The following is a 565386-nucleotide window of genomic DNA, read 5'->3' as shown; positions in this document are numbered from 1 at the left end:
GATGGTGGATAAACTGATCTTGCTGGACACATTGCCATTTACCATGGACCCTAAAGTAAGAGTGAGGGCTTTCATGGATGCTGTCGTGGGGGAGACCCATGCCCCTGGCAGTGGGCGGGTACCAGGGAGGTGGGAGGAGGCCGCAGAGAGCAGATATGGGGGCTCAGGGGGCCCCCACAGGGGACAGGGCTGTGCAGCCTGTACCCCTAAGGAGTGGGCAGAGGTGGGCAGCCCCGGTGCCCCAACGGTTTGGCACCGCCTTTGGCCTGGGGTGTGATCCTGGAGACCCAGGATCGAGTCCCACATCGGGCTCCCTGCTCAGAGCCTGCTTCTCCCTCTGCCTGCCTGTCTGTCTGTCTGTCTCTCTCTGTCATGAATAAGCAAATAAAACCTTAAAAAAAGAAAAAAAGGAGTGGGCAGGGTAAAGGGAAAGCCTTTGTCATCCTTGGAAACCCTATATGTGGCCTGGGACATATAGAATGCCAGGTCTATCACCAAGCAGTAGGGCCTGGGAGAAGGCAGGAACAGTGGATTGAGGGGGCTCTGGGGGCACACAGCCCAATGAGGCCGTTCACACTCATGTTCAGTTGTGTGCATTTGTGCTGTTCGCACATTGCACAACAGTATACAGCAGTCCTGGGTGTGGACGGATGGGAAAGTACCCATCCCTCCTACCACTGCCGATGACAACAAACGAGGCTGTCCCTGCATCTGAGTCCTGGTTCTGCCACTCATCTGCTGGGTGACCCTGGGCAAGTCACTGGGCCTAGCTGAGTCTCCGTTTCCTCACCTGTAAAATGAGGAGGTTAGCCTAAATGACCTTGGAGTTGCCTGCCTGTTGTTGCATTCTGTCACTCCATCCCCAGAAGCTCAGCCTCTCGGTTGTGACACAGCTTTGTCACCAGCTTCAGTTGCTTATCTGTAAAATGGCCACAGATGCCAAAAGGGCCTGAGCCGTGCTGTCTTTTTTATCACCGCCTGCCCAATCCCAGCACATAGTGAGCGCTCAATTCGTGTTGGGTTCATGGGTGGATAGCTTGTGGGTGAATGTGAGGATCCGGTGAGGACCCTGGGGCTATTTTCTGTTTCACTCGCGGAGTTAACATACATGGTGCCCCAGGATCCTCTCTGGGGCCCCTGGGTATTTGGTCCTCCCTGTCCTGCATTCTCAGGGACTTGGCTGGGAGTGTCACTTCCCACTGGTGCTCCGGGTGGCGGACTGTGGACAGGATTGGGCTGTTGTCCGAGTGAGCTGACCTGGAAATGGGTACACTCGGAGGGGGTCCAGAAGCCCCCTCTGTGGTCTCCTGTCTGCCCCCTGGAGGGATGGCAGGAATTAAAGCAGATAAAGTTGCCAACCCGGGATGCTCTGTGACTTACAGATCTAATACTGAACCTTTGCAAAGCACTTGCAGTTGCCAGAGATTTCCTTTCCCCTCCATCGCCCTCACCCCTCCAGCTGTCCCGACCACTGGCAGGGCTGGCCCGGAAGTCAGTGAGGCAGACAACTCACTCCGATCCCAGGGATGACTAGCAGGGGCTGATCCTGTGCCGCCCTTCACTGGGTCAGAATGGATCTCGGGTCAGAATGGACCCTGACAGGGGCCGCTGACAGCAGAGGGTGGAGGGGGGAGCTGAGCCCCTCTGTCAGCAGCCCAGAGCCCTGCCCACCCAGCAGAACCCACAAATCCCCAGGGAATGGAGAACATGCTGACTTACAGGCGGGGAGCCATAGAGCACATGCTGCAGGCAGAGGCCTTCCAGAAGCCCCGGCAAGTGGTCAAGCCAGAGGAGATGCTGCAGAGGTGAGTGCCAAGGGGGAAGAGGGGGCTGGCGGGAGGGAGTGGCGGGAGGCAGACCTGGGTGCAAGTGCAGGATATGAAGGGAGGAAATCTCTGGGGTACAGAGGCCGCGTCTGTCTCCTCCGCAGGAATCCACCCCGGCCCTGTTGCTCTGTGCTTGCCCGGGTATCGGGCCTCCTGGCACTCACTCTTCAGAGCCTTGCATCCTCCCTGCTCTGTAGCCACACACTTCGTTTACCAAGACCCCTTTCCACACGCTCTGTACCCATCTTCCTCTCCCTATAATCGTGCACACGTGTGCATGCACACACACACACAGTCCTTCCTTGTACACATTTTCTCTCTGTGGCTCCTACCTGGACCTCTCTGCAGGCACCTTGCTAACTTGCCCACTCCTCCTCCAGCCTCAGCTGACTGCCACTTCCTCTGGGAGCCTGCCCCCCACTCCCCTAGATGAGCTGCTCCTCCCTGCCCTGTAGATAATTGAAGGTCTGTGGGTGGTGACAGGCTGGTTGCCTCTGTATATCTAGCACCTGGAAGTGCTCCCGGTGGTCAGGGACCTACAAATATTTGTTATCTAAGGGAGAGAAAGGGATCCCTGGGTGGCTCAGCAGTTTGGCACCTGCCTTTGGCCTGGAGTGTGATGCTAGAGTCCCGGGATCGAGTTCCGCGTAGGGGGAGTCCCTGCATAGAGCCTGCTTCTCCCTCTGCTTGTGTCTCTGCCTCTCTCTCTGTCTCTCATGAATAAATAAATTAAATCTTATTTTATTTTATTTTATTATTTTTTTATAAGTTTTTTTTTTTTTAATTTATTTATTCAGAGAGAGAGAGAGAGACTGAGAGGCAGAGACACAGGCAGAGGGAGAAGCGGGCTCCATGCAGGGAGCCTGAGGTGGGACTCAATCCCAGGTCTCCAGGATCAGACCCCGGGCTGCAGGCGGCGCTAAACTGCTGCGCCACGGGGGGTGCCCTATATTATTTTTTTAAAAGATTTTATTTATTTATTCATAGGGGGGGGCAGAGACATAGGCAGAGACAGACAACAGGCTCCATGCAGGGAGCCCGATGTGGGATTCGATCCGAGATTCCAGGATCACGCCCTGCACTGAAGGCAGGCACTGAACCACTAAACCACCCAGTCCCTAAATTAAATCTTTTTAAAAATTTTTTGAAAAAATAAAGGAGAGAAAATACACACACACACATATGTGTGCTCACACATGAGTGCGGGAGAGTTGATGGAAATATCCCCCTTGACACATGCCTGTGTCCCTTGTGGGTGGCCCTCCTCTTCTTTCCATCTGGCCTTCTCTGCCCCAGGACCTTCATGTCTCTCTGTCTTCCCCAGATTCCTGAAGAACAACAATCACTTGAATGAGGAGTGTGGGCGACTCCTCCTGCAGAGAGGAACCACGCAGGTGGCCACAGGTAGGGACTCACCATCCAAGACCGTTACTTCTTGGCACTGTCCTTACTGAGGAGTGATAACCACTAGGCCCTCTGGCAGCCTGCTCTGGAGCAGACACGGCACTCAGTGCTTGGCAGGGTGTATCTCATGCCATCCTCCTGCTGCCCCATACTTCCCCCGTCCAGAGCTGGAGAAACTGAGGCTCCAGTAGTAGGCCAAGTGACATGTGCCAGGTGACATAGGCCCGTGGGGAGCGTAGTCCAGTGTCTGGAGAGTAGATGTTGGGGAATGTCGCCGCCGTGCTCTGCTGACCCTGTGTGGTGGGTGCCAGTGTCCGAGGCTGGGGTTTGGGGACGTCCTACGGGGCAGCACAACTCGAAAGAGGTTTTGCAAAATGGAGAAGTAGGGTAGGTGGCACCTGGGCCTTAGGGCAGCATCAGGCCCGTGCTCTTTGCACTTCCTTACCCAGTAATATTCACCCGGGAAAACTTTACCAAGAGTTTGCTCAGTGCCAGCCCCGAGCAAGGCCGCCGCGGGAGCTGGGGTGAGCGAGAGCGGACTCTGCCCCTCTCCTGGGGGGCTGGCACCTCTGGCTGAGGGCGCCGTTCACAAGTGCCCTCCCTGGAAATGACTCCCCAGGGGTTGAGCAAGGAGGAGTCCAGGTCAGGAACGTACACTCTAGGAGGTGAAACAGATGATAAACAAGTAAACAGACCAAAAACAATAGACATTTTATTATAAGTGTGATAAACAGGGCACCTGGGTGGCTCAGTGGTTGAGCGTCTCATGATCCCGGGGTCCTGGGATCGAATCCCTCATCGGGCTCCCCGTAGGGAGCCTGCCCTCTCCCTCTGCCTGTGTCTCTGGCTGTCTCTGTGTCTCTCATGAATAAATAAATGAAATATATTTTTTAAGTGCAATAAAAATATACAGGGTGTTCTGGAAGAAACCCACAGACGGGGGTCCCAGCAGCGGCTCCCAGGAGGTGGAGTAGAAGCCCAAGGGAGAGAGTCAGGGACGATGGGAACCTGCAATAAATCAGGCAGGAACGCCTGGGTTGATTCCTAACTCTGCTAGCTCAAGATCTTAGGCAAGTCCCTCCTCCCGTTTAGACACCTTCTCCCCATTTTTCTCAGGTGATAAGCAACATCTTGGGATCTTTGTGCGTATGGTCAGAGAGGATCAAGCGAGGTAGTGAACGCAGCTTCAGTTTATAAAGTACCAGATGAGGCAGGGGTCAACCCCAAGTGCTTGCTGGATCTGAGCAAGTTGTGGAATTAATCGGGCTGCTGGGAGTCAGGCAGCAGGGAGTGGTAGGGGCTGTGGGTCTGGGGGCAGGACAGCCCAGCCAGTGGTTATCACCGGGGACTCGGGCCTCGCATGGCCAGAATTTCCAGTTACTCACGAGAAGCCAGAGACCTCCCGTGTTGCCAACACACCACAAGGTCAAGTGGAATATGCTTAAGGGATGATTTGGCCTCGGGCTGCCAGTCTGTGACTTTTCCTGAAGGGACTCATCTCCGAACCTCACAAATCCGCCACACAGAGGTTGAGGCGGAGGGCCGTGGGCCCGGGCTTCCCAATGTGCCTGCACAGATGGCCCACCCCGAGGGGCCCCGGCGCAGAAGTGGGCTAATCCGGAATAAGACACATTCCCAGCTGGGCTGGGGAAGCTGCTTAGGCCAGGCCTGGGTCACATGAGTGGTGAGCCCGGACACCGCAGCCGTGGGCGAGGAGGGAAGAGGGGAGTGGACAAGGCCCCTCTGCAGCAGTCGTGGCCCCTTGGGGCCGGAGGGTAACCTAAAACAAGACAGAGTGGGCTCCCCACGCCCACTGGGTGGTGTGACACCTGGAGAGCTGCTGCTCCGGGGTCGTCATCCTCAGGCCCCAGAGCCCGTGACCATCCCCACAGCCCTCTGGAGCAGCAGAGAGCAGGGGCAGCCCCGTCACTCCACTTGATCCTGTAACTGAACCCAAGATCACAGGCCCAATGCACAGCACAACCCATCACTGAGCCAGCAGGTGTGCAGTAAGGAGAAGGTTTATGTGAGAGGCAGACAGGGGAGGAGGTGAGGAGCTGGGAACAGCCCCGAGGTGGACAGCCAGGGTTTAAATGCAAATGGGAAAGGGTCTGGGTAAAGGGGAGAGTCGCTGTGTGACTCAAAACCAGATAAAGCAAGTTACTGGGTCAGGGAGGGCTTGTTTCATTTTGTTGGGCTCTGAGGGGAGGTCAGTGGTCCCGAGCAGTTCTGGCAGGCTTCTTCTTCTTCTTTTTTTTTTTTTTTAAATTTATTTTAAAGATTTTATTTTATCTATTCATGAGACATAGAAGGAGAGGCAGAGACACAGGCAGAGGGAGAAGCAGGCTCCTTGCGGGGTACCTGATGTGGGACTCGATCCCAGGACCCTGGGATCATGAGATGCTCAACCAGTGAGCCACCCAGGCAGGCCCTCTGGTTGGCTTCTTTTTTTTTTTTTTTTTTTTTTTTATTTATTTATGATAGGCACACAGTGAGAGAGAGAGAGGCAGAGACACAGGCAGAGGGAGAAGCAGGCTCCATGCACCGGGAGCCCGATGTGGGATTCGATCCCGGGTCTCCAGGATCGCGCCCTGGGCCAAAGGCAGGCGCCAAACCGCTGCGCCACCCAGGGATCCCTCTGGTTGGCTTCTTGATGAAAACTTGAGTCTCCAAAAAACATAAATTAACTCTCGGTTATCATGGTGTCAGGCGAGAGTAGTACCCTACAGGAACGTGGCGGCCGATAGCATTCCCAGAACAAGCAGGTTTGGGTAAGGAAGCTGCAGCTGCCATGGTTGCCCTGTTAACTCTAGTTACTGTTTTCTGTCCCTACTGTCTTTAATCAGTCCTTGTTCATGAGCAAATCCGCATGATGACCACTCTGGCTATTTCCTGCTGAAATCGGGCTGAGATTGGGGTGAGAGGAACGGATCCTTTCTGCCCTTAACTGGAAACATTCCTTAGTTCTGGCTTAAAACCCTACATTCTGCATTACTAGAATTTTTGTACTTTTATTTTTCTTTATTTAAGATTTTCTTTATTTTGAGAGAGGGACAGAGTACAAGCAGGGAGCCCACCATGGGTCCCTATTCCAGGACTTTGAGATCATGACTTGAGCCAAAGGCAGACGCTTAACCAACTGAGCACCCAGGCACCCCTGTACTTTGGGTGATAGCTTTGGTACGTTTTGTACCGCATTTTGTGATTAAGTAGCAAAGAAGGAGAATTAGGAATCTGGAAAGTTCCACATTTGAGTAAATAATCCTAGGAAGATTGACCTAAATCCTTGGAGAATCCTAGAAAATAATCTGGAAAAGCAGTCCAAATCTGAGACTGGGAACTCAGCGATTTGTTGCAACCAAGTAGCCTGTTGTCTTTATTTTGTCAAGTGGAACTTCCACTTCTGAAGAAGGATTAATATATGTGCCAGCTGATGAATTAGTTAACATACAAATCTTTCCTTGTTCTGCTAAACTATAACCTATAACACTTCTGTTATCTAAAACTATTCTGGCTAAAGAGTCCTAAGTCCTCCTCTTGAGCTGCTATAGCTGAAACAGTTTCGTTAACAAATAATCCCAAAGATACAGAGAGGTTTCTAATCTTATGTTCATGGGCTGCCACTCCTCACCGGGGTAGTAAAGTTCTTCCAAAGAAAGAGCCTGTTCCATCGTCCGGACACCCTGGTAGATAATCCTGCACTTCTCCCCCGATCATGTCACCATTCAATATAGACTTTTTAGTTCTGGGGAAAAAAGAGCTGGCCCAATGCTGAACATCCTTGGAATTACAGAGAAAGAAAGAAGGGATTAGGTGGCCTAGTAAATGAGAAACTCCTGTCCACCTCTGTCCCAGCGTTCGTAGGCCCGAGGCTAATCAGTTGACCCACAGACAAATACATATCCCATTGGGGCTCAGAGGGATTCTGGACATGTTTGGAAAATTAAGCTTTTTAGTGTGGGAGATCTTGTTTAAAACCTGGTCAAGGGATCTCTGGGTGGTGCAGTGGTTTGGTGCCTGCCTTTGGCCCAGGGCACGATCCTGGAGACCGGGGATCGAATCCCACGTCGGGCTCCCGGTGCATGGAGCCTGCTTCTTTCTCTGCCTGTGTCTCTGCCTCTCTCTCTCTCTCTCTGTGACTATCATAAATAAAAAAATAAAAATTAAAAAAATAAAAAAAAAACATAAAAAAAAAGAATCTCTTATGATTTAAAAAACAAAACAAAACAAAAAACCTGGTCAAGTCAGGGATCAGTAGAAGGCAGCGTCCACGTGAAATTCATATCACGTGCCTGTGAAGGGGAAGAGATCCCCTTGAGGTAGGTACTATTTTGTGACCTCCAATCTGTACATAGGCAAGAGGTAGTGTAACCTGAAGACTGATTAGTCCTTCTTTGCTGAACTAAAAAAAGAGACGGTGTTCCAGGAAATGGGTTATGTTAAGCAAACAAGTAGTCAATGTCTGTTATAGAGTGTTCAGTTTTTATGACCATAGGTTCCAGTGCCCTTATGTGAGCCTCCTAAGGTCACTACAGGGGACACTATAGGGGATGTTAAAAAGAAACAGGGTACACAGAATGCTCCGTTAAGTTTTTTTTTTTTTTTTAAGATTTTATTTATTTATTCACAAGAGACGAGAGAGAGAGGCAGGGACACAGGCAGAGGGAGAAGCAGGCTCCATGCAGGGAGCCCGATGCGACACTTGATCTCGGGTCTCCAGGATCACACCCTGGGCCAAAGGCAGCGCTAAACTGCTGAGCCACCCAGGCTGCTCCTCCATTAAGTATTTTGACCACATAGGTTGCCGTGAAGTTGGGCTCCTTGGAGAAATTGATTATGGGCATAGCTATGGAGTCAGCGTGGTCGTGTATGGAGAAGGGCTTCAGGTAACATATCCAGCAATCAGACAAGTTACCTGAAGAAGCTAAAGTTTGTGAAACTCTGACCATGGAATTATCTTTCCAAGTAAAAGAGATTGAGGATTACCGAGCAAAGCGAACAACCCCTAGTAGTTCTAATCATCCCTTAGTGGGATTGTCTCCTGAATAACACCTTGAGGTCCTTCCTTCAGGGGCTTACAAGAACAGCTTAGCAAATTCTTTTTCAGAAAGTGGTCAAGGGAGGTCTGTGCTCTGGGTGTGCCATCATCTAAGCTTTGGGTGATCCCAGCTCTTTTGTGGATTTGGTGTGGGTTTTTTTTTTTTGGGGGGGGGGGTCTTCCTTTCTCTAAGGTCAGAATCTCCTCTCCTTCCAAATAGCCCCATGAGCAAGTACTGGGGATGGTTTGTTAATGGGCCACCACAGCATAACGAAAGTCCCGTGATGTGGTTATGAATGAACACTTTTCCCTTTTGACAGTTTTGTTTTTTTTTTTCCTTAGACCAACATCGTTTCCTCTTAGCTGGAGTTTAACTGTTGTGTTTTGTTGTAAGAAGTTTGCTCCATATTTCATGAACCAGTCTTAGTCTTGAAAATAGGCTACTTTAAAAAAAAAATAGGCTACTTCAGTTAAACAGGTGTCTCATTTCAGGAGGCAGGTGGGCGCTCAAAGTTAGCCCTATATTGTGCAAGCAATCAGGTAATTAGTAAGAGGTATTTCTATGGAAACAAAAGAAAAACACAGATTAATGGCTGGAGCAAATCATAAACCCAGTGTCAGTCCTGAGTGCTGCCAGGGAGAAGATTTCTAGATTTCTAGAAGATTTCTAGATGCTTGAGCATGTTCAGATGGAGTGAGGGCTGACAACTTTTCCCTAGCCTGTAGTTTGAATGTCCCTGGCAATGTTTCTGAGTGGTCCCCACAGCAATAGACAGGAAGATTGTTTAAACATGAGCTGTTGTGGCAGTTTCTCTGAAGTTTACCTCAAATCGTCAGGCTTCCATCTTCAAGGCTTCATGAAAAAAAAAAAAAAGATGGTTTTAGTTGTCAGTGGTTTCAAGTTGAAGTATGGGAGAAAATGGGACACTTTAGTTCTGAGAGTCATAACCAATGTTTGAGGAAACCAGAGAATTCAGGATCCACCCCGTTTTTATAGGCAAACAACAAATACTCAGAGATAATTCATCAGAACTAGAATCTAGGGGATCCCTGGGTGGCTCAGCTGTTTAGCGCTTACCTTCGGCCCAGGGTGTGATCCTGGAATCCCGGGATTGAGTCTCACATCAGGCTCCTGCATGGAGCCTGCTTCTCCTCTGCCTGTGTCTCTGCCTCTCTCTCTCTCTATGTGTCTCTTATGAATACATAAATAAAATCTTAAAAAAAAAAAGAACTAGAATCTAACATCCACAAAGGTGTATTATTGAAACATAATTTTTCTCTCAAATCACCCTTATTTTCATCAAAGATAGCCAAATTGAGACTAATTCGTTTGTAAAATAAGTCCAGTTTTAGCAAACTTGGCCTGATTATTTATGTAAGGGCAGAAAGAATAGTGATGGTCCATATAGGTTTCTTAAAAATGTGCTTTGCCAGGACTTCTCATAAAATTTCAGATTGAACTTCTAGCAACCTCTGGAGGCTGAGAAGCCCAACCAAATAGTTGCCATCAGCTTCACGCCAACACCTATAGATTTGGGTGAATTTCTCTCTTCTGGAGGACCTCAAAAATACCCTCCAAAATCTCTATTCATTTCCAGGGGCTGCCATTACAAAGCCCCACAGACTGGGTGGCTTAAACATTCGTTGTCTTGCAGTTTGGAGCCAGAAACCAAATTGAAGCATTGGCAGCCTCTGCGTATGCCTCTCCCAGCTTCTGGTAGCCCTGGCTGCGTGTGGCATTCTCCTTGCCTTTCACAGAGTGTGCAAGGGGAGAGGGTGTGGAAAAGGCAGAGCAGTGTGAGATAAGGATGTAGGGCAGAGCTTGCAGTTCGGTCTTATAAATACAGTGGCCTGGGTTGGCCTCATGCAGAAGTGACCTTTGAGCAAAAATGATGCAGGTGAGGGAGATAGTCACACAAATAATCCAGGAAGAAGATGTTCCTGGGGATGGGGAGCTGCTAGGAAAGGCTTTGACGTGTTGGGGAGGAAAAACTCCCCCGCAATCCTCCAAGTTTCTTCCAGCTGGTCTAAGAATTTCTTTTTTAATTTTATTTATTTATTAGAGAGGCAGAGACAGAGGGAGAAGCCTGATGGGGGACTCAGTCCCAGGACCCCGGGATCACAAAGGTAGCTGCTCAACCGCTGAGCCACCCAGGTGTCCCTGGTTTAAGAATTAAATGGATAGGGATCCCTGGGTGGCGCAGCGGTTTAGCGCCTGCCTTTGGCCCAGGGCGCGATCCTGGAGACCCGGGATCTAATCCCACATCTGGCTCCCGGTGCATGGAGCCTGCTTCTCCCTCTGCCTGTGTCTCTGCCTCTCTCTCTCTCTCTCTCTGTGACTATCATAAATAAAAAAAATAAAAAAAAAGAAGAATTAAATGGATAGATTAACGGGAGAAAATAACATTTAATTACATACAAGCAGGGATACCACATAAACATGAGAGATTCCAAAGACAGGCAAAATGGGGTATATATGCCATTCTGGACCAAGGAGAAAGGGTAAGGGTGTTAGGCTTCAAAGGGGAAGGAAGGCCATTCACAGAAAGAACAGAAAGAGTAAATATTCAGTAAGCAAGTGTTTGCCGGGCCATCTGAAACAGAGACTTCAAGAGGAATTTTAACAGACTTTGCAAAATTCCTCTCTGTCTACTACACCCAGTTCAGAGTATGATGCCATGGTGATCGCTCCTTCCTGGAACAGGTCCTCTCTGAATCCTTTGATGCAGTTACAGGGAAAGTCAAGAAGAAAAACCTCTTGAGTCTTCTGTTTCTTAAAGATAATCAGCCTAAGATAATGCATATGCCAAAGAGATACATTTTGGGGTGACACATATTGCTCCCCTGCTGAGGCACAAGCTCGATCTGGCTTGTGGGAGAAACCAGGAAGCAGTAAGCCGGGGTGGGGAGAGAGAAGCCAGGCTTAATTTTGTCCCCATCATAATCCTGGCTTTACTCTTCTGGAAACAAGCTTGAGGTACTGGCCTGAGGGAAGGAGAGCCCAGCACTGGTTGGGGTTCCCTAATGACAAAGCACAGTCCCGTGTCAATCCCTGGCCCCCGTGTCCTGCCCACTGTGGGGGATGCTCAACCCCTCATCATAAGCTGGGCTGCCCTGGGGTTGCAGGCATGATTTGTTTTGACTTGTACAGTTCAAACAGATCTTTCATGTGGGATATTTTGAATAGGGCGCTCATATTTAAAATAGAAAGCTTTTGTGTAAAAATGGAGATTTCCAGTTTCTTTTTTTTTTTAAGTTTTTTTTTTTTTTAAGATTTTATTTATTTACTCATGAGAGACAGAGAGAGAGAGGCAGAGACACAGGCAGAGAGAGAAGCAGGCTCCATGCAAGATTTCTAGTTTCTTTCGAAAAGTGAGGAGGGTGGCGCCTGGCTGGCTCAGTCGGTGAAGCATCTGACTCTTGGTTTCTGGCTCAGGTCGTGATCTTAGGGTCATGGGATCAAGCCCACAGGGCTGAGGGGCTCCATGCTCAGCCCGGAGTCTGCTTGAGAGTCTTTCCCTCCACCCGCCCCCTCCTCCTCCTCTCGAGCTTGCACACTCTTGCACTCCCTCTCAAATAAACAAATTTAAAAAAAAAATTGAGAAAAGTTGGCAGCACGTGGGCAGTAATAGGTGGCCCTGCACAGGGACTCTGCTGCCAGGGGACACTACCCACTGCCCGGCCTCTGCTGGTGGTTCCCAGCAGAGGAAAGGGGAGGGAGTGGACTGAAAGGGTCTCTGAGTTTCCTCTCTTAACCTTTAAATATCGGGCAGTGGGCACTGGGCTTCCTCTGGGGACCTCAGAAAGCCCCAGAGTTCGGGCCACCCTGCTGGATGTGCTGACACTCCCAGGCCCCTGGGTGGCAGCGGCCCTGACCCAGCTGTTCCGAGTCAACCACACTGTTTTGTTGTCCCAAGGGTTACCGTTAGGACTCTAACGGGGTTCAGGGACCCTTTGCAGATGAGGAAACTAAGGCCATAGAGGGAGGGCCCAGAACATTCTGCCCCATTTCATATGTCCCTGCCACAGCTGCTGGCATCCCTCCATGCAGTACATTCAGCGCATTAACAAATCAGTCCTGTGCCTGGACTCCTGCCCCAGGCTAGCAGTATGCTCAGCTGGGGATACAAGCGGAAGCAGATCCAGCCATGCCCTGTGCTCCTAGGGAGCCTGGGCTCAGCTGGCAGATAACAAGGAAGCTTCCCCACCTGGAGGAGGGGCCCAGGTGGGAGAGGAGTGCTGCATCTGTAGGAGCCCTGCCCTGGAGACTCAAGGTCATGAAGACTGAGTAATAGTGCCCAGCAAGGTGAGAAGGATGAGGTAGCAAGAGTTCCAGACCCAGGAGATAGCATGTGCAGAGGCTCTGCCCACGCAGAGGGGCGCACGTCTAGTCCTGGAACCTGCCGGAAGGCCAGGAGCATTGAGAGAAGGGCAGAGTGGCTCTGCCAGAGGATAGGGGAGTCCGGGAGTGGACAGGGTAGGATCCATCCAGTATGCCAAGCAATGGTTGACGGCTGATCTTGGTGTTTATTCCAAGAGCAAAGTGTTAATAACAAAAATTCAGCTGAGTAAATGTGAAGATCTAATTGGCTGTGTTCAATGATTCATGAATTGGCTGCATCCCATCAAGCAAATAGAAAGGAACTCCATTGAGCTGTAGAAAAAGTTTTATTTTTAAAAGATTTTTATTTATTCATGAGACACAGAGAGAGAAGGAGAGGCAGAGACATAGGCAGAGGGAGAAGCAGGTAGAAAAGATCCCTGTAGAAAAGATTTTTAAAGTCAGGGAGAGAAAGTGGAGGAAGGAGATTATTTGCAAAGAATGCATTGTTTCAGACGAGGTCGCCCTCCTAAGGGGAACAGAAGGGGTCTGTCCGTAAAGTTGCTGTGGGTGACCAGTAAGTCCCTGGCCAGGCTGACACTGCAGTTAGGTTTGCCTGACAGGGGCCCTTCACATGTGACTCCATTTTGAATGTGGTTGTCAACGCAAAATGAACAAACTTTTTAGAATTTCTTTTTAAAAGAAGAAGAGGGGTGTCTGGGTGGCTCAGCTGGTGAAGCGTAGGCCTTCAGCTCAGGTCATGATCCCAGGGTCCTGGGTTTGAGTCTTGAGCCAGGCTCCCTGCTCAGTGGGGAACCTGCTTCTCCTTTTGCCCCTCCTCACCTCACCTTCGCACTCTCTCCCTCTCTCAAATAAATGATTAAAATCTTTAAAAATTTTTTTAAAATAAGAGAACAAGGTTACAGGTTTCAGAAATATAGGAACAGAACTTAGATTTCAGCTTGAAATATTTTTTAGTTTATTTGCTTAACGAAGCAGATGTACAAGGTGTGTATGGGGCAGGAATAGAACCCATGCCCTGAACTTTGGTGAGGTCATTCTGACCTTGGTGAAAATTAAAGCCATAGCTTCCCTAGGAGCCCAGGAGTGGACCCCATAAACATTAAAATGTTGGAAAGTTCCTTTATCATATCTCATTTTTGCTCAATAATCTTTCCTCCAAAAGCCTTGATGATCAACCCTTACTTTATGTTCCCCAGTCCCGGGGTGACTGGCTTGTGAGCTCTGGGTCCATCAGGTCCCTCATTGCTAAATGTGTGTGTGTGTGTGTGTGTGTGTGTGTGTGTGTGTGTATTTACCTAGAGTTCCTCATTGGGGGAACTTATAACGTAAGTGTGGGAAGCTTAACAGTGATATGTGTTCTCTATGAAGTCCAGTTGATGAGCAAACATACTACATGTGCTTGGCTTAGACTGGTTTTCTATTTGATATAAAATTTATAATAACGACACATGGACAGTGAAATAATTCCAATAAGTACAATTTCAAGGAACCAGTGTGATGTTGGAATAGACTCAGACAAGAAAAAAATCCAAAGAATCCTTTACAAGTATCTTGATAAAAGGGTAGGGAAATTTATGATTATTTACGAGGAGAGATGGAGCATGTGCATTGAGTGAACATATGTATAACATATGTCCCATGTGTCTTTGGGGTGGAGCCTTCAGCCCCTGGCATCAGGAGGTTATCTTGGGACAAGGGGATGGGACTCTGGGCATGCTCCAAGGTGGGGTCTTAGGCTGGCTGTCTCTAGTCAGGAAGGCAGGGTCTTGCTTTGTTGCCAGGCCGGAACCCTATCAGTTGACCTGGAGTCAGAGAGACCACCAGTGAGTTAGAGGGGTCGGGAAAGATGCAGTTACTGATTGCGGGGAGACAGCTGTCCCAAAAACACATTTTAAACTTTTTTTTTTGTAAAAATTTTTTTTAATTTTATTTATTTATGATAGTCACATAGAGAGAGAGAGAGAGAGGCAGAGACATAGGCAGAGGGAGAAGCAGGCTCCATGCACCGGGAGCCTGACGTGGGATTCGATCCGGGGTCTCCAGGATCGCGCCCTGGGCCAAAGGCAGGCGCCAAACCGCTGCGCCACCCAGGGATCCCCATTTTAAACTTTTTGCTAGTTTTCACCTCATTAACCCTCTGGGGCATGGTTTTAGCACACTTCCCCCGAGTTATGATCATTCCTCAATCTTGAAGAATTGAAATGATGACCACTTTGGCTACTCCTTTATCTCTTTGGGTGAGGTCGGTTTTAGGTAAAGAACAGTCTTTGCAAATCTTAGCTGTGTCAGGCCTATGTGCCAGGCTAAGCAGAAGTTTGTGGGTTTTTTTTTTTTTTTTAAGATTTTATCTATTTATTCATGCAAGACATGGAGAAAGAGGCAGACACATAGGCAGAGGGAGAAGCTGGCTCCCCACAGGGAGCCCGATTCGGGACTTGATCCCAGGACCCCGGGGTCACACCCTGAGCCAAAGGCAGACGCTTAACCACTGAGCCACCCAGGAATCCCAATAAATGAAATCTTAGTATATGTGCTGCCGAAGCGAGCACAACAATAAATGAAATCTTAAAAAAAAAGGGGAGAGAGACATTTTTTTTTTAAGATTTTATTTATTTATTCATGAGAGACAGAGAGAGAAAGAGAGAAGCTGGCCCCATGCAGGGAACCTGAGGTGGGACTCTATCCCGGGTCTTCAGGATCATGCCTTGGGCTGAAGGCAGCTAAACCACTGAGCCACCCCGGCTGCCCTATTCTTTTTTTTAAAGATTTTATATAAGAAGAACGGATTTTTACTTAATGTAAATTACTATAATTGCCATGAAAGAAAGACTTAAATTGCCACAAGGTTTCTGAATTCTGGAGGGTCCAGATGAGGAGAAAAGATAAATGTTTCCATTTGTTTGCAAATGAATATTTTATCTCATTTTGTCAGTTGTAGATCTTTTAAGACAAAAGCTTTCCTTAAATCTGGAAGAGCAAATATTGGAGAACAAGCAGTATTTTCAAATAGGGGTCATAAAAACCGTAATGCCCTTCCTTAATTCATCTAGTCCCTGTTACTCGCTTCTGTTGTTTGAACATAGTTATCCTGTTAGTTTTGGAAATCCTTACTCAATTTACTTTTCCGATCTTAAGGGGATCAGAGACCTATATTGGTCAAGAATCCTTTGCGTGAATCTCCTTAAAGCTGAAACATGTTTTTGGAAGGATATCAGGATTGTGACTATAGATGACAAATGACTCAAAGTGGGTCTGGTTTGGGGAGATCCGATGAGAGTTCATTACACTGCAGGTAACAAGGAAATTTGGGGATTTCTGTGACACACAACATTTTAATAATTAACATTTGAAGTGGGGGGCCGGGTGGCTCAGTTGTTTAAGCGTCTGCCTTCAGTTTGGGTCATGGTCCTGGGAGCCTGAGATCGAGCCCCACATTGGGCTCCCTGCTCAGCTGAGAGGCTGCTTCTCCCTCTGCCTCTGCCCCTCCCCGCTGCTCGTGCACTCCCTCTCTTTCTCTCTCTCATGAATAAATAAATAAAATCATTAAATAAATAAGTAAATAAATCTTTGAAACCTTGGTCCCCAGTGAAAACTATGAGTAACAAATTGTGGATTATTGCACAATTTTTTTTTTTTAAGATTTTATTTATTTATTCATGAGAGACACACAGAGAAAGAAAGAGGCAGAGGGAGAAGCAGGCTCCAGGCAGGGACGTGGGACTCGATCCCGGGTCTCCAGGATCATGCCCCGGGTGAAGGCCGCACTAAACCACTGAGCCACCCAGGCTGCCCGCACCAGAATTCTTTAGATTGACAAATTGATGAATAGATTCCCTAATTTCTGGAAACATGTTTTTTTTTTCTTTCTAATCATACAACTTTTTTTTTTTTTTAAAGATTTTATTTATTTCTTCATGAGAGAGACAGAGAGAGGCAGAGACAGAGAGGCAGAAGGAGAAGCAGGCTCCATGCAGGAGTCCGATGTGGGACTCAATCCTGGGACTCCGGGATCATGCCCTGAGTCAAAGACAGACACTGAGCCACCCAGGCGTCCCTAATCATACAACTTTCAATGAAGCATAAACCAGTTCACTAACAGATCCAAGTAGCCTTAGTTTCTCTGTGATAAGTCAGAAGTAGGTAAACCTTATGTTTAGTAATTCATGTTTTAGTATTTTATTCAGAAAAGACAGATGTGCAATGAATTCAGACCAGTTTATCATTTAGCTTTGCACAACTTCAAAGTTTCATGCTAACAAAAATTTTGGAAGCTATTTATTTTTTCTTTAAATATTTTTATTTATTTATTCATGAGAGACAGAGATAGAGAGGCAGAGACACAGGCAGAGGGAGAAGCAGGCTCTCTGCGAGGAGCTGGATGCGGGACTCAATCTTGGGACCCCAGGATCATGACCTGAGCCGAAGGCAGAGGCTCAACCGCTGAGCCACCCAGGCGTCCCAAACTTGCTTGTTCTTAATAATTTCCCCTGAAGAGGAGCCCTGGGTGGCTCAGTCGGTTAAAGGTCAGACTTGATTTTGGCTCAGGTGATCATCTTAGGGTTGTGAGATGGAGCCAAGCCCTGGGTCATCTGGCTCTGAGCTTGGCGGGGAGTCTGCTTCTCTCTGACTCCCTCTGCCCCTCCCCTTTTCTCTCTTCGGGACACTCAAGCTCTCTCTCTCTCTCAAATAAATAGGGGGCTGGGGGCTGAGGTAACTGGGGGATGAACATTAAGGAGGACACATATATTGAGCACTGGATATTATATAAGACTGATGAATCACTGAAAAAAAATACAAAAATACAAAAAAAAGTCAATCAACTTTGGGAAGAGTGATTACCTGTGAATACTTGATGAGACAGACAAAATCACCCATTAAGTCATCTTTGCTGAGAAATTGCAACAGATAACAGGAGCTTATTTGACCCCTGGTAAACGTTAGTAGAATAAAAAGTTGTATAGTTAGGGTCGATGTCTCTAAAGACGTGCTTATGTTAATTAAACCAACAACCTTGAATTCACTTTAGTATATGGTACATCCGAGTCCACTAAAAAGTTTGTCTCCCACTGTCAGCCTCCCCTGGGGCTCCTGTGGGGACATCTGAAGTGTGGTTTAAGTCCGGGGAGCCCTTGGATGTGGGAGGTGCCTCAGTTTGAACCTCATAAGGCGATTGCCCAACAGCTTGGGGTGCTCTCTGCACCAGTGATGGCAAGGGTGGGAGGAGCAGAAGCACTGGGGTGATGTAGGGGCTGTGCAGGCAGCCCGGGCAGTGCCGGGGGGCAGAGGCCGCAGAGGTGCTGCTGGCAAGGCCAAGGGCAGATTTAAAGTTTTGCACTGACTTTTTCTGTCTCCTGTCTTTTCATTTTGCAAAACAGGCATTTTCTCTGGGTGCTTTCCAGCCTTATGGAGGAAGGGGAGGAGCAGGTGGTGGGTTGGGCGCTAGTGCTGAGCTTGGAGACGAGGGCTGGATATAGGATTTCTAGTGTCTTCTTGTTTGCCTCCTCTTCTCATTATTCTGTTAGGAAGGGGGTCAGGGGTCTTAGATGTTTGTTCATCTTTATCTCTTTGGACCATCATCAGTTGGGTCCCTTCCTATGAGGCTTTTTTATTATGGATGGAGTAACATTAAAGTCTGGATGTAGGAAATGTGGTCTCCCATCCTGTGAACTTGAAAGACAGTTGAGTTCGTTTTTATCTTTTTGAGTCTTAGAAAGCCCAGTTTGTTTTTTGTTTGTTTGTTTTTTAAAGATTTCATTTTATTTATTCATGAAAGACACAGAAAGGCAAAGGGAGAAGCAGGTTCCCGGAGAAGATCCCAATGCGAGACTCGATCCTGGGAACTCCAGGATCACGCCCTGAGCCAAAGGCAGATGCCAACGGCTAGCCACCCAGGCGCCCCAAGATTTAAGAGATTTAAGAGAGAGCAGAGCAAGGAGAGAACACACGTGGGGGAGGGGCAAAGGGAGAGGGAGAAGCAGGCTCCCTGCTGAGCAGAACCCTTTATGGGGCTCCATCCCAGGACCCGGGGATCATGACTCCACTAAGCCACCCAGGCGCCCCAAGGATTTGCCTTTAAACTGATTAAACAGAGCTCCTTTACAAATTCGTTTCAGCAGTACCATCCGGAGGTGGAGAAAATGTCTCATGTGTGTAACACACGTGGACCTATATACACGAACGAGGTGCCAATGGGATTTAGCCCTTGTTTCACTAATATTTGTACAGGGGACATTAATTAAAGACCCAACTTCCAGGGCAGCCTGGGTGGCTCAGTGGTTTAGCGCCGCCTTCGGCCCAGGGCATGACCCTGTAGACCCAGGATCGAGTCCCATGTCGGGCTCCCTACCTGGAGCCTGCCTCTCCCTCTGCCTGTGTCTCTGCTTCTCTCTCTGTGTCTCTCATGAATAAGTAAATAAAATCTTTAAAAAAAAGAAAAAAAGACCCAACTTCCAGGTATCTCCCTTTTATTAAAACAAATCTAATTATAAGACAGCCTCGTGGGATGCATGGGGGGGGCTCAGCAGTTGAGTGTCTGCCTTTGGCCCAGGGTGTGATCCTGGGGTCCTGGGATCGAGTCCTGCATGGGGTCCCCACAGGGAACCTGCTTCTCCCTCTGCCTGTGTCTCTACCTCTCTCTGTCTCTCATGAATAAATAAATAAAATCCTAAAAAAACAAAAACAAAAAAAACAGGGCCAGTTTTGTGCCAAGAACCAAAAGCTGCAACAACAAGCAAACCCGTGACGCCCAGAGCACCCTAGGAGCCGGGGCCCCCCCAACAACCACACCGAGTGGTCTCCTGCTCTCCGGGCTGCTTAGTGCCCTAACTGGCTTCCTCCCTGTGCACACGGCCCCCATCCGAGCCCCGGGTTATCTTCAGTCCCCCGTTGAGGAAGCACCTGCAGGTGCCTTGGGCCCCCCATCGCCTTGGGCTGCGGGCTAAGGCGTGAGGTCTGAGGTGGTGCGGGTGCTGGGCGAGCCGAGTGTCCCCCCAGCGAGGTCGGAGGCCGCCGCGCACACTCCCAGCACCAGCCCATGGGCCCCCCCGAGCGCATCCCCGTCTGGCCGGCCCAGGTCCCCGAGGAGATGCCGGTCCCTACGGGGCCACCACGGGTCCTCGCTCACCCTAAAGGGCTGTCTGGCCAGAAAGGGGCGAGTGTCCCTTCTCTGCGGAGCTGAGCCATTCCGGCTCTCGGATTTCCAGCCAGAAAACGGACTCGAGCCTTGTCTGAATAACCTCAGTTAGCACAGTGCCGCGTCCAGGCCACCAGCCCAGCCGAGGTGGCTGCGTCCTAGGCAGCATGACCCGCCACCTTTAGCAGCTCAACCAGTCAGGGCCGCCAAGCCGAACTGAGGAGGCCCGGGGACCCGGGCAGCTCACCAGGTACCTGGAGCTGCAGGAAGCCAGGGGCCGTGCCGGTGCCCAGATGACCCCGGGTGTTCTCAGGCAGGTGCTCCCGTACCCCGCGTGCGACGCCAAGAACGGCTGTGGCAAAATAAACAGACTTTTCCCTTTAGGTCACTCGCTAACGAAGTAGATCAGAAATGAGAGCCCGTGCTTTGAAGTTTGGGGAAGCCATCCCACCTGGTAAAAGTTAAAGTCGGAGCTTCCCTGGGAGCCCAGGAGCGGGAGCCACGGACATTCCAAGCTGAAAATTCCCTTTATAGTTGTTTTCTTTTTTAACAAAAGGGAAGCTTTTGCAGGGGGTTTAACTGGAAGGTGGGGGGGCGGGTTACCAACTGATTGGATTTGTATCCCGAGTGGGCCCCCGTACTTGCTAGGGCCCCCGTACCCGTCAAGGGCGGGTGCTGTTTGGCTGGCTCTTGGCTTTCTGACTGCTATTGGTTGAAGGTTTTTAAGGGCCCACCAGGACTTGGTAGGACGGGAGTGCTGCTGGGGACGCCTGAAAACTACATTCCTTCGGGAAGATGCCAAGAGTGTTTGGCGTTTGGTTTTCCCCCCACTGGGTGCAGGGAGGGGACTGGCTGGTGGCTGGGCAGCTGTATCCTTATATCCGAGGGGCATCTTCATCTTATTCCTGGGAACTCTTAGTCTGGGGGGTAAATACCCTCATTTGGTATAAAGAGGGAGGGCTAGTTTCTAGAAAACAGATGTTAGAAGGTAACTATCTACTTTGTCCCAATTTTCCCTCCTTGGCAAGCGCACCTGCTCAGAGGCAGGAAGGAAGGTGACAGGAAGGTGGCCTCCCGAGTGGGAGCCTGAGAGGCACAGGGGAGAGACCTCACGGGCGCGCGGAGCAGCAGGTGGTGAAGGCGAAGGTCACAATGGTGGTGGGGAGCCCCTGAAGGGTGGCAGGCCCCCAAGGGAGACCCAGCAGAGTCCAGTTCTGGAACCATCTGGAAGGGGGTCTGCAGGTGAGAAGGGAATGAAGGCAGGGGCCCTTGGCGTAAGGAGGAGAGTGTTTCCCTGCCCTCCTGCAGAGCAGACCCTGGATGTGTGGGTGTTCCTTTCCCAGAGGATGGGGATTCGAAGCTGAAAGTTCCAGGCTTCCAACCACAGTTTGGTCTTCCTGGGTACCAGCTCCATCCTGAAGCTGCCCGGTAGCCTGCTGAGAGCCCCCTCATTAGGACAAGGGATGCTCCTGTCACCTAGGAGACTCCAGAGGATTGAGGAGCTCTGTGTCAGGACCTGGGCTCAGGGACCAACTATTAGAACAAAAGTTGCTGCTCCTAGCACCTCCTTCCTTAGGATATCTCACAGGCTTTAGGAGCTCTGGCCAGACTAAAATACATATTTATTATATCACAACAGTCACTGATTGTTGGCTGTGGCAGGAGATGGGGGGTGGTATCTGGGACTCTGATAGTATTTCCTACATTCAAAAGCATTTTCTTAGGAATTTTAATTTTCACACAACACTTCAGGGTTTCAGAAAATCCCGGTGTTGCTCACAAGTCGCTGGCAGGCCAGGGGTCCCAGCTGCAGACCCTGCTCCCGGCAAGCCAGGGCCGGTCTCTCCTCCTGCAGGGGCTGAGCGTGGCCTCATCCCTCTGAGCTCCTTTCAGGTGGAGCAGGTTGTTGACAGGATGAAGACATGTCAGTGCAGAGCCCCTCCGAGCAGCTGCAGGCACTTGGTGTGGGAGCTGCGTCTAATTGAGAAAAGCACCGAGCGCCTCTCTCCTGAGAAACACACTTCCGACCCCCGCAAAGCTCGTTGAAGGGAACAGCTCGATAGGGACCCGGAGAAAACAGAACAGCTCGATAGGGACCCGCAGGTACCTTGGGGGTCACCATATCCCTAAGATGACCCTCTTTTAAGGTTTTTATCACATCCCCCGAGTAGCTGGAGCCTGGTCTGGAGGATGGAGGAGGGCAGTGAGTCCGGGGGCCTGGGGTCATCTGTGCCAGCAAGGTCAGGGTAGGAGCTGGAGGAGGCCCAGTGGCCTTGGCCTTGGCTTCGTTGGGCCGAGATGATCTGGTGTGGCGACCAGAAAATCTTCCAATTACATGGTCCTGCTAAGTATTTAGAATCACAAATGCCGGGCAGCCCCTTTGACGCAGAGGTTTAGCCCTGCCTGCAGCCCGGGGTGTGATCCTGGAGACCCAGAATCGAGTCCCGCGTCGGGCTCCTGCATGGAGCCTGCTTCTCCCTCTGCCTGTGTCTCGGCCTCTCAGTCTCTCTCTCTCTCTGAATAAATAAATTAAAAATCTTTTAAAAAAATAGAATCACAAATGCCTGATTAAGAACCTCCATCAACAGGAACTGGAGGGTGTTATGCTGAGTGAAGTAAGTAAATCGGAGAAGGACAAACATTACATGTTCTCATTCATTTGGGGAATATAAATAATAGTGAAAGGGAATAGAAGGGAAGGGAGAAGAAATGGTAGGAAATATCAGAAAGGGAGACAGAACATAAAGACTCCTAACTCTGGGAAACGAACTAGGGGTGGTGGAAGGGGAGGAGGGCGGGGGGTGGGGTGAATGGGTGACAGGCACTGAGGGGGGCACTTGACGGGATGAGCACTGGGTGTTATTCTGTATGTTGGCAAATTGAACACCAATAAAAAATAAATTTAATTTTTTTTTTTAATTTTTATTTATTTATGATAGTCACAGAGAGAGAGAGGCAGAGACACAGGCAGAGGGAGAAGCAGGCTCCATGCACCGGGAGCCCGACGTGGGATTCGATCCCGGGTCTCCAGGATCGCGCCCTGGGCCAAAGGCAGGCGCCAAACCGCTGCGCCACCCAGGGATCCCATATTTTAAAAAAAACCTCCATCAACAATTAATTATCTGTATTTGTCATTGAAAAGTTCCGTTATCTCTAATTAGAGGAAGAAATCTCATAATTATGGAAAATAGCTCTCCTTAATGTGCCCGTGACTGTTTCTCTGAAATCCATTTCGTAGTCCAACATGACTTTTCCAGCAGGGAGCCCTGAGGCCCCTCCCCGGGGGACACCCCCAGCCCCCCCAAAAATACCTGGTCCCCCCGGAGCCGACCGTGTTTACAGGGGGCTGGCAGAGGCGCCGACCTTGCTGCCATTTGGGTTTTGTGTTTTAATACCACTTCTTTCCAACAGGTGCCACCTGATCTAGTTGAAAACTCATGGTCCTATAAAAAGCTGTGCGCGTCTCCCTGGGTCTGTACCCCTTTGTTGCTCAGCTCACCCCCAGGGTCACCCCCTTTTTAAGTGTGTCCACACCCTCCCGGTGTTTTCTGCGGTGAATATGAATGCATGGACTGTATGCTCGTATTTCTCTCTTACACTGTGGAGGTCCACAGCCTCCTCGCTCCTGGCACTTAGCACTGATCCTGGAGCTTGGGCCGCATCTTCGCATCTTCATTACAGACGCAGAATGTTCCCGGGGAGGCCGGGGAAGCTGACCTCAGCTGTTCCCTGCAGAGAGACACTCGGCCTTTCCCGGCCTTTCCCGGCCTTTCCCGTCTCTGCTGTTAGGAGCGAGGCTGGTTGGCAGGAGCGTTAGTGACCTTCGGTCGTGGGCACACGCACACATCGAAACCACACTGAGCTGCGATTTCTCCCCTGCCGAGGGCAGAGGCGCTGGGTGTCGAAGGCACTGCCAGGTGCCCTCCGGGGCTGTCCCTTCGCAGCCCGGCCTGTGATGGATGAGAGGCCTGTGCTTCCAGCTGGCACGCGAGCTAGGTGAGAAGTTACAGCTTAGTGTGGTTTTCATTTGAGTTTTCTTTTTACAGTAAAGGTGAATATCTCTTATATGTATTTTTCTGGAAACTGCACATGGCTACCCTCTTGTGCGTTGTTCTGGTGGTCTTTCCTCAATTTCTGGGAACTTCATATGTTGGGGAGATTGAGTTGCAAATACATCTCCCCAGAGTGTCATTTGTCTTTTGACTTTGCTTAGAGGTTTTGTTTTTGTTTTTCCTTGCAATGCAGAATTTTCTCCATGTGATTCATATATATGTCTGCCTTCTGGCCTCTGCGTTTTGAGTCATAGCTGAGGGCTCATGTTTGATTCTGATACTGTTTGGTGTTGAGAATTGCCACTTTGGTTATTTATCTTGTGTACCGGTTGAGGTTTGGATCTAATTTTATCTTTTTCCAGATGGCTCCTCAGTTGCCTGACACTATTTTGTCACGAAAGTGTCTTTGCCCTTGGTGACACGGGGGCCTGGCATACCCTGACTGCCGGTCAGTATCTCAGTCTGTCTTTGGACCTTCTGTCTCTCCGTGGGTCTGGCTGGCTGTCGCTGACCAGCAGTACCCGGCTTAGATTATTGAGGCCCCACAGTGTGTTTTATTTGTTTTTAATTAATTAATTTTTTTAAAGATTTTATTTATTCATGAGAGACACAGAGAGATAGAGAGAGGGGGCCAGAGACACAGCAGAGGGAGAAGCAGGCTCCACGCAGGGAGCCCGATGTGGGACTCGATCTCGGGTCTCCAGGATCACGCCCTGGACTGAAGACAGGTGCTCAGGGGCTGAGCCACCCAGGCTGCCCCCACAGTGTGTTTTAATATCTGTAGCATCTCCTTTTATGGCTCTTTTTCAGAGGTTTCCCGCTAGCCTTGCTAAAAATTCTGTTGGCCCATCATATGTGCATTTAGCTAATGTTATAACACTGGTGATAACAGAAGTACTCCTGTCCCCCAGGCCCCCCCAGCGTAAACAGTAGAACAGCATCCATTCCTTTGAACCCCGTGTATCCCCCTCTCTGCCACCCAGGGGTAGACATCTACTTACCCACCCATGAGCAATATTTCGAGCACCTACCGCGTGGCAGCCTCTGTTCTCGGTCCTGGGGAACCCAGCCGTGATTGAGACACCGAGCCCTGTGTCCCCTGGGAAGCTGCTTTCTAGCAGAGGAGACAAGTGTGGGTGGAGGGCTTTAGAAAGTGCTAGTGGTCAGGAGGGAAGCCCACCAGATGGGGCGGGAGAGGTCCCAGTGAGATGGCTGTGACTCACGCATGTATTTGATTGGGGCTGTAACTGGGAGGCCCCGGAGCCTGGCTGCGATGGCGACATGGAGCCAAGGCTCGTGGGAAGGTGGTGGCAGCCCTGCTTGTCTTTGGTGTCACATTCTTGGGATTTACCCAGTTGACAACTGGGGCTCCAACCCACAGTTCCCCAAGTGGAGAGGGTCTCCTAACGATCCCCCTGCAGCTCACTACTCAAGGGGCCCCCCCGGATCTGCGATGCTATTTCTGGAATTGCTGGGAATGTGTCCTCTCCGGGTGCGGCCGGGCTGAGCCCCATCAGGACCGTGGCCCCAAACCAAGGCTCGGCCCGCAGGTGGACCGCGGCCCTCCCGACCCGCCAACCTTCTTTTTTCTTCTACACGTGATGGCATGGATTCTTAGCTCTTGGGCACTTCCTGGATTTTTTTTTTTTAAGATTTTATTTATTCATGAGAGACACAGAGAGAAAGAGGCAGACACAGGCAGAGGGAGAAGCAGGCTCCATACAGGGAGCCCAATGCCCAATGTAGGACTCGATCCCAGGACTCCAGGATCATGCCCTGACCTGAAGGCAGGTGCTAAACTGCTGAGCCACCAGGGGATCCCCACTTCCTGGGGTTTAAAGATTATGCACCCATCTTAAGGTTCTTGGGGATGATAGCCACTGTGCCAGATAGGGAAAGCATCTGGCACCGTCCTCCTGTGCTGTTCTCTGGGGCGGCCGGGGAGGTGGCCAGGGAGGTGGCCAGAGAGGTGGCCGGGGGCGGGGGAGGGCATGTGGGCTACACCACTCCGGTGGCCAGGTGGCCGTGACCAAGCTGTGCTGCTCCGGCTCAGCCCCAGGAGGACACCAGTCCAGGCTGAAGAAGGGCCCCAGGTCCCCAGGGAAGCCGTGTGGAGTCCCTGCCCCTGGGGGGCAGCACTGAGTCCCCATCTTTTTGCTTCCATTCCAGGTCTAATGATGAACAGAGACCGGAGGGTTGGTTTGGTGAGTGCTGGCTTCTTTCCTTTGTTACTGCAGTATGGTGGATGTAGCATCACGGTCATTTTAAAATCCTCCACAAGTGTCCGGTTCGGTGGCACTAAATACATTTGCAGTGTTGTACAACCAGCGTAGCCTCCAGATTTTTTGTCGCCCCCATGACGACTCTGTACCCACTGATCACCAGCCCCCCAGCCCCCCCAGCCACCGTTCTGTTTCTCTCTGTGAACTTGGCTGCTCTAGGGAGCTCGTGTAGGTGGTCCGGGGTCCGGGGCTCACGTGTCTGCCTTATTTCACTTCACTACCATCTCCAAGGCTCATCCATGTCATAGCAGGTGCCCAGACTGCCCTGCTCTTATGACTGAATAATACTCCTTTAGTGTGGATCTGTCCAGCCATCCATTGAGAGACACTCGGGTTGTTTGCACCTTTGGGTTATTATGAAGCCTGTTGTGAACATGGGTGATGAATATCAGCCCGAGTCCTTGCTTTCAGTTTTTTTGGTGATCCACCGAGGAGTGGAATCACTGGATCATGCAACAATCCTATGTTGAACCTTTTGAGAAACTGCCCAACTGTTTTTGCATCGGTGTCACACCCTCAGCAACGCACGGGGGTTCCAGTTTCCGTGCCTCTGACCAACGCTTGTACTTTTTCTTTCTTTCTTTTTTTTTGGGGGGGGGGGTGAGGTGGTGTACAGCCTCTTTCCAGTCATTGGTCCCTTATGGCAAGGGCTGAGGCCAAGGGAGAGGATCCACTGCCCCGCAGATCCCCGAGGTGAAGATGTCTCCCCAGCAGGGCTGGCAGGGGTCGGGGCTGCTGCACCAGGATGTGCCCTGCACGTAGGGGGAGACAGAGGAATGCCAGCTGGGGGTGCTCCCGGCGCAGCAGCCGCCCCCCGTCCTTCCACATGCCTCACATGTGTGTGCTCAGGCCATCCTTGCTGCAGCCCCAAAGGAGGGAACTGTTGTCACCCACATTTCATAGGCCAGAAAACAGCCCAACGCCTTGTCCACGGTCAAGCAGCACCATGGGGGGAGCTTGACACAAAAAACTGAAAAAACAAACCATTACTGACACACAGCTGCCCACAGAGCAAAATATGAATGCAGGGCCCACTGTTGCCACATCGAGGGCCGACTTGCAGCCCCATCTGTGTGTTTTCATGACTGTGTACATAGACACTGACACATTTTAGGGCTCTTGGGTTTTGTTGTTTAGGTTTTTACGGAAATGGTTGCAAATGCTTACTTACGTGGATTAATGAAAGGCTGTGGGAGTGCAGGGAAGGCACCCGGGCAGCTGGGGGCGGGTGTGGACAGAGGAGTTTCCTGGAGGATGTGGGATGCTTGCTGGGATCGACATGGGTAGAAAAGGGACAGACTCTCCAGGTGCCTGCCATTGCCCAGAGGCTGGGAATGCTTAGTGCCCGTGGTGAGATGTTCTTGATGGAGCATATGAAGACCCCAAGGGGAGAGAGAGGCAGCATAAGAGGCCTGGAAGCCAGCAGGCATCCTGGAGCTGAGACAGGAGCACTTGCACAAACCCAGCCACAGAGGCTGTGTGACCTTTGACAAGCCACTTGCCCCTTTGTCTTGTGCAGAAAGGAAGTGCATTCATTCATTTACTCATCACTCCAGTTGGTTTAATGAACAGCTAGGAGATGCCAGCCCCTAGGCCCATCTTTGTGGGGTTGCTGTGAAGACTAGCTAAAGTCCATGAGTCAAGTGCCCTAGCACAGACAGCACTTTAGGTGCTCCCAGATGGTGCTCTTTTTTTTTTTTTTAAAGCTTTTATTTATTTGACAGAGACAGACAGAATGCACAAGCAGGGGGAGGGGCAGATGGAGAGGGAGAAGCAGGCTCCCTGCTGAGCAGGGAGCCCGAGGTGGGCTCAATCCCAGGACCCTGAGATCATGACCTGAGCCAAAGGCAGATGCTTCACTGGCTGAGCCATCCAGGCGCCCCCAGATGGTGCTCTTAATGAGATTGCTCAAGAGGGTAAAATGCTTTGCACATGTGAGATGCTGTCATTAGAGGTGGGAAGCTCTGGCCTCAACCACTGAGAGCTGTTTCCCAGGCCCAGGTGTGGACATTAGCCCTGGAGCAGGGCATCAACCAAGGGGATGGGAATGTTTGAGTTTTGATTTTGATCTAACTGGGATCTGTTCTCAAGTGAGGTGTGAGGTAGGGATCCATTTTGATTTTCTTTCCAGATCAGTAGCCAGTTGGTCCACTGCCAGTTACTGGGGGGTCCTCCTAACCACCAAGGCTCACTCCTCCGTGGTTTGTCCTCTGTGTGCTGGTCCTCAGGCTGGGAGCTTATTGCCAGATCCTAACCAGTGGGGTCCTTGGCGGCCCCCGTTGGAAAGCTTCCCTCCAGAGAGTGATTCCAGCTGGACTCCTGGCCTGAGCCGGCACCCCCCAGGCAACAGTGCAGGGCCCCAACTTTCACTGTCCCAGAGTGCAGGTTGTGTTGGATACTTTTGGGGTCATTTGGAAACACCCCTTCCCTTTCTTAGGACCATGCCTTGTGCAGCACATTGCTGTTGTGCAGCAGGCTGCCCACTCATTGGAAATTCATGTTCGGGACGTAAACTGAATCACAAAAGATAAAAGTTCTAACATGGGTCTGTCTCTGCACTCTCTTTGTTCCATTGATCTTGTCACCATTCAAGCCATACCACTTATTTTAATTCCTATCTCTAATTAGTTTTGGTAGTTGGAACCAGTGTTCTCTCCTTGTTCTTCTACACATTTTCCTCAGCTTTTCTTGCATATCTTGACTTCCAAATGAAGTTTGGAATGATCAACTTATGTTAAAAACTAAATTGGGATGGGACGCCTGGCTGGCTTAGTTGGTAGAGCATGTGATTCTGGATGTTAGGGTCTTGAGTTCAAACCCCACGTTGGGCATAGTGCTTATTTAAAAATTTATATTGGGATGACTCTGAATTTGTAGCATGCTTTGGGAATTTACTGTAAAATTATGAGTGGGTACCACCTAATTTACAGTAAAGGCATCACCTCAATATAGTGGGTGCCAGGCAATGGGTTATCCATATGGAAAGTCTGATCCTAGACCCTTGCCTCACACTATACACAAATCAAGATGGATTGTAGGGACGCCTGGGTGGCTCAGCGGTTGGGCGTTTGCCTTCGGCTTCGGTTGTGATCCCAGGTCCTGGGATTATTGAGTCCCACATCGGGCTCTCTACAGGGAGCCTGTGTCTCTGCCTCTCTCTGTCTCTCATGAATAATAAATAATAAAATCTAAAAAAAAAAAAAAGATGGATTGTAGGTCAAAATACGAAAACAGTAAAGGTTCTAACGAACCCTGGGAACAGCTTTATGACCTTGAAGTAGATAATATAGTAGGACTCAGGACTCCAAGATCATGACCTGAGCTGAAGGCAGATGCTTAACTGAGCCACCAAGGCACCCCAAAATAGACGATACAGTTTAAATAGAACACACACATGTGAATCAATGAAAATACTGATCAGTAGAGCTTTACTAAAATTTAGAATTTCTGTTCCTCAAAAGACATTGAGAATGAAAAGTCAAGCCACAGACTAAAAGAAGATATTTAAATGCATAAGCCTGCTAAAGGACTCTTATCCAGAATATATAAAGAGCTTCTACAAATCAGTAAGAGAACAACCTCATTTTTAAAAACAGGCAAAAGATTTTAACAGGCACTTCATAAAAAAGGCTATCCAAGTGGCCAAGCAGCACATGAAAGGTGCTCCTCATCATTAGTAATTAGGGCAATGCAAATCAAAACCCAAGTGAGATATTGCTACACCTCCACCAGAGGGGTGTAGAAACTGGTGTCAAAATTGAAAGGCCTGACAACACCAGTCTTAATGGGGATGTGGTGCCACCAGAATTCTCCACTTCAGGAGGAAGTATAAATTGATGTAACCCCTTTGGAAAATTGTTTGGCAGGAACTGCTAGGCCAAAACATAGGCAAATCATGTGAACGAGCCAGTAATTCCACTCCTAGGTATATACCTGGCAGTAATGAGGGCTGTGTGCAAAAAAGACATGTGTGAGGATGATCATAGAGGCTTCATTCATAATAGTCCCAAACTGGAACTTACCCATAATGTCTTTCAACAGTAGAATGCATAAATTGTTATATATTCACACACACTGGAGCAGGAATGAAAAACCAAACACACAGCAAAAGAGAGCACTCTGTGATTGCATTTACCTGAAGTTCAAAGAGAGGCAGATGGATGTGTGGGGCTGGCGGTCTGAAGAGTGGTGTCCCTGGAGAAAACCCCAGGAGGGAGCCTTCGAGCTGGGTCCCACAGAGCATCACTAAATGAAAGGCCATCCTGAGCTGACACGTAGATCTGGGGACTTTGCCATAAGTTACACTTGAATTAGGAAAGATACAGATCAGGGAATGAAAGTGGACTAGAGAGAGGTTAGAGGAGAGGAGGGTAAAAGCACAGAAAAAAAGAGAAGGGCACAGCCAACAGCCCTTACTTTTAAAGGCTCCCTTGGAGAAATATCCTCATACTGTGGCTTTGAGGAAACCGCCGCAAAACCCCAGACTTGGTCACATCTGGAGACATGAGCAGAGGTGACATCCCTGTCCCTTCCTTGAGGACCAACGTATAATTGAGTTGAGGGCCCGACAGCCCCCAGGCAGAGGACCCGGGTCCGGGGTCCTGGCTGGAGAAGCACATCCGGGGGAGGCTGAGAGGCTGGGAGTGGGAGCGGATGCCTGAGCCTAGCACTGGCGCCATCTCCTGTTTGCTGCTGTGCACCTTTAGCCTCTCCGGTCCCCTGGAAAGCCCTATTTCAATCTGCCCATTAGCCCTGGTCCAGGGAGCTCCTCTGGGGGTGGGAGCCACCTCCGTGCTTTTTCCTTAGGCCACGCTCCGCCAGGAGAGGACGTGCAGCATGTCCGGGTCCCCAGTAGATCCTCATTCATTGGGCCTGTGGATGATCTGGAAATGTCTGTTTCTGGAAGAGCACCCAGGGCTATTTTTGCCAAAGGAGCAGGAGAAGGCTGGGAGGAGGTCAGAGAAGATCAAGGGCAATGTGCTCTCTTGGCTTCCCCCTGTAATGGGGGGTGTGTTTCCATAAGAATTTTAATTTATCGCCAATGGTGGAGGAGTATTGGGCATGACCTAACAGTCGGTCCTCATGCGAGCGTTGCTGAATTAATCCACTTAGTGCACGTTTATCAAGTTCCTCCTCTGTCAGGCCTTGAGTTCTGGGACTCTCCAGTAGAAGTGTAATATGAGCCTCATGTAATTCCACTTCTTGCAGTTAGCAATATTAGACTAAAAAGAAATGGAATCAAATTTAGTATTTTTAATTCAGTATACACAAGATGTAATCAGTATAAAAACGTGAGGCATTTGCCATTTTTTTATACTGTCTTCGAAATCCACTGTGTAGTTTACAGCGCATCTCGATTTGAACTAGCCCCGTTTCAGGCACTCCTAGCCACACATGGCTGATGGCTACCATGTGGGACAGCGTGGCCCTAGACCCCTATAGGGTCATCATACAGGGTGGCCTGGGCTCCGACAGAGGCCAGTGGGGGCTGGGAGGACATCAGGGCGTACTCACTCCGTACAGTGGCTCAAGCACCCCACCTTCTCTTGGAAGTGGTCTGTGCGCATAGTGGACTCTTCTTGGCAGAGTCTGGAGCCTGGCCTGGCTGGGCGACCTGGGGATGGTGGGCCACAGCGAATCCTAAAATCTAGGCCCGGAAGCTGCCCGGGTCATGTTTCTGCCTCTTAGCCTCACAACAACACAGGGATGTAAACCACCCATATCTGGGAGTTGCTGTCTGGCTGGGCAGCCATGAGCCCAGAAAGAGGGAGAAGAGATTTGAGGGATAAAGGCAGGGTCTCTGGCTCATGGGGGTTAGAGAGGCCTCTGGAGGTGACGTGGTTGGGTAATGGACTTGGTCCTGGGGTAGAGGGCCACAGTGACGCCACATGACCCCTACTGTCCCAAGGCAGCCCTGGCGTCTTGTGGAGAGAATTCACTCTGGTTTTGTCTCTGCAGTTGGAATACAGCATCCCCTTCCTGACCAGGGAGCTGCTGGTGCACTCCATCAAGCAGCTGCAGGCCCAGGTCCTGCTTATCAAGTAAGTGAGCCACGTGCCCAAGAAGAGGGTCAGGCCTCCCCAATGAGGTTTCAGTTCTGGCGGGAGGCCAGGCTGCTCACCCTACCAAATCCTATAGCTACTCCAGACCCCTGTGGCCCCCACCTTCCAGCACCCAGCCAGAAGCAATCCTACGGCCTCGCCGACCTCCTTTAGTGAGGCTGATCCCTCTCCACTCTGCCGCGGGATGCCCCAGGCAGGAACTGTGACCTCTGGGGACATGGGTCTATGGTGCTGAGCACAGGGCTTTCAGAAGCACAGACCCATTACAAATCCAGACCACAATGAGGTACACTGCACGCCCACTAGGATGGCTAGACAAAGTCTGGGAACAAGTGTTGGCGAGGATGCAGAGGCCCCAGAACCCTCGTCGTGGGACTGCAAAGTGGCACAGCCACTTGGAAAACAGCCTGGCAGCTTCTCCAGCCGTTACCGTTAGACCCAGTAGTCATGCCCAGCACAAGTCCACACCACGTGAACGTGACCGCGCAGAGTGGCACTGCTCACAGCAGCTCAAAGGTGGAGACCCTCCAAACACCTGTCAGCAGACAAGCAGAATGTGGCGCATCCACACAGTGGGCTACGTTTTAGCCAGAAGAGGAGCAAACTTCTATGTGCTTTGTGCATGAAGCTTGAGAACATTAGAGAAGGCCAGTCACAAATCCACGTATTCTACAATTCGATTCACATCCAAGTGCAAGGGGCCAAGTCTAGACATTCACTCAGTGGTTGCATTAAGATGGGGAACTACAGGAGAACTACAGGTTTGGTTTGGGGTGTTTTGCTTTCGTGAGGATGACAATGTCCTGGGATTGACTGTAGCTGTTTGCAGGACTGTATGTAAAAAACACAGAGTGGTACATGTTAAAGGGGTGAAACAATCTCAGTAAAGGTGTGAAGAGACAAAGCATGGACCCAAGCCCTGTGCTACTTAGAGGCGGTGGCCGCAGGCAGGTAGGTCTCCCTCCCTCCCCACCCACCTCCTGAGGTAAACCCGCAGCTTGTGGGCCACCATGAGCCCCGAGACGATGCAGGTACCCAACTGTGCCAAAGTCAGAAGCAAGCCCAGGACGGTCTCCTCTTACCCTGGAAGCCAAGGCAGGGGGTAGGCACTGCAAGGAGACCACAAAGTGAACCGATCCTTTTACTTTCCAGAGCAAGCCAAGGCTATTTTAACATGGAAAGAGGTATCACTGACAAGAGTGTCATGCTTTTGGTGCTAGACACGCTGAGATCTGTCCTAAAAGAGGTAGGTGCATGAGGCTCAGCCAGGGTGACGTCCAGGAGGGTCCTCACCCACTCCTCAGCTTGCATGTGAACCTCTGGTCTGGCCCCGGGTCTGCTGGGTGTGGTCGGCCCCTGCAGCCCTGGGTTCATATGGAACTCAGCACAGCAAACAGTTTGGTAGTTTCCCAATATTATTTTCCACACACATTCCCTCAGCCCATGGCCCAATTTGGCTAGAGGCCACCCTAGAATTTCTAGGATGACCAGATGACCAGTCTCCTCAGTGGGGGCTGGGACTCAGACTTTGTCCCTGGGAGAACCTGGCACTTGGTGACCATCACCTGCTGTGAACACCTGACCCCGGAGCTCTGCAGACATCTCAGCATCACCACCAAAGGCAGGCAGTGCCTTCGTGTCTTCCACGGAGGATCAAGTTTGAAAGACTCCGTATTCTTTTTTTAAGCCCTGACAATTCTCAGAACCAGCAGGGCTCTTGACTGCTGGCCTCGTTCCCAGCCTAGCTCTATAACCTCACAACTCAGAATGGCCCAGAAGCCCAGGGTTTGGAGCCCTCCTCCCCCCAGTCAGACCTTTCTCCCTGGCTCTGAGCCAGGCCCCGACAAGCAGCATGTCACTGCCCCGGGGGGAACCCTTCGAAACCTCTGTGAGGCAGCAGCCCCGGGAAGGCCCCAGCACAGCAGAACCCCCTTACCTGGGCTGTACCTGACCAAGCATGCCCTCCCCTCCGCAGCAGTTCCAGTACATGGAAGTCCCGGGCAACCACTATGTGCACCTGAACCAACCCCAGAATGTGGCTGACATCATCAGTGCCTTTCTGCAGAGCAAGGAGAGGCTCCCACACTAGCTGTAGCCTGGACCTGGGGCTTTGGAGGCCTTGTGCCCGTCACTCCCATCCGGATTCCAGGTGTGGTGGGGACACGGGGCAAGATTCTTTTAACATGTTGACGTCACGGGGGAGACACTGCTTGAACTTTGGGGTGTTGTCTGTTTTGTGGCTGATAATCTGCACCAAGCTGGTGGTGGGCGGAGGAAGGAGTGGCCAGGTGGCTGCCCAGCTGGATGGAAAATAAATGTTCTTGTATTCTCACTGCTTCTGAGGCTGTTCACTCCTCATGGGGACTTTTCCGCGGAGGGAAGGGAGAAGAGAGTCTAGGAACAGGCTGGGAACACAGACCAGAAGGAAGCGACCGTGGCCTGGGCGGGTGGCTCCCTGTGAGCCAGGCCCTCATGCTGGACCGGCCTTGCCAGCACTGGGCCCCAACCCTGCTGAAGTTCCAGAACCAAGGGAGGATACTGTCCTTCACCCCACCCATGTGGGCTCAGATTGGAGACGAGTGTTCCAGACCTCTCCACGGGACCCCCGGATCAGCTCAGCTCAGTAGGGTCGGAATTTGCGCTGGGCCCGCATCAGTTCAATCCTCTGCTTGTCCTCCTCGAACTTCTTGCGCAGCTGGGCTAGATCTGGGGGAAGGGGAGAATGGGGCCATCAGTCAGTGTGGCCCCACTGGCCTCTGCTCTAATGTGATCTGGGCCTCTGGGAGACAGACTAGCCTACAGGCCCAGAGGCGGAAGCTCAAGCCAGGGCAGCACTGCCTGAGGTTTGAGAGTAAACTCACCAGGAGAGTGAGCACAGAGCAAACAAGACACCTGTTCCCTTAGTACCCCCACCACACACCCACGACGAAGGCAGGTGGCTATGGGGGTGTGGAGGGCCCCTCTCCTGGCCTCTCCCTGTCAGGAAGTAAAGGGACTCCACCCTCAGGCCACAGATTCAGGTGGCAGCTCCAGTCACCATGTGACCAGGTCAGAGGAATACAGAAGGGGGCACGGGAGCCCATAGGGAGAGTGGATGGAGGCCTGCCGTCGGCGATTCCAGGAGTCAAAGTGCCAACAGAAGGTGGCAGGTCACCATCGCTGCAGAGCCCGTGCCCCTGGAGAGGCCCAGGCCAGAGCCAGCACCCTCCCCACAGGCCCACAGGGAGGCCGCCCTGCAAACGTGGAGAAATAGGGGCACAAGCTCACCGTCATCATGAATTGTGAGGTGGCCACAGGCGATCAGGTCCTTGCCCTAACACACTGCACGCGAGGGTACCTGCCCCACTCCCCACGTGTACACATTCTCTCTCTCTCTCTCTCTCACACACACACACACACACACACACACACAAACCTGGCAGCGGCCCCTCCCTGTCCCCACAGTGAGCTCTGCAGCCTGGCCCTTGCTGGAGGCCAACAGGTTCCAGCACCAACTGCTCAGGGGTCTGCAGGTAGTCCTACACCCCAGGTGTGTCTGAAGCCTCTCCACAACCCAGGGGTGAGCAACAGGGGGACCCTAACTCCAGAGCCTGTCGGGAAGCCTGTGCCCCAGGACACCCCCAGGCCCGCCCCTGGGAGCTCTGCGCTCCGGCTGGGGCTGGCAGCGGCAGCAGCAGCAGCAGCCTTGGGCCTCGTGCACAGGTCCCAGGCGCCAGGGGAAGTGGGGCTGAAGCCCCGGGGCTGGGGGCGCTCCCTTACGCTCCATCTTGGTCTCTCGGTGCTGCCAGGCATAAAAGTTGAGCAGCTCCTTGCGGGCACGCTTCTGTCTCTCCTTCTCCAGCACCCGCAGGCTGGCTGCCTCTGTCCGGGGCAGTACAGGCCGCCGACCCCGACGGGTCACCTTCACCCAGCCCTCCTCGTCCGGAACCCCTTCCTCCTCCTTAGCCTTAGCCTCCTCCTGCAAGGAACAGACAGCGTGATGGGCAGACCCTTGGGACCCACCCTGCAGCCTGGGGTGCTCTCCCCCACCCTCCCTCCTGCACCCACCACCACCCTGGGCACCCCTGCCACCTGCTGTGCCCTCTCCCTCCCAGTAGCTAAGCATAGGGGGTGGGGGGCACAGAGTTGCCAACACTGCCTTCTCCTCCCTCAGAGGGTTTCCTACAGACCACTTAGAGACTAGATGTCACCTGGCCAGGTGACGCAGGACTCAGCAGGGAACAAGGGAGCCTGAACTCCACAGGGATTGGGACGAGTGCCACTGGCCAGCTGGTCCAGAGCGACACAACACTGAGGACACCACCGCCCCCACGGAAACCCCACCTCAGCTATCCTCTTGTCATACGCCTCCATGAACGTGTCCACTTCGACCCTCAAGGTCTCAGGGTCCAGCACGGAGTCTACGTAGTTGCTGATCCACTCTGAGGGCGGGAAACGAGGCATCCTCAGGCCTGACACTCGGGGCATATCCTGCCCAGCCAGTTGGGACCCCCTTCCACCGGAGGTTCATATGCTGAGGAAGGTTCCAGTGGTGGCAAGCAGGGCTGTCCCCTCTGCCCACCCTGAGCACCGGGCTCAGCCTCCCACAGGCCATTCTCAGGGTGAGTGGATCCAGCAGAACTGCCCACAATGCTTCCCCCGCCAACCCGGGGGGGGGGGACCAGGTGCCCGACACTGTGCGGTACTGACTGTGAATGCCACTCTTCACGGGGTGACTCTCTGTCGAGACCACTAAGGGGCCCTTCAGGACTATGGCCGCAGACACACCAGCTGGCTTCTGGAACACTACGTAGGCTACCTGGAAGCCCTGGGGGAAGGAGAGAGGTCAGAATGCCAGGACATCCCCAGGTCCCTGGCACAAGGGCTCCCACCTGCCCTCAGCCTGACTTGTCGCTGGACCAGGGGACGCGCATTGGGCTGTCCTGGACATGAAGCTAACCAGGAAGTGGTCTGTAATCCTGAGGAGGGACGGCCACCTTCCCAGTTTTCAAACTTCTGCTAAAAGCAACTGAGGGGAGGTGGGACACCAGGACCTCCCTTCCAGTTACAAGGGGGACTCAGTGGGAAGCAAGGTCACCACGCACCACGAGGACACAGCACACAGTAGCCCCCACTGTGCTCCACCAGGAGGCATAGGCTTGGGATGGGGAGCCAAGACCCGGCCGTGGGAAAGCAGGTGGGGAGCGAGGGGGCCTCCTAGGGCGGTGAGCAACATGGTCGCTGAGCTCTCACCCAGGACGATGGAAAGAGCTGGACAAGAAGCTAAAGGATGTGGCAAATCCAGGGAGAGGAGCAGGGGCACTGCTTATTGGCAGGCATCCTCAACCACACATGGCAAGGACTAGCCTAGAACCGCCACCCCAACACTACCTCCACCACGCACCCTGGGGACATGGCACCAGCTGCACCCCGCGCCCCCATGCTAGCAGACCGCAGTACTCAGAGGCTTACTGGAACAGGTGTGGGGTCAAAAAACTTCGACTTTGGCTCCTTTGGGCTGTCGCCGAGGTCGGGCTTCTCCTGTAATTCCACAGATTGGACGGCACCACAGGGGGAGAAGAGGCGGGACAGGCACTCCTGCCGAGGCCCGGGGGGAAAGCGAGGCCCGGGGGGAAAGCGCAGTGTGAGGCCTTAGGGGATCTCCCTCTGGCCAGGTGGCACTGCTAGGGGATCGCGGCCCCTGAAGGTCTGAGTCCAGGTCTGCCCAACTGGGGGGCACGCACACAGGCCTGAGCAAGCCACACCCTCCTCCGCCCAGTTACCATCCTGCCCTCCCACAGCCCCAGACAACCTTGGGAAGTTTCATATTCCAAACTCTAAGTTAAAAAAAAAAAAACCTCCAGGGGCACCTGGGTGGCTCTGTCGGTTAGGCGTCTGCCATCAGCTCAGGTCATGATCTAGCATTCTGGGATCAAGCCCTGCGTCAGGGTCCCTGCTCAGTGGGAAGCCTGCTTCTCCTGCTTGTGCTCACTCTCGCTCTCACTCTCACTCTCAAATAAATAAAATTGGGGCACCTGGGTGGGGAGTCTGCTTTGCCCTCTCCCTCTGCCTGCTGTTCACCCTGCTTATGCACTCTCTCTCTAATAACTAACATCTTTTTAAAAATAAATAAATCTTTAAAAAAAACAAAAACAGGGATCCCTGGGTGGCTCAGTGGTTTAGCGCCTGCCTTTGGCCCAGCACGTGATCCTGGAGTCCTGGGATCGAGTCCTGTGTCGGGCTCCCTGCATGGAGCCTGCTTCTCCTGCCTGTGTCTCTGCCTCTCTCTCTCTCTGTCTGTCATGAATGAATAAATAAAATCTTTGGGGAAAAAAAAAAAAAACCACCAAACACACCTCCACTGGCCAGGAGACGTGGAAGAGAGGAGACCTAGTGCATGACAGAATTCAGATATAAGCTTTTTGGCTTTATGACAGGACCCTGCTGGAAAAATGTGCCCAGAATTTGTTTGGTTTGTCCCTGACAGAGCTTTCTCACTTTGAAAAGGGCATCTTGGGGCTCCTGGGTGGCTCAGACAGTTATGCATCTACCTTCAGCTCAGATCATGATCCCAGGTCCTGGGATCAAATCCCACATCGGGATACTTGCTCAACGGGGAGCCTGCTTCTCCCTCTGCCTGCTGCTCCCTTTCCTTGTGCACATGTACATTTTCGCTCTCCCTGACAAATAAAATCTTTAAAAAAAAAAAAAAACAAAAAAACAATGAAAAGGCCATCTTGCTGAACGATATATCTTTCCCTGCCCACTTCTCTAGGTGAATGATCCTCAAACAAAGTAGGATTAGGTTTTTTTGTTTTGTTTTTGTTTTTGTTTTTGGTTTTTTTTAAGAGGGAGAGGCAGAGACACAGGCAGAGGAAGAAGCAGGCTCTGTGCAGGGTGCCCGATGCAAGCCTCGATCCTGGAACTCTCAGATCACACCCTGAGCCAAAGGCAGACATTCAACGCTGAGCCATCCAGGCATCCCTGAATAGTTTTTCAAAAAAGAACTATTAATTTCTAAAGATTTATTTTAGATAGAGCGAGCAGTAGGGAGGGTCAGAGGCAGAGGGAGAGAATCCTCGAGTGAAATATTAATTTCTAAAGATTCTTTTACAATTAGAGAAAGAAGCAGAGGAGAGGGTGTCATGTTTTACCTTTCCTGAAGTGTAATGTGTGTACAGAGAAGGGCCCAGGCCCGAGTCTATAGTTCGCTGCATTTCACAGACTGAACATACTTGCGTACTGAGCACCCAGGAACAGAACAAGCCCTTGCCCAAGAAATCCCTTTGTGGCTCTCCCCTCACGAGGATCACTGCCAGCCTGAGTCCAACCACATGGATTTAGCTCCAGTTTTATTTTAATTTTTTTAAAGGTTTTATTTATTTATTCATGAGGATCACTGCCAGCCTGAGTCCAACCACATGGATTTAACTCCAGTTTTATTTTATTTTTTTTAAAGGTTTTATTTATTTATTCATGAGAGACACAGAGAGAGAGAGAGGCAGAGACACAGGCAGAGGGAGAAGCAGACCCCATGCAGGGAGCCCAATGTGGGACTCGACCCCAGGGCTCCAGGATCACACCCTGGGCCAAAGGCAGGCGCTAAACCGCTGAGCCACCCAGGGATCCCTAACTCCAGTTTTAAATGGCCGCTGCAGGGAGGAAAACTTAGTTGGTTGGCTCATAAAATCAAGATACTCCAAATAACCCCAGAAACGTCCTTGCGTATTCTTGTTATGTAACCTAATCCTAGGGCAGCCCGGGTGGCTGAGCGGGCTCAGTCTCTCATGAATAAATAAAATCTTAAAAAAAAACAAAAAAAACTATTCATCTAAAATGCAGCAACATCATTAGTTTCTCTTTTGTAAATTTGCGTAATGCAAAACTGTCTTTGTGAAAGAAAGTTATGTCCGCATAGATTTAGAGATTAATCTTATCTTTTTCTATTTTTTTCCTATGGAGATGTATCACTTTTATAATCAGGGAAAAACAACATGTAATCCAAAGAATCCTGGGTAATAACAAAAAGGTTTGAGCTTCTTAGAACTATACTTTTTGGGATCCCTGGGTGGCAGAGCGGTTTAGCGCCTGCCTTTGGCCCAGGGCGCGATCCTGGAGACCCGGGATCGAATCCCACATCGGGCTCCCGGTGCATGGAGCCTGCTTCTCCCTCTGCCTGTGTCTGTGTCTGTGTCTCTGTCTCTCTCTCTCTGTGACTATAATAAATAAATAAATAAATAAATAAATAAATAAATAAATAAATAAATAAATAAATAAAAATTAAAAAAAAAAACCTATACTTTTTATAACACAGCTCTAAAAAGACATTTTCAGGGCACCTGTGTGGTTTAGTCAGTTAAGTGTCTGATTCTTGGTTTTGGCTCAGGTCGTGATCTCAGGATCCTGGGATTGAGCCCTCCATCTGGCTCTGCGCTGGGCATGGAGCCTGCTTGAAATTCTCCCTCTACCTCTGCCCCCTACCTTGTGCATGCTCATGCTCTCTTTCTGAAATAGGTAAATCTTTAAAAAGGCACCTGCCTGGATCAGTCGATAGAGCACGTGACTCCTGATCTTGGGGTTGTGAGTTCGAGCCCCATGGAAGGAAGGGAGGGAGGGAGGGAAGAAAAGAAAAAAAAAAAAGAAAGAAAAGAAAGAAAAAGAAAAGAAAGGAAGGAAGGAAGGAAGGAAGGAAGGAAGGGAGGAAGGAAGGAAGGAAGGAAAAAAGAAAAGAAAAGAAAAGAAAGAAAAGAAAAGAAAAGAAAAGAAAAGAAGAAAAGAAAAGAAGAAAAGAAAAGAAAAGAAAGAAAAGAAAGAAAAGAAAAGAAAAGAAAAGAAAAGAAAAGAAAAGAAAAGAAAGAAAATTAAAAAGCCATTTCCTATCACGAAGCAGCCTTCTAGAGGCCCTCCCTTGGGCCTTCAGCTGGGGCTTCCATCTCACCAATAAAGACATGGTGGAGGCCGGTGGGAACCTACCGCTGCCTAGAGCTCCCAGCCAGCCCGAGGTTCCCCCACCAGACATCGGCTCACCTCTGTGCAGTATGGGGGCACATTGAGGACAAAAAGGGTCCGCTTCTGAGGCCAGGAAGACTTGGTGCCTTCTCGAACTTTGTGCTCTCTCACATAGAGGTAATGAGAAGCTTGCTGCTTTTCAGAGAACTTGATGGGGATGGCTGGACAGGAAACGGGGGCAGGAGGGATGGTGTGAACATCCAGCTCACGTGTCCCCTTCCAGTCCCATCTGTCCATCCGCTCTTGCCCTAGGCCCATGCGCAGTACGTGCAGGCTGTGACAGTGAATGAACAGAGGAACTTCCCTCAAGGGGCGCCCACAAAGGAGGGGGGAGAGAGTCTAAATGGGTAATTATTACAAATGGGGAGCAAAATGAGAGCGGAGTCCAAACCTGCTGCTCCTGGTGTTGACACCCAACTCCTGACATCTGCTGGAGGCCCTGCCAGACCCTGACCACCTTTCACATCTGTCTGCAGAGTCCTCCCCCCACCACCGTGCAGCCCACCACTCGACCGTCTCTAAGTCCAGGCCTCACCCATGCTCATGTTTCCCTTTCTCTGAAACACCAACCTTCTTCCCTCCCCCCTCATTCTTCGGCTTTAGCTTTCCTTCCTGAGAGAGCCTTACGTGCCAAGTTAGATCCACCTGCTCGGTGCCTTGACAAGGTCTCTCACGGTCACCAAGTCTCTATCTGCGTCATCATTTGGATACTGGCTGACAGTCCCATGACACTAGGGGCTGTTTTCTGTTTCTTGCACCACCTTCCTCAGAGCACAGTGGGGGTACAGCTGCAATACCTGCGCTCAGGAAGCCCACATGGGAGCAGAAGGCAATGAACAAACAAGCACATGACAAATAGAGAAGAAAGGGGGAAAGAGTGCAGGGGGGTCTCGAGGCAGAGGCCTTTGGACAAGCCATCAGGACAGCCTCTTGGAGGAATTAACAAAGCCACAAGGCAAAGCCTGTGTGAAAACGGGGGGGGGGGGGGGGGACACAGAGTGCAAAACCCCGAGGGTGTAAAGAGCCTGTGGCTTCAGGGGAACAGCAAGAGCTCTAGGTCGGCTGAGCCACAACATGTGAGCTAGGCTACGAGTTAGCAATCACGGATTTTGTTTTAGGTGCCAACCTGTAAAACCACTGGAGGGAGTTCAGGGGGTATGAGGGCACGTAGGTACGCGAGGCAAAATCTGATTGAAATCCTCCCTTAGAAAGCACGTTCAGGCACCCGGGCGAACCGAGGGAGGGGCAAGCACAAGTCGGGAGGATGCGGACCGCTGGGGGCTGAGAGGGGCCAGAATCGGCAGGAGGTCGGTGGGCCCACCTGCGGGGGGGGACGGGGTGTGAAGGCGGCACGGGCTGGTCCGGGGAAAAGAGTGTGGCCAGAGACGGGCCTACCCCAGGGAAGCGGTGGCCAAAACGGGCCCGACCCGGGAGAGGGCCGCCCGCCGCGAGCAGGTCGCAGCGACCATGTTGGGGGCCTCGCACCCCACCGCGCGGCCGCTCCCGGGGGGGTCCCTGAGCCGCCGCCCCGACCCGCGGCCCCTTACCTGAGTAACCTGGGGGGCTCGGAATCCCCGGCTCCGAGTCCCGCGCCCCACGCTTCCTCCTGCGCGCCGCCATCTTGCCAACCGGAAGCCGCGGGGGCCGCCGGGAGTTGCAGTCCGGCGCCGGGAGCGTGCGCGCGTTTCCATGACGACGGCGCGGCGTGGGGCCCGCCTTCCCGCCCTGGCGCACCTTCGTTTGCGCTGAATAAAGTCGGCGCGGCAACCGGCCAGTAAATGTCGGCGTGGAGGGAGCTGGGCCTTCCGTTCTTCCCCCAGTAACGGTGAAGGCCTCGTTGACGTTGGCCTTTTAACCACTTCTAAGTGGCGTTACGTATATTCCCATGCTTGTGCAACCTCCTTACCCATCTCCAGAGTTTTTCAGCCTTCCCAACTGAAACTCTGCACCCGTTTCCCCCCTTGCCCCTGGTAAGCATCATTCTACTTCCTGCGTCTATGAATGTGACGACGCAAGGTGCCTCAAATAAACGGAATCATACACTATTTGTGTCTGGCTTATTATCCCACGGCGCACGTTTTCATGGTTCATCCACGGGGTAGCAGGTCTCAGAATTTCCTTTTTAAGGCTGAGTAATATTTCATTGTGGGTGTAGATCACATTTTGCTGATTCACATGTCTGTGGACATGTGGGTTGCTTCTACTTTTGGCTACTGTGAATAATGTTGCTGTGAATACTCTTTTTTTTTTTTTTTAGATTTTATTTATTTACTCATGAGAGACAGACATAGGCAGAGAGGGAAACAGGCTCCCTGCGGGGAGCTCAGTATGGGATTCTCTCCCAGGACCCCAGGATGATTAGCTGAGCCAAAGGCGGACACTCAACAGCCACCCAGGTGCCCCTGCTGTGAATATTCGACACAACCTTCATGCAGATGTGTTTTTAATCTCTCTTGGATCTATATCTAGGAGAATTTATTATACAGTAATTATGTTTCACTTTTTGAGAAACTGCCAGACTGTTTTCCAAAGCTGCCCTATCACTTTCTTTCTCTCCTTCCTTCCTTCCTTTCTTTCTTTCTTTCTTTCTTTCTTTCTTTCTTTCTTTCTTTCTTCTTTCTTTCTTTCTTTCTCTCTCTCTCTCTCTCTCTTTCTTTCTTTCTTTCTTTCTCTCTCTTTCTTTTTCTTTCTTTCTTTCTTTTTCTTTCTTTCTTCCTTCCTTCCTTCTTTCTTCTTTCTTTCTTCTTTCTTCTTTTCTTCTTTCTTTCTTCTTTCTTTCTTTCTTTCTTTCTTTCTTTCTTCTTTTCTTTCTTCTTTTAGGATTTTATTCATGAGAGACACAGAGAGACAGATATAAACAGAGGGAGAAGCAGGCTCCTGGCAGGGAGCTGGTTGTGGGACTCTCCCTGCACCCAGGATCACACCTGGAGCCAAAGGCTGACGCTCAACTGCTGAGCTACCCAGGCGTCCCTGCCGCATCACTTTAAAAATCTAACCAGCGAAGTCCCAAATTTTCCATATCCTGTTTTTATGTCTATATTTTGATTACAGCCATCCTAGTAGATGTATAGCGATATATCATTGAGTTTTGATTTGCATTTCCCCCTTCACGAGTGTTGTTGAGCATCTTTCATGTATTCATTGGCTATTTGGGTGGGTTTTGTTTTTTTGTTTGTTTTTTTGAGAAATGTCTACTCAGTCTTTGCTCATTTTTGGTAGGGGAACTATTTGTATTTTTACTGTTGCATTTTAAGTGTTCATCTCTCCTGGGTGCAATTCCCTCATCAAATATGTGATTTGCAAATATTCTCTCCTGTGGGTTTTCAGTTTCTTAAAGGTACTTTTTTTTTTTTTAAGATTGTATTTATTCATGAGAAACTCGCAGAGACATAGGCAGAGGGAGAAGCAGGCTTCTTGCAGGGAGCCCGATGCAGAACTTGATCCCAGGACCCCGGGATCACGCCCTGAGCTGAAGGCAGATGCTCAACCCCTGAGACACCCAGAAGTCCCTTAAATGTACCTTTAAAGCAAAAAAGCTTCTAAATTTTCGATTAAGTTAAATTTATTTTTTTTGAGGGTATCCAGTTGTCTGCACCATTTATTAAAAAGACTATTCTCTCCTTCACTGAATTAATTGTGTTGGCACCTCTGCTGAAAATTAATGGACCAGATATGGGGCTTTAATTTTGGACTCTCCATTCTAGTCCATTGGTCTGTGTATCTAACCTTATGCCACATAAGGTTATCTAACCTAGTGCCACACTGTCTTTACTGCAGCATTTTAAGTTTTGAAAGCAGAAAGTGTCAGTTTTTCAACTCTCTTCTTTTTCAATACGGTTTTGGCTATTCAGGATCCCTTTGAATTCAACGATATTTTGTAGTTCTCAGAATATAAATTTTACACCAATTTTAAGTACACTTATTTAAGTATTAAATGTATCCTATTTTACTCTGATCCTATGCTAAGTTTTCTTTTTTTTTTTAATTTTTTTATTTATGATAGTCACACAGAGAGAGAGAGAGAGAGGCAGAGACACAGGCAGAGGGAGAAGCAGGCTCCATGCACCGGGAGCCCAACGTGGGATTCGATCCTGGTCTCCAGGATCGCGCCCTGGGCCAAAGGCAGGCGCCAAACCGCTGCGCCACCCAGGGATCCCTATGCTAAGATTTCTAATATGATTTTTACATTACTCATTGTAAGTATATCAATTGACCTTGCATTCTGCAACCTTGCTGTGTTTATTCTAGTAATCTTTCAGTGGATTCCTCTTTTCTTTCCAATCTGCATGCTTTTCTCTGTGACTCCCCCCAGTCCTCCCCCACCCAAATACCCCTGGCTAGAGCCTCCAGTTCCATGTTCAACAGAAGTGGTAAAAGCAGACAGCCTTGTCTTGTCTCCAATCTTAGAGGGAAAGCTTTCAATAAGTAACCCAGGGATTTCTGATCTCACTGTGACCAAAGAACACACTGTATAAACTCAGTTTTTTAAAGACTTTTAAAATTTATTTATGAGAGAGAGAGGCAGAGACACAGGCAGAGGGAGAAGCAGGCTCCATGCAGGGAGCCTGACGTGGGACTCGATCCCGGGACTCCAGGATCGCGCCCTGGACCGAAGGTGGCGCTAAACCGCTGAGCCACCCGGGCGGCCCCCATTTTGTTTTCTGTTGGTTTCCCCTCGCCCCCCCCTCCCCCCCCGCCTTCCTTTGGGCTACTTGAACTTTTTTTTTTTTTTTTTTTAGAAATCCATTTTTATTTTTCTGTAGTGTTTTGGGCTGTAATATCTTTTTTTAGTGGTTACTCATATATACTTGCTACCACCATATATTGTTGTTGACATTTTACCTGTTTGGGTGAAAGGTAGAAACCTTCCTTCTAGTTCCTTTGCCCTCCCTTATTTATAATTTTTTTAAAAGATTTTATTTATTTTAGAGAGAGAGAACATGAGCTAGGGGAGAGGCAGATGGAAATAGAAAGGCAGGCTCCCCACGGAGCAGGGAGCCCAATGCGGGGCTGGTCCTGGGATCTTGACCTGAGCTGAAGGCACTTAATAGACTGACCACCCAGGTGCCCCTGTAAAGTAATTGTTTTATTTATTTTTTATTTTTTTTTTAAATTTTCATTTATTTAGGAGAGTCACAGAGAGAGAGAGAGAGAGAGAGAGAGGCAGAGACACAGGCAGAGGGAGAAGCAGGCTCCATGCACCGGGAGCCCAACGTGGGATTCGATCCCAGGTCCCCAGGATCGCGCCCTGGGCCAAAGGCAGGCGCCAAACCACTGCGCCCCCCAGGGATCCCCTGGCCTCATGGTTTCTGATGAGAAACCTGTCACATTGTTTTCCTTATAGGTGATGTGTCATTTTTCTTTTGCCTTTTCAAAGATTTTTATTTATTTATTCACGAGACACAGAGGCACAGGCAGAGGGAGAAGCAGGCTCTGTGAGGAGCCCGATGTGGGACTCGATCCCAGGACCCCAGGATCACGCCCTGAGCCAAAGGCAGATACGCAACCGCTGAGCCACCCAGGGATCCCTTTTCTTTTGCTTTTAAAATTTTTGTCTAGTTTTCAGAAGTTTGGCTGTGAGGTGTCTTGGTTTTAATTTCTTTGGATTTATTCTTTGGGATCCTCAGAGCTTCCTACAGGTTTAGATCTTTCACCATCTGGTAAGTATATATGGCAATTACTTCAACTACTTTTTCAGCCCTAATTTTTATTCTCTCCTTCTGGTACTCTGATGATTTTTTAGATTTTAGGTTTTTTGTCACAGGCCCCTGAAGTGTTTTTTTGTCATTTCCTTTCGGTTCAGATTTGGTAATTTTTTTTTTTTTTATGATAGTCACAGAGAGAGAGAGAGAGAGAGAGAGAGAGAGAGAGAGAGAGAGAGAGGCAGAGACATAGGCAGAGGTAGAAGCAGGCTCCATGCACCGGGAGCCCGACGTGGGATTCGATCCTGGGTCTCCAGGATCGCGCCCTGGGCCAAAGGCAGGCGCCAAACCACTGCGCCACCCAGGGATCCCTGGATTTGGTAATTTCTATTATCTTCAAGAATTCTTTCTCCTCCATTGCTTCTTTTTTGTTAATTGCATGTTTCAGCTCTAAATGATTCCTTATACTTTCTTTGCTGAGACTTTATATTTTTTTCTCAAGTGTTCATAATTGTTGACAATTTTATGATTGCTTTAATGTCCTTGCCAAGTAATTCTAACATCTGTCATTTCAGTGTTGCCTTTCTCTCCTCCCACCGTTTTTTTTTTTTTTTTCCTGGTCTTTTCAGCCTATTTTTTATTGAAACGTGGACATTTTGGGTAACAAAGACTGCATCTTGTTACAGCATACCTCCTGATGGGGATGGCAAGGCACCACTTGATTACTACTAGGTGTGGCTGGAGTTCAGGTTCCTTGCTTGAGGTCTGCTGACACCCAGGGTGGGGCAGGGGGGTGCCTCATTTCTCCTATGGGCCCCCACTGACATCGAGTTCTAGCTCCCTGCTTGGCCTTCTCAGATGCCACCCAACAGGAATTTTGGGATACCCCCAGGACAGCTTAGTGAGGATGGAAGCCTAGGCTCCCAACCTGGCTTATGTTGGTCAAGTCAGGGTGGTTTCTTCTGTGGTTTGGCTGGAGTTAGTCTTGCTAAGTTCTTCCTTTTCTGGCCCTTATTTGGGGCTTTGTCTGCCTTTTCAGCAACGTGAAGCAAAAAGAAAACTCAGGGAGCCCAATGTAATTCCTTGGGTCCCGGAGTCTCTGGGTCCCCAGCCAGTCTACCTTCTCTCCACCGTTCAGTCTTATGTTTTATATAAAATCTCCAGGGTTCTATTTAGTGGATAGGGATTAAGTACTGCCATTCCACCTTCCCAGAAGAGGAGTTGTCCCACTTATACCATAATAAACAATATGAAAATACAAAATGGTAAAGCCACTATGGAAACTGGAATAGCAACTCCTCACATTACAAATATGTATTACCATATGATTTAGCAATTCCTAATCTGAGTATGGACCCCCCCCCGAAATTGAAAACATGGTCTTTTCTTTTTTGAAAGAATCTTAAGCCGAGTCCATGCCCAGCGTGCAGTGTGATTCAGGGCTTGATCCCACAACCCTGAGAGCATGACCTCAGCTGAAATGGAAGTCAGATGCTTAACCCATTGAGCTACCCAGGTGCCCCTGAAAGCAGGGTCTTAGATCTGGACACCTGTGTTCACAGCAGCATTATTCACAACAGCTAAAACATGGAAGCAATCTGATTGCCTGTCTACAGAGGGACAGGTAAAATGTGGCATACACATACAATGTAGGATTCAACTTGGAAAAGAAAAATGATATATGTTACATGGAAGAAGCTTAAGGACATGATGCTGAATGAAATAAGCCAGTCAGAAAAAGACAAATATTGTAGGATTCTTCTTCTAGGAGTAATCAAAATCTTAGAAAGTATAATGATGGTTGCCAGGGTCTGGGGGAGGGGAGAATGTGGAGTTATTGAATGGAAACAGCATTTCAGATCTACAGGATGAAGGGTATGGGGATGGATGGTGGTGAGCTGCACAATGTGACTATTTAATGTCACTGAAGAGCACACTTAAAACATAGTTAAGATGGTAAATTTTATGTGTATTTTACCACATACACAAAAACCATCAACAAATTAATTTTTCTAATGCATAATTGATCTAAGATAAGTTTCACCCATGAATCGGACTTCTTCAAACCAGGGCAACATTCAGGCTCTCCTGTTCCTCACGAACAGACCTAATTCTATGCTGGAGCGGACCATACTTAATACCCAGTGAGGCTACTGAGGCCCAGAACGTACTAAGTTACTGTGCCAGGTACTTCACAGACATCAATGCTCACATCCTCAGCTGTGGGGACCGGGGTTCAGCAAGCCCTGTGAGCAAATGCCTCAGGGTCATAGCTGGTAAGCAGTAAAGCAGAGGCAAATTCCTGTTTTCTAGTGCCGAGTCCCATAAAGCTACTCAGAATCCTTTAAGAAAGAGCAGCTCAAAGGTAGGAATAACAAATATTTATTCAGAAATGGGTAAGTAACATATAGTCTCCTCCATCCCTTCATGTCTCTTCCTCTCCTTTTGAACAAGAGATACACACGAGGAACCTGGAGGGGTGGGAGGTGAAGAGGGACACGAGGATTGGCCCACCACCTTCTCTTCCATTTTCCATGATGACACCCTGTAGAGCAGGGCAGGCAAACAGGCTCCACCCTGCAATGTACCATATGGCTATGCAGAGGACAGGGTCTGGATGGCCAGAGGGTTGCAGCTGGGCTCAGTGAACTCTGTGATAGCCAGAGCAGCCTGGCACAGGGCTGGGGGACGGGGCGGGACAGGTGGGGGAGAGGGGAGGGTAAAGCCATGCAGGCAGGAGGATATTCACCATCCCTACTTGAAGCAGAGTCCAAGCAGTGATCCAACTGTCCCTAGTACCTGAAAAACCAGGTCCTACTGCCTTGTGGGTGTTCTTGTGGAAGAAGAAGGGGAAGGTGTAGGAGGAATGTTTTCCGGCTGCTGAGAAGTAAGTTTGCACCCAAAGGGGGAAAGGGAACAAGGGAACAAAAGCAGCATTCTTTAAAGAACCAGAAGGTGGAGCACCATCAGGTACTTTCCATGGACTGAGCAACTTTCCAAAGCCTGAGCAACCGCAGACCTTGAGGACTGGGCGGTGTTCAAAGCCTGGGTCTTTCCTGCTTAAACAGAACTCTGAAACATGAGTTTCCAGATGTGTCTTCCCTGGACTGGCCTCAAGCAGGCCATAAAAGGCTGTGTCTCAGGTCCCCTCTATTTCCTAGACTTCTGCCTTTCACAGTGCTTGCTGCTGCTTCGGTAGAGATCCCCGAGCCTGCTGCCCAACTCACTCCGGCTCTGCCAGCCTGGATTCCTTCCGCAGTCCCAACAACGTGGCAGGAGCCTGAGGGCAGTGGAGCCAAGCAGTCTGGTATGCAGGGGCCACCCGTGGTGGCTACAGTTCTGCCCAAACACCTGGAACCATTATGAGGGGAGAGCCTAGCAGCTCACCTGGGAGGTCGGCTCTGCTCTCTCCACTCCCTCCCTACCACCCAGCACTCCCTGCGCACTTTGCTCCCAAGGCAGGGCAAGACCCCTCTGGTCAAGGATGGATGTGTCAGTCACAACACTGGGAACAGCACCCCTTGGTGGCAGTTGGATCTGTGCCTCTCTCAGCATTCCTATTGTCCTATAGGCACGAGGCCAGAAACAAAGAGGGAGGAAGTCAACATCTCCCATTCAAATAATCCCACAGGCCCTCAGAGTCACAGAATAGGCAGAGTTTAAAAAAAAAAAAAAAAAATCAACTAGCGGAGAGTTGGCATTTGAGGAGCGCCATGCCAGGTGAGAACTGGGGGGCTGATGGTGCACGCCCCTCCTGGTACTGAGACCCAGAGGTTGAGAGCTGGGCTAGGGCACACAGCAGAACCCAGGGAGAGGGAAACGTGAATGTGAGAGCTGACTGAGACACCAGAGATGGCCCAGGCCTTCTCAGATAACCTGGCAGCCAGGGATGCTCTTCCCAGCAGAGCGGCAGCCCCACGCTGCCCTTGCCATGTGTGCCCAGACCACACTGTCTAGAGCCAGTTGTGGCGAGAGGACAAGAGGGCTGTGGCCTGATCCCCACCCAGGCCACCTGCAATGACCAGGTAGGTGAGCGGCACAGCTCTCACACTGACCTGGCTTCCCCTAGGAGGGCAGGGGCTCCCATTCCCTACTTCGTTTAAAAGTTTAAAAAAAGAGAAAGGGGAGGCAGCTCTTCACCTCCCAGAGAAAAGTGTCCTTCACAGAGGCCTCAGCCCTGCATTCCATGGGGCCCCCAAAAAGCCAGCCAGAGAACTGAGGGTACCATTTTCAGACAAGAAATCTGCTTGGGACTGAGATTAGGGGGGAGGGATGCTCTGGGCAACACGAGCCTACCTTGGTGAGGAGGTGGAGGGAGAAGACACAGACTACAGGAAATGTTAACGTACAGAAGAGCACAGGGTAGGACACAAAACAGAGAGGTGGGTCCCGTCCAGTGAGGAAGCTCTCTACCCCTGGCGGCCCTTCCCACGCTCAGGGCCTTCCAGTCCGACGGCCCATTGGTCACAAGCTTTGCTTTAGGAAACAGAGCCACCCTCCTCTGCCCCCGCTTCTGGCTGCCTCACTCCCCTGCTCAAAGTTTGATTTTGAATTCTGTGGGCTGCGTAGTCACAGAGGCCCCCGAAGACTTGAAGAGCGCTTTCAGAATGGTGTCGGGGTCCACTTCGGCAGGAGGGTTAGAGGAGGCAGTGGAGTTCACCCTGCGAGGCAGCTCGCTCTCCTTTTTCACTGAGGGGCTGTCACTCAGCCGTCTGTGGAGAGCAGAGAAGAGTCAAAATCCTTGTCAGTTTTCCCTCAGATGGGGAGGGAACTCACTGTTTACTAAGTTTGTTAGGAAAGTTAGGTGCTGAACAGAATGCTTTCTGTGCTCTGTACTCCTTGATCTCATTACATTCTATAGCAAATCTATCATTTTTGGATTTGCTGATGACAAAATTGAAATGCAGCCTGTTGTGATCTGGGGTTTTAAGAAATGCTGCAGGCCCTTCAGAGACAGTCACTTACACATCAGCGAATTATGTATTTTGAGAAGTCTTAAAGTAAAGAAGTCAACTTTGCTGTTTAGCCCAATGGCTCCCAAACGTATTAGGTCATAAAACCCCTATTTTCCAGAATACAACTTATTCTTGCACCATAGCTTAACAAACTTGTCCAAATCACACAATTCAATATCTGAGGTTCAAATTCTGGCTTTTCTAAATTTCAAACTCGGCCTGCCCCTCCCACCGTGGCAAGTCTAATATCTTCCTGAGGTTTTGTCTCCTTGTCTATAAAATGATGTCCTGCCAATCTATAGTTTATGCATCTCAGCCTCAAAACCCCCCAGTCCTGGGTCAGGCACGTATGCGTAGGCGCGTGTCCTAAAACAAGGGCTGGCACTGTGCACCACCTCCATCAGAGCCCATGAGGTGGTTTTCCATTCACTGGGACGGTACACACAGCTGGCTGCTCTCCCACCTCCGTCACAGGACTTTCTACATCATAAAGCTGAGCGTGGGGTCCATCCCCCGCGAAAATGACCACCACTCTGTACAAAGTTCAGCAGCCCGACGCCCGTCCGCCCACAGCGCAGAAGAAATGGAGAGGGAAGCGGTGCTGCAGGCACGATCCCTGCAGGATCAAGAGCCAACCACACAGCATAAACCTGGAGAAGAGCTCCGCCCGGTCCCCAGCACCTTCAGGACTTACAGCAGGATGGGCTGGTCTGAGGTGATAACGTTGCCATTCATGTGAAGGTTGCATTTCATTGGTTGCCCTGAAAAACCAACAAGGAAAGAGCTCTGCAAGACGAAAGGACAAGAGCTGCCCACTCCATCACCAAGGATCAACACCCTACTCTGGCAGCTCTGGCTCCACGACGGGAGACAGGGGTGCCAGGCTTTGGGGATCCCAGGGCATGAGGTCCCCACAAAAGAGGACGTGGTAACAGACCTCGCTTTGAGCAGGAGGTGAGAGCTGAAGGGAGAACTCTCTCTAAACCCATTTGTGAAGTAGTAAAGGAAAATGTTTATGTGGTGAAACTAAGTAAAAAAAGACTTCAAAAGCAAATGTACAGACTTCCACTTTGTCCGTGAAGGATTAACTGCTCCAAAACCGCACTGCTCCTCTACACAGCATGTGAGAAGCATAGCAACCGCAGCACACAAGAGGGAGGGAGAGGGATAGAACCATAGAGGGGAACACTTCTACTACCTCTCTGGAATTAAATTAGTATTTATCTGAAAGAGATTCTGGTAAACTACAACATACACTGTGAACCCTGGAGCAGCCGTTACAGTAGTGACTCAAAACATATAGTGAAAAAAATCTTTCAAGGGCCTAAAATGTCATGCTAGAAAATATTCATGTCATGCAAAAAAAAAAAAAAAAGTAAGTGCTACATTACATGGGAATGGATTAAATAATCCAAAAGGCAGAGATGGTCAAACTAGATTAAAGAAAAGATAGATCCAACAATATGCTATCTATAGGAGACACACCTTAGATTCAAAGATATAAAATGGTTGAAAGTAAAAGGATGAAAAAAGATTTATCACCCAAACAGCAGCCCCAAGAAAGCTGAAGTAACTATACTAATATAAGACAAAACACTTAAAAAAAAGTTACATAGAGACAAAGAGGGTCATTATTTTGTTTTATAAGATTTTATTTATTTGAGAGAGAGCATGTGTTATGCACACAGGTGAGTAGAGAGGGGCAGGAGGAAGGAAGAGGGAGAAAGAATCATAAGCCAACTCCACGAAAAGCTCAGAGCCCAATGAACTTGACCCCTGACCTTGAGATCATGTCCTGAGCCAAAACCAAGAGTCAGATGCTTAACTGAGTCACCCAGGGGCCCTGAGAAAAAGAGGGTCATTTTGTAATGATAAAAGGGCCAATCCAGGAAAAAAGCAATTATAAACATACATACAACTAACATATACGTATATAACCATATGCAACTAACATCAGACCCTGAAACACACAAAGCAAAAAAGTAAACAGTTGATGATTTCAATACTTCGCTTTCAGTAATGGCAAGAAGAGCCAGTCAGAAGACCAACAAGGAAACAGAAGATTCGAACATTATAAACTAGACCTCACAGATACCTACCAGCAGCAAAATACATATTTTCTTTAAACACTAATGGAACAGAAGGAAATTTGGCAAATTCACAAAAACATGGAAATTAAACAGTTCTAAATAATCAACAGGTCAAAGAAGAAATCACAAGGGAATTCAGAAAATACTTTGAGATGAATGAAAATAAAGACACAACATACTAAAATCCATGGGATGCAGCTAAAGCACTGCTTAGAGAAAAATGAATAGCTGTAAATGCATAGATCAAAAAGAGGGAAAAGATAACAGAATGAGAAAATACTGGCAAATCAGTTATCTGATAAGAGATGAATTAAGTATAAAGAATTCTTAAGGCAGCCCTGGTGGCCCAATAGTTTAGCGCCACCTTCAGCCCAGGGCGTGATCCTGGGGACCCGGAATCGAGTCCTGTGTCGGGCTCCCTGCATGGAGCCTGCTTCTCCCTCTGCCTGTGACTCTGCCTCTCTCTGTCTCTCATGAACAAATAACTAAAATCTTAAAAAAAAAAAAAAAAAATTCTTAAAAATAATTTTAATTTATTTTTTAAAATTTTTATTTATTTATGATAGTCACAGAGAGAGAGAGAGGCAGAGACACAGGCAGAGGGAGAAGCAGGCTCCATGCACCGGGAGCCCCACGTGGGATTCGATCCCGGGTCTCCAGGATTGCGCCCTGGGCCAAAGGCAGGCGCCAAACCGCTGCACCACCCAGGGACCCCAAAAATAATTTTTTTAAACTCAAAAGGTGGGCAAATATTGGGGTGCCTAGGTGGCTCAGTTGGTTAAGTGTCTGCCTTTGGCTTGGGTCGTGATCCCAGGGTTCTGGGATTGAGCCCTGCTTCAGGCTCCCGGCTCAGTGGGGAATCTATTTCTCCCTCCCCCTCTGTGTGCTCACTCTCCCTAATAAATAAATAAATCTTAAAAAAAAAAAAAATGTGGGCAAATAGTCTGAATAGACATTCCTCCAAGATATACAAATGGTGAATATGCACAGGAAAAGATACTCAACATCATTCACCAACAGGGAAATGCAAATCAAAACTCTGTGTTACATTAGTCTCTGCATCTCTAGCACAGGTCCCCGGTCCACAAGTGTACTCAATAAACACTGAAAGAACTAACCAGTGGACAAAAGGGACACAGCAGTTTCTCTCCACAGGCTATCCTGAGATAAATAATGTGACTCTGAGCTCAGTAAAATCAGTAGCTTGCTCCCCAGGAGCAGAGCTCACCCAGGTGCTAACAGTTAGACAAGGCTTCAGGCCTTTGAGGAAACTGGCCCAGAAATAATGAGACCAACATCTGGAAGGAGACGGCTAGGACTTTTGGCTTCCCCAGCAACACCTCTAAGAGAACCACCCATGGAGAAATGGTGTTCTCTGCTCACTAAACTGAAGTCCTAGGACTGGGTGAAAACCCAAGGTCCTGTAAAGCCGGCAGCTCAGGGGACTGCACATCTGTGTGTGCTCTTTGTGCAAGGGAAACCCCAGAGGGAGGAATGCATCAGGAGTCCTTCCATTCATCTCAGAGGAAAGCTTGCTCAGAAGGCCTAATGCCGGGTAGTGAGCCGTGGGCAGCGGGAAGGTGAAGTGGCTGGTTTCTCCTTGACTTACCATCCAAACACCTGTTGTTATACTTCTTATATGCAGTAATGGCATCATCCTTCTTCACAAAGACCACCTCTGCTACCCCAGGATGGACCAGCCGAGCCCTTTTGAGGGCTCCACACACACAGAAAAGCTCCTGCAAAGAATAAGATGGGTGAGGGCTGTAGAAGAATCTGGAACCATTACCCTGCCTGCCTGCCATCTACACACTCAGAGAGGGCTCTGGGTAGACTGGTGGCTACACTCCAGCTGAACATGCTCAGCGCCCAGGATTTGGGGAGGTGCCGGTCTGGGCAGTATCCTTGGGACATCCACAGGCCTCTCCAAGTGGGACCAGATGAGGGAGCAAACTGAGCTGGCAGTAGGACACGGGTCTGGGCTTATAAGCCTTGAAGTCCCTGTGTCCTTCAGCCAGGCACCCCCAAAGTCTTCCTGCTTTGGTACCCACTTTCTCAACAAGGAAAACAGAGAATTTCTCTGTGGGCCCTGTCATGCAAAGGAACGTGTAGCTCATCAAAGGCAGTGGTAAATATGCCACCAGGGAATCTGCAAGTTATTTAACTTCCCTGACCATGAGTTTTCTCTTCTGGGGAAAAAAAAAAAAAAAAAAAAAAAAAGAAAAGGAATGGTTTCACCTTCCTCCCAGGGTTGCTGAAAAGTCATTTTTTAGTGCAGTGCTCTCTGTACATGTGTGTGACTATCATCCTCATGTCCCCTGATAACCTCCCCACCCCTGCCTTGTTTTCCAGGGCAGGAGGTAAGGCCAGAGAAGGAAGACAATGAGGAGATGGATCACAAAGGCTGACTAGCAACCCATGCCATTTCTTCTTTTGTGACTCCCTTCACCAGGTTGTTATGAGGACAGAATGGTTTCTGAGAAGGTCACTGAAACAATCTGTTTTGTGATAAAGTGAAAATGTTAAATACCAAAACCAAGGTATGGAACTGAATACTAAGTGTGATACCAATTTTATTACTACTATTCTCTAAACATTATCCACATAGGTAAAGAAGGGACAGTGGCTATTACTGGTGTCCACTCTGAATGGTGGTCAGTTCTCACTACTCTGTATTTTCAAAGATCTTGCATACAAATTACCTGCCACATAATAAGTGCTCAATAAACAGTAGCTACTACTACTTTTATAATCAGGAAAAAACTTTGTTTTAATTCTCTATTAATTTGCCAAGTATTAGACAAAGGAGGCTACAATTTCCATTGTGTGTACCATTTCCTGGTGAGCCTGCTTACTTCTCAAAGCTATCACACAGCACTCGTGTTTCATAGTTAAAACCTGAAACGTCAAACGTGGTGGCCATTATGGGCTGTTAAAGAACTTGAAACTCAGTTCAGAGAGAGGCTGGAGTGCAGCTGCATTTCTTCTATGATTCAACAGCTCCGAGTTAAAAGGGTATGTAGATTTTTAAACTAAGAGTGTTATTTAAAAAACAAAAACAAGGTGGAAGAGAAGTCCTGGCTACATCCTTACCAGGCTCAGGGTAAGGGCAGGACAGAACAGACCAGGCCAATCCAGAAGGGCCAATCACCAGATAACACCAATCTGTCTCACTGCTTTTACTTTGGAATCATGAAAACCCCTAGAGGAGGCAGAAGTTCCAGAGACCCACAGGAAAATAAGAACAATGGGGCTGTAAGCCATGGGACTAGAGGATCCCAGTCAAGACCCATTCAGCACAATGCCCTGGCCCTGGTTTAGAAGCTGCAAAGAACAGTTAACACAGCCAGCCTGACTGCTATCTTTTAAAAGACCTGCTTCCAAGGCTGGATCTTGGCTGGTGGCTGGGAACCTGGAATTGGGGAAAGCTCCCACCACCCTAATTGATAAGAGTGGCTCACTGAGTATAAACTGTGCAAATGTGGTTTATGCTGAACACCTGCTTTTCCTCCTGGCAGTCTGGAATGCTGGTATGCAGCATGGGCAAAGGATGCCTACGCGATGGGTTCCTGGTAAAAACCCTGGGCACTGAGTCTGTAACGAGCTCCCTGGTTTCATGCGTCACAGCTCGTTGCTGGGGGAATAAAATACGTTCCGTGTGACTCGATTCAGGAGGAATCCAGAAAGTTGCACCTAGATTCCCCCAGCCTCTGCTCCATAAACCTTTCCCTTTGCTGATTTTGCTGTATCCTGTAATAAGCCTTAGCCCTGACATGATTCTATGAGGAGTCCTGTGAGTCTTAGAGAGTGAACCTGGGGGTGGTCTTGGGGTCCCTTGACACAGAAGTGGTTTGAATCTAAAGTTCTGGCAGGACATAGTACTCACCACAATGTCTTCTTCGGTGACTCGAGGGTGCAGATTGTTTACAGTCATCTTGGTGCCTTCCAAGGGGCTGAGGACAGGCTGCCAGAGGAGACAGTTCCCAGAATCAGACAATAGCTGTGGGTTCAGCAGCAGCATGCACTTCCGGCCAGTGACCAGAAGGCCCAGAGAAAAGCCTCCTAGAGAGCCTGTCACAATCATGCCCCACCACTATGCCTCTGAACCTCTGCATGGAATGCCAATCACATTTCAAGACCCATCCAACTCAGGTGACACTTTCTCCTTAAAGCCTTTCCGACCTGCCCCGTAGAATCAAATGCTCCTTCTTCAGTACTCCCAGCTGCTCTTCTCTGGGCAGACCTCTGTTCTATCACCAAAACTGCTCTATCTGCAGCTGTTTCCCCCACTGGCCCAGAAGCATTTGAGGGCAGTGGTCACTGAGTCTTGGCGCACTCATTTGTAAAATGGCGGTGGTAATGCGCACCTCCCGGAGGTGCTGTGAGGACTCCACAGAGTACACATGATACACTGCCCACCCAGCACAGGCTGACTCTCAATGGATGCAGTCACTTCTTCTCCTTCACCTTCACCTCACCTCAGCAGGCGGCAGCTCTTTGGGGGACTCCTCCTTGTTCACTAGTGTCCGAGACATGCTGGTCAAGGCTTTTGTCCGAACAGAGGAGGGGAGGGCAGGAGCTGTGTAAGCATCATTCTGAACCACTTTGGTGAGAGGGAGGGCCTTGGACATGGAGAACTTGGAACTGCTCAGCCCGGCCTAAACAAAGAGGCGGACAAGAATCTGAAAAGCTAGAGAAGGCAAGAGAGAAGCCCTATGTGGCTGGCAACCGCCACCCCCAAGGCTTCCAAACTCCCCAATTCCATTAGAGATTTGGAGCCAAAAAAGCCACCAGTGACTTCCCCCAAGGAAGAGGCGGGAGGGGAGATATGCAGTCTGCCCAACATGTTTATAGAAGTCACTCTCCAAAAAAAAAAAAAAAAAGTCACTCTCCAGTGCATGAAGCCCTTCGTGAGAAACTTCCACGCAGGTCTGGCCTGGAGCCACAGGTCTACCCATACCATTTAGATTTTATGAAACCCCTACAATCTGGGACTAATCAGAAGGCCAAAAGCTTAAAGTTCATTCTCAGATATGACAGAAGCATATGCTTCTATCACAATGGGCTAATAATCATCAGTTCTGAGCTGGCCAGGCACAAGAACCCACTTTTCAGAAAGGCAGACTCCCAGCTTCTTGGCCCCCATTTCTGCCACACAGAAGCACCATGCACAGCCCTGGCCTCATCAGCTCCCAGACTGTGAAGGACATGCTGGCAGAGACAACATGTGCAGACCAGCAGAAACAGTTCTTCGGGACGCCTGGGTAGCTCAGCGGTTGGGCGCCTGCCTTTGGCTCAGGTCGTGATCTCCGGATCTGGGATTGAGTCCCGCATCGGGCTCCCTACGAGAAGCCTGTTTCTCCCTCTGCCTATGTCTCTGCCTCTCCTCTCAATCTGTGTCTCTCATGAATAAATAAATAAATCTTAAAAAAAAAGAAAAAAGAAACAGTTCCTCCTTCTCCTGCTGCCCCTAACTGGGGATGTGGTCCCTTGGAAATGTAAACCAGGAAACTCCTTGAGATTAATGTGTCAGAGGCAAAAGATGTCTGAGGCAAAAGTAGCAGGTGGCCTTGCTGACTTAAGACAGAACTTGCCAGGTACTGACTCTGGAAGAAGGAAGGGATGCAGCAGCCAGAGAGGCAGAGTGTGGGGCAGGGGTGATTCACTAGCTTCTCTGAATCAAATGAAATGTCCTTCTCACGCTGGACCCCACATTTCTCAAGCTGCTTTCTGAATATTGACAGCCAGTGGAGTATGACAGATGCGGCCAGGGAGGCAGACGGCATGAGCTGGATTGACTCAGATCCACTATCTGTAAGCTGGGAGATTCTGAGCATATTTCACCCCCCCCCCCCCCCCGTGCCTGCTCCCTCTCCTGAAAAATAGGACTACTGGCCCAGAGCTGCTGACCACGGAGGGAAGGGGAACATGCAGAATTTCCTGCCAGAGGAGAGGAAACAGGATCCCCTCCTCTGGCATCTCCCATTGCCCCTGAAGTGTCTCCAGCAGCAAGTGGAGGCTGCAGCTAGCAGCCTCAGGACGCGACAGGCTACCCACAGGCTAGCTGTGGCACCTTGGACATAGCACTGGATGCCCTGGTCTCAGTATTTATAAAACCAGGGATTAGATTAGTGCCAACTCTGAAAATCTCATGAAACAAACGCAGACTTGTGAACTGAAAGGCCGTACTCTCCACCACCTCTCCCATCCACCTGACCAGATACACATGGTGAGTGCAGCAAAAACATAAAATGCCTTACCACGTGGTGGAGAAAGCTGCTTGAGGCTGCAAATTTCATCTGTTTACTAGGAATGGGAGCTACAGAGTCATCATCTTCCTCCAAATCATATAAATTCTAAAAGAAAGAAAAAAGAAAAAGCTGGGACGCTTGGGGTAGCTCAGCGGTTGAGCATCTGCCTTTGGCTCAGGGCAGGACGCCGGGTCCTGGGATCAAGTCCCGCACTGGGCTCCATGAGAAGAGCCTGATTCTCTCTCTAGGTCTCTGCTTCTGTGTCTCACATGAATAAAATAAAATAAAATCTTAAAAAAAAAAAAAAGGAATAACATTAAAAACAAAAAGAAAGCTAATGTGGCCTTAGGCTCTCAAAGGACATTTGGAGCAAGAACAGCAAACTATGTGGAGCTGGTTGGTGGAGGGAGAAGTGGGTGGCGGGAAAGAACCGGGGGATACTGGCCTGGGAGTCAAAGCCTGACAGGCCGGCTCTCCACCCACAAGGGCCTAACAAAAGTGCTGCAACCTCCAGGTTCATAAGAATTACCTTCCCACAAGTGGGCAACACCTAGAAAAACCTTAAAACAGGTGTTTACAATCCTGGGTTTAGAAAGTCCATCCTAGGCAGTCTGGCCTACAGAAATAAATCCAAACTCTAGAAAAAGCTTTAGCCACAAAGATATTCGCAGGGTTTCTAACAGTGAAAATTATAGGAGAATGGCTTTTAAAAACTGGAACATCAATTCAATGGTTTATGCAGTTATTAAAAATGTTTACAGTGAATGTGAATCACAGAAGTGCTTGAGCTATACAGTGAAAACAGAAGGACACAAAATTGGATAATAATACACACACAACTACAAGTAGGCATTAACTCAACAATAATGACACTTAAAAAACCAAAAACCCAGGAAGGAGCCAGGGCAGCATTTCAACAGCAGCTGGCTTTGGAGAGAAGGAGCACAAGAATTCTTTTTTCCTTTTTACTTTCTCGATTTTACTAATGTTCTATATTAAGCACATATTGAGCTTTTCTTTCTTTCTTTCTTTTTTTTTTTTTGGCACATACTATTTTAATAATAAAAAGTAGAAGACTTCCAGTTTGCCTCTCTGCCTCTTACATACTCACCTCCTCCCTATTGTAAGAGGTATTTTTTTAAAAAAGATTTTATTTATTTATTCATGAGAGACAGAGAGAGAGAGACACAGAGAGAGAGGCAGAGACACAGGCAGAAGGAGCAGCAGACCCCACACAGGGAGCCCAATGTGGGACTCAATCCCGGGAACCCAGGATCATGCCCTGGGCTGAAGGCAGGAGCTAAACTGCTGGGCCTCCCCGGGATCCCCGGTATTTTTTTTAAACTCATAAATTGCAGGGGCGCCTGGGTGGCTCAGTAGGTGTGTCTGACTCTTGCTTTTAGCTCAGAGTCAATGGGCTCCTGTGCTTGGTGAGAGTCTTCTTGAGTTCTCTCTCTCTCACACTCTCTCCCCCTCTGCCCCTACTCCACTCACTTTCTTTGAAATAAATAAATCTTTGAAAAAATAAAAATAAATAAAACTCAGAAATTGCAAAAAACCAAATGTAGTTCCTCTAATTCTTCACACCAGAAACCTTGGGCTAAGGTCAGTTAATCCGCCCAGCAGAGGTCTCCAGAACCTATGCACGTGTACACCTACACAGTACACAACACACTCATGCACATGTAGGTGCGTGCCCACTCTCTCACCTGTTTGGCTGGGTGGTTATTGACCACATTGATCCTCATTCCAGCAGGATGGGTGTGGAGTGGTGCCATGGCTTTCTGCTGTGGAACCTAGAAACACACAGAGACCATAATTTTTCCCATGGGGTCCACGTCTGTTCTGCAGGAGTAAGGAATCACTGAACTTGAAATATGGTGGCACTCAGTTGTGGTCTGTGGGAAAAGCCCTCCAGAGTGCCTCATGCCTGAAGCAGGAGTCACAGAAAGCCTAATGGTCTTGCTCCATGAGCCTGGCTCAATACATGTTCGCAGCTGCTGCTGTTCCTGTTACCAGAGTTGCTATGAAGACGAAATATTGTCTTCATTCCCTTTGGCAGCTGTGCAAGTGGCCAGGGCACTGGATGGGGAGCCAGGTCTGACTAGGCTCCTACCCTGGTACTCCTACTGCACAATGATTCTCATCTCTGAGACCAAGAGTCTTCTTTTATAAAACTGTGGTAATGATCCCAGAGTCACAGTGAGAGAGAAATAAAGTTCTATGTGTTAAGTGCTGGCCGCACAACACACGCCCCACAAGTGTTCCATCTTCTCCCCTCTTTTCCCTCCCTCACTAACTCACTGGAGAAAGTCACTGACTTTTCCTGGAGTCCCCTTTCTTCTCCACAAAACTAGATGAAAACCTTGCCTCCTCTCCTCCATATGGTTACTATATAAACCCTTGGGAGAACTGTCATTTTGCCCAAACTCTCCTGGCCCCCAATCCCTGCCTGAATCTGCGGTTGTTGCTGGCTCCCCAGGAATACATGGCAAGAGCCACTTACCTGGATGGTTTTGGTGAGCTTCAGGGCAGGGGTCACTGTCCCGATGGGTGGGCTCAGGAAGGTGGCTGGGGAACTCCGCTTCAAGCTGATCTTCTCCCGGGCATCGGCCACCTGCCGGGGCTTCTGGGGCACCGTGACCTGTTGCTTGCGGGAGTTTAGCATCTCTCGGGCGTCTTGCACTTTCCCTTTGATCCGGAACCGAGCATCTTTCTGCAAAAGCTTTTCCCGGGCATCCTGGACTCCCAGCTTGAGCCGGGCGTCTGAGAGGCCAATCTTCTGCCGGGCATCAAACCTCTGCTGGAAGGTGGCTGTGCGTGCTGGCTGGCCAAGAAGGCCCTGCTGGATCCCAACACGAGATCGAACACCTCCGACTCCTGGTCTGGCATTGAGACTGCAAGCAAAAAATTGCAATATGAAGCGGATCTGGGTTATCGATGGTAGCCGATCCGAAGGAAGTTGAGCCCTTGTAATACTGGGAATGGGGGGCAGGGGAGCTCCTGGAGAAACCAGAAATCAGGTCACTCTCTGAAACAAACTTATATTGCAACTTCTTTCCTAGTTTACAGCTTTTCACTTTGCCTTGCAAATAAAATTAGGAAGAAGGGCCTAGTGGTTTCTATCACTTAGGTAAGATTGTTTTGCTCCCTAGATCAGGTGCTCTGAGATAACATCAGGGACAGTAACCTCCAAATGATGCTAGCCACAAGGGGAAAAAAAAAAAAAAAGCATATCCCCCAAATACCCTAACCTTCAATTTCCAAAGCTCTTCCACAGCCATGCTCCCAGTCACCCCCCTCAGTACCCGGTGATGTGGACTGAACAACTTGGAGAGGCAACAATTAACAAAGGGTCCCCAAGCCTGCCCCTGGCAAACCCAGGCCTCCGGTGCTGGCCGATGCCCTCCTGGGCTGGGAGCAGGAGCTAGCTCCGTAACAGACTGAAGACACAAAGACTTGGTAGAAAAGAAAAAGAGCCACTGTCCAAACTGTTTCCATTCACAACACTGTGACACCAAATATGTGGGTGTTTTCCTCACTTCAACCGTTCTTGAACTCTCTAGACACCAACCAGGTGTCCTACAATTCAGTTCTGACACTACCTACCCAGAGTCAGGGCACACCCCCTAGGTTAGGGGCTCAGTCCCATGAAAATGCCCTCACTTCAGATGCCAGTCCCAAATCCTGGGCTTTTCACACTTGGACAGACCAGGTAGAGGTGAGGGGACCCACACCCCCACCTCAAGTCTGAGAATTTGCTAGAATGGCTCACAGAACACAGCAAAAGCAGTTTACTATTATTAATTATAAATGATACAATTCAGAAACAGCCAAATAGAAGAGACATATAAAGTATATGGGAAGGGATGTGGAGTTTCCATGTCCACTTTGGGTGTACCACCCTCCAAGCACACAGACATGTTCGCCAACCCAGAAGCTCCCCAAATTCCACTGTGTAGGGATTTTTATGGAGGTTCCATTATGTAAGCAAGGTTGACTGTATCATTGGCCAATGGAGACTAACTCAATCTCCAGCCCCCGCCCTTCCCTAGAGGGGAGTGAGGTAGGGCTCCAAGTTCTAACTAATCATGCCTAGGTCTTTCTGGCAACTAGCCCCCATCCTGTAGCTAGCCAGGGGCCCATCAACCATCACCTCATTAGAACAGAAGGTGCTCCTACCACCCTTGTAACTCAGGAAACTCCCTAGAGTTTTAGGAACTACATGCCAGGAACCAGGGACAAGGCCAAATATGCATTTATCACACTTAGGAACAAGAACGTCAAATTCAGAAACCGTTAAGATTGGAAATGAACTAAACTCCATTAAACAGGCCCCATTTCCTTGGGGGTTCCTCCACTGGCCGTTCAGTGGCTTGTCAGGAAGGCGAAGACACTTCCAAGTACAACCCTTGAAGTCCTTCCTGGGGTCTGCCGGTGGCTACCTCACTCCACCTGCCCACCACACCACGAGGCCTCTCTACTTCAGCCACCGTCACCACTACTCAGGCAGCAGGTGCCCCGCCCAGGACTTCCAGCTCCCAAGGCAACACCTCCTCTTTGGGAAACCCTCCCTCTCTGATTCTTTGAGGACAACCCTCCTTTATGCCTAGAACACATCTGCTTGTTTTCTCTTCCCCACTGGACTGGGAGGGGGAGAATGGGGCTCATTCTGTTTCAGGGCCCAGCGCTTTGTAAGTGGTGTTGCACCCTGGCTGAGCATTAGAAACTCCTGTGGAATTACTTAAAAACACAGCTGTCCAGATCCCACCGAATCCAAAAGCTGGGTGAAGGCCTGGGCCTCTGCATCTTTGACTCCATCAGTGACCCTGGATTATGGCAGTGTTCACCATCTCCCACCTGGTGTTAGAAGGCAAAACCCCACCAAACAAACAGGTTCCTTTTTTTTTTTTTTTTTTTTTTTTTTTAAAGATTTTATTTATTTATTCATGATAGTCACAGAGAGAGAGAGAGAGAGGCAGAGGGAGAAGCAGGCTCCATGCACCGGGAGCCCGACGTGGGATCCGATCCCGGGTCTCCAGGATCGCGCCCTGGGCCAAAGGCAGGCACCAAACCGCTGCGCCACCCAGGGATCCCAACAAACAGGTTCCTATACAGTTTCCCACAATTGTGTCCAGCTCTCCTGGGAGGCCTCCTACACAGCAGGCCAGTCAGTGAGTGTTCCTACTGCCTCACCCTTCCCCAACCGACTGGAGGAGACTGCCCACGGGCTCCTGTGCTGACAGCTGGAGCATACCCAAGGTACCAGCACAGGCAAATGTGACCTCCATCTTATTATCCTTAGACCAGTGGAAACACCTGCTGCCTCCAGTATGCCAGAAAACTGCCCAAGGCAGTGATGCACATACCGTTTTTCTTTGAAAAATGGCAAATTACTTTAGGACTTAAATACTTTCCAGTGGGTCCACACAAGAACCAGGCGGAAGAGAGAGGGAAAGTCAGATTAGGTGAGGGTGAGAGGCCCTGCTTATTGGTCCCTGTCCTATTTTCTCCTGTAAAGAAAGGAGGGAGGGAAGCAAGGCCAAAAGGAATGGAGTGTTTAGAGAGGCCCCAATCAGGGAGAGAGAAATAGGAGCGTGTGGCAGACAGCACCCGCCCACCCCTGGAGTGTCCGCCCTCAGTTTCATGGTCTGAAAGGCCTTGGCGATGGTGGGGCTATGCTTTGTGGTTGTGCTGAAACCCAGAGCTACTTGAGGGGCCCCTGGAATTTATGGAAGGCACACAAACTTCCTAATCAAGCCCTACCCCCCAGGACCCACTGACAGGTGAGGTAATCCCACTGGTTTGTTTTTTTTAATGTTTCCAGCTCCCTACATCTGTTATTGATGCCCATCAAAGAAAAGCAACAGGCTATCAGTTCAGACCAGAAGTTACTACTGAAGGCCTCCTACTCATAAAATAGGGAAAGATTTTGATCAACATTTACTGTCCAGATCCAGATGAAACCAGCATTGGCAGAAAGCACTCCAGATAAAACTGTTCATCTACTACGCATGGGACCTCTCTGAAGCCAGAGGCCTTGGGTTGGGAAATCAAGTCACCAAAAAGAGTACGGTGAGAAGCACTCCTGCTGTAAGAGGAAGGCTCTGGGGACGCCACAAACTAGACATCTGTACGGCGGTGAGAAGGCTTAGACCCGGCCCAGTGTGCTCAGGAAGAGGTCATGTGAACGACGCCTACTATAGCCCAGAGCTTGCAGCCTCCTGGCTCTCGCAGCTCTGCTGGGGTGCCTCCTGCCCTCAAGAGCATTCCCTCACTTATCCCCTACCAGCTTCCACAGCCCGAGGCACCCTCCTTGGGGCAGTGGAGCCCTGGACACAATGCAGCTGAGGCACTTACTGTGCTGAATCAGGAGGATCTGTTTCCAAGCCCACACCTCCTGCAGGACCAGGAGCCTCTTAGGGGTACACCCTGCATCTTCTCGCCTGGGTCAACCCTGTACCAGGCAGATGAAAAAAAGGCTCGAAGAACTTTCTGGTCCTGAGAGCCCACCAAGTGCCAGGGACCCTACAGGGACCCCAGACATTCTCCTTTCTCTTTCTCCTTTCTCTCCCTGAGAGAATGCGGTTGTTATTCACAGATGACAGGGTCCCGCTGAAGGATGCACTGGACTTCCCTGAAACTAGTTAGAGCACCAAAAATGAAGCATGAGTCAAAAATAAAGACCAGAACTTGAGAGGCGCCTGGGTGGCTTAGTCGGTTGAGCATCTGCCTTTGGCTCAGATCATGATCTCCAGGTCCTGGGATCAAGCCCCACATTGGGCTCCCTGCTCAATAGGAGCCTGTTTCTCCCTCTCCCTTTGCCCCTGATCCTGCTCATGTGTTGTCTCTGTCTCAAATAAATGATAAAATCTTAAAAAAAAAAAAAAAAGACCAGAACTTGAAGAGTTAATGAGGCATACTGTCCCCAGGCTAAGGAAGAGCTTAGGACTCCAGTCACGTCCAGGGCCACAGCACACACTCCAGTAACCAGAGGGTGAGCGCAAACACTTGGGATGGCCCAGTGTGCTCAGTCGGGACCCACACACCAGACCGCTTGTGTGGCAAGAAAGATCACCGAGATGCCTTGTGCTGGTCTTTTGAATCTCTCTGAACAGTACAACAGGTCCATCTGGGAGAGGGAGGGGACGTGGCTGGGGATGGAGGAGCGTGAGTTAAGTTACTTCCCCTCAATTCATGGCATTCAGTTCCCTGGTTACACCAGTTCTTTCAACTCCTTTCATGAACAGCTTTCGGGGCTTCAGTGTTCAGGCTTTTTATAATCACTGCTCCTCCTCTTGCATGAAAAGACGGCTATTCATCCCAGCAGGCAGCAGTGCTGGGTACAAGGCAGGCATTAGTCATCAGGAATTTTTCAAATAAACACTCCTGCTAGGAGTGGGTCTCCAAAACACAGAGTCCATGGTGTTACCCTCCTGTTCCAAGAACTGCGGAGGGCTTCCTAACAAAGCCCAGCCCCTCAGCAGAGCCTCTGGACTGGCCCCAGCTCCTACCTGCAGCCTCACCTCCCACTGTACACTATCTGATGTTCCTGAAACACATTCTGCACTTTGGGCCTCAGTAAATGTTTGGGAGAAGGGTGGGGGAGGTTTGGAGCAAGGCTCTGGCCTGCCCCACCCTGCCACACTGAAACAATGCACCCACCCTGGTTCCAGGGCCCTACTAGGTACTCCATGGGGTTCTGGGAAGGGCGCTGGGGGTGACAGGGCCAATGTCCCCACTGGAACCTCAGTGCTTTCTGCCACACCCCGACCAGAGCTGGCTCTGGACAGATGTCCAGACCAAAGGATCCAGGCCCATAAAGGGGAACCCTGGTTTATTAGTAGAAGGTGGATTTTAATGCATAGGGTCTCTGGGTTAGAATTGTGTGTCCTGAGGTCACCTTTACATGGAGAAAACACGGTTTAGTTCTGTTATGGAGAATCAATCCTGAATTAGGCGCTTTGCAGACACAGAGAAACAGGATAGCATCCCCTTACCCTCCAAGAAAGTCTTGTGCAAATGTTTTGTTTTAGATCCTTTTTTTTTTTTTTTTTTAAGATTTCTACTTTTTTTATTCAGGAGAGAGACACAGAGAGAGAAAGAGGCAGGGACACCGGCAGAGGGAGAAGCAGGCTCCTCGCAAGGAGCTCGATGCAGGACTTGATCCCAGGACTCTGGGATCACGCCCTGAGCGAAGGCAGACAGATGCTCAATTGCTGAGCTACCAGGCGTCCCTTAAATCTATTTCTTCCCCTCCATGTTACATAATAACTAATTTTCCTCCCCTTTGTTTTAGGTCTACATTTCTTTTATCTTATTTCAACAAGCAAACAAGCAATAAGTATTAGGACCAGAGCCCTGGCCTGAACTGAAAAGCTGACCGACCTCCTTCTCCACGGCTCCAAGAACTACCCAGGCAGGGCATCTGGGCCAGAGCTGCTCAGGGCAGCACATGCCCAACCTTTCCACTACAACGGCCTGCCGCCTTTCATGAACATTCTCTAACCAGAAGGTGGCAGTGGACAATTATCTTCCAAGAGCTAAACTAATCAAACCAGGGTGGGCGACTCTGCAAACTTGACCAGCAGCAGCACGCTCATGTTTTAAGGAAAACACCAACAAGAACAGGCCCGCATTGCAGTTGGTGCCGTGAGCTGTCCAGGGGAGACTCCTCCATAGGTCTTGGGCAACCAAAGTCAACAAAGTCAAGCTGTGCATGGTGAGGGACAGCGCCTCACCATGGCTGAGTGAAGTATCACACAAAACTCTTTATTTGCAGGTTAATCAGGGAAATCTTTTTTTTTTTTTTTTTTTAAGACTGTATTACTTATTCATGAGAGACACAGAGAGGGGGCAGGGGGCAGGGACACAGGCAGAGGGAGAAGCAGGCTCCATGCAGGGAGCCGGATGTGGGACTCGATCCTGGGTCTCCAGGATCAGGCCCTGGGCTGAAGATGGTGCTAAACTGCTGAGCCACCCAGGCTGCCCCAGGGAAATCTTTTGATAAGATTAATTCAGGACCCTGGTAATAATGGTAATGACCCCTTTCTAGGCTTACAAGGTGTGATGAACACAAAACAGAATGGATGCACTAAAGAACAAGCACATTCCATGACCTGTGGGGAAACACGTTATTTACACTTCCACAGGTTCATTCTTTCCTTTCCTTCTTTTTTTTTTTTTTTTTAAATTCATGAGAGACACAGAGAGAAAGGCAGAGACATAGGTAGAGGGGAGACTAATGTGGGACTTGATCCTGGGACCCTGAGCTGAAGGCAGATGCTCAACCATTGAGCCACCCAGGCGTCCCTACACTTCTACAGGTTCTTGTGCTATTTCCACTAAGAGGAAGAGATAATCACTGGCTCTACTTAAATTATCAAGCACAAAGTTTTTCCTGGGACCTCCATGCAATGCCATCCCACAGTTCCCAGGAAGGAAGAATTCTTCCAGGAAGCATGTAAGACAATATAGTTACTGAAGGAAACGACATTTGTTCACTGCCATTAGCTGAGACCTTTCAGTTTTTGACAGGGATGCCCTAGATGTAGTTCACTGGCTTTGCAAGGTAAAAAAACAAAAACAAAAACAAACAAAAAAAAAGTTTTTAAAAGATTTATTCATTCACGAGAGACACAAAGAGGCAGAGACACAGGAAGAGGGAGAAGCAGGCTCCCCATAGGGATCCTGACTCGGGACTTGATCCCAGGACTCCAGATCATACCCTGAGCCTAAGGCAGATGCTGAGACACTCAGGCGCCCAAAACTGAAGTTTCTACCAGGTTTAATCCAAATACAGCATGTAGGCCAAACTAGCATGTAGACAGCTCTAGTCTCTGCACAATCTCCCAATCCAATCATTGTGTAAGAGCAGAGTAATATTCTCACATATTCTTACACAAAACTGGAAAGTTACTTTATTTAAAAGCCTTCAGTAATGATGATTAGAGCTAACATTAATTGAACACTTAAAACCATCAGATACTTTCAAACTACTTTACATTAGCAATCACCTAATAAATATCTGTATCTTATAAATAAGAGAGATATGGAATGGTTAAGTAACCTAAGATCACGTGGAAAGTGAGAGAAGGGAATCGAAATCTTAGTTTGACTCTAGGGCTTCAACACTAACCTAATGTTCCCCATCAGGGGGAGGGGTTGGGCTTCTCCTCCTTTAAAGGGAAGATCCACAATAATTGCTATCATTTGCTGAACACTTACTACCTGGTGCAAACTTTTTTTTTTTTGGTGCAAACTTTAAAATGTACATTTTTATATTTTCATACCTAATCTTCTCAACAACCTGCCAGAAACCATTACTACAAATGAGGAAACGTCCCAGCTCTGAAGTCATCTTGCCAGGGTGGCACAGAACCCAACAACAGGCCCACCAGGGCACCAGGTCGGCCTGGTGGCTCAGTGCTCGGTCATCCCACGGATCCTCAACCGAATGCCCAACACCAGACTCTGCACACATCGGAGCCAACAAAGTACAGACCCAACAGACAGTACAGACCGTCTGCAGTCAGGAACAGAGGGGGGTGACTGCAGAAAGGGCACGTCCTGGGTAGTTGGTTCATTCAGCAACTGTCCATCAAACTGATGAAACTCAGTCTTAGAAGTGGCCAGAGGACCGAGCACCAATTCCACACCAGTTACCAGCGGGAAGACCTAGGAGAGAGCTACTCAGAGAACAGCTGAGCAAATTAACGGTTCCTGTGTGCCTGTTATGAACCAGAAGCCAGGTGCATAGCTGGCTGGTGAACTACGTACGCGGTGGCGGCAGGTGCAGTGGATGTGTGCAGGGGGCTGGGGGCGGTGGGGATGCACTTGTTAGCCAAGGAGAGGATCTACTTTCTAACCACCGCAGGCGGGAGGTATTAACAAGCATCTGCTCAGTGAATGACTTCCGATCCGAGAAGACCGTGTCTAACATTTTTACAGGCAGTTTACAAGGACATGTGAACTACCGCACGTATGCTGGAGAACTGCTGGCCGCAGTCCCACTTCAAACAGGTGAGAGCTGGAGCTCATTAAAGGCTGGAAATGACGGACCACGTTTAAGGGTCCGGAGCAACTTCCGGGCACCTCATCGCAAATCATCTCCGCACTCGGAGCCACAACAGTCTTCTCCGACAACCATCAAGAAGCTCTAACCTCCGGGCCCACCTGTTTTGTTTTGTTTTTTTTTCTTGCCCAAGCCCGAGGCCAACTCAGCCAGCTCCTAAAAGGCACGCAGCCCCCCAACTTTCAGGGGGACGAACTCTTCGTGGCCTCGGGTTAAGTCCCTCTACGTCTCCCGGCCTCAAGCTCGTCATCTGCAAAACGGGAGAAATACGAATACGGTACGGGGCCGGTACGGCTGCGAAAGGGGGCAAAACGGGACGGTGGTTGCACGAAAGCGCTCGGGGGACGTGAACCGCCGCACGGGCGAGGCGGGGGTTAACGGGGGCGGCGGAGCCGGGGAGCGCGCGCAGGGCCTGCGAGCTGAGGTCTGGGTCGCAGCCTCGCCGGCAGCAGATCGGCGGAGCCTGGGCGGGTCACTTCCCCGCTAAACTTCGGCCGTCCTAACCCCAAGGCGGCGCGGAGACCGAGGAGCAGCGCGGCGCCCAGGGCCAGTCTCCCCCGCGGGCGGACCGGGCGGCCCCGGGAGACCCCGCGAGCCCTCCCCCCTCCCCCCGCCCCGGCCGCCCCGGCCCCCCCGGCCTCCCCGGAGCGACGGCGCTCCCAGCCAGTGTGGACCGCCCGGCGGCCGGGCCCGCGGAGGCGGCGGGGCCGGGCCAATGAGGAGCGCGGCTGCGGCAGGGGGCGGGCGCACACGGCGCTGCGCTTCGCTCCCGGGCCGCTCCCTCCCCCGCCCCGAGCCCCGCTAGGCCACGGGCCCTGAGCACCGGAGGGAGAAAGGGCCGCTCACCGCCCCTTCGTCGCAGCCCCGCGCTTCCGGATGAGCTCGTCCAGGGAGATGTCCGCCATCTTGCGCCGCCGAGCGAACCGCGAGCAGCTGAGACTCCCCCAGCCCTGGAGCCCGCCCCTTCGGCCGCTACGGAGCAACGAGCCGCTTCCGGCGTCCGGCCGACGAACTCTCGCGACAGCTCAAACCAAGACAAGAACCGGAAGGGGCGGGGAGCTCCCCGTGAGCCTTTGCGACGCCAGCTGCTTATCTGCATACGGGGGGGCTCCGAGTACCTACGGTTCCCGGTTCTCCCCAGCGAAGAAATAAAATGGAGAGTGATATAAAAAATTAAATAAGTGAATGAGACGAACTGCGAAGGGCCTGGGCTCTTGGTTTAACGGTCGCTCTGCTACTCACCGTAGGGCTAATGAGAAGGGGATTCATTACCCAGCGAGTAACACGTGTAGCTCTTTATGCCTTAAACTTATGAGTAAGGAAAATAACGATTCGGGGTGACGCCCGAATCCTCACTGCTAATGTGAGACGAATTTTTGAGCGGGTAAAGGTCGCCCCTGAGGTGACCCGCCTACTTTGCGGGATGCCTGGGAGCCGCGATCTGCCCGGCCCCCCCCTACCCTGAAAGAGCAGACGAGCGGCCCGGTCGGCGGGCGGGCGGGGAGGCCTCCAAGTCTTCCTAGCGGGCCGGCGCCCCTGCCTCGCCGGGTCCTCCGCGGGCTCTGGGCTTGGGGGTTTGTTTTGTTTTTGTATCTTTTTTTGTTGTTTTTGAGAGATTTTGTTTATTCCCGAGAGAGGCAGGCACCCATGGGAGCCCTACGCGGGACTGGGTCCCAGGACCCCGGGGATCAGGACCTGAGCCTAGCGAGACGCTCAGCCACGGGGCCCCCCAGGCGTCCCATTTCCATTCCGGTTTTGCAATTTATGGTGCATGAAAATAAAAGTCGCTTTTCACGTCTGGCCCCGTGAGCCTTAGGCCGATGACCTCGCCCAGTTCTCTGAAACTTTCCCCCGTCATTACAAGGGTTAAGGCCAGCCGCTGCCCGGTGACAACCGCCGCTGCCGGGGTGGCTGCTCACTGGCCGGAGCTGCAGGACCGCCTGGGTCCCGTCCCACCAGCCGCGCTTCCCAGCGGCTTGACTCTCCCCCCGCAAGTCGCTCCGATCTTCCCGATGATCTAGAAAACCCGGCGAATGACCGGTCGTTGGGAGGAGGAAATAGACGTTACAATCCATGGGTGGAATTGCCTGGTCTGTGATGGCAGCCCCAGGCCCCAGCACTGTAAGCTTGGCGCGAGGTACAGGTTTGCTGCATCAATCGATTAAAAAAAAAAAAAAAAAGCACGTAGGGCGCTGTGCTCTGTGAGTTATTACTATTATTAATTTCTAAGTGCATTGATGCCCGCGGAGTTCATGTACTGTTGACAGGCCGCACCGTAGTTAAAAGTCTGGCAGCAGAAGGTGTGCGGGCCAGAGCTGGCAAAGCCAGCGGGGCTGGGCCGGGTCCCACCTCCTCAGCCGTCAGACCTGACCCCGCTAGCCCCTCCCTGCCTCCCTCTCTCCTTCCGTCCCGGAAGTGCAGCTGGGGGGGGGGGGACGACGACACAGGGACCAGGTTGGGCCTCAGCACCCTCCCCTCCCCTGGACCGCGCAGGGCAGGTGCAGAAGAACGTGGAAGGGGCCATGGGACCCCAGGGGTTAAAGCCCTGTCACGCCTTAAATGCAATGTAAAAAAAAAAGTGACCTAAAGGTTATTTTTCAAGCTAGTTCAGTGAGGTTATTAGCTGAGGTCAGCTATCATCGAGGTGACCTTCCCTTGGAGGCATTTCATAAGGTGTAGAGCTTTGTAGGGTGCTGATTGTCTGGAGGACGGGGATCTGGAATCCGGTCACGCGGAGGGTGGGGACAGGGATGTGGCGATCCTGAGGCAAGGGCCCTCCCCATGCCTGCGACGTTCCCATGTTCCGGGAGGGACGAAGAGCATCACACTCCCAGGCAGGGCTTCCCTCCATATCTTGTATGGACACGTAGGACTTTTTGCTCAAGGCGAGCAAACGTGGAATTGCTGGGAACGTACTGGGTCCTGCTTTGTTTGGAAATAGACCAAGGATTGTGCCCTGCCTGGGAAAACCGCGTCCCTGTGGGCAGAGACTGGGAGTCGGGCTGCATCTGGGGCTGTGACTGTCCAGGGACCCCTGCCCACCCCCCTTCTGGGGACTTCGGCCACCCTGAAATGTGTATCCTTTTATAAATTCCTTTCCTTTCTTGCTCTAATATGATTGGAGTTTTATGTTTTTTGTTTGAAGATTTATTTTATATATATATAGAGAGAGAGCATGAGAGTTGGGGGGGTGGCAGAGGGAGGAGACAGAAACACAAGCAGACTGCGCTGAGATGGAGCCAGACACGGGACTCGATCTCATGACCCTGAGATCAGACCTGAGCTGAATCGGGACTTAACTGGCTGAGCCACCCAGGTTCAGGTGCCCCAATTTTTAAAAATTCTATATGCAAGCTCATAATATTACCTGTGAATCCACTTCAAGAGGCTCAAGAGGGTGTTATAAATATTATTTTAAAAGGGTGTCAGGTCTGAGAGGGTGGCAAGTCATGACCTAGTTCACTCACCTGTTATACAGATGGAGAAACTGAGGCGAGGAGAGCGGGGGGGGGCCCAGGTCCAATCCATGCCCTTCTCAGCTCCCGGGGACAGCCCCTTGTGAGCTCAGGCAGGTGCACCTTCAAAGCCCGACACTCAGGCCTGCTTTCCCATCCTCCAGAAGGGGGTCACGATGAGGAGACGGGACCTGAGCGCAGTGTCTGCAGGGTCCCCAGCACACAGTAGGTGTTCAGAAGGGATTCCCAGGCCAAGCCCTTCCCTGCCCACTGAGGAGTCCCAGCCCTACTCCTGATGTGGGCCAGGGCCAGAAGAGACGGGAAGAGAGGAAAGAGGAGAAAGGGGCTCCCTGGCCTGAGGCTGGACTTCCAGCATTCCTCCCTGCACACCCCCCCATCCTCTCCTCTTCCCTACTCCGCTCCAGTCACACTGGCCTTCACGATGTTCCTACCAGGTCTCTGCCCCAGGGCCTTTGCACTTGCTGGTCACTCTAGAGCATGTCTACTGTGCTTCCTTTCCAGGCTCATTTCCGCTGTCCCCTCAGTCACCTGCTTTCTTCCATCTGTTTCTCAAAGTTAATTCCCCAAGCTTGTTCCCAAGGCATCTGTACGTGCTGTTCCATCACCTTGAACACCTACCCCAGCAGGGCCAGCTTCGTTGTCTCTTCAGAGAGAACAGCACTCACTCCCACGTTGCCTCGTGGCCTGACTTGTCTTGGCATTTGCTGTTTCACTCATGACACCGTCTGGCACTTGTCTTTCTCACCAGCACCCCAGGAATAGGGGAGGGCGTGTGGGGGCGGCTGCAGCCAAGTCTCCGGCACTTGGAACAGTGCATGAAGGCACGAGGGAGCTAGGGCCCCCTGTGCCGCCTTCCACGGGGAGAGCGGTGCCTGCCTCACCTCATGGCCCAGCTTCCTACCTGAAGGCTAGTCATGGCTGAGCCTCAGGCTCTCCAGCAGAAACCAAGGCCAGTGATTTCTCCCTGGTTTTCAGAGGGGAAAACAGAAAGGAAAACAATGAGGACATACAGAGCTGGACAACACAGGAGCGGAGAGAGCTTTTCACGCGGTGTGAATAAGGCTGGGCGTCAGGGGGCTGGCACCAGGGGAGGACTCCAGGCTGGACTCCCAGAGTCCATACACCCTGGCTCAACTTTCTGTCTCCAGGACTCTAACCTCAAAAAAATCATCGGAGGGGCACCTGGCTGGCTTCAGTTCAGTAGAGCATGTGACTCTTGAAGGTTGTGAATTCAAGCCCAGTGTTGGTGGGGAGCCTACTTAAAAAAAAAAAAAGAAATCATCTGAAAGGAGGATGAAGGCCACCACTGTTTACAAAGTCCACAAACTGGAAGCAGCCTAACTGTCCAAGGGTAGGGGATTTGCTATACAATCAATTATGATCCTTGTGGGCTTCTAGAGAATGTGTGACCCCAGGGGAAAGCCCATCTGATGGAGGAAAAGCAGCAGCCCCATGGTGGGCCATGTGGTTTCAACAGAGGCATTTGCCTGTGGATGTACAGTATTTTTTTTCCCCTGTGCATACTTTTCTGTACAGTCCAAAGCTTACACGATGAACACACGAAAAGTGAGTGCTGGGGCCCTTCCTGTCTCTTCTCCCACAATGCCCCAAGTCACAGAGCCTCAAGGAACCGCAAAAGGGTTAGTATTAGCAAAGTTTTATTTCAATGTTTTTTTTTCTGCTCATAAATGATTCTGAAAAAGCCCATATGCAAGAGGCGAACCCACCCTTCTAAAGGCAACATCGAGGTCACTGAGAATGCTGCTCAGACAAAAACTTCCCCTGTGCTGGGGTGCGGGCAGCATGACGGGTGGGTTTGGGACAGAGGAATAAATAAACATCGTCTCAGCTCTGCCATAAGCACTGGCAGCCCAGGGCCCCGAGGCGGTCCATCAGACTGCCGGGCTGACGGCGTGGAACTCCCAAAGCCGCCCAGATGCTTAGATGTGCTGGGGAGATGCTGAGGCTTCAGGAGGGCTGAGGTGCCCCCTGAAGAGCCTTCAGCCAGCCCCCTCCTCCTACTCCAGGCTGGGAGAGAGCCCAGCTCTCTGCTGACTGGGCCTGCCTGGGTCCTGGGGTGGGGGCAGACTCTCACCCCCACAGCCCCAGCCAAAGGGACTTTTTGGTGTTACCTGTCATGTAGTGTCAGGTGCTAAGGCCTGGCTGTGGCCCTGAGCAGGTAGTGAGGGGTGGCAGGTGAGGGTCCCAAGGCAGTGGCTGGGGGGGACCCTGCCACCTGCAGCTCTGGGCTGCCTGTACATTTGTGTTTATTTCCAGAGGGTAGTCTGCTTTGGGAGGCGGGGTGGGGTGGAGCATGGTGCTTGCAGACTTGGCCTAGTAGTGTATGGGTGGGTGGGGTGGAGGTAGGGAAGGGTCAGGGCCAGGGCCGAGCATCACTGGTAAGAACCGATGAGGGCCAGACAGGTACCGGCCCAGAAGGTGGCTGGCGATGGCCCACCTGTAACAGAACCCTGCTCCCAAAGGGATCCCTCGGGGGCCAGCCCAGCGGGGTAACCAGCCAAGCAACAGGCAGGCCAGGCTGAACCCAGGACCACAGTGGGAGATGTGGGGGAAAGTGATGTTAAAGAGCAGTGGTAGGGAGGAGTGGGTGCGGACAGGGCACAGTGAGTATGCGGGGCAGGCGTGCGAGCAGCCAGCGCCTGGCCATCAGAAGGCGAAGCAGCGCTCCTTGGGGTGGCCCACGCGGTCCAGGTTGGGCAGGCAGGCATACTGGATCATGGGCGGGGGTCCACACATCAGTATCAGCGGCTCCTCCTCTGGAGGTGGAAGGTGGTCCCGGATCATCTCTTCATTTACGAAGCCCTGGCTGTAGTCCCAGGCTGCGGGGAAAGACCAGGTGAGTCCAAGTACAGCTGTGTGACTGACCAATGACTGCCCACCTGCCCAAAGCCCCTCCCCCTGATCACCACACTCCTGTACTGTGACTTTCTCCCTTCTTTCAATGAACACTGAAGAATGAAGAGGCTGATCCAAAGCAAATGCTTGCTCTGATCCCTTGCCCCAGCCTGGCTCACCCAGAACAAAAAAAGCCAGTAAGTAATTAACAAAATGGCAATAAGTATGTAGCTATCAATAATTACTTTAAATGCAAATGGACTAAATTCTCCAATCAAAAGTGGTTGAGTGGATAACAAACAAGACCTTTCTATACCTTTCTATACTGACACAAAAGCAGGCACATAAACCAATGGAACAGAAGAGAAAGCCCAGAAACAAACCCATGATTATATTATTATTATTTTTTAAAGATTTTATTTATTTATTCATGAGAGACACAGAGAGAGAGAGAGAGAGGCAGAGACACAGGCAGAGGGAGAAGCAGGCCCCATGCAGGGAGCCCGATGCTGGACTCTATCCTGGGTCTCCAGGATCAGGCCCTGGGCTGAAGGCGGCACTAAACCATTGAGCCACCGGGGCTGCCCCAAAACCCATGATTATATGTGGTCAATTAATCTTCAACAAAGGAGGCAAGAATATCCAATGGGGAAAAAACAGTCTCCTTAACAAATGGTGTTGGGAAAACCAGACAGCTACTGGACCAGGTGAAACTGGATCACTTTCCTACACCATACACACACATAAAAACCCTCAAAATGGGTTAAGGACCTAAATATGAGACTGAAAACAGAAATCCTAGAAAAGAGCACAGGCCATAATATCTCTGACATCAGCCATAGCAACATTTCTTTAGATATGTCTCCTGAGACAAGAGAAATTAAAGCAAAAATAAACTATTGGGACTACATCAAAATAAAAAGCTTCTGCAAAGCAAAGGAAACCACCAACAAAACTAAAAGACAACCCTACTGAATGGGAGAAGACGTTTGCAAATGATGTATCTGATAAAGGGTTAGTATCCAAAATATATAAAGAACTGATACAACTCAACATCCAAAGTCCAAATAATCCAATTAAAAAATGGACAGGAGACATGAACATTTATCCAAAGACATACAGATGTCCAACACACACATGAAAAGATGCTCCACATCACTCATCATCAGGGAAATGCAAATCAAAACTACAATGAGCTATCCCCTCATGCCTGTCATAATGGCTGACAGGCCACCAGGGGCACCTGGGTGGTTTAGTTGGTTGCACATCTCCCTCTGGCCCCTCCTCCCAACATGTGCTCTCTCTCAAATAAATAAATAAAATCTTAAAAAAAAAAGGAAAAATAATAAAGAACACAAGAAACAACAGGTGTTGGTGAGGATGTGAAGAAAAAGGAACCCTCGTGCACTGTTGGTAGGAATGCAAACTGCTGCAGCCACTGTGGAAAACAGTATGGAGGTTCCTCAAAAAATTAAAAAGAAAGAAAAAAAAATTAAAAAGAGAATTATGCTATGATCCAGTAATCACACAACAGGATATTTACGCAGAGAATACAAAAACACTATTCAAAGGGATACATGCACCCCTATGTTTATAGCCACATTATTTATAATAGCCAAATTATGAAAGCAGCCCAAGTGTCCATCAATTGATGAATGAATAAAGAAGATGTCGTATATATACATATTTGTGTGTGTGTGTGTATATATATATATATATATATATATACATACATACATACAATGGAATATTACTCAGCCATTAAAAAAGAATGAAATCTTGCCATTTGCAATGACATGGATGTAGCTAGAGACTGTAATGCTAAGTGAAATAAGTCAGAGAAAAACAAATACCACATGATGTCACTCATACATGGAACTTAAGAAACAAAACAAACAGACACAGGAAAAATACCAGACAAACCAGAAAACAGACTCCTTAACTGTGGAGAACAAAGAGATGGTAGCCAGAGGGGAGGCGGGTGAGGGGATGGGTGAAACAGGTGACGGGGCTGAAGAGTACACTTGCCATGACGAGCACTCTGTAATGTGTAGCGTCGCTGAATCACTTTACTGCACACCTGAAACTTAACAACTGCCTCAACTGCAAGTTGACGACACTGGAATTAAAGCAAACCAACAAGACCTATCCATAAGTTGCCTACAAGACACTTGAGATGTTTATAAGGGCACACACAGAGTGTGTTGAGAGTGAAGAGACAGAAAAAGATACTCTATGCAGATGGAAAGGAAAAGAAGGCTGCAGGAAATAAGACAAAGAAGGGCATCACGTGAAGGTAAAGAGGTCAATCCAACAAGGATAGAACGTTGGTCAATATTTACGCACCCAACATAGAAGCACCTGATTATATGAAGCAAATACTAACGGATCTAAAGGGGGAAATAGCAACACAATAATAGTAAGGGATTTTAACACTCTGCTTTTATCAATGGATAGGTCACCCAGACAGAGAATTGATACAAAAACTTTGGCCTCAAGCAACATGTTAGCCCCAATAGACTTCAGACATTTACCATTTACAGAAAGTTCCACCCAAAAGTTCACACACATTCTGCTCAAATGCACACCTCACAGCTGTCAGAATGCCATCATCAGGAAGACAAGAAATGACAAATGTTGGCGAGGACACGGGGAACAAGGAGCCTTCGTGTGCCGTTGGTGGGAATGTAAGCTGGTGCAGTCACTGCGGAAAACATTACGGATATTCCTCAAAAAATTAAAGACAGGATTACCCTATGATCCAGTAATTTCGCTTTTGGGTATTTATCAGGAGAAAATGAAAACACTAGCTCAAAAAAGGTATCTGCACCCCACGTTCACTGCTGCATCGTTTACAACAGCCAAGATATGGAAGCTTCTAAATGTCCAGTGAGGGATATATGGGTAAAGTAGGTGTGCTATAAATAGTCGGGGAGCAAGAATTTCTGTCGCTTCAAAGGCTCTTCTAGCTGGACTAAGAACAAAACGGACATGAGAGATTTATGGGAGAAAATCAAATTTAATAGCGTAAGTACAGGGAATGCAGACAGACACGGACATTCCAAAGGCAGTCAGGCAACAAGAGGTGGATATGTCCTTCTGAGCTAAGGAGAAGGGAGCAGGAGTCTGGGATTTCAGAGGAAAGGAATGGAAAGGAATGCATTTCACAGGGCGATAAGAAGAGCAGATAGATGTCTGCTCTGTGATACAGATGGGGCAGTCTGATAAAATTTAGCTCTGTTAATAACCCTACCCAATTTAGCTGCTTCTGTGTGGATAGGGAAGGATAAAAGTTTCTCTTGAGCCCCACAGGGTCACAAGTGCCTTCAGCTCAAAATAATCCACAGGCCCAAGTGGCACATTCGTGGGAGGGGGGTGTTCTGAACCCCTTCAAGACAATGGAATATTATTCAACCATAGAAAAGAATGAAACCTTGCCATTTGTAGCAACACGGATGGACCTCAGGGGCATTATGTGAAGTGAAATGAGTCAGACAGGAAGATAAACACTGTATGATCTCACTCATATGTGGAATCTTTAAAGGAAAAAAAAAAAAAAAACACCACCACAAAACAGCAAGACTGAAAAAACCCAAGCTCACAGATACAGAGAATAGGCTGCTGGTTACCAGAAGCAGGGGTCAGGGGAGGGAGGAACAGGTGGAGATTTAAGTCTATATTTGAAAAGTAGCACGGGACTGAGTTGTATTTGCTAGTGTATAAAATGTTCAGGCATATAAAATAGCTCAATTTTACACGGATTTTTTTTCTAGACAGTGTATTTGTCTTTATTTTTTTTTAAAGATTTTATTTATTTATTTATTCATGATAGTCACAGAGAGAGAGAGAGAGAGAGGCAGAGACACAAGCAGAGGGAGAAGCAGGCTCCATGCAGGGAGCCTGACATGGGATTCGATTCCGGGTCTCCAGGATCACACCCTGGGCCAAAGGCAGGCGCCAAACCGCTGCGCCACCCAGGGATCCCTGTATTTGTCTTTAAAGGTGTACTGAAGGGGGCTTCGTGGGGGGAACACGGGTCAGCTGCATTTGCGAGGCAGCCCTACTTCTTGGTTCCTTCTCTTAGTTCCACGCTAGCCCAGCCGGCCTGTTACCATGATCTTTCTCAGCACCGAGAATTTCAGCTTTTACCTAACACTGTAGCAATTCCCCCACTCCTCTTGAACGCTGGGTCAGAGTAATGGTAAAGTGTAAGATGCTAGACCACCCAGCCCAAAGTCCTCCTTGGGTCACTGTTCAGTCTCCAGGAGCCAGCACTCCGGTGGTGGCATCGCCATGTGCCACCACCAGGGGTCAGTGCCGGGGCCTCCCCATGGGCCACAGGGACCAGAAGGCTCCCAAGGGTGATGAACCCAGCCCACCACCCTATCGGAAACTGCAACCAGCAGCGAGCAAACTTCCCACCTCCCAGTGGCCCCCTCCAGACGCCCCTGCCCGACTACAGTTGACCCGGGAACAGCACAGGTCCACGCAGAGGTGCAGCTTTTGCCATCAGGACAGTACGGTCCTATAAATATACTTCCCTTATGATTTTCTTGATAACATGTTCTTCTCTCTAGCCCAGTTTCATTGTAAGAATACAACGTGTAATATACAAAATAGGTGTGTTTAACTGATTCTTGGTGCCACTGATAAGGCTCTGGTCGACAGCAGGCTCTTAAATTTTTATGGACTCAAAGGTAATATGCAGATTTTTGACTACATGGGGGTGAGGGTCAGTGTCTCTAATCCTGGTGTTGCCCAAGGTCAACTGCACTTTGTTTATCCCTGGTCTCGCTAACCACCTGCTACTCGGCTCTATAACTTGCTAAGAAACCTGTTTCCTGCTCATCTTCTCCCACTGCAACATCACAGGGCCAAGCTGACTGCAGGAAGAGCAGAGGGGCCAACAGGAAGCCAAGTTCAGATGGCCTGGCCCAGGCCGGCCGGCCAGTGACACACCTCAGGGCACTGCTGGTGAGGTCCGCAGTCCACCCAGGCCCCAGCCTAGCTCTTGGCCAAGAGGCCCAGGACCTGATTTGGTTGACCCAGAAGGGTGGCTCCTTTCACAGGGATGGGCCCAGATGCCCCAGTTCCTGCGATGGGCGCTGCCCCAAGGCCCCATCTGCTCAGTTCTGGGGGAAGTGGACGTGGCATGTTCCCCACACCAGGCTGAGCCCTGGGGGACCCTGGGCCCTGGGGAGGGGAGTAGGCAAAGCAAGGCAAAGCAATGCTGGTGCCCACAAGGATGCTTCAAAAATGTTCAGTTTCCAACATTTAGAAGTTTCCTGTGAAGATGCAGGTCCCTGCTCCTCTTGACATGTGGAAGGGCCTGACCGACAGGGCTGCAGTCACATGGAAGGACTGCTCCACTCCCTACAGTCTCCAGACCCTGGAGCCGAGCATCATCAGTCCCATAGACCAAGAAGCCTGAGCTACTGCTTTTCTCAGAGAGCAAATTACGCTTCTACCTGAAGCAGGAGGATGACGCAGAATTTAACTCCCAGAGGGTGGCCTCATCTCAGGTTTTGTGGGCAGCCCTCATTTGTTGCCTCCTACGTGACCTTGGCAAAGTGGATGGGTAGAATGGGGTTCACTGTATGTCAGCCCCGCCCCAACCCCCCAGGGCTGATGTCTGGGGAGAAAATGGTGTAACGTACCTTACAGGGTACAAACTGCACAGCGGGAGCAGTTGTGCCCCCACCACCCCCACCCAGAGTAAGCCCCTGGACCAAGGGCAGAAGGCCAGCTCTCTGTCCAGCAGGGGGCAGTGCAGCCAGGGGAAGGCCTTGGGCTCTGGAGGAGGAGGACGGAAGTTCAAGCCTGGGCTCCGGTGGTGTGTTTCTAGCCATGTGCTGTGGGACGCTTACTTCTCCTCTCTGATCTCTCCTTCATTGTGAGGTGGGTTGCACCATCTCCCTCTCCCAGGCCACCCTGAGCACCCTCAGAGACCATGCAGGTAGAAGGCCCAGCACCCCCACCCAGCCCAGCGCACTCAGCGCCTCCGTCTCTCACCTTCTGGGGCTTTGTCCACTGTGTACCAGAGCTTGAAGCGAGCAGAATGTTCATTCCGCAGTTCCTCCAGCTCGGGCCGCAGCAGGATGTCCTTCTCAGTCTGGGGAGGGGGGGACAGGGCCCAGAGGTCAGGACAGGCTGCCCTTGGAGACACTTGTCGCCCAAATGGCTCATCAGCCCGGCCACCGTGGGCCACGTGCTTGGCAAAGCTGGCCGGAGAGCAGCCTGGCGGAGCAGGCCCAGACGCCTAGGAGCGCACGCCCCTCTTTCCCCATCTCACCTGAGGAGCGGCTCGAAGCTGCAGATGCTCATTACAAAGGGGTCTGCAGACGGTTTCTACCGCGGTGGGGAATGTGTCCTGATAGGACAGGGACTGGAGGAGGCCAGCAGCTAAAGACAGGTACAGTCAACTACATAACCAGGAAGACCGGAAAGAAACAGGCCAAAACCTGCACCATGACCATCCCACTTAAAATAGCAAGTGGTTCCAGTGACAGGTCCCTCATCCCAAAGACAAGCCTCCTTACATTCTGGCATCTCAGGCTGCACATCCTTAAGTCAGGAGATGCAGACAACTGTTCCCCAAACCACACCTGCTCCTTCCACAGCCTCCCCCATGCTGTGGCCTACAGCTCCCCACTCTGCTCCCACCGGCTTCATCCAGCTGGCCCCACGTGGCCCTGTCCTTCAGCCTGGTATCACCTCCTCCAGGAAGCCTTCCTGGACTCCCCAGGGGCCTCAGCGATCTACTCCTCACATGGCCCCTCTGTCTCACGTGTCTCCAGGTCACTCAGACAGAAGGAGCTCCTCAGGCCAGTGGGTGGTATGACTGACCCCATGGGACTGTTATAAACTCAGGACCAAAGAACTCTCTGCTCCCAGGGGCAGGACGGCATCTCGACATGGTCAGCAAAATGGACTAAGGGTGCTAATTGCAGCGAGGATGGGTAGGAAAGGACAGATAATTTGAAGCCACAGCGATTAATATTTCCTGAGTACCCGCTGCACAGAGACCGTCCTGCTGGCAGGAGGGACTGACCCAGCTCAAGCTGTACTTCTCTCAAGGACCCTGAAGTCCTGGCTCCTCAGTGTTCCGCTGCAGGCAGGAGGCATGAGCCTCTGCGGGTCCCAGGGAGGAGGATATTGATTGTTTCTCCATTTTTTTCATTCCTTTCTTTTTTTTTAAGTAGGCTCCATGCCTAGCATGAAGTTCAATGTGGGGCTTGAACCCACAACCCCAAGATCAAGACCTGAGTTGAGATCAAGAGCCAGACACTTAACTGACACTTAACCATCCAGATCCCCTCGTTTCTCCCATTTCTAAGTGGGGTAGTGGGCCCTCCTGTCCTGATCGAGGACAGGGCCAAGGCTCAGGCTGGACAAGCTCTGTGTAAAAAATACAAAAATATGGAAGTAAAGAAAAATCCCAATAGTCTTCAGAAATAATGAGGGCTAGAATTGTTTATCTTTTAGACTTTGTTTTCTAGTAAGTACATATACTTCCTTTTTAATAAAAATGGGATCTGGGCACGCAGGCCACCTTGCCACCTGCTTTTCTAAGGTACGAACACGCCATAGCGTGTCATCAGCCTCCAAGCACCAATGCTTCCCTTACCAGCTGCACAGCTTGGGCTGAACAATGGGACCACCTGTTCTCCACTGAAAGGCATTTAAATCGTTTTGTACACCCTCCTTCATAAACAATGTCTCCCTGACCATCACTGCCTTACCAGTTCCTTAGATAAATCTCAGAAAGTGTAAGGCATTCAATACACGTGGGTTTCAGTAATTCACACACCAGCAGCGTGCCCAGTCTTGGGCCAGTGGGTAATGACCATTGAATCTTGGCCAGCCAGATGGATGGAAAGTAAATCTCACGTTTTATTTATTTAAGTATTTATTTTAAAGTTAGTTTATTTATTTATTTATTTATTTTTTTAAGATTTTATTTATTTATTCATGATAGTCACACAGAGAGAGACAGAGAGGCAGAGACACAGGCAGAGGGAGAAGCAGGCCCCATGCAGGGAGCCCGACGTGGGACTCGATCCCGGGTCTCCAGGATCATGCCCTGGGCCGAAGGCAGCGCTTAAACCGCTGAGCCACCCAGGCTGCCCTTATTTGTTTGTTTGTTTTGAAGTAATGTCTACCCCCAATGTGGGGCTCGAACCCACGACCCCAAGATCAAGAGTTGCATGCTCTTCTGACTGAGCTAGCCAGGTGCCTATATATTTTTAAAATTATTTTATTTTTTAAAGATTTTATTTATTTATTTAATATTTTATTTATTCATGACAGACACACACAGAGAGAGGCAGAGACACAGAGAGAGAAAGAGAGGCAGAGACACAGGCAGAGAGAGAAGTAGGCTCCACGCAAGGAGCCTGACGTGGGATTCCATCCTAGGACCTCGGGATCATACCCTGAGCTGAAGGCAGATGCTCAACCACTGAGCCACCCCAGGCATCCCTTTTTTATTATTTTAAAGGTAAGTTTTTGGGACTCCTGGGTGGCTGAGTGGCTGAGTGTCTACCTTTGGCTCAGGTCATGATCCTCGGGTCCTGGGAGCCTGCTTCTCCCTTTGCCTATGTCTCTGCCCCTCTCTCTATGTCTTTCAAGATAAATAAATAAAATCTTATAAAAAAAAAAAGGTGAGTTTGTCGTTGGCTCAAGTTGTATCTTATTAGTCTGAAAATACTTTTTTTTTAAGATTTTTATTTATTTATTCATGAGAGACACAGAGAGAGAGAGGCAGAGACACAGGAAGAGGGAGAAGCAGGCTCCATGCAGGGAGCCTGACATGGGACTTGATCCTGGGTCTCCAGGGTCCGGCCCTGGGCTGACAGCTGTGCTAAACCGCTGAGCCACCCATGGCTCATGGGGCTGCCCATGAAAAGACTCTTTCTATATTGGTGATGCCATATGGATCTTTCCCCCTGCTATTTATCTACCTTATTTATGGTGTTCTCACTTGTAAGCAGCTGGGTTCTCCTCTGGTGTCTTGCTTACACTGCCTATCCTCATTCATTCATTCTATACTCATAAAAATGTTCACCAAGCACCTCTAACCCTTCACTTTTCTACATGTATATTTTAAACCTAAACCTCACTTTACTGCAAGGCTAAAGTAGGGATCTATCCCCTATTGCTATTTTCCAAATTCATAGCAACTAACCCAACACTCCTTTCATCTCTCCCCTCGGGTTTGAGACGACACCCGCACCACCTGTACAGTCTCATATATACTTGGGCCTGTTTCTAGGCCGGTGCTGTTCAGCAGAACTTTCTGCAATGACAGGGGTGGGAATATTCTAGATCTCTTATCACACAGAGTCACCACGCACCACAGGTAGCTACAGAACCCATGAAATGTGGCTACTGAGGCCGGGAAAGTGAGTTGTAAATTTTAGTTAACCTTCATTAACTTAAATGTAAAGAGCCACATGTTCTGGCATGTTCCAGCACAGTCTAGCAGCCTAGGCTTTCCATTGTGTCACCCAGAAATGCATCAAGTCCAGTAAGCCCAGCGGTCACGTGTGGCTCAGGAACCACTGCTCCCATCATTGATGCTTTACTGGCACCAACCAGCGGGCTTGATTCTTCCTTGCTATTCTTTCTTCTCAAAACTTTCTTGGTGGTGTATAGACATGCTGTCCTCACATAATACTAACACTTTCTTTGCATTTTTCACTCTCCTGCCATCACGAGTGCACACTGGCACTTCCAAAGGCTGTGCAACTTGCCACACTGCCCCAACCAAATGCAAAAGCGGTATGGAACCCAGCCCGCTTCCATTAAGCCAGACAACACAAAGGCTTGCAAACATGTAAAACGAGATAATATTTTCCAAAATAGTTATTTTTCATAAAATATGCTCTGGCTCAAGTCCTAGTCCCACTCTACTTCCTCTGAGACACTTGTTGGGTGTCTGAGCTCAGGGCTGTAAAGTGAAGCATCCCACCACCCTGGCTAGTGGGCTAACAGGCCTGAGGATCCCCTGTACAGGTGACACCGGGCTGATGGCCTCCAGAGACTAACCCAGCAGCACTAAGTGGCACCACCAGCCTCCCATCCCACCGGACCCCACCCTACCCCACCCCATCCCATTCCATCCCCACCAGCTTGAATTACTGGCTCTTCCCACCCCCCAGGCCTCGTCAAAGCCACCCCAGTTGGCCTCAGGGCAGTTTCCTGCAGCTGTGGGAGTCCAAGGACCTCACAGATGCCTGGGCCAGATGGGGCCTCGGGCAAGCTGACCTGAACCATATCTGAGAGATATGGGGGCCTAAGCATGGCCCCCATGCTGTTGGAGGACAGGTGTCTCATCTTGGCTTTCCCCCAAAGGGAAGCTACTTTGCAAAATTCACATATTCAATAAGACATTGAACCTAGAAAGATCCTTGGGATGACCCTGCTTCATCAGCTAATTCCACAGTGAGGGAGCAGAGCCCAGGGAGGGAAGTGGTTTGTCCAAGGCCACACAACAGGCCAGGGCAGGCAGGCAGCAGGAGTGGGGTGGAGGACATACACTCCGGAGTCGGAGAGACCAATTCCAAACTCTGTCCCTATACCCCCAGCTCCAGGCCTGCAGGCAGCGGTGCTCTCAGCCCCTCCAGCCCCAGGCCAGCCCCATCCCAGCCAGCATTCCTTCACTTCACTGCTGGGTTCCTAACTCTGTTTGTGGAGTGAGTGCTGAGATTCTGAGAAAGCAGCCAGGGAGCAAATCCCAGGGGAAGGGAATGCTCCAGGTGCCTTATCCCTCAGCACTTGAAGCAGCCCCACTCAGGTCAGACATGGGCTCTAGGCTGAAAAGCCTGACCCCCACCAACCGTAGGAAGGCTGCCTGTGCTCAAGATGCTCAGAGCACCATCACATTTCAGCCATGCAACCACACAGACCCCCTCAGGGTGCCTCGCAGGGCCCTGCGCTCCCTCTCTGCAACAGCCCAGTTTGCATCACTCAGGAACACCCACTGACCTGGTTGGCAAATAGTAGGTGGCACACGGTGGGGTCGTGTGGGTCTTTGATGATGGCACGGATCACCTGCAGCATCGGGGTGATGCCTGCAAAACAGCAGCCCCCCACATGCTGAGTGAGCACCTGCTGTATACATACACACACACCTAGTGCCAGGCAGACATGGGGTGACGTGGAGGGGTGGGGCCCAGACAACTGGCCTCCCGTTGCTTATAATCTGTGCCCAATCCCATGCCCTGACCTGACCTGACCGTAACCCATGACATCTGCCTGCCAGGGATTCAACAAGGGTCTCGGGCTCAAATACCGGTTCCTCCGGCGATCATGCCGACAGACTTCACCGTCTTGATGATGGGGTTGGACTTCTTGTCTGGACGGATGGCAAACTTTCCTGGGGAGAGAAGGGAGAAGGAGTTGAGGAGACCCCGCTCTCACACATGCCATGCTTGGGGCTGGAGGGCTGGAGCACCTGCCCCTGCTGTGGGGGTCTGAGGGGTGGGCGGCCATCGCACAACCCCAGCCAGTTGGGGGCAGGGAGAGGATGGGATGGTGGCAATACCAGCCAAGAGGAGGTGGATGAGCCCTTTGTTCCCACCACAGATGGTGTGGGGGGCAGTGGTGAGGCTGGGGAGCCACAGGTGCTCTGGCTCAATGCCTTCACCTGCCTAGTTTCAAACAAAGCTGATCTGTGGGCAGCCAGTCTGCAACCCTTGTGCTGGCCAGCTTCCCTCGTACACAGCCAAGGAAACTGAGGCCCCAGAGGAGACTGCGTACCCAACAAAGGTCACCCACCCAGACAGCAGCAGGATTGGGGCCTGCACCCAGCATTCACTGTGCCTGCCGGGGCCTTAGGACATTCCAACCCAAATCACCTTTGCCCTGGTAGACCAGCAGTCCATTCGGGCCCCGGAACTCAATGGTGTCTCCAATCTTCATGCTTTCCAGGTACTGGGACATCTTCCCTCCAGCAGGAAACTTGGGATGGGTGTCTTTGAAGTAAACCTGCAAGACACACCCACTGTCCTCAGGCCCGGTTCCCAGGGTCATAGGGGTGAGCTCGGGCCGCAGAGGGAAGGAAGCACCTCCTCTTCTGGGGTTCTCTGCGGCCTGTGTGTGGCTCTCCCGTGTGCCCCGTCCACCCATCTAGACTCACCCATCTGCATGCCAGGCCCCCAGGAGTCTGCCTCTCCCTAACGTCCCCTCCGAACACAAAATGTCTGCCCCCTGAACAAGGCAACCAAGCCGAGGGCTTGATGTATTCATGTTCTGCCAAGAACTGTCTCTGTGCCCCTCCCGATGGGAGATTCCCACGCTGCCCACACAGAAAAGGCTTTGGGAACTGGGCTCAGCCTCGTCCCTCCTGTGCATGTTCAGTTCTTTCCACTTTTAGTGTCATAAAAACAGTGTTCCTGGAGCAATTTTCCTCTCTGTCCTTTGGGACGTCCCCTTTGGAAGAGGAAGTGCTAGGAGAAAGAGATGGGGAGATGGAGGGTGAGCGGCTCACCCTGTCCAGGGCTGGGAGTGGTGGGCCTCAAGGGGCCAGCAGGAGTGAGGGCAGAGAAAGAGTGGCTGGGGAGGGACAGGCAGCCCAAAAGGCCTGGCCTCAGGGGGAAAGAAGAGCTCATCCTGGCTACAGCACAGGGGAAGTGTCAGCGTGGGGGAAGTGCAGGGATGGGGGGTGAGGGGGGCAGAACTATGTGTAGGCCAGGACTCTGACCTCTGTCCAGGGCCAATGGGGAGCAGGGAGGGAGGTCTCTGAGCCAGAAGGGGCCTGGTCTTCCTGAATTTCCCATCCTCTACTTGAAATCCCCCCAACACCTTCTCCCCATCCGGTTAGAGTGATTCCAACAAGAACAGATGCTCGAACCTCACCACCTTCCCTTTCCTTCTGGACAAAGCCCCAAACTTTACTTGGCCCCCAAGGCACTGCCTGGCACCCCGCACCCCTCCCCTTCTTGTCCTCTGAAGCTCCTGCTCTTTGGCTGCATAGGTCTTCAAGCCTCCTTCTGACCTCAGGGGCCTTTGCACTGGGAAGGTCCTTTTCCATCCTCTGTCTGGTCAACGCCTCCTTGGCCTCCATGTCTTACCTCTCTGTCACCTGCCTGGGGGAGCAGCTCCCATCACTCCATCCGCCCCACTCTGTGCCATTCCAGGTACTTAGTCTCAGTGTCCACTCTCCAGGCAAAGACCTGGGCCTAGGCACTCAGTACAATCTTATCTATTGACACCAAGCTAAGGAGGGACCCAGGTCCAGCTCCATTCCTGCCCTCATGGACCCAGTATCACGCCAGGACCCTGCGAGCCCCTGTGAGCCCCTGTGAGCGGGGACGCCACACACTGCAGTTAGGACAGCAAGCCTGGGCCCCAGGAGTGCTGAACTGGGGTGCCCATGGCAGTTTGGGCCTTTACTGGGAGGGTCTCCAACTCCCCACCCCCACTGGCCTGGGGCTGGTTCACATTTGTTGGACATGTAATCTGAGAACGTGGATTGTTGGGTTTTTTTGTGTGTGTGTGTTTTTTTTAAGATTTTATTTATTCATGAAAGACAGAGAGAAAGAGAGAGAGAGAGAGGCAGAGACACAGGCAGAGGGAGAAGCAGGCCCCATGCCAGGAGCCTGATGTAGGACTCAATCCCAGGACTCCAGGATCACGCCCTGAGCTGAATGCAGGCGCCAAACCACTGAGCCACCCAGGGATCCCCAGAGAACGTGGATTGTTCAGTAACGCTTGTGCTTCTAATTTTCACAAACACATACTATGCTATGGTTGTCATTTCTCTTTCCACTCAATGTGATTTTTTTTTTTTTAGAGAGGGAGCATGCGTGCAAGAGAGCGCACATGTGTACAAGGGTGGAGGGGCAAAGGGAGTGAGAGAGAAAGAGAGAATCTCAAGCAGACTCCAGGATCAGCATGCAGCCCGACTTGGGGCTCAATCCCACGACCCTGAGATCGTGACCTAAGCCGAAATCAAGAGTCAGACAACCAACTGAGGCACCCAGGCGCCCAGAGTGATTCTGAAGATCCTCGCTGGTTGTTCTGTGTCCCTCTGATCTAATGGCTGCATCTCCTCCACGGTGTGCACCCACCTCCATCCTGATGCTTCCCAGCTCTCCAGACAAGGGTCCTGAGCTCCTCGCACTACTCTTGAGGGGCCTTTGGGCTGTTTCCTAGGGAAACATGCTCAGGAAAGGACCAGCTGGTCCCAGAGGCCGTGTGACTGACTGTAATGGAGCAGGGCCCCTGGGGCCATGACCAGGCACCCAGTGTCCTAGGCTTTGCTGGTCCAAGAGCAGGAAAGTGAATTCTGCACGAGCTGGTCAACATTACTGGTCTCTCTTGTGCAGACGATCTGTCCTTAGTTGAAGACACTCATCTGAACCCCAGACCCTGCCCTCTGCCAAACCTCCACATTTGGCTTTTGCTGAGAAACTCCAGTTTGCTACTCATTCAGAAACCAGGTGCAAGGGAGCACTGGGCCTTCAGAGAGCGGACTCCAGGGGATGCGGTCGCCCCTGCCAACACGGTTTCGGCCCCAAGATCTCACCTTGATGACCAGGTCCACAAAGCCTTTGTCATCGTCACTGGAGACGGGCGTGTAGGGCCGAATGACCAGGTTTCCATCGATCCGAGCTGAGAGGTAGATGTGCTGGCCTGCAGGATGAGGAGGGGTGATTACGGGAGTCCTGACAGGGCCACCGACTATCTCTGCAGGGTCCGCCCGGTCTAGTCAACCACTGCTCTGTGCTCCACCTTGCCCTCAAAGGCTGGCCTCGCCTGGGCTCCAGTGCCCACTTCCTGCCCCCACAGCAGTTCCCATTCTGTCCCAGCTTCCTGCTGCCACACCTACCTGCTACTTCCTGCTGGTGCCACTGCCAGGGACACCAGGGATTTCCCCTCTCATTCTGACACTCATCCTTGAAGGTCCAGTGTGGCTGTCACCTTGTCCCTGAAGCCTTCCCCACTCTCCCTATTTGAAGTGCAAAGCTCCTACCTCTGACCTAGCACCCCGCTATACTCGGGCAGGGGCAGGGCCACGCTCACCGACTGGGAGGCCCAGGATGTGCTGGGGCGACGGCAGAGCGAAGCGGAACCGCCGGGTGTCATGGTTGATAACCTGCAAAGAGGCCCGAGCTGTTAGATGCCACCCACGGCAAAGCGGCCCCCAGATCTCAGAGCTCCTCGCATCCCATGTCATTGAGAAGGGGTACTGATGCCACATGTGACACACGATCTGCACACACGAGTGTGAGGGCACCGGAGTCAGCCACACACTGCATGTGCCTCCATTCTCACTGGATCAGGGAAGGGGAATGACCCACCCAGAGCCACACAGCAAAGTGATCAGAGTAGGGAAAGAGCTCAGGATCCCAAAGGGAGACTGCAAGATGGCCCAGAAAATCTTGGGGGCAAGAGGGAGGATCCATCCCTGCCATCAGCTCGGGCAGTGTCCTGGGTAGCAGGAAGACCTTGGGCCCTGGGTTGGCAAACTAGGGTCAGAGAGGACACAAGGCCCATGTGCCCAGGCCTGGGAAACAAGAAGGGGGGCTGGTGACTACACTAATAGCCCCCCGAGAAATGGGATGGCCATGACTGCAGCAAGGCTGCACAGAGCAGGAGGCATGCCAGCCCTACTGCCCAAAAGGTCATGGCCACAGCTAAGACCCCCCCAGCCAGGCCTCTACCCTGTGCGTGGCCAATGGGTGGACAGGTGGGGGCCATTTCCCCTCCAGAGTCGGGCAGAGGCTGGTTAAGGGCCAGTCTGGAGCGAGGAGGGAGCCAGACACCTATTAAGTGGTCTTACACCAAGGCCAGGGAAGGCAAGCCTCCCGCAGTAAGCTGTGGTCTGAGCTGCAAAGAGACCCCATGCCCTAGCTCCCTGAAGCCCCTGTGGGGTCTCCCCTGCAGTCGGGTATGCAGGGCCGTTCAGAAGGGTGGCAGCTGTCCAGCACCAGTTCATGTCCACACAAGACTAGGTGATGTGTCAAGGCCCACGGATGGACATAGTGCCGTCACCTGGAGGGAGGGCAACAGACTTCTCCAAAGGAATAGAGCATCATTCTGAGTGTCCCTGAAGTGCATGAGCAGAGCCAGGTGGCCTATCTCAGAAAGCCGGAGCCCAGCCACCACTTAGGACACAGGGCTTGGCAACAAGCGCTCTCTCCACCCCAGCAGCCCAGGCCTGAAGCTGCCTCCCCCAGAAACCTTGCCCCCAGACCTCCTGGGAACGGATTCCAGGATTATCAATTAGTCCTGGGGCTCAGGGTCAGAAAATACACCAGACAATTTTTGGAAGCAGCACAGAAATGAGGGAAGGGCACTGATAATTATTGTGCTGGAAAACACTAATAGGGACAGGGCACAGCAAAAGGTACGGGGCTAACATCTATGCAGGGCTCAGCTCGGTGCTGGCGTTCAGGAGGCTGCTGGCCACGATGAGCTGAGCAGCGGACCCCCAGAGCTTCAGGGGGACCCTGAGGGTCAGCAGGTCCAGAAAAGGCAAGCAGTGGGGGCCTCCCTGTGCCCCTGGGGGAGCGTAGCAAAAATATCAAAAAGCACCTCCAAAAGCCACCACTAGGCTACGACGGGGAGGGGGCAGATTTAACTGCTAAGACATTTGCCACAGGCTCGATCAAAAGGGACTGATGGCGGGTCCACTGTGTGACATCCCTGGGAGGAAATACTAGATGGTCATCAAACATAATGAACCAGCTTTGGGGTAGACATGATCAGGTGTCCATGTGGAATGGCTGGGTAAAAAAATCAGGTTAAGAAAAAAGTGAGAGTAAGTATGTATACACAGACCTAAAACTCTACACATCACATGCGTGAATGTGATGCCCAAAAAAGGCTCACACTGGCCCACGAATGGGACCCTCTGCACAGGGGCAGCGTGGCGGGGGATGCGACACACAGGGTGTTAGTAGTTCACACGCAGAATTTCTATTATGAGCACACATCAATCATAGATTACTTCTGGAACGAAAATGAAAATTTAAAATATATATAAAACGTGGAGAAGATAAAGCTTGGTAAAAACCTCTGGGAAGTGGTGATTTTTTTTTTCTTATCTGTGGTTTTTGACTTGTCTGTGCCCTCCTGGTATGAAAACAGGCACACGTCTGGAACAGCCACCCAGAGCCCCGGGACCTGAGACTCTGTGTGGAGTCCAGGGTGGAGCCGGGACCCGGGGCTCAGGGCCTGGTAGGTGACTTTCTCTGCTCCATGACTCAATTTTCCCTGCCACACCCCTTCCGAGGCAGCTGCCGGTGGCCAGAAATAGCACAAAGGAGGGGCTCTGATGAGGGGGAGTAGGGAGAGCAGCTGTTGGAGGGAGGCAAGGCAAAGGAGAGGATGGTTTTAAATCATGATCCGATGTTTGAAAAGGAAAAGGATCCGATTGGGAGGGCAGGAATAGGCCTTCCAGAAGGGCGGCAGGAGAGATGTGGAAGATACCTGGGTCCAACAAACACCTGGCTCTGAGTAGATGACTGTGGCGGTGGGGACGAGTCATTAGCTTGAAGAAAAGGTGCTGGGATGGGAAACACCCGGGATCAAGGTGGGGGTAGGTCTGAGTCTTGGTTCCACCCCTAACCCACAGTGTGATGTCCAATGCTCCCCTGGTACTCTCTTGCCCTCTGTTTTCCCATCTGTTAAATGGGTGTTTCAACCCAAAAGTCCTGAGGGATCTCTCTTGTTCTGGCCTTCTGTGGGATAGAGCGTGGTTTGGAGAACAGGCTCTGTGGTCAGAGATCTGGGCTCGAGACCCTGTGGCCGCTTACTGGGAACCTTAGAAAGGGACATCGCTTCAATTTCCCCATCTGTAAGGTAGACAGACAACACGACCTACATCAGAGGGGGGCCCATGCCTTGAGCACACAGTAGGTGACAGGAAATACTGTGATGCAGCCAGGGAGGGAGGGGGAGGAACCCCCATGGGCCCAGACCCTGCAGGCCCCACGGTGTCCGGCACTCACCTCCTTGTCGATGAGCCGCAGTGGGTACTTGATGTCCGGGCTCTCAAGGGTGATGGCCGGGGTCGAGCGCTGGAACAGCTTCATGAGCAGGTTATAGAGGAACCAGACTGGGGAGAGGACCACGTGGCCCAACTGAAATGACAAGGACAGACCCATGAGGTCAGTGTCGGCAGGGGGAGCAGCCTGCCACCTGCCTTTCCGGCGAACACACCAGTCGGTTCACACCTCCAGGCCCCTGGTCACGCTATCCCCTCTGCCAGGAGCACCCTCTCCTCACCATCTTCATCCAGGGAACCAACCCCAGCATCCATTTTGGTGCCGGCTGGGAGAAGTCACAAAAATCAGGCACATGAAACCTATCACTGTATTCCTAAGTCACTGGAAAAGCTCTATTTCCCAGAGGAACCAGGACAAAGAAAGCTACATAACTAACTGAGCATGTAACCCTTTTCACTTTGGCTGCCGGGAAGCTCAGAGTGAAGTTCACAAGTAATTGTGCTTAGTCTTGAGCACTGTGTATCTGTGCTCCCTCTCTCCTTCCCCCCTTTTAGTCAATTTCCCTGGTCCTGTTAAGTGATGTCAAGTGCCAGCTCGATTTAGACAAACTCCTGAGCCCTGGAGTTCTGCCTTCAGAAGCGAGGGACAGTTGAGGCAGTGAACTGGGCAGTGGGGAGCTCTGTTCCTTGTTGGCTGTGTGATCCTGGGTAAGTCCCTTCCCTCTCTGAACTGATCTAGACCATGTGATCTGCAAGGTCCCCTGAAACTCGGAGAGTCTGCCACTCAGCACCATGATGAGCCCCACGCAGGGGCTAATCTCATGAAACCCTCAGAGGGTTGTCATCACCACTTTACAGATGAGCAACAGCTCAGAAAGCTTCAGCAACTTGCCCACAGTCACACAGCTGGCAGGTGGGGAGCTGCAATTTTTTTTTTTTAAGATTTTATTTATTTATTTGAGAGAGAATGAGTGAGCGAGAGAGCACGAGCCAGGGGAGGGGCAGAGAAGTAGACTTTCCACTGAGCAAGCAGCCCGACTCAGGACTCGATCCCAGGACCTTGGGATCATGACCTGAGCTGAAGGCAGATGCTTATCCGGATGAGCCACCCAGGTGTCCTGAGAGCTGCAGTTTGAACCTGAGTCTACTTGCTTCCCCAATAACACTCTTAAACATCTGGCCCACACTCACCCTGCTGTGTGACCTTGAGAGGCTCCTCCTTGTCAGCCCCCTGCCCCCCACATCTCAACCTCACAAAGACCCTAAGAGGTGGCTTAGAGTTTTATTTTTAATTTTTTTTAAGTAGACTTTTTTTTCCCCCAAAGATTATTTATTCATTCTAGAGAGTGAGAGAGAACGGGAGTATGGGGTGGAGGGGCGGAGTGGGAGGAGAGAAAATTCCAAGGAGACTCTGTGCTGAGCATGGAGCCCCACGCAGGCTCGATCCCACAACCCCAAGATCTTGATCTGAGCTGAAACCAAGAGTTGGATTCTCAACCAACTGTGCCATCCAGGCTCCAGTTTAGATTTTTAAAAAACAGAAAACCCGACTCCCATGGCCAGATAGCTCACTGCTCAGGATATTGGAAGAGAACACCCTTGCAAAGGAAGACAACTGGTCACTTGTCCTTTCTAGCTGTGTTTGTCCTTTGGCAAATCACTTAGCCTCTCTGAGCTGTTTCTCCATCTGTGAAATAGGATCTTTTCATCTGCTTCTAACCTTGAGGAAACAGGGAGGCCCATTCTCCAGGATAACTGGCCAAGACTCCTCAAAAATGTCAATGGCACAAGAAACAAAGTAAGATCAGAGAACTGGTCCAGATTAAAGGAAGCTGTGGTTGGTTGAGTGGTGGCTCCCAAAAGATATATCCACCCAGATCCTGGGAATGTGACCTTGCTTGGAAAAAGGGTCTTTATAAAGATGCAACCAAACCAAGAATCTTCAGAGGAGATCACCTGGAATTATCCTGGCAGGCCCTAAGCCCCATGACAAATGTCCTATAAGAGAAAGAAGACTCAGAGGCTACATGAAGACAGAGACAAAGACTGGAGTGAGTGGCCACAAGCCAAGGAAGCTAAAAATTGTTGACAGCCACCAGAAGCAGGAAGAGGCAAGAAGGACCCTCCCCGAGACTTCAGAGAGCATGGCCCTGCCAACACATTAATTTCAGACTTCTGGCCTCCAGAACTGTGAGAGAATAATGTCTGCTGTTTTATGCTTGTTTGTGGTGACTTTTATAGTCCTGGGAAACCAATAGAGAGGCCAAAGAGACAGCACCGGAATGTGATGTGTGGCTCTGGATTAAATCCTGGGCCAGAAATAAAATAGTTAGAAAGGGCAATATATATATATTTTTAAGATTTATTTAATATTTGAGAGACAGAGAAAGAGGGCACCAGGCAAGGGGCAGAAGGAGAGGGAGATAATCTCCAGCAGATTCCCTGCTGAGCAAGGAGCCTGACCCTTGGGGGCTCAGTCTCACGACCCCGAGACCGTGACCTGAGCCAAAATCGAGAGTTGGATGCTCAACCGACTGAGCCAGCCAGGTGCCCCTATAAAAGGCAACAGTGAGACAACTGGTGAAATCTGAATTAAGGCCCATGGATTAGATAAGAACATTGCATCAATGTTACTTTCTTTTTTATTTTATTTTATTTATTTATTCATGAGAGACACAGAGAGAGAGGCAGACACATAGGTAGAGAGAGAAGCAGACTCTACGCAGGAAGCCTGATGTGGGACTTGATCCCAGGACTCCGGGATCACGCCCTGAGCCAAAGGCAGACGCTCAATCGCTGAGCCACCCAGGCGCCCCTCAATGTTACTTTCTTGATTTGATCACTGCTCTGTAATTAGGCAACAGAATGTCCTTGTTCTTAGGAGATACACACTAAAGTATTTAAGGGCAAAGGGGCATCGTAGCTGTAACTTATTCTCAAATAGTTAAAAGATACACACACACACACACACACACACACCATAAAGCAAATATAGTGAATGTTAACACCGGGTCCATCTGGGTAAAAAGTATACAAGAGTTCTTCATACGTGATTGCAACTTTACTGTAAGTTTGAAGTTATTTCAGAAAAAAAAAAAGTGGGGGTGGGGTAGGGAGTAGCTCACACACTGGTGGTCCAGAGGCTGAGATCCAAAGTCCACACAAAACACTGCTTCTCCAGAAAGCTGTCTCACATTTTGTTCTCCATCCAACCATCAGTAGTACACCTCCCCGACTCTAGTTCTCTCAGCAAATGATCATGTGTTCACCTTATCATAATCCTACAAGTTCCTCTTTTTGTCTTGGCTGCCAGGAAGCTCAGAACCAAGCTCTTGGCTTGCATGGAGGCCTCTCTGCTTCCTTTGTGGGCTTCTTGAGGTAGTGTGTTCTGCAGAGCATTGACCTGGAAGTGGCTCCCTGCTCTATTCAGGGCTGGGTGAGAAGACCCTTACCTCTCAAGGCCCACCCGCTGCTCCCTGGCTTCCCATAAGCCTTGCCGGGATTCGTGCACTTTCTCTCAACCCAGGTAGGGTGCCCTGGCTGAGTACCCGAGGCCTCTCTGAAGCCTCAGTGTTCTCATCTGCAGAAGAGAGATAAGAGCTACTGCTCTGCCCCGGGGGAGCCCGGATGCGAGGTGAGACGGGGTGCCCAGATCACAGAAGAACACGGGTGCACACACAGGGGCTTTTCCTGCTTCCCTCAGTGGGCCTCTACCACCGGGGAGATGGGATACCCAGGTGAAGGAGGGGCAGACACAGAGATCCCAGGGCAGGCCTGGTCGGGTTCCCCAAACCGGCCCTGACGCTTCCTTGTCGTGGCTATGGCTACCGGCCCTTTGTTGGGCTCAGAACAATGTGCCTCTCTCCCAGGCAGGGCCTCCAGGCCCGTTTTAGAGCTCTGCTCTGTGACTAATGGGTCTGAAGGAAAGGCCCCCGGGAGCCTGCCAGGGCTCCCCTCTCCAGCCCCACCCATCACACAGCCGGGGCGGGGCGGGGCCGCTGCCCATTTATCCAGCACCCACCGTATCCCAGGGACCACTCAGTGTTTCCCCTACCCTGGGTCCCATTAAAGGGCCTGGTTGGCAGCCCTGGGCTCAGGGCTCGGGAGGCCCAGGTCTGAAACCCCAGCTCAGGATCTCAGGACAGATTCTCAGCCTCTCCAGGCCCCGGCCTTCCTCCAGTACAAGAGGATGGTTCCAGCCAGGGCTGGGGGGAAAGACAGGAAGATGGGAAAGGCCACACACAGCAGATAAGGCTAACGTTTCCAAGCTGGCAATGCTCCGAGAATGGGATGTGAGCAACCTGGGGTGATCCTCATTTCGACCTCGGGCCATAGGTGCCGTGATTATTATCACAAGCTTACAGATGAGGAAACAGACCCAGAGAAGGTCTGTATCTTGCCCCAAGTCGCACTAAAGCCAATCCACAGAAGACCACACTCACAAGGGATATTACTGTCCCTGTTTCTCAGATAACTGACTCGCGTATGATCCTACAGGAAGTCGGAGTGAAGCCAAGACCCAGCCCCAGGCCTGTCTAGCTCTTCCTAAGCCACCTCCCAGGACAGGTGCCCTCGCTGTGCCCCAGCCACAGAGCCCAAGGCCCAAATCCCACTCACTCCAACGCTCCGATATCCTGCCTCCCACGGTGAGGCCCCAACTGCCAGACCGGCAGGGCGCCCACTCTGTCCTCAAACACTCACAACGGCTGCCTACTGCCCACATTCAAGGCCCCTCCCACATGGCTACAACTCTGGCCAAGTGTCTTTCTTGCCCCTGGCCTTTGCATCCTCTTCTTTCTGCCCCAAATGCCCTTCTTCTTCCCTTATCCAAACAGGAAACTGCTATTCAACTTTCAGAGCCCAGTTCAAATGTCAGATCTTCCTTGGCTGGCCCCTCCCTGGCTAATCAGGCCTTCAGCAGAATTCCGCAGCCCCTGCTCCCCTCAGCAAACTCCGTGGGGTGAGGAGATTCTGCAGATGCTCTGCTACGGGCCCCTCCGTGTCAATCAGAGAAGCCATATCCATTGGGAACGCTGTTTAGGGAGAAAGTGGAGTTACATTTGCAGGAAATCACCATAGTAGGGAGTCCTGGAGATGAACTGACACAATGGTCAGAACCAGTTGGGAGTCGTGTTTGGTGCTCCCTGGAGTTTTATTTTTCCCCAGCGCAGCTGTTTAAGTGCAGAGCCAAGTTTAGTTAATAATGTAAGACCCCTGGCCTGCAGCTCCTAGCATAATTGGCAAAGAACCTTCCCTTGCTTCACTGCCCCACAGCCGTGGGAGACAGGCTGACTGCATTCTTCATTTGACTAACGAGGAAACTGAGGCCCAGGGTGGAGTCTGGGCTTGGGTTCCCAATTTGCTGTCACTTCTCTCTCACCTGCCCCAAGCCCGCCAACACTGACTATGAAAAAGATTCATAAGTCGACAGCTCTGAGGGCAAGTCCTGAACATGGGCTGCAGCCCTCCTACAGACCTTCCGGATGCCCGGTACCAGCCTCGGGTACCCTGGATGGCAGCCTAGGTTCAAATGCCTAGGCCAGCGCCCATGTGTGATCACAGCTGACACAAAACGGCAGACCCTAGAGCAGAAGCCCCAGAAGGGTGGGGGGCATCTGTGTCTCATCACCACTGCACCCCCAGGGCACAGAGCAGAGACAATGAGTAAATATTTGCGGATAAGTTTGTGAAGGGAAAACAACAACCCCCATCCCCCGAGGTCTCTCTCTGGCTCTTTTTATTTTGTCTGGAAGTTTCAGGAACCAGGGCAAGAGGCCAGATCCCTCCCAGGCAAGCACGGGGCACCAGCTTACCCTGTTCATTCCACAGAGCACAGGCCAAGGTGGTTAGGGTCCTAGCTTCGATCCTGTTAGGCACACCCACCTTCCAGAGGTATGGTAGGCTCAGTGCCATGGCCGGAAGGAGCTGCTCACGTGGGCAGTTGATAAATGTCAGCCTTCCTTCCAGTCTCCACTCCCAATAACTGGGCTCCGCAGAGCAACCTACAGCTGCTTTGCTCATAATTATCTCACATAATCCCGAAGCCTGGGAGACGGGAGCTATTACCGCTCCCATTCCAGGTGAAGAAGCACAGGCCCGGGTGACAGACCTGGCCCAAGGGCCAGGATTTGAACCCAGGCACCTGGCTCCAGTCCACGCACTGAGTCACCATACAAGACTGCCTCTCCGTGCCCGCGGGCACCATGTGGCCAAGAGAGAAGCAGAGGTGGACTTTGCATACGTACAAATTCCTATTTGGGGAGGCAGCTGTGGGCAGTTAGTCCTTCAGGCCATAAACCCCAGTGAGCACACCTACCAGGGCTCGTGCTGGATTCGGGGGACGCAAGCCAGGGGACTCTGCCCCTGAGGAGCTCAAGCGGTGAGGAAGACAAGACACAGAGGAAAGGGTATAGTGGAAAGGTAAAGTCTTCATCTCCAGAAAACTGAAGCCTTTACCAGATTCACAGAGGGCAGGGATGCCCCGTTCCCACGCCTTGGGGGTGGAGGAACTCTGCACCCCACTCCCGGCCCACAGCACCACTCCCACCCCTGAACGCAGTGGGCAGAGTAAACAGCAAGCAGAAGGCTGAAGCCAATGCCCCACCCCAGCTCCTCCTCAGCCAAGCTGCCTCGTACACACACACTCACGTACACACACGTACGTATGTACACAAAACCATGTCACCACAGCCACTCGGAGGTCTAGGGGAGAGCTGCCTTCCAGGCCTTGACCTGACGCCCCCCAGGCCATGCTCTGCCCACTGGGGAACCCACCACCTGCCTTTCTTCACCTCTGCTAACAGAACGGGGAGAGGAAATGGGGTCAGCCAGAGTCCCAGGATGTCTCCAGGGAGCCCCCCCCCTACCATTGCCTAGGGGCCCTGCTACCCCACAGAGGGCACCCAGCCCTACTGCTCACCCTTCCCTGTAATTCCCTACTGGGACCGTGGCCTCCACTCCACCCAGGTTAGATTTGAGTGGGCAGGCTTACCCTCTCCAGGTGCCAGCTCCCTGTGTGGAGGCTTACCTGCCTGTCGCCCACCAGCTATCCTGCTGGAATCTGAATGTCCCCCTCCTTCCTGGTCCCCTTCTCAGGAAGTGGAAGGAAGTGGGAGGGAGTGGAGGAAGTTCTGCAACTGGGGGGGGGGGGGCTCCTGGCTCAGAACTGTGGGGGAGGGGAACCCAGGAGGAGGAGCAGGTGCACAGCAGAGCTGCTCTCAGCAGAGGACGTGCAGCCCTGCTTTCCTGGCCCCAGGGTGAGGGCCACAGACTAGGCACAGAGCTGCTGGGGGTGGGTGGGGGTGGCGGGGTAGTGGCAAGCCTGGGACTCTACCTGTAGTGGTGACCTGTCAGGGCCCACTGAGCACTCACGGCCGTGCTTGGGGCAGGGGAGCCACAGTCCCAGATGGCAGGCCAATCCCTCAATGTTCCCCCCAGGGGGCTGGCAGACTGGAGTGCCAAGCCCTCAGCTGGGGCCCCCTGGAGTATTATGGGAGGAGGCCTCCTGCAGAGCCTGCACATCTCAGATAAGACGTCTGGTGCCCAGAGCCCAGGGCCCGAGCCAGCCTCCCGCAGACCATGTGGAGCCTGTGCACCAGGAGGCCTAGCTAGGGTCTGCTGTGGGCATTTTGGGCCAATGGGAATTCCAGCGGGGCACACAAGGAAGGGGCAATTTCTGCCCATCTCTTGGACGGAGGCAGCCGTAGAGTTGGTGAGTCTCTCCTGACTCCCAGACAGGGCTCTGCCCCTCACAAGGGGGTTACCAGGGGGCCTTGGCTGTTCGGCCAAAATGTATGGAGCGGCCACGTGCTGGGGACGCAGTGACAAATGAAGGTGAGAAGCACTGAGGGAAAACAGAGCAGGGGATCCCTGGGTGGCTCAGCGGTTTAGCGCCTGCCTTAGGCTCAGGGCGTGATGCTGAAGTCCCGGGATCGAGTCCCACGTCAGGCTCCCTGCATGGAGCCTGCTTCTCCCCTTGCCCGTATCTCTGCCTCTCTCTCTCTCTCTCTCATGGAGCCTGTTTCTCCCTCTGCCTGTGTCTCTACCTCTCTCTATCATGGTAAATAAAATCCTTAAAAAAAGAAAACAAAGCAGGGGTGAGGGTCAGTGGGTTGTGTGATGAAGGGGCATGAGGACGTTACTCTGAAGCTGCGTAATGCCCACAGGTTCGCCCTGGGCAAGGCTGCTCCTTGATCTGAATGCCCCCCCCCCAGTCCTGGGCTGGGCCACAATTTCATGAGCAAATAACCAGACCAAGAGGCCTTTTGCCTCATAGTGAGGAGGAGCCTCACAGAGCCAGAGGGAGGAGGCGGGTGCCCTCCAAGTCCCAGGCGCCGGGGGTGGAGGTGGTGGCGGGGGCAAGTGGCTCTGGGCCTGATCCTCAGCGCCAGCCCTGTGGCCTGCTCCCCGTGCCCAGCCAGCCCCAGGGACCAGAGGACGCATGGGGGGTGGGAGGCTGCCCTCTGGCTGCAGCCTCCACGAGGTGCAGAGGTGCACAGCCCCCAGCCCAGCCACTGGGGCCTTTGAGAAACCCAGGAGAGGAGGCAGGCTGTGGGGAGGGCCGGAGGCCCTGGGCTCACCCAAAAGTGACAGCAGGGTGGTGGACTTTGGAGGCCCAGTTTCAGGCCCTGCCAGGCACGGGCAGGTGGCCAAATGTGTGTTGCACTTCTGCATCTGTGAAATGGGGCTCACAAGTCGGCCAGCTTTGTAGGGTTCATGGGAGAGCCAGAGCCAGGCAGGGCAGGAGACAGGGTGCAGCGCTGTCACTGTGGCTGGAGGTGCCACAAACCCTGCCCTCCAGCCACATCACCTACACACTCCACCCCCTCCCGCCTCGGCGTGCTCTCACACCCGGCCTCTCCCAACACCTGTGCACTCACACACACCCGGCCTGGGGCTCACACTGCACGCCACACCCACTTCCTAGAGTCACACTCGGCCACACACATGCGCTCTCAAACTCATGCACACTCACGCCTCACACCCCGGTCACTTCATACACTCCATCAGCCGCAGAGGCGTGTTCACACTCCCGTGCACTCTGCACACGCACACGTCACACCGCGTCCGGTCGTGTCACCTACTCCCACCCGGCACACACGTGCGCTCTCACATTCACGCACACCCTCGGCCTCGCCCTCCAACTTTCCCCGCCGCGCCCTCTCCCACCCGCACCCGCACCCGCACGGGCTCCGGCGCGGCCCGCTCCTCCCTCCGCTGGGCGGGACCGCGCGGGACACCGGCGGGGGATGCGGGGGGATGCGGGGGGATGCGGGCGGGCGGGGCGCCCAGCGCCCTCGGCCCGGTGCCCGCCCCAGGCCCCCGCCGCCCGCACCCCCCCGCCGCGGGGGCTGGGTCCCGGTGACGGAGGGGCGGGGGGCGGCGAGCCAGGCGTCCGCGAGGCAGGGGCTGGGGGGCCGCGTGGGGTCTCCGCGCCCCTCCCGCCTACCGTGCTCAGCTGGGCCCCCATGGTGGCGCCGCGCTCGCTCCGCCGCCGCCGCCGCCGCCGAGACCGCCCGGCCGCCGCGCCCAGGCCCCGCCCCCCGGCGCGTCACCCGAGGAGGGGGCGGGGCGAGCGCACGCGGCGGCCCCGCCCCTCACGCCGCCGCGGGGAGAGGGAGGGGGCGGCGGGACCCCGCGCCCGGCCACTGGCGGCTCCCCGCGGCGCGCGCCTGGGCTCCGGCGGGGGGGTGGGCGGAGGGCCGGCTCCGGGCCCCGTTAGTCACGGGGGGGGCGCCCCCGCTCGGTGGGATGCGGAACAGAAAATCCGGAAACCACCGGCCACGCCCGGCCGCGGTGCTGGCTCCACCCGCCTTCGCCTTCCCCGCGCTGCTTAGCTCCGGGTCCTAGGACCTCGCGGGCCCCTGCCTCCGGGCGCTGCCCCCACCCGCCTCTGGGCCAGCCCGGCTTAGTGCTGCAAGGCCTGCCCGCCCCCGCCCCCGCGGGCTCCCGGGCGCTTCCCTGGAACTGAGGGCCCCCCACCCTGTTCCATGGGGGGGTGGGAGGGCTGCCCCCAGGCCCTCCGCATCCCAGGACACTGTAGGCTCCTTGAGGCAGGACTTTGCTGTTGTTGTTGATAAGATTTGTTTATTTGAGAGAGAGAGCCTGAGTGGGAGGAGGTGCAGAGGAGAGGGAGAGAATCCTCACGCGGTCTCCCCACTGAGCACCTAGCCGGATGGGGCTCAATCCCAGGACCCTGAGGTCATGATATGAACCGAAATGGAGTCTACTTAACCGACTGAGCCACCCAGTTGCCCCGGACTCTGCTTTGAAGTCCCCTGCATGCCTGGAGCCTAGCATATAGTGGTTGCTCAATAAATACTTGTCAAATAAATAAATAATAAATAAATAAATACTTGTCAAATGAATGCATTTAGCAGCTAGTACCTCCTCTGTTGTAGGCCCATGCCGGCCGGAGGGAGGCTCTCTGGCTTGGCCTCCTGGAATGGTCTTGGACCTGGATGTGAGCTCCTGGTAGTCTGACTGGTCCGACCGCCAGGGTGACACATTCCTGCCATGTGATGCTGGCCAGGCAGAGAAGGACTGGGCCTTCCAGGCAGAAGGAGCTGGGCAGAACTGTGGGCCGCCGGGGTCGGTGAAGGATCTCAAGATGGCTGGGCGAAAACTTGCTCTAAAAACCATTGACTGGGATCCCTGGGTGGCGCAGCGGTTTGGCGCCTGCCTTTGGCCCAGGGCGCGATCCTGGTAGACCTGGGATCGAATCCCACGTCGGGCTCCCGGTGCATGGAGCCTGCTTCTCCCTCTGCCTGTGTCTCTGCACCTCTCTCTCTCTCTCTGTGACTATCATAAATAAAAAAAAAAAAAATAAATAAATAAAAAATAAAAAAAATAAAAATAAAAACCATTGACTGGGTAGCTTTTGGGGAGATCATACCCCAAAACCAGAAGGCCATTGCCAACTCCCTGAAATCCTGGAATGAGATGCTTATCTCCAGGTTGGCTACTCTTCCTGAGAAACCACCTGCTATCGACTGGGCTTACTACAAGGCCAATGTGGCAAAGGCTGGCTTGGTAGATGACTTTGAGAAGAAGTTTAATGCCCTGAAGGTTCCTGTGCCAGAGGATAAATACACTGTCCAGGTGGATGCTGAGGAAAAAGAAGATGTGAAAAGCTGTGCTGAGTTTTTGTCCCTCTCAAAGGCCAGGATTGAAGAATATGAAAAAGAGCTGGAGAAGATGAAGAACATAATTCCATTTGATCAGATGACCATTGAGGACCTGAATGAAGTCTTCCCAGAAACCAAATTAGACAAGAAGAAGTATCCCTATTGGCCTCACAAGCCAATTGAAAATTTATAAACTTGAGGAGAAAGCAGCCCCGGCCCTCATATTATAAACATTGGACATTAAAAATAATGATACGGAAGAAAAAAAGAAAAATAAAAGAAGGAGCTGGGCAGAACATGGAGGTAGAAATCAGGTATGGTTTCAGTTTTACGGATCACAATTTTCTTCTTCTTTTTTTTTTCTTCTGTAATCTCCATGCCCAACCAGAGACTCAAACTCATGACTCATGACCCCGAGATCAAGAGTTGCATGCTCTACTGACTGAGCTAGCCAAGTGCCCCTTATTGATCACCGTTTTATTAATTTTTTTAAAGATCTATTTATTCATGAGAGACACAGACTAAGAGAGAGAGGCAGAGATGTAGATAGAGGGAGAAGCAGGCTCCTTGCAGGGAGCCTGATGTGGAACTCGATCCCAGATCCTAGGATTGCGAACGGAACCAAAGGCAGGCATCCAATCGCTGAGCCACCCAGGGGTCCCTGATCACAGTTCTAATGTTACAGAGGAAGTAATCAAATCGGAAAGCTTGACTTCAAGTAACTTCCCACTGGTAGGTGCTTCTTAGGACAAGAGCCCTTGTCCACAGGCATCTTCCACTGAGGCCCTAGGAGAAGAAGATCACCCTTGACCTCCTCATTTTCCCCAGTCACTATTGGTTTTATTCATGTTCTTTATTTTTTTTTAAGATTTTTAAAATTTATTCATGAGAGACACACAGAGAGAGAGAGAGAGAGAGAGGCAGAGACACAGGGAGAGGGAGAAGCAGGCTCCATGCAGGGAGCCTGACATGGGACTCGATCCTGGGTCTCCAGGATCACACCCTGGGCTGAAGGCGCACTAAACCGCTGAGCCACCCGGGCTGCCCTTCTTCGTGTTCTTTAATCATGATGATTATCACAAATGTGGACATGTGATGTTGGGAGTTTGTTCTCCTTATGAAATTTGGAGGTGACTAACTTGGCTTTCTCCTTTTGATTATAGGCCATGATCCTCACAGGATCCTCACAGGCCATGAAGAATTCCCACACAGGGCTTTTCCTCGAAAGATTCATCCCTTAAATGGCATTAAATAAACAAAAAGTTAAATATCATTTAGATTAAGGCTATAAACGCTAGTCTAGCAAACAATCTTACACAATCAGAATTAAGATGGAATCTATTTTTCAGCCTTATATTATTATTTAAATTATTAGAAGCATTTATAGACTCAAAGAGGAAATAGCTTTCCTCCTAAGGTTATCACATTATTACTGCCTCTTTTTTTTTTTTTCCAGAGATTTTATTTATTTGAAGAGAGAGCAGGAGTAGGGAAAGGGAGAAGCAAACTCCCCACTGAGGAGGGAGCCTGTTATGGGGCTCCATCCCAGGACCCTGAGATCATGACCTGAGCCAAAAGCAGACGCTTCACCCACTGAATCACCCTATTACTCCCTTTCTTAAGATCGTATTAACTAAAAACAAACAAACAAAAAAATCATATTAACTATCCACTTCTCTCTTTATCTGTTTGAATCTCTTCATTTTTTTTTCTGTATATAAAATTAACATTAATAATTAATAACATTAATAATCCACATAAATTGTTGAAGCATTTTGCCCTCACTGTAATAAATCCTGTGTTAACACCTCAACCCACTAACACACTTCAGTATGTAAAGCACAAAAGGAAATTTAACTCCTAGTTACATCTGGAAGCTCCCCTAGAAAGTGACTCACCTCCCAGGCCTGGCCTCAAACGGTGTTGGCTCCTGCTTGGCTGTGTGACAGTCCCTGGCCACACATGACCTCAGGGAGGCCAGATCTGGTGTACAAGCAGACAAAAATTGAAGCTGAAGCCAAAACTGGAGGCACATTTTGTCTGCTTGGGGCACCCAGATGGTCAGGACATTTGCTTATAAGCTCTGGATGGTGCCAACTGCAGCATCATGAGACCCCTTGCATCCACATCATCCAACTAGCTTGATATCCAGGCCCAGCAGTCCTGTCCTCTGGCTGCCCCCAGCCCTGAAAAGAGACTGGTCCTGGTGCATTTATTTTGCCCAGTTATTGATCTGGGCCTCAACTCCCCACAGAGTTCCTTCCGGGGGTTAGATCTGCTTGCAATGGCTGAGTGAGGCCCCAGGCCTGCTGCTATACACTATTAGCACTGTAGTGCTAATACACTATTACAATTCCTATCCTCTTTCCTCTGAGCTCCTCTCTCCCCTCCTGTCTGATCCTGTGTGCATCTTGGGAGGTGGGATGTCTCTAAGGGAGTGGTAGGCAGTGCAGGTTGAGGGAGTTGTGGCTCTGTTTCTCTGGAGAAGGAGGGATAGATTTCTACCCAGACTCCGTGGGAATTGCTTATCTCTGCAGCAGGACTATAGGGTGGCCACAGTGTGGGGGAGCAGAGAGAAAAGCTAGGATAACATTGATTAGGTGGCCCCCTCCTGTTCTTGAGACACAAACCAAGCAGGTAAGTTTCACTGCCATTCACTGTGTGACAGGCTCAGGCCTTCCCCTTTCAGGATCCTCCTCTGAGAAAGGATGGCTGCAGGTGTGGGACAGGGCACTGGGTCTTCAAGACCGCTTCCACTTCTGATATTTTATCTTTGAGTGCCCTCAGACTTGGAAAAATACCCAAGGTTCAGAGAAATTGTAAGAATAGTACAATGAGGGGTGCCTGGGTGGCTCAGTCATTTAAGAGTCCAACTCTTGATTTCTGCTCAGGTCATGATCTCAGAGTAAGCCCCGAGGTGGGCTCCCCAATCAGCAAGGAGTCTGCTTGGGATTCTCTCTTTCCCTCTCCCTTTGCTGCTCCCTCTGCTTGTGCTCTAGAAATCAATCAATCAATCAATCAATCTATCTATCTATCTTTACCAAAAAAAGAATAGTACAATGGACGATCAGATTCACCAGCTGTTATCATTTGACCTCTTTCTCTTTTTCTCCGCCTTCTTTGCTCTCTGTTTTCTTTTGCTGAATCATGGACAGTTAGTTGCAGATATGTGACCCTTCGTCTCTAAATACTGCAGCACATTTGTCCTAAGAATAAGGCCATTCTTTTCCATATCACTGTTAAATGATCAAATTCAGGAAATTTAACACCCATACAACACTGGTACCTAGTCCCCAGTCCACATTCCACTTGCTCCAGCTGCCCCTGTGATGTCGTCTCCAGCTATTATTTTTTCTGGCTCACATTCTAATCCCAGGTTAAACATGGAGTTTACTTGGCAGGTCTTTTGAGTCCCCTCTAGATCAGAGGGCGGGCGACCAGACTGTTTTCCTGTTGTTACCTGCCAGGTCTATCTACAATAAGGTACTATTGAATGTCCTAATCCCCCACATTGGTTTTAGCATTTGTTGATGCTCCTTGGATGAATCAGTTCTCATTAAGGTGGTTTAACTGGTTTACAAAGTGCTTTGGGGAAAGAAAAAAAAAAAAAAAAAAAAACCTTTGTCCTAATCATTCCTGAAGGTCCTTTAGGGAGCCAAAGAACAGAAACTACCCCACAAGCCCATTTGCCTTCTGGGCATGGCCTGTTAGCTGAGAATCCACTACTCTACTCAGGTGTTTGATCCCTGAGAGAGGCTGAGAGGGTAGAGAAACTATTAGTTTCATTTTATTTTATTTTTAAGATTTTATTTATTCGTGAGAGATAGAGAGGCAGACATAGGGAGAGAGAGAAGCAGGCTCCCTGAGGGGAGCCCGATGCAGGACTCGATCCCAGGACCCCGGGATCAGGACCTGAGCAAAGGCAGACGCTCAACCACTGAACCACCCGGACACCTCTAGTTTCATTTTATAGAAGAGGAAATTGAAGGCCAGAATGCGGAGAGACGTGGGCAGCAGTGGAGCAGCTCCTCCCAAGGAATTTCTGGGCTCCAGCCCCTTCCATGGACCAGGGTAGGAGTTTGGAAAGGAGGCTTTCAAGCAACCTGCTGGGCAGAGTTTCAGGGTCCAGATTGGGGCTCTCTAATCTTTGACAGCTCTTTAATCCTTGACCCCTCACCCCTATAAACTGTGTAGGACCTAGGTTGCCAGGTTTGGCAAATAAAAATATAAGGTGCCCAATTAAATTCGAATTTCAGCTTAATGATGAATAATTTTTTAGTATAAGTATGTCCCAAATAAAGCACTTAAACAGATTTAAGAACTAAAACCTCATGATGTTGGGACGCCCGGGTGGCTCAGCGGTTGAACGTCTGTGTTCGGCTCAGTTCATGATCCCGGGGTCCTGGGACCGAGTCCCGCACCAGCTCCCCGCAGGGAGCCTGCTTCTCCCTCTGCCTGTGTCTCTGCCTCTCTGTGTGTGTCTCTCAGGAATAAATAAAGCTTTAAAATAAATAAATAAAGCCTCATGATGTCTGGGATGTTTGGACTGACACAAGAGTCGCCAATTAAGATATAGGACACCCTGTTCAATTTTTAATTTCAGAACCGCAGAAAGAGAACTCCAAATCTAGAAAGAAGCAGTTGGTCCCTGGCTTCATTCGAGTAGCCAAGATGCTCTAAAGCCGAAGCACAAGTCCTCTCTCCGGACCGAGCTGGCCTATGTGGCCATTTAGCTGGTTTTCGACATCATCTCGCGAAGATTTTCCTGATCAACTTTCTCCAAGGCTTGTATTGAAGATGTCCTTGGTGGGCACACCCCTTCACCCCGTGGAGTAGTTGCAAATGAGTGTGGGATCCGGGAGCCGCACCCCAACGACGTGTCTCTCCAGTGTTCCAGTTCCATGCGAAAGAGGATGTGGAGCCTTGGGGCCCCCATCGCGTCTGACCCGGAGCGAGATAGCAACTGGAGCGCCCCTCGGAGACTGCAGGAGCCTGCATTCCTGAGCTCTCAAACACCCCTATGGGCCACCACCTGGTGCTGCGGAAGAGTCCCTAGCAACAGCAGAGGTAAATAGCTCGGAGGGGCTGGCAGGCTGGAGGCTTAGGGGACAGGATTCTATTAATGTGTCCCAGGAATTCTCTGGCACCCCTCACTATCATCACTGATGATAGAGGGGGCAGGGGGCAGCAGTGGGGGCACCGAGAGAGATGGCAATAATGCAAAGTTACACATGGCTTTGCCATGAGGTCAGGGGTTCTTTGCACCCAGGGGTCCACAAGTAAGAGGCCCCCCACATATCCCCACAATTAGATCAGGGGTAATGATGGAGCTGCCTCCAGGAAATACAAGAATGGCCAGCAAGGAAAGGCTGGCTCATGTTTCTTTCCCACAGGGAGGCCCGTGGCACCCCGTGGAGAATTGGCCAAGGTCTCTCCCCTTGTCTTCCAGTACTCCCGGTTTACCTTCTCGCCTTATTGCTCATTGCTTTATGCCTTCTTTTTTTTTTTTTTTTTTTTTTTTGCTTTATGCCTTCTTGACCTCCGAGTTTCAGTCCATTTCTTGCTATGCCTATTGCTTTCGCTCCACTCCCAATATTTGGTCCTCCGTTATCTTATTTTGCCAATTTTCCTTCCTGGGGTATGCCAGCTTCTGCACCCTCAAACAGAGAGAACAACTGATGACAATAAATGGAGGGGAAAAAAGGGTTGGAGGAAAAGGTGAACATTACTCATTTATGTTTTTATATTTGAAACCCCCTACCCTCTTACACTTTGTTTAGCACTAATGTGCCTTACATGATTGAAGATTCTATAAAAATGCTAAAGTTTGAAAAAAAAAAGTTTAATTTCAGGGAACCAATGAAAAGATTTTAAACTCGGATGCCAGGAATTAAAACATGCATGGCAGGGGTTATCAGATGCAAGAAATGAGGCAGGTGAAGTTGGTCGGGACTTGAATGCCGAGATGAGCTGCCCTTTGGAGAGCAGATGACAGCCTTGGAGGAAGGGACTTAAGTTTGGAGAGCCATTGCCAGACAGTTCTAGAAATCTCCCCCTGGAGGCGCCTGGGTGGCTCAGTTGGTAGAGCAAGCAATTCTTGATCTCAGGGGTCATGAGTTCAAGCCCTACGTTGGGCGTAGAGTTTACTTAAAGATTAAAAAATAAGTAAATAAATAAATAAATAAAGCTCCCTCTGGCCCTCGGGTGGTGGTGAGAATGAGCAGAAATGAGCAAGGCTGAAGGTCAAAGACCAATCCAGGGGCAGTTGCAGCGGCCACTGATATGCCAGGAGGTTCAGGCCAATGGTCAGGGGTGAAAGAGCATTCAGGAGGCAGGACTTATGGGGCCTGTGGCCCACCAGATCAGGAAGGTAGGCAGGAGGCTTCAGGCCTGGCATGGGAGGGAATCTGGGGGGCTGCAGGAGGGGGCAGCGAAGGCCCGAGAGGCAATGGGGTCCAGCATCTGGAGTTCAGAAGGGGCCAGGCCCAAGAAGGGAGAGTGGCCCTGGGGCAGGGAAGGAAAGACACAGGGCTAGGGTGGGATGGGGAGCTGTGTCTGGGGGGCATCCCTGACCACATGACCTCCTCCAGCTCCTTCTTGCCCTCTGAGGAGCTAGCTGGACTACCTGCCCCGGGAAGCGGGGGGGGGGGGGGGGGAGCGTCTCCCAGCTCCTGGAGTGGGGAAGCCCAAACCTGCTAGACCACTTGTCTACCCCCATCCCTAGCTGAGTGTCTGGAGAGGCCCTGAAATGATTTGTTGAGAGCTAATATATTAACCTCCTCGGGCATTTGCAATCTGAAGAGAGAGGTTGTTGGGAAGTGGGGGGAGCAGCAGGGAAGGGGTGGCTTCCCAGCCAGAGACTGAAGCCCTAATTGTAGAATCTAGGCACCTGCTTGGTTGCTTTGATGGGGAGGGGGCACTGGGACAGGAGGTCAGCGCCAGGGTCACCAAGCCTGTTCTGCTGAGGCCTCTTTGCAAACTAAGCAGCCTGCTCTGGCACAATCTTCATGTGTGCAACAGGGAAGGTGATGACACAGCAACTGGTGTGGTGTGTCCTGTATGTGGTAAGCACAGGAGGAGTATTTGAAGACAGTCCCGGCCCAGGGGGTGGTCCAAAACCCATATGCCAGTAGAACGGGGTGGGCGAAGGAGCCCTGGGACAGCCGAGCTTGAGAGCAAGTCACCCCTTACCCAGGGCATCCTGTCCCCATCTTACAGAGGAGAGGTGTGGCTCAGAGAGGGAAGAACCTTGCCTGAGATCACATGTCCTGCAGCTGATGGGGGTTTGGGCTGGAGTTTGAACCCAGATCTACTTGCTTCTGAAACTCTGTTCTCCCCATGGCCTCCTGGCCCTGGAATTAAGCATCTATTTTTTTTCCTCTTCCCTGTTGCCCTGGGCTGCCCTACAGTGAATGGCAGGGACTAACTTCAGGGTGGAGGACTCTGTGTCACTGCCACCCCCCCCCCCCAAATACTGCCTTCTCTAGATCAGAGATAGTCAAATCTTGGCTCTTTCCATGTGACCTTAGGCAAATCACTCCCTTTTCTGGGCCTGTTTCCTTTCCTATAAAATACAAGATCCTATAGAATTTAGATAGATTCTTGACAGAACAAAGGTTCCAGACTGCTGGCCAAAGGATGGCATCCAGCCCACAGAAGAATCTGTTCTGAGTTTTGGCTTCATTTGAATTAATTGCCAACCCAAGATTTCTGGCTGCTTGTGACAAATCCCAGGCTCTCACTGTAATCAGCTCACAGTCTGGAGGCCCTTCAGGTAAGGGATTTGCAACCTCTGGTGAAGCGGGTTCTAAGATCCTCCCGAGGTGCCCACACAGGATGTAATTCTCCTACAGTTTGCTCCCTGGGAAGCAGGAGACCAAAGTTCTAGGCTTGGCTCTGCCCCAACCAGCTGCCCGATCTTGGACAGCCACCATTCCTCTCTGGGCCACATCTGCACACAGGGACCATCACACATCTCTCAGAGGCTGTGTTGGGGATTAACTGAGATGCCAGATGCACACCTGCATCGCAAAGCTGGATCTGTGGACAGGCGGAAAAGAGACCTAGAAGCACGATTACCTGCATGTCTATGGCACACCGAGAGCCAGGGCGGGACCTGAGAGATGAATGTGGCTCAGTCCCCAGAGACACACATAAGCAACAAGCTGGAAACAGTGGGGGGGGGGACCCCAGCTCGGGGTGAAATCAAGGGAGACCTCATGAAGGAGGTGACATCTGGCCTGCCACCGCCAGATTCACTTATTCATTCCTCGTATCTTTACCAAGCACCTACTATGTTCCAGGCATCATTCTTGGTGCTGAGGGTCCAACAGTGAGCAAGAGAAAAATGCCTTTGGAGACCTGACATTCTAGTGGGGGAAAACAGAATACACCAGAAACAAACAAATAGATATAGAATGTCAGGTGGAAAAGGAAAGGCAGAGTAGGGCCAGGAAAGAGGTAGTAGTAGGTGTACCTCTTTTATGTAGGGGTCAGCGAGGTCTTCCTGAGGTGATGACATTGAAGTGGAAACTGGAAGGAAGTTAGCAAGCAAGCCCTGTGGATAATTGGGGAAAGAGCACTCCAGGCAGTGAGAACAGCCAGTACAAAGGTCCTGAGGCAGAAGTGTCTTTAGGAAGCAGTAAGAATGTTGGTTTATTCCATTTCTACGATGCTAGCTAGCTTCGATCACTTGGCTCAGCCATGTCTGCCAGGCTTTTCCCTTTGCCAGTTTCTTTCTCTCTTTCCATTTATTTATTTTTCTTTAAAGATCATTTATTTATTTATTCCTGAGAGACACAGAGAGAGAGGCAGAGACACAGGCAGAGGGAGAAGCAGCCTCCCCATAGGGAGCCAGATATGGGACTCGATCCCGGGACCCCAGGATCACGCCCTGAGCCAAAGACGTCAGACACCCAACCACTGAGCCACCCAGGTGCCCCCTCTCTTTCTATTTACCAAGCCATCTATGGATGACCTTTTGATACTGTGATTACCTGATTTGACTTAATCCTCATTGCAGCCCTCTGGCAGTTTTCAGACATGTCTGTAAATTCTTGATATCCTGTCCATTGAAAGATGGGGGCCTGGGTCCCCTCTCCTTGAATCTGGGTCCTATGATTTCTTGACCAATAGAATACGGCTGAGGTGACACTCTATCGTTGGTGGTGGGCGGGGTGGTGGTGGCGGCGGTGCCACCATGCTAGCAGCCCGCAGAGAAGCCCCCATGGAGAGGAAGCGAGGCCTCCGACCCTCAGCTCAGCACCAACGTGCCAGCCATGCGAGTATGCCATCTGGGAAGCAGGTCCTCTCTCCCCCCCATTGAGCAGAGCTGAGCCACCCCCCTGCAAGCCCTGTTCTAATTTCACATAAGTGAGAAAACTTGCTGTTTTACACCACTGCATTTCAGAGGGGTTGGTTACACAAGAATAGTTAACTGGAACAAACCCCATGAAGACAGTCTCCCCATTTGATAGGTGAGAAGCGGAGGCACAGAAGGTTGAGATAGTTCACCCAAGGTCTGCTAGTCAGTTAGTGGGAGAACTGGCACTGGTGTTCAGCCTCTTAATGTTGTATTTTGGTGATCAGCAGTTCTCAATTTTAATGCAGTCCGTTTAGCAATCTTTTCCTACGGTGAATATGTTTTGTGCAGATAGACTGTTTTGAAATTTTTTTTTCCATCTATGACTACATAACCTCTTTGGACGTTAAACACATGACGATGTGTAACAGTCGCCTGGTGCTCCGTCTTGTGGAGGGCAGTCATTTATTTGACAAGCTCCATTTACGGGTGTCTAGTTCTTTCTTAGTTTCTCACCACTTCGGACGAAACTGTGGGGAACACCCTTGCTTGTACATCCTTGCATTGTCCCAATTATTTCCTAAAGATTCATGCTTAGACATGCAAGCGCCTGGGCAAAGAGAGAGCAAAGTTCAGAGCTTCCTAGTAATGCAGCCAAACTGTCAGTGGGCATCCACGTGAGCCGGTAGGAGTTTTCTAGCACGGCAGTGACAAATCACGACAGGATGGCCACCTTCCCTAAACAGAAAGATAGTCTTTCCCAGTTCAGGGAGCCAGAAATCTGAAATCAAGTGTGGTTCTCTCTGGAGACCCTAAGAAAGAAGTTTCTACGCCTCTCATGGTTGCCTGCCATCTTTGGTGTTTCTTGGCTTGTGGCAACATCAGTCCAGTCTTTGCCTCCACTTTCACACAGTCTGTGTCCTCTCTTCTTATAAGGACACCAGCCATTTGAATCAGGGCCCACCCTAAATCCAGGATGATTTCATCCTGAAATCTTTTAATAATTACATCTGCAAAGATCTATTTCCAAATAAAGTCACTGTCCAAGGTTCCAAATGGATCTATCTTTTTGGATGACATGATTCAACCCCTGATAGGGCCATTCCTTATTCTCTCCTTGGCATAGCCCAGTTGTTGACAGCAGACAGGATACTTCCAGCTCGAGTCCCAGCTGTGAGCACCCCCAGACTCACACAGATCTGGGTGGATCTGTCCCAACCCAGCCGGATGGCACAAGCCTGGCTGAAGGCTATTTGTGTAGGAGTGAGAGCCGTTTGGGAGGGGAGCTACCCTTTGGGAGCAGGAGCTGGGCACCTGGGCATGACAACCTCCACCCTTCCGGAGCACTTTCCAGCACTTGTTCAGGCACTGCTGTGGGTGCCATAAGCGGTGAGCTGCACCCCAAAGCAAAGTTAGCCAGTGAGAGAGGAGGCAATTCTGAGTCCATCCGAGCCACCCCTGGGACCTGGGCCATGTGCTATGGAAGGCCATCCTGCTGTAACACATGTGACAACACTGGGCCCCAGCAAGCTAGGGCTGACACTTGCAGCCTCGATCATCATGGAAAGTCAGCGTCGGACCTTCCGCAGAAAGGAGGTAAACCATACTCAGGCTCCCCTGCTGGACACGCTGGCAGGCCACAGGCACCCCCGTGGGAGGCACCGAGGGTCTCAGAAGGTGTAGGACCCAGATCGAGGTCTTCCTGGGTGCCAGGGGCTGTTATAACTCGGTCCCCACAGTAAGCCAGTGTGGGCTCCACTTGGGGAAACTGAGGTCCTGCGCTATTTAGCAACACACCCAAAGTAACACAGCTGGCGAGCAAGGGGGTGGGGGGTGGGGGAGTGGGGAGGGGCTTCAGGGTCCAGGCCTTCAGCGCGTGTGATGCGGCCCCGCCCGCACAGAATCCTGACTCAAACCAGCCAAACAGGAAGGACTCTCCTACAGGCCCCTTGAGTGGCTCCCCAAGTCAAAGAGGCGGCATCTTCCCACACAGGTGAGCCTCCAGCTCCCCAGCGGGGCTGGTCCTAGGGAAGAAATCCTAGGAAGGACCCAGAGCGGGCGTCTGTCCATCTTTGGGTACTGGAACTCTGATTGGTCCAGTTTGTGTCCGGTCCCGCCCCCTAGCCAATCATTCTCGGGAGGGGGCGGGGTCAGGCGGGGGTGGGCGGTACCTCCCGCTGGAGTCACCGGCTGGTGAGAGGCGCGCGCAGGAGGGTCCCCAGGGGTCAGGTCCGCGGGCCTGTGACCACGGGGCAGGGGAAGTGAGCTGGCTGCCACCCGCTGGGGTCACCGCTGGTCCGAGCGCCGGGCAGACCCCCATGCCTGACCGGCCGTGTGACCCGGGCACGGAGAGGATGGGAGGGTGCTCTGGGAACCTGGGAAGGCTGCGGGCTTTGATGCGGAGGAAGAAGCCGGGCGCCACCGGCGCCAGGCGCTTTGTCTTTGCGGAGAGATAGCATCCGAGACGTTGATCTGGGCTCTGCTTTCTCTCTGGTTTCCCCTGTGTCTTCCTCCTTCCTTTTCCCGGTGCTCACCGTCCCGGGGAAGGGCGGGGCCGAAAGCCAGCAGCCTGTCTGGAGTAGGGAGAGGACTCCCAGCATGGACAGAGCTCCGTGAGATCGCGCAGAGGGATAAAGGCTCCTCGACCGGGGGCGTCTGGGTGCCTCGGTGGTTGAGCGTCTGCGCGGGCTCAGGGCGTGATCCTCGAGTCCTGGGGTCGAGTCCTGCATCATTCCTGATCCCGGAGTCCTGGGATCGAGTCCTGCATCAGGCTTCCAGCAGGGAGCCTGCTTCTCCCTCTGCCTGTGTCTCGGTCTCTCTCTGTCTCTCTCATGAATGAATGAATAAATAAATATTTTTTTAAAAAATAAGGCTCCCAGTCCTTATTTTACCTTTTTCCAGGTAGACCCAGGACTGGGGCAAGTGGCAGGAGGCCAAGGGAGGTGTGGAGATGACCTGCTCCCAGCCCCCATGACTCCTGGCCCATAGGATGCTTTGTGTGTTAGAGAGAGGTGCCCCCTCTGGGAGATGCCCCTACTCTACCCCATGCTGCGATCCAGAGCTTGGTGGGAGGTCATACTGGGTGTCAGGCTGAGTTTCCACTTCCACCTTTGCTTGGTTCTTGCATGACAGGATGAGATGTTTCTAACTGCATCTGCTTCCCGAGCGGTCCGGCCACAATGCCAGAGAACAGACTAGGGTAGTCTCCCTAGAAAAGCCCATGGGTCTCCCTCTGCCTGTGCTCTGCCTCTCTCTCTGTGTCTTCCATGAATAAATAAATAAAATCTTTAGGAAAAAAAAAAGGGGGACCCCTGGATGGCTCAGTGGTTGAGTGACTGCCTTTGGCTCAGGTCATGATCCCGGAGTCCCAGGATCGAGTCCCACATCAGGCTTTCTGCATGGAGCCTGTTTCTCCCTCTGCCTGTGTCTCTGCCTCTCTGTCTTTCATGAATAAATAAATAAAGTCTTTAGAAAAAAAAAAAAGAAAAGCACATGGGCCCTATAGGGATGAGGAGGCAGCGAGGAGTTTCAGCCAGCCTATGCTGTTTTGTGAAGACAGGCATTCTAGCAAAAACCAGTGGGCCAGCCCCCTACCCTTGGTCCCCGCCCCGAAACTCCTGAGACTCCAGAGCTGAGCTTGTTTCCTGCCCGTCTGGCAGAATGAGGGCTTAGACACAGAAACTGCCTTTGAGAAAACAGAAGTCAGAGTTTCTTGTCCAACTGTGTGCATGGAGTGAGGTTCATATCCAGTACACACCACTGACCTCACTTTATCCTCACATCAACTGATGAGGCAGGAAAGCCTGTTGCTGTCTCACTGATGGGGACAGACTCAGAGAGGTCCAGAAGCTGCCCAGAGTCACACAGCCCCACAGCAGTGGCTCCAGGTAGCACCTGGTCACTAATGCAATCTCTCCATCTCTGCTTCTGTCCTCTCCCTCCTTCACTCATCTGACAATTTTACTGAGCACCAAGTATACCCCTCACCCCCTGTGAGATACAAGGGTGCACAGCGGGGAACAGGCCAGGACTCCCTCAAGGTGTTGCTGAAAAGCTCCCTGTTGACTAGCCGTGTGACCTGGAGCTTGGCCGCTCTGAGGCTCAGTGTCCTCATCTGTAAAATGGAGATAATCTGGTGTGCACCTCATGGAGTTCTTGGAAAGATCCAGTCAGATCATCTGTACTCTGGGAGGAAGCCTCTGTTCACCACCTCACTTGAGCAGTTCTGCTCACCTCCTTGGGGCATCTACATAAGCTATCTGGAATCCTCCTGCCTGGGAGATTTGTCCCCTCTCCCTTGTTTATTTATTTAGTCAATCATCTATTTCTATCAATATGGACTCATATATATATATATTTTTTTTAAGATTTTATTTATTTATTCAGATAGGCACAGAGAGGGAGGCAGAAACCCAGGCAGAGGGAGAAGTAGGCTCCCCATGGGGAACCCGATGTGGGACTCGATCCCAGGACCCCGGGATCACGACCTGAGCCAAAGGCAGACACTCAACCACTGAGCCACCCAGGCATCCCTCATGGCTATATTTGGGTCTTGTCTTTTCTTTTTTTCTTTTCTTTTCTTTTCTTTTTTCTTTTCTTTCTTTCTTTTTCTTTCTTTTCTTTTCTTTTCTTTTTCTTTTTTTCCTTCTTTCACTCAGATCATTTCGGCTTTGGCCCATTGGTAATTTTTGTTGGCCTGTGCCCCTTCAGCACACAGCATGTGTATGTTTAAGCGCGTCTGTAGTTCCTGGCACTACGAGGTGATCCAGGCTCATCTTGTACAGATTATGTTTTAGTCCCAGAATCAGCCATTTCTCCAAGGAGCTTCCATTCCTTTTTACCAGAGAATGGCATAGAAACCAAGGTCTGGGAACACCTGGGTGGCTCAGTCCATGAAGTGTCTGCTTGGGGTCCTGGGATCCAGCCCCATGTCAGGCTCCCTGCTCAGCGGAGAGCCTGCTTCTCCCTCTCCCTCTGCCCCTCCCCCCTGCTCATGTTCTCTCTGTCTCTCCCTCCCTCTCTCTCTCTTTCAAATCAATAAAATCTAAAAAAAAAAAAAAAAAAAAAGAAAAAGAAACCAAGGTCTGGCCTGGCTAAACACATTTCATTGTATGGACATATGCTTTATTCATTCATTCATCTGTTTATGGATGTTTAGGTTATCTGCCCTTGTTGGCTATCATGATTAATGCTGCTATGCACATCTGTGTGCAAATTTTTGTGTGGATATATGTCCTCATTCCTCTCGGGGAATATACCTATAAGTGGAATTACTGGACCTTGGGGTAATTCTGTGTTTACCTTATTAAGGAACCACCAAACTGTTTTTCAAAGTGGCTACACCATTTCCCATTCTGGTTTATTTTTATTTTTATTTATTTTTTAAGAGATTTTATTTATTCATGAGAGAGAGAGAGAGAGAGAGAGAGAGAGGCAGAGGGAGAAGCATGCTCCATGCAGGGAGCCTGATGTGGGACTCGATCCTGGGACTCTAAGACCACGCCCTGGGCCAAAGGCAGATGCTCATCCACTGAGCCACCCAGGAATCCCCTCATTTTTCATTCTGACCGACAATGTTGGAGGGCTCCAACTGCTCCACATCCTTGGTGGCACTTGTCATCGCTGGTCTTTCTGGTTGCAGCCATCTAGTGGCTGTGAGATGGTATCTCAGTGTGCTTTTGATTTGCCTTTGCCTAATGATTAGTGATGTTGAGCCTCTTTTCATGGGCTTGTTGACCATTTGCATATTTTCTTCAAAGAAATGTCTCTTCAGACCCTATGCCCACTATTAATTGGGTTGTTTGTCTTGATTCCTGCTTCTGGGCGCTCCCCCTTCAACTTGGGGCCTGAGGGGTGTCCCTCTCTTACTTCACCCAAGTCCCAGCCTTGATAGAAAGAAAAGAATGGGGCTCCATGAAACTCAGTAATGGGGCAGGTACCCCATCAATCCCCAGAGATGTTCAGTGACCAGGTGCAGGATGAAAATGGAGCAAAAGGATAAAGGGCCACCACTCTGGGTGGGTGGAGGGGTCCTGGTGTGTGAGGAGGGGAGGGGGCCGGCGAGTGTGCTGGCACAACTATTGGACACCAGGAGTGGAGACCACTGGGGACACGTGTTTATGTACAAGGCCTGGGAGATGCAGGGCAGGTGCCATCCCCGTTTGGCTATGAAGAGGCTTCCAGAGTCCCTACAGGTGACACAAAACACAGGTAGAGTCTGCTCCCCTCACTGGTGCCCCATCTCTCCATGCCCACAGGGTGCCCGGAGTGGCAATCTGGCCTCTCTCAAGGTCACCCCCACTTGACTGAGAGAGATCCAGATGGTTTGTCTTCAAACCAGTATGTGCCGTTTTATCCTGGAGATTGTAACCCCTAGTGTAATTGTTATGTAAGCTGTTGAAACTTGAGGGCAAAACAGAAAAAGTATAGTGGTTTCCGTGAGAATGAACTCGAATCCCGCAGTTAGTGATAGAAGCCAGTTGCTTAAGCTGTTTCTGCAAACGAGGTGAATGGGCTGGCTCCTCAATACGGGGAGGAAGTCCTCAAAATCTGGAAGGGCCCTGAGTGCACATGGCTTGTGGAACCTCTGGAGGGTCTCGCTCCACTTTGGGGGCCACTCCTGTAAGTCACAGGTGCTGCTTGATGGGAGTGGGTTACATGAGAAGCGCGATCCCACCTCCAGCAGCAGCCCCAGGCTCAGAAGGGTCTGGGTCCTCACCAACAGATTCTGAGGGGATGTCCCCTCACACATGTCTAAGCAAACTGTTGAAGGCACACAGGTGCCACTTGCTGCTCAGGGCTCTCTAATTCAGCGAACTGCCTCAGTAACTGATCGTCCATGGTCTGTCCATGCTCCTAATTGTGGAGGTCACAGAGCTGACTACATGACGGCATCCTGTGCTCCAGGTACTTTATGAGGACACAGAGACCCCATGTGAAGGAGAGGAGGGAAGCACAGTGAGGTCCTAGGACCCACACAACAGCCCTATGTGGGATATGGGCAGGGTTAACAGCTCTGTTCCCTGAGGCTCACAGGAAGGCATGAGTCACCCCAGAGCTGGCTGTGATCTTGCAATGTGGGCCTTTTTCCATGCTTCTCACTATGGCACCAACAAGGAACATCATGGAACAAGAAATGATTGAGAGAGAGAGAGAGAGAGAGAGAGAGAGAGAGAATCCTGAGGGTGGATTCCCAAGGAGTCAGCCTTCAGGATTCAGAAGGATTCAGATTCTCATCATACTGGAAGCTATGCAAAGGAAAAAACACAGGTCCCAGTGTCAGATGGACTTGGGTTCAAGGTCCAGACCCTCCACCCACCCACTGGCTCTGTGACCTTAGGTGCATCACTCAGCTGGAGTCTGTTTCCCCATTTGCAGTGCGGAGAGGATGACGTGCCACATACCACGTCTGTGGGCTGGACTTTCTCCTCTGTGAGGGGGGACCTCCCAGGGTCGTGTTAAGAAGGACATGGATCTGGGACCATGTCCTTCTGGTCTGTCTGGTCTGGGTGGCTCAGCAGTTGAGCGTCTGCCTTTGGCTCAGGGCGTGATCCCGGGGTCCTGGGATAGAGTCCCACATCAAGCTCACTGCAGGGAGCCTGCTTCTCCCTCTGCCTGTGTCTCTCTGCCTCTCTGTTGCTCATGAATAAATAAAAATAAAATCTTAAAAAAAAAGAAGGCATTCTGAGAGGTCTGTTCCATCTGAGTCCTACCTCTTCTGTTATGTCCTTGAATTGATTCACTGTTTTCCTTGGGGGGAAAAAAAAATAAACCCTTGTGTCATCCTAAGTAGAGAGCAAGTATCACTTACCAGAAATAGAAAGTAACCATAAAGATAAGCACAATGGAAATAATGTGATTAAATTCTAGCTGGATACTGTTGCTCAGAGCCCTGCGGTGGGTAGGGGTGGAGTGGGGTGGGTGCTATTCTTTCCTTGATGAAAAGGGCGCCCTACCAGAGCCATAAAAGCCATCCACTGAACGGAGGCTTTCTCTCCACATAATCAGGAAGCTGGAAAGAGACTTGAAAAGGCAGGAACTTTCTCACCATGGGCGAGAACTAATTAACATGAGTTAATGCCATGTCCACATAGTGCTAAATGACCCCAGCCCCAGTGGGACGCCTGCACACCAAGGGGAGTGGCAAAGAGCTTGCTCAGTGAACCCGGAAGTGCCTCGCACAGAATGGTGTTGGGCTTGTGCCCAAAGGCCTCCCATGCCCCTCAGTGGCAACCCTGGGCAGGCCAGCCCACACAAGTGACCATCTGTGTGAAATAGGGCCTGGCTTCTCTGGGTTCTTGGTCCGCTTTTTGGTCTGGTTAGCAGAAAGCCAAGTCCCACAGTCCACTTCCAGTCCTGGGAATGGCAGGAGCGGAGGACCCAACCACAGATCTCCAGGTGACCTGTCCCCCAGAGGCCCTGTCCTGTCTGGACACACACCCCTACCCACAAGGGGACCTTGTACTATCTGTGCACTCAGCACACTGTACAGAGGAGGCCTTCACGGGCCTGCTCTCGAGGAGCTGAAGGTCTGGGCGTCTCAGGTTCAGAAACAGGTGGTCATAGATTTGGAGATGGGGGGAGCACCACGGAGAAGGGAAGGCCGAACATCTGTGAGCCTTGGAGCGGCCCCCATGAGCTCACAGCCACCTCGTCCTGCTTGAACCCTGGCTTTAGAGTGAAGTTGAAGAAGAAAAAGGAGGATTTCTGGAGATGGAAGAGGTGCAGGGACATGGCCAAGGGCCCAGCTGGCCAGGTGAGAGGCCTGCAAGGTAGGGGAGCCAGATGCCCAGGCCCTGATGGAGGCCGGAAGTGCCATCTTGAGCAGCATAGGTCTGGCCTCCCACACTCAGGACGGGAAGGTGAGCCAAAGAGGACACCTGCAGGTTTGTCCAGGCTGCTGGGTGGGTGAGGAGGAGCTGCAGGTGAGCAGGCAGGGGGAGGGAATGGTGGGGCCCTCAGAAGGAGATGGGGAGGAGAGCTTGGCCGAGCTCAGGCCCCAGCCTTGCTATCCAGCGCCCCCAGGTGGACAATTTGAGAGTGGTCGACAACCAAAGACCACAGAAGGAGAAAGGAACCTGGTGTGGCCCTTCCTTCCCAGGAGGGTACAAGTCACCACTTGGAGCAGCAACCTCAAGCAAACCCATCTGAATCTGGCTCCCGCTGCTCACTTGCTCTGGGATCTCGGGCAGGCCCAGAGGTCTGAATTCTCAGTTTTGTCATATGCAAAATGGGGCTCAGTCCCAGGAGGCCCTCCTCAACCCCCACGCCACTTGTTTGCACTGGCGCGGCCAACAAGTGACAGGGTCACCTCGCACAGGCCTCAGAAAGTCTGCAGGAAGCTGAAATGCTGACGTTGCAGTCCGATTGACCTCTCCGCCCCCCTGCCCCCAAAAGCCCTGGGTAAACTATTGGTCCCTCCCTCAGCCTCAATTCCTCATCTATAAAATGGTCTAAATGGTCTGTAAAGCATTCAACACCGAGAGGACCCTGTGTACTTCCAGGTAGGAGGACTCTGAGGATTTGATTACAGTAAATTAAAGTTAAATGAGAGAATGCAGGCAAGATGTGCGGCCTGCGGCAGAGTCTCAGTGATAAAAGCCGGTCCCACTGGGGCTCTAAGATATCTCCCGGCTCAGCTGTTCCAGCTGGGGGCCAGAGAGGCAGCACCTGGAGGGGGTACCCAGAGAAGACAGCAGAGTGGGCCAGCTGCCTGCTTGGTGCATAGGCCCAGAGCCCTGCGAGCCTTTCTCATGGGGCTCTGTGCCCCAGTCAGCACACACAGGCACGGGCCTGCCTGTCCAGGTCACACAGCAAAGCAAGGGGCAGGGTCCTGGGATGGCCAGGGTGAACCCTTCATCTGAGCCCAGACACCTGCCGAACCTGCCCTCGGTATGCCTGCTTTAAATCCACCTCCCTGAAACCATGCCTCTCTGCCCGGAGGCAGCCACATGCTCCTTCCTCTTTTCTCAGGCCTGTTGGAAAACTCTTTCTTCTACCTTCTGTGACCCTGGGACTTCTCCATACCTCCTGCTCAGCCTAGGCCTGTCTCCAGAGGGTTGAACCTGTGTTCATGGGTGAGATGTGGATGGCTGCTGACCTGGGCCTGCATCTCCTTCAGGAGACTTGGGGTATGGGGGCCACAGAGGCTATGTGGACAGTGGGTAAGGCCTGGCAGGGGACCAGGGGTGCAGGGTGGTGACCCAGGAGCTTTGAGATCACCAGCATTCAGAACAGGCAGCCTTGGGAGGCAGGGATAAAGAGCATGGGCTCAGAGAAAGAGACACCAGCTCTGCCACCTGCCCCTTGTGTGACCCTGGGCCAGTGACTTGACCTCTCTGAGCCTTGTTTGCCGAATTGTAGAGAATCCCATCTTTCACCAAATGAATTGACTGTAGGAGAAACACCAAACAAGTATCTCAATAGATGCTAAGGAGGTATTTAATAAAATCCAACATCCATTCCTAATTTTAGAAAAATACTTTATTAAAATAGAAATAGATTTTATGCTTCCATGTGATAAAATATGTATAAATATATGACACCAAAAGCCAGCATTCTATTCTCTAGAATAGAAACATGAGATGCATTCCCATTAACTTCTGGAACGAAGCAAGGACTTCATGTCACCACTCTTTAGTGCTGCTCTGGGGGAACTAAGCCATGCAATTAGGACACATAAATAAGTGGGTAACTGTTGGAAGTGCAGAGGCCAAATTCCACTGTTTTTAGATTGCTGGAAAAGCTAAAAGCGTCAATTGAAAAAAAAATTACTGTTTAAAAACCAAGTACAACTAGTCTAAGTGATATACTCGTCATTATGCATTTGTCCAAATCCACAGAATGTACAAGAGGGAAGCCTAATGGACTCTAGGTGACAATGATGTGTCTGTGTAGGCTCATCAGTTGTAACAAATGTCCCATTCTGGTGGGGAACGTTGATAATGGGGAGTCTGTACATGTGTGGGGGCTGGGGATGTGTGGGAAATCTCTATTATCTTCTGCTCCAGTTTGCTGTGAACCTAAAACTGCTCCAAAAAATAAAGGCTATTAAAATAAAAAACAGGGCAGCCCAGGTGGCGCACCGGTTTAGCGTCACCTTCAGCCCAGGGTGTGATCCTGGAGACCTGGAATCGAGTCCTGCATCAGGCTTCCTGCATGAAGCCTGTTTCTCCCTCTGCCTGCGTCCCTGCCTCTCTCTCTCTCTCTGTGTCTCTCATGAGTAAATAAAATCTTAAAAAAATAAAATAAAATAAAAAACAATTGCCTATATATAGACATAAATATATACTAATTGGTTTGAATATGTATCTGAAGAAAAGACTTGATTCCTAACAGCATTTAAGAAAAAACAGTAAAATACCAGGAAATAAATTTAGTAAGGATTGTATAAGTTCTACTTGAAGAAAAGGAGTACAAAGGGAAGATCTGAATCCAAGCATTATTCTTGGAGAAAAACCTAACATCATTAAAATGTCTGGTTTTTTTTTCTAAATTACTTATGCATTTAATGAAATCTGAACAGGATATTTTAAAAATTAATTAAATTCATCTAGAAGAGTGAACGTGTGAAAATAGCTAGGAAAAATTCTGGAAAGGAAGCATTGAGGAAGGACTGACTCCATTAGCTATTAAAACATGTAATGCTTGTTATTATAATTATCTAAGTTAATTGAGCAATTAATATGTTCCAGGCTCTATTCCAAGGGTTTTATAAAAACTTAAACCATTTAATCTTCATTCTAACACTTGAGGTAGTAGGTATTAGGGTTTTAGGAGCTCAATACATGTACCCTTTTTGCCCTACCCAGATTCAAACCCACTGAGAGAAAAACAGAGACATCAGGGATATATCCTTCTTACTGCTAGAGTGGATTAGGAGATTAGGCAGTGAGGCATAGGTGGTGCCAACAATGAGTTTGTTCTTTTTTTTTTTTTTTTAAAGCAAGCTCTATGCCCAATGTGGGGTTTGAATTCACAACCCCGAGATCAAGAGTCACATGCTCCACCAAGTGAGCCAGCCAGGTACCCCAACAACAAGCTTCTTAAAGCAGAACTCTATCAAGAGGGATCCCTGGGTGGCTCAGCAGTTTAGTGCCTGCCTTTGGCCTAGGGCACGATCCTGGAGTCCCGGGATCGAGTCCCACGTCGGGCTCTCGGCATGGAGCCTGCTTCTCCCTCTGCTTGTGTCTCTGCCTCTCTCTCTCTCTCTCTATCATAAATAAATAAATAACTCTTAAAAAAAAAGAACTCTATCAAGAGATTGAAAATATGTCAGGACTGGGGAAAAGTAGTTGCAAAATGCATTTCTGATAAAGAACTTGTATCCTAAATACACAAGGAACTCCTATAACTCAACAGTAAGAAAAAAAAAACAGTATGAAAACGAATAACCCAATTTATTTTTTTATTTTTAAAAAATATTTTATTTATTTATTCATGAGGGACAGAGAGAGAGGCAGAGACACAGGCAGAGGGAGAAGCAGGCTCCATGCAGGGAGCCCGACGCGGGACTCGATCCAGGGACTCCGGGATCACGCCCTGGACCAAAGGCAGACGCTCATCCGCTGAACCACCCAGGCACCCCAATAACCCAATTTAAAAATGGGCAAAAGATCTAAACAGAAGCCTCAGCAAAAAGGATACACAGATTGGCAAATAAGCTACAGGAAAGATGACCGAGATCATATGTGTTAGTCAATTGCAAATTAAAACAACAGTGAGATGCCACACACGACTATTAAAATCAAAACAGCCCAAATTCAAAAAAATGAAAATAAGGAAGCCCAAATGTTGGCAAGCACGTGCAACAATAGGAACTCTCATTGTTGGTGAAAACACAACAGTACAGCCGCTTTGGGAGACAGGTTGGCAGTTTCTCACAAAGTGAAATATAGTCTTATCATATGATCCAGCAATCACACTCCTTGGTATTCACCCATCTGATCTGAAAACTTATTGTCCACACAAAAACCTGCATGTTAATGTTTGTAGCAGATTTATTCATAATTGCCCCAAATGGAAAGCACCGAAGGTGTCCTTCAGTGGACAAATAGATAATGCAATGCATATCCATACAATGGAATATTATTCAATGCTAAAAAAAAAATGTAACTATTAACTCATGAAAAGGCATGGACTAACTCTGGATGCATATTGCTGAGTCAAAGAGACCAGTCTGAAAAGGCTACAGATGTATGATTCCAACTACAGGACATTCTGGCAAAGGCAACACTATAGAGACAACGCAGAGCTCAGTGGTTGCCTGGAGTCTGGGGGAGTGGGAAGGAGGATGAACATGTGGAGTAGGGTGGGTTTTTAGGACAGTGTCCTGTATGACACTGTAATGGTGGATACAGGACATTATGCATTTATCCAAACCCACAGAACTGTGCACCACAGACTGTAGACCCTAATGTAAATTGTGTACTTTATTTATTTTTTAAAAAATATTTTATTTACTTATTTGACAGAGAGAGAGGGAGCACAGGCAGGGGAGGTTCAGAGGGAGAGGGAGAGGCAGACTCCTCACTGAGCAAGTAACCCCATGCGGAGCTGGATCCCAGGACCCTGGGATGGTGACCTGAGTAGAAGGTAGATGCTTCACCGACTGAGCCACCCAGGTGCCCCGATTATGGCCTTTAGTTAATAATCGTGTATCGGTCGGTATTGGTTCATCCATTATAACAAATGTATCACCCCAATGTAAAATGTTAATAATAGGGGAGCAACGAAAAAAATAGGGGAGCAATGGGCAAGGAAGGGGGGTATATGGGGAATTCTACTATCTACTGAATTTTTTGTAAATCTGCTCCAAAAATATATAGTCTATTAACTAAAAAAGAAGAAGAAAAGGAAAACGAACCCAGAGAGGGACAGACTTTTCCCCAGCACAAGCAGCTGGAAAAGCCATGGATTCCCCCATATAGCAGTGGGAGGAGCTCTCTGGGGATGGGGGGCGGGTGCAGAGGGGTGGGTACCGGTGGTGTGTCCAGTTTCTCATCGTAACTCACCAATCACCTGGGCTTCTCTTCTTCTCTGGAGCCAGAGATCTAAGTGTTGGGGAAAATACCTTCCAGGTGAGGAGGGTTCAGAACACGTTACCCCAAGATATTCCGCTTTGGCATATTGGTTATTTTGAGCTGAAGGCACTTGAGAAGCAGAGGTTGCAGCAAGGGCTCTCTGCCTTCTCCCTTTCTGCCTACAAGCTGGCCATAACATTCCCTACACTTGATCTTTGCCAAAAGGCCGAGAAGTGATACCATAATATTTCCTTTTTTTTAAAAATTTTTATTTATTTATGATAGTCACAGAGAGAGAAAGAGAGAGAGGCAGAGACATAGGCAGAGGGAGAAGCAGGCTCCATGCACCAGAAGCCCGGTGTGGGATTCGATCCCGGGTCTCCAGGATCGCGCACTGGGCCAAAGGCAGGCGCCAAACCGCTGTGCCACCCAGGGATCCCTATTTCCTAAGAGAAGGACGCCCTCTGTACCTTTCTTGTCACCAGACACCGGGGTGATGCCAAATCAGATGTGTACAAACAAATCTGCTAAAACAACCCATCTCTTCCAAGAGTTTCCCGAATACTCCCTAGTCACCGTTCCATGAACTCTCTGCCCCAGCCACACCCCTTTGTCTTGACACATCCCTACAAGGTACCTCATTCTTTATGCAAAAAAGGTATATAGGCTTTGGGGCCCAATGGGTTTTTGGATTTTCATTTTTCTTCTAAAGATTCCTATGTACACATAGAAATATGCCATAAATCTATATGCTTCTCTCCTGCTAACCTGTCTCATGTCAGCTAATTCTCAGGCCAGCCTCAGAACCAGGAGAGTACACGAAGTTGGTAGCAAGTTTCCCCTATGCAGGGAAACAAAAGGGGAGCCAGGGAAGGGCAGAGGCTTCCAATCCCACAAAAAGTTCTCTTACTGTCCCTATATGGGGAAAACTGGTTCTGTCCAATGCACAACAGACACCAGTGGAGCATTTGAGAGTCCGCGACAAAGGTGGCATTTCTTTTCTTCTCTTTTCTTTTTAAGATTTAATTTATTTATTAGAGATAGAGAGAGAGAGAGACAGGCAGAGGGAGAAGCAGACTCCATGCAGGGAGCCTGACGTGGGATTCCATCCCGGGTCTCCAGGATCATGCCCTGGGCTGAAGGCAGAGCTAAACCACTGAGCCACCTGGGCTGCCCAAAGGTGGCATTTCAAATGAGGAAGGGAGAATTGAATTACTCAGGAAGTGGGGTTGGGAGAGCCTGCTGAGAATCACCCCCAGCCTGTCATTGGACCTAAAAGTCCACCATCACAGCCACTCACACTGGGTTCTGGAGAGGTCACACCAGCCCTTTATCAACCCTCCCCTTACAGCGGTGCTAGCATATCCCACCTTTGCTACCCCAGGGCCTGGCCAGGGAGGGGCCTGGCTCAGAAGGTGGGGATCACCTTGGGATTCTGGGAAGCAGAGGAATGGACCTCTGCCCTGCAGCTGACCTGAGCAGCAAGTGGGATTTGGGAGGAAAGGCCTGAGGGTCCATGGCCCCCAGTCTTGGATGACGGGGACCGGCACCGGCAAACCTGGTCCTGAACCCGGTGAAGTGAGCAAAGGGTGAACCACACAGACAGTGTCTGCGTGTGCGCACAATGCCCGTGTAGGTGAGTGCGCGTGTTGTGCACACATGTGAGTGGCGTGTCTGCAGGTGTGTGGTGGGCTGAGTGTGTGCCCTCGGCACGTGCGTGTGTGTCCACGGTGTGCGGGGCTCTCTGGCGTGGGGGCGGTGATCCGGGAAGGAAAGGTCCGCTTGCTCGGGGGTGGGTTCGGATCTGCCAGAGGACGTGGGCTCCCGGGACCGCTCCCTCCCTTCGCCCCGGGTGGTCCTGGGGGAGGCGCATGCTCTTCACAGACTCCCCACCGGTCCTCCCAGGCCGCGAGGAAGCTGGCGGGGGGCGGGGGGGGAGCAGGGCCAGGGACACCCGGCCTGGAGGTCTGGGGAGGCCGCCCCGCCTGAGGTCAGCTGTGGGGGCGCGCAGAGCCGCGGTACGCGCACCTGCGGGCACTCCCCGGCCACCAGGGGGCGCCCCGGGCCAGGGCCAGGCTCCTGCGCCGCGTGCCGGCCTGCGGTCCCGTTCATCCAAGTAACAACCGTGGGGGGCCGCGGGTGTCTGCATGTGTGTATCTGCGTGTGCATCTCCGCTGTGTGTGTGTGTTCCTGTGCGCGCATCTCCGCTGGGTGCGTGTGCGGGTGTCGGCCGCTCCAGGAGACGTCCCCGGTCCTTCGGCGTCGGCTCCCTCTACAGACCCCGGGGCGGAGAGGAGAGGCCGCGGCCCCGAGGGCGCGGGGGAAGCGGGAGGACGGAGCTGCGCTCTGCCCGGGCAGGGGTGGACGGCCCGGGGGGGCGGGGGGCGGGGGGGCTGCGCGGGGAGGCCTGGGAGGACGAGCAGGGGTTCGGTGGGTGGAGAGTGTTCCCGCCGCGAGGTGGGAGAGCAGCGCGCCCAGCCGGCGCCCTCAGACCCCCCCACCCCCACCCCCACCCCCACCCCCACCCCCACCCCGGGAGGCTGCGGGGCGCCCTCTGGAGCCTCGGGCCGCCTTGTCCCCCGCGCAGCCTCCAGGCGGCAGCACGCGGCAGCCGGCGCTCCCGGTGAAATTCCCCTCCGTCCGGCCCCGCTCCTTCCCGGGCCATCCCCTCCTCGGGCTTACACCCCGCCGCACCCCGCACTTCTAGCCCTGCTCCCTAGTTCTCCAGCGCCCCGGGGCCTCCAGGCCTGGGTGGGATGAAGCGCAGGAACCGAGGCCAGCAGGCATCCGCGGGTAGGGGCGCAGGTCCCATCCCCGAGGCGTCCCCGCCTGATGGGTTCAAGGAGGTCCTGGTGGTCAGTGCTCAGGACGGAGCCGGACACAAAGAAGGTGCTTAATAAACGCTACTGCTTTGTAATAGCTGTCTCCCCCCCAAACCTCCCAGAGGTGCCAGTGAACTCCTCCAAATTTCACACTCTGGAACTTTCTCCTCTTTCCACTTACCTTCTTCCAAAACAGACTGTGCTTCCTCCAGGGCACGCCCCATCTCCTTCCATCCGGGGCACAGGTGCTGAGCGGAGGGAGAGGGGGGTGGGGAGGGCCTGAGCCAACCTTTCCCAGGGCACTTCCTGCTGGGCCTGAGCAGAGCAGATGCAGCTGGAGCAAGCAGCTCCAGGTGGCCCGTCCTCCTGGGCAGTGGTGATGCGGGGCCACCTGGACCCGCTTGGAAATCCTGCAGAATTCCAAAGAAGGGAACGTTACCCAGGGCAGAGGCGAGGCCTGGACCAGAGGGGTCTGGACCTGCCTGGGCCTGGCTTTGACACTGACTTTGACCTTGAGCCCATGACTTAGCTCCCCGAGCCTGTTTCCTAGTCTATAAAACGAGAATAATTATACCCATTCTGTGTCTGGCAAGCTTTTTAATGCCTCGGAGCTTCAATGTTCTCATCTGTAAAATGGAACTAATTATAGCCTTTCCTGTCTGCCTCACAGGTTTGCAATTAAATCCATCCATCCATCCGTCAAAAAATAAGGCAAGGAGGGTACTTGTCTTATGCTATATGTGGCACTATGCACACACCCTTACACATCCATGCCTCTCCACCAGTCCGGGAGGTAGACGACTGTATTACGACCATTCCACAGATGAAAAGACAGGCCACTGACTCACTTCCCCAGCATCACGCAGCTGAGTGGGATCCAAACTGGGCAGTCTGGCCGGGCAGGCATCTCTCTAGACACAATCCACCGCATCAGGGGCTGCTTGTTGTACGGTAGCCCACCATATATAGTGGTTGAGTGAATGACACTGCAAAAGTGCCCTTTGGAGACAGGGGTCTGGCCCAGCTGTTCTGGCTCACTTAAGTCAGACTCGGGTCTGGGGTCCACACCCCAGCCTGCTTATGGACACAGATGAGCATTGTGGGTTTTTGCACTGTAACAAGCAAAGGATGGGATTTGCCACGCATTTTCATCCCTGTCTGAGATCTGGGATTTTATGGGTCCCTTGGGTAGTCACAGGGTGGGATCTTTGGAAGAAAGCTCAGGACTCCTTGGTGTGGCTGAGGAGCATGAGTTCTATCCTCAGAGAGATAGGAGTTCAAATCTTGACTGTGTGACCACCTCTCTGAGGCCTCAGTAGTCTCATCTCTAAAATGAGAGTCTTTCTTACAACTTAGCAAGGTGGTTCTGTGACTTAAACAAGAAAATTAGGTGAGAAATCCTGCAAAGTGAACAGGAACCATGACCCAGACCATTTTCTCAGGGGAACCATGCTTTGGCTATTGAGGCAGGACCAGGAAAAAAAAAATCAGCTTTGCCTGGGAAATATCTTCTTGGTAGCTTCCTGTCATCTCAGCTTCCTGTGGACCTGGCCTGCTTGTCACTGGGGTCACTTGCTTTGCTTAATTAGGCTTTTCGTGGAAACAGATTGTTTGCAGGTAAAGAACTTGTCAGATGGGATCCCTGGGTGGCGCAGCGGTTTGGCGCCTGCCTTTGGCCCAGGGCGCGATCCTGGAGACCCGGGATCGAATCCCACATCGGGCTCCCGGTGCATGGAGCCTGCTTCTCCCTCTGCCTATGTCTCTGCCTCTCTCTCTCTATCTCTGTGTGACTATCATAAATAAATAAAAATTAAACAAAAAAAAGTTTAAAAAAAAATAAAAAAAAAAAAAAGAACTTGTCAGATCTGACGCAGGATGCTAGCAGGACAGAGGTCCCACACCACATTTGTTCAAAGATTCATGCAGGGGATCCCTGGGTGGCTCAGCGGTTTAGTGCCTGCCTTTGGCCCAGGGCGCGATCCTGGAGTCCCGGGATCGAGTCCTATGTCGGGCTCCCGGCATGGAGCCTGCTTCTCCCTCCTCCTATGTCTCTGCCTCTCTCTCTGTCTCATAAATAAATAAATAAATCTTAAAAAAAAAAAAGATTCATGCAGATAAGCACCGTGCCAAGCTCTGTCCTGGGCACACAGACAGCTAAGGTTTTTGTTTTTGTGTGTTTTTTTTTTAACACACAAAAAAGATTACTTTTATTACAAAAGAAACCAACCCCATGGTTAAAAAAAAAATGAAACCACATTATAGTTTACATGTTTGAAACTAACAAGTCCTGGCTCTGGTCTATTTCCTCTTAATTCTGCTCAAAACCTGAACAGTTGCTTTCTGAACTGCTCAATCCTCTTGTATTTTATGACAGGCAGCTGCAAGAGGACAGCTGGCATTTTCAACATTCTGCTCGGACAGCCCTTTCACCAGATCTGCACATTCCTTACACACCTTTTCTATATTCTACGTCAGCACAGGTAACAGTTGGGCTAAGTATTGCGGCATAAAGACTAACGGTAAAGCCAATGTCGTGTCCCCAGTTAACTTCAGGTGAAATCAGAAGATCCTTAGGGGTGCCTGGGTGGCTCAGTTGGTTAAGCCGCTGCCTTCAGCTCAGGTCATGATCCCAGGGTCCTGGGGTTGAGCTCCTGCTCGGAGGGGAGTCTGCTTCTCTCTCTCCCCCTGCCTCTCCCTCTGCTCATGCTCTCTCTCTCTCTCAAATAAATAAATAAATAAATAAATAAACAAACAAACTAACTAAAAGAAAGAAAGAGAAAGATCCTCAAATGGCTGAATGGCAAGTGCCCTAACCCCACCTCCCAACCCGCCCCTGCGGATGGATAAGGCCCCCAGCTAAACAATCCTCCTTATCACGCATGGACCCGGTAGGAATTCCCACTTATTCCTGGCTGGGGTGGATTTTGGTTCTCTGGCAGCTGTCGAGTTACCCAGACAAGCCCACTGCACCCTCCCAGGGAACCAGGGGCACCCTGCCCTCTAGATACTATGAAGCCTGCCTCGCGCCGCCCCTGGTTGTTCACACCGTCCCCGAGTGGCCCTGCATGGCCCATGATGACTCATATGCCACCGTCCATCTCATGTATCCGGTGTTGGGTGTCATGTTTCCAGCCATTCCCAGAATCCCCCCTGCCTCACCAACGAGACGCCCAGGAGAACGTGAAAACCAGTGTCTGCTGTTAGCTAACTCGGGTTACAGACCGGGGTCCTATTGTCATCAGCCTTCTCCGTGTTCTTCCAGGTTTGACAAACCGTGTCCTCCCGGCCCTTCCTACCGTCTGCTCTGCAGACCAATGGCTCACGTTTAAGATGTTTGTGTCAACAGCATCCTACTTCTGCACATCAGATGGCCCTCTGGTCATTCATTGGTGCATGACAAACCATCCTCAAATTTAGTAGATGGTTGGAGCAAAGATCATCTGCTCACAAATAGCTAGTGATGTTGTGGGGTCAGCAGGATCACGTCTCAGCTCCTCTTGGCATCAACTGGGAGAGCCGACCGCCTGGACAATCCACTTCCCTGGTGGTTCCCTCCAACGCCTACCGCATGTGGGCCTGTCCCTGCAGCTGCCTGGGCTTCCTCACAGGATGGCGGCATGACATCTGGGCTCCGAGAGGGAGGACGCGGAAGCTGCCTGTTCTCCTCAGGGCCAGGCCCAGAGCCACACACCCTTACTCCTGCCAGCGAGCCAGGCCCAGCCCAGACTCAAGGAGTTAGATAGGACCTTGATAGGACAAGTGGCATGTGTGCCCTGAGAGGGGAGAGACTCTTCAGGGCCATCTTTGGAGACCAGCTACCACACCCCTGCTTTTACATAGGAGGGCAGTGAGACTCTGTGGTGGGTTTGAGGGCTGAAGGGGCGAGTGACAATGAAATTCCTTGAAATTCCAATGAAATTCAAGCTTTTCCTATGTGCCCAGTCCTGTTCCAGATGCCCCCATGCGCAATGTCACCACAGACCTATGAAGCAGGAACTATTGTTATCCCATTTTACAGATGAGGAAACAGAGTCCCTAGCAAGTAAATAACTTGCCCAAATCCAGACAGCTTATAGGAAGAGGGCCCAGCGTCACACCTGAGCAGTCAAATCAGAGTCAAGCTCCAGAGCCCATCCAAAAAAACACTATATTTTTATCTTGGGACACGGTTTTGGCATTAACAATAAAGTGGAACTGTGCCCAAGATGCTAGCAAGTTCTAAATAAAACCAATTTTGACATTCTTCATGCTTTAGTATGGTACATTCTGGAAAATTTTGCCATAGAATGGTCTGTATTTTCCCATGGGTACCCACTGTGGCAGAAATGACCAGTTTCTCCCAAATAACTGTTTTTCTGTCTTATATAGCAATAGATTTTTTGGTTGGGCACCTGGCACCCCATCTAACAACTGCTTTTCCCAGCCCCCCTTGCAAGTAAGGGGAGTAAGGTCTAGCCAGTGGGATGAGAGCAGAAGTGATGGGAAGTTGAGACTGTGGGCTGAGCATGGGTGCAATGGCAGGAGCTGGAGTAGTTGCTTTGGACCATGAGATGAAAGCTGAGTGTGGAGGGACAGGGACAGAGCAGGGTAGCAGGAGCCTGGGTGTTTGGGTGACTTTGAGGAGCAGCTAAATCCTTGAGCCTCGACTGCCCACCTTTGGCTTCTTACCTGAGAGAGAAATAAAATTCTACCTTCTTTAAGCCATTGTTCATTTCGGTGTTTTTGTTTCTGCCTCTGGAATTGTATCATAACTTGCAGGCTGTCTTCAAACAGAAAGGTAAATATGTGTCTCGAGATGTAGCAGCTGGGCCTGCAGCTCTCTGGCCCCTTGGGGTCCTGAAATCCTGTGGCTTTGTGATGGGATGAGGATTTCGAGTAGTTTCTAGGCTCTGGACTGGATGCTAACCTTTTCCTCCTTTTCATCATGTGAACTATTTTCCCTCCACCTTTGGCCTTGTGCAATTTGAATGCAGGGTTGGACTACCTTTAAAGCCCAGTGGAGGGGCCCCTGGACATCTGCCTTCGGCTCAGGTCATGATCCTGGGGTCCTGGGATTGAGTCCTGCGTCGGGCTCCCTGCGAGGAGCCTGCCTCTCCCTCTGCCTGTGTCTCTGCCTCTCTCTCTCTGTCTCTCATGAATAAATAAATAAAATCTTAAAAAAAAAAAAAAAAAAAGCCCAATGGAAAGTAAGAAGCTGTTTAAGATGAATTTTCCTTTCAGTCTCTTTGGAAAGTTGGGACAGTTTATGATCATTTTGCAACGTCTGGGAATCATTTTGTGAAATGCTGTGTGTGTTTTCCTTTTATTCTGATAAAAATTTAAAGAAAAAGCTTTGTTTCCCCATCGTGGCTAGATGTGGAGTTTCCTGGTGAAGAAATGTTCCGTTGATTTGGCCTCTCTGGGCATGTGGGGACTTCCCTGGGATGGGGAACAGGATGGGGAGGCTCAGAAGTCGGGGGAGACCAAAACAGAACTGAGAGGGAGGAGAGGTTGCCAGGGACAGGGCCTGGAGCCCCGGCCACGGCAAGGCTCAGTCAGAACCACAGATGGAGGAGAGGGTGACAGAGCAGCATCCCTGAGGACAGTGGCCTGAGGGCCGAGAGCCAGGTAGCTGGTTCCAGGGGCACAGCCCTATGCCCAGGGCCTCTCTCGGATGGCGCGTTCCTGTCCAAGGGGCTGTGCCTGGCGTGTCTTGCCAGAGGAGTCAGGAGTCAGGCTGGCCAAACACAGAAGTAGAAACTGGCTAACGGCCAACATCAAAATCACATTGACCACAAATGGCTCATCTTGACTTAGAAGATGCTTCGAGATCTTGCAAAGTGGGGGGTCAATACAGTCCTTTCTTCAGGGGCACGTAGGCGGCTCAGTCAGTTGAGTGTCTGAAACCTTGATCTCAGCTCTGGTCTCGATCTTGGGGGCTTGAGTTCAGGCCTCGTGTTCGTTCCATGCCGGGCATGGGGACTATTTTTTTTTTTTTTTAAGATTTGTTTATTTATTTATTTATGATAGACATAGAGAGAGAGAGGCAGAGATACAGGAGGAGGAAGAAGCAGGCTCCATGCCGGGAGCCCAATGCAGGACTCAATCCCGGGACCCCAGGATCACACCCTGGGCCGAAGGCAGGCACTTAAACCACTGAGCCACCCCAGGCTGCCCATCATTTTTATTTTGTTTCAAATACTATCTCATTGCTTGATGTTGGGGCAACAAGTTCATCACTCATCAGTCCCTGCTGTTTCCTCCAGGCACTGGTAAGATGACCTCTTCTGGAGTCTCTTAGCTTAGAGGGGGATCCCACCTTTTGAAGTCTCTTAGCTTGGAGGTGGGGGGGGTCCCACCTCGGTTGGGCCTTTAGACCAAGCTGTAGTCAAATCTGCCTGCTGCATTGCCCAGGAGAGCACGGCTGTGGGGACTTCCTCCACCACTAGAGGGGACCCTCCAAGGGTGGGGTGCACCTTCATTAAGCTGCTGCCTCTGAGATGCCCTGCCCCCCCCAATAGCTGGTCCAGCAGAAGAAGGCAGGGCCCCAAGTTCTGTCTGCAGGTGGGAGGCAAGACCTGCAAGATGGGGATCTTGTCTCCCCCATCTAGCACATAGGCGGTGAACCACAGACTGACTTGTGCCATAATCATGATCAGGAATCACGGCCACACCAAATGATGGCTCATGGACGTTTTGTTTCCTATCCCAGTGTTTCCACTGACTTGGAAGCACTGACTGCGGAGTGGGGCTCCTTATCTTCTGACCCCCCCCAAGTACATATTATATATTTTACAAAACAACATGATTGAGATACCATAACATTCACCTAGTGGCTTTGTTTTATTTTTTAAATTATTTATTTACTTTTAAAAAAGATTTTTATTTATTTATTCACAAGAGGCACACAGAGAGAGGCAGAGACACAGGCAGAGGGAGAAGCAGGCTTCCTGCGGGGAGCCCAATGTGGTACTTGATCCTAGGACCCTGGGGATCACCACCTGAGCTGAAGGCAGATGCTCAACCCCTGAGCCACCCAGGCATCCTGGCTTTGTCTTAATATATTCACAGAGGTGTGCAATCAGCAACCAGTTTAGAACATTTTCATCTTTCCAAAAAGAAACCCCACCTATTAGCAGTCACCCACCCCCCCAGTCCCTCTGCCCCCCAGCCCCTGGCAACCACTCATCTATTTCCCGTTTCCACGGGTTTGACTATTCTGGAGATTTCATATCAATGGAATCATGCAATATGTGTCTGGCTTCTTTCCGTGAGTTTACTTTAAAGGCTCGACCATGGGGATCCCTGGGTGGCTCAGCGGTTTGGTGTCTGCCTTTGGCCCAAGGTGCGATCCTGGAGTCCCAGGATCGAGTCCCATGTTGGGCTCCCAGCATGGAGCCTGCTTCTCCCTCCTCCTGTGTCTCTGCCTCTCTCTCTCTCTCTCTCTCTCTCTCTCTATGTCTATCATAAATAAATAAATAAATCTTAAAAAAAAAAAAGGCTCGACCATGTTGTAACACGAGCCTATGCTTCATTCTGGGAAAATATGCCGTTGTATGGATATACCCAGCCATGAGTTAATGGACCTTTGGGTCATTCCCACCTTTTGTCTGTTATGAATAGACCTGCTATGAACGTTCACGTACACGTTTTTGTGTGGATATAGGTTTTCAATTCTCTTGGGTACACACCTCAGAGGGAATTTCTGGGCCAGGTGGTAACTCTATGTTTAACTTTTAGAGGACCTTTCACACTGTTTTCCGAAGGGGCTGCACCATTTTATATTCCCCCAGCAATGTATGAGGTTTACAGCTTTTCTTTTTTTTTTTTTTTTAAGATTTTATTTATTTATTCATGAGAGACACAGAGAAAGAGGCAGAGACACAGGCAGAGGGAGAAGCAGATTCCCTGCAAGGAGCCCGATCCGGAACTCGATCCCAGGACCCCAGGATCACGATCTGAGCCACAGACGCCTAACCGACTGAGCTACCCAGGCATCCGAGGTTTGCAGTTTCTGACACCTTTACTGACATATGTCATTGTCTGTCTTTTTGATGACAGCCATCCTGGTGGGTGTGGAGTGGTACCTTATTATGGCTTTCACCTTTCCTTAATGATTAATGGTGTTGGGCATCCTTGCATGGGCTTCCTGGCCATGTGTGTATCTTCTTTGGAGAAATGCCTTTCATGCTCCCCGCCTCCTCCCTGCCCAGCCATGGGAAACTCAGGGGCTCTCCAACCCTGGGAGCTGCCGTGGGAGTAGGGACATGGATGGCAATTGCATCAGCCCAGCCGGGGTACCCTGGGGGCCGTCGAGGCTCTTCTGCTCAAGCCAGCCCACGGCAAGCTTATGGGATCCAGATGCCTCAGCAGAGGTGGGGGTGTTTCTGTACTCAAGACTGAGCTGTTTGGAGAGGCAGACTCCAGTCCAGTGTGACTGGGAACACACTAGCCCTCCTCTTTGGCAAGATGACAGTCACCTTGGGTTGGGTGAGGTGGCATAGAGCACACACTTTCCCCTGGACTGTGCCTGCCGTCTGGGGACATCTCTCAGCCCTTTACTGCCTCTAGGCTTTGAGGTGTGTGGTCTCCTGGCATGGATGCTCTAGAATGGCTCTGCAGGCTATATCCAGAAATGTCCTCCCAGGCACTGATACAGGCATACCCCACCCGCCACCCCAGGCAGCTGAGTCAGAGCCCCCTGTCCCATCGGGGCAATACAAAGGGCCTGTGGCCACATCCCAGCTCTAACTCCTGAGGCCTCTTGAAATTTCTCATTTGTTTGAAGATTTAAAAAACATTTTTTTAAAGATTTTATTTATTTGTTCATGAGAGACACACAGAGAGAGGCAGAGACACGGCAGAGGGAAAGGCAGGCTCCCTGTGGGGAGCCTGATGCAGGACTCGATCCCAGGACCCTGGGAACACACCCTCAGCCAAAGGCAGACACTCAATCGCTGAGCCACCCAGGCGTCCCTGTTTAGAGACGTTAGAGCCAGTCGCTTGCTTAAAGGCTCCTTGGTTCCCTGTCCCCACTTTGCAGATGAAGAAACTGAGGCTCGAAGAGGATGTGACTTCTTCAAGTCTCACAGGAGGTCTGTGGCTCAGGGACAAAATTCTTTCCACTGCCCTGCAAGGCAGCCTTCCAAGGGGTCTCCATCAAGTATGATTTGCACACCCCTGACTAACTCTTTGGACTTCCTGAGGTAATATTTGGGGTGAATATTGCAAAGTCCCCAAATCTCAGAGCCCAGCCTGGCCCTTCGCCTCCTGGCTGGTCTGGAGGCCTGTCCCACTGCTGCCCCTCGGCCCAGCTCTGTCCTCCATACCATGTAGCCCGGGCGGCATCTGGCCCAGACGCCTTGGCCCCCCGCCCATCCTCTGCTCTGAGAGGATGGGCTGGGCAGGTGGAGACCCGGCCAAGTCTCCAGCAGCATGGCCAGTGCCTCCTCCGCCAGGGATCCCTGCAAGGCCTCCCTGATTGCTGCCAACCTCTTCATTAATGGGCAGGTGTGGCCTGCTCGGAGCCTGTGCCCGAAGGCAGAGTGGCTGGCCCGGCTGGCGCGGGGGCTCAGAGGGCCCCAGCTGTTAGCACCAGGGGCCTCTGTGAGCTCCAGAAGCCGCCCCCTTCCCCACCCTGGGCTCACCAATCTGTCACTCCTGGCTTCTGCTCCTCTCTTCCTCTCCTCCAGCTGCTTCTCCAGGACCCACTCTCTAGGGGTGGGCATCCCCCTAAAATGGGTCTTTGGCCTCCAGGCTCCTTACCTGGCATCCTCGCCTGGGGCCAGCTCTTCCTTTCTAAGTCATCACTGATCATGACCTTGCGTCAGCTGAGTCTGGGGGGTCGTGGACCAGGGAGGCCCATCTCCAGGGGCCCCTCACATTCAAGTCTCACCCGAGCTTCTTGTCAGCTCATCCTCCCATTACCGGGCCCGCAGCCAGGCTGGACCCCAGCTCCTCATGTCGCCCTGCCCTGTGGCATGACAGCCTTTGCAAGCCTCTCCTCCCACCGTCACAGCTTCTGTCTTGCTATTTCAGGGAAGCACACAAAATGACAGTCTCTGTAGCCAGCCCCACATGAAGAAACGGTAACCCGAGCCCGAAGCCCCCTCCAAGGGCCGCCACGATCTTGACTCTAACACCATGGATTATTTTGCCTGCCTTTGAGCATCACGTAAGTGGAATCTTACGGTATTGGGTGGATGCTGTGATGAGCTGTCCAGGTTTCCCTCCTGGAATGAAGAACTTATTTCCCAGCTGTTAGGAGAGTGGCTGGAACATGGTCTTCAGTTCTTGGCCTTTTTTGAGCTAAAAAAGCTAGCTTGCCTAAAGTCATGTCTTCTGAGGCCAACCTGCATCCAATGACTGGTCAGCATGGGCCATATAGACCTGGCCCCTTGCCCCAATTCGGGACAACTCTGCAAGGCCCCATGGATGTCGAGGCTATAAAGGGATGGCATCACAGGGCAAGTCCTCCTTTGCAGCTAAGTTGTCCTATGACTAAGTTCTTGCAAATGCTATGAGGTGTAAATACCACATGCTGCTTGGGGGGGACTCCCTCTAACAAGCAGAGTGTCTTTCGTTATTCCTTCTGGCTGGAATGCGTATGTGATGCTGGCGCTTAAGCAGGCGTCTTGGACTATAGGGGGGAAGCCGTGTGCTGAGGGAGGTGGAACCTCAAGCCAACGGGAATCTGGCTCATGGACACTGGGGCGCTTCTTCGCAAACGAAAAAGTGACTTCTACCTTAAGCCACTTTTACTTTGTTGTCCTTATTTACAATGAAAACGGACCCTAACAAATTAATTTCATTCATAACTAATGAATCTTCAAATGGTCTCAACGCCAACCAGTCATGGAATGAGTGAGAGGCCCAAGGAGCAAAACTGTGCGCCGCATCTAATAAGACAGATACAAAAAAAAGATTTTGCGAAGAGCCCTAGGGTACTGTAAAATGTGCATTCAGTTACAACGCAGAATAAAACCCATGTTTCTGCAAAAATACTCCACAATTTATAGGCCACCAAATATTTCCTAAGATCTCATTTTGCTGGTCCTAGAACGGAGAAGGCCCTGACACCAGACTTCTGCTGGGACGTCCTGCAGTGGGAAGGGCCTGGCTCTAGAGTCGGACACATTCACGTCTCATCGGAGCATCTTGTCTGCTCATCCTCTCACAGTTGCTGGAACAGCTCTGCCTCGTATTGACTGTGTGGCCTTAGGCAAGTGCCCTGAACTCTGAGTCTCAATGTCCTCCTCACAGGGGTGAGGTGAATGAAATTATGTGCAGGAAAGCATCTACTACTGGGTCTGGGGCAGAGCAGGTGGGCAGAAAGTGCCAGATCCCACGGAGGCTCCTTACCCACAGCCATACCTACCCTTCTCTTTTTGCAAAGGGAACCCCAATTTTGCTCAGCCCCCAGGGGCTCTTGTGCTGGAAAGGAAGTGGGGCGCCCTTGCAAGGCCCTAGGGGTAAATCTCAATTGGGCTAAGCCAGTCCTGGTCATTCTACTCCCTTCACTGGTCATTGGGGTAGGAATGGGCATCTGCTGCTTGTCTGACCAATGAGAGTTAGGGGAAGTCAGCTGGAGAAGGGCGCTTCTGAGAAAGTTTCCAGACACACAAGGGAGGAACGTTCTCTTTTCTGCCTTTTCACATTAGTGCATGAGGGTATGATGCTTGGAGCAGTGGCAGCGATCTTGAAGCCACGAGGGGACAGGCCTGAGACCAAGTCAACTCACGAGATCCTCAAAGACGTTGATGAGTTCCTGAATGAAGCAACCCTAGAGGCACCCTATCTACCAGACTCCTGGTTATGTGAGACAGACGCTGCTAACTGTCCTCTTGTGTCCATTTTTCCTGCCATCTGTTTGGGAATGGGACATGCTGAGTTTGAGTGGGCTGTTTGTTTCTAGAGCTTCAGACCACCCAGGGCAGCTGGGCATGGCTGAGTGATTGAGTCCAGGCCAATGGGACGTGAAGAGGAGTGACTTCTGGATTAAAGGGGGTTGCCCTGGGAACTGCCCCCCCTTCCCAGTAGCCAGAAAATGCCAGTAGCTGGAGCCTTTCAGAGATGCCCCATCTTGGGGATGGCACAACTGCCCCATGGGCCTCGGAGTGCTCACCCGGGGGCTGTGATGAAAGACAGGAACAATCTTTTGCCTTCTTCAGCCAACTCTATTTTGGAGTCTTTTCATTAGAGCAGCTTCCTGGGTACCTTGACCAATACATCATGTGGGATGATAAATGCCCTCATGGTTTCAACCACCCTACGTTGTTTCTAGCAGCCAGGGGCCTCCTCCTCTCTGACCTTGCTTTTCTTCTTGGAACTAGGTGGGGTTTGGGGCTGGGTTCTGATCTGCGTGGGTGGTGGATCACTGTCTTCCTGTTGGGGGGGCCTCCCCCCACAGCTCAGTCTCACCTACCACCTTGGCTCCATCCTGCTGTGACCCCTTGCCCAGGAAAGCGGGTGCTCCCTCCCCCATAGCCTGGATCACCCCTGAGTGCACAGCAGGTTGTCAGGTCCCCGAAAGCTGTGTCCCATCTCAAGGCCGGACCTCACGGGCAGACGTCCCAGCATGTCTTGCACCGGGCTGGCCCAGGTTAGGACCAGCAGAGTTTCAGGAACAAGTGAACCATGAAGCCAGACTTCCAGGAACACACTTCTTACTCATCCTTGGTCTCTGCTAGGCACTCAGATGGAGGACATTCCAATTTAATATTTAAACAAGAAGCTGAATACAGATACAGAGGCAGGGGGAATTATTCCCCACGAGCTAGTGCCTGTGCTTGGTCAGCTGGGAAGGTTCTTTCAATTATTGACAACCCACCTGCCTCCAGCCCTGCTGGGCCCTTTGCTGACCCCCAGTGAAGGGATAGGGTCCTCATCTTTTTCCCCAACTCCCAGACAAAAACATCTGCAAACACACCCGCCAGAAACAAACCGCAGGGTTCCTAGGATCTGATTACTGTCCCCAGGGCAGGCTTCCATGGGAGCCCGCCCCTCCTTTCTCTTTTCCGAGAACTAGAGAACTCAGTTGCCCAGCAAATGTTCTGGCTCCTGCTAGGAAGGGGGGCAGCCCGAGGCTGCCAGAGCATCAGGCAACTGCGAGCTTGGGATAGAGCAGCACAAAACACAGGGTCTCCTGGGAATTGGTAGAGGCAGAGAGAGAGAGTGTGTGTGTGTGTATGTCAGGGGGGCGGGTGCTCTGGTCTGTTGGTGTTGCACAGGGAGGTCGGAAAAAGCCCTCTTAGGAAAAAGGAAGAGCCCTCTCCAGCTCCAGGAGCCCGCCTCCTTCCTGCCTGGAGCTCAGGCCTCAGGACCACCCAGGGCTCGGTTCAAATCTCAGTACTGCGGCCTACTGGCTAAGCCTCAGTTTCCCCACATAGCATTCAGGGGTGTGTTATATAGAGTGTACTCCGTGCCAGGTGCCCTGCTGGCCCATTCAATCGCCACAACCATGCTAGGAGGTTGGCACCATCCATTTCTGCAAAAGAGGCAGCAACAAGGCACAGCCCTGGCCAGGGCACAGGAGCCAGGAGGCAGGGAAGGGGCATCCTTGCGCTCCCCTGCTCTGCCCTGGGCTCTAGGATATTCCTCCCAGCCCATAAGAGGGCCAAGAACACACCAGCAGGGTGGGCAGAGGCTGGGGTCTGCAGGGCTGGGTGGTGAGCGTGGTACCTCGTGGCCTCGCGGCCGGGAGATGAATCAGCCTTTCCCCCTTCCCTCTGCCTCTGCCCACACCCATCCCCTCGGCCTCTTTTCCCCAGGACGCTGCTGTTATTTCTGGCCAGCTGGATCCTGACTGGTTTCTATCTGCTGCATTAAGAGGTTGGGCGTGGGGCCGGCTCAGTGAGGTACAGTCCCCCAACCGTCCTGTTGATGGATGGAAGTTCCTTTGTGGAACATGGGAGAGGAAAAATCACCTCTGTGCCCCCTCTGCCCACGTCCTCAGAGAAATGATGCCAGGAACATCTGAGAGTCCTCCCATTCCTGGCCCTGCCTGCCATGATGTGACGAGAGTCTAGGTGGGGCCAAGCCTCCCTCCTGGGCCCCATTTCCAGAATGGGGTCCTCTGAGAAGGTCTGTAAATCTTTGGCCAAGCTGTACTCCCACAGAACTGGCTTCAGCCACTCCGGCCTGGCCCGGCTCCCTGGGTTAAAAGGTGTCAAGGGTGGTCAAGGGCCCAGCGATCTTACTGATGCTCCCTGGGGACAGGGGATCCAGAGCTGGTCTCTCAGCTCTGCATGGACTGCTGGGGGCTCCTTGAGGCCCCAACAAAGTTTCATGGATGTCTCCCGCTGCAGGCCTCAGACCAAACCCAGGAATAGCCCTGAGACAGCTTTGACATGGCTCTGCCCTTCAAGATCTTTGGGGGAAAAGGCCAAGACCCCAACAGTCAAGGGGATGCTTGGGAGCTGTGCGGCTGGAGGAAAGGCAGCCAGAGAAGGCTTCCTGGAGGAGACATCAGCCTTGTGGGAAGGAACAGGAGGAGTGTGTTGATGAAGATGGTTGGGAAGGGCACTGTGGGCAGAGCCTAGGCACAGAGTATCAACATGTGGCATTCAGGGAGGGAGGGAAGTCAAGAAGATGCAGTTTAGGGGCGCCTGGGTGGCTCAGTTGGTTAAGCATCCAGGCTTGATTTCAGTTCAGATCATGATCTCAGGGTCATGAGGTCAAGCCCCGCATCCAGCTGTGCATTGGGCGTGGAGCCTGCTTAAGACTCTCTCCCTCCTCCTGCCTATCTCCTTGGCTCACATGCATTTGCTCTCTCTGGGGGAGAAAAAAAAGAAAGAAATAGTGAATATGCAGTTTAGTGTGAGTGGAGGGGAATGTGTGAGGCTGGAGAGGGAGGCAGGGCCATGCAGCCTGAGTTAGGCTTTGTTGGGCAGGCAACAGGGAACCGTAGGGAGCTGGGGGTGAGCGAGTGACGCTGTCTGCTCTGTCTTTGCATGCTGGCACCTCGTAGGGACTCACACAGGACAGCCAAGTGACTGATTACACAATACTCGAGCCCAAGAGGGCATCTGTCTTACTTAAGTACAGTTATATAGATTATTTATATTAAGGTAAAACCTGCTCATTCTAAAAAAAAAAATGTTAAAGATAGGTAAATGATGTTGTGGTTAGAGAAATAACTGACCTATAATCCACTGTTGTCATCAAAATATCACCTGTTCTTGAATACCCCTAGAGCCAGGGAGCTCACTTCCTACTAGGTTGCCCAAGATGGTCTGCTGGTAGAATCCAGAAGGCTCTAAACATCTCCCTCTTGGCTGCTGAAGAGCAACCTGCCAAGCCCAGAGTTCCTGGCAGCACCGCTGGTCCCACAGGGGAGTGTTTCTCCAGCCTGGGGCCAGGATGCCCAACTCTCAGAGGGGGGCTTCCCCAGCTGGGGCTCACCTGGCAGAGAGCATTTGCCTCTGGCCTAGCCCTGGGGCTGCCAGCAGGGCACCTCTGGTCTCTCCCAGGATCCTGGCCAGGCTCCCAAGGTGAGGCAGGAGGGACCCACAGGCCCTCATACCTCCCCATCTAGGCCTGGTGGCAGCATGCCTCTACTCTGGTAATAGGCTCTTGGGGTGTCTCGTTCAGCACCCCCACCCCACGCCCACCCCACAGCTCCCTGGACTCTGCTTTCTGGGCAGGGCTGAGGGACCTCAAGCTTGTCACCACTACTTCCAGCCCCAGCTGCCTCCCCATCTGCAGAACAGGGCTAATGTGGGCTGTGGGAGTGGATTTGTTTTATCAACCACCAAGCACTCAGTGTCAGGGAATCACTTTTATTACATTTATTATCCTATGTTTATCATGGGCAGGGTGGGGGGTGGTTTTCTTAAAATGCTTTTCCTGAGCCAAAAGAACTCCACACCCCCATGCCCTGGAGTGGCCAGCTAGCACGCCACCCTTGCAACATCTCTGGCAAGAAGGATGGGGTGAGCAGCCAGGCTTTCCCCGCTGGGCTCCCCAGGCCAGCTTTGCTGGCCTCGGCACCTCTGAAAAAGAAACCAAACGCAGAAAAGAGCAAAGCACCCCTCCCCGACCTGGGCTCCAGAGGCTGGATTTGCACCCCTGCTCTCCCAGGCTGCCTCCTTCCTCTCGTCAGGCACCCTCCTCTCCTTCCTATACCCTTTCCTTGGGCTTTTCCATCCATGCTTTCTTTGTGGGCACCTCAGCCCCCACCAGCCTGGCTGCCCGGCGATGCCATGGAAGAGGCTTCGATGCTCCCGGCTCTGCTGTGCTGTCCAGAAGATCCAGGTGCTCACCCAGCTCATGCAGCTGATTCTGGCTGGGGCCCTTCCCCCACCAGCTGTTGCCTGCACCCTGAGAAAGCACGCTGGCCTGGAGGTATCCCACCAGCCTCACCTGGAAAGGAGCAGATCCAGGGGCCTGCAGCATGTCCCCCAGAACGAATGCACCTCTTGGACCAATGGCTGCCCACCCTTCCCGGAGCCTGCCCCACATCCTAGGCTGCAGCGACTGAGGCCTCCCCCTCGTGAACCCTCCTCCGTTGTCGGGACAGGACGCCCAGGGTGGGTTGGGGGAGGCCCCTCACAAGTACATCTTCATGGCCTCATGTGTCGTGGGGCAGTAGCGGGCATGGAGCTGCGCCAGCAGCGCCCGGGACGTGGCCTCCAGGCGCGTGCCCTGGCTCTTCTTGTTCCACACGTGGACGGCGTAGGTGGCATTGAGCAGCCGGTGCAGCTCCTCGGGGCTGATGTCCTGGAAGTACTTCTTCCAGTCCTGCCAGGGGATGGGATAGAAGGCCTCGCAGGGCAGGGTGGTGACACCGCGGCAGGCGTGGCTCTCATCCAGGCTGCGGATGGAGCACCACTTCTTGAAGACCCGCGTGAGCAGCTGCGGGCCCTGGTGGCCCCAGATCCAGCCGTTGTAGTGGGCCACGAAGTCACGCATGCACAGGGCCATGAACTCGTGGTGGCGCTCGAAGGCCAGGAAGGCACCGTTGAGGACGTAGCGGGACTGGGCGCCCAGCGTGTTGGTGAGGTTGTGCAGGTTCTTGAGGACGATGAAGTCCGTGTCCAGGTAGATGCCGCCGAACTTCCACATGAGCGCGATCCTGCAGGCGTCGGAGAGCACGGGCAGCAGGTAGGGCTCCCACCGGCGCTGCCGGCCCGCGTACCAGGCCGCCAGGGGCGTGTCCCGGAACAGCTCCTCCAGGTCCAGCGGGAGCATGTGCACGTTGGGGAAGCAGCCCAGGAGCGACAGGCCCAGGTGCCGGGGCAGCGACGCATTCCCGCCGGGCAGCCCCTTCATCAGGACCACCACCCGGGACTCGGGGTGGGCCCTGGCGGCCGACTCCACCGAGCACATGAATAGGAAGTTGGGGTTGGTCCGGTCTGACGTCTCCAGGAAGAAGATGTTGCCCGGAGGCAGGGCGCTGAAGAGCTGCGTGGGGGGCACCAGTCGGGGGCAGGGGACGTCAGCAGGCAAGTTCGGGAATTCTCTTTGGCCCCCCGGCTCTCCCACAATGTGCCAGTAGATCATGATGGAGACAAAAAACGTGAACTTGAAGCTGATGATAAACAGGGTGCAGACCCGCTGTCTTGGGGCGCCCCGGAGCAGCCGCAGCAGGCACTCGGGGGGCCTGGACATGTTCTCCCCAGATGACACCAGGAGCCTGTAGCAGGAACCGGCTGGTCTGTAAGAGACGAGCATCACATGCTGGCAGCTGCCGGCATCCCGAGCCCCAAGAGCGCTCCCCACCAGCACGAGCCGCAGCCGATGCTGGCTTCCACAGCCCACGGGCCTGCAGGCTCTGAGTCCCATCGCCTTCCTCACCTGTAAGACGGGAGCGGCAGGCCACAGGCTGAGGTCTGGGCAGAGTCCCTTTCACTCTGTGACACACCTGTGAGCTTCCCGAGACCTGAGCCAGTGCTACCTACGACATGGCCATCATGGACCCAGGCCGGGTCCTTGTCTGGGGAGGCCTGGCCCCCTCAGGCTGCTGGTAGCCCCTGATTCGAGGCCTCACACATGTACCCCTCGGCCCCATTCAGTCCCACAAACCAGGCCAAGAGGGCACACTGCCAAGTAGCCTTGGGGACTTTCAGCAGAAAAGCCTGGGGCTTGGGCAGGCCTGGACACTGGCGTGCTAAGGGCTGGCATGCAAGCTTGCACAACGGGTGGGCTCCAGGCACACGGGGACGCATGCTGGGTCCTAAAGCCTCTGTCTCAGACGCAGTGGGGTCTCCTGGGCACCTGGCCTCCCCAGCCCCTGCCCTGGGCCATGCTTCTCACAGACACAGGTCTGGAGGGCCAGGGCCAGGAAGATGGTGCTGCAGCCTGTAATCTCACCTCGGACTATTGCCCTTCGACCCTCACCCTCTCCTGGTGATGTCCACCTGGCAGGCAGCCAAGAACATCCTGGAGGCCCTGCAGGTGGCTGGGGAAACAAAACAGGCTTGGGCCCTGTCCCCGAGGGTAGGGCTATGGGAGCACGTGCAAGGCGCGGGACCTCAAAGCTGCCTGAACCAGCTAAGTCCTGGGGTGATTCACTCTGCTCAGACTTCCCACCTGCAAGGAGGAACACTAGAACCCCGTAACGGGCTGACCGTCACCACACATGTGCCAAGTGACCTGCTCAGGATGTTACACGCACATTTAGCTGGTTGACCCTTACAGCTACCCTTGCAGTGGCAATCACTGCCCCCATCTTACAGGGGACGACCACAAGGCACCAAGAAGTCTGGTAACTCATACACAGTCCGGTGGCGGGCAAGTGGCAGGGCCAGGGCTTGAAGCCAGGCCACCTGGCTCCAGAGTCTACTGTCTCAACCCTGCACCGTCCTGCCTGGGAGAGAAGTAGTGCAGGGGATGTGGGAACGTGTCCAGAGCTTTGGAGACTTGGTGCATGTTCCCCTGGACCTTTCTCACTCTTCACAGAATCCTGGCCAGCGTTTATTCAGTGCCTTCTAAATTCTTGGGGCCAGGGATCCCTGGGTGGCTCAGCGGTTTAGCGCCTGCCTTGGCCCAGGGCCTGATCCTGGAGTCCCGGGATCGAGTCCCACGTCGGGCTCCCTGCATGGAGCCTGCTTCTCCCTCTGCCTGTGTCTCTTCCTCTCTCTCTGTGTGTCTCTCATGACTAAATAAATAAATAAATCTTAAAAAAAATATAAAATAAATTCTTGGGGCCCCATGCACACTTCCTCTGGCTCTCCGTACCCAGGGGTGGTTGTATCATTTCCACCTTAGAGGCCAGGACATGTGGGCCCAGAGGGGTGGAGGGACTGGGCACAGCCCAGGGTCTAATGGGAACCGGAGTCAACCCCTCCCCAGGACAGACGGATCTCACAGCCTGAGAGTGGTGCCAGGAGGCTGGGACTTGAGCAACTGGCCTGCCCTCCTCCTGGGGGGCTGGGGACCACGATGACGTCACGGGCTGGTGACTGACCAGCCTGGGCGGCCCATGGCGACGAGATGGGGATCCAGGCGGCCTGGCGCCCTCTGGGAGACACGCCCTGGCTCAGCAGCCAACCTTCTCTGCCAACAGGAACACGGCCCTTCCACAGACTCTCCACGCCCGCAGATCCATCTGCAAAAGATGGTGAGACACAGAGTGGGGCGGGCGGCGGGCTCACGGAGGCCGCATCCCCAGCCACATGGGGTCATTTGCTCATCGACTCGTCGGCTCTCTGGGGCCCGCAGGGAATGTGCTAGAGAGAGAGGAAGAGCTAGGTGCAGCTCCGGCCTGGAGGAGCTCTCCGGACACGGGGAGGCCATCTGGAAACAGGAGCAACACTAGTGACAGCTGCAATGGAGCGAAGCATCCGACAGAGCCAGGGGAAGGGGCTTCCTGGAGAGGTGACGCTGACGGAAAGGCCCGAGCCAGAGGGGCCTCTGTAAGCACCACGGGGTCCTGCGTACCTCCCCCCGCCCCGTCAGAGCCCCCAACTCCGTGCCTGGCACATAGGAGGCGCACACAGACTGACCGGCCCTGTCACTGGTTGCCTCACTCACTGACTCAGTCCCCCGGTGGCCAGAGGGACACTTTAAGACACAAGCCAGGCCATGTCATTCGCCTGTGCAGCCCCTCGGTGATGTGGGAAGCCCAGGCCCACCAGGTCCTGCGTGTCCCCCCACCCATGGCCTCATACCCCACTTCTCCCCTCATCTACTGCACCCCAGCCACACCTGGCCTGTTCTTTCTCTCTCAACTCCCCACCAATCCACCCCGCCCCCCATTGCCATCTCAGGGCCTCTGCATGTGCTGTTCCCTCTGCTTGGAACGCTCTTCCCACAGCTGTTCACCTGGCTCCTTCCCTCACCTCCCTCTCATCCTCACTCAAAAACCGTCTTCCTGTGGGGCCTCCCTAGTCCCTAGAGTTCCAACTTCATTGCCTCCTATGGGGTTTTCTGACCCTGGTACTTAATCTAGCAACCTGGACATCTTGTACTCATTTGTGTGGGTTGTTTATTTGGAACATCACCGCTCCCCCCACCCCCGAGGACAGGTATTTTTTGCATTTTGCTCAGCATCTAGAATAGATGGCGCTTGCTATGTAGTCAGTAAATATGGAGTGAGTGAGCGGCTCAGCATGTGGGTGGGTAGGTGAAGGAGCAAGTGAGTCAATGAAGGAGCAAACCAACAATTGGGCGAATCGATGAATGATCAGTGAGTGAACTAATGAACAAGCAAATTAATGAGTGAGTCAATGAGTTGGCAAATCAGTGAGTGACCAAAGGAGCCATGAGCAGGGAGGTGAGGAAGCAGGGTCGGAAGTCAGGTGAGCTGCCTGGGATCCCCCCGGTGGGTCATGGGTAGCAGAGCCAACAGACATCAAGAGCCTTGTGTTGCCCTGCCCTGGTTTTCCCCTGCAAGGAGAGGCTATTTTGGTCCTGAGTATTTTTAACCCAATGTGAACCACGCTGAAGAGTGGACAGAGAGCTGGATAGAACGAGGGGCTGGCCGCTCAGGGGCCCTGAAGTGTGGGGGTGATCTGGCTCTCCCGTGGGGTGGGGTGGGGTCTGGGGTCTGCTGGGGAGGCAGGACGTGCCACTCATCCTGCATCTGCCCTGGTGGAGAGTGCCAGGCCCAAGCAGTGCCGTATTTGGTACCGAAGCCCAGGACCCAGGAATAGAAACTGTGCATGGCGCCAAGCTGGCCACAGTCCAACATCCGTGTGACCTCAGGTCCAAAGCATGCTCCTGGCCCCCCGGGATGGGCCTTGCAGCTACAGCCCGAGTCCTGGCCCTTGTCAACAGAGCCTGGAACATTACCGCCTCCTCCTCCTGCCTCCCTGCCTACCACTTCAAGCCCTGCCTCACGGAGATATCTCCAGTTAGCTTGTTAGCTGTGGTCACTTCCCTGCTCTGAGCTCTTCTGTGGCCCCCCATCATCAGGAGCACCCTCTGCTGCGTGATCCATCTCAGGCGGGAAGTGAAGGTGAGAAGCACAGAGCTGGTGGGTCAAAGGGCCAAGGGCCTGACCACTTGCTGCTGGCTTGGCCCTGGGCACCAGCTTTCTGTGTCGGGAGCATGGGCATTTAGGCCCAAATGCCTAGAAATGGCTCCTTTGTGGCCCACAGTAGGGGCATTCCACCTCTGACCTTCTCTTGGCTCCCCTGTCCAGCCCAGCTCAACCCCAGTGCTGGTTGACCATGACCCAAACAGAGCTGAGTCACAGTGTTTGTCAGACACAGTCTACACTCAACCACTTGCTGCCAGGGTGGGTGATGACTGGTACCTAGAGTCCCAGGGCTGGACCCTTGGAGACTGTGATATCCCAAGGGGGACGCAGAGGCTCAGAGAGGGAAAGGGATTTGGTCAGGGTCACACAGCAGTGGAGGGTGGACCTGTCACCCTCATGGAGCCCTTCATGCCCCTCTGCAAGGGGTGCCCCACCCCCAGGTCTTCCTTGAGATGCTTCAAGAGGCGGACAGCCCAGCAGAAGTCTCATATCAAAGACCCAAGGATCACAACTTTGAAGCTTCAAACAGGTATCTATTTTCTCATAGCTCTGGAGTAGAAGTCTAAAATCAAGGTGTCAGCAGGACTGTACTCCCTGACTTGAGCTCTAGTGAAGAATCGTTCCTTGCTCCTTCCCGTTTCTGGTGCTCCAGGCATTCCTGGGCTTGTGGCCGCTTCCTCCAGTCTTTGCCTCTGTCTTCACATGGCCTCCTCCTATGTGTGTTCTTCTCCTCTGTCTCTTGTAAGGACACTTGTCATCAGACAATAGCCCACCTGGCTAATCCAGGATCATTTCCTCATCTCAAGATCCTTAACTTAGTAACACCTGCAAAGACCCTTTTTCTAAAAGAGATCACATTCTCATGCTGCAGGGGGTAGGACATGACATATCTTCTCTGAGGTCACTATTTATCCCAAAACACCCCCTTTCCATGTCTCTTTGTCCTGGAGTCTCAGAGCCACCCTCAGATCACACACTGGCTGTGACATCACTGAAATGGCCACTCCATGGAGAATGTGCCTAGGTGGGCCTCTCTATATGGCAAGAGAAAAGGGTTAGATGTCACTTGCAGTGGGGATTCCCAGTGGAGATGGGGTAGCTGTCTGCTGGTTTTGCCTGCCTGGCACCTATTCCCCTTTCTTCTGTTAATGGTACCCTGATTTCCTATGGGGAACCACCTCTGCCCCCACAAACCCCACTCTCTAGATCTTGGGGTGGGCACACCATTCGGTTCTGCCTAATGACTGTGTCACATTCTCCTGGCCGCAATGAGTAGCTCAGGGAGGGCACATAACCCAATCCAGGCCAAGCAGAATCACGTGTTTTCCAATGGAGTCATCTAAGATTGAGCCAGGAGCCAGGAAGGGAGAGCCTGCCTGAAAATGAAGCTGGCCCAGAGGCAAGCAGAGCCAAGAGATGGAGAGAGAGGGATGTGTGATGACATCATCTTTACATCTGGATTCTGCTATGTCTGAAGCTGGTACATCTTGGACTTCTTAGTCATGTCAACCAACACACACACACACACACACACACACACACACACACACACACATGGGGGCGGGGTGGGGAGAGATGAGGGAAGAGTCTACCAAATTGAAAGCAGGGATGCTTCTGGAGACAGGACAGGATGAGGAACTCAGACCCTCCTGGGTGGAAAGAATCAACACCTAGAGCTTGAATACTCTGCTTGAAGGGCCCGCTGTCCTGTCTCTGCACCCTCCTCTCATCTTTCAGGGCATAAATATATCTTTATACTCAAGAATTAGGAGTTATAGTTTTAGAAGGTGATCCTTATAAAAATAGCTGTTTTCAGAGCAGAGGTTATAAAATGTTTCTCCTTCAAAGCCTAGAAGATGTTCTAAAGCCAGAAACCAAGTAGGCAGTGGCTTGCTCTTTGGGAGACATTACCAACGAAATGAGGGAGGTAGGGATCTCTTTTTCTAATAGGAATAGGGCAGATTCTTGGTTCTGAATCTTTCCTTTTCTTTTTTTTTTTTTTATGATAGTCACAGAGAGAGAGAGAGAGAGGCAGAGACACAGGCAGAGGGAGAAGCAGGCTCCATGCACCGGGAGCCTGATGTGGGATTCGATCCCAGGTCTCCAGGATCGCGCCCGGGCCAAAGGCAGGCGCCAAACCGCTGCGCCACCCAGGGATCCCCCTTTTCTGTTGATGTCATACAGAGCAATAGGGAAAAGAGAAAATAGACCATGAGCTATAGCTTTAGGGAAACTAGGGGCATGAAAAACCCATAAATTCCAACGGGGTGCAGAGGGCCCAGAAGTGGAAGATTGCAGAAATCACCACTTCTAAAAGAAAGATAAGTAAGTCAGAAGAGCAAAGCTGTAGCTTGAATGAACCAGGAGAGTTCAAGGTTGGAGGCAGGTACCCCTTCAAGTGGACTCCAGGCTAAGTGCAGAGCCCAACACAGGGCTCGATCTCAGGACCCAGAGATTATGACTTGAGCGGAAAGCAAGAGTCAGACATGTAACCAACTGCACCATCCAGGCGCCCCGAGAAGCATCACATTTTAAAGGAATAGTCCATTTCCATAGAAACAGAAACTTAGAGAACTAGCCTGGCTTCTCTCCCAATTTCCACCAAAACCTTCTATTAAATGCTGATCCAGGAAAATTCAACCAATTTGGATATTTAAAAATAAAATGGTTAAAGGAATAAACATAGTGTCCATACAGAGATGCTCCAAGAATGAAAAGGGAAAGGAATACTAATGTTCTCTTATGTATAAAGGATATTTACTATAAAAATATTCCCACAAAACAAATCAAAATTCTAATACAAAATTACAGCATGAATAAAAAAAACCCAACAACTTTAAAAAGTTAATTCTGGCTATGAAGGCAGAGCAAAAACAGAAATCCAAGAGCTAGAGGAGAAATGGTCAAAGTGACAGCAAGACATGAGGGCAATCGGCAATGTGAGACCTGACAGACTTCAGGGAAGAATTAGGAGGAAATGACAAGGATATTTCAGAAACGAAGTCCAAATGGCAAGAAACACACAGGAGAACAGACTCCAGACAAAGTACAGTAAGAGATACAAACATTAAAATGAGAAAACGTCAACAAAATCTGTACAGAAATAAAGTGATCAAAGAACTGAAGAAACAAGAGGAGATCCAACACATGTACAACCAGGCTCCTGCAGAAGAAACTGAATGAATAGAATAAATACTTGCAATTGTAATTCAGGAAAACCTTCCTGAAGACCTGATTTCATGAATTGGAAGCGGCACACCATGGACCAGCAAACAGTGACCCAGAATGGTAAATCCCAAAACATATAACAGTAAAATCACTGGACTTTAAAGGTACAAAGATACATCTTGGGGTAGCAACACACAAAGATCAAGCCATCTACAAAGGACAGAGAATCAGGCTGGCATCAGATTTCTCTGCAGCAGCATTTATGTATTTATTTTTTTTTAAGATTTATTTATTTATTTGAGAGAAAGAGAGATTAGGGGAGAGCACAGAGGGAGAGCAAGAGGGAGAAGCAGACTCCCCACTGAGCAGGGAGCCCAATGCAGGGGCTCGATCCCAGGACCCCAGGATCATGATCTGAGCCCAAGGCACATGCTTCACCGACTGAGCTACCCAGGTGTCCCCTGCTCTGTCCCCGCAACAGCAGCATTTAAAGACAGAATATAGTGGAACACCTAAAGGACAATCAGGGGAAGAAATTCTGAGCCAAAGATTAATATAGAGCCATGCTGTTCTTAAAATCTAAAGATGACAGGCCAATAATTTTGAAGTATAAGAACTTAGGCAAGATTGCTCCTCGGAGGAAAGCCAAGGAATAGACTTCAGTCAACCAAGTGGTGCTTGAAAGAACTGCAATAAGAGGACGGAAGAGGGTTAACTGCAGAACCCTCTCTCCCCCCACGAGAGGGTAGGAATAAAGATGACAGATGGAATGAAAATGTTATCTAGCTGACGACACAGGGATAATACAACTACCCCAAGCTTGGTAGGCAAGGGGGAAAGGAGATCGACAGTGGAATGAGCTCCGTGCTTACCTCATCTTTAACTGCAGGTGGTAAGAGCTAAAAAAAAAAAAAAAAAAAAAAAAAAAATCAAAGTTTAAAAGCATATTTCAAATACAAAGGTGGCAGTAAGAAGGATAACGCTGCCTGTTTTATTGGATCTAATAAGATGGATCCTTTTATGCCCACTAAAAACACAAAATGCTGCCAATTAAACAGTGTCACCTGGCTTTCTTATCATGAGGAATTTTTATCTTAAAAATTTGGTTTAGTCAGATTTTAAAATCACCTATCCAAGGGATACCTGGCTGGCTCAGTTGGAAGAGCACATGACTTTCAATCTCGAGGCTGTGAGTGTGAGCCCCATGTTGGGGGTAGAGATTACTTTAAAAATAAAATGGAAATAAAAAATAAAATAAATAAAATCACCTCTCATGCCTGTACACACATAAGAGGGAAAGTAAGTGAAATAACTTGAGGAAGGTGCCCCCAAAACCTCAACACAGATAAAACCGTATTCTCCTGAATGCCTTCAAGTTGGTAAAACTGATGCCTGTCTTTACCCACACAGTAACACCTCCTATACCATCATGTGTGCACCATGCAGCATTTCTTAAAAGTGCTTCACTGTGGTCTTCAGAATTTTCTCCCAAGCTGCTGATACCTCTTCTGTAGGTTTTCATGTCATTGCTTAACTAGTTAGTGACAACTGTCATGAGTACCACTTGACCAAGAGCTGCTGGAAGCATTAGAATGGAAAGAAGATAGGCCTAATCACTCAGTACAGTATCAGCTGAAATGGGGCACCTCCAAGAAAAAGGCAAACAAAAAAGAGGAAACAAGTTAAGTTTATTGTTCATGGAAGAGAAACAATATTATCTAAAGAAAGAATAAACAAAGAGTATTATATAAAGGTGTAGATATAAATGTAGCCACTAGAACAAAAATACAACTTTCCCAAGATATCCTAGGGGCTTTCTTTTGTCTTCTTCAAACACAGTGGAAGAACAAAGAATTCAGCCTTTCCACATGTGCAAAGACGTATATACGTACATACACACACTATGACAAAAACCAAAGACATCTGTGATATCAGTATATATAAATAGGCTTCACTCACTTATCTTTACAAAGGAGAAGATTTTTTATTTAGATCCCAAGCAAAACTCAACTCTATCTTGTATTTGAGAGATAGAGATATACATCAAGGTGATTTAGAATGGCTAAAAGTAAATGAAAGAACAAAGGTATAAAGACAAATACAAACAAAAACAAAGCTAGGGCCATAATCTTAATATTAGACTGAGAATTCAAGCCAACCATCACTAAACGAGCCAAAGAAGGGCCATTTATAATGCTAAAGGGTATAATTCACAATGCACCAAATAACACTGCAGCAATTTTCAGGAATTAGAAATTACAGAATGCTAGGATAAAATAGACTGAAACGCACTAGTAAGAGATTTTAATTCCCTTCTCTAGGCCAAGAAGTAAGTAGATCAAATATAAATAAGAACTCAGAATAATGAATAAGGTTCAATATCAAACTCTATCCTATCTATCTCTAGACTTTCTTTTCAAGACTTGATGAAGCATTCATAAAAATTGAAAGCAAAATTGAAAAACCTTTAGCTAGATTCATTAAAAAAAGAGAGAGAGAGAGAGAGGACCCAAAAAAAAATCAGAAATGAAGGAGAAGATATAATGATCAACGCCATAGAAATACAAAGGATTATGTGAAATACTATGGAAAATTACATGCCAACAAACTGGACAACCTAGAAGAAATGGACAAATTCCTAGCAACATAAAACCTTCCAATACTGAATCAGGAAGAAACAGAAAATTTGAAAAGACTGATTACAGTAATGAGATTGAATCAGTTATCAACCACCGCCTTCCACCTCCAGAAAAACAAATCCAGGATGGGATAGCTCCATAGGCAAATCCTACCAAATATTTAAAGAAGAGTTAATACCAATTTTTCTTAAACTATTCCAAGAAATAGAAGGAAAGCATCCAAATTCAGTCTATGAGGCCATAGACTGAATTTGATACCCTGATATCAAAACCAGCTAAAGACACCACACAAAAAAAGAGAACTACAGGCCAATATTTCTGATGAATATAGATGCAATAATTCCCAGTTAAAATATTAGCAAAACAAATCCAACAATATATTTTAAAAACTCATTGTGGGGGATGGGGATAATTTAGCATAATCAAGTGGGATTTATTCCCAGGATGCAAAGGTGTTTCAATATTCACAAATCAATCAATATAATACATCATATTGGGATCCCTGGGTGGCTCAGTGGTTTAGTGCCTGCCTTAGGCCCAGGGCCTGATCCTGGAGCCCTGGGATCGAGTCCCACATCGGGCTCCCGGCATGGAGCCTGCTTCTCCCTCTGCCTGTGTCTCTGCCTCTCTCTCTCTCTCTATGTCTATGATGAATAAATAAAATCTTTTAATAAAAAAATACATCATATTAACCAGAGAAATGATAAAAATCATATGATCATCTCAATAGATACTGAAAAGGCATTTGATAAAGTACAACATCCATTCATTTTTTTTAAATTATTTATTTATTCATGAGAGACACAGAGAGAGAGAGGCAGAGACAGATGCAGAGGGAGAAGCAGGCTCCATGCAGGGAGCTGGATGTGGGACTCCATCCCGGCACCGCGGGATGAGCCGAGGCAGACACTCAGCCACTGAGCCACTCAGGTACCCCTACAACATCCATTCGTGACAAAAACTCTCAACAAAGTAGGTTTAGAGGAAACATACCTCAACATAATAAAGTCCATTATGAAAAATGCACAACTGACATCATACTCAATGGGGAAGAACTGGCAGCTTGTCTTCTAGGATCAGGAACAAGATGTCCTCTCTCACCACTTTCATTCAACATAGTACTAGAAGTCCTAGCCACAGCAATCAGACAAGAAAAAGACTTAAAAGGTATCCAAATTGGTAAGGAAGAAGCAAAACTGTATTTGTAGATGACATGATACTAAATATAGAAAACCCTAAAGATTTCACCAAAAAACCATAAATGAATTCAGTAAAGTCACAGGATATAAAGAAATTAATATACAGAAATCTATGGCATTTCTGAACACTAATAATGAAGCAGCAGAAAGAGAAATTAAGAAAACAATCCCATTTACAATTGTACCAAAAGAAATAAATACGTAGGAGTAAAATTAACCAACAGAGGTGAAAGATTGGTATTCTGAAAACTAGGAAATATTGATAAAAAAATTAAAGATGACACAAACAAATGGAAAAGCATTCCATGCTCATGGATTGGAAGAACCAATATTGTTAAAATGTCCATGCTACCCAAAGCAATTTACAAACTTAACGCAATCCTTAGCAAAACACCAATCTCATTTTTCACAGAGCTAGAGCAAATACCACTAAAATTTGTAAGGAACCAGAAAAGATCCTGAAGAGCCAAAGCAATCTTGAGAAAGAAGAACAAAGCTGGTGGTATCACAATACCAGATTTCAAGAAATACTACAAAGCCGTAGTGATCAAAACAGTATGGAACTGGCACAAAAACAGATACATAAATCAGTGGAACAAAACAGAGAGTCCAGAAATAAACCTACGCTTATAAGGTCAATTAATCTTTGACAAAGGAGGCAAATAATGCAATGGGAAAAAAAGATGGTCTCTTCAGTAAATGGTGCTGGGAAAAGTGGACAGCTACCTGCAAAAGAATGAAACCAGACCACTTTCTTACATCACACACAAACATAAACTCAGGATGGATTAAAAGACCTAGTTGTGAGACATGAAGCCATAAAACTCCTCAAAGAGAGTACAGGCAGTAAGTTCTTTGGCCTCAGCTGTAGAAACATACTTCTAGATACGTCTCCTCAAGCAAAGGAAACAAAAGCAAAAATACATATGTGATTCTGGGATTTGACAAATTGATTCTGAAGTTCATATGCCAATATAAACAAGCAAAGACCTATAGGGAAACTCTGACAAGGAGGAGAAAAATGAGGAAGGACAGAAGGTTTTTTTTTTTTTTTTTTAAGATTTTATTTATTTATTCATGAGAGACACACAGAGAGAGGCAGAGACACAGGAGAGGGAGAAGCAGGCTCCCTGCGGGGAGCCTGATGCAGGGGGGCTCAATCCCAGGACCCCAGGATCAGAACCTGAGCCAAAGGCAGACGCTCAACCACTGAGCCACCCAGGTGCCCTTGACTGGATGTTCTTTAGATGTTAAAACATACTATGAAGTTTCAATAATGAAAACAATGCAGACTTTAAAAAACACAGAAACCAGAAAACAAAAACAATCCAGCCTTAGCATCTGAACAAATGGGACAATGAAACAAAAGCTATGGCAGCATCATAAAGTGTTTGCATATCCAATAAAGGCGGAATCTCCAGTGAGTGAAGTACAATGGGTCCTCTAAGGTGCTGGACAACTGGGGTAGAAGCTGGGTTCACATCTCAGAACATGCCCCAGGATAAACTCCAAATGTAAAATAATAAATCCCATAAACATTTAGAACAAAACATGGGCAAATTCCTTTGTAACCTCAGAGTTGGGAAAGTTCTCTTAATTACGAACAAAATCCATCCAGAAGCCATAAAAAGAAAAGATGAATAAACTTGATTCCTTGAAAAAGTCAGCTGCTCCAGGTCCTCCCTCAAAAATACCATCAGGAAAGTCAAAAAAGAAGTGACAACTTGGGATAAGGTTTGTGCCCCTAGACCCCAAAGGTCCAATTTTCTGAACCTCTTCCCAGAAATCAAGGAGAAAACAACAAACAGCACAAAAGAAAGGGGGCCGAAGCCAGTTGTACGCATGCAAAACAGGACCCTTAATATGTAGGCAAGAGTGAGGATCTTTTTGTAAGTGAGAGAGATGCAAATCAAAACACTCTGATAGCATCTCTCACCTGTCAGATTGGCAAAACCCCAGAACTTCGACAACACATGCTTCTGGCAAGGCTGTGAAGAAAGCCCTCGCACGCGGCTGGTAGGCATGCCAAAGGGTACCGCTCCAGGGGCGGCGGCCAGGGGAACAACATCTATCAAAATTACACAAACGCTTACCCGTTCACCATGTAATGCCGCTCTGGGAATTTATCTGCAGATAAGTGCCATTTGTACAGGTCACAGGTTTGTTTCCAATTGCAAACAACTGAGAACAATCCAAGGTCTTTTTTGAAGGGACTGATTAAATCCACAAAGGCCCTGATCCCATGTAAACAACGTGGGCTCCCAGAGGGCAGGGACCAAGGCTGCTTTCACTCATGGTTGCGTCCCTCACAGGCCAGCCCAGGCCCCAGCACATACCAGGGGCCCAATATATATGTTCTGAACGAAATGAGTAAATGATCCCTAAACTGCCCACAAAGCCAGGATCAGATGGGGTGACTAAGCCAAGTGAATGCCACTGCAAACTGTAAACCGTGGGCGGACGCAGATCACAGCTGCTAGAAAGTGTTATTGATGTGTCCTGCATCACCATTGGAGGGTACAAAATGAGGTCACATACCTTTGACTTTTCATATTAAAATACCTAAGTATGGGTGGCTCAGCGGTTGAGCATCTGCCTTTGACTCAGTTCATGATCCTGGGGTCCTGGGATCCAGTCCCACATTGGGCTCCCTGCATAGAGCCTGCTTCTTCCTCTACCTGTGTCTCTGCCTCTCTCTGTGTGTCTCTCATGAATAAATAAATAAAATCTTAAAAAAAAAAAAATACTTGAGTCTTTACGTCCCAAGAGAGGACAGAAAGGTGACCTTCCCAAAGGTGCAGGGCTAGTAAGAGTGGGAGACAGGATCTACGCCCGGGTGTATCTGCCCCCAAGTCGCAGACCTCTCCTCTTTCCCTGAGGTCATCCCTCCCTGCCAGGGTCACCCTAGCTCTGTGCTGGAGGCTGGAATGACAATCAGGCTGCCTGGGGTTGGCCTCTCAGGAGCAGAGTGAAGTCATCTCCCCCGAGCTTTATGCTTCATGCTCATGGTCAGTCAGCATAAGCGACCATGAATGTGGGCTCCTCTACATTTGCTGTCTTGGCACGTGCTTACAGACACTCACCAGGACCTCTGCAGAGCCGGGTGGCTGGGGATGGACGAGCTTTCCGTACGGGGCATTTGCTAGGCCCAGGGATCACAGAGGCACGAATAGCAGGGCAAACTCTTCGTCAGATAAAATCACGCCTGGCATATGAAGTGCCCTTGGAAAAGGCATTTATAACTTCCAACCTGAATTAAGAGTCCTGAGTTCACTCTATTTGGAAGAAAGTTGCCCTGTTGCTTCATTGTTTCCTTTTTTTTTTTTTTTTTTTTACTGTATTGAAAATTAAAAACAATCAGCAGCCAAAGAGAGAGCCAACCCTGCCCCGTACAATATGCACACACAGCACTGACCATACTGGGTAAATTTTTTTTTTTTAAGGATTTTATTTATTCATGAGAGAGGCAGAGACACAGGCAGAGGGAGAAGTAGGCTCTCTGCAGGGAGCCTGATGCGGACTCGATCTCAGGACCCCGGGATCACACCCTGAGCCACCAGGAGCCCCATACACTGGGTTTTTTTTTTTTTTTTTTTTTTTATTCACCATAGAGGGGTTGTGTGTGTGTGTCCAGTTGCCTTATTAAGGGTCTTTGCTGACTCGGATTGCCTGAGCAAGGGACCTGGTTCCTATCCCCTACACTCTCGCTCTGTGACCCTGGAGTATGACCTCTCTCGTCAGTTCTGAGCCTCAATTTCTTCGTCTGTAAAATAAAGACCTTGGAAAAGCAATCTCTCAGGACCCTTCTAGAAAGACCTTCCAAATTGGTTTCTCTGGCACCAGTTCTGTTGGTTCAATCAGAGGTGGCCCTCACTGACCTCTCGAGACGGGGTATTTCAGGGCCACTTGCCCCCTGGTGCCAGGCCAAGAGCAAAGGCAGATAAGAAGGCCAAAAGGATGACAGTTCCCAGATAAGAGAGTTTCTGCTCAACCTGATACAGAAGCCTTCTTCGAAAGAAACCCATCAAGCCCTTGGCCTCACACAGTCCTACCCTGATTCTTCATTCGACAAATGCTCAGACACCTATAATGGGCCACGCCCCACCCCAAGGTCTGGAAATACAGATAAGCAGTGAACAAACCAGATAGTTTTTTGGCTTCACAGAGCTGAAATGCCAGTGGGAGAAAGTTAACAAGCAAAGAAATACATCAGGTGGAGAACATGTGCTATGTTGAAAAATGCAGCAGGGAATCCGGGCTGGGAGGACAGGGGTGGGGGGGTGGGGGGAGCTATTTCACACAGACCGGTAAGGGATGGCCTCTCTGGAAAGCTGACATTTGTGCCAAGAGCTGAAGGAAGTGAGGGGACCAGGCTTAGGGCTATCTGGGGAAGTGTGTCCAGGGAAGGAAATCCGTGAGGGCAAAGGTCCTGGGGTGCATGTGCCTGAGGTGTTGATGGCCTAGCCGAGTAAGTCAAATGGGAGGAAGAAGGTAAGAGGAGAGGAAGTCAGAGAGATAATGAGGAGACCCAGTCATAGGGGCCTTGGGGGCCTGGAAGGACTTGTCTCTCTGATTGGGGGGGCTGCTGTTGGGAGCTTTTGAGGAGGAAAGGGCTACAGTGTGCTTGATGTCTTAAAGAAATCTTTAGGATCTGGTTGCCTTTTTGGGGGTTTGGTTTTAAAGATTTTATTCGTTCATGAGAGACACAGAGAGAGAGGCAGAGAACCAGGCAGAGGGAGAAGCAGGCTCCCTCCCTGCAGGGAACCCGATGTGGGACTCAATCCCAGGACCCTGGGATCATGCCCTGAGCTGAAGGCAGACGCTCCACCGCTGAGCCGCCCAGGTGCCCTGGGATCTGGCTGCTTTCTGAGACCAAACCATGGGGGATGTGTGGTAGCAAAAAAGCAGTTACGAGGCTCTCAGGAAGGTCCAGAGGAGAGGGGGGTGCAGGGCTGGGGAACAGGGGAGAGTCCCTCTTGGAATCTCTTTCTGACACATCTCTCCTTCCCACATCAGCCCCACGACCACAGCCCAGCTCAGGACTCTGTGTCCTCTGCCTCGGGACCCACCGCCCCAGCCTCTTCCCAGCTTCCTGCCTCGGCCCCAAGCGGGTCTCCACGCTCTGCGCCTCCCAGGCCTCAGCCCCTGCAGCCCCTGCGTCTCTCCAGGCCCACAGCTTCCAGACCAGCCAAGCTGTCCTTGGCCACATTACTCAAGCCACTTGGCTCTGGGAATTCCAGATTTCTGCAATATGCTCTTTCCTTTCCCTAAAACATCCCTCCACCCTCCCCTGCCCAGCAACCTCTTAACCATAATATGTGGGAAGAGCTGCCCTTTGCCAAGAATGTACCACACATCAGGCATCCTGCCAAGCATTGTTCACTCTTTATCACATCTTCACAGCTACCCCTGTGGCCCCATTTCGCAGGTGAGAAAATGAAGGTACAGGGAGGAGAGGTGACTTTCCACTCCCGCAGGGCTAGTATGTGTGGGAGGCAGGACCGGCACCCAGATATGTCTGCTCCGAGTCCCCACACAGTCCTTCCTCCCTGAGCCTCTCCTGACCTAGGTGAGCACAGCAGGCCACCTCCAGGAAGCTGCCTGGATTTCAGCTCAGCTCCCACGGTGGGCTGGGGGCTGCCCCCCCCCCCCCCCCCCCCCGCTGCACACGCTAGCACTCGTGGCTACCTTCTAAATGAGTGGGCACGTGAGCAGCACTCACCCCAAACCCTGGGCCTCGTTCACAGCCTTGACTACGGGCAGACCCTCTGGGCCCAACGTGGGTCCCGCTGGGAATGGACAGGCTGAATTTGGCCGTGGAGGATCCTGGGAGCAGAGAAGAGTGGACACCGAGCCACATGCCGCCATGATCCTGAGGCTGTAAATGACAGTAACTTAGGGAGGGCGCCATACATGTGTGACAAATGAGGCGTCAAGCAAAACCATCCTGACATTCCAGGTGCCCCTGACGATGACGGTCAGAACTTGTAAGGAAAACCAACTCCGGGCACCTGGGGGGCTCAGTGGTTGAGCATCTGCCTTCGGCTCAGGGTATGATCCCAGGATCCTGGGATCGAGTCCCACATCAGGCTCCCCGCAGGGAGCCTGCTTCTCCCTCTACCTGTGTCTCTGCCTCTCTCTCTCTCTCTCTCTCTCTCTCTGTCTTTCATGAATAAATAAACGAAAAAAAAAAGAAAGAAAGAAATGAAGAAAGAAAACCAACTCCATGGCTCAAACCCACCAGGCTCTGGGCATTCCAGGTTTCCAGGGTACGTGCTTCCCACTTCCCAAGCTGTGCTCCCCCCCCCACCCGCCCCGCAGCCTCCTAACCATAATAGGTAAGAAGAGCTGCCATTTGCTACGAGTCCACCAAAATGCCACTGCTGGCTGCGCGGGTGACAGGTGATTATAGCTATGTCTTCACACCTGTGCATGTCATCTCTGTATTCCCACAACAGAGGGGTTGTGTGTGTGTGTCCAGTTGCCACCCTGCAGTGACACCTGCCTTCCTCTCTCAGAAGACGAAGTGGAGTCACCAAAGACCCGAGGCAAAAGCATGTGACATGGTGCCCACGTCAGCATTCTAGTGTATTTTGCTTGGTCCCTTCCTGATGTGTCCAGGTGGCAGAGGACCTGCCCCACGGGGCTGTCGCCGACACAAGCAGTATTTACACAGAGCCGCGTGCACACAGAAGGAGATCTTATTACACGTACTGTTCTGCACCTTGTTTTATTTTTCACTTAGAAACATGCTGGAGGGACGCCTGGGGGGCTCAAGGGTTGAGTGCCTACCTTCGGCCCAGGGCGTGATTCCAGGTTCCTGGGATCGAGTCCCACATCGGGCTCCCTGCATGGAGCCTGCTCCTCCCTCTGTCTATGTCTCTGCCTCTCTCTCTGTGTCTCTCATTAATAAATAAAATCTAAAAAACAAACAAAAAAAAAAAAAAAGAAAGAAAAGAAAAGAAACATGCTGGGCCCTATATTTTAAAATGAGATAGTTGCACAACCGTGCACGTTAACTACAATTCACCCAACTGTATGCGTGTGACACGGTGTAAGCTGTACCGAAGTAAAGTTGCTCGCAGGCTATAGCATGTCCTCACACCGCATCCATAAATAGGGCTCGATACCCTAAGTTTCCATCCTCTCTGCATGTGTATGTCATATGGCGGGTCCTTCCTTCACATTGCCTAGTTCCTGTCCTACCTGCTAGAAATGCGGTTTCCATCTTTCTGCTTTTATAGACAACACCATGGTGAATAGCTTAGCACTCGCGTCTCTGAGCGCATCCTTAATTACTTCTGTAGGACTGGTTCCTAGAAATGAGCCTCTTGGGTCAAAGGAAATGTAATTTAAAGTCGTAGATACTAATCACTAACTTGTCTCCAGAAAGGTTTTTATTTTTTTTAATTTTTATTTTTTTGCTTTTTCTTTTTCAGAAAGGTTTTTAAAAGCCCATGTTCTCGGGGCACCTTGGGTGGCTCAGGTCATGATCTCAGGGTCCTGGGATCCAGCCCCCTATTGGGTTCCCTGCTCAGCGGGGAGCCTGCATCTTGCTCTCCCTCCCTCTGCTCCTCCCCCACTCATGTGCATGCTCTCTCTCGCGCTTTCTCTCTAATGAATAAATTAATAATCTTTTTTTTATTAATAATCTTCTTAAAAAAATTAAAAGTCCACGTTCTTCCCAGTGCTAGGGCTCGCCCACCTTCCCATAGCCTCGGCACGGGGAGGGTGGGTGAGTTGCTGGAACTAATTTATGGAAGGCTCCCGTCAGGCGTGGAGCTACATGGTTCGCAATAACAATAGTACACATTTCCTTGATGTGCAGAGCCAGTGGTCAAAGTGGTTTTCCTGGAGTAACTCATTTAATCCCCGCAGAGCTCTGCAAGGCAGGTGCTCTAGTTATCAACTACAGCGTAAGAGTGGAGGGAACCAAGGCACAGCTGGGATTCAAACACCCCTTGCCAGGTGGAAGGAGTCTGCCTGTGGCCCAAACAGCCAAGTTCACCAGGGATTGCTCTGGCGCTGGAGGCTCAAATTCACCGCCGTAAAGAAAAGGCGCTTAACTCCGAGCCTCAGTGTCCTTGTCTGTGAAATGGGAAGAACAGCACAGGCTGGCAAGGGGGTTAAATAACGAAGTGTCTGGCACCTAGTAAGGGCTCAATCCATGGAAGCCCCCCCCAAAAAAAAACTCAGGAGGTTGCCTTTGAGACTCAGTGGGTAGGTGCAAATGAAGATCATAGAGTTTGGGGGACAGGGACCTTTCTGGACTCTGTGTCTACATCTGAGACCAGGGATTCCGCTCTTTCAAATCAAGTCTGTTGAGGGAATGTGAAGACCACTCCCCCTGCTTCAGTCTCATGTACCTGTTCACCTAGTTCCCCATTTGCCAAATCAGACTTTGTACAGGGGTGACTTCCAGAATGGGCGGTGTGTCCCCACTGGGCCAGGGTGTGTGCCCCGGGCAGAGTGTGCAGGCACCAACCAGAAGGGAAGGGGGCTCTTTTAGTTCCGTGGCCAACACAGCTTCTACTGGAAGCTCCTGGATCCACTGGGGTCTGTCCAGAGGGAAGACAGAGACAGACAGGGGAGGAAGGGACACTCACTCAGAGTCTCAAGGGTGCAGCTTCCTGACATCTACTAGGGGTGGAGGCACCAAAAGGAGGGCGGTTCTCGAGGGCAGGCACTTAATGCCAGGAGAGCCTACTCTGAGCACATCCCTGCCACTCACCAGCTGACTGAGCCCGGACAAGGCACTTTCCCTCCCTTGGGAGCCTGTCACTGGGGGATGACAACACCTGCTACCTCCCAGGGAAGCAGGGAGGACTCCAGGGGATGAGGCCGGCAAACAGCACTGGGAGCCGGTGGCCTCAGGACGGACCCTTCTCTCTCCATTGAGCTTTTCCACCTCCCTCTACATGGAGTTCAAAGCCAGTTTCATAACGTGTTGGCCCGGCCCTTCCCTTCTGCCTCCTGTCCTCACCAGCTCAGAAGTTCCCTCGCCAGAGCTGGACCCCCCCACCTCCTGTGTCCCCTGGGACATCACTCTAGGGACCCGCCTCTCCTCTGGGACTCAGCCACTCCGTCTTCTGGCTCCTTCCCGTCGGCTCATAAATGCAGCCGAGTCTCCTTTATCTAAAAGCACCGGCACATAGCTAAAGTAAAATAAAAATTAAAAATGTGCTCCTCAAAAACACACACCAGCAGCAGCAAAAATAAAGCCCACATGATAATCCGGGGGGAGGGGAGGTCTTTGCCACCAAGAGACCAGACAGGGGACAAATACCTTGCTGATGAGCTCAGACAAATGAATCAGAAACACGCAGGTTGTGGTCTTTTGCAAGATGCTTATATATCAAATCACACCGTATACCTTTAATTGACACATGCAATGCTGCGCTCAATAACAGCTCAATAAAATGGGGGGGGGGGCACACCACACAAACATCCTAGATGCTCACACTGTGACTCAGTAATTACATTTCTAGGAAATAACAAGAAACGCACACTCACAGTGTCAAAGTATGAATGGTACAGGCCCTCTGGAGAGCCAGCTGGCTCTAGGTACAGCCCTTCCAGAGGGTCACGGGCAGTGACTACCAGGTGACACTCTTTCCAGGGAAAATCCAGCAATGTACACGATGTATATGTGCAAAAGTTCAACATAACCTTATCCCAAAGAGCCTAAATTTCAAATGTGTCCATTAACTAACACAATGTAACACACGGACACATTGAAAAATATAGAAAACGTGTGAGAGAGGCGAGGTATTTGAAAAACATACATAGACAGGACACATTCAAATGTGTTAAAGTGTTTTTAGAAAAGTCTGGCAAACACAGCGGATTTTAACAATAGGATTTTCCAAGTGGATGCAAATACCGAGTCATTCCCCCCGCCCCCCCCCCCCCATGACTCCCACTTCCTACAGTTAATTAATTCCAGCAACATTAGGGAGCATCGAGCACGTGCTGGGCTGGGCACTGGGTTTCAGGTAAGGTGCCTTTCCTCCAGAAGTTTCCAATCCGGAGAGAAGTGGAACAATGAAAATACAGGGCATTTAGCAGGAGTCGTGAGCTCACCTAGGAGGTACCGGTAGGGGAGGAAGTGCATTCCAGAGAGCACAGCAGGTGCTGAGCTTGGGTGAAGAGGTTGCTGGCGGGCCCTACACCCCACCTGCCCGCAGGGAGAACTAGGAGGGGCAGCAGCTGGTGGGGAGGGAGGAGGGGGGACAAAAGAGCTGTTTCCACATTTCAAGCTTCCCTTTCTCATCTGCCCCTCCTTCCAGTCCTGTCGCGAATGTCCCTGGCAGCCACCTACTCTTACACAGCCTGGTCCCACGTCGGACCTTTCACCTAAGCTTCCATCGGTATAAGGAAAGGACACATTTTTAAGAATTTCTATTTTGCAGTTTGTCCTCTAATATTGAGCTGTCCTAGCAGACAAGCAGGGACACGCGCCCAAGGCTCTAGGAGCAAGTTTGGGAGGAGGATGAGCAGGGGATTCCATCTTGCCTTCCCTTTTCTTTTCTTTTGTATTCAGGCCAGTCTGGGGGAGTCCCCCGGGGGACCTCTGTGTGGGAACTCGCGCACACCTAGGTATGGACCGAGTAGTCTGGCCAACCCGCGCCCTGCTTCTGCTTGACCCCCAAGGGGCCTGCGAGGAGCAGGCCATCACTCAGCATCCGGGGAGACAGAGCCGGTGTCCTCCTGGGGGAGGGGGGGTGCAGCCAGACGGCTTTTACCCCTCCCAGAGCCAAAGGCTCAGCTGACCTGCCCAGGAGATGGGAACTTCTATCCCACGGCGTCAGATGGGGAAACCGAGGCAAGCCCCTCCCCCCGCAGTGAAGGGCAGTGGACTCGGAGCCCACCTCGGGCCGCAGCCTCTCCCGGCACATCCAGCTCCCGCTCAGGGTTCCGAGCTGGAGGACAGGGAGGGAGCGAGGCGCGGGGGGACCGGCCGTCGGCGGCTGGCACCGCTGAGAAGGGGCGCTCGGACCCAGGCCCTTGCCTCCACCTGCAGGGCCCGACCCGGCCTGGGCATCCCCCCGCCCCGCCCCGGCCGCCGCCTCCCGCCCCGCAGGCCCCCTCCGCGGGCCGCTCCCCGCGCCTCCCAGCCGCACCCCCTCCGGCCCGCGGCGAGCTCAGCGGGGCGGGGAGGCCTCTCGAGAGACTCCGCGCCCCGGAGCGAGCGGCGCGCCGCGCCCCAGGTCGCCGTGCGGGTGTCTCGGCCCCGCGCCTCCCGCCCCCTCCGCCCCCTCCGCCGGCGCCGGGCCCGGGCCCGGCCGGGCTGGGCTCCCGGTCCCGCCGCCGCCGCGCTCAACTTCGGGGCGCAGTGGCCGGGGAGCAGCCGGTGCGCACGCGGAGGTCCCTCCGGAACAGGTGGTCCGCGCGCCCCCGCGCCCCCGCGGCGCCCCGAGCCCCCGCCCGCCTCGCCCTGCGCGCGCTCCCCGGTACCTCCGGCTCCGCGGCGGCGGGCGAGCTGCTCCGGGGCCGGCGGGCGGCGGCGGGAGGCAGTGCCCCGAGTCCGGCGGCGGCAGCACCGCCCCTCCGGCCCGGGCGTGGTCAGCGCCGCCCCGCCCGCCGCCCCCGCGGGTCCCCGCGCCCCGGCCCGCGCGTCCCCGCTGCGCCCCCGCCGGGGCTGGACCGCGGCCCGCAGGTGCGGAGCGCTCCCCGGGCCCCGCGTCGCCGCCCGTGGGAGCTGATCGGCCCATTTCCCCATTTTACAGATGAGAAAACTGAGGCTCGGATGGTTAAGTCACTGGAAGGTCATGCAAGGGAAAAGGGGCAGCGTGGGTCTCGAATTCATCAGAAAGCGCTCCCCACTCCGCCGCGACTGGGACTGGTGCTAAACGCTCGGTCTGGGGGGATCCCTGGGCGGCTCAGTGGTTTAGCGCCTGCCTCTGGCCCAGGGCGCGATCCTGGGGTCCCGGGATCGAGTCCGCGTCGGGCGCCCTGCATGGAGCCTGCTTCTCCCTCTGCCTCTCTCTCTAGGTCTATCATGAGTGAATAAATAAAATAAAAATAAATAAATGCTCGGCCTGCCTGTCTCGTGAAATTTACCGAATTTCACTTATTTTCTTGAACCTTCACGACTTCCCAGGGTCCCTGCTGCTGCGGGTCCTGGCCCTGCAACGCTCTCCTCCCAGTGCCCTGGCCGCCGGCCGCGTTGTCCTTGCTTCTCCGGGCTCATCCTCCCCCTCGGCCTGCACCGGCGCCCAGGCTGCCTTGAGAACAGGGAAGCTCTCCATCCCGGCCCTGGAACCGTCTGGAACCTAGTAGGTGCCTTTGAATGAAGGCATCAGAAGAGAGTTCCCATGAGCTCCCACCACCCAGCTACAGCCCCCCCACCACCTGGCCCTTCTGCGTGGCCTCCCCCCCACCACTCCAACACCCCCAACCCTGGTCCACAGGCTGCCACCTTCAAGCCCACACTGACCCAGTAGCCCTGTCCTCTGCCCTGAGTGCACAACCTCATCAACCCACACACTGGTACTTCTCTCTTAAAACCAAGAAAACCAAAACCCCACTTGGATCCTGTAACCTGCTCCCCCTCCCTACTGCCTCACCTTTGTCCCTGCCTTTATAGCAAAAGTCCTCCAGGGGTGGTCCCTCCTGGCTTCTCTCATCCTTGGTCCCTAAACCCACACCCCGTCCGAGCCTACTGAATCTGTCATGTCTGGCCCCCAGCTTTGCCCAGGTTACTAGGTCCTCCGCTCACTGGTCCCCTCAGCAGTACCTGTCACTGTTGCCCCCTCCCTGTTCTCCTCAATACCTTCCTCTTTTGGCTTCCTAGACACACCTGACCACTTCTCCTCCTCCTTGGTCACCCCCATCCTCCTACACCAACCCCTTTCTCTCCCCAGCCTCTAGAAGTTTCCATGGGCTGTGTGCAGCTCTTGGTCTTCTGCTCCTTCCCCCACTCTTTACCTTGGTGCTGTCATCCGGACCCACAACTTTGGACACCTCTATCTGCCAATGATGCCCAGATGTGGCCTGAAGGCACGTATCTAACTATGCTCCCTTAAGTGGCTCCAGCTGGCAGCCTGACCTCTCCCCATGCTCTCCTGCATTTCCCCATCTCAGGGACAGCTCCATTTCCTGTCCCTTGGGTCCCAAACCTTGACTCCTCTCTGCCCACCACACATCTTCCCCACACCCCCTGCTACAGCGAATCCTATCAGAACCATCTTGAGGGGATCCCTGGGTGGCGCAGTTGTTTAGCGCCTGCCTTTGGCCCAGGGCGCGATCCTGGAGACCCGGGATCGAGTCCCACGTCAGGCTCCCGGTGCACGGAACCTGCTTCTCCCTCTGCCTGTGTCTCTGCCTCTCTCTCTCTCTCTGTGACTATCATAAATAAATAAAAATTAAAAAAAAAAAAAAGAACCATCTTGAAAGTAGGTCCAAAATCTGACACTTCTCACCCCATCCCCTGGCCAGGCCACTGCCTCTCCTCAGGGACCTCGTCTGGCCTGAACTCCTGCCTCTCCCACCCCCTTGTCCAAACAGCAGCCAGAGGGATGATAGGAGACAGAGGTCAGGCCACATCCCTCCTCTGCCCAAACCGGTCCAGTGGCTCCTCACTGAGCTCCGAAGAGAAGCCCCTGCCCCTGCCTCATCCTGGCTCCTTCCTTTCTTCAATGGGGACCTTGCCCAGCAGGCTGGCTCCTTGCTGGCACTCACCGCCCCCAGGGCCTTTGCTCTCACAGGAACAGGCCCTTGGCCTGGAACAGCTTTGCCTACATCGGTTCAAGCTTCGGTGTCAACTTCTGAGTCAGGATTCCCTGACCCTGAGGCCTCAGATCAGACGTGTGCTTCCTGTTCTCCCCACTGTATTCTCCTCGATTTCCCCACCTACACTTACCACCGTGTGATGTGCTTTCTGTTTCACTTATACAGTTATTTTGATGCCAGTCCTCTGCATGAGAATGTGAGTTCCACGGAGCAGGGTTCTTGCTGACTTGCTCACTGCCATGTCTCCCTCCTGGAAGTGTCTGGAACATAGTAACTGGACACTCAGCGCATGTGTAGAATAAATGAAGCCGCATGATTTCACCACTGGTAATATTCACAATCCTTTTTCTTTGCATTGGCTATTTCATTTCTCTCTATATATGTATTTAAAGATTTTTATTTATTTATTCATGAGAGACACACAGAGAGAGGCAGAGACACAGGCAGAGGGAGAAGCAGGCTCCATGCAGGGAGCCTGATGTAGGACTCGATCCCAGGACCCCGGGATCCACGCCCTGAGCCACCCAGGAGGCCCATATACCGAGTATTCTTATTAACAGTCTTTGCTAACTGCCACTTGCCTGAGCAAGGGACCTGGTTCCTATCCCCTCCACTCTCGCTCTGTGACCCTGGAGTCTGACCTCTCTCGTCAACTCTGAGCCTCAATTTCTTCATCTGTAAAATAAAGAGCTTGGAAACTTTATATTCACCGCCCTAGATAGGACACCACTATTACTAGCCTAGAATAGAAGACAACAGTAAAAATGACATTAGACAATGTTCTATGGGGTCACCTGGGAGGCTCAGTCGGTTAAGTATCTGCCTTCGGCTCAGGTCATGATCCTAGGGTCCTGGGATGGAGCCCTGCATCGGGCTTCCTGCTCAGCGGGGAGTCTGCTTCTCCCTCTCCCCCTGCGCACCCCCCCTGCTCGTACTCTCCCTCTCTCTCATAAATAAATAAAATCTAAAAAAAACAATGTTCTACAGCTCTGGGGACCCCTTGGCCCTCCTACCTTCTCCTTACTAAAATGTGAGATTCACAAGGTGTAGCCAGGTGTCAAAGACAGGCCAGCACATAGAATAGACTTGCCCCTGGACCTAAGCAGAAGATTGGGAAGAGAATTGAGAGGAAATGACTTTTTTAGGGGAGCCCTGTCCTGGGCTGTGCCCGGCCCCATAAGCTCTTCCTAGAGGCCACGGGGAAGGACAGCCATCCCTTCAAGGTGTCCCTCCTAGCAGCTTATTTAGACTCACAATTCTCTGAGATCGTGCTGTCACCATCCCCATTTTACAGATGAGGAAATCGAGGCTGAGTTGGCACTTGCCCAGCTCACAGAGCACGTCCAGGCAGACAGCGATTGGAACTGGAGTTTGCGTGACCGCTAGCCCTTGGCAGACCCTGGGGTCAAACCCCTCACGTCTGCTCTGGCCTGGCTGTTTGTGGAAACTAGGAGGAGGGCATGGAGAAAGCGGGTGGGGATGGAAGAGTCTACGTGTCAGCCCTGCTCTGGCCTCAGTTTACCCATGTGGAAAGTGCTGCCAGGGACATGCAGTCTGGCTGCCCTGGGCTGTTTTGTAGACAGCTGGGAGAAAGATGTGTCCTCCTCCTCCTGCAATGGCTCTGGGTGTGTTTTTCTTCTGGACGAGGAGTGGGCAGTGCGTAGTCCAGAGCTCGAGGGTGCCTGGCCACCACACGACGGGATGGCCCATCTTAGAATAGGGCCCATCTCCCCGGGAGGCTGAGCCATGAGACACAGGCAGGCGAGCGAGGCATCCCTGGAACGTCTGTGTCCCCTGTCCTGACCTGCGTGGCCCTGCAGCCTCCCCCATTTTACAGTTTGGTATAACCAGATCAGCTAGATTCTTTTTTATTCCTTGTGCACAGAAAAATCCTAATTGATTCAGCCTTTTACTGACACTTTCTGCTCCACCCATAAGCAAGCTGGAGCCTCTCCCATCTTAATAAAAAGGATAAGAAATCAAAAAGCAAAACAACCCCCTCCTTTCCCTCGTGACCTCTGATTCTCTCCTACCTTGGGCCAGGTTTCTCCAAAGGCCCGTCTCTCCTCCGTTGTGACCCTTCCCTTCCTGGTCCCTCATGCCCGCTCTCATCTGCTTCCTGCCCCTTCCCCCCCGCCCCGAAGCTGGGGGCTCTTGCCAGTTGTCACACTGACCTGCCTGTGGCCAAATCCTGTCAATATAGGATTAACAAGGACAATATTGTTAACACACCACAGACCACAAGAATTTGTTGTAAACTGAGGACCTTAAAAATATAGAAATATTTCTGGGACGCCTGGGTGGCTCAGTGGTTGAGCGTCTGCCTTTGGCTCGGGGCATGATCCCAGGGTTCTGGGATCGAGTCCCGCATTGGGCTCCCCAGAGGGAGCCTGCTTCTCCCTCTGCTTGTGTCTCTGCGTCTCTCTGTGTGTCTCTCATGAATAAATAAATTAAAAATCTTACAAAAAAGTATTCCTGGCCTCGTTTCTGACCAGGGTGTCCTATAAGCCACAGGAGTCTCTGACCACCATCCCCTCATCTTAGGGACCCCCCTGTGCCCAGACTTTGGCCCCCAAGGCCTTCTCCATGAAAGGAAACCAGGATCCTTTGGAACATAGGGAGAAAATGAGAATGAGCCAGGATACCCTGTAGTGGCCAGGCAGTAAAGCCATCCTCAGAATTATTAGGGGAGCCGAGGAGAGATCATGGAGGGATCAGAAGTCTCCCTCAACATGAGCCAGGCTGTGATAATACGAGCATCAAAAATTATCCATTGAGATGATGATGGGGTTAACATGAATAAATTCACTCTGTGAAAAGTCATGGCTGGAATGATACCCAGAAGGAAAAGGTTAACGTAAAGCATTCCAAGAGAGTCGTGATAGAAGAAAGATGACTGTCATATGATTTGTTTGAGTTTTCCTTGAGCTTAGTAAGTTGGGATGTGTTGGTCTGTGCATATTGGTTTTTTTGTTTCATTTTTGTTAACAAATTAGAGAGATGTGTTTGCTTTGTCTGTGTAATCAGAAAAGAATAAACGTGGAGCTCCGGACTGGAGGCCTAGAATAGACCAGAAAGGAGGATGGACTTGCCAGCCTTGGGGACCACATGGAACCACTCGGGTACATGAGGCTTCTTCAGGTGCGCAGCGTGGCGGTCACTGTGAGTCGTCCAGGAGGGAGGGGCTTTGCAGAGGATGACCACGATGGCTATTTAGCCAAGTCGCATCCCAGGAGAGCCCACAGAGCCCTGTGTCCCAGCCCCTGAGGACCAGAGTCAAACATCCAGATCCAGTGACCTCAGCTTGTCCCGGGAGATTATTGCAAACATGAGATGGTATCCAAATTTCATCACCGAAACCCTAGGGAGAAGGCAAACAAGTACAGCAAAACCCCTCAGAAGAAACAAAAGCAAGGGTGGGAATGATGCCTATGGCCTTGACATTTTAGAAGAGTTTATAAGTATAAATGTTATGACCGTCCTGTTCTCGGACCTTGCCTTGGGAAATCTGTAATTGCGGTTTAAATTGTTGACAGAGATTTCCTTAATCAAGTTTGTAATCAAGTTGGAATACTCCAGACGAATTGGATTTCTCAGTTTCATTTATGACACAGAAGAGCTTCAGGGAAGGAAGTCCACATAGCTGTGGCTACCCCTTCTGGGGACCAAGTCTCCTGACAGTGATCGCTCCATCCGCAAATTCACTGGGGCTTTACAGGCTGCCTTTCTGACTTCCTGGTGGCATCTGGCCATTTACCATAAACCCTCTGTGCTCTTAGCCTCCTGGCCTCTGACTGGCCATCCTCCGGAGGACTCTTCGTTCTCCACCCAGCCCTTCCACCCTGGAGTCCCTGGCCCCTTTCCAGACCCCTCTCAGGCGTCTCACGCACATGTGGGCTGGCCTCCATCCTACCCTGGCCTCCTTCCAAAGCTGAGTCCTCGTCCAGCTCGTGGAGGAGCTGCAGGACCAGGGCCACCAAGTCTGGGTGATCTCGCCTCCTCACTCTCTCAAGCATCCCTGCTCCTTCTATCCCCTACAGCAGCCCTCTACCAGCCATCAGTCCTACACTCAGTCCTTTTTGAGCCTCCACAGTGTTTGAGGTCCTGGAAATGCAAGACGGACAACAGGTAGTATTGCCATATGGGGCTGCATACTATTCCCGGGGGACCCGTTACAGTGCAGACTCCCAGGAGCTGCTGCTGCTGCCGGTGGCCCCAAACTCGCTCTTGGAGTAGCAAGGCCCCGGATCATACACAGGGGCTTGGTTTTGAGTCTTGCCAAACCAGATTAGCAGAGAGCCATTGAGGGCCCAGAAGAAGGGGCCTTGGATGAAATTGAAGTGAAGTCTTCCTCCCTGGCAAATGCAAGGGGCCTGGGTTTCTTTCACCAAATCCTCTTCCCTAGGATGAGGCTCTTCCCCAATCCTTGGCTGCATCAGAGAACTTTCCATAATGCTTAACGAGCCTCTTGCCCCCTGAGCTTGACAACTGAGATATACCCAAGGCTGTCAACCCATCTCTGGGGAAGAAAAACAAACAGCCCTGCCCCCAGCTTCCTCCTCTGTCATTACATCCAGCCCCAGACTCCAGAAGGGTTTTCCCGGCCAGCTCAGTGCCCACTCCAAGCGGCCCCTGACTGGTCTCCTGCTTCTAGGATGTATGGTCCAGGTTTTCTTTTTGAACTTCCCAAAGATGCCAGAGCTGAGGATGAGGTCCAGCCCTTTTAGGCCGCCCTCCAAAGCCCACCTTTCTGGACCTCCCGTCTGCCTTCTTGCCCTGGATTCACGGGTTCCTCCAACAGAGGGGACATAGCCTTTCCCTCCTACTCCTGTCTTCAATCCTGCTGGTCCTCAGCCTTACAATGGCCCTCCCCTCTCCTTGACTAACCCCCTAGCTGCTTCTGCTGCTGCTTCTGCTTCTTCTTCTTCTTTTTAAGATTTTATTTATTTATTTACTCATGAGAGACACAGAGAGGCAGAGACACAGGCAGAGGGAGAAGCAGGCTCCATGCAGAGAGCCTGATGTGGGACTCGATCCTAGGACCCCGGGATCACGCCCTGAGCCAAAGGCAGACGCTCAACCGCTGAGCCACTGAGGCGTCCCTGAACCCCTAGCTTCTTAACAGGACTTTACAGTTTTTGTATCTATTTAATTTCTTTTTTTAAATAATTATTTGAGAGAGAGAGCACATGCACATGCAGGGGGAGGGGCAGAGGGGAAGAGAGAGGAAGAGGGACTCTCAAGCAACTCCGCCCTGAGCTCGGGCCTGATAGGAGGCTTGATACCATGACCCCGAGATCACGACCTGAGCTGAAACCAAGAGTCGGACACCTACCGGATTGAGCCACCCAGGCGCCCCTCCATCTATTTAATTTCTATGCAAGCTTAGGAAGAACATATGACTTTGACCATTTTCTAGATGACAAATCAGAAGCTTAGTGAGGCTGGATCACTTAGCTCAGGTCACACGGCCAGGCAGGCATCAGGTGGGGAGTAGAGTTCCTCTGTCCTTCTGTTGGGCCACCAGATGTTTGTTTTCTAGCACTTCCTTGTGATCAGTACTTCAATAGAGGAGAATTCAGGTGTGATGTGAGCCCGGAGAGGCTCATCCCCCAGTTGTGTGCTGGAGCCAGCTTCCAGCAGCTGGAGGGAGCCAATGGTGGGCATCCCTTCCCGACTCGTGCTCACAGATATCATACCCTGGTGGTGTGAAATTGGCCCCGGGAGGAGTATTTACACCATGAACATTGGCGACTCTATAGATCAGGGCTTCTTTCCTGGAGAGCTGGTGGCTAGTTTGCTAGCATACCACTGATGCTCACTCAAGTCTGGGAGCCAGGGAAAGCCTTCTGGAGGAGATTAGGTCTGAGCTGAGCTTGACAGGATGGGTGGGAGGTGGACAGATGGGCAGGTGTTGCCTTCACCTGGAATATTCTATCTGCCTGCTTAAGTCTAACACAGGGGTAAGCAAGATCACCTGGTCTATTTTCTGGAAAGGAAGCAGGTGGTATAAGAAGAGGAGGATGCTGGGAACAGGGAGGGGATTCTAGTCGGAGGACAGAGCAGATACCCTGGGTCACCAGGAGAAATGGTTTAGAGTTTATCCTGCAAACACCTGGTGGCCCTTGGCCATTTGCATGGTGGGGCGGGACACAAGTGAATGTCTTAGGGGAAGATGTCCTTGGCAGCAGGAAGGCACAGAGGGTGCTGACAGGGGCCAACAAGGAGGCCACTCAGAGAACAGAGAAGGAATGCTGAGACCACTTTACAGCAGCTGCCTGGGGTGACCGTGGGCAAAGGAGTCAGCTGCAGACACCACAGGCCCCGGGAGCTGTGGGGCAAGGAGAGGCAGGCATCTGAAAGGAAGCTCGGTTCCTGGCCTGGGCCCCTGGATGCCTGTCATTTGAGATAGGGAACCTGGGTGTCACTGGTTTGGGGGAGAATCATGGTGGATTTGAATTGAGCATGTGTTTGAGATGCATCAAGGCACCTGTGCCGTCAGGGTGGGAGGTCAGCGGCAGATGGGGTTGGAGCTAGAGCCCCAAGGACAGATCTGGGCTGGAGCCTACTGATGGATATCTGGACAGAGCCCTGAGCAGCACCAAGATTCAAAGGCACTGTCAAGAGAGTCGCCAAGTAATTAACATCAGAGTGATAGGGTTCTTTCCCCCCCTCTTAAAAAAAACGCAAATATTCAATTTCCAGAGCAGCATGTAAAGAGCTTGGAGGTGGCCATCACCCTCGTCCTCACAACAACAGCAAAGAAAGCTGAGCAAACTGAAAATCAACATCTCTTCTCAGATCCATTAGAGAATTGGGGTCACAGGGCAAACAAGTGGCCCAAAGACTGGAGAGAGAGGCAGAGACGGAGAATCACAGCTGCCTAGCAGCCAGAGCCCACAGCTGGAGCTGGTCTTGGCAGGAGCACTTGAGCCATCATACTTGACAGTGGCTAGAGGCTCAGAGAAGACAAGCTTGAGAAATAGAAGTGTAAGGAAACCCCCACACTTTCATGTCAAACTTTGGGCAGGGAAAGGAGAAAAACAACTATTTTTAAATACATCACAAGCATTCTGTTCTTTCTGTTCTCTGTAATGCAAAGGTAGTATATATTTTACTCCACTCTCTTAGGGTTTCCAGGTGGGACTGATGGAAGATAGGCTGGGGCAATGGAGGGTGGGGTGGGGGAGGAGGGGGGCGGTGCTCAGTTGCTTGAGTGTCCAACTCTTGATCTCAGCTCAGGTCTTGATCTCAGGGTCGTGAGTTCAAGCCCCATGTTGGGTCCATGCTGGGCGTGAAGCCTACCAGAAAAACCAAAAACAGGGGTGCCTGTGTGGCACTGTGGGTTATGTGTCCGATTCTTGATTTGGGCTCAGGTCATGATCTCAGGGTCATGAGCTTGACTCCCACATCGGGCTCCATGAGCACAGAATCTGCTTGAGACTCTCGCTCCCTCACTCTCTGCCCCTCCCCCCTCTAAAATAAATACAGAAATCTTTTATTTTTATTTTTTCTAAAGATTTTATTATTTATTTGTCAGAGAGCACAAGCAGGGGGAACAGAAGAGGGAGAGGGAGAAGCAGACTCCACACTGAGCAGGGACCCCAATGTGGGACTCGATCCCAGGACCCCAGGATCATGACTGGAGCCAAAGGCAGATGCTCACCAACTGAGCCCCCCGGGTGCCCTTACATTAATCTTTTTAAAAAAATCAAAAACAGGGCAGCCCAGGTGGCTCAGCGGTTTAGCGCCGCCTTCAGCCCAGGGCCTGATTCTGGAGACCTGGGATGGAGTCCCTGGTTAGGCTCCCTGCAGGGAGCCTGCTTCTCCCTCTGTCTGTGTCTCTGCCTCTCTCTCTCTCTGTGTCTCTCATGAATAAATAAATAAATAAAATCTTAAAAAAAAATCAAAACCAAAAACAGATTAACAGCAGAAAAGCGTACAGATTTTAGTTACGTGTTTGGGTGCCCTCATAAGACAAAGACCCCAAGAATGATGAGGCCCAAGTGCTCAGATACGAGATTGAAGACAGAGTAGCAATTGCAGAAAAGTAATGAAAATATGCAGGAAGGATAAAGGAAGGTAAGAATTATTCTAACAAGGTCTGTTTGTGCACATTTCTCTTGGCTTTAACCTTCAGTCTTGTGATAAGAGTGTTTCTTCCTCCTGGTACAGAGAGGGCACCTTTGACATGGGCATTTTGTCTCCTGCTTTTAGAAGGGAAAAGGGAAGGTCAGAGTGTACACTGTTGGTATCTGCTTTTCAAATACCTCTAATTCAACATAAGCAATATGCCAAGCAGCATATTTGGGAGGAGGGAGGGGGGTGTTTGGAACTCCCTTAGTAGCAAAGCTGGCCCTTAAACATAGGACTGTACCAAACTTTATCCCATCAGGGAAAGAGAAATTAGTCAACTCCATGTGCTCTGGCTTTCTGGTCTTACATAAGGGAGGAGGAAAAATGGCTAAGAAACTCCTCTGAAAGTCACAGCCTGGGACTGTGGCCTGCCAAAACAACAACAAAAACCAGGAAGATTTAATTATAAGATTATAGAACATTTATCCTCCATAACCTTCCGAAACAGAAAAGCACCAAGTCCAAATGGTTTCACTGGTGAATTCTACCAAACATTTGAGAAGGAAATGACACCGATGATCTATAATCCCTCCTAGAGGATAGAAGCAAAGGCAACACTTCTTAACCTTCTATGTCCCCAGAATTACCCCAATACCAAACCCAGACAGACACCTTACAAGGAACAGAAACTACAGATCTATATCTCTCATGAGCGTAGACACAAAAATCCTCAACAGAATATTGGCAAATTGAGCCCAACAATGTGCGAAAAGGATTATGTACCAGGACCATGTGGAATTTATTCTAGGTATGCAAGGCTGGTTCAACATTCAAGAATCAATTCATGTAATCGATCCCATCAAAGGCTGAAGGAGACAAATCACATAACCACATCACTAGTTGCAGAGAGCGTTTGACAAAACCCCACAATCACTCAGCAAACTAGCATAGCAAGGGGAACTTCCTCAACTTGATTAAGAACATCTATCTGCTCAATCTTCCAGAAATTGAAACTGCCCTACTACATAAAGTCTGTAAATTAAAGAAAAAAAAAAAAACACTGTAAAAATAAGTGGCACCTGGCTGGCTCAGTCATTAGAGCGTGCAACTCTTGATCTTGTGAGTTCAGGCCCTGCGTTGGGTGTAGATACCACTTAAAAATAATGTTTTTTAATCTTAAAAAAAAAACTATAAAAAACAAAACCAGGGGCGCCTGGGTGGCTCAATCTGAATCTTGGTTTTGCCTTGGGTCATGATCTCATGGGTCATGGGATCGAGGACCACTTAAGGGAAAATCTGCTTGAGGATTCTCTCCCTCAGCCTCTCTCTCCACTCATGCTCTCTGTCTCTCTCAAATCAATCAATCTTTAAAACAAAAACAAAAACAAAGCAAAAGAAAAACCCAAAATGTCTCAGGGCAGGTAATACTTGCATATAGTACAAATTACAAGTATAGGGGGGAGAAGGGAGCCTCCTTCTCACCCTAACCCCCAGCTGCCTAATTTCCCTCATGGAGGAAGCTGCTGTTAGCAGGTTCTCTGTGCTCTTCTAGAACTATCCTTGGCCTATACAAGCAGATCTGTCCTTAAAACACACACATGCACACGGTAGTGTTTTGGATGCCTGCTTCTGCATCTTGCTTCTTCCCTTAACGTACCTTGGAGGTTTTTCATGGCAGTACAACCAGCAAAGTCTCTCTCAATCAGGTTCGCTGAGAGATCTACAGAACATGATTTGGAGGCCTCTGTTCTCGATTGTCTTAGTGATGGGACACAGCTGATACCTTTCTAGATGCTTAGGAGAAAAGCTAGTTCATGATTTAAGCTCTCTGGAACTGGGCAAGGTGGCCCCCTGTTCGCTCCTATCTGTTGCCGGATAGCGTCTCCTGGCTTAACTATTTTATGGTTATTCAGGTTGTCCCTTGCTGCTGCATGCTTTTTAAATCCTTTTTTTTTTTTTTTTTTTTTTTTTTTTGCAGGAAAGGGGAGGCTATCACAGTGCTGCAGTTTAAATATCCATGTCCAGGGCAGCCCTGGTGGCTCAGCGGTTTAGCACCGTCTTCAGCCCAGGGCCTGATCCTGAGGACCTGGGATCGAGTCCCATGTCGGGCTCCCTGCATGGAGCCTGCTTCTCCCTCTGCCTGTGTCTCTGCTCTCTGTGTCTGTCTCTCATGAATAAATAAATAAAATCCTTAAAAAAAAAATCCATGTTCTTGGGCATGTTCCCCAACCTCTCTGTGCCGTGATTTTCATTCTTTCTCTCTTGCTTGTGAATGTAAATAGGTCCTGTCCTTTAAAATAGAGAGAGCACGGTTTTACTCCTTATCCCAAAGGTTCTGACATGTGCTTTCACTACAGTCTTTTCTAAATGTTCTGTGGTTCTGTGGTTTTTAAATTTTTTAAAAATTTAAATTCAATGAATTAACATATCGTGTATTATTACTTTCAGAGGCAGAGCTCAGTGATTCGTCAATCTTACATAATATCCAGCGCTCATTCCATCACGTGCCCTCCTTAATGCCCATCACCCTGTTTCAGTTTGTTTCCTGTGATTAAGGGTCTCTTAGGATTTGTCTCCCTCTCTGATTTCATCTTGTTTTAGTTTTCCCTTCCCCTCCTGTTTCATTTCTTAAATTCCACATGTGAGTGAGATCATCTGATAATTGTCTTTCTCTGATTGACTGCAGTTTAGATTTTGACTTCCTTTTCACCCCACCCCCCACCCCCCAGTACGGTTTAAGAGACTTTAGAATTTTCTGGATGATAGGAGCTTTGCCAGGAGGTGGGGTTGCTTATTTTACAGTATGGGCTGAATTGCGTTCCCCCACCAAATTCATGTGGTGAGGTCCTAACCCCCAGGACCTCGGGATGTGACTGTGTTTGGAAAGGGGCCTTTATAGAGGTCAGCAAGGTAGAATGAGGTCATGTGGGTGGGTCCTAACCCAACAGGACTGGCATCCTTATATAAAGACAGTAAGACAGACATAGGGGATGACCATGTGGGGACACAGGGAAAAAGTGGCCATCTACAAGTCAAGGAGAGAGGCCTTGGAAGAAACCAACCTTGCCAACACCTTGATCTTGGACTTCTGGCCTCTGGGATTGTGAGAAAATAAATTTTTGTTGTTTAAGCACCACCTTCCACTCCCCTAATCTGTGGTGCTTATATGGCGGCCCTAGGAAACAAATACATCATATTATTATCTCCTTCCACATCATGCTCAGAGAGTATCATCTCTCCTACATCTCCTTGACGGCATTTGTCAAGTCTTCCTGTATGTATAGTAGATTTTTCAAAATGTCCCAGTGGTGCCTTAAAGAAAGGTGTGTTCTGTTTTTATAGTGTTTAATAATCTCAATGTTTTTAAAGCTCATTTACTTATTTAAATAATCTCTACACCCAACATAGGGCTTGAACTCAACACCCCGACACCAAGAGTCACATACTCTTCTGACTGAGCCAGCCAGGGTCACCTCAAAAATCTCAGTTAAATGGGCCTTCTTGATTCTGTCATTTCTGTCTTCCATGTCATTACTCGTTATTCATTATTTTTATTTCTTTTTTTTTTTTTAAGATTTATTTATTTATTTTATGATAGACACAGAGAGAGAGAGGCAGAGACACAGGCAGAGGGAGAAGCAGGCTCCATGCCGGGAGCCCGACGCGGGACTCGATCCGGGGACTCCAGGATCGTGCCCTGGGCCAAAGGCAGGCACCAAACCACTGAGCCACCCAGGGATCCCCATTATTTTTATTTCTTATTTTTCTACTCCACCGGTCATGGGAAGTGATTAGGCCAAAGGCTAAGAGACGAGCATCCAACTTCAAAACTCCTAGTGCACGAGGGTATGAAGTGAACAAGATCACTGCCATGGGAAACCCTCATTCAGAGAGGAAGGGAATGAGAATGGCCCAGGATCCCTAGCCCCCTCCTGATGGATAGGAGTGACAAGTGTCCTTGCTCTGGCAAAGGGCTGAGCTCCTTCATTAGCCAATATGGCAGCCAGTGCGAAGGGCCCAGCTTCTCTGCCCCCACCTACCCAACCTCTGCTCTGCTTGTTCAGAGGCTGCTGCCTGGCTTCTTCACCCACTGTCCTGTAAGGCTTCAGAAATCTGCAGATCTCTGGGCAAAACAGGAAGAATGTGGGGCTCTGCTCTCGACCCTCTTCTTTCTAGGGGGTTCTTTGGGTTCTGCTTCCATGTTTTGGTTTGGGTTGGCTGTGCATCGTACCTGGCTTTCCCAGATCCCAGATCTCAGAGGGGTCATCAGTCTGTTGCAAACCTTTCCATCACAGCTCGAAGCAGAGATCCCCATCCCTTTACAAGCACCCCTGTTGTCTGAGCCAAATCTCGCAGGATTCTGCAGCTCCTGGGCTTGGCCCACATCAGCTTGGTGGTCTTCTTTTTGTGGGTGTGATGTGTTAGTCTCATTCTCTGCCTCCCAGCTTCTGCAGGTGTTATCTCCACCTTCTTCCCTGGTGGTTCTGTCCCTGAGGAGTTAGGCCTTCAGATGCTCCTCTTTTGTGTCACTGCGACTGAGCTCCAGAAGAAAGAGGAAGTGGTTCTTTCTTACATGATCTCAATCTATGGCAGCGAGTATCATCCTGGTTTGTAGATAAGGAAAATGGAACTCCAGAGAGGTCCCCTGACCCGCCCAAGGTCAGTGAACCAGATGTGGGACGTGGCCCCAAATCTGTCCACCCTCCTCCCTCTTTCTGCTTCGCTTGTCAGCGCCGTGAATCACAGGTTGACCAACCTAGCAGCCCATAGAGCTGCTTCCCTGGCCGGAGCACTTAGAGGAGATACAGAGAACAGAGGAAGCAGATGCCAGAAGGCCTTTTGCAGCCTGGCCAGGGTGCGTTCTGGCTACGAGACTTGGTCTGATGGTTAAAGACCAGGCTTCCGGGGCACAGCAACCTGATGCGAGGGCTGATTCTGCGCTGAGCTAACCATGTGACCCTCTGGAGCCTCAGAGGGTGACGCTGGCCCTGCTGCGTGCAGGGACAGAAAGCCCAGCACATGCTGGACATCCATACTCTCCCCTCGGACGGTCTTCTGGGCTCTAGGACAGTGGCCTTTGAACTAGGCGAGTGCACCAGGCCCCTCGGGCGGGTTTGTTAAAACACGGGTGGCTGAGCCCCATCCCTGGAGTTTCTGATTCTCGAGATCGGGGTCGGGGCCTGAGAATCTGCATGGTTCCCAGGGGCTGCCAGTGCTGCTGGTCCAGGAACCCCACTCTGAGAAAGGAGATCCTGTCCTGCCCTGACCCACAAGGTCCTGCAGGTTCCTGCTTCTTCTGCCAAGAGTGCTCCTGTCCCTGGGAGGTGAATGACAGCTACAGACTGTTCTGGGGAAGCCCCCGCCCAGCCCTGGCAGGTCTTAGGGGAAACTCGGTTTACGTTCCAGCTCTGCTTCCCAAACGTGGGGACAGCGGTGGGTCAGCCTTCACGTCCATGGGGGCCCAGCAGCCTGGCTGTCTGCCCCGCTTCTCTTCTCCCTACCCCCGCCCCAGCCCTGGTGATGCAGGAGATACCGTCTGCCTTTTCCTCTCTCGGCCCTGCTGCCCAAGGGCTTCTAGAGGGAGGGCCTGGGTTTGATTCCAGCCCAGCGGTGATGAATGAATGAATGAATGAATGAATGAATGAATGAATGAATGAAGTGAGGTTTCTCCCCAAAAGTCAGCTCAAAGTGCCCGTCTACCTGTGAGTGGTTTGGTTTCAAGCCCCTGGCTCAGGTCTAAGAAAGAACCCTGGCCCCCCCCTCCACTTGAAATGATGGCCTTCAGGTCAGCCCAGGGAAGCAGGTGAGTTGGAGGTTCCACAAATGAAGACACTGGCCTGCAGGTCCCCCGGCAGCACCCTGCTTGGCACCAGGCTCCTCCGGCCTGGATGGAGGTGTCGCCAGAGATGATCAATGTCAGCGATGCTGGACCCCATCAGCTCCAGGCGGCACTGACCATCTCTGCTCTAGAGCTGAGTCCTGAAGCATGAGAGGCCTTTCGTCCACAGCAGGTCAGTGTGGCGCAAGGGAGTGCCCGGCCGAGGGGACAGCAGGGACAAAGGCACAGAGAGGCAGGAGTGGCTGCTCCAGGAAGGACGGTGAGTTCAGCTTTGATGTGTCATGTCGTCTGAGGTGTGACTCCTCTGGGGGACATCCACAGGTCCACCTGGAGATCAACAGAGCCAGCTGGGCTGGTGCCAGGGCTCTGATGGCTGTCATCGTCCCAGGAGTGGTAACAGTGACCAGAAGAAATGAAAGACCCAGAAAGAGCCTCAGGGCCCAGTAATAATAGTTCAGTAGTGGCCCAGAGCTGGGGAGATTGCCCTCGGGTGACCTGCAGGGGTCCAGGAGGAAAAAGGCTGACGTCCCTGCAATGTGGGACTTGGGGAGGACAGGCCGGAGGGACTTGGGGGACACAGCAGGTGTACACCACTCTCACGGGAAGTTTGAAAGCAAAAGAGAGACAAGGGATGATCAGGAGCCAAAGGGCAAGGAGGAAGGCTTTTGCTCTTGTTTTTCTTTTTTTAGTGATTCAACAATTCTATACATTACGCAGTGCTCATCATGATGACTCTTCATCCATCACCTGTTCCCCCCCCACCTCGTTCCCTCTGGTGACCAGCAGCATGTTCTCTGTAGTTAAGAATCTATTTCTGGGTTTCTTTCTCTCTCTCTCTTTTCCTTTGTTCATTTGTTTTGTTTCTTAAATTCCACATGTGAATGAAATCATTTGATATTTGTCTTTCTCTGACTCACTTATTTCATTCAGCATAATACTCTCTAGCTCCATCCATGTTGCTGCAAATAGCAAGAGGTCATTCTTTTTTTTATTGCTAATATTCCATTATAAATAAATAAATATATATATATATATATATATATATATATATATATATATATATACATGTTCGTTATCCACTCATCAATCAATGGACACTTGGGCTGCTTCCATATCTTGGCTATCGTAAATAACGTGGCTGTAAACATAGTGGGGCATGTATCCCTTTGAATTAGTACTTTTGTATTTTTTGGGTAAATACCCAGTAGTGGAATTGCTGGGTCATACGGTAATTCTATTTTTAATTTTTTGAGGAACCTCCGCACTCATTTCACAGTGGCTGCAGCAGTTTGCGTTTCCACCAACAGCGCACGAGGGTTTCTTTTTCTCCGCATCGTCGCCAACACCTGTTGTTTCTTGTGGTTTTGATTTTAGCCATTCTGACAGGTGTGAGGTGATATCTCATTATGGTTTTGATTCGTATTTCTCTGACGATGAGTGATATGGAGCATCTTTTCACATGTGTGTTGGCCATCTGTAGGTCTTCTTTGGAGAAATGTCTGTTCCTGTCTCCTGCTCATTTTTTAACTGTATTATTTGGTTTGGGGAGGTTGAGTTGTATAAGTTATTTTTTTTTAAGATTTTTATTTATTTATTTATTCATGAGAGACAGAGAGAGAGAGAGAGAGGCAGAGACACAGGAAGAGGGAGAAGCAGGCTCCATGCAGGGAGCACGATGTGGGACTCGATCCCGGGACTCCAGGATCAGGCCCTGGGCTGCAGGTGGTGCTAAACCGCTGAGCCACCCGGGCTGCCCATAAGTTCTTTATATACTGTGGATGCTAATCCTTTATTGGATACGTCATTTGCAAATATCTTCTCCCATCTAATAGATCTTTTAGTTTTTGGCTAGCCTGAGGCTTAGCTGACATGAGACAGTATCACAGGAGAGAAGTGTACAGGTTTCTATAATGTTTCTATGTGTACACAAGAGTCTTCAGAAGAAAACGAAGGATCTAAGAGCTCTTAGGCCCAAAAGCTTATATATTTTCCAAAACAAAGAACGACACATTGTAGGGATGTGACAAGATGAGGGGGCTAGGCTGGGCCAGTAGATGGTTGGCCAGTGATTAGGAGAGAATCTCGAGGGAGAAACTCAAGGCTTGCTTTAGCAGGTTCGTTTGTCCACATCAGATTTGGCATCAACCCCCAGTCTCTGGTGATAAGAATGTTCTCTCCTTGGTGCAGAGAGGGCACCTTTCTCCTAGGAAATGTTATGACCAGCTTTTAGGTAGAAAAGGGCGAGGGTGGGGAGCCCTGGCTGCGCCTGCTGCTTCTCAAGTGTCTTTGAAAGAGTGAGCACTTCAGTTACCTCCATTTTGACCTCGAACTTTCTAAGTCCTTTCCCAAGTATCTCTTATCTCAGGTGAAAGACCCTGCAGGCAGAACATCCCCTGATGGGAACCAGAACTACCCCCTCAAGCAATAGGTCCGCCCTGAGCCAGTAACTCCCCAGGTGACTGAGCCCACGACAATGACAACCTGACCCTTACTGTCCACCTGTTCCAATCCATTGACCTTTGTCCCACATTTTTCCTGTATAAACCTGGACGTCTTTTTAGCTCTTTGGGGACAGCGTTTGAGATGTCGGTGCACTGCCTTCCAGGCATTGGCCTCACTGAGATAAACTTCCCTGTGTCACCACCATTTATCTCCCTCCCTTAGGATTTTGTCAGCAGTGAGTGGCCTACCCAGTCTGTTTGGGGCCCTGGAACCAGGTGCTCCTGCACCCCGGTGTGCCCAGGCCACACCTTCAGCTCAAAAGAATCCATATACCAAAGTGGCATATTTTTGGTGTGGAATGTTCTGGACTCCTTCAAAACCAAATCTTGGGGAGGCAGAAAGGCCCCAAGCATGGGGCGTCCAATGCCCCCCAGTCGGGAAGAAAAAGAGCTCCCGTGTTTCTCTCCTGGAGTCCAGCTTCTTCTATATAGTCAGGAAGACGCTGCTGAAGGCTCCTGGGTTCCACCTGTGACATTTTCCACCACTGGGAAAAATTAGCATCTTGTCCTCAGCTCCACTTTGCAAAGCCCTGGGTCTGGGCTCTGAGCGGCCTTCAGCTGCAGTGCGGGCAGAGGTTCCAGAGGCCCAGGGTGCTTCAAGAGGCCCAGAGGTCGGTTCCCCATTTGTGCCTCTGGGCCAGTGCACCCACGACTTGGACACTCTCGGGGCTGCTCAGAGCATCCTCTCCCCCTGGAGTGGTCACGTCTGGTGTGGCAGGAAATGGAACAACCGTGACGGTCTGGGGCAGGGTGACACAGACCGGGTGGGGGCAGAGTGCCCTCCATCCTGGGCATCCCTGCTGACCTCTCGGAGGTCACTCTATTCTTCCTTATGTCAGTATCTCCGAGGGGTTTCACCCCTACCCTGCCAACCCTGCTCTCCTCACCTCCCCTGCCAGGGTCCACAGGGGAGAGAGAGGGCTCTGGGGCCCGGATGGGAGACTCCCTGGAGCCTGGGTGGGAGGCCCCTGATGGTGGGATGGGGCCAGGCCTTTGGAGCCAGGCTCAGGCTCAGCCCTGGGGACGCCCTGGTAGGAGACCCGCTTGGCCTCCCCCTCTTGGGACCGCTGTTCTTTCCATTGTTTGGCTTTTACTTTCCTCCAGTTTCCTAGGAAGTGTGCTTTGGGGGAGGCTCCAGCTGGTCTCCACTGATCCAAGAGCACAGCATCTGTGTGTGTCCCTTAGGGCTGGCAGGCTGGGGCTGGGAGCTTCCCCGGAGGCCAGGTGGGGCCCTGGCCGGGCCTGGAGAGCACAGGGAAGCCAGGAGGGGCACAGGGGACCGGAGAGTATGAGCGAGAGAGATGGGGGCAGGAAGAGACACAGGGGCCCAGAGATGGGGCGGAGAGCGAGAGACACTCGGGGAAAGGGTCAGACGGCAGGCTCAGAGGGCGGGAGCCCCGGAGACTGACTCTGGCCCCTCGTCTGCACCCCGGGACGAGCAGGCTGAGGCCTTTAGCTGTTTGGGCCAGACACTGAGGATCCCTGGGTGCCCCTCTGCTCCCCAGAGCCCAGAGGGAAGGGAGGCGACAGCCGTAGCCTGGGCCTCAGGCCTCCCGGGGTGGACCTGCGTGGGAGCCACGCTCGCCCCCCAGGGCAGCGCCACCTGGAATCGCACGAGTCCCGGAGTCCCCGTAGCCGTCCACAGCAGTGCTCGTTGGGGGGGGGGCTCGCACCATGTGGGCCGCCACCCCGCCACTGCCAGTGGTGACCAGCGGCTCCGGGGCCCCCTCAGGGCTGCGGGGGGCAGGGCTGTGGCCAGGGGAGCGGGCCTTCAGGCCGCGGCAGCCCGGGGGGTGTCAGAGGCCGACTCATGCTCCCCTTCAGCAAACCCTCCCTGAGCAGTCCCCCGGCGGGCTCGGAGTCTGGGGAGAGACACAGGCTGATCGACGGATGGCGCAGTGTGGCGTGTCCAGGGGCCACGGAAGACCAGAGGAGGTGTCCGTCTCGGCAGGGCGTGTTGGGGAAGGACTTCTAGTGAGAACGAAGAGGAAAAGTGGCCGGAAAATGTGTTCCGGGGGCGCCTGGGTGGCTCAGTCAACTAAGCATCCAACTCTTTTTTTTTTTAAAAGATTTTTATTTATTCATGATAGTCACACACACAGAGAGAGAGGGAGAGAGAGAGAGAGAGAGGCAGAGACGCAGGAGGAGGGAGAAGCAGGCTCCATGCAGGCGGCCCGATGCAGGACTCCATCCGGGGACTCCAGGATCGCGCCCTGGGCCGAAGGCAGGCGCCGAACCGCTGCCACCCAGGGATCCCAGCATCCAACTCTTGATTTTGGTTCAGGTCATGATCTCAAGGTCATGGCATCGACCCCCACGTGGGGCTCCACACCGAGCATGGAGTCTGTTTCTCCCTCTGCTCCTCCCCCTGTGAGTGGTCTCTCTTTCTCTCTCTCATATAAATAAATAAAACCTTTAAAAAAAAGAAAGAAAATGTGTTCCAGGCAGAAAGAAGAGCCTGAGCAGAAGCCCAGAGGTGGGAAACAGCGAAGTCTGCGTGGGGAGCACCTGTTGGTCAGAATTCTCAAATTAGGAGATGATCCAAGGCCAGAACAAGCCACAGAGCGGGACGGTGGACAGTGAGTGTGGAGGGGACCCGAGAAGGCCCGGGAGAAGCAGCCCTGGGCCAGGTGGCATGAAAGGAGCAAGGAAACCCGTTCCCCCCACAGGAAGCCAGGATCCTCCACAGGCCCCGGAGTCCCGCTGCAGGATTTCTCCGCCTTTAACACCTGCAGCTCTTGGTCTCGCCACCCAGGAGAATGAAGAGGTAGAGCTGATGAAGAGTGGGGGGCGGCCAAGCAGAGCTTATTGAGTGATAGTCTAAAGCTCCCGGAGAAGGAGGGAGGGGGCCCCAGAGGGCTGCCCTTGGAGTTTCTAAGTTTAGGGAGTTTTATGAGCTCTTTTGCAGAGCTATCTTAGGCAATCGGGGTGTGCTGAGTCATGGCCATCAGGGCTTCGGTCACATATCTGTCACCCTATTAGGTCAATGTCCACAGGCTGATGGTCTGACATCTGGGGGCTTCTGTCCTAACTGCCCACTGCCCGAGATATGCTTTTGCGGTTAATTGTCTTATTTTAGGACTTTTTGCAGAAGTCGTTTCTGCAAGGGCTGCAAAGCAGAATGTGAGTGTGGTCCCGTCTAAGCTGCAGTGCAGGGTGTCAGGGCTGTTTTAATCTTAGCTGTCCTGACTCTATATTTTCTTGTTGGGGACCCTGGCCCTGACTCCCTAACAGTCCAACTAGCTCCTAACAGTCGTTGGTTAGTAATGACCCAGCTCCTGGCTCCCGGCAGAAGTAAGTGCAAACCCTCTTAGGGCCCCTTGGATTTCCAGATTAAATTCAACAACATATGAGTTTACAAAAACACACACAAACACACATGTGCACATGGAAATAAGCCATTATGACAGAGAGTCAGTTGAAGTAAAACATGCTGGAAATAGAGACATAACTCCCTGCCCCCACCAGGGACTACAGAGAGCTGTATCTGATGATACAGAATGTAAAACAACCAAGTTTCAAATATTTAGAAATATAAAAAATGAAATTAAATAGTGATGAGGGGATAAGAGACCATCAACAGTGGTCAGGGTGATTTAAAATGAAGCCAAATAGAAACTGAAGTTATTAAAAATACAATTTTAGGGGCGCCTGGGTGGCTCCCTGGGTGAAGCATCTGCCTTTGGCTCAGGTCATGATCCCGGGGTCTTGGGATCGAGTCCCCATCCGGCTCCCTGCTCAGCAGGATGTCTGCTTCTCTCTCTCTCACTCTGCCCCTCCCCCTGCTTGAGCTCTCTCTCTCTCAAATAAATAAATAACATCTTTAAAATAAATACAATTTTAAAAATTAAATTCTCAGCAGAGAGGGGCTTCATTGACCGCAGGCACATGATGAAGAACTGGCTGGAACACGGGGATGAGGTAACCACTCATTATGCAGCACAGGGAGGCAAGGAGATTGAACGTGTGACGCAAGGTGCAGAGACGCCTCATAGAACAAGAAGGTACCGCAGAGCCTAAGCTGAGTGTCCGAAGGCAGGCTTGGAGGACACGTGGCAAATGAGGAGATCATGGCTGAGAATTTTCCAGAAGTGGTGCAAGTCATGAATCTACAAATAGAGGAGTCACAACATATATTGAGCAGAGTAACTAAAAATAATGTGAACCTAGATACATTTTCCCAAAGCTGGGAAGGTCAGACCTGACTCTGGGCTCCTGTGCCCCCCTGCCCCCATCCACCCCCGTGCAGCTCCCTTGGCTTCTGAGCCAGGCCACAGGCAGGGACTTGTGGGGACCGCTCTGTGGCCCCCTCCAGCCCCATCCTCTCCTGAGAGCTGCCCGTGCACCCTCCCCAGCCTCGTGGGCCCAGTGGCTCTCACCACCCCCTGCACCAGGTAGGGGTGCTCCTGCATCACTGCCCAGTCCCAGACTCGGCTGGGCACACTCTGTCCTCAACCTCAGGATCGTGTGTGGTCCTGGCCAAGCCCACTGCCCTCCCTGGACCTGAGCTCTCTCCTCTGGAAGACGGAATCTGGCTCCTGGCCCGGCCTGCAGGCAGGGCTGTGGGGAGAACAGCCCTGGGGCAGCTGCGGGGTGTGGCCCACCCCAGAGGGAGGTTGGGATTCTTTGGTGGGGGAGGAGAGAGGAGCCCGCAGTGCTGCGTCCACTCTGCCCTTGATGCTTAAAGCCACTCCTTCCAGCTGCCAGGTCCAGGGCAGCTGGGGCAGCACAGTGAGAGGGACATCCTGCTGGGGGTCCCACGGGCGTCCTGCTCTGCGGGGCCCCGGCTGTCACTTCACCTCTGGAAGCAGAAATTGGCTCGGTGCTGCCCATGGCAGGTTCTGGGGCCTGGAAGGTTCTGGCTTGGGCTGGGAGTGCAGCACCTGGCAAAGCTTGCCTGTTCCCCCGCTTTCTTACGAGGCGTCTGCACCCAGGATCAAGTGGGAGCTTCTCGTAAAGCTCAAGTGCCATGTCATATGGGGGCGCTGCCCGAGTGGCCGCACAGTCGTGGTCTCGGGGTCCCCAGTGCGGAGGCTGGTAGGGGACCAAGAACAATGGGTGTCCCAGGCCCTCCTCTCCCTGGTGTCCCCAGCATGTCCCATCATGCGGGGTGGTCTCTCCAGGTGCCTGGCTGCTTCTGCCAAAGGCCGGGTACAGCCCCAGCAGGGCCTCTCGCAGGCCCGGGGATGAAAGCACGCAGCCAGCCACCGACCGATGGCCTCAGCCCGGCACCCGGACAGCCAGTCCATCATCACATAAACTATAATCTTATGAGTCCTGCTCTCCCAGAGGCCAGAGCTCTGGCTCCTGTCATTCATTTATGGCTCTTGGCCACAGAGCATCCACAGGGGGCTGGCTTGGCTCCAAGGCCTTCTGGGCATCTGTTCACCAAACTGATGAGTCTCCAGGAGGGGAAGCCGTGAGCACACATGGGCAGGGAGCGTGACAACCAGGTCGCTTTGCATCTTGCCACAGCCTTGAAGGTGGGACTGGACAACTGTCTCTATTTTGCAGATGGCGGGCAGAGGCCCAGGCTGCAGCCAGTGGGAGACCAGGCGCCAGGACCCCAGGGCTCAGCGAGAAGGCCAAGGGCCAGGCTTTTCTTCACCCTGAGTGTGTGCAGCTGGGCCCAGACCTGGCAGGAAGGAGTGAGCCCCCCTACCCCACTCATGGCCAACATTTTACATTGGAAATTCTTCCCACAAAGGAGAGCACCCTCCAACCCAAAACAAACGGCAGGGCCAGGGTGAGTGGAGACTGGCAGGGGGTGGGGGGCCTCCAGCCACACCCACCGCCTGGCCCCAGTCCTGCTGTCTGGGGACCCCACCAGTCTCCATGCGGGAGAGCTCAGCAGGCCTATTACTGTCTCCCACCAAAAGGCAGAAGGAAGCGCCCCCTGAGCATATCTGGCCTTCGCCCTGGCTCCCCCAGTCCCAGCCGCTTTGACCTTCTATTTGAAACAAAACAAAACAATCAGGAGATAGGAATGTCCCTTAATCAACTTAAAAAATTGTTCCTCAGAAAAGCAGGACAAAGGACAACACAGCCAAGGGTGCATCAATCATTTGGGATCCGAGAGAGGACTTGAAATTGTCCCCTGAGTCATGGACATAGGTGGAAAGGGGTGACAGGTCGACTCCCTGGACTTGAACCTGCCCCTGGCTCTCCTTCTGGGGGTGAAGGGGAGGCAGGAGGGGCAGAAAGGCCAGGGCCCATCAGTCCCACTAGGCCGGAGCAGAAGACAGGGCAGGAAGGAGGCCACGGCCGACTCCCCCTAACCCGCCCTCCGCTCCTCATCCTCCAGGAGCCTCTGGGCCCTGAGAACCTCAGCCTCCTCATCCGAAAACTAGGATGACTGTTCATCCTTTCCCCCGCCAGCCCTGAGGGCCTGTGGTTCTGGAAGCTGGGGCCTCCCTGCCTGGGCCCTCCCAGGACCTGTCAGGCTGTCTGTCTGCACAGCTTTGGCCCTAACCAAATTATCTGGGCATCTGGCTCCAGTTCTGGCAGATTCCCTTGCTGCTCCGCCCCTCTCCGGATGGATAAGACCCACAGATTAATGACCAATTATGTCTCTATGGCCCATGGCTGGGTTTTCCTGGCCTGAGGTGGGATTTTTCTAAGTGAGAGGAAGGAATCAAAGAGGCAGACTCCTGTCATTTCCAAATGCCTTCGGTGTTCGGGGTGCTCATGGTCCACGAAGACTCAGCCCACCAGCCCTGTCCACGCCTCCCCCAGGAAACCCCGGGGATGTCTCAGCGTCCACCACCAGGAGGGTGTCTGTCCCCTGCTCTGCTGGGTCCGCCTTCCGCTTTGTGCTCTGAGCTCCCACTTTCTCAGTCGGGGCCAGTGCCCTGGAGTCACAAGCCCCTCTCCGGATGCAGAGGGCTCTGAGAACTGGAACCTCACCCCAAATGCACAGGCTGGTCACCACCCTTCTTCTCTCACGACAGCCTTGGAGCTGCTGGGCACCAGCTGGGTGCCTCGGCAGGTCCCCTGGCTCCCGAGCCTCAGTCTCCTCCTCTGCAGAATGGGGATGCCAACGGGCAACAGGCAAGGTGAGCTGCTGACAGGAAGGCAAGTGGACGACCCCAGGGAAGTGTTCGAAAATCAACAACAGGGACAGTAACACATGCCTTTAATAAATGGTGTTGACTCAGTGGGATAGCCATGGGAATCTCAGTGAATTTCAACACCATTCCCCACATCATACGTAAAAATAACTTAAAAAAAAAAAAAAAAAACCCAGAGAGGCAAAACAATAAAACTTCTGGAAGAAAACTAAGTGAATATCTTCATTACTTGGGTTATACGAAGACATTAAAAGGACACAAAGAGCATTTATGTAAAGGAAAGGATCGGTAAACTAGGCTACGTTAAATTTAAGAGTTTCTGCTCCTGAAGAGAGAGAAAAAGGTTGCTCACAGAGTGAGAAAAGAAATCTGAAACAGAAACGTATGGCAAAGATCTGTATCTCGAATATACTGTGAACTCCTATAGGGCAACGTGGTAAAGTGGGGGAAGAAATGAATCAATGACCTCCCAAAAGAGGATCTGGAAGTGGCTGCTTAATGAACACAGAGATACGCAAATGTGTTAGTCAGCAAGGAAGTGAGAGTGAGACGCACAACAATGAGTCATAGGGCCGTATCCCCACCAGCAGGGTTCCAGGGAAGAGACAGCCACCATGTGTTGTCCCATCTCCGCCTTGCAGGTAGGTGGGGGAGCGATGGCAAGGCCCACACACTGCTGATGAGTGTGCATTGGTCATCTTGCAAAACCTTGTGGCAACATCCACCAAAGATACAGGCCGGATGACTGGCGTATCCCACCCCCGGGTACGCACAACAGAAATCACACCAATGTTCTCCATGCCCCCACCCCCCACCAAATCTTGGACCTGATCGTTCATAGCAGCTTCGCTCATAATAACCCCAAATCAGAAACACCCAAGAGTCTATCAACAAGAGAATGGGTCCTCAAATTGTGGAGTATTCACACCATGGAACCGTGTACAACGTCAAGAAGGAGCAAGCCACGGTGACCCAGCAAGAGCACGGACAAAGATCTCCAACATCCTAGTGAGTGAGAAAAACCCAGCACACAAAAAGTGCAAAGCATACAACGCTGATGGGAGTTTGAGAAGACCCCATGGGGAGGGTGCTGGGGGGCGGGGGGGTACTTCTGGCGCTGCTTAGAGAGGGTATCTCACATCATCGATGTGAGAATTCATCCTATGGGTACGTTTGCAGTCGTGGAATACTTGAGTTCAAAACCTTCTTTCAAAAAAATAACAGCAATAATTTGGAAAACAATTCCAGATCCTGTCCCCAGGGGAAGGCTGACAAGTTTGACCAGTCTTTTCCTAAACGCATCTGTACCCTCTTTAGGCTGCATGATAAGCCTTTGGTCATGTTTCCTGATTCCTCATTCCTCCAAAAGTGGAAAATCCCATAGGCCATTGGGGTTGACTTGTGGCCTGTGGTGGTCAGGTTCAGGTCAGCTTGGCAGGACCACAGACCCAGTTATTCAATTAAATACTAATCCACACGCTGCTGTGAAGGTATATTGTAGATGTGATTAATGTCTACGATCAGTTGGCTTTAGGTAGAGGAGATTATCCTGAATGATCTGGAGGGTCTTGATCCTATCAACTGAAAGATCTTTATTTTTAAGATTTTATTTATTTATTTATTTATTTATGAGAGACACCGAGAAAGAGGCAGAGGGAGAAGCAGGCTCCTTGCAGGGAGCCCGATGTGGGACTCAATCCCGGGACCCCAGGATCACAACCTGAGCCAAAGGCAGACGCTCAACCACTGAGCCACCCAGGTGCCCAACTGAAAGAGCTTTAGAGCCAAAGTAAGCTTCTGGGCGGAAGAAGAAACCACCTGTGGACAGCAGTGTCCTGTCCTCCTGCCCATGAAGCTGCTTGCCCTTCCTGGTGGCTTTCCTATGTGTCCTAGACCTTGACTCCCACAGGGCCATCTGGGTCCTCAGATCACATCTGGGCTCAGAAACCAGCGGCCCCCCGGGACTCTGTCTGCAGTGTGGTCCCAGATGCACAACCGACTACACGTCACCCTCCTGACCCAGGGCTGCTTCGGGACAGCAGAGTCCTAAGCCTCTCTGCTGGTATTTAGCTCTGGAGAGGGTTTCTTCAAGCTCTGCCACAGCATTTATTTTTGTAAAGATTGTATTTATTTATTAGAGAGAGAGAAAGAGAGGGCGAGCATGAGTGAGGGTGGGAGGGGCAGAGGGAGAGGGAGAAGCGGATTCCCCGCGAGTGTGGAGCCCATCACAGGTCTTGACCCCAGGACCCTGAGATCATGACTTGAGCCGAAGGCAGATGCTTAACCGACTGAGCCCCCCAGGCGCCCCTCAGCCACAGCATTTAGATCCGGCTAATAATTTGCATCATTAATATAATCCTTGGCCCGGTAAACAAAATAAAGAGTAGCAGTCTTGCAGTGGAGCCAGATGGCTGGGGTGCTTGCACGGTCCCGACTTCACAGCTGCGTGACGGTGGCCAAGTCGCACCCCCCTCATCTGGGAATACCTACCTCAAGCTCTCATTCACAGACTACATGAGTGTGGAAATACAAGACACACGGAAGGGCGTCTTTACTATATGCTAGTTAAATTATTATTTTGTTTTGTTTTTTAAGATTTTATTTATTAATGAGAGACCCAAACAGAGAGAGAGAGAGGCAGAGACACAGGCAGAGAGAGAAGCAGGCTCCATGCGGGGAGTGCGACTCAGGACTCGATCCCAGGTCCCCAGGATCAGGCCCTGGGCCAAAGGCAGGCACCAAACTGCTGAGCCACCCAGGGATCCCCTATTACTTTGGTTTCATTGGAGCAGATTGGGAGAGATCCAAACTGTCAGCGACTGAGCTGTTTGCACCACACTTCTATCTTCTTGAAGTTCCCACAGCTTGTCTTGCCGTGAAAATTGTGATATTTGGCCACAAAACAAATCCATGCAAAACAAAATACTACTGAGAAGCGTCATGCTGGCCAATCATTTGAAATCAAGGAAATGGCTTTTACTGGAATTAACAGTGTCAGGAAGGAGAAAAAAAAAGGGGGGAGGTCACATCCCGTGTTTCCAGAGTTCCTCGGGTGAAGCTTACACCTGCGTATGGAAATCCAGGCCTGGGGCAGGGGGCATTGCAGCTTGCTAGAAAGATGCATCGTTGCCGGCTACAGCCCGGTGGGATTCCTCGCTGTCCTCCTCTCCCTCCCCACCAGAGCAGGGCTCTGTGAGTAACAGAAATGGAAAGACGTTCGTGCACAACCTCTCATTCTGATTGTATTTGGTGCTCCCTCCGGACTGAGGCCAATGTGGCTTTTCCTCTGTTGAAATAAAGGGGCACAGTTACACGCACGCACACAGCATCTCTCCTCCAGGCCCGGCTTCTCAGGGACACACAGAAGCCATCAGGCCCTTCCTGCTCATTGGCAAACTGTCCGATAGAGGCTGAGAGCCCAGAGGCCAGTGGTTTCGTCCAAAAGACAAAACTGGGGCAGCCCGGGTGGCCCAGCGGTTTGGCGTCGCTTTCAGCCCAGGGCCTGATCCTGGAGACCTGGGATCGAGCCCCACGTCGGGCTCCCTGCATGGAGCCTGCTTCTCCCTCTGCCTGTGTCTCTGTCTGTCTCTCCCTCTCTGTGTCTTTCATGAATAAATAAATAAAATCTTAACAAAAAAAAAAAAGACAAAACTGCCTACTAGCCCCCACGTGGTGCTCCTTGCCACTCAGCCCTGCACGGAGCTGATATTCCGTGACCTCCGTGTCTTTGTGTTTTGTTTTGTTAAGATTTATTTATTTATTTATTTATTTATTTATTTATTTATTTATTTAGAGAGGCAGAGACACAGGCAGAGGGAGAAGCAGGCTCCATGCAGGGAGCCTGACGCGGGGCTCGATCCCAGGTCTCCAGGATCACACCCTGGGCTGTAGGCGGCGCTAAGCCGCTGCGCCACCGGGGCTGCCCCCTCCGTGTCTTTGGATTAAAGAATTCTAACAGCTGCATGTCGTACTTCCCGCCTTCATTTTTTTTTTTAAGATTTTATTTATTTATTAATGAGACACAGAGAGAGAGAGAGAGAGAGGCAGAGACACAGGCAGAGGGAGAAGCAGTCTCCACGCAGGGAGCCGGACGTGGGACTCGATCCCGGATCACGCCCTGGGCCGAAGGCAGCGCTGCGCCGCTGGGCCACCCGGGCTGCCCAATGCCGTACTTTCTGAACGTGGTAGCCGGCAGTCGGTCTTGGGCAGTGTCCTCGTGTCCTGGGGCCGCTGTGACAAAATACCACAGGCCGGGAACCAAAGCAACAGAAATTCATGCCCTCCTCCCGCCCCCACGCCCCGTTCTGGGGGCCAGAAGTCTGAGATCAAGGTTTTCCGGACTAAGGGCCCCCACCCCCAGCGGCCTTGTTTTTCCTCTGAAGCCTCTGTGTCCAGATACAATCACGCTCGGAGGTACTAGGGGTCAGGATTTCAACTTCCGAATTTGGGTGGGGTCACAGTTTGGCCCCTAAATTTTCCTACCTTCCCAGATGTTTCTCTTTCCTTGCTAGAAGGGAGCATTGAATGGTGTCTCTATAGTTCGGACATCTCCCCTGCCTTTGGCATCACCGTTAATCAGTTTTGTAGTGGAAAGAAAGTTTTTTTTTTTTTTTTGCTTGCTCCAGAAATAACACTAGTGGGTTTACCGGAAGAAGCCACGACGCCGTCTCCAAAAAGGAACGGCTGCCACTCCTAAGCTAATTGGCAAAGTTGCATCTGCCACTGCCTGGGAGGCAGGCCCAGAAGGATCTGATAAAATCCGGGTCTGCTCCCCATCGTCATCCTACCAGCTCCTTCCCCTTCCGGCCTCTCCGAGGAACCACTGCACCTGCAGATTTGCGGCCCAGAGCACGCAGTTCACTGCCTGGGCTGGCATCGTCCTCCCGCTGCCCTGGTTATGTTCAGCGCGTCATTCGGAGTTCTAGAATTTATATGTCTCGTTTACACCTGAGGATGTCACTTTGAGCCAGAATTCCAGCTCCAAGCTGGAGGACTATAATGCAACACTATAGTAGTAAAGAAAATGCAAATATAGCACATGTAAACTCTAGCAGGCAAATGATATGCAAATGCATCCGGCTGAGGTGAACTGGCCAGTCTTTGTGGCTCCCGTACAAACCTTTAGGACAGTGATTATTCAGGGATTGGGGAGAGTTCCGCGAATCATCGTTCTCAACCTTGCATCACGCATTGGTGAATTTATGTCACAAAATGTTTTGTTTGTTTGTTTGTTTTTTTATGTCACAAAGTGTTAGTGGTTCTTTTCTCTACCAGTGCGAACTCCACGCCTGGAGAGACGACTAGGGATGTGCCCAGGCCCAGCCTGGGGAAGCGCCTTGTCCTGGGCATGTGGGAAGAGGCCCGCTGTGGCCTCTCTGCCTGCCGGGCCTTAGGATCCTGCAAGAAGGCAGGCGGCCCTGTGAAAGCGGGTTTGCAAAGACGAATAAACGGGGAGCGCCAGGCCTTGGCACCCAGAGGCGGGGACTCTGATCCTGGTTCCACCATGTCCTCGCTGTGCCATCTCACACCCTCCAGAAGCCTTGGTTTCTTCACTTGCAACTTGAGGGTGAGAATATTTTATGGGGTTTCAAAGTGCCTGCACAGAGTAGATGCTCAGGCAGTGTGCCCCCCTCTTTGGAGGGCATCTGCTGCCTTGAATCCCCCCTTCTTCCTGGAGCATCCCTACCCAACTGTGTGGTTCCCATGGGAGTCCCAGTTATTGTTATTTTTTAAGATTTTACTTATTTATATGACAGAGGGAAAGAGAACTCGAGCCCGGGGGAAGGGCGAAGGGAGAGGGAGAAGCAGACTCCCCGCTGAGTGCAGAGCCCTACTTAGGCTGGATCCCAGGACCCCAAGACCATGACCCGAGCGGAAGTCAGAGCCCTAACCGGCTGAGCCACCCAGGCGCCCCCACCACCGGTGAGGGTGCGGGGGTGGTGGGAACTCTGGGTGAAGGTGCCGCCCAGGCGGGAGCCCTGCCCCTGGCTGTTGCGGGGGGCCACTGCATCCCAGTCCTCTCCCAGTTGGGTGTGCTCCCCGGCCCCTCCTCAGCCTCTGCTCTCATCCACGCCCTGGAGGCCACCCTCAGCCATGGTCACCATCTTCTTCCTCAAAGCTTTGGTGAATAGTTTTCTAGGAGATCCACCAGGTGACAGGTGGCCACCTGAGCCAGGTCTCCCGGTTCCTCTTCTCTCTCTCTCCCTGACCCCCCACCCCCACCCCCTGCCATCTCCAGAGTCTGCTCCCCACCTCCAGAACCTCCCTCTTGCAGCCCCACAAAGCACCGAAGCCCGTGGGAGTCCCCCACGGTGACCGGTGACCCGCCTGTGGTTCCGCAAACAGGAACCTGGCTTCTCTGTTCACCTGACGCCCCACCCTGGAGGAATTTGGGATTCTCCGCCCAGAGACGCTGTGCCGTGTTCCCACGGGCACCAGAAGCTTCTCTGATCTGTGGCCCAGCCTCCCCACCCCCCAATGGCGGGGCTGTGCTTCCTGCTGAGCCTGGCTGGGCAGGACTGTGGCAGGATGGGGCCCCGACTGACAGCCCAGCCTCCCCGGAACCTCTCGGGACTGTGCATTTGTTTCCATTGGGCCCGGTCTCCCCAGTCTTTGACCTCACACCCTGGAGGCTCAGACCCTCCCCTGGCTCCTGAAAGGCAAGTCACAGGGTGAGGCCTCTTAGGCCATTGCCCAGCCTCAGCCTCACACAATGAGTGGAACCAGAGGGAGTGGAACCAGTTGGCGGGCCCTCCTCCTACCGGAGAAGAACCTCGGTCCCCTTTGTCTTCCACCTGCCGGGGCTTAGGAGGACTCAGCCGAGGTGCCTGGGTGGCCTGGGCCACACCTGCTGGGTGGGAAGAGGTTGACATGTCTGATGGGCGGGGACTCAGCGGCCCACGAGCTGGGGACCATTTCTACCACAACTGAAATGTGGCTTTGTTCTCACATGATAGCCTGTTGCCTCTTGCTCTTTTTCCTAAATTAGCCTCGTTGACAGGGGCAGTTTGGAGTTGGGTTGCCTCTGGGTCTCTGGTCAAGTCCCCAGTTTCCTGGGGACATGTCTCTCTAAACTGCTGTCCCCCGGCCACCTCCTGCCAGGCAGGAGTCTCCATCACCCGTTGGGGTTAGCTGTAGGTTTCTCTGGTCTGAGAGAAATTCATGTTTCTCAGTAACTGTCCCAACCCTAGCATGTCCCAGTGGAGAGCTGTTGGGCACTGGGCCTCCGGACATGACTTGGTGACTCTGAGTCCCGTCCCTCCTGGTGGTCTGTCTGTCACTGGTGCACCTCTGAGCCCTGTCATATAGGGACATTTCTGTGGCTTAGTTCTAAAGGTGACCAAGACCACGACAGAGGCCTCCCCTCCTGGCTCTCTACTCCCTGCACACTGTTCTGCCCCAAGACCTGCCTACGGGCCAATAGAGGCTCCTAGGCTTGGCAGGGTGGGGCTGATGTGGCAATCATCCCCCAAGCGTGTCTGCTGTCACCCTTCCTACCATCTGCCACCGTCTGAAGACACGGTGTTGTTCTGGCTTAAACTCAACCCACAACTTGACAGGAAAGTTTCTTGCACTTCCTTGACCAAGTACGGCACTGAGCCAAAGGGACATTTATGCAAAAACCAAGCCAGGCCCAGGGGATTTATGGGTCATGGGGAAGCAATGTGCAACTCTCAACAATGCACAGTGTACTATGTTCAGCAAAGCTTGAAATGAGCCACAAACTAGTTGACAAAACGTTCTTCCAAATACCAGGCAGGTCAAAGTGTATGCAGGGAATTAAATTGTCACCAATCATCGGTGGAAACCACCTGCAATAATAATGATAAAAGATTCAATCAACAATGCTGGAGGAAAGGCAGAAATAACATTCTGTTCCATCAGTAAAATATATTACAAAATGGTCATTTTACAAAGAGGCGATTGGAAAGTATGTAGGTTGAAAAAAAAAAAACAAAGGAAATAAGTATTATAGAGGTGCGTTAGGCACCTAGTGAAACTGTGTTAATTTTTTAGATCTTATTATCATTTCTTTACTCACTTATTCACTTAAATACCTAATTTTGGGGGCGCCTGGGTGGATCAGCGGTTGAGCATCTGCCTTCAGCTCAGGGTGTGATCCCGGGGTCCCGGGATCGAGTCCCACATCGGGCTTCCTGCATGGAGCCTGCTTCTCCTTCTGCCTGTGTCTCTGCCTCTCTCTCTGTCTCTCATGAATAAATAAAATCTTTTTAAAAAATACCAAATTTGGGGGGCACCTGGGTGGCACAGTTGGTGAAGCGTCTGCCTTTGGCTCAGGTCATGATCTCAGGGATCCTGGGATCGAGCCCCTCGTGAGGCTCCCTGCTCAGCGGGGAGTCTGCTTCTCCCTCGGCTTCTCCCTGCCCCGTTTGCTCATTCTCTTTCTCTCTCTCTCTCAAATAAATAAATAAAATCTTTGAAAAAACCTGTATTCACAATTTTTCATCTTTTTTCTCGTAAAGAGGCACCCAAACAGTCCCCTTGCTGTCTGGCTGTCCCACTTCCTGCAGGGGTGGCTGCCGGTCTGGAGTACTTGCCACCACTTCCCTAGGGTCGCAAGGGTATGGGGGCCCTCCAGGGTCACGTGGGGTCTCTATCCATCTTGTCACATGTCACAGGGAGGGTGTGCTTCTGGTTCACTGCCAAGGGGCTTGACTGAATCCAAGATCCAGCTGATTCTACGAGGTAGAGAGCCCCAAGCAGCCCCTGAGCGTGGGCAGCCTCGTCCTCCACCCTCTGCTGGCCTCCCCTGGCTGCGTGACTCACCTCCTACCGGTGACGCGGGGGGGGGGGGGGGGGGACGCGGGAGGGAGGCCCGGAATCATGCTGCTGGTCCCCGCTCGGCCACTGCCCAGCGGCCTGTCCTTGGGCGCCTCCTCCTGCCTCAGTTTCTCACTCTCCTACCACAGAGAGCTCTTGCGAAGATGAGCTGCATGAAGAATGCCTGGTGCCTGGAGAGCCCTGGCAAAGCTCGGCGACTCACTGTGCACACGAGTCAGCCGCTCTTACCGTGTTCTCTGTGACAGCACGTGTGCGCCACGGTGGGACATCTTGTGGGAAGATGGGGGATCTGTCACCCAGCACCTTGTCAGGCCCTCCAGGGACTTCTCCCCACCCCGATCTCCTGGGAAGCCTGGGTCCTGCCTCCTGCTCCTGCCTTCGCTCTTCCTCCCTCTGGAGTCCACTCTTTTTAAAGATTTTATTTATTTATTCAGCAGAGACACAGAGAGAGGCAGAGACACAGGCAGAAGGAGAAGCAGGCTCCCCACGGGGAGCCCGATGCAGGACTCGATCTCGGGACTCTGGGATCATGTCCTGGGCCGAGGGTAGACGCTCCACCACTGAGCCACCCAGGCGCCCCCTCTGAAGGCCACGCTGCACCGTCACCCTCTGGTCCAGTGGCCCTGCCACGGTCACATACAAGGAATCCAAGTTCCTCTTTTGCATTTGGGGCCCGACACCATGAGCAGACCTGGCCATGCAGCTGCTCAGCCGTGAGAGGCCGTAGGAAACAGAAGTTTTCCAGGGAAAACCAGGGAGACCTGCATTGAGTCCTAAGCCTGGATGAGCCCTTTGTTCTCTGGGCTTCCTTTCAGTTTGTGGAACAGGTAGGGTGGCAGGGGGACACACAGGGCCCCCTGAATCCTGACGGGAGACAAGACGTGGGCAAGGTGGGAGGCTTTGAGGCTCCTGCTGTCTTGTTTCCAGCGTGACGGTGCCACACTCCAACACCATCACCCAAAATGTGGGTTTATCCAGGGCTGAGTGGAGTTCTGGGTGGAGGCCCCAGACATGACGGCTCACGTCTAGGAGTCAGGGAGGCCCCAGGGCCTGGTGGGTGACCAGGAGGGGCAGGGAGGCCTCGGAGCTTCTGTCTGGGTCAAGGGGAGGTCTGGGCACGGTGCTGGGTCATCCGTGCGACTGTGAGCAAGGCCTAATATCTCTGAACCTCAGCTTCCTCCTCCGTTAGAAGCAAAAGTCAACCCTGCCACTTCCAAATGATCGACGTGAAACATCCGGATTCCGTGTGCAAAGTGGCTTTGTGTCCTGGCTGAGGTTGTGTGTTGCATACCCAGCACCCGCTCACCTGTGCGTGTCCTTTATTCCATGGAAATGCTCTTAGATGGTTTTTGTGAAGATTTCCTTCCCTCTGCTTTATCTGTTCTCACTTTCTGAACCCACTTATTCAGAGGTCAGCCCCTGGCATTTGTTCCCGGATGTCCTGAGCCTTGTAGCCCCCACATTTGTCTCATCGTTATTTCTATGAGCTCCTTCTTCTCCAGTTGTTTCTTTTATAGAATCCGGGCCTTGTTTAAGAGATACAGTATCTTTTCCACTCTCTCTGAGGCTTATTTATTTATTTATTTATTTATTTATGATAGACATAGAGAGAGAGAGAGAGAGAGAGAGGCAGAGACACAGGAGGAGGGAGAAGCAGGCTCCATGCCGGGAGCCCGACATAGGACTCGATCCCGGGACTCCAGGATTGTGCCCTGGGCCAAAGGCAGGTGCTAAACCGCTGAGCCACCCAGGGATCCCCCTCTCTGAGGCTTCTAATTATAGTTCGAAGTTTCTTTTTTCTTTAATCTCCTGCATGACCACCTCCCTCCAAATTGCCCTGTTTATGATTGGTGTCCACTCGTCACCTTAAATATTTTCCTTGAAAGTCTGGTGACCCTTAGCTGTCTGTTCATATTTAAGAGCGGGGCACCAGAATGTTGCTTTCGCACTCTGGGCCCACACCCGGGGCTCATCAGCAGTGGGAGTCACTGTAAGGCAGATCAGCCGGACTGTTAGATGGGGAGAACTGCTGATGCCAAGATTTGGGGGTCTTCCTGCTTGGGTGGCCCTGATGACCAGAGAAGGATGTTCTCATGTCCTACCTAGAGGGCAGCGATCCTGGAGCCCAGGGGGGAGGACTAGGGGTTTTACAGAAAGTAAAATAGACCCCGCAGATGTCCATGCCCTCATCCCTGGAATTTGTGAATGTTTTTCAAAAAATATTTTATTTATTTGAGAGAGAGCATGAGTCGTGGGTAGGGGGAGACGCAAAGGGAGAGGCAGGCTCCCTGCTGAGTAGGGAGCCCAACATGGGGCTCGATCTCAAGACCCATGAGATCATGACCTGAGCCAAAGGCAGACGACACTTAACGAACTGAGCCCCCCAGATGCCCCTAGAATTTGTAAATGTGTCATAAAGACAATAGGAACTTTGCAGGTGTGAATAAGGTTACGAACCTTACAATAGGGAGGGCGATTTTCCTACATTACCCAGGTAGGCTCAATTTGTCTTATGAGCCCCTCACAGCAGAGAACTTTCTTCGGCTGGAGGCAGGAGGTAAGACTCGGCTGCAGGACAAGCCAGAGGGATTGCAAGGGCAAGAGGGATTCCCACGGCTGCTGGCTCAGGGATGGAGAGGCCCCGGGTGTGGAGGGCAGCCCTGGGCTAGAGCCAGGAGGAAAGCAGGGACTTTGGTCCCGCCGCTGCCATGAGCTTCCAGGAAGGCCATCTCTCCCAGAGCCCGCAGACAGGGGCGCAGCCCATATGTGCAGCACCTCCTGCAGGGACCAGAGGTGCCACTTTGCATGAGGATTGTCACCAGATGCGGGAAGTACCTCCCCAGTGCTTCCCTTATCAGCCTGCCAGCAGGAACCCCTGAAACACAGCCGGCCACAAACCCCCTCTGGGGACGGGACGGGGCGGGGGGGGGGGTGGTTTACACCCACGAAGGAGATAGAAGCTACCAAGAGGAACCTGCACAAACCAACCTTCCCCCTGTAGTTTTGCCTAGACGTTTACCTTTCATTTCTGCTGCCCCTGAAAACCCCAGTCCCCTCCCCTTGGCCTTGCACTTCTCCAGGGCTTCGTGACTCTTTGGTTAAGGTGCTGGGGAGCGGGGATTCCTGGGTGGCTCAGTGGTTTAGCGCCTGCCTTCGGCCCAGGGCATGTGAGTCCCACATCTGGCTCCCTGAGTGGAGCCTGCTTCTCCCTCTGCCTGTGTCTCTGCCTGTCTTTTCTCTCTCTGTCTCTTATTAATAAATAAATAAAATCTGTAAAATAAATAAAGTGCTGGGGAGCCCAGTCCCAAGGGCTCCTTGGAGTTGCTTTTCTTCAGGCCCAGTCATGTGGGTGCCCCAGGCCCACGCTAGTGCACTTCGGTTGGGTTTCCTCTGGGCAGTCTGACTTCCTCCACTTGTACAGCATCCCAGCTGAGAGCCTAGGAGCTTCTCTCCCCACACGTATGACACCTGATGCCAGAGAGGAGGCCTCGGGGCCGTGCATGGGCCTCTCAGAGCCTCGCCTCCAAGGCCTGAGGAACACGAGCAGTGAGCAGGACAGAGGGCGAACGGTGAATCGGTGTTCAGGGGACAGGCCTGCGCACACGGGGCCTGCAGAGGCACCGCGCGATGGTGGCACAGGTGTGTGCACCTGGAGTGAGTGAGGCTGCTGCTCCCATCGTCCTGGGAGGCCCCGGGCGCTGCCCCTCAGCCCCACACATGACCTGAGCAGGCCGTGGGCCGTCCTGGGCCTCAGCTGCTTCCTGCCTGCCTGCCAGGGCCTCACTCCAGCCCCCAAGGGCCGGGGACTCCGCTCGGAGGGGCGTGCGCTTCCCATGGTTCCTGCCATGGGCTCTGCTCTCCTCCCTGTCCGCAGATAAAGTGATGAGAGCATCACTCAGTCCCAGTCGCCTCCAGGACCAGCTCTGGGTCACGCGCTCCGGGGGTTCCTTCCTGGCAGAGGTGGCCACTGCGGAGAGGCCTGGAGGAGAGCCAGGGCCTGGCCACCCCAGTCCGGTGAGGGGCCCGGGGCCCCAGACCTGTGATCCTTGGGCCATGCTGCAGAGTAACAGGACTCCGAGCCAGGGAGGGTCCGGGCTGGGAAGGCGGGGCCACGGATGTTACTAGGCCACTCTGCAGAGACTGGGCGGCTGGGGCCGGGCTGGGGGAGGGCCCGAGGCCCGCAGAGTCCCCCAGGCCAGAGGCAGCAGGTGGAGGCCGTGGGGCTGGGGACCCTCAGGACGTAGGCTCCGCAGGCTGGTTGCATGTAGAGGTTGCATGCCCACCGGAGCAGCAACAGGAGGCCTGAGCAGCAGGTGAGGGCTGGCGGGTGCTGGCAGGTGGTGCTGCTCACTGGCACCCGAGGAGGACCAGGTGGGGGGTGAGGTGTGGGGGGTGAGGTGTGGGGGTGAGGTGTGGACGTGAGGGCGGCGGCTGCCTGGATTCATCGGGTTCGAGGAAGTGGCGTCCTGGGTGTTGTTTCACAAGAACATCCAGAACCTGACCTGACTGCCTGTCAGTATTGGCCTAAAGTCGGGCTGAGCCCCGGGTGCTGTGGGAACCCGTGCCTTCCCTAAGCACTGTCCCCGGGGACGCCAGCACCCACACCGGTGGTGTGCGGTAGAGACGGGGGTGCAGCTAACCAGGTGACAGGAAAGTTGTGGGTGCCGGGGAGGAACTGGGGATGTAGGGGACTGAGGTCACGTCTGGTGCAGGCGGTAGGGCAGAGAGGACCGGGGCCCAGGGCACAGCCAGGTCACTCCCCCGGGGCTACCCCAGAAAACCCAGGCTCAGGGGCGGGGTGTGTGGGGTCAGGCCCGGAGAGGGACCAGGAGGGTGGGTGGATGGAGGGAGGGAGATCAGGCCCTAGAAGCCTGTTTGCAAAACCAGCCTGTGTGGCCAGAGTCCCTGGTGTCTGCTCCCTCACCATCCCTCTGTCCCTCTGTCCGGCCATCCATCCGTCTACAGCAGGCTGCTCTGGTTCTAGGAGAGGAAGGACCCGGGCAAGCGGAATGATAGGAACTACAGAGGACAAAGGACCGGGAACGGAAGGGAGGGCGCACGTGTGCCTCTGTGCGTGGATCCCGTGGATCCCACGAGCAGCCAGGCTGGGGAGGGAGCCGCTGGGCTGGGTCCTCACCGTCGCTTCAGGTGCCACGCCCGGTGCCAAGGCGCCCGTGTCCCCCCCCATCTTGCCCCAATGCCACGGTCCACCATGTGTCCTGGGGTTGTCACTCGTCCACTCACCTTAGCGGCTGGGCCCATGGGACTGTCTGCGGGCCTCGGGAGCCCGGCGTGGGCAGCGAAAGAGGTGGGAACAACCAGAATGGGGCTGCTGGTGGCAGAAATGGCCTAAAACACTAGCACCAGGCGTCTGTCTTCTCCTGTCACCCTGCACAGCACCCTCCCGGGCGGGGAGGGAGTGGCAGGACACAAGTCCCCGAGTCAAAATACGTGCCAGGCACCACACTAGGCCCCGGGGGATCAGTGACCCTGACGGAGCAGCACCTGCCCCCCGGAAGCTCATGTTCTAAGGGAGCTAAGGAGCCCGGCGCCGGCCACACACGGGCCAGGAGGGAGCAACCAGGAGGCCAAGGTCTGGGCAAGGGCAGCGGCAGCGCAGGATGGGGATCCGAAGAGCCTCTGCCTCTGGCTCAGGTCCAGGTCCCAGAGTCCGGGATGGGGCTCCCTGCTCAGCGGGGAGTCTGCTTCTCCCTCCGCCCCGCCTCGCGCTCATGCTTGCTTGTGCCCTCGCTCTCTCTCTCTCTGAAATAAAATAAAATCTTTAAAAAAAAAGAAAAAAGGAGATCAGGGTCATGGAGAAGGTGACTTCAAAGACTGCACTTCAGGAAGGAGACTGGGCCCCGGGGCAGGAGAAAGGGGTGCAGTGGGTCAGCAGGGGGTGCAGGGGGCGGGGAGGGGGCAGGCACGAGGACCCGGCTTGTGCTCTGGGACCGGTGGGCGCGGGCAGGTGAATGAGGCCAGGGGACCCCAGGCTGCCGCGTCAGACTCTGGGTGCGTCTGGGGAGGGGGCGCATCTGACACCTGGCTTTCAGGCTGAGCACTGAGAAGGGCAAGAAGGGCAAGAGGGGCAGTTGGGCAGGGGGGTGCGGGGCCCACCGGCGGGGGAGCTGGGGGCGCGGGGCCTCTGCTGCGCTGGGAGGTAGATGCCCATTTCCAGGGCGCGTTGGTCCAGCCTAAGGCCATGTGAACCCCGCCCCGCCCCCCCTTTCTCAATTCCTCAGCAACATCATCTGGTCCTTACTGGCTTTGCTGCCGGAAGAAAGCACAATAAACACCGTTTTCAAGGCCCCGCTGAACCGGCGGCCAGTCTGGGCCGGTTTCCACCAGACCCGGGAGCACCATTTTCTTTTTAAATGCATGGATCCCAAACATGTTTTGTCAGAACAATTATTAACTAATATCCTTGCCGCATACGGAGCACTCACGCGGACACTGAAGCTGAGCAAACAGCAAGGCCCAAGGCTAAATGGGCCGGGGACGCAAGCCCAGGCCTCGGTGCGCACGCAGCCCTACGCACACCCACACCCGAGGGACAGGAAAGCCGCGGGAGGCGGCGCGGCCAGGCTGGGGGTGGGCCCCCCAGGCCCTTCCTTGTGAGGAAGTCCAGGCCCGGGGGCACAGTCCGCCCCGGGCAGCGCAGCGCATGGGAGTGTTGCCTCCCCGGAGGGCTTCCTGGAGGCGGCAGAGCCAGGCCCCTGCCTGGAGCAGGGCCAACCCGGGGTGGGAATTTTTTACACTGCTACGGACTGAACGGTGTGCCCCTAAAAATTCATATGTCAAAACCCTAGTTCCCAACATGACTACGTTTGGAGATGGGTCCTTAAGGCCATTAAAGTTAAGTGACAGGATGAGCACTGGATGTTATACTATATGCTGGCAAATTGAATCTAAATATTTTTTTTAAAAAAAAGGTTAATTGAGGTCAGAAGGTGGGACCCAGATCCCAGAGGACTGGTGTCCTGCAGGAGGAGGAAGAGTCTCGACACCTCCAAGGCCCTATCAGAGAAGAAAGGCTGCGTGAGGACAAGTAGGAGGCCTCCTGCAAGCCTGAGGGAGACTCCTCTCCGGAAACCCCCCCAACAGCCCCCTGACCTTGGGACTTGTGGCCTCCAGCGCCTGGGACTGTGCTGTCCTGTCACCGCAGCCCCCTGGGCTTGGAAGACGCCGTCGTGCACACCCTGACTTTCAGCAAGGACACCCCGCCTGCCGCCGCCCTGGGGCCCACCACCTCAGTGAGTGGCAGCTGCCCACTGGGCGCCCAACAAACACATCTGTCGGCAGTTACGTCATGATTCAAACCACCATGTCGTGTCACGGGCCCTGATTTACCATTCATTATGGGAGCATTTGAAAATAAATAAATAAATAAATAAATAAATAGGCGACATGCTCTGCTGCAAGGGTTTATTATGTTTAGTCTACAAATTTGATCTTTTAAGAAAAATTCATAAAATATTCAGTTGAAACCACATTTCTGGTTCATCAAATTTCAAATATATTTCACTGTGCTGAACAATATATTCTAATGCTGTCTAAAACACAGCCAAATGATTTTTCTTTATTCATTTATACACATTCTGTAATTTTTTGAAAACCAAGATTAAGATAAAAAATATTAACAAAACTACCCCGTTACAACTACTCTTGTCCCATATACTAAAATATTTTCCGTGGGTCTATCTTCTTCCCTTCCTCATTTTCAGTTCTGTACGGTGTGTTGGTTTGTAAAGACACTCAGGGAGTTCTCACCTCACAGTTCCCATAAATTCAAACAACACCTTGTTGAAAGATTAATTCCCTTGGCAATGCAGAAGCTTCGGTCTCTTCAAAGCACTCGCTGAAAATTATCTTTTAATTTATAGATCATACAAAATAAGCAATTTACAAAGGGACAGATGGATGACTTTAAACATTATTCTGAAATTACCTTAATATGTGGAAATAGAAGTGAAGCAATCTTTCTTTTGTTTTTATTCTCTGCTCCCTTTTGGGTGAACCGTGTGCTGTGAGTTGTCTCTGCAGGCCCTGTAGCATCGGCTGCTTGAGGGAGCCCGTAGCCCCTCAGTCTGGCAGCACAGAGCCCCCCGCCCCCCTCCCCCCACCCAAGGAAGGTGCTCAGTCCTGGGAGGCGGAGAGGCCCTGGTCTCTGGGCCCCTGGCTGTTGGAACTAGATCCCAAGAAAATAAAGCAAGCATGTGCACAGTTCTGCCCCAAGCGGGGCGTGTGATGGCAGGAAAGCACAGCAGAACTTACAATAAAGCTTCTACTACATCAAAAATGAGAATTTCTTCAAAGAAATACTAAAAATCAGCAATGCGTATATACTACGTGACAAAGAGGCAAAACAGTCTGCTGGTCTTCGCTGCAGTCTGTGCTGTGGTCACCAGTTCACGGAAAGAGGAATTTCTCCAGAAATAGGTACTGTCATGTGGGATTTAAGAACCGTAGCGATCCTGCCCAGGGAGAAGCAAGAGAAGAGCTTACTCGCACTCAGCCTCGGTTCCTCATTCTCGCACGCACTGAATGCTGGTGCTACCCAATGAGACCTCACAGGGAACGCAGGACACTGCCTGTCTGGCACCTGGCACCCACGCTGACCCCATTCTCCACCCCTGCCCTGGGAGAGGACACTAACTGGATGCTGGGTGACCACAGCTTCCTGGCGCTGAGGCCTGTGTGGGCCTGGGCGGAAGAGCATCCTGCTGCCCTGGCCCCTGTGGTGTGTCTGTGGCTCCTGTGCAGTCAAGGGCATTGGGGAGGGGGGCAAGGTTCTGGGGGGGGGGGTGAGCCCCAGTGGTGACCCCTGGGAGGCAGGTGTCAAGGGAGGGCAGGGGCACACGTGTGGGAGGAGAACCTCAGCTTCTGCATCCATAAAATGAAGCTATAAAAGGGGGAGGATAATCTATAAAATGGGGATGACCTTCCATAAAATAATGGCTGTCACCTTCTCGGAAGGATTGATGGGGGCTCAGCTGACCTCAGGGACATGAAACATCCTGTGAATTCTAACAAAGGTTATGTTATCAGTGGCAGTGAGAAGAGCAGCTGTCTCGGGGCTGAGGGGACTCTCCACTGTGGGGGCGTCCCCACTGCCTCCCCAACCTGGGAAGCCCCTCCAGGTTCCCTGGGAACGACCTCTCTGGGCTGCTTCCTTCCACCCAGGTGCTCCAGAGGCACCAGAGCCCACATTAGGGTCCTACTGCCTGTGGATATTAATAATAGCATCCTGGGCACCCGGGGGCCTCAGTCGGTGAAGCAGCTGCCGTCAGCTCAGGTCATGATCCTGGGGTCCTGGGATAGAGCCCCACATCCCCCCTGTTCAGCAGGGAGCCTGCTTCTCCCCCTGCCCCTCCCCCTACTTGTGTGTGCTTTCTCTCTCTCTCAAATGAATAAATAAAATCTTTAAAAAAAGAGCATCCTAGAATGATGCCATAGACAAGAAAGTTCCTGAAATAAGCCTCAAGAGATAGCCTAACGTTGCTGTATATGAGGATGCGCCTTATTTAAGACACTGAAATTCAATCTAAATCCCAACTTGGGGGGATCCCTGGGTGGCTCAGCGGTTTAGCGCCTGCCTTTGGCCCAGGGCATGATCCTGGAGACCCGGAATCGAGTCCCACATCGAGCTCCCTGCATGGAGTCTGCTTCTCCTGCCTGTGTCTCTGCCTCTCTCTCTCTCTCTCTCTCTCTCTATGTCTATCATGAATAAATAAATAAAATCTTTAAAAGAAAAATAAATCCCAACTTGGGGAAGAGTGAAACAAATGTCATGTATTTTCACTCCATAGAGTGTAGCTTCTGAAGAATTTTTAATTACAAGGAAATGCTCGTAACAAAACACCATGGAGAACGTCAGATCATATATATACACTATAATCCTGTTTGAATTTTAAAATGATAGGCATACAATTCTAGAACTAAAATAAAATATACCAAAGCATTAACAGAAGTTCCCCTGGGGCGGGGGGGATAACGGGTAATTTCTATTTCCTTCTTACTATTTCTCTGTCCCCGGTATAGGAAATAGGTAGCTCAGGATCACGACGATCCCTGTAGCAGTTCCCCTAGAGTCACCTACTAGAAAATGTAAGCAAAAATAAAATGACAATTTCTGGTTTTCATGATGTCCTGGGTTACACTGCAGCAAACCTATCAATCGATAATATGAAATCTAATTTGCCAGCAGTTGAAGAGTGGTCCAGATCTCATTTTCGAAGCCACCATCCCACTCTGCTCATGTCCTCCCAGCGTCACTGACCTGAATGGACGTCATGACTCCGTTGGCAAAGACCGAGAGCTTTCCGGCAACAGACCTCACTCCCTGCTTAAACTGGGCCATGTCGGGCGCCGTGGGCAGCACGCTCGTGAGGTTGTAGCTTCCTGCACACAGAGCAGATGCCGGTTTGTCACTCCACAGCTGCGACAGACAGTGCGGCCGGTGGCCAGAGCGCTCGACGGCCTCAGGGAACGTGGGGTCCCCTCCCTTCCCGCTGCCCGCCAGCAGCAGCTGGGGTGGCGTCAGGACTCAGTGGCCATGCCAGCCCCACCGTGAACCGGCTACGAGACCCCACGTGAGAGAGGACGTGGTACTGGTCTTAGGGCCGTGGGGGTTCGAATACTGGCACTGCCACTTTCAAGCTGTGTGTCACTGGAGAGCTCCCTCACCCTCTCTGGGCTGCTTCCTTCCACCCAGGTGCTTAGCACAGGACCCGCCAGGTAAGTCATCAGTAACCGGCAGAAGGGCAGACAGCTGCTGCGAGCTCAGCATCCTTTCCACCTGTTTTGGTACAGGCTCTCCTCCCTCCCTCCGAGGGGGCCCCCTGGACTGCCCGGGGTGAGGGGGGCATGTGCCCTGGGCCTGGCCGATCAGGGCCCCCTGGACTCCTATCCTCTCAATAGAGGAGCTGTCTGCTTCCTTTGGGGTGACCGGTGAGGCTAAGGCGCCACTGCAGCTGGTGGGACCCCCACTCGCCACTCAGGCTGGCGGAGGACGGGAGAACGGGGCTCGCCAGGGAGGGAGCCAGCACGGAGGGGTGTCTCTGTCTCTGTCTCTCTCTCTCTCTCGTTGTTTTCTGACTCAGAGCTGGAGCCCGGGTAGAGCCAGACCCCTCACCCCAACCTTCCTGTTGGGTTTCTTTGCTTCGGTTCTGGTTGCCTGACAGAAACATGAGCCCATTTCCAGCGACGCAGGTGAGGCGCCCCAGTGTTCTCTCACACGAGGGGTGACAGCCCCACAAGTGACAACCGGGGCTTCCTGGTGAACCTTTGTCCCCGAGATGTCACAGGCAGCCGGGGGTGCTCACACCCAGAGTGAGCCCAAAGCCTGCAGGTCCTGGGGGGAGCCGAGCCCAGCTCCCCGCACACAACCCCTCTGCATCCACGTGCCCCTGAAGCAACAGAGGCCAGTTCCCTTTCGGAGAACAAACAGGATGGACATGTTTACCCTCCAGCACCGCCGCCGCCCAGCAGGGACACAGTGTTTGTCCCCAGCACTGTTCCCATGCCCACCACGCAGGGAGCAGGGCTCTTCCCCTCTCCACTCCGGCTGAGTTTCACAGCTCTGGGGGCCTTTGCCGATAACAGCGTGGAAGCCCCGCCCAGCCACTGGATCTGGGTTTAAGAACGTCCCAGAGTGGCCACTCGCCAGCTGGTGCCACTGGCCTAAAAGATGGGTTTTGAGAGCAAACGAGGAGCTAGTGTGACATCCTGAGTGCACAGAGCCAGGGTCACCGAGGTGGCTGCCTAGGCCTGGACCAGAGGGTACAGGGGCGACCTCAGCAGAGGCACTTGACCAGAGTCTCCAACTTGAGATTCCAACTCCCAGAATCTAACCTTGCAACAAGGCGAGTGCAGGTGGCAGGGTTCTGGTCAATGGGATGTAAGCCGAAGAGCCTTGCAGGGCCAGCGCCAGCCCCTTCCTCTCCCTCTCCCTCCTTCCTGCTGGCTGGGATGCAGACGTGATGCCGAGGGCTGGAGCAGCCATCGTAGACATGAGGGTACAAGCGACAAGAGGAAGGGCCTGGCTCCCCCGCCTCTGGGAACGCAGCGCGTGTCCCGACGGCCTCCCAAAGGATGTGGAAGAGACTCGATTGGGCCTCTGTGCGTCTCCCTTACCTGCTTAACCCCACTAACGACCTAAGCTCCCTGAGCGTAAGGAGCCTGAGGAGCCGTTAGGGCTCCGGCGAGGAGCTGCCTTTCCACGCTCCGCCTGCAGCTCTGTCGCTGCTTCTGGAGACTGACGGCAAGTGTGTCCTGTGTCTGTGAAGTCTCCCTCCTCCTGCTGGTAAGTGGGTGCCGTGTCCCCGGGGCTGGGGCTGCCCAGGGCAGCAGGCTGGAAGGGCCAGGCAGCCGAGCCTAAGAGCACTCGGGTCACACTCCAGGCTCCAGGAAATGACAGTTTAAGCTGCTTCCTCAGGAAGAGGCTCCCTGGCCCAGGGCTGAGGACATGGCCACAGTTCCAGAGCTCGGGCCTTCGGGGGAAGGCAGACAATCCACCGACAACACGAAGCGAGTGCGCCCGCAGGTAGAGGCCGCCGGGGAAGCCTCAGAGTGGATGGTCCAAGTGTCCCCAGGAGGCTCAGGGACCAACTGGCTGGTGTGTGTGTGTGGGGGGGTCATGCTGGTACGACAGGAATTAAGGGTGACTCCCAGGTTTCTGGCTGAGCAGCCGGGAAGATGTAAAGGCCTTGGGCAGAGGCCTGAGAGTCCCGGCCGGGGGAGGCCAGCTGGGCCACACCATGTTATGTGGTCGGTGTGGAGCCCTGCATCCATCAGGAAGGCCGGGTGACACCGTGGTCACACCCCCCACCGGTGCCCACCGTCCCTGGAGATGCGGGCCCACGGGGCTGCCCCCCTTCAGGCTTCCGGAGCCACAACAGAGCAGGGACCTTGCAACGTGTGCACTTCCTCCTACGGCTCGAGCTGCTGCACCTCATGCTGGCCATGCCACGTCGCCATTGGGGCACAGTATGTTCCTGGTCATGCTGGAAGGGCCCTAGCACAGTGGGCACCCCGCTCCCAGAACTCCTCCACTGCCTGACCACCCACCCACTCAACAGACGCAAGGGCTTTCTCTGGGCCAGGGGTGCAGCCAGCAGCCAGGGGTGCAGAGGTGAGCACGGGCAGGTCCCGCCCTCAGGGGCTCATCGGGGGCCCTGGCCGGCGGGGCTGCTGGCGGAGCTGCGCTCCAACCGAGGACGAAGAAGTTTCAGTAGAATATCATGGACCCATTTCCCTGAAATAGAGATGAGCGGAGAGAAAAGGCATGTCCGAGGGGACTGGGTGCCGGGTTTCGTTAGGAACAGGAGCATCGCGGGGCGCCTCTCGCCAGAGGCACAGCGGCCACACACTGATGTCAATGCCACCCTGTCACCGCTGATTCTGGGTTGGCGGCGCCACCACACAGCCACGACGTAGGACCAACACGGTCACCAGCAGACCACACAGAACCACGAGCGCTCTGAGATCTGCAGGCCCCGAACAGGCCCTGTGCCCGGGGTCTGGGCCTGATGGGGCAGGAAAGAAGAGGGTGGCCTGGGTGGCCCAAGGGGACAGAGCAAACACGCCTGGGGAACCCGAGGGTGACGGGGCACACAAGAGCCTGGGGCCCAGGGTAGAGGGGTCTGTAGCGTCGCTGGCCCTGCCCGGGGGACAAGCAGGGTCTGGAGCCACTCGTGTGCTGAGTGGCTGCCTCGCAAGGCAGTGCCCCGTTGATGGCAGTCCTGTGTCCCCCAAGCACCCCTGCTCTGGGAGAGTGACCACAGGCCCCGGTGCTGTGCCAGGCCGGTGGTGGGTGCTTATGTGTGTTTTTCATCTGGACCTTTCAATACCCTGAAAGTGAAGGCCCTCGAGAAACATCAGCGCTCCTGGGTTAACCACATCCCCAGGAAGTATTTCACTTCACCAGGAGGGCTTTCAATCTAGAACTGCTTCTCCCCCCACCACAAAGAAATTGTAAAGGTCTACCATGATCTACTCAAGGGCGCCGATGTTCCACAGATGGGAAAGCCTCTAACACGCGGGACACAGAACGGTCTCTTAAACCACCCTTTGCTGTTTGCTGAAATGCACTCTAAACAGAAAGTAAATATTTAATAAGAGTTGTTCAATGCACTTACATTTAGGGCAGTTACGGAAGACAACTTTGATGATGGGCTTGATGGAAGACACAGAGTGAGGGTGACCAGGGTCTGAGCCTTGGGCTCGCATGAGGTGGGGGATGGGAGGCGGGGGAGGGGAGGGGTCACCCTTACCAGGACTCTGGGTTCCCATGGACGGGGTTTGTCTGGGACCTACGCGAGGCCCAAACAATTAAAGGACCTTTGTTCTCTGAAAGGGGACAGGAAAGTAAACATAGGCTGGCCACAATTTTCCTTCAACAATTGGAAAGGCTGCTTTCATTTGATTTCCCGATGTTTTTTTTTTTTTTTTTTTTTTTTTGCTTTTTTTGTTCTTTTTAAACAAACGATGTTTCAGAGTGAAACTTCCAACTTGAATTACAAAAACACACACAGCTGTGTTGGGCGGTGATGTTCAACACCTCAGGTTCTCTGGGCTGAGCTGACCCCTGCCAGGAGGTGACCCGGCACTGGTCCAGGGGGGTGGAGACGGGGCTGTGGAGACCTCCCCTCCCAAGGGCACAGGGCCAGCACCCCTCTGCCCAGGCAGGTACAAGAGGAAGCTGCCCTGACCAGAGGCCAGGGCGCTGACAGCCCTGAGGTGAGAACACAGGTCCAAGAGCCACCCCTGCCCCTACCCGGACCCAGTATAGAAAAGAGCTCAGAAAGTGGCCAGAGGGAGAGCCACAGCCCCACTGTGTGAGGCAGGGGCGCGGCACTGAGCACCCCCACCTGTCTCTGGGGCCAGCAGGCCCCCACCCTGGGCTGAGCCACTCCTTCTCACAGCAGCAAGCAGCCTGGTGTGCTCCCTATGCCCTGAGGGCCATAGCGGATCTTCTAGCATCCTCACACCCGAGCACAGAAGGTCCTAGGCATTCAGGTCTGTTCTATGACCTTCTTTCTTGAGGCTGTTTCTCACTGGACTCAGAAAACTGCTATGTTTGGGGGCTGCCCGTGTTGGTCAGCTATGCCCATGCCCAGCTCCTCCAGGGCTGGGAACGACAGGGCACAGGTGGTCCTGGGCCTGGAACACTTGGCTCTGGAGATCCCCTCCCCTTGGACTCTGCTGTTGAGTGGGTTCCTGAAATGACCTCTGAGGACACTGCTCCTTTACTGTTAGCTGTGACCATAGAGCGACACACAAGCTTCCCTCAGCCCTGTGGCCTGGCTGAGGCCTGGGTGGGAGCCAACACGGCACAGGGACCCAGAGGTACAAGCAGAGAGTGGCATGGCTCTGGACGTCCATGGCGGGCCTGTGCTCTGAGCTGGAATCCCTGGGGCTCCCAGACTCTCTTCAATGGGATCTGGACCTTAAGAAGGCCGAGGGAGACAGGAAATCCCTCTCCACCTGCCTGTTTCCAAAGCCACATTCTGCCTTCCTTGGAAGACTGAGCCTGCTGGAGTGCCCCCCCCCCCCCCGCCGCCCACTCTGTTCCTGCCTCCCCTGGGGCCTATGCCAGCCCCAGGTGGCATGGGCACTTTACACGCAGCACCTCACTGAAGCCTCAGTGCAACCTTGTGGGGGCCTTATTATCCACCCACTTCAGAGAGGAGAATCTGAGGTTAGGGTGACACAACATGCCCAAGGCCTCAGGCAGGGAGTGCTCAGTGACACTAGGAACTTGGGGCTGTCCCCCTGCAAGACTGTGATACCACACAAATCAGATACCACGTTCCCACTGGACGAGGAGGCAATGTTTTGGGAAGATGACCTGCCGGGCAACCTGGGGGATGCAGGTGAAATGTCGTGACCTGGTCTCCTCACAAACAAAACCTGGAATAATAGTAACTTCTGCTCTGACTCACGGAGGAGGTCAGAGAATCACATCATGGAAAGGTACACAGTTCTGTGCAGAGAAAGTGCATTTGAGCTGTAGACACTGTAGACACCAACCTTGTCAACTGCCCCCCACTGCACCCATTACCTGCCGTCTGCTTCCTCTGCTCGTCAAACAGATCAGCTGAGCTGATGGAGGAACTCGCCGAAAGCCTCTCCAGCCGAGCCCTGGTTTCATACTAGAGAAGACAGGGAATAGAAACCATTAGGCTCCAAATCCCTAGAGCAGCTGTGCACAAAGAATCAGCTAGGAGCTGTCCTCACTCAGCTGCTGAGTGCGAGGGAAACCAGAGAGCGAGGTTGACACATCAGCAGGGGCGGGCGCACCAGCGGCCAGCAGAGGCCACCACAAGCCACCTCTAGGACCCACTCGGTGTTTTGTAACTAAACTTAGATGTTGTCAACTTTAAAACAAAGCAGATTTTTAACGGGTGAAGGAAGAGAAGGTGGCTCTGGAAGGTGGCTCTAAGTGCTCTGGAAGTCCTGGTCAGAGCTCTCCAGCAACACAATAAACTCAGTCCCCTTTAGTGATGGGTCCTGTGCCATCCAAGAAGCCCGGCAGTGATGCGCACTCCCAGAGCTTTGTGCAAGCAAGCCAGGGCCCCAACACTAGAACAAAACCTGAGACCTCCTCATTGCCATCTGATCCTTCTGCTTAGCGAGACTCCACTAAGAGGCAGCAACCTGAAAATACATATATCTCCCCTCCAAAAACATGTCTGCTTCATTGAATTTCATTAATGATAATTTAAAAATTAAACAAATTACATCTGTATTGAAAGTTGCCTCTCCCTCTGCCTCTCTCTGTGTATCTCATGAATAAATAAATAAAATCTTAAAAAAAAAAAAAAAGGGACGCCTGGGTGGCTCAGTGGTTAAGCATCTACCTTCGACCCGGGGCGTGATCTTGGTGTCCTGGGATCGAGTCCCACATCGGGCTCCCTGTGAGGAGCCTGCTTCTCCCTCTGCCTTTGTCTCTGCCTCTCTCTCTGTGTCTCTCACGAATAAATAAATAAAATCTTAAAAAAAAAGAAAAAAGAAAATTTCCTGAAATTTATTCTAAAGACATGAAATGGAAAGAGGAATTAGAGAAATGTGAGACCTGGTTCCTACCTTCCAGCTGCTCCTCTGGCAGCTGGGGCTGTGAAAGAGGTCAGGAAGACTTGGGCTTGAGTCCTCTCGCTAACACCCCCAGGGCAGTGGCCTTCACAACCTGAGTCCATCTTGCTTTGTGCCTAGCACCTCCTCCCACAATCCCCATGTCCCTTGCTCTACGAGGCCCATATGCAAACTCTCCGGACACTTACATCAGCTTGGGCTTGTCTTCCAAAGTACATATCTGATGAAATGGCTTTGACATTCCCAAACTTCTTCTGGGCCTCATCTGTATTTTCAACTGGCTCATAGTCTGGCTTACGGCGAGCAGTAGATCTACAATTAAAATAGCCAAAATAGGGGTGACATCAGCAAGATGGTGGAATAGAAGTTTTCTACCACCATCCCTCTATAGAACACTGATTTTGACAATCATTCACAGACAAGAATGCCTTTACTGGGAGTGTAGGAGTGCAGCAGAGAGGTTCCAGCACATTGGATCGTTGGAGCTAACAATCCAAGACTGGGCACATTAGAGAGGGTTAGAGGAACAGTTTCACTTTGCCTGGGTCACCTCTCCCCCAAGGCGGCACAGCTCAGCACTAACAGAGATCCCCTTGGCCTCCAACATCTCCCACAGGGGAAGGTGAGAGGTTGGTGAGTAGGTGCCTGACTTCCCCAGCTGCATGGGACACTGCAGAGGATGCTCCTTCTTTCCCACCCCATCCAGAATACTGAGGTGATCTGCATGGCTTAGGGGTTGGAAGCATAGCAGCCAGGGCTCAGAACTCATCAAAGGCATGCAGGTGCTGCTGACCATTTTGTAGACGGCACGAGGAAGCCTGCTCACAAGCCGCTGGAACCCTCAACTGGCCCATGGGTGCCTTCCAGTGTTCTGTGCAACTAACCCCTGCCCACTCTGCCCCCACCCCATTGCCGGCTCCTTGCACATGCCCCACAGATGGTGAGTACAAGCTTTTGGGCACGTGCAGAAAGCTAGCCTGATTCTGTGGGATTGGGAAAAAGTATGAACACTTGAGTATTTTCAAGGGTACCAAGGGAAAGCGAACAGAAGGCTCGGGCACCTGGCCTGGCCTTGTGGGATTGAGAGAAGGCATACCATCTCAAGAATTCACCCCTAAAAAGGAGTAAGTAGTGTTGAGTGGGCATACACATAGGAAAGGTCTGAGAAAGCTTCAGAATCCCTAGCAAGGATGCTGGTGAAGTCATTTCTCACCCTAAGCCAGCCAGGAGAGACAGGAGGAGGTGACTATTTCTTCAAATGCAAAGACAGAAACACAAGACCCCAAGGAGCATGAAAAATCAAGGAAACATGATGCCACAAAGGGAATGTCATAGTTCTCCAAAAACTGACCCCAAGGAATTGCCTGACAAAGATTTCAAGATCAAGAAGCTCAGCAACCTATAAGAACACATACAACTCAATGAAATCAGGAAAACAATATACAACCAAAACTAGAAGCTCAACATGGAGACAGAAATCATAAAAAAGAATCAAAGAGAGACTCTGGAGCTGATGACAGAGGATATCAGTGTTAGACCTAGTTGAACAGAAGAAAGAATCTGTGAACTCGAAGACAGGTCATTTAAAATTATCCAGTCACAGGAGAAAAAAGAAAAAAGAATGAGGGCAGCCCAGGTGGCTCAGCGGTTTAGCGCCACCTTCAGCCCAGGGCGTGATCCTGGAGACCCGGGATGGAGTCCCATGTCAGGCTCCCCGTATGGAGCCTGCTTCTCCCTCTGCCTCTCTCTCTGTTTCTCGAATAAATAAATAAAATCTTTAAAAAAAAAACTACAATGAAGACAAAAAAAAAAAAAAAGGAAAAAGAGAATGAAAAAGAAGAAAACCTACATGAATTATGGGACACTATATGAAAAAAATTTATGCATTATGGGAGAAGAGATAATACAATACAGGAGAATCTTCTCCATCAAGAGAAGGGGGGGGGGCAAAAACTTATTTAAAGAAATAATGGCTAAAAACTTCCCAAATCTGGAGATGTGGACACTTGGGTACATGAAGATCAAAAGCCCCCAAAAAGATTCAATGCAAAGAGATCTTCACCAAGACACATTATCATAAAACTGTCAAAAATAAAAAACAAGGGGTGCCTGGGTAGCTCAGTGGTTGAGCATCTGCCTTTGGCTCAGGGTGTAATCCCGGGGTCCTGGGATCAAGTTCTGCATTGGACTCCTTGCTGGGAGCCTGCTTCTCCCCTTGTCTATGTCTCTGCCTCTCTTTCTGTATCTCTCATGAATAAATAAAATCTTTAAAATAAATCAAAGGCAAAAAGAGAGAAAGATCAATATCACATGATTCCCCTCACAAATGTAATCTAAAAACAAAAAGAATAAACAAACAAGAAGCAGGATCAAAACTAAAAGTGTGGAAAAGCAACGACACTTTCCAGACATAAGGGGTAAGAGAAGATGGGTGAAGGGGAGAAGAAGATGCAGGCCTTCAATTACCAAATGAGTAAGTCATGGGAATAAAAAACAGAGCATAAGGAAGAAACAAAGAATTCTGAAAGCTGCAAAAGAAAAGAAACTCTTCACATGCAATGGAATCCCCGTGAGGCCATCAGCAGATTTTTCAGCAGAAATCTTGCAGGCCAGGAGATAGTGGGATGATATATTCAAAGTGCTAAAACAAAAAACAAAAACAAAAGCCCTGCTGACCACTAGACTGGTGTCACAGAAATGCTAAAAAGGAGTTCTGCAAGCTGAACTGATGAATGGTAATTAATAACATAAAACCATGAAAGGGTACTGGGGGGTACAGCTGGTTGAGCGGCCAACTCATGATTTTGGCTTAGGTCATGATCTGGGGGTCGTGGGGTCAAGCCCCGTGTCAGGCTTCACACTTAGCAGGGTGTCTACTGGAGATTCTCTCCCTCTCCCTCACTTCTCCTCACTCCCTGCTCATGTGCATGTTTGTTCTCTCTCTCTCCAATAAATAAATCTTAAAAAAAAAAAAAGGTATAAAACTCACTGGTAGCAGTAAGTACACAAATTCAGAATACTTGAATACTACAATGCTAGTATATAAATCACCTCTAGTATAAAAGTTAAAAAACAAAAGTGGTAAAAATAACTATAACTACAATAATTTATTGGCAGATACATAATATAAAAAGATGGAAATTGTGACACCAGAAACATACAGTGTGTGTGCATGGGGGGGGTAGAGTAAAATGGTAGATTTCTTGTATGCTACCTAAGTTAAAAAGTTATCAGCTTAAAATAAGACTGCTATAACTATAAGATGTTTTACGTAAGCCTCGTGGTGATCACAAAGCCAAAATCTACATTATATACAAAAAGATAAAGAGAAGGGAGTCAAAACATACCACTATGGAAAATCATCAATTCATAAAGAAAGACGGCAAGAGAAGAAAGGAACAAGAGAACTGCCAAAGAGCCAATGAACAACTAGTGAGGTGGCATTGTAAATCCTTACCTATCAATAGTTACCTTAAACATAAATGGATTAAATTAGCCAATCAAAGACACTTAGGTGGCTAGATGGATTAAAATAACAAGGTCCAACTATAGGCTGCCTATAAGAGACTCACTTCAGCTTGAAGAACACACGTAGGCAGAAAGCAGAGACTGAAAAATATTCCATGCAAATGGAAACCAAGAGAGAGCAAGGATAACCACATTTATATCAGACAAAGTAGACTTTAAGTCAAAAACTGTAACAAGGGGATGCCAGAGTGGCTTAGTGGGTTAAGCGTCTGCCTTCGGCTCAGGTCATGGTATCAGTATCCTGAGCCCCACGTCGGGCTCTCTGCTCAGCGGGGAGCCTGTTTCTCCCTCTCAGTATCCTGTGCTCTCTCTCTCAAATAAATAAATAAAATCTTTAAAAAAAGTCTAAAGAATAAGTGAATGAATGAGTGAATGAATGCATAAATAAATAAAGGGACACCTGGGTGGCTCAGTCAAAGAGGCTGACTCTTAATAAATTAAATAAACAAACAAACAAACAAATAAAATAATAATAATAATAAATAATAAATAAAAATTAAAAAAAAAAAGGCTGACTCTTGATACTGGCTCAGGTCATGATCTCAGGGTCATGAGCTCAAGCCCTGTGTTGGGCTTCCACGGTGGCGTGGAGCCTGCTTGGGACTCTCTCTTTCCCTCTCCCTCTTCCCCTCCCCACCTCATTAAAAATACATAAAATAAAATAATAAATAAAAACTGTAACAAGAGACACAGGTCATATAACAAAAAAAGAGGTCATCAGAGGGCCATAACAATTTTAAATACATACGCACCCAACATTGGAGCACCTAAATATATGACACAGATATTAACAGGTCTGAAGGGAGAAAGACATAGAACTGCAATCACAATAGAAGACTTCAGTACGCCACTTTCAATAATGACAGATCACCCAAACTGAAAGTCAAGAAAACTTGGACTTGAACAATATGTAAGACAGAAGGGACAGACACATTCAGAACATTCCATCCAATAGCAGCAGAACACACATTCTTAAGCACACGCAGAACATTCCCTAGGACAAATCATGTTAGGTCACAGAACCCATTTAAATCATATGTTAGGTCTTAACAAGTTAAGAAAACTGAAATCATATTAAGTGTCTTTTGCAACCATAATGGTTGAAAGTAGAAATCAACAACCAGAAAAAAACTGGAAAATTCACAAATATGTGGAAATTGAACAACACACTCTTGAACCACCAGTGGATCAAAGAAGAAATCAAAAAGGCAATAAGATGACTATCCTGAAACAAACGACAATGGGAACCCAACATACCAAAACTTAAGAAATACGGAAAAAACAGTTCTAAGAAGAAAGTGTGTGGCCAACAAGTATCTGAAAAGACGCCCCACATTACTCATCATCAGAGAAATACAAATCAAAACCACAATGAGACATCCCCTCACATCTGTTTGGGTGGCAATTACCAAAAGAGGTTAAGTATTGATGGGAACTGGAGAAGAGGGAAGCCCCATGCATTGTCGGTGGGAATGCAAATTAGCATGACCAAAGAGAAAATAGCATGGAGGTGCCTCGAAACATTAAAAATTGAACTACCACTTGATCCAACAATCCCACTCCCGGTTATGCATCTGAAGCAGACAACATCAGTATCTTGAAGAGATCTCTGCACTCCCATGTTTGCTGTAGCATTATTCACAGTAGCCAAGGTATGGAAACAATCTAAATCTCTGTTGATGGATGAATGGATAAAGATATACAATGGAACATTATCCAGCCTTAAAAAAAAAAAAGGAAATTCTGCCATTTGTGACAACATGGATGAACCTGAGGGACATTATGCTAAGTGAGATAAACCGGACAGACAGTGGCTCACTCGGTTACGCATCTGCCTTTGGCTCAGGTCATGATCCCGGAGTCCCAGGATTGAGCCCCGTGTCGGGCTCCTTGCTCAGCAGAGAGCCTGCTTCTCCCTCTCCCTCTGCTCCTCCCCTGGCTTCTGCACCCTCCGCCCCCGCCCCGCTCTCTCTTGCTCACTCTCTGAAATAAATAAATAAAATGTTTTAAAAAAACAACAGAGAAAGAAAAATACTGTACAATTTCGTTTATATGTGAAACCTAAAATTTTTTTAAAAAGTCAAACTCATAGAAACAGAGTAGAATATTGTTTCTTACAGGCTTGGAGGTAAAGGAAACGGGCAGATGTTAAAAGGACACAAACTTCCATTTACAAGATGAAAAAGTTCTAGGGATGGTGTACAGTACGGTGACCACAGTACATAAAGCACAGTATGCTGACTCTAGTAAATCATAGCTGTGCTGCATACTTGAAATTTGCTAAAAGTATGGATCTCAAGTGTTTTCAGCATACAAGATGAAAACAAACAAAAAAAACCCAGCCCAAATAGGTTAAACTAATTTGAGGTGAGGCAAATGCATTCCTCATTTATAATGTATACCAATACCATTTTACTTTTTAAAAAGCTGACAGTGGTAATTTTGTAAAAAGGATTTCAGGCCACTTTAAGAAGCCTGAAAATTCTAATAAAAATATGAATAAACATCCAAACCACCCAACAATTGAAAGTATTGTCCTATTTCAATAGACCAGTCATTTCACTCTTCAGCACCACAGATCAATTCTGCTGAGTAGAACCGCTGTAATGCTCATAAAACCTGGCTCCACGTTGGGCAGGACACAAAATGAGAAGGACGGCTGTACACTCCTGTCACCTGGCACAGTCCCAGGCCAAACCTCCCATCCCAATGTATTTGTCGTGTCTCCCTCCACTGTCGACAGCTCCCTGGTTTATTTTATTTATTTATTTTTTAAATGTCATAATTGACAAGTATTGTTATCATTAGTTTTTTTTAAAGATTTTATTTATTCATGAGAGACACAGAGAGAGAGAGAGAGAGAGAGAGAGAGAGAGAGAGAGAGAGAGAGAAACCACTGAGCCACCCAGGGATCCCCAGCTCCCTGGTTTAGACAGGAGGTTATAAAGTCTTTCATTCATCATCACCAACAACGGGAGTTAGCCCTTCGACAGGTGGCAGACACACACTTCCACAATAAAGAGGAAGCAACACAACATCATGACGAGAGTCTCAAATGCACTACGAAAAGTCAAAGAAGTCTGAAAAGGCCCGTTACTGTAGGATCCCATTTATGTGACATTCTGGGAAAGGCAAGACTGCGAGGTCAGAAAACAGACCAGGATGTGAAGAATATTCATGGGTCGCCTGCGTGGCTCAGTGGCTGAGCAGCTCCCTTAGGCCCAGGGCATGATCCTGGGGTCCCGGGATCGAGTCCCGCATTGGGCTCCCTGCGTGGAGCCTGCTTCTCTCTCTGCCTGTGTCTCTGCCTCTCCCCGTGTGTGTCTCATGAATAAATAAATAAAATCTTCAAAAAAAAAAAAAAGAATATTCTTGAAATAGTAGAATAAAATTGTTTACTTTCTTAGAGAATTTCCCTAGAGATGCGTGGCCTCACTATTCACAGTCCCGCTGCTCTGTGTTCATACCTGTCTGAATAGCCTGTGGTTTTCAGGATGGTGTCAGTATCTTTGATGGTCTCTTTTTTCCAGTAGGACTCTGAGCTGTCATCCCAGCTGGAAAAAGAATTGCTCCTGAACTCCATCGGCTCGTCCAAATACCTGTATGAAAAAGAGTGACATAGTGACTCGGGAGGATATACTGATGTCAACCCACATGGGGTACATGGCCCTACATTCCCTGGGAACAGCCACGTAATTAGAGCTGACCCAGGAGACAGGAGCAGGCGTGAGGTGGGTCACTGCCAAGGCCTTTAAAGCGTCTGTGCTTCACTTGCCCTGTCCCCTTTTCCCGTGCCCCATGGAAGACAAGGTGGTGTTTTCTAGGTGCTACAGCCTCAGGCAGGAGAAGCCTCCCTCTGTCAGGAAAATCAAGGTGCCACCCAAAGGCAGGTAATGGACAATCATCCGTACCCTCAGCTAAATGAGAAGTAAATCATTGTGTTAAGCCTTTAAGATGGGGGATACTTGTCTGTGCAGCATAACCTAGCCCATCCAGTAGCACATGACACCTTCAATGTCTCTACCCACTCGAGGTCACACGTTTTGCTTTCTTTGCGTCTAGTTCTGCCTAATTAGGTATTCGCAACAAAAACCCCATCCAAGGAGCTCCTTGCTGGCAATCCCTGCCACGTTAGCTCCAGCATAAGCCATCAATCCTAACAATAACTCCCAACTGCCACTCCATATAAATGATGCTCATTAGCGTCCTCCTAGAGTCAGATGCAAAGCCACTTGCAGATGCTCTCACACCCCAGAGGTTGGTGTGAACTCAATCTGTAAGCATCTCTCGGGAGATGCTGGCCTTCTAGATCGGTTTACATGTTCATTGGCCAAGCATCACTGAATATCGACTGAGCAGGACCTTGCTCAGAGAGCAAAACTCCATGGCAGCTTTCAAACTTTGACCAGGAGCAGCAGGGTCTGTCTGGAACATGACAGAGACAGAGGGTGAGGTGGATATGCCGGAGCCTTGATGAAAAGTGGCCATGCCTTCTCAGAATGCACCGTAGCTCAGGATGGAAAACAGCCCTGCCGGTCCACACCCCTTTGAAAAGTGGAGTTCAATACGATCAGAAGAGGCAGATTCCAAGGCTTAGGTCCTGAGAGAGGAAGGAGGATGGAAGAAGATGTAGGGGCTTTCAAAGATGTCACCCAGACTTCCTGCAGATTAAGAAGAGAAGCACCCGGGATATGGGGTGGGCACCAAGCCCCAATGTCAGAAGAAGTTGTATGAGGATGGGAAGCCTGGGCAGCCCAAGAGGCCTGTTGTCAAAGACGAATACAAGGGGGCAGCAGGAGCCCTATAAGGACAAGTAGGCCAAGGGCCCAGGTGAGCTAAGATTTGAGGGGTGGAAATGTTAAAAACAAGCGTACTCTTTTTCTGGGTTAAAAGAAAAAAGCAAGGAAGGATAAACTTGCCGTTTGAAGCAGATGGTGTGATTTTACATGGATAATAGAAAGCAAAAATTCCCAATAGTGCCCTCTGCCTTCCCTGGTGAGGAGGTTGTTAAGAACAAACCCCATTACACTAGCCTTCTCTCCCCAGGAAGGAAGATGCAGGTTCAGAGTGGATCTGTCTGTCACCGAGCAATGGGCCAGGCTCTCTCTGTGCCTGATGGGTGGGTGGGCCCAGGAGGAATAGAGACAACAAGTCCCTGTCGAGAGGAAACCTGGACAAGACTTCCAGTGGTTCAGAGGGCTTGCAACATGCGCTCCCACATTGGCCTGGAAAGCCATCTTCAATTATTTGAGAGACTTACCTGTAAGGGCCTGAGTGAAAGAATTAAGACCAAGTCAATAGGAATTTAAAAAATACTTCGTGAGCATCTAGGAGGAGCTGGCACTCTGCTAGATGAGGACACAGGGCAAGGAGACCTATTCAGTCCTTGCCTTCACAGGCCTGGCTGATCTGAGCTCAGAAACCCACGAGGTATCTAAGGTAAAGACATCATTCGTCACGGAGCTGCCCCTGGACCAAACGGCTGCCTTGAGGAGGGAGGGAGTGAGGTGTGGGTGGGGACCGCACAGTCCCCCGGGGAAATGCTGGGGGCAGGACAGAGCACGAAGTACTGGACAGGGAGAGGTTGAAACTTCCAGGCTCTTCACAACTCTGAGCTGCTGGGACATAGGACTTTGCAGATTTAGCGTCACTCCAAGGAAATAGTCTTCATTCATATAAGCCAAAGTGCTTCTCTTGGAATATAAGGGCGTCGGATTTTTTTTTTTTTCAATGACTGGACTATTCGAAATTCAGAAGGAGAGAAAAAGCCATCCTGCTAGGATCCTACCGATCACCAGGAGCGCTGTGCAGTGTGCTTTGTGCTGGGATGGGTGGGCGTGGGGGCGGGCTCTCTGTGCTCTGAGGGATGCGGGAGGCATGCAGCACTCCCCCCCCAGGCCTCAGCTGACAGGACTAAGGGCTGTGGGACACTTGCCTGGCCTCAGAAACACAACAGCCACCCCCGATTTCCAAATCTTTACTGACGTTCTAATGTTCTGATTTCTAGATCCTGGTTCTCCAAGCTTTTCACTCATATTTTTGCTCTCCCACTCTGTCTTCATCCAACCCTGAAGATGTTCCTTACCATCCCTTGATATTTTAGTATATGTGCTGCCGAAGCGAGCACACCATCCTTTGATAAAAGCACCCCAACAACACGCATCTGATTTATAGCTGTAGACAACTGTCTGTCCCGGTGAAGGCCGTGCTGGCTACATAAGGCTGAGCAAATTGTTCTAGTTTCATTAGTTTGTACTCAGTATATAATTACACTGTTTATATCCTGAATATAATGGAACTCAATTTTAAGAAGCCCAAAGACATGGTGGATCTTATTTTTAATAGAAACAGCTCTCTTTCATAATTCATAATGCTCAAGTTCTAATGGGCTAATGAATAATTTGGAAGCAGTGCAAGCTCTTCATGGAGCTAATATGCTGGCTCTCCCAGAGTGTTTTGTGTTTACTTTTCCTCAGTTGCCAGAGTACTAACAGCGTCCTTGCCCTACTAGCAGTGATTATATCCAAGCAGGCCTAGAAAAGGCACTCATGCCCCCGGTACACAACCTGCAAGTGATGAGGACACCCCAAGGTCTCTCTGGCAGGAGTCCACTAAGTGCAGTCTATGTAAAAACACCTGCTCCCAGGTTTCAAACCAGAAATAACTGTTTCATAGCAATAAAGGCCTTATGACTCTTCTGACTAAAGCTTCTGGAGAAAGAAAAAGCCACAGGATTTCTGAGGCTACTGACAAGGCAGATAAAGCACCTCTGGGAGCCGATCAGGAACCCAGGGCCAGTGACATTTCCCAGAAGTTTCTCAGGGCCCATTCCATGGATAACTTCACTTGCAGCCATTTCTTTGCAACTTGGCTGCCAAGCAGCAGGACTGATTGAACTTGAGATTTCTTTTCTTTACTTTTCTATGCTTTCACGTGCAGGAGGTGCTAATGAGCAGTGAAATAATCAAAAAGGTGTTGTGGTGAAGCCAAATGGGTCAGTGTAGAACCTGGGCCAATGTAGAACTCGAGTCACTTAGAGTCTCCTCTGACCAAGACCCATTTGTTCCTTAAAGAGCAAATCTGAAATGATCTGATGTGCATGCAGCTCTCAAATCAAGTTAGAAATTTAATCTTAGGGGCGCCTGGGTGGCTCAGTTGGTTAAGCATCTGCCTTTGGCTCAGGCCACGATCCCAGGAGGGATTGAGCTCCCCCCACCCCCATCCCAGAGGCTCCCTGCTCAGCAGAGAATCTGCTTCTCCCGCTCCCTTGGCCCCTCCCTCTGCTTGTGCTCTTTCTTTCTCTTTCAAATTAAAAAAAAAAAAAAATCTTAAAAAAAAAAGAAATTTAATTTTATCCTGTAGAAAGTATATTTAAATACTTTTAAAAGGCATGATTTGGGAGTTACCTGTAAAGAAATCCAAACCTGGTGTGTTACACAGTTTACTCACAGCACTGACAGGGAACACCATTAAACCTCGAACTTTCTTTGGTAAAATATTTGGACTTGAAATAATGGGAAGCTATGGGAGAAGAATTTTTTAAGGATAGTACTAACCTATGAACTTTGACGAGTATATCTCACAATTGGCTTTCAGTTAATAGTCAACATGCATTTGTATCCGCTGTATATATAAAGTATATACCCACTGTATCTAAGAAAACGCATCAGGCCTACGTAACTGCAAGATGACAGTAATGTCCTTCCAGAAGGGAGCCACGGAGCCCACTACTGACGAGCAGCACACATTCAATTGTCCTAAACTCCAAACTTGAAGGCGGCCCTCAGTGTGGTTAAGTATCTAAGGATAGTAATTAAACATTCAGACTGCATCACATGTCTCTTGAACTGAATTTCTACATAATAATAGCAGCTAAACAACACAAACAATAGTCAAGCACTGTTTCAGATGCTCCATTTGCATTAACTCATGTAGCCCTCCCCTACCTACACTGTGAGGTAGACTACCTACACTGCAAGTATCCCTAACTTGCAGATGAGGAGGCTGCAGCACAGAGAGGCTGAGTAACTTGGCCGAGGTCACACAGTCATTAAGTCATTATGTGGCCCAGTCAGGATTCGAATCCAGGCCGTCTGAGCCCAGGCCTACACTCTTGCCCCCAGCCCCCGACCCCCATGTGGTGCCTTTTTAGCAATACTCTCCCTGTGCCAGTCAGGTTTTCGGAGGAACCTCCCAAAGTGAGTCAGTTCAAGTTCAAACTTGTTCTGCCCCTCGGGCCCTGGAGCCTGAACCGTGGCACTCACCACGGTCGGCTTCGGCTTCACATCGGAGTCAGGCAACTTGTCCTCATCTGATGGTGAACGCTGATGGACCAGAAGCTAGCGTACCCTGGGAGCCTTTGGAGTGCATGAGTGTTTTCCATGAATCGATATGCACACACAGCAGTGTTTACTCAATACTCCACCCTGCCAGCTGGAAGCTCCAGGAGTGGGTATCCTGACACAAAAGGATCTGGACCTCTGGGGTCTTGTTTAGTTCTCCAATTTCACACTTAGATAAACCCAAGTTCCCACCTATAATTTTAACGCTTGGTTGCTGTTTTTATTACCAAACATCTTAATATTAGCAAACATGGTCCACTTATGAATGTTTCCCCAATTTTTTCCCAAAGGACACCCTTGACTCCAGCTAAAGCTTTTAAAAGCAAAGAAATTAATAGATTTGTATTTGCTCCTAATACCAATAAGAGAGTCACTGCTTTGGAAAACAACAGCCCTTTAAAGCCAATTTTTAGTGGATTACCTCGAGCTGGAAGTAAAATAGGAGTCATCACTGTCATCACTGTACTTCTTTCTGGGCTTTGCTACGATGGGTGTTTCCTGTTCGATGGTCTGCATATCTGAAGTCACGGAATGTGAAATACCACTTGAGGAAACAGAATAAAACGGGAAAAAATTACATTAGTTCATGAGGACACGTGTGTTCACTGAGGAACATTTTATTTTTTTATTTTTTTAAAGATTTTTAATTTATTTATTCATAAGATACAGAGAGAGAGAGAGAGAGAGAGAGAGAGAGGCAGAGACACAGACAGAAGGAGAAGCAGGCTCCATGCAGGGAGCCTGATGTGGGACTCGATCCCGGGTCCCAGGATCACACCCTGGGCGGCAGGCGGCGTAAACTGCTGAGCCACTGGGGCTGCCCTAATCTCTACTTTCAAGAACAATAAAAATGTATTAGTGGGGTTAAAGACACAAGCAATAAAAACAGCATATATATTTTTTGGCGTAAGCACTGAAAATCCTTAGTGAGGACTGGAACAATGCGAATTAAATAAAATACAGTCACACCTATCAGTTCTGTCTGTGGCGTCCACTTAGCAACAGGTCAGGCCTATTTTCTTTTATCTGAGATTCGAATTTGGAATTTTTCATGCTATGTTGGCTACCAGGGTAAAGGAAAAAATTGAAGGAAGGAAGGAATCAAGAAAAAATATGTCTCACACTGACGTTAATAAGGAAAAGCCATTCACAATCAGCAACCCGGTTTATTTATTTTTTTAAAAGATTTTATTTATTTATTCAGGAGAGACAGAGAGAGGCAGAGGCACAGGCAGAGGGAGAAGTAGGCTTCCTGCAGGGAGCCTGATGCAGGACTCGATCCCGGGACTTCAGGATCATGCCCTGAGCCAAAAGTAGACACTCAACCACTGAGCCACCCAGGTATCCCAGCAACCTGGTTTAAATCCTGGAAGCCACATACCTTCTGCAATTTCCAAATCCCATGCCAAGTCTCTCCGACTCTATCTTTTTTTTGCCACTCATGTTCACCTTCTCGTCCTTTTTCATTTGAATTTCAAGATCCTTATAGGCTAATCGCAGTGATGAAACGCTGCCAGAAAAACCAAATGCTCCTTACATTAGATTTAATTCTGTGTTTTCAAGTTAAAAAGCTAAGCAAAATTAAACAAGTCACTTATAATTTGAGCTTCATGTTTCTTTCCGTAACTAATAATTATGAAGGCAAATTGGCCTTTTTTTCTCCTAAAGGTCTTTTTCGAGGAGATGCTTGAGAAAATTTGAATGTGTTTATAACCACTTTTTGATTGCTGTTGATCCCACCTTACAGTTCTAGTTCATATCAGCTATCATCGAATAATAATAGTAAAAATCAGAATTCCTTCCTTGGATTAATATTCTATTTATACTTCCACATTACATAGCAAAAGTATAAGGTTAGTCTCATTGGTTTGCTTGGTTTAAGTACACACACACACACACACACTTACATATTTTTGACTTTACAAATAGATAAAATAAGGAGTTACTTAATTGCAAAAAGATTCTTCAGAGGATCTCTATATAATCAGGCACTTAAAACAGAGTACTCATTCCTCAGCTACCAGTTCCTTCTCTGCTATCAGACACTAATGATGTGTTTATCAAGCACCTGTTATGAATGATGCACCAAAGGGGTAAAGAGAGGTACACAACACTGTCCCTGACTCTCAGATTTTTTTTCAGATTTCTAACCATGTTATAAATACTCAATTTTTCATAAAGGAAATTATGCCTCTATCAGCAAAAACAAGAGTATCTTATATTAGTAAGACAGCAACAAAATTTTGGGCCGCTGACAAGTGCTACACCTATCTTATCAGGAACTCTAAGCCATTACCCATTTTATAAAACTGTGTAAAATGTCATGAATTCCTCATAAGGCACTATGTAAATTCCACAATAAGATAAATACATTTCTCTGTATTTTTTTAAAATTTTTAAAAATTTATTTATGATAGGCACACAGTGAGAGAGAGAGAGGCAGAGACACAGGCAGAGGGAGAAACAGGCTCCATGCACCGGGAGCCTGACGTGGGATTCAATCCCGGGTCTCCAGGACGCGCCCTGGGCCAAAGGCAGGCGCTAAACCGCTGCGCCACCCAGGGATCCCGATTTCTCTGTATTAACAAGGGAATGAAAATGGAATTTCTTACTAGAAAAAGAAGTCAATAGAAAATAGAAAAAAAAAATGAAGAAAAAAAATGCTTCTGCTGTTTCCTTCCTTAGTAAGTCAAGCAGGATGTGTTTTGTTTTAATCTGGCAGTTTGCATTCTTTACTATTATTCCTACAGAACAGGTTCCAGCAATGTATTCAGTTTTATCACTTAGAAAGTAATACCTTTGAGTATGTTTTTTGGAGGAAGACAACAGATCTGTTGAAAATCATGGATAAAACTGTAGCAACGGATTCTTCTGGAGAAGATGAATGGATGGAAAAAAAAAGTTCTAGTAGGAAGAGAGGTGATGGGAGAGCCTTCCTTCTGGGGACCTGACACGGGACTGGGTCTCCTGTGCATTAAAAGCATGCACGTTACTGCCCGGGCTTCCCATAACATGTGACACGAGGCTGCCAGCACTGATGGAATTGAAGTGCTCGTGCCAGCCGCAGGGAGGGCTTGCACAGCGCCCAGAAGCAGCCAGGGAAGCAGCTCTGCCATGGCACGGCCTCTTCCTCTTCGACTCTCCTGCCCCAACTGTGCAGACTCCTCCGAGGGTGGGCCTGGGAACTGCCAGGAGAGGAGGAGGATGAGGCCACCTCATGGACACTGAGAATTTCACGGGCTGATGAGAGAGAAAAATGCTGCTCCTGACAGTCTACTGAACTGAAATAGCTTTATTTACAGCCATTAAAAAATTCACTTGCATCTCCCTGTCTCTCATGAATAAATAAATAAAATCTTTAAAAAATAAAAATAAATTAAAAAATTCACTTGCGGAAGAATACACTTTGTCGCATCTTAAAGATAAAACATGCACACTTTCTCGGGCTGGCGCAGGCCCGTTGGATGGAACTGGGCTGCCAGCAGTCCAAGCGGGAGGGTGGTATTTCGGGCACAGGCCAAGAAAGCTGTCAAAGCGGATTCCCAAATCAGATTCGTAAACACCGCTTGGCCCGCATCTTTGCGTGTATGCTGTACTCAGCCGTCCTAATGAAAGCTACCAGCTAAGGCTGGTGTGGCTTCTAAGGTTCATGTGCTAATCTCCATCCAGCTGACCTGCAGGGAGGGAGCTGGAGCTTCCTGTATTCCCTGTCTTCTGATGTGACTAGACGCTGGATTTTATTTTATTTTATTTTATTTATTTATTTTTTTTTAATTTTTATTTATTTATGATAGTCACACAGAGAGAGAGAGAGACGCAGAGACACAGGCAGAGGGAGAAGCAGGCTCCATGCACCGGGAGCCCGACGTGGGATTCGATCCCAGGTCTCCAGGATCGTGCCCTGGGCCAAAGGCAGGCGCCAAACCGCTGCGCCACCCAGGGATCCCAGACGCTGGATTTTAGACGCTCCAGGAAAACCACGCACCCGCAATCTGTCCACAGCCCCTAAAGCTTCAGATTTGACCTTCCCTTTTCCCAGGGTCAAGAACCTCGATTGGAGAAATTGAAGTGAGGTCTGTGAGGAATGTAAAATGTACAGTGGGAAGTACATTTTACAGAAAGCATTTCAAACCCTACTTAGCCTACCTACAGTTCAGTGCTGCCCCCTGTGCTCTTCGAGGTAAATGACAAGGAGAAATAGCTTCTCCGGGCTTAACAACTAGAAAGCCCCTTAGCAAACTGTTAGTATGAATGGCAAGAAATCACACTGAGCACTTACATGGCACCAGGGACTGTTTGATGCACTTTGATGGGCACTAACTAAGGTAATCCTCAAAGCATTAAACCTCATAAAATGAGCATTATTATTTTCTTCAGTCTACAGTAACTCAAGCCCAAACTGGTAAGATACACATGAAAAGGAGAGACCAGTTAAGTAAAATCAACAGTAAAATACCAGTTAAGTAAAATCAACAGGCGTAAGAACTAGGAACCCAAGCTGCCTTTCCCCTCTGTGTCGTGGTCACCCTGCTTCCTCCTCTCCCTATGATCCCCCATACCCAGCTCATGCATTCTCCAGGCGGCCACACCACTCTTCTGTTTCCAACACAAATAAAGCCTCTCAAGAGCCTTAAGTGTATACTTATAACCATTCTCTTCCTGGCCTCCTGGCTTCCAGTTTCTGCCCCATTCTGTTGGTCCTAGTCTCACCACCAAACTCACTTTCCAAAACACACCCCCTTCATTCTGGCTGTGGCGGCTCCTCCGCTCAGATGAAATGTAAAACGACTGGCCTGACTTCAAAGTACGCTACATTAGCATTCCAATGTCTCCAATCCGGGCAGTCCCTCTCCCCAGCACCAACACAAAAATAAATAAATAAAAATAAAAATAATAATTACATGGCATTTGGAAAGCGAACCTCAGAGCCGTTTGGCTAATAGTTTTATTCACTAAAAACATTCCTGTAACTAAATTAAACTTACATGGATTCTTCCTTAGGTGCTGCCCTGGCCAGACGGTCTTCCTGTTCCTTCATTTTATCTACAGCTTGGGCTTGTTTTTCAATTTCATTAAAGCACGTATTCGTCACTTTCTGGGCTCCCAAACTTCCTTTTTTGGCCCCAAGCTAGAAGGTATATAAAATTAGATTCTACCCAAATTGTTTGAAAGCTTTTGCAGCAACAGGTAACATATACTGAGGTTTATTACCTGCCAGGCCCTGTGAGCTGCACTTTACATTTGTTCTCTCACTTAGTCCTCATGACCCGGTCAAGTTGGCATTTTTCTTATCCCCAGTTCACAGATGAGCAACTCAAGCCCAGGTAAGTTAAGTGACTTGATCAAGATCCCATAGCCACTAGGTGACAAAGTCGGAATTCAGACCCTGGCGCCTGCCTCCAGAGCAGGAGCTCTACAGGGAATTGTGACATCCGAAAGCTCAGCCTCAGCGGATGACAATCCTCCAAGCCTTGAGTGATGGCTTCGCTTACAGAAATGCAAACACAACAGAACTCCCAAGGAGCCTCCATTGATTCCTTTTTTTTAGAATTTTGTCATCGACAGAAAAATGTCACCAAACCTTTATTCTAGAAAATCCTCACTACGTATAACATTCACCTCATTGCACAAAGCATAGGTTCTCTATCAAAGCCACATGTATTACACACAATATGGCTCAAAATAAATAAGAGGGAAATGACAAATGTGGCTTTCTCCAGAGCATGGGCTATTTTAGAGCTGACCTACTAGGTAATTACACACAATACTCACTCCTCTTTTTGCTTGATTTGGTTTCTTTTTTATGATAGAGGACACCTCTGCCAAAAAATAAAAAGTAGAAAGTCAGACCAATAGAAATACATAATTTTTTTATTTTTAGTGTATCTTTAAAAAAAATCTTAAGACATCACATATCATTATTTAAGAGACTATAACATTTTCCACCTTGGTTTGTCACCAGGAAGACTCAAGCATATGAGTGTATTTTAGATTAAGAGCTTGGTTAAATGGAGTTTCTTGGTATTTCCAAGTAGTAAACCAAATTCAGAATAATGTTTTCTGCACACCACACTGAAGAGAAAAAAAGAGCCTGGCCTGACCCCATACACTACTTTCTTCAGGAGCATTTCTTATGTGTATTAAACAAACTCTCCTATTAAGATCTGCTCTCAAAAACTTTTAGAATTATTTAAAATAATAAGTTAACCAGGCATTATGTATACAACTAAAGCAGTAATGTGCTTTTTCACCTTGACTTATATACAAATTTTATCATATTAGTCAATAAGAATTATAAAGCATTCCATTATTTTCGTAGTAGTAGTACTTTCTAAATTGCACAAAAATGTATGATGCTTTAAGATAGAATTCCTTAAAAACTGTTTTCTGGGTAAACTTTAATTATAGGTTATATATTCTGTTTCTAGAATTATGTTTAAGAGACTCAGTAAGAATAAAATTTGAACCTTTTTTCTTGCAAAGATGAGAATGTGCTTTAATAGGAAAAGACAGCATAAAACCATAAACAATGAAAGATTCAAATTTAACCCTAATGAGAATATAAAATCATTACATTTCAAGTGTGAAAAAGATATCTAAAGAAGTTTTTCTTTCCATCACCTCCCTTTGGATCCATGTGGCAGTAGTCATATAATCTGTTCCCAACCTCCTACAAGGCTATTAACACAGGATGAAAATATCTGGAACATTTCTAATAGTTTAGCTATTTTTTCACCAAAGTACTTGCTTTCCAATTAATGCCACATGGTATGCGCTAATTTCAGAATATAATTCCCTCATAATGAAAAATTAAAGACCACTGTAAAATCAGAAAGAGAAGAAAATACTAGAAGTTCTGGAGTCAATGGGAATGACACGGTGCTCTGCTCATGCTCATGGCAGCACAATGCAGATGGGCAAATCAACAGTGTCAACAGCCACCTCAGCCAGGTAAACCAGCTGCTGCAACTCATGGGCCTCTCGCTGGCTAAAATGGAACAGCATTTTTTGCTCAATAAAATCTTATTAATTGATTAATGGTCACAAATGCCATATTACAAAATGTACGCAGAATGTAAAGACAAGATTCACTGTTTGTCCTAATGAATCTCACTCTGTAAATCAGAATATGGAGTTGTAGGCATATTACCTGAAGCAGCCTTCGTCGGTGCATTAAGACCTTCCACGCTTGGTCCTTGTTCTGGTCCACCTGAAAGTTAAAATAAATTGATATTAATGTGGAAAAGATACTCATCAAATGTGCTTTTGAATATGTAATAAATTCTGCTTTCTCGGTACCACGTATCTTACCTAATTTTGTCAATGACTGTTTTTCTGTTTAGCTCCATACTCTATTTTGTCATTGTAAGGATTTTGATAAAAAAAAATGAATTTTATGGGCAGCCCAGGTGGCTCAGCAGTTTAGCGCCAGCTTCGGCCCAGGGCCTGATCCTGGAGACCCGGGATGGAGTCCCATGTCAGGCTCCCTGCAAGGAGCCTGCTTCTCCCTCTGCCTGTGTCTCTGCTGCATTATCTGTGTGTGTGTGTGTGTATATGTGTGTCTCTCATTAACAAATAAATAAAATCTTTTTAAAAAATGAATTTTAAAAGTCCATTAAAATAGAAGTGTACTTTTTATCCTGTTGCTTTATAGGATAAAAATGTTAGTGGTCTTCCTAATTAATATCATTTGAAATTCTCCTTATGGTCTGCTGTTTTAAAATAAACTGTTCCGAGATCCCCAGTACATATGTGGATTATACAACCAATATATGTTAACATTTGTAACTTCTAACACCAATCATATCAATGATAGAAACCTACATGATTTTCGAGTGTCAGGAAATCTGCCCTGTTTTCTAGTTTGCCTAAAAAATGATTCTGGTTAGGAAATTCTGTCTTCGTTTAAAAAAATATTTTGTTATCTTAATTTTATTCCTTTAAAAATGAATAAACAAAATGTAGTCTATCCAGGCAATAGTCTATGCAAATCTAGTCTATCCAAGTAATCTTACTTGGCCATAAAAGGTAATGAAGTACTGACATGAGCTACGACATGGATGGACCTTGAAAACATGATGCTAAGCATCAGAAGCCAGTCATGGAAGATGCTACATTGTTGGATTCCACTAATACAAAATGTCTAGAACAGGCAAATCCTTGGAGATGGAAGCAGGGGCTGGGGGCAGGGCAGATGGGACAGGTCATGGGTACAGGCTTTCTTTGCAGGCTGTGGAAAATGTTAAATACATGGTGAAGATGGTGACACAATCTTGTGGATATACAAAACCACTGAATTAAACCATTTAATTTTTAAAATTTTTTAAATTTTAAAATGTGTGAATTATAGGTCAATAAAGCCATTATTTTAAACAGGGCAGGCCCAAAGGAGGTATAGAGGAAACTCATCTGTCTTATTTTTATATTTATTTATTTTAAAAGATTTATTTACTTGGGGGCGCCTGCGTAGCTCAGTCAGCTAAGTAAGTGTCTGACTCTTGATTTTGGCTCAGGTCATGATCTCAGAGTCATGAGCTCAAGCCCTGCACTGGGCTCCATGCCTGAGTGTGAAGCCTGCTTAAGATTTTCTGTCCTTCTCCCTCTGCCCCTCTCTCATTCACGTGCTCTCTCTCTCAAAAACAAACATTTATTTATTTGAGAGAGAGAGCACACACCAGCGAGGGTGGGGGCAGAGGGAGTGGGAGAGAGAATCCTCAAGCCGACTCCCATCCCAGGACCTTGAGATCACGACCTGAGCCAAAATCAAGAGTCTGCCACTTAGCCAACTGAGCCGCCCAAGAGCCCCTATAAATATTTAAAAGCTAAACTCTACTTAGGGCATTTAAGTAGGCAGAAAAGGATGAGTGAGAACAATGGCATTTTGTGGAAAAAGGACTGACTGCACATTTGTTGATTATCTACCACGGGCCAGGAACTGCTGGGCAGTGGAGGACCAGCAGAGGATCTCAGGACCCACAATCCATTGGTCAAAATTCCTTTGTTCTTCCCTTTCACTATGTAAGCCTTAAATTGACTTCAGACTGCACCCGATCACCCTCTGCTGACAAGGGAACTTTAAGGCTAAGCCTACAGAGCTGAGAGCTGCTGCTGAGACTGGTAGGGAAGAGAGGAGGAAGTGCTGCTGCAGGGGTGAGGGGAGGTGGAATTCTGAACAATAACGCCTTTAGGAGGAACTCTTCAGCTAAGAATGTAGACCTTAAAATATTTACAAGAACAGGGGCGCCTGTGTGCTTGGTTGGGCATCCAACTCTTGGTTTTTGGCTCAGATCATGATCTCAGGGTCCTGGGATGGAGCCTGGCATCACAATGGGCTCCTCGCTCAGCAGGAAATCTGCTTGAGGATTCTCTCCCTCTCTCTCCACCTCTCCCCCACTCACTTGTGAGCACGATCTCTGATAAATAAATCTTAAAAAAATAAAATAGGTACAAGAACAAAATCTTGTTTTGCATTTAGTCACCTTAGTTTCTCATTAGTAAAAGAAACGAGATCTGGACTCCAGGGGTTGCATGGACCTCCGTGCATGTGAACTTCAACCTCAAAAGGCCTTTTATGCTAATTAGTTGTAATAATAACAATATTCCATCTGTCATCTGCACTTTCAGGAGGTACAAAGCCCGTCTTTTCTCTGTGTTAGGAGACTGTTGGGATTATTTTTTCTCTTCTGTCTTTATGGATGATGACAAACCAATCAACGGCTCAGGTGGATTACTTATCTTAAAAAACAACCTCTCCCTGGAGGAGCTCACAGCCCACTGAGCCAACAGGGCATGGTAATTCCCAGAACCAAGGTGTGCTGCGCTAAGAGGGAGACCAGACACATAAATGTGGTTGTGACTAGGAGTGCCGGTAGGGTGGATGTGGCCTGTGTGAGGCAAGGCCCTTGAGCAGAGACTCCAGGAAAGATGCAGCCACATGACGGCCAGGGGAGATATTCTCATGGCAAGCAAAACATAAAGCAAACATAGGAGAGAACTGGAGGGCCAGTGTAGCTGCGGTGCCGGTTTAAGAAATTAAAAAGCTAAATACCACTTCACTTAGAGATGTGTTCTTAGCAGGCATTTAGGGTCATTTGCACAAAAACAAAATGGGCAAAAAAATCACATATGATCACGTATGATCAAATCATACGAAACCCAGCCATGCCAAAGTTCTTTGCATATTAAGGAAACAAGCTTTCTATCTACAAATTGCAACTGTTTATCTCTCGTCTTTAAAGCATTTCTTCAGAACAGAAATGTTCTATTTGTAATAGATCTGTTGATCTCTTTCAGGAGGCTTGAATATGCCTAGAAGGACTTCCCAATTCCAGGAGGACAGAAAAGTTTTACCCATGTTTCTTCTAGTATCTTCATATTTTCATGATTTATATGTAAATCTTTGATTCAATTGAATTTAGGTTGATGTAAAGAGTAAAGATGGAATTCTGCTTTATTATTTTTTCCAAAATGTTAGGCACTTGTTCCAGCTCCATTCACTGTTTCCCAGGATGCAAAATGTTCCCATCCTGGTTTGCTGACAGGTCAACTCCTAAGATCAGTAACATTAAAAAGAGGCATCCTAAAATCTATTGTTTGATGGAATCTCAGACATTCTTACCCTTATGCCTATAATTCAACACAAATGAAGTGACTTTTCCTTACAGCATGCTCCCCAACCCCACTCTCACAGAGATCTGAATGACCACTGTTCAAGGACTCTCTTCTTGATAAATACCAGTTACTCTCCAGCCCTCCAGAAACAAAACAAAACAAAAACAAACAAACAAAAACCTTTGCCAGAAAGTTTCTCGAGTAAGAATCTTAGTCATAAAGTTGGCTGAGTGTTTGGTCCTTCCTATCTCACCAAGTTCCCAAAAGTAGTTCTATGCTCATTTTTTTTTTCTACGCTCATTTGATACCAGCCAACACTTCTTATGGAGCCACACCCCAGGGATTCCCTGTATAGCTGTCAAACGTTGTTAATTTACACACCTTATGGCTAACAAAAAATGTTCAATCTTAAAACAGAAAAAGTTGATGTCTTGATCCTTGTTATTCATATCACATAAGTGATTTTTTTTAATGCAAGCAATTGATATAGGTATATTTATAATAAATATAATCCTAGAGCACCTATGTGGCACAGTTGGTTAAGCTTTCAATTCCTGGCTTTGGTTCAGGTCATAATCTCAGGGTCCTGGGATCAAGCCTCACATCCAGCTCTGCTTGAGATTCTCTCTCTCCCTCTCCCTCTGCCCCTTCTGCTCATGCTCTCTCTCTAAAATAAATAAATAAAATTTTAAAAAATAAATTAATATAAGCCTATACTAAAATCACCAAATGCAAATCACTAGATATTAACTACAGAATCATTTTTAAAATTGAAACCTTGTTCTTCTGAGTATAGAAGTAACATACTCATTATACAAGTTCATTTACTTCACAACTGTATCAAGTTGAAGGTAAAAAGTAATTCAGTTAACAATCTGGCATGTACCTTCTAGCATGTTTTCTGTGTGTAGATGTTTTTGTTTCAGTTTCTTATAAAAATGAAATCATACTCCATGTTTAGTAATTTTTTTTTTACCCACTATATAATCTACCAGGGGCATCTTTCATTATTAAATACAAGAATCTTATTTTCTTTCTTTCTTACATTTACTTATTTATTTTAGAGAGAGAGAACACGAACAGGACAGAGAGCGAGAGAGAATCTCAAGCAGACTCCACACTGAATGTGGAGCCCAGTGCGGGGCTTGATCTCATGACCCTGAGATCACAACCTGAACCGAAACCAAGAGTCTGATGCTTAACTGACTGACCCAGGTACCCCAAGGATCTTATTTTCTCATAGTTTCATAGCATGCCATTGAACCAAAGGATAGCTTTACATGACAGTTCTGAAGACTACCTTCATTATTAGCTGGAGTGGTTTCCACATTCCTTGGTGGCAAAGAAGATACTTCTGGCTGTGCTGAGGCCCACCCTGTGCCACTCACCTGCAGCAAGGTGAGAAAGGCCATCAGTAAGCAAAAGAAAAGTCACAAAAAAACAAAGCAAAGGAAAAGCTAATAATTTAATAGTTACCTTCTAAGTGCCTAGATTAGAAGGAAAGATAATATTAAAACATGTCTATTCTTTTTTTTTTTAAGATTTATGTATTTATTTGTGAGAGAGAGAGTGCACACGTGGTGGAGAGGAGCAGAGGGAGAAGGAGAGAGAATCTCCAGCAGTCTCTGCCGATCCTGGAGTCTGATGAAGGCTGGACCCTGAGATCATGACCTGAGCTGAAACCAAGAGTCAGATACTTAACCAACTGAGCCACTCAAGACATGTCTGTTCTTTTCTTTCTTTTTTTTAAACTGAAGTATAATTAACATACAGTGTCATATTAGTATCAGAGTATTCAACACTGGTACATTACCAAGGGCTCATCAAGACAAGTGTGCTCTTGGGGTACCTGGGTGGCTCAGTTGGTTAAGTGGTTAAGAGATTTAGCCGAGGGTCAGGCTCCACACTTGGCAGGGAGTCTGTTTGAAGATTCCCTCCCTCTGGCCCACCCTACCCCACCCTTAAAAAAAATAAACCTTAAAAAAAAAAAAGATAAGTGTGCTCTTGATCCCTTTCACCTGTTTCAACTCTCCCCCACCTCCCTCCCCTCTGGCAACCACCAGTTTGTTCTCCGTATTTAATAGTCTGGGGTTTTTTTAAGAGTTTGTTTGTTTTGCTTCTCAAATTCCACATATGAGTGAAATCATTTGGTATTGGTCTTTCTCTGACTGATTTCTTTTTTTTTTTTTCTTTTTTTTTTTTTCTCTGACTGATTTCATTTAGCATTATAACCTTTTGGTCCATCGATTTTGTTGCAAATGACGTCATTCTTTTTTATAGACCAATAATTTTCCATTATACATACATCTTCTTTTTTTTTTTTTTAATTTATTTTTTTATTGGTGTTCAATTTACTAACATACAGAATAACACCCAGTGCCGTCACCCATTCACTCCCACCCCCCGCCCTCCTCCCCTTCTACCACCCCTAGTTCGTTTCCCAGAGTTAGCAGTCTTTACGTTCTGTCTCCCTTTCTGATATTTCCCACACATTTCTTCTCCCTTCCCTTATTTTCCCTTTCACTATTATTTATATTCCCCAAATGAATGAGAACATATAATGTTTGTCCTTCTCTGACTGACTTACTTCACTCAGCATAATACCCTCCAGTTCCATCCACGTTGAAGCAAATGGTGGGTATTTGTCATTTCTAATAGCTGAGTAATATTCCATTGTACATACATCTTCTTTATCCATTCATCTATCAATGGACACTTGGGCTATTTCCATAGTTTGTCTATTGTAAATAATGCTGCAATAAACAGCAGATGCATATATCTTTTTGAATTCATGTTTTCATTTCCTTGGGTAAATACTCAGTAGTGGAATTACTGGATCATACGATAGTTCTATTTTTAATTTTTTGAGGAACTTCCATACTGTTTTCCACAGTAGCTGCACCAATTTGCACTCCCACCCACAGTGCATGAGGGTATGTTTTTCTCCACATTCTTGCCAAAATTTGTTGTTTCTTATGTTTTTGATTTTAGCCATTCTGACAGGCATGAGGTAGTATCTCACTGTGGTTTTGATTTACATTTCCCTGATGATGAGTGACGGTGAGCATCTTTTCATGTGTCTGTTTGCCATATATGATTGAATTTTTCTCTAAGGAACATCGTCCCTTCTCTTGATTTATTTATTCAATTACCTATTTCTATTAGAGTGGACTCATGGATGTTTATTTATTCTTTGGATTATAATCCAAACGGTCATTACATAATTTGTTGTTGAAGTTTTTCCAGCTTTGATCATTGGGAACTCCTTCTGCTTGGTTCCTGAGTCCTCTTGACATGCCCTCTCTGTCACCCTCTCCACCCAGCACTTTCTCACTTTTCAGCACTACAAGATGCTCCAGGCTTAGCTGTCTTAGTGGTCCCAGTCCTAGAATCTGCCATTTCTCCAGAGGTAGACCTGGTTCCTCTTGGCATTTAGAAATCCAGATGTGAGTGGCTGGGTGCACTTGTGTACCGGCATGTCCCTGTCTCTGGGCCCCTTGGTAGACAGAGCCAGGTAATATATCCGTGTGTGTGTTCACCCATGGAGACACACATATTTGTCATCAGTGCTCCATCATGTGTGTCTGCACGTGTGCATGTGTGTCCAGAGAGACACAGCAAAATAAACATGAGTTCATACTAATTCTAATTCCATACTAATTCCAACATTAGTCCACACCAAACTCTTCCTCTGTCTCCTCCTTTCAGCCTGTCGTTTCTATTCCTAACACTTCTCAGCTACTAGTCTGGATATTTTGTATCTTGTTCTATATTAAACAAGAGGCAAAGATCATGACAGAGTGTCTTATCTTTTGTTTTGTTTTCTGTTCCCTTCTTTTTTGATAACTACTTCTAGTAACTACTGAACATGTAGGTCAATGAACATGTATGTGTACATTATAATAAAAAAAAAATCAAGGGTTAGCAATGTATACACCTTTCCACATGTGTACTTGAAAATGGGTTAAAGAACAGGTGGAGCAGTAGTAAGCAAATGCACCCCCACCCTAGTGGGACCGGGAGGAGGAAGGGCAGCAAACAGACATCTGAGGCTCTAAGCCAGGGGCCTGCACACATTTCCTTAAAGGACCATTCAGTAAATATTTTAGGCTGTGAAGGTCTTATGTTCCCTAATCTTAGTGACTTGGGAATTATTACTGTTGCTCCTACCAGACCACACAATGAAGATAAGGATTTTGGCACAATGGCTAGAGGCTTACTCTGTGCCAGCTCCTAATTCCTTGCATAAGTACTGACTTCATTCTTTTACTTAAGCATGGAACCCAACACAGGGCTTGATTTACAACCCTGAGACCAAGATCTGAGCTGAGATCAAGAGTCAGATGCTTACCCAACTGACATTCTTACAATAGCCTTGAGATATGCTCTAGGTACACAGCTAAATTGGGACAATGAGATTCAAACTCCTATTAAAACTTGGGTTTAGGGCCATTAGTTAAGCATCGACTCTTGATTTTGGCTCAGGTCATGATCTTGGCGTCGTGAAACTGAGTCCCACATTGGGCTCCACATTCAGTGGGGGAAGTCTGCTTGAGATTCTCTCTCCCTCTGCCCCTCTCCCTGCTCACACTCTCTAAATTAATTAATTAATTCATTAATTAATTTTAAAAAAATTCTTCATTCTTTGTGAGTTCCACAGTTCTCAACTGAACTGTGGCAGACCACTAGTAATAATTTCTCAGCCTCCCTCACAGCTAGGTACAGAAGTATAACTAAACACTGGCCACCGGGACACAAGCAGAAGTAATATGCACTACCTCTACATTTTTTAGTAAAAGGATTGGGCACTTGCTTTCTTAGATGCTTGCCCCCCTTGCCATTGCTGCAAAAGGTCATGAGCTAGCGCAGACACTTTGGAGCTTGAGATGGAAGCCAACATGTGGAAAAGAGCAAAATAAATCCCTCGGTCAACCCTGGACAGATGACTTCTGAACTGTTGATGGAAACTGATTTCTGTCTTGTTTAAGTGACTATATTTCAGGGATGTTTGTTAGAGCAGCTTAATCTGTCTCCTGACTGAAACGTTCAATTACACACCCTTTATAACTGCAAGAGTAGGAATACTTTAAAATAGTGTAAGGTGGGCAGCCCAGGTGGCTCAGAGGTTTAGCGCCACCTTCAGCCCAGGGCCTGATCCTGGAGACCCAGGATCAAGTCCCCAGTCGGGCTCCCTGCATGGAGCCTGCTTCTCCCTCTGCCTGTGTCTCTGCCTCTCTCTCTCTTTTTCTGTGTGTGTGTGTGTCTCTCATTAATAAATAAATAAAATCCTAAAAAAATACAATAAAATAGTATAAGGCATAATACATACCTCAGGAGAAACATGAGAGGCAAAAAAATCTTCCTCTTTTGGCGGAGGGGTCAAAGGTGGAACCACACAGCTATCCAGCCAGAGCTAGAACAAAAACATATAGCACTGCTTAGCCCTTCACCTGCCTTTAAAGGGTTTTATTTTATACTCTCATTCCCCTTCTAGAGACCTGTTTGGTAAAGATGGGTACTTTCCACTACTATACAATCAGTACGTGCCTACATGGGGTCCCTGAGCACATTTTAGTAATCCCACTAACCCACTAACCCACTAACTTATGCTTCCAAATCTCGAGGATGTCACCTACCAGATCCACAAGCCGTTTCTGAAAAGGAATGATTGAGGATTTAATTTCTAAGCGCAGGTTCCAAAGTACAGTCAATCCACGAGAATAGTGGGTTCTGTATTTGCAACTTTACCCACCCGTCAGAGTTTACTCGTAACCCCCAAATCGGTACTTGAGACACCTCTGTGGTCCTTCACAGACGTGTGCGGACCAGCAGAAAATTTGAGCCACCCAAGGTGCACCTTCCCGGCTGAGACTGAACAAGGTGATGCTCCGCCTTCTCGTTTAAGCTCTCCAACACTAAATGTGTCCTTTCTGTGGTCTATTTAGTGCCACATTTTCCACATATTTGTGCTTTGTTGGTGATTTCCTTGTTTACAGGCCGTCCAGGCTAGGCTGCAGTCCTCCTAATGCTCCTAAGCACATGCAGGCTGTGATGTGCCTCATAGAGAAAATAGTGTCAGGTAAGCTTCATTCAGGAATGAGTTCTAGTGCTGTGGGCAGTGAGTTCAATGTTAATGAGTCAATAACTATAGATTAATAATATATTAAGTTATATCTATTATATATTAAATATTTTTATAGCAATATACTAAGTATATCACATGCTTAATTACATAATCTGTTCAACAAGGAGTCCGTAGGGCACCTGGGTGGTTCAACAGTTGAGCATCTGCCTTCAGCTCAGGGCGTGATCCCGGAGTTCCGGGATCAAGTCCTGCATTGGGCTCCTTGTGGGAGCCTGCTTCTCCTCTGCCTTTGTCCCTACCTCTCTCTCTGTGTCTGTTATGAAAAAATAAATTTTTAAAATCTTAAAAAAATTTTAAAAAGGAGCCCTTAAGCAGAAGCACATGTAAAATGAGATTATGTACTGATCAGCTGATGGAAACATTGTGACCAGAAGCCTATAGGAGCCTAGCCTTCTATTTCCTGTAGGAGTGATGCTTTGGCATTTACTCATTCAAATGCTCACAGCAAGCTCACAGAACATAACTGCCATGAACAATGAGAATCAACTACAGGTTGTTTCCTTGCAAGAGAATCCAGTTAGAAGGTTTTACTGTTTACCCCTTTTTCTACTAAAATAAATGTTCATCTGAAGGAAACAACCCCATCCACCAGCAACTTACATCAGTGCCGTGCTTCCGCGTTGCCTGGGAGGCCAGTGACTTGATTCTCTCCCGATAGAGCTGAGCAGCACGACTATTGTACTTGGCGTTGGTGTCATTGGTGGCACAGCCGTGTTGATGGAAAAAGGAAGACTGTGGAGGAAAACACACAAATTAACAGGAATGCTGTATTAAACCAAACATATAACTGAAAACATTACTTCATTTTGTGAAGGATTTTTGGGAAATACTACGGAAAACAAAAGTAATTAAACCACATAATTTACAAAAACAATTTAAAACCACAAAACTTAATATAAACCTTTCCTTGTAAAAGTAATACCTTCCACACGTGCAACATGAATATTTTGGTAAAACTAGACATGAGATTCCCATTACAAAATGAAATCACTGGCCCTTCGTTCCTCTCTGTTAAAGCACTTCCATCATTCCAGATTATTTTGTTACTTTGGGGGGGCACCTTCCACTCTGGACTTTTAGTTCATGAGCCATTCACTTCAGTCTGAATTCAACTACACTGGAATCCCACTAACTGGAACTGGTTAGGAGCTATGCTGACCTTCACCTTGCCCAGAACTATTTCTTCATCAACAGGGACCATAGCATAAACAAGGTGGTAAAACAAATGCTTAAATAATCAGAGGAAACTCTGTTCAACCACTCCATAAGGGTCCATACACAGACATGAATTACAAAGGTCATATCTTAATGAAGATATTCTAAAAATCTGTATGAGCAACCCAATCTGATGAATCAGATATACTGAATTTGTAAATGAAGTTTAACATATTTGAGGGTCCTTACTAGGTTTGTAAGGGGAGTTAAGGAAATCTGCTCTTGTAAAATTATAAGTTAATTAAACACTTAAAAAGTTATATTTAGGGGCACCTGGGAGGCTCAGCTGGTTAAGCATCTGCCTTAGGCTCAGTTCGTAATTCCAGGGTCTTGGGATTGAGTCCCACATCGGGCTCCCCAGAGGGAGCCTGCTTCGCCCTCTGCCTATGTCTTTGCCTCTCTCTCTGTGTCTCTCATGAATAAATCAAATCTTTTTTTAAAAAGTTATATTTTACCCAGAAATTACTAAGTTAAGAAGAGGGATCTCATTTGTCTTATCACTATATCCCCACACCCAGAGCCCAGAGCCCAGTAGGTACTAGGTATTTAACAGATAACAAGTCACCTGGGCCATCCACTCCCAAGCCCTTCCTGTCTTTGCTATCTGATAGGGCGCCCCAAACTCGCACATGCAAACACCGAGCTTCCTTCCTAGTATAACACATATTTATACAAGAAAAGAAACAGTGAGTCTGAGATGAACTTACTGCATTAGCATTTCCGCCAACCTGCATGCATCGCAGCTGAAACCAAGACCAGTTAGAGTCCAGCTCTGTAGATCTAAATGGAAAGAATATTCTCAAATGTTAACACGTTTTTCCCCCACAATCAAGACACTAAACTTTTGAAAACAAGAGTTCCTTGATGTTCAGGATCCTGAGGACTCCTGAGTTTGTGTTAACAGTGACGTGGGACGCTGAGCCTGCAGGGTATATGACAGCCATGCAAGTGGCTCCTAGCCATTCTCCTCCTTCCTAGTGGCCGAGTCTCCGAGGGGCCAGCCACCTGCTCTCCTCCCCACAGACAGGCCACATGAGGCCAGCAGCACTTGTGCCACAGGGACCCCAACCAGCTTCTCTTCTTCTAGCACACAGGGAACATGACAAGCTTTCCGGGGCCATTCAACAACTCTGTCTCCTTGCCTCACATTCTCAGTGGCTTCTGATCTAAGTATTGGTAACGTGTCTCTGCTCAAAATAGATGTACTGTTCTGATGTTTTCAGATGTGCTATCCATTTGTCCAGTTTGACCCCCATGGGAGCCTCTGAAATGCTTGGTCTTATCATCAGGTGGAAAGGACCTGCCTAACCTTGCCACCCTCAGGGAAGGGAGAATGGTCAGGATTTAGTGCTCTTAGAGGGAAAACTGCAAGGGCCTTCTCCCCTTCCACACCTACTTATCTGTAATCTGAGACCAAATCAGGGCAAGGGAAAGGCAATAACTATATTTCTCAACAATAAAAATTCACCAAGTGATCACTATAAAGCAAGATATGATAGTACAATGTTAAAGGTCTTTATATCAAATCTATAGGTATGAGAAAAAGCAAGGCTGTCCCATATTCAACAATAGCTTGTCCCACACTAATCATAAAGAAATGTAGACATTCTTAAATGGGTATAGATACAGTACCCTGTACAAAATAGGAAGGTAGAAAGAAAAGAGGCTTCAGATTCACTAAAGTTCTCCTTTTATGCTGCCCCTCCCATGTACTCATTTCTATGTCTCTTTGCATTGCTTAATGTTCTTTGTAAATATTAGAATGTTATTTGGAAGCCAATACTTTAAGATTAATAATAACACTAATTATTATTAAGGATAATAATCCTTGCTATTTAGCCTTACAACTTTTGGTCTTAACTATCTTAAAAAAAAAAAAATAAAGCCAAGTATTTCTCTACGTATCCTTTAGAAATGAAGATTAAAACTAATTGTTCCTGAACTGGCCTGCTGGAGATTCTCTCTCATAACATTGGGATTTCAAAGTAAAAGTTTTTGATGACAGTGGCCTGTGAAAATAGTCAATATTAAGAGGAAATTTAATTGCTCATGCGTGCCTGTTCTGACATGAGGAAGTGACTTACTGTCGGTTATTTCTTACCTTTAATTTAGATTAAGAGATGTGTTAAAGGGAATAGTCTGTGACAATGTGAAGAAAAAGTAAAGCAGAGGAAGTAAGAAAAATTGAAGAATTAGTGTCCCTTTAACAAAGTATCTCCTGTTTACCAACTAGGTAAATGAGAAAATGGGTTTCCCACGACCTCTACAATCCTTATGCATCAACACAGAACCTTCTTAAAATTCCATGAATTAGCTTCACTAGTGGCTGTCCATTAAGTGGAACATTTAAATAGATTTTAGAAATCAGAAGGAATCTTACCAAATAAACATGACAAAGTTATGTAATCAAAAATTTTAAATGGAATTTTATCCATTTACCACAATTAATCTCGACTTTTCCTTATAGACAAGCCCAGGAACAGCTTCCAGGCAGCCAGCCAGCTGTTCATAACTGGCCTGGCTACTTAACAGAAGGCCATGGGAGGTGTTGCCTTTCTATCTCACATCACAACACGGTTCTCCTCTTGCATCCCCTGGGCAGGCACTTAGATGACTCGGCCCTGATCGGCAGCAGCACTTCCTGGGGGCTCACCACATGCCAGGCTTTATATATGGATTCATCCACTTTCTCCTCCCGAAAACCTCTGCCACAAGTACCAGTCTTCTCATCCCCTCTTTCAAGGGAAGGAGACACAGAGTAGGAAGGAGCACACTCAGAGGCAGTCCAGGATGGTGCTGGGACTTGGGCCCCCAGCAGCTGGCTGCAGCACCCTTTCTCTTAACGCCCACCAGGCGCTATCTGGCCAATGTCTGTGGGCACCTGCTGCATCCAGGGCCCAGGCCAGCCTGCCTGCATTTGGCCCTCAACCCCTCAGCAGTTAAGTACAGGGTCTGGCCTCGTAATCAAGACCCTCTACAATGTCACCCAAATCTCCCCCTTGGAATCCTTTATCTCCTCCTTTTCCTATGCGTATAAAAATTAGCTGCTGCATATTTTACTTTTTCTAGCCTCTATAACTTTTCTTAAAGTCTGAGTGCTCACCTCCTTTTCCCTGCCTTGTTTCCATTATCAAAATGCCACCAAAACCCTGAAGTTCATTGCAAATGTCTCCTCCTCCTTTCAACTTGGACTAATCTTCCACAGAAGTGGATGCGGTGCTGTTTCCATGTCCTGGGTGGCACTTTACAGTTTGTCCTCTTGTTCATGCTGTAGTTAAGCCTGTTCCTGCCCTCAGCCCACTGCAGGGAGGACTAACTTCCATTCACCTTTCATAAACTCATGAAATACTTAACAGTGAACTTGAAAAGAAACAGAGCTGGAGGAGGAAGAGGCACGGCAAGGCCCAGCTGCCCAGGAGCGGAGGCGCAGAGGTCAAGCCCCAGCAGATGGTGGGCAGGGGCCAGTCCGGTTATATCCACTCTGCTCCAAGTGGCAGTTGGCCATTTCCGTGGATGCCTAACCCACCTTTCCCCTGTAGGTTGGCAAAAGCAACAGTTCATAAATTTTTTCCGTTGTAAAGTTGTTGACTTGAAATTCCACTTTTAAAAAAACCCCCAGGGATCCCTGGGTGGCGCAGCGGTTTAGCGCCTGCCTTTGGCCCAGGGCGCGATCCTGGAGACCCGGGATCGAATCCCACATCGGGCTCCCGGTGCATGGAGCCTGCTTCTCCCTCTGCCTATGTCTCTGCCTCTCTCTCTCTCTCTCTCTCTCTGTGGCTATCATAAATAAAAAAATTAAAAAAAAAAACCCAAACCTCCACTTAAATAAACATTCCATAAGCCAAACTGCTAATCTGTTTGTGCCTGGGGAGCACAACGTGTGTGTCTGTGTGTGTGTGTGTGTGTGTGTGTGTGTGTGTGTCTGGCAGGGGGAGAGGAAGAAGAAGAGAAAGGGATTTGGAGAGGAAGGACTTTTCACTTCTTACTTTATGAACTCTGGGACTGCTTGCATTTTTTTTTTCCCATTAGGCTAGTGTTTGTAATTTTGGTAACCAATTAAAAAAACATCCAAAGAGCAAACCTCCACCTCTTACAAACAAAAACCCTACTGAGTACCCTTATCATCCTTGGCTTTCTCTTGCCCAACTCCTATACTGCTGACCTCCAGTGACACAGGATTTTTTAATAGTTGTTTCTGAATCATTTATAAACACTGGGATTCATAGTTATATTTATCTGACTTTTTAAAGGGTAGTCATTAAACCTGCAGCAGCCCGAGGAGACTCCACTGTCTAGCCGCATTAGGTTTCTGGTCAGTCCTTCCCTCACCCGGGAACACGTCAGAAACCCGCCTGATTTCCGGAATGGTTGAAACTGGAGGTATGCTTTGGTGGTGAATCAAAGGGAGGGCCAGATTATAATGGGTGGGACTTGGCAGAGAGGAAGAGGGGAAGAACATAGGAAGATGGCCGGTTACACATTGCCTTATGTTAACTGGTAACAACTAACTGGTCTGGAGCTGAACAGGGGTCAGGGGAAGTACACTTAAAAGAAACTTGCTGGTGTCCCTGAGTGGCTCAGTTGATTAAGCATCTGCCTTCAGCTCAGGTCGTGATCCCACAGTCCAAAAATCAAGCCCCACATTGGGCTCCCTGCTCAGCAGGGAGTCTGCTTCTCCTTCTGCCCCTCACCCCCGCTCATACTCTGTCCTGCTCACTCATACTCTGTCCTGCTCGCTCTCTCTCTCTCTCAAATAAATAAATAAATAAATAAATCTTTTAAAAAAAGAAAGAAACTTGCCTTGGCACATAAAGACCTCGATATTTAAAAAAGAGACAAGAACAGGATAGGGTAGTATAGTCAAAATATTCTGGGACCAACATCTCTAAGAAAAAAGAAAAGACAGGAAATGAAACCAGGAAGACTGCACAAAAGAACTCCTTTTTCTAATTCATTACATATGGAGTTATACAGCTATTAGCCCATCATTCCTCTATGAACTGATTTCTGAAAAAAGAACTCATGAAAGTACAACAGGAAAGGTTTTTAAAGTTAATATATTTTAAAAATTTATCTTATTATTTTTACTACACAGTTTTTATGCCATCATGTAAAATATCTCATCACAAATTATAACTGATTTTATCTTACAGGAACTAATGCTCTTCATAATAATCACATTGTATCAATATTCCTTAGGTCATACTATAAAATTAAACTGCTCGCCACAATTCCAAATAGCCTGCCTGCCTATTGGCTCCTCCCCTGGAAAAAAGTGACAGGGAAATAGGTGAAGTGGTTGGAAGGGGTCAGCAGTAATGGAGATCAGAACCAGGGCTGCTCGGTGGCCTAGGCCCCCGGGGGCTGAAGTGCAGGCCTTGCTGGGCTTCCAAGTCCTGAGCCTGCCTAGGGGTCCTTTTATTAATTACTTTTACTTCACACAAGGGCACTTCAGCCTCCCACTGGACTGTGGGGCTGTGTCCAAGGGGGTGCAGACAAAAGCCCCATCTAGGCTACTGCCAGACTGTCTGAGTAGAAGATACATACTCGCCAGAAGGAGCCGATGCAGCCCAGGTCTGCAGATAAAAAAATGAAAGACTTTCTTTTTACAAGCACTTGAAATTCTCACTAAAATGTATACAAAAATCATTCATTCAGGGTTTGTGAGATCAGTGACCCCCAGGAGCCAGGGCTGTAGGATGGGGCCAGAAGCACACCCATGCTATAATGAGGGCTTCTTGCCCTTTACATCAGGTCTCCTCCTGATAGGGTGTGTGACGGACTCACAGCACCCCAAATCCCCTCTGTCACGAGCGTGTCATAGTAAGATTCCTCTGAGCTGCTGGTTATTAGAAGGTGATAAAGGCAGAGGAAAAATGTCTCAAATCTTTCATTCTGACTCTCTTCAGCGCCACAGCCTCAGGTCCCTGGCACAGAGCTCTACAGAACAGCAATAGAATAGAAAAGGATCAATTTTCCTAGTTCACCTAATTCTAAAGATTCAAATCTCCCATAACTCAGAGCCGGCCTCTTATCCTACCTCATGTCAAAACAAACATGAAGGGAAAAAGGGGAAAAGGACCTGTGTAACAACAGGATCCCTCCCGCCCACGATGAAAAAAGACTCACCGAATAAAACTCAAGTGAACGCCCAGTGACCGGTGTGACCCTGAGCAGTCGATACAAAGAAACACCCCATAGGTTATACTGGCCCAGCTGGGATTCTTGGCACCACAATCAAAACACACCTGAAAGAAAATTTCAAAATTCAGTTACTAATTAATTCATCCATATTAGCCAAACGAAGCATCTTATAGGATACGATCGTGGTTGAGCTTGAAAGCTGCTTCACCTTTACACCTTTAAACTGGTTTTTACAAAATATCTCACCTAGGGGCACCTGAGTGGCTCCATCAGTTAAGTATCTGCCTTCCGCTCAGGTCGTGATCTCAGGGTCCTGGGATTGAGATCCATGTGGGGCTCCCCACTCAGCAGGGAGTCTGCTTTTCCCTCTTCCTCTCCCTTCCCTACTTTCATGCTCTCTCTCTCTCAAATAAATAAATAAAATCTTTTTTTAAAATCTCAGATTTTTTTAAACCTCAACTTTCAATTTCTTTTAGTATTATCACATTATAATTATATATTTTTAAAAAGATGTTATTTATTTGTTTGAGAGAGAGAGGGAGAGCATGAGGTAGGGGGAGGAGCACAGGGAGACGGAGACTCCCCAATGGGCAGGGAGCCCTGACATGGGGCTCGATTCCAGGACCCCGGGATCATGACCTGAGCTGAAGGCAGACACTTAACCGACTGAACCACTCAGGTACTCCTATAAATGATTTTATGTTAAGTAAGCATCAACAGGGCTCCTACTGGACACACACACAAGCCAGGATGTCCCCCTGCTGAGAATGCTCAAGGCCCTGTGGCCCTCTAGACAGTGGCTCTCCACCAGAGGGCAGCGCTCACACATGGTCCTTCTGACCCCAGCCAATGGGATGGCAGGTGTGGCCGCCACCCTCACCCGGGCAGGGTGCTCTGTGACCAGTAATAAGGCAGAGATTAAGTTGCAAAAGCTGCTGTGGCTTCCTTCCTGTTCCTTGCTATCCCCCTCCCTTGGATCACTGGCTCTGGGGGAAGCAAGCTGCTGTGTCAAGGGGACACAGCCCAGTGGACATCCTTGCGAGGTGAGGAACTGAGGCCACAAGTCCAATAGCCAGTGAGGAGCAGAGGTTGGCGAAGCACCACGAGGGTGAGCTTGGGAGCGGGAACCCTAGGCTTTAGAGAGGCAGCCCCAGCTGACAGCTTGATGGCAACCTCATGACACCCAAGGCCTTCCTCCCACAACACTGACTGAGGCTGAACATTCTTCATCTCATAGCGCCTGGCAACAGGAGCATAAAAAGACTTTAAATATACAGAGTCGGGCAGCCCCGGTGGTGCAGCGGTTTAGCGCCGTCTGCAGCCCAGGGCGTGATCAAGGAGACCCGGGATCGAGTCCCACATCGGGCTCCCTGCATGGTGCCTGCTTCTCTCTCTGCCTCTCTCTCTAGCTGTGTCTCTATGAATTAAAAAAAAAAAAAAAAGGCATAACTAAAATATACAGAGTCTGTCATGGAAACCCATATTTATGATGAATTAAAGTCAGAACAACAGAATAGCAAAAATTGCACTAATAAGAGAACACTTCTTCTCCCCATCTCCCCCCCTCCAGAAAAAGAGCCCCATATTTTAGCAACACTTTGTAGACAGAGCCACCTATGCGAATTGTTCCAACTCTAGTCATCAAGGAGGACCTGGCTTCTGGCTTTCTGAGGGCAACACAAAAGTGAAAACACCAGCAGATTTCCCAAAGCCCCTCACTGTGACTCACATGAAAAGCCTGCATGAATAGTGGGATCAGGGTGACAACTGACACGGAAGGTGCCAGTCCATTCATGGCAGCATTTACTGACTGCCTGCTGTATGCCCGACACTATGGCAGGCACTGAGGTATTCAGAACTACCTGTTGTCAGAGATTCCACAAACACTATGCTGAGTCCCTACCCTCTACCAGGCCACATGCTGGCTTTTCTGGAGCTCACTGAGCAGTGGGAGGGAAGGACACAGACATCAAGATGCCTTGTGGTAACGGCCAGGTGAGTAAGGAATCCATCCCCTTCCATGGGGCACCAAACAGCATCACCAACTCTGCCAATGGTGCTGTCCCTCTGCAAGAGGTCATCTGCAATCCCCCAGTCGCTCAACTAACATTTGTGCACTTACTACCAAGTGAGTACCTGGCACACACAAAGCAGATGTGCAAAGGTAGTTCAGGAAGGGTCAGCCGGCATGGAGCCTGTGGATGGAGCTCACAGCCTCATAGGCAAGACAATTAGTTACAAGTTGAAAGAAGCAGGGAGAGGATACAAAAAGTTAAAAATAAATAAATAAATAAATAAATAAATAAATAAATAAATAAGGCAAAGTCCAAGAAGCAATTGAAATCTCAAGAACAGAATCTTAAATTGCAGTAAGTGGCCCCATGGAGGGAGGTGACCACAGAGATGGTGCACAGCCCAGACCAGGCAAGACTGGGAGTCACTCCTGAGGCGGTCTGCTCGCAAGGCTGAGAAGGGAGCAGGGGGTCTTCTAAACATGCCACCCAAGCATCCGGCTGACCCAGCAGCTACGATGAGGACTTGCCAAATGTCACTCCAAGAGGCCCGGGGCCCCCTCTCCTGTACATGAGCCGGACACTGAGCCTGGCACAAAGCAGGCACTCACTGCATGCAAACACAGGTGGTGGAACAGTTTGTAGGGGTGGTGGGGAGCGGGAACTGTGGGGCCTGACCTCAGGAGGCACTAAGGAATCCCAGTGTGGCCCTCACGAATGCTGGAGCAGGAGACTGAGCTTCAAGAGCAGGATGGCGCTTCGTTTTGATATGCAACCCCATGCCAGAATTGAGATAGGGTTTTCTAAGCAGAATGCACTTGTTATGGTGATGAAAATCAAATGCTTTTGGGGTGCTCGATTGTTGATTTCGGCTCAGGGTCATGAGATCGAGCCCCCCCCCCCCGTTGGGCTCTACAATGCTTAAGATTCTTTCTCTACCTCTCCCTCTGCCCCCCCACAAAAAAAAAAAAAAAAAAGAAATGCCTCTGCCTAACAATTTGCTTTGCTTAATGATGAGAGTAAGTACCAGACAAACAACAGCTAGAGTTAAGCAAATTTATTCCGTGTCAGGTACTGTTATTGACCAACTGAACCATCATCACACCCCTATAAGGAGGTATTATTATTGTCCCCATCAAGGCCAGCTTCTGGGCACGTGTGTGACCTGTGCAGTTGCCCAGGGCCCCACATGTAGAAAAGCCTGTGGTTGCTTCATGCTCTGCTGTCTCATCCTGACATTCTCAACACTTTTTAAACAAGGGCCCTGCATTTTCATCTTGCACATTTTGCATTCTCTGCAAATTACGTAGTGTGGTTTTCATCTCCATTTTAGAGAAAACTAAGGACTTACGAAGTTTTAGTATCACAGCTGAGGAGTGGTATCTTGGGGACTGGACCCCAGGCGGCCTGGCCCAGAGCCCACTCTTCACCGCTCACCACATTGCCCCTCGTGCAGTTTGGCTGGGGGGGTTGACCTTCATCTGTCTTCCAGCCCCCAGACGTGAGGCTCCCTGAGGGCAGGAGCCTGTCCCCCTCCATCCGTGGACCCCATTGCTCTGCACAGTGCCCAGTGGACTGCAGCTGCTCAACAATACTTGTTGACAGAGGAACTCAAGCAATCAAGCAATAAAACTAAGGAACACATAGAGACAAGGAAGGATTTCTCAAACTGGAACACTGACCTTCTGGGTTAAAACCTTGGTCCAGAGTAAATATTCATCACACATGAGATGAAGAAACCAGATAACATATTCTGAAAGTAAACCCCGTCGTTTCTCTTGAAGTACCTTCCCAGTGTATCTTAGAGCTCTCTGTTATAGCCCCTTCTGAAAAAAATGCTTCCCGTTCACCAACTCCTCCATAACATTAAAACTCGTTTTCATCTTTGCTGAGATAATGGTTTCTTACTAAGGATCAAATGAAAAATTCTTCATCAAGAAATGTAGCACATTTCTGGACTGTGCAACATTACTGGAAAATACTTTTGCTCTGTGCTTTTATTAATCCTATGCCAGAATATAAAGTTTTCCACAGGTGTGTTGTTCATAATAACGATCCTAACAAAACAATGGCCGATGCTATTGAAGACTAGCATGTGTAGACACTGTTCTAAGTGCTTCTCTCGGATTTTCTCATTTAATCCTCCTAATAACCATCCAGGTTAGATCCTCCTCACTCTCTCCGTTTCCAGAGGAGGAAAGAAGGTACAAAGTGGTCGAGTAACCTGCCCAAGGTAACACAGTCACCAGCGAGCCCACACAAGTTCCTCAAAAGTGTCATAAGAACAATGACTTTGGGGTGCCTTGGTGGCTCAGTTGGGTAAGCGTCTGCCTTCAGCTCAGGTCACCATCCCAGAGTCTGGGCATCGAGCCCTGCTCAGTGGGGAGCCCGCTCCTCCCCCTGCTCATGCTCTCCCACTCTCTCTCTCTCTCTCAAATAAATAAATAAAATCTTAAAAAAAAAAAAAAAAGACAATGACTTTTTCTTTAAGAGAGGGCACCTTCCCTTTGATGAATTCAAAGAGAACACACACTGGTTCTGAGCTAAATCAGATAAAAAAATATAACTCCTACACTACTAACTGCGGGTCCTAATCTTGTCTCGCTATATAGCAACCATTCCCTATAAGCAGATTAATCTAAACTAAAAAATCAAGGAAACAGCAAAGAAATTAGCACGAAGAGAATTTCTGAAGCCTTTACTCCTCCTGACTTTCCTACACTCATCCGACATCACCTCCAGTAAACTCTTTTGCTCTCTCACTCTGCTGAGTCTGTACAAAGTATGGGCTCCCTTCCACCAAGACTTAAAGAACTCTAAATTTTATAAAACGCGAGATCTTCCTATGGCATGACGTCATGGCTCATGACCATGATCATTAACAGCTGTTCACTTTGGAGGTGACAGTGGGGACCAGACAGATTCCTGTCACAGGAGCGGAGGGGAGAGTCCACGCTGACACACTGACAGCCCTTTGCACTCTGCAGGCCCCAGTGTGACCTGTGATCCTCAGTGGAGGGTGTCACGTTAGCCCCGATGTGTCATCACAACATCTCGGGCCAGTTGCGAAAAGTTGTAAAAGTCACAGAGAAAACAACCTCTGGAGACAAAAAAAAAAAAAAAAGAATAAGAAAAAGAAAAACCCCAATTTCCAAAGAGACGCAAGGGGAAGAAAGAGAAAGGGTCTGTGGCGGGCCTTCTTAGCAAGGGAAAAGAGCTGTAAGCCATCGCAGAGGCCACAAGGCCGCTCATCAGGCAGGGAAACTGAGGCTGCCATCAGGACACAGGTGACCAACCAGGCTCCAACAGGCAGCCCAGAGCACCTTCAGAGGGCGGCTCCGGGGCGCAGAGGGGGCCGCAGGGGCTTTCCCGGGCTCCCAGCGCCGCCAGCTGGAGTCTCAGGGCCGGTGCTGCTCCCCAGCTGGGTCACAGGTGGCCTGCAGGTCCGCCCCGCTCACACGGGCCCCCGGGTGCGCCCCCCCAGCGCTCTCTGGGTGGGGGGGCCCCAGACCTCGCCCCCAGCTGCCTCAGGAACCCCGGGGCCCACTCCGCCCCCCCAGGGGCCGCCCCGTGCGCGCCCCCCCGCCCGGTGTCAGGAACCACCAGCGCGTGCCCCCGGCCCCAGGGACCCCCAGATGCTGCCGCGTCCCGCCCCCACGACCCCCCGGGTGCCCGCCGCGCCCGGGGCCCCGGGGCGCGCCCTCCCCGCTCCTCGCCGAGGCTGGCGGCGGCTGGGGGCGGCGCGGCCCGGACCCAGGCGAGGCCCAGGCGCCGCGGCCGCAAGTGCGACGTGTCACAGGCCCCGCGGGCTCCTCCTCCCGCCGCCGCGGCCACTACGGCAGCGGGGCCGCCCGCGGGCTGGGACACGGGCGCCCAGCGAGCCTCTCCACGCCCGGCGGCCGCTACCTTGTTGGTCGGCACGGAGCGAAGGCGCCTGAAGATGCTCAGGATGTCCTGCTTGCTGGGGTCCCCCATGGTCGGCGGAGACGCGAGGCGCAGCCGGCCCGGCCAACCGGGAAGGGCCGAGCGGGAGCGGTTGCCGCCTCCGGGAGACAGACGGCGGCCGAGGGGGCGGGGCTGCGCGTGACGGTCAGGCCACGCCCCCCATAGGCCACGCCCATCGAGGCCACGCCCACCACCGGGGCTCACGCGCCGCTCTCTTCTCGCGGCCTCGCTCAGCGGCTCCGCCCACTCGAGCCCCGCCCCGGCGCCGCCCGCGCGTGCGCAGGAGCCCGGCGCCGCTCCTCCCGGCGGTGGCCTGAGGGGTTCGCTGCGGGGCCGAGCCGGGCGAAGCTGGGTCAGGCCGGGGTGGGCTCCCGCGCGCTCGGCCGTGGGGACCCGCCCCCGCCGGAGCTGCTCGGCCGCCGCTTCGACCCACGGAGTGAGGCGTGGCCGAGGTCTTCTCACCTGGTCCCCCCGAGCGCGCAGCATCCCTGCAGGAGCCAGGCGGGAGGCGCGAGGGGAAGGACCCACCTGCCGCCATCGGATGCCCGATTTTCTCTGGTCGCCTTTATTGCTTTTTCTTTTTTCTTTTGCATTAAGCTGAAGCCGAGCCCCGGATGGGAAGCCTCCACCGCCCGAAGATCGGTTTCCTTCAAGTACCTGTTTGGGTGTCGGGTCAGCGAGAGGTCGCAGTCGTCTTGAGGCTCAGTCGGGACCGGTGAATCCAGACCCGAGGAGCAGCGGGACGTGCCCGGCGGCTGCCAGTCACGGAGGGGCTTAAAGTCGCGGAGGAAGGTGGGTGCTTCCCCAGAACTGCCGCCCGAGGCTGGGTGGTGCAGGGCGAGGTCAGGTTCACCTCGGCTCCAAGCCCGACTCGCCCGCCCCCTCCTAGCTGTGCCCTTGGTCAGGTCAGTCCTCTTCCCCAGAAAGCCTGGCTTGCTCCTCTGTCGGTGCAGTGGGCGCTACAGATAATCAGTGCCCGACAGCATGAGGGAGCCCTGGAAAAGCCTTTGGCTGCGTCTTTCCCACTTTTAGAAGCAGGGAATGCTCACTCAGCCTGTCCGGGTAGATACCCTAAGGGGAAGTTGGAAGTTTGCAAGGATGTGGACTCAGATAAACCCAGGGTTGGACCTTTTCCAAGGAAGGGAAATTTATTACCTAACAGAACAGTAAGTCACTGTTGCAGAGGGCTGTGACCCAAAGTTCTTCCTTCTGTTGAGTCAGAAGCATATACTCTTGTACTCTGTGTCCCCCTGTGACACTGATGCATGCCGGCCGGTCCCAGGACCCGGAGGGAGTCCTGCAGGACCAGCCAAGAGGGTCCTTGGTTTTGTGCAGGATAGAAATAAAACTCTAGCTGAGAGGAAGTGAGAGCAAAGTTTATTAAATAGCATAAGTGAAGGGTGCCTGGGGGGCTCAGTGGTTGAACATCTGTCTGCCTTCCGCTCAGGTTGTGATCCTGGGGTCCTGAGATGGAGCCCCACATCACGCTTTCTGCAGAAAAGTTGCCTGTCCCTCTGCCTATATCTCTGCCTTTTTCTCTGTCTCTCATGAGTGAATAAATAAAATCTTAAAAAAATAAATAAATAGCATAAGTGATAGAGCATAGCAGATGGAGTGTCTGGGAGACTTAGGAAGAGAGAGTCCGTCCTTTGCTCGGGGTTGGGGTTTTTATTGAGGATTGTGGTCTGGTGTGCATGTCTCAGGCATTCCAGAATTGGTCCAAACAAGGACCAGAACTCAAGTGTCCTCCGTCAGTCACTTATGCCCTGGAGCCAGGGATCTTGGCATCGAGGTATCTGCAGCCCCAGGGTCTTGGAAGATTTACGTGATGACCCTGGCTGGTCAGTCCTTGGATGTTATCTTTTGTGCTGGAGGTCTCCAAGGAAATCATTAACTTCTTGATCTTAACAAAGAGGACATACATTAAGGCATGTGTAAGGGGGGGGTGCGAGTCCTAGCGAGAACAGAAGCAGGAAAAGGAGCAAAATGGGGTCCCTTCAGTTTCCCTGTCTCAGTATTGGTTTGGCCCTACACAGAACACCTGGCATGTTTATGAGGAACAGTCATAGCCCTTCTGATGGGAATGATGATTACTATTTGGAGCTGAAAGCTTACTTACCAAGTTACATATTGGATGCCGGGTATTATATACTCTACAACATAGAGATCCCCAAGTGATAAGGGAGCAGAAGGCAGCTGGGCACAAAGCACAAGATGACACCTCACACACACAACACCCACTGTGAGATAAGTGTGGCATTACTCAGGTACTTCTCGATGCCCCAAAACTAAGGGAAGGGAAAAAATCAAATGATTAACTGATAAAGATCACAGTCCTGCAGGATATGAGTCTCTATCAGTTTACCAATGTCTTAGTGATATACAGGGAAAGAGCATTCTTTTTTTTTTAAAGATTTTATTTATTAATTTGAGAGAGAGATTTCAAGCTAGAGAGAGAGCATGAGTGGGAAGGAGGGGCAGAGGGAGAAGCAGACTCATACTGAGCAGGGACCCCAATGTAGGACTCAATCCCAGGACTCCCAAAATCATGACCTGAGCTGAAGGCAGACGCTTAACCAACTGAGCCCCGCAGGTGTTCTGGGAAAAAGCATTCTTATCAATAGCCTAATTTTTAGAAACCCATAACTCAATTTCCTGGAGTCCTAACATCACCCTCCCTTCCATGAATGATGTGGGAAACAGAGCATAAGGAAATGTAAACAGGGATTCCTGGGTGGCTCAGCGGTTTGGCACCTGCCTTCAGCCCAGGGCGTGATCCTGGAGACCCGGGATCAAGTCCCACGTCGGGCTCCCTGCATGGAGCCTGCTTCTCCCTCTGCCTGTGTCTCTGCCTCTCTCTGTGTCTCTCATGAATAAATAAAATCTTTAAAAAAAAAAAAAAAAGGAAATGTAAACAAAGTTTCTTTAACACCTGCAGCCTATTGACAAGGACTTTAATAGGAAAAGTACAACATTCCTCCAGGAAGCCCCCAACTGTCTTACTAGAAGGAAAAACCACCTTAACTCAGCAGTAGCCAGGCCTCTGCTTTCATGTAAATCTTGAGTATATCACAGTCCTTTTGTCCACCTCCCTTTTTCCTCACCTCCCCCAACTCCCAAGTCTATAATCAACGACTCTTCACAACCCCAGGGCAGCAGCTCTTCTGCGCAGGGGTTCTGTTCCCTTGCTTTAATAAAATCACCTTTTTGCACCAAAGACCTCTCAAGAGTTCTTTTCTTGGCCGTTGGCTCCTGACCGCACCAACATTTCAAAACTAGACCTCACCAGCATGCTAAAACCACATCACGAGGAGAAGAAAAAACGGGCAGTGAAGTACAGACTGTCTATAGGAGGAGAAATACCGGTGTATGCACATCACTGGCTCATCTGTCATCTGCTTAAGTGTTCTTCACAGAACTTATCACCACCTAACATGACAATATGTAACACTATATATATATTGCTTCCCTTCAGTCGAACATAAATTTACTAAGATCAGATCTGTTTTGTGTACCTCTGTCCGCAGCACCTAGAACATGCCTGGCACACAGTGTGCATTCAGTAAAGATGTGTGGGATAGGCTTAGACAAAGCTACAAAGAGCACCATTCCCAAGCATACTGATGAGAACAGACTGGATAGTCTACAAAATCATAAGTCTTCTTAAGCCTGTCAGGTGGCTAAGGTTGCAAATCAACCAAGTAAACCGAATTCTGAAGAGAATTGAGTGCCCCCAAAGATAGGAGCAATGGAGAAAGGTGGCCACCATACAAGTGGGCAAGAGGAAATAAGTTGAAATTTTAATGAATCTGTAAAGGCCAGGTGTGGGCTGGCATGTCAGTCTGAAATAGCATGAGGCCTCAGATACAAAAAGTACATTCATTCACGAGTTCTTTTCCATAAACTTCCATGAGAAATTGTTCTTCATAAGAAAGATGGAGGCACGGGGCACCTGGGTGGCTCAGTGGTTGAGCATCTACCTTCGGCTCAGGGTGTGATCCCGGGGTCCTGGGATCCAGCATCAGGCTCCCTGCAGGGAGCCTGCTCTCCCTCTGTCTGTGTCTCTGCTTCTCTGTGTGTCTCTCATGAATAAGTAAATAAAATATTTAAAAAGAAAGAAAGAAAGATGGAGGCAAAGACACTTGAGAGAAACCCCTCGGCCAGTCAGGTGTCCAGCTGTTGTTGGGGGATGGGCACAAAACCCCACCCACATCCCTTCTGGAACACAAGAGCAGCCAACCCTGAACCCACAGTGTTCAAAGATCCATTGCTGCCAGAGGAGGAGTAGAAGCAAAACCCAGTTACACCAAATCCAAAAGCTAATAAGAGATCCTCTCACCCTCAGAAGAGGACAAAAATTCATTACTACAGACTTAAGAAGAACAATACAGAGGGAACCAGCCATGAGGCAGGTGTGCGTTGCCTGCTGTGCACCGTCCCTGTTTACCTTTCATGAAGACATCCTGGGGTGCCTGTGGCCAAGCGAAACACCATTTAGTCTATTTAATTCATTCAGTTAAGCAAGAACTTGCCGAAAGCCAGATGCCACTTCAAGGAAAGACTAGACTTGCCTAGACAGTCGTATGATGAATCACAGAGTGAGAATAGGCACAGATCTCGCACCTCGCCCCTGGAGGACACCAGGGAGCGTTAGTGCTGAAGAGAAAACAGGCGCATGCTGTCTCTTACCCCGTTTCTGTACAGATCAGGTGCATTTGAAAATGAGCACATGGAATCATGAGTGACATTATCTGATTTCCACAAACCCCTACAACACTCAGGCAGTGCGCACTTAGATTCACAAATGCCCCGTTTTAAGTGTTTAAGGTAAAACACTTACTGATCTTTGCTTGTTATTGAGTTGATGTTCTTGACTGATTTCTTAAAACAATGTCAGCTGGGGCCATTACCTCCTTTAATGGGATGAACGATTTGGTGTAATAATTGTGCATTGCTGTAGTATTTGCAATATTAAAATATTAGCAAAAATAATTGCGAAATGAAATGAAACCTGTGTGTGTACCAAAACCTGATTGTTTGTAACAAGTGCATTTGTCATTATCAAAAACTGGAAACGCCCCCAATAATCCTTCAGCTGGCTCAGCAAACATGGGGAGTTCATTCCACGGAGACCACCTACAATGAGAAGGACGTTTACCCCGATGATGTGTGAAACCACATGGATGGATCTCGAATTAATTATGGGAAGCAAAAGAAGGGGAGACAAAGCCTGCAAACTGTATGATTCCATTCATAGGACATTCTGGAAAAGGCAAAACTATAGAAACAAAACAGATCAGCAGTTTCCCAGGGTTAAGGATATAAGGAAAGGTTGAATTATGGAGGAACTAGGACAAATTTGGGCAGCAATGGGACAGTTCTATTTCTTGATTGTGATGATTACATGACTTTTTCTGTTTTGCTTTTTTTTTTAAGATTTATTTATTTATTCATGATAGAGAGAGAGAGAGAGAGAGAGGCAGAGACAGAAGCAGGCTCCATGCCGGGAGCCCGACGCCAGACTCAATCCCAGGACTCAATCCCAGGACTCCAGGATTGCGCCCTGGGCCAAAGGCAGGCGCTAAACCGCTGAGCCACCCAGGGATCCCCTGTGGTGTTTTTTTTTTTTTTTTTAAGATTTTATTTATTTATTCATGAGAGACAGAGAGAGACAAAGACACAGGCAGAGGGAGAAGCAGGCTCTCCGTGGGGAACATCATGTGGGACTCGATCCCAGGGCCCCGGGATCACACCCTGAGCCAAAGGCAGACACTCAACCACTGAGCCACCCAGGTGTCCCCATGACTGTGCTTTTGTCAAAACTGGACTGTACACTAAATGGGGAACATTTTACTGTATATATACACCTAAAAAATGAAAAAAAGAAGTGGGAAACAAATCCTCAGCGGTGTGGGACTTATGGCCCATGGAATACCATGCATTCTATTTTTAATCTAAGCATATTTAGGGACATGAGAAAATGCTCTTGAAATATTAAGAGAAGGGAACTGGGTGCCCAACTATGTTTATAGTATGAGCTCAATTTTGTAAAACACACACGATGACAACTACAACAGAATGCATGTGCTACACACATGCACATAGGGAAAAAAAAAAAGACTAGAAAAAATAATCTGGAATTACCACTGTGGTTGCCTCTGACCCCCGGACCGTGGGTGGCTTTGTTTTTCTGAATACTTTTGCTTAAATTCCAGATTTCTGTTTACAAATAAGTGAAAAGCATGGACATTGTTACTGGAAAATACTATAAAGGGGCAGAGGTGGCCCATTAGCTGCACATGGTCCGTTTGCCCAAGGTTTGCCCTGCTGATCCAAGGTTGTGGCGTTTGGGGCTGTTTGTGTTGTCACTGCCATGGGTTTCTGTGGCCTTCGGTGGCCACACGGTGTCTGCCCATCAGTTATCCTTTCCTTAAAGAGAGTGATGTTACAGAGCACCTGGGGGGGCTCAGTGGTTGGGCATCTGCCTTCGGCCCAGAACGTAACCCCGGGATCCCGGGATCGAGTCCCACCTCGGGCACCCCGCAAGGAGCCTGCTTCTCCCTCTGCCCGTGTCTCTGCCTCTCTGCATCTCTCAATAATAAATAAAACATTTTTAAAAATGAGAATGATGTTACTGACGCAGCTCATCTGTTCATCCGTTCCTCCCCTTGTGCACGTCCTAGCTCTTCCCACAAAGAATTTGAGGAGTCTGAAGCAGCATTATCTGAATTCCATTTGGATGGGCCAAAATGGGCTTCACTGGATCTTTTCAGTTTCGCTCTAGGAGCTTCAAGGGGAGAAGGTCTGGGGCCAGCTTGCTGCTCAGTCAAGTGGGGCCAGTGCTATGACTCCAGAGCCAGGGAGGACCTGGGGTCCCAGTGGGGGTCCCTGCAGCAGCGCCCTTGCAGCCCAGCAGCGCGGCCTAGTGGCGGGGCCTGTACTGCACCACCGCGTCCGAGGGCTCGCTGGGCTGCCGGGGGCTGTTGCACCCTGGGCAAGTCACCCAACCTGTCTGCGCCCCCAGCGCCTCGCCTGTAAAACTAGGGATAATAACATTTCCCTAGTTCATGGGGCTGCTGGAGGGTTGGGGGGTTTAGCCCAGGGGCTGGCACAGACGGAAATACAAACGATAAGCTCTTATTCCCATTTTACCAACAAGCAAACCAAGGCTTAGATTAAGTACTTCAGTCAGGCCCATGCTGCTGGTACCGTCACAGCCCAGTTGGAGCACGGGGAATATGACCTCACGGTCCATGCTTTTAACCATCGAACCCATTTTTATGCCTTTTTAAGACTGTTGAGTTTCAGGGGAGAAAATGTGGAAAACCCAGCCCCCTGGGTCGTTTCATACATGGACGGATACGTGGCTTGGAGGAGGCACTCGTGCCTGGGGACTGGTTGGGGAGGATCTGGAGTCTCGAGGTCGGCCGAGTTGGGATGGCCTTTGGGGTGAGACTACCTCCATAAGTGGCCCCCAGATTTGTGTGTTTTATCAAGCAGGTTCACACTCTAGACCGCATGCGATCATGAAAAAGGAAAGGCAGGAACCACTTCCTCATTTTCCAGATGAGGAAATGGAGGGTCAGGAAGACAGAGGGGCTTACCTGAGGACATGCAGCTCATCAGTGACACAGGTGCCCTTCTGACCCTGGTGGGACGCCTCTCCCTCTGCCACTGGCCTGCCACCTAACCTTCCCTGCCCCTGGCATGAGAGTCCTAGGAATAGTGAGGGATGGGATATCACATTGGCCTGTGTCCTTTGCTCCCTGCACTCTCTTGGGGCGTATCTGCCACTGCCTTGGCCAGACTGTGGGCGATCAGTGTCTGGGTCCCCAGGGCCCGGCTCCCGTGTCCCAGAGCTGGGTTGGGAGTATCTGCTGGTTATATGAACAAATCGAGGGGCACAAGGAATGGCTGGTATTTTGGGAGCTCTTCCTTGTGCTTTGAGACCGGTGGTCCCAGGTCAGCATCACTTGGGACACATTAGATTAGATATGTGAATTCCGACTCCATCCCCAACCTCGTGATTCAGAAACTTTGGAATGTGGCCCAGCAAGCGGGGCTGTAACAAATCCTCCAGGTGTACCAGGGCACCTGCTTTTTGGAGTTAGGCACTGGAGTTGAAACCCCAGCCCTGTCCCTAACTTGCTGGATGGCCTCACACAAATCATGCAACCTCTCAAGATTTGTTTCCTCATCTGCAAAGCGGTGTTCATGCATAACGAGGAGCCCTTATGTGACCCTTTGCAGAGAAAGGTGCTCAGCACCGGACCTGGCATGGAGCTGAAAAATGCTAAGCCCAAGGCTGGTGAGAAACAGTGGGCTGAGAAACTGTGCCGGGGTCAGCCTGGCTCCTCTAACTCTGCTCTGCAGTGGCCCCACCTGGTGCAGGATGACCTTGTATCTCGAGCAAGAGGCCCGTGAGATCTGGCTGGGCCCGGGTCTGGCCTCCCTGGGGCAGTGCTCCTGCAGGTGTGAAGGGATGCAGAGGGTGCCTGCCCAGCAAGGTCTCCCGCTTCTGGACACCCCCAGGGTCATCCCCACTTTGTGGAAGGTGAGGCTCAGGCACTTGCTTGGGTGTCGGGTCGCACACAGGTGGGGGGGGTCCCTCCCCAGTTTGCAGTCCACCCTGACCTCTTGCCAGGCAGGGATGCTTCCCACTGGAAGTGCGGGGAACAGGTCAAGGACCCCATGGTACTGTGACCCCCAGAGCCTTGGAGCTGGGCTGGGGGCCCTGTTCGCCTTAATTTCCTGAGACTTGTAGGGTGGCATCCAGAATCCACCAGGTACACTCTCGGGACCATCCTGGCCCTCTCCTCTGTGGTGTCAAAATGACTTGGACCCTCCCTGAGCTTCTGGAGTTCCCCAAAGGCAAACATAGGTCCTCTTTCGTTTTTCTCCTAGTCTTGCACACAGTAGGTACTCAATAAATGTTTGCTGGACGAATATGACCCGTGGAGAGGACCAGCAGATTCCCTGCCAGGAAGGGCTACTCAGGGGCAGGCCATGCTCGGCTCCCTCAACCACTCACTGTGACCATGGGCCCGTCACTCCTGCCCCCCGCCTGGCCTGCTTCCCCACGAGCAAGGCCGGGGGCGGGGCCGGGGGCCCACGGAGCCCTTCTCAGCCCCCAGCCCTGTCCGGGGGGGTCAAGGGGTCCCCTCCACGTCTGCCCCGAGGCCCTAGGAGCCGCACTGAAGCGGCCGCCCGCTCCTCGCAGGAGCTCAGGGGCCTCGGCTCGGCCGCTCAGAGCCACATCTCCGCCTGGGCGTCCGGGGCCTCGGCCCGCCGTCCTGAGGCGGCTGTGGGAGGGGCAGCAAGGATGCTAGAAGCTTCGGCTGGCGGGGAGGAGGGGTGCTCACTCGTCAGCACGGTAACAGGTAACAGGTCCGGCGCCTGGGTGCCCGGGGCTCCCGGGGGCAGCTGTGGGGCGAGTCAGGAGCCCCAATTCCCTGGGACCAGGGCCCCCGGGCAGAGGTGACCCCGCCGAGTCCGAGGGCCCCCCCTCCGGCTCTCCCCAGCCCTTCCTCACCTGCCAGTGGGGCAGCAGGGCGGGCGGCCCCCAGGAGCCCCACAGTTCTGTCGCGGGGCTGGAGGTCCTGGACATTCCGTGTCCTCCTCGCCGAGCGGGGGACTGCGGCCTCCCCATGGCGTTGGTGAGGGCCGGGCCACCAGGAGGCCGCTCCACCCCGTGGCGGCGACGCAGCTCCTCCCCGAGGCCCACACTCCGGAAGGGGCCCTGTCTGGAGGAGCGTATCTGGGCTTGGTGTTGGGCTGCGACAGCCCTTACATCTCTCCTTCCTCGCCTCCCTGGCCGCCTTTCAACACGGGCCACCCCAGTGAGGGGAAGGATCCCACAGGGACCTTGTGCCACAGACCACCCGGGACTCCCTGGGTGGGTGTGGCTCCTGGAGCCTCCGTGTGCTTCTCTGTAAAATGGGTTAGGAAGACAGCCCGCTCGGGGATGTCTGGAGATGGGCATGGTTGGTTTTGTTAAGATTTTGAGAGAGAGCAAGAGAGCGAGCAAGCACAAGCTGGGGGGAGGGCAGAGGGAGAGGGTCAAGCAGACTCCTTGCTGAGCAGGGAGCCTGACATGGGGCTCAATCCCAGGACCTCGGGATCATGACCCAGAGTGGAAGGCAGACCTTTAACCACCTGAGCCCCCCGGGGTGCCCCTGGAGATGGGCGTGTGATTCTCAGGTACGGTATGAGCAGAGCACAGGGCCCAGCATACAGCAGGTGCTCAGGGAATGTGTTCAAAGAAACCCAGTGATGGACGCTCTCTCCTCTGGGTCCTCCTGTTTGGACCTCAGGGAGGGAAGGCGGTGCCAGCCTGCTGTCCACACTGGGGAAGCCCAGGCCACAGAGTACCAGGTTCTGGGGAGAGTGGAATCGAGGGGCTTGGGTGCCTCAAATCCCCAACCTCTGGGTGGCAGGGCACACAAACAACCCTTCTGGCCGTGGTCTTATGCCTGGGATCTCACCCAGCTCCAGAGCTGGGAGATGCTGGCGTGGGCCTGAGGGACGCAGGGCTCCAGGCGGTCACACGAGATCAACTGTTTATTGATTCTTTTTTTCTAAAATACTATACATTTAAAGAAACTCCTAACTGAAAAGACTTGACAATTTTTGGTAAATCTGTAGCAAAGGAATGAGGATTTCTGCTGGTAAGTTGTCATGACAAACACAGACGCACATCCACTTTCCAAGCAAGACATCAAGCTCGCTGGAAACACTGAGAAAATGCATAGCTTGTGATGGCAGCGGCCATTTCCCCCATGTCTGGGTTACACAAAATAAAGGTTTTCCCGCCTTCCCTCCCCCCCAACCCCCTGCCCTGTGATTACAGTGTCACTCCTGCCCCAGCGCATCTGCTCCCGATGACCAAGGCCGCTCAGAAGAGACCCCTGTGCTCGAGGTGAGACCCAGCTTTCGTGTGCTCATGAGCAACAGAGGAGTGGAGCCTGCAGCTGCTGGAAAGACACGGGAGGTTTTACAGTGTTCTGCTACGGAAAGGACTGAGGCTGGTTTGGAGGGGGGCCCAGGGCTGGCCGGCCAAGACAGGCCTCCCCACAGCCGCCTCCACGGCACACAGACCCAGGCCCGCACGCCCCCAGCCCCGAGCTGGCCCAGCCAGGCCCGTGCCCGAATGTCACAGTCTTCAAGCAGTTTACAAATGAAACCCACTGTCAGAAACCATTAAATCTCATTCAAACAGTAGACGAACTCTTTAGATTCTCTGCATATCAAATAATATATACAGATATACACCGAGACGTGACCGTCTAATATAAAGCATCTTAACCTATAGACGCATGTGCTTCAGAAGTTAGTCTTACTCTTGAACCTTCCAAATCACTGATAAAATTGTTAACTTCCAAGTATGAAGTTTGGAACGCAAGCAGAATGAAAATAAGATTTTAAATATGGGGACATTTGGAGTACTACATAAGGTTGTTTCCGGGACTCACGGCAGATGCCTCCAGTGCGGAGGGCATTCACGACAGAAACCCAGCCGAGTGTGTCCCCACCTTTCCACTGCAACCTCTAGCCTCAAACACCGCCTGTCTCACTGAGCCCCGGCCTTGCGACTTGCCCCCAGCGCGGCCCGGCTGGTTGACAGTGCAGCATGGAGACAGGGGCTGCCTCGAGACTGGTGTGTATCACTTTGTGCCATAATTTAAGTATCAATAAATGGAAGAACAGGTATATAAAAAAGTATAACTGTACACAGCCTTTAAATTAAAAACCTCAAAGTCTTCACTCAGAAAATGGCATGTAAGTTTGTTCATTTATGTTGCGGGTGATGGGACTCGTCAGAGGAAGTAATCAGTGGAACAAGAATCAGTGGAACCCACCATGACTCAGGAGAGGAGGAAAGGCAAGGTCAAGAACAGACAGATCCATGATAAGCCGACACGCACAGTGAGCAGGACGGGGGAACGGGGCGAGTTCTGTTGTACTATTTTCCTGCACTCAGACCTCTCCGGCTACACCGCGTATGGAAAGGTGCCGAGTCCCAGGTGAAATGACCCAGCTCGTCTGCCTCTGAGAGACACCATGAAGCCAAGGGCAACGGAGCCATCAGGTTTTGCAGGAAAAGGAGCGGACGCTCGCACGGCCGGCTGCTACCGGAGTGCCGCTGCCCGGGGCCGACGGCCAACGGAGCTCCTGGGGCCCCTGCCTCCATCCTCCGCCAGCCAGCCGGCTGGCCCGTCACTGGATCGCCTCGACGTAATTCGCTGGGTACAGGCCGACCTGCCCGTTGTCCAAGCGTCCCTTGCACCAGCCCTGCTCATCCTCGTCCTCTATCTTGGTCAGCTCGTCCCCTTCAAAACAAGAAAGAAGCAGTCCTGGTGAGCGGGCACAGTCGCCCTACTAGCTCAACCCACCCCCAGCCTACAGACAGTTTTTAACTTGGGCGGGAGGGGCAGGCATTCTCTTGGGGATGGGGTGGGGCCAGACCTGCTTATTTCTCTACTAAATTGCACTTTAAAGGGGCCTCGGAGAGGTCTCGCACAGGGTCCCTAAAGCCAGCAGCTCCTACAGACACTGCAGAATTAAATGTCATGGGCTCCGTGCTTCCCAATCATCCCAGGCTGGGTCGGAGGAACCCTTTCTGAGCGGCTGTGCCACCCCCCTTGCCACCCTCTCCTGCTGTCCTCTGCCCCAAGCCCACTCCACCTTCTCACTCTCCTCTGGCACCTGTTATCCTGACTCAGTGTGACTGAAGTGGTTGCGGTGGGAGGGGCAGGGACCCATCAGTCTAAGCCCAGCCCCCAGCTCAGGGCATTCATCCTCTGACTTAAAGAAATCATCCCTTCCCAATACAGTGAGATGGAAGCCATTGGCACAGTTCTGGAATCTCCCCATGGTGTTGTGTGTTAGCATCATTTGATTCCGCTTGTCTGTTCAGACATGAAGGCCAGGCCCGGGCAGGGGAGAAGGTACCCTGATGGGGGCGCAGATGGAGTCCTGGTCCTTCAAGGAGACAGACGGGGGCAAAAACCAAAGTGTGGTCAGGGCCCTGGTGGGGAAGGTCCAGGTCTGGCATCTCTCACTCAGGGCAAAAGAGCAGCCTAGCACCAGGGGCCGCTCGAGGAGCCACCTGGGGCTCTGGCCAGCGACCGCCTGCAGGGGCGCCGTGGGAACCCCGGAGCTCAGGCCTCGGTCCAGGCAAATGCCGGAAGTCTGTTAGCCCCAGGACAGCTTTTGCCTTTTGTTCAGCTTGGAGCTTTGCATTTCTCACTGGCATTTCGGTCACTGGCATTTGGGTCCCCTCTTCAGGCTTGGTGGCAATTTCTTCCCCAGGCAGTTATGCCTTGTGGAGGCGTTTCCCTGTCTCTCTTTGGTACAGCAGCTAAAGTGAAGAGGCCTGTGGGACTGATATCCAGAGCTACTGGATTCGAATCCCAGGGCCCCTGCTCATGGGCAACATACCCTGCCCCTGGGGCCAGGTTTCCTCGTCTGCAGACCGGGTGCTGGGAGGACTAAGTGAGAGCAGGGAAGGAGCCAGGTAGTGGCCAGCACCCAGTGAGCGAGAGCCGCCATCACTCCCATGTGAGGGATGGCTTTCCTCCAGCCTCCGGGCCACTCTTTCAGCACCGGTTCCCATGCAGATCTAACTCAGCAACACCAGCAGTGAACATGGGGCAAAAGTGAGCACGGGAGGGCAAAGCTCCATCTTCTCCTGTCCATCCTGCTCACTGTGGACCCCTGGACAGTTGGTGTTTCCCTTGTCCGAGCTCTGTGACGCTCACAGGGGCTGGAAAGGGCCCAGGGAAAGGTTTCTCAGGCACCTGAGACCCAGAGGAGCAGAGGGCACTGGAGCGGGCGTGCTACCAACTGAAGAAAACAGTGCTGGCTGGGCGGATGTCGCAACAGAAGAGACAAAACACAGTGAAGAGGGGAGCTTTGAGGATGTAAAATGTGAACTGGTGATTTAAAACATTGGTTTGAATCAGTTCGCTTTTAACAATTCACTTGGAGCAAAAAGAAACATTTATATCCATAAAACTGCAGACAAATCCAACAACTAAGATGGAGAAAGAATTAGAAATTACAATGAATAAACCAACTGACGAAGTTAGGGAAGAATGACTCCCAGGTGTCAGAAAACCTGGACAAAGTCGAGTTCAGGTGCATATGAACTTCCTACAACCAACAGGGGTGCCTGGTGACCAACCCTGGGCTTGAGTGTCTGAGGCCAGCTGCCCGGCCTGTGGAGCAGGGGCGGGGGGCAGGAGGCCGATAGGCACAGACACGGCCCTCCGGCCCACAGTCGGCTGAATGCAGGGGTCTGTCCCAGTGCAGGGCGGGTGTCAGCCTGTGCGTGCTGCCTTCCAGCCCGGCCTCCCACTCAGAGGTGTGATGGCGGGTCTGGGATGGCTTTGAGGAGGGGACAAGGCAGGAGGACCTGGCTCTCTGTGGGCCCCCTCTGGCACCAGGCACCTGTGCTTCCTCCTCGGACACACTCTAACATAGTGCTTTCAAGCTAATGGTTGAAACCCATTTTAGCGAATTGCAACTAGCATAGAAAAAAAAAAAAAAAAAAAAAGACAAAGCCCAGAGAGTCTGTGTACACAGAGCTCCCATGATCTGGATGCAAAGTGTTCTGTAAAACGAAGTTCAGGTACTGGCAACAAAGGTGTGCCGGTAGTAGAAAGTATACCATGTGGCTGCAGGGGGAAGGCTCAAAGGCACCCAAAGATGAAGCTGAGTGGCCCAGAGGTACTCAGTGTGGTCCCGGGGTCTGGGCAAGGTGGCTCGCCAAGGGCTCCTCTGCCAGCTGGGGTCTCTGGAGAAAACCTTCCCCTGGGGACCCACAGGCTGGCTGCTTCCACCTGGGAAGCACTTGGGAAAACAGCTGGTGCTGGCGATGAACATCCCCTGCCCCAGTGCCCTGCTGTGCCCAGCCCTCCATCCTGCTGGGACTGGTGCCTTGGGCAAAAGCACCAGGGCACTCTTCATGCCTTCTAAGGTTTGGCACTGAGCATCTGCTGCTTTTGAAATGTTGGAGGACGACCCACAGATGCAGCTAGCAGGAATTTCCCAAACTTAAAAACAAAACAAAACAAAACAAAAAAAACTCCCCTAGCAGGTTGGAAGCATTCACCCCAGGTGCCAGTCGGGGAGCCCACCTACCAGCCTTGAAGCTCAGCTCATCATGCTCCTGCCCTTCGTAGTCATAAAGGGCCCGGACCCGCACTTCCGTCCCCGAGGTGGTGTCCTCGTCAAATGGGTTTGAGTCCCCATTGGCATCCGTGGAGGAGAACGGGTTGTTAGATTCATCATCCGACCAGTCAGTGGGGTAGCTCTGGGTCTTCTCATAGCTGCTCACACTGCAAGAAAAAGGGTGGACCCAGGGACCCTGAGTATGGGACTGACAGAGGCACGAGGCCCTGCCTGGAGGCTCAGCCCCTGCCCAGGGAGGCTGCAGGAGCCCCGGGGCCCGGCGAGGGACCTCCTTCCGCAAGAGCACAGCCCCTCAGCATCACAGTGCAGTCAGGCTCCCCGCAGGGCTGCCCAGCACACCCGTCTTCCTGTGGTGGTGTGCCAGGGCCTCGACGAGGGTTAACGGAGGACAGAGAAAGAACAACTACAGATTGTTAATAGGTGCCCCCCTCCCTGAGAAATCGAGAAGCCAGAGACCGTCCACCAGCCGGCAGCTGAGCCACCTCCTGCAGGCCCCATGCATTGCTGTGAGTGCCAAGGGGGCAAGAGCCTGGATAGAGAGAGAGGAGACACAGAGAGCGAGCGAGGTGGGAACCAGAGGGAAACGTTTGTTCACCAACTTTTTGGCCTTAATGTCCTCCTTCTCACTGACGGTGCTCCCCGTGTCGTCCTCATCCTCGAAGGGGTTGTAGCTGGACAGAGACTGCGCTGACCGTGCGGGGTTGCTCGGGACACTAAGGTCACTATGGGGAGAGAGAGAGCTTTCAGGGGACCCCAGCTCAGCACCCTGCTCCGGCCCTGGATGCTCCCAGCTGCAGGATCACAGGGCCAGGGGCTGAAGGGGCAGACTGGCTCCTCACCCAAGAGGAGGATTTGTCATTTGAGCAGAAAGAACATTTTAGCAAAAACACTTAGTGATATTCTGGGTGGTTAAACACATTTAAAGCGTCTAAGGAGAACAGCAGGTCCATTTCCCTTCTTGCCTGTGGGTGTGGTCTATCCTGAACAGGAGACTGGGGTGCGGACAGGCTGCCGCCGGAGCACAAGTGATGTCCGGCTTGTGGCTTCTCCCCACAGTCTTCCCATCTGGGCCTGTGGCCAGCACTGTGATGCTGGGAGCTGGCAGCCAGCCTGTGGGGCTCAGTGCCCCCCTGCTGAGAGCGAGAGGGGCTCCTGGAGCTCTCCAGACCCCACAGCGCAGCATTCCCCTCCTTCTAACTACAAAGGCTCCTAAGTCCTCCTCCCTGCTTCTTCTGGGGCTAGAGCTTCCAAAATCAGCTCCCAAACCTGCTAAACAGCCCTTTCTAAGAAAGAAGGACCCCTTTGTGCTTCAGAGAGAGAACATCCATCTGCATAACTGTATCAGCCGTCTACTGTGAGCCAGGCCCCAAGGGGATGGACCTGAGGGAGATCGGACCCAGGCCCAGCCTGAGGGCCGACAGCCAGGATGCAGTGAGTGTGCGTGCTGTGGAACAAAATAAGACGGTAAGAGCCCTGGCGCCACACCGTGCAATTCAGCTGCAAGGTGGGGCTTGTGGGGCCAGGACCACCTCCAGCCTCCAAGTCAGGGGGACTGCATGTGGCTGGCACTTGAGCGCTGCACAGAGAGCTGGAAGGAGAGGGGAGAGGAGAGGAGGAAATGCCTCAAATGCTACTAGTGACCTCAAGGGGCCGGCAACTGCCTCATGGCTTCAGGCCCGGAGAGGGGCGCTCGACCCAAGCCTGCCCACTGCCACACTGGAGCTGCATGTCTGAGACCACTAGGCCTTCCTCTCTCCCCAGCACCTTTCTCTTTGAGGGGGTGCTGGTACCGGGAAGCGGAATTCATGCAGCAGCCCTGGCCTGCCTAGACTCTCCCAGACCCTCCTCTCCCACCAGCCCCAGTCACACAGATGCCAGCCTGATCCCTGGGACAGCGCTTACTGCTCCAGTCACTTCACCAAGCCCACCTGCCCAGACAGAGACCCAGCAGCTGACTGACAACTGGCTGTGTGTGGCCAGGGAGCCCAGGTAGGGGCTTCAGCACTCAGGGCTACAGAAAGGCCTCCAGTGCCTGTGCTGACCCTCCTGGGAAACCACAACCATGAGCTGTATTATTACTTTTTTTTTTTTTTAATTTTTATTTATTTGTGATAGTCACAGAGAGAGAGAGAGAATGAGGCAGAGACACAGGCAGAGGGAGAAGCAGGCTCCATGCACCGGGAGCCCGACGTGGGATTCGATCCCGGGTCTCCAGGATCGCGCCCTGGGTCAAAGGCAGGCGCCAAACCGCTGCGCCACCCAGGGATCCCGAGCTGTATTATTACTTGTTGTGGCATGGAAGCCTCTGGGCCCAGAGCCTGTGGGGCAGGAGCGGCTTCCAGGGAGGGGCAGCTGGCAGCCTCAGCTCTGCAGATGAGAGCAACATCTATCTACTGGGACTCGGAGGCCAGAGCAGGCCTTGTCTAGCACACGCTTTCCACGAGGTTCTAATGACCTCAGTGCCACCTCTTCTAACCAAACTTGGTTTCAGCAGATAAGTCAGAAATAAAATAACCAACACTTTCATCAAAGATGTGCCTTGAAAAGGGGGGACACTTGACAATGATCTCCTGTACCACCACTCCCCTCCGAAATCAAGCACCTGCATACAGAACAGAGAAGTACAAACCTGACCGGGATACCTGAACCCACCCAAAGGATGGCATCAATGGTTATCTCCACCTGCCTGTGTGTACCACTGGGGATACACAATGACCAGCACCTGACATCAGCTCCTGCCCTCACTTGGGGGCCAGAAGCATGTTTGTGCCAAAGGGTCCTTTCTCTGGATCTTTTCAGAGCTCTAGCATCAAGTGAGCTGATGATCCTCCCCAGAGATGCTCTTGAGCCACTGCCCAGCAGAGTTTGGATGCCCAAGGAGCATCTGGAAAGACATTGGTGGGGTTCCCTACAAGGCCTCATGCGGGGGAGGGGTTGGTCTCCCAGGTATCCAGGCTGGAAGCATCCAGCCCACACAGAGGACCCGGGGGACCTATCCCAGAGGATAGAGGCTGCCTCATGCCTACCTGCTGGGCTTGTTCTGCAGAGCCTGGTCACCCGTCTGGTTGATGCCCGTCAGGGTGACACCATCAGCAGCCTTCTTCTTCTCTCTTCGGCTGAGAGTTCGATTCAGGTCTGCGGACCACTCCTGGGCAAGCAGGCACCGAGAGAGAGAAATGGGGAAGTTCATTGGTTTGAAGCCACATCAGTCTAACACACTGGGCAGAAAGCCAGGGTCTGTCCTGCAGTTAGTGGCATGCAGCCCCGTGGCCTCGGTTCACCTTGCTTGCCAGCTGACCTCGGGTTCCCAGCACCCCCCTGCTACCCCCTCCTCACTGCTAAAGGTGGGGACTCCAGCCTGTGTGGGTCTGGTCTCTGGAAGGAGAGTCTGACCAGCCAGCACTCAGGTGTCCAGGAACTTCCCCATCCTGCCCCGGGGCCCCATGGCACTAAGCCTCCAGCCTCCTCAGGCCAGCAGGGGTCGCCAGAGGCCTCACCGGCTTTCCTTGAGCCTTCCAAAGTAGACAGGAGCTAGTTCCCATCTAGTCCTTGTGCAACAGGAGAGCTGGCTGCAGGTTCTGGGCAAGCCCTTGTGGGGACCGCAACTTGGCGGGGGGTGGGGGGTGGGGGGGTGTCAGGGGCAGGTAAGCTAGCTCTCCCCCACCCCAGCAGGTCTCTCCGGGGAGCAAGCGGTGCCCTCTGGCAGCTCACAGCACAGCAAGCGCTCACCTCCCCCAAAGGTTTACTAGTTTCCCCACATGGAAACAGCTTTATCATCCACACTGAGAAACGCTCAAAGTGGGTTACAGGAGGAAGGGGCCATGACCTCATTCCCCGGAAAGGTCTCCCTCCTGACCCCACCCATCACCAAATAATCTTGACTGAATTTATTAACCCTTGGTGTGTTGAGTCCATAGTTTGGCACACAAGTCCGTGTAACACTTCCGGGTTAGAGGCCAACTTGGAAATATCAAGTCTAACCTGCCAACTTGTCAAACAAGGAAACTGAGGCCCAAGAAAAGGTGACTTGTCCATGCAGAGCTGGTGGCAGACCTGGGCCCCTGACTCCAGACCCTGGTCACCTATTTATTAATTATTCTCTCAACTGAAATAAGTTGACTCAGAGCAACCATATGAATATAAATCTGTCCTGAATGCGTGGCTTCCAGGACCTGTGTGATCAGTGGTAGGCCGGCCTGGGATGGAGGGGCCCGCTGTTAGTGTGGACAATGAACAGCAGGGCAGAAAAGCCACCACATGCCGTCAGAACCAGGCTGTGGACCCCACACACACAGACCCGTGCGGGCCGGACACACACTGCTGGAGGGTTGGGATTATACATTAGCCACAAAATAAGAAACTTACTTCATCCTGAGGCATGGAAAATAAAAGCAAATAGTTTCATTAGAGAAAGTCAAGCATGATCCTGTAAGAACCGTAAGCACAGGCCACATGTGGGCGCTGCTTCCCAGCCTGTAGGATCCACGAGAGGAGGGCTGCAGTGGCCAGGACGCCCATACCATCGAGCCAGCCTGTCAGCTCAGGTCTTCCTTCCCAGACCACTACGCTCTCTAGGTATAGGTGGACAACCCTAAGGGCCCCAGGGCGGGAGGGGAGGGCTGCATTTCACAGGTGGCTTCCCAAGCCCCTCTGGATCAGTATACACACACCCCTGCAGGGTGAATCCCGCCACGTGCACAGGACACACCAGCTCGCTTCTTCCCCATGCACCATCGCCAGGGGTGGGGTAGGCTATGTGCTTTCCCCTCTAGGGCCACTTCTACTCAAGGGGACCCTGGGCCTCCAGCTCATCCCAGTGCCTCCGTGGAAGGGGCATGGTCTGCTCTCAGCCTCCTGTCGGGAGATGTCCTAACACCTAACACAGTGCAGGGAATGTGCTCAGCTGCAGAGACCCACACTGTCATGGGAGCAGCTTCTTGAGAAGCTCCAGAAGACAGAGGGACATGTGTGAGGTCTGACACAACCATAGCTAGGGTGGGGCTAGAGGCCAGGATGGACTCCCAGCTGCCCAAGGAGACGGGTGCTGTTGTCATCCCCACTTTACACATGGGAACAAATGACTGGCTCAGCGTCCCACAGCTGTTAAGCGGTGAGGCCAGATGTGAGTGCAGCCTGTACTCTAGCAGTCCCCGGGGGCAGGGGAAGCCCCTCGGCCCTCGTGCCAGGTGTCCTCCCCGGAAGGCAGCAGCCATAGCCCTTCCAAGCCTTTCCTGGCTCCTGCTTTACCACAGGTGGGGAGAATCTCTTCCCTCAGAGGAGGGGGTGGCAGGACTTAGTGAGGGTGGGAGCGCAGATGGACTGTGGCTGGAAGAGGTCCTAGAGCCCCAGGCCCTCACATTTTGCAGGTAAAGATACTGGAAGGCTCACACTCATGAAATCAGGAAAAGAGGAAAGCTAATCCTGAACCAAAAGGAGTTGAATTTACTATCTGAACCGAGGAAAAGTCCCCTGTGGGAAGGGTAAGAGCTACACATAGCCCCATCTCTCCCCGTCCCAGGCCTGAGGCCTGCCAGCCTGGTGTGCGCTGTGGCTGGTGTGGCCATCCTGCGGAGCAGGCGGGGAGCTGCGCAGCTCCTGGGACTCATCAGCAACTAGAGAATGCCAATGGTCAACAGGCGACCATCATGATTCCTAACAAGACAGAACACGATTGCACCTTCACTGAACTCCAAAAGGCCCTGCAGTCGTGCCTTTGGGACTCTCCACATTGACCTGGGTTCCAGAGTAGCCATGCTTAAAGGCTGCCTCCTAAGCAGGGCAAAGGCCATCACCAGTTGGAGCGAGAAAGCATACATCTCAACCCTGTGAGCCCAGCCCCTGCCAGACCAAAGGGGTCCTGGGCACAGCCTCCTCTTACCTCAAACTGTGGCCAGTTCATAGACATGCCTGGCCCGTGGTTGGCTCTGAACCACCTCAGGTCCTCCACCGCGTCAGCAGCTTTAATGCTCTGCTCCAGGTCACGGTAAATGTTCTTGTAGCTAAATCAGAGAGAGGAAATGCATGACTCTCTTGGAAGGCAGGGATGGCCCCCATTCACCCTGCCCCAGAGCCTGGCCACAGTGGGGGCGTGGGCTCTGGCCACACAGAGTTGGCTTTGTAGCTCGGACTGGGATGCTCTGCCCTGGCTTGGCTGGATGATTATCTGGCCTCAGTGTGCACAGCAGACGAAACACCACCATGGGCTGCAAGCCACAGCTTTGGCTTCCCACAAATTGGCTTGAAATCAAACCAGGTGGCAGGGCAGTGCTCTATGTCAGATAATGCAGCAGGTGCCAGCATCTTGGCCACATGGGCACTGACCTCTGTGGCTCCACTTAAACAGGTCCAGAATCAGGAAAGTTCCCCCTCATCCCTTCAAAAAAAGCTGGAAGGTGCAAAAGCTGTAAGTGAAGACTGCCCAGTGCTGTGGCCGCAGAACTCACCCTCTACCTGGAGCAGCAGCTCACACCAGCTCAACATCCTAGAAAGTGGATTATGAAGGACAGGACCTAGTGTTTCCCCTTATCACCTACATGGCAGGCAAGTCCTTTCCCTCTCTGGGTCTCAGTTTCCTCTGTTGAGTGGGCACAGTGCCATCTGGTCTAAGTTGAAGTGTGTCCTCCACACAACATATGTTGAAGTCCTGACCCCCAGTATCTTAGAATGTGATTTTATTTGGAGATAGGGTTTTTACAGAAATAATTAAGTTAAAATGAGGTCATTAGGGTGGGCCCTAATTGCTGGGAGAAATGTAGACACGCAGATACACACAGAGGAAAGGGTACATGAAGACACAGAGAGAAGATGGCCACGTGGCAGGGGTGATGTGTCTATAAGCCAAGGATTGGCAGCAGACAGAATGACAATTGGAACGATCCTCCCCCCTAGAGCCTCAGAGGGAACACGGCCCTGCCAACATCTTGATTTCGTACTTCCCATCCCCACACTGTGAGACAATAAATTTCTGCTGTCGTAAGCCAGGGGTTTGGTATTTTGTTATGGTAGCCCTAGGACACTACTCTGCCATCTACTCCCCAGGCTGGCTTCGAGGACTCAGTGAGGCCAGGCATGCCAGCCAAGGACAACGTGCACATAATGGGCACAGCTGCCCTACCCCAGCCAGCAGTGCAGCCCCAGGCAAGTTAATCCACCAAAACTGGCCTCAGCTTCCCCCCTGGTAAATGGGGAATAATGCCACCCACTTTACAGACTGTCCTAAGCATTAAATACTGGCAGAGTGGCGATACAATAATTATTCCCTTCCACTGAATTATACAGGAGACAAAGGGAATGCAATTTCTTAACAACGACAAGTCTAAAAAAAAGAAAAAAAAAAAGACAAGTCTTAGCTTGTGAGTCATTTCTACACAGCTCTGCAATAAGGATGACTGAATCCACATCCATGGTTAGCTCAGACCTCTGCCCCAATGGAGGCATCGTGGGAAAAAAGAGAAGGCAAGTGCAGAAAGAACATCACAACCTCTATGTCAGGATCCAGAGCTGAGCCTCCGAGGGCCTGTGCTGCCCAAGAGGCCCCCGAGAAGTCAAGGTTGAGTGGGCAGCCAGCCACTTGAAGGGAAGGGCCTCCGTAAGATGGTCCTGAGGGAAGGGCACCAACCTGGGAAACACAGAGAAATGCTCCTGGCTGGATTCCAAATATGCCAACTGTGGCTGATCCAGGCTGCGGCCCTCCCTTCCTACCTGGACCTCGAGTGTCGTACTTAGAGCTGGTGGCTCATGGCTCACCTTAATGCGCAGCCTGAGGCTGCCTAGCTCAGACCAGCAATGAGCTGGCCCAGGCTGATGGGATGCCCAGCATAGGCCGACTGTGCACCTGCACATGGGCTCAGCACAAGTTTCCTCCCTGGGCAGGAGGACCTAACCAGGGAGATTTTTTTTTTTTTTTAAAGATTTACTGGGGGCAGGGGTAGTATCCCAAGTAGACTCCCCACTGGGCATGACACCCGACACGGGGCTCAATCCCACAATCCTGAGATCATGACCTGAGCTGAAATCAGAAGTCAGACGATTGACTGACAGAGCCACCCAGGCACCCCCAGGGAGAAGCTCTTCTGACAAACACTGCCATCCTAAGTCTGGAGAGTAGTGACTGAGCTTTATTCAAAAGCAATTTCCCACTGGCCTCCTGGTGATGTCCTCTTTCTCTAAATGGAAACTTGGGATCCCTGGGTGGCGCAGCGGTTTGGCACCTACCTTTGGCCCAGGGCGCGATCCTGGAGACCTGGGATCGAATCCCACGTCGGGCTCCCAGTGCATGGAGCCTGCCTCTCCCTCTGCTTATGTCTCTGCCTCTCTCTCTCTCTCTCTCTCTCTGTGACTATCATAAATAAATAAAAATTTAAAAAAAAAATGGAAACTTACCTGGCCACATTTGACAAGTCTAGGTGCTTTTGAACCTCCAGCAGAACTTCCCGGAAGAAGCGCAGACGCTTTTCCTCAAACTGCTGGCACTGCTCAAACACCTGCTCCATGTTCTCCATGTACTGCGGCGTGCTCTGATCAAGCTCCTTCAGGGACTTCTCATATTTCTCTTTGGTCTACAAGACAATCCAAGCACCACAGGGCAGAGGTTCATTTCCATTCACTCTGGTTCCCTCTGATGGAGAGAAGGTGAGCCAGGCTCTGCACCACCCTGCTCCTCACTTGCCTTCGTCCCCTTCTGAATCATCAGCATCTAGGCCTACTTATAGGGTGACTATATTAAGGCAGACATTTTGAGTGACTTTATGAGGAGTAAGCGGGGTGAGGAGCTGTGACCCAGCATCCAAGGATCTCCTTCCCTGGCACCCCTCAGATTCCAGCCCAGAAGACTCACACTCTACCTCTGCTCCTGAAGGGTGCTCCCACCCAATCTGGGCTGGAACAATATTCCCACCCCACACAGCCAGGCCCTCCAAGCTCATCTCTAATGCCATCTCCACCACTAAGGCCATCGCTGGGGAAAGCTTCTCAGGCCTCCACAGACTTGAAAGCATAAGCTCTGGAGTCTGACAGACTCTACTTTCAAAGTCAAGTTCAAGTCTCACACCCTCCACTTCCAAACTGCCAACCATACTCCTGGCATCTGCCGGGCCTCTTAGCTAGCAGCAGGCCCAAACAGGTCAATGCTGGGGAGGGGACGGTCCCTCTGGAACCCAGGGTGCATGGTTGGGCACCACTGCCACACTGACCCCTGCCCACAGCATCCACCCATGTCCTCTCTCCTCAGGCAAGGACTGTGCCAGGACCCCCTTGAGCCTCGGACCTTCCCCACAGCAGTGGTGACTCAGCGGACACCTCAGGGCAAGAGCACAGGGTATGAGTGCCAGACAGGCCTGGGGGCGAGTCCTGGTACCGCACAGAGTTTCTTAACAGCCTCACTTCGCCTCGCAGAAAACGAGGTAGAGGCAAACCTCATTTTATGTCGCCCCACAGTCGCCCCACAGTACTTCATGTTTTAGGAGACCGAGGGTCTGTGGCAGCCCTGTGTGGAGCAAGTCTATTGGTAGTACCATTGCTCCCACAGCACTTGCTCGCTCTGTTGTCTCTGCTCACGTTTCGGTAATTCTCACAATATTTCAAGTTTTCATTATTATCATTATTGCATTTGTCATGGTGATCCGTGATTAGTGATTATGATTCACTGAAACCTCAGATGATGGTTAGCATTGTTTTTTAGTAATAAAGTATTTTTAAATTAAGGTGTGTATACTGTTTTTAGACATAATGCTATTGCACACGTAGTAAATGACACTATTTGGTAAACATAGCTTTTATGTGCGCTGAGATACCAAAAAATTCATTTGACTCACTTTATTGCAGTGGTCTGGAACTGAACCCACAATGCCTACACTTCCACTTCATGGCATTCTGATATTTAAATGAGCTGACACAAAATGAGCACCAAGCTGCATGAAGTAGGCATTCAAAAAAGTCCCCGTCCCCGTGTCCCCCAGGCCTGTCACATCCCCATACATTCATTCCAAGACTGTCCTCAACGAGGGGTCTGAGCAGAAAGGAAATATGGAAGGCCATCATAGCCTCCTGGGGCAAAATGAGGCACAGCAGGGCTGCAGCCTTTCCACTGTGGAGACCCTGAGAAATGGGGGCGATCACAGACAGACAGGCTGGCTAGCTCCCCAGGAACTTTGCTTTTCTGTTCCTGACCATGGTGCCGGCTTCTGAGAAAGGGCTGAGCCTCCTTGAACCATTACAGGCTGCCCTGCCCCTGCCTTCTGGATCAAGGCCATGTCTTAGGACCCCAGCCTCTGCAGCCTCTGGAGCAGCTCTGCCCCTACTCCAGACCCCAAATCTACTCACCATCTACGCTGCTTTTCTCCTGGACACCCTTCTGTGACTCAAGCCCTGGAAAACTCCCCTTTATGGTCCAGAGACCCCTCTTCTCCAAGACTTCCCTTATAGGCCCAACCCACTCCCTAAAGTCTCCCTTCCTGGCACCCCCTCATATTCTGTTCCTTGTTCTACTTCTGAGCCTCCTGGCTGGGCTTGGGTCCTCTGTGACCCCAAGAAAAGGTCATCCCTTCCAGAATGTGGACATTCGCAGGAGGAACAGAGCACCACCAAATGCTCTGACTACTCATTATCATCATCATCTCCCTAGACGTGTGAGGCTCTGCGTGGGATCACTAGGTCAGAGGCCTTAAGACATGCAGCTGTGGTTTAAATACAAAGGGCCTGGTGGTACCACCAGAGCAGCACAGAGAAACCACTTCTCTGGGGTACTCCAACAACACACAGGAGCCTCCCTGGGGCCTCCCTGTGCTTACAAACAGCCCTGCCCCAGCAAAGCCAGATACAGAGCAGGGTCATCACTATCGGGGAATTCCTAGCACAGAGCACAAAGAAAGTTCCTAGGAAACATCCATGGAGTGAAACAAAGGCAGCCTTCGCTCTCCTGTGGACTGGGACACTTAGCACTGAACATGAGAAAGTCCCTTCTGACAGGTACTGCAGGACGCAGTCATGGCCTGACCAATGAGAAACACAGATGGGCCTATGTAGCCAGTCAGTGCTGGTTTTTAGAACTTGTTTCAAGGAGAGTGGGAGGGTGAAGTCGCCCTCCTTTCCAGGCCAGCTCTCAGCCTACAAGGTCCATCATGCCCCATGGTCACTGGCTGGACCACAGAGCCAGGAGGGAAGCTTCTATAAAGTGGCCCAGCCATCCTGACAGGTGCCTTATGTCTGACTTCGGACCCTGGACCAATTTGGTAGATTCCGTTGTGAATGGCAATGAAACATGAAAGGTACGTGTGTCTATGTCCCTCACCCCCACCCCAACCCTCCATCCACACCCAGGAACAGAGAAGCCTCGCCCCTCCTCCAGGCACCGTTCTGGACACATGGCAACAGCAACCCTGAGCATCGTCCCAGCCTTATTTTCCTTAAGCCCGGGTGCCCACCCCATTCAACAAGTAGCCCCAGACTCCTCACCTGATCTCGCAGTGGAGGCAGCCTCCTGGCAACCCCACACTCCTGGACTGGACCCAGTTCCAGAACCAGGTGTGGGCAGTCGGGGCCACTCCCCAAGGGACTCAGGTGCTTGCTCTGAGTGATGAACTCTTCTGTAGACAGTCCCCACAACCACCCTCCCCTGTATGCCAGTGACAGCAGTGAGGAGCAGGGAGAGAGGGTCCGGCCTTCCCTCACTCACACTACCAGGTGGCACAAGACTAAGCCTCTCTGAACTCAGTTTCCTCGGTCACACAACAGAGATGCCACCACCTAAATTCCCTGGGTTCAGTGGTGTCCATCCAGGCTGAAAGGGTGGTGGGTTTAACACAGCAGCTCAGAGCTCTCCCGTTTCCCCTTTGGGGGGAAGAACAACATGTTGCTCCCGGGACACAGCCCTTCTCAACCTGGCTCAACCCACAGCCTCCACCCACACCTCTCTGGGCCTCTCTGCCCAAACGCACGCTGGCATCTCTCCTCCCTCAGCACTGCGGCAAGGAGGACTCCAGACAGCTCAGCCCCCAGCCCTGCACCCCTCTCCACTCAGCAGAGGTGGTGGCCTAGGCCTTGCTCACGTCAGTTTTCACTTCCTGGGAACTTTTAAATTATATGAATCTGTCTAGTGTTTGCATCCTGTGACTCAGGCCTTCCAGGTTGAATCACTACCTGCATCCATAGAGGCCCCCCTTTGTCCCCCCTAGTTTATACCATCCTCCCATTTGATCTCTCCAATCCACGGCAGCAGGGCCCCCCCTCACCCCCCCACACTGCACAGAAAGGCAGAAGGGCACCCAGGATGCTGCACACAGGGCCTATTCACGGACTCTTGGCTGAGCACCCGCAGCCCCCACCCACACCTCTCTGGGCCTTCACTGCCGGGGCTGCGGGGAAACCTGCCCGCTCCCCCGACCTCTCCAAGCTCCCCGTGGCCACAGTGTGCTGGGCGTCCCAGGCACTCCACCTTCATGGGACTCCCTCCACTCACCACCAGAGCAACCCTTCTAAGCTGTGGTCTTCCTCCACACCTCTGCCCTCCTTGAGCTCTGGAACCTTCTTTCAGTGGCTGCCTGTTAGCAGTGTCCTGAAGCTCCTTACTTCACTCGCCTTGCAAGACCACTTGGTCATCATAACCCTCCGGGCCAGCTCTTGCATCAGGCCCCTGCCGCTGACATCCACACCTCCATGTCCTGCACAAGCTGGTCCCTCCCACTTCTCTCACAGCAGCCCTGGCCACCCCACCACCTTTTCCTGAGCGGAAGAATCGGCCGTTGCCCTGCTTGCCCAGCACTCAGTTCTGCCCTCCATCCTGAAGTGGGCAGGGGGCTGTGGGAAGGTAAGGCACTCACGTGGGAGCCTCCTGAGGGCAGGAATAGGTCTTACTGCTGTGCCATCTCTCCACCCCTCCAATCAAGTGGCGACAAAGCTAACTGCGGGCCAGAGAGGTGTCTGGCGAGGCTTGTGCATTCACCATGGAAAACGATGTGCCACATTTACCTTAAGAACGTCTTGCTTGCATTTTTCTACTTTGTCTTGCAACTTCTTGAGCTGCTCAGGGTTGAGGGATGGGTCTGCTTTGCTATTGGTTTCTCGTGATGTGGCCAACTTCTCCTCTTTGCATGCTGCATGGTAGGCCTTCTTTGCTGCCTCTACCTGCAGGGAGAATGAGCTCCTGAGTGTTACGTGTCCGCAAGTTCAAGATCCTAACTAGAGGTTTCACAGACTCTGCCTGCAACACCCCAAGGAAGGGGAGGAACAGGTATAAGCTGTGCCTGTCGTATAATTACAACTAGGTACAAGGGAGGAGTACGCTCAACAGATACTGACAGGGTGCCTGCTTCGGGTCAGGTGCCATTCTGGGCACCAGGGTGCAGCACCCAAGACCCTGGCTTTCAGGGAGCTCTCCATCGAGCTAGAGAGGCAACCACAAGAGCTAGCTGAAGAACAGAGTGAACAAGAGGGTGATGAGTGCCAAGAAGGAGAGGGAAGCAGGGATGAGAGGTGGGGCACCATGCTGAGGCAGCTGGAGAGAGCCAGCCAAGATGACACGGAGCAAGAATGTGCAGGAGGTGTGGCTGTCTGTGAGAAGAGCATGCCAGGCAGCTGGAATGGCAAATACAAAGGACGTTCCAAAGTTCCGGAGCTAACAGGAGGGGGTAATGTTGGGAGGCAGAGTCACAGGCCACGTGTTCCACGGCTACCTCACACAGCTAGAACATGTACATGCACACAAGTGCATACACACACAGCTGTGTCTTTATTTAACAGATCCTTCTTTCCTTGAGCCAAAGTCAAAGTTCAATCTAGAGAGGAAAGAGGAGTTTTGTAACCATGGCCTCATGGTTGTCATTACACAAGGCCATGGACAAGAAGCAAGATAAAGGAGATGTGGCAAGAGCCAAGACACAGAAGAAAGAAGGAAAGCCTGTTGTTACAACCTAAAGACAGAGGGCTGTTCCAGGTGATTCTCAGGAGGAGGGAGGTGGTACGGCTCCTGAGAAAACCCAACAGGCGGAGACAGAAGGAAGCAGGAAGTCCACCCAAGAACGGGGCTGGCAGAGCTTTGGCAGTGGAAGGGGGAAGGGGGCCCCTTTTGTGCTGAGAGTGGGGGTGCCTGTAGAAGAGCCTCTAGCTAGCAAAAGCCGGGAAAGACTCAGCAGCTTCAGCTGCTACTTTTAAAAAAACCAGTATCAGTATCATTTGCAAATTTCAGAGGAAACACATACAAAAGAAGGAAAAATTTTAAATCAATCTTTCTACCAGCCCAAAGGGATTTTTGTGTCTTGGAATTGGTCACTGTTAGCCAGCAGGGGCTTCTGGTCCAGGGGGGGACCCCCATCTCTGCCCCTGTTAGATCCTGGGCCCAAAGCATCAGGGCAGGACTAGCCAAAAAGCACAGGGTCAGGCCAGGCAGGGAGCAGCCTGCAGGATGGAGGCACCTCTTTCAGCTTCTTGGCCCAGGGCTTCTGTGCCTTCCGAAAGCCGTCCTCGGCTTCTTTGGTCTCCTTGAAGCCTCCCATCATCTGCTTGTGAAAGGCTTCCTTCTGCCAGTTCTTGATCTTCTCGAAGTCCTCGTTCATCAGCGAGGCTTTCACCTCTAGGTGCAGCTCGCTCACCCTCTCCGCCTCGGACATGAGAGCCGTCCAGGCCTTCTCCAACGTCCCATACTGGGGCCCTGGCACAGAAGAGAAGCTGCTGGTTATGGGGCACTGGGGCCCCCAGACAGGCATTGTGTGGGGACTCTGTCCATTAACCTCTTGGTTGTGAGGACAGAATTCCAGAGGACAGCCTGGCTGGGCAGGGGTGGGGTAGGGTTCTTTTTGGTTCTTTCAGTTTTCTCTCAGTGTCTGTTCCTTTTTCAGCTTGGGATGAATAAAGAATAAGGAACTGAAGCTGGATCTACTCAACCATTCTTCTGTTAGGGAAACTGGGGGATTATACATACACATTTTCTTTTTCTAAAGTCACTAAACTTTTTAAAAACATGAATTTCTGCCTCTTGGAAGTTTTAATTTGCTTAAGGCTGGCCGGAGAAGGAGTCGCCTCTGCAGTGGACTGACTTCTCTCCCCAGGGGCTCAGAGCCCACCCTCTCCCTTCCCTGAGGTCAGCACTGCTCTTTTCAATCCCATGACAGGAGCGGAGCCTGGAGCCTGGCTTGGAGCAAGAACTCGAGAGCTGCCCCATCAAGCAGAGGACTGTCTCCACAGCAGAATGGAAGGCCTGTCTTGGGGAGAGGAAGGGGAGTTGGAGGCAGGAACCTGTTCTAGCCAGATGGAAATCTCTAGATAGTGGTCACCCTGCACACTGTGCTTAGGAAGGGAGCTCGTCATTTGGCCTGTCATCTTGTTGAGGGTGTGGGGCGGCGTGGGGTCAGGTGAGAGAGAAGGAGGCTATGACACAATCTGAGGATGAAGATGGGAAGAGCCAGGCCCTGACCTCAAGGCTCTCCCAGGGGACAGTCACTGTTCAAGCTGGGTAATGACATGAAGGAACCATGAACCGTGGAAGGCGAGCCCTCCTGAACTTATAATCCTTTGTGTCTACAAAACAAGCAGCTCCCTCTCCTGCTGGGTCTGCGACACAGGGGCAGAGTCCACAGGTGAGGGGGACAAGGGGGCTTTGTGAACCTCAGGTTCTGAACAAACACAAGGGACAGTGCTAACAGCTGGGCCCTAGGAGTTAGAACTAAAACAATAACAGTTATGGTTCACAGGAGCTGCCCCTTCCCTGGCTACTCAGTACCCGGGCATGGCCGTCTCACTCCCAGACACCTACTCCACCAAGGCACTGTGCTAAGCCCTACAGACGACTTGCTTCAACAGGGGAAAGATGAGCAGCTAGTCCAGACCCAGCAGCAGCTGCCTGAGGCCCCGCCCGTCCAGGACTGCAGGACCAGTGGCCTGGCTTCCCCATCCTCTGAAGTCAGTCATCACGGTAGAAGGGCCTGGCCCATAGCACACCCTGAGAAAATCCCACTACTCGGCTTCTGTCCCAGGAAACCCTGTAATCCATCAAGCTGCCCCTCTACTGCTGGGAAGTGCATTCTGAGCGCAATCCATAGCCAGAGCAGCGTTCTGTTACTAAGCTCCAGAATCTTGTGTGTTTTGCTCGGGAGGGAGTGGGGGGCAAAACGTGTACAACACCTCTACTCATTCCCGTTAACATTCAAAATCAGGGGCAGCCCCAGTGGCGTAGCGGTTTAGCGCCGCCTGCAGCCCAGGGCGTGATCCTGGAGACCCTGGATCGAGTCCCACGTCAGGCTCTTTGCATGGTGCCTGCTTCTCCCTCTGTCTGTGTCTCTGCCTTTCTCTCTATGTCTCTATGAATAAAAAAAACAAAAAACAAAAAACAAAAAAAAACCACACACACACACATTCAAAATCAGAAAGGCTGCCAGATGTCACCATCTAGTCTCACCTGATGCACTACACAGCCAAGCTTACAGATCAACAACTCTCCGTGTTGGAACCCACAGTGTGGAGCAGCAAGGCCTCTGATGTGATAGCAGCGCTACTCAAATCTGAGCCCTGAAGGAACCCTTCTGAGTTAAACTGGCAAGTATAGCATGTCCCATGGATGACAAGGGCCGCAAGGGGGGACTCCGGTGCTGCCTGCAGAGAGGAGCCCCATGTGCTGCAGGGGAGGAAAGCCCACACAGTCCGTGCTGCTGGGTGATGGCATCGTGCCGCTCCCCTGTATGAATCACAGCCCCAAGAACTGAGACACACTGCTGCCCTGTTCTTGTGAGAGCTGCCCAGAGCACCCAGGTCAAGACGCCCTGTGCCGTGGCCTCCCTACCCTTCTCGACGAGCTGCCTCCAGCGCCGCGCCCACTCCGTGAGCTGCTGTGCATAGGCCTTCTCAATGCGTGCCCGCTCGTGCAGGCAGTTCATAAGGTCGCTGCACAGGCGGTGGCCATCGTCTATCCGCTTCACAGTCCGCTTGTAGTTCCCAACCTAGGAGACAGAACCACACTGTGAGGCTGGGCCCCGCTCGGCTGTACAAACAGCCTCCATGCCAGCTGGGCTCCTGGGTGCTCATCCATCCCCCCACACCCCCCGCCCCACTCAGAAGGCATCCTGCATCATTAGATGATAAGCTCCCACTAAGATTCCACTAGCAGGAATATTTTTAAAAACAGTGATTTGAAACTTCTCAATAACTACATGGCTGGTGTCTGCGCTCTGACCTGTGGGTCAGTGAAGGAGATAGACCAGCACAGGAAGGGGTCTGACAGAGGGAAGTGAGGGGCCAGGGACAGCTACCCAGAGTAAGTGATGTCTGACTAGAGAGATTTAGGGGAAAAAAAGAAAGGAAGAAAAAGAATTCAGTAACTCAAAATGATGTTATAATTAATATTACAGAATTGGCTAAAGGTCTTTTGTGATCATCATTATATAAATAGATAGAAATATGTTTGAAGTACCTTCTGCTTTAATGTCTTCCCATGCTGGATTATTTTCACTTATCGATTAGAGCAATAAATACTATTTCCCACTACTGAGCACCCACTATGTGCCAGGCACCACAGCAGGTGTCTTACCTCCAAATATTGCCCTGCCTTAACAAGTAGGAATAACTGTCCCCATTTGAACAGGAGAACACCAAGGCTTAGAGAATGACACATTTCCCCCTGATCCTGCAGCAGCAGTGCAGCCACTGCTGTGTTTCAAAAGGCTCCAGGTAGGGCAGTCTTGATAGCAAAGCTCAGACTCTTATCTGCTTTGATGAGGGTTATGGTGATTTTGACTACTTTCACACCTGAAAAGAGATCAGCTCATCTAAATTATCAAATACAAGAGAATAATTGACAAAATATTAGTGGCTAATTTGGACATTGGAGGACTGGAAGGAAATGTGGCAAAAAAATGATCTGTTTTATTACAATCCTTTCTTCCTTGTCTTCAAAAATCTTAATCAACTTTCATCAATCTTACCATTTCTAAATGAATTCAACTGAGCTAAATTCTCCAGGTAAAGGCAGTGGTGGTTAGTGAAGACCTCTCAGAGAGACAGAACACATGGGCCCCCAGGGAGATGGGCAATGGGGGAGAAGGGGCTCTGGCCCCTTCAGGAAGGGCTGTCCCGGAGGCCAGAGAGAACCCTGCTTCCATGGGATCAGTAAGGACCCCTGGAAGTGAGGTGGCCTGGGCAGCATTGTCCAGCAGGCAATGCTGAGGTTCACGAATAGCTCTGGGAGCCCACATCAGTTGTTGTTCTGGCCCGGAGCATGGCCAGGCTGCTGCTACTCACCAAAACACACAGTTTTCAACTTTACCCTTCAGTTGTCCCTTTCTTAGCAAAGCAAAAGCAAGCATTTCTTTCTTTCTTTTTAAGATTTTTATTTATTTTTGAGACAGAGAGAGAGAGAAAACATGAGCAGGGGGCAGAGGCAGAGAATCTCTCAAGAAGACACCCCACTGAACGTAGAACCTGACAACATGGGGCTCAATTTCATGACTCTGAGATCATGACCTGAGCCGAAATCAAGAATTGGTGGCTTAACCCACTGAGCCACCCAGGCACCTCTAAAAGCAAGCATTTCACAATCAGCTGGAAGTGACACCGCAAGCTCACTTCCCTTAAAATAGGGCTTTGCTGTCATTTTGAAATTTACAGAAGGAGAAAAAAAGTAACCAACAAAACACAACTCTGTTGCTGAGCTGGTGGCAAGAGGAGCTCAGCTCATCACAGCTCGATTTGGACTTGATAGTTGACACGAAACCAGGAGGCAGAGGTGGCTTTCATATCACTGTCACCAACAATATCCACACTGGTAATCAAGATCATAGTATGTTGGCTCTCTGGCAACCTGCCATTTCTCTGCTTTTCAAAACCCTTGTAAAAAGATTTAGGGAAAAGAAAAAGCTACCTCCTAAGAAGACACGCATCAGTTCGACCCATCAGCATGTACCTTGGCTGCCGTTCATATTTAAAGGACAACTCTTAAAATCTGAGAAGCAGCAAGGAATACAGGCAGGATGTTTGCCGAAGCATGAGTTTAGGTTTAAATGCTGGCACTGTCTGAGAAGAGGCAGAAACGTGGTTCTTCAAGTAGATCTAAGTCTCCAGCATCTGTGGATCGCCAGAGGTCCAGGTCCCGATCCCGGTCAAGGTCCAGATCAGTTGACAATGGAAATTAAACTGTAAATAACTTGCCCTGGGGGCCTTTTTTTAAACAAAACAAATTCCCAAACCATACTTGCTAAAAATTCTGGTAAGTATGTGCTTTTCTGTGGGGGGTGGGTTTTGGAGGGGGGGTTGAGCTGGGCTGGATATCTTTGTAGATGTGGACCATCAAGGGGTTGTTGAAAACTAATTGTATTAAATGTCTTTTGATAAGCCTTCCACTCACATTTTTGTGAATGTCTGAAGTGTATAGGTTGTATATATTGAGAGAGTTCTTTTATAACTAAAGCAAATTTAATTTTTTTGTACTAGAAAAGATTTGAACATTTTAGTTCTTGGTTATTCAAATATGTTAATTCAGAATTAGTTTTTTTTTTTTTTTTTCAGAATTAGTTTAATGCTTCAATTAAACTAATTAATAGCTTTGGACATTTAATTTTTTTTTTCACTTATTTATGATAGTCACAGAGAGAGAGAGAGAAAGAGGCAGAGACATAGGCAGAGGGAGAAGCAGGCTCCATGCACCAGGAGCCTGACGTGGGATTCGATCCCGGGTCTCCAGGATCGCGCCCTGGGCCAAAGGCAGGCACTAAACCGCTGCGCCACCCAGGGATCCCAGCTTTGGACATTTAAAAGAGCTCTAATTTTGCTTGAACATAAAGGCTTGAGTTTTCCTTGTTAGGGTTAAGGGTGTCCTCCCACCCACCCTTTAACAGCTGCCTGACAAAGACGTTAAAGCAGCTGTTGTTATGGATAATAAAAGATTATAAAATTGAAAAAAGATAATAAATAAATGCTGGCACTGTGACCACTGCTGAGGCCAAGGGGAGAAGGGAGTGTTTATGACACTCTAGCAATGTCTGCTCTGCCGGCCTTTGCTGGGGGAAAAGGCTCCATGTGGGCATGGAACCGCCAACCTTTTAGTGCTCGCGTAGGGACATATGCCAGGTATCACTGTTTCATCTCCATAAACTGCCCAGTGACAGAGCAGTGTGGCCTTCCTGCTCCCCTGAGCGAGGCACTGGAGATTGTCCTAAGAGCAGAACTACGGACAGCTGTTTCTCTACAGTGAAATATAATGAAACATGAAATATAATCTACAACCGGTAATATTCACCCTTCCCAAGTCTACGCTTAGGTGAGTTCAGATGAACGTGTGCGGTGTATAGCCATCACCATATCCAAGTACGGAAACTTCCATCTCCCCACCACGTTCCCTGTGCCCTCCCGCAGTCAATCTCTGCCCCACACAGCCCTGGCAAACACTGATCTGATCTGTGTCCCTCATGGGGGCCAAGGGCAGGCCGCCACAAAACAGGCCACTTTGACATGAAGATTATTCTGAGTCAAAAAGCAATCATAAAAAAAAAAAAAAAAAAAAAAAAAAAAAAAAGCAATCATAACCCCCAGCAGATTCAGGAAAAGCTCTCTACCTCCCCCACAACTGCTCACAAAGAATTTAGAGAGAGGATCTGCTCCAGGAAGAGAGCTACCATCATCGATACCTACATTATACCACCAACTAGGCTTGATAGATAGAAGGAACCCAGCAAGGCCTATCTGATCAAAGTCCTCTGTGTCCCACCGCTTCTGAGTGGCCCAGCAAACATTTGTTTTCTAAACATTTACTCGTATTTTTCACCTTCCTGTGAATCACATTCCTTCTCTCTGAAGTCCCAGGCCCCTATCCACTTCTCCTCAGCCCAGGAGAAGCAGCTCAGGTATATGTACCTCATTTTGCCTGTCTTTGGAATATGCCATGTCTGTGTGGATTCCCCATATATACAAATTAAATTTTATTTTCTCCTGTTAATCTGTTTCATGTCAATTTGATTTTTAGTCCAGCTAAAGGGACTTTGAAGGGGACAGGAGATTCTTCGTCCCCAGCACCCTTTGACGAGCTGTCCAAGATAAAGGCAATCACACAGTATGTGGTCTGGCTTTTGAGGCTGATCCATGTTACTACTGCTTATGCTATGTTAATTTTAATTGCTAAGAGATATTCCATTGTATGGATACACCATAGACTTGTTTGCCTTTTCATCCTGTTGAAAGGACATGGTTGTTTTCAGCGTGGGGCAATTAAAAAGAAGCTGTGAACATTCACTGACAGGTCTTTGTGTGGACATAGGCCTTCATTTTTCTTGGGTAAATACTTAGGAATGAAATTGTTATTCAATGAGTATATGTCTAGCTTTATGAGAAATCACCAAACTGTCACCCCACATAGCTGTATATTTTGTATTCCTTACTGCAACGTACAAGAGCTCCAACTGTTCTGCATTCTCACTAGCACTTGGTACTGTGGCAGGTTGGGTTTTTTTTTTTAAAGATTTTTGGCACTTTAGTATGTAGCGATGATCTCATTGTGATTTTAATTTGCACTTTCCTAATGTTTAATGATGCTGAGCATCTTTTCTTGTTCCTGTCACCCATGTGTCTTCTTTGGTGGAGTGTATTCTCTCTCTTTTTTAAAATACATTTTAAAAATTGAGGTATAATGATGACTGGTTTTTTTAAATGTAAAGGAGAGTTAAGTTTCAAATACGTACAAACTGATATGTTAAAGTGAGGACATACATGGTTAGCTATTTCTGTTTTATCAGTTTTGTAATTTAAAAGTTTCTTGCTTTTGAAAACACGAGTTTGTTTTCAGATGGACAAATGGCAAATAACTTGACGTAGAAATTTTAAAAATAAACAAGATTTCTTCCAAACCTTATTATTAACTGATTTATTCACAAAATGCCCATTTTATTTTATTTTATTTTTATTTTTTATTTATTTATGATAGTCACACAGAGAGAGAGAGAGAGGCAGAGAGACATAGGCAGAGGGAGAAGCAGGCTCCATGCACCGGGAGCCCGATGTGGGATTCGATCCCCGGTCTCCAGGATCGCGTCCTGGGCCAAAGGCAGGCGCTAAACCGCTGCGCCACCCAGGGTTCCCAAAATGCCCATTTTAAAAACTAGGTCTGAAGCCATCTATGTTCCTAACTTCCTCAAAATTCAGGCTCACTCCCTCAGGTACCAAGATACTAAAGACAGATGCTCACCATACATAGGCCCAGGTGAAAGGCTGGGACAGCCTCCTCTGCCTCAGGGACTGCCTGGCCAGAGGCAGGAAGGAGTGAGAGGTGGGGAAGGTACGCTGGAGGCAACATCCAAGCTGAATTTTCAAGGACAAGAAGGAAGCTAGCCAGGTTAAAGGTGAGGAAAAAGAAAGGTCTCCAGGAAGAAAACAGTGTTGATGACAAGATATACCAGCACGGAGACTCAGGTGTGATGTCTGTGAGGCACGGAACATGGAACACAGAATGCAAGAGGATCACTAGCGATTTAGATGGGGGAAGGGGGGGGGGTGCAGCTGGGATGCCGGTGTTGGATGATGAGAAATCTCGAGGGTCAGGTGGTCATCCTGAAGAGTGCCATGTCTGCGGACTGCAGGGGTTCAGGAGGGTGAAGCTCCTGGGGGAAGGTGCGAGGGTAGCTTCCTCAGGCTGGGGCCATAGCAGTGGGGACAGAGAGTGGGAAGACAGGAGAAGGGACCACTCTGTCCTCCAGGTGGCAGGTGGGAGGACAGAGGTAGCAGGGTGCCAGTGCTCAGGCACCTCGGGGGCTGTAGTTAGTACAGGCTGGGCTTGGGAAAGAGCAGAACCACCATCTTTCTGGAGTTCAACAGAAGCCACTCTTCTGCCCCCATCTTCCTGGGGGGAAGGGGCGGCACACACTCCTCCCAACCACTAAAGCTCTGCTGTCCTCCCGAGAAATCACACTATCCTCTCTCCACCCACAATTCCCCAGCCCAGGGCCCTAGAGCCCCCTAGCAGCTTGCCCTCCTCATGGCTTCCTACCTCTCCCTGTCTCAAAGTCTGGCTCCAGTCATTCCTCTGGTTTTCCTCTACCCCAGGCACTGAGAATCCAGCGTCAGGCACACCTTGAATTTAGTCAGCTAAGACGAGTCTGGCGCTAAGAGTTGCAGCAATCTCTTTGCAGAGCATCTGCATAATGGGGTATCAGAAGGGAGACAGGGGGGGAAAAAAAAGAAGGGAGACAGGGGACTCTGTCTAAAACCCAGCAGGATTACAATTACAGGGGTGCTGAGAGGGACTGCTCAAACGGGTCACACCAGTTCCTCATTTATCCTTTAGGTGTAAACCGCCTAGAACCGCCTTTCACTAGGACTCCAGAGAAGGCCTGCCTCTCTCACTTTAGAGACTACCTATCTTGGCCAACTCCCTTCTGTGGAACACAGTGGCCAAAGGCAACAGGAAGCCTGGAGGATCTGGAAGCAGCCCAATGAGACCTCTGGGGATCCCAGGTGGGAGATGAGGAAAGTGAACGCAGACCTGCAGCCCCTCTGAGCCTCCCACTGGTTGGCCCCTCAGGTTATTCTTTGTACTCTCCTCTTTGGTTGTTGACCATCAGACCCATCACACTGACAAATCACCCGATTACAATCTCAGTCTCAGAGTGAAACCAGTGACTCAAATGAAAATGGAATCAAGCAGGGCTGCCCCAAAGCTCACACTCTTCCACCCCTGTGCTGTGTTGGCTTCTTCTTGCCCGTGGCTCATCTCAACATCACCAGCAAACCTAATGGAATCTGGACCCTCCAGGAACACCAGTGAAGGCTTGGCTGGCTCACTGCTGACTGAATGCACAACGCCGTGAGGACGGGCAGTCTGTGCCCCAGAAACTCTGCCCTCCCTAGCCAGCCCCTGGGTCCATGCCCCCAGACAGCCTTCCTTCCCACCATCCCAAGCTGTGCTGCGGACCAGAGCCTACAGCACACAGGACATCAAGCCCAAATACTATCCAACTCTTTGCCCTAAGAGAGTGTGGACCTTTGTCTTCCTCATCCACTGCTCTTTCTACACTGCCTCCCACCGGCTCTGCCACGTGGCTGGCACTCAATAAAAATGTAAGGCAGGACCGATAAATGACTAGAAGACAATGCAGGTGACTATCTGTGTGACTTAGGGCCAGGCAGGATCCTTAAAATTTCCAAAGTCAAAGCTGTACAAATACTTATACAGTTGTGTGCCTACGTGTATAAATAAATTTTATTACATCAAAAATTAAGGATTCCGGGATCCCTGGGTGGCGCAGCGGTTTAGCGCTTGCCTTTGGCCCGGGGCGCAATCCTGGAGACCCGGGATCGATTCCCACGTCGGGCTCCCGGTGCATGGAGCCTGATTCTCCCTCTGCCTATGTCTCTGCCTCTCTCTCTCTCTCTGTGTGACTATCATAAATAAATTTAAAAAAATTAAAAAAAATTAAGGATTCCTGTTCAGAAACCTACATCATGGACAAAGTTAACAGGGTGCAAACCCTATTTCCTCATTTGCTATGTCAAAATTGACAAAAGACTAAACTGGAATATCCCAGGGAGGTCCTACATATCTTCGTGAAAAAGACAGGCCCTGAGGGAAGCTGGGCAAAGGGTATGATTAGGGCAACTTCAGAAAGAAGTAAATCTATGGGGCTCACAGCAGCAAGGGGCTCAGCCTCGTGTGATGGGGGAATACGATGATCGAAGGCTCTTCATCCCTACAGACTGGCGGACTCGAGGATGGGAAACACCAAGTGTGGGACAGAGGGGGCACACAGGACCCTTACTGTACATACTGGTGGAAAACAGACTGGGATGGGCCTGAGAATAACCAGGCAGTCATTAAGCATACACATGCCCTATGAGGACCCAGCAATTCTGTTCCTGAGTCACATCCCACAGAAATGTTCTCTTGGGCTGAGGGCACACAGGAGTCTTTTCTCTGGAGAACGCATGGCAGGCATGAACATGGCATGCACAGTGATGTGGAGGGAAGCAGCGAGACATGCAGGGCTAGGTGTAGACACCACGACCTGCACAGACCTCCCCAACAGTGGAGAAAAAGAAACAGAATGACAGGGAGCATGAGGTCTTCGATGAGAATTAAAAATACCTACACACAAAGCAAGGCTATAAGGTCCACAAGAGCCTGCGCTCACACAAGCCCTATCTCTAGCAAAGGGAAAGGGCTAGCGTCCAGGGCAGGGAGAAGGACGGCAAAGGATGTGGGTGTGGAGTCTCATCCTACCTGCCCCAGATGCAGTTCTCTATTAAGGCTCAGCTTGTCTTCCCCATGGAGGCCTCCCTGATAACCGCTGTTCCTGCCAGACCACCAAGAGGGAGCGCCTGCATCACCTGCACTTGCAGACAGTCGGGACCAATTCCCCACCACTGGCTCCTGCTTGCTGGTCCACTTGGGGGCCACGAGGGCCTTCCCACACACTGTCCCCATGGCCTGCAGCCACAGCTTGTCCCACATGAGTCACAGTTGTTCATCTTACCCGCCCCGCCCCAGCTGGGCTGCAAGCCTCTGGCATCACACACTGTTTCTCATCAGCAGGAGCATCATAATAGAGCATGTGTATGCTCTATTATACTGCAAGGCAGCATGCTAACACCTCTGCATGTATCACCTCATTTAATCCTGTGACAATCCTTGGCAGTGGGTACTATTAGTGTTTCCATTCTACAGAAAAGGAAACCAAGGCTTAAAGAGGCAAAGTCACCCACAATCATGCAGCCAGAAAGAGGCAGAGCCCACCTTCTAGAATCTTCCTCAGGCTGAGAACAGAGAGAGTAAAGCCAAGACTTAACAGGTAGACATCAGGTGATGAGTGTGCTTCCAACCAGCCCCACGGATCCCAGGGAAGGCCACAGACACAGTTCAAGACTGAAAAGTAATGTACTGGCCCTGCTTCTGATTCCACTGTGTGCCGCCAAGGCTCATGGGAGGAACCCCAAACCTGTAAACTACTAAGACCACTAAGATGACCTTGATTTCACCCACACAAGGCTCATGCCCTTTAACCTGTGACCCTGAAGGCCCAAGCACCACAACTGCTCCTTCTACACTGTGGAGAGGCAGGTTCAAGGGTGAGCCAGCTGTGCCAAGCTGACTGGACAGAAAGAAAAGCCTTGGTGGTGTCCCTCCCTCCCTCAAGTCCACAGAGTCAGAGTCCAATGTTTCACTTAAAGCTGACAAAATACACGGAGCAGCTCCAGGATATTTTTCAGCCAGCCTTTCTGAGAGACAAGGATAAAAGATGACCCTTCTGAGATTCCTTAATTACAGTCCTGCAGATGGCAACGGAACTGGCTGAATGAGCTTCTGTTACCTGCCTTGAGTCCCTTAGCCCCCGGCCCTCTCTGACGAAGGCACCCCTCAGGAGGGAGAGGCAAACATCTGGCCCTGCCCCCAAATAAATGACCTTGTGTGGGTCTCCCTCCCCATGTTTCCATTCCTTCAGCTGTAAGGTGGAGGTAGAACTGGTTTCGTAAGGACTGAACGCACTGGGAAAGCATGGGTTTCTTCCCAGCCAGGCGTGCTCTTACCCTGGCTCAGGCGTCACTTGACCAGACCTGGCCATTTCTACATTTTGTCCATTGGGAGACAAAATGCAGTGGGGAGACAGGGGTAGATGATTTCCAGGGGTCCTTTGTAATTCCAGGATTTCTAACTGAAGAGTTTGTCAATGCACCCAGCCGGCTGGCTGCCCCCTCAAGCCCTCATAACTCAATTTTTGAGAGCCTAGTACCACCCTCCTGCCACACACCAGTGTGTAATGAACACCTAACTGTGTGCCAAGGACTAAGTGGGGGACGAGGGATATAGTGGTGAACAAACCGCGGTGGTCCCTACCTTCCTGGAACTTATGGTCAGATAAATAACCCAATTACAGACAGTTACCAGTTCTGGAAGGAACACTCTGGGTGGTCAGGACTGCCTGAAGGAAATGATGCTTGTGGTAAGAGCAGAAGGTAACTGGGGGGGGGGGGGGGGGGGGCAAGGCTGCTTTCTGAAGGCTTGGGGCAGGATATGAGGCCCACAGAGCATGAGCTATACAAGATGCCACCCCCTCGGTAAGCCTTCCCCTCAGCTCAGCCCATCCCTTGTTCCTCTTCCACGGACATCTGCTGTTGCATGCCCAAATGTGCTAACAGTGGGCTCTGAGGGCAAGGACTGTGGCTTCATTCTTCCCCCTCCTCCATGCCAGGCACGTAGAGGGGACTCTATAATATCTCTTGATGCCTGCACGGTGCTGGGAGTGGGAATTCCGGCTCCAGGTACACAGGAAGGGCCCGGGGATTGCTAAGTCCTCAGCTAGAGGCATGGGCAATGAAGTAACTCATGATCCTTTATTTACCAAGTTCTTAATCCAGTGAGTCATTCTGGCTCTCCTCACAAAAGCTAAGAACCGGCTCTTGGAGCACCATCACAGAGGAACTCCAGGGTGACGAATGAGCAGATCACTAATGCTTCTGCCAATCTGGAAAGAGCCCCACAGCTGCCTCACTTATGCTGACAAGGCTTTCAGTCAAATCTATGATGCGAGGCAGTTTATCCCCAGTCTGCCCGTGTCCCAGGCAGTGCCACCTGGGCCTTGCAGTGCCACCACATCCCCAGCCACGTTCCTGGCAGGGTGCACGGCAGACACCTTATTCCACGCACAATGGCAGGGCGGCCCCAAGGTGCCGGCACAGGGCCTCCTCGCTCAGCTTCTCCCAACCCCCCTACTCTGAGCCCTCCTTCCCCAGTGAGGTCACTATGGATGTTAGGGTTGTGAAATCTGCTGTGTGCTTGAAAGCACAGGGGAGTAAGGAGTATCTCTGGAAAACCATCAACTCTCTGCCTGGCTTTCCAACTGTGCTGTGGCGGTCCTTGTTTCTATAGGATTTCATTCACTCCCTCCTTCTGTTCTCCCTCTGCCTTCCAGCTCACTCACCCTCTGGGATCCCAACCGGCCTAGCACTGGAACAGAGGACTCAGGAGCTCCCATCTTGGTGTCCACCCCCCCACACCCGGACTAACCCTAACCTCACTGGGCTTGCCATCCTCAAGACGGGATAATGCTCTTTACCTGGCAGGGCTCCGAGAGGGTCACAGACCCAATCCCTTGCTGGCCTGCCTCTGCTGCCGTTCATTGGCCACCCGGGAGGCTGATCTGTGCTCTGGCTGAATGTGACCCAGCACCAGGCCTGCCACTGCCCTGCCGCCTCACTCTGGTTCCCAGCTCCTATGTTCAACTCTCACTCAAAATGCTAACCGGCCCTGCCATCTGATCCTGGAACTGTCCTCATCAAGCAGAAGGGTGAAGAAAATGAGGCTCCTCACCCAGCAAAGGCGCCCTGTGCTACATGACAGTTCTAAAGCACAAAGACTTCAGCAACTTCAAAGATCATCATCGATCTTTAAACATTCAAATAAAAAAAGGAAGACAAAGAAACTCAGAAATCTCAGTTCAGTTTGCAGATCTAACTCCAAAAGCAAAACACAAAGTGCAAAGGAAGGAGGTGTTGAAACAAAGTTATCTTAGAACTGAACAACTCCTTTAGAGTGGTCCACTGGGTTCACTGTGCTCAGCACATATTGCTCAGATGTCAACAAGGCCCAGCTGCACCCAAGGACTTGTCCATGTCATAGCGCACATCTACCTACAAGCCATCACCCCTAATACTCCACCCTCGAGCTCATGGTCTCTGGACACTCGCACACACTCGTCCTTCAGCCAAGTGCCCAGGAAACAGCCTGACAACACAGATGCCAAGTGCCCAGGTCACAACTCTTTGATTCTCCCTCTCGATACAGGTAGGCGCTGGATGTGCGGCACTCATTGCCACAAGAGCAGCCGCTGACCTGGCAAGGGAGATGGTCTCCCCGGGTCTATAAGTAAGGGTTCAATGAAGACTGGAAGCTTTTGGTAGAAACTCCTCTAATGGTGAAAGGAGGCAGTTAGTTATCTGAAACAGGGCGAACCCCTGGGGAACAAAGCCAAATTACCCGGTGGAGACATTGCCAAGACTGGAAAAGTGGGAATAGCACCCCCTTCCTTCCTTGACCATCCCCTCTCCAAACTGCTGCTTTCACAGTATCCCACCTCTCCTGAGTCCCCTGCATCTGAATCCCTGGTTCTCCCTTCATGATTTCTGTTACTAACCCCCTCCACACTACACACATACACACACCACACACAGCATGCATGCATGCATACACACATACACACCCATACACACACACACACCCCAGCCATAGGACCATGAGCTCCCTCACTCCATCTCCATACCTGGATCCCTCAGCGCCAGCTCCAAACATCTGTATACAAATGTCTCCATGGAGCTAAGCCAGCACAGTCTAAGTGAGCACTTAAGAGCCCACCAGCTCTAAAAATCTGTTATTCTATTTGTTTACTAAGTAGAAAGGGAAAGTTTTATCTTACATGACTAAAACAAGTTACTTTGACATCACTGAAATCAGATGGGAAAATAATTTATCTTCAGAGGAAAAGCTTGACAGCAAAACAATTATCTTAAAGAATGGCTCCTTTTGCAGCATTTAGAACAGCAGCATTTCGACAAGGGAGGAACAAGCCCGTACCAACAAGATGAAAGGCCGCCCGACTCATCCCCCTCTGCCTGTTCCCATGCATGCAACATTCGCGTGCAGGGCTGAGAAGGGAACTAAGTGAGGAGGCTGCACGCCCCTCAGGCTCAGGAATCCTGAGGCCCCTGCCCTGTGCGGGTTATCGATTCTTGCAGCCATCCTGGGGAGGAGAAATCTGCAAGGCCATGTCACTGCCTAGGAAACTGGGCTATCTCACTTCTCTGGGCCCTCGGGGTCATCACTAGCAAAGGTGGTGCCAGGGTCTGACCCCACACAGGACATGACTTCATACTGAAGTAGAAGCATTCAGTGTGGGGCAGTCAGAGCAAAAGAACATTTCTCTTCTCTGAGGAGCTCCTGGGAGGCTGACAGCTGAGGCTAGAGAGCAGTTCTACAGGGAGGTGCCTGGGCCAGAATCCCAGCTCCATCACCTACTCTTTATGTGAAGCTGGGCACCAGCAAACCACCTGAGCCTCAGTTTGCCCAACTGTAAAGTGGAGATCACAATCTCAGAAGGCAGTTGTGAGGCTCAGGAGCATCCATATAAGCCAGAACAGGGGTCTAGCATGAAGCAATAAATGCTAGTCATTATCACTAAATTAAAAGTACACAGACCAGACCATAAGCATAGAGCTTACGTGCACACAGCCTGATAACCTATCCAAATACACACCCATGTATGGGATAGAGGAGCAAGGGACAAAAAGTCTCCATTCACTTAGAGTCACCTCTGACACACAGCTCTGGAGTGCCCAGAGGGAGAGCCTCTTCCACATCCTCACAATGCTTCACCTGGACCATTTAAAAGTCATTTCTGTCTGCTTTATTCATGCTGTATCCCCAAGGCTTCGAGCGGGGCCTGGCACATAGTGGTGCTCTATAAATGTTTACTGAAAGAATGGGTTCTGCTCACTATTGTGCTTATTTCCATACATATCTCCTTTCCAAATATTTTGTTGTAAGCTTATGAAAAAAGCATGTCTTACTAGCTAGCATTAAACCTCTTCCTTTCTCTGACTTACTTGGTGCACTCAAATCAACAATCATTCAGCATATCAGGTGAGAATGACGTCCTTGCCCTCAGGTTGTTCAGATCCAGAGCAAACAGTGAGACCACACACTGGATGGGCATGCAGGAAGGCTGCCAAGGCTGCTAGAAGGGGTCAAGAAGACTGCTTGGAGGAGGAGCTGGGAAAGAAATGAGGTCAGGTTGGAGGAAAGACCACCAGGAAGGGAGGCAGCTCTTTGTGGACAGGCACCTAGGGGTGCTCAGTTTAGCTGCTCCTCAGGAAGGACCAGGTGGTCCAGCAGCTGCCAACACATGCTTATGCCTTAGTTATGCTACAGAGTATGGTTTTACTTTGGAGGTGATGCGAAAAACTGGAGCTTCCCACAGGGGGCAAAGAATCATACAGGTTTGCTCTTCTGGATGAGCTGCCCTGGCTTCAAGGTAGAGAACAGACTGAACACGACACAGGGGAGGCCAGGGCCCTAATCCTCAGTCCCGACACAGCAGATAGTTCACCTGAAAGAATGAATCAGGGGTTCCTTTAGAAACTTCAGGGAACTCAAGGCATGCCACCAGCCTGCTGGGAGCTCAGTGGGAGAGCAGCGGGGTCACAACGAAGCTGATACACCCACAGACAGGCCAGCACATGGGAAACTCCGTCCAGGTCTGCGTATGCAGACGGTGGCCAGAGAAAAAATGGAACAGGTCACTGCTGCAGAGCAGTAAAGTGATTTATTTCCACGCACCTCAAGCTTCCACTCGCAAGAGTCACCCTGGTGCCCTGTAACTGCCCAACACGGCAAATGTTGGCTCCGGGGTCTCAAGACTACGTCATCATCTTGGGACCCCAGGACTCAGCCCCGGGTCTGGACCATGGCAGGCGCCAAATCAGGCTCCATGGAACTGATGCACACAGGGCAGTGGCATCTTCTAAATATGTCACCAGAAAATTGTTCTAGAGGGATAGGAAAAATGCACACCATTCCATGTGGATGGTCTTCCAGACAAAACAGCACCGCATGTGGAGATGTTCTCGTGTGATACTCTCTCCACAGTTGGAGAGGAAGCTGCCAGGAGAGCCTGCTCTGAAGGAGATGGTAAATACCCAGAGGTACAGGCCAACTCTTTAGGTCTAACATCCTTAGAACATTTTCAGTAATATATTTATGTTCTCTTCATCCCCCCAATTCTCTTCTCCCTCAAGGGCCTTTTGTGCCCACGAAGAGTGCAGTACAGGTCAGCCCCAGCCTGGCTTCTCCAGGGAGATCTGAGCTCTAACTGCACATGTGGCTGACAGCTGCGCAGAAGCCCTGCCTTGGGGATGAGGCAGATTCAGGGCCTGGTTCCTGAAATTAGCAGTTTGTCCTCCCAGCCTGGCCACCAAGGAGCCCTTGAAGACTCGGGCAGCAGCAGGCCTGCTGGCGACACACCCACCATTGCGTGCCCAGAGCCCCCCAAAAGGCAGAGGCAGCCAGGCTTTCCCTGAAAGCACTAATGACATGTGAAAACCCCCACACCTTGCAGCCTAGGTTCTCTGTACACCAGCTCTGGGGCCTAAGAGAAGACCCAGAAGTAGGCCCTAGAAGCAGAGGATGCAATGGGAGGGCCCTCAGGCTCTTGGATTGAGCCAGGAGACTTGCCAGAAGTAACTGAGCCACCTTACCCCATGCTGAAAAACCTGTGGAGGACAGGCCAAGCTCCAACATGCTGGAGAAGACACCCACTTGGGGAACAATCTCCTCTTGGCTCCAACCTACCCAATCCCACGTGACTTCTGGCCTCCAAAACAACCCTGGGCTCCAAAGAATTCCAGGTCTTCAGCCTTCTGCAATGCTGTGCTCATTCTGGCTTCTAGACTTTGCTTCAATACAGACTGCCAGCCCATCTCAAAGTCCAGCCCTACCAACGCCACATGCCTTCTCCGGTGATGCCAGCCAGCAGGCCCTCTCCTCTGAATGCCATGACACTCAGAGGCAGACTGCGGCTTGGCCCCACTGCCTCCTCCCCACATGGAGGCCATTGTCCTCTTTCCTCTGGGAGCCTTCACTGAGAGAATCAGAGCCTGCTCCTCTTTTCCAAATGGCTTACTGTAAGTATTGGGTAATACAGAAAGTGTCCCCTCCAAATACCTCCAAATGATATTAGTCCCTGTGGGTGATCTCTCATCCCAGGACTTGCTCACTCAACTCATCTAGCAAACACATGAGTGCCTAGTGATGCCAGTCCTGCTTGTCTTCTAATGCACCTTTCTGCCCCTTCTCCAGCGGGAGCCCTGCTGCACCCGAGCGCTCCAGCAATCTTACAGCACCCCACACGATGATCCAGCTAGTGTCTGTCTCCTCCCATGAGAGATTACCTCCAGATGTCACAGCCAAAGCCTCTTGGAGGGTCAGGTCGTGTCCCTCCCATGCAGGCACACAGCCAGCATGCAGAAGAGGATTCTGGAATGATCCGCTCTCCAGTGAGTACCTTTTGGTGGAAAGGAGTAAAACTAAGCACAAGGACTTTTCCACCTCCAGGCCACAAGGCTTTCTGTAGATGTGTACAGGTCTGGGGGCACATCAGCGATAAGATACCTCCTGTGGGAAAGAGGGACCCTGCTGGCAGCTTGGAGAGATGAGTGGCTGGCAGTGGGCACCCAAGTGACTCAGAGCCCACTGGGGTGGGTTCATCCTGAGGAATTGTTCCTCCGTTCCATGAACAGCCAACACGGAGGAGGAGGGTGACGGCACTGCTGATTTCTATAAACTGAAGAATAATTTTAGAGATACCATCACAAGATGAGTGGAGCCTGACTAGAAAATAAACCATTTGCCTTAGCATTCCTCGGGCAAAAGGAGATGTTCTTGTCCACTGACATTATCGCAGCTAAGAATTTCACAGGGAGCCTAAGAGCTTAAATCAGCAACAGGACTTCTTAAAGCCGCTTGATTTAATATATGCTGACACTGTACACTGGCAACTTCTATCTACTGGTTTTTTTTGTTTTTTTTTTTTAAGAAGCAGCTAAAGGCTTCTGTGATAGCACTATATTTAGTTACCTCATTTCTCCAGAACAGTTTCTGCCATCAACTGGGTAATTCAAATGATGCTGCCAAATGCACCCTGCAGGCACAGATGATGTGTTGCGTGTGTGCTGACCACCCCCAGCTCCCACATCAGAGGGACAGCTCTCAGTCTGCACCTGTCCCGATGCCCTACACTGCTTTACACGTGATCATTCCTCACAACAATACTAGGATATAGGTACCATTTCTAACCCCACTTTACAAATTGGGAAATGAAGGGAAAGAAAAATCAGCAACCTGCCCAAAGTGCCCCTATCCCCTGAAGCAGGAAGTCAAGCCCAGGCCATCCACCTCCAAAGCATGCATCTGAACCTGTCTGGTTGCCTCTCCTGGCCTATGGCTCACAAGACCTGCTGTGTGTGCCGGCCTCTGCACCGCCATCTAGCTCAAGGCAGGTACTGATTAGTACCAGATGGCAATGTCACCAGAGTTACAAAACAAAGTTTCCCCACCTCTAAAGGATTCTATCTAGTTTTGATTCAGTGTTGAAACTAACAAGGATCTGCATTCCCAAAGGCCAGCCTCCCAGGAGCTCACGGGAAGGCTCTGCACAGCCACTGCTGGCTCCCTGAGTACTTCTGCAATGCTGGCAAGGCCAAAGCCTCCCTGGGGGCAAGCAAGTAACACATGACTGCCCATGAACCTGAACCTGCACAAGGGGGCAGAGGAGCAGTCCTGAATTCCAGCACTGTCCAGAGGCACCTCCAAACTGTATCCTGTAACTGCCTGTTCTAATACAACTCCGTGTATTTCATGCCCAACCCACACCAGCATCCCTGAACACCTCCACATCAAGAGAACGCACCAAACAATGCCAGGGAGCTGCTGCTACGGTAGCTGGGACTCAATTGTAATTCTGTCACTTTTGCTGCCTTCTGTGAAATGTTTCCTGGGGCAGATGTACCTCTGCTACTGAAATTTGAGCTCTGGCCTGGATACCCACCAGGAAGACTGCTACCAGCAGAGTGACAAGGAATTGGGCTGACACATTTCCCACTTGAGACTCAAAGGACCTAGCACATAGTAGTTGCTCACAGAACACATACTTTTAATAAAAAAGCAATAAAGTCTCAAAAATTAAGTGTTAATAGAATTTTTTTAAAGATTTATTTGAGAGAGAGAGAGATAGGAAAAGGGAGGGAGGGAGAGAGAATCTCAAGCAGACTCCCTGCTGAGTGCAGAGCCCAACACGGGGCTCCATCTTGTGACCCAGAGATCATGACCTGAGCCAAATCAAGAGTCAGACACCTAACGAACGGAGCCAACCAGGTGCCCTGAAAAGTGTTACCAGAATTTTTAATTCCTTGCCCATCTTTTTAAAAATTGGGCACCTATCATTGTCTCTATTAGACAATATCACATGGTATTTGATCTCAGACAATATTATATACCTATTCAATCAACGTCTATAAAACTAATTCGTGCTAGTCCCCAGCAAACCCCCAGCATCCTCCCCATCTCTGCACTAGTTGAGTCTGGGGTCAGGAAAGCACCCACGTGGGTGCTGACGTCTATACTCTTGTTCCATCATGCAGCTTCTCTCGAAGGACATTATCATCCCCCTTTATTTTATTTTTTTAAAGATTTTATTTATTTATTCATGAGAGACAGAGAGAGAGAGAGAGGGGAGAGAGAGAGAGAGAGAGAGAGAGAGAGAGAGACAGGCAGAGGGAGGAGCAGGCTCCATGCAGGGAGCCCAATGTGGGACTCGATCCCAGGACTCCAGAATCACTCCCTGGGCCGAAGGCAGGCACTAAACTACTAAGCCACCAAGGCAGCCCTATCATCTCCCTTTAGAGATGAAGACCTGAGGCTCAGATCAGTCAAGCAACTTGCCCAAAGTCACACAGCTAGCAATGGCACAGCTGAGACCAGAGCTCAGATCTTTCCAAATGCAAAGCCAGTATTCCTTACACTAACCCCACAGCTGCCTGGAAATATCCAGAGGTTTTGCCTCAAGGACAAAAAATGGGCTTTCTTTTAAGCAGCAGGCAGGGAAAAGTGGGCTGAGGAAGAGTGACTTCCAGAAAGAACAACTCATCTCCCCAAGATCTACTCAGGAAAGGAGTTCCTCAAGGGCCTAAACCCACAGAAAGATGCTCTGACAGGCTTGAGGACAGATGGTCCCCCCTCTGGCCAACCTGCCCACACTGTCCACCATGATGTCACATCACTGCCACCCACTTTTCCACACAAAAGAAGTAACACTGCCTCTCAAGCCAAGCCCAGTAATGAGTAAATGCAGCACCAAGTCACATCATGGCTAGCTAAGCGTGAAAAGGAAGATCCCAGAACAAATTGATAAGACCTTGACAAGCACCTCTAGCCTCTTTACCAGTCTTTCCTAGTCAGGTAAGTTCACTGCCTGCATTGACAGCTTAGCCACACCTGTCACCATCTGAATCTGACCACAGAGACCTGGTCTGTTAGGGGTTTGTTCATCTCTCCCCCCAATCCCAGCCAAAAGAAGCCAGGTCAGTCAAGCACTATCAGCCTGGTTTCCACGTTCATGAGGAAGCAAGCATGGGCATTACCTCCCAGAAGCTATCACTGGACACTTCTACTCCAATGGAATCATCATAAGCGACAGACATCTCTTCAGGCAGTGAGGGAGCAGCAGCAAATGCTTAAAGCAGAGGTCAACTTCAGATGCTCAAAATCCGCAGACAAACCTACAAAAGAAAAGCACATTGTTGTGGTTTTTAAATTCCCAAGGCAACAAGTAAGCCATCCCCATTTTACAGCTTCCATCCCCATCACTGCCTTAGTATAGCACAGTCTCAAGTGTTCCCTCAAGGAGAAAGAAAGTCAATAAATAACATGTATGCATATGTTATATGCTTGTGTGTTTCATATTAACAAGTGAATCTTCTCAACATCTTACTAAAGAGCTTTCCGGAGAACAGTTCATGTTCTTAGACCAACAGCCTCACTTAACAATCTTCCTTGTCCCTTGGAGAAAGAGACCGAGCACATGTGAGAACAAGCGAAGATACAGGGAGAGTCCCTGTATCTCTGGGCTCACCAGGCCCGACTAGGCCCTGGCCTGGGTAAGGCACAAGAGGAAATGATCCACCCTTGACACCTGACTCCACCCCCAGACTCCTCCATGTTTCACTTGTGTTGGACACTGTCTCCCTCTCCCAACCCATGACTGATTCACCCCAGCCACTGAAGCCCCAAATTCAGGCCAGTGTATTCTGATACTGTCTGTTTAACTCAGCTAGAAAGAGTAAAGACAACAAGCGAAAGGGATCATGTCTGGATCATGAGGCAATGTTCTAAATCCAGACAAGGGTAAAGGGGTGATTAACCTCCTGTAGAGAGAGGAAGGAAGGAACCCCACGCCCACCGCAACATTCATGAGTACAGATCACTGATGCAATGACCTGTCCACAGCCACATGAGACTCCCTGACGTGGTGAAAAGTTGACTCCACTTTCCTTCCCATCACCCTGTGTTCCAATCACACAGTCAGAGATCTGGAACTTCCCTAACTACCATGGTCAGGAATCCAAAGTCCCAGCTTTGCTGTGGGAGGGCCCAGGTAGGGTGGTAGGGTGAAGTGGGCAGAGGTACAAGACTTTATTGTAGGTACTTTTCATATGTGATCACACTTAGTTCTCACAATTCCCTATGAAACAGTCTAGAAGCATAGTAAGGAACATGAACACGGGCTCCAATCCCAGACCTATTATTCATTAGCTGGGCAACAGCATGCAAGTTATCTAACCTCTCTGTGCCTCAAAGGCCTCATCTATAAAAGAGAGATGAAGGGGATCCCTGGGTGGCTCGGCAGTTCAGTGCCTGCCTTTGGCCCAGGGCGTGATCCTGGAGTCCCGGGATCGAGTCCCATGTCAGGCTCACGGCATGGGGCCTGCTTCCCTCCCTCTGCCTGTGTCTCTGCCTCTCTCTCTTTCTAGGTCTATCATGAATAAATAAATAAAATCTTTAAAAAAAAGAGAGAGATGAATGTGGAATATACATCACAGAATTATAGTGAGGACCAATGAGGCCAGACATGCAGGGATGGACATAGTAAATTATAATGTAATTGTCATTAGATAGTAATTATTATCACTATCATTCCTTTATCTCTATAGTTGAGAAAACCGATGCTCGAGAAGGTTAAGTAACTTGCCTCTGGTCACCCAAGTATTGAATGGCGGAAACAACATTTGACAAGTTTGTCAAGGTAATGTTCTCTCTGTCACACCAAGATGTTTTTCAAAAACTATCTGAACTTTAAATAAATCTGGTGTCTTATAACCTAAGATCTAGTTGCTATTAAAAAGATTTAATCTGATGGATGTGACAGCTTCTAAGCTGAACACAGCAATGTATGGCCAATAAATTGAAAGAGTGGATGACGGTACTTCAAAGCCAAGTGCTCTAAAAGCCTGCAGCCAGGCAGTTGCCCCTGCGCCACGTGCACACTCTTCCTGCCAGCACGCTGTCTGGACCTCGGCTCCACCATCACGGAACAACGTGTCACTGTAACTCCAGGATATCACAAAGGCCGACAGGCCGCCCTGGCTGGGCCTTGGTGCCATGTTTCACAGCACCCCCTTCTCTAGGCAATCCTACGCTCTTGGCCAGGGCCCTCCTGGGAGCACGCCAGCCCACATTTGCAGTGACACAGTCTCTACCCAGAGCAGTTGTCTGCTCCAGGCTTCTCAGGAAATATCCGGGCTTTGGGCTCAGGCAAGTCTCAAAGTAGCCCAACTGAGCCACTGGCTGGGCTGCCTAGCCAACTCTGGGCACAGCTGCAGGGAGCAGGTGCAGAGAGAACAGGTGCCTGCTCTGGAAGAAGCAGTCAATACCTGAAGAGCTCAGGCAGAGGGATGCACTTTCTGCCAGGGTTTGGCCATGGCTTAGACACAAATGGATGGTCAGTTCTACATAAGATTTGTTAACAGCCTACTAAGTGCCAGGAGCCAAGAAGAGGTTGCCACTGGGCTCAGCAAAAAAAAAAAAGACACACTCGACTCCTCCTAAGAGAAAGAACCTGAATCGCCAAGTAACAAAACCAAATAACACTGGAGCTGCAGAGGGCTTTGGAGTCAAGGCATGCTCTTGGCTGACCAATGGGAATAGGGAAAGCCCAGCTTTCCTCACCTGAGTCCCATGGTGGCAGCGTGGTAATGCTCTCTCAGTCCAGGGCCCTGTGCCTACCCCGGCACTGTGCTCAGCAGTTGTGACAGTCCCCAAGGTGACAGTTGTACCAGCACCAAGCTGATCCCGGGCCTCAAGGACAGAACTTTCTCTTTTTCACCGTGAAGTATGATGTTTGTGATACAGTGTTTTAAAATAACACTTTTTAGGTTAGAAAGTTTCTTTCTACTGGAATTCTACTAAGAGCTTTTATCACAAATGGATGTTTATGTAAGATTGGCTTAATTTTTCCTTAAATGTTTGGCAGAATTTGTCCGTGAAGTCACTGGGGCCTGGAGTTTTCTTTCTTTTACGTTTTCTTTTTCTTTTTAAGATTTTATTTATTTATTCATGAGAGACACAGAGAGAGAGAGAGGCAGAGACACAGGCAGAGGGAGAAGCAGACTCCATGCAGGGAGCTCGACATGGGACTTGATCCTGGATCTCCAGGATCACGCCCTGGGCTGCAGGCGGCGCTAAACCGCTGAGCCACCCGGGCTGCCCTGGAGTTTCCTTTAAACACTTTTATTTTATTTTATTTTTTATAAATTTATTTTTTATTGGTGTTCAATTTGCCAACATAAAGAATAACACCCAGTGCTCATCCCATCAAGTGCCCCCCTCAGTGCCCGTCACCCAGTCGCCCCTACCCCCTGCCCACCTCCCCTTCCACCACCCCTAGAGTTCGTTTAAACACTTTTAAACACAGATTCTGGTTAAAAGGGAAAAGACTATTTGTGTATTTTCTATTTCTTTGTGTGTTGATCTTTGTGGGGTTGTGGTTTTTTAGGGAAGCCAGGTGATATTTTTTCAAATTTATTGACATAAAGTGGTTCACACTATCCTCCTATGATCATTTTAAAGACTGAGGGGATCCATAGTCGTGCCCTCTTTTCATCCTTGACATTAGATTTTGGTGCCTTTTCTCTTGATCAGTCTTATCAGAGTTATCAATTTGTATTTTTTTCAAAGAATCTACTCTCAACCTGCTTTTCTTTCACCTGTCTGTTGAATATCTGTCTTTTTTTCCCTTGATTTCTTCCCTTTATTTTTTTTTATTTATTTTTTATTGGTGTTCAATTTACTAGCATACAGAATAACCCCCAGTGCCCGTCACCCATTCACTCCCACCCCCCGCCCTTCTCCCCTTCTACCACCCCTAGTTCGTTTCCCAGAGTTAGCAGTCTTTATGTTCTGTCTCCCTTTCTGATATTTCCCACACATTTCTTCTCCCTTCCCTTATATTCCCTTTCACTATTATTTATATTCCCCAAATGAATGAGAACATATAATGTTTGTCCTTCTCCAACTGACTTACTTCACTCAGCATAATACCCTCCAGTTCCCTTTATTAATTTCCTTCTTTTCACCACCTTTGGCTCCAAGTTGTTCTTTCTCTAGATCTGAACATGAAAGTGTAGCTCATTATTTTTCTGCCTGTCTTTTCTCATATGTGCATTCAAAGCTATAAATGTCCGTCCAAGTGCAATGTTAGCAATATTCCACAATCTCATTTATTTTTTGTAATAGTCCCATGAGGTAGATATTCTTATTCCCTTTGCACAGATGAGAAACTGAAGGCCAAGTAATTTGTTTAATGTTATAAATGGGGAAATCATGACTCAAGACTAGGCTTTGTGGTTCTAAAATGCAAGATCTTCCTATTATAGTACATGGCATATAATGAGCCGTTTGTGGGTATTATAAGTAAACTGCTATGAAAATACCAAGAAAGCAAGAATGAGAGCGCTTTCCTCCTGAGGGTATGGGGCAAGCTAGAAAAGGACTTACAGGCAGATGGGCTCTCTACATGGGCACCCAGGAGAAGGGCTTCCCATCTAGAAGCAGGGAGGGCGGTCAAGATGGGTCAAGGGAGGCTAAGGAAATTCATGACTGGTGATTTTACAAAAGTAACAGAATCAGTTCCCAGCCTGTGAGCCCTCTCACAGCGAGATTCGTTCTTTTATGACCAGATTTGAGTGGCACAACTCAACATGGCACAAGATCAGCCACTTTTTCTAGGCCCACATGACCTCCCAAGTCACACCAACCACAACCAGCCTCAGTGATGGAGGGGACTGGAAGAAAGGAGCCCAGAAAGTATCACTGACTCAGTGACACATGGTCTTGTATAAATTTAAAATTGGGGATCCCTGGGTGGCGCAGTGGTTTAGCGCCTGCCTTTGGCCCAGGGTGCGATCCTGGAGACCCGGGATCGAATCCCACGTCGGGCTCCCGGTGCATGGAGCCTGCTTCTCCCTCTGCCTGTGTCTCTGCCTCTCTCTCTCTCTCTCTCTGTGACTATCATAAATAAATAAAAATTAAAAAAAATAAAATAAAATAAAGTAAAATTGGAAGGAGGGGAAGACCTGCCATTGTCAGCTGCTTGTGGAGCCAGATTGATTCATTCAACAAAGATCTAAGTTTCAAGAAGCTAGTGCTGGGAATACAAATAGCACATGAACTAGGCCTCGGTTTCTTTTAAGTGAAACTGAAAACAACTAAACTGGCCTAAAATAGTGGGAAAATCTTCAGGAAAAGCCCAAACCTTAAATTGGTCAAATGCAAACAGAAGAAATATTCTTTGCCTTTTTAGTGCTGTAAATAAAGTGAAATTGATAATAAATGCTTGATGACAATCAAAATAAGATCTCAGGGAATCAGGGATCCCTGAGTGGCTCAGCGGTTTAGCACCTGCCTTCGGCCCAGGCCGTGATCCTAGAGACCCGGGATCGAGTCCCACATCAGGCTCCCCGCATAGAGCCTGCTTCTCCCTCTGCCTGTGTCTCTGCTTCTCTCTCTCTGTGTCTCTCATGAATAAATAAATAAAATCTTAAAAAAAAAAAAAAAAGATCTCAGGGGATCCCTGGGTGGCTCAGCGGTTTGGCGCCTGCCTTCGGCCCAGGGCATGATCCTGGAGTCCCGGGATCGAGTCCCACATCAGGCTCCCTGCATGGAGCCTGCTTCTCCCTCTGCCTGTGTCTCTGCTTCTCTCTCTGTGTGTGTCTCATGAATAAATAAATAAAATCTTTAAAAAAAAAAAAAAAAAAAGATCTCAGGGGATCCCTGGGTGGCTCAGCGGTTTGGCACCTGCCTTCGGCCCAGGGCATGATCCTGGAGTCCCGGGATCGAGTCCCACATCAGGCTCCCTGCATGGAGCCTGCTTCTCCCTCTGCCTGTGTATTTACCTCTTTCTGTGTCTCTGTGTCTCTCATGAATAAATAAATAAAAATAAAATAAAAACTCATAATGCCTGCTCTACATATTCACATAAGACAAGAAAAAGCAGAAATACCCAATGTTAAGTGGTCTCAGTGTACCAATCAGCTTGGGTATTTTTTTTTTAATGTATTTGCAACTTAGAAAAACAGATTATAACCAATGTTTCCATTGACAACTCAAGAAGAGAGTTTGGCAAGGAAAGGACAAAGGGACGAAGAGGAAGAAGGATCATCCATAGTTTCATCACTCATGGACGATACAATGCGAGCTCTTCCCCACAGCCTGTTTCCTGGATCACTTCATTCCCTCTTTATTCTTTTTATTTTTTTTCACTGCCTCTTTCAAGGGGGGTGTGGGGGTAGAACATGTGATTAGGGCGCCTAGAGCTGCAAATAACTCTAAGGTAAGGTGGGAGGGCACAGGGCACGGCCTATGCTCTAAGAGAAAAATGAGCTTCCTGAACAAAGCCCCCTAATGTCCAGCCAAACACTGGAGCTCTGTTCTAGTGTGTGGATGCTCACTTGAGTGTGCCCCCTCCTGAGTGGGAACCAGTGGTAGATGAGGCCATACCCCAGAAGCCAGGCTCAGTCCCACAGGGAAAGCAAGACCAGCAAGGAAGGAACTAGAAGAGCTGCCTAATGGCACTACATAGGTGTTCAATAACTATCTAAGGACTGAACGATACCCCCAAAGTGCGGTCTCTTGGCTGAAGTTGGTCATGTTTGTGTCAAGCAGCAAGCCTGCTTCAATTGGATGTGGTTCTGCTGTTCTAACTGGGAGGCCAGGTAGGAATAAATCAATAATACAGCTGCTCCCATGCACCAAGCACCTCTTAGCACCACCAGGGGTCTACATGACCTTTAGACATATTTTTATCCCTCAAAAACTGCAAAAGATGAACACTGTCCCCATTTTACAGTAAGACAACTGAGGCACAAATGATTCAAATCACTGGTCAAGGGCCTACAGCCTGTAAATGCTAGACCAGGACTCAACCCAGACCATCTGATTCCATGCTGCCCAACTGCAGCAAGACACTGCTCATCCAGCTCATCCATCCACTCCCAGCTTTGGAAACCCCACTTGAAGGGCAGGCTGCTCCCTTAGAAAAGGGGGCTTGATTCTCAGGATGTCTTATTAACAGTGATGTCCACAACATCCCCGAAGGTCCTTGGACTATCAGGGAATTTTACTCAGAATTTTTTTCACACGCAAATGTCTCTAAGCATAAAAATGAATCTGGTTTTAGCACCCTCTAGACTAAAGAAACATGTTAGAGAATTGAGGCTCCTGAGGATAAGAGAATTCACAAACCCATTCCTTCAAAAGGAGATCGGGTCGGACAAATTCCCTGGTTCTGCTTCCTTCATTCTTTCGGGCCTTGACCCAGCCTACACTATTGCTAAGCCTGGAGACATGCCGTGGAATGAGCTGGCCTCTAATGCCAAATGGTACTGAATACTCCTGAAATATGTCTATCAATGCCGAAAACATATAACATATATTTCTTAATTAGCTGGGTGCCTCTCAATGGGATGGTGAAGTTCCCGGGAAGGAGGCATGGCAGCGAGTGGAAAATGCATAGACATGCTCTACCTCTGAAAACTCAGGCATCTGTCCCGAGAGCCCTGTCCTCCTCTGTAAGGCAGGGACACTGCTGGCGCCCCTACCTCCCAAGGCATGAAGAAGCTCAGGGAAGATAATGGATGTGGGAAAACTCTGGAAAAGTGCAAAGTGACAGACAAATGAGCCAGTGCCACTCTTTCCGAAGACAGGGATGGAGGCTAGCCCTGCTCTAGGTCTGTCACACTATCTAGCACCCTGTAGTTGGCCGATTATTTCTGCCTAAAGATACTGAACTACAATACTCAACTGTCATGCCAAATGAGTTCCATTAACTGAACAAGGGCTGCACATACTTCCAGTCACCATCTACCTCTTGGGGCATGCTGTCTTAGGCTTTTACAGTCTAACCTGGTGACAGGGAAATGCCATCCAAATTCCCAACACCAGATTCTGGAATGAACCTTTGGTACAAGGTGGCATACGTTGAGTTATGCTTGATTCCTTCCCATCACGATGGGAAAAGCAAAGCCAAGAAAATATGTTCACCATGGATTTCCCCTAGCTTTGTTTCTTTCCCGCAAATCACAATGAAGCAGCCAATTCAAGAGAGGTGCACACATACTCTCCCTCCCTCCCAGCAAGGGTCTGCTGGGCCCATAAGAAGGAACCTATTAACAAGCCAGCAGCAGAGCAGCAGGCTGGCAGACATGCCAGAAGCAAGCATACAGGCCTGGGCCAGGAGAAAACCGAGAAAACCATCCCAAACGCCAGGGTAGGAATGAGCCTCCCCGGGGTAGGAGAGCCAAGCACAGGGCTGAAAGATGCCAGGGGCAGAGGGGAGGGAAGGGTGGCAGGGGGAGTCTCTAAGGGACAATCACAGGAATGGTTACAACTGCGTTTGTGACCAGCAAGCCCAGACTCCACTCAGGGAGGCCCGCCTGGGACAGTGCCTGGCCTCTCACGGAAACAGTCCGGAACCTGGAACTGCTGCCCACACACCAGTGCTGTTGTTCTCTGATAAACACGAACTGATAACCAAGGGTCCTCAAAATCATGAAATAATAATGAAATAAACACCCAACCATGAAGGGACCAAGATCATCAGGGCAACTTTTATTTGGAGCTGATCTCTTGCGAAAACACAGATACTTCAGGGAACAGGAGAGAAATTCTCATAAACTCTTAAGACTTCTCCAAGAAAATTGAGGGTTATTGTACCCATAAAAGAGGAATAAGCTGCTATGAAAAAGGAGCAATCAGGAAGTAAGTAAAGATTTTTTTTCTTGATTTTTAGGAACCTTATTACCAAAATAAACATTCTGATGGCTGGTTTGTATAACAGAATGACAAGATTAAGTAAGGATGAAGCTAGTGATGTGGATGATAAGACCACAGGCATTTCCTATCACATAAAAAAGGAGGCATTTCCTATCGCATAAAACAGGAGGGGAGAGAGAGAGAGAGAGAGATGAGAGCAAGAGGCTGGTTAAGGGACAGAGCCACCAGGAGGTCCAGCAGGCTGGGAGGGGCCGGAGGTCCTGGAGTGCATCTGGCTTACCACTCAGGTCTAGCTCACCCGGGGCTGCACAGAGAGGCACTCAACAAAGACCCGAGGGAGTGCAAAAGGGCAGAACTGGCAGCCTTCCTCTCCTCTTTCCAGGGGCTCTGGGAGGAAGGAGGCTCTGCGGCAGCCACTCCGTGAACTGCCGGTCATGAGTGTGGCAGTGTGTGGTCTCTCAGGCAGGGTCCCCTCGAAGACCCTAAAGTTCAGCTGCTCAAGAGGCAGGGACAGCGTGCTTCTGCCTGGAACCTTGTCTGCCCATTGAAGGTATATGTGCAGCAAGCCTGAGGCTTGAGAGCAAGGAAATCCTAGGCATACAAAGCGTCACCCCCTTCCCTCCACACCCCTCTGAAATGCACATTCATGGTCCTCTGTATGTCCTGGGCACACAGTAGGCCCTCAATAGATGTTGGCTGAGTGCACATTCTAGGAGGCACTTGGCAAGAATCTGAGAATCCTGGAATCCAGGAATGAGGTGGGGAAAGACCTCCAGATCTCTGGATTCCAGTGACTTCTGCCACTGACGGATATAAACACTGATGAGTCATAGCTACTCCTCAAAGGGTGTACAGAATCTCAGAGGTTAATAGAGCTTGCCAAGGTGCCCTTGGCCCTGGCTGGGAACTGGTATAACCTTCTTCCCCTCTGGGCCTGATAACAGGTATCAAGTAAACAGAAAGTACAAATTACATAAGTACATTTAGCTCCCTCTTAATGCCCTTAATTTGTTCCCAAAAGAAAAAACAGAACGGGTCATTAGGCCAAAAGACTATTACTATAACGCAAGAACATTCAGAGTGAAGGCAGCATGTTGCTGAGAGTCCCCCGGGGGTGGAAAGACCTCTGGAGTCCCCTGTGACTGCAGGGGGAAGGTATCCTCCCTGCTGCCCCCCTGCCCACCAACACTGACCTGGCCCTGTGCTGCCCTGCGGGCCTCACCACAAGCACACACTGGACCTAAGGTTGGTTTCCTCATTACCCACAAGGGGAAGGGACCAGAAATGCTTCTAAGCCACTGTCTGGCCCAGAGTGAGGGGAGGATCATTCCTTATAAAGTAAGGAGCAAATTTACCCATTCATTCTACAAACTGATGTTTGAGTACCTACTCCATGTCAGGCACTGTGGCTAGGTCCCCAGGACAGAGCCAAGCATCACAGACAGTCTCACCTGCCTGGAGCTGACATCCTGGCAGGGCAGGCTGACACATGGCGAGGTACAAACAGCCGCAGCGTGAGGGTGAGCAGGCATGTGAAGGACAGGGGAGCAGCTTTTCCAGAAGAGGGAGGGCAGCAGCAAAGATCCGCTGGGGCTGGGCCCGTCCCAGGACCCAGGAGGGTGGGAGCCCATGTGCTGGCCCGAGATGGCCCTAAGGAATCAGGGTAGGGGGACCTGGAATCACTGATAAGCTGCATGGTAACTCAGATCCCTCTGTCTGGTCTACTGGCCAAAAATTTGGGCCTCAAGTGCCTGTAAGAGATGCCCCTGGAAACCAAGCAATGCATATGCATGGTCATTTCAGGTTTGTCCTTATGTGTTCTTACACACCGCCTCTCAAGGTGTGGTGTATTTAACAAAAGAGAAACACCTACCCTTTGACCCAACTGCTTCCTCTGAAACTTTATCCTACAGATGAATTCATTCAAGAGTCAAATGTAGGTATCCACCGTGGTATTACTTGTAATAGCAACAAAAAGAAACAACACTGAAAACGACTGTCCATCAAGAATCAAAGATGCCGGTACCCTTCTCCAGGAACAGGGGCAGCCAGAGGAGAGAGGGAAGGGAACTGTGTGTGCAGACACAAAAGATGTGCCCACATATCAAGTGGGGACAGTGGGTGTAGCATGGTAGGCAGGAGTTGAGCTCACTGGTATTAAAAAGCAATTTGGTGTCCACCAAAGTGTTCCTGTGCACACAAAGTCCCAGTGAGGTCTCTGATTTCCTCTCGGAGGTGTCCTAGGGGTGGGGCGGGGACCTTGCAATCCACCTCATAACCTTCTAAACTATTTAGGAATTATGACTATTGGCATATAATACTTTTACAATACAAAAACTAGTTAATAAAAATACCCCTCTTTGTTCCGTTAGCGGCCTGTGTTTTGCTAAACGGAGGGAGGAGGGCCCCTCTGGACCACAGGACTGACCCACAGCTTCAAGAGAGGAAGCTTGAAGTCCACGGGCATGCCCAAGGAGCAACCGCCCCTCCACAAACCCCACTAGCTCTGCGTCCAAATCCACCACCACCTCTCCCCTGCAATGACTGCAGGCATCTCCTCATTGGGTATCCTGGTGTCCCCTGTCCCTTCAAGTCTATTCCCAACAGTGATCCTTTCAAAACTCAAGTCCTACCACATCACTGCCCTCGAGTAAAGTAAAAGCCAGAGTCCCCACACAGAGTGTGCCGGCTCCGCTCTCCTGTGTCACCTCCAAAGGCCTCTGCTGGTTGCAGCATGGCCTCGCACAGCCACATTTGCTCCTCCACTCCCTGGGATCAGCTTCCTCTGGGGAGCCCACAGCAGGAGGGTGGCCACCTCCTGCCCCCAGGCAGGTCTTCTTGGACCCCTGTGGTCCTCCTGCACCAGCTCTCATACTCCCAGACCCTTTCTCTGCTTTATTTTTCTCCCCCAAGCACTTCCCTCCTTCCAACAAGTCCTATCATTTACTTGATCCTTTGTTCATTGTCTATTCTCCGTCTTCCCCTCTGGAATTCGAGCTCTGGAAAGGCAGGGACTTTTGTCTGTTTTGTTCACTGTCCTCATCCTGGGCCCCAAGGTCTGACACATAGCAGTCACTCAGTAAAAACTTGCTAGATGAATTCAGAATGAGAAAAATGGAAGTCTCAGTAGTTCTGATTTATACAGACTGAAGATCCACAGGTGGAAAGTAATTGGAGCATTATTACGGAGATGTTTTAACTCAAATGGTTAGAATTCTTTTAGAAACAACACTGCAGGGACACCTGGGTGGCTCAGCGGTTGAGCATCTGCGTTCGGCTCAGGGAGTGATCCCAGGGCCCAGGATCAAGTCCCCCATTGGGCTCCCTATGAGGAGCCTGCCTCTCCCTCTGCCTGTGTCTCTGCCTCTCTCTCTGTCTCTCATGAATAAATAAATAAAATTTAAAAAAAAAAAAAGGGAAAGAAACAACACTGCATATGTAAACCAAACCATAAATGGGTTTACAAAAATAGTGGGGTGGGGGTATTGTATGAGGCTCAGTTCCCAACTGTCTACCACCAGTCACACAGGGAGTCCTTCTACAGCTCAGTCCCCTAGGCCTGACCACCCCTGGGGCCCACAGGCTCCTGGGTCCCCTCTGCCTCATGCCCTGGCTTAGGCTATTCTTGGGTGTCCAGTCAGTCCCCTGTGAGAAAGGACAGGGCGCCTCTTGCTTCTCTCTAGCTCTCTGGCCGCCTCCCATGTGGTGGGTGCTCAGGGAGCAAGGGAGGTCATCTACTGCTTTGCACCATTAACAAGGCAGGAACACTTTTTTTTTTTTTTAATAGCTTAAATATCTGGCACAGCCTATTTTGTTTCCAGTGATTTCATCTGGAAAAGTGAACAGTCCTCAAAGGAAGAGATAGAGATCAGCAAACAAAGTGACTTACATCTCCGGAACATTGTGTAGTGCATTTATTTCAACAACGGAAAGCTGCGTATGCGCTACAGGATGCTCGGTTTTAAAGGCTGTCCCCTCCAGGGGAAGGACACCAAGACCCACAGCTGGGCAAGTCACGGGCCAGGGGAGGGAGGGGAGGCCCCTCCAGAAGCACCCACCAGGGTGAGCAGTGTGGGCTGGACACACTGAAACGTGCTGCCGGAGATTCAAACACAGCATCTGTGAGCAGACAGCTTGGGGTGGCCATGGAAACTGTCCCTAAAACTAGCAGAGGGGGCCAAGCACTTCTGGGCACCAAGGGCCCCAAGGCAAACTAAGAGAGAGTGCTGGTGAGAAGAAGGGGAATCTCAGGAACTCCGGGGGGACGTGCAGGCTCTTCGCTCAAAGCAAACAGGGCTCAGCCTCCCGAGGTTCACAGATGGAAGGAGAGCCAGAGTAGAGTGGGGGGAAGACACCTCTTACTCTGTTATAGTTGGCGCCTCGGAGCAGCCCTCTCCTCCCACAGAGAATGTCATGTGGGGGAAAGTTCAGGGAAAACAGGGAAGCCCTCCCACCATCTGAAACACGGTGCCACCGCGGTCCAGCACAGCCAGGCTGCCAGGGCCCGTCCCTAGCTGCGCTTGCCGCTGAGCCCGCCCTGGGGTCCGCCCCACTGTCCCCTGCCGTGGCTGACACAGCGGAGTCACCGAGGGCTCCCTGTGGCCAGGCCCTGTCCCACCGACCCTCGCTCTCCTTACTCGGGCTCTTCCTCCCCTGCCCATCTGCAGTCCGTCTTTTCCACAATCACAGCTGATGAGCCTTCCTGTGGTCTGCTTTTCTCAGCTGCATAGCGAGCATTTCCCCCTCGCTGCCCAGGCTGTCTTCCTGTCACTCCTGACACCAGGCCCTCACAGGCGGACCTCAGGGGTTTGGGTCTTTCCTAGTCAGAGCCAGGATGGGGGCACGGCCCATTTCTGTCCTAACGCTTCATCAGGTTCATGCGCTCTCATGACAGTTGGAGAACCTCCCGGCTATGGTTTAATAAGATTTCAATCTGACCTCTGTCTACATTTCAGGGGCACATTACATGCCCATGAGAAAGGATGATCCCAAGACACACTTTGGCAGAAAAATGCTGCTGCCTGTGGGGGTCCTGTCTCACACGGTGATCAGAATATTGTAGGAGGTATAATACACATATTACACAGTATTGCACGTGAATAAGAAATGGACAGAGAAGGGACAATCGAAGAGCAAGTTCACGTGGAAAGGAGGCCTAGGCTGTGGTGGAGACAGGTGAGCATGGACACCAGTTACCTGCACATGGATATCCTGGTGGACCAGTGTCCTTTAAACCAGTGGGACAGTGTGAATATCTGAACACAATTCCCCTCAAGAGGCAAGAATGGAGGCAGTGGTGGCAATGGTTAATCAGTGTGGTTCAACGAATTGCTGGGTACATCCTGCCAGGAATGCCAATTTAAAACACATACACACTCATACACACACACACACACTCACAGAGGCATTCACATGCCCCAAATAACCCCGACAAAACTATATTGAACAGAATTTAATTTTTGATGATTTAGAAGCCATTTTCTGCTGTTACTGAGGGCTCTTAGCCAATGTTTGGAAGACTCAGTCCAAATTTGCTATTAAACAGCTGAGACCTTGGGCAACTTCTCAGCATCCCACTACCCACACTAAAGAGTGTGGGATTAAACTCTTAAATTTCTCTGAGCTTCAAATGTTTCACAAGAGCCTCCTACTGGCAAGAGACTGTGGGAGAACTTGAGTGGATTAAAGCCAAGTCATAATAAGAGTATGTGCTTGCAGTGACCTTCATGGCTGCAAAGTACTTTCCTTCTTTATCAGATCTGAGCCTCACAGCCACCCTGTGAGGACATTCTCACCTGGACCCCAAAGTCCAGCTTGGACCCACTCTCAGCGGCTCACTGCAAAACACACCTCAGTCAACGTACAGCCCATGCTTCCTGAGCATGTTCATATCACAGAAATGTCACCTGGGCTATGAGGTCTGCACATAAAGATGCTAAAGTTTAAAGGGAAAGTTGATAGCAATTAACACATACACTTTACAAAATGAGTAAAAAGAGGCATGACTGCCACATACACTGTAACAGGCACTCTAACCCCCTAGGTCCTGGGCTCCTGATGTAGACCCCCTGCTGGGAAGTCAGGCACAGTGACACCTTGGGGTGGATGGGTGGGGGGGGCGGTCAAGAAATTAGGGAGCATTAGGTAGGAGCAATGTACCTGCAAAGGGCTTAATCCTGCTTCCAAACTGCGGGCAGAAAGAGCATCTCTGAACCCCACAAGCGATTCCTCAAGGTTTTCTCATAAGGTTAGCCTGTCTACCTTCTAGAATGGAGCGCACATCTGCCACATGGCAGGGGACATCTTGCCTATCCTATGACGTGCTCTCTAGAGGATGACCCACTCCTGACTGGGACAATGCAGGAGGGTTACCCACCTTCTAGGCCTCAGAGCCCCTCCTGTCATCCCCAGGGCCCAGGAGAGCCTAGCCCTTTTGGGCACTCACACCTCCCTCCACATCATTCCTTCTCCCTGGAACCACCTCCCAGATGACTGGCAAGTTACAAATTATTCTTCAAGATCAAAATCAAATGTCACACCTCTTCCATGAAGTCTTATTCCCAGTCAGAATTAAGCTTTGAAGCCTGCGCTGCCCTGAGTAGCATGCTCCTCGCCTACAGTACTCCATCCAAACTTAGATAAACACAGTCATCCACAGATCTGTCTCACTCAGGAGGCAAAGGGTGCCTGAGGGCAAGGACCACATGGTGTCTATTTTTATATCCCAATCACAGCACAAAGTCAGTTGTACTGAATACAAAAGTCCTGGGGCCCTGAACCCTGCTCAATATGAGACAGGAAGTGGGAGTCTCTGGCTCTGTGGTCTATCCACCAGCCCCTGGGATGCCACCCCATAACCCTCTCTCTTCTGCCCCCAATTTCACAGCCAGAACACACAGCAGCACCAAGGCCCACTGCCCAGACCCCTCTCTGGACCCAACACATTCTGTTGGCCTTCATGTCCTCCTGTCTCGGAGCCCAGTACAGGTGAGATACCCACTCAATCCAGACCCAAAAAGCACATGGATGCCCACATTCATACTCACTAAATAAAGGGACACGTTATCAAAGAAATGAATTTTGAAAGCAACTGTCTTACTTTTTAAACTCCCTGAAATATTTCAAAAATGCATTTGGAAGTCTGCAAGTAAGTCACCTTAAAAGAATCAACAGCATGCTGATAAAAAACAAAAATACTTTCACGGTTTGGATTATTCAATCTCTGGTTCAAATCAATACGAAAATTTAAACATTACAAAATATAAGTTTCTGATGGTTCAAATTCAAAAGTAAATTTATCTCTAAGTATACTTTATTTCTTACTGATAGTCCTAATCTTAGAGGCAGATGCCACATGTATAATATAGTGGCTTCTAATGAGAAGTTAGATTATCTTGAAGACTTTAAAGTGAATACTCAGGGTCCTGGTATATTATATTCTTTGTAAGTTAAATGTATTTGCATGTACTTCCTTTATTAAAACCATGAAAATATTAAGCAAATGAAATCTATAAATTTAGAAACATTGCTACTGAGGCTACAGCAGATGCAGCAAAGAACAGATGCATTTAGGTCAAAGGGGGTGATGAGGAGTCATTTCAGTTACTGTTGCTAAGAGGGGTATGCAACACTTGAGCTGATTTAATAATTTACTGGATGGGACATCAAGTCTGACAGGGGACGCAGTGGGTAGACAGGGGACGCAGTGGGTAGAAGAGGAAAGCGGAATAGGACAAGTCAAGGGAAGCTATCAAACTCGGGACAGGCAGGAGAAAAGGCCAGGACAACAGGCCAAAAGCTGCCATGGTCCTGGCAGCCCTGCTCCTCAAAAAGGTCTCATGACGTCGGAGCCCCACGGCCCCCAGATGCACCATGCAGGTGGGACTCTTCCTGGACCTTCCCTCATCTGACATTTCCTAGGCCCTGGTCCAGTGCCAGATCCCATGCTAAGAGTGGCGGGGGGTTGAGAGCACCCTCAGAAGTGAGCGAGGCTCAGTTCTTGTCCCCACGAGACAACAGAATTCATAGTAGCAGTCGATAGTTCTTGTGTGCTTCCCAGGTATGAGGCATCATTCATTGTCAGCACAGCCCTATGAGGCAGCACCGCTACCACCCCATCTTACAGATGAAGAAATGAGGTACACTAGTGTTTCAGCAACTTGACCAAAGCCACACAGCTCTCAGGCAGCAAAGCTGGGACTCAAAACAGGTGTCCTACAGACTGTCCCTTAGCTGGCAGGCCACACTGTCTCCTGGATGAGACACAGCGACAGAAAACCCCAAGAAGGGGCAGAGGTGAACGACGTGAGCCTGACTGTGGGGACCTAGAGGGCCAGCACTCCACTGGGTGCTGACTCCAATAAGGGTACAACGTCAGCAGGCATGCATGCGTGTGTGCACTCACTTAACTGGCATTCGCTGAGCACCTGTGCAGGAATCCTGTTCTGGAAGCACGCCTGCTCAAACAGGTTAGGGGAAGCGGGGGGACAGACCCGTACCCCTGGCCTGCTTTGCTCACAGGTGCTCCCCAGAGCTGGGCATGGAGCCCAGCATACACAGGGCAGTGACATGTGAGAGGGGGAATGAGCTAATAAGCACGACCCCAGCCCTGCCACACACCAGCTAGAGAAACATGGGCACATTACCTAACCTCTCGGAGCCTCGGTTTCCTCACCCACGAAGTAAAACTGATACCGACAATTTCTCCTACGTGTTGTTGGCAGATGGAGTACTTCAGTCACAGGTGGAAGTACCTGCTCTCCACTGGGGAAGGCCAGGGGTGGGATGAGGTGGGAAGGGTCAATGAGAGCACCCGGGCTTCAGCAGGCTAGACAGCATGGCCGGGTACCCACCTTGAAACAGGAACAGCAAGGGAGGAAGGAGGAACTGGGGTCACATTTCTATACCAAAATCCCCATGTGGTTTCAATTTGATGAGTTTCTCATAACTTATCATCGTCCAGCTGCTGGCTGGGCTGAGAACAATGTCATACACTGTTAATAGTGACATTTTTAAATTGACAGGACTATCCAAAGGTCATTTTGTCATTACTATTGTCAACCACCAGAGTATTATTTATTTACACAATACGTCTCTTCAAAAAGAAGCCAGAAAACTTCACAGAATCCCAAATACAAAAAATGCAGGTGGTATCAATAAACTCTAAAAGCTGGGATGCCTGGGTGGCTCAGTGGTTGAGCGGCTACTTTCGGCTCCGGGCGTGATCCCGGGGTTCCGGGATCGAGTCCCATATCGGGCTCCTTGTATGGAGCCTGCTTCTCCTGTCTCTGCCTCTCTCCGTGTGTCTCTCATGAAAAAGTAAATTAAATCTTTAAAAAATCAATCAATCAATCTCCAAAGTTAAAATGCAAACAAAAGTTTAATGTTTTCTCAGGGAACCCCAATGTTAGGTAGATCAGAAAATCCACCCTTAATTTTAATTTCTAGGCTCCCCAGGGCAACCATTTTAAAAACTTAAATCCTGTCCCTTCCCTGCTCAACACCCATCACATTGAGTTAAACCCTAAATGCTCACCTTTGCTGCCAAGTCCCATCACGACCTGTCCCCTACTGCCCTCTTCCACTCTCCCTCAATGGCCCTGTTCTGCTCGAGCTACAACAATCTTCCTGCTGTTTCTCGCACACACTAAGCTGCCTCAAGATTTTTGCACACACTGCTCCCTCTCCCTAGAATGTTCTTTCCCAAGACAATTGCATGGCAAGCTCCATGATACCACATGGGCCTCCGCCCAGAGGTCCTCAGAGCCTCCCTGACCATCCTCTCTCATCCAGCCCTACCTCGCACAACTACCACATTACAAGATCTTTAAGATCTTAACAGCAATATTCTGTTGTTAACAATTTCATTCACGAAGCCACATACTGACATCTCTTTGATTACATGGAAAAAAGACTACTCAGATGATTAACCATAAAATGTTTCTTGAGCTGACAGCAAAATTTAATTTTTCAGTGCTTCTTAAAAAGTAAATTCTTCTACAAGGCCAGCCTGTATAGTCAGTCACTCATTCAGAAGACCTTCCCACCTGGAGCTTCCTGGGCAACAACCTCCGAAGGACCCGGAACCAGTTTTGTATGTTTTTGTTGTTTGCAAAAGGGTCTGAGTCAGAAGAAGCAACTGTGTCAGGAACCAAAGGCCCAGTCACTATATGCTTTAAACTCTCAAGTATTAGGACTTGCTCTATTATTGAGTCAACATTTATATTTACAGAATTTGAAAATATTTGGTCAGATTGTCCCCTATAATGAACCCCAAACACACACCCAGAACCTAGTTGGGTTTTTCTAAAAAGCTTTCATTTATTTATTTGAAAGAGAGAGTTTGTGTGCATGCACAAGGGGGTGGCAGAGGGAGAGAAGCAGGCTCCCTACTGAGCAGCGAGCCCTATGCAGGCCAATCCCAAGACCCGAGGATCACAACACAAGCCAAACGCAGATGCGATGCCTTAATGCACTGAGCCACTCAAGTGCCCCACCCAGAACCTAGTTTGATACTACCTTTATGTGTCAGAGGAAAACCTGGTTAGCACTGAAAAGTCAAAGAGATAAAGACTTTTAGAGACTGGAAACAAACTATCTCTATGGCTCAGTATTATTCTGGGACTTTCTTTTATTTTTTTTTTTAATATTTTATTTATTTATGACAGATAGAGAGAGAGAGAGAGGCAGAGACACAGGCAGAGGGAGAAGCAGGCTCCATGCACCGGGAGCCCGATGTGGAATTTGATCCCGGGTCTCCAGGATCACGCCCTGGGCCAAAGGCAGGCGCCAAACCGCTGCGCCACCCAGGGATCCCTGGGACTTTCTTTTAAATCCTGAATAACTCTTTAAGAAATACACATTGCTCAAAGCAATGAAATGCAGAAAAGTATCTCCTTGAATCATCCTAAATTCAGGGAAGAGAGGGCATTTGACTGCCAGGACCAGCAGTTTTTCCTTTGACCACAGATTCTTAAAAACAAGAGACCTGAGGCACCTGGACGGCTGGCTTCAGCTTGGGTCATGATCCTGGGGTTCTGGGATGGAGTCCCGCATCCGGCTCCCCGCAGAGAGTCTGCTTCTCCTTCTGCCTGTGTCTCTGCTCCCCTCTGTGCATCTCTCATGAATAAATAAAATCTTTTAAAAACAAAAAACAGGGGATCCCTGGGTAGCTCAGCGGTTTAGTGCCTGCCTTTGGCCCAGTGTGCGATCCTGGAGTCCTGGGATCGAGTCCCGCATCGGGCTCCTGGCATGGAGCCTGCTTCACCCTCCTCCTGTGTCTCTGACTCTCTCTATGTCTATCATGAATGAATGAATGAATGAATGAATAAATCTTTTTTAAAAATTTTAAAAATTAAAAACAAAAACAAGAGATTTTCCCAGGGTAGAAGTTTCAATCAAGTCTAAAAATAAATAGAGTGAGAGGACAGACACTCACACTGTAGAAGAACCAAGAACCAAGAGTCTGCTGGACGTCTGAGCCAAAACGTCCAATGCCAGCATGTCCCAAGCAAACATGGCAACTTGCCAATCCTGTGTCCCCCATGTCCCAGTGGAATGTAAAGGGGAAACGGTTCCACACAGATGTCACTGGTCCTCTGCTTAGACCACCATTGGGAGCCTCCTAAGGGCCCCCACTCGTCCCTCACTGCACTATCCTTCACAGAACTACACCCTCTCTCCTCCCATCATCTCTGATGGGAAAAACAACTAACTTTTCCACTTTGGAGCAAAATGCTATTGCAACTGGAAAAACATTCTTGGATATAATAAGATATTCTGATTCTAAGGAATTGTAAATTTGATGCTGAAGTGTGTGAAAGGATGAACAAGCAGATTTGAGGAAATATTATGGAGCCATGGTAACAGAAACCACGGAAGAAACTCCAGTTGCACAAAACTGTTTAAAAATAAACCGGATACTAAAATACCAGCAAAAAGCTACAATGACTCACACTGTTCTCCTCAAATACTTATGAGAACAGCCAGTTCTTTGACAGTCTCCCAGTCCTTTTCCCTACTGGAGAAACGTGAGACAAAGAAAGTAAAAGGAAGCTTTGAAAATTTTCTCTTATTTTACCAGCAACTTGATATGAATAAGACCTTATATGTTTTAGAGTTTGATGAGAGCACAGAAATGTGTATTCATGACAAGAAGATTGTCGAGGTTTTTAATAAAAGCCAAACTAAATTCAAAAAGCATAACTGAAGCCCTGGAGTGTGCTATACTAAGTGCTCAAATACTAGTAAATGTGGTTAAGGAACTACAGCACAGTTTCTATCATTAATGTACAACTTTTTAAGGTATTTTGTATATGTGACCACCCTTCCCCTTCACTTGTGTGCACTGCCCCCCACCTTCTCCCCTTGGGCCCCATCTCCATGGCATGTCCTCCAACTACATTTATACAAACCTTTTAATGTGGCAGTTGCACACATAAGCCCCAGGTCTCAGCCCTGGGGGGCCCTGCACTGGCCTGCCCTACCTGCTTGGCCCAGCCTCACCTCTAGCCAGGCCCTGAACAACCACAGGGGCAGTGCACTGAGACTGCCCTTCCTTGTTACTCCTACCCACCTGCAAGGCCCAGTTTGAGTGTCACCTCCAACGAGGAGCCCCCCCCCCCAAAATAACAGCAATGACCCCCCCCCCCCACATCACTGTCCCAGTACAGGTCCTCTATGGTGCCATTATTTGGTTAGAGCCTTATTTTCCCAACTAGACTGTTAGCTCCTGGGGGTACCCTGGTGCCTGTCACAGTGCCTTTAGCTGCTCAGAGACAGTCGCTGAAGGAAGAATGGACCCAGGGAGCGAATTTCTAGGAAACCTCAGTCCTGTGCTATCTGTGCCATTTTTCCTCAGTAGCCCAGGACCTGCCTCCTTACCTGCATTCCCCTTACCCTGCCCTAACTGCTATAGCCCTCCTCTCTTTTTCCCATGAAAATAATTATTCTCCCGTGCAAACTGCCACTCTTCCACATGCCCAAAGACCTGTTTTAGATATACTACACACTCATTTACACACCAGAAAAACTTGTTTGCAAAAAGCTTTGCTGCCAGTTGGTGACCATTTTCTTTTTCTTTTTCTTTCTTTTTTTGTGTGTGTGTGTGACCAATTTCAATGAAGTAACTATACTTAGGCAATCTCTTAAAATTTATTTTGTTTGTTTAGGGCTAATTTTAAAGTATTTTGCAACATAAATCATTCATCAAGCCCCATAATCACTGAGATTTCAATTTAGTTTGTATCAAAAGCCTAGGAAAACCCCTCAAACACAAGCCAGCTTTGAGCAGGAGTGTTGCCCACAGTGACAAAGGTCCACCTGAGAACACACCGCAGGAAAACTGGAACACACTGAGCCAAGGGAAACACAGGTGACCAACCAGCAGCAGCATCAAACAGAAGATTTGGAAAGCATGCTCTACGTGCTCACCACCACAGCTGAGGAGATCTGTGTACCCTGTGAGGGGCTCCAGGGATGTCCCCAGCAGCGGTGGCTAGGAAGGGGACTGATCCAGCCATCTCAGTCTTACTAGCCACATGCCCTAGCAAATCACATTACTGCTCTATGCCTCTGACATCCCACTCATAAAATGGGCATGATGATGAGCACGTTGCAGGCTTCTTAATGAGGATTAGCTTCGGTAATGCAAGGATGTGCCTCTCTCTTACGTGGCAAAAAATAAATATTGGTTCCCTTTCCTGGTTCTAGTGCAAATGAGATGAGATGCAGCAGAATGACCTTGGACTTAGCATAAGACTCCCCTTGTTCATCAAGTAGGTGATCTATTCAGACTCGGACACGCTAAGGGGAGCCTGGGAATGCAGGCTAAGGACAGACTGGGGCCGCCAGTGGTTCAAAGTGATCAGTGAAAATGTATATTATGCATTTTGTGTCAAAACGAGAAATGAAGAGGCCTTTTTTATTAAATAGAAGCAGTAATCCAAAGGGAAGGTTTGGGATCCCTGGGTGGCGCAGCGGTTTAGCACCTGCCTTTGGCCCAGGGCACAATCCTGGAGACCCGAGATCGAATCCCACATCGGGCTCCCGGTGCATGGAGCCTGCTTCTCCCTCTGCCTATGTCTCTGCCTCTCTCTCTCTCTCTCTCTCTCTCATAAATAAATTTAAAAAAAATTAAAAAAAAAGGGAAGGTTTTACTTTTCATTAAATTAGCATATATCCCTTGGGAATACAATGGTAACTACCCACACGCTGTTTGCTTCCCATTCTTTCAATACCTACAGTCACACTATGTTCTGGGTGCTGGGGAATCCAACAGGATATAGAGCAGACGAATATCCCCATCCTTGTGGAGTCATACTCCAGTGTAAGTGGCCGACAGAGAATAAATCAGAGTAGCCGCTATGTGGAGAAACACAGCAGGAAAAGTGACCAGCAGAAGGCGGAAAGGAGGCTGTACTTTTACAGGGAGTGGCTAGAGCTACTGAACAGGTGACATCTGAGACAAAGCTGAAGGCCGTGAGAGCCTCCAGGGGAAAGGCACGTGGCAAAAGGAAGCTCGTGTCTGAAGGCAGGAAGGCCTGCCTGGCACGGCAGGGGAATGGCAAAACAGTCACTGCAGTGCTGCCCCGTGAGAGGGGACAGTGACCGCCACCAGGCAGACAATAGCGGAAAGGATGACGCAGGAGTTCTAAAAGAATCCTGAGTGTAAAACAAAATGACCTCACTCTTTCAATTTCTATCCCACCAATGTCAACCCCTGACCCCTGACCCCTCCACCCTGGTTCTCTGGCTCAATGGTCCTTCAAGCACATGCCCAGCAGCAGTTGTGCCCTGCATTTCCTGAGCTCAGCTCTCCCCTCCCCGACCCAGATGTGCCCAAGGGCCGCTGGGGGGTAAGGAGCAGGGACATGGGCCCCAAGCCCTTTCCACTGACCCCATGAAGCCCCAGGAGGCAGGGAAGTCCAGCACTGCCGAGAATCCCACACTAGGGCCAGCTGTACAGACATGAAGCTGGAACACCTTCTCCTCCCTACTCCCACCTCCAGAAGGCTCCCCTGTTCTCACGCAGCAGTCCTTCCCCAGATCACATCATCACCACCCCCCTGCCCACACTTTTGCAGAGTAAAACAAAATCATCTTGCTAAACACTAGATTCAAAGTGACAGTGCTAAGAACTGATGCCTTCCGACCCATGCAGAATGTAAATGGTTTTGAAGCATGGCAAGCAGTCAACTTTAGGTAAGCATAGGTAGGGTCTCTTGAAATCCCTCACTCTCGATCTGCACTAGGGGGTTAGTTTCTAAACCATTTCCTGGGCTCACCAAGAAGCAGAAGATATGAATCACAAAAACTCAGCAGTGCATTCCTAAGGCCTAAAAATGAAAACGGAGATGGTTCTGAAGGATCCAGAGAAAGGTGTATCTATTTTATTCTTAAAACTGGCATGAAAAAGAAAGGAAAGCCCCAGAAGCTGAAAATACTTAATAAAGCCTCCACCTTTGGGATATCCAAGGAGGTGTTAAAAGGCTTGACCTTTCCTTTCCGATTATCTTACAGGATGTGAACTCAAATCTTAAAATATGCTGTTCTGTCACAGAGCAGGCTTCAGAAGTGGATAAGGAAGTTTTTCCTCTAGGAAGACCTCGCACTTGTGTGTCAAGGACATCGAGCAGAGGAGGTACAGACATGCCTGGCTCCAACAGGCCACTTGGCAATTCCCCAGGTCCTTTGGGCTCCACCATCTCCCACCAGCCTGGCCGAGTTAAGAGTCAGCACTCCCGTCGCGTGCCAACTGTGAGGCTCACAGAGGTCCTTCTACTCCGTGAGAAATCCATGGGGGCAGAGTCCTGCCCTTTTAGCTACGTATAACCCAGAACAAGTACCCAAGAAATGAGACAGCATGGGGCACCTGGGTGGCACAGTCACTTAAGAGGCCGATTTCTTGGTTTCGGCTCAGGCCAAGATCTCAGGGTCCTGGGATCAAGCCCTAAGTCAGGCTGTATACTCACCACAGAGTCTGTTTCAGATCCTCTCTCTCTCTCTCTCTCTAAAATAAATAAATCTTAAAAAGAGAGACAGAAAGACAGACCGGATCACAGGTGAAGGTAAGACAAAGGGAGAGAGAACATACCGTCTGAACTAGATCTTGATCAATTAGAGATGATAGACTTCTCTATGTGAGAAACTAGCATTTCAAAACTCTGGACTTGGAGTCCTGTAGTCACTCTTAAAATGACTATGCTTTACCCCTGGTGTCTTTTACATGCTAATTCCTCAAAGAAAACAAGTGGATGGCCACCCCTCCTCCCTGGTCATTGTCAGCTCCTCTGGCTCTTTCGGTTCTAGGTAGAAACAGTCCCAGGTTATGAGAATCGGCAGCAAAGGGAGGCAAGACCCAAAGTCACGTGGTCTCAGTACAGCCCATCAGCCGTTAGTTCACCCAATGTAAGGAGGAGCTGGAGCCAAAAGCACTTAGCCATGCCCCTAAACTCATTTTTCTCATGCGATGGAAACACATCAGCGGACGGGTCTGTGCCTAGGACTGATTTTTTGCAGTCATACTTGTGAGACTTCCCTCTGCTGGCAGGCACCCTGGGAATGTGGAGACTCAGACTGAAAATCTCCCAAAGCTAAATACTGACTTGGTGTTCCACAGTTTTAAAAATAAAAAAGTTACTTTAAAAAGGACAAAAATGACACATTTGCAAATCTGATATTAATGTGAGAATACAAACAGTGGTTCAAGAACATGTACAGAGTCCCAAGATTTGAAAGAAAAATTATTTGAAGCAGGCCTAGGCAGACTCCAGCCTCTCCCCTCCCCACGATCCCCACAAGGGCCAACACTCAGCAGGGCCAGGACACACTCCCACGGTGCAAACCCTTTGATGAGAAACGTAACCACTTTTGTGCTCTGGGCTGGAGTGGGCCTGGATTGTACAGGAGACCAGGGTGCGGGAGCTCCAATTCCAGTGCTCACAGTGGTGGCTTTTACCTGTGCAGCCTCAGCATCTGCTCCCTGCCCTGCCCAGCTCTGGGAGGACTGAGGGACAGTTACCGACCCTCGTACAAACGATGTCACTGTATCTCGCCATCGGTCCCTCTACTCACCCAGTCATTCACTAATAAACAGATCTCGAGACCTACCATGTTACAGGGATGTGAGATCACAATGAACAAGCTAAAGCTCCTGACTTCTTGCAAGTTGGCATTGTAGTGGCATCTGCATCTACCAGGCGTCTGATAAACTGCGGAATATGGGAGTGCTCTACCAGACACGATTACTAGATTTCTCAAGTGGGGCTCTCTCCCCTGGCACATGCACAGTGTACCCTGCAGCAGGGGATCTCCTCCGGGGCAATGAGGCTCTAGGAGGCCAATGCTTGTGATTAGCCCCACACATGCTGCCTGCCTATTACACAGTCATCTATGACACAGTCAAAACCAGCACCAAAAGGCAAGAGCGCTGGCATAAAAACCCAAATTCCTTCTTAATTGCTCGCTAATTCAGAGAGCAGCTTACTGCAAAAACAGATTTTTAGCTTTCTGTGCAATGAAGGAAGAAGACACCCTGCAGAGTAAATCATCAGACTATGAGCTGCTCAAGGGTAAGCCCATCTCTTCTCCCCCTTGAAATTCAGGAGCTGCACAGAAGAGGGTCAACAAGCCTATGCGTGTGCTGAGTGAGCCAGGCTCCTGGAGGTGAGAATACAGGTGACACACAGGCGCCCGCAGCCCTGCAGGCACTCTCTGACATCCACTCCTCCTTAAACAGATGTGGGAAGGGAGGAGGACAGAAGCGGAGTCACCAAGGTCAGCGGGTAAGGCAGCAAGTGGTGCCACCAGAACGTTAGCCTTGCTCTGAACACAGGGAGACTAGCAGGCCCTGGAGATGGAGCACCTGCCAGGCCCTGGTCTTCTCTGCTCCCAGTCCCTCCCCTTCATGCCAGCATCCTCTGCCTCTGCCTCCTCCTCCTGTACCTTGGTGCTTTGTTTTTTAATCCTGGAAGTCACAACTTAGGAGGGTCAACAAAGTTTTTATCTCAGGAACACACAAAGGAATAATATCATTTGGCCTAAAGAGGCTGTGGGAGGGCCAATGGTTTAAGAAGTTGGAATTTTGCTATTTTTTAACAGGAAAATTTTCCTATTTTAAATCGAGAGACAATTTGCCCATTTAGAGTACACAGTGATTTTTTTCATGTGTTCAGAGCTGTGCAACCATCACCAAAGTCAGTTTTAAAACATTTCATCACCCCAAAAAGAAACTCTATACCCTCTGGCAGTCACCCCATCCCTGCACCTCCAGCCCCAGGCAACCACTCACCTACTTACTGTCTCTCTGGATTTGCCTATTCTCGACATTTCCCATCAGTGGAATCCTGCAGCATGTGATCTCTTATGACCGCCTCTTTCACTCAGCACAATGCTTTCGAGGTCCATCCATGCCATAGCACATACCAGTACTTTGTTCCTTTTTATCACGAAATACTGCGCCATCCAAGCTGATGGACATTTGGGTTGTTTCCACTTTGGGGCTATTATAAATGCTGCTGTGAGCATTTATGCAAAACTCTTGTGTTTGGACATATGTCTTCACTTCTTTCAGGTAGTATCTAGGAGTCGAACTTGCAGGGTCATATCGTAACTCTCCAGCTTCATGAGGAACTGTTTTCAAAAGTTATTTCCAACAGCCAGCCAGACTGTTCCACGAGGCAGCTGTGCCATTTTATACCCCCCACTACCCCTCAGCTGTGGCTAGGGTCAGATGTCTCCACATCCTCACCAGCACTAGTCAGTGGCTGCCTTTATTATTACAGACATCCTAATGGGGGTTAAGTAACATCCCAATGCGGTTTCAATCGGCATTTCCCTAATGACTAATGTGCTTTTTTGACTATTTGTATACCAACTCTGGAGAAGTGTCTATTCAGATCCTTTGCCCTTAATTGGGTTATTTGTCCTTTCATTGCTGGGTTTTAATCCAGTTCTTTACATATCTGTTCTGTCTACCAGATACAGGATTTGAAAACATTTTCTGCCATTCTGTGAGCTGTCTTTTCACTCTCTTGGTATCTTTGAAGCACACAAGTTTTTAATTTTGATAAAGTCCAATTTATCTATTTTTTCCCTTGTGTTTTGGTGTCATATCTCAGAAACCACTGCCCAATCCAAGGGGAAGAAGATTTGTGCCTGCTTTCTTCTAAAAGTTTCATAGATTTAGCTCTTCCATTGAGGTCTCTGATTTATTTAGAACTAAATTTTGTATTTGGTATGAGGTAAGGGTCCAAATTCATTCTTTTACACGTAGATATCAAGTTGTCCCGGCACTATCTGTCGAAAGACTGTTCTTTCCCCCATTCAATTGGCTTGCTGGCCTCATCCAAAATCAAGTGACCATATAAATGTAAGAGTTGAACTCTGTTCTCTCAATTCTCTCCCACTGATCTATATGTCTACCCTATATGCCAATACCACACTGTCTTATATATTATAGATTTGTAGAAATTTTTGAAATGAGGAAGTATGAATATTTCAATTTTGTTCTACTTTTTCAAAATTATTTGGACTATTCTGGATACCTTATATTTCCATAAGAATTTCAGAATCAGCATGTCAATTTCTACCAAAAAGGGGGAAGAGGTGGCAATTGAGATTTTTGATAGGAATCACATCAAAACTGTAAATCAACTTGGAGAGTAGTGCCATTTTAACAACATCAAGTCTTCCAGTCCCTGGATGTGGGATATCTTTCCATTATTTAGGTCACATTTAATTTCTCTCTACAATATTTTGCAGTTTCCAGTATATGAGTCTTGTAATTCTTTGGATTATCCATTGCTAATGTATAGCAATACCATTATTTTTATAAATTGATCTTATATCCTGCAACTGTGTTGAACACAGATATTAGTTCTACTAGTTTTTTAGTGAATTCCTTAGGGTTTTCTATACACAAGAACATGACATCTGCAAACAGAGATAGCTTTATTTTTTTCTTTACAATTTATATGTCTTTTATTTCTTTTTCTTGCTCCATTTCCCTAGGTAGAGCCTCCAGGGTAATGTGAACAGAGGTGATGAGAGTAGACATCCTTGTCCTTTCAGTCTTTTCTTTCCAAACCTAATGAGTTCTCATTCATGCCCTTTATCAGGCCAATGAAGCTCCCCTCTATTCCTACTCTGTTCAGTGTTTTTTTTTTTTTTTTAAATGAGGAGGTTTTGCACTGTTGTGCTCAGATTTCTTTCATGTTACAGAATAAGTATCACCAAGGACCAAAGTTAACTTAGTTAAAACCACCTGACATTATATATATTTGGAGGAGGTGAAGTGTCATTTGGAGGCAAAATGTCTATTTTAAGCAACTCAAAGAATTAGCTTATTCTCTGGCTTTAAGAAGATGATAAACTTGTAGGGGCGCGTCGCTGGCTCATTAGGTATAGTGTGCAACTCTTAATGTCCAGGTCATGAGTTCAAGCCCCATGTTGGGCACGGTGCCAAGAAAGAGAAAATAAATTTGTGATATTAAAGAAATAAAAGAAAAAAAAAGATGGATGTGCCCAAGACTTATGTAATTACTTAAACCTCTGCACGATAAAATGTAAGGTAAAAAGCAAAGAAAAATGGATTCAACACAACTGATAAAAATCTTATTACTGAGAATATATTAAGGACTCCTATGAAGACCAAGGATCCTAACCCCACACACAAGGAAGTTGTCAGAAATGTGCACAAAGGAAAAAAGACTGCTGGGACACAGACAGGAATCCTCACAGAAGTTCCATCTGCTAAGCCAGGCCACATACCTAGTGAAAAGCCTATTCAAAGTACCCAGCCCTCTCTTTCCTGGCTGTCATCCACTGGGAAGGATCACACTGCAGCTATAGGAATGGGGAAATCTCCTGAATCGTCCTGGTCCCAACGTGACTGTGCAAAATGGCACCCCCAACACCCCACAAGGGATATGCAGAGAGAGAATAAGACATTTTTATTATGTAAGTCTGAGATTTGGGGTTCGCTTGTTACTGCAGCATAACTTAGCCAAATCTGGCACAACAAATTACTGTGTAGGGGGAAAAAAGCACAACTTTTTAAAAAAACAGAAATAACTTATAAAAATAAGAAAACAGGACAATGCCAGTTTGGGTGGGGTATAGGAAAATAGAATGTACTCTAACATGGCTGATAGGCTTCATGGAAAAATCTGGAAATACAGAACAAGGGAGTTATCAACCTTTGGCCCAGCGGTCCCACTCTGGGGAATATGCCCCAAGCAAATAAACTCAAAGAAAAAAATAGCTTGAACAAAATGTTCATCCCAGTGATATTTATAACAGCAGACTAGAGACAAGTCAATGCTCACAAACTGAGAAAACAATGGTGAATGGACAGAGTGGATACCACATAGCCATTTTATTTTTTTTTTTTTTATTTATTTATGATAGTCACAGAGAGAGAAAGAGAGGCAGAGACACAGGCAGAGAGAAGCAGGCTCCATGCACCGGGAGCCCGACGTGGGAATCGAACCCGGGTCTCCAGGATCGCGCCCTAGGCCAAAGGCAGGCGCCAAACCGCTGCGCCACCCAGGGATCCCCACATAGCCATTTTAAAGGGCAAGCAGGTAAATCATTTTATGTTTGAAACTGGGTATAAGGGAAAAAACTGAGCAGAGACATTTATTACATATAAACCTTAAAGCCAGGAATTCTGTGTTTTAATCTTTGTAACCCCACTGCTTAGCATGAAGTAGACGTTCAAATATTTGCAAAGTGACTGAATGTCTAAACCAACAAATAATCAAGTCAGGGGTGACAGGGATGAGACCACGTGGTGATGGAGCTGAGTGCCTTGTTTCTGTGAAACAACTTTAGCATGTGCACTTTTTAAGAGATATGTATTTGTGCTGGGGAAAGAGAAATATTGTTCCTTCACATAACAAACCTGGATCCACGTTTCAAGGGGAGGGATCATGACTTTACACAAAGAAAAACTCACTAAAATTCAAGCTCTCCAATACCAGGAAGGAATCCTCAGGAAGTGTCGTCGCTTAAGTTCAAGGAGAGGCTGGCGGGCCACCTGTCAGCGACACTTAGAGGGAGAGGCAGATCGGGCGGGCCCTTGGGAGGTGTTTAACAGCCTCATTTGTTTTGTAGGCGCCAAAGTGCCTAGCAGAGTAGTGGGCACACAATAAAGTTTTCATCATTCAGATGCCCGGACACTTTCTCAATGTTTACTCCCCAGTGTTTACTTTCAATTGACTCCTACTTGTAACCATAGAACCTCCCTCCATAACTGTAAAAACCATGCTTCTTCCTTTGGACTAGGATTCATGTTAATGGGAAAACTCAACAGAAATTCAGGGGGCAGTAATACCTAGTCGTCTTTCATCAGACAAATCCTCCCCATTTCCACACCTCCTCTTTCCTCTGTCCTGGGCTGGCCGGCGCCCTGTCTTCAACCCTCTTACCCTCACGGCACCACGGGAACCAGAGACGTCACCTGCCCGGTGGTAACACCACCCTCAACCCATCACCCTGCCTCCAGCCCTGAGCAGCCTGGAAGTCACACCTCCTCAGGGTGGGGGGCGGGGGTCCTCGTCACTGCCTCCTCCAGGCAGCTCTCCCCAGCTCTCTCCACAGGCTCCTGCAGACCTTCTCCCTGGCTGCCTCCCTTCCCTCTCGCAGAACACTGGCAGGTGGTCGGTCAGAAGGCCCGACGCTTCTTGCTACCCCTCAGAGGCATCTGCGCCCACTGGCTGGCCCCGCCACCCCCACCCCCACCCCGTCTAAGGCTGGGCCCTCATCCTGCCTCCTCCTCCTGCCGCTGGACCTCACTCCCCCATTCACCCCTCACAGCCAAGCTTCCTACCAGAGCTGACCATACATCTCCTGCAGCTTCTTCTCCCATCTCTGACGGGACTAATCAGACTAGAGAGCAAAGGCCATTCCCGTGTCAGGCTGCAGATTCAGGTCTTCTCGGTATCCTTACCCTCTCCTACCCCCGTGTTCTCCTTCTACAATCACACCCCCAGTGTTCACAACACTGCCCCTCCTGCTTTTTCTTCCTTTCTTCTGCCCGGGCCTTAGATGTTGCCATTCCCCAGGGTTCTGACTCAGGCCCTACTCTCTAGCAGCACATGTTACCTAAGAAGCTCTTCTATTCCCACATATCGTATCATGTCCCCTGATCTGAGTCTCTGGCCCAAAAGTCCAGACTCATGTATTCAACTGCCTTCCAGACACCTCTGCTGAGCCATTTCACACAGTCTTTGCAAACAATTTCCTACCCTCCCTGAGCCCACTCCAGCCCTAGGGTTTCCCACATTAGGAAATGGTCCCAACACTCATCCAACTGCTCAAGGTGGAAACTCCTTTTCTTCCCAAACCCAACTCCCTACTGACCCTACCACATGAAATCAGTTTCCAAGAGCTGACAACACTAGTCCCTCCTGAATCCTCTTGCTTCACCCATTCCCACAACAGTGGCTATCTTTGGTAAGGCCATCACCCGCTTTTGCCTAGACCACTAACAGCCTACAAGTCTAGTGCCCCTTCCTTTCATCCTCCATGATGCTGCCGCAGCTGCTGACATGCCTTTTGGAAGATTAGGTTATGCTGCAACTTGGAATCCCCTCCAAGACGAGTTAGCGTGGCCAGCAGGGCCTCCCAGCTTCAACAACCAGCCCCCTCCAGCCTCACCATTTCCACTGCGTTCGAGTCACGCTATGCTCACTTGGCCACAGCTGACAACCTGCGGTGCCAGTTTAAATGTTTGGACCGAGTGGGACACATAAGTAATGTATATAACATAATCCAGGGCAGGGCAGCCAAAAGTACAAGTTCCCCAAGTCCACAGCAGTCCAAGGATGAAGAATGGACAAAGATAATAAAGTCTAAGGACTTGCCAGGGCAGGTCTGACACCCTGTGCCAGAATTCAGCACACATCTCAGGTCCCTCCTGGCTCCTGACATGGTGACGGGAGTAACACATTGTATCTACCACACTCTGGGCCATTCCACACGTGGCCCCTCATACATCAAGTCTACAGGAGGCCTCATTGCACACACAGTCAAACAAAGGCTGAGCCACTGAATCACTTGCCCCAGGTAGCATCCCATGACTGGGGAGGGAGCTCTAGTCATCTGTGGATCTGTCCCACTCAGACCCTCCTGACACTTGTCCCTCCTCCACAACATGGAGGTGGTGAGCTAGATGATAAAGGTCTTCGCAGTTCTGATTTTTCTACCACCATAAATGTGGAAGAGGGTGATGATCCGAGGTCACCAAAATCTCAAGACAGTATCTGTTACCCAGGATTAAACACGTTCAACAGATGTGGCTTCTGCCTCACGAGGGTAAGCATTCTAGACCGACTGCCCAAGCAGTCACATTCAACAAAGACTCATTTTAAGGGACTAAAGAACAAGCGCTCATTGATTTGCCACCATGTCAACCCAGCAAAGAGCCCCAGACACACCACAACACATAAAACTGCCTGCCAAAAACCAAAGCGGTGTTATTACAACATAACCAGAGAACGCCTTCACACAAGTGGGATTTTACACACACGCACACAAACCCTCCTGGAAGCCTGCGGCTCGTCTCACATCCCACTGGTGGTCAGAGCTGGAGAGCACACAAGGACACATCAACTCATCACCGCCACCAGTTCCCCCAATGACTTCAGGGTGTCCTTACATCCTAAGGGTACCACCTAACAGGTGACAGATGGCCACAGGTATAGAAGAAGATGTGTGCGATGAAGTTCCAGGGAACCGGGCTGTCGATTTGGGTACCCTCATTTCATCCTTACCCAAAACTCTCTGAGACTGAGAGTGCAGCCCCACTCTCCCTGCACTAATCTTTGAGGAGCCACATCAAACACTCCCCGAAAATTCCTTCTCTCAGTCAGAAGCACTTGCCCAGTGGGATACTTCTTCCTTGAGCTGCAAGTTTTACAACTCAAGAGACCTACTTAAATCCTAAAAAGGAAAAGTAACGTAGTCCCAGATGAGCCAGAAAGAGTCTTCCGGCGAAAGCAGAAGGAAAAAATACAGAATGGGTCAGGAGGTTGTCCTTTGTTCAGGCAAGAAAATGGGGGCATTCACCAAGGACAGACATGATAGGAAAAGAGAGGAAGAGGAGTGCACTGCCCGCCGGGAGCAGGAGGTTACAGGCCGCCTCCGAGGTCTGCTGAAGCAGGTTCCCAAGATTCAACAAAGGGCATTATTAACAACACGCATGAGTCACAGTGGCCTCAGGTCAACCACTTGGCTTCTTTCAGCCCCTCCACTTTGAGGCAGCCCCTTCTACAAGTGGGACTTCCTGTCATACAAAGGGCCTCTGTGGGCAGTTCCCCACTGCCTCTTTTCCTGTGTAGAGCGGCGGCCCCATGTCGGACCAAGCACACCACCTGCTCTCGAGAGGGGCCGCAGCCCACCTGCAAACTGAGGACAGCAGGTGAGAAGCACGCAGCATACCCGGATGCACACATCTAGAAGGCCTCTGAAACCTGCGTCTAGAATTCTTCACGAGGCGCTCTGGCACGACCCCTTAATGGCCCAGCCACCCCTGGCAAAATACTTAAGAGGTCTGTGATTGATACTGTTGCTCTGTAACATGGAATCCAATCTGTCTTCAAGGCTGTGAGGATCAAATGGCCTTTGTCTGTGTCCTGGCACAGTGCCAGCACGGGGGTCTTGGATGACAGCGGGCCGCCACAGTGAGGGCGACTGGGGGCCAGCCTCAGCCAAAGACATCAGACGCGACACGGAGGCATCCTCCTGCTCACAGGCTTGATGGACACTTAACCTCCACCAGAGCGCCAAGTGCCAGGAGAAACTGCTGCACAAAACTCTGTGGGACCACCCAGAAGGGGCCACCCAGGGGCACAGGGCTGACAGCCCAAGTGGGGATTCACCAGCTGGAGAGTAGGCAAGGGCACTCCAGGCAGAGGAGATACAGACTGTGGCCCAGGAGCACACAGGCTCTGCGGCCAAGCCCTGGGACAGGACTGTGGCTTTGAAGAAGAGAAAGATCATTGCCAAAGAATGGCAGGGTGCCAAAGGTCACGCTATCCAGGTCCCAAGCCTGAGTCACTCATGACACTCCAAGAAGTGACGTCTGCCCCTCGCTGCTGCTCTCCGTGCAATGAAAAGTAGCTCGTCCTGGTGCGAGCGCAGGTGGGAGATCACTGATGAGACCTCACGCTCATCAGAGCCGCCAGGAAACAAACTGCTCAAGTACTTCTCAAGCAGTGCTGTGAATATGTGCCTTTGAAGTTTAAAAAAAAAAAAAAAGGTCATTCAAAACACAAAAGGATTTGGTTTGTAACTATTACGCACTCAACTATGGTGCCACTTTGTCAACACAATCTTCCGTTTCATTCAAAGGTACAAGGGCCCAAGCCAAAGCATTCTGCTCCAGAGAAAGATTCAGGGCCAGGTTGGACCTGGTGTGACAAACAGACAGGATTGTGAGGAGCAACTGATTATATGCTTTGGAGCTGGGGGAAGTAAAATCAAAGGGAAGCTTCCAAAAGGACTTTCTAAGATTTTATTTTATTTTTTAGATTTATTTATTCATAAGAGACACAGAGAGAGAGGCAGAGACACAGGCAGAGGGAGAAGCAGGCTCCATGTGAGGAGCCTGATGACGGACTTGATTCTAGGATCCCGGGATCCGAACCTGAGCCAAAAGCAGATACTCAACCACTGAGCCACCCCGGTGCTCCATCCAAAAGGATTTTCAAAGAGCCTATCCTTAAAAAAATATTTGTCAGTTTGGCTAGCTCAAGAAATAGCCTGTGTACCAAATTTTTAAACATTTTCAATAAAATATGTAATTTATTCTGATAAACTCAGCAAAATTAGATTAAATCAAACAGATTTGTATAATTTTTTTGTATAAAACTTATCCCTTTTACTTTTTTTTTTTTTTTTTTTACTTTTTCCTTTTCTTTTTTTAAACATTGACTTTCTGAATGCCAGAAACCTTGCTAAGAGCTGGCAGAAGGGAGCAAAGTGAAGTTCGTAATAAGATCCAGCCCTGCAGCCCAGGAGTTCACAATACAGCCAAAAAGAGAAGACAAGCTCACACTTGCTTAGGGGACAGGGAGGACAGAGGGTAGAGGACAGTGGAGAGGCAAGCAGGAGGGGGGTTTAGAAGGGGGACGCCTGCAGCCTGAAGCCAGGTGAGAGGATGAGGTGCTCCAACCACAGCCCAGGCTCAGGAGCTGCTCCGAGAGGCTGGATGCAGACTAGAGACAGCACCAGATGCCCACCAGGGCACAGGTCGTGCTTTGCTGCAGCACCTGAGGTCTAAATCACTGACCACTTTAGCTTATTTAAAAATACAGATTTAAGAATGGGTGATTATGCAGAAGAACAGTCCAGGAGGCTATGTACCAAAATGTGAACTGCTTCATTCAGCAAAGTGTAATGAGGGGTTCTGACATGCCAGGCACAGGGCACATGGGGCACAGGGGCAAACGGGGTGAGAAAGTCATCACGGACGTTCTAGGGCCTGGAGGACTTGCAAACAGACCAGGACGGAAATGTCACAGCTGGCGGTGCTGAGGGCTGGGCTAGGCCATAAAGCCAGTAGGGACAGAGTGTTGGGGGCTAGCACAGACAGGATGGTGGTCAGTGAAGGGTCTTCCCTCAGGGGGAGACACTTGAGCAAATATTCAAGTAAATGGGAACTTTATTCACCCTCTCTAGATGGCAATATGTGAGTTTGGGGGTTTTCTTTTTTGCATATGTGTATTTAATTTTTTGGTCCTAAGAATACTGGTTAGGTCCCTTGAAAATTCAAAAGGAAAACAAGGCAGTGCCCTAGGCCCCTTCTGTAACATCCATAAGCACGAAATCCAAGATTTCTGGTAAAGGAATCCATGTCCTTTATCTTCGTGTCTGTGTGTATCACTTATAGTCACTCAGTACAGGTGCCCATACACCTTCCAACCCCGTCCAGCAGCACCTTCACCATTATAAAGCCCAAAGGGCCCAGGCCTCCGCACTCTTCCCTCTTCTCTGCACACCAGTTACTGGATGGTCTTGTGACTCTCTGCCCAAAACTCAGCACTGGCTCCTCCATCCTCCAGACAGGATCCTATCCAGTATTTCTTTTTCAGTAAAGAGCTCCATCACCCACACAGCTGCTTAGGACAAATGCCCCCATGCCACCCCTGATGCCTCTCCTTCCCTCACACGCTACATCAGCTCCACCTTGAAACAAAGCTAGAGTGTAGCCACCTCACATCATCTCTGCTTTAGCTACCCTGGGTCAAGCCACCAAACTTGCCAATAGTTTTATCTTTCAGTATGCTGAAAAACACTAATTACTAATCTACACTCCTCACTCTGACCTACAAGGTCCCATGTGATCTGGCCCCAGCTCCTAGCTTCAGTGTTGGCTCATTCCAACCCTTAGCCCTGGCTCCTCCAGCTACGGTGACCTTCCCGTGGGCCTCTAAATGCACCAGGTTTAGGCCTACTTTCACACCTGCTTCCTCTCTGCCAGGAACACCCCTCCTCCAGGGTCTGCAGACTTTGCTCCCTCACATCATCATCACATACCACCTTCTTTAAAAAGCTTAACCTGTCCCCATTTCTCTGACACATCAGCCCCCAAAAGATGTTTTATTTTTTAAATAATACTCAGCTTCCCATGACAAATTATGTATTTATATACTGTCTCTCACCACCCACAAGAACAGAAGCTCCTGAAGAACAAGAACTGTGTTGAGTTCATCCCTGCATCCTTAGCAGTGATGCACAATAGGAGCAAAATAAACACGTCTGGAATGAATGAGTCATGGAATGTGCTAGGCTCTGACACAAACATACACTATGACAGAACAGACTTCTGTTTCCAGCAGCTAGGTAAACCAGGTATCTTAATGTGTCTCCCACTGAAAAATTTTAAAAGCTGAATAAAATATAATTACATCACTCTATTATACTCTAAATTATCATAAAGGAATCTAAAGACAACAAAAAGGTAAATTTAAAGAAGGAATATAAGTAGATAAGTCAGCTTTTTCTCTCAGGTAACAAGGAGAGACAAAGAAAGAAAATATAAAAGATTAAAGACTTGGGAAAAACAGTGAAGCCTAACTTACATCTAAGAAACTTCCAGAAGGAGATAACATTAAGGATGGGTAAGAAGCAATCTTTAAAGACCATTTTCAGCATGCTGAAAGACACAAAACCACAGATCAAAGAAGCCCAATGAATTCAAGCAAGATTTTAGAAAGAAAGCAAGAGCCAGGGATCCCTGGGTGGCGCAGTAGTTTGGCACCTGCCTTTGGCCCAGGGCGTGATCCTGGAGACCCGGGATCGAATCCCACATCGGGCTCCCGGTGCATGGAGCCTGCTTCTCCCTCTGCCTGTGTCTCTGCGCCTCTCTCTGTGACTATCATAAATAAATAAAAATTAAAAAAAAAAAAAAGCAAGAGCATGCCAAGATAAATTAAAGTAAAACTTTAGAACCTCAAAGGCACAGGAAAGGTCATAAGAGCAGCCAAAGAGAAAAGACCAAAAAGAATGATAACTGGACCAAGAGCAACAATGAACACCAGAAGACACTGCAGTGATATATTCTACATGCTGAGCAACAATATTTGCCATCTCAGAATTCCATACTCAGCAAAACTAGTTTTTAATAAGAACTTGAGATTTTCAAACAGATAAAATAGATACCACCACCACCACCCTCCAAAGACATCACAGGGAAAAAATTCTAAAGGATCTATTTCAGGCAAAAAGAAATGATCTCAAAGGGAAAGTTTGAAGCACAAGAAAAAATGGTAAGCAAATATAAGGGTAAATACAATGACATATAAACATTGATTATATGAAACACAGTATCTAATTTTTAGGATTTTAAAATTCAAAAAAGAAATCCAGGATAAGTTGGGAGGGGTGTGGAATTAAAATGTTTTAAATCCTTCAGAGAGGAGACAGAAAAGACATTTGGGGCATAACCACTAAAGGGCTAGACAGAGAATTTAACTTCTAGACTAAAAAAGAGAGAGAGAAAATAAATGCAATGGAGGCGGGGGGCATGATGGATCTCAAGCAAAACCAAAGACCAACAAAACAACTCACCAGAACTGTAGCAAATAGCACAGGAACAAGAAAAGGCTGCTTCTTACCACCTTTTCTATTCAAACTGTACTGCAGGTACTGGCCAATGCAAGAAGAAAAATCAGTAAAAGGTACAAGAATTAGAAAAGAAACAAAATATCATTATTTGTAGATAATGCGGCTTTCACATGGCCGACAGGTACCAGGATGACTCTAGAGTGATGGCTCAGCTACAACGGAATAGCCATCAGAGCACAGGCAGGAGCTCTAAGCATTTGGTTTCATTTAACACAAGGAAAATACCAGATGAAGAAACTGAAACTCAGAGAATATGAGTTAAATATCTTTCCCAAAGCTACCTGGCAAGTAAAGGGTTGGTTTTGAAATTAAATCTATGTGTCCCCACAGCCTAACCAGCACGCCTGCCACAGAGAGAGACAAACCACGACACCAAAGGATAAGCACCTGTCGGTACTCTCTAAGAGACAAGTACCACCATGTGATTACAAGTAAGCTGGAGTACAAAGAGAAAATGAGACCAACCTGAAGAAAGCCAGGGAGAGAGCCGGGCGCTAAATCTGCAGCCTGCACAGGAATGCCCAGGCAGGGAATGATATTCTGGAGAGAGAAAGTGTAGCAGGCACTAAGGTAAAAACGTATGAAAGGATCAAGAAGGGGGGGGCGGGGGGTGCAGGAGAGAGAAGAGCTAGATACCAGGAGGTAAAACAGGTGCCAGCAGGCAAAACCCCTTGAGGGCCACACCAGGGGTTTGGGCTCCTGGGGAAGGTCATGGGGAGGGACCTGGTCACAGTCCAGGAGGGAAAGCTCCCTCCAATGGAGAGTGAAGAACACACCATCAGGCCTCTAGACCTGGGCTGTCCAACAGACCAGCCACCAGCTACAAAATACTTGAACGGCAGCTAGTACAACTGAGGAACTGTCTTTTTAATCTGACTTTTCATTCATTTTAATATAAATAGCTACATGTGCTCAGTGGCTGCTATACTGGCCAGGGCAGCTCTAGAGGATAGAGAGGAAGAGAAATGGTTCAGAGACCAGGACAGAGGAGCAATGTTCAGGAAGAACAGAGGACACAGCAAGTGATTATGCCAGGAATGGAGGTGCAGAGGAGGAAAAGGGATTAAAAATTCCTCATTCTGGAGGCAAGGTATAGGAACTGCCACAAAGAGAAACAGTTCAGAAGAAAGAACCGGTTTAGGATGGAAAAGAACTGGTTTGGGCCTGCTAAGTCAGAGGAACCTGAAGCACATCGACTTGTGTGCTGCAGTCTGGCCATGTCAGACTCCCAGGTTCGGCACAGTCTCTCCCTCTCCCTGCCTCTGCACACACTGTGTCCTCTGCCTCCCTCATCTGCCCAACAGGCCCCTCTCTCTGAAACCCACTACCAAACTGTGATATTTTCCCCAACCTTCTCCATTCTCCACAGCAGAATAAGGTCCCTCCAGCTCTATGAGAAGACTCGTCACCCTGGCACTTAGAAGTCTCTACCCCACTGGACTATGAGCTCTTCAGGGGTAAGAACGGAGTCTCGACCATCATGGACCCCAGGGCTGGCACAAGACCTGAGGTACACTCAGTGGACAAGAGACTCTGCCAAGTGGGCAAACTGAATGTATGAACATAAGCAGGCGTAAGTGAGCACATCACCCAATCCAGCCACCCAGCATCCTGGTGAACTGTCCCTCCAGGAGGTGACCTAATGAATGGTTGGAAAGAAGCACAGAGCTTGCTCAGGTGCCTGCACATCTGTCAGTGCGAGCAGTCAGGTGCCAGGATGATCACAGCCTACATATGAGACTTGCTGTGAGTTTTCGCCATTAGGACAACATCTACTATCCTAAACTCACACTCGTCAACCTTAGCAGTCTACTGGATGAGCCCAAGAATAAATATAATGTCTTGGCATTGAACAAGAAATATGCAAAGCCTTCTCCGCGAGTGGCTCTGATCCTTCTCTGCATGGCCTTGGGGCCTTGTCATATAACGTTCTTCCACACAGCACAGGCCAGATCTAGAGGAACCTGCGCTGAACACACTCACAGGTGGGAAATTAACAAAACATTTCTGCTCTCCAGGTCAACAAGTATTTGGTCATCAGACCACTGTGCCCTGTGCTATTTTTTCTTTATGCGTCAGATCATAGTGGAAAAGAACCATACAGAGGTCACTTTGCTGTCCACACACTGCCTTGTACTTCATTTATCTCACTATACTAGCCCTACCGATACTGAAAACAAAGACAGAATTCCAAACTGGGAAGTTCAATGTTTTAGCCTGTAACCACATCAACATCTTGTCAAGTAAGCAAAATCATTCTCCCCTGATCCCCTTTAACAACTGTTCCACTGCAGAACAACCCCGATGGGAAACAAGACTGAATATGAAATTCAGCACAGGCTTCATGTGGAAGGAGAGGAGAGGAGAGAGGGGGAGGGGGGGAAGGGGGAAGGAGAGGAGAGGATTATTGTTATCCCTTAATACTCTGATGGCCATTGGCACACATTTTAAATTCAGAATACTTCCTGTTAGATTCTTTAAGTTAACCAAAAATAGAACAATATGCTTCATTAGTCCACGTAAAGATTCATTTCTTATGATTCAGTAACGACAGAGTCTAAGGAGTCTCTCTCTCTCTCTCTCTCACACACACACACACACACACACACACACACACGTGTGCACTCACTCTCCTCTCTCCCTCGCTCTAGGATCTAGGATCTAGCCAGCATACTGGCAAAAGTTTTCTCAAGGCCTTAAGAGAAGATTCTAAGGCCACGGCTAGAAGCTGTCCTGGAGAGAAGCCCCGAAGAGAGATGGAAATGAGGAAGGCCTGGATGACACCAACAGCATGAACTCTGAGAGGCTTCGGGGCCAAAAGCACCCCAGGAGCTGCCCTAACCCTCCTCAGTCTACAGTAAAGCCAGTACCATATCCCCTTCACATCTTTAGATTCACAGGCACACCAGAATCCAAACTAATGTAGGCAGAAGCAAGCGGCAAGGAGGAATATCAAGCATTACTTACTGACTAGGGCAATCATATACTAATTATATACCTATGTATACAGATATTTACATGCATAATTACACATATACGTACATATACATTAAGAAGGTCAATTATATATTAAGAAAAGGAAGCCAGTTAAACTATTCTATGCTTAATATGTACTGAAAATATAACAGTAAAGATAAAATGCTAGTTGGGAAACAAAGATAACTAAATTATGGGAGAAGTGAACCAAGTTGCTCCCTATTTGCCCTTTCTTTGGCCTTCAGATGTGGTCATCTGGCTCTTCAACCGAAAACAGCAGCTTCTTCAAGGCTAATGACAAAACTGCCTGCCAGAGCTGCAGGAGGGAAGACACAGTGCCACCCTATTGCATAGAAACACTGATCACATATGCTACTTCGTTCTTAAGTTTTATAAATTAAAATAAGGGGGTGCCTGGTTGGTTCAGCGGGTTAAGTGTCTGCCTTCAGCTCAGGTTATGATTCCGGAGTCCTGGGATTGAGTCTCCCTGAGCAGGGAGCCTGCTTCTCCCCTTCTGCCTTTCCCCTTCCACTCGTGTTCTCTCACTCTGCTCTCTCTCAAATAAATAAAAATAAATTTTAAATATATATATAAAGTAAAATAGGTATAAAGTTGTTGAGCACAATTTCAAATACAATGAAAGTGTTTATGAAAATATCTGTTTTCCTGTAGTGTACTTCTTTCTGAAATTCTTGAAGGCATATATTCTTAAATACTTCAGAAAATACAAGTAACTACCACTCTGTGAACCTCTGCAAGGAATTCAAAGTGACTCTGGACAGTGGCACCACATCAGGGTCTAAGAAGAGTGACTCTACCCACTGCTCTCAGGCCTCTATTCGCGTCTAATTCCCAGACTTGAATTTCAGAAGAAGTCAAATCAATTTTTAGGAGAGACTATTTTTAACTGATTCTGGAAAGTTGTGCATAAATTCCACTTTCATATATTAAATCATTACCCTCTTTTTTTTTTTTTTTTTTTCACATGATAGAGTATTGTTTTAAAGTCTGCCACATTCTAAAACTTGGGCAGTCCAGACTTAATGCTGTGGATACTTCCTCAGAGGGACTGAAATGCCCCCAGACTTGAGGGTTTTCTTTCTGATCCTAAAGAATCCTCTTTCAAAGAACCAAGTACTTTGGTCTATTTCTTGTAATGGCTATGAGTTTAAGTTTGGATTTCTCAGTTAGCAGGTAATCATATAATGAGGTATGCTTATAACAGTAACAACTGAGTAAGGCACGGTTTAGTGGCAAAGCAAGAAAAACTTTACATAGTCGAGAACTCTATTTTTTAAGAAAAAAAATCTCTCTCAGAGGGAGAGATGTCAATTTCTTTGGGCTTCTGATAATTCACTGTATACTTTGCCTAGTGGTACTAACTTAGGGAAGTTACTCCAGAAAAACCGAATATTTGAAAAATCAAACAAATGAAAATGGGATTCATCAAAGAAAAAAGTCATTCTTAGCCAAGCCCTATTAATTGTGAGACAATATGTGGAGAAAGCTGGTAGAAGAAAGGCCGGTGACCCAGAAGCCAGTCTAGAATATTGACTAGAAGCTCAGCTACCAACAAGCTGTGTGACCTTGGACAAGTCAATAACGATGCATAAAAAGAAAGAGGTAAGGAGAGGATGAATCTTACTACTGGAATAAATCTCAGACCTGTAAGATATGTTCAGTCTGAAGTTATGACTATTATTTTTATAAACGCAGCATTTAAAGTTCATCTAGAATTCAGTAAGATACCTTAGTATGAAGAAGCAAAGAATTTGAGGAGATACTTAGAATTACAACAGCAAGGGCAAAACCTTTGGACCTCATTAAGGTCTGAGAAAAATATCACATATTCAAGGGACTTCTAAAAAACAAGAAAACACAACCTAAAAGTATCAGAAATACACAAATCATACAGTAACAACCTAACAAGAAAAATACACTTCTCTAGGTGGCATAGACTGTACCGGTATGGCACTTTCTAAAAAACAGAAGGAAGACCATGACACTGCCTTTCAAATGTTCACAGCAATAATTCAAAAGCATATTCCCTTAGTGGATGGATCACTCAAGTATCAGGATTTTTTAAAAACACTCTAATTAGAAGCACAGTACTACATAAACAAAAAGGAGGGAAGAGGAACCATAATTTTTCAATTCCAGAATATGACTTCCAGAGAAGAAACAAGAAATACACACGTAAGGCTTCTCAGTTGTTGGAACAATAAAACTTTTACATTTTGCTATTTACTAAAAATAAAAGCATAGTGTCTAGTGACCAGCAGTCAGACGGAGCAGAGGGCACCGGGTCCAGCTGTAAAGAGGAATAAGAAAGAACTGCCGGAGGAGGAAGGCAGAGGGGGCCTTGGAGAAAGCCACATGCTAATTCTGGGAGTCTGGAGCAGACGGCCATGAAACAGCAATTAGTGTCAACCGGAGAAGCTAATTTGTTCGCTTTTTCTCCCGAGTCCCATTTCCGTGTTTGTAGGTTAGATTTGGCTGTTTAAGAAAGGAAATGGCAGCATGTAAAAGACAGAGTGCCTGACAGTAGGAAAAGAAACCAACCCTCTATTAATAGTTAACTCAAGTAACTCATTTAGCTCCCCAGAAAGAAAACAATACAGCTCGAAGTATGTAAGCTGGCCTAAGCCATGCCAAAGTTTCTAATTTATTCCATCTATTTAGGAATGAAACATGTATATATGTTCTAAAACCAGAGTAAAAATTATAAAGCACGTCTTTCATTTGTTTAGGCCAAAATCTATTTACCAAGGAAATCAAACATTTACTCTGACATTTTCTCAAAGCATTTTGGATAAACACTACACACCGTTCGGTTAATATTGAACTGAGTGAACATTTCCATCAAGGAGCTCTAAAACTAAGTGTGTTTAATAGGTGAGATTTCTGCTAAATCAAACACTCAGAAACACTCTTCAGAAGAAAAAAAAATCAATGAAAACTCTGCTTTTAAAAAGGTCTCCCTTAAAGGAAATATATGCCTTAAATAGCACACTCACGTTTTGCTGTCAAACGCCAGCTTCACTGCCTCACTTTGCAGATCAGCTTCCGTACCTGCCTCCTTCCAACCCTGCTGGTATGTCTGACCTCCAGCTCCCAGCCGAATTCTCCCAGCACATTTCATCATTTCCTGTTGGCTGCCGGCTCCTTGCAGCTAGATAAGGCCAGTCCCCTACACTGCTGCAGGCACCGAACAGGCACCAGGTTCTCAGACCTCTGCTCCAGGCCTGCTGGGACCATCACAGAATCACAGAAGAGCTTTCCTTTTTTTTTTTTTTTTCTTTTCAAAAGCGCTTTCCTTTCAGAGAGGGGCCAAACAGAAATCTTGGGATTTGAGATAAAGTCAGAGAGCAGATCTGAGAACAGAAGTCCTATTACCCTCCCTCCCTCCCCAACATCAACTTGCATATAAACTACTTTACACTGCATATGATAGTCCTAGGATTTCTCCTTGTACTTGATCCTTCCACTTAGGAGGGAGAAAAGACCTGTGCTGGAGCTAAGGTGCCAGGCGTCACAGGAGTTAATGTAATATAGAGACTTCCTTGCACAGGATGATCTTACACTGTCCCTACATGTAAAACTCAACTTCTCTTTGTGACTCCACACAGTAAGACAAAGCAGCTCCACAGTGGGAGATGCATGGGAAGACACATGCAGGTTCAGTGGTAGAGACCCCAGCCTCTCTGCAGCATGACTGCCTCCCCCAAGGCACTCAAATATCCAAGTGTGAGCCCCTAGAAGGAAATGCCAAATCCCAAAACACCTTTCTTCCTAGAGTTTTACAACAAATTAAAAGAAAAGGGAAAAGAAAAAGAAAATATATATACATATATTTATTTATATAAGTGTATTATTTATATAAATAAATAAATAATTTTAGGGGAGGAGAAAGAAGTCCTGATTCATTTTAAAATGTATGCACCCACGAAAATACATACAGTAGAATTCCCTCTAGATACAGTGAAGAGGCGGCACAACTACCCTATGGGGCTTGAAGCCAAGACAGAATGGAATAAGGACCAGGCAGGAAAGGGTTCCCAGGAATGCTTCTGAGCAAGGCTATTTCCTGAGCTGTTCATGAGCTGCAGTTGTGAAAATTCACTGCTAAACACACTTAAAATATGTGCACTTGTATGTTTGTATGTATATTGTTTCAATAAAAAGTGTTTTTAAAAGGTATCAACAGGGACACCTGGGTGTCTCAGCGGTTAAGCTTCTGCCTTTGGCTCAGAGTGTGATCCCGGGATCTGGGATCAAGTCCCGCATCAGGCTCCTTGCAAGGAGCCTGCTTCTCCCTCTACCTGCATTTCTGCCTCTCTCTCTGCATCTCTCATAAATAAAGAAATAAAAACTTAAAAAAAAAAAAGGAAAAAATATCTTTAAAAAAAAGTATGCAATATCAAAAAATAGAAACACTAGAAATACTACAAGAAAGAGCAGGTATTGAAACCACTCTGTAAAAACATAAGAAACGAATATTTCAAAAGCTCAGTTTCCCCGAAGTACCCTCCCAAAAGATTCATGTGCACTCCCAACGCCATGGCAAGCTAGATGCTGCACTGAAGTGATGGTGGCCAGAACAGAGCCCGCCCATTCTCTCCTTGCAACATGGGCCCCCTAGCCTGACTCGATAACACAAAACAAAATAGGTTAAAAATATCTTTCCAAAATCCATGTTTAGAAATTCTTTGATGGAAAAACACCAATGAAGCAAAGACCATCTCAACACAAGGGTCAATTATTTGACATATGATAATAATTCATACCACTTAGAAAATTATTATGCCACCCTCCCCCCCAACTGCCCCCAAAACAACCCACAGAAGACAACCCATCGCAAACCTCACTGTATTCCCAGTCCGCCTAGTTAGGTCCCACGCACCCTCACAGAGAGGCCAACACTGCTCTGCAGGGAGGCCAGCTGCTTCGTCTCGGGGCTTGCTGGGGGGCTGAATGGCTCTGACGCTCATTTTGTCCAGTGATGGACACTAAGGCTGGAAAAGGCTGAATAAGGTTTCTGGAGACTACTTCAGGTACTTGACCACAACACACAGTCAGGCTTCCTAAACGAACAGCCTGGCAGTTATCTTCCCAAGCATTTCAACTAAGTTTAAGCAGCACAAAAATATGGTCACAAAAGTCCTTTGCTGGGCGTATTTCCTTCCACTAAGAAAGAATAAGCACTTGAGTTCTGGCGGAGCAAGCTGATTATCTACTTTTCCTTTTCATCAGCTAGCATGACCAAAAACTCTTCTTTGCCCTAGAGTCCTACTTAAGGCTCTTGGTTATGAGAGAGGACAATCACAGCAAGGTAGATTTACTCATTTTGGTTTTTTAAGACCCTCACTCATTCTATCTATCTATCTACCTACTTATCTATCTATCGTAATCCAACAAACACAAGCTGCTTGATATTTATATAATGGTTATTTTATGGTTAATCATGAAAATAATCCTATCAGGGGACTGTCACCTCTTCCATTTTCCAGCTCAGATAACTGAGGTACAGAGAGGTTATATTACCTGCCCTGCATCCCAAAGCCAGCACATGGTGTGGAGCCAGGATCCAAACCCAGTCAGCTCCAGAATCCAGCTATTAGCCACTACACCACACTGCCTCTCCATCTTGGTTTCCCTTGGTATATTAGAAGTGGGTCTTGGATACAGCTGCCACATAATAAAATCTGATTTGAAGTGAACTGAGAATACAGAGAGCAGTGGGACTATGGGGTAATGAACCCAGCTCTCCAGGGTGGCTGGGGCATTCTCTCCCCCGCCCCATCACCTCAGGTGGGGGCTTCCTAGCTGGAAACCAGCTGCCCTGCACCCCTCTAGCAGAAGACAAGACTGGCTCAGGCAGCTGTCCTGCCCCCTAAGGCAGTACTAGGACAGAAACACTGCTCCAGGGAAACCCAACAGCTAACCTCTTGCAGCACGTGGTGCCTAAACTGGTATTTCCAGTTCCAATCTGGTTTCTGTCACCAGACTTGAAACCATTGGGCATTCATTCAACAAACATTAGTGCCAGGCACAGGGCTTGAGGCCTCAGGGCCCCCATGGTAAAAGCCAACGTCCCTGCCCCGAATTGTCCGGGCAGGGCAGATGTATAAGTAAATACAAACGGCACAGGCTGAGAACTGCCAGCACCCAGGGATAAAGGAACACAGTGAAGGGAGCGGTGACCTGGGCGAGGGGGTGTCAGGGAAGGCTTCACCAAGTGGGGGGTGGGAGGTAGTGGGGACAGGAGCGGGTTCTCCAAGAGCTTCCCACACGATTACTCAAACCATGCAGATTAAGGCAGGAAAAAAATTCCAAAACAAAACCCAGCCAATTAGCTGAAGACTACCCACACCTTCAGGACATCAGTCCTCGACCAATGCTGGGTGCACGTGCAGCTGTCACTAAGCGAGCCCGAGGCACAGGCATCCGGGCCACATCAGACCAGCTGCTTCTCTCTGATACCGCTGTTCTGTTCTAGGGTCGGCACATGGTGCAAATGGCTGCCTTTGCTGAGCTCTTCTGAAAGATGCAGTAAGAGAGGTACTTCTACCCCATTTTACAGAAAGGAAACCACCAGAGAAACTTAGCAACCTGCTTAGTATCATCCAGCAAATAATGGCAGAATGGGATTCGAACTCAGGTCCGCCTGACGTGTTCAAAGCCCATCGTTTCTGTACCACACTCATGCCTGCCTCGGAACTAGACCTGGGAAGAACGAGGATCTCTGGCAACAGGTTGTGTCACATGGGGGAAAGAATAAAATTTTCACCATGCGACTCCCCCCCCCCCATTCCTCTATCAGTCTGCTCTGGCTTTATTGCCACACTTTTTCTAAAATAGCTTTATTGAGATGTAATTCACATACCATACAATTCAGCCATTTAAAGTACATAATTCAATGGTTTTTAGTGTATTTACAGAGCTGTGCAACCATCACCCCAGTAAATTTTAGGATACTGTCATCAACTCAAAAACAAACCCCATGCACTTTAGCTGCCATCTCTTTCTCCCCCCTTCCCTGGTCTTTCCCCAGCCAGAAACAACCAGTGACTCTGGCAAGGTGATTCTTAAAGAGGTTATGGGCACACAGGAATCAGGCTGTTCATAAAACAGCGCAAACTGCAGTTCTGTGCATCAGTCCTCCCTCTTCGACTAAAGCTAACAGCTGAGCCCGGACACGGCCAGGGAATAGCCAGACAATTCAAAGGCAGGTGGAGGTTCTGGTGTGACAGGTGGAGGTACCTGGCCACCTCGTGCTAGATGGGCTCCACGGTTCTCATGTCCCTGAACTTAGCAAGCCCTAAACACAGAGCCAGGTGGTCTAGCAGCTGCCAGGATGGTGGAAGTCATGCAAAAGCTCTAGAAGAGGCCCTGTGGTCACAAAGCCTCACATCATTAGGAACCCCCATCTCCCCAATTCCCAAAAGGCAAACCAGGATTGTATCTGGTACCAGAGGCTGGAGATAACCAGAATAGAGCTATTCTGAGAAGCCAAACTCTTCAAGGACCATTGGGACTAGTGATGGCCTGGATGGCAAGGCACTTCCTCTACTCTTCCCCCCAGCCTTCCTCAATTGCTGAGGAGAGTTGGGGGAAGGAGATCTGCAAACAGACCATGCACATACTTCCACAGAGCCCTGATTCCTCCAACCACTTCATACAGGTCATGGAAACAGCTGTGTGCAGCATCACCAAGCAGCACAAAACACCTCAGCACTTAAACAGAATGAACTTCTGACAGATGCAAATGGGTAAATCACATAACCTTCACAGCAAGCAAAAGAGGCCAGATGCAAAAGGGTGCACTGGGTATTCTATTTACATGAAATTCTAAACCAGGCCAAACAAATCCATAGTGACAGATCAATGTTTGCCTGGGACCAGGGGCCGGGTGGAGGCTGACTGTACAGGGCATGAGAAAAGTTCTAAAGTGACAGAAATGTTCTTTGTCTGGCTTGGGACAGTGGCTACACAGGCATCTCCATTTGCTGAAGTCTCTACATGGGTCCATTTGGTTGTATGTAAATTAAGATCTCAATAAAAAGAAAAGGAAGAGGAAGGGGAACGACTGAGAGAAGACAGGAGAGAAGCCCACTGCAGAGCCTAAACAAGAGAACTGCCCCCCCACCCCCATGGGCAGCACAGCAGCAACTGCCTTTCACCAAGGACTGGCCTGCAAGATGCCACCAAGCTCTGCACAGTGCCAGCGTACCCTCATCGCACTGGGTCTCAGTTCTTGGATCTGCTGATCCTCTAACATACACTAATGATTCTGATGAACCTGAACGGTGCACTTTCTAACCAGGTTAACTCAGCTCTCCAATATCACAGTAGTAAAAGCGTGATAACATCAGCCAGCGACTTAGAAATGGCAGCTTTCAGTGACAGGCTCCAATGGCTGTTTGACAGTCAGTAAACAAGTAAATCTAATGCCATAATGATAGGTATTAGTTTTTCTTTTTCTTCAAATGATAAGTAAATCTTAAGTCCTAGAATTTAAACAGGTTATATAAAACATTCTGATAGGTCAATCTTTTTTTTTTTTTTTTTCTGGGTAAGGGAGAGGGTAGCGGCTATTGTTCAAATCCTATGTGTTAGCCTTTCATATTTTTCATGAAACAAGACATAAATAGAGCCATTTTGCCTTTAGTCTTCCCAAACATATATATAGAAGGGAATAAACTGAGCCAAATTTCTAACATTTTCAATCAAAGAAGAAGGTGCCAGAACAAGCTGAACTAAGTACCCATCCTATCTTTGGCAAAGTAAAAAAAAAAAAAAAAAAAAGAAATTAAAACCCTTTATATAAGCTTCTTTGCTTCCCTGGCACTTGCCCAAAGCTAAAGAAAAAAAAAAAAAGAAGCCAAACTAATTAAAGCAGAAAGCCCAGTTGAGAAAAACTTCAAAGCACCAATGTGATATGAAGAATATGTTAATTTCTTTTCTTACACATTTTATAAAATGCCACCGTGAGAAGATATACCTGGGCTCCTAACAACATCTCAGTGGTTAAGATGTCACTTGCAATTATGGGACCAGCTCAAGTCTTCCTTGGGCAACACACTGAAGATGGAAAATGATCCCTGAAGGAAGCTCTAAATTCAAAAAGGAGTGAATAAGATTTGTGGTGAGTTTGGGGATACTTTCAGGAATAAAGTTAGAGATATGCTCTGTTCATGTTTTATTGGAGGTTTATTGATGTGATTTTCCCCCTCATTTATTTCTATGTGCCCTCTCTATGCTAGACTCTGGAAGTTACAAGCTAAATGATCCCCCACACTTACCCTTACGGAACTTAGAGTTCAGTAGGGTAGAGAGACAAGCACCCAGAGGACCTCACAGTGTGACAAGTGCTGCACAGCAGACCTGAGCAGGGAGCTCGGTGTAGGAAAATGGGGTGGATTGAGAAATCCCCAGGGAGACTGGGCACTGAGCTGAGTCAGGGAAAGAAGGCACTGTGTCACTCGCCTCTCAGGCTGGAGCCTCCTCCTCCCCCAGCTTTACTGACCAGGGTATCCCATTGAAGGCAGAAGCGCCCAGTGCAAGGCTGCCAACTTTATTTTGTCCATTGAGAGCACTAAAAAGAAAGACCAATCACCTCCCATTATTTCATTTCAAAGGCATTTAAATAATAAAAAAGGCATTTTAACACTAAAAAGCAAATCATACAACTTCAGAATATATCAAAAGCCTCAAACTAGGGGGATCCCTGGGTGGTGCAGCGGTTTGGCGCCTGCCTTTGGCCCAGGGCGATCCTGGAGACCCGGGATCGAATCCCACATCGGGCTCCCGGTGTATGGAGCCTGCTTCTCCCTCTGCCTGTGTCTCTGCCTCTCTCTCTCTCTCTCTCTCTCTGTGTGACTATCATAAAAAATAAAAATTAAAAAAAAAAAGCCTCAAACTAAATATCTTTAGCTTTGTAAAGAATTACAATGTTGCTATTTTAGCACCACGGCAGTAAAAATACCATTATGAACTGATGTTTAGAAACCCTGCAAATAGGGGCGCTTGGGTGGCTCATTTGGTTAGGCATCTGCCTTTGGCTCATGATCCCAGGATCCTGGGATTGAGCCTACCTAGGGCTCCTTGCTCCATGGGAAGCCTGCTTTTCCCTCTGCCCCTCCCCTTGCTCGAGCTTTCTCTCTCAAATAAATAAAATCTTTAAAATTAAAAAAAAAAAAAGAAACCCTCCAAATAGAGGATAAAATAAGGACTATTTTATGATATTTTATACACATTTGCCAGTTTCTTTACATGCAATGACTCTTCATGATAACTCTGCAAAGTGAGAGTCCTATGCCCATTTTTCAGATGAGAAAACTAGAGCCCTGGGGGAAGTGGCCTGCCCACGTCACACAGCAGTCACAGTGCATAAAGCTGCTACATGGGGTTCTCTCTGACAGCAGAGCCTGTCAGGTCCCACAAGCATGCTGGGATGGTGTGGGAGACTGCTGGTGACCTCCGAGGTCCTCATCAGAAATAAACATGTTTTATTGTCGTTGCTTTGGAGATGGCAAAGGAAGAATTCAGTTCTGCCTTTTTTTTTTCTTTTTGGCAGTCCCAAACAACCAACTCAAACTCTTTGTGAAACCAGGAGAGGTATAAATATATAAATAAATGGAAATCATGATCGCTAGCATTCCAGAATGCTCCCATTACTTCTTCTCCATTTGGACCAGTGCTTAGGATAAAGAAGAGAGGAAAGATGGGAAAAGACCAAGAATATTGGGGTACCTGGATGGCTCAGTCAGTTGGTTAAGTGTCTACCTTCAGCTCAGGTCATGATCCCAGGGTCCTGGGATTGAGCCCCTACATCTGGCTCCTTGCTCAGTAGGGAGCCTGCTTCTCCCTCTGCCTACTGCTCCCCCTACTTGCGCGCTCTCTCTGTCAAATAAATAGTCTTTTAAAAAAAGATCAACAAAAAAAAAAAAAAAAAAAAAAAAAAAAAAAAAAAAGATCAACAATCCCAATGTACCAAGAAATAGGGGACCTCTGCACCCGTACTCAAGAATACTATACTTTGGGGGAATCCCTGGGTGGCTCAGCGGTTTAGCGCCTGCCTTCGGGCCCAGGGCATGATCCTGGAGTCCCAGGATCAAGCCCCACATCGGGCTCCCTGCATGGAGCCTGCTTCTCCATCTGTGTCCCTGCCTCTCTCTCTCTCTCTCTCTCTCTGTGTCTCTCATGAATAAATAAATAAAATCTTAAAAAAAAGAATACTATACTTTAGGGATGCCTGCGTGGCTCAGCGGTTGAGTGTCTGCCTTTGGCTCAGGATGTGATCCCAGGGTTCCAGGATCGAGTCCCACGTCGGGCTCCCTGCATGGAGCCTGCTTCTTCCTCTGTGTCTCTGCCTCTCACGAATAAATAAATAAAATATTTTTAAAAAAAAGAATAGGGAATCCCTGGGTGGCTCAGTGGTTTAGCGCCTGCCTTTGGCCCAGGGCATGATCCTGGAGTCCCTACATGGAGCCTGCTTCTCCCTCTGTCTGGGGTCTCTGCTTCTCTCTATCTCTCATGAATAAATAAATAAAATCTTAAAAAAAAAAAAAAAAGTTTCTTTAAAAAAAAAAAAGAATACCATACTTCAGTTTGGCATGTAATTAGTATACATTTAGAGTTTAATGAGTGAATCTAAAGTCTGTAAGCACTGGTGTTATATAAATTCAACTTAAAAGACATGGTCTCTAATCCCTAAAAGCTTCCATTCGCAGGTCTGAAATGTGATTAAAATAGAACACCAATTGGGGCACCTGGGTGACTCAGATGGTTAAGCAACTGACTCTTGGCTTTGGCTCAGGTCATGATCTTGGGGTCCTGAGATCAAGCCCCCATCAGGCTCCATGCTCAGTGTGGAGTCTGCTTGAGAGTCTCTGTCTCTCCCTCTCCTCCATCTGCCCCTCCCCCTAATCATGCAATCTCTAAAATAAATACAAAAATAATCTTATAAATAGAATACCAATTATAAACTTAAAAGTGCATCTCATTCTACAAATTTTATGTTTTTCTTCTACTTTAACTATTTGAAACTGAAGTCTACTATTCTTAAACAATCACAATGCTCCCAACTGTTCTTTGACATGGGACAAGGTACTGCCAAGTGAGGAGGTTAGAGGCTGGTCCCCTACACGATCGCCACAGACACCACATGGGAAACACAGAGCTGAGAGGGGCCAAGCAACAGAGATAGGCAGTGAGCAGATAAAGGACCTGGCAAGCTTTTAGGTTCCTCTACCTGTAAGGTGAAGACAGCCTCAAGTATCACCCAGGGCTTGTGAAGATAAAATGAGACAATGTACAGGTAGGGTATTTTTAAATGGCAGCCAGTGAAGTCATCCCGATGACAGAACTGGAAACTCCCAATGATACTGATCATGGCTAATGTCACAGAAGGGTCAAAGAGGTCTCTGGAGGGATAGGGTCAAAATACGGAAGGCACATACTTAGGTGGCAGAGGCATAAGGTTAACCCCCAGGAAAGTGAGACAGCAGGAAATCAATTAAATAAATGTCAGAAAATCAGGGAATCAATGACACAATCTGAATGGAACACACCCATAGTGATCACAAGGAACAAAGTATGGGCATGGACGGGGCTGGTTCAAAAGTCTTGTGAAGGAAAATAAAGTAAGGGGACTTTGCCAAGAGTCCAACTGGGCTAAGTGGCAGAGAGTGCCGAGTCCAGAACAAGTCTCAAGGGCACACTACAAGCCACCTGGCAGGAGTCACAGGGAGAAAGCAAGCTGCTTGGCCTGGCAGCAGATGCTGTGCATCTGTGACAGGTGACCCAGCTTAAGACAGAGTATAGACGAGGAACACATTTCTCCCATGTGTGAGAGTAAGGTAAAGAAGGACAGGTTACAAAACAGTTTAAATCCTATGATCGTATTTATTTTTAAAAATCACATTTGTGAGTAAATGTAATGATCTGGGAAAGTGTACGTCAACGTATTGACAGTGATTTTCTCCTTTTGATTATTTGTACTTGTATTTTACAGAGTCCATGCACTGACTTTAGAATGAAGAAATACACTGAGTTCCTTACGAGATTTTAAAGCCAGATGGGTGACTCCATGGCAGCAAGTAGAAGGGCTGTGGAGAGACCACTGTCACACAGAAGGCGCTCAGGACCACAGCACTCCCAATCTCTGAGCTCCAACAGATATAGAGGGTACACCCCTGCCTGCAAGACTTCCATCAAATCCCGTTTTGGATAAACCCTAGAACAAGATGCTTATTAACCAAAGCCCGATACCTCATCATCAAGAGAGGTGCAGTACCCTTGCAGCAGGCTTCATCAATGCAATATTTCATGTGGGAAAGCCAAGGGATGGGATTCCTGTGTGTACCCCACAATTCACTCCATAAAGTCTGAGATTTTATGAACCATTTTTGTAAACAAACTTAAGTCCCAGGAGGCGTCAAGGCTCTCCAGCTGCATCCAAAAGCAGAAGATGCTGGTCCCAGCCTCAGACCAATAATCTCATTCACAGTATAGAGGTTCTTTAAGACCTCAACGTCATGCAAATTAATTCCATACAGAGGTAGGTCTAAGGAAGACAATATGCAGAATAAGCACACCTTAGTTTACCAGATGAACAGGACCAAATGAAGGGCCCCCTCCTCAGTGCCAGCCACACGCAGGCAAAGGAGACTTCTCAGGCTCTCACAACTTGACCCTCCCAGTGATAACCCTGAGAAAGGGGAGACAGCAGCCATACAGCCCCTTTCCTAAGAGGAGGCAAGAGATCCCAGCGCTTCTAACAGCACACGTGACCCACAGAGCTGAGTGACCACCAAACTCAGACAATGAACATACACATGCCAATCTGTACAAAGACCTCTGATAGGTCAGAAGTCCTGTGACAGGACCTATGCGCTTGGATTAAGGCTGGGGGATATTTTATTAAGAGTCAAGAGTACTAACTTCCAGGGCCAGGATGTGGACTTAATATGTGGCACTGAGTGTACTTATTATGCTTTGTGACAGCATTCATTTTCCCAAACCCTCACTCTGTGACCATGTGTTTGCAGATTAATGGGAGGGGAACTCAAAGAGCAAGCTTACCCAGACCCTGGGTCCTTCTGTGCTTGTTTCCCCAGTACACTCCCCTTCAAAATCCACTTACAATTCCCTACATATTAAAAAGTGTCTTGAGGGGTGCCTGGGTGGCTCAGTCAGTTAAGCATCTGCCTTTGGCTCAGGTCATGATCTCGAAGCCTGGGACCAAGCCCCATGTCAGGCTCCCTGCTCAGCAGGGCATCTGCTTCTCCCTCTGTCCCTCATCCCACTCATCCTTGCTAGATCTCTCTCTCAAATAAACTCCTTTAAAAAAACAAAAGTGTCTTGAGGCTCAGGAAGGTTAACTAGGATCTTTAAATGGTATCGGTATTTCTCTGCTACATTTATTTAACACCAGACTCACAGTTTGTAATGTCAAAATTGTGCACATATAATAGACCGTGTCCAAATTCATTAGATTCAGGGATCCCTGGGTGGCTCAGCAGTTTAGCGCTGCCTTCAGCCCAGGGCATGATCCTGGAGTCCTGGGATCGAGTCCCACATCAGGCTCCCTGCATGGAGCCTGCTTCTCCCTCTGCCTGTGTCTCTGCCTCTCTCTTTCTCTGTCTCATGAATAAATAAAACCTTAAAAAAAAAAAAAAAACAAATTTGTTAGATTCAGATGCTCTTTCCAACAAATTAATGACAATAAATAGGGATCCCTGGGTGGCTCAGCGGTTTAGCGCCTGCCTTTGGCCCAGGGCATGATCTTGGAGTCCCAGGATAGAGTCCCATGTCGGGCTTCCTGCATGGAGCCTGCTTCTCCCTCTGCCTGTGTCTCTGCCTCTCTCTGCCTCTCTCTGCTTCTCCCTCTGCCTGTGTCTCTGTGCCTCTGTCTCTCATGAATAAATAAAATCTTAAAAAAAAAATGACGATAAATAGTAAAGATTTTCTTTCTGTTCCACAAATGAATTCCAAATGATTTGTAACCTCATTCTATGTAGAATTATTTTCTGATGGCACACCAATTATTTTTCTTCCTCCAAGATGTTAAGAAATATTATTTTTATATAATTACTAGTAGTACCACTTAACATGGGTTTACACACAAGTTTTTCTTCCTATGGAGGCCTCGGGGGAAGAATCAAATACTTTTAAGATGAGTAACAGCCTGAACAACTCTGGCAACAACCAACATCATAACACCTACACTATCAAAACAATCTGGGATTCATTATATCTGTAGACTGGAAATGTTTTCCCCTTCATCTTTTATGGAAAATGTCGTACGTATAAAAAGTAGAGACTAGAACAATGATGCCTAGTTTTAACAATTACCAATATAGGACCAATCTTGTTTCACTTGTGATTGTGAAAATTGTTAAATACTCATGGAATCAAGGCAGTCCAAATGTGTTTTTATGTGACCCGGCAAGTCCACAGCACGAATCCTCAGTCAGGGAAGGGGAGGCATAAAGCAAGCAGAACAGAGGTCCTCACCTGAAAGGAATGGCAACTTTATGGGGAACCAGAGTGCATGTAAAACGTGTAAAACCAAGGCATAAAAAATACTAAGCCCACAAGGTGAACTTCACCAGGGCTAAATCATGCTGACATCACTGTACTCCCTGATTTGAGGTGATAGGGCAGGCACTTTGCCTCTGCAGTATTCTTCCTCAAAACTCCTAAGTCCAATACAATAATGTGAGAAAAAACATGAGGCAAACCCAAATTGAGGGACATTCCACAAAATATCCGACTGACACTCTTCAAAATTGTCAAGGTCGTGAAAAAGAAACTGTCACAGATGGAGGAAACCAAGGAGACAGGACAATTGAACTCAATGTGCTATCCTGGACTGGATCCTGGAACAGAATCTCAGTGGAAAAACTGGTGAAATCCAAGTCAAGTCTGTAGTTTAGTTAATAACACTGCACCAACGGGAAATTCTTCATTTCGACAACTGTGCTGTAGTTACATAATATGTTAACATTAGGAGAAACTAGGGGAAAATATATAAGAATGCTCTGTATTATCTTTGCAACTTTTCTGTATACCTACATTTTTTTTTCCAAAATAAAAACTTTTTATCACAGAAGAACATAAAAAATTTAACTGGCTAATAAATATTCATTATATCCTTCACAAGAAGGAGTCAACAGCAATGTGGGCTTCGTTTTATTTTAAGATTAGAGTGAGAGAAAGAATGAGAGAGCACGAGCAGAGGGAGGGACAGAAGGAGAGGTAGAGAATCTCAGACTCCCCACTGATTGCAAAGCCCACCTACAAGGAGCAAAATTAAGAGTCAGACACTTAACCGAGACACCCAGGTGCCCCGAGGTCTTCATTTTAAAATTCAGCCCGGGGCAGGGGCAGGGGGGCCTGGGTGGCTCAGCCGATTAAGCCTCTGACTTCTGATCTCAGCCCAGGTCTTGGTCTCAGTGTCATGAGTTCAAGCCCGGCACTGAGCCCCACACTGAGCATAGACCTTACTTAATAAATAAATAAAGTCCAGCCAGAGAAGATGACACACAAAGAAATAAAACAATGTGCTAAACAGTCTCAAAGAAAGTAAGCACCCTGAAATGACAGCAGGGCCCCCCCCCAACCGTGAGCCGAAGGCCACCCAAAGCGGCTAATGGGGCATGCCACAGGACACAGAACGTCTGACTGGGATAATCAATTGGGTTGGCAGAAGTGACCCCCAAACCACGAGGCTGCCCTGCCTGGTCTCCCCCACCCCACCGTTCGCAGGGCTGGCCAGGCACAGGTCCAGGCTCCCACTGCCCCTCTTCCCACCTAGCCTCTCCCCTCTGGCACCTCTCTGCATTCACTCAGCAGGTCGTGAGGGTCTGCTGCCTCAAGGAGTGAAAGCAATAATACATACCACCCAGTGATGATTCTGTTTTTAAAAAAGAGTTTCCTATGTATGGAGAGAAAAGATGAACTGCGGTCAGAGCTGCAGGAGGAAATCTGAAACTGTAGCTCTGCACAGGGAATGGGCTGGAAGAAACAGGAGTCGGCTTGGTCTTTCTGACCAGGAGCCCATGCTGGGAAGGACTGAGCCTACGGCTTCACAAGAACTGAAAATTCACTCCTGCTTTTAAATTGCTTTGCACTTAATATAACTAGTGTGCTGCTTTGTAAGAGCACCTTCCTACATTTGAAAACAGGACACCTCTAGAAACAAAAGCACACACCTGGGTTTTCAAATTAGAAACCACATGTGGGGATTTAATTCATTCTGCACCAGATTTAAGAAAACTTTTATGGCTGGAGTTGACACAAAATAAACACCTTAGAGCAGCCAGATATCTGCCTGGGCACCTGAGCAAATGTCTTGAACTTAAAGGTCAGCCCAGGGAAGAATTTATGTGAAATATTCCTGCCCAAGTGCCCTGCAACAAAGTTACTGAAAGAGACAACCAGCAGTGTTTTTTTTTTTTTTTAAAAACAATCCTTTAAAAAAAGACAAAAAAAAAAAAAAAAAAAACTTGTCCTTGTTCTCCAAAACAACAGTTTACAAACGACAGAATTTGCCATGTCTCTCATCGATGAGCAGCTTCATTATTTGTTTATCCAGTAATTGAAGAATGTCTTGCAAAATTCAGGTCAAAACCTCCCCAGTGCTCCAAATTATGCAACCAGGACTCTGTACGACAGTGCCACTGACCGACAGCCCTCCACTGAGGCTTCGTTCTTCAACTTCACATTGAGAAAAAGCCACATATGCTTTTTCCATTCGTTTTTTAAATGTTTTATCGAATTAGAAATTCTCCAAATATGCCTTGGACTTTACATATCTCACACTTTAGACTTCAGGGGCAAGCTCTCAGGCCATGTGCCCAGGCTCACCAGGCTTGGCAAGCCCTACACCAGGGCTGGGCCCAGCAGCCTTCCCCAGATGCCCAGGGGGTGGGCTGCTCAACTGTGGAAAGATGACCAGCAGCCCCCTCCAAGTTGCTGAGGGGATTAAATGATACAAAACACCTGGTCTAGGACCCTCCAAATCCCTCTATCCACTCTCCTTCTGGCTGCCCTCCATCTGGCCCACCAAGACCTAGGTACAACAGAACAAAAAGTCAATTCCACCAAGGAGCCAGCACCTTTGTCCCCTCATAGCTCTTCCTTGTGAGCACCAGATGACAGGTACACATGCAACACACTCCTCTATCAATTGAACACGAATTTTATTTGTATTCCATCTACCTCTCCACTGATTTCCATGAGAAAGGATTTTATTTTCTTTTTCTGAGAGACAGAAAGCATACACACGGAGGTGGGTGGGTGGGGGCAGGCTTCATGCCCAGCAAGGAGCTGGATGCGGGGCTTGATCTCATGACCCTGAGATCACTGAGATCATGACCTGAGCGAAAATCAAGAGTCAGATGCTTAACTGACTGGGCCACCCAGGTGCTCCAGAAGGATATTTTTTCTCTTGATGCTCCTGGTCTGTTTGAGGATGCCTAACTCCTCCCCAGGGGAAAACAGTTAAGTGCTCTTTCTGGAGGGCAGAGGTCAGTGACCAAATACAAGCTTCTTTTTTTTTTTTTTTTTTAAGAAAAGATTTTCTTGGGCAGCCTGGGTGGCTCAGCGGTTTAAGCACCTGCCTTTGGCCCTGGGCGTGATCCTGGTGTCCTGGGATGGAGTCCCACGTAGGGCTCCCTGCATGGAGCCTGCTTCTCCCTCTGTCTCTCTCTCTCTCTCTCTCTCTGTCTCTCTCTCCCTCTGTCTCTCTCTCATGAAATAATAAATAAAATATTTTTTTAAAGATTTTCTTTATTCATTTGAGAGAGAGCATGAGCGAGGCTGGAGGGGGGAGAAGCAGGGAGAGAGGGAGAAGCAGACTGAGCAGTGAGCCCTACTCGGGGTTCGATCCAGGACCCTGACCTGTGCCAAAGGCAAGGGCTCAACCAACGGGGCCACCCAGGCGCCCCTAGGTGGAGATCATCATTAAAAGATCATAAGCAAGGGATCCCTGGGTGGCGCAGCGGTTTGGCGCCTGCCTTTGGCCCAGGACGCGATCCTGGAAACCCGGGATCGAATCCCACATCAGGCTCCTGGTGCATGGAGCCTGCTTCTCCCTCTGCCTGTGTCTCTGCCTCTCTCTCTCTCTCTCTCTCTGTGACTATCATAAATAAGTAAAAAATTTAAAAAAAAAAAAAAAAAGATCATAAGCAAGAACAAAGGTGGCATCACAATCCCAGGTTTTTAAGATACACTGCAAAGCTGTGGTAATCAAAACAATATGGAACCAGCACCAAAACAGACACGGATCAATGGAACAGAATAAAGATCCCAGAAATAAACCCACGCTTATATGGTCAATTACTCTTTGACAAAGGAGGCAAGAACACCCAATGGGGAAAAGACAGGCTCTTCAATAAATGGTGCTGGGAAAACTGGACAGCTATTTGGATGACTTTCTTACACGGTACACAAAAATAAACTCAAAATGGATTGAAGACCTAAATATGAGACTCAAAACCATAGAACTCCTAAAAGAAAACATAAGCAGTAAACTCCTGGACATCAGCCTTAGCAACATATTTATGGATGTCTCCTCAGGCAAGGGAAAAAGCAAAACAAACTGTTGGGACTACTCCAAAATAAAAAGCTTCTGCATGACGAAGAAAAAACAAAAAACAGAAACCATCAACAAAACAGAAAGGCAACCTACTGAATGGAAGGAGATATTTGCAAGTGATATTATCTGAAAAGGGGTCCAATATTCAAAATAAAGAACTTAGACAACTCAACACCAAAAAAATAAAAAATAAAAAATAGGCAGAGGACTGAATAGACATTTTTCCAAATGAGACATACAGATGGCCAACAGATACATGAAAAGATGTTCAACATCACTAACCATCAGGGACATGCAAATCAAAACCACAATGAGGTATCACCTTACACCTGTTAGAATGGCTAAAATCAAAAAGACAAGAAACAGGTGTTGGTGAGGATGCAGCGAAAGGGGAATGCTCATGCACTGTTGGTAGGAATGTAAATTGGGGGGCAGCCCCGGTGGCTCAGCCGTTTAGCGCCGCCTACAGCCCAGGGCGTGATCCTGGAGACCCAGGATGGAGTCCCACATCAGGCTCCCTGCATGGAGCCTGCTTCTCCCTCTGCCTGTGTCTCTGCCTCTCTCTCTCTCTCTCCTCTCTGTGTATTCTCATGAATAAATAAATAAAATCTTTAAAAAAAAAAAAAAGGAATGTAAATTGGTGTAACCATGTGGCAAATGGTTATGAAGGTTCCTCAAAATATTAAAAATAGACATACTATATGATCCAGGAATTCTACTGCTGGATATTTACTCAAGAAAAAGAAAACATTAATTCAAAAAGATATATGCATCTGCTATGTTTATTACAGCATTATTTACAATAGCCAAGACATGGAAGCAGCCCAAGTGTCCATCAATAGATGAATAGGTAACAAAGATGTGATATATGTATCTGTACCTAGATACACACAGAAATATCAGCCACCCATAAAAAAGAATGAGATTTTGCCATTTGCAAGAATATGAATGGACTCAGCATTATGCTAAGTGAAATAAGTCAGAAAAAGATACCATATGATTCACTTATACATGGAATCTAAAAAACAGAACAAAAAGTAGAAACAAAGACATAAATTCAGAGAACTAGTGGTTGCCAGAAGGAAGGTGGGTGCAGGGATGGGCAAAACAGGTGAAGGAGATTAAGAGGTACAAACTTCTGGGGTGCCGGGGTGGCTCGATCAGTTAAGGGTCCCACTCTTGGTTTTGACTCAAGTCATGATTTCAGAGTCCTCAGATTGAATCCCACGATGGGCTCAATGGGCTCCATATTTGACACAGTCTGCTTGAGACTCTCTCCCTCTCCCTCTGCCCCTCCCCACCACGCTCTAAAATAAATAAAAATAAATCTTTAAAAAGGAACAAACTGGGATGCCTGTGTGGCTCAGCAGTTAAGCGTCTGCCTTCAGCCCGGGACGTGATCCTAGAGACCTGGAATCAAGTCCCACATAGGGCTCCTTGCATGGAGCCTGCTTCTCCTCCCTCTGCCTGTGTCTCTGCCTCTCTCTCTCTCTCTCTCATGAATAAATAAATAAAATCTTTTTAAAAAATAAATTAAAAAATAAAAAGGAACAAACTTCCAGTTATAAAATAAATAAGTCACAGAGATGAAAAGCACAGCATAGGGAATGCAGCCAATAATAGTGTAACAACACTGCATGCTGACAGATGGTGACTACACTTACTATGGTGAGTGAGCACTGCATAATGTGTAAAATTGTCAAATCACTATGTGTGCACCCGAAACTAATATAAGATTGTACATCAATGGGACATCTGAGTGGTTCAGTTGGTTAAGTGTCTGCCTTCAGCCCAGGTTTTGATCCCAGGGTCCTGGGATCCAGCCCCAAGTCAGGCTCTCTGCTCGGGGGGAACCTGCTTTCTCCCTCTCCCTCTGCCTGTTACTCCCCCTGCTTGTGTGCTCACTCACTCTTTCTCTCTCTCTCTCTCAAATAAATCAATAAATAAAACCTTAAAGAAAAAAGGAACAAAATAAAAAGAAAAAAAAGATCATAAGCAATGGAAATTAGGCCTCTTTTCCTTCTCTCTCCACTGCAGACCAATGCAAGGCAGCCATCTGGAGCACAGATATCTGCTCTGCAGACCCAGCTGACCTTCAAGGAGGCTGCACCAGAAGGTGAGTCAGGGAGAGTCAGCAAATCCACTTGGCTAGTGCTGCGTAGGAGCTACACTCCACCATATCCTCTATGCCTGTTATGAAAGGGGTATCTAGTCCCATCATGACACTCTCTCACAGGTCCAAACCTGAGTGAGTTTAACTAACTCATTCAAACCGAATACCAATACTCAATTATTAGTATTTATTAAGCTCTCATCACATGCTCACCATAAAATACTAATTTTAAGGGATATAGAGATACGCTGTCTTTCTGGTTTACTCATAAGGAAGTTAAAACCAAAATACTTCTATTAAAAGGCAGAATGGGGGTGGGGGGAGAGTGGTGCTTGGGTGGCTCAGTTGGTGAAGTGTCTGCCTTCGGCTCAGGTCATGATCCCGGGGTCCTGGGATCAGTCCAGCATCAGGCTCTCCGCGGGGAGCCTGCTTCTCCCTCTGCCTACATCTCTGCCTCTGTGACTCTCATGAATAAATAAATAAAATCTTTATTTTTTTTTTAAATAAAATCTTTAAATAAAAATAATAAAATAAATATTTATGACCTCAAGACAAGAAAAGATTTCCTTTATTTTTTTTTAAGATTTTATTTATCTATTTGAGGGAGAAGGATAGAGAGCACAAGCAGGAAGGGGAGAGGGAGAGAGAAATCTCAAGCAGACTCCACACTGAGCTCGGCCCAACAAGGGGCTTAATCCCAGGACCCTGATACCATAACCAAAAGTTGTATGCTTAACTGACTGAGCCACCCAGGCACCCCAAGATTTCCTTTAAAAAGCCATTAAAAGGGCAGCCTGGGTGGCTCAGAGGTTTAGCGCCGCCTTCGGTCCAGGGCATGATCCTGGAGACCCAGGATTGAGTCCCACGTCAGGCTCCCTGCATGGAGCCTGCTTTTCCCTCTGCCTGTGTGTCTGCCCCTCTCTGTGTCTCTCATGAATAAATAAATAAAATCTTTTAAAAAATAAAATAAAAATAAAAAGCCATTAAAAGTACCAATCATTAAAGAAAATATTAATATAGTAAACTGCACTGAAATTAAAAATGTTTAACAAAAGATAGCATGATGAGGGAATCCCTGGGTGGCACAGTGGTTTGGCACCTGCCTTTGGCCCAGGGCGCGATCCTGGAGACCCGGGATCGAATCCCACGTCGGGCTCCCGGTGCATGGAGCCTGCTTCTCTCTCTGCCTATGTCTCTGCCTCTCTCTCTCTCTCTCTCTCTCTCTGTGTGACTATCATAAATAAATAAAAATTTAAAAAGAGGGATCCCTGGGTGGCGCAGCGGTTTGGCGCCTGCCTTTGGCCCAGGGCGCGATCCTGGAGACCCAGGATCGAATCCCACATCAGGCTCCCGGTGCATGGAGCCTGCTTCTCCCTCTGCCTGTGTCTCTGCCTCTCTCTCTCTCTCTCTGTGACTATCATAAATAAATAAAAATTAAAAAAAAAAAAAAAAATTTAAAAAGATAGCATGATGACAATAAAAACACGTGGACAAGGTAGAGGCAATATCTGTGTCTCATAGAACCAGCAAATTGGCCACTATGCAGAATGAAGAAGAACCAACACAAATAAATAAGAAAAATACAGACAATCCAAAGAGAAGTACAGGAAAAGACTCATCGGACATATCCCCAAAGAGAACCCATGAATTGCTAACACCCATATCAAAACATGTTCATCCTCATCTGTAACCATAACCTCATCTGTAACCATAACCTCATCCATAAATTAAGGCCAGAATGAGAGGAACATTTGACAGCCACTAGGTGGGTACAATTAGGAAGTATGACAATAGGGGCCCCTGGGTGGTTCAGTCCATTAAACATCTGATGATTTCAGCTCAGGTCATGATCTCAGGGTCCTGTCAAGGCTCAGTTGGCTGGGTGCAGTGCTGAGCATGGGAGTCTACCTAGGATTCTTTCTCTCTCCCTCTGCCCCTCCCCATGTGCACACACTTGCATGCTTTCTGTTTAAAAAAATAAAAAATAATTTTTTAAAAAGTGTGACAATAGCCAGTGTGGGTGATGATATTTACAAATGGAATTAATTTTATGTGTCAATTTGATTGGGTCACAGAGTGTCCAGGTATTTGATCAAACACTATTCTGGGTGTTTCTCCAAAGATGTTTTCAAATAAGATTAACATTTTACCTTATTTTTATTTTTTTATTGGGGGGGGAGCAGGAGGAAGAGCGGAGGGAGAGGGACAAACTCCCTGCTGAGCACAGGGCCTGACATGGGGCTCCATATCATGACCCTGAGATCACAACATGAGCTGAAACCAAAAGTCCGAAGCTTAACTGACTGAGCCACCCAGATGCCCCAAGGTTAGCCTTTTAATCAGTAGACGGCCTTCCACAATGTGGGAGGGCCCCCAATCTAATCAGCTGAAGATAAGAACAGGATTTAAAAAAAAAAAAAAAAAACCTCCCCAGTAAGAGGGAATCCTCTACCTGTCAGCCTTCAGATAGGACTGGAATTGTACCAGTCTCTGCTAGGGCTGGGCCTGCTGGCCCAGACTACAGATTTGGGCTTGTCAGTCTGCATAACCATGTGAGCCAATTCCTCAAAATAAATCTCTTTCTATAGATACACACATTCTATTAGTTCTGTTTCTCTGGAGAACCCTAATACAATGCACACAACAGAATACTATTCAGCAGTAAAAATGAATTTGCAAATTACTTATGATTCCCTTTTTACAAAGCTCATAAAGTGAATATATTATTTATACAAACATATATAAGTTGTTTTTTAAAGATTTGAGAGAGAACCATGAGCAGGGGGAGGGGCAGAGGGAGAGGAAGCAAGAGAATCCTCAAGCAGACTCCCCGATAAGCACAGAACCTACCACAGGGCTCAACCCCAGGACCCTGAGATCATAACCTGAGCCAAAATCAAGAGTCGGATGCTTAACCAACTGAGCCGCCAGGTGCCCCAATATTCTTATTTTTAAAAAGGTAATGAGCAAATGATAAAACATCCTGGAATACCTTTACCCCTTGGCAGGAAATGTCTCCCAGGAGCTTCCTATGGTGCAGGATTGTTAAATTCCTCCAGCTGGGAGGCTGATTTGAGATCTTTATTATTATGTTTCAAAACTTACATATTCATCACCTGTTGTTTTACATGAATTTTACATTGTCTAATAAAACATTTCAAAACTAGAGGCAGATCAGACAAGTACCATAAGAAAGACACAAGGAGGGATCCCTGGGTGGCGCAGCGGTTTAGTGCCTGCCTTTGGCCCAGGGCGCAATCCTGGAGACCTGGAATCGAGTCCCACGTCGGGCTCCTGGTGCATGGAGCCTGCTTCTCCCTCTGCCTGTGTCTTTGCCTCTCTCTCACTGTGTGCCTATCATAAAAAATTTAAAAAAAAAAAAAAAAGAAAGAAAGAAAAAAAAGAAAGACACAAGGAGGGGACATCTGGGTGGCTCAGTGTTTGAGCATCTGCCTTTGGCTCAGATTGTGATCTGGGGGTCCTGGGATGGAGTCCAGCCTCAGGATCCCCTGCTTCTCCCTCTACCTATGTCTCTGATGAGTAAATAAAATATTACAGAAGACAGAAAGAATAACATACACACAAGGAGAGAAGCACAGGTGTCCAACAAACATCAGGCCAAAGACCAATGCTAAGACTCCGCACCTCCCAGCCCCTAAAGACTTTCCAGGCGAATCTAGAAGTTGCAATCTGACCTGAAGCCATCCAGAGCTCAGAGTATCCAGGCCTTGCCTCCCTCTCTCATTTCAAGAGCCGCCCACTTAATTTGCATGTGGAAGAAGAAGGGAGAGGTTGGAAATTGTGGCCAGGCTAATTTCTCTCAGAGAGAGGACAGAACCATGGGCACCTGCCAAGTTACCCATGCCTGCAGCTGGCCCCCAGCACTCTGGACACTTGATTCAATGTACTTACCCAACTACTGCTCTCCAGGCCTTGGTGAAGTGGCTTGTCACAGTAACAATCCTCTTTCCCCACCCAACCCCAGGAATTCATTCCTGGTTCCTGAAGGGTGAGGCCAGGAGCCACACACCTGGTGGTAAAAGGCCAGTAGGAAGTCCTCAAGGACAGGTGGTCACATGCTCCAGACGGAAGACAGGCACAGGGCCAGCTCCAACTGGGCAGACACCGACACAGCTATTCCTCTGGCCCTTTCCCCATGAGCCTGTCACACCCACAGGATCATATTGGGGTTCACAGGTGTGGAGGAACACGGCTGCATGCACACCTCCCTGTCATGCTGCAGCTTAATGGGATGATGGCTTAATATGCTCGCTGCCAAGTTCTGAAAAAATACTTTCATATTAATGTAGATTCCTTCTCTGACCATTTTACTCAGATTTTTATTAGGATTGGCTGTTAGGGGCAGCCCAGGTGGCTTAGCGGTTTAGTGCTGCCTTCAGCCCAGGGCGTGATCCTGGAGACCCGAGATCGAGTCCCACATCAGCCTCCCTGCATGGAGCCTGCTTCTCCCTCTGCCTGTGTCTCTTCCTCTCTCTCTCTCCTGTGTATTCTCATGAATAAATAAATAAAATCTTTGAGGAAAAAAAAGGATTAGCTGCTACATTTTATTATATGCCTTTTAAAACATCTGCTAATATAGTCAATATAGGTTTTCTTTTAATTTTAGATACTGAATTGTTAAGCATAACTTCAATTGAGCACTTACTCTGCATCAAGCCCTGCTCTAATCACTTTGCATGTATTATCCCACATTCACCCCTTACATCAACCCTATATGATGGTACTATTCTCGTCCTGCTAATTTTACAGATGACACTGAAGTTCAGGAGATTTAAATAATACAGCCAAAGCCAGACTGATAACAGACATCAGGACTGGGACACACCATGCTCTTAAGCCCTGAGCCAGGGCTTTCTCCAGCCGACATACTTCCTGTTAGGCTACCTCTGTAGTTTCAAAAATAAACCTTACTTGGTTATGGAGAGTAATTTTTTTTTAATACAAGCATAATTAACATACACTGTTATATCAGTTTCAAGGTTCAACAATTCTATACATTTCTCAGTGCTCACCACAATAATTGTACCACATATCCCCTTTATCTATTTCACTATCCCCCCACCCACCTACTCTCTGTAATCTTTTAATATACCACTATATTCATATTACTGTTCTATTTAGAAATAGATTTAAAAATATATTTAGAAATGTTGCAAGTAAATATAAACAAGCATATGCATACACATACACAGGAAGTTGGTTTGTAGTCTTCTCTAGACCATGGAACAGGAAATCTAACCACTATAAAGAGACAGACATATATGACCACATAAAAATCTTTAAACTTTATAGGAAAAGACATCTAAACAAAATAAAAACAAATTATAGAAACAATAGCCCAAGGGACATATTTGCAATACATACAACAAAGGATTTATAGCCCAATATACAAGAGCTCCCAAAAACAGAAAAGAAAATCCAATAAAAGAAAAAAATGAGGGATCCCTGGGTGGCGCAGCAGTTTAGCGCCTGCCTTTGGCCCAGGGCACGATCCTGGAGACCCGGGATCGAATCCCGCGTCGGGTTCCCAGTGCATGGAGCCTGCTTCTCCCTCTGCCTGTGTCTCTGCCTCTCTCTCTGTGACTATCATAAATAAATAAAAATAAAAATAAATGAACAAGAAATATGGATAAAGAACTCCTAGAAGAAATACAAATGGCTAATAAATATGTGTAATGAGAGCCTCACAGATATTCAGGAAAACGTAACATAACAATGGGATGCTATTTTCTCCCCTAAGATTAGCAAACACAACATCTCGTGCTGGTGGAAATGCCCAGAAAAGGCACACAACTCACACCCTGTTGGTGCAATTATTGCCTACAAAAAAGCTGAAGCAATTCAATCTGGTGTAACTATCAAGCACTACTGACGTGGGGAGACATCCAGAGTGAGGGATTCATTCACACACTCCATTCAACAATAAACACCTACAACACATAGCTCACTGTTAGATATTTGTACTCAAAGTAAGTTAAAAGAGAAGTGAGAACAGCCAGCTGCTGAGTGGTGCCTAATGTTCTTGCTTTTACTCAAACATGTGCTGATGTTGGTGAGAGCCTAGAGAAAGTTGTGGAAGGCTCTGTTGCACCAGGTCAGTCCTGATTTATCTCCAGTGTTGGGACGGGAGCTTTACTACCACCTCCATGTGTATATCTTTTTGTTGCACTTGGCATGAATATAAAGTAACAAAGGCAATAACCTATTACTCTGAGAAATCTAATAAAGAATAGTACAAACAGCTTTTGTTTACACACAACAAAAGAAGGGCACAAGGTCCACATCAGGTTGGTGGCAGAGCCAAGAGTCCACCCTCTGTCAGACTGCTGACTGGAAAGCTGGGCTCTCTGCATCCAGATGACACAGTTTCTCCTCACTTGAACTCACCCACCCACAAACAGAGCATAAGAAGCCTTCACCTTTCATACCAACAGTAAGTTTTGGGAAGCAGTCTGGAAACATTTCCTGAATTCCCATATATCACAATACTTCTTGAGTTCCTATGGATGATGTGCTATACTTTTTAGCCTATAGAAATTCGGGGGAACTCATCTGAGACACACAAGAAAGTGCATCCTGGCCCTTGGTTAGTGTATTATCCCATTTCATGGTACACCCTACACATCCTATCATGTGTTTCTAAACAGGCTGCTCCTTGCCCAGCACCCACATCTTCTTCTGGCAACAGCATTCCAACTGGGCTTTGGGGAATCCCTCCACCCCCCTGGAGACAATCAATCCTCCCCTGGTTCCTTCCCAGTCTGTCGGGTCACCCTACCCACTGTCTTCCATTGAAGTGACATTATGCTCACATTAGCTTAGGACCACAGACCCGGGACTGGTATACACTGTTTTCTGACTGCAAAGGAACATCATCCCTCTTGACCCAATTCCCCAAAGCAGAGCACAGAGGTGTCAGGAAGTTTTGTCACTTAGGAGAAACAGCCTGTGCCTCTACAAAGGTTTGAGACACAGAAATTTCAAAACTACTTTAGATTTTCTTACAACTTCCCAAGACCCAATGATATTACATCTGCTTGAATTTCTACTCAGAAATATTCAACTAAATACAGAAAGAAATGATTGACACAGATCAAATACCTGCTTCTCTATGAAATCTCTGATCCCTTTCTGCTGGGAGTACACGTTCTCTCTGAAATTATCTACCATTTTTTATTTTTTAATTTTATTTATTTGAGAGAGAAACAGAGCAAGAGAGAACACAAGTGAGGAGGAGAGGGAGAAGCAGGCTCCCTGCCGAGGAGGGAGCCCAGAGCAGGGTTTGTCTATCCCATGGTCCTGGAATCATGACCTGAGCTGAAGGCAGATGCTTAACCAACAGAGCCACCCAGGAGCCCCTATCTGCCACTCTTTATTTTGTGTTTTAGTTACTAAAATACAGACATGACCCCCACTAGGCTGGAAGCTTCCTGAAAGCAGAATTCCGATCTAATTCATAATTTACTAAAAGACTCCCTTGGCATATCAACTGCACATGGCAAACAGACCCACATGCAGCCCGATGTGCTAAGCCAGTGTTTGTCTGTGTAAATTAATAACGCAAAAGCTCCTTTAAAATGGAGTTGGGAAGTTCTGGCAGGGGGAGCTCCCAAGCTCTTCCACTGGTTAGTCAACTGCAGATCCAACAGCAAGAGATGGACTTGACCTTACACAGATTTGACCTGGCACATGTGCTACTCCAGTGAGAGGAAGAGATGCTTTACTTCTCCATCAAGGGCTCAGCCAATGAAAAACCACCATACTTTGAACTCCCAGGTTACTCCAATGGAATTTTAGTTTATAACAACCTTCCCAGCTTACCCCTTTCTCCTTTAAAAAGCACTTACCTCTCCTTCATTCCCTTGGACTTGCCTCTGATTTTGCCAAAGCTTGTCTGTCTGTCCCAAATTGCAATTCTCTTATTCTCAAATAAACCCATCTTTTGGTGGTAAGATAACTGGGAGTTTTTATTTTTAAAGTAAACAGCCCCAAACGTATTTATGCCAATTGCACCTATAAACATTTATGTATAAAAGTAAGCATTCATATATGGATATACACATACATGTATATACATATACACACACACTCTCTTAACTATGTAAACTCATGTAATAACTCCACAGTAGTTTCTATGAAAATCACAAGTTGCTAAATTTTTTTTTTTAACTTTTATAAACTCTAAATTACAGATGTGGGTGACACAAATAAGACAAGTATAAAGGATTGGGTGAAAATCTAAAAATCTAGAATTTAGCAACTCAAGTTGCTTCATGCATTGTATTAGTTCTCAATCCTCTTCAAGCAAAACCTGAATATGGAAGACAACAGGTTATGGGTATGGTTTATGCAAGAACACAAAATAGTTCTGATCTGCAGATTCAAAGTAAAAGAAAATGTCAATAAATGATTGGCACGAGATACACTTATGGTTTTTTTTAATTAAAAATAAAATGCCTAGGGATTCCTAGAGTTGTAGGGCACAATCTTCTTTGAAACCATGAGATTTTAAGATTGTCAGAAGATAATTCCTACCTATTCTGAGTCTAAAACTAGTGTTTTGGTATAGCCTTCAATAAAAGCATTAATAGCGGAGGATGTGTTAAATCTGGATAAAACCGAGTATTGGTGGGGATCCCTGGGTGACTCAGCGGTTTGTTTGGCACCTGCCTTTGGCTCAGGGCATGGTCCTGGGGTCCCGGGATCAAGTTCCACATTGGGCTCCCTGTATGGAGCCTGCTTCTCCCTCTGCCTGTGTCTCTGCCTCTCTCTCTCTCTGTGTCTCTATGAATGAATGAATGAATGAATGAATGAATGGATAGATAGATAAATAGATAAATAAATAAATAATCTTTAAAAAAAAGACCAGGTCAAAAAATAAAAAATAGGGATCCCTGGGTGGCTCAGCGGTTTAGCACCTGCCTTTGGTCCAGGGCGCGATCCTGGAGTCCCGGGATCGAGTCCCACGTCGGGCTCCTGGCATGGAGCCTGCTTCTCCCTCCTCCTGTGTCTCTGCCTCCCTCTCTCTCTCTCTCTCTATGTCCAACATAAATAAATAAATCTTAAAAAAATAAAATAAAATAAAAAATAAAAAATAAAAAAAGACCAGGTCAAATTAATAAAAGTACCTAATTCAGAATTCTCAATTTCCAATCTGAAAGAAAAGCCCCAGGCTTCCCTGAAGGTACTCTGATGTTGATGTTATTAGCCTAATAAAACTCTGCTCCCAGCCTGTGTTTGCCCATATCCCCAAAATGAATCTGGGGAATGCAGTGAGAACTCACCTGCCAGGGACAAAAGCATGATGGCTGACCCAGGACAGCTGGGTAGCTACACCTGTTGCAAAGATGGCTCCAAGTGGAAAAACCACTCCCTTTACTCAGTGCTCTAGGGCATCTAGGAATAAGGAGCAAAGTACACCAGAAGGAGAACTGGAAACTAAATTTCTCTTACCTCACCTGTGTCAAGAGTTTGCAAAGCTGTGGCAGAATTTCACTGTTACAACCTGGGGAAGGGCTGAACACCTCCTCGTTACAGAGACACAGGTCTCCTCCCCTTGGCGCATCAAGAATGCCACCAATTTAATAATGATGAGAGTGTAAAGCCAAGCTGTTATGACAGACTACTCCAAAAAAGGCAACTGCTTGCCCAAAAAAGGCAAGGTGGGGGTGGGGAAGATAGCTGGAAAACAGAGGTGGGGCCAATAACTCATTTTCCTTATTCTACATTAAATCCTAAAAATGGATGTATGTTGGTTTGTTTGTTGAGGTAACCAAAAGTCAGGAAAGCCGGCTGCTTCCTATAAAAAATGAAATCAGGAAGTGTGTGGGAACAACATGACCAGAGGGAAGCCCTCTCCTCTTTCAGCACAGCACACCTCTCACAACAGGATGCTCACCCCCAGAGCTACTTCTCTGGGCTCCACACTCCACTCAGTAGAGCCTGAAGATGGGTACACGTGGAGGCTCCACGGGGGGAACTCTAGGTCCCCTCCCCCGACCCTGACCACAGCCAGACCCAGTTCCAGGGCTCCACAGGGCCACCCTATACTAACCAGCACCCCCAACCAGCGACACCATGCACCAGCCCTCAGTCAACCCCTCAGAAGGGTCCATCTGGTTTTGAAACACTCACAGACACAAACAAGTGAGCACAATGAATTGTACCCTCCACACCCCCACCACCACCCCCACACACACCTGCTATCCAGCTTCAGCTGATTTGACCTGTGTCCACCTCTATACCACATCATATTCTGGAGGAAGAGTCGAGTTTGAAAAAAAAAAAAAAATCCTTGTAATCTGGCAAGTGCCCCCACACTACCCCCACCCTGGATTTACTAAACAAAGCCAGGTTCCCGCCCCAGGCTCCACAGCCCTATCTCCACTTGAAGCAATTCCACCCACATCCACCTCCACCATGCCCCGCCTTGCTGTAGGAATGCAGGACTGACTTGTCCACTGTGGGTCCACAGAGAGCTGCTGGCTGCCTGTCTCCACACCCACAAGACCAGTGCAAAGGACACATCTAGGTCATCTTGACTGAACCTCAGGGTCTGGCCCACTGCAAATGTCCAGAGCCAGGAGGCTGGAGCTGTCATTTCAAAATTGAGGATTCTCTTGCTCTGTAATCTTGATCAAGCCACCCCAAGTCAATTTCCCTTTTCCCAGAACTGATACAGAAAAAAGAAGTATTCGACAAAGGAGAGACATGAAAAAAAGACTAGGAGCTCCACTGGGAGACTTAAAAGAAGGAAATGATAGCTGGCAAAAGAGAACTTGCCCAACGGAAAAGGAAAAGCAATCCAAGCTAAGCAAAACGATCCCGCTGTTGTAAGCCACAAAGCTCAGCCACAGAAGTGGTCAGCAAGTCTGGCAAACATCCCAGCTATTTAGGAAAGAGCAGTGGCCACCCAGCTGAAACACCCACAAGTATAAATCAAGGGCAGCATCAATATGGCTCAACAAAATTGAAAAGAGAGACCTTTCCAGTCGTGCTACTAGCAGAGCCCCTTGGTCCCACTCCTACGGCATCTCAGATCCTGCACCCTGACTGCCCATCACACCACACGTTCATGGAGGCCCTGTGACTGGGGAGCGTCTGCAGCTCTATCCGTGCCCCACCAGTCCCACAGAGCAGGACAGAGCCATGTACTTCACAGCATTCAGATGAACACAGGACATTTATCAGTACTGACAACCCAATGCAGAGCTGTGTGAGCAGAGGCCACATGCTCACATCCCCAGCTACGCTCACTGCTCTCTGCAGCCTGGCACAGATCCACTGGACACTGAGAGAGGGGTCTATGCCAAGGAGCTCAAAAATATGTGGCACATCTACCAAACCCACAGCATAAGTCAAAGACCAAGAGAGACCAACTTTAAATCCTGGCTCTGTACTTACTAGCTACAGGACCGTGAACACGGTCCTTTTTCCTCTCTGGAGCCATTTCCTTTATATATAAAAAGGAGATAGTGGTATTAGTCCTGAAGCACTACAGGGAGAGTTGGATGGACTGTATGTGCAGTACCTACCACGTGGTAGGTGCTGGACCAGTTACCACAGTTATCATATGGGCTGGCTAGCTTTCCACAGAGGACTCCAACTCAAACCCCTAGGTGACATCCCTGAATACAGCCAGCTTTTTCCCTCAGGAACCTCACTGGCCAATCACCATGGTGGCTCAAGACCACCCACTTTGAGTTAGGAACAACAGCTACACACCCCACTGGTGCCATGTTCAGAAGTCAGGCACGTGCCAAGAACAGGAATGGACCACAGCCAAATAAAACTTTAACTCATTTTCATAAAGATCCAACTTAACCTTCTATTTCCCTTACCTCCCTCCACTACCATCCCCAAATAAAAAACCAGACAGGTGAGACTGAGGAACCCTGCCTCCCAGTAACTCAAGGGGAAAATATATTCTGCAATGAACTGAAAATTTAATTCAAAAGTTCATATCTCTCACCAACCCCTATGAGGCCAGCCTCAAGGTCCACTGGCCCGAGGTCTAACTGCTCCTAGGACACAGCAGCTCAGGAATAAAATTGTGTAGTCATGGCATGTGGACTAGAGTGAAATGCGGCAAAACATTTCTAAATACCTCTCTGTACTAAATAAACACAGTTAACGTTTTTCATCAAACTTTCTTCTCTTGGTGAAGCCCAGGTGGCTCAGTGGTTTAGCACCGCCTTCAGCCCAGGATATGATCCTGGAGACCTGGGATCAAGTCCCACATCGGGCTCCCTGTGTAGAGCCTGCTTCTCCCTCTGCTTGTGTCTCTGCCTCTCTCTTTCTGTCTCTCATGAATAAATAAATAAAATCTTTAAAAAAAGAAAAAAAAAAAAAAACTTCCTTCTCTTTCAAAAAGAGACACCAAACTACACTTAATCCATGTTGGCTCCAACATTCCAAAGAAACATTTTCAAAAATTCAAATTATTTACTGAGCTTGCCATAAAAATTATGCCATCATAACATTTGGGGGGAAAAATACACAAACTTAAATCCATGATCTAAAAGACGGTCAAAGAAATAGTATGTTTCTTAACACAATAGAAAAGTTAGTCTCAAAAAAAAAAAAAATCTCAAAGAGGAAAAAAAAAAATCTACATAAGCCCAGCTCAGGATTTAAAGAAAGATGCAGGCAGCCCAGGTGGCTCAGCGGTTTAGCACCGCTAAAATCTTAAAAAATAATAATAAATACTTATTAAAAAAATAAAAATAAAAGAAGACACTTTTTTTTAAGATCACGCCAGGATCACACCCTGGGCCAAAGGCAGGTACTAAACCGCTGAGCCACCCAGGGATCCCTTAAATACACCTAATTTCTGCAGTTAATGTCACTTCCCCTATTTAAGGCAGCCCTGAGAATTGAGGGTCTGCATATTACTCACACATTCGTTCATGCCACAAATGTCTACCTGCCTCTTATATGCCAGCACAGACCTAGGAATTGTGGATTCCAATATAAAAGGCAGGTAGATTCCAATAATAAAGCCTCCACCTCTCCGAGCTTCCAGTTCAGCAGACCAGCAGGTAGTCAGGCAATCATACCACATATGAGAAGCACTGGGACAGGTAAGGGTCTGGTACTCTACAGAACCAGGGATGGGATGTGTAAAAGTAGTCCTGAGTTTTGAAGGATGAGTAGGAGTTCGGCAGGCAAAGACTGGACAAAAGGGCACTTGTGGCAGAGATAACAGGATCTCTGGAAAGGGAGAAACACACAAGTTCAGTATGGCAAGAGATAAGGTTGAAGGGGTAGCCTGGGGCCAAATCACAAGTTTGGACTTTATTGTGATGGCAACAGGGAGCCACAAAGAATTTTAATCTTGTCAAACAGCAGCCCAACTGTTCCCACTGCTGATAAGGACTCAGAAAAGAGCACATAAAACACCCTTTCTATTTTGGTTCAAAAGGGTTAATGAAAAATGTTAAACCAAATCCCTCCTCCAACATTCAGTAATGTAATGATAAGCATGGCCCAAAGACCTTTCACATCTGGTCACCTAATCTGCACCTCTTTCCTCATCTGTAAAATGGGCTGTAGATCCCACCCCCCTGCCACCCCACCATAGGATGTTGTAAGGATTAAATGGGTAATGCATACAAAGGATTTAGAGCGCAAGAGAAGCTCACCTGTTGTTAAATGCTAGTGATGGTATTAGGAGTGTCAGTACTAGTAGTACCAGCAGTACACAAGATCAACTGTGCACAGGTCAAAAAGCAGATGAAGAAGACTTTCTGGCTACCTGTGAAGCTGCTGCATATCAGTACCAAGGTGGAGGCTGCTCAGACCCCTTTGGGACTGAAGGGCAAAGAAGAGCAAGCACCCCTACCCCTCACACACAGTCCTAAAACTGGGCTAAGGGCCCTCAGTCTGATACAGGTACAGGTCACAGCTGCCAGCCCACACAGATGGTGAATGACCCCATTCACCTTCCCACATCCCTAGTCTGGGCCCCACCTCACCCACACAGGCACAGAAGGCTTACTGTCCCCTCATCTCCTTGTATGTAGAAGGCCTCCACAATCACCTCTACACAGGAGACACTGCCCAGAACCTACCCACCAGAAAGTCCTTAAAGGCTCTATACCCAGGGCTCTGGAAAACCCAGAATAGAGGAAGAGATCACAGGAGACCCCAGCACACTTCCCCCAGCCCCTCTCACACCTGACCCAGTGAGAGGGCCTCTGCTGTCAAGGGGCTTAAATCACAAGTGAAATGAAGAAAAGCAAGTCTGCATAAAGCTGATAACTAATAAGCGTTACAAAAGGGAGGAGATCTGTGTGCCTAGAACCACAATTCCTAGACCTTTGGATTTCACTAAAAATTTCCCCCAAAATTTGGGGGACTTTTTTAAAAACCAGTGCTAAAACAATTGGATATCTATCCACATGTGAAACTATAAACAACATTCCATACCTTATACCATACACAAAAAATAACTCTAGATGGATCAAAGACCTAAATGTAAAACCTAAAACTATAAAGCTTCTACATAAGATATAAGAAAATATGTGTGAGGGGTACCTAGGTGGCTCAGCAGTAGAGCATCTGCCTTTGGCTCAGGGCGTGATTCCAGGGTCCTGGGATCGAGTCTGCATTGGGCTCCCCACAGGGAGCCTGGTTCTCCTTCTGCCTGTGTCTCTGTCTCTCTCTGTGTGTCTGACCCTGGATTAGGCAAAGATTTTTAACTATGACATGAACCAAAAAAAAAAAAAAAAAAAAAAACCATAGAAGAGACTTCATCAAATTGTTTCAATTTCTGCTCTTCAAAAAACACTTGTTAACCAAATGAAAAGAGGGGCACCTGGGTGGCTCAGCCATTGAGCATCTGCCTACAGCTCCAGTCAAGATCCTGGGGTCCTGGAATCAAGTCCCACATCGAGATGCCCACAGGGAGCCTGCTTCTCCCTCTGCCTATGTCTCTGCCTCTCTGTTTCTCATGAATAGGTAAGTAAAATCTTTTTTAAAAAATTAAATAAAAAAAAGAGGCTGAAAAAACAAGCTACACACCAGGAGAAAATATTCACAAATCAGGTATTTGATAAAGGACTTGTATCCAGAACAAAAAAAATCTCAAAAATAAGTAATAAAATAAGCAAACCAACTTTTTTAAATGGGAAAATGATCTGTATATGTGCTGCCAAAGTGAGCACTAGGTAAATATGAAAAGGTGGCCAATATTATTAGTCATTAGGGAAATGCAAATTAAAACCACAATGAGACACCACTACAGACCTACAAGAATGGCAACAATTAAAGACAGACTATAGCAAGGATTGGTGAGGACATGCAGGAACTGGAACTCTCACACACAGCTGTGTGTGACATGGTGTGGCACTTTAGAAACACAAAACAGCTTGGCAGTGTTTTAAGAAGTTAAACATTACCATTCACCCATTCCACTCTAGTATTTACCCAAGAGAAATGACAGCTTATGGACAAAAACTTATACATAAATGCTCACTGCAGCTCTACTTGTAATAGGCCAAAACCCCATATAGCCCTAATGTCCATCAACAGATGAATGAGCAAACTGTGGCAAAACCACACACTAGATGAAAAAGAATGAAATACTAATAAATGCTACAACATAGGTGAATCCCAAAATAATTTTGCTGAAAGAAACCAGACTAAAACACAAGTACATAGTATAGGATTCCATTTCTGTAAAACTCTAGAAAATACAAATGGAAAGCAGACCAACAGGTGCCTAGGAGTGGAGAGGGGCAGATGCAAAGGACTAAAGAAGCTCAGAAACACTTTTGAGGGTGATGGATAGGTTCAATATCTTGATGATAGTGTATTAACAGGTATATTCATATGTCAAAATCTATCAAACTATAAATTTTAATCATATCCAACTTTCTGCTTGTTAATTGTACTCAATAAAACTATTTAGAATTTAGGAGGAATAGGGACATCTGGCTGGGTCAGTGGGTAGAGAATGAGACTCTTGATCTCAGAATCGTAAGTTCAAGCCCCATGTTGGGCATGGAGCCTATTTAAAATTAAAGAGAATAAAATTTGGGAGGAGAATAACATAAAGCTGCTTACTTTTTATTTTGTCAAATAAAAATACTCTTTTAAAACTACCAGTTTGGGGCACCTGGGTGGCTCAGCCAGTTAAGCATCTGCCTTCAGCTCAAGTCATGATCCCAGGGTCCTGGGATAGAGCTCTGCGTTGGGCTCCCCTGCTCAGCGAGCCTGTTTTCTCAGGGAGCCTGTTTCTCCCTCTGCCTCTGCCTGCTGCTCTGCCCCCTTGTACTCTCTCTCTCTCTCTTAAATAAATAAATAAGTGATCCCTGGGTGGTTCAGCGGTTTGGCGCCTGCCTTTGGCCCAGGGCACGATCCTGCAGTCCCGGGATCAAGTCCCACGTCGGGCTCCGGGCATGGAGCCTGCTTCTCCCTCCTCCTGTGTCTCTGCCTCTCTTTCTATGTATATCATAAATAAATAAATAAATCTTTTAAAAAAATAAATAAAACTAAAAGATAGAATGGCCATAATTTTCTGCTAAAAGAGAGCCCTTCCCAAGGAAAGGTAATTGCTAATCTTAACATATAAAAACAACACAGTCCAGGATCCCTGGGTGGTGCAGTGGTTTAGTGCCTGCCTTTGGCCCAGGGCGCGATCCTGGAGACCCGGGATCGAATCCCACGTCGGGCTCCCAGTGAATGGAGCCTGCTTCTCCCTCGGCCTGTGTCTCTGCCTCTCTCTCTCTCTCTCTCTCTGTGTGTGTGACTATCATAAATGAATAATAAATAAAGTAATTAATTAATTAATTAAAATAAAAACACAGTCCTTCTTTTTCTCATGTTGGTGACAACACCACTTCAAACCAGCTTTTGTGACCCACTGAGCTAGGGACACGGAAGGCTGAACAATCCCTCAGGTAGTTCCCAGGTTTATTTTCATCTTCAACCTAGCAGTTGCCCCTGGAGGGGAATTACCCCAGCTCCAGCAGCACTGGCAAAAGTCATGTGTACAGTGGGACACTGTCACTGGAGCAGTGACACAAGACACTGTGTCCTCCCCTCCCAGAGGACAAGAAGACACAAGAAGTGGGTGCCCCACCTGAGTGGCTCAGTGGTTGAGCATCCGCCTTTGGCTCACGGTGTGATCCCGGAGTCCTAGAATCAAGTCCCACATCAGGCTCCCCACAGGGAGCCTGCTTCTCCCTCTCCCTATGTCTCTGCCTCCCTCTCTGTATCTCTTATGAATAAATAAATAAAATCTTAAAAAAAAAAAAAAAAAGTAGTAGTATGTGCCCTAAAAGTTTCCTAGAGCACTGCCTGGCTGCTGAAGAAGTGAAATGCCTTGTTTCTAGAAGAACTATTTACCCCAAAGCCAGAGTATCTGTGTTTTGCTGCAAGGAAAAGTTTTTTATGTCAACATTAAAACTGCTCACTGGGAATCTTCCAGGCTAAAGTCCATTGAACTAAAGTGGAAATAAAATAAGACCTCTAAAAAAGACCACAATATAGGCTGGAATCTTCTGATGCTGTGCCAGAATGCTAACAAAATCCAAAAGATCTCAACTTGTCAAACCCTAAAAGATCTTAGATAAAATGGAACACTACAAGTGATCCTTACCATCTGTGACTGGTTTAGTGGCAAGAACAGCTGAACCTCTGGAACCCACCTCTCCCAACCCCAGCTGTCAAACACGGAGGGATCTCTCCCAGCTCTGCAGGGTGACAAGAGCAACAGAGATGGCAGGGCCAAGCACACTCAATAAATAAGCATGGAGGGATCCCTGGGTGGCGCAGCGGTTTGGCGCCTGCCTTTGGCCCAGGGCGCGATCCTGGAGACCCGGGATCGAATCCCACGTCAGGCTCCCGGTGCATGGAGCCTGCTTCTCCCTCTGCCTGTGTCTCTGCCTCTCTCTCTCTCTCTCTGTGACTATCATAAATAAATAAAAATTTAAAAAAAAAATTAAATAAATAAATAAATAAATAAATAAGCATGGATTCTGTATTTCAAGAAACCAAATATACAATGAATCCAGAGCAGTGCCCTGTACCACAAGACCCCCACATGCAATCATGGAACACTCCAGCCAACACACCCCAGCTCCTTCCACGCATACACTACCTGTACACAACAACCATTTGGCCACCTCTCAGCTTTAAGCGTATATACTCAGAGGCACAGTCCGCCCTCAGTAGGACCCAGCCAGGGAAGAGGCCCACACGGTTCTTATAAGTGGGTCTCAGGGGAACTCCAGGATCTCTATGTCCATGCATGATCTGGAAGGAGAAGCACGGACAGGTTCCAGGTAGGCACAACCCTTGGCCTACCAGCTTGGCCTTTCAGATTCCTCACCCTGTGGGGAGAGTCACATTGGAAGAAAGCCCCAGGGAGAAGTCCCATGGACCCAGTATAGGACAACACTGATACACATGTGGAAGGTCTGTGGGTCCACTGCAGCCCCTGAACATCTGCCCCCAACCATTGAGAGAAGCCACACAGCTGCCTCCCCGACTCAAAAATCCTACATATTCTCTCATCAGCCACCCCCACCTCCCTGCACCCCTACCACTTCCCTAACCTCCATGTTATTGGACATCTGGAGTCTTCCAACCCTGCCTCACCCCTTTAGACCAGAAACTATTTATTCATTCATTCATTTATTTATTTATTTATTTTATTCATGAGAGACAGAGAGAGGAGAGGCAAAGACACAGGCAGAGGGAGAAGCAGGCTCCATGCCAGGAGCCTGATGTGGGACTTGATCCCGGGTCTCCAGGATCAAGCCCTGGACTGAAGGTGGTGCTTAAACCGCTGAGCCATCAGGGCTGCCCTAGACCAGAAACTATTTAGAATGCCTCCCCAACTCCCTCAGGACCTGACTTCCAACAGTCATCCCTTAGGTGCATAGACAAGGGGATAACTTCCCTCTCTCAGCCTCAGGGCTGCTCCTGCTCCAACTAACCAGGAATAATAACTGGACACTGCAATGTTGAGTTAGCACAAGCAGAACCCCGTCCAACCGCTCCTCCATGATATGAGCTGGCTGCAGAGAAACCTAACCCTGGCATGTAGCCATGTTTCAGAATAACCCTAAAGGTACAGTTCTGTGTTTGGCATGAAGTTGTGGCAAGCCTGAGAAGGAAGCAGAGCTATAAAGTTATTAAATGTAAATATTTAAAGAACTAGCAGCTGTTGATGCCAGGAGGATGGCAGCTTGCAAACTTCCAGTCAGAATAATGACTGTTATGTCAGGGGCTGAGTCCAGATCACAGATGCTATTTCATTCCACCCTCTACAGAGGATACAAACTTTAAAAGCAACTTACTCTGTCCACTGGGCAGGGCCTTAAAAATTAAAACAAGAAAACAACTGTCTGATGTGGGAAAAACAGTGTGCCTATAAGTCTCTTTTCTTGTTTTTAAAGATTTTATTTACTCATTTGCTACAGAGAGTAAGAGAGAGAGAGAGCACACGCATGAGCAGGGAGAGAGGCAGAGGAGGCAGAGGGAGAGGGAGATTCCTCGCTGAGCTGGAAGCCCCAATGCGGGGCTCCATCCCAGGACCCGGAGATCATGACCTGAGCTGAAGGCAGACACTTAACTATCTGAGCCACCGGAGTGCCCTAAATCTCCTCCTCCTTTAAGCCTAGTACTAAATAGTGTGCATTTCATTTTTTTTAAATAATGTGCATTTAGAATGCCATTTACGAGGCAATTGTTTGGGACCCAGGATGAGGTTATGCAATTCTGCTAACAGTAAATACATATATATTTGGTAACTCCAAGTGTCTACAATGTCTACCATGTGAGGGCCTGAAACTAGGCTCCAATCACATTTCCATCCTTGAGCAAGGCAATTTGATGTGACAGTCAGACAAAGATTACATTTCTGACTGCTAAGGGAACCAATCAGAGAAGGGAGGTGTCCAGGACAAAATGGGCACACTTAACTTTCTGTTGGCATTACTGATGAGCCCTCAGGCCTAGCTTGCTGAATTCCACAACCCCAAGCTGCTCACTGATGGAACACACAGACCCCAAGGCCTAGCTAGGAGGCTGGCCACTTAACCTAAGCCCACTTTCCACCTGTCAAACCAAGTTGTTGTAAGGATAAGTGAAATCGTGCGATGAAAAGTGGGGCACCTGCCACAAAATAAGCCTCCATAAATATTACATTTTTAAACATCATTATGATAATAATTAAGCAAAAAAACGAGTTCAGATGGGGCAGCAACCTGCACCCTGTTGAACCCAGAATGATGCTTGAAAGACTGCTAAGGAATCGCCTCATGGTCAGTTATCAAAGGGCCTGTCCTGAAGTTAATCAGTCCCCCACATGCCACGCACCCAGTCAGGGCAGCCAAGCAGACATTTCTCAGGAAATAAGACAGGAAGTGTGGGAAAAGAGAAAAGGAAGCTAAGAGCATGTGCCTCTAGGGCTTGGTGGTTACCATCCAGCTTGGCTGAGAAGCTGCAAGGATGCCAGAGCCTTCACCAAACTCCACAAAAGGCTCAGCCAGTTGCCAAGGCAACAGCCAACTTAGGCATATTTAGGCATCTGTGGAAACCAGGGCAAAGTACGATTTCCATACCTGTGATTCAAACACAGGCTGCCAAGCACAGAGCAAAGCATGACTCTAAAATTTGGGTTTATTGACAGAAGAAACGTGGGTGGGGAGGGGCAGCAGGAATCGCATCTAGCAGAGCAAACGCAGTCAGGCTTCCATGCAGTGCCAACAGCAAAAACCACTCGAGTGTTGTCTAAGAGGCAACACTCCCATCACGCTTCTGTGTTGTTTGTGATCATTTCCTCTTATTTCTACCTTAGCATGTAGTAATGTCTTCTGTTTTGTTGTGGATGTCAGCCTTTCTTAACTAGGATAAGAGGAACCAAGAAAAAAGTCTTTGTCGTCCGTCCCCCCCCCCCCCCCCCCCCCCCACAGCCCCACAGACCAGAGGGCTAAAAGGAAGCAGGCCGGGCCTAACTGAAGCCCAGCTGATGGGAGGATGTGCTGGGGGCACAGCGGGAGTCCAAGGCAGAGGAGGAGGCCTGGAGGCCCAGCACTGCTCCCCACCTGAGCCCCTCCTCATCCCTCATAAGCATGTTTTCTTTTACGGACCCTGGAAAAGGAGCCATCAGGAAAACAGGACTCTGCTCAATCTGAGGGTAGATACCAAAGGGACAGTGGCTGATGAGAAAGTGGGAGCCAGCCCATGCTGAAGGGACACCATGAAGAAGAGTGAAGGACAAAGCAAAGCTTCCCAACAGAAAAACAAACACAAAAACAAGAAGAATAATAAGCACCAATGCTATAAACCTCTTAGTACGTTCTCTGAGATGTTGGTCTCTAACAGGGCTTCTAGAAGCTGTTACACAAGGCAAAATCTGCAGGATCCCTTGATCCCCAGGCTGTCCTGCCACACCAATGACTCTGGCGGCAACAACCTGGCAGTGTCCTTCCTTTTTTTAAGATTTATTTATTTATTCATGAGAGACAGAGAGAGAGAGAGAGAGAGAGGCAGAGACACAGGCAGAGGGAGAAGCAGGCTCCCTGCGGGGATCTCGATGTGGGACTCCATCCTGGATCCCGGGATCACGCCCTGATCCAAAGGCTGAGCCACCCAGGCATCCCGACAGTGTCCTTCCTGATATACAATATGTAAATGAGGAAAAGAAAAAAGTTCAAAGAGATGCTGTGGTTCTGAGTATCAGGATGGCTAGATTGAGGAAGGGATGCAACCACATTTATAACCTTGGGAATGTAGAACATGAGCTCAGGTGATTATAAATACAGTAGTAAGGCTTTTTCAAAGCCTGTTTCTTGCTTATGAAAGGAGAGCATCTAAGTCAAGTAAAATGATATCCAGAAACCTAGAAAGGAAATGTGACTCATTTGAGAAAACCTCATGAAAGTTTCTTATCTCACAGATACTTGGAAGTTCTAGAGGCCAAGGCATCTTAAAGAGAAAGAATCTTTCAATACTTTCACCTATAAACATCAGAAAAATAAACCCACAAGCAACAGAGGAGGTATTCAAAACACTCTAAAATGTTCATACCCTTTAATCCAGGATTTCTATTTCTGAGAATTTATTCCCAGGAACTAATCACATAAATGAAAAAAGGAAAATGAAGTTGCAAACTACAGACTCATCTACAATAGCAAAAAAAGTTGGAAGTTACCTAAAACAGCCAGCATTTGGAAAATGGTTTAATCCCATTACATCCACAGGATTATGCAATCATTAAAAGTCTTATTAAAGACAACAGTAAAAAAAAAAAAAAAAAAAAAAAAAAAACAGAAAATACCTTATAAAATATTTCAGTGGATCTGAATACAAAATCCGAACAGCAAAAGATTAGTGAAAGGAGGTGTGTAGTTGATGCAGGCTTCAGAGCTGCTCTTCTATTGACAACCTGAATGCCCTTGGACTTGGCACATGGTCTCACTACCTGCAGTGTCCTTGGGTTCAAACTAGTAACCTCAGAGGTAGACAGAGACAATGCACCGAAGCCTGGAACAAAGCAGGCAGCTCATAGGTGACAGCTACTCCACCTAAGGTACATTAAAAATCTCTACGCATGTGCAAGGTAAAACACGAAGAGCTCTTTATTCAGAAAATCCTGTTTTCTACATTGCACCTTCAATATTTAAAAGAACTAATAATAATGATAATAATAAAGTTAATAAAAGAATGGGAGGAAAAAGCCTTTTGACAATTATCACAAGCATAAAAACCATCCTCTGCTCTAATTTATAATTTACCTCAACTAATCTTCATTTGATATCACAATGTCAAATGTGAAGATCTTTCACAATTTTTCATAGTGCAAAATGAATGCTCTACAGAAATGTAATTTATTCTCCTTCAACTCGCTGCTTCTGAACAGCATATGACACCTTTCAAAATACAGCCAGTGGAAGGTAAGGAAAGGGTGCACCTAAGCCAGGAGCTCTGGAATTCCCGAGCATGCTGCTTCCCCCTCTCACCAGTCGGGAGCAGGACACGGGCAGCAGGTGGACAGGTAGATAGAAGACGCATAGACCGTGGACAGGTGGATGATGGCCACCATGCTGATCACACACCAAGCAGCTGGGCTGTTGAGAAGCAGCTCCTTTTTTCTGCCCTCCTCTCCCTCCTGGGTAACTTGCTAACGACTTTCAGGTTATCTTAACCAAGTTAGTGGCAGGTATTATCTTAAAACAAAAGACCACTTAACTTGTCTCTTCTGTTTCTGAGAGGTGAGGAAGATTAACGTTCAAAAAAATGTATTTTCATACAAGGGCGAGTGACCCAGAATCCACTTATTCAAGGCAGCAAGATAACTGACAAGAGTGTGGCTTCAGGGGTACTCGGCTGGCTCGACTGATAAAGTGCACATCGCTTGATCTTAGGGTTGTGAGTTCAAGCCCCAGGTTGGGCCTGGAGCTTACTTTTAAAAAAAAAGAAAAAAGAAAAAAGAATGTGGCTTCAGAGTCAGGCTGAGGGCCAGCTCTGAAGGTGACCCTGTGAAGATCACTTTATCTCTCAGAGCTCTGACTTGCTTATGTGTAAAACAGAGTTAACACTATCTTATTGCAAGAATGAGTAGGAATGTAAAGCTTCTTGTTCAATCTCTCAGAAATCCTAGAACCTAGACGCCTGTCCCAGATAGTGACCCCCCACCCCTGACCAACCCCCACTGTTACAGGCCTCCTCACTGACACCTGGCCAGACTCCTTAGCTGATGCTGCTGGTGCAGACATCACAATTGCTTAATTAAAACACTGTCATGTCCAAGCTAAATAGCACCCAGGCAAGTCAGCTCTATCCTCCAGCAACCAGTCAGCTACAAAACCCACTAATAGCGGGCTTGGAGGTCTGTGCAGGGAGCATAGCCTGCTCTGTGGTTCCTCTGAAGACCACAACTCACACAGACTTGGCATGCTCAGTTGGCGACAACATAATTGGGTACAATGGAACACAAACAGTTTAAAATATGAAAATGTTCACAAACTATGGTTTGGGCATCACTATAATAAAATTTCATTCAACTGAATAGGAAACTTCCAAACACTAAGCACAGTTTATTCTATATATTAAAGACCGCCTGCAGGCCCCATCAGAGGCCCCATACCTAGCCTGGGAGCCCAAATTAGGGTGGAGGCCTGTGTGGGGTCATGGTCAGTTCACCTGAGGCAAAACCACCAACCCTCCAGGCCTCCATCTTTTTCTCCTTTGAATAAGGAGGAGGGAAGCCAACCAACACGGATGCTCTGGAAACAAAATGCAAGCTATGGGAAAGTTCTGGTAAACTGTAAATGCCTATACAACCAAGCTGTTTATATATCTATATACTTATTTTCATTATGAAATCAAGTTATTACTTAAATAGTAATTCTAAAAGTAAAAGAGTAATGGTACAGTCTGGGAAACAAAGAAACTTTCCATTAGTTTCTGCAACTTTAACTACTATTGCTGTATATATTTAAATATTTTACACAGATGAGGAGTCTATATACACCTTACAACTTGCTTTCTCAAGTCTTGATATTTTTCATCACTTCAGCATGAGCCATCATCACCCTCACCACACACCTCCAGTCACAGTATCAGCCTGTCATCCCAGGTTCAAGATTTCTATAACCTAGAACATTCAACTCAGGCACAGAATCACCAACTCAGAAGGAGCAAGGCTTTGGTGAAGCTGGGTCGCTCCTCACAACCCAAAGACAATAGGACCACCCTCAGGCCCTCAACCCACCAGAAAGGGCAGAAGCAAGCAGAAGCAGAGGGGTGGTGAGAAGACAGGGGAGGGACCAGGCCTGGCAAGTGCCAGGATGGGAGGTATCCCAAGGAGGGCCAGAGGCCTCACCCACATCAACAACCCCGACATCATCCCTACGACCCTGAGTCACCAAAGAAAGGTCCAAATATGGGATCCCTGGGTGGCGCAGTGGTTTGGCGCCTGCCTTTGGCCCAGGGCGCGATCCTGGAGACCCCGGATCGAATCCCACATCAGGCTCCCGGGGCATGGAGCCTGCTTCTCCCTCTGCCTATGTCTCTGCCTCTCTCTCTCTCTCTCTCTGTGACTATCATAAATAAATAAAAATTTAAAAAAAAAATTAAAAAAAAACAAAAGAAAGGTCCAAATAGATTGAATATACTTTGGCTGAAGAACACATGGTAGGAGGATTTTCAACAGAACTGGATAACATAACATCAAATGAAGCACTTTAACAGTGCATTTTACTTAATTAGCAAATTCACTTAAGTAGACATTGTACTTTGAGCAATACCAAAGTTACTCAGCCAGCACTATGGACCTGGCACAGGAGCTGACCTCTCAAGGTCCAATACCCCATACTGCCCTCCCTCAGTCGTATGAGGAAGGGGCTGTCAGTATCCTGGTTCTGAAGACATTAAAGCATGCGCCTAGTGAAGGCCACCTAGGGGGCACCTGGGCGGCTCACTGGTTGAGCATCTGCCTTTGGCTCAGGGCATGATCCCGGGGTCCTGGGATTAAGTCCCACATCACACTCCCTTCAAGGAACCTGCTTCTCCTTCTGTCTGTGTCTCTTGTCTCTGCCTCCTTCTCTGTTGTCTCTTATGAATAAACAAATAAAATCTTAAAAAAAGGGGATCCCTGGGTGGCGCAGCGGTTTGGCGCCTGCCTTTGGCCCGGGGCGCGATCCTGGAGACCCGGGATCGAGTCCCACGTCGGGCTCCTGGTGCATGGAGCCTGCTTCTCCCTCTGCCTGTGTCTCTGCCTCTCTTTCTCTCTGTGTGACTATCATAAATAAATAAAAAATTAAAAAAAAAAAAAAAAATCTTAAAAAAAAAAAAAAAAGGAAGGCCATCCAGTTATCTCCTGGTAGAGCTGAACTCAAACTGAGGCTGTGTGACTCTGAAACCATGTTACCTCCTATACTTTACTGCAACATGACCTTCTGCAGGAACCAGTGGTGAAAGTTACCTACTGACTTCATGGATATGTGAGCAAAAACCATGAGGGAAAGGCAGCAGAACCCAGGAGCCACTGCATTATCAACTAAAAATGTAAATGCAGGCAAAGAAACTGAGGCAAGACTGCTGCCAATCCCTCTGGAAGCCCTCTCATTGGAGCCACTGCTCCAATACAGCCACTGCTTCCTGGAAACTTTGACGTCAATCTTGGAGCCTCCAGGGGCACCTCCAGTGATCCTTGTTAAATGAGCTACCTGAGGGCAGCTTGGGTAGCTCAGCAGTTTAGCACCACCTTCAGCCCGGGTCGTGATCCTGGAGACCTGGGATGAGGTCCCACATCGGGCTCCCCGCAGGGAGCCTGCTTCTCCCTCTACCTGTGTCTCTACCTCTCTCCCTGTGCCTCTCATGAATAAATAAAATCTTTTTTAAAAATTTAAAAATAATAAAATAATAAAATAAAAATGAGCTACCTGAGACACATGAGTGGCTGAGTGGTTGTGTCTGCCTTCGGCTCAGGTCATCATCCCGGGGTCCTGGGATTGAGTCCCACATCGGGCTCCCTAGGAGCCTACTTCTCCCTCTGCCTGTGTCTCTGCCTCTGTCTCCCGCATGAATAGAGAGAGAGAGAGGGAGAGAGAGAGAGAGGCAGGCAGAGACACAGGCAGAGGGAGAAGCAGGCTCCGTGCAGGGAGCCCGACATGGGATTTGATCTCGGGTCCCCAGAATCACGCCCTGGACCAAAGGTGGCTCTAAACCACTGAGCCACCTGAGCTGCCCCTCAGGAGTGAAATTAAAATAAAAAGCAGGCACTTCAACATTGGCACCCTAATGGAGTTCACAAGTGACAGCTCTGCCACTCTACCGATATTTAAATCACAGGCAGGAAGCTACTGGAAGAGAAGAGCCAATCTAAGGATGCAAGTTTCCTGGTTAGAGTAGGGCTTGTAAATACCAGCAGAGCTAACGAAGAAGGCATTATGGCAGATCATGTGTTTAACTGGACACCATCCCAGCAAGGTGGCAGCAACCTAATGCTTACCCTTCGTTGTGGGCCTTGTCCTCCAACAGCCTCATTTCCTGACCAGGCTTCTATTTTTTTGGTGACTTTCAACTGCTTAATGCTCAGAATTCACTGCTGCTTTTAGCCTCTACCAATTCCTCCCGCTGGGGAGCAATGCATTTAAGGAAGCTGACATATGGCACCAAGCTTTCTGTTCAATGTCAGGGAGATCGTGCATATCTGCCTCATTCTTGCAGGTATCCTACAGAAGTGCATTGTGAAATGAACAAATACCTTTGTCCATGTCTGGACAATGAATAATAGTACCAGACGTAACATAACAGTAAGACAAGACCATACATAGATTCACACCACATTGAGTGATACCTACTGTATACCACCATCCTATATTTCCATGAGTATTCAAATCACCTTTACTATGATGATTCATCAGTAACAAACCACCAACATCTGTGAGTCTTTAAAATTCCATGTTCTTTTGCATACATGAGCTCTAGCTGAGACTCTTGTGCTCTCTTTAACAAAAAAATCAGTCCCTACAATACTTAGAATCTGGCCAGAGGTGACAAGAAGCCACTCTTGGATAGTCATAGTCATTGGCATAATCCACGTCCAACTCTCAAACCCACCCAGCTATAGGCCCAGAGAGGAGCCTCACAGGCCGCAAGGGATGTCTCATCTGTAAGTACACATTTGGATAGAAAAGTCCAACATTTGGAGTTTTCACTTAACATTTATTTTACAACTGCTTCAAGTGCTAAGCAACTGAGAAGTAATCACTTCAATGTACCCTTTAATCAATAAACATTAAACAAGTCTGCTCAAAGCACCTAACTCCTACAAATATGTCCCTATGAAAAACATGGTAAGAAAAAAATAACAAAAACAAAATAAGTATCCTTTTGACAATCAGGCAGGAAGGTGTTTAGTGATCCAAATTTAGACAAAAAAAAAAAAAAAAAAACAGCCCTTTCAGCAGATGAACAAATAGTTTTCTCTACAAGTGACACATTCTGGGATATTTACACTGGCAAACATAACTCATAACAACCACCAAGGAAGCAAAACCTAATGGAAAAACCCCAAGCTGGCAATCAGGTACCCCAGTTCTGGTCCCAGGACAAGCCTCTGGCTGTGTAATTCCACCAGAGGTGTAGCCACCCTGCCTGTACCCCTTTGATCATCACAAGAAGGAATATCCATCGCCACCCATGCTGCTCAGACGTTTTAAGAACAAAAACCCAGAGGTGAAAATGCTTTAGAATGTGTCCTCTATAAATACAAGTCATCATTATTATTAGCTCAAAGATGACCAAGAAAATAGGATTACAGAATATCAGCGATGAGAGGGAGCTTAGAGATGAGGCAGTCCTGGAGTCTTCAATCTGGGCCGGGCCTCTGAAACTGCGTGCTTTCTGCAAAGAAGCCCACAATTTTTATCAGATTCTCAAAAGGTGAAGAACCTCTCAGCCCCTCATCTTACAAATATAAGAACTGAGACCCTAAGATATGTGACTGTCCTAGGCCTCGAGGTTAGTGAGGGAAAGGCAGGCCCAGGGCTCCTCATCTCCATCCACAATCCTCCCACCCCACCATCCCACATTTCTAGGGAGGAAAAGCACCACACAAATCTCATACAGCCACAGAGTGTGTTACACAAGCCACCACACATACAGTTGCTAAACTCATAGCAAAGTTTCTACCCTCAGCTTTCTCAAGGCTTCTTGCTGAGGTCTTTGCTGGTGGAGACGGCATTTTCTTCATTTCTGTATCCTTCTCTCTACCTAGTTCAGTGCCTGCAGCCAAGAAACACTCCAATGATTTTCTGATATTGAATTTTCTTAACGAAATTAAATACACACAAATATATGTCAAATATATCTCAATTAAAAAATAAAGATTTCGGGGCACCTGGTTGGCTCAGTCAGTGGAGCATGTGACTCTTAATCTTGCAATTGTGAGTTTGAGCTCCACATTGCGTGAGGGCTTAAAAATAAAACCTTTGGGACACGTGGATGGCTCAGCAGTGGAGGTCTGCCTCCAGCTCAGGGCGTGACCCCAGGGTCCTGGGATCAAGTCCCACATCAGACTCCCTGCAGGGAGCCTGCTTCTCCCTCTGCCTGTGTCTCTGCCTTGCTGTGTCTCTCATGAATGAATGAATAAAATCTTTTTAAAAAAACTACAAACAAAATAAAGATTTTATTCTAGAAAATAAAAGAGATTACATGGTGCTATTTTATTAAGCAAACGAATGTGAAAAAAAAAAAAAAAAAAGAATGTGCAATCATGGGAACAAAAAGAAGTCAATAATACATAAAGTAGGGGCAGCCCCTGTGGCTCAGCGGTTTAGCGCCGCCTGCAGCCCGGGGTGTGATCCTGGAGACCCTGGATCGAGTCCCACGTCAGGCTCCCTGCTTGAAGCCTGCTTCTCCCTCTGCCTGTGTCTCTGCCTCTCTCTCTCTCCTCTTTGTGTATACTCATGAATAAATAAATAAAATCTTAAAAAAATAATAATAATAATACATAAAGTAGACACTTGTTTTACATGCTTTTAATCAAACTACCAACACATGTGCCACTGTCCTTCAAATAGTTATCTTTGGAACTACACATATGCCAAGAATGTTGCATGGTACAGAATACTTCTGAGTATACTTTGAGAATTCCTCTTTTAAGACTGTCTCCGGTCAGCAGACAGAACATAATCATCTGAATACTAAATATTTGAAGGAATTCCTACAGAGCCATCCCAGAGACCACCACTGGGACCCATCAGGAGTCAAGTTTCAGCCACTACGATGCTTTCAGATATGTGAAGGATCATTGCCAGGGCCATAAAGAAAGGTCTCTACCTGTGGAATGTAAACTGACTTCATAACTGAGGCATTGCTGCACTGCTCTCAGGTATGCCTCTGCAGTTCCAAACAACCTAATTGGGGAAAAAAACTGAGCCAGCACTACAGCTCACATGAATGTAGTCATTACCTCCATAATCTAAGGTGGCCTCCGCAAAGCGGCCATGACAATCTGATGGCAGATAAAGCAGGCTCGAGTCAGCTGGGAGGTTCAGGTGAGGGTGGCCAGAAAGCACTTGGTAAATGCTACCCATTCTCTAAACACAACGCACTATTACTGTTATTAAGGAATTACTGAAATCTTTTGATATTCTATAACATCCTGGAATCAACGGATGACCCTGTCAGAAGCAGGAATCCAGTCTACGCAGACTTTCAAGTGAATAGAGAAGAAGATGAAAAGATAAAGAGCAAATGCCCCTCAGCTCCCACCTGAGAAATGGTCTGGCTGTCAGAGATCTGCATTGGGCATCCAGGACTAGGAAAAGACAAGCTCATCTCCCCGTGGCAGGCTATGTCCAAAACCCATTGTTTTTGACATATGCATACTTTTCGGTTATTTAAACATTATGACCTCTCATATATTTGAAACTAAAAGTAATAAACTTCCAGTTCCCAAACAGCATGAGCTGAGCATGCCCTTTCCATTGAAATTAGTTTTTATTCTTCTCCCAAAAAGTGAATCAAGAGTGCAGACTTGGGATCCCTGTGTGGCGCAGCGGTTTGGCGCCTGCCTTTGGTCCAGGGTGTGATCCTGGAGACCCGGGATCGAATCCCACGTCGGGCTCCCGGTGCATGGAGCCTGCTTCTCCCTCTGCCTGTGTCTCTGCCTATCTCTCTATCTCTGTGTGTGTGTGTGTGTGTGTGTGTGTGTGTGTGTGTGTGTGACTATCATAAATAAACAAGAAAATTTAAAAAAATTAAAAAAAAAAAAGAGTGCAGACTTAATCGCTCTTCTACTCCTCTGTGTTATGTTACTTTCCCAAGTAATAAATATCAGCAGCCTACTGGTCAGTTTCTTTAAAGCTTGAAGACAATGGCCACAAGAAAATCACACACCGCAAAAAAGTGTTCGATGTAGTGGCCTCATATCTGAACTAGTATAACCTCATCAAGGACACTGATTGCCAAGCTCCAAATTAAGTTTAAATGCACACAGATGAGTTTCCCGTGTGAATCACGAGAAACCCAAGTTGCACTGGCTCCTATTCAATGCCTGTACGTGGAGACTGCAAGCAGGCTTGTGAATCAAGTGGAGTAAGAACATCTGGGGCAAGAACAGGAGGGCTGGCGTTCAGCAGCGCCTACCTGGTTGGTCTCCACGCCCAGGGCTCCAGGCTGGCAGCCCCAGGAGGTTTAAAACAGAACCTCGGGCATATAACTGCAGAGGAGCGAAGGAAGCTGTGAGCTCACCGTCAGCAGCTCAGGTTTGAATTCTTTAAGCTGTTCTCTTGATTTTCATCAGGATAGCCAGGGAGTGTTTGGTAAACAGTGTAATGAGTAGCCCTGGAGATTCTGGGCAGCCTACCCTCCCTTAACCGCAAAAACACAGAGGGCAGTTGCAGTAGAGGAGGGTAGACCCACAAGTGCTTACGCGCACCCCACCTTGAAGGCCATCTTTCCCTGGGCACCCCACCGGAGAGCAGCATCCTGCAGCTGTGCGGGCCCCAAGGACGCTGCGCGCTTGCTCTCCCGACCAACTCCCTCCGAAACGAAACTCTCCCTTCTCTGGGGGGAGCCCCAAGCACTGAAATTACGGAGTGGCAATCGCTACCCCTCCAGCCCGGGACCCCCTCCGGTGCCCTGGCAGGCTCCGAAACCCCAGAGGAGAGGAGGCGCCCGCGTTTGTAAGCATCAGGGAGTCTGGGGAACTCCGAGGGCGGCACGGGCCGACGGCCCCAGCTCTCCTGCGCGTCCCCCCGGCCCTAGGACCTGCTCGCCGGGAAGGCCTCGCCGCCCCGACCCCCGGGGCGCCAGGAGGGACGCGCCGACCGAGGGGAGGAAGGAAATGGAGGGCGGCCGGCAAAGCGCCCCAAACAGGCTCGTCCGCGGCTGTGCGCCGCCCGCCCCCGCCGCCCCCCGGACCCGGCCCTGCCCGCCCGCGGGCGCTTACCGGCCACACCGCTGCCCCCGCGCCGCTCCCGCAGCCGCCCCCGGAGCCCCTCGGCTTCGCCGCCGCCCCGGGGCGCGCCCGCGCCTCCTCCCCCCGCGACCCCCGCCCGCCCCGCGGCCCCGGACACGCCCCCTCCCACGGCGACAGGAAGTCCGCGCGCCGCCCGCAGAGGCTGCCGCCCGCAGAGGCTTCCCCCCGCCGGGCGCGGAGCGCGGCGGCCTGACAGGGCTCGGCCCCCGCGCCCCCGCGCCGCCCAACCGTCGCGGCGCGCCCCTCACCTCGGCCGCCGCTCGCTTCTCGACTCGCCGCGCACCCCGCTCCGGCCGCGACCGCGTCTCCGGCTCCCTCCCTCGCTCCGGCCGCGCTCCTCCGCCCCGCCCCGCCCCGCCCCGCCGCGCCCGCCGCTGCCGCCAGCCCCGAGCGCCCCGCCCCCGCCGCGCCCGCCGCGCTCGCCCCATTGGCTGCTGGGCGCCGGGCCCCGCCCCACCGCCCCTTCGGCTCCCCTGATTGGGCCAGGGCTTTCGGAGGCGGCCCGCCCCCCGGCGCGCGAAAGGACCTCCTCCCGAGCGCCATTGGCTGAGCCTCCTGTCCATCAAATAGGGAGTGCCTACTTAACCGCCCGATGCGGCGCGGGGGGGGTCACTGTCCCCGGGTCGCTCCCGGGCGGTGGTTGGCTGGGGCTCGGTCCGTGGGCCCGGAGGCGGGCGGCTTTGCTGGTACCCAGGCGCCGGGAGCGCGGAAGGGCAGCACTTCACCTGACCGGGACTTTGGGGAAGTAGTCGTTCTGAAAGTTTCCTCTCCTGGGGGCACTCGGGGAAGCCGATGTCGACAGGGCTTCCTTAGATTCCCGCCACGAGCGTCCATCCCTCTTAAGCCGCTTATTCTAAGCCGGGCGGACAGTGTGTGTGGACGGGGCCGCCAGGGAGGGCATAGGAGGGCCCGGCACGGCACAATGGACTTTACTTCTAGTTCTTACCAGACCTTGACTGATGAAGTATTAGCCCCATTCTACAGAGAGAATAAGGGGTAAAAAAATAGCTGACTTTCGCGGAGCCCTGCCCTTAGCATTTCCAAGCCTTGCCTCCCGCCGTCCTCTTGGAGGTGATGAGAAGACTATGCCCGGGAGGGGGGCGGGAGTTGGAGCCTGAGCCCGGGCAGCTGGGGGGCGGGAGGGGGGGGGTGGCTGGAGTAAAGAGAGCAAACGGCAGAGCCAGATCAGAAACCAGGTCCGGGGTCGGGGGGCACACGGGGGGCTCAGTGGGTGAGCGTCTGCCTTCAGCTCAGGGCCTTCACCCGGGTCTTTGGGTGAGTCCTGCACGGGGCTCCCCGCACGGAGCCTGCTTCTCCCTCTGCCTGTGTCTCTGCCTCTGTGTGTCTTTCATGAATAAATAAATCAAGTCCTTAAAATAAAGAAACAAACCAACCAACCAGGTCCCTCCAACCCAGGCCCATGCTGGTTCCACATCACCTGCCTGGAGAGTAGTCAGGAGCACAGTGCAGCGATACCGGAAAATGCTTAAACTACCGTGGTCAGAGGGAAAGGAGGACACAGCATGGTGAGGACTGTAGGATTCTACTACCTGTGGATAGGAACTGCAAGAGTCCACGAAGAAAGAGAGTGGTTTTTCAGTTTCCAAACTGTTTGGAAAATAGCGTTGCTAATTTGTTAACTTTGGTTTTGTCCTAATGTTAGGAGTTGGTGGGACAGTTAGGGAGCCAGGGCCAGGGTCCCCAGCAAGAAAATACAGAGTCAGGACAGCTAAGATAATACGGCCCTGACATCCTGTTCCGCAGCTCAGGACACAAATGTTAAGTTGTTCGATCGTGCTTATGATCCAATTGCAGTTAGAGGTTCCTGGACAGGTGCTGGCCACCTGAGCCTCCAGCCTCCTGCTCATCCCCACACACTGGTTAATCCACACACTCGCCCCCATCCCCTTCTCCTGGTACGCGTGTGCGCGCACACACACACATGCCCCTTCCCACCAAGCACTGGTGAGGCTGGCGGAGGTTCCCGCAGACCGAGCACCACAGGGAGGCAGCGAGCCTGGCACTGCCCAGCAACAAGACACCTCCTGAGCCTTTCTGGCATCCTAGTCCCAAAAGTCACTTCTTTGCCATGTGACCCAGGCAGCGCTCCAGCCTCTGCACATCGGCTCCTTTCTTGTCTCTTTCTTTCCTTTTTAGGAAAGGATTTGTGTTCCCTTTTACACCCGTGGCTCTTGGTCTCCCTGCTTCGAAGAATGAAGAGGTAGAGCAGACAATGAGTGGGGGGCAGCCAAGCAAATTTTATTGAGCGAAAGTATAAAACTTCCAGAGAGGGAGAGAGGGTGGCCCCCCGAGAGGGTTGCTCCGAGAGGAGTTCTAAGTTTAGGGGGTTTTATGAGCTCTTTTGCAGAACTATCTTAAGCAATCAGGTGTGTGCTGAGTCATGCCCATCAGGGCTTTGGACATGAATCTGTCTACCTATTAGGTCAATGTCCACTTTTTTTTTCCCTGACATCTGGGTGCTTAGGTCCTAACTGCCCACTGCCCAAGATATTGACAAATGCTTTTGTGGTTGTCTTATTTTAGGACATTTTGCAGAAGTCATTTCTGCAAGGGCTGCAAAGTAGAATGTGAGTGTGGTCCCATCTAAGCTGCAGCGCAGGGTGTCAGGGCTGTATTATCTTAGCTGTCCTGACTCTATATTTTCTTGTTGGGGACCCTGGCCCTGACTCCCTAACTGTCCAATTCACTCCTAACATTAGGACAAAACCAAAATTCCTCTCTCATTTTCTTGCACCTAGCAATTTGACACCGTTGCCTTCCATCCCAGCAGCTTATCTGGGTATTTTTCCAGAGAATTCCGCTTTTGCCAGCTGTAATCATCCCAACTTGGATCCCCACAAACATTTCACAATATTGTGTCCAGCCTCCTTCAGTGATATTCAGACTGGCCTGGAGCCCAATCCTGCCTCTGCCCCTTCCCCACTGAAGGGTCCTGGCCCAGTTACTATAGCAGTCTGCCTCTCTCTGTCCTGATCTGTGATGTGGGTGGGGGTGATAACAGAGCCCATCCCACAGGGCTTTTTTTTTTCTTTTTTTTTTTTTTTTTTGCAAAAAAAAGCAAAAGTGTGGAGAGCAGGTATGAGCGCTCAGTATCTCAGCAGTTAACATGTGGTCACACTTTGCCAACTGCCATTTTGCTCCCTCCTCTCCACAAAACATGCCTTACCGGAGTCTGGGACCAAGGCTGACTCAGGTAGTCCTTTATCAGCCATTTCCCCACTAAGCAACCTGGATAAACAGCCCAAGTCAAAACATTTTTGTTGAGGTGAAAACATTCTCCAGCACCTGGGCGGCTCAGTCGGTTAAGCATCTGCCTTGGGCTCAGGTCATGATCTCAGGGTCCTGGGATTGCTTGCACCCCACATCAGGCTCACTCCTCAGCTGGGAGTCTGCTTCTCCTTCTCCCTCTGCCCCTCCACCTGCTCATGCTCTCTCTCTCTCTCAAATAAATAAAATCTTAAAAAAAAAAAAGCCACCCAGATACATCTGTATTGCTGGTAAAATAATCTTTAAAAAAAAAAGATTTTATTTATTTATTCATGAGAGACACAGGCAGAGATAGGCAGAGAGAGAAGCAGGCTCCACGCAGGGAGCCCGATGTGGGACTTGATCCTGGATCTTGGGATCACGCCCTGAGCCAAAGGCAGACGCCCAACCATTGAGCCACCCAGGTGTCCCTAAAATAGTCTTTCTTTCACATATATGTTCCTTGTTCAGGAAGAAAAGTCAACATCTGCCACAGACATTCACTCACCCCAGTATTTAGATTATGGAGGGCAGGGGAGGGGGGAGTTGGCATTTCAGGGAGGGATGGACCTGGGTCCTGCTTCTCCTCCTGAGAAGACTGGGCAAAGACACAGAGTCTAGAAGAAACCTCCCCATGGACGGCCAGCAGGGATCCTCGAGAACCAGAAACCCTCCAGGGGGAGGGCAACAATATTGGAGGCAGTGGTATTTAAATGAGCCAAAGTGAACGGAAACGAGGAAAGACCTAGAGGCAAGAAAACCTGCTCTCCAGGAAGAGAGGAGGTTTCTGCTTGGCCAGAGCATGGCAGGCATGAGGGGAAATAAGGTGGGGAAGGCATCTGAGCAGCCAATAGCTATGGGTGTTGGCAGGTTACTTTGCCATTCCAGGTCTCTGTTTTCTCAACTGTAAAATAGGGATAAACGTAGAATCCAGTGCTCAGGGAAACCTCAAAGATTTGGGAGACCATACTTGCTCTTAGGATGGATCCTGGCATAGTTATCATTTGTTGAGTGTTTCTAAGGAACTCTCCCCCCCCACACACACACACACACACATTTTGTAAGAGTGCCTCAGGATATATTGATCATTTAAAAAATTTTAACTATGGGGACACTTGGGTGGCTCAGTGGTTGAGCATCTGCCTTCGGCTTGGGCTGTGATCCCAGGGTCCTGGGATGGGGGTCAAGTCCCACATCAGACTCCTCGCAGGGGGCCTGCTTCTCCCTCTGCCTAGGTCTCTGCCTCTCTCCCTGTGTGTCTCATGAGTAAATAAATCTAAAAAAATTAAATACTAAAAATAAATAAATAAAAAATTTTAACTGTGATCAAATAAGCCAGATGCAAGAGGTCCTCTGTATCAACTATGAATACTTTAGAGCCACCAAAGCGTTAACTGTTGTGGCTAGAGGAGCACATGTCTGGATTTACCTCAGAATGGAGCGCTTCCCTGCCAAGTTGTAGAAAGATCTGGATTCCTTGCAAATGTGTCATTGATTAGGAGGCAATTATCCTGGCCTTTCTTGCTTCGCTTTGTTTCATTTCGTTCTGGCCTGTGCACGTCTGCTCTCGTACAATTATACCATCAAGTTCACAGCTGCACTTGCGACAACTCTGCTGGGCAGGACCCTCAGGCCTGGAGCCTGGGCCCACACAAAGCCAGCAGGATGTGGTCACACCAACCGGACAGCATCTCCCAAACCGGGCTCCAGGACACCCTGCATCAGGAGCCATTCTCCACAAGTTCCTCAATTGGTTCTTATGCCTCCCAAGGCTTAAAAGCACCATTCCTGAAGGATTCTTCTCTAAGTGCCAAGGCTCGTGGGTTTCTTTTGGGGGGAAGAGGGTTCAAGGTTACAGTGTCGCCATTCATACCAAAATGGAACAGGTGACAACAAGGAAACCAATCCATGAAAGTGAACCTTTTGAAACTTTGAAGGAAGGACTTAACAATGCCTAGACTTTATGTACTACATCGTAAAGTATTTCCTCCCCTCAGATGAACATATCCACTCACTCCCACACTCCCTCTTTGAGTTCCCACAGTTCAGGAGGATGAGAAAGTTCTGGATGCCAACAGTGATTCCACTCTGAATCCAAAGTATCATCTTTCCCTTGGCGGGCTCCCGGATCAGCTAAATGAAAGGGCATCCTGTGATTGTAAAACAAAATCTTGTTTTATTTTGTTTCACAGTATTACCATATGCAACTACTTCTGTGATTCCAGATTTCCTTGATACAAAATGAAACTAGACACCCAAGCTAATTTTTTTAAAAACCTTGGTCTCAAAATGTGCCTCCAAAAAAAAAAAAAAGTGACTTTGCCCTTTTGTAACAGATGAATGTTATGAATGTCAACTTGTAAAGGAAGGTGTATACCATAATTACATTATAAAACAAAAGCACACCCATTAAATGCTGCTCTTGATCACATGTAAGATTCATGGAGAGTGCTACAGATAAAGACGCAACTTGAAGACAGTGGGGAGGCATCGAGGGCTCCTCCTGGCCCCCAGACCAGCTGTGACCAGAGGACCTGTGTCCGTGTGTCTGTCCTTGACACATTCATTCAATCACCATCTGTGAAACACTGGAAGTGGGGGCCAGGTCTCTGCCTCAGAGGTGGCCACACCTCCTCACCTGGGGTGGGTGGAGCACTTCTTGGTGGAATGGTCTCGGGCCCAGGATTTTATGTGTCAGAATACCCCCATCACGGCAGTAGTACAAGAAATGTCAGCGGAGGGCAGGATCCCAAGGAACCACCACTCTGGTTAATGTGTAACTGGGTCCTGGTCATTCGGTAGCGTCAGAAGAAAGGAGGAAAGGCCTGCGCTACACGGGCTATTTAATCTTTTACTAAAAAGTTTTTTGTTTTTTTTTTTTCCACCAGCAATTAGGAAAGCCTAGGACTCAGTCACAGGTTCAGAGGTTCCTCATTCTTTGCATTTTGCTTTGCTTGCCTTCTGACAGACTTCATTCTTTAGCATAGTTTTGGGGATACAGCTTTGGGCGAGTCAGCTCACTTCTCAGCCTCAGTGTCCTCATCTGGACGGGGGAGTGCTGGCTCACCCCCAATAACAAGATGGCCACTAGGGAATTTTTTTTTTCTCTCTTGTTTTTTTAAATTTTATTTTATTTTATTTATTTATGATAGGTACACAGTGAGAGAGAGAGAGAGAGGCAGAGACACAGGCAGAGGGAGAAGCAGGCTCCATGCACCAGGAGCCTGACGTGGGATTCGATCCCGGGTCTCCAGGATCGCGCCCTGGGCCAAAGGCAGGCGCTAAACCGCTGCGCCACCCAGGGATCCCGCCACTAGGGAATTAAATTCAAGAACAGACGGGGACACCTGGGTGGCTCAGTGGATGAATGTCTGCCTTTGGCCCAGGGCATGATCCCGGGGTCCTGGGATCGAGTCCCATGTCGGGCTCCCCCCAGGGAGCCTGCTTCTCACTCTGCCTGTGTCTCTGCCTCTCTCTCTCTCTCTCTCTGTCTCTCATGAATAAATAAATAAAATATTTTAAAAATAAATAAATTCAATAATAGATGAAAAATCCTTCATACAGTGCCCAGCACACAGTAGGCGCCATCTCCACGGAGCTGGTACTGGCCCACGCCGTCGTGCACCTGCTCGCCAGATCCACGCCTTGGTTTGACAAGGGGAGAGTGGGCGGGTGGGAGCCTGGCAGGCCCAAAGGGACATGCGAGCTGCTTCTCCGTCTCCCGCACCCCTGGCCCAAGAGCAGCAGAGCCAAAGGGTGCTGCTCGGGAGAGCAGACCTCATTCCAGGGGAGGTGGCCTCGCTCGCTCAGGTTAGCACCCACGGAGGAATGTGGGCGCCGTCTCTCTCACAGGCCACCCCACCCTGCCGACCGCATTCCCACTCCCACGGCCCTCTGCTCCTCCCGAGCTCCATTCCTGCCTCCGCCTCATCTCCGTGTCCCCCTTCTCCCTCCGTGGGAGCCGCCAACCGAGTCTGAGAACAGCACTTCAGAACCACCCTCCGATCCACACAGCCCCACTGGGGGGGAAGGTGGGCAAGGCCAAGACCCTCCAAGCCGAGTTCAAGCAATTCCTCTGCCTGGTGGGCTGCCCACGGCAGCCACTTTCTCTCCGGGTTTGGGTGGCAGAGGAGAGATCCAAGCCAGGGGCTGCCAGGGTGAGGACAAATGTTTTGAATCAACAGACCCAGAGCTATGAACGCCATGTGGCACAGCCTCAGAAGTGTGTGTGACTCAGGAATATTCCTTTTTTTCCCCAGGTGTGTGAATGATGGACGAGAAACGAGAAAGTGAGAATAAGAAGTCAGCACCAGGGGTGATGACTTCACGTGAGCAGTACTGGGCAGGCAGCAGGGCAGGAAGAGATTGGCAGGAAGAGGCTGGGGAGAGCATTTGGACCACAGAGGATCAAAGCCAGAAAACCCCAAAGGACGACCAGGTGAGTCCTACCCTCCATGTAAGGTGAGGACGCAGAGGCCCAGGAAAGTCAGGTGAGTTGTACAGGTTTTCCAGTCATTATGGTCAGGGCTCCTTCTCCAACATTCTGTCCCCACACTATCCCTACCTCTCCCTCTGACACAGCAGACACCTAATACTGGGGACCAAGTGAGGCATGAATGAAAAATATGCATTCCCCACTTGTGAGCACCTCCTGCTGATGGCGGACCAGAGGAGGCAGGCTGCGAGCAAGGCTCCTGAGGGCCCCGGGCAAACACTTGGGGGTCCTGGGTCGCTCCTGAGCAAAGCAGAGTTTGAGCAGATCCTCGAAGACGAGAAGCAGGCCTTGGGAGGACACATTTCAGGGGCAGGAAACGGGGGCAGTGGGAGTGAGGGGCTGCTGGCCTGAGGTCAGCGGCAGACACATTCCTCAAGGCTGTGGGCGAACAACCCCCCTTGGTTTAAGACCAAGGTCAGGGGCGACTGGCCGGGGCTGAATCCAGCATCCTGCCAAGCGCACGCTCCTGGTAGCCACGTTCTAGGCATTCGGGGCCCAGCTGCTCCTGAGGGGCTGGGGTGCAGGACAGCAGGGCCAAGGCCCCCTCCGCGGTCCCTCTGGCAGGCTCCACACACACCCTTCCTGCTGTGACGACTCTGTTCTCTGTGCAGCTGGTTCCAGCCTGTGGCTGGGGGTTCAGATTGGGGCAGGTGCACCCACGGAGGCCCACCAGAGTATCACGGGGGCTCCTGGGAGAGCCTGCCCGCCTAGCCGGGCCTGGGTTAACGACAGGTCACAGCACTCCTGCTCTGCGCCCAGAGTGGCACCCACAGCCAGGCCCTCCCTGGGACCAGATCTTGGGAGAGAGCCGCCACTCCCTCATTCATGCAGTTGGTGGGGCCTCCTGTCAGCCTATGATGGGTACCGACTGAGGCACCCAGGGAAGGTCCAAGGGGTTCAAATGGCCCTGGCTTCTCCCGGCCCCCAATAAGAATCATGGCTGCCACCCAAATGACCCCTTTCCGTGGTGACAGGCCCCATGATGGTGGTTTATGGATAGCAACTCACAACAATCCCACTGAGCACTTGGGGAAACTGAGGTTTGAGAGGTAAAGTGACTTTCCCCAGGTCACACGGTTCTGTCTGGCTTCGCACTCCCCCAGACCATGCTGGGCCTCTCAGCAGAGAGGGCACAGGGGGAGCAGGGGCTGTGTCATTGGCTGGTGTCCTTGGTCTGGAGGCCTGTCTGAGCACTGGCCTTGGAGCCCTGCAGGCGTCGGAGGCGGCTTCCAGGCACTTGCCCTGCTGTGCTCTCTCCAACTTTTTGCTTTGGTTCCTACTGTCTATTCCTTGCCGACTAATGGCTCACGTGCCTTCCCAGACACCGCTCCTCCCTGGAGGCCCTACTCTGGACTCTTCCAGAAGGCAATGTGGAAACCGCCTCCTGAGAACACAGAAGTCGTCTCCTGCAACTCTCCTGCTCTCTTCATTTGTCAAATCTCAGGTTGGACATGTTTTAAGTACATGGGCCTTCCCGTCCCGACCAGAGGCCAGGAGCCATGCCCATGCCTGACAGTAGGGAGTGGTCCAGGAATGGATTTTAATCCTCCCAACTGTGGGGTAGGAATGATCCTCCCCATTTAGAGATGAGAAAATCAAGGTTCAGAGAAGTGACAAACCAAGCTCAAGGAAGGGAGGGATGATGGCAGGATCTGAAGCAGCCATTTCTGCCCGCCTTTGTGGCTGTGAGAGCCCTGCTCCATGGGCCCAACCAGGGCTGCCAGGGCCCCAGAGCCCCTTACCTGGGACTCAGACACTGTTTACGCCCCAAACCCTGGATGTGCAGATGTGCAAACCTCTTGCCTACAGCACCGGGCCTGGAAGGAAACAGCCAAAGCTCCTGGAGCTCTTCCTGTGGCTCAGGTCTTCAGGGAAAAAAGAGAAGAACCACACGGAGGGGGGATAAGCGGTCTCCGAAGGAGGAACATCTTCACATCAGTGCCAAAGAGAGAGAGAAAAAAAAAAAGTGGTGCTTTCTTTTATTTTTAATGAATAGACTTTTTTAGAGCAGTTTTAGGTTTACAGAAAAACTGACCAGACAGTACGGAGTTCCCACCTGCCCACATTTCCCCCACCCGAGATCTCTCCACTATTTACATCCGTATCGGTGCATTTGTTACAGCTGATGCACCAGTATCCCTACCCACCAAACTGCAGATTGTAGTACTCAGCCTGTCGAACATTCGATGGATTCTGACCAATGCACAATGACATGTGTCCATCTCACCATGTCATACAGAATAGTCTCACTGCCCTAAAAATCCTGCATCCTCCGCCTGCCCAGCCCTCCCTCCTTCCAACCCCTGGCAACCCCTGGTCTTTCACGGTCTCCAGAGTTCTGTCTTGTCCAGAATGTCATGGAGGGGAACCACACAGTGTATGGCCTTTTCAGATTTGCTTCTTTCACTTGGGCAAGGTGCATTTACGTCTCCTCTATGTCTTTTTGTGATCTGATAGCTCAGTTCTTATTATCTGTGATAATATTCCGTTATCTGGATGCAACACAGTGTATCCATTCAGCTGCCGAAGGACATCTCAGTAGCTTCCAAGTTTTGGCAATTATGAGTAAAGCTGCTGTGAGCGTTCATGCACAGGTTTTTGTGTGGACCTGAGCCATCAGCTCGTTTGGATAAGTACCAAGAAGCAGCAATGTATTTTTTTCGATGGGCAATCATTTCGTATTTACAGACTCTTGTGTCATAGAACTGTGAGATCAGAAAAAGCACCTGTGACATATTTGGGTAAATATGTGTGGAGTTATATGAAGATGTTTGAGGCTACGAGAGCCATGTTCAAGCCGGGAGAGGGGAGAAGGGAAGACGATCCAGTGTGGGAGAGAGAGGGGAGCAGAAGGGAAGTGTGGAACACCAACAGACTTGCAGGGCGTGCTCCCCAAGGCCTGAAATGTCAAGGGCCAGCAGAGGACGGGGCAGGTGCTGCATCAGAAAACGGCTTGAAGTCTCAAGGACATGGTGTTTTAACTGGGTCTTGGGAAGGGGCAGGATTTCAGCAGGTGGACGTGCGAGCTGAAGAGCATGCCAGGTTGTGGGAACAGCCTGAGCTGGGGTCCTGGAGAAGACAGTGCGGGGCCATGGGGGCATGGATGGCTGCGAAGGGGGTACCTGGAGGGTCACCTGGATTCGCAGACCAGAACGCCACTCTAGGCCAGGGACAGGCTGGGCCACGTGTCGGTGGGGAGCTGGTGCTCTGAAGATCTTCTCAAGCTAAGGGGGTTCCCAGGTGGCTGGTGGCTGAAATTTTCCACTTGTCCTCCTGTTTGCTTTCTTTCTCAAAGCCTCTTTGTTTGGGCTCCCTTGCCTGGAGGCATGAGCCACACAGCACCCTCCTGGCCGGAAGTGAGTGGAAGTGAGTGTTGGATCACCAGGACACACCCCTCAGTTATTGTGGCTGTGACTCAGCCTTCACCCCACCCAGCCCTCTGCCAGCCAGAGTTTGCCCTCCCACCACCTGCCTCCACCTGCCAGAGTACTCTTCTCCGTAGGCCACTGGGTGGGACCTGGCAACTCCCTGCCCAGGGGAGAGTGGGAACGGAGGGGCCCACCAACAACGACATGTGATCATCCCCACTGAGACACCAGCTGGCTGGTAGGGATGACTGTCACCCTCACATCACCACTCACAGTGAGGGACCGAGGAAGCCGACTGGGAAAGCTCAAGGAGCTGAGAGCACATGGCCAGGGAGGTGCATGGATTCTCCCAAGGACTCGGGTTCCAGAGCCAGGCTTGGAAGTCAGGTCTATTGAGCACCAGCTAAGTGCTGGACACTGTTGTGAGCACCACTGGGGATGCCGATGTGAATGAGACAAGCCCCTGCCCTCAACGGCCGACCTGCCGGGGGCAGGGGGATACTCCACAAATCAGCAGGCAGGTGGAAAACTCACTCTCAGGGCCTGGGCACAGGGCACATCCTCTCCATGCTGCCCAGTGCCCGGGCTGGCACATGCACACTGCTCGCCGTCTTCCCCCTGCCTTGAAAGGGCGCTTTCTCCCTTTCTAGGAGCACCAGATCAAAGTCCTAGGGCACCTCTGAATGCTGGGACAGTGCAGCTCACACCTTCAGCCGAGCAGATTCCTAGAGGCTTGTGGGGGAGGGGGGAGGCCTGGCAAGCCACCTGTTCCAGCTGCCTCCTCCATGGTGTGTCCTCTCTACCACACCGCGGGGACTGGTACTCTCCCAGGGACAGGAGGCTCACTACCTCACAAGAGGAACCATTCCAGAACTAGGCAGTGCTAACCAAAAGGCCCTCCTAAAAAATATATATATATATATTTATAATTTATAAATATAAATATATATATATAATTTATTTATTCATGGGAGACAGAGAGAGAGAGAGGCAGATCCCAGGGCCCCGGGATCCCACCTTGAGCCAAAGGCAGATGCTCTACTGCTGAGCCATCCAGGTGCCCCCGGAAAGGGCCTCCTTAAGCCAAACCAACATCTATCTCCTCCTTTCTTCTGCCCACCGCTCCTTGTTCTGCCCCGAGGCACCCCCATTACATATCCCATTGCCTATGACTCCTCTTCACTTTGCACCCCCTCAAATACTTTGTGTTACCCTTAAATCCCTTCCTAGGAATAAATTTCCTCAGATTTTAAGCCATTCCTCAAACACGGTCTGGTCTTGCCCTGGCCTGCCGATGCCCCCAGCACCTGCCACTCTAGCACCCTCCAAAAATGCTTCAGCGGGTGACCGTTGAGGACACACAGGCCAGAATGTCACCTGGGTCTCCAGTTCTGCCTCACCTCAGCCTGGGGACGGATGGCAAAGGCCTGGGCAGGAGGAGCCGCAGGAGTGGAGGGTGAGGACAGTCACAAGTGAGCAGACACCTGAGTCTCCCTCTGGCCCGTCATCCAGTTGTCATTTATGAAGGGCCTGTTACTGCCGGGCCAGTGCCAGCTGAATGCTGGGGTAGCCCTGCTGATGGCTTTGTGGCAGAGAAAGGGGGAAAAAAATTAGTAAACACCTTATTCAGATAATTCCAGATAGTGATAAATGCTTTGAAACAGACAGACAGAAGGTGATAAAAGATTTTGGCTCATTAGAAAAGGATGGTCAGGAAAGCTTCTCAAAGAGGAAAGGGCTAGACTGTTCCAAACAGCAGTAAGATGGAGCCAGCCCACAATGAGCAAGGAGAAAAGAATTCCAAGTAGAGGGGACTGTCAGTGCAAAGGCCCTGAGGCAGGGATGAGCGGGGCACACTCAGAGGCTCGTGGTTCCAGCAAAATGAGCAGGTGCAGAAGGGAGAGGGCTGTGGGAGAGGAGGTCAGAGAGGTGGGGAGCTCGAGTTTATTCTAAGATCCAGGGGCAGTTCCTTTGGAGGGCATCAAGCCTCAGATATGATCTGACTTATCTTTAAATTTTAAGAGAATGGAGAGACCAGCGTAGACAAGGGCAGTCAGTAAAGGCTTCACAGAAGAGTCAATGAAACCTTCTACCACAGGACCAAGGGTAAGTCTCCATCTCCTACCAGCAGTGAAAAATGCATCCCTTTAATATGGTTTCTCTCAAGAAGACAAGTGCATGCTCCCCAAGCACGGGAAATGAGGCTCGTCATCATTAAGTCATCGGGGAAATACAAATCAAAGCCACAGTGAAAAGAAAAAAAAAAAAAAAAAAAGCCACAGTGAGATGCTACTTCACATCCACGAAGGTGGCTGTCCTTAAAAAGAGTATTGGTGAGGACACAGAGAGAGCGAAACCACACACAAGGTTGGTGGGAATGCAAGATGGCACAACCTGCTTCAGGGAATAGTTTCTTAAAAACTTGATTTAGGGGATCCCTGGGTGGCTCAGCAGTTTGGCGCCTGCCATTGGTCCAGTGCGCGATCCTGGAGTCCCGGGATCGAGTCCCACATCGGGCTCCCGGCATGGAGCCTCCTTCTCCTTCTGCCTGTGTCTCTGCCTCTCCCTATATATATATCTATCATGAATAAATAAATAAAATCTTTACAAAAAAAAAAACTTGATTTATCTGTGATCTAGCAATCCTTCTCCTAGATACCTACCCGTGAGAAATGAAAACATTGGTCCCCCTAAGGACTGCACATATGCTCCTGGTGGCGTTACTCACGGTGGCTACAGAGTGAAAACGACTCGCGGGCCATTAGCTGGGTGGTGGGCACACACGGCGTGGTCTCTCCACCTGTGTGCAGGAATAGCATTCAGCTGGAAAAAGGCATGAAACGCTGGCACGTGCTACAACCTCAGAAACATGCCAAGTGAAAGAAGCTACAGGCAAAAACACACATATTGTAGGATTTATATGACATGTCCAAAAAAGACCAATCTACAGAAACAGAAAGTAGGTTAGTGGTTGTCAGGGGCTGGGAGGAGGAAGGGGGAGTTACTGCAAACAGACATGAGGCATCTTGGTGGGGGACGGAGAGGCTCTAAAATTGGCTTGTGGTGGTGGCTGCACAGCTCTGCACATTTGCTAAAAAATCACCCAAGTGTACACTCACAATGAGCGTTCGTGGTATGTGCGTTACACCTCAGCAAAACTGTTCAAGGAGGTGCTTTCTCCTCCAGCACCTACTGGATTTTGTGCTCCACCATGGCAGGGACTGGCCCCTCTGTTTTAGCAGTGTCTCCAGCACCCAGAGCAGCCAGGCACCCAGTGAGCACCCAGTGACTCTGGTGCAACGAATGATTGAAGCCATTAAAGCAATGACCTTTAGCTGGGTGCGCAGCCCCCTGGGAGCTCCCTCCCTGTTTTCTCTCCCTCATCCCCCTACTTGAAAGACTTGCCTACACGGCTGATCTGCTTCCTCGTGGGTCTCTCTTCCACGCTGCAACCTTGCACTTCAGGGTTGTGAAGTCCCAGGGCACCTCTGGGTCTCAGCTCCATGACCCCATGCAACACTCACCCCTGGCTTCCATGATACGCTGTGCCCCGCCTGTTCCTGGGGGCTAGCCTGGGATGGCAGACCTCTGCCCTCAAGCCACCTGCTGGGGTAGCCTTCCCGTCTCCACGCCTCTCCACGCTGCCGAGGGCCCTCAGTTCTGTGTCATAGTCCAGCCTCAGCCCCTTGACTCCCGGTGTGACAGCCCACTGGCGTGTCCCCAAGACTCCTCGAGTTTGATATCTCTAAAACTACAGGTCCTCCTTCCCCTGAGCCCTGCTCCCCTGCAGAGCCCTGCCATGAAAGAACCTTCCAGAAACACGGGCATCCCCCTTGACACCTCGCTCCCACCTCCTCCTCACTCATCCCCCCAACAAGTCCTGCTGATGCTACTACTAAGCATCTCTTTTCTCTCCAGACCACCGCCTTCTGTCATCTAGATGACACTTCTCGGTTCTCCTTGCTGTACCCAGAGTGACTTCTTATAGGTTACAATGCTGTCTGTCGCAGCATCGGAAGCCAGGTGTGGGGAGCTCAGGCTAACAGCGCAGAGAGGAAGGGCATCAGAGGTGTTCCGTGCAGTGGAAGGAAGACCTGAACGGTTGGGCCTAGGGAAAGAGAGCAACTGGGCAGCCCCCAGACCCAGCCCTTGGAGCTCATGGTCCTTCTCTCAAGGGGACTCCACCTCAGCAACTCAGTCTCGAAGCCTCTCTGCTCTGGTTTCGACTGGGCCAGCTTGGGTGACGGGCCCGCTGGCAGCAGCAGTGCTCTTTCCAGACCCGAGGGAAACCACCTGTGCGTGGCCCTCCCCGAGCAGCTCGCAGGGCTCCCCTCATCCTGAACAGCGGTCCAGGCACAAGGGTCCTGACGTTTCCCGCTGGCCTGGGTGCTGCCCCGCTCTGCTCAGTCCCCCGCAGGACGCAGCTGCACCTGAGCACCTCCAACATGGGGTGGCTCAGTGGGAGAGCAGGGGGCGCCGCTGGCCGGGGAGCCGGATCAGCCTGGCTGGGGCCCCCGTGTGCGAACGAGGGTTTGCCCGTAAGTCAGCTTTCCTACAGGCTTGTTTTCATTCTCATCTTGAAAGCCCTGATTTTGGTTTAACCAGTCTGGGGTTCAGAAAGCAGTGACTTTCTCGCGACTCCCTACACAGAACCGTGACACGGTGGCAGTGTTATTTCCTGGCCATGGTAGCAGGACCTCACTGAACATATCCTGGGAAATACAGGTTTTTTTTTTTTTTTTTTTTTACAAGATTTTACTTATTTATTCACGAGAGACACAGAGAGAGAGGCAGAGACACAGGCAGAGGGAGAAACAGGCTCCCTGCGGGAAGCCCCATGCGGGACTCGATTCCAGAACCCCGGGGTCATGTCCTGGGCTGAAGGCAGATGCTCAGCCACTGAGCCGCCCAGGGGTCCCTACAGCTGACTCTGAAAATGCGGAGGCTCAGGGTGCAGACAACCCCCCTCCTGCCATGCAGTTGAAAATTCACCTGTAACTTCAGACTCTCCAAAAACTGAACTATTTATAGCCTGTTGTTGACCAGAGATCTTACCAGTAACAGAAACAAGTTGAATAGCACCTATTCTGTTACGTGTCTTATATACAGTATTCTTGGGGTGCCTGGGAGGCTCAGTCGGTGAAGCGTTTGCCTTTGGCTCAGGTCATGATCCCAGGGTCCTGGGATGGAGTCCCTTGTGGGGCGCCCTGCTCAGCGGGGAGTCTGCTTCTCCCTCTGCCTGCCCCTCCCCCTGCTTGTGCTCTCTTTCCATCAAATAAATAAAATCTTAAATATATATATATATATATATACACACACAGATATATGTATACTGTATTCTTTCAACAAAGTCAGCTAGAGAGAAGAAAACGTTATCAAGAAAACCACAGGAGAAAACACGCAATGTATAGACCGAAAAACAAGCCCCTTGTAATTGGACCCGCACAGCTCAAGGGTCAGCTGTACTTTCCTTTCCTCGATTTCCTAATATTTTTTTTTCTTTTTTCCATTTCCTAATGTTGACTTAACTCCACCTTCAAGGCTCAAGCCCCCTGCACACTTCCGCCCCCTGCTGGGCAACTGGGAATTGCTCCAGGCTCTGAAGACCTCCCCCATCCCAGGTGTGCGGAGGCCACTCCTGCACCCCAGCCTCCCACCTGCACACGCGCAGCCTGCATTCACGTCCTCAGCTTGTCGCTGCTGGGCTTCCCTCCAGCCTCTTCCCACCTCGACCGTCCTCTGAACCGCCCCCCAGACTCATGTCTCTAAGAACACTGATCTAGTCACTCCTCAAAAACATTCAGTGGCTCCCTAGTACCTATGGAATTGATCCAAATTTTTTTTGATCCAAATTCTTAAAAACAAACAAACAAACAAAAAACAAAAACAAAAACAAAAACAAATTATTTAGCTTGGCATCCAATACCCTCCATAATACGGCCCCGAACCATCTTTCTGAAATTACGTCTCACTCTTCCCCTGCCTTCCACGCAGTTTCCACCCACTCCTCAAGGTACAGCTCGAGCTGCTCCTCCTCCAGGAAGCCACCTGGGATCACCACTCCTGGGGCATGTGTGGCCCCTGCCGCTTCTCTGGCGCGGAGCCTATGCGGTCTTTATCATCGCTGCACGTGCCTAGTCTTTAGGAGAAATAGCTTGTGAGCTCCTCGAGGGCAGCCACCAATTCTTCAAACAAAAGCTGTAGCAGAAATGTGAACTACGGGTGTTCTGGCACTTTCGCAACCATTACCTTCCCTTCCTCCTGACGCCGCGTGAGGTAGGCGGCCACAGGCTATGACTTCTGCGGCGGCCACCGGAGGAAACGGAGGAAACGGAGCTCCGAGAAGCTGCAGGAGTTCCTCACAGTCACACAGCAGCCTAGCGGCGGGGCCGGTGAGGAGGCCCGGCTCTCCTGCTGCCGTCCTGCTCCATTGACCCTCGCGGCCTCCCTTGTGCGTTTCTCACGTCCCAAACCTTATCCACGGAGAGTGACACGACAGCCAGTATCTATCGATTATAATCCTTAGTATCAGCCCCCCGATACTGTCCCGCTGCCATAGTGACCTGGTGTTTCCGGTGCCCCCACGGCAGGCAGCACCCTGTGCTGGAAAGAGCTGCCGGGAGGTCCACGTGCCAGGTCCCAGGGGAGCCTCTGGCCTCCAAGAGCTGTGTGACCTTGGGAAGCCCCCCGACCCCAGGGAGGGACTGGGCCGCACCCCGCGGCTCTTAGATTACGGGCTGGGATATTTTTTATTATTATTTTTCGGAACAGGCCCTTAAGACTTTGCGAGAAAACAATCCGTAAGCTAAGTGGCTACTCGGCTGCCGTCCCCACAGAGAGCGGGGCGTGGAGCCCCCGCGCAGGGCAGCCCCTGGCTCGTCCCTCCCTCCCTGCTCAGCGCCCCTGCAGCACCCGAGAGGAGGGGAAAATGTGTTTAGCACATTAAATGTGTAAACACATTTAGGGAAACAGGGCCTCCGCCGACCTCGGGAAAGAAGTCAGGCTCCATGGTTCGCCACCTCGAGACTGATGAAATCTGCCGTGTGAGACGGTTCCACGTCTCTGTGTTCTCTGTTCTCCCCACCAGGCCTGGAGGGGCGGCCACCACGGCAGCGGGGCGCACAGCAGGAGGGTTACAGAGGACTCATGGGGTGTTGGGCAAGGGCTGGGGGCCGTGGGGTGGGGGGGCCTGAGGAGGCAGGCTCTGCTCCGGACTGGACGCCGTCGCCGTCGGGAAGGGGGCTTCTCGATAACCCATAACCCTGGCCCGGGGCCGCCTGGCTGGCTCAGTCGGTACAGCGTGTGACTCCTGATCTTGGGGCCGCGAGTTCGGGTCCCACGCTGGGCACAGAGCTTCCTCAAAACAAACAAATCAATAACCCCTAGTCCACAGGGCCTGGAGCCGGCTGGAGCTGGGGCTGGGGAAGCAGAGCCTGCAGCCGGGCCCGGGAGGGCGGGGAAGGTCTGGTCAATGTTCGTGCTGTCATCGTGTTCAGTGATGACCAGGCCTCTTCTCTTTGCCTTGATTATTGTCAGAGGGGCCTTGTCCAATGTTGATATTCTGTGCCATTGCTCACGTTCCACATGAGGACACTGGGCTGTGACGACAAGCCAACCCCTGGCTGCCAGGGCTACTTTCTGACCCTTGGGGATGACGTCAGGGGACAGAAGGCCTCCGCTCCCTCCAGCTGGAATAGCTCCTGCTGCCGCCTTCCTCACCCCTGGATGACTGGCTGGGGACCGCCCAGGCCAGCAGGGCCTGGGGCCTGGGACAGAACGTGAATGAGGCAGCCACGGGCCTCTACCCCGTGCGGGGGTGGCCGGGGGCACTCCTGGAACTCCGTGCCGGGCCAGCTCACTGTTCCAGCCAGAGCAGGAGTGAGGCCAGGTGTGAGCTGCGGCAGTGGCGACAATGGGAGACACCCCAGCAGGAGAGAGCCCTCACGATCCCTCTTCTCAGGAGGCATCTGGGTATCTTCACCTGATGCTTCACGTGTGCTCCTGGGAAAAGCAGCTCTAGGGGGAGGGGAGGGGAGGAGAGGGGCTGGAGGCAGTGGAGGATGGGGGAATGAGCTGGGGCAGAGGTGACAGTGGGGACCAAAGGCAGGACAGAAAAATCACGAAGACTCCGTTCCCGTCTGGAATTCAAAGGTGAGGGAAGGGGATCCCTGGGTGGCGCAGCGGTTTAGCGCCGGCCTTTGGCCCAGGGCACGATCCTGGAGACCCGGGATCGAATCCCACGTCGGGCTCCCAGTGCATGGAGACTGCTTCTCCCTCTGCCTATGTCTCTGCCTCTCTCTCACACTGTGTGCCTATCATAAATAAATACAAATTAAAAAAAAAAAAAAAAACTTAAAAAAAAAAAAAAAAACAAAGGTGAGGGAGGGGGAAGCATTGAGAATGGGCCTGAGTCAGACACCAGAGCACAAAAGCACCAGTGATCAGTGGACTAGTCCCAGCTGCAGGCGGCATGGTGCCATTACTGTCACTTAGGCAGGAAGTCCCCCCACCCCCCATAGTATCAGCAATCATAGTCACACATAGTGATCACACTACCAAACACCCCCCAGAACACTCTTTCTCCGAAGTGTCTAACTTGGTGGGACGCTCAGGTGAGAGCTAACCAGAGAACAGGGGCGCTCACAGCTGGGCTGGGCCACCAGGTGGGGAGGCGGGAGCCTAGGACAGTGGGGGCGTGAGGCATAACCCTTCTCCAAGAACACACTCCAGAAGACACCCGTGCTAAGAGTCTTCATCGTAAGGCTAGGCAGGCTGAGGGCTGAGGCAGCAAACCTGAGAGAGAACAGGGTGCCAGCTCCCTGGAGCTCTCTCCTCCCTTACCCCCTGTATTGGTTTTCTAGGGCTGCTGTAACAAATTACCACACATCTGGTGGCCTGAAACAGCAGAAATTTATTCTCTCCCAGTTTTGGAGGCCAGGGTCCGAGATCACAGTGCTTTCAGGGTAGGTTCCTCCTGAGGGAGGATTCTGGGGGAGTGTTCTTTCCTCTCTTCCAGCTTCTGGTGGCTGCCAGCTTGCTTGGCGCTCTGTAGCTAGTGACTGCGTCACCCCTTGCCTCTGTCTTCATCTTCACATGGCCTGTGTGTCTGTGTGTCTCTCCTCTGATAAGGACGCCAGTCATTAGATTTAGGGTCCACCCTAACCCGAGATGGTTTCATCTTGAGATCCTTAATTACTTACACCTACAAAGACCTGTCTCCAAATAAGGTCCCCTTCTGAGCTTCCGGGTTGACACGAATTTTGGAGGCACACTAACCAAACCATTGCACCCGTCAAGGAGTCTCACCACTGATGTTGCTCGACGGTGAGGTCCTAAAGATGAAGTAGACCCAGGGACCAGGTCTGAAGCCCTAAGTAGCACTAGGGGCTACTCAGTGGGTGTCAGGTGCTCCAAGGAAGCTGCTGCTGCCACCCACAGGGCTACCATCTTGGTCAAGTCTCCAGTATCCCAGGATAGATGGCCACAAGGACCAAGGCCAGCAAGGTCCCACTGGCCCCTGCCACCAGAGTTCTATGGGGATGCCTGGTGTCCCTGCCTAAGAAGCTGCTGCCAGGGGTGGTCAGTGAGGCCCGCTACACGGCCACCAGGGCTACATGGTCACCTGGGCCATCTGCCCAGCCACCTCTGAAGCCCCTTCCAAGCTACAGCTTCCTCACCCCAGAATCCTGGAAGGAGACTTTGCTCAGGTCTCTGAAGATCCACCTGAGGACTCAGAAAGAGAATGTGGGCTCTAAAAGGAGCTATTGGGCAGCATTTTTATATGAGAAAAATCAAGGGAGCTAAATTTGAAAAAGGATAAAAAAAAGGACAAAAGGAAGTGGCAGGCAGGGGAAGCCTGTGGCTCCCTACAGGGGACATCTCAGACCCCCAGGCCCTGTTTCTGCTCAAGAAGCACCAGCCATGAGGGGAGTGAGCATGAGACGGACCGCTTTGAAAGCTCCCAGGCACAAAAATATGGAAATGCTATTTTTAACTTAAAAGCGTATGAGATACAATATAGTTCAGTTGGGGTAAGTCAGAAGACATAATAATACATCATCTCCCCAAATGAGAAACAGGAAACAAAACTGGATGATGCTCCTGTGGCCTCATAATGGAACCTGAAATGCCCAGAGAGCACTCTGGTTAGGCACAGCACCTGTTAAATAACACAGTGGACACCCTGTGGGTGCCTGGTCGCTGAGCGGTCCCAGGTGCTGAGCCCAACCAGGTGCTGGGCCCAAAGACAAGCTGGCCTGGGTCCCCACAGCAGACCCTCCGCTGCCTCCCTGGCCCAGGGGAGGCTGACAGGCTGAGGATGGGGAGACCAAGGGCCAGGTGGCCAGGTGGCTTGGAGGAAGCACCATGGCCAGCAGTAGAGCTGGAAACGGTCCTCAGAGGGAAGAGAGATGGCCAGGCAGGGAAAAGTCAGGTGAATCTAGGGCTGGTGGACAAAGTGTGTACGGAGGGCCTCCCGAATCTTCCCAAGGACAATAGGCTTTTTGTCCTTTGGGGAGTGAGCTGAAGAACCACCACACGTTGGGGAGAAATGGCCCCAAGTTAAAAAAAATCCTGCTGGCCTGAGGTTGGAGCCTGACTGGGTGGGAGGGGGCTCGTCAGGAGTCCAGGGGGGAGGCCCAGGGGAAGAAGGAGGCTGAGTGAGGAGGCTGTCACCAGGCTTTGGGGCCGTGGAGTGGGGGAAGGGGGACACTTAGGAGACACCTTGGTTCCCAGCTTGAGCAGCCACCAAGGAATACAGGGGAACAGCCCACCTGGCAAGCAGGCAAATGACGAATTTGCTCTGGAGCCCTGGGCCCAGTGACGAACAGCGTTTATAATCCACGAATTTCCATGGCCTGCTTCGGCCATCGCACTCTTCCCACTCATGTGTGTTCTGGAAGCGTTCAGAGGAAACATCTGCCCCAGAACATGACATCACTAATGTAACAGTCAATATTTGACAGAAATCTATTTAGCAGACGCTGGCTCTCACCTAGCAACCCGCTCATCGGCAAACGGAACACCTCACTCCTGACAATGGAGTTGCCCTTCGTGCTCTGACTGAGGTCAACAAGGAATTCCCAATTGGGGACTCCACCCTTCTCCCAGAGACACTGAGACACTGAGAACCAAACTAAAGCAACAGGACTGAGACACTGGGATGTAGGAAGCAGTGGGTGGAAAAGCTGTGTGCAGAAGCCAGGGGTGGAGGCCATCGACCACGTGGGTTCTGCCCTCCTGGGTAAGACGACGCAGGCGAGCCCTGGTGCCAGCGGGGCAGGCCGGACCCGGTGCCGTGGCACTGGCTCTTTCTGAGGCAGATATAATGAATCCAAAGATCCACTGGACAGGCCTTGAGACACACAAATAAATGGCAAAGCCAGGCCTCCAGCCCAGGTCTGACTCAAACTCAGGGCCACACCCGCCATCAACACTGGACCTAAAATCAAGGGCTGCACAGATCAGGTCATTAGGACGGAGCGATCTAGGGACACCTGGGTGCTCAGCGGTTGAGCACCTGCCTTCGGCCCAGGGTGTGATCCCGGAGTCCCGGGATCAAGTCCTACATCGTGCTCCTCGCATGGAGCCTGCTTCTCCCTCTGCCTGTGTCTCTGCCTCTCTGTGTCTCTCATGAACAAATAACATCTTAAAAAAAAAAAAAAGACAGTGACTGAAGCATCAGTGAACAGTAGCGTCAAGTATGACCATCAGGAAAAAGCTATTACTAAAAGTAGCCCGCCTCTCAGGGGTTGTGGTTGCTCAGTCACTCTCCCCAACTGACTCAGGGCTTCCCAATATTCCTGTAGGTCACTCAGTGTCCAGGGCGGCTGCACGTCAACACCCCCCCACCCCAGGAGCTGGGCCCGGCTGCCGGCTGCCAATGACGCTTACCTCTGGTCTGCAGCAAACCCAGATGCTGACGTCAGATGAGCCACACGGCGGGAACTGTCTGGGCTCATCTGACAGACCCAGCTACAAAAGCGACGTCATGGAACAGAGGCTGGTCTCTTTTGGCAGCACCGACACAGAGGCCTCTGTAAAGACCAGTTCCCGACAAACATTTCCAGTTGCCGGTCTTCCTCAGAGTCGTTGTCCAGGGAAAGGGGACGGCGCCACAACGGCTGTCAGGTGAGATACCTCGTTTTCCCACAGCAGTGTGACTCTGTAAGATCTTCAGGTTTCGTTTTTAAGTCGGCGCAATCGTGTTTTAAAAGGTGAACACCTCGTAATAACCTACGTCACACGCTGAGGCTGTTATTCTCTGCGGAAAGAGCTAGTTTCGTACATTTGTGAACCAGTTCTTCCGGCCCTGATGAAACAGAAATGTGACGCTGTGATTTAGAATAAGAAATATAGATTGGGTCTTTGTCCCCGTTCCTGTCACGCAGTTCCTAAAACCCCTGTAAGTTCCGTTCCAAGAGGGCCACCCTCTCGGGTCCCCTCTCTTCGGGAGCTTTGTACTATCGCTCAATAAACTTTGCTGCCCACTAAACAGAAAAACAATTTTGCTTTCCAAGAGCTACAGGGACAGCTTTTCATTATAATGTTTAGTTTTGTTCCCAGTTCCTGAAATAGCTCCACGTAGTAAAGGAGAAGGGGGCGTCTTCCATGATTCCTAACAAGCTGCTTGCCACCAAGCCAGGTTGTGCTAAGGGCTGACCAGTGGCTGTAGCTCCCAGGTAGCAGCTTTCCCTTGTAAGACACTCCCTTAACCTTCCAAAGAAGTGCCTTTATTTATTTACAGGGCTTAGGAAAGGAAAAAAAAAAAAAAAAAGCTCTAGAAAAAGGAAATTCCAAAATAGGCCCAGGTGCAGTATCTGGCAGGGTCTGGGTCGCAGTCTCTTGCGCTTACTGGTGGTCACTTCCAGGTTGTGAGGACAGTTCTCCCCGAGTCTCTTGATCGGCCCCCTTTGGGCCCCAGCGACTGGCCCTGACGACTTCTCAGCTCTCTGTCGGCCCCGTCACCTTGCGCCAGCTCCTCATCGTAGCTGGAAACAGAGGAACATCTTCAGGACTTGGGAGTGGCAGGGGCAGGCCGAGCTGCAGTGTGCAAATCCCACGTCGCCCAGGGAAGCGGCCCGGCCCCCACCCTGCATGCCCCCAGCCTGCCAGCCCACCAAACACTGCCTGAGCCCACAGAGCTGACTGGTACAGCCTTGTTAAAGTATTTTCATGAACTGTCCCCGGTTCCCACAGTTGGTTGACATTTTATAAAGGCTACCAGATGGAAGTGGGCAGTGACCCCAAAGGAAACATGAATGAGACACCAGGGTGGTGTGGAAATAAACGGACGTCTGGAAATACTTTTACACACAGCATCTGCGGGCGGGTAGGACTGACCCCATTTCAGATGGGGAACAGGGTGTGAATGACCCACCCGGGAGGAGAGGGCCAGGACAGGGAGAGCAGTTCATCCACAAGAAAGGCCAGATCCAGCCCCTACCAGCTGAGGACCACGCTGCCCCTCCCCACTAAGTTATGCCCCCGGCCTGTGGAGTGTTAAGGCACGACCTGCGTAGGAAACAGCCTGGGCTCTTGCCTCAGAAAGAATGGAGCAGGAGGCTGGGGTGCCCCTGCCTGATTATGGCACCTGGGTAGTCCCCGGCCTCTCTCGCCACGGTGAGCCCCCTCTTATGGGGCCGATGAGGGTGCAGAAGTATCACTGCCCACCTGTAGGCCCTGGCAGGTGCAGGCTTTGGCGAATGGAGTCCCCTGTCCCCACGGTGACTTCACATCAACCTCCTGACTGATCCATACTTCCTATCTGAGACTTGGAGAGGTTTACTCGGTGTCCTGAGGTCACAGGGCCCAGATGGGGCAGACGTGGGGTCAGGTAAAACCCAAAACTTCAGATTCCTAGATGGGGCAGACGTGGGGTCAAGTAAAACCCAAAACTTCAGATTCCTAATTTGGAACTTTTTACCCTGTGGATCAGGAGTGTGAAAAGCCTTTCTGTTCACTATGAAACGTCATTCCGAGGTGTCATTTGGTGGCCACACCTTGAATGAGGATCATTGAAGAGCACATTCATGTCAAATGCAAAAGGTACTAAGATGCTCAGTTATGTTGCACTGGCTGAGTTTTGCTGACTTCTAGAAAAGGGTCTATTTCCGTTAGACATTTATTCCCAGAATTATAATCTGCAGGGTGAGTGTGGTGTGGGATAGAAGCTTTAGAAGGTGACGCCAGATTTTCTGCACTGTACTTCTGGTGGCAAACGGGGGGCCAAAAGGGAAGGGCAAGGAGGCAGGAGGCCAGCTTGTTGACCATTATGCACACGGCAGGCACTACGGGGTTTCCCTCTGCCAGGTGGGGATCAGGGCAACAACAGAGGGCCCTCCTCCCCCCACCTCCCCAAGGAGAGATGACACTGGAGGGTCTGCCTGTAGGGGCCCCTCCCCACACCAAGGACTGCTAGAGCCCCTGGGCTCCCCATTCACATGTTAGCAACTCCCCCGTTAGCACTGTGCTGCTGGTTCTGCGTCTCCATAGCTGACCTGAGGACTGCAGTGACCCCATTTGTCTGGTTTACAGTTGCCCCCGGCACCGCACTCCTGGGTGAGTGTGCAGTAAGGATCTCCTGAATGATGGGGGGTAGGTGGGGGGAAGGATCACAAAGGGTTACCAGTCTCATTGTGGGTTTGGCAAGCGGCTGGCATCTGGGACGGGCTGTTCCCAGGGGCAGAGTGGCCCCCCACTGAGCTAATGTGGAGGAGAATCAGGCAGGATGGCCGTCTAGGCCCCTTCCCATTCTAGCAGGCTTTCCTCCTGGCTTTCTGACAAGCAGATTGCACTCATTGGCAGGGCTCATATAGTAGCATTTTGTTTTGTTTTTTAAGATTTATTTACTTTTTATGCAGAGAGAGTGTGAGGGAGGAGGGGCAAAGGGAGAGAGAGAATCTCAAGCAGACTCTGTGCTAAGTACGGAACCTGATGAGGCTCCATCTCACGATCATGGCCCTGAGATCACAACCCGAGCCGAAACCGAGAATTGGACACTTAACTGCCTGAGCCACCTAGGCGCCCCTGGACGAGTGTCTCAAAGGCTGTACGACCATACCCAGCACATACATACATACATTCATTTTATTATTTATTTATTTATTTATTTATTTATTTTTATTTATTTATTTTTACCCAGCACCTTTAGACCAGGGCCCTGGAGGCTGCAGGCGCAGAGGGCCGGGATTCATGGCTTGATGGCCAGGACAGCCATCAGGGCAACAGGAGTGCCTGTTTCTGGGGGCCAGCACCAGTGGTGTGACCTTGGGCCATTAAGTGGCAGCCTGGCCTCCTCCTCTTGCTGCTGGCACCCTCTGGAGACTGCTGTGAGCTCTCCATGGAAGGCCGAGCACCCAACATGGTGGAGTCAGGGCCCTCCCTCCCCACGCAGCACAGCCACCGCTGCAAGAGGCCGTGGCTGTGAGCCAAAAGCAGGATTCCCGACGATGAGGTCATCTGAAGCCCTGGGAGGAGTCCTGAGTGGAAGTGCCTGGAACTATCAGCTCTGACTGGAGCCTTCTTTACTCACAGGAGTGAGGACAGGGCAGCTGAGTGGGTGGGGGGGACCTTTTTGTCTCGTCAACAGCAGTGAGGCTCTGACCTCTGCGTCTTATACTGGAAATAGGGTGTCTGTGGCCTCCCTTGAGGCCCCGACGGGCTCCCGACAGCCCCGCCTGCCCACCACCCTGGCTGGTCGGAGGGAGATCCACCAAGGACCTCAGACTCCTGGCAGGAGGCAAGATTCCTCCACACACCCCGTCCCTGTCGCAGAGGCTGTCAGGGCTCAGCCACCATCTCCTTCACGTCACCCCGCACCTCCCACGCTGCCGCCCAGAGGCTCTGGACACGCCCCAGTCTGACCACCCCAAACTCTTCCTCAGCGCACTCAGAACTCGTGTGTCACCAGCAAGCCCGAGTCCTTCCTCCACCTCATCCTAGAACATCCCCTGCACCTTCCTGCGCTAAAACCTGGCTCTCCGCGAAGACGCTGCTTCCCTGCAGCCCCTCAAATGCAGGTGCTTTCTTTCCCACCCATCATGCCCCTGGGCCTGGAGGGAGCCCCCCTCTTCAAAACCTTCTTCCACCACCCTTCCCATTCGTGCAGTTACCTGTAACCCCAATTCCTTACGATTCAGGCTCCTGGCTCACAGCTGTAGGCAACTGCGGTGACCAAACAGGAGACCCCAATTCCCTGACCCTGTGCCCCCCAATGTCCCGTCCTCTGCCCCCGTTCAGGTCCATTCCAACACACCCCTCCACCAACCTTGTCATGTCCAGTAACCACAACCCCTGCAAAACCCGGATGGTAGACACTCCTTCTGACCCCTGCCTCTTCTTTCCCAGCTGACTTCCCTGGTGCCCCGGCCCCAACAACCCACAACCACTGGGTCTCCCAGCACCTCACCCTCTCACCCTCCTCCTTACCTGACAGGTCCCCAGCGCTGATCACTTCCAACCGTCTGCTGACCCCGCACTCAGCCCAGGCAGCTGACCGTAGCTGGAGACAACAACTAACCATGCCGAGCTCACCTGAAGCTCACCACCGCTGCCCCCGGAGGCCCCACTTCCCTCTGACTTAGCCTTCCACCTTCCCCCGTGCTGCACACAGACGTCAATGCCATGCAGGGGCAGAGGTGGCGAGGCGGCCAGCGTGGGCTCTGGAGGCTGAGCCCCCACGCCAGCAGCCTACCTGTGTGGGCCTGGGATCCATGTGCAGTGTTCACTACAAATCTCTTCCTTTGTTTCCTTGAAACGTTAAACGAGCATTTCTACTCTTATAGAAGTACTAACGTGATCCTCACACGTGCCCCTCCCAGTTCGGGGCACTATTTGCCTCACTTAGCCAGCTCCCCCTCCATACCTCGCGGCCCACAGGAGTCGCTTCCACGCGGACAAGCTAATGTGCATCCCTCCGCACTCATGTAAGCAATCCCACATGTAGATGTCTGTCCACACTGAGGGAGGGCAGAGGCCTCTGCTTGCTTTACGTGGGCTTTTCTGCAACGTGCTTTCCTCCTCAGCCTCCCAGGCCCCATGCAGAGCTCCTGGGCCATGTTTTCAATGGCCACCCGCTATTCCAGGGTATGAATGAACAGTACTTTGCTCAACCACTGCCCCCTTGACAGGCTCTCACGCTGCTTCCACTTTTTGTCACGGCCAGCAGGCCACTTTACCTCTAAACCTTTGTTCCCACATGTGTAAGATGAGTCTCAATGACAATACTGACCTCAGGAGGTCGCTGGGGAAATGGAGCATGATAACACGCAGGAGGCACTCAGCACGGTTTCTGGCGCCATGGTCAGCCCTCGGCTGTCAGGTCTTATCTTTAGCATTTCCCGTCTCCCTGACTCTACAAGATAGCTCACATTAGCCCCCACTCAAGATAGACAAGCAGGCTCTAAGAGTTACAGAGACTTTGTCAACGTCCCACAGCTCCAAGCAGCGGGGCCAGGGTGTGAGCTGGGCCTCTCTGCTCCACGGCGGCCAGGGAGAAGGTAAGGCCCAGAGCTCTCCTGCTTCTACCTGCTGCACCTGCCCCAGCGGCTCACATGGTGCCCAGCAGGTGGCAAACGCTTCATCAATATTGGTTAAGCACAAGATCCAAAGACCTAGTTTAATACCCGTTTTTCCACTACAACAGGATCTCTCCCATAATGTCATTAATAAGTGAAACACTCAGCCCAAACAAGACAAGTCCACACACAGGCAGAAACCCCTAGCTGGGCCCTGGCGCCCCTCAGTCTGAAACACACAAGGATGGCTGCCCAGTCTGCACACAGACTTACAGAATTTCGTAATTGCCGAGAACTTCCTTCGGGGGTGACTTGTTCCATTTACAGTCCGGAATCTCGCCATTAGGAACGGCAATATTGAGGGTGTCGTTGATCAGGTTATACTTAAGGATTCGGTCGTTGGCAGTGCTGGAGGTAAGAGATGGGGACGCGTTCACCTACGAGAGGAAAAGGAACCACGTTCTTCACTTGGATCACAGATTCCCATGGCACGAACACACATGCTGCAGAGGGAAATGCCAGCTACCACATGTTTTAGGTCCAGCTGTCATTTCATACTGTTCATATCTAATATCCTCAGGTGCTTTGTATAGGAAGCGTTTTAGGATCTGCTTCCATTAGCTATTGGATGAAATATAAATAATACTGAAAACAGTTGGGATTATGACCTACAAATCACTCATCACATAAATAAAAATGTTAAGTGAACACAGATCATAAACATAACCGTAGTGTCTACCTACCTGTGTGATGAGCTCTGAACCAAGTACTGTGAGCTGCCCCGCTTGGGATGCTGAGGTGGCTCAGAGGTTGAGCATCTGCCTTCTGCTCAGGGCATGATCCCAGAGTCCCGGGAGGGACTGCAGGGAGCCTGCTTCTCCCTCTGCCTGTGTCTCTGCCTCTCTCTGTGTGTCTCTCATGAATACATACATAAAATCTTTTTTTTTTGTAAGTTTTTACTTATTTATTCATGAGACACACAGAGAGAGAGACAGGCAGAGACACAGGCAGAGGGAGAAGCAGGCTCCATGCAGGGAGCCCAATGTGGGACTTGATCCCAGGACTCCAGGATTCACACCCTGAGCCAAAGGCAGATGCTTAACCACTGAGCAACCCAGGCATCCACATACATAAAATCTTTTAAAAAAAGAAGGAAGGAGGAAAGAAGAAAGGGAAGGAAAGGGAAGGAAAGGGGAAAGGGGAAAGGGGAAAGGAAAGGAGGAAAGGAAAGCTGCCCTGCAGAGCTTTGCTAGGACCAGTGAACCAAATAGCATTGAGTTGAAGTAAAAAGTAATGCCCCCCCCCCTTTAAGTCATCTCTATACCCAACATGGGGCTCAAACTCATGACCTGAAGATCAAGAGTTGGATGTTTTAATTTTTTTTTATTTTTATTTATTTATGATAGTCACAGAGAGAGAGAGAGAGAGAGAGGCAGAGACACAGGCAGAGGGAGAAGCAGGCTCCATGCACCGGGAGCCCGATGTGGGATTCAATTCTGGGTCTCCAGGATCGCGCCCTGGGCCAAAGGCAGGCGCCAAACCACTGCGCCACCCAGAGATCCCAAGAGTTGGATGTTTTACAGACTGAGCCAGCAGGGCATCCCCAGTGGGCCCTTTCTGGTGATGAGAGTAATACTTCACCAACAAAGCAATATTCTGACAAATGAGGAACCCATCTGGTAGACAGAAAGTTAGTCCCATGAAGCTAAGCAATGTCAAAGATGGGCAGGTTAAAATGCAACTATTCACCATCTGTGAAGTCCCAATGGCCCTCAGTCATCGCCTGTTTACTCCTACTTTAGTTTTTTAAAGATTATTTGAGACAGAGAGAGAGCAAGCGAGAGAGGCCAAGCATGGGGAGTGGTAGAGGGAGAGGGAGAAATGGGTTCCCTGCTGACCAAGGAGCCCGATGCGGGGCTTGATCCCAGGACCCCAGGATCATGACCCGAGCCAAAGACAGACGTTTAACTGACTGAGCCACCCAGGCGCCCCATGTTTACTCCTACTTTAGACACAGTTGTGACCTTGGTTAGCCATTTCCTTGGGCCATGTGAGACTGGAGGCAGCAAGTGGGCAAGGTGTTCAGGTTTCTCCCAAACCCCGTGCTGCTAGCGAGGTATCTAACGTATGCAGTGAAAGAGGCCATGTGATCCCTGGGGGCCCTTGGAATGATATCAGTGTTTCATGATGCCGTAATTATTTTAAATACACTAAAACTACAATCTGTTATTATGCTAAAAGTAATATTTGCAATTAAGATCCTAGCTCATCAAGGAAAACTTGCCTTCCATTCAAGTTACTTTTTTTTTTCTTTAAAGATTTTAATAATTAAGAGAGAGAGAGAGAGAGAGGGAGAAGCAGACACTCCACTTAGCAGGGAGCCTGATGCAGGGCTCGATCCCAGGACCCCGGGATCATGGCCTGAGCCAAAGGCAAACACTTAACTGACTGATCCACCCAGGCGCCCCTGAGTTACTCTGTTTAAAATGGAAAAAAACATTCTGTAGCTCCAAGGACAGTACACAGGACTTCTAAAATGGAAAAACAACATAAATATTTTATACATGCATCTGTAGATCTCTGTATACATCTATGTATATCTCTGTGTGCACTCACACACACACACACACACACACACGCATGTGTGCACACCCTTTTGGCAGTATAATAAGTAACCTGGAAAACACTGTTCTGGAACAGTTTGCTCTCTGATAACTTGGCTCTCCCAGCAGCTTCCTGTAAGGGCTTCCACTGAATTTCCCTCTCACTACAATTTCCCTTTGGGACTCAGCTTTCCTGGCTCAAAACAGGACTGAGCTAAAGAGCTTGAGCCGTGTGCCTCCGCTGATGCTCAGAGGCACACACAGGGAGACAGACCAACGGGCCAACAGAACGTGTCCAACCCCACGTCCCCTGAGGCCCAAGCTCCTCTCTCTGGCTGCAAAGCAAAGCAGGGCAACCCAACAAGTCAGGCTCAATATCCGGGCCTCAGGCAAGTAGGCCAGTGCCGCCTGGTGTAAGCGTCACCCAGGCCTGTCACCAGAGGAAGGCTGTGCACACTAGGACCGCCCCCGCTACATCCCATCTAAGCCTTGAAACAGGCAGATAAATCCACTCCCACACTATGCCTTGGTCAGAAGAGAATACTGCTTATCCCTGGATAGCATGCTACCGCTGCCCACAGGCTTCGGGGTCTGGACGCTCCTTTCCTGAACGGGAGCCATGTTCCCATGAGGACAGGGCAGGGCCTCCAGGGCACAGATGCATCCAGAAGAGGGAAGTGGCTGTGTGGGCTGGGCTCAGAGGGGAGACATTGGGGGCGTGCTCACTGGTCACCCCCAGCAAGCCTGTCGCTCCTGACCAACTGTCCCCGTACACCCCCTCTGCCCCGGCCCTGTCACCCGACCCCACGGGCTGCTGCAGTGCAGTTACCTCGATCAGCCAGGGCTTCAGCTTGTCGTCGATGATGATATCGTACCCATAGCACTCGAAGCAGTGTTTGTCGTTGTTCATCACCGGCTGCAAGAGAGTAACCCGCCAGGGGCTTGTACAGCCGGCCTCGGGGAGGGCCCAGCTGACACCACCGCCCACCATGGAGGCCTGCCTGGCCGTGCTGGGCCTCCCTGCCTGGGCTCAGACACAGAAACGTCCCTTAGCCTCCGAGGGGACCCCATGAGGCAATCAATCCCCAGTGTCTCCGGGCCTTCCTCATCAGAGACCTGATCACAGCAACAGCGTCTCTGTCCGCATGGGGCTGTCTTCAGAGTGGACAAAAGTCCCACTCCACACCCGGCACAGAGTTAAGGCCTGTACAGCTGTGTCACAGACACTGTCCGCCAGGCTGCTGGGCCCTTCTTGGGGATGCGGGCTGCTAGGTCATGAACCTCTGTTCTGTGACAAGAGTTGATCCACTTATTAATGTTTCTGGATTTTCTTTTTAATTTTCAATTCCACTTCATAAACTATTCTCTAGGGGCATTAAAAAAACCCTGCTAGCCAGGGTTTCACTTACAATTCAGATTCCCAGGCCCTGCCCAGGCTGCCTCATTCAAAACCTATGAGAAGGCCCCAGCAAGCAGCCCTGTCCCACGTGCCCTGGGGACCCATGTGCACCCCACAGCGAGCGAAGCACACACACGAGAGTGAGGCCTTCTTATACACTAGTGGGTGTGTGCACGCTACTTCAAACATGGATTTAGAACCAAAACTCCAGGGCAGCCTGGGTGGCTTAGTGGTTTAGCACTGCCTTCAGCCCAGGAGATCCTGGAGACCCAGGATCAAGTCCCACATCAGGCTCCCTGCATGGAGCCTGCTTCTCCCTCTGCCTGTGTCTCTGCCCCTTTCTCTATCCTGTGTCTCTCATGAATACATAAATAAATCCTAAAAAAAAAAAAAAATTAGAACCCAAACTCCAAACTCCTGTGGGGAGATGGGCCAGTCCAATCTCACGCACTGGAGGGAAACCAGGCTGGGGGTAGGGGTGGGGGGAGGGACTTTTTTTCCCAGGGGAGTCAATAGAACAGCACCTCCCCAGAAAGCCTGGGGCCCAAGCCCGGGCCACTGCCCATACCACCATTCCAGCAGCCTCTGCAGGACAGGAAGCTGCTAATTCTCCAACTGCCCCCCCCGCCCACCGTCTCCCGATTTCAGAGACAGCCTCCAAGGCGCAGAGAGGCTGGGCATACACTCTCCACGGGACGTGCAGCCTACTCCGAGTGCCAGGCCGAGTGCCCTCAGGTCCCATGGCCAGTGGGCCAGTCTGCTGGGAGCCCCCTGGCAGGCCCGGGCCCCTGTGCTGGTCCCTGTACTTCCTCACTCCAGGGCTGAGCCTCCATGCTGCTCATGAGTCACGGGGTGATGCGCATCTGGGAGCCTACGTGGGAAGCTCTGAACATAGCAGCCCACATGCTGGTGGTCGGTGTTTATTCCTTTCCTTTCCTTTCCCTCAAAAATAGATGCACACCTGCTTTGGAACAGTAAAACGAAACAAACAAAAACCACAAACCAGCCAACAAACAGCAGACTTGAGGCAACAAGCAGAGAGGTGGCTTTCTGCAGCCTGTGTGTCCGTGACATCACAGACAGGGAGGCCTAAACATGGGGAGGCCACCGCGAGGCCATCTCTGACCATCAGCTTACTGCAAAGTATGCCCCCTCGATCCAGTGGCACAGAAGAGCTGCTGGTGACGTCAGCAGGACCTGTCTGGGCACCTGGCGTGCCCTGGGCAGCACATAGCCAGAAGTTGGCCCCTCCGCCTCACCACAACTGCCTCGGCCTCTGGCAAACATGTGGATATGAGGAAGGTGAGCCCATGAAGACAAGCATTTTTGGCAAAAGAACAAGCGTCCCCCACTGGTCACTCAGTGGCTCTCTGCTCCCAGGCCCCAGCCCCACCCCTCACCCCGGCACTCACCGCCACAGCCTTCAGCGACTGCACGATGATCCAGTGGATCTCGTCAAACAGCTTGCTGGTCACCTCCTTGCCTCTGGTGCTCTCCAGGTAGAGCCGCAGGTTGCTCACGGTCCACTTGCCTCCATGGATGTGGTTGTAGTCTTCCTGGTGACGGCAGAGGGCACAGGCCCCCAGGCAATGCACCCTGAGGAATCTAGCACTTGCTCTCTCACCCTAGAACATGTGCGGGGTGCCCCTGCCCTGTGGGGATCTGGATCCCCCATAAGGCACGTTCGAAAATACTCACCTCTATAGTACACTCACAATTAGTAATTCATGCCCTGCAGTGGCCCCAAGTCCCCCCACTTTAAGCCCAAGACACTCTTCTGGCAGAGACCCTCTCTGGGGGCTACCCTTGGCTAACAGGAGCAGCCCAGTCCAACGTTATCCCTACCCTGGCAGCCGGCCACCTGCAACAGGCTAATACTGGGGTATCTCGGTCCCTGGTGGCTCCATCCCAGGTGGTTCTACAGACCACCCAGCTCCAGGTACCCCGCCACCACTGCATCCCAGTTTGACTCTCCCTCTGCCCTATCTAGACCCCCCGCCCATCCCCACGGTCCCCAGCAGACCCCCTGCACACTCATCTCTGCCTCCGAGTCTGCTTCCAGAGGGGCCACATGCTGGCACCAGGCATTGTGGTCCAAGAACACCACACATGTAACTCCTCACTACGCCTCGTCTGCGGTAAGAGCCTCAGGCTCAGATGGGTTACAGGATGTGCCTGAGCTTCCACCTGGGCTGCGAGGAGCTGGCACCCAAGCCCGGCTTTCTCACCCTCATCCATAGCTCTTTCTATACCTCTGACCCTGAACATTGACTCTCTACCCAATGCTCTCTTTTGAAGCCAAGAAGCTAGAAAATCCTCAAGTACATCAGGACGTTATGAGGCCAGGTTTCGTTTTCTTAAGTATAAAGCTGAGAAGTGAGAATGAAAATCAAACCAGTCTAAGAAAGGACAAATATTGCTGACTCAAACCAAACTTTTTTTTTTTCATATTAATAGAATTAACCACAGTTTAATTAACCACAGTTTGAAAAAGATACCTTTTGAGGTTAGAGACAAATTTACACATCAGTTTCACTAAAATACCTTATAAGATGAGGGACCCAAGCATGCTCACCTCAGACAGACTCTCAATAACTCAGCCTTTGTATCCCTAAAAACAGGGACTCTGAGAAGTTACAGGGAGACCAGGCTGCTGCCCACTGATACCTTTCTTTTCCCTGTTACAGAGTCTCTTCACTCTCAAGAAAAGTTCACTTAAAAAAAGTTATAAATGTATAAAGTATCCATGGCAAAACGCTGCCTTCCACATGCATTGGTATAAAGAGCAGGAAGTATCACCTACTTTTTGGACTGTAGGAACATTATTTAATCAGATTTATTTCAGAACACTTTACCAAGGCAATTTGCAAACACTGCCCGTGTAGGATGCACTCCTCCTCTTTCCATCCCTTTATCAATCTGCCTCCCAGTGGGCCCCCCTCCCACATGCCTGCACTCCCACTGCAGCCCCTGGAGGCCTCCCTCATCATCAGTCCTTCGCTACTGGTCCCTGAGCTGCCTGAGGGCGGGGATGCCCCTTCACCATCTCTGTCCCAGGCGCCAGGCTGTGCCCTGGGCCCAGGGACTCTCGGTAGATGCACCCGACGACAGACTGCTTTAACATTTCAGGGCCCAGTATAACATCTGTCCCTCATGCATTTCTAAACGAGAGCCATGCCAGGCTTCTATTTGAGACTGAAATGTAGGTTTCTCAGAGTAAGCACTTTCTCATGTTAACAAGCGAAGCATTTACAAATAGAACCCAGAGAGAAAGCACAGAGGCTTCTGGTGCATTGCAGAGATGCCACGCCAAAAGTCCTGCCTTCTGCTTTCTCCTTCTATGGATTAAAAAAAAACCCAAAAAAACAAAAACGGTTTCTGTTTCTTATAGATGAAATAGTGACTCAGCTGACTGGTGTCCTGAGAAGGCCCATCGAGTAGAGCCCTCCCGATTGCAGTGTGGCTCCCAGCCCCCAGCGGCCTGGCAGGCCGACATGCTCCGCACTGTCCTAAGGACACCAAGTGGTCTCAGGTCAGCATGGCCATTTCCCAGCCCATCGCCAGACCTCACTAATTGTGCTACTTGGCGACGAAGTGCCTGATGTCATGGCTCAGCTTTCTCCGACTGACATAAGTTTTGTGCTGCATCCCATGAGGGCTCATTCTCCTGATTATTATGAATAAGGTTCTGGCCAAGCCATCCTTGATCCTCTAACCTTGAACATGTAACAGCGAGGCTCGCCAGTTTGCTGAGCGAAACCTGCTGGGTGGTGAACCAGGGTCGGCCTCACACAGAGGACTGTCAAGGCCCTCAGTAAGTGGAAGCCCTTGTCATTTCATGACCAGCCAGGTAATACCAGGGTTCCTGTTTGCAGACGAGGTGGCTCAGGGAGGTCAGAGTGACCAGCCCGAGTCACACAAAGGGTAAGTGATGGACGGAGGTTGGAGCTCAGGCTGGTCTGACCAAACCCCTCAGTAGGCTGCTCAGAAAAAGCTTGTTTTCTATCAACACTGACCCTCTTTCCACTCAAATTACATTAAAAAAAATACCCAAAGCTTCCAATCAAGCAAGATCCAAACGGAAGAATCTCTCATAAAGAAATGAGACTTTCTGAACATTCTTGTAAGGACGACAGTAAAGCCCCAAAGCCCACACAGAACCTTCGATGTCCTGTGTCTTGGCCCTCGGTGGCCTCCCCAGCTACTTCTCACCCCACCACCTTCACTCTGGCAGCTCCGGCCACCCTGCCCTTCTCACAGTTCCTGTAGTGCTCTTTCCTGCCATGGAACCCTGGCACACGCTGCACTCTCTGCTAGAACGCTCCTTCCGTACCTGGGTAATCCCTGCTCACATCTGACATCTCAGCTCAAGCACAACTTCTGCACAGAAGGCTTCTCCAGCCACCTGGACTAGGGACTCCTTCATCCCATGCTCTTCTAGATCTGCACTCCTTAGCTTCAGAGCATGCACCTCAGTTTGAGATGACACATTCCTCAGCACGGGACCAACCCAGACAAGACAGGTGCTCAGTTATGAGTCTTTGAGGCATGAATGGCCAAGGATGCGCCCTCTCATGGGTTCTTCCACCACTTCCATGAGGGGGTGACATTATCACCTTTTACAAATGAGAAATCGAGGCTCGGAGAGTCATATTAAAACTCGCTCAAGGTCACGGAACTAGAAAGGCAGGGCTTGAACCTGGGGCTTTCTTTCTGCACGAGCCACCCCACCCGAGGCTGGCTCAGCTGATGCGCTGGGACAGCCACACTGGATACTTAGGCCTCCCCACTCCTCCTGAGTGCCAGGGCATCTCGAATTCTGCTCCTTTCGCGCCCCTCCCCGCCGCAAATAGAAACCCACAAAATCGCTCCATTTCCTTCAGCCCAAGTGAAAGGATGCGCTCACCCCATGTTTCTGAATGGCGACGTTGGTAAGGTGAACAAACATGTTGTCCAGCTCACTGGTGCTTGGGGTGTACTTCACTGTGCAGAAACGGCAAAATCCAAGTTTATACCTATGTGGGAAGTTAGATTACTTCAACACTCTGAGGAGAAGCACAAATAAAATATAACACACTCTGTCGGGGGGGCACCTGGGAGGCTCAGTCAGTTAAGCGTCTGCCTTCGGCTCAGGTCATGGTCTCAGGGTCCTGGGATCCAGCCCCATGTCAGGCTCCCTGCTCAGTGGGGTTCTGCTTCCCTCTCCCTCCACCCCTCACCCTGCTTGTACACTCTCTAATAAACGGAATCTTAAAAAACATATATGTATATATGTAACACTTTGTTCCCTTAAAACCCATTTTTGGTTTTTAAGCCTTTAAAAGAGCTGCTTTTTCACTTATGTTTCTTTTTTTTAGAACAGGCATACTGACACATAATCCACATGCCGCAGAACCTCCACATAAAGTGTACAGCTCAGGGGCTCTTGGCTTACTCAGAGGTGCGCGACCACCGCCGCACTCCATCTCCTGGGTTCGTCACCACAGAGAAACCCTGTGACGGTTAGCAGTCACTCCCCGAGCCAGGGCTGGGCAAACGCTAATCTACTTTCCATCTCTGAAGAGCTGTCTATTCTGGGTGTGTCAAAGCACGAGACAAGACTCCAGTGGTTCTTACATGTAACAGCGCAGCGGGCGGTAGGTTGACACCAGAACATACAAGCGCAGGTCAAACTTCCTCCCACCGATTAGCAACGGGTTGTTAATGTAGAGAGAGATCACGTAGGCTTCCTTAGTAGACTGAGTCACAAACCTAAACGCATCAGAGAAAGTCAAAATTAGATGGCAAAGACCCAAGGTTGGTAATCAGCTCTCTGCCTCTCATTGAGAGGCTGATGTGTGGGGGATAAAATGGAGCTTAGGTGGCATCCACTCTGTGCCCCTGCCCCAGAGGACAGTGCCAGCAGTGCCTGGGAACCCACCAGGGGGTCGGCAGTGTGCACTCAGACTTAAATGCTCTGCACAAGAAGGTGACTCTGCCCCTCCTGGGAACCCCGACTGAGCCACCAGCCCTCCGGGAGAGAATCACACTCCAACATCTCTGAGCAGTTCAGGGCCCTCAGAGACAGGGTGAGCCCCAGACAAAACCCCCTGGCCTGGTATCTAACCTCAGTTCCAAGGAGTCCTCAAACCCTGGGCAGAGACCTGACCTGAGACTGCCGAGAGCAATCCCTGCTATGGATCGCACACACTCCGTGCGTTTCACACAGATTCACCTGTTCCCTCCCCATCTTGCCCCGATGAGGTGCTACTGGCGCCCCTCATTTACCCAGATGAAGCATGTAAGAGTCTACAGAAACAAAATGTACTCAGCAAGTATAGACAGGGATTTGAACACACATACCCTGGGCCCAGATCTTTTTTTTTTTTTTTTTTTATCTATTCATGAAAGACACACAAAGAGAGAGGCAGAGACACAGGCAGAAGGAGAAGCAGGCTCCAGGCAGGAAGCCTGATGTGGGACTCGATCCCGGGTCTCCAGGATCATGTCCTGGGCTGAAGGCAGGTGCAAAACCACTGAGCCACCCAGGGATCCCCCCCTGGGCCCAGATCTTAAGCAGGTGCTTCACTGCCTCAGAAATACCAGGACTGAGTGGATCTCACAGTAACTTTCAGAAACAAAGAGCCGCTCGCAAGGGTCCCTGCTCCTGGGACCATATGCTGGTTGATATACCACTTCCTTTTGCAACTGGCCTCAGGTGGGATCCTACAATCAGTCACAGGACTGCAACCACAGAACCTTGCCCTGGCGCAATGTGGCAAATGCCATACGCCTACAAAAGCAAGAGAGGAGAAGATGGGGATCCCTAGGTGGCTCAGCGGTTTAGCACTTGCCTTTGGCCCAGGGTGTGATCCTGCAGTCCCAGGATGGAGTCCCCGTATCTAGTCTCATACCGGGCTCCCTTCATGGAGCCTGCTTCTCCCTCTGCCTGTGTCTCTGCCTCTCTTTCTCTCTCTGTGTGTGTCTCTCATGAATAAATAAATAAAATCTGGGGCAGCCTGGGTGGCTCAGTGGTTTAGCGCCTGCCCTTGGCCCAGGGCGTGATCCTGGAGACCTGGGATTGAGTCCCACGTTGGGCTCCCTGCATGGAGCCTGCTTCTCCCTCTGCCTGTGTCTCTGCCTCTCTCTATGTCTCTCATGAATAAATAAATAAAATCTTAAAAACAAAAACAAAAACAATAACAAGCGAGGGCCCCTAGCTCCCGGCCAAGACTGACAGGTGGCCTGGAACTCCTAACTGAGAAGCCCACAGGATGGGCGGGCCCTGCACTCACGAAGACGTTTTGCTGTCACGGGACCACTTTTTGATCTGTGAGAGCTTGTTGATCAGAAAGATGCCCTTCCCCTGGGCTTTGCCACAAGGTTTCATGATCCAGGTGCTGGAGGGGCTTTTCCTGAACTCCTCCACGAACAGGTTGTAGTCGGCGGGCAGCATGTAGGTGACTGGAACAAAGTCTGAAAGGTGAAATAGAGGAGACAGCAGTGGGTGAGCCAAGCCAATGTGGCCAGACAGGAAAACACTGCCACTGCCTTTTCTGGAGCTGCTTCACAACCCTCCGCCCCAAGCCAGCATGAGAATAAGCCCCTCTGCCATTCAATTCCTATCCGATAAACCTATCACCTGTTTTCTAAGTGCTTTGCAAACCTTTAATCCCCACAGCACCCTGTGGACTAAGGTCCTGTTATCATTCCCATTTATCAGATGACAAACCTGAGGCCCAGAGAGATTGGCTATATAATTTTCCCAGGTATACAAAGGGACTCTGAACCCACCCAACAGTCCAGCTTTTACCACCAGACTGCAAGAGGGACAAGCTTCTCCCTGGAACTGCCAGATGCAGTAATGCGGCCGCCTTATAAAATGCAGCCTGCAGCTCAGGACGGGACTCTCCCCATCTGCGCACTGAAGATGTTCTCCTGCACATGCACCATGTGCCCAAGGTGCTCCTAGAAACTCAGATCCAAACGTGAGCCCCCGCCTGGCCCATTCTGGAGACACATGGAATGAAAGAAGTGCCCAGCCCAGCTGGCACAAGCTCGTCACCATCTCAGTACCTGGTTTCGCTAGAGGATTTAGGGATTGATTTAAAACGTGGGGCTGGGGGTGGGGGCGCGGCAGAAAAAAGAAAACAAAAAAAACGTGGGGCCAGCAAGAAAGGCACAAACCCAGATAGAGGTATTTCCCATTTTCGTCTTTTTCTGCTAGAGGACTCCCCTCCTTTTCCAGCTCCTTCCTATATCTTTTAATATTCTTCACCATCAGATCCTTCCGGGTCAGTTCATAGTGGTTCGGAAAATGGTTGACTATTTGATCATCTGAGAGCCGATAGCCAGTTTCAACACTAAAAACGTTTCGGATGGTTTGCACACTCATCCTAAAAGAGAAGCATAGAAGAGGCATGCAGGGTAGAGCTCAGAGCAGGTCCACATGGTGGCAGTTCCCGTGAAAGCTCATGACCAGAGACGCTTACCCGTTCCCCCACCCCCGGCCCCCCAGGCCAGGAGACTCCCTGGCCCACTGCGGCACAGCACAGTGTCCAGTCACCGGAACTGTTGGAGGCATGGGCTGTTCTGAGTGTACACTGGAGGGCTTCACTCCCCAGCAGAGTAGATGCTTGATAAATCCTTATCGATTAATGATACCACTGATTGCAGATAACAAGCTAATGAAAGAGCCTCCTCCAGTCTCTGAAATCAGGAAAATCATTTACGCAATATTTTCACCCAAAGTCAAGGACAGGGACCACTTTAAATAAGAATCACAGAGTGATTTAAGGGCCCTGGGTCAGTACTTCATATTCTAGCAGAGACCTCTGATGGCCCCACACTCTAGTGTAATGAGAGGGTTGAAAGAGAAAGGGATTCTTTCTAATCCTCTAAGAAAGCCAGTCTCCCTGCCACACCCCTCTGCCCTCCTAGCCCCACAGAGAAGCAGGGAGGGGGCAGGAAGGACTGGGACTGGCACTCACAAGGGAGCTACAGGCGAGGCAGGCCGTCTGTGGCTTCTAGCTCCTGGCCCAGCCTCACTCCACCCCAGGCACCAACCTACAGAGGGCCTCAAGCACCCAAGGATTTCTTTTGACTCTACAGTCATTAGAATAATGGGAGTTTTAGGAGCCCCTTGGGTGGTCAGCCTTCAGCTCTGGTCATGATCCCAGAGTCCTGGGATAGAGCCCCACATCTGCATCAGCTCCCTGCTCAGCAGGGAGTCTGCTCCTCCCTCTGCCCCTCACCCCACTTGTGTTCTCTTGTTGTCTTTCAAGTAAATAAATAATATATTTTAAAAAAAGAAGAAGAAGAAGAATGGGAGTTTTATTTTTATTTTTTTAAATATTTTATTTATTTATTCATGAGACACACACACAGAGAGAGAGGCAGAGATACAGCCAGAAGGAGAAGCAGGCTCCATGCAGGGAGCCCAATGTGGGACTCGATCCCGGGTCTCCAGGATCACACCCTAGGCTGCAGGCGGCGCCTGCTGTGCCACCAGGGCTGCCCAGAATGGGAGTTTTAAAACTTTTTATCATGGAATAGCTGAACCATATACAAAAGCAGAGAGAAAAGCCCATTACGAAAGAGAGCCCCGTTACAGGCTTCAGTGGCTATGGCCATGCAGCCAGACGTGTTTGGTTGGACCCCACCCATGCCTCACAGCATTGGCTTATTTGGAAGCAATTTCCTGATACAGCGTTCCATCCAAAGGATTCCCGTAAGAATCTCTAATAGTTAAGGATTCTTTATTATATTATACGATATCCTACTTTAGACCGTTAGCACAACTTAATAAAAAGCAGTAATTTCTGAGTATCATCAGATGTCAATCAGTGTTCACATTTCCCAAGTTGTCTGACATTTTTTACAGCTTGTAAACAAACAAGGGCCAGGCCTTCTGATGAGTTGCCCTCTCTCCCATGGTTCTTTATATTCTCCCTCCTTTTTTTCTATGCTATGTCTGTTGAAGACCCTGGGTCGGGGAGTCCCGGTGGCACAGCGGTTTAGCGCTGCCTGCAGCCCAGGGCGTGATCCTGGAGAGCCCGGATTGAGTCCCACATCAGGCTCCCTGCATGGAGCCTGCTTCTCCCTCTGCCAGTGTCTCTGCCTCTCTCTCTCTAGCTGTGTCTCTATGAATAAATAAATAAAATCTTAAAAAAAAAAAAATGAAGACCCTGGGTCACCCATCCTCCAAGGGCCTCCAGGGGTCCTCCTAGGGGTCCTCCCAGGTTCCTTACTTAGTGTAGCCTCACTGGTACCCCTCCACCTACATCCTGCCTATAAATCAGCAGTCAGACTGCAAGGCCTGAGGAGCTGCAGGTCAATTTGGGGGCATATCTCCATTTAGACCAGCCACACTTACGTGCTCATCAGCCCTGTGGTTAGTGGCTCCCATACCGGGCAGGCCTAGACCCTTATGTCATTAAGGGAGGCAAACAGGTGTCTTCTATGCTTTCGTTTCTCCTTCAAGTACTGGCAGGAAAATTTCCACAAGGAGAAATTTTCTTTCATCATCAACTTGAACACCCAAAACATAGTTCATACAGGAGAGACTAACAAAATGCTTAATTCTTTCCCTTTATTGGTTTTCAAAATAATGAGCTCGTTTCCTACCATCCTGAGGTATGTGACAACATATATTCTGGGTCTCTATTACTGCAGAGCAAACTGCCCAGTGTTAGCAACTCAGGACAACAACCATTGCATCACATATCATGGTTTTGTGGATCAAGATTTGGGGCAGGGCTCAGCTGAGCATGCTTCTGCTCCATGTGGCACCCACTGAGGTCACTCAGTGGTATTCAGGCCGTGGCTAATCTAATCTGGAGGGTCCAAGACGGGTTTGTTCCTATGTCTGGCACCTTGGCAGGCATGGCTGGAAGGCCAGACGTGGCTGCAACTGGCGCACACGACACCTATACAAGCTCCTCCGGCAAGACAGTGCCGGGTCGTCAGGCTTCTCACACGTCAGTTGTGGCTCCCGTAACAGGTTCCCATAAAGGAAATGGAAGCTGCTAGGTTCTTAAGGCCTAGGCCCAGACATGTCTCACTTTGGCTTTGCTTTGGCCAAAAATGTGGCAGAAGCGATGCTGTGCCACTTCGAGACTAGCCCTGAAAGGCCTTCAGAGCTTCCACCCGCCTTCCTGGACCCCAGCCACCACAGAAGAACAAGCCCCAGCTAGCCAGCTGGAGGGATGGGAAAGATGTGCGGAGAAGCCACTGTTGTCCTAGCCGAGGGCATCCAAGACCAGACAAGCCCCAGCTGACCCCCCCAGGTGACAGCAGATGCACCAGTGAGCCCAGGCAGGATCGGCTAAGTCCTGCGGGACCAAAAGTACCACCTAGCCAAACCTATAAATGCATGTGCTGTAGAAACAGTTGTTTCAGGGCACCTGGGTGGTTCAGTGGTTGAGTGTCTGCCTTTGGCTCAGGTCATGATCCCGAGGTCCTGGGATCGAGTCCCGATTGGGCTCCCCACAGGGAGCCTGCTTCTCCCTCTGCCTGTGTCTCTGCCTCTCTCTGGGTCTCTCATGAATAAATAAATAAAATCTTAAAAAAAAAATGCTCTCAAAAACAAAGAAGTTGCTTTAAGCCCTAAGTTTCGTGGTGTTTGTCACACGCCATCAATCTGGCCATAAAAAACTAATACACCCCCTCCAGCACAGCCATGGCTTTCGCGTTTCTCATTGCTCCTATTTCCTGCCCATATGCAAGCCGTGATCAGAACAGTTTCATAGTATGTTTTTCTTCACACTTATTGTTATACAATTTTCTGAGCTGCTTTATAATTGTCACAGTTATTTTAATGGCTATCCCATAATCTACCCAGTTAACAGTTACCTTTCCCAAACCATTTAACATTTAGCCGCCAATATTTTACGCTGATCAGTTTTTAAGACTTAGTTAAAAACTGCTTAAAGACACTGCTTAAAACAGCTCTCAAGAGAGCTAATATCCAAAGTTATACAGTCCCACTCTCTCTCTCTCTCTCTTGTTCAGACTAGCTCTGAAATGCTTCTTATGTGGCACGAAGAAGGGAGGCGCTCTGCACCCTCCCAAGCGTTGATTAATCACTCAGAGAAGCCAAAAGGACTGAGTATTGGCTAAACCCATGGCACGGAGCCATGGGACACAAAGCAGTAAGTACAAAACACTCTTTTTCTCTAATGACATTTCAATATTTTATTTATTTATTTGAGAGAAAGAGAGAGAGAGAGCACGCGAGCACAAGCAGGGAGTGGGGCAGCTCGACCCCAGGACCCTGGGATCATAACCTGAGCCAAAGGCAGCTGTTTAACTGACTGAGCCACCCAGGCACCCCTACAAAATACTTGTATTCAGCCTTTCTCCCAGAGTCCCATGGAAGCAGGGCTCTGGCTGTATTACTTCATTCTACCTTAGAGAAATATATAAACGTGATGCCAAGCCACACATGGGTGCTGCATTTCTCTGAAAATGCTTTCTCTGCCTGCATTCCATGCTCCTCAAGGAAAATTAGGCTGTGGTTTAAAACACAGGTACCTTAAACTGCTACACAAGCAAAGAAAGGGTCATCCCTCCCATCATTGCTGAAGACAAAAGCTGCATTCCAGCCTACTCTGCATCTGAGCCAGGGCCAGGCTCTGGGATGCTGGCATAAGCCAGACAAGGTCCTCGCTGTCACGGGGCTCACAGTAACATGAAAAGAGGGGACAGGCAGGGAAATCACAAATCATGGCACACAGCACTCACCGCCTGACACCAAAGAAAGGCTGAGCGTCTGGAAGCACAGGAGGCTTCTGGGGTGGGCAGCTTGTGAGCTGGTGCATGAAGGACGGAGACAGCACGTGCTTATGCAGCACCCATCACACGCCAAGCTCTTTGCTTTACTGACTCATTCAAACTTCAAACAACCATATTTGCAAAGAAAGGTCAAGTCCTTTGCTAATGGCCACACAGACAGCACTGCGGGAGCCAGGGTGTGAGGCCAGGCATGACCTGGCTTTGCGGTCTGGACATCTAACCGCGGGATGCATCGCACCTCTCAAAGATGGGCTGAGAGGACAGAAAGCACACCATTGACAAAGGTGCAGAAGCAAGAATGTTTTAGTAGGTCAACAGGAGAAAAGGTGCCAACTGCTCTGGGGCCTGGGGGAGAAAGAAGTGGCGAGAAGGAGGCCAAGTAACATCTCTCAAGGCAGCAGCGGGGAGCAGGTCTCAGGGAGGGCAGGTGCATAGAGTAAAAAAGCCTCCAGAGAGCCACCAACTCCCCCTCCCTTGGAGATTCACCCCATGTTCTGGGCCCAGGAGCTGCAGAGGCATGGGGAGGCCCCAGCAGAGGAGGCTCTCATGGCTCTGTTTCAGCATACAACCCTGCCAGAGTGTGGGGGCTGCCCTGAGGCAGGGGCAGACCAGGCCTGCACAGGGGAGGACACAGGACCTCACCTTGTGAAGGCAGACAGGACAAGGGCAGGAGTCTATGGCAATGCTCATGTTTCCAGTTGCAGGGAGCACCACCAGGGTGTCAGCGCCAAACGCTGCTTTCTTTTTTATTCCTCCTGTCATTCACTTTTCAGTGCTGTGGACCAGTCCTACTGGCAGCCTCTGCCATGTGAGAAGAAGCGAAGAGGGCACAGATCCTTCCCCACAGGTGCCTTCCCCAGCGCCTGGCAGTAAGGCACTGAGAATGCTAAGCAGGGGGGCCTCTGGTTTCTCACCCAGAGCCCTGCAGTCTCAGCCATGCTGGCTTGTGTGCAGAACCATCCCAGCACTTCTGCCACCAGGCTGATAAACAGGAGCATGGGAACACCCCACAATGTGTACGAGCCAAGGGCTTTCTCGTCGTGTGCGGTGGAGGAGACTTGGGAATGGAAGATGTGTAACGGGAGGCGTCCCCTGAGAATGCAGCCTGCACCCGGGATACCAGCATTCACAAGATTGATAGGTCGGCTTCAGAAAAACAATCAGATCCTGCTTTTTAATACTTACCAGTAAAAATTCCAATCTTCATTTTCTGTCACTTGGACCCATCCTCTCTTTTCAAAGTTATTTATCAGCACTGACTTCTCGATATCAGTGACCCATTTCACTTTTCCTGCCATAATCCTGGAAGAGGTCAACCTGTTAGTGCTTTGAAATGTCAAGAGCAAGAAACTTCCCCTGGTGCATCCTACGCTCCACTTGCCCGGGCAGCAGTTCTTGGCCAGGGGCCACTCTGTCCCTGAGAGGACATCGGGCCCTGTCTTTTGTTGTCACAACTGGGGGCAGGAATACTTCTAGTGAGTAGAGGCCAGAGGCCATGGTGCTGCCCACAGACACCATCCCCCCTCCCTCCATAGCAAGTCACCCAGGCCAAAATGTCAGCTGTACCAAGACTATGAGATCCTGGCCTACTGGGGCAGGGGCGGGGGGCAGAGACAGGCAGCAACTGGTCACCACCCGACATGCATTGCAATGGTGACAGGAGCCACAAGGCAGAGGCAGCACCTGGGGCTGCAAAAGCAGAGACAGGAGGGGGCCTGTGCAGGGTAGCTGTGGAAGACTGTCCTGACCAGGGGGCCCTGGAGCTGGCTTCCCAAGGGTGGGTGGAGCCTATCCCAATGGGAGCACCTCCCCCACCAAGGGCTGCTGCTTCCCTGCTTCCTCCCCTGCCCTGCTCCAACTCACTCTCTGTAAGTGAGGTGACCTTTAAGTGTTTATCTGACCACAACACTCCCATTTACTAGCCTCTCTGGTTCCCCAGGACACTTGAAATACGCAGACCAGGGTGCCTGGGTAGCTCAGTTGGTGAAGCAGTGAAGCATCTGCCTTCAGCTCAGGTCATGATCCCTGGGTCCTGGGATCGAGTCCCAATCAGACTCCCTGCTCAGTAGGGAGACTGCTTCTCCGTCTCCCTCTTCCCCTCCCCCCAGCTCATGCACAAGCTCGCTCTCAAATAAATAAAATCTTTAAAAAAAAATTCACAAACCCCTGGCCCTCACCTGCTTCTCCTTCACCTGCTGTGTTCTCACCACACCGGACTTCTCTGCCCATACCCGACCTCAGGGCCTTAGAACGTGCTTGGTGTCTGTGCCTGAGGCACTCCCCTCCCTCTCTGCCTGGCTAAGCCCACTCATCTGCCAGCATAGGTGAATGTCACCTCCTCCACAAAGCCTCCCTGACTCCCCACCTGGTACACAGCTGCTCGGCACTCCTACACTCCTGTCCCTGCTAGAGGGCAGGGGGCTGGCTCTTCTTTGCTGCTCTGGGCCCAGGGCCTAGCACTGCACCTGGCATGTGGTACATGCTCCATTCAGACTGACTGACTGTGGCCCCAAGTCTGTTAAAAGATGGGCACCCAAGGATCCCTGCATGCTCAGGGGCTGGGCACCTGCCTTCAGCTCAGGGCGTGATCCTGGGGTCCCGGGATTGAGTCCCGCATCGGGCTCCCTACAGGAGGCCTGCTTCTCCCTCTGCCTGTGTCTCTGCCTCTCTCTTTCATGAATAAATAAATCTTAAAAAAAAAAAAAAGATGGGCACCCAGGTCTGCCTTGCCTTGGGAGAGGGAAAAGAGAAGGCACTCCCGTGAGCTTTCACACAAAATCAGCCCACTGCCTCCTCACCCTGCCCAGCAGTGGCGGTGTCACAGAGGTGGAACTGTGGTAGAGAACGGCTCTAGTTCGAGCCCCAATTCCAGCACTCACTAGCTGTGTGACTCTGGGCAGGTTACTTAACCTCTCTAAACTTGTTTCTTTACCTTTAACAACAGTATTTACTCATCTCACCAGGTTACAGTGATGATCCGACGAGTGAACACTGAGAACAGTGCTTGGCACGTAGAAAGCACGCAAGAAATATTTGGTATTATTGCTGCCATCATCCCCACTTTACAGATTTGGAAGCTAAGCCTCAAAAGTTAGGAGCCTGAAGAAGAAACAGACTGACGGGAGTCAGGGAGCCCTGATTTGAACCCAGGGTGACTCTACTCCGAAGGGCCACCTCTTTTCACACAGTCTGCTGCCTCCTCTGAACCTGGCCCTCATTGGATGATGTCCATGCCCATGGGTAAGGTAAGGAATAAACAGAATCCCCTGTGCAAAGAAGCGAGAAGCTGCGGTATAACAATATGAGGCTGTTAACATGGGAAGTCAGCAGCCACCGCACAGAAATGATGGCAGAAGCCGCACAGGAGCTGAATCCCCACATGCTGTTACCCCGCAGCCCTCACCAGCAAACCCCACCTGGTGTCAAAACCCAGGCGGAGCCCTAGGGAGTTTACGGTTCTCTACCTGACTTCAGCCTCCGCGTCTGCATCCCTGCCCAATCCTGCTCCAACTCTGCCCCCTAGAGTCCAACTGCAGACCCGGAATTTTGAGGGAGAACCACCCCCCAGGCAGGCACCCCCCCACCCCACCCCCCACTGAAATCCCACCTGCAGTGACCCAGCAGGGTACTAAGGGGGCCTGAGCCTTATCTGTGCCCTATGCTTTACCTGTCAGAAAATGCTTCCCAGGTATGATCCCCAAAACCAATAAGGCAGACAGGGCAGGTATTCTCATCCTCACTTTACTGAGGACATGGAGCCTCCGAGGTGAGGTCTTCTGGTCAACCCCCACCCTCCCCCCGGCCCTTTCCTTCTGCTGTGGAACAGTGGGCACTAAGGAAAACCAACCTCTCAGGCTGGACGGACCCACCATAGAGCCAACAGGAACATCCAAGTTCGCTTCAGCGTCAGGGACTCCTCGTGCCTAAAAGAAAATTAACACACAGACAAAATGTACACGGCACAAGACCAAGAGACAGTTCTGTGGACACAGCGAAACCGTGAGGAGCTGCTGTATTCAGTGGCTGGCATCTTCTGCTGAACAGCTGCATGCCACAAGATGCTCTCCTTATTGTGATAGATATTTCTGATTCTATCACACTTCAAGTCCTGCTGGACTTCCCGAGCTGCCCTGCCACTTCTTCATTCACATGCCCCCTGCTTCGGCGGAACATCCCACCTCCTTGCTGCTCCATGAGCATGCGCAACCGTGCTCTCCACCTGCTGGCTGTCCACCCTCCACCCCAGGCCTCTCCCCACCCCACCGCTTCTCATCCAGCTCCGAGATCACAAAGATGCAGTTCAAAGGCCACCTACCCCAGGGAGCCATTCTCCCCACCTTTTCCCTCCACTTAAGCTTCTGTTATAATACATCTCCTGCTATTTTTGTTGGCACACAGAACTTCCTACCTTGCGTTTTAGCTCTTTGCATACTTTCTTTGAGTATGCTCAAGTAAGCTTTACTTGCATGAGTGTGCAAGGTGAGGACTCTGTCACCTGCTTCCTTTTCATCGCACTGACTCCTTCTAGATTTAGGTGTGAGCATTTGCAACAACCCTCACAGTCCATGTGGCCAGCCCCATTAGCTCCAGTACCCAGCCCACTGGCACATGGGAGTCAATGCCGACTCCTTGTGAAACTGAGAAAACAGACACATCCTCAAGGATCAGTCCTTTGATTCAACTCTTTGCTTACAAGACTCACTTCCTTGTAAATGTTATGGGTTGAACTGTATTCTCAAAAAAGATATGTTGAGGGGTGCCTGGCTGGCTCAGTCGGTAGAGCATGTGACTCTTGATCTCAGGGTCATGAGTTCAAGCCCCACATTGGGTGTGCATGTTACTTAAAAAAAAAAAAAAAAGAAGAAGAAAGAAGAGGAAACCTGGACAGAGACATCCACAGACAGAGAATGCCATGTAATGACACAGGTACAACAGACACACAGGACAGATGGTCACGTGAACATGAAGGCAGAGATCAGAGCTATGCTGCCATGAGCCAAGAAAAGTCTGGGTCCACCAAAAGCTGGAAGGGGCAAGGAATCCTCCCTAGATTCTTCAAAGACAGCTCGGCTCCACCAACACCTTGATTTCAGACTTCTGGCCTTACTGAGCTACTCACTTCATGGCATCTGATAGTACAGCCCTTGGAAACTAATACAAGACACAACCTTCCTAGATACCAGCAGAAAAAGAACCTATAGAGAGTTTTAAATATATGTGAGGGAGACAGAGCACAATAAAGTAGTGAACAAAAGGACAAAACAGTTACTTATGGTTAAAAAAGAAGAAAACGGGGCAGCCCAGGTGGCTCAGCGGTTTAGCACCGCCTTCAGCCCAGGGTGTGATCCTGGAGACCCGGGATCAAGTCCCACATCGGGCTCCCCGCAGGGAGCCTGCTTCTCCCTCTGCCTGTGTCTCTGCCTCTCTGTCTCTCATGAATAAATAAATAAAAACTCTTAAAAAAAAAAAAAAAGGAAAGAAATGAACTAAGGCCACCTGTCCCCTAAAGGGACACAGGACCTCTTTCCAGAAATGCACCAAACCAGCATGATGACCACTACTGAGCACCAATGACAAGGCAGCCTCAGAAGAGCCAGAGGAGGGCAGCTGGGTGGCTCAGTGGTTGAGCATCTGCCTTTGACTAAGGTTGTGATCCCAGGGTCCTAGGATCAAGTCCTGTATCGGGCTCCCCACAGGGAGCCTGCTTCTCCTTCTGCCTGTGTCTCTGCCTCTCTCTCTTTGTCTACCATGAATAAATAAATAACATCTTTTAAAAAAAAAGAAAAAGAAGAAGAGCCAGAGGGACTGCAGTTCCTCTGCACCTGAAGCTTGGAGACTCAGTCCATCTCCAGTGCTTTCCTGTCTATGGGTACTCGCAAGTTTTCTTGGGGCCTCAGTCTCCCCCATGATAAAAATAGGCATGAAAGCCACAGGTCCCTCGCAGTATGGCTGAAGACTATTGCAAGGTCAGGCAGGTGTGTCCCTGGAACACCATCAGTACGCCAAACAGTTCACTGGATTTGAAACAAGTGTACTAGCTTCCCCTGAAGAGCCCTGAAACTTTCCCCGATTCGGCCCTGCACACTCGTGCACTTCAGCCCCTTCTCCCAGCGGGCCTCCCAGGCCCCTAGCCCAGTGCTGGAGAGCAGCCCCGCCCTCGCGGGGTAGGTAATTACATATTGATATTATCACCCAAACGATAGCTTCCACTTATGAAGCACTAGAATCCATCAGGCACAGGGCTGGGCAGTTTGTGCATATTCTCCTCTACTACATGCATCCTTTTGGCTCACGAGCTACCAGAAGGCAGGTATTCTCCCCATTTACAGATGGGGAAAGTGACGCTCAGAGAGTAATAGGCAGAGCACACTGCAACCTGAGGACACTGACACTGCCTCCCCTGCCACTGTGTCAGCTGTCTGGTGACCCTGAGAGGGGGCGCTGATCGTCTGTTTCCCAGCACCCAACCAGGGCCAGGCACAGTGAGGGGGCTCAGAAATGGTCTGCAGAACAGAAAAAGGGACCAGCTGGCCAAGGACCAGCTCCTTCCCAACCCTAAGAAATACTAAGCCCTTTCCCTCAGAAAAATCAATAATGAAATACCTGATGTCTGATCGTTGTCCTGTTACTTCCTCGTGAAACAGAAAAAAAAAAAAAAAAAAGTGAAGTTAGCAGTACCAGGTAATGAACTTAGTAGGCTACCTCTCTAGTGGTTCACGTGAACTGAAATGATAAGCCATTCGGTCAGCTACTTTCAAAACCGAGCATCACAGGAAGGGGTAACGACGATGTGCTGTATATACACAATGGAATAGGACTCAGTCATCAAAAAGAATGAAACCTTGCCTTTTGCAACCTCATGGATGGAACTAGAGGTTGTTATGCTAAGCAAAATAAGTCAGAAAAGGACAAATACGAAATCAATACATATGATTTCACTCATATGTGGAATTTAGGAAACAAAACAAGCGAACAGCGAAACAGGTGAACCTACAGGGAGGAGGGAGAAAGGGAAACAAACCATAAGAGACTCTTAACGACGGAGAACAAACTGAGGGCTGCTGGGGAGGGATGGGGAGATGGGGGATGGGGACAGAGGAGGGCACTTGTCAGGATGCTCACTGGGTGTTGTACTTAAGTGACGAATCTCCCAATTCTATTCCTGAGCCCGATATTGCCCTGTATGTCAACTGACTAGAATTTAAAGAAAAATCTGAAAAAAATTTTAAAAACCCAAACTGAGCACCATAAAACCAAACCCAGAGCAACAGAGTTAGTTGTGTGCTGATCTCACACTGCAGGTGCTCGGAGGGTCGTGGGCTGTCACCACCTGAGCTATGCCAGCCGGGGCAAGGTCATTCGCAAACCAGGGAGTTGGCTATTCTCAGAACACGATGCGGGTCCCACCTCCCGGGCCGGGGGCAGGACCTTCAGACGCTTGAGGACAGGATTCCACAGCCTAGCCTCTCACCCAGCCACTCAGCGCTGACAGCCACTCAGTGTTGGGTCCGTGCAGGAGACACGAAGCTGCCTGGGACGAGCTGCTCGTGGCCTTGCTCCAAGGAGGCAAGAGGGGCACTCCACAGGCTGGAAGCCCCGGCAGCAAAGTGCCTTAGCAATCCAACAAAGCTCAGCCGTGGTCCTGATGGGGAAGGGACTACTGATTCATCTGGCAGCAAATTGTGCCAGCTCTACTCCAGAAGATTCCAGATCTGTCTGTGTCTCCCCCCAGCATCCCCGTAATCCCGGACGACCGTGACAGGCTACCACTGGTTTCCTTAGCGTCACCCTCACCCCACTGCACCCATTCTCTGCCTAGCAGTAGACTGACCCTTTCACACACACAAAGCAAATCATGTCACCCTGCCCATAAGCTTCTAGAAGCTTCCATTGCACCCAGAATAAAACTATCAGGGTACCTGGGTGGCTCAGTCAGTTGTGTCTGCCTTCAGCTCCCGTCATGCTCTCAGGGTCCTGGGATCGAGCCTGGCATCAGGCTCCCTGCTCCATGGGAGTCTGCTTCTCCCCCTGCCCATCCCCCTGCTTGTGCTCTGTCTCTCTGTCAAATAAATTATTAAATATTTAAAACAAAACAAAACTCCCAGTCTGCCCGTTACCTACAAGGTGGACCCCATGTGATCTGGGGTCCCATCACCTCTCAGGTCTTGCCTCCAGCACCCTCCCCACCCATCAGCCCTCCAGCTCCTGGCCGCCCTTTAGCTCCTCACAACCACCAAGCTGCATCCTCTGAAAGCTTTGCTCACCCCGATATCTGGCCCCTTCTCGAAGGTGAACTCTTCAGTCTGGCTTTCCCAATCCCAATCTTAATGCCCCCTACTTGTCACATTGTCACTTTACTTCTCCGTGGCACTCAGGCTGCACAAAATTGTTTAGTCCAGCGCCAACTTGAGACATGACCCATGAACCCACAATACCAGCGTCACCAGGACCTCATTAGAAATTCATATTGTTGGGATGCCTGGGTGGCTCAGCGGTTTAGCGCCTGCCTTTGGCCCAGGGTGTGATCCTAGAGACCCTGGACCAAGTCCCACATCAGGCTCCCTGCATGGAGCCTGCTTCTCCCTCTGCCTGTCTCTGCCTCTCTCTCTATGTCTCTCATGAATAAATAAATAAAATACTAAAAAAAAAAAACAAATTGTTGAGCTTCCCCCAACCCCTTATGTGGATATATACCCTTGGACTCTGGGAGTGGGGCCCAGGAATCCGTATCTTAACAAGCTGTCAGGTGAGAGTCCTACCTTTGCTCAAGTTTGAAAAGAACTGGTCTAGTTCACTTATTTGGTTCCCTGGTGATTACCTGTCTTTGACACACGAATCTCACATCAGGAGAGCAGAGATGTCGTTCTGCGTTATTGCCTACTGAATCCCCAGCATCCAGAATAGCATCTAATAATAGCAGGTGCTCGATCAATATTTGATGAATTAACAAAAATAAAGACGTAGATTCCCTCCAGAACCAATCAAACAAGAGCTGTCTGTGCCAAGCAGTGAATCAGGCATGGCCTAGCCCTACAGGGGCTATTAGACCTGCCGGCGAGAGAAAGCGGTAAACAGGCACACCCTCCAAGACTTTCACAGTGTTTTCCAGGGACCTGAACTGGGAGACAAGGATGGGGTTCAGTGAATCTCCACTGAGTGAGGGAACACCACAGGGAATATCGACACCTACAACCCCAGGAGGACAAACCTTTGCCAAAAGGCCTTTCACTTCCCAGAGTTATGACTACTTCCAGACAAAAGCCAGGACAGTGTTTCAGGGAAAATGGCAAACAGAGAGAAGGGGTGACATTCATAGAGTCCATGCACTTTTCTGGGTCCAGCCATAAACAACAGGAGCTCTCTCTGTCCCCAACCCTGCTATCCCAAACACTTTAAGTCACTTCACTATCACTTTCAATAAAGTCCCAACTAGGCCAGGAGTCTAGGGCATTTCGATTCCTTTCCACCTAGTCTTCCTTGAAAAGGAAAAAGTACCATGTTTAAAGAAAATAATACGGAATAGCATAAATGAGGGGCACCTGGGTAGCTCAGTGGTTGAGCGTCTGCCTTTGGCTCAGGGTGTGATCCCCGGGTCCTAGGATCGAGTCCTGCATGGGGCTCTGCAGGGAGCCTGCTTCTCCCTCTGCCTGTGTCTCTGACACTCTATGTGTCTCTTGTGAATAAATAAATAAAATCTGTTTTTAAAAAAAGAAAAATAGGGATCCCTGGGTGGCGTAGCGGTTTGGCACCTGCCTTTGGCCCAGGGCCCAATCCTGGAGACCCGGGATCGAATCCCACGTAGGGCTCCCGGTGCATGGAGCCTGCTTCTCCCTCTGCCTGTGTTTCTGCCTCTCTCTCTCTGTGTGACTATCATAAATAAAAATTTAAAAAAGAAAAGAAAAAGAAAAATAGCGTAAATGACAACTTCTGCACAACTATATGGCCACCATCTATCTCCACACCCCCCTGGGAGACACTGTCAGGCTCTACAGCAACTATTTAGCAATGCTTGCAATTCCTTGGGCACAGAGTAAGTCCAATCTTTTTGTAACCGTCACAACCCAGCACCAAAATGTGCTCATTCAATATTTTTATGAACAAAGAACCTCTTTGCAAACCCTACACTGCTTACAACAAATAAGATGCGTTTACTTCTAGAACGAGCCCCCCTAAAGCCCCAGCTACTCTATGCGCTGCAGGGCGACCTCCGCATCCCCACCCCCTTTAGACTGACAAACAGGGAGGGGAAATGCCCTGGTCCCATTGCCCTGGTCCCATCCCGCTGAGAAGGGCAAGCAGGGCGGGGGACACGAATCTGTCTCCAGACCAGAGCTGTCGCCACAGGTACACCGCGCCCTGCAAAAGATGCCCATAGAGACAATACAGGCTGCAAATGAATGGGGCGGGGGGAGCCCAGAGCGATGCAATTCCGGGCTAACCAGTATTAATAAGAATGCAATTACAACAAGCGGGCGGCACAGGGAAAGTCACAGGAGCTCGGAGGCATAACGGGCAGAGTGGCCAGCGCGGGCTTCCTGGAGGACGCGGGTCCCGCAAGCAGCACCTAAACCACGGGGCCGCGGCCACCGAAACCCGGGCGCCCACACTCGCTCGCGCATGCGCACTCGCCCGCCCCGGAGCGGCCACACCCTCGTCCCGGGAGGCGGCCTCCGCGGCGGGGCCTCACCTGTGCGCGCCGAGCCCGGAGGAGCGCCGAGCAGCGCGGAGCACCGCGGCCCCGCGCCGCGCCCCGGCCCTGCCTCCAGCCCCGCTCCGGCGCCGGCAGGAGGACGCCACCCGCAGCCCCGCGGACCTGCCCGCCGCGCGCCGCGCTCTGCTTCCGGGGCGGTGCTCTGGCAACCGAGGACGCGGCCGCTGGCGCCGCGACTGCTTCCGGGTCACGTTTTCAAGGCGGGTCTCTAAGCTCCCCGCCCCACGTGCAGGGAGGGGAGGTCCTAGGATGAGCTGGCGGTCCCTCCCCGGGCGGCTCGCAGCCTTCAGGGCCCAGAAATGAGGTCGAGAAGGGTCGGGGCGCGAGGTTGAGCCTGACGGTGGGGGGCAGAGCCGGGTGATGACTATAGATCCTGGGTCCTGTCCGACCTTGGTCCCTTCTGCTGCTGGGCCTCGGTGTCTGCAAGGTTGGGGCCGCCGGTAGCGCCCACATCGCGGGGCTTGCTGTTCTCCGGTGACATGTGCTCAGCTTGTAATAATCAGTAAAGGTAAAATACGTACTCCTTTGTCAAGTGTCCCCTGAGCATGGCGCGGGTCTAGTTTCTCAAGCTGTATTTTGTAAACTGTTAGGAAGCAGCTCAGCCCGGTGAGAATTTTATTTTATTTTATTTTATTTTTTAATTTTTATTTATTTATGATAGTCACAGAGAGAGAGAGAGGCACAGAGACACAGGCAGAGGGAGAAGCAGGCTCCATGCACCGGGAGCCCGACGTGGGATTCGATCCCGGGTCTCCAGGATCGCGCCCTGGGCCAAAGGCAGGCGCCAAACCGCTGCGCCACCCAGGGATCCCCCGGTGAGAATTTTAAAACTAGAGCCAGACCTGGATTGGATCCTTGCTCCAAAACCCACTAGCTGTGTGGCTTTAGACAGGTCACTTCCCTTATCTAAGCCTCAGTTTTGTATCTCAAATTGGGGATCATAGCACTTACATTGTGTGTGTTTTAAGATTTCATTTATTTATTTGAGAGAGAGAACAAGAGCAGGTTGGGGGGGGCAGAGGGAGAGGAAGAAGCAGGCTCCCCACTGAGCACGGAGCCTGTTTTGGGGCTGGATCCCAGGACCCTGAGGTCATGACCCCAGCTGAAGGCAGATGCTTAGTCAACTGAGCCACCCAGGTGCCCCAAAAGCGCTGACGTTGAAGGGTTATTAGGAAGATTTATTTATTTATTTATTTATTTATTTATTTATTTATTTATTTATTTATTTATGAGAGAGAGAGACAGAGAGACAGAGATACAGGAGGAGGGAAAAGCAGGCTCCATGCCGGAACCTGACGTGGGACTCCATCCCGGGACTCCAGGATCACGCTCTGGGCCAAAGGCAGGCTCTAAACCGCCGAGCCACCCAGGGATCCCCAGGAAGATTATTTTTTTAAAAAGAAAGGCACTTGGGATCCCTGGGTGGCACAGCGGTTTAGCGCCTGCCTTTGGCCCAGGGCGCGATCCTGGAGACCCGGGATCAAATCCCTCGTCGGGCACCTGATGCATGGGGCCTGCTTCTCCCTCCTCCTCTGTCTCTTCCTCTCTCTCTCTATGTCTATCATAAATAATAAATAAATAAATAGGGATCCCTGGGTGGCGCAGGGCTTTGGCGCCTGCCTTTGGCCCAGGGCGCGATCCTGGAGACCCGGGATCGAATCCCACGTCAGGCTCCCGGTGCATGGAGCCTGCTTCTCCCTCTGCCTGTGTCTCTGCCCCTCTCTCTCTCTCTCTCTGTGACGATCATAAATAAATAAAAATTAAAAAAAAAAAAGAGTTTAAAAAAAAAATAAATAAATATTTAAAAAAAAGAAAGGCACTTTGTGTAGCACATAGTAACTGCTCAAATTGTTGAAATAATTCAAAATGAAAGAGCATGTATTCCAGATGTTTGTCAACCACAAGAGTGCACTTAGAAGCAGCACGAAAGAGGAGAAACAGAATATTACCTCCCTGCTTTGATACATCCTGGCTGTCTGGGCAGAAGCACATCCCATCCTCTCAATTACAATCCCAGAGAAATGGGAGTCATAATCTCCATCACTCAGGGGATGGAAAAGATTTTAAATTCCTGCTGACCAGCACCAAGGAAGGTGTATGTTTTACCACACCCTGCCCTTGTGAAGCATACATGCCATTCCACTAATTTTTTTTTAATTTTTATTTATTTTTATGATAGTCACACAGAGAGAGAGAGAGGCAGAGACACAGGCAGAGGGAGAAGCAGGCTCCATGCACCAGGAGCCCGATGTGGGATTCGATCCCGGGTCTCCAGGATCGCGCCCTGGGCCAAAGGCAGGCGCCAAACCGCTGCGCCACCCAGGGATCCCCATACATGCCATTCCAAAGAGCATCACCAGCACCCAAAGTATGAGAAGGCTTCGTGACAGCCAGTGGGGGGAGATCAACCTAACAGGGAAGAGCAAATAGTAAAAAAAAAAAAAAAAAAAAAAAAAGAGTTGGGACCAATGTGAAGAATCAACTGGGAGCTAGGTAGTCCCCAGAAAGAAAAGACAGAAAACAGACTTTTGGGGCAGCCCGGGTGGCTCAGTGGTTTAGCGCGGCCTTCAGCTCAGGATGTGATCTTGGGAGACCCCAGATCGAATCCCACGTCGGGCTCCCTGCATGGAGCCTGCTTCTCCCTCTGCTTGTCTCTGCCTCTCTCTCTCTCTTTCTCTCTCTCTTGAATAAATAAAATCTTTAAAAAAGTTTTCAAAAAAAAAAAAGAAAACAGACTCTTCTTGCTTATCTAACCATGTAAATCTAGTTTAAAAAATCTTCAAGGAGGGGATCAGACAACCAGACTACTTAGCATTTTTTAGTTAGTTTTTTTTTTTTTTTAAGATTTTATTTATTCATGAGAGACACAGAAGGAAAGAGAGGCAGAGACACAGGCAGAGGGAGAAGCAGGCTCCATGCAGGGAGCCCGACGTGGGACTCGATCCTGGGTCTTCAGGATCATGCCCTGGGCCGAAGGCAGGCACTAAACTGCTGAGCCACCAGAGCTACCCAACATATGTATTTCTCTTCATAACCCAAAATCTCACTGAAAAGACAAAAGAAATAGAAAAATACAGTAGAAGACTAATCATTCGGGAGTCTAAATACCAGAAGCATCTAAATAGAAGAATTGCTCTGAAACTATTTGCCTTAAGAACATCTGTGGGCAGCCCTGGTGGCTCAGCAGTTTAGCGCCACCTTCAGCCCAGGGCCTGATCTGGAGTCCCGGGATTGAGTCCCACGTGGAGCTCCCTGCATGGAGCCTGCTTCTCCCTCTGCCTGTGTCTGCCTTTCTCTCTCTCTCCTCTCTCTCTCTCTCTCTCTCTCTCTGTCTCTCATGAATAGATAAATGGAACCTTTAAAAAAAAAAAAAGAACATCTGAAGAACATCTGTCTCAGGGCGCCTGGGTGGCTCAGTTGGTTAAGTGTCTACCTTTGGCTCAGGTCATGATCTCAGGGATCTGGGATGAAGCTCTGTGTCAGGCTTGCTGCTTGGCGGGGAGTCTGCTCCTCCCTGCTCATTCTCTCTCTCTCTCTCTCTCTCTCTCTCTCTCTCTCTCTCTCCCTCCCCCCTCTCTCTCAAATAAAGAAAATACATTTTTAAAAAATAATCTGTCTCCAACTCATGCCTCTGTAAGTGCTGAGGATCAATTCACTATATCACATCATCACTGGTGCTGGAAGATCCTGCAAACAGGGCAAGATGCATTGCCCACATCAGGTAGTGCCCGTGGGTAGAGTGACAAAGGAGAAATTACCTAGTGATGTCACAGCACAGGTTATGGCAAATCCCAGTTTGTATGTTTTGAATAATAATAATTGTATAAAGGACTAAGTTGAAATGGCACAAATGAGGGATCCCTGGGTGGCGCAGCGGTTTAGCACCTGCCTCTGGCCCAGGGCTCGATCCTGGAGACCCAGGATCGAGTCCCACGTTGGGCTCCCGGTGCATGGAGCCTGCTTCTCCCTCTGCCTGTGTCTCTGCCTCTCTCTCTGTGTGACTATCATAAGTAAATAAAAATTTTTAAAAAATGGTGCAAATGAAATACAGTGGTGTAAGTTCTTTTCAAGGACATTACTCTATGTGCTGAGATATTTAAATTACAGAAGTAGTCTTTACCCAGAATGGATCAGTTTCCAGACTTGGTTTCTGCATAAATGACCATCTGCTACAAATCTGTGACATAGTTGGAAAACTAGAAGAGACACTCCCAACAGACAAAAACAGTGAGGAATTCTTACAAGGTAAGAATAGATGAATGGGGCCATCCCCAGTAAAATGAGGACAAATACTCCCCACCAAGCAAAAGAGAGAAGCTCCAAAAAAGGTGCATTTTCTAAACAAAACCCTGGAATGCCCCTGAGATAAGAAGCAAAAGGGAGTGTAGGAAAATACACGTGTAGATGGTTGGCCAGAAAGTTAACTAATGGAATTAATGAGTAGTCTGTCTCCCTAGGGAGGGGTCTCACATTTTGGCTGAACCCATGGGTCTTAGCCTGCCCAGGCCACCATAACAAGTCACCATAACAAGAGACTGGTTGCCATCCACACTACGGATTTATTTCTCAAAGTTCTGCAGGCTGGGGAGTCAGGGTACCAGCAGGTTTGGTGTGTGCTGAGAATCCACTTCCTGGGGGCACCTGGGTGGCTCAGTGGTTGAGCCTCTGCCTTCGGCTCGGCGTGATCCTGGAGTCCCAGGATTGGGCCTTGCGTCAGGCTCCCTGCTTGGTTGGGAACCTGTTTCTCCCTCTGCCAGCCCTCTGCCAGTCAGTACGCTATTGACTATAGGTCAGGAGACAGCAAACCACTGGGCCAATCCAGCCTGCCACGTTTTTTACAACTTAAGAAAACTGAGAATGGTTTATACCTCTGATCATTTGCAATTGACTGGACAACAGAGAAGAACGCACTAACTTGAACCCCAATTAAGTGAAATCTATCCCCTCACCTCCTCCCAAAAAAGAATCCCATCCTTCTCATGAGTAGACCTATATTACAACAACAACAACAACAACAAAATGATACTTAGTTATCTTTTTATCTTCAATTAAAAAGTGGTAAAAATTTGGGACACATGGGTGGCTCAGTGGTTGAGCGTCTGCCTTCGGCTCAGGTCGTGATCCCGGGGTCCTGGGATGGAGTCCTGCATCAGGCTCCCCTCGGGGAGCCTGTTTCTCCCTCTCCCTGTGTCTCCGCCTCTCTCTCTGTGACTCATAAATAAATAAAATATTTTTTAAAGTGAAAATTTGTATGATTTGCAAGTGGCAGAGTCTGGATCTGAACCCCAAGAACCTGACCATTCACACTCCTGCCTCCCTGGAAGATAAAGGGTCGCCTCCTGGAGAGACAGGTGCATCTTCTAGGCGAAGCTCTGAGCTTTGCTTTGGAGGCTTCCCGAAATCTCCCTGCGAGCGGTTCTTCTTCATCGCTTCCATTTAGCGCCATCTAGTGGACCCAGCAGTAAGGGGAGCCTGGCCCGCTACGGCCCCGCCCCGCCCCTCCTGGCCCCGCCCCGCCCCGCTCTCTGTGTTCTCACCCTAAACCACCGAGGGGAATGAGACCGGGAAGGAAGGCCACGCCGGTGATGCGCATCGGGCCTCGCCCCGCGGGCTCCTAGGTGCTCAAGATACATCATCCCCTGGTGCTCGCTTCGGCAGCACATATAGTAAAAAAAAAAGAAACATCATCCCTGGATGAGACGTTATCAGCAACTGCAGGTTTCCTTTCCTTGGGGTAGGTTCCGCCAGGGGACACTTGAAATACTGACTTGGGCGTGGACAGGGCCCCTCCTCCACCTCTGCGGTGTGGCCCTCTCCCCTCTCCGCAGGTGACCCAGCTGCTCCTCCATCCCCGTCAGGCCCCCATGTCCTTCCCTGCCCCCGCTGTACACCTCCCTGCTCTGAGCTCTTCCTGCACAAAGTTGGGGTCCTTTTTCCTAAATACCAGCAGGTTCACATTGGCCGAGGGCCAGAACCAACTACGCAATCGGAGGGGCCCAGTGCAATGAAAATGCAGATACTCCTTTTTTTTTTTTTAAAGATGTTATTTATTCATTCATGAAAGACACAGAGAGACACTGGCAGAGGGAGAAGCAAGCTCTATGCAGGAGGCCCCATGTGGGATTCGATCCCAAGACTCCAGGATCACGCCCTGAGCCAAAGCAGACGCTCAACTGCTGAGCCACCCAGGTGTCCCGAAAATGCAGATACTCTTGTTCAAAAAGTACAGAGAATGTTAAGGTAGCTACAGCAGCATTAAGCCAGTTGTGGGGCTGGTCTGAACCTCAGGGCCCTCTATGATTGCCCAGGCAACAGCCCCACAAAGCCCAACCTCCTGCGTGCAAGATGTGGGCCAGAACTCCTCTCACTGAACCCTCATAAGAATCCTGCCCGGTGAGTGGTGGTTTTAACGTTTTTTTTTTTTGTTTTTTTTTTTTTTTTAAGATTTATTTACTGGGAGCACCTGGGTGGCTCATGGTTGAGCATCTGCCTTCTGCTCAGGTCGTGATGCCAGGGGTCCTGGGATAGAGTCCTGCATTGGGCTCCCTGTATGGAGCCTGCTTCTCCCTCTGCCTGAATCTCTGCCTCTCTCTATGTGGTTCTCATGAATAAATAAATAATAAGAAAAAGAAATCTTGGGGAGCCGTGGTGGCTCAGCGGTTTTAGCGCCACCTTCAGCCCGGGGTGTGATCCTGGAGACCCAGGATCAAGTCCCACATCAGGCTCCCTGCATGGAGCCTGCTTCTCCCTCTGCCTGTGTTTCTGCCTTTCTCTCCTTCTGTGTCTCTCATGAATAAATAAATAAAATCTTTAAAAAAAAAAAAAGAAATCTTGCTTCCAGTCCTTTTGGATATATAGAAGTAAATTTGCTGGATCACATGATAAGTTAATTTAAATTCTTTGAGGAACTGCCATACTGTTTTCCATGGTGGCTACACCATTTTATATGCTTACCAGCAGGGCACAAGGATTTCAATTTTTTCTACATCCTTGCCAATATATATTTTCTGGGTTTTTGTTTTTGTTTTAAACAACAGCCATCCTAATAGATATGATAAAAAAATAAAAAAAGGACCATCAAGAACTTTAATGGAGCCCCCCCAGCCCCCTGCTCCCTGAGGCCTTTGGTGAATCCCCAGTGGCTTCACAGGCTACTGTGGAACCCAGACCCCCATGCATCCCAGGCCCAGGCTCCGAGAGCCCAGCAGGTCCTGCCCTGCAGCAGGCACAGACCTATGTTCACCCAGGCGGGCTGCCCCACCTTCAGAGCCTCTAGCAACTACCCCCCCGCCATTTCTAGCATCCCCACCTCAGCACCCTGCAGCACCGAGGCCAGAGGCAGGGCTTGGGGATGAGAGAACCAGGATCCAGACTGAACACCTACCAGGATGGGAGGGGCTGCACGCTGGGGCCCAGCTCTGGCTTTGTTATGCCCATTTCTGGTGGCGGGTGGGGGTGGGGGATAAGGTTGAAGTCCAGAGGGCAGGCTGCCTGGCCTGGGGCCAAAGGAGTGGAGTCCCTGGGGGCTCAGAAATGGTGAGAACCTGGGCAGCCAGGTGGCTCAGTGGTTTAGCCCTGCCTTCAGCCCAGAGCATGATCCTGGAGACCTGGGATGGAGTCCCACGTCCGGCTCCCTGCATGGGACGTGCTTCTCCCTCTGCCTGTGTCTCTGCCTCTCTCTGTGTGTCTCTAACAAACAAACAAATAAATAAAATATTTTAAGAAAATACACACAGGCTCCGCGGGGCCAGTGACTTCTGACCTCCCCACGCCTGCCACCAGGGCCTTCATTCCACCTTTTTGTCTACAAGTTTCTTCTGTTACATCCTCTTTTCTTCAAAACCAATGGTGTGTCTTCTCTGGGCCAGGCCCTTTGTACACCTGTCCTTTCCTGCCATCCTCCACCATGAGCCTCTCTACCTCCTTTCCCACACACCCAGGCCCCCTCACCTTCCACATGGTTGAGCAGGCTTGAGAGCACTGGATTAGGAGTCCCACGGGCCTGCCCTCAAATCTCCCTCCTGCCAGCCCTCTGGCTGTGCAACACTGGGCAGAAAACATAACCCCCAAGCACCTCCATTTCCTATCTCAGGACCTTGTCCCAGGTCTGGCACACAGCAGGGGACCTGGCCCAGGGGTAGTAAGAAAGGCCTAGAATGCCACGCGGTGCTGTCCAGGAGTCTGAGCTGTTGGGAGCTGGGCCCAGCCTCCTGCCATCCCCAGGTCAGGGTGGACACCCGAGCTGGGGGTTGGGGATACCTGGGTCACATTGCCCCTTCAGCCTCATCTGGCTAGGTGATGGGGGGGGGGGCTTAGGGACACAGCAGAGGGTGGAGACAATTCTCTGGAATTGTGGGCCTGAGAGGGCCTTTCAGAGATGCAAACAGTCCCTGCCCAGGGCTGTGTGACCCTCTGGAGAGATTCCTGGGTGCCTGGAGCTGGTGGGAGGCAATGGTCTGCTCCTCACCTGCTGCTCCTCAAGAACAGCCAGCTGGGTGAGCCCTTTCTGTGCTTCCAATCTGGGCCCCCATACCCACCTGCCTTCTCTCCCATTCCTGTGCCTGCAGGGACCCCAGCCCTTTACCCTCCTGCTGGGCTCCCTGACTGTCCCCTGGCCCTGGGGGGTCCCAGGTGTTCAGACCCTCCACCAGGTAAAGCTGAGTAGGTGTTTAGTCAGTGGTGGGGGAAAAACAAATTTCTGTCCCTGAAAGCCGCCCACAAGCTGTGGTTTTGAATACTTAGCCTCTCTGCTCAGTTCCTCTTTAAAATAGAACCAGCTGGGGGCTTGCGGGCCCCGTGGAACAGTCCAGCAAGGGGCCAGGCACAGGGGGTGGTTTCCAGCAGCATTCATGTTATTGTTATTATTCATTATTAATGAAAGAGAAGCACTCAGATGACGAGCACACGCTGTGTGTGTGTGTGTGTGTGTGTGTGTGTGTGTGTGTGTGTGTGTTCACTCCATGGCAGGACCGAGGTTTGATGGGTGATGGGTTGGGATGGGGGTTGAAGGGTTGGAGGGAAGAGTCTAGAGTCCAGTAGAGTCCAAACCTTCTCTCCAGACACATCTGAGATTCATGGGAAATCGCCCTCCCCAGCCCACCGCCCTGTGTGAAGGGCGCCCGAGCACAGACACAAAGCCAGAGAGAGAGATGGGGGGTTGATCTCCCAAGAGCAGGGGTCCCGCCCCACCCCAGTGCCAACGAGGCCCAGAAATGGAGCCCTTGTGCCAACACTCGCATCCAAAGTCCCCCATACTGCCTGTGCTGGGGGCCCTGCGGGATGGAGGGAGGGAATGCCAGATGCCAGAGGGGATTTGAGCCCAGGTCTGGGGGACTCGGGGTTTGCTGCTCTTTCTTTTGTAGCAGCTGGAGGTGGGCAGGCTGTGCACAAGCAGAGGGGGAAGGCAGAGGGCCCTGGGGGGTGCTGGGGGTGGGGGAGGCTGAGAGGCGCGGGTGCAGCTCAGGGAGCTCAGGGAGCCCGTGGGAGGGGCTGGCCAGTCACCTGGGTGCCTCTCCCACTGCCCGTGAGCACCCACGTCTGGGCCCCTCACCACCAGGCCAAGGAGAAAAGAACAGCTCCCCGTAGGAGTGCGCAGCGCAAACACCCGGAGGGCTCCCAGCCCTGCACTCTGCTCTCTCCCAACAAGAGGTCTGGGTACTTGATCATCTCTTCGGGACCTGGGCTCAGCCCTCGGGGCTCCTGGGCCTTGGTTTCTCCATCGCAAAGGGTCTGCCCGCCTCGCCTCGCCTTGCAGCGCTTTTCAAGATGGAATTTAACAAAACTGCGAGAGCGAATGGGCCCTAATGTGATGAGCCCTCATTCCTCCCTCCAGCCCCGCTGGACTTTACCCCTCGCTCCCCACAACTGTACCAGAGGCCGTTGTACCAGACAAGGGAGTGTCTGCGGGGGGCAGGCAGGGACGGGAAGGGGGTGTTGTTAAGGAGACCAGAGAGGGGGGACACCTGGGTGGCTCAGAGGTTGAGTGTCTGCCTTTGGCTCAGGGCATGATCCAGGGATCTGGGATCGAGTCCCACATCGGGCTCCCCGCCCCTTTACTTTGCATTTCTTTCATTATTAGTGGGGAAATAGTAACACATGCACTTCCTCAGGAGGGAGGATAAGACGACAGAACTCTAAGGAAAAAGAAATTATTTTTCTTTAAATTCCCAAAATGCTGTGGTCCCCTAGGGTCCTCCTCATTTTTCGAGGCTGCAGCGGGGGGTGTTTGAGACATCTGTGATTAGCCATCCTGAGACAGGGCAACCGCGGGCCTGGAAGGAGACATGAGGTCCCTCTGGGGGGCCCCCCATCACCTGCCTGACCTCATTTTCCTCCTCTGGAAAATGGGAACAGCAGTACTTGTCCAAGGGTTGTTGTGAAGATGGGAAGGGTTAGGGAAGGGGACATTCATTGTCCGTGAACCAGGTATCTATTGAGCGCCTGCTGTGCAGGGTGCAAGGGAGTGAACATGTACCTGGGCCCTCCTTCGCCCTCGGAGCGTAGAGACCACAGGGAGCCAGACTGGGAGAGGTCCTTCTTGGGGTGCCCCATCCCCCAGAGCAGAGGTGTGGACAGCAGCCGCCCTGACACCGGGGCCAGCCCATCCTTGTGGAGTGCGGGTGTGCAAGCTGCTAGAACCTGCTGTTATTGTTTTGAAAAAATCTGCTATCACACTGATAAACTCAGCTGTCAGGAGGGATGTTATTTCTGGGTGAAAGGAGATTCTGCAGGACCAGGGCTCCTTCCTGCCCACAGCCACGTGGGCCTGGTCCCTCCCGCCAGACCTGACTCAAGTGATAACCCGGGGCCTTGAACCTGCTCCTGGCAGGGAACAGCCGTGGCCAGCCCTGCAGGATGTCCACGGCCTGCTGCCTAAGGCCCCCACAATGCTTCAGGAGCAGATATCACCTCCTCCCTGACCCCGGATTCCTGGAATTGTCTGATGGAGTGGAGGCCTGTTCTCCATCCCTCTGACAGGTTGCATGAGATTAGGTTATTTTGGTCACCCGGGCCGTATGGTATTTTGGCCCGAACACGTGTCTATTAAATTGTTGTGGCACTGAGTTGAGGGGCCTGGCTGGTTAAGCCTCCATAATCTGCTCTGAAATGCACCGGTCCTGTTTTCAATTGTGATACTATCCCTGTCCCTAGCAAACTGGCCCCTCCAGTTCCACCGTGGGCTCGGCCAACCAAGGACTCCTGGCAGCCCTAAATCTGGGTCTTAATTAGGATCCTCGCTCTTGGCTGTTTTGAGTCTGATGCAATGATGCTTTGTTTCGTTTAATTTTATCTTGTAGGATCGAGTTCTAATTTATGTACCAGAAAGTGCACAGATCTTAAGCATTCAGCTGGGTGTCTGTTTACATACCTATGTACCTGGCGACCACCATCTGTACCACCCCAGAATGTTCCCTTGTGCCCCTTCCCAGACAATACCCGCCCCCACCTCCAGACTTAGCTGCTCCTCTCACCTCTATCACCATAGATTAGTTTTGCCTGTTCTTGACTTCATGTAAATGGAATTGTACACTATGTTCTCTCTTATGCCTGGCTCCTTTCACTCATCAGGATGACTATTAAAAAGTCATTGTTTAAAAAAAAAAGTTATTGTTTTATGGTCAGAAACGTAATACATGTTTGTTTTTTTAAGTAAGCTTTTTTTAAAAAAAAGATTTTATTTTATTTATTCATGAGAGACACACACAGAGAGAGAGAGGCAGAGACAAAGGCAGAGGGAGAAGCAGGCTCCATGCAGGGAGCCCAATGTAGGACTCGATCCCGGGTCTCCAGGATCACACCCCAGGATGAAGGTGGCACTAAACCACTGAGCCACCAGGGCTGCCCCATAATACATGTTCATTGGAAAACCTGCAAATAATGCACAAAAGGAAGAAAAAAATGCTTGATGATATCCACACCCATTAACCACTCCTGACCTTCTAGAATGTTCCTTATAGGCCTTTCGAGGCAAATGAAAAATATTTTTCAAGTTAAATCAACCCATATGATACTTACTATAACATTTTTTTCTCATTCAGCACAGCAGAGGTACAACGTCTTTCTGTGTTAGCACATGTAGACCTACTTCAAACTCTCCGTGGCTGCGTGGTGCCACATTGTTCATCCCCTGCTGATGCAGACTCAGGTTGGCTCCCACACTTGATTTTCTCTTGTTTATCCATCTCTCTCGCTCCCTGGACAATATGCTTCGTAAGAACAGAAAATTTACCCGTCCGCGTGGGCTGTCTCCCCAGCACTGAGTGAGCAAACGGCCAAGTTGCAGTGAACCCGCTTGTACACGTATCTCTGAAAACTAGTTTGATTATGTTTGCAAGAAAATTTCTAAAATTGGGATTGTTGGCCCACAAAGAATACATGTTCTTAGGGGGTTTTGTTGTTGTTGTTCTAAGTTGCCAAAGCAGGGAAAGTGCTTCTCCCTCTGCCTATGCCTCTACCTCTTTCTCTGGGTCCCTCATGAATAAATAAAATCTTTTTTTTTTTATTTATGATAGTCACACAGAGAGAGAGAGAGAGGCAGAGACATAGGCAGAGGGAGAAGCAGGCTCCATGCACCGGGAGCCCGACGTGGGATTCGATCCCGGGTCTCCAGGATCACGCCCTGGGCCAAAGGCAGGCGCCAAACCGCTGCACCACCCAGGGATCCCAAATAAAATCTTTTTAAATAAAAAATAGCCAAATTACCTTCCAGAAAGATCTGTCTAATCCTGTGTTCACTCTACTAATTTTTAATGAACACCTACTCTGTGCCAGACACTGTCCCACGTGCTAGAGGTACAGCGGTGAGCAGTCTGTGTGTAAATGGAGTCCATGTACACCCCCACGTATTGGGAAGGCCCGTGGCCACTTTCGTCCTGCCCACCTCACGCAGTTACCACGTGCTTTTGAAACATTCCCCGTTGGGTGAGAAGGGACATCTCATTAGCGGTGTTTTGTTTGAAAAAAATAACAACAACAACAAAAAAAACAGTTTAAAAAATAATTTATTTATTAATTCATGAGAGACACACAGAAAGAGAGGCAGAGACACAGGCAGGGGGAGAAGCAGGCTCCATGCAGGGAGCCGGATGTGGGACTGGATCCTGGGACTCCAGGATCACATCCTGGGCTGAAGGCAGGTGCCCAACCGCTGAGCCACCCAGGGATCCCCATTTTGTTTGAGAGAGAGAGTATGCATGCAAGAGGGGAGAGAAGGGGCCGAGGGAGAGGGGAAGAGACTGAATATCTCAAGCAGGCTCCATGCCCAGGGCAGAGCCTGACGCAGGGCTCGATCTCATGACCCTGAGATCATGACCTGAGCCAAAATCAAGAGTCGGATGATTAACTGACTGAGCCACCCCCCATCAAGTTTTTTTTTTTTTTTTTTTTAAGATTTTATTTATTTGAGACAGAGACACACAGAGAGCATGAGCACGAGCAGGGGGAGGAGCAGAGGAAGAGGAGAAGCAGACTCCCCACTGAGCAGGGAGCCCAACATGGGGCTTGATCCCAGGACCCCAGGACCATGACCTGAGCCAAAGGCAGATGCTCAGCTGACTGACTCACCCAGATGCCCCCTGCCATCAAGTTTTATTTTTTTTTATTTATTTTTATTTTTATTTTTATTTTTTTTAATTTTCATTTATGTATGATAGTCACACAGAGAGAGAGAGAGAAAGGCAGAGACACAGGCAGAGGGAGAAGCAGGCTCCATGCACCGGGAGCGCGACGTGGGATTCGATCCTGCGTCTCCAGGATCGCGCCCTAGGCCAAAGGCAGGCGCCAAACCGCTGCGCCACCCAGGGATCCCATGTTTTATTTTATTTTTTTTTTTTTTTATTTATGATAGTCACAGAGAGAGAGAGAGAGAGGCAGAGACACAGGCAGAGGGAGAAGCAGGCTCCATGCACCGGGAGCCCAACGTGGGATTCGATCCCGGGTCTCCAGGATCGCGCCCTGGGCCAAAGGCAGGCGCCAAACCGCTGCGCCACCCAGGGATCCCCGGATCCCATGTTTTAAATTACATTTCTGTGATTACCCTTAAAGGTGGAGATCATTTCATTCATTTTCCAGCTATTTGTATTTTATTACTGTCTTTAACACTTTTTAAAAAGATTTTATTTATTTATTCATGAAAGACAGAGAGAAGCAGAGGAAGATGCAGGTTCCTTGTGGGGAGCCCCATGCGGGACTTGATCCCAGGACCCCAGGATCACGTCCTGAGCCGAAGGCAGAACCCCCCCACTGCTGAGCCACCACATGCGTCCCAACACATATTTTTTTAATGGCTCCTGTATGATAAGCCTTGTTCTTAGGCTCTGAGGATGCATAGTGAAGAAAGGAAAAAGGATAGACGAAGATCCCTGATCTTGTGGAGCTTGTATGCCAGTTGGGGGAGACCTACAATAAACAAAATTAAGAACTGTAGTCACAGGGGATCCCTGGGTGGCTCGGCGGTTTGGCGCTTGCCTTTGGCCCAGGGCCTGATCCTGGAGTCCCGGGATCGAGTCCTGCGTCAGGCTCCCTGCATGGAGCCTGCTTCTCCCTCTGCCTGTGTCTCTGCCTCTCTCTCTCTCTCTCTCATGAATAAATAAATAAATAAATATTAAAAAAAAAAAAAAGAACTGTAGTCACGTATAAGGGGCAATAACTGCAAGACAGAGCTGTAAAGATCTCCAGGGAGTCAAGGATGAGGTGTCAGGTGGGAGGGTCAGGGAATGCCTCCCTGACGAAGGTGACATTTGAGCTGAGACTTAAGGACAAACTTGCAGATTTCTAATGGGAGAGGGATCCAGGCAGAGGAGACAGCAGGTCTGAAATCACTGAGGCAGCCGTGAACCCGGGTTTGAGGAATAGCAAGGAACCAGTGTGGCCAGAATGGAATGAGCAATGAGGTGAGTCGTTGAAAATGAGACACCCGGGGGCTCAGTGGTTAAGCGTCTGCCTTCAGCCCAGGGTGTAATCCCGGGGTCCTGGGATGGAGTCCCGAATCGGGCTCTCTGCATGGAGCCTGCTTCTCCCTCTTCCCTGTGTCTCTGTCTCTCTCTGTGTGTGCCTCTCATGAATAAAAAATCTTAAAAAGAAAAAAAGGAAAATGTGAGCAGTGGAGGAAGGCAGTCTGAGGATTCACTTCCTGGAGGGCAGGGGCACTCAGAGGTGCCAGCTGTTGGCAGCTGGCTTCCCCCAGAGTGAGTGACCCACGGAGCAAGCGCCAGGGGAGAGCTATCCTGCTAGCATCTGGCCTTGGAAATCCCACAGCATCACTTCTACCACATTATATTCGTTAGAAATGAGTCCCCAAAGAGGGACACCTGGTTGGCTCAGTCAGTAGAGTAAATGACTCTTGATCTTGGGGTTGAGAGTTCGAGCCCCATGTTGCAGGTAAAGAAAGGTAGAAAGGAAGGAGTCCCTGAACCTGGCCCACGTCCAGGGAGGGAGGAGTGAGAGAAAGAACAGTCGAGGACAACTCTGAGGTCTTTGGCCTGAGCATCTAGAAGGACAGGGTTGTCATCAGCCAAGACTGTGACAGATGCAAGTGTGGGATGGGATAAGCTAGTTTGGCTGCATTGGCCTGTGGTGTCTCTCACCTCCTGGGTGAGGTACGGAGCAGCCTCCTTGAAGTCCATGGCTTGTCCACTTCTGTTCTTCATTCGAGTTCCTTGGGGCCTCGGCCCTCCATCGCCACCTTTGTCCCAGCTCTTGGTGGCACTATGGTCCTGCCTAGCGTGGTGGCCTCCCTCCCAGGCCTTGAGGCTCCGGGGCTGGCACTGGATGCCCACGCCAGCTCCTCACCCTTGGGGGTCCTGGTTGAGCTGAGCGGGCATGAGGCTGGCAGAGGCTCAGGAGATCTGCTGCCAGGAGAGTTAGGGCAGTGGAGCAGGTCTTGGGGCTCTGCCCATTCCAATAAATAGAGGTTTGCAATAAATAGAGGCCCCCGGGAGGCTGAAGGGCAGATATCCTTCTGTGTATTCAGAGGAGGCTCTTGCCCCAGCCTTGGGAGAGCTGGGAGGGAGGGGGCAGCTGGGGTAAGTAAGCTCTCCAGGTATCCAGGATGTAACCCAAGCAGGTAAGGACCAGCCCTGACTGGAGCCCCGGGTGGCTCAGTGGTTGAGCATCTGCCTTCGGCTCAGGTCGTGATCCCGGGGTCCTGGGATTGAGCCCCGCATCGGGCTCCCTGCTTCTCCCTCTGTCTATGTCTCTGCCTCTCTGTGTGCCTCTCATGAATAAATGAATAAAATCTTAAAAAAAAAAAAAAAAAAAAGAACCAGCCTTAACTTTCAAAAATAATCTTACCACCATTGACTCTTGCCCCTACAGGCCTCCCCGCGGCCTGGAGAAGTACCTGGTTCCAGCTCCAAGCACCCAAGACCCTCCCCCACCTCTAACTTCCCCTCAATCTCCAGCAGCTCCCCAGCTGAGGATCCATGGATGCTGGGCTCTGGCCATTGACCACAATCCCAGTCATTCCTAAAGCTTCCTGGAAATCCCAGAGAAGCCAAGTGTCATCCGCTGTCACACATCCTGGACCCCAAATTCCCGCACCCTGGTTCCCCTGGCCTCATTGTTACAAGGCCCTACCCTGACTTGCTTAGACTCTGCCTACACCTGCCCAGCAGCAACTCAGGCAGGCCTGGCCTGATTGATGTGTGTTGCGAAGGGAGCGGGGGGGTCTCTTGACCCAATGCCCAGGGGAAATTCCTCAGTGCAGAGAGGTTGGACTCCCTCACCCAGGGTCACTGGACTTCCAGGGAGACCAGGCCCCCCATAGGTTTCTTGGGAATGCCCCTACCGCACCCCCAGCTCACATACAACAGTGTGAATATGCACACATACCTCCCCCACCCCAGGCTGTAAAGCAGCAGGATCTCCCCCTGCCCTCATGTAAGGAAGAAAAGGAAGCTGTGAGCTGCCATAGAAACTATTTTAAAATGTGGTTCGAAAAAAAATAAAAATAAAAATGTGGCTCGAGGGGGAGAAATGATGTAAGGACAGAGGGAGGAAATAGACCTAAAAGAGAGAAGCCTGAAGGTGCACATCCTCCTGCACCTGTTTGCTCAGCAAGTACTGACTGAGCCTGGCTTAGTCTCCGCGGGGAGCGGGGAGTCAGACAATAGACAAAAATATATTTGCAAATAAATATGCGACCCAGCAGCCAGTGCTGTGGGAGAAGGTAAAGCAGACCAGGTAACCAGGGGCCCAAGCAGCCCCACTGAGTCACCTCGGATAGTAATGAACACTGCTTCAGGCACCACTGCCTTCCTCACAGCAACTAGGGATGAGCTAGGTGTCGCTGTCCCCATTTCCTGGAAAGTGAGAGAAACTGAGGTTTCCAGGCCTTCCCTAGACTGTGTTCCTGCTCACATAGCTGGGAAGGGAAGCCACCACCACCACCCCCCGCCCATCCCAGTACATCCACGCCCCTCTATGCCACAGCTCAGCTGGTCTCTCTGAGCCTCAGTCTCCTGGCCTGCAAAATGGGAACATAATGAGGTTCCCAGAGGCTCCCCAACAGCTCCATCCAGAGAGGGCCTCACTGCCTCACTAACGAGAGAGTACAGTACAGGCCAGATGTGCCGAACAAAGTGGAGGAGATGCTGCAGGGAGAGAGGGCAGCCTGGGCCTTCCTACTACTTGGATGGAGGCTAGGCCCTCTCACAGACTCCGGGCTTCATTTCCCCTCCAATCCAGTTCACGTGGCTGCCAGGTCCAATTCCTGAAGATCTAGTCCCTCTCCTGCTCAAAGACCTTCTATGGCTCCGCAGTACCCACAGGACAAGAGGACCAAACCCATCTTTCCCTTTTGGTCAAAATCCAGCCCCTTCTCCTAGCCCTCAAATTCAGCCCTTCAAAGGCCTCCTCCTCCTGGAAGCCTTTCCTGATACATTTGAGTCTCCTTAGAAGGAGCTGGTTCAATTTTCTCTCTCCTGAGGCCTGGCACTTTCTGCCTGAAACCCATTATGTACTTCGTCCCAGTATTGTCTCACTTGGAGCTAAGCTAGGGATCTTTTTTCTTTTTTTTTTTTAAGATTTTATTTATTTATTCATGAGAGTCACAGAGAGAGAGAGGCAGAGACAGAGGCAGAGGCAGAAGCAGGCCCCATGCAGGGAGCAGCCCGATGCAGGACTTGATCCCAGGACCCCAAGATCACGACCTGAGACTAAGGCAGACACTCAACTGCTGAGCCACCCAGGCATCCCTGGAGCTAGGGAATCTGCCATTGTCTCTGGCTCTCCTCTAGCCTGAGACAAGACTAAACACAGTTTTCATTCTTGCCATAAAAAAAAAAAAGTTTATTCATATCATTACCAAGTTAATACACATTTGTAGAGAAAATCTAGAAAATACAGAAAAGTACAGAAAAGCACAAGGCAGAAAATTATACTACTTATCCTTATGCTCAGAGATGACCGCTATTTCCATTTTGCAATCCTATATTTCTTTCCAGTCTTTTCTATATGGATTTTTTTCAAAATGTGGGAGTGTACCGGCCGTAAGGATTTGTAAACATGTGTTGTTTCATTTTACAGAAGATGCACCTCCAAGATACAGTTTCTTTTGCCAGCACGGTCATGTTGACTCCTTCAATAACAGCCTCTGGGTTTACTGGCCACCTGCTGTGTGCCAGGCACCACACGAAGGGCTTCTGATGCTTTTACTCTCTCAGCAGCCTTGGGAGGCTGAAAACTTCATAGAGGCAATTGCCTGTGACCATGCGAGTTATAAAGTCAGGATCCAAGCTCAGTGCTGGGTGACTCCAGAGTCCTGGTTCTCACTCACCAGGCTGCAGACTCCCTCTCCAGAAAAGGCTTATACCCCAAGTGAAATTCTCCATGTGAAGGGGTTCATAGACTTCCTGAAGCGTAGCTACAAACCCCAAGTCAGGCGGAATAGAGGGCCCTGGGCTCAACCCCCAGCCTTCCAATCTCTTGGCTCTGTGGCCTTGGACCTGTCAGGACCCTTCTCTGTGGCTCAGCTTCTTTACCTGTGCAATGCAGACACCTGCCCCGCAGGGGTGCAGGAGGCTTATATGAAATCACCCAGGCCACACGCCCTGACCACAGAGCTCTCAACAGCCTCCCGCCCCGAGAAGGTTCCCCCGCAAAACGTCCCCTGGGCTGGCACAGGTGACACGCTGTGGTGCGGAGGAGCTGGCCCACCAGGCTGCGGGAGCTCCACACAAGGAGCTCAGGCACAGACAGCTCTGGAGAGAACAGCAAAGCCCTTTGAAGGGTCCTTCCCGATATTACAAAGCCTCTCAAAGCTGGAGGATTTCCCAGATAAGGTGTCCTAAGGCTAGGACAAAAGTCTGGGATGGCAAGTGGAAAGACAGGACCATTGAAAACCTCACTGGCGCCTGGTTCCCCCTGGTGGGCCCCGGCCGCTGAGGCTGGAGCTTGGCAGGCACACTTGGCGGGCCCTCCCGGGGCTCCCCTCTCCCCCTCCTCCCCTCTCCCTCCTGGGGCTGGGAATGCTCTCACCTAGCTGTGCCCGTCCTCCCCACTCCCCCGCACAGTCCCTGGCTTCACCTCCGTGAGCAGCTGTGTGTGCCGAGCTGCCCGCCGCTTTACCTTCCCGGTGGCTGCTTTCTGCTCCACTGGCTCCCCGATTTGGATGGGGGGCTCCCTGCTAGACGTGTCATCTCTAGATCCCCGTCAGCTATCGCCCTGCTGGAATAGGGTGTCAATGAATATTTGTTAAATGAATGATCCAAAGAAAAGTCATACCGAGGACAGAATTCAACCCTAAGCTGGTGCCAGAGGCTCTACTGGACAGCAGATCCCTGAATCACTGAGAGAAGGGGGTCATAGCCTCAGCAGGAGGGGTTCGGAGGATCCCCAGGCCCCTGGAGGCAGCTCCTTGGGATGGAGGCCCCGGGAATGAAGGGGCTGCCCACTAGGTCATGGGGTTCTCTTAGAGAGCAGGATCCACAGCCTGATAGCCCTGGGACAGGCCAGCAAATCCCTATGAAGAAGGGGAAACTGAGGCCCAGGAGGTTTGAACCCAGCTGTGGAGGGGAAATAGGTCACTGCAGCACCTGGGCTTCAAACACTCTGTTGCTTAAGGGCTGGCTAGGTGATCTCTAGCAATTGGCTTTTTTTTTTTTTAAGATTTCATTTATTCATTTGAGAGAGAGAGAGAGAGAGAGAAGAGAGAGAGAGGATGGGGGGAGGAGCAGAGAGAAAGGGAGAAAAGCGACACCCTGCTGAGTGGGAAGCCCAACATGGGGCTCCGTCTCAAGACCCCAAGATCACAACCTAAGCCAAAGTCAGACGCCTGATTGACTGAGCCACCCCGGCACCCCTATTTTTTTTAAGTTTATTCATTTAAGTGATCTCTACACCCCATAAGGTTCTCAACCGAGGACCTGGAGATCGTGATCACATGCTCCTCTGACTGAGTCAGTCCCTCTCCTTTTTTAGAACCTCCGTTTTGGGATCTGTAAAATGGGACCATAAGTTTTCTCTGGCCTGTCCTGGGACCTTCGGTGGGTGCTCTGGTGTCTGTGACACCAGGATGGCCACTCCTGGTGCCAGAGGCAGTCGTGGGAATTACAGGGTAGTCAGCCCTGGGACTGGGGGACCAGTGCCTGTCAACATTCTCCTTGGTGTTGTTATGCTTCCAAGTCTAGCCCAGGGCTTTTTCTTGGACTAATAGGAAGCCAAGGCCTCCAACAGGTCCCATTCTTATTCAAAAGGTTTTGCCTCCTTTTCAACTATTGGATCAGCATATTATCTTAGGACCTTCCAAAACAAATATTTTCACCCACCCCTCCCTTGAGGACTTCTATCCCTTATCTGTACCCAAAGGTCCCTCTTCATCTGTTCCACTAGTGTTTGTTGAATGCCTACTATGTGCCGGGCACTGTGCCTTCAGCCTCGAGACCCCTCTGGAGGCATTCTCCCGCATGTCGGGCTTTTCTGGCTGGTGAGACCCGGTGTCATTGTTTCCCTTCTGCGAGACTCAAAGATTTGGAGAGGGGCTCCTCACTCCTGCCGGTGAGGCAACCTGTGGCTTTCAGAGGAGGTCAGGATGATCCAGCCTTTGTGGGGCTTAGAGGTGGTGTGATGTGGGGGTCCTCCAAGGATTACAAAATTGCAAGAGGCCAGATGGAGGCCCGAGGGACGAGGGACCAGGGGGCCCTGAAGTTTAAACTCTGTTGGTGTTTACCAAGGATTATCTGTTGGTGGTCACAGATCCTGATCTCTCCTCTGATCCACCCTATAGCCCTGCAGGTGTAGGGTGGGGTCAGCCGTTTCAGAGATAACACGGAAGGAAAAGAGGGCATCACTGCCAGTCACTCCAGAAATGGGAAGAAGGGGCCAGGGGCCCCACCAGGTAGCAAGTGGCACAATTAGGGGGAGGGGAGCTCCCCTGGATCTGCTGTTCCTCTGCCCTCAGACACTGTGGAGCTGGACTAAGGTAAACAAGTCTTGTTGTTGTGTTCTTGGGACAGTGGTTACTTTGTAATCCCAGCCAGGCTTCTGCCTGCCTCAGCCTCCACCACACTCCCCTGCTCCACCTCAGGGATTGCCCCTACCCCCTCCCTAACCAGCCCCAGGGCTGGGGCCCACCCTACCTAGAACCTTTGTGATTCTCCTCCTCCCTAGGGGCTTTGCACCCCCGTTTCTCCCTAGGCGCAGGAACGGAAGGGCTCCTCCCTTACAGGCTGCTCCCACGAGGAAGGCTGGGATGGGGGTGCAGTGGGTGGTACAGGTGGAAGGATGGGGCGTTGGAGGAGGGGGATGCTGCTGACGCTGTTTCTGCCAAAGCTTCACTCTTGGTTTTCACGATTGTGAAATAGGCGGAAATATACCTAATTCCAGGTGGGTGCCAAGGCCGAGGGGTGAAGGAGGGAATGGGGAGGTTTAAAAATATATGTATATAGGGGATCCCTGGGTGGCTCAGCGGTTCAGCACCGCCTTTGGCCCAGGCGTGATCCTGGAGACCCAGGGTCGAGTCCCACATCGGGCTCCCGGCATGGAGCCTGCTTCTCCCTCTGCCTGTGTCTCTGCCTCTCTCTGTGTCTCTCATGAATAAGTAAATAAAGTATTTAAAATATATAAAAAATATGTATATATATATATGTATATATACATATATCTATTTTAAGTCATTTCTACATCCAAAGTAGGGTTCGAAACCATGACCAGAACAGCGAGAGTCGCGAGTCGTAGGCTCCACCCACTAAGCCAGCCGGTCGCCCCAGGAATGGGGAGTTTTTATAGTTTGTTTTCACAAGATGGAATCACAGAGATGGGAGGTGGCGACCGTTGCACATTATGCAGGCGCTGAACACCACTGAGCGGCACACTTAAAACTGGTTGATACGGTAAATCGTGTCGTGTGTATTTCACCACAATAAAGAAAATTGAGAAAAACAAAACAAAACCTAACTCCCGAAGCTGCTAGCACGGAGAGCATGACGGGGGGGGGGGGGGGGTCCCCGCTGTCGCTGGGTCCTCTCCGACGCCCAGTTTCCACATTGGTGAAATGGCCTGGACCAAAGCCCCGGGCGGTCGGGACCCGCTCGGACGGCGAATGGGACCACCCGCCTGGAGACCCTGGCCACGGAGCGCACGGCGGCGGCGGCGACGGCGGCGAGCCCGGGTCGGGGATCGGGCTGGGGGCGGGGAGGCGGCCGGGGGCGGGCCCGAGCGCGACCGGCGGTTTATAAGCTCGCGCGCCCGCGGCGGCCGCACACAGTCGCGTCCCGGCTCCAGCGCCCCGGACCCGCGGTGAGTCCAGGTCCCGCCGCCGCCCTGCACCCCGCGCCCTGCGCCCCGCGCCCTGCGCCCCGCGCCCCTCACCCGCTGCCCTGCGGCCCCGCTGCCCCGCTGCCCCGCGCCCCTGCACCCCGCGCCCCCGCGCCCAGCCCGGTAGATGGGCGCCCAGGGTGCCGAGCGGGGGCTGCTTAGGGACCTGTGCCCAGGTGGTTCCGTCCCGGGCCGCTGTTGGGTGTGTCACTCCCGGGACCCCCGGCTCCGAGACGCCCCCTGTCCGGCGGGGCGTCCAGGTCCCCGCCTGCGAGGGTCCCGGCCGCGGCGCCCCCGGGCCCTCCGTCCCCGCATCCGCGCAATGGGGCGCCCCCCCCCGCGCCGCCATCGGCTCCGGCTCCGGCTCCCGCCCCCGCGGGGGAGGGGGTCCCCCCGCCGAAACCGGGAAGATGGCCCCGGGGCGCCCCGAGTGGCCGCGCACCTGCGAAGGGCCGGGAGAGGCTCCGGCGCGGGCGGCGGGGGCGCCCGGAACAGGAACTGCGCGGCGAGCGGGGCGCGGCCGCCGCCCGCACCTGCCCCTGCCCCGGCCCCGGCCCCGGCCCCGGCCCCGGCCCCGGCTCCAGCCCCGCGCAGGTGCGCCCCGCCTCGCCCTGCAAACCCGCCGCAGCGGCCGCGGGCGCGTCCCTCCCGCGACCCCGAGGGCTCCCGCCGCCGAGCCCCGCGCCGCCGAACCCGCCGGCCGCCTGGGCGCCAAACCGCCGTGTTGCCGTGGGTCGTTGGTCGTCAGTGTAGTTTTGGCTGGAATGAGCCGCCCCGGGGGGCGCCGCTGCACATCACCCCGCCCCGCACCCACTGTGGCCCGGCCCCGATCGGGCCTGCTCCCCGAGGCTTCGCCCGCTCCCCAGGAAGGGAGGGTTGTGAGCCGCATCCTGGCCCTCTCCGGAGACTGGAGGCTTCGTTTCACAGGTGGTCAAAGTGAGACTCGCTTCCAGGAGGAGGCCGCCGAGACGCCGGCAAACCAAGAGCCCGGAGCTGTTTTCTGGGAGCGCGGCCAAAGCTCTCCACCCAGCCACTGTCCAGCTGTGTTGTCCTACAGGGGCTGCTCCCGCCTCTGGGCCTCCGTTTGCTCATTCCTTAGAATGGGTCCATGAGGTCCCCACCAGCTGTGAACACCCACTTGGTGTTGGTGGCTCTTCAGTGGCTTCCCTCAGCGCAAATGCTTTAACCTTGTGTCTGCTTCTCTTGGGCATGTTTTTGGGGTAACGTCTTGGCAGTGGCACCTTTCAGGAGTTGATTGGTGTGGTTTTTGCACTAGTTCCCTAAGTGGTCTGTCTCAGGCGGTGGCTGGGCGGGGACTCCAGCCTCAGCGCTGGTTGTTGGTGCTGCCCTTGCCCACAGCTTGGCCTCTCCTCCACCCTTCCCTTCCCGCTCCAGGATTTGGGGATTTCCCACCATTTGAACCTCAAGGTCACAGGGCTGTCACTGCCGGCTTTAGCTGTGGGGTAGGGCTCTTACCAGCGTCAATGCTCTACAAATTTCTTTATGCTTGTTTTTGGTTTGAAGTGTCTAAAGCACCTGGGGAGACTGGCTTCCAGGATGTGGCTGTTCAGTCAGTGCCTCAGAATGTGCCCCCCCCCCCACAGGGGAATCCTATTTAATCAACCTTCTAAGATGGTTGCCAGGCGATTTGGCGGGGTGGTGGTGGTAGGGTGGGAACTGTGTCAGCAAGGGTGTTTCTCCAAGCCCCAGGGATCCCGTGAGGCCTAAAACAAATGGAGTGATGCACTTAGCACCGTCCCTGCGGGTGTCATCCTTCCCTGGCTCCGTTGGCTTGCTTGCCTCCTCTGAGAAGTCTTCCCTGACTACCTCCTCTATAAAGGTGCAGCCCATCCTCTGTGCAAGGAACTCATTGTACTGTTTCAGGACACTGGAGACAGATTGAAATTACCCATTTGTGCTCACTTAGCATGACGCTCGCCTGCAGCTCCATGAGGACCATAGGACCTATGTCACACTCAGCGGAGTATCCCCAGCAGGTGGCACAGCCAGGGCCCACTGGGAAGAGGCTGGACGGAGGGTTGCATGCCTGTTACATACCCCAAGTTTCACAAGGCGGTTGGCAGGTATAAAAGCTGGATTTGCTGAGCTGCAGAGAAACCAAGAGAGCAGCATTAGCCCGTTCTTTTCCTCTCCTGCTGGGCTAGGTTGTGGAAGGGGGTGCTCGGAGGATGGCTCCATCCGCTGGTTGGGTCTCCACGCTGACCTCGGAGGTATTTTCCCCTCTCCCTGGAAAGCATCCTGTTTGTAGTGGACCTATTAAGTTTGTAGACAATTAATGGTTTCTTGCTTCCCCTGCCTCGAACATAGTGGATCCCACGAGAGTCCGGCTGTTTTTTTCTCTCGGCTCAGAACAATTCCAAGAGGTTTCAAGGAAGTTGCCGGCACGCTCGGGTTTTGTTGTTGGCAGCCACCAGGAAGCCTGCAGTGGGTCCAGAGTGGACATGTGGAGCCGCTCCCTGGTCTCTTTGTCCTGCTGCTGGTTGGCCGGGGCCAGGCCCTGGGAGAAATACAGAATGTAAGCAAATGAGGCCACGGCCCCCAGTTCCTCGTTGGCATTGAGGCTGGCAGCAGAGAGGCCAGGGCTGGTGGTCAGCGCCCTGAGGCGGGCTTGGAGAGGACAGCTGATTTTCCTAGTGTCAATATTAGGATGTGACAATACAAAACACCCGCTGGGCCTTGCCGGGCACTGCATGGGTAAACCTGTTTTTCTGGAGGTGGGCGAAGATGGCCTGTCACCCAGACTGAGAGGAAGCACGGGCTCTAGAGCCCAGAGCAGCCCCCCTGGCTCCTTGGGGAGCATCACTGGGATATGGAGAGGGAGAATTGAGAGTTTTTGCCCCTCCCCCTGCCCCTAAGAAGTTAGCATTTGTGTGTCTGTGGCTTGGAGCTCAGGAGAAGCCAGATCAAGGTGAGCACAGATCTGCAGAGTTGCCCGTGTATGGACGATGACACATCAGGAAGATCCCTGCTCTGTGAGGTGGTCAGCATGGTATGCACCTCTTCTGAGCTCCAGACTCGTAATAGTTTGCCATTAGTGGGCACTACTGCGTACCATACGCGCAGCCTCTGCGGCCTCCTCCTCACAGCAGCACTTCCTGCTGGGCTCTTGAAGGGCGAGGGTGTGTCGAGTCCGGGGTCTCCTGTCCCTGTGAGCCCAGCTCCCTTATTCTGTTTCGCAGTATATCACCTGCCCCTCCTGCCCCCTCACTGTTCCCGATCGCTAGGCCCCTGTTCTGAGCGGGGCAGACAGACAGGTAAACATTTCATGAGAGTCAGATGGGCCAAGTGCCCAATCCAGGTCTGTTTACCAAAGGTGCTGGGACAACACGGAGGAGGAACAATTAATTCTGTCTTGGGGAAGGCGGGGAGGAGGTGGGGTCTGAGCCAGGCCTGAAGGAAGAAGCAGGCCCCCTGTACCAGCCTGGGAGAAGGAGACGAGGGCCAGAGTGTCAGGCTTGAGAGCTCGGGAGGGACAGGGCGAGTCTGGTGGGGGGCTGAGGACTTTGTCCCAGCGAGGAAGGGGCACAATCTTTTACTTATTTTAAATACTTCTCAATAACATATTTTTATTTATTCATTTATGGATTTTTTTTCTTTAAATATTTTTTTTAAGTAATCTCTATGCCCAACGTGGGGGTTGAACTCACAACCCTGGGATTGAGAGTCATACGCTGTGCCGATGGAGCCAGCCTGGTGCCCCAAAAACTTCTTTTGATATTCATGCTTTTTAAACTTAAAAACTGCAGGCCTACATAGTATCTTGGCACCCTGTCCTTCCTGATGGGGATAGAAGAGCATAGGGGTCCCCTTGGATCCCCTTTTCGGTGTCAACAAGGACTTTGGGATCCCCCTGGGTTTTCCTTGCTCCTCCTCCCCCAACGTGGGTTCCGTTCACTCCGCCGTCGAACTGTGTGTGATAACAAAACCCCACAGACTGGGGGGCTTATAAAGTACAAATGTATTTCTCACTGTTCTGGATGCTGGAAATCCAAGGTCAGGGTGCCACTGACCTCCTGTATCCTTGAGTGGGGGACCGGGGACGGGATGGGAGCCCTCCTGGGTGTCTCTTAGAAGAGCACTAAGCCTATTAGTGGAGCCGACAGCATCTCATTGCCTCTTTCAGGCCCCACCTCCTGATACCATCACCCTGGGCATTACGATTTTGGGAGTGATACAGACATTCAGGCCACAGCAAACTGGTGTGAAGCCAATTTCAAAATCAGTCATCCAGAGAATTTTTTAATGTATTGATTTATTTCAGATAGAACAAGGGAGAGAGCACAAGTCGGGAAGAGGGAGAGGGAGAAGCAGGCTCCCCACTGAACAGGGAGCCCAGGTCTCCGATGTGGGGCTTGATCCCAGGACCCCAGGATCATGACCTGATCTGCTTAAGGCAGATGCTTATCCGACTGAGCCACCCAGGCGCCCCCATCCAGAAAATTATTAATCTGTTCTGCTTTCTCCAGTTTGGAGGATCTTTATAGATACTTGGGCAGGAAAGGACAGAAATAAAGTCTCCCCAGTGGTAGTTTTGCAGACATGGAACTAGGGGTCCAGAGGGGCTAAGGAACCTGTCCAGGGCCAAACGGCCAGGCTGGACCAGGACCCGGGTGTCCCAGTGGCTGAGTACCCCCTGGCACAGCTTCCACCTCCACAGGCAGGTAGTGAACAGAGGCGGTGAGACCTGGACATTTGCATACGTCGCATCACTGCGGGCCTTGCAGCAGCTCACCTCACCGTGACTTCTTTCCCCGTTGTTACAGACCCACCTCTTTCCGTTTTTGCGGTGACCTGTCTGTCCTAATGTGGATTCTGGGGGGGGGCAGTGGAGGGGACGCTGGTTTTGCATCATTTCCACTAACCTACCTGAGCGACCCGAGCCAGGCCCAGAGGGGGGCCTCCCTGGGGGACCTGCCGCTGAATCAAGCCTCAGCAACTCCCGCCAAACTTTGACCTGAATGGGCCTCTGTGGTGGAGGCTCAGAAGGCATCATTGAGTCACGCTGCTGACATCATCGGCGCTGGCCGAGCCCTACATACAGGGCCCCCGCCTTGTTCGTTCCATCACCATCGAATTCAATGGAAACTATTTGGGATTTCAGGCCTCAGAGCAAGACTTTAGTGTGTGATTGTCAAGGTGGCCTTCCTTTTGATTCTCCGGGCAGCCTGCACTGCTAGGTCGCTGTATTTTTGGAGCCCCAGGGTGGGGGTGGGAGGTGGGGTGTGATTGCATGGCCAAGGAGCTCTGAATTTCCATCCTCAAGCTTCCTGGGTCCCCGCCTGTGAAGTGGGGCAGACACCCCTTCCTTCTGGAGGAGGCTGGACTCAGTAGATGCAAATAAGGACGTGGTCAGCGACAGAGGGGACAAAGGAGACCGAGGCTGCAGAGGCCAAGCCCACGCCTCCCCATGGATGGCTATTTCCAACTTTCTTTTTACCTGAAACACTTTTTTTTCTTCTCTCTCCCTCCCGTTTCTCACGCCCTGTCTTTTCCCCAATCACTTTTCCATAACTGGGGAAGCGAGTCTTGCCCACTGCAAAGGAGCTGGGTTTGGGGCATCTGCAGGTTCCTAAGGGTGGAGGCAGGAGGGGGCCGTGAGTGGAGGGGAGCTGGGGGCGGGGCTTCCCCGCCAGGTGGGGAGGCTGGGGTGGAGGCTCCATTCTGAAATAGACCTTTAAGACAAACCTTTCCACTAAAGGAAAATTCAAGCTATTGCCTCAAAACAGTGATTTTTGCTTTATTTTTTGAACTAGCCATCCCAGCACATGCACTGTAGTAGAACACAAGAAATTCAGCCCCCTTCCCACGTCTGTCCTAGAGAGACCCCTACCTGTTTTTATTAATCTCCTTGCCTCTTCTGCAGATGATCTATGCAGATGGAAGCATTTGTCTGTTTGTGGCCTTTTTTTTTTTTTTTTTAAGATTTTATTTATTCATGAAAGACACAGAGAGAGGCAGAGACACAGGCAGAGGGAGAAGCAGGCTCCCTGCAGGGAGGGAGCCTGATCCTGGGACGCCAGGATCCGGACCTGAGCCCAAGGCAGATGCTCAACTGCTGAGCCACCCAGGCGTCCCTGGGGTCTTTATTTTATACACACGTGTGTCTACACGGTCACAAGCCGCCCCTGCTGCATTTAGCCATGTACCTTCCAGGTCCTGGCACAGCAGCACTTGCAGATTTCCCGCTACAGTTTCCGGAGTTTATCAGGTCCACACGGGTACGTGCAGGATACATCCTAGAAATCAGAGGGTTGGTGTGCTGTGGCTTTACTAGGTGGAAATCCCCCCCCCCCCCCCGGGGTTTGTGGATTCCTTAGCCCTCTGGAACCCCTGCTCCGTGGCAGGAGGTGGGCAGCACCTGTTTCTCTTAATCCTCTTACCTCTGAGAGGCTGAGCTATTTCCAGGCAGGAGAGCCCTCTCTGAGCTAGGCTCAGAATTAGGTGACAGGTCCCAGTCATCCAGCAGGGGCAGAGCTGGGACTGGAACCCAGGCCTGTCTTGCTGAGGTCTGGGCTTTTCTGCTTGAGCTCCCCTGATGCTGTGAGCCTCGGGTGCTCTGTAAGCCAGGGCACCACCCCTGTCCTGGGCAGTAGCAGGGCTGGTGATGGGGGTCACTTGTGGGTGGGAAGCCCCGATGGAAAAAACTGGTGACCAGGTCTCAGCTGGATCCACCCAGCAGCCACTGGCCTGGCACCCAGGATTCCAGTGACCGGGTGGTATTGATGGGGCCCCAGAGGGGTCACCACCTGTCCCTGCTTGGCTGTAAGGCTGGGCTGGGGGTCCTGGGGGAGACTACGGGTGCATCCTCTAGGGACGGCAGTGTGTGTGGGAGAGGTCACACATCCTGTGAAACCACACCTGGGCGGTGGGGAGACTGCCCTCTCTCCATCTCCTGGGCCCCACAGGTGTCTCTGTGGCCGTGAGGGCGGCATCTTCTGCCCACAGGTGACATTGGCATCCAAGCTCTGCGAGCAAAAGAGGGTTCCTAGTGGCTTTTTCTGGGGAGTGTGTAGGAGGGTGAGCGTGTGGGCTGCAGCCTGGGTTGGGGCTGGGTGTCTAGGTATGCCTTCTTTTCACCCAGGAACGGTTTGAAACTACTTGTTTGCAAATCTGCTGGAAAAAAAATAGATTCTTTTTTTTTTTTTTTAAATAGATTCTTAAAAAAACCAGTCCAGGCTCCTGGGCCTGCAGCTTCCTCAGTACTGGGCTGTGATTGGTTGTTTGACAAACCACGTGCTCTGAGCCACGGCTGGGAACCAAAGATTAAGAACAATGGCAGCTCCTGGTTTGTGGTGTTGTGTTGGGGCATTAACACAGATTCCATCCTTTTGTCCTCACAGCAGCCCTGGGAGACACACATTACTAGTATCTTCATTTAGGAGGGAAGGAACAGGGCGCGGGGTCCACACCACAGATGAAGAATCAGCAGCCCCCATTGTGGGTGGTTAGAGATAGAAGGGAGCAGAGGCAGGGGCTGCGTGGGCTCCCCAAGCCCCCCAGCCTCCTTGGAGCATCTAGGAAGGCGATGCCAGGGCTGAGTTCTTTGGGGACCAGTAGGAATGAGCGGTCAAAGGAGTCAGGATTGCCAGCCCGCGGGCCCTGCTCCTGCAAACACTGGGGGAGGCCTGTGTGTCAGCGCACCGTTCACAGAAGCGCGTGGTCTTTAGTGGGGCGGGAGCAGGGCCTGAGATTGGATTGGCAGGGTTGGGGCTGGTGAGGTGGCCAGGGGCAGAAGAGGGCCCTGATAGCAGTGTGCACAACCCCCGACGGGCCGGGAGAGCTGAGTGGAGCAGTGGCTGGGTGGGATCTGAGGCTGCTGGGGGCAGATCAGCTAGGAGAGGGCCCAGTAGAGACTGGAGGGCAGCCGGGCAGCTAGACAGCAGAGTGGACAGGAAGTGACCAGCGCTGGAGTCCCCAAGCGTTGGGGGACTGCTGTGGGGAACTTGCGCCCAGGTCCCTGGCCACACTCTTGATTCCTGCTGCTCAGATCTAGAGCCCCTAGGCCTGGTTGGTGAGCATTTAATGAGAATCCTTACACAGGGCTGGAGTCGGGCCGTGACAGGTCGGTGCTCACACATCAGCTGGGGTTCTAACCGGCAGTTTGTGCTGGTTCTTGCCTGGAAAAGGAACCCTGTTAGTGTGGGATCATTATCCCCCATTTAACAGATAAGGAAACTGAAGCCCTTGCCTAAGATCACACTGTACTGCAGTGAGTGGTTGAGTTAGGTGACCCAAGACTCTGCCACCTGTCTGCAGGGGAGGCACCACCCCAGCTCTCACCCAACCCCGGAGCTAATCAGACACAGGCCTCAACCTCCCCCTGGCCAGGCTGCCCAGTGGTCACTGCCCCTGGTCAGGCGCATGCCCCTGTAGGGCTCATGGGCCGCATTCCCACTTGGTGCCCAGGGATTCTGGGAGTGTCTGCTGGAGGCTGAGGGATGTGGGGACAGTGGGTCAAAGTGAGGCTCAGAGGCCACATGCCCACCGAAGTCCCACTGTGGCCCCTTGGCTGCGGTGAGGCAGGGGTTTCCGTGGGAGTGCACAGGAGCCTCTGGGAAGAGAGCAGCCCCTTGCTGGGGCGTGGTGAGGAGGGGAAGGGGGGCTGGGGGCCCATGCAAATGAGGGCTGGGACTGCTTTTCCTGGGAAATTGTCATTTGCATGGACACCAAGCTCCCTGGGGCCTGGCAGCGGCTAGAGGCTCCTTGGGTCACAATCCTTACACAGGCAGAGTGCTCACAACCTTGCAGCGTTAAAATATCTCGTCTGTGAAAGCTGGTTCCAGGTATCTGGGTTCTTTATGCCCTTCAGTGGAGTTCTTAGTTTTTCTCCGTGAAAGTTTTTGTTTTTTTTTTTTGTTTTTTTAGATTTTATTTATTCATGAGAGACAGAGAGAAAGGCAGAGACACAGGCAGAGGGAGAAGCAGGCTCCTTGCAGGGAGCCCGTTGTGGGACTCGATCCCGGGTCTACAAGATCACGCCCTAGGCCTAAGGCAGATGCTCAACCACTGAGCCACCCAGGTGTCCTTCTCCCTCTCCATGAAAGTTTTAAGCTCTGCCCCCCCCCCGACTCTTTTTTTCTTTTCTTTTCTTTTTTTTTTTTTTAAATCACGTTTCCTTCCTAAAAGCCTTATGTGTCTGTAAATAGGTATCTATCTGCTGCTGTATTTTCTGGTTGCCTTGTGGGTATTGATTTTCATATGTTGATCTGGTGTCCAGCAACCTTGAACCTCTTGGTGGTTCCAAGAGGTGGTTCTGCATAGAGGTTCATTTCATGTTTGCTAGAAATCTTCCGTCTCCTGTGTCACTGGAATGATCACGTTTTCTTCGGCGGCCTCAATGTTCCCCATCTTTTTTTTTTTTTTTTTAAGATTTTATTTATTCATGAGAGACAAGGGGGTGGGGAGTGCAGAGACACAGGCAGAGGGAGAAGCAGGTTCATGCAGGAGCCCAATGCAGGACTCGATCTTAGATCCTCGGATTACGCCCTGGGCCGAAGGCAGACGCTCAGCCGCTGAGCTCCCCAGGTATCCCAATGCTCCCCATCTTTTATTCTGAAATGTTTCCTCTACGTTGTTGAGACTCCATCTAACGAGTCAGTTGCCTTTTGTGCTGCTGTCCGCCACCCCCCAATGTTCTCCTTTCTCTCTTTTTTAAATTTAATTTAATTTTATTTATTTGACACAGAGAAAGTACACAAGCAGGGGGAGCAGCAGACAGAGGGAGAAGCAGACTATCCACTGAGCAGGGAGCCCGATGTGGGACTTGATCCCAGGACCCTGAACTGAAGGCAGATGTTTAACCGACGGAGCCACCCAGGCGCCCTGTTTCTCTGGTTTTTTAAGCACGCAGCGCTGGAGTCCGGCTGCTGGCTGAATCCGGGGTCGGCGCCAGGGTGTGGCTGGAGGAGGCTCCCTGGGACTGGGTCCACCACTTCCAGCAAGCCTCGCTGTCTCTGGCTCAGAGCGCCTTCCAACCGGACTAGTTTTGTGATCTAGTTTTTTTAAAAAGTCTGGTTGAAGAGCTTTACATTGTAGAGGGAACTAGAGTCACCTCATAGCTTTTTTTTTGCTTTTTTTTTTTTTTTTAAATGAAGCACAATGCCCACCGCAGGGCTTGAACTCACGACCCCGAGATTGAGTCTCGTGTTCCACCAACCGAGCCAGCCAGGGGTCCCCACACCTCATAGCTTGTGCCTGCTGCCTGGAGTTCCCTGGAACAGGTGTACCAGGAGTGGGCACTCAGCAGTCCCTGAGCTGCTGTTGAGCTGCTAGCAGCATTTTCGGGTTCTTAGAAATAGCACCTGGTCCTCCCCATTGGGCGCCTGCTGGCCTGATGGCGGCGGGGGGGGGTGGGGTGGGGGGGCACTGGGTCCCAGGCCTGTGTGCCCTCACACCTTGCCTGCAGGTGCCGTCAGCAGGTGGCAGCACCCGCCCCCCAGCCCCCACCCAGGACCCGACCGCTCCTGTCAGCCCGCAGGGGAAGGTGCTGCCCTGGCAGGTGCAGGTGGCATATGTCAGGCCACGGGCCCTTTGTGGCGGTCGTGCCTGTGTTTACACGTCTGATTTCTCCAGGCTTCGCTCCCGCTGGAGCTGCCTTTCAAGCTGGGCTCTCACCTGGAACAGACCAGAGGCTCTCCTGGCTTTCCCTTAGGAAACCAGAACAGCCCCCTTGACACACATTCTGGGCACTCAATCTCTAGAACAACGCTGTTCTTCTGTGGTTTCCTTTCCCCAAGGCCAGAGAGCCCAGACCCTCAAATACCTGTCCGCGCCCCGCAGGACATCACAGCGTGTCCATCTCTGACCGCGTGTTGAGAGTAACCTGTCTAGACTCGCCCCGAGACACCTGGGGGATGCGCGCCCACGAGCCCACCCTGCGCCCCGCCCTGGGCCTCCCGTCCCCACTCCTGATGCTGAAAGCAAGTTGTGTGTGCTCTTGCCAAACTCGGGGTCCCCTGGAGGCTGCCCATGTACGTCCTGCCGACAGTTGATCCGCTTCAGGGCTGAACACCGTCCACGCTGGGCTGGGGACCGGGGACACGTGGCTCTGTCCCTTCTTGGCTTAATCATGAGCTTCTCCAAGCCCCCAGTGTCGTCTTAATTAAATACCTACCTGGAAGGTTAGGGACCCAACAAGCTAGCAAGAGGGTTCTCTCCGCAACCAGCAGGCTAATGTGAAGACTTAGAAAATTTCTTAAAACCCAGGACATTATTGTAAGACGGGGAGTTGAGGTGCAAAGACCCTAAGGGTTGGTGTCCCATCCCTCAGCATCACACAGATACGAAGTGACGGAGCTGGGATTTGAACTCGGGTCCTTGAGTTCCACATTCTTCACCATTATATTCCGGACCTACGATGTGGGGTGAATTGTGGTGAATGAGGTCATGGGATCCCACTGGCTATCCCAAGGGGGGACGTAGACACTTTAAGATGTGGGAATCCATGGTCGTAATGGGAGGGCCTCTGGCTACAAGGAACTGGAAACTCAATGAAGGGTGATTTGAATGAATTGGGTTTTATTTTTCCTGCACAATTAGGCTGGCTGTGGCATGTATTTTTGCAAGTGTTTAAGAATGCCATCAGAGAGGCAGGCTCTGTCCCTCTCTCCTCTGTCCTTGGCATGTTGCTTAATTTTTTTAAAGATTTTATTTATTTATGAGAAACAGAGAGACAGAGAGGTAGAGATACAGGCAGAGGGACACCTGGGTGGCTCAGTGGGGGACACCTGGGTGGTTTAGCGGTTGAGCATCCGCCTTCGGCCCAGGGCGTGATCCTGGAAACCTGGGATCGAGTCCCACATAGGGCTCTCTGCATGGAGTCTGCTTCTCCCTCTGCGTGTGTCTCTGCCTCTCTCTCATAAATAAATTTTTTTTTTTTTAAAGAGACCCAGGCTGGCCCTCTTTTATTTTATTTTATTTTTTTTTAAGAGAAAAATTTATTTTTTCATGAGAGACACAGAGAGAGAGAGGCAGAGACACAGGCAGAGGGAGAAGCAGGCTCCTTGTGGGGAGCCCAGTGTGGGACTTGATCCTGGGACCCCCGGCCTCACCCCCTGAGCCACCCAGGCACCCAGCATGTTGGTTATCCTTATGTTGAGCACCAACATGGTGTCATAAAGTGGCTGCTGCCGCTCCAGCCCTCTCCTGTGTTGAAGGCAGCAAGGAGGGAGAAGAGCTGCCCGGGCGAGGCTGCTCCCTTTCCTCCTCCCGCGTCAGAGCTCTGAGACCTCATGGCTCAGAACTGGGGGTCGCACGCCCACCACCGGCTGCAAGGCATGTGGGAGAGTGAGCAGGAGAGTCCCAGCTTCAATGAACAAGGGTTCAGTCTGTGTCTTTCTCCCCCAGAGAAGAAATGTCTCACTCAGGACCCCTCTCCAGGAACCTCTTTCTGAGCACCTTCCTGCAGGAGCATGGCCCAGAAGTTCTGGAGGTTCCGGGCATGACAGATCTCGTGGAGTATTATGACCCTGGGCCCTCCCCTAACAGGTAGGTCCCAGTAACACTCTGTGGGCCCCACCCACCCCCATCTCTGGTGAGTGAGCTCGGGGGTATACTTAGGGGAGCAGCCTTCGGGGCTGTCCGGGCAGGGCTCCAGGGTGGAAATTCCCAGGCGTGGTCCAGGAGGCCTGTGCCCGGGCGGGGCGGCCCCTCGGGGAGCAGCCCACAGAGGCCCTCGGCGTCCAGCATATTCCCGGGATGGGCCTTGGCGCTGCCACCAAAATGACTCAAACTCGTGGCTTTAGGACGGGCTGACTCCTGCCCCTCGGTGACCGTGATCAGCTCATCAAGGCCTCTTGATGAGATGGTTCTAATTTTAGAAAATCAGAAGTAGCCTGAGGAAGCCACTCGGCACACAGTGCCTGGCCCGGCTGTCGGGGTGGCGGAGAGGGGATCTTCCCAGGACCGGGCCCAGGTGCTTCCCTTCTGCTTTAGGCCTCAGGATTCTCTTAGTCATTAGGTCCCCAACCTGGGGGTTGGGGCTGCCTGGGACAGAGGTGAGACCTCAACCCCCCCACCCCCCGACCTTGATTGCCAGCCAGGCCTTCTCAGCCTCCCACCCGACCTTCCATCATCCCTGGGATGGAGAGCAGGGACCCCGGGGAGACTGGGCAGGTGGCTGGGGCTGAGCTGGGAGCCTGGAAATTCCCAGATGCAATGTGTGGGCAAACCCCTGAGAGCAGGGCTGAAGCCGGCCAGAGGGGAGGGCAGGGGAGGGGAGGATGCAGGATTTGGAGATCAGGTGTGATGGCATGTACCTCCTTTCCATCCAGGATTCCGGTCAGTGAGAGGAGGGAACTGGAGGGGGTGACAGGTGGTTTCAGGATGGGGGAGCAGGGAACAGGTCCTGGAATCCCTCCCCACGAGGAGGAGGGCAGGTTGGCAGGTGGAGCCCCGGGGAAAGCCAGTCCTAGTGACCCGGTGGGGGCTCAGAGCCCCAGCCCCGCTGCCCACCTTCGTCATCTTTCCTGGCAAGCCTCCCGGTGGATGTCCTCTCCCAGGATTCTCCAGCTTTGGGTTTTCCTTGGAGGAGCGGCGGCGCTAACTGTGTCTCTGCCCTCCCACAAGCGGGGCCTGCGCTACACGGAACCCACCTGGGGATGGGCCCTCGCTGGCTTTTTCTGGAGCAAAGTGGGGGCCAGGGGAGGGGCATGTGAAGGTTCCCTGCCCCCCACCTTGCTCTGTGCCGCCCCTTGCCTCCCACAAATCCGGGGCCCGGTGGGCCAGGTGGGCCTGTGTATGGGGGTCACCACACGGCCACACCCCTAATTCCCTGTGCCCTCCCCACAGCAACAACCCCGACGATGTGGCCATGCGGCTGGCCTTCATCGGGGACGAGATGGAAGTGAGATGGATGCTTCCCCGCGTTGGCGAGCTGCCCGGGATGGCCATGTACAGGTGGTGCCCCCCCCAGCCCTCCACCTCCTGCCCCGCCCCTGCCCCTGGGCCACAGACTAAGCACAACCCAGTGCCTTCCTCTGCCTCTTCATCAAGCCAAGACTGTGCTTTTCCGAAAGGGTCTTGACTTAAAGTGCTGGTAGGAAGTGGTGAGCTTGGCGAAGCCGTGTGTCCTGCCGGGAGGCATCTGTCCTGAGCACACTGTGTACTTCCACCATTTGCCAGCATCTCTGGGTTCTCAAGGTGGGGATGTGGAAACCCTCCCCCTAAGCCAGAGCGACTGTGGTCTCCTGGTCCCCAGGGAGGCAGCCTTCTGTTGGGGTGCCTGGGCCTCCATCACAGCAAAGATCCTCCGGAGGGAGGACCGGCAGGTCCTTGGGCCGGTGAGCAGTGGAGCATTTTCCAGAACCCAAGACCAAAACCCCCGGTAGGCCGGTGGGTAGGGGAAGGAAACAGGAAATCAGATGCATTAGGACCAGAAATGGCCCGTGGAGAGAGAACCTCTGGTGGATCCACCCGGGGAAGGGGGTAGAGTGGCGTGGGGGGGAGGGGACGCCGCCCTCCTCTCCCCGCGGGGGTCCCCTGAAATAAAGGCCATCTCCGCCCCTGTTCCCTGCAGTAATGGCCCTGCTTCCCTGCCCATTTGTCTTACAGCTTGGCTTTTACCTACAACCAGACAGGCCTGAGAGGTGTTCTTAGAAGTTTCCTGGATGGTCTTGCTAACCTCAGGGAGAACATCCGCATCTGGAGCTTCCTGACCTTCCGGAACAGGGTAAATGAACCGTGAACTCTGTGACCTTGACTTACCCGCCTGCCTGCGGTGACACCTGCAGCCACGGAGCTGCTGCCCCGCAGAGCATGTCCTCGGGTGCCACAGACTGCTCCTCCCCGCCCCCCGTTGTCTTGTGGTGCCTGCTTGCCCTCGTTTCTCCCGGTTTTCAGCTTGGAGACCCCTGGTTTATCAGCTCCATGCTCCGGTTCTTTTTTTCTTTTTTTAAGATTTTATTTACTTATTAATGAGAGACACACACACACACAGAGGCAGACACACAGGCAGAGGGAGAAGCAGGCTCCGTGCGTGTGGGAGCCCGATGCGGGACTCGATCCCGGGCCTGCAGGATCATGCCCTGGGCTGAAGGCGGCGCTAAACCGCTGAGCCTCCTGGGCTGCCCCCCACCCTATGCTCCAGTTCTCAGGCGTGTTTGCTCCCACACCCATGCTCCGGCTCCCCACCCACCCCCCGGGAGCACCTTCACCAGCCCCGCGTGAGCCTCCCTAACCATCCTCGCTCCTCTGCCCGGCAGGTGCCTCTCCTGAGCCTCTTTCCCGACCCTCCTTGTCTGTCCCAGCAGCACCGGGGACCGTCCCTTACCCTAGCTCAGCCCCCACTGGTGCCCACGGCGGCCTGGGTAGGCTTCTCCTCTGCCGCCTCCCGGGCCGTCTCCCCGGCCCACCTGTGCTCTGGCTTCTGGGTGCTGTCCCCACCTGTGAGCTGTGCTGTCCGGAGACGCTCCTGTGTCCCCGCCTCCCTGACCCACTCTCCAGCACCCTCTCAGCCACCCTGGTTCACCCCGTGCCCCTGAGCACACGTGGGGGGCACCTGAGCACCCCTGGCCCCGGCTGGAGGTCTCACCTCTCCCGCCCTTCATCCCACAGGTGTCCCCCAACCCGGGGCGCGGGCTGGTGCTGTCGCTGCTGCTGCTGCTGGTGCTGCTACTAGGCTGGGGCCTCCGCCTCCTCCAGTGATACCAGCTGGAGCCGCTGGGGACGGGGCTGGCCTCGCCCCCGCCCGACCGCCACCCTGGAGGTGGCCTTGCTGGTTTTGTTGTCTTTTTTAACTGTTTTCTGCTGATCCCTTTTTTTATATTTAAACTCCGAGTGCTGGGACACTACTGAGGTTTCATACTAGTTTTTTCTTTCTTTTTTGTAAGAGAAATGAATTCATTATACCTCGGGGGTCGTTACTGGTTAACTGCCCGCGCCAAGGCCTGGCTGGGCCGCTCTCCTGGCCTCAGCCCCTGAGGTGGCCTGGGTGCTGTCACTGCCACCACCACCCGGCAGGGAAGGAGCCTGGAGCCTTCCTCTGGCGGCGGGGGTTGGGGGGGGAGTGCTGGCCACACCCCCATGTCGGGAAGGCCCCTGGGCGAAGAGAAAATCTGCTGGAATAGATTTGATGGCTGAGGAGAGCTCAATAAAATGTTGTTTCCAGCTGGTCTCTGGTCCTCTCTGGGGTTTGCCGCCCGGCTCTGGCCCCTTGCTGGAGACTCAAGGGGGAGGGGGAGAGAGGGCGGGCGTGTGCAAGCACCTGTACGTGATCACACACCTGCAGGCTCTTTCCTGCACCTGCTGTCGTGAAGTTTGGCCCAACACAATCAGGTTTATGCCTTCTCTCGTCGTGCCTGGTGCCTGAATCTACCATTAGGGATTATTTCCTTTGGGCCTTCAGTCTTACAGCTGGGCTGCCTGCCCTCCCCAGGTTTGCTCATCCAGCACTCCCCGCTGGACAGTGCGGCCTGCAGGGAGAAGGGGCTAGATGATGGGCACCCCCGTGAGGGTCCAGCCTGCCCCAGACCTGGGCCCAGTGCTGTTTCTAGACCCAGTCAGGTCCTCTTTCTGGAACTTGGGCTCTGACTGTCCCCCTGCCCCACCACAGTTCCCCTGTCTCAGATGCCAGCCCTGGGCTGGGCCCCCCCTTGCTCCAGCCCCGTGCCCACGTCCTCTGCAGCTGCCTCTTCGGGGCCTGCCCTCCGCTAGCCCCAGAGCCCATGAAAGCCCATCTGGCATGTGCAGCTACATGCCTCCCTCCGGCCAGGCTGGCCAGGTCCCGCGTACTCCCGGCCACCACCAGGCTCCTGTGCCACAGCTCTCCAGGTCCCGCCCCTCACGGCTTGGGGCCTGACTACCCGGCCCTTGGGGCAAGGTCAGGCCATCCCAAAACCACCCAGGGCAAGCCGGGGAGCGGCAAGGCCAGATCCAGAGGCACCTCTTCCAGGAAGTCCTCCCTAACCATCTAGCCCCAGCTTGCTCCTAAGCTCTCGGGATAGAACTGCCCACCTGACCATGTAGGTGTTAGATGTGGCCGGGGGTGCCTGCAGCTTCTCAAGGAGCTTGGGCTTCAGTGAGAAGAGGGAAGGGGAATGCTGTTTATGGAGCCCCCTGGTGCAGCTGATGCAGAGGCTTCTCCTTGCAGAATTTGGGGACCTCCCTCCCCAGGTGTTCTAGGGTTTGCAGCATTCTCCCCACCCATGGATGTCAGGGGAGCCCCTACTGTGCTAGGCTTGGGCACAAGTTCCGGGGATGTGAAGACCTGGCCCCTCTAATCGTTGTTTTTGGGGGAGGGAAAAAAGCACAGAAGAGCTGTGGGCTGTGTTCTGGAGGCAACAGGACAGAAACAGGCTGGGGTGGATGGGACACAGACCAGGCTGGCTGGAGGAGCTGCTGTGGAGGAGACGAGGGAAGGGGTCACCTAGCTAGGGGGAGTGGCACATACAAAGGCCCTGGGGTGGGAGCCCTGGCTGAGCTTGATGGAGGTGTGACTCCCTGTCTTGCCGGTTCATGCCAACCCTGGGGTTGTGAGGAGCTGCCCACTGCTGCTGCGCCCCCACAGGAGGTGCCAGCTGCAGCCACTTCACTCATCTGCTCAAAGCAGAGAAGTAAGGGGCTTGACCAGAGGGGCAGTGGGATCCTCTGACCGTCACCGTTGGCCAGTCCAGCCGCATGGGGCAGTAAGATGCTGAGGCCCACGGGGAGGGGTCACAGTCAAACCCAGTCTGGCTGGTCCACGTGGCAACTTGCACAAGTTGCGGACAGATGCTTAAGCAACAGCGATACCAGAAATCTTGACTGTCCGACCCCAGAAAGGAAAGACTAGAGGCCCATCCCTCCCAGGAAGGGGGCAGGGGTGACGCGGTCACCTCCACATGAGGCCCCCATCTCCTGCGGCTCCTCTGCAGCAGGTCCCAGGGGCAGTGCCTGGACACAGCCCCTATCCCCTGGGGTGGAGGCTGCTGGAAACAGCGAAGCGCCTTCCCAGAGGAGGCAACAAGGCTGCCAGGGCACAAGGGGCCCTATCGCCTTTGCGGTTTCAGAGGCTTTTGATCAAGGCCCTTGGGCCAGTCAAGATTTTTAGGAATGAAGAGGCAAGATCTGTTCTCTTAGGAAGAAGGTGCCCAGGGAGATCCGTTTCTGCCAGGCAGGGAAGCAGCACCCCATTCCAGGCGGACTGAGGGAGGCGAGCTGCTGGAGAGAAACAGGCCCAGGGCCTCCACTGGCACGGGACCCAAATGTGGTGGAAGGTGGGACTCCTGCCTCCAGCACCGTGGGAGCAATGGCGTGGGCTACTTTCCTCAGGGGGCAGGAACTAGCCCAGACCTGCCAAGGAGCAGGATGTAGGATCCACCACCACCCTTAAGGCCCACACCCCAGACCCTGGGCTCCCCATAACTCCCCTCAGCACCCTATGCCTCTGTCACTCATCCCAACTCAGTCTGCAGGGGCAGGAGGAGGCCCCATCCACCTTGGCCCGGGCTCCCAGGGCTCCTGCACCCCTGGGTTCCCCAAACTAGGAAGCCCCTGCAGTGCAGGCAGAGACGTGGCCAGCTTTCTGGAACCTTCCTTAGGACAGCACCCTATGTCCCTCAATTGCTGTGCCTTCGAGTAGGGATGGGCCTGAGAGCGCCATCCTGGGCCCTGAGGTAAAGGGCTGTGCCCATAGAAGCAGCAAGGCCTGCCACGTGGGAACTCCCCCTCCACTGCCTCTGCAGCTCCCTTACGTGGGACCGTGGACCATGCTCCTTCGAGCTGAGGGTGGCCCCGTGATACCATCCAGCCTGCAGCACGGCGAGAACGGAAGCCCAGACTGGGGAGCCCGGCCAGTCTCCTCTCAGAGCTTCCTGCTACTACAGCGCTCGGAGAAGGGGGTTCAGACAGGATCCACACTCTAAAGATACTAGCAAGGTTCTTTGTGAATGTTTGAGAACTTCTACAAGAGATTTTGAAGAGATCCTTATTTCGTCACTGAACTCCAAAGAACCCTCCATGTCAGGCCGTGGTGAAGATCGGGTTCCATGGCCCTATGTGCAGGGGCTCGGCCGGGGCGGCGGACACACGGGGGCCTGTCAGGGGGTCACAACGCCTGAAGAGCTACCTGCACGGAGTGGCCAGGAGCCAGGGCGGCTGCCCGCACCGTGTGTGTAACAGGTCTGCCCAGAGGCCAACGGGGCCCCTGTTGAGAGACACCATGGAATTAAAAATGAGGAAGCTCCCCAGGATTTGACAGGAGTCTACACAACAGCCACATTTACGGACAGATGCAGAGATTCCGTACTGTGAGGTTTTCCCACGATTGCGGATTAATGACAAAACCCCGAGAAGCTTAGAATTACTCGTTTTTAGTATCAGGGCAGGAGCGGCATCCACAGAGAACCTGCGCTTTGCTCCCAGTGTGGAGCTGGCTGAGAAGCTCTGAGGGCAGCCTGTGCCACAGCAGGTCCCGGGCACACGGGAGACAGTCCGCGATCACCGTCTGAGGGGATGCCAGGGGCGTGGGGAGACCAAGCGCCCAGCCTCCCCAAACCCTTCCCGCCTTGCTCGGGACCCTCTTCCCCAGCAGAGGGTAGAGGCCACTCACAGGCATACAGCAGGCACACTCAACACTGTTGGGAAATAAACAAATGTGGGACCGGGTCTCCCACCTGTTGAGTGTTGGGGTGGACAGAACGGCCGCCAAGGCCAATTGTGTCTTAAAGCCCCTTGCGTTCAGTGACCATGGGGCTAAGATTCTGGCCGTGGGTGTGCACAGGCCAGCGGGGCAGTGGAGGAGCTGCTCTGGCTCTGGCCTGCCTCATGGCCACACCAGGGCGTGATAGGCGTTGGGCTGAGCCTTCCCAGGCCCTGGAACATGCCCGCCCGCCAGGTGCCTTCAGCCCCTTACAGAGCAGCCACCTGAGACCAGAGCTGGGGGAGGCGGAGCAGGTCCTCACCAAGACTTCTGGCAGCAGGGCTGCTGCCCGAGCCTCGGAACATGCCTGGGGGAGGCGGGGGCGAGTGGGAGAGCCGGACCTGGTCCAGTAAAAGAAATCCTCTCAAAAAAAAAAAAAAAAAAGAAATCCTCTCAGTGCCTTTCAAGTGGCCGTCAAAGCACTTTGCACACAGAGCCTCCCAATCACCTCGGAGAAAGCGGCCCAGGCCCAGAGCAGCACCCCCTGGGCCCCCCGCCCCTCCCCCGGCACCGCAGACTCCTTCGGCCTGCTCTGGGGCCTGCTCTAGGCCCCGCCATCGTCGTCCGCCAGCACTTCCACGTTCTGGTAGGACTTCCAGGCCTGCAGGTTGCAGCTCTTCAGGATGGCTCCCAGCTGCTTCCCAGGTCCGACTTCAAAAGTCTTGGGGAACTCGACGCCCTTCTTCCTCTCGTATATGGCATGCATCGTCTGCTCCCACTTCACCGGGGAGACCACCTGCTGCACCAGCAACTTCTGGATGTGTTTTGGATGCATGTATCTCTTCCCATCGACGTTTGAGTGGACGGAAACCAGAGGCTTCTTGACACCAACCGACTTTAGGACTTGGGTCAGGGGCTCCAAGGCTGGCTCCATGAGGCGCGTATGGAACCCACCGCTGACGGGCAGCATCTTGGTGCGCCTGAAGTGATACTTAGAGGAATTCTTCTGGAGGAACTGCAGCGCCTGGGAGAAGAAGAAAGAAGTTTAAGCCAAGGACATCTTAGGGGAGGCACCACACGGCGAGGCGGCCACCACTGGCACCAGCTCGGTCCTGTGGATAGAAGACGCTCTGACCCATCTGCCTGTTTCATCCTGCAAAGAGCCGCGAGGACTGGCTCACTTCACCTCTTTGTTCCAGAACACATCAGTTGTGTACTCAGCGGCCCCGAAGTCCTCCCCTGGGGCTATGACCATTCCTACCCCCCAGCTGGGCAGGTGGCTAGAGAGAGATGGAGGCCGGGAAGCCTGGTCCACCCCAGCGCCTCATGCAGCAGCCCGGGCGCCTGGGGCAAACCACTCAACCTCTGAACTCTTGTCATCCACAAAGTGGGCACAACTTCAGCTGCTTCACGAGGTTGCTGGGACGCGGTCAGGCAGGAGGTGTAAAGGTCGGATAAAGGAGAACATGCTACCTAGTCTTCAATTATAGGCCCGTTTTCTTACTGCTTCATAACCCTCAAGATAAGAACTCAAGAGACTCCAGGCGTCATTTCTATCAGAACCCCCTCGTCTTGACTTCTCGAGAAGTCAAGAGCTCTGTCCCTGAAGCCAAAACCCTTCCCCTGAAGGGCGTCTCAGCCTAGAAAGGGCCTCCCAGCTAACAGGCTCCACCTCAGAGCTGTTTGCAAATAACATAATTTGCAAATATTTTAAAAATAGTAGACATTTTCAGAGACCATATGGCCTCAGGACACAGCCAGGCCTGCCCCCCTGCCAGCCCTCCACCAGCTCTGCCCGAGGGCTTCCCCTGCACTACATGGTCTGTCTGCCTGTCTCTGGCCCCGTCTCTGGCCCGCCACCATCTACAGCCACGCAGAGGCTGAGCCTGCTGTTCCCTGGAAGATGGAGGGTGAGCTTAGGTCCCAGCAGTTGCATGACCTTGGACGAGCCTGTCTCCCTCTGTCTCACCTCTGGGCCTCGGTTCCCTCATCTATAAAAGGCGGACAACAGTTAACTCAGGCTATGGAGGAGAACTCCGCCTGGCGCACAGGCACTACATGAGGGTCAGCAATGACCTCATATGCCGAGCCCAGCCACGTACACTAAAAGACCTGTAACCTGGGACGCCTGGGTGGACCAGTGGGTGAGCGTCTGCCTTTGGCTCAGGGTCTGACCCTGGGGTTCTAGGATCAAGTCCTGCATCGGGGTCCCCGCAGGGAGCCTGCTCCTCTCTCTGCATGTGTCTCTGCATCTATCTCTCTCTGTCTCTCATGAATAAATAAAATCTTTAAAAAGTGATAAAATAAAAAGTCTGTAATAGGTTAGCTATTTGTGTCCCCAAAGGGTAGGAAGGATTCCTACTTTTGGTCAGATGGCACCTGTCGCCCATCTCTGTGGCCCGTCCCTGCAGGTGGACAGATCCACCTGGGCATCACCAATGCAGCCTGTGGCTCACCACGTCTTACCATCCTGAGCCGAGTCTGTCGGCGTCCCACACAGGCTGCTGCTGGCCCGAGCGCTGGTGAAAGCGAAGTGGAGCAGAGCTCAGCATAGGGAAGCAAAGTGTGACGGCAGTGTGACCCACTCCTGTGGGAAGCACAGAGGGGTCTGGGCCGCCTGTCACTGCAGCAGAGTCCAGCCTGTCCTGACGCTTCACGTCATTACCCTACCACTTCCCTCCATCCCCATCTCACTGAGGGGCACCCAGGAGCCCCTCTGATCACAGGCCTTTCAGACCCTCCCCACCATGACTGGACTGTCTGGTCAGCGGCACCTGCATGGGTGGCTACTCGGTGGCACTTCCAGCATCATTTCAGCATCTCAGAGTCAGTTTTCGTCCCAGGCTGGGGCCACAGGAGCCCAGCCAACAGCTTCAGGGTGTGGGAGGCTGGCCCTCAGCCCAGGCTCTGGTTTAGCAGAGGCCAAGGGGTTTATGTCACATCAGCTGTTGCAAAGGGACTGTCCTGCTCCGGGAAGGCCGTGCCCTCACCTGAGCTCTTTGCCTTGGCACTTCCAACTGCACCAGAAGGCTAACCCCCCTGGGAATCCCAGCAGTTGTCATCCTGCGTACCTGTCTGGGAGCTGTGTGGGGAGATGCCTGCCCTGGTTTGGGGCCCCTCCCCACTCACTTCTGGGCTGTTCCAAGGCTGTTAATGGGAACGAGCAACCAGCAATACGATCAACACAGGGCCACTGTCACTGATCTTCCTATCTTCTCAGAACTGTCACAGGAGAGACTCACTGGTTCAAGGGAGATTCACACAGACCCCTGGCATACTGTCAAGGCCTCACAGGGGATGATAGACTGAGAGCAGCTGAGTGGAGACAGAAGGTTCTAGAATGAGACAGGCCAGGCCTCCAGGCCACCTCCACATCTCTAAGCACTGGCCTCTCACTCTTCCTCAGCTTCCTTGTGTGTAAAACGGGACTCCTTTCTGGGGAGCACAGGCTGGCTGCAAGGCCTAGGTGACATGAGCTGTGCAGACGCTGGCCCTGCACCAGCAGCCCCTCAGGCGAGACCCTGCGTGGACCCGCTTGGCACTCCAGGGCCGCGGCCTCGGTACAGACCTGCCCTCTTCCATTGGCCGCTCACTGTCTCTCCGCTGGGGATGTCCTCTTCCTGGCGGACTTACTTCCAAGCACCACTCTTGGTGCTGCATCCTCAGGCCTTCTGGCAGCCAGCCCAACCCTTACTGTGCCCCCAAACCCATGGTCCCTGTTCCCAGCTTATCAGACCATGTGCCCTCAGTGCTGGTTACAGAGGAGCTGCTTTAGAAACATCTAGGGAAGCAGTGAATGGAAGGAAGGACAGAAGGAAAGGGGTAAAAACAGACACTTAAGAAAAGGCACAGTGGGGTGGGAAAACCTAGCAGGAATGGCTTCTCCTCTTGCTAAAGAGGATCAGATCAGAGGTTGTGAGAACCCCAGAATTTACTACAGGAAGGCCCTGGGGATCATCTGGCCCAACACCTTTACCTTCAAGAGGGCGAGGGGATTTGCCCAGGGTCCTTGTCTATGCAACGTGGAGTGAGACCGGATCCTGGCCTCCTGCCACCCCACCCCTCCCACCCCTGCTCAAATACTTCCTCCAAAGATCACGGCTTGGCAGAGCACCCATCACCCCCTCCCCTCCCCCGAGTGTGGGTGGGACAATTCAACCCTCCCTACCGCCCTGGTTGTCTCGGAAGGCTATTCCCATTGGCACCAACCTCCAGGTGTCCTGAGATCACCCTGCAATCAGGAAAGAGGTAGTTGGCCACCTCACACACGGGGTCCGCTATGCCCAAAGTCTTGCAGTGCTCCTGGGCTTCCAAACAGGCGAAGCTGAACTTGGACTGGGGCTTGCCGAGGACAGACAGCATCCCGCTGGGGACAGCTTCCGAGGCTGCCTGCATGGCCTCTGCTCGGATTTTCACCGCATACAGACCTATCCAGAGAGAAGCGCATTTGGAAAAATCAGGGCACGGAACAAAGGAGGGAAGCCTGGAGCTGAAAGACAAAGCCCAAGCTCTGCGCTGTACGCTGGAGACGCGGACACTGGTGTTTGTCACCAGTCCACAAGGCCACGGTTCTTCCGTTCTTCGCATCTCCATCTAGCACATGGGGATGGCGCCACCATCCTGAGAAAGGGGGCGCTGTCCTTGGCGCTCTACACACGAAACCGTGGAGCTCCCAGCTTTAAAGCCGGCTTGATAGAGGCTGGTGGTTCTGTCGCAATCGCGAAGCCTGTGCACGTGTGGGGAGGGGTGCTCGCTACTGACATCTGGTGGTAGAGGTCAGGGATGCTGCTCCACATCCCACAATGCACAGCTCCACCCAAAACAAGTTACTACCTGGTCCAAAATGTCAACAGTGCTGCAGTTGAGAAACCCTGAGGCAGGGAGCAGGGTGCCAAGGAGCAGACCTTGAGCCATACTGTTTTGGGCAAGTCATGACCTTTCGGGTCAAATTTTCAGTTAATAAAATGAGGATAATATCTAATCTACCTAGATTGTTGTAAAAACTGGGAATCAGTTTCAGTAACATAGGATTCTCATAAATCAAGTTTTACTGCCCCTACTTGGAGCTGTAGAAGCTGACACTGCCAAGGCAGATGAACGGAAATGCAGAGCTCCTGGCTCAGTGCAGCTCAAGTGTTAGGTGAAAAGCCTGGGCTGTGCCCGGGGAAGGTGGTTCCAGTGACCGTGACATAAGAATGGCCTGTAATGACTGGACATCTGTCATCCTGGTCCTGGGTCCTCTCCCTGGGGGAGGGGATGAGTGGACTGAGGACAAGTTAAGGGGCCGTCCAGGGTTTCCTGGGACCACAGGGAAGGTCTGAGGAGCACACCCTGCACCCTTCCTAATACATCTTCCTTCACTCTGCATGTCCATACAGTTGTACTGGACTGTGGGGCCCTCACCCAGGTAGGGAGCAAACTTTGGAGCAAATCCACTGAGAGCCTGAGGTAGGAAGTAGCAAAGAACACAGGGGAAAAGTGGAGAGGGCACGTGAAGTCTTCCCGTGCAGGCGTTAACTATGCAAAATGTCAAGTGAAAAAACACAGGATATACATCTGCTATAACTGCAAATTATGTGCACAGAAAACTCTATGTATATAAAAGTTTTACTAGGAGGTGTGAATATGCAGCATTTTTTAGTTGTTTCCTTACCAGTGCTATAATACTGTTTTCCAAAACCCTGAAGTAAAAGTCATAAAATAGAATGAGTTTTGGGGATCCCTGGGTGGCGCAGTGGTTTGGCGCCTGCCTTTGGCCCAGGGTGCGATCCTGGAGACCCGGGATCGAATCCCACATCAGGCTCCTGGGGCATGGAGCCTGCTTCTCCCTCTGCCTATGTCTCTGCCTCTCTCTTTCTCTCTCTGTGACTATCATAAAATAAATTTAAAAAAAATAGAATGAGTTTTAAGTCTATGGCTCAGTGGTACTTGTTGTATTTATAATATGCATCCTCCAGCTCATTCTAGTTTCAAAACTTTCCATCCCTCCATAAAATACCCCATATCCATGAAGGAACCACTCCCCATTTCTCCTTTCCTCTGCCCCCATAATCTCTAATCTGTTGTCTCTGTGGATTTGCATATTCTGGACATTTCATATAAAAGGGATTGCTTCTTTCACTGAGCATGCTTTTGAGGCTCATCCATGTTGTAGCATGTATCAGCACTTTATTCCTTATTATGGCTGAAGAATATTCCATTGCATGGACAGAGTGCAATTTGCTTACCAACTCATCTGATGAGGGACATTTGGATTGTTTCCATCTTTGGGCTATTTTGAATAATGTTGTTATGAACTTTTGTGTGCAGGTTTTTTTTGTATCAACATATGTTTTCATTTTTTAGGTATATACCTGCAGACAGAACCACTGGGCCATATGGTAATTCTATGTGTAACTTCTTGTGGAACCATTAAACTGGTTTCCACAGTGGCTGCACCATTTTACATTCTCGCCAGCCGTGTCTGAGGGTCCTATTTTTTCACATTCTTGCCAACACTTACTAATTTAAAATTTTTTATTATTATTATATATTTTTAAAAATATTTGAGAGAGAGAGAGAGAGAGAGCCTGAACAGGGGGAATGGCAGAGGGAGGAGAGACTCCCACTGAGCAGGGAGCCCTGTGATGCAGGACTTGATCCCAAGACCCTGGGACCATGACCTAAGCCGAAGGCAGATGCTTAACTGACAGAGCCACTCAGGTGCCCCATTATATATTTAGCTGAAGCCATCCTATTGGGAATCAAGTGGTACCTCAGTGTGGTTTTGTTTTGTTTTGTTTTTTAAGATTTTTAATTTATTTATTCAGAGAGAGAGAGAGGCAGAGAGAGAAGCAGGCTCCATGCAGGGAGCCTGACGTGGGACTCGATCCCCGTCTCCAGGATCACACCCCGGGCTGCAGGCAGCACTAAACCGCTGCGCCACCGGGGCTGCCACACAGTGTGGTTTTGATTTGCACATCCCTAAGGATTAGTGATATTGAACATCTTTTCACATGCCTGTTGGCCATCTGTACATCTTCTTCTTTGTTTTTTTTTAATTTTTTTTAAATTTATTTATTCATGATAGTCACACAGAGAGAGAGAGAGAGAGAGGTAGAGACACAGGCAGAGGGAGAAGCAGGCTCCATGCACCGGGAGCCTGATGTGGGATACGATCCCGGGTCTCCAGGATCGCGCCCTGGGCCAAAGGCAGGTGCCAAACTGCTGCGCCACCCAGGGATCCCCATCTGTACATCTTCTTTAGAGAAAGGTCTGTTCACATCCTTTGCCCATATTTAACTATAAGCAAAACAGTTTAACTGGTTTCACTAAGGAGCAAACATCTTGAGCGAAACTGATATGCTCAAGATCAAACATTCATTTACTTTTTCATTCCGTGACCATCTGCAGGCCTTTGATAGGGTCACAGGCACTGGTGATGTGGGAGTGGACTGAGGCACCCAGGACAGTGTGGGAGACAGGCAAGCAGAGTTCAGGAGATTACAAAAAGAAAGAAAATCTCCAATGAACCCATCAGGCTTTAAAGGGAATAAAAACAAACAAACAAAAAAAAAAACCAAAGCCAAACAAACAAACAAAAAAGAACAACAACAACAAAAAAGGGAATCAAGGTGAAGTCTGGTCTTCAGGTTCCAATGTCATTCTCATCCATGTGCTCCCTTCTCTATCACCCAAGTGGCTCCAAGAATTATTTTTGAGTGTCCTTGGTCCCCAGTGAGCCCAGCAAGAGAACACCCTGGCACAAAACCAAACCCCTTCCTGTGTACCTTCAGTAAATTCCATGGCTCCAGCAAACACTAGGGCTGCAAATTCTCCCACACTGAATCCGGCAGCAGCAACACAGTTCTCAATAACCTGTGGTGACAGATGTGGGACATGAGACCAAGTTCTTTAGGGGATGGGTGGGGTGTTCGGTCCCAGGTTCTGCACGTGAGAGCTGACAGGGTGTTCAGAGGCTCAAGGAACCAGGAGCCACTGGCCTGGAGCTCTGGCTAGAAGAGGACACACAGCAGGGCCTGGGAGGCTCAGTCGGTTGGGTCTGCCTTTGGCTCAGGTCATGATCTCGGGGTCCTGAGATGGAGCCCGGTGACAGGGTCCCTGCTCAGCAGGGCATCTGCTTCTTCCTCTCCTCCTCCCCCTGCCACTCCTGCTCTGTGTCTCTCAAATAAATATATATAAAATTTTGGGGCAGTCCGGGTGGCTCAGCGGTTTAGCGCTGCTTTGGCCCAGGGCATGATCCTGGGGACCCGGGATCGAGTCCCGCATCGGGCTCCCTGCAGGGAGCCTGCTTCTCCCTCTGCCTGTGTCCCTGCCTCTGTCTCTCTCTGTGTGTCTGTCATGAATAAATAAATAAAATCTTTAAAAGAATTAAATAAAAATGAATGACCTTTAAAAAATAAGCCAAATCAGGGCACCCGCGTGGCTCAGTTGTGGAGCGTCTGCCTTTGGCTCAGGGCGTGATCCCGGGGTCTTGGGATCGAGTCCTGCAGGGGCTCTCCGCGGGGTGCCTGCTTCTCCCTCTCTCATGAATGAATGAAATCTCTAAAAATAATATAAATCAAAGCTGAGCCCAGCCCTGGGCTGCCAAGCCCCTCCCCCGACACGCAGGCTTCATAGCGCCGCATCCCCACCGCCCCGCCGCCACCCCCGCACAGTGCGAACCGCGAGGCCTCCCCGAGGCGATGCACCTGGAGCCCCCGGCCCCGCCCATCCCGCCCGCGGGCCGCGGGCCGTCGGGCCTCACCGCGGGCTGCAGGTGCTGCAGCTTCTCCACGGCGGCCAGCGAGGCCACGAAGACGGCGGGCTGGCAGTGCGCGGTGCGGTCCAGGGCCTCCTGCGGCCCGTGCAGGCTCAGCTCCAGCAGGTCGTAGCCCAGCACGCTGCGGGCGGCGGCGTAGAGCTCGCGGGCGCGCGGGAAGCGGAGCAGCCCCCGGCCCATGCCCACCAGCTGGCTGCCCTGGCCCGGGAAGAGCAGCACCGAGCACTGGCCCGGCGGCCGCCGCGCCTCCGCCGCCCGCGGCCTTTCCTCCGCGACCGTGGCGTCTCGCAGCAGCTCCGCCACGTCCACGGCGCGCGGCGGGGGCCGCGGGAGGTCCGAGGCGCCGCGGCGGCAGCCCGCGCCCCAGCCCCGAGCCCACGCGGCCCGCGCGGCCCGCGCGCCCCGCAGGCTCATGGTGAGGCCGCCGCCGGCCGCGCGTTACCCGGGCGACCGAGGCGCAGGGCGCGGCCCCTCACGCATTTCCCGCCGGGCGGGCCGCCCCCGGGCGCGGGGAGAAAGGTTCCGCGGGGACGGGTTCCGCCCGGGCTCCGGGAGCTCGCGCGCCTGCGCGGCGGGGCCGGGAGTGACCCCGGCGCCTGCGGAGCCCCGCGGCCGCTAGCCCGCGACCTTGGTGACCCAGCGGCGACGCAGTGTAGACGTCGCTGTGCCTCGCGGGTGCGGGGGCTTGGGACGCCCCCACGTGGTTTCTGTTTGATTTCTCAGCCCAGGCGCGGTGCAGGGAGCAACAGTCGTGCCTCCAAACCAGACAGGCAGGCGCGCAGAAGCGTCCGATCGCTATCAGCTCCCTTGACGGGATCAGAGCCTTGGATGCGTTTCAGACCTTGGCTTGTTGGATTCCTCACGACCGCGCTGTCACGGCCAGGGGCTGCTACCCTCCACCCTCCGTGGAAGGCTCCAAGGCTGGAGTGACAGGTGGTCCGAGACAGAAGGGGAGTGGGATGCCTCTGAGCGCTGGGGTGAGGCCGGGCCAGGGCCTGACTTCACCCGCACTTGCCCTCTGCTCCTGTCTCGTGTCCTGCCAGGCGCCCAGGAGACAGACACACAGACCTCCCCCCCACCCCCGCCCCATGAGAAAGATCTAGGTGGAATTACATCAGCAAGTCTAGTTCAGTGAGTTTGTCCTGAGAATCGAATGAGCAAAGCCCAAACTCAGCATCTAAGGCAGCCTTGCTTGTGACAGACAGACAGACAGAAAAGAAAGGAAAAGAAAAGAAAAAAGAAAGGAAAAGAAGCCATATAGTTAACTAGAGGAGACTCTTTAAATGGGTTATATGGCAAATCTGCACAACTCTGTGGTCATCAAAGATACGGAGGAGATTTTCAGGTTAAGACATGAATAGAGCACACATTGCCTCCAGAAGCCCATAAATCCACAAGGACAAGGAGAACACGAAAGGAAAGAACCCCTGGAAGCCGAAAAGCAGGAAGACCAGTATTACCTGACCTGCCCGACTGCAGACAGCCAGATCCCTCCCGACAGTGGGGAAAGCTGACCAAGCCTCATTTATACAAAAGCCTCCTCCAAAGCTTAGGACTGGGCAGCATCAACTGCTTGTAGATCTGAGGGTGAAAGAAATTTAAAATAAAGAGGACTATTTGAAGGTATCTATTTTTAAAAAGATTTTATTTATTTATTTGAGAGAGAGAGAGAGAGCACATGCAGGGGGAGATGCAGAGAGAGAGAGGGAGAAGCAGACTCCCTGATGATTAGGGAGCTGGACTCGGGGTTCAGCCCCATGACCCAGGGATCATGACCTGACCTGAAGGCAGATGTTTAACCGACTGAGCCACCCAGGTGCCCCCAAAAAAGGACATTTAGAAAACAAATAAGAACACCTTGGAAATTAAAAATAGGATAGCAGTGGGGTGCCTCAGTGGCTCAGTATGTTAACTGTCTGCCTTCAGCTTAGGGCATCACCCCAGGGTCTTGGGATTGAACCCTGCATCGGGCTCCCCAGTCAGTGAGGAGCCTGCTTCTCCCTCTCCTTCTGCCCTTTTCTTCTGTTCGTGCTCTCTTTCTCTCTCAAATAAATAAGTAAATAAATACAATTTTAAAAATAGGATAGCAGAATTGTAAACCTCAACAGAAGGCCAGGAAGGAAAAGTTGAGGGTAAAGCAAAAACAAAAACAACCCAACCAAACCAAAACAAAGAAATCCCTCCGCAAAACTAAAAACTAAACCAAAACAAAATCCCATGACAAATAGGAGAGAAAAGGAAGTTAGAAGACCAGCCTAGAAGGTCCAGGATGATGAGTAAAAGGGGTTTCAGAATGAGAAGTGAGAAAACAGAAGGAAGGAAATCACCCCAAAAAAAATCCAATTTCTGAAAAATAAAGGATATGAGTTTCCCCACATGGAAAGGGCCCCCTGCGTACTGGCACGGTGGATGAAATTAGACCCACAAAGAGGACTACCAGGGTGACATTCCGGAACTCTAGTGACAAAATAGGGCTCAAGACTCTGAATGGCTTCAGCCTGCCTGTGAGCACTGTGGCAGCCGGGCTTCACAATGTGGCTTCATGATGCATGAGGACAAGAGTCTCCAACTTTGAATTCTTACTCAGCCAAGCATCAGTCAACCATGAGATAGAATGCAAGATTTCAGAATGTTACCTCCTTGGGGTCATTCTCAAGAACTCCTGGAGGATGGGCTCATCACAAACATGGGGTGGACAGTCTAGGAAGTGAGGAGCCAGCCAGCCAGCAGAGGGGCAACGGCATCCCCGGGGTGGTGGTGAGAAGAGACCCCGGAATGGTGTGTGCACTTCCCTACGGGGCTGTCATCCCCAAGATCCTACCGGTTTCTCTACTGCTTATTTTAGGAACAGAATCCCCAGTGAGCCAGGCCCAGATTCCTGTCAGCCACTTGACTAGTCTTGATCACGGCCTGATGAGACCCTGTCCATGCCCTGCTGCCTGGCTCAGCTGAGGGTACCTGTTCCAGCTCACAGAAGTGTGCACCCCTGCACCCCTACTCTGGAAATCTGAATACAGGTGCAGTCAGCTCAGAAGCAAGGAGGCAGAGGGACGCCTGGGTGGCTCAGTGGTTGAGTGTCTGCCTTTGGCTCAGGGCGTGATCCTGGGGTCCTGGGATCAAGTCCTGCATGGAGCCCGCTTCTCCCTCTGCCTATGTCTCTCATGAATAAATAAATAAAGTCTAAAAAAAAAAAAAAAAGGAAGAAGAAGCAAGGAGGCAGAAAAGCCCAAGCTTCTGACTGTTTGGGGCTGAAGTTTCTTTTTATTATTATTTTAAAGTGTACACCGGTTTTAAGTACATCTCTGTATGCAACATTTCACAATTAAGAAAACCAGTGTAGGGGGGTGGGTGGCTCAGCGGTTTGGCGCCTGCCTTTGGCCCAGGGTGCGATCCTGGAGTCCCGGGATCAAGTCCCACGTCAGGCTCCCGGCATGGAGCTGCTTCTCCCTCCTCCTGTGTCTCTGCCTCTCTCTCTCTCTCTCTCTGTGTCTATCATAAATAAATAAATCTTTAAAAAAACCTTTAAAAAAACAATGTAGACAAATGTTTATTAATGTAGAAAGAGGTGTCTGATTTATTGTAAGAGGAAGAAAAATTATAAAACCACTGGTAGCATGAAGGCATTCTTGTAAAAGGAAGGTATGATACGCTTTGAAAAAAAGTCATGGAAACACTGAAGTGTTGACAGTGCTTTGCTCTAGGCGATGGGAAAGTAGGTGGTTTTATTTTTTCCTTCGTGTTTTCCAGTTCCTTTGCAATAAAAGTGGATTACTCATGTAATAAAGGAAACACATAAATAAAATACAAGGATATACTGGGTTGAGTCACACTTGGAATTGGGAAGCTGAATGACACACGGGTTAAGGGTGCAAATCCTCAGAGCCTCTGGGTGGGAATCCTGACTCCACCGCTGTCCAGCTGTGTGACCTTGAGATATTCCCTCACAGCTCTGAGCCTGTGAGGTGGGGTTAATCCTCTGGGGCTTGGGGGGATGTCTCTAGTCCTCTTTCCTGGATCAACTGAGCCCAGAGGTAGGTTTTGCTTGTGTTGAATCCTCTAGGGTTCGGCCCAGAGCTGGGTACCTTGAAGTGTTCCATATACATGCCAGATGCGCAAGAGAAGCTCTGAGCTCGGTGCCGTGAAGCTAAGAAGTCACAGCCCACTTAGAAGGGGGGTGGCAGAGAGTTGGAGCTCTAGAAGAGCTTGCTGGCATGACACTGGAGAGCAGTCAGACTCGGACACATGGAGATGCCCAGGGTGGGAGGCTGGGGAGTGCCCTAGGCGGGGACACAGGGGTGAGAAAGGGTGGGGTAGTCAGCTTAACCCCAATTTGGCAGGGCCTCCGGTGCCAGGTAAAGGGTTTGGACTGGATCCTAAGCAGCGGGAGGATCCTCAGCAGAGGGGAGGAGTGGAAGGCCCGAGAAGGAAGCTGGGGGCCAGCTAGGGGCTGCGGCTGCTGTCAGAGGAGGGATGTGACTGTTGCTCAGGCTCAGAAGGCAGCCGTGGGATTGGACAGGAGGGTGGCAGAAGTAATGGGAGGCTTCCAGGGGCAGCAGGTGCAGCACCCGCATGCAGACTGCAGGGTGAATCCCTCGGGCAGCAACTGGCCCCTGGGAACTGTAGGTCGCATCTGTGAAAAGCTTGTGAGCTTCAGGAGTGTGTGTGTGTGTGTGTGTGTGTGTGTGTGTGTGTGACTGTTCTCAGCCTGACCCTTTGGCCCTGGCCTGCTGCAGATATTTGGGGGCAGAAATCTCTTGAGCCTTGAGCTCCATGTGTAGTAGGGGTGAGGCTAGAGGGAGGGAAGCTGCATAGTCTCCTCCAGGGCTGGCTCTTCCGGGGGAGGTGAATGTGTCACTTGGCCAAGCCACAGGCACTTCGTTGCAGGAAGAGGGCGAGGGCTGGCAGCTCCCTGGGAGGTGTGGCCCCTTTCTTCCTGAAGGGCAGTCACAGTGCCTGGGGCCACAATACTTGAGGGACCCAGGAACACGTCTTAATTTCTTTTAAAATTAGAAGAAAAAGAAGCAATCCAGCCCAGATTATATTTGTTTTTATATCGAAGCAGTGGAAGGAGGGAGGGGCTCACAAAAGCCCACCTGGCAGGAGGGTAGCTCGGATGGGAGGCTCCAAGCTTCGATGTTGGGCAGAAGAAGCTGTAGGTCACCGTTGTCCTCCAAGTACCAAGTTTGGCAACTTGGACTCCTGTAGGCTGAGGGGCCCTGCCTGGCCCAGTCAGCCCGAGGTGGCCAGGACAGACCCTGGGCGGCAGTTAGAAGGCGGCACCCGCAGACTCAGAGGAGGTGAGGGATCCAAGGCCCGGGGCTGGACGTGCTGTGCCCATCAGGGTGCGTCTGGGACTGGAGGTCACCTCCGGGCTGTGCTGGCTGCAGTCCCGGCTCAGTGAGAGCCCAGCGTCTGCACGGCGCCCTGCCTGCATTGCCCTGCGGCGTCCTCACCCGGCCCACGATCTTGTGCCCATTTTACAGATGAGGAGATGGAGGCAGAACCAGTCACAAAGTGGCTGAGCCAGGACTACGAGTCCAGCCGGCCTTGTGCCCCAGGGCGCCAGGTAAAGGGGGGGGCGGGAGGGCGGGGGGCGCGGCGGGGGGGCTCCTCCGGCGATGGGGGGGCCACAGCTACTGGGTGCGAGGCCTTTCGGGGCTTTGCTGTCAGGCGACGTAATTCCCCTCTCTGAGGTCGGTTCCCGCTGCCCCAATTTTCCGACGGGAAAGGTGAGGCTCAAGAAGAGAAGCGACCTGCCAGCGACACAGCGGGGACGCGGCCGGGGCGGGGCGGGCGGGGCCGGGGCGGGGCCTCGCGGCAGGGGCGGGGCGGGGCGGGCGGGGCGGGCGGGGCAGGGACCTGGGCCACCACCCCGCGCCGCGCAGTGCCTTCCCGGAGCGCGTCCTGGTCGCTGGTGAGTGGGGCCCGGGCGCCGAGGGGCAGCGGGCGGGCGGCCCCGCGCAGGGGCGATCCCCGACAGCGCCCGCCCGCCGCCGCGCCGCCGGAGGGTAAACTGAGGCAGGAGGGGATAGGCCGGGCCCCAGGGCGCGACTGCGGGGCGGCACTAGGGGCTCAGCCGCCGGGACGGCGGGCGGCCGGGGTTGTGACCTCCGCAGTCGGGGCTCCTGCGCGGCGGGATTCCGCCCGGCTAGCGGGGATCGAGGGGAGCGGGGGGTTGGGGGCACTTGGGCAGCCCGGCCCCGCCCCGCCCCGCCCTCCGCGCCCCGCCCCCGCGCCCCGCCCCCGGCTCGGGTCTGGCGGGAAGCGGAGCCCCCGGGAGGGCCCCGACAGGCTCCCGGCGCGGTCCGGTTCCGCAGAGGGGCCAGCCGGGGCGGGAGTGGCCGGGCGGGGTGCCGCGGGGATCGAAGCGCCTGGCGGTCCACTTGAAACGCTCCATCCTAGACGCGGAAACCCGGGCCCCTGGGGGTGTTTGCACGCAGCCACGTCGGGCCCCAGCGGGCCTGAGAGCCGGGCCCCAAGATTCCCGGTCGGTGCCCGGACAGGGGCCTGGGGTGGGCAGAAGGGCCCCAGGGACCCGCCTGTCCGCAGTGCCCCCTGCAGGGGAGCTCGGAGCCGTCGGCAGGGGTGAGCGCGCCGCGGGTTTGGGGTCCACCCGGCGGCTGGCCTGCCCGGCGCAGCACCCCCTCCGGTCCCGGTCCCGGTCCCGGCCCGCGCTCTGCAGCGGAGGGCAGGGGCGCCGGGCTGGGGCCTCCCCTAGGGACAGGACAGTTGACCGAGGCGGTTCCCAAAGGGTCACGGGGCCTGGGGAGGATGGCAGAGGGGCTGCGTCCGGAAGGGCGCCAGGGTGCCGGCCTCCCGCGGGCCGTTGACCCAAAGCCTCAGCTGGCAGATTGGGCCTGGAGCTGCGGCGCCCCGCAGGGGAGGTGGGTGGGGAGCCCTGTGCGGCGGGGGACACGGCAGGGGACACGTCTGCTTCGTGGAGCCCGAGGTTTGCCCGCTGCCTTGAAAGGCACGAAGGAGCTCGGGGCGGGGGATAGCGCCTCCCGCGGGGGTCCCGGCTCCGGCTGCTCAGCGGACCCAAAAGGAGGCGCAGAGGGAGTCCTTTGAACTAAAGGAAACTGAGGCTCACCCAGGAGCCCCTGGGCAGGCACATCGTGGCAGCGCTGGAGCTGGGGTTCAAACCAGTACCGTTCAAGGCCTTGCTTTGTACACTGTGTCCTTCTGTGCGTGTGTGTGCACACGTGCGTGCATTTGGGGCCCACATTTGTGCCTGGCAGTGACCGAATCGAATCGTAGCTGGATCTGCCGGAAACCACTGATGGCAGCGGGTTGCTGGGGGGGGTTGGTGCTTGGAGGGAGGGAGCCTCCTTTTTCCTAACTACACTTTCGCCATTTTCATTAGTTTATTTTGGAATCTGTGTTCCTTTGATTTGTACTTTCTTCTGATTGTACAAGCCACGCCTGAATATGCCCTTTGTGTTTACAAAAGTAGTCATTCTCCATGGAGCACATTTCCCCTGTCACTCCCAGCCCTCCTGGTCACCAGCTGGATGTGGATCCTCCCCAACTTGTCTGTTGTGCTTTCATAATGAAAAAGATTCACGAAGGTTGTAATGCGGAAGATTAGCTGTAAGTCACGTTAGAAAAGGAAGGAACCTTAAAACAAGTCCCAGGACAGCGGTGGCGCGTGAGCGACAAGGTGGAGGAGGGCGGGGCGCCACCGGGAGGAGGAGGAGGGCTCTCAAAAGCAACACTATTCTGTTTCTGGGGAGCAGTTCCTGCCACCTTCTGTAGGAAGGCCTTGGGGAACAAGAGGACGCCCCAGAGACTCTCTAGCTCAGCCCCCACTTCACAGATGGGGACAGAGAGGCCTGGGAGGTGAGATCTCAGGGCCAGAAATGGGGAGCAGGAGCGAAGCATCTTAAGGACAAGAGTTCCCTGAGTCCCACTCTTGGGGCGACAGGGAGGATTCACATCCTGTAACTGCTGCTCCTGCCTGGGAGGGGGTCTCATGCTCTGGGGGGGCTGCAACACTAGCGCTGGGGCTGGAGGGAGTGAGCCTGTTGGCTCCGAGATAGTCTTCTACACTGGGCAGAGAGTGGGACCCCTGAGGTAGGATGGGAGCCCCCTGCGGCCCCCCAGGCCTTGCGCAGGCCTTACCTGCCATGTTGGGATGAGAAGGAGGTGACACAAGGTAAGTGACCATGTGGCCCAAGGCTGAGGCCAGCAGACTCCCAGCTCAGGGGAGGGGGTGCTCTGGGCCTCAGAGTCACACAGACCTAGAAAATTCTGGGACTCCCTGTGCCTCAGTTTCCTTATCTGGATGGTGGGAATAGTAATGTCCACTATGGAGGCCAGGAGGGTGTGGCTCAGGGCCCCCAGGAGAGAGGCAGCTGGTTGCCCCCCCACCCGTAGCTGCTGTGAAGAGTAAGTGAAGTAATGAGCATCAGGATGAGCCACCAAGCACCACGTCCATCACTTGTTCCCCAGAGATCTAGAACCTTCTCCTGACCCCAGGTCCTGAGCCCTCTGCTTTGACCCTTCTCGGTGGTTTTGGAAGTGCTCCTCTGTGAGTGGCCCCAGGCCTGTGGGTGGAGCGTTCTGTTTAGCCTTTTGCCCCACTTAGCATCCAGTGTCTGACTGGCAATGTCTTCTCAGACTTGGGTCTATGCCCCGGGGCCACTTTTCCGCCCCCCTCCCCCCATCCCGGTAGGAGAGGGGGTGAGCGGCCTCAACATTGACAGCCACAGCCCCTCACTTGTCTGGTCCTCACTTGAGCCTCCCCATGACCCCATGAAGCAGGCAGGACAGGTTATACCTGCCCGGTGTAAGGGAAACTGAGGCCCAGAGAGGCACTTTGGCCCAGGATTACAAAGCAAATTGGAGGCAAACCAACGTGTTTGGGTTCTTAGTCACTGTCTGACATTGGTGGAAATAAAAGGTATGTAGGTGGCTTTGCCCTTCTACCTCCATCCCAAGTCCTTTCCCAGCCTTGGGTGTTCCCTGACTTTCCTCAGCCCTCCCTGGGACCCCATCCCAGAGCAGATCCCTCTCAGGCCTGCCTTGGCTAGCCCAGCCCAGCCCAGCCCAGCCGAATGTGACTCATCCTGGTGGGTCCCCTAGTTTGGGTGATTCAGGAGCTGGGCAGTCCCCCAGAGGCCACAGGAAGCAACCTGTCTGGGCTCTCTCTGTGTCAGGCATCTGCCCTTTCTGTGTCTGACCTTGGAGCTGGGCAGACTCTCTGATCCCCTAGGCTCTGGAAGGGGCAGCCAGGAGTGGGGGCAGGAACACTGGGCTCAGACCCTACTCTGCCACTGAGGGCTGAGGGAAGCCACCACCCTCTTCTGGGCTGTGGTTTGTTCTGTACAGCAGGGGGCTTGGTTGATGGGCTCTAGGACCCACTCAGCTGGCACCGTGGGCAAGTCCTGTGCGGAATTTCCTGGGCATGGGCTGGGTGCTGTGGGAGGGTGACGTGAGTGCCCCTGCCCACAGAACCTAGCTGCATGGGCATATGGTGCAATGTGAGTAAATCTCAGAAACATGCTTGGTGACAGAAGCCACACTCCAGAGGCCACGTATTGTATGATTCCATTTACATGAAATGTGCAGAAAAGATAGATCCACAGAGATAGAGGGCAGATTACTGGTTACCGGGGACTGGGGGAGGGAGGAACAAGCCACGACTGCAGTGGGTAGTGGGGTTCATCTGGGGTGATGAAAATGTTTTGGAGCTTGATATGGATGGTGATGGCGAGACATTGGAAGTGTACTAAATGTCACTGAATTGTGCACTTTAAATGGTTAATTTTATGTTATGTAAATTTTACCTCGATTTAAAAAAAAAAGTAGGAAAAAACAAACAAACCAGGATAGGATGCAGTGACAGTCTCAGAGCAGGAGTGATGTGGTGGGAATGGAGGCTTGGAGGGCCTTGGTGAGACAGAGCGGGGGCCCGGGCCGGGGCTGGGGTCAGGGTCTGATACAGTGACAGATACTGAGCAGAAGTGAGGGACAGTGCAAACTGTTATCTGAACCAAGATACTTATTTTTTAATATTCTATTTTGAACTAATTTTAGACTTACAGAAAAGGTACAAAAGTAGTACAGAAAGTCCCCAGACAGCGTCCCCCCAGCTGGGAAGTCACTGTGGTGTGGTGCTCGCAACCGCAGCCCTGTCCCGCAAACTGTCACGTTGGCCCCAGGACCCCATGCGGATCTCACATTGTGTTTAGTTGTTACTCCTTCTGGAGCCTCCTGCACTCAGCGACATTTCCCTCAGTCTTTGCTTGTCTCCTGTGACCTTGGCACCTTCGAGGAGTACCAGTCCGTTGTTTTGTAGAATGCTCTTCCACTTGTGGTTCTCTGGGGTTTTCTCACGGTTAGGCTGGGGTTTTGTGTTTGGGGCAAGAACACTACAGCAGGTGTGTCCGCCTCTGCGAATCATAGCAGGGGTTCATGATGCCCGTGTGTCTGGTACTGGTGGCGTTAACCTTGAGCACCCGTAGGAGAGATACTTATGGGAGGGGGCGGCCATCGGCTTGAAACAAAGTGGGTGTAAGCTGGGACTATCCCGTGCCGTGAGAAAAGGCACGAAGGGTCACACTGAGGAGACTCCAGGTCAGGCCCAGTTCAGTGCCTGACCCCCCAGCCCCTCCCCTCAACTTTTGGGCCTCAGTTTCCCTATCTGCATGTGAGGGTCAGTATGGTGTGAAGGCCTCTCACCTGCCCAGCCATGTCATGTTCCAGGGGAGGCCTGGTGTCCTCACCACAGCTCCTGTGGCTGCCCAAACACTGTCACTTTGCTGCGTATCCAACATACTTATTAGGCGGACTGGGCAGGGTTGTGTCCCCGGGCCACAGATGAGAAAGCAGCTGAGGAGGCCTGAGCCCTGCTGGGTGATGCGCTGGTGAGCCCAGCTGAGTGGCCAGGTCCCAGGGCTCTGTGTCCACACCCAGGTGGCAGGAGCACAGGGCCAGCATCCTCCCGACGGCGGTGAGACAGACCGTCCTGCTCACCCGGGAACACTTGTGTGCACCCTGGAAGCCAGAGGGCAGGGCAGGAGGGCAGGGGAAGGAGACGCGCAGGACCGCCTACTGCCAGGCCCCGCATCGCATGCCCAGGGCTCATCGACGGGCATCCTCGCGGCACACCTGTGCCTTGACCTAGGGGGATGGAGGGACCATCCCAGTTCCACCCGTGAGAAAACCCGAGGCCCAAGGAGGGAGGAGTGGGTCCGGGACTCTAGGATCAGGCCCTGAGTCAAAGCCAGATGCTCAATTGCTGAGCGGGATCGAGTCCCACGTCGGGCTCACGGCATGGAGCCTGCTTCTCCCTCTGCCTGTGTCTCTGCCTCTCTCTCTCAGATGAGTAAATAAAATCTTTTTAAAAATGATGGTTATTATAGACATTTTGGAAAACGATAAAGATGGAACGAACATAGCGTCATAACCCCACTGCCGAGGGCAGCCCTTAGGATCCCCGGCTGCCCACTCGCAGAGGGGCCCTGGGCCGACGCCTTCCGGCTCCGTGCCTCGGGTCTTCACCGGCAGATGGATGAGATGGGGTCGTTCCCCGCAGGGCGAGGATGAGGGCGGTGGGCGGACAGCCGTTCCCCAGCGGTGTTAGCTGTGGGATTATGACACCTTCGTGAATCTGTTTACAGTTTTAAAATGCCGACCTATGTCATTCATCTGTTTTTTTTTTATCATTCTGAGGCGCCCAGGTGGCTTAGTCAGTTAAGTGTCCAACTCTTGATTTCCACTCAGGTCATGATTTCAGGGTTGTGAGAGTCAGCTCTGCGCTCAGTGGAGAGTCGGCTTGAGATTCTCTCCCTCTCCCCCTCTGCCCCTCCACCACCCCTCCCCACCCCTGCACTTTCGTTCTCTCTTTTTTCACTAAATGTGCTGAGAACAATTTTCACATTATTAGAGTCCTCAAAAGCTGGAAGTTGACAAGGACTTAATGGTCCCTGGTTGTTGGGAAAGTTGCGTCTGCATTTCATGGGGCTTCATGGAGCCCCAGGCCGGCAGCTGTCCCCTCTCCCCAGGGCACCCTTGACCCTTTGCTCTGAAGGCCTGATGGCTCCCCACCGCCCAGAGCGAGCACAGCCTTTTTCTGCACTTGCTCCCTGACAGGCAGGTGACACGCTCCGCCCACACTTGCCTGTCATTCTCTCCCTCCCTGTGTCCCTCTCTGTTCAGGAAGTGCTCCCTGTCCTGCCAGGACCATCTTTTCCTTGATCGTGGGTCGGGGCACCCTTTCTGAGGCCTGTGCCCCCTCAGGGACGCTCCTGTCCCATCTACCCTGGGTCCCCAGCCCCCACGCTAGTAGGTCGTGCTGCAGGTTTGCTGAGCTCAGTCTGGTTGTGTGGCTTCTTATTTCCTGCAAACAAACACCTGCACTCCAGATTCTTCAGTTAGGATCAGAGTGTGTCCGTGGGAGCCCAGCCCCCTCATTTAATGTGGGGAAACTGAGGTCCAGTTGAGGTGCTCACAGTCCTGGGTCCCAGAGCAGGGGCAGTCAGAGCTGGTCCAAGATGCCAGCCAGGCCTCACCACCGCCGCCCCTCCTTGCTGGACTCTCAGCCCCAGTGAGCAATTCCACCTGCTGGGAGCCTCACATGCTGCTGGGCACCTAGTAGGTGCTCAGGACAGGCATTGGGGCTGCTGGGGAAGGGGACACAGCTGATGAGCACGAGGGCCAGGCCTGATGACTGGGTCCCCAGCGCTCGGGCTGGCGGCATCCAGGCCTGATACGGGGACCTTCCTTGCCCGGAGTCCTGCCAGCCTCTCAGGGTGGCCGAGGGGCCTTGCTAGCCGTGAGCTCTTGCTCACTCCTGTTCTTCCCACCCACTGCCTCAGTGAGCCTGCGAGTCAGGCTGGGAACAGCTTTTTGGCTGGGCAAAGCCTGGCCCCAGAATGCTGTGCGACTCCAGGCCGGCTGCTTTCCCTCTCTGACACACGAGGAAGGGAGGGTGATTTTAGGCTGGGCCTGCAGGGTGCTGGTAAAATACCTGTGTGCTCCCCTGCTGGGCTGGGCACAGTGTTGCCATCCGATTCTACAGAGGGGAAACTGAGGCCCACCCAGAGAATTGAAGCGATTTGCCTGAGGTCACAGTGAGTTAGTGGGGAGCCAGGATTTTAGCCGAGCTCTGTGTGATACTAGTTATTGAATGGGTGAATGAATGAATGAATGAATGAGTGAATGAGAAGTACTAGAACGTACGGCTCATTCGATTCGATTCGATCCTTTTCGATTCGATTCAATTTTTTCGATTCGATTCGATTTTTTTCGTTTTGATTCGATAGTTTCGATTCGTTTCTATTCGATTCGATTCGATTCGAATCTTTCGATTCGAGTCTTTTCGGCTTGGGGGATGGACTGATCAACAGGCGCTCAGAGCGCTGGGCTGTCAGTTGGCCTGGGGAGGAGGGGCCGGGAAGCCTGGGTGGAGGGGACACGAACCGGCCTGGAATGTGACGAGGGGTCACTTGACAGGAGACCCGAGGTCAAGGGTGAGGGTGCTGGCGGCTGGGACGGGAGCTGGGGCAGGACCAGCCGTGGGGGGGGCCCGGGGGCTCCTCCCAGTCAGGCAGGCCCCCTGCGTGGGACAGGAGTTTGGGTGGAAATGTGTTCCCTGGAGCCATTGCCCAGGCTGGCGGGGGCTGTGCCTGGGTCACCCCAGCCCCCCCTCCCTGCCCCGTGCTTGGGGAAGCCTCGCCCCGGTTCTGCAGTACCCCCCTCACCCCATCCCTGTCTTCTCTTTCAGAACCTTCCAGAACAGCCGCCACAGCAGCAATGGCCCCGCCTTGGGTGCCCGCCGTGGGCTTCACCCTGGTGCCCAGCCTGGGGGGCTTCCTGGGCTCGTACTATGTCCGCGGGGAGGGCCTCCGCTGGTATGCCAGCCTGCAGAAGCCCTCGTGGCACCCGCCGCGCTGGACGCTGGGCCCCATCTGGGGCACCCTGTACTCGGCCATGGGGTAGGTGGGCCGGGCCATCCTCCCCCGGAGGCCCAGGGGCAGGGCTCCCCCGCGTGCTCTCCGCGGGGAGCAGGCTCTGTTTCCTTGCCCGAACTTTCCCCCCAAGGCCTCCTGGGAGGGGCGGGCCAGTGGCACGGTCTCAAGCTGGCACCCTGGCTGTTTTCGCAACCCCAGGGGGAGGCTGGCTCCGTGCGCCAGGTCCAGGCCTGGGCCCCTTCCAAGGCCGAGTGGCAGCAACAGTAACAAGTCTCGCAGCTGCCACTGGTCGAGCACTGCTCCTCGCTGGCCGCGACGGGGTTAATTTTCAAAACCACGGGCCGGGCACGGGGCTTCCTGCAGGAAACCGGTGAGGACACACACCCCTGAATTGCCCCAGAGGAAGGGAAGCGCCAGCCGGGGGAGGGCACCCCCTGGTGCCTCCAGTGGGAACTGCATCCCGCGGAGGAGGCCGGCTCCCTGCCCGCCTTCTGGAATGTTCCCTGCATCTTGAGTCTATACCAGCCCAGTGCAGGGCGGGGCTGCAGATGCCAGGTGCCCAGGGTGCAGGTAGCAGAAGCCAGGCTGGATGCCCCCCGGGTTCTTTTATTTTTATTTTTATTTTTTATTTATGATAGTCACACACAGAGAGAGACAGAGACACAGGCAGAGGGAGAAGCAGGCTCCATGCACCGGGAGCCCGACGTGGGATTCGATCCCGGGTCTCCAGGATCGCGCCCTGGGCCAAAGGCAGGCGCCAAACCGCTGCGCCACCCAGGGATCCCTGCCCCCCGGGTTCTGAGGGGAATAAGTCCCTGCAACCTGGGTGTCGCGTGGGCACCACCCCCAGCCAGTCCCGGCCCTGCCCTGTCAGGCTCCGGCGCTTCTCTTGCCTTCTCCTCCCCATCCTGGCCTCCCCTTGCTTCAGCCTCCAGGCCTCCCCACTCCCTTCCTCCACCCGTGAGATCCTGACAAAGCACACGCCCTGTGACCCCGAGAAGGTCAAATTTCTCATGGAGTAAAGAGCTCGGGCCCTGGCCCCGGCCACCTGGGTTCAAATCCTGCCTTTACCTACTGGTTGCCTGCCAAGAGATCTTAGTCACTTGGCCTCTCTGGGCCTCGGCCTCCCCACCTGTAAAATGGGGGTGATAATACTGCCCACCTCCGCGAATTACCATCAGGATGAGATGAGTTAGCACTAGGAAAGAGCCGGAGCGCGTGGGTAAGCGTTTGCATATGCTTGTTTTCTTCTCCTAGAAAACTCCTACTCGCCCACTAAGGTCCTGTGCTCTGTGCAGCGCCTCTGGCTAGGTTAGGGGCCTCTTTCCCACCCACAAGGCGCATGTGCTTTCCTCTTCTGGCGAGATCGGTCACGTTCAGGGTGATGTGGCCACACACATGGGCTTCTTTCTTCAGACCCTCATGAGGATGATGGCAGATACTCGTTAAGTGTCTCATGTGCCAGGCACTGACCTAGGCACGGCCAGTGTGTTAAATCCCTACAGCCATCCTGTGAGAAACGAAGGCCCAGAGAAGTCAGGCAACTTCCCTGAGGTCAGGCAACAGTCAGTGGCAGAGCGTGCCCGAGCCACCACTGTGTCGTCCCTGCCCTGCAGAGAGGCTTTTGGTCCCTTCCCTGCTGCTGTCCTGACCGGTGGCCTCTGTTTCAGGTATGGCTCCTACATGGTCTGGAAAGAGCTGGGGGGCTTCTCGGAGGAGGCCGTGGTTCCCCTGGGACTCTATGCTGGGCAGCTGGCCTTGAACTGGGCTTGGCCTCCCCTCTTCTTTGGCACCCGACAAATGGGTTGGGTAAGTGTGGCCTTGGCTGGTCTTCTTGGTCCCTGGAGGAGTGGCCTTTCTTTGGGGACCTAGGGCATCACATCCCAGATGGGATGAGGGTCTAAAGATGGGGGCGGGGAGGGCACATGGCTCATGGTCATCTCTCAGAAGCTTTTAGGGGACCAGCGGCCTCCTGGGGATCTCCCAGCTGCTTCTCCTCCGGGGAAGGAAGCATTGCAGGGTTCTGATGGCAGCAGAGGGACTTGCTGGCTTGGCTGAGGGGCCATCGTATAGGAAAACATGCCTGGTGCTGTGCATCCCTCACACTGCGTGGATCGGGCAGGGGTGATTGTTCCCATTTTACAGATGGGAAACTGAGGCAGCAGACGGGGGAGGGGTTTGGCTGGGTCACCTGGGGGTGGAAAGGAGCGTTCCCATGAGTGATCCCGTGACTGGCCAGCTGGGACACACGTCCGGTGAGTACAGCGAGCCTCAGGCCTCCCCGTCCTCCCCGCCCCTGTGTCCCCGCAGGCCCTGGTGGACCTCCTGCTGACGGGTGGGCTGGCAGGAGCCACGGCCGTGGCCTGGCACAGGGTGAGCCCTCCGGCCGCCCGCCTGCTGTACCCGTACCTGGCCTGGCTGGCCTTCGCGGCCGCACTCAACTACTGTGTCTGGCGGGACAACCAGGGCTGGCGTGGTGGCCGTCGGCTCACAGACTGAGAGCCCGGCCCTCTGAGGACCACAGCTGCTGCCGGGCAGGTGCTGCCCGTGGTGGTGACCCTTGTGCTCCCGTGGCCGCGAGGCCTGCAGGTCTGTGGGGTCTCAGCCCGGGGTCACCGCAGCTTCAGAAGTGCCCCCAGGCCGAGCCCCGACCCGGGAACAGCGTCCTGCGCCTTCTGCCCCGCTCCAAGCTCGCTCTCACTCTCGGAACACGGAATGTTAGCAGCAAATAAAGTTTCTAACCTCCTGGCAGTGGCCTTTTTACTTGGGTGGGTCCCTGGCTGGGGGGCCGGCGGGGGGGGGGCTCATCCTACTGCTGGGTCTGTCTGGGCCACATCGTGCAGAGGAGGCTGGACCAGGTCAGCGCTCCCCACAGTACGGGTCCCTCCCAAGACCCCAGGAGGTGAGGCCACCGCCCGGCCCGAGCCTGTGACTGTGCTGCTGCCGGACTGGCGCGCAGCAGGCCCAGGCCTGGGTCCCGTTCCCCCTCTGGGCCCCCAGGAAGCGGTGGGGAGCGCCTCCAGGCCCTCAGCTGCCCCGGCTGGGATGGCGCTGGCCCAGAGCTGGGCTCCCCACCGACCTGCCCCCCGCGTGCCAGCCTCACTCCACCAGGGACACCAGATGGGCAGGTCAGAGGCCAGAAGGTGGGTGTCCCAGCCCTGGCCACCACAGCCCCTCACTGGTCCAGGTTTGGAGGTGTCCCCCGGCTTTGGGGTGGGCTCTCTGGGTCTTCTGCAGGCAGCCGCTGGGCAGGCTCCCCCTGGGGCGACACCTCAGCCGCAGCCCCGAGCTCCCCCGTACTGTGTGCTCAGCACCGGGGCGCTGGGACCTGCTGCGCCTTTTGTCGCTTGTTTGGTTTTTGGTCACTGATCACTCACGTTGGCAAAACTTTTGTGTTTCGCTCACTTGTTTCAGCAGGTCTGATGTTTTGCTGCCCGTGTCCCCCCCTGCTCGTCCTCGCATCCAGACGGGACCCACGGTACGATGCTGGGAAAGCTCGGGGAGGGACAGCCGACTCTGTCCCAGGGGCTGTCCCCTGGCTGCCTGCCCTCTCCCCTCCGGCAGGCCACGCTCCGCGGGAACCCGGCAGCTTCACCGCCTCAGCCGGCTCCTCGTGCCGTTCCTCATGCTCATCAGAGCAGAGGCATCCGAGGGGGACTCTGAGCATCTTTTTTTATTTTTAATCATTTCTGAGGTTCTCCAAGATGGTAGGGGGCCCTTGAAGTGTCATCACAGGTCCCTGTGTGCCCGCCCAACGTGCTACACTCAGTACGTTGTGTCCTTAGCACTTGGCGTCCTTGGCACTTAAGTGCGCCTGCTGAGACTTCTGGAATCTTTTCCATGATGCTCAGGTGGGCTGGCTGCTTCTGTCTGTTCCATTTGCTTGTGGATTTGTTCATCTCTAGCAACATCCCACATACTTCCTCCTGGCCACAGGAATGGCTGGAAAGATGGAGTGGCAGGTGTACTTTGCCGTTGTTTGCCGGCCTCCTTGTTACTCTCCCGTTCTTCATAAGTAGACGGCGTTCTCTCCTTTTCTGAGCTTTGTCATCCACTAGGAACGTGAGGCTCCTGACAATGTCCATGTTGGTTTAATAGGAAAATCTCGCGGATTTGGACATATCTCGCGGATGTCCCATGTTTCTGGTCTTTGCTCTTTCCTGGAGCTACTTTGTGCCATTGGAATCTTTCTTTTTTTTTTTTTTTAAATTTATTTATTCATGAGAGACAGAGAGAGAGAGAGAGAGAGAGAGAGAGAGAGAGAGAGAGAGGCAGAGACACAGGCAGAGGGAGAAGCAGGCTCCATGCAGGGAGCCCGACGTGGGACTCGATCCCGGGTCTCCAGGATCACGCCCTGGGCTGAAGGCGACGCTAAACCGCTGAGCCACCCAGGCTGCCTGGAATCTTCTTAACTCTGGGCATTTGCCTCCCTCTGTAGCTGATTGGCCATAAGGTAAATAAGACGAGGTCACAGCAGGGTGGCAGCGTGACTCACCAGCGTGCCGATTCTCCATAACATGGTCATCAGCCACTGTGGACTCCGGAACTAAGAGGTTCTACTACATTGGTGCCTCCAGGAAGGAGCCACCATGCCCAGGGGATCATCACAGAGCATCTATTTATTATTTATTTATTTATTTATTTATTTATTTATTTATTTATTTATTTATGATAGTCAGAGAGAGAGAGAGAGGCAGAGACACAGGCAGAAGGAGAAGCAGGCTCCATGCACTGGGAGCCCGATGTGGGATTCAATCCCGGGTCTCCAGGATCGCGCCCTGGGCCAAAGTCAGGCGCCAAACCACTGCACCACCCAGGGATCCCCATCACAGAGCATCTTAATAAACTTCACCATCTGCAGCTCAAGCTTTACCTTTTGGGTTTGTTTGTTTCTGGAGAACTTTGGTACAATTAATACTGTGGCTGTGACTCCCTGGCCGACTCCAGATGTCCGACTCATACAAATTCTGTGTTTTGATGAATTCTCAACACAGGGGGGCCGGGGTGGTTCGCTGTTGGGCGTCTGCCTTTGGCTCAGGTCATGATCCTGGAGTCCTGGGATCAAGTCCCAAGCAGGCTCTCCACTCAGCAGGAACCTGCCTTTTCCTCTCCCTATGCCCTTCCTCCCCCTGCTCCTGTGCTCTCAGATAAGAACTATCACCACTGCAAGTGGCCTGGTCTTCAGAGATGGTGGGGGCCCTGCTTGATGCCCTTCTTGGAGGGCATCTGATGTCCACTCGCAGAGGTCCAAGGACATCTAGAATTGGGGAAAAGGATGTTTATAAATAAGGAAAGCCGGGATCATGTGGTCTTCTGATTCCAGCCATTCCTGCTCCGAGAATCCTGACTAATTGGGTTTGAACTGGGGATGAGCAGGACCATCAGCTCCAGATGAATACGCTGGAGTGGGAACCGTCCAGGGGCACAGGACGTGCCTTGCAGGGGAAGCCCCGTCCGCAGGTTGTGGGGCTTCAGCCCGTTTCTCAGCTCCGTCACCACCAGGGGGCGCCCCTCATCACCCCCATCCTCAGGGTGAGCAAACCAGAATCGCATTCCCTGAGGCCCCCGAAGTGCAGTGCGTGCTGGGCCAGTCAGGGCTTCCTGAGGCCAAGGCTCCTGGGCATTGCTCGCGATGCTGAGCGGGCCTCGCTCACGCACATCTGTGCCGCTGCCTTCTGCTCTGGAATGGAACCAGTGCCGGGGACTCCAGCTTTGGGTTAGGAACCTGCTGTGGCCAGAGTGTTTCCCCAAATCCCTAGCTTGAATCCTACCCGCAATGTGATGGTCACAGGCCCCGCTGGGCCTTCGGGAGGCTCAGGTCACAAGGCTGGAGCCCTCTCGAGGGGGTCAGTGCCCTTACAGGACACCCCACAAAGCTCCCGGGCCCCTTCCCACACGAGGACGGCCACCTGTGAACCAGGGAGAGGGCCCCGACAGACACACCTGCTGCCCCTGCTCCAGGACGGAGGAAGGGCCTTCCGTCTGCAGGCAGCTCCCCCCACGGGAGGCAACCTGGCCTGTTACCTGGGCTCAGGTACCCTGTGGCTACACAAAACGCACTGGCATCTGACTCCACATTTCAGAAACAAAGTTACAGAAATAATTTTTATATTTTCCTTCCATAAATGAAAAATTAACAAGAACCCAACATTTGACTCTAGACTCTCGTGGAAGGTGGCCTCTGCCTGTAACGTCAAGTTTTCCCTGGAATCGTCTCTTCCTCAGCTGTGCGCTGCCTGGCGCTTGGCCCCCCACACGCATCACCAAGGCCCCAGGGGACATCAGGTGTGTGTGGGGATACTTCCGTGCCCGGTGGGTGGCCGGGGCTGCTGGGGCCACCGAGGCAGGAGGGTGGCCTGCTTTGCCGAATGCTAAGGCGACAGCAGCCAAAGGCCACAGGCTTCCTGACCTGGAAACTCCACGGGAAGCTTGCTGGTAAAGGTTTTGGTCGAGATTGGGAACAAGGTGGCTGGGTCTGGGAGAGGGGGCTCCCAGATGTTCTGGGGGTGCAGGGTGGGACCCCAACCCCCTGCCCCATGGGAGTCACGAGCAGCACTCTGGAGAAGCAGCCTGTCTGGTCCCTGTTCATGTATGGGGTGTTGCTGGGGAAACTTGTTGTGCTCCCCAGAGCCCATCTCCCACCAACACCCCAGAACGTGCAGCAGCCTAGGAATCAGACTCTCTGGAAAAGCCCTTCACTGAGCACAGAAGATGGTGAGGGGCAGGGCCTGGCGCTCAGCCCCGGGGACACGGTGACTGGCCCTGCTGCTGACCTTGGGAGGGGAGGACCCTGAGGACCCTGAGCTCCCAGAGGTGGAGCCGGGATGACAGCTCCGGGGTGAGGCTGCGCCTGAGGGAGGAGAGGAGGGGGCTCTGCAGAAGCAGCTCCGGGAGCTGAGGCTGGAATGGCCGGGCGGCCCCAGCAGAGCCACAAGCACCTAGACTAGGCGGGTGACGTGGCAGGGGCCGGGCTCATCCAGGTACAGGGTGCTGAAGACGTCATTGAAGAAGCTTGGGTGGTACCTGCAGGCCCGTTCACAGTCCGGGTTGAAGTTTACTTCCAGGATCTGGGGCTGCATCACTCGCTTCCCTGATGGCACAAGAGCACAGGGCATCTTACTCCCGGGAGGGGCCCAGGGGGTGGAGGGGCTGAGCTCAGGGCCCGGGAGTCACCCCCACCCCCACCCCCGTCCCGGGTGCTAAGTCGGGTGGACAGGAAGCAGGCCGTAGGGGTGGGCTGGGCCCCGGGCGCCTGGCCAGGGCATGGGGCCGGTCCTTTCCCTCCTGAGCTCTGTCTTGACACGGCCGCAGCCGCTGCCCTTCCCTGGAGGTCGCTGCCCCTAACGGTGTGCGTCCCAGACCAGATCCCCTGGTGAATTTGCTCAAAGGATAATCTATGCAGCCCTGACCAGGGGAAGGAAGTGGAGAAGCCTCTCTGTCCCCTGGGGGCGGGGCTGGCACTGCCAGGGCTGGATGATCGGCTTTGGGCAGGTGGAGGGGGGCGTGGATTGGATTACAGGGCGGGGGAGCCCCCTCACCATCTGGCCGGTTGTCCCACTTGAGCATGAGGTCGACAGCGTACACAGCGCGGGATGAGGGATAGTCGCAGAGGCCCAGGGGAGGTGGCTTGGCACAGGCCACTTGGAACAGCTCCGTGAAGGCCTGGAAGATCTCACCCTGGGGATGGAGTAGGCAGGGTCAGGGGTCGCACGGCTGAGGCTGGGACCAGCCCCCAGAGCGTCTGACACCTGCCTCTCCCTCCTGGCGTCAGACTACTGCTGAGCTGCCTGGGTCCTGGCTCGGGGGCCCCCAGCTCCCCCTGCATGAAGGGGTCCAGAGCAGCACCTGAGGCACTCACTCCAGGACGCGGAGGCCAGCCTGGGTTTCCAGCTGTGGCCCTGCTGTCCCCTCAGGTTTGCAACTTCTGGGACAGGTGGGGCCTATTGCCACCTGGCTGTTCTAACAGTGCTCCGAGTCCCCTCCACAACACCTCCCAAGGCCCAGCGTGGGAGGACTGCAGCCAGCCTCAGGGGGACGAGCAGAATCATCCTGAGGCAGCCAAGACCCCCACCCGCCCAGTGCCAGCCCAGGAGGGAAGCCCCAGCTCCGCAGTTGGCTCAGCACTCACCTGGACGCTCTTCCAGGGGAATTCTGGGTACTGCTTCTCAAACTCAGGGATGAACTCATCATAGTGTACCTAGGACAGACACACGGCCTGTCAAACTCTGCCCAGGCCTCATCTGGCCAGGGAGCAGGAAAGCCAGCCTGGCCTTAATGTGGAGCCTCAGGGTGCCCATGGCCTATCCAGCACCCCCATCACGGGCACAAATGGGAGACGAGAGACGGAGTCTGAGCTCTGGATCTTACTATGTGACTCAGGACAAGTGGATTTACTTGTCAGAGCCTCAGTGTCATCATCCTTGAACTGGGACGACGCTCCCTGCCCAGCGCTTCTGTGCAGGGCTACTGTGGCTCGAGTACTTAATGCTGAGGGGTCAGCAGGCTGCAAGGCCCGGCGGACACAGCACCACGCTGGTCTCAGAACAGCGTGCTGGAGGCAGAGCCTGGACCGTAACTGCAGGGCCTGGGCCTGAGCTCACCGCTCAGCACCAGCGCAAAGTGCCTGAGGATGGCAAGGTCTCCTCGGGCCAAGACTTCATCCAAACACACCTGTGCCAGCTGGCAGCAAGCTCGGGTTTCTTCCTGAAAGGCCGAGCCAGCATGGGCTCCCTAGGAAGCCCAATGTTCACATGCTGTGGGACAGGCGTCCCCACACACAGGAGCTTCAGGGGAAACGTGACCCTTGGGGTGCTGCACTCAGAGTACAGAGGGAAAGCACTCAGTTCTCTCAGAGACATCTTCCAACCACATCCCGGGCCCCGCTGGGTCCTCGGGACTGGCCTCCAACACAGCCCAGGACAAGAAGCAACAGCTGCGTGTGGGCACAGCCCCCCACCCCTCCCCGCCTGAGGACGGGCACAGCGAGGGTTCAATGAAGCACATCTATTAATGGTGAAAACCAAAAATGACCTGTGTGCCTATTACCAGGTGAATGACAAGAATATCCCAGGGCAGGGATGCCTCCAGCCACAGTTAGCAATAATGACGAATCTACATACATGAGGCTCAGCAAAAAAAGCCATAGAGGGATCTGCTCCATATGAGAGCATTTACACAAAAACATATATATACATGCAACACCATCATCTGCAGAGTTTTGGGATGTCCTCATACTGAAAAGAATCAGAACACGCCTGGAGAGGCAGAGTGGCCGCCGTGGGGGAGGCTGGGGAGAGGCCACCTGCAGGCCTTGGGGTGAGCAGGGAGGGTGAGGGGATGGGTGTGTGTGCCTGACTTCCCGTTGGCCTGAAACAGCCAACAGGCCAGGGAGGACTTTAGGGAGGAGGCGTGAGGGAGCCTATTTCTCCTTCCTCCCTCCTCCACCCAGAGGCGGCCTCGGCCTCGGCCTCGGCCTCGGCCCAGGCTAAGCCTACTGGTCCACGTGCACTGCTGGCCAGCAGGGGTCTGATGCCCTCTGCCCAAGGTGCCCGGGATCCAGGCAGGGTCATGGGCCAGCAGCGGCAGCCTGTCACGGGGGGGCCAGGACATGCACCGTATGCCTCCACCCCCACCTGTCCTTGTGCTCCGGTGAGCACTGAACGGAAAGCTCCGTGCCTCTAGCTGAGGCCTGCCCCCTACCCGGCTCTGACTTGTCCTAGGACCTGGGGAGGCCGCAGGCACACAGAGCGTGTGCCTCTCAGAGCTGCGGGGCTGCTGTTCTGAGACTAGCACAGGTACCAGATGGCAGCTCCTGATGGTCTACACTGCCTGCCCAGGAGACAAGCCGATAGGTGTGAGGACCGGGTCTGCACCTGCCTCCAAACGAACCTGCTCCCCGGGCCCTGCCTGGTCCTTACCTGCTTCAGCACCACTTCTGGGTCATAGTTCATGACAGTGAAATGTTTCTCATAGTCGTCCAGGTCATCAAGTGCGAAGGGCCTACAGGAGAAGCGCACAGACATGGGAGGGTCCTGAGCACGGCCGTGTCCCCACAGGGACCCCATCGGGCGTCACTCCCCACATTGGTGTGAGGGGAGGCCCCAGAGAGCTTGGGTTGGAGTGAGCGACTGGCTAACTGAAAAGACACCTGACGGAGGATCAACGTCACCAAGGTCCGCAGGTGCTAATGCTCGTTTGACAGTGATGAGCATTGTTCACGTCCCCACTCATGGTGGACGCCAGCAGGGCCAGAATTGCCACCAGGTCACAGATCCCAAGTCAGTGGGGCCGCCTGCTGGGTGCGTGCTGGAGAAGGAGCTCCAGGGCAAGGCTCTCTGATCCCGAGATAAAGGGGGGCCCTGTTGCCTGCCCCCCAGCCAGTCCCCTGGTTACCGGTTGGAGAACCGCAGCCAGAACACGTCATACACGAACAGAGTCAGGGGCTTCACCGACCGCAGAAGCACGACATAGCGGACATCGAACTTGACCGGCCCCACGTCTTCTCGAAGGAACAAGACGGGACTTTCAATGTATTTGGACACGACCTGGAAGATACAGACGCAGGGCTGCAGGCAGCTCTCCCCTCACCTGGGCCAGGACATAGCGCCCGGAGGCACCCCAACCTCGCCCCATCTGATCCATCTTTACTGGCTACGGGCTCATGTTGTGGGACATCCAGACACTGTCACTGCATCCTGGAGAAAGAGGCACACTCCTGCCCAGTCCCAGGGACACCTGCCCATTTCAGAGATACCTGCGCCCGCACCTGCTCCTTCCTCTGTCTTTTCAAACCCTGTCTAGGCTGCGGCAAGTTCTGCAACCTTCACTTTGAAAAGGTCCCAGCAGGGCAGCCCAGGTGGCTCAGTGGTTTGGCGCTGCCTTCAGCCCAGGGTGGGATCCTGGCAACCCAGGATCGAGTCCCATATCAGGCTCCCTGCATGGAGCCTGCTTCTCCCTCTGCCTCTGTCTCTGTTTTTCCCCCTCTATGTCTCTCATGAATAAATAAAATCTTAAAAAAAAAAATGAGGGGATCCCTGGGTGGCTCAGCGGTTTAGCGCCTGCCTTTGGCCCAGGGCGCGATCCTGGAGTCCTGGGATCGAGTCCCGCATCGGGCTCCCGGCATGGAGCCTGCTTCTCCCTCCTCCTGTGTCTCTGCCTCTCTCTCTCTATGTCTATCATGAATAAATAAATAAATCTTAAAAAAAAATGAAAAGGTCCCACCAGATTTTAGGTTTTTGAAAACTATATACAGGGACACCTGTGTGGCTCAGTGGCTGAGCATCTGCCTTTAGCTCACGGTGTGATCCTGGAGTCCCGGGATCGAGTCAGGCATTGGGCTCCTGCATGGAGCCTGCTTCTCCCTCTGCCTGTGTCTCTGCCTCTCTTTCTGTGTCTCTCATGAATATATAAAATCTTAAAAAAAAAAAAAAAAAAGAAAGAAAGAAAGAAAGAAAGAAAGAAAGAAAGAAAGAAAGAAAAGAAAAAAAAATGCATACAAATTTTCAGCCATAAGGGCGCCTGGGTGGCTTGGTTAGTTAAGTGTTTGCCTTTAGCTCAGGTCATGATCTCAGGATCCTGGGATTGAGGCCCACATCAGGCCGCCAGCTCAGTGGGGAGTATGTTGCTCCTTCTCTCCTCACTCATGCTTTCTCTCTCTCAAATAAATAAAAAAAAAAGTCTTAAAAAAACAAAACAAAAACCCAAATTCTGGGATCCCTGGGTGGCGCAGCAGTTTGGCGCCTGCCTTTGGCCCAGGGCGCGATCCTGGAGACCCGGGATCGAATCCCACATCGGGCTCCCGGTGCATGGAGCCTGCTTCTCCCTCTGCCTGAGTCTCTGCCTCTCTCTCTCTGTGACTATCATAAATAAATAAAAATTAAAACAAAAAAAAACAAAAAAAAAAACACCAAAAACCCAAATTCTTAGCCATAATCCCAGTGACTCGCCTGCTGCCTTGCCTCTGCAATCATCCCACGGGTACATTCTCCTTGACCTCTGCCCAGGTGCCCTGTGTCTTGCAGTACCCCCTCTCCACCTCTGACGTGTCCTGGATCACTACAGCACCCATGTCTAGGGGCTCCCTGGCCCGGCCACCTCCCACCTGCTGGGTGGTCATGCATGGTGCAACAAGTGGGGACTCAGGTCAGACATACCGAGAACAGCTCCCCACTTGCCTGGACAGCCACACAGCCTTCCTCTGCAGGCCAGGACACCAGAAGTAGTAGGGTGGGGGCTTCAGAGACACCTGTGAGCTGAGTGACCCCCCCCCACAGGTCCCGACCTCCCTCACTCCCTCGCACCCAGAGCTGCAAGGCCCACCTTGGGGGTGCTTTCGCGGTGCCGGATGATGCTGTGGAGGCTCCTTGTGATGTGGGTGTCCAGGCTGCGGGCCAGGTTCCAGGGCTTGCAGATCCAGTGGTTATCCTGGCCCCTGAGAGCACATGGGGTTGGCTAGGCTATGCCCTGCTCCCACCTTCTTGGGACCATGGCAGCCTTAGAAGAGGGGCACCCAAACTCTCCAAGGGAGTAGTGGGAGGTGTGGCAGAGGGGATGTTGGGCTGGGCCCCGGGGAGCCAGGAAAAGCCTGAGCGAAGGCACGGAGAACTCTGTGGCTCCTAGCACCAAGGCTGGCACATAGATGGTAATGAAGCTGGGGAGCCGGCTGAGTGGTGTGGGGGGGCAGGGGGAGTGTGACAGTTATAGGAGTCCCCCCATGCAGGGCTCCGTGGTGAGGGGGGCCCAGGGGAGCCCTTACCGCCTCTCCCGCTGTTGGAAGTAGCTAACAAACTGGGGTAACTCGGTGCGTAGGTTGAAGGTGCGGGGCAGCCAGGCCGGGCCCTCGGGGCCCCCTGCCCGGCGCGCGATGGAGGCCAGGCAGTCCTTCACCGTCAGCAGGTTCTCGCAGGGGAACTGGTTCAGCAGCACGTTGGGCCTCTCCTGGCTGAGCCTCCTGCAGGGCCGAGGCAGGTATAAGCAGCAGAGGGGGGCGTCCTGCAGCCTCTAGGGAGGGCAACAGGTGGTGCTCACCTGTAATCCTTGAAGTGGGAGAAGTTGTAGAGAATGTCGGCGTCGGCCTCACTCTGGGTGAAGGTGAAGCGTGGGTGGCTGAGGTGGCTGAGCACCTGCTGGATGTCTGTGTAGACCCTGCAGGGAGAGCTGGGGCTGAGCTGGGGCCCCACCTGCGCTCGCCAAGGCCCGCCATGGCCCCGGGCCTCAGATGCTCCCCACCCCGGCAGATGTTAATTAAGGGGGATGAAGCCAGTAGAAGTTCCACTCTGCAGTCCTAGCTCTGCGGACCCCAGCCCTCTGTCTGCATGCCGGGCAGGGGGCAACCGGGCTTCTTCTAACCCCAGGGTCCCCACCTGTAAGATGGGGTCACAGCCCAACACACACTTGTCATTGGGGTGAAATGGGGTACCCTGAGTGTTTAACAAACACAGGCCTGCCTCCTACGTGGGAACAGGAAGGACCGACACAACCACCCCCCCAGAGATACAGAACCCGGGCCTCAGAGAAGGCAGCTGGTGCCCAGGTGCCTGCAGGGGAGGGAGTGTGGCCAAGACAAGTGGTCTAGATGTGGCCTCGTTTCACACCAGTGCTCACTGCTGCTTGCCTGGCCCTCGCTGGCCCTGGACAGAGGGGAGGACAGAGCCTGGAAGCACATCTGCTGGGGGCGGCAGAGACAGAAGGCAGGAGGGTGGCCCAGCGTGGGACAGCGGTCCAGGGGAGGAGATGAATGGGACCTCCCAGGACGAGGCCTGCATGAAGCCTTCAGTCCGTGGCCGGAGCACAGGGCAGGACTATGAGCAGGAGGGCCAGACCCAGTGGGCCCCTGATCCTGAGGAGGGACCCTGGGCGGTGGGCATGGGCACCGGGAAGGGCCCCTGGGCTGAACCGGGTCTGGGTGGCCAGGGGGAGGGACTTTCATGGGGGCAGACACCAGTCTGCCCTGGGAGAGGGGGGCCCGCCTCTGGGCCTGCTCTCCATCCAGGGGGCACAGCACTGCACGCCCACTCCCTCACCTGTATCATGGAGCGTCTGCTTCCACCTGGCGTCCAGCCTGCGCTCACCTGCCCGGCCTTACATAACCTGCCAGTCCATACTTGCAGACACCTGGGAATGGCCTTTCCTGGCAGCCTGGCCGCCCAGTGCATTAACTGTCAGCCCAGGCCCCTATCTTAGGAGGAGCCACTCCCTGCCCACAGGCCTGGCTACGTTTTCACCCCAGGACCAGATGAGCCCCGGCCCATCCCACTTTCACAGCACTCCCTCTATGATCCTAAGACTGGCACTTTCGTCACTGCCGGGCCATAGCAGCCAGCAGGCTCCCCGAGCACCCCTCCCTGGGCCAGGCACTGTTCCAGGAGCCGAGGGAACCTGGGGGAGCGAGGAGGCACCTCAAGGGCTGAGAAGGGGTATACGCACTTGAAGACGTGGTCACGGGGATACGCCACTGGACTGATGGCAAGTGGTAGCTTCTCCTTGTTTTCCTCCAAAATGGCCTAGAAGGAAAAGCACTGAGGGTAGAAACAGACGTTCAAGACAGGGAACACACGCCTCTTTCGTCCTGGCACATCATGGGGCATACCCAGACCCCAGGCACAGCCTTTCGACAGGTGCAGTGATGGCCAGAGCCCTCTGGGTACCCCCCCACCCCGCCCCTGGAATTCTGGGGCTCAAGCCTCCTCAGGTGCTGAGCAACCCCATCTGTGTCAAAAGGAAAATATAAACATTGTTCTAAACCTCAATACCAGGCAGCCAAGAAGGTGACAAGCCTGTCCTGGGAGGGCGCTGCTTGGTTCCAGTGGAGCCCTTAAGTGCTGTGCCGAGCGGAAGCTGTGTGCTGGTTTATTTTTTATTTATTTTTTATTTTTTTAAAATTTTTATTTATTTATGATAGTCACAGAGAGAGAGAGAGAGAGGCAGAGACACAGGCAGAGGGAGAAGCAGGCTCCATGCACTGGGAGCCCGATGTGGGATTCGATCCTGGATCTCCAGGATCGCGCCCTAGGCCGAAGGCAGGCGCCAAACCGCTGCACCACCTAGGGATCCCACGTGTGCTGGTTTAAAACACACCCAAGAATTCTGTGCCCCTCCCTTCGAAAGGCAGAGTTAACTCATCTCCCCTTGGGTGTGGGCTGGAGTGAATGAGCTGCTCCCGAAGCACAGGAGAGTGTGGATGGGTGTGCTGCTTCAGAAGAGGCCCTCTGGCTTTCTCCTGCTTTCTCTCAGATCATGGGCTCTAAGGGAAGGTAGCTAGCACTCATGGTGATGCCCAGCAGCCCCTCGCAAAGGCCCAGGTGGGCCAGAACTGAGGCCTCCTGCCAACACAGCCACTGCCACCTTGCCAGGTGTGTGAGCACCACACAGAAGCAGAACCTCAGTCCCATCAGGCCTCAGAGATGCGGTCCAGCTGACAGCCTGGTGACACTTTGAGAGGGACTTGGAGTCAAAAGCACCCCCATCTCCTGTTCCACAGAAAGTGGAAAAGATGATAAACGTTTGCTGTATGAGGCTGCTCTGTTTTGGAGTAATTTCTTATCCAGTAATAGCTAACTCACACTGGTGGCCCCAGGGGCCCGAGCACATCCGGCCTAGATGGGTCACATGAGGAAAAGCAACCAGGGACACCCCAAGTTTGGCCTCAGATCCTCCTTCTGGACAGCAGAGAACATCCCAAGAGGAAAAACACACACAACTAACTTGAATTCAAGAGTGTAAATCCAGCTCCGCGGTCCTGAGGTCAGAGGGCCAGGGTTGGCCCAGCCTGTCTGCTTGCCAGCTAGAAGCACCCCAAGATCAGCCCCTGTCCCTAAGCCATTCTGCAGTCACACTCTATTTAATATGCACCTACTAGGTGCCAGTGCTCTACGAGGCTCTGAAACACGTTGAGTGACCACATGGTTTCCTGCACAGATAGTTCAATCACTGCTGGCAGAGATGGAATTCACAGGAAGGGTGCCAGGGGGTCCATCATCACTACTGCCGCCGCCCAGCCTCTCCCAAACCACAGCACTCACAGGACGGCCAACACCCACGGCGCTTCCATTCTCCCTGGAGCTAACTCCTTCCTACAACCCCGAGACACTCAGCCAGTGTCTGATGTGCTGGGGGGGGGGGGGCACGGGAATTTCAACACAAGGGGACAAGGCCTGCAGCCTCCGCCCACCAGCTGTCAGCCACCCGGTATTGGACCCCGGCTGTCCCGCCAGCTGCCTGACTTTTGCAAGTTACTTAATGCCTCTAGGCCTGTTTCCTCATCCTCAGTAAAATAAAGACAAAGATAGGACCTTAAGTGCTTATGTTGTAAGGATCAGAGTCAAGCATGGCCATAGGTACTAACCACAGGCTCACTTGCGGCCTGCTTCCAAACTGGGACCTGCCAACGGGAAGTAGTGGCAGGAGATCCGAGGGTGGGGAGGGAGGAGGAAGGCACCCTGTCCAGACCTGCCCCTGTCCAGCCTGGTCTGCCAGTGGCTCCGTTCCCAGGGGCTCCACCTCCTTCCCTGTCCTGGGCCTCCTGAACCCTGGCTCCCGAATTTGCCCGAGAGGAGGCTGCCCCAGATGAAAGCACCCTTGTGGCCTATAACAGCAACACTAACGATGACCTGCTGAGGGCCCACTGTGTGCCCAGGAACGCACCATACACGGCTTGAATGGTGTCTCCACATCCCTGGTGAGGGACGTGGCAGGAGAGGGGGAAACAGTGCTGAGTCAGGATTCATAACCAAGCCTCATAGGCTACACTGTGCCCCCCAGCTCCAACCCTGATGGCACGGTTCCTAGCCTCAGGCCCCTGGGGTCTGGGCTCAGGGCTGGCACCCGAGCCGGGTGGCCACAAGCACCTCCCTGAGGCTCACTGCCTGAGCTCTGAGCCCCGTCTCTCAGATGCTCCCAAACTCTTCGCTACCTCCCACAGTAGCCAGGTGGCGTTCAATAATATTGGGTGACCGAAGAACGTTCCAGAAGCCACCAGGCCAAAAGGCCCGAGGTCGGAGGCGGATGGTCACACCTGGTAGTGCTCATCGGGTGGCTCGGGCGTGGAGGAGCTGAAGTCCAGCATGTCGGCAGGGACCCAGGGCAGCAGCATGCACTTCCGGATCAGAGGGTCTGCCTCTCCGTAGGCAAAGTCCCGGGTCACCTCCTCTGCATCAAGACACGTGGCCCATGAGGGGGCAGCAGGAAACCAGGGCCTGGGCGTGTCCTTCGGGGTGGGTGGGTGTCAGACTTACCGCCCGTGTCCAGGTCCCGCAGCGGCCACAGCAGCGTGTAGGCCACTTGCTGGGGCATGTAGAAGAAGGGCGCCGTGGCAAAGCTGGGCGTGTCTGAGTGCTGGATGCGCGAGCCGAACTCGTCCATGATGTACCACACTGGCACCTTCTCCTCGGCCGTCTGTGGGCAGAGCACACACGGCAACCGTGTCCACCGGTCCGTCCAGCCTCCTGCCCCTTCTGTGTGCACCTTCCCACAACCTACTGCACCCAGATGACAACCCGTCTACACCCAGCTCCTGGAGCGTCTACCACATGCACCCCAGTCCCCTTAACTGGGGGCCCCAGGGACCATCCTGGGCCGACTAGGACACATACCAGGAGACCACAGTGTGGCTGCCTGGGTGGTACAGGCGCAGGGACTAAGGCGCTTAGTTTAGCAGCTCCATGGATGTGTCCGGCTTTGTCTGTGTAGTGTGTGTGTGTGGGGGGGTGTGTCCCTGGAGAAGGTAACATTTAAGCAGAGACCAAGAGAAACCACTTTTGTCTTCTCAAAGTGGCAAAGGCCTAGGGCATGAGGGTGGATCAGGGGAGGTTGGTGGGAGGGGTGGTGATGAGCATGAGGACTCGTGCTAAAGGGCCACAACTCTTCGGAGGCCAGTGAAGAACCACTGAGGGCTCTTGGGGGATGACAGAAACTGAAGGCACCAGGAAATAGGCAGCCAAGTCGTGGGGCTCAAGTCCAGGGTCTGAGGCAAGGTTGTGTCCTGTGAGCTCAAAGGGCCCCAGACACCTGGGTCCCCAGCACTGGGCGGCCTGAGGGAGGGGAACAGGCCCATAATGAGGCCACAGGGAATGGGGGGGCCCCAGGGGCCGGGTTCCGGCTCTCCCGGGTGGACCCTGCCAGCCCCGATGGCCCAGAGCAGCAAAGGCCCGCATCCCTGTCTTCCGCCTCCCCCAGGCCCACTCACCCCGTGGGCCAGCTGGTAGGTCTGGTTAAACCGCCACATCTCCTCCAGGACCAGGTCCACAGCCTCAGCGCTGGGCAGCTCGCCGTGGAATTCTACGCCCATCAGGTTGGCCATGCGGTGCAGCAGCCCGGGCACCTGGTGTAGCTGCTGGCGGGCATGCTCCACGCGGCACGTCCAGGCGTGGTCGATGAGGAAGATGCTGCAGGCACAGGCCGAAAGCGGGTGTGAGGCCGCCCCACAGGTATGGCAGGGAGGGAGGGTCGAGGGGGCCAGCAGGGGGCTCTGGCCCAGGAGAGGATGAGGAGGGAGAGGCCCACTGCTATGGCCTGGGAAGCTTCCTCTCCCTTCTCCAGTTTCTGCAAAAACCAATGGGGTCCCTACCTCCTATCAGGGGGCTGGTGCAAGAATCAGAGGAGACAAAACATTCGGGAATGCTGACTGTATGCCAAGTACTGTGTTTTTGCGGGAAGTGGGGGGGCGGGGGCACAAAGAGGTTAAGGCCACTTGAGGTGACCAGGCAGGCATTTCCACTGCAGGCCTGAGGCCACACCTGCCCTCCCACCCCCTAGGGCAGGCCAGAGACCACCACCCAGAGCCCTGCCAGGCAAAGTGGCCCTCACCTCCGTTCCCCTGAGATGAAGGGAACAGCAAACGCTCCAGTTCTTTGGCTGGGCGGCAAAATCAGCAGTATTTATTCCATTGTGCTTTGAGTACTGGATGTTTGCATACACAGAACAAATGTGGATTTATTCCTGCCCTGTGCTTAGAGGCTATGACCACGGGATGCAACACACACAACCAAGCTTCAAGGCAGGACACCTGGGAGTGACCCTGGGCCAATGTTCATGAGGGGTGCTATACACAGCAGGTGTGGAGAGAGGATGAAGTTGGGGTCTGGGGATCAGGGGAGACTCACAAAGCTCTAAAGGGAGGAAGGCTTGGGAGCAGGGAGGGCTGTGGAGCTGAGAACCAATGCCTGGGGCTCCAAACCCAGGACTCCACCCGCATCCCTCCTGCACCTGCCTGGTGGAGGTGTGCGTGTGCTGAAGGGTGCCGCGGGCAGTGAGCTCCCGAGCCCCAGAGCAGCACAGGTGGGAACAAAGCAGGTGCACTGAACAGAGGGGCCGCGTTAATGGGAAAGTGACCCTGGAAGTTTCTGAGTCAGAGAGCACGTGGGTGGAGGTACCTGGCTGCTGTCATTACCTGTGCGGCCACTCCCGCCCCCTCACAGGCTGGCCAGGGAGGCCAGGGAGGCCCTGCAGAAGAGGAGGCCGGCCAGGTTCCAACAAAGTTTCATAGACGGGCCTGCAGGGCTGCCGTGGCTGAAGGCAGCACCTCTTGGCCCCTAGGAGACAGGAATCCCAGGGTCCGGGCTTCACTCGCCCTGTCTACCCTGGGCTGCGGTGTCCTCAGCTGAGGAATCAACCAGACCACAATGCTCACAGCCCAGGCCTAAAGCTTTGGGAGAACCTGTTCAAGTTTCCTGGGCTCCACCCAGAGACTCCGAGCCAGCAGGACCAGGGGTAGGTGCTCAGAAAAGCCGGGCTCATGAGCAAGGCTGCCTTGCACTCCGCTCCCACACTCTTAACCAGCTGTGACTCCAGGCAAATCCTTCCTGTCTCACTGGCAAAATCGGAACGCATCAGCCTCAGCTGTGGGGCCCTAGGGATGGCCGTCAGATGTGGGGAGGCTGCTCTCAGGTCCCTAGGAAATGTGATTCGCCCGGGGCTATCATCGGTGTCAGGGGCAACGCTACTGTGGGGCCCAGCTGGAGACTCGGGAGCCACAGGCAACACGAGTGCCTGCAATTGCTGCTTCTTCCCAAAGGTGCCAGCCCCCGGGGATGTCTAAAAGGGAGCCCGCCCTGAGGGCCACAGCAGGGACGGCAGGTGGCCCTCAGCTCCTACCTGTTGGGGTCAGCCGCCTGTAGCCCGTTCTCGCTGGTCACAATGACCTTGTAGCAGAGTTCGCCGCCACCACCACCGCCGCCGGGGTTGGGCTTCTTCTTCCGCACCTCCCGGGCCTCCTCACCCTCACTCTCCTCCTCCACTTCCTCCACTTGCATTATCCCGAACATCTCCCCAGCATCGAAAACCTAGGGCCAGAGCAGGGGTGTTGGCAGGCTCCCCAGCCCTGACCGCTGCCCAGGGAGCATCACAGCTTGGCCTCAAGGACCAAGTAACCCCCTGGGGAGAAGCAGGACCTATTTATTACCCAACTACCCATCTTACAGGTAGGAAAACTGAGGCACCTAGAGATGGGTCAGAACTGCAGCCTAACCACTGTCACCAGCTGCTGTCCCAAGTCCCTCAGCTCAGGGGACCTGTGCTTAGAACTGGGGCTGCAGGTTTGGGGTGGAATCAGACCTAGCCTGGCCCCTGCTGTGTGGGGAAATGCGTCTCAGAAGGCGGTGGGTAGCCCTGGTCGTCAGAAGTGAATGTAAGAGCCAATTTCACCAGAATAACCAATCCTGCACCAGGCCAGCTGAGGCGACCCAGAAGGAAAGCAGGTGGCCAAGAGCCTCCCACAGCCACCATGGCCAAGAAGCAGTTTGGGTCCGCCCAACTTGTGGCCCGTGGTGTCTCCTGAGGTGCTGGCTCGGAAAGATAAGGGCCTGGGTCCTTACGTTTCCTTGCAGAGGCCAGAGCCAACCACATGCAGCCAGGCCCGCCTTCTCCGTGTGCTCTGGAGCCAGGCTGCCCCCTTCAGCCACTTGGGCACTATGAGTCTGCCACAAGTCAGTAAGGGACCCTTGGGGTGGGCACAGGAGCTGGGCTGTGCGCCTGTTTCCCTTTTCATACAGTGGGAACATCAGAACCAACCTCGGGGGGGTTGTTGGAAGGATTAAATGACTAACAAATGCCAAAAGCTTAGAAGAGCCTAACTTGCAAATGCTGTGTGAGCACCTGCCACCACCATCACGCTTCTGGGACTGTCTCTCCCCGGGGAAGGCATCCTCCACTTTCTAGGAGAGCTCACTGTTCAAGCAATAAAACCGTGCACAGAAAGTCCCTGGCATGCAGCAGGGACCAAGCCAGTTCTCCCCCAAAACCCACTTCTCACGACCCTAACAGAAGAAAACTTCATCCCAACCGATGGAAACCGGCTCCCCATCCAGGCACAAGCAGCTTTCGTGCTGGGCAGGTGGGCTCTCTGGGGTGTGAGGGCGAACCACTCACGATCTTGGCCATGATCTTGGCTAGGGAGCAGACAGCACAGTGGGCAAAGGTGGGCCATGTGAGGCCCAGGTAAATGGTGCTGGGGCCTGATCGGACGTGTTTTTGGCAGGAAAGACCGAGACATGTGGCCAGGGCTGGTGGCTTAAGGACCCCAGGCAGGAACACACAGCTGGGGGTGGGGAAGGCTGAGCACAGGTGGAGCAAGCCCCGTTCCTTGGGAGGCAAGGGGAGCTGCCTCAAGCTGGCTCCCTAAGCAGTCAGAGCCAGGGGTAGGGGGGTGAGGGGGTGAGACTATCTCCCCTCCAGCGCAGAGCTGCTTGGAGGACTGAAATTCACATCCTGGATTTCAACTTAGAACCCCAAGTCCCCAGCTCTTAGCCCCAAATCATATGGGAGGGAGGGGGCACAGTGGGGCAGCGTTAAGGCCTGGGGATAGAGGGCCTGCCCTCCTCCCAGCTGTGAAATGGGGGTGACCACAATCCCTTCCCAGAGGGACTAGAGAAGACCCTAAGGAGGTAACGAAGGGGAGTGGTGTCGCACCTGGGAAGTTCCTGCCGGCAAGAAGAGTTGGGGTTATTTTAAAACTCTCCATCCTGATTTGAGGCAAGGCACCGGGGTCACTGGCCTTGTGGGGAGCTGAAGGCATCTGACTGCAGTTGGCAGGTGCCCTCCCCCACACCTGGCCCATAGCAGCCAGGGCAGGTTTCACTGAGAACAATAGATGCAAGTTTGGGTCTAGCAAAGTGATGACTCACAGCTCTGCCCAGAACCCCTAACGGCAAGGGAGGGTCATGGAAAAATACTGGCTGCCCCCTGGTAGAGCCACAGCAGCCAGGGCAGGGGGCACTCCACGGTCTGGTGACTCCCCACATGGGCTGACTCTGGCTGAAGCTCACCTCAAGCCTCCCCTCACCCAATCCCCACCGAGGCTGTGGGAACTGAGGCCGCGTCCCACTGTCAGGCTTCCAGATACAGACTGCAGCTCAGTAGGACAAGTGTTGCCTAAACGAGGGTTTACTGCCCACCGGGGGCTGGCTGGGCTGGGGTCAGGGGGTTCCCACATCATGTGCCTTTTACCCAGAATGAGGACCTTCTTCACCTAACAGACTGGTGGGGTCCCCAGCACATGCTTGGGACCAGAGCCAAGTGCTCGGGAAACACTGGTGGAAAGGAAGCCAAGTCATGCAGGGGGAGGAAATTCACAAGAGGTAGGGACAGATGGAGGGGCCCTGACCTCGTGTGAATTTTAAAAGCTACTGCGTGTTTCAAGCAGGCGGGTACCTGGTGAACCCAGATTTAACACAGAAAACCTGGCCGAGAGGATGGGGTCTGTGGAGCGGCCAAGCCGGGCCACCACCTCTTCCTGGCTCCGGGGCTGCACTTCATCCATCACCTGTCCTGTCCGCCGTGGCTCCTGGGCAGCCCCCTCCCCCAAGAGAGCCTCGTTCCAGCGAAGCAGCCCACCCCACCCGCCGCCTCCAGCCCTGAACAGCTCTGGCTTCTGCAGCAGCCGCGGGGAGCCCCGCCGGAGGCCCAGGCCGCACAAGGCTGGTGAGCAGAAGGGAGCTGTCCCCACGACGGGGCAGAGAATCTGGAAGCACGGGAGCCCTTTTCCTTAGATTTCATCTCCCACAACCTCTCTTTTCTTTCATCTGCAAAATGAGGGTGACCAGGGCCCGCATCAAAGGATGAGACACGAAAGAATCCTGTGACCCCAACTGTGAAAGCCACACAGATGCATAGGGCATGTACCGCCCCCCGAGGAGGGTCAGGTTCCCCGAGTCCCACAGACTTTGGGAGACTCGCTTCCTCTTCCTGTGACTCCGTCTTTCCAACTGCATAATGGGGACGGTGGATCTGCGGGGCTCAGAGGTGTGGGGGAGTCAGCAGAGGGCCCGGGACGCGGCGGCACGCTTAGGTGTCTACACCGCCGGGGGGGAGCATCCGAGGCGGGTCATCCCCGCCCTCGCGCTCCTTGTGCACCGGAGGGCAGTCCCCTCCGTTTCTCCGCCGCGCCCGACACCGACACGCCCCGGCAGGGGCTTCCCGCGCCCCGGAGCCCGCCGTGACCCCCAGACCCGCTCCCAACCTCGGGCGTCGCCCCCGCCCCCGCCCCGCCCCGCCCGCACCTCGTGCTCCAGCTTGTGCAGGAGGCGGCCCCAGTAGCGCTCGGGGACCCCGGACGCGCGCAGCGCCGGGCCGTGCAGCGCCGCGAACTCGGCCGGGGCCCGCGCGCCGTCCTCCGCAGTCAGGCCCGGGGCGCCGGGCTCCGCGTCGGCGTCCATGGCGCCCGCACGAGCGCCAGCGCCGAGTCCCGCTCCGCCGCCGCCCGCCGCGCCGCGCCGCCCCGCCCTCCCGCCGCGCTCCCCGCGGCCGCCGCCCACCGCCCGCCCACCGCCCGGCGTCGGCACGCGCGGGGCGGCGGGAGGCCGAGCTCCGGGAGCCCAACCCCCGAGCCCCGAGCGCGGGCGGCCAAGCGGCGCGTGCGCGAGTGCGTGAACGCGCGGTCCTGCGCGGGGGCGGGGGCGGGGGCGGGGGCGGGGGCGCGGGCGCGGGCGCGGGCGGGGGCGCGGGCGGGGCTCGGCGCTGCTGGCGTGTGCGCACGCGCGCCGGCTGGGGGCGGTGCTTCCGGGCTCGCCCGCGGCTGCCCCGGGGGATGCCGGGAGTGAGGCTGGGCCGCGTGCGCCAGGTCGGAAGCGGAAGCCGCTCCTCGCGCGCCGCCCGGAAAAGGAAGCCGAGGCTCGGAGAGCGGGCGGTTCGAGGCCCGGACTCCGCTCTGACGCCGGGCGGCCCCGCGGTGCGAGGGCTGCGCCCGATCCTCCTGAGCCATTCACCAGATTTAGACGCTGCCGAGCTGCGGCCCTTCTCAGTCTCTGTGCGTTTGGATTAAAGATGTAAATTTATTCGGTCAAACCCGGTGGTTTTTCTCGCAAGTGGAAGCACTGCAGAGGTTTCTAAGTGCAAGTAGCAGAATCTCAAAACCAGGCTTTGAACGGTCTATTTTTTTTTTTTTTTTGAGCTCTAACGTTGCTTTCGTAGGGATGCGGTTCACTGTTGTGTTTGCGGTTTTGCAATTGTGACTTGCTAAGAAGCACAAAGGCTGATTTTTTATTTTATCTATTTATTTTTGTGCTTCCATTGCTGAATACCTACATTAAAACTTTTTAAAAAATATCTTATTTACTTATTCATGAGAGATAGAGACCGAGGCAGAGACACAGAAGCAGGCTCCACGCAGGGAGCCCGACGCGGGATTCGATCCCAGGACCCCGGGGTCACGCCCTGGGCCAAAGGCGGCGCTAAACCGCCGAGCCACCCGGGGATCCCAAATTTTTCAGCTGAGTTTGGATAAAATGCACCAGTTCGGAGGATTTGTTCAATGCCACAGGGACCCAATGTTGGTGTGCAAAGGCTCACACTTCCAAAGTGCAGTTGGTGAGGGGCACAGGAAAAACGTTCCTGCCGTGCTCTAGTACTTTGTATCTGCCATCAGCTTTGTTACAGGAAAAATAGTAATAATAATGAATTTTGACAACTAGGATTTCCAATTCAGTTGATACCATTTACAGCTTGTTTGGATGAAATTGTTGTTGTTGTTAGTGTTATTATTATTTAAAGATTTTATTTGTTTGAGAGAGGGAGAAAGAGCACAGACAGGGGCAGAAGAAGAGGGAGAAGCAGGCTCCTGCTAAGGAGGGAGCTCCGGGGGGGAAAAAAAAAAAGGAGGGAGGTACTGTGGGGCTGGATCCCAGGACGCTGGGGTCATGACCTGAGCCCAAGGCCGACTCCCAACCGACTGAGCCACTGACACATTGTGGGTAAAATTAACCACTTCCAATTCCAAGTACATTTCTGCTCTGTAGGATTCTTAATTTAGTAAGAAGTTTGGTCCTTTTTTGCTGTGCCCGTTGAACTTTATATGAGTATTATTGCAAAACAATGCCTTTGGTGTTAACTGAAGGCATTTAAGTGAATTAGCTGAGTAGCATATGCAATAAGGTTGGTTTTTTAACTGTGTTATGATGTGGGCCAGGAGCAAATAGTGGAGAAAGAATTCTTGAGATGTTTTCAGTGCAAAAAGGTGTTTATTTTTTTTTTTTGAAGATTTTATTTATTTATTCATGACACAGAGAGGGAGGGAGAGAGAGAGAGAGAGAGAGAGAGAGACACAGGCAGAGGGAAAAGCAGGCTCCATGCAGGGAGCCCGACCTGGAACTTGATCCCGGGACTGCAGGATCAGGTCCTGAGCCAAAGCCAGATGCTCAACCACTGAGCCACCCAGGCATCCTGGTAGTATTTCTTCTTACTGTACAGTAAATCTTTTCAGGAGCAAGACACAAAAATGGAGTCCAAATTTTATTTAAATTGGAGTTCTGGGGATCCCTGGGTGGCATACCGGCTTAGTGCCTGCCTTTGGCCCAGGGCGCGATCCTGGAGACCCGGGATCGAATCCCACGTCGGGCTCCCTGCATGGGGCCTGCTTCTCCCTCTGCCTGTGTCTCTGCCTCTCTCTCTCTCTCTCTCTGTGACTATCATGAATAAATAAATAAAATCTTTAAAAAATAAATAAATAAATTGGAGTTGTGAATCTCCATTTCTCAAAGCTGATTATGAAATTGAAACTTACACAAAATATTTGTTGACTTCTAGCTTCTACCATGATGGCCCAAGAGATGTTACTAATCACAAGCCACACCAATTGACACAATTCTGACTCTGAAGCATCACACCTATTTCAAAAGTTACTAATTATTTTCCCCGCAGGGAGCCTGCTTCCCGCTCTGTCTCTCTGCCTCTTTCTCTGTGTCTCTCATGAATAAATAAATAAAATCTTTTTTTTTAAGATTTTATTTTATTATTATTTTTTTTAATAACTTTTTTTTTTAGACATTTTTTTAAAATTTATTTATTTACGATAGTCACACACACAGAGAGAGAGGCAGAGACACAGGCAGAGAGAGAAGCAGGCTCCATGCACCGGGAGCCCGACGTGGGATTCGATCCCGGGTCTCCAGGATCGCGCCCTGAGCCAAAGGCAGGCGCCAAACCGCTAAGATTTTATTTATTCATTAGATGCAGAGAGAGAGAGGCAGAGACACAGGCAGAGGGAGAAGCAGGCCCCATGAAGGAAGCCCAACGTGGGACTCGATCCCAGGTCTCCAGGATCATACCCCGGGCTGAAGGCAGCACTAAACTGCTAGGCCACTGGGGCTGCCCAATAAATAAAATCTTTTTTTTTTTTTTTTAAAGATTTTATTTATTTATTCATGAGAGACACACAGAGAGAGAGGCAGAGACACAGGCAGAGGGAGAAGCAGGCTCCATGCAGGGAGCCCGACATGGGACTTGATCCCGGGTCCCCAGGATCATGCCCTGGGCGGAAGGCAGGCACCAAACCGCTGAGCCACCCAGGGATCCCCCAATAAAATCTTAAGAAAGAAAAAAATTAGGAGAGATACTACTAAACAAAATACAAATAACAAACTTCTGCGGTGCAAAGGAAAACGTGCTGCAGCACAAGTGTTCAGACTTCTCTGCACAGTCCAGAGCAGGACCACTCCGGCTGTTTCCCACTCACATCCCGTGCATGCCCACCCTGTAACTTTCCTGAGGCCTCATGCACCTTGCAGGCTGTAGAATAGTGCACAAATCTGGCGGTAGGTAGGCAGGAGCAGCAGAATGTGCTGTGAATGTTCAGAATTATCTACTTCACTGACCTGATCATCACTAATAACAACTATGTTATATTGACCATGTGTTACAGTCTTATGCCTACATAGGGAGCGCGTGACATACTTATAATACTTATTTTATTATGAGCAACCGTATGTTGCACTAGCTGAAAACCTCTTTGTCCTGTTTGACACCTCCATCTTCGTCCCCTCTGTATGGGCCTGTAATCTATCCAAAGGACAGTAAATCCAACCTGAACTTGCTTAAGGATAAAGGGTATTTATGGGCTCACACAATGTTATGGTTTGCATGTGTCTCACCAAATTCATATATTGAAGTCCTAACCCTCAGTGTGACCTTATTTGGAGAAAGAGCCTGTGAGGAGGTGATAACAGTTAAATGAAGTCATAAGCCCTAGGTCCTAATCCGATAGGGCTGATGCCCTTACAAGAAAAGGAATAGATATCAGAGTACTGTGTCTGCCAAGAGAGGACGTCGAAGCCAGGAAGAAAACTCTAAGAACCAAATGGGCTGGTCCCTTGATCTTGGACTTCCCAGCCTTCAGAAAATAAATTTCTTTTTTTGTTTTTTAAGATTTTATTTATTTATTCATGAGAAACACAGAGAGAGACAGAGACACCAGCAGAGGGAGAAGCAGCCTCCTTGAAGGGAGCCCCATGTGGGACTCCATCCCAGGACCCCAGGATCAGGACCTGAGCCTAAGGCAGACACTCAACCGCTGAGCCACCCAGGTGTCCCAGATTATTTAGTTTTGCTTGTTTTTTGAGATTAAAGGTATAAAGCTTTTATTTCACTCCACCTTGTGGTGTTCTGCTTTGGTTTAGGTCTCAAGTTTTTGCTCACGTCTTTGACACCAACCCATTCTCCACCTCTCTGTGATTCAATTTGATTCTGATACTGTCTACCTGGAGTCAGCACAGACCCCACAGGTTAAGGGCTCAGTCCCCAGGACTGCACCCCCTTGAGACACCAGACATGCCCAGGTTGTCAGCTGTGCTTCTGATCAACCTGCTATAAATTCAGGAGGTGCCCATGACCTCCATTTTGGGCTTAAGGATTTACTAGAATGGCTCACAGCACTCAGAAAAGTGCAGGATCACACCCTGGGCGGAAGGCTGGCACCAAACCACGGAGCCACCTGGGGATCCAATGCCTTAATCTTTCTGGTGATGGGCCCAGTCCCCAGCTCTTCATTAGCATACAAAAGACATCATTCTGGAGACTTCCACTGGTTTTAGGAGCTGTGTGCCAGGAACTGGGACAAAGACCGAATATCTATTGCTTATTGTATCAAAGAACAAATTCACATTCCATGACCTTTGCCCCTTGAAAGTATGCAAATCAGTGGGTTTTAGTATATTAATTCACAAGGTTGCGCGGTGTGCAAACATCACCGTGGTCTAACTTCAGAACACCTCCATCACATTAAAAGGAAGATCTCCACCCCCTCTGGCTCTTGGCAGCCACCAATCTACTTTCTGTCTCTATGGGTTTGCCAATTTGGGATGCTCATAAAAATGGAACCACGTAGAGTTTGGCTTTTGTGACTGGCTTCTTTCACCGAGCATGGTGTTTGCAAAGTGCATTCATAATTTAGCACGGATTGGTATGTCATTCGTCTACACAGCAGAACGCTATTCCCTTGTGTGGGCTTCCCACATTTTGTTTGTCTGTAGATAAGCTGATGGACATTTGGGCTGTTTCTACTTTTTGACTGAGTAACGTGGCTGTGAACAGTCATGTACATGTTTTTGTGTCAGTGTATTTCAGTTCTCTTGAACGTCCACCTAGGGAATTGCTGCCTCATTTCCTAAGTTTACTATTTGAGGACCTGCCAAACTGTTTTTGCACTTCATTCGTTAAATGTATTCCTAAATACTTTATCCTTTTTAATGCTATTGTAAATGGATTTTTTCTTTCACAACTAGGTCCAATGTGGAGCTTGCACTCCCAACCCGGAGATCAAGACCTGAGCTGAGATCAAGAGTCAGTCACTTAACTGAGCCACCAGGCGCCCTAAGTGTATTTTTTCCCTTAAGTTCATTTTCAGGTTATTCATTGTATATGGTGTAGTGTTTTAAATGTTGGTGTGGGGCAGCCCAGGTGGCTCAGTGGTTTAGCGCTGCCTTCAGCCCAGGGCATGATCCTGAAGGCCCTGGGATCGAGTCCCGAGTCGGGCCCCCTGTGTGGAGCCTGCTTCTCCTTCTGCCTGTGTCTCTGCCTCTCTCTGTGTGTCTCTCGTGAATAAATAAATAAAATCTTAAAAAAATAAAATGTTGGTGTTGGTGTGTTGGTGGGGTCCGCAGCCAATAGCCAAGAAAGAATTCTTGAGACGTCCTTGGTGCAGAATGGTGGTTTTAGCAAAGCACGTGGGCAGAAAGAGAAGCTGCAGCCTCAGGATTGTGAGGAGCAACTGATTATATACTTTGGGGTGTGTGTATGGGGGGGAAGTGAAGATAAAGGGAGGTTTTTTTTTTAAGATTTTATTTATTCATGAGAATACACAGAGAGAGAGAGAGAGAGAGGCAGAGACACAGGCAGAGGGAGAAGCAGGCTCCTTGCGGGGATCACGCCCTGGGTTGAAGGCGGTGCTAAACTGCTGGGGCACCCGGGTTACCCTAAAGGAAGTTTTAAAAGGATTTTCATATGCTAAAGCAGACCCACAGGATACCCAAGGCCTTGCTTTCGTCAAACTAAGCTGTTTTCCCCTCTAGCAAGACATTAAGATAGTTGGGAGTTTCCCTGCAGGAAGGTTCTACTCTGCTCCTCCAGTATTTGTCAGTGGGCTACAGATTATTAAGGACATTTAGTTTTATTTACGTTCCTTCTGCCTTTGATTCCTACATCATATAGAAATGTAATTGATTTTTTTAAAAAAGATTTTATTTATTCATGAGAGACACCAAGAGACACAGGCAGAGGGAGAAGCAGGCTCCATGCAGGGAGCCTGATGTGGGACTTGATCTCAGGTCTCCAGGATCAGGCTCTGGGCTGAAGGTGGCACTAAACCGTTGAGCCACCGGGGCTGCCCTTCCCCCCAAAGATTTTATTCATTTATTTGTGAGAGAAAGTGATAGAGCATGAGTGGGGTGAGGGGCGGAGGGAGAAGCAGACTCCCCACTGAGCAGGGAGCCCAATGTAGGCCTTAGTCCGGGAATCCTGGGATCATGACCTGAGCCTGGGATCATGACCTGAGCCAAAGGCAGATGCTTCACTCACTGGGCCACCCAGGTGCTCCTGGGGCCTGTTTTTACGGGAGCTTTGGGGGAAATGTGGTAGAAATGTCCATTATGTTGGTGTCCATTGCGTTGGTGTCATTGTTTGCTTCTTAGACTTTTCAAACATTGTGGTAAAATACACATAATACAACATTTGCTATTTTAATCATTAAAGAAAATGCACTTAAGTGGCATTAAATACATTCACATTGTTTACAACCGTCACCACCATCCACCCATCCCCAGAACTTTTTCATCTCCCTCCATTGAAGCTCCATCTCCCCGCACAACTTCCCCTCCCCTGGCCCCTGACGATGGCAGAAGGAACGTAGATAAAACTAAATGTCTTTAGTAATCTGCAGCCCACTGACAAATACTGGAGGAGCAGAGTAGAACCTTCCTGCAGGGAAACTCCCAACTATCTTAATGTTAATGTCTTGCTAGAGGGAAAAACAAGCTTAGTTTCACAATAGCAAGGCCTTGGGTATCCTGTGGGTCTTCTTTAGCATATGAAAATCCTTTTAAAACTTCCTGTGTCTTTACTACCCCCCCCCCATACACACCCCAAAGTATATAATCAGTTGCTCCTCACAATCCTGGGGCTGCAGCTTCTCTTTTTGCCCACATGCTTTCCTAAAAGCACCATTCTGCACCAAGGATGTCTCAAGAATTCTTTCTTGGGGCACCTGAGTGGCTCAGTTGGTGAAGCGTCTGCCTTGGGCTCAGGTCGTGATCCTGGGGTCCTGGGTTCGAGTCCCACGTTGGGCTCCCTGCTCAATGGGGAGTCTGCTTCTCCCTCTCCCTCTGCCCCTCCCCCTGCTCCGTCTCTCTCTCTCATGTTCATTCTCTCAAATAAATAAAATCTTAAGGAAAAAAAAAATCTTGGCGATCGGCTCCAGACCCTACCAAACCTACATTCAAAAACTGTATCAGAGGGACCTTGTGTAAGTGGAATCAGTATTCGCTCTGTCTTAACTGGCTTTTTG

At 51.0% G+C, this 565386-nt stretch overlaps 12 protein-coding genes, 8 long non-coding RNA genes, 1 other non-coding gene and 1 pseudogene across 60 annotated transcripts in view; 12 read left to right on the top strand and 10 right to left on the bottom strand.

Moving 5' to 3' along the window:
- The window catches only part of SERHL2 (serine hydrolase like 2), a 37331-nt gene extending 2858 nt beyond the window's left edge, over nucleotides 1-34473 (top strand). For 3 of the 5 annotated variants that reach the window (XM_049115772.1, XM_025457725.3, XM_025457731.3), the window contains exons 6-12: nucleotides 1-55; nucleotides 1696-1805; nucleotides 3151-3230; nucleotides 25967-26001; nucleotides 32038-32120; nucleotides 33294-33387; nucleotides 34117-34473. The exon at nucleotides 1-55 is cut by the window's left edge and continues 20 nt beyond it. In XM_049115772.1, the coding sequence (XP_048971729.1) occupies nucleotides 1-55; nucleotides 1696-1805; nucleotides 3151-3230; nucleotides 25967-26001; nucleotides 32038-32120; nucleotides 33294-33387; nucleotides 34117-34230 (571 nt within the window). In that variant the 3' untranslated portion in view covers nucleotides 34231-34473. Of the gene's footprint in view, nucleotides 56-1695; nucleotides 1806-3150; nucleotides 3231-25966; nucleotides 26002-32037; nucleotides 32121-32447; nucleotides 33046-33293; nucleotides 33388-34116 lie in introns of those variants that run through there. The other 2 variants (XM_035695873.2, XM_035695874.2) reach the window with 2 other exon arrangements.
- On the bottom strand, nucleotides 33270-42808 carry RRP7A (ribosomal RNA processing 7 homolog A). The gene is made up of 7 exons (XM_025457753.3): nucleotides 42677-42808; nucleotides 41148-41290; nucleotides 37593-37718; nucleotides 36831-36948; nucleotides 36465-36562; nucleotides 35901-36099; nucleotides 33270-34847 (listed from the first exon to the last, which is right to left on the bottom strand). Exons 1-7 carry the CDS (start codon nucleotides 42747-42749, stop codon nucleotides 34762-34764), a joined length of 843 nt encoding a protein of 280 aa, XP_025313538.1. The 5' UTR covers nucleotides 42750-42808; the 3' UTR covers nucleotides 33270-34761.
- A 6329-nt stretch (nucleotides 42809-49137) lies between these two features.
- POLDIP3 (DNA polymerase delta interacting protein 3) lies at nucleotides 49138-72122 on the bottom strand. 2 transcript variants are annotated; one of them, XM_025457696.3, is made up of 9 exons: nucleotides 71988-72122; nucleotides 62574-62964; nucleotides 61777-61863; nucleotides 60077-60172; nucleotides 58295-58474; nucleotides 57703-57780; nucleotides 55426-55555; nucleotides 52421-52487; nucleotides 49138-51483 (listed from the first exon to the last, which is right to left on the bottom strand). In XM_025457696.3, exons 1-9 carry the CDS (start codon nucleotides 72044-72046, stop codon nucleotides 51306-51308), a joined length of 1266 nt encoding a protein of 421 aa, XP_025313481.1. In that variant the 5' UTR covers nucleotides 72047-72122; the 3' UTR covers nucleotides 49138-51305. The 2 variants fall into 2 exon arrangements, with proteins under 2 accessions (XP_025313481.1, XP_025313489.1); XM_025457704.3 differs by lacking the exon at nucleotides 60077-60172.
- On the top strand, nucleotides 70315-72741 carry LOC112666581 (uncharacterized). Of its 2 annotated transcripts, XR_004802829.2 has the most exons (3): nucleotides 70420-70859; nucleotides 71018-71418; nucleotides 72004-72741. It is a non-coding gene; the product is annotated as an uncharacterized LOC112666581 (long non-coding RNA). The 2 variants fall into 2 exon arrangements; XR_004802828.2 differs by having other exon boundaries at nucleotides 70315-71418.
- On the top strand, nucleotides 72440-72589 carry LOC112675743 (U12 minor spliceosomal RNA). The gene has a single exon (XR_003146042.1). It is a non-coding gene; the product is annotated as a U12 minor spliceosomal RNA (small nuclear RNA).
- A 3517-nt stretch (nucleotides 72742-76258) lies between the features above and the next one.
- Nucleotides 76259-104993, bottom strand: LOC112666558 (NADH-cytochrome b5 reductase 3). 3 transcript variants are annotated; one of them, XM_025457666.3, is made up of 9 exons: nucleotides 104881-104993; nucleotides 95437-95568; nucleotides 92504-92576; nucleotides 92007-92113; nucleotides 89335-89464; nucleotides 88770-88853; nucleotides 88463-88548; nucleotides 83486-83585; nucleotides 76259-77457 (listed from the first exon to the last, which is right to left on the bottom strand). In XM_025457666.3, the coding sequence occupies exons 1-9, from the start codon at nucleotides 104899-104901 to the stop codon at nucleotides 77285-77287; spliced, it is 906 nt and encodes a 301-aa protein (XP_025313451.1). In that variant the 5' UTR covers nucleotides 104902-104993; the 3' UTR covers nucleotides 76259-77284. The 3 variants fall into 3 exon arrangements, with proteins under 3 accessions (XP_025313451.1, XP_025313469.1, XP_025313459.1); XM_025457684.3 differs by lacking the exon at nucleotides 104881-104993 and adding an exon at nucleotides 102460-102508; XM_025457674.3 differs by lacking the exon at nucleotides 104881-104993 and adding an exon at nucleotides 101246-101349.
- Nucleotides 104994-110552: 5559 nt separating this feature from the next.
- LOC112674829 (proline-rich protein 32-like) lies at nucleotides 110553-112281 on the top strand (annotated as a pseudogene).
- Nucleotides 112282-148444: 36163 nt separating this feature from the next.
- A4GALT (alpha 1,4-galactosyltransferase (P blood group)) lies at nucleotides 148445-172668 on the bottom strand. 9 transcript variants are annotated; one of them, XM_049115767.1, is made up of 4 exons: nucleotides 158146-158174; nucleotides 152090-152230; nucleotides 150478-151081; nucleotides 148445-150337 (listed from the first exon to the last, which is right to left on the bottom strand). In XM_049115767.1, the coding sequence occupies exon 4, from the start codon at nucleotides 150289-150291 to the stop codon at nucleotides 149230-149232; it is 1062 nt and encodes a 353-aa protein (XP_048971724.1). In that variant the 5' UTR covers nucleotides 150292-150337; nucleotides 150478-151081; nucleotides 152090-152230; nucleotides 158146-158174; the 3' UTR covers nucleotides 148445-149229. The 9 variants fall into 9 exon arrangements, 8 of the variants coding, with proteins under 8 accessions (XP_048971724.1, XP_048971726.1, XP_025313371.1 ...); XM_049115769.1 differs by having other exon boundaries at nucleotides 150994-151081; XR_007413732.1 differs by lacking the exons at nucleotides 148445-150337; nucleotides 150478-151081 and adding exons at nucleotides 150344-150477; nucleotides 172569-172644 and having other exon boundaries at nucleotides 158146-158172.
- LOC112666556 (uncharacterized) lies at nucleotides 168086-173144 on the top strand. The gene is made up of 2 exons (XR_007413733.1): nucleotides 168086-171710; nucleotides 172841-173144. It is a non-coding gene; the product is annotated as an uncharacterized LOC112666556 (long non-coding RNA).
- A 41400-nt stretch (nucleotides 173145-214544) lies between these two features.
- ARFGAP3 (ADP ribosylation factor GTPase activating protein 3) lies at nucleotides 214545-266316 on the bottom strand. The gene is made up of 16 exons (XM_025457565.3): nucleotides 266131-266316; nucleotides 260198-260316; nucleotides 254776-254848; nucleotides 253454-253585; nucleotides 252038-252121; nucleotides 248009-248096; nucleotides 243248-243307; nucleotides 241870-241916; nucleotides 241083-241225; nucleotides 237479-237607; nucleotides 236519-236641; nucleotides 231223-231354; nucleotides 224416-224539; nucleotides 223197-223287; nucleotides 217413-217534; nucleotides 214545-215607 (listed from the first exon to the last, which is right to left on the bottom strand). The coding sequence occupies exons 1-16, from the start codon at nucleotides 266197-266199 to the stop codon at nucleotides 215590-215592; spliced, it is 1554 nt and encodes a 517-aa protein (XP_025313350.1). The 5' UTR covers nucleotides 266200-266316; the 3' UTR covers nucleotides 214545-215589.
- Nucleotides 266317-266456: 140 nt separating this feature from the next.
- LOC125755995 (uncharacterized) lies at nucleotides 266457-277139 on the top strand. The gene is made up of 2 exons (XR_007413731.1): nucleotides 266457-266961; nucleotides 277019-277139. It is a non-coding gene; the product is annotated as an uncharacterized LOC125755995 (long non-coding RNA).
- On the bottom strand, nucleotides 276712-413352 carry PACSIN2 (protein kinase C and casein kinase substrate in neurons 2). 8 transcript variants are annotated; one of them, XM_049115764.1, is made up of 13 exons: nucleotides 413239-413331; nucleotides 409696-409788; nucleotides 409323-409407; nucleotides 317503-317640; nucleotides 298130-298286; nucleotides 295770-296005; nucleotides 294328-294483; nucleotides 289747-289922; nucleotides 287243-287363; nucleotides 284391-284512; nucleotides 281964-282086; nucleotides 281314-281510; nucleotides 276712-278498 (listed from the first exon to the last, which is right to left on the bottom strand). In XM_049115764.1, the coding sequence occupies exons 4-13, from the start codon at nucleotides 317560-317562 to the stop codon at nucleotides 278386-278388; spliced, it is 1461 nt and encodes a 486-aa protein (XP_048971721.1). In that variant the 5' UTR covers nucleotides 317563-317640; nucleotides 409323-409407; nucleotides 409696-409788; nucleotides 413239-413331; the 3' UTR covers nucleotides 276712-278385. The 8 variants fall into 8 exon arrangements, with proteins under 8 accessions (XP_048971721.1, XP_035577671.1, XP_048971723.1 ...); XM_035721778.2 differs by lacking the exons at nucleotides 409323-409407; nucleotides 409696-409788 and having other exon boundaries at nucleotides 413239-413352; XM_049115766.1 differs by lacking the exons at nucleotides 409323-409407; nucleotides 409696-409788; nucleotides 413239-413331 and adding an exon at nucleotides 412961-413028.
- LOC112666515 (uncharacterized) lies at nucleotides 303700-319189 on the top strand. Of its 2 annotated transcripts, none has more exons than XR_003140879.3 (5): nucleotides 303700-303936; nucleotides 304610-307109; nucleotides 309228-310099; nucleotides 314165-314361; nucleotides 319072-319189. It is a non-coding gene; the product is annotated as an uncharacterized LOC112666515 (long non-coding RNA). The 2 variants fall into 2 exon arrangements; XR_004819318.2 differs by having other exon boundaries at nucleotides 304610-308258.
- LOC112666519 (uncharacterized) lies at nucleotides 345125-358180 on the top strand. The gene is made up of 3 exons (XR_003140880.3): nucleotides 345125-355962; nucleotides 356651-356890; nucleotides 357690-358180. It is a non-coding gene; the product is annotated as an uncharacterized LOC112666519 (long non-coding RNA).
- An 860-nt stretch (nucleotides 413353-414212) lies between the features above and the next one.
- On the top strand, nucleotides 414213-422721 carry LOC112666480 (uncharacterized). Its single transcript, XR_003140871.3, has 4 exons — nucleotides 414213-414516; nucleotides 420517-420695; nucleotides 422074-422196; nucleotides 422562-422721. It is a non-coding gene; the product is annotated as an uncharacterized LOC112666480 (long non-coding RNA).
- On the bottom strand, nucleotides 422701-469247 carry TTLL1 (TTL family tubulin polyglutamylase complex subunit L1). 14 transcript variants are annotated; one of them, XR_007413730.1, is made up of 13 exons: nucleotides 462282-462334; nucleotides 459598-459714; nucleotides 453805-454013; nucleotides 452913-453093; nucleotides 451255-451389; nucleotides 450545-450653; nucleotides 447051-447194; nucleotides 445069-445155; nucleotides 441910-442073; nucleotides 436974-437109; nucleotides 436013-436430; nucleotides 423887-426920; nucleotides 422701-423457 (listed from the first exon to the last, which is right to left on the bottom strand). XR_007413730.1 is itself a non-coding variant. In XM_049115753.1 (12 exons), the coding sequence occupies exons 3-12, from the start codon at nucleotides 461465-461467 to the stop codon at nucleotides 436980-436982; spliced, it is 1371 nt and encodes a 456-aa protein (XP_048971710.1). In that variant the 5' UTR covers nucleotides 461468-461511; nucleotides 462260-462335; nucleotides 469100-469240; the 3' UTR covers nucleotides 436830-436979. The 14 variants fall into 14 exon arrangements, 7 of the variants coding, with proteins under 7 accessions (XP_048971710.1, XP_048971713.1, XP_048971714.1 ...); XR_007413728.1 differs by having other exon boundaries at nucleotides 422701-424098; nucleotides 425521-426920; XR_007413729.1 differs by having other exon boundaries at nucleotides 422701-424098; nucleotides 426784-426920.
- Nucleotides 435225-441913, top strand: LOC118355915 (uncharacterized). Its single transcript, XR_004819317.2, has 5 exons — nucleotides 435225-435362; nucleotides 435928-436249; nucleotides 436990-438166; nucleotides 440005-440139; nucleotides 440556-441913. It is a non-coding gene; the product is annotated as an uncharacterized LOC118355915 (long non-coding RNA).
- Nucleotides 469248-487396: 18149 nt separating the features above from the next.
- LOC112666433 (uncharacterized) lies at nucleotides 487397-491756 on the bottom strand. Its single transcript, XR_003140853.3, has 3 exons — nucleotides 490699-491756; nucleotides 488648-488788; nucleotides 487397-488120 (listed from the first exon to the last, which is right to left on the bottom strand). It is a non-coding gene; the product is annotated as an uncharacterized LOC112666433 (long non-coding RNA).
- A 21-nt stretch (nucleotides 491757-491777) lies between these two features.
- BIK (BCL2 interacting killer) lies at nucleotides 491778-508004 on the top strand. The gene is made up of 5 exons (XM_025471179.3): nucleotides 491778-491857; nucleotides 504242-504382; nucleotides 505685-505792; nucleotides 506447-506564; nucleotides 507449-508004. Exons 2-5 carry the CDS (start codon nucleotides 504249-504251, stop codon nucleotides 507536-507538), a joined length of 450 nt encoding a protein of 149 aa, XP_025326964.2. The 5' UTR covers nucleotides 491778-491857; nucleotides 504242-504248; the 3' UTR covers nucleotides 507539-508004.
- A 3162-nt stretch (nucleotides 508005-511166) lies between these two features.
- On the bottom strand, nucleotides 511167-520658 carry MCAT (malonyl-CoA-acyl carrier protein transacylase). Its single transcript, XM_025457339.3, has 4 exons — nucleotides 520198-520658; nucleotides 519221-519308; nucleotides 515661-515878; nucleotides 511167-512475 (listed from the first exon to the last, which is right to left on the bottom strand). The coding sequence occupies exons 1-4, from the start codon at nucleotides 520624-520626 to the stop codon at nucleotides 512056-512058; spliced, it is 1155 nt and encodes a 384-aa protein (XP_025313124.1). The 5' UTR covers nucleotides 520627-520658; the 3' UTR covers nucleotides 511167-512055.
- A 5380-nt stretch (nucleotides 520659-526038) lies between these two features.
- TSPO (translocator protein) lies at nucleotides 526039-536876 on the top strand. 3 transcript variants are annotated; one of them, XM_025457328.3, is made up of 4 exons: nucleotides 526039-526126; nucleotides 533942-534152; nucleotides 535799-535937; nucleotides 536439-536876. In XM_025457328.3, exons 2-4 carry the CDS (start codon nucleotides 533971-533973, stop codon nucleotides 536625-536627), a joined length of 510 nt encoding a protein of 169 aa, XP_025313113.1. In that variant the 5' UTR covers nucleotides 526039-526126; nucleotides 533942-533970; the 3' UTR covers nucleotides 536628-536876. The 3 variants fall into 3 exon arrangements, with proteins under 3 accessions (XP_025313113.1, XP_048971717.1, XP_048971718.1); XM_049115760.1 differs by lacking the exon at nucleotides 526039-526126 and adding an exon at nucleotides 526603-526699; XM_049115761.1 differs by lacking the exon at nucleotides 526039-526126 and adding an exon at nucleotides 527701-527802.
- Nucleotides 536877-540219: 3343 nt separating this feature from the next.
- TTLL12 (tubulin tyrosine ligase like 12) lies at nucleotides 540220-557860 on the bottom strand. The gene is made up of 14 exons (XM_025457315.3): nucleotides 557618-557860; nucleotides 554217-554404; nucleotides 552310-552508; nucleotides 551360-551519; nucleotides 551140-551273; nucleotides 548553-548629; nucleotides 547155-547271; nucleotides 546883-547077; nucleotides 546447-546558; nucleotides 544521-544672; nucleotides 544046-544127; nucleotides 542257-542325; nucleotides 541667-541805; nucleotides 540220-541218 (listed from the first exon to the last, which is right to left on the bottom strand). Exons 1-14 carry the CDS (start codon nucleotides 557771-557773, stop codon nucleotides 541067-541069), a joined length of 1932 nt encoding a protein of 643 aa, XP_025313100.1. The 5' UTR covers nucleotides 557774-557860; the 3' UTR covers nucleotides 540220-541066.
- Nucleotides 557861-565386: the final 7526 nt, after the last annotated feature.

This window comes from Canis lupus, chromosome 10 (assembly GCF_003254725.2).
Source record: "Canis lupus dingo isolate Sandy chromosome 10, ASM325472v2, whole genome shotgun sequence".
Lineage (NCBI taxonomy): Eukaryota > Metazoa > Chordata > Mammalia > Carnivora > Canidae > Canis > Canis lupus.
Note: the sequence above shows the minus strand (reverse complement) of the source record. Positions and strands in the feature narration are given on the sequence as shown.

Bases quoted from the DNA above. Each gene is read 5' to 3' on its own strand.
- RRP7A (XM_025457753.3), bottom strand. From the start codon at position 42,749: ATGGCGGCGCGCAGGAGGAAGCGTGGGGCGCGGGACTCGGAGCCGGGG. The intron at 37,719-41,147 runs GTGAGCCGATGT...GGGCCTCGGCAG, and splicing joins TGCCCCCATACTGCACAGAG to GAGTGCCTGTCCCGCCTCTT. The intron at 36,563-36,830 runs GTCAGTACCGCA...TCCCGCCCTCAG, and splicing joins CGTGAAGAGTGGCATTCACA to AGTGGATCAGCAACTACGTA.
- POLDIP3 (XM_025457696.3), bottom strand. From the start codon at position 72,046: ATGGCGGACATCTCCCTGGACGAGCTCATCCGGAAGCGCGGGGCTGCG. The intron at 61,864-62,573 runs GTAAGTGGCTCT...GTGTGTTTCTAG, and splicing joins AGCTCACCAAAACCATCCAG to GTTCCACAGCAGAAAGCCAT. The intron at 52,488-55,425 runs GTAAGTCAAGGA...TTGGTTTTTCAG, and splicing joins TAACAACAGGTGTTTGGATG to GGCAACCAATGAAATGCAAC.
- LOC112666558 (XM_025457666.3), bottom strand. From the start codon at position 104,901: ATGGGGGCCCAGCTGAGCACG. The intron at 88,854-89,334 runs GTGATTTGGGTT...TTCTCTCCCCAG, and splicing joins GCTGGTCTACCAGGGCAAAG to GAAAGTTTGCCATCCGTCCA. The intron at 77,458-83,485 runs GTGAGAGACGGA...CTTTCCCCGCAG, and splicing joins AGTGGACAAAGCCCCAGAAG to CCTGGGACTACAGCCAGGGC.
- A4GALT (XM_025457586.3), bottom strand. From the start codon at position 150,291: ATGTCCAGGCCCCCCGAGTGCCTGCTGCGGCTGCTCCGGGGCGCCCCA.
- ARFGAP3 (XM_025457565.3), bottom strand. From the start codon at position 266,199: ATGGGGGACCCCAGCAAGCAGGACATCCTGAGCATCTTCAGGCGCCTT. The intron at 253,586-254,775 runs GTAAGTTCATCT...TTTCCTCCACAG, and splicing joins TTGGCGGAAATGCTAATGCA to TCTTCCTTTTTCCATCAACA. The intron at 243,308-248,008 runs GTAGTCTTCAGA...TTTAACTTTCAG, and splicing joins CACTCCAGCTAATAATGAAG to GTGGACCAGAACAAGGACCA.
- PACSIN2 (XM_025457472.3), bottom strand. From the start codon at position 306,772: ATGTGGGACAAGCTGTGGCTGCAGGCCATGGGGACAGTGTGTGGGAAG. The intron at 296,006-298,129 runs GTAGGGAGGCCA...CTTCTGTGCCAG, and splicing joins GAGGCAGCTCGTCGAGAAGG to GGCCCCAGTATGGGACGTTG. The intron at 289,923-294,327 runs GTAAATGTGGCA...ATTGTCTTGTAG, and splicing joins GCAAGCAAGACGTTCTTAAG to ACCAAAGAGAAATATGAGAA.
- TTLL1 (XM_049115753.1), bottom strand. From the start codon at position 461,467: ATGATGGCAGCAATAATACCAAATATTTCTTGCGTGCTTTCTACGTGC. The intron at 459,715-461,372 runs GTGAGATGAGTA...GACCTCTTCCAG, and splicing joins CGGATCATCACTGTAACCTG to GATTATGGCAGGAAAAGTGA. The intron at 445,156-447,050 runs GTGAGTGCCGGG...ACTCTCTTGCAG, and splicing joins AGTCGCTGAAGGCTGTGGCG to CCGGTGATGAACAACGACAA.
- BIK (XM_025471179.3), top strand. From the start codon at position 504,249: ATGTCTCACTCAGGACCCCTCTCCAGGAACCTCTTTCTGAGCACCTTC. The intron at 504,383-505,684 runs GTAGGTCCCAGT...CCCTCCCCACAG, and splicing joins CCTGGGCCCTCCCCTAACAG to CAACAACCCCGACGATGTGG. The intron at 506,565-507,448 runs GTAAATGAACCG...TTCATCCCACAG, and splicing joins TCCTGACCTTCCGGAACAGG to GTGTCCCCCAACCCGGGGCG.
- MCAT (XM_025457339.3), bottom strand. From the start codon at position 520,626: ATGAGCCTGCGGGGCGCGCGGGCCGCGCGGGCCGCGTGGGCTCGGGGC. The intron at 519,309-520,197 runs GTGAGGCCCGAC...CTGTCACCACAG, and splicing joins TGCAGCACCTGCAGCCCGCG to GTTATTGAGAACTGTGTTGC. The intron at 515,879-519,220 runs GTACACAGGAAG...CTCTCTGGATAG, and splicing joins AGCCATGGAATTTACTGAAG to GTCTGTATGCGGTGAAAATC.
- TSPO (XM_025457328.3), top strand. From the start codon at position 533,971: ATGGCCCCGCCTTGGGTGCCCGCCGTGGGCTTCACCCTGGTGCCCAGC. The intron at 534,153-535,798 runs GTAGGTGGGCCG...CCTCTGTTTCAG, and splicing joins ACCCTGTACTCGGCCATGGG to GTATGGCTCCTACATGGTCT. The intron at 535,938-536,438 runs GTAAGTGTGGCC...GTGTCCCCGCAG, and splicing joins GCACCCGACAAATGGGTTGG to GCCCTGGTGGACCTCCTGCT.
- TTLL12 (XM_025457315.3), bottom strand. From the start codon at position 557,773: ATGGACGCCGACGCGGAGCCCGGCGCCCCGGGCCTGACTGCGGAGGAC. The intron at 552,509-554,216 runs GTAGGAGCTGAG...CTGTGCCTGCAG, and splicing joins CAGGCGGCTGACCCCAACAG to CATCTTCCTCATCGACCACG. The intron at 547,078-547,154 runs GTGAGCACCACC...TCGGCCCTGCAG, and splicing joins TCCCACTTCAAGGATTACAG to GAGGCTCAGCCAGGAGAGGC.